The sequence below is a fragment of the Nyctibius grandis genome, chromosome 2 (genome assembly GCF_013368605.1).
Source record: "Nyctibius grandis isolate bNycGra1 chromosome 2, bNycGra1.pri, whole genome shotgun sequence".
In the NCBI taxonomy this organism is placed as follows: Eukaryota; Metazoa; Chordata; class Aves; order Nyctibiiformes; family Nyctibiidae; genus Nyctibius; species Nyctibius grandis.
Window position 1 is genome coordinate 65,633,764 of NC_090659.1, and position 527,094 is coordinate 66,160,857.

Below are 527,094 nucleotides of genomic sequence, written 5' to 3' on the forward strand. Positions count from 1 at the left end.
CCTTCCTCAGTTGTGCACTTTTATGCAGCTCTGTAGTAAGAGACAAACATGCCTTGACACAAGTCAAGAGCAGAGCTACTAGTATATCTTATCAGCAAAAATTTATTGCTTATTAAAAGAATGTTATTTACAAGGCAAAGGTATATTAATCCCCACGGTATTAGGGAGGTCAAGGTGGGGGTTGCATGTCAGTGCAAGCCTGCAAGGAAAGGAGCTAAATCTGCATGAATAGCACTGCATGGCCCAACTTTGCAGTGCCTCAGCTTTGAGATCAGGGGATTTTTTCGTTTATGGGCTTCTTCATTCTCCATGCAGATCTGCCAGCTTGTTACAGCCCAGACCATTGCTTGTCTTGTAAGCACTGCCAAAACCAAATCTCTATAGGTGACTTCTGCCATTGCTTAGAGTGCTGCCCCTTATGCCCAGCTTGTGTGTTATTCCACACAGAAAATCCTTGGAGTCCTTCAGGACTATATTTGTGTATATTCAGTGTCAAGGTATGAGGAATATCTACAAGATGCAGCTTCTCATTGTGAAACATACTGTTACGGCTATTTAGCTCTGAAAACATGTGCATATGACATTCTTCTATTTATTGTTGCCCATAAGTTAGTCTGAAGTAGGCAAGTCTTCATGTTCCTAACAGCAACCCACATTGAGAGAGACTGCTTTGAGCTGTTTGGTTCACCTAATCCCAGGCACACACTCCACTACATACACAGTGTCAGGCCTTAAATGCAACATTCCTCCAGACGCGTAGAGCAGTTAACAGAACTAAGTCACCTTTAGCACCCTCTAAAGACTAGAAGCAGGAGTGTCATCTGTAATGACAAAATAGCTCGTAGCATTTATAAGTATTTGTAACGCTGTTAAACAAAATTCTGTCTCTCCTCAGTTTGCCATCAAAAACAGGTTTCGGCATCGCAGCAAGGAGTTTCCCAAGAGAGAGCACTGGCTAGACTGGGCAAGTGAGAAGTATGATGTAAGTACTGCATGAGCACTCCTGTGCCGTGACACCCCCTGACCCTCAGCTTCTCTGCTGTCCGCTCTGATCCACTGCCTCAAGTGCTGGGAAAATAATTTTGGGCCTCTCAATCACTGAGAAGCTAATGGTCTGGCCAGACCTCAGTGCTCCCCTGGGACTGCAGGTTATCACCCCAGCTCCTGCGGGAGAAAGCAGAGCTGTGTGAGTTGATGCTCTGTGTGTTCAATTGTAGGCGGCGCAGGGAAATTCAAGGGAGATGAAGAAAAAGACCATTTCCCTTGTGGAACAAATACAAGCACGTATTAGGTTTCGAGTTAGTAAAATGGCAAGCACTATCCTCGTCAACTTTTTGTTTCTCTCAGTAAACTGTCTTCAAACAAAAATATGCTGGTTTAATGACTGCAGAAGGGAAAAATGGGCATGACGTTGACTGTTGTGGTTAATGCACAGGGCCATAACACTTGCCTCGGGATCAAACTGCAGAATTATGCTTAGGAATTTCAGCTTAAGTGGATAAACACTGTGTCCCCCCAGCCTCAGTACAAGCTCCTTACCATGACTCTCAAAGCCTTGTGTCCCACAGTCCCCAGCCACATCCCTTGCCTCCTATCCACCCTGCCCTGTTGTCAACAGCAGCCCAAACCTTAGCCTGTCCCCTTTATTTTCCTTCTGCCTATATGCATTTTTCATGTGTGAAATGCACGCCTTGGTCACCCAACATTCAAACACCTCCTTCCTAGAAAAATAACGCAGCACTAAGTGCTAAATCTCATGCTGCCATCAGTATACATGCCAAGAGGCACAGGTCTCTCAGATATCGGTGTCACCTTTAACCGGCAGCCCTTCCCACACCCACAAGCAGACCTTGTGCTTTTGAACAGAAATCAGCACAAGTACCCACAACATACAAAGTTTTGGACGTGGGTAAACGTTGCACGATGTGTCTTTACCTGCTGCTGTGCTGCGCATAGCAGTCTGCAACTGTCGCTTTTTTTTTTTTTTGACCAATTCCTCTTGTGTAATTCTTGTTTGCTGCAGAAACGACTGATTGCTCAGACCAAGATGGTACTGAAGGTGCTTTTCCTTTACATCCCTCTCCCCATGTTCTGGGCACTTTTTGACCAGCAGGTAAAGCAGAAATTGTTTGGTTTGGCAATTAGAGCTGTACCATGTCACTTAATGTACTCTGAGGTCACCAGATATAAAAGGCGCCTATGGGAGGGTGAGAAATAATTCTTTGTAAATTCTTTAATGTGGTTCTAAGGCGAAGAGGTAGTTTAGTACAGGATGTCATCCAGCCAGGGGAAACTCAGTTTACCTGGATATGTCCAGGACTGATTCAGTGACTGAGGCCTCTCCAAATCTTATATCAGGCAGGACTCAGAGGATGAAAGAGTAATTTAAAGCTTTCTTAATTCTAACGCTTCTTCCAGTGTCAGTTGTGAGATGAAATGTAGGGTCCTAGTGTAAATGTTCTGGAAAATCAGGGCTGAAATGACCTGGATGCCAGTTTGCTTAATCACTCAAACTTGTTGTACGTACCTCACACCTTCAAGCAGAAATATAAGCCTATCATTCCCATTCACTTGGTGGACTGAGTGCTCAGGACTCATGAAAGCAGGCTCTCATAGTTAAGTATTGAAGTATGACTTTAGGAGGGTGTCTGAGAGAACCAGGGTCTGAAAGCTTTATCCAAGGCAGATTGTAGGAAGTTTGGTCCAGATTGCCTAGATCGTGCTGCTTTAATCACACAGTCATAGAATGGTTTGGGTTGGAAGGGACCTTAAAGATCATCTAGTTCCAACCCCGCTGCCATGGACAGGGACACCTTCCACTGGACCAGGTTTCTCAAAGCCCCATCCAACCTGGCCTTGAACACTGCCAGGGAGGGGGCAGCCACAACTTCTCTGGGCAACCTGTTCCAGTGTCTCACCACCCTCACAGTCAAGAATTTCTTCCTAATATCTCATCTAAATCTACCCTCTTTCAGTTTAAAACCATTCCCCCTCATCCTATCACTCCATGCCCTTGTAAAAAGCCCCTCTCCAGCTTTCCTGTAGGCCCCCTTCAGGTACTGGAAGGCTGCTGTAAGGTCTTCCAGGAGCCTTCTCTTCCCTTGAGCCTAGTACCAGTGAACTGTAACTATCAGTGTGACCTCTTACAAACAGGCAACCCTGCTATGAAATTCAGAACTAAGTACTCATTACCTGAGTAATAACTTGTATCTCAGACAGTGGTACATTGCAGGTGGTTAAACGCTTCCGCCACAGATGCAGCGATGCACATTCCTGTCTCACCCTGGGCTCAGGCTGAAAGTCAGCCCCGCTTCACCCAGCTATAGGCAGGTTTTCTGGGCAGAGGTCTCAAGGCAGGTCCAGCCCTGGCTTGGCCACTCGCTGCTGGGCTGTGTGAAGGAAGGATGGACATGGTGGTGGTGTGGGGTGCTTGGGCTCAGGCAGGGAGCACAAAGGTGCTCGGGTGGCTTATATGCACACCATGCAGCAGTGCTCTGCCCAGGATATCCCTGCCATCTCTGCAGCTAATCTCTGCATCTAAAGTATTTCCCACTCCATTTCACGTAACTAGTCAACACAGTGAAATGGGCCACAAGAATCACTTTGTTCAAATGTTTACATTGCAGAGTAAGAATACTCCCGTAGCAAGCTAGCTTTATTTTTTTTTATTGTATTGCATGTCTTTCCCAATACTTTACTTATGAAAACAATTCAAGAGGAATTTTGGAAGATTGATTTACTGTGGCATTTAACTTTCTCTTCTTTTGTTAAGGGGTCAAGATGGACACTGCAAGCCACAACAATGGATGGGAATTTTGTATGTTACTTTTTATTGCTTTTTTTTCTTAATTAACTTTTACTTTTCAGATCAGTTTTATTTGTTGTCATAATATTAAAACTATTTATTTTTTCTTCACCAGGGAGCTCTTAAGATTCAGCCAGACCAAATGCAGGTACAGTAATCATCTGCCAATTCTAAGTACTTCCCAAAGATTATATATATATTTTTTTAATTGTCCTTCATTTAAAAAAAAAAAAAAGGACTTCAAAAAATACTTAGGTTTTTTCCCTTCTTATGTTCATCTTCAACAGACTGTGAATCCAATCCTAATTGTTATAATGGTCCCAGTTGTAGATGCTGTGGTTTATCCCTTAATCAAGAAATGCAAGATCAATTTTACGTAAGTTGATGTACTTACCTGACTTCAACAGAGGCTCATTTTAGTGGTTTCTTTAAACTGCTCTTACAGCCCTAATGTAACAAGAGCAAGCACTCAGCTAAGAAGAAAGTAGTAGTGTATTTAAAATGGGGTTATTATTTTAAAGAAATGAAAATCAAAAGAAAATAGTGTACTGCAAGTGGTATGTACAGGCACCACAGACCACAGTATTTTCCAGTTAAGGGCAAAATCTTTTGATTGCAGAAGAGATGCTATTTACTGTTTTCCACTTCCCCCATGTATACCCCCTCTCCCTCCCAAAGTATAAGAACTAGAAATACAACATACATCCTTAGCATGTGTCATGTTTTGGGCTCAAAACTACCTGAGACAAGGTGTGTTTCCTCTTCAGTCCCAGTGAGGAGTCTGACTCACTGGATACTTCTAGGTGTAGCTTCAGAGGGCATTGCACATTATTAATGTTGGTAATGAAGGGGCTAGCACTTGCAAGTTGAAGAGGCAGAAGAGAATACAGTTCTTAAAGCAATTTTTACAGGGCTAAGATGCAATGCTGGTTTTCCATCTATTTTTGAAAAATTGGGGGTGTGTACTGTGCTGGAAACACTGTCATCCATTTGCGGACACACTACATCTGACAAATGACGCCATAAATATCTACCTTAAATTTACCCTTACAGCTTACCTGAATAGCAGAAGATGTCTCCTAATTTAACACATTTCCCTGGCTTTTTTTGTTCCATATTATTTTGGTTTTAAACATAGCAATATAGACACAAGTTGTTACCCTTTCTCAAAAGGCATAACTTCTTGTCTTTTCTTTGTTTTAAAGCTAACAACTGTACTGGATTGGTTTTTTTTTTTCTTCTGCAGATCAGACTTTTCCAGAAACCTCATAATTATGTTCAGTCAATGTATGAGCCCAGCAGATGCAGAGTAACAGGTTTTAAGATGCTACAGGAAAGAGATATTTCCTGATAGTGTAACTGTGAATTGAGGTACCCAGTTTAGCAGAACACTTTCTGTAACAACATCAGCCCCTTCAAATGGTGATAAAGTGCTAGTTGTGGCCATTTGAGTTTCCCACCATGGAAAGAAAACAACAAACAGCTGAAGCTTTGAATTAATACTTGTCTTAAAGCTCACATATGTGTTTTTTTGTTGTACTAGGCCCCTGAGGAAGATCACTGTTGGTATGTTCCTTGCATCTTTGGCTTTTGTTGCTGCTGCCCTTCTGCAAGTGCAAATAGATGTAAGTTCAGCCACATGCAAGTGTTTACTACTAACATTTAGTGCTTAACACAGAACAAAGTATGTTTAAGGGGAAAATGAGCCAAGACTCCTAAATTCAGAAAAAAACATATGAGCACAGAAGTAGAGGGAGGGAAAATATAAAAGTATATTGCAGTAGTGTGATTAGCATAATAAAATTAACTAGCTATGAACACCATTCTGCAAAACATGTCATCTGCCACTAACATAAATCACGAGTTAAAGGCAACCTCAGGTCTTCAAACTGAGACTAAAAGCTGAAAACCATAAATTTGTTTGGCCTACCAAGGGGCTGCTTTGTGTCTCTGATCTCTTCTGATATTTAGACTGGAGGTGAAGTGTGACAGTCTGGGAAGCATCATCACAGCATGGGCAAAAATGATACCTGTTTAAGGCAGGATTCATCACACCAAACTTTCCTTGCCCCAAAGGGAGGTGCCATGCATGAACTAGATGAAGGTTTCCCATGTAGTTGGGGCATCAGCAACACCTCTGGAGGTGATCCATTGCAATCCAAGATCTGAACAGTTATCCAGAGGCTCCTGCCTGTCTTCATGTACTATCAAGGCAAGATGTTCAATTCTTAAATAGCTTTAGTTAGGAATGAGGAATTCTTTCCTTAATGCCTGGGCCCAGCAGTGAAACAGGCTTTATATTCAGCTCTTGAAGTTGGAAGTAAAGTGTCTGGCCTTCAGCTGGTGTAGACACATCCAGGCTGTCTTCCTGAGTGCCCTGTTCAGAAGGCCAGAGCTGTGCACACACACATATTGCATTGGGCAGAAGCTTCATCAAAGCTGGTAACTTCCCAGACTGTTGCACAAGAATATCCTGCAGAAAGGTAAAGATGGACCTGTTTGTACTGTATGATATACCTAAAGTGATTGAAGCTGACAAAAGCATGGGAAGGGAGGAAAGGTTGAGGCAGAACTGACTTAGGACAGGGCACTGATCTTATTTTTTTCTGTCCTACAGAAAACTCTTCCAGTTTTCCCTGCAGATGGACAATCCCAAATCAAAATAATAAATTTAGGCACTGATGGTGCAACAGTTCAGTTTGAACCTCAACTTCAGAGTGTGAATGTAACATCTATGGAGTCGGTAAGTAAGGGGAGATGGGGAACAGCAAGCTAAAAAAAAAAATCTCTAATGGAGTAAGTCAAAGTGGTTCTTAACTAATGATTCAAAATTGATTCTTTTCTAGTTTTTTTCTCTATCCATTTTAAAGATTTTTTTTTTGTATTGTTGAATGAATTGTTACTGAAAACACAGTGAATGAAGAAACAGGTAACTATTTCAATATTCTAAGTAGTACTGGTTTGTTTCAGCAAGAGTTTTTTTTCAAGAAACTTTAAGAAACTTAATAGTGATTTTGACCTAATTGAAAATTTCACTCTTGCTAAAAAGGTGCCTTTTCTTAACAGCAAGAACACCCCTTCCTTCAATAAAAGTCCATTAAGCTCTAGTAAGTCACTGCTCTTATTTTGAGTGATCACTTTTACTTGAACAGGGAGCTGCTTCTGTGGCTACATCGCATATACTAAGCCTGAAATTTTGCTGTCAAAGAACCTTTACAGGTTCTGTTACAGCACAACCTTGATAGCCCTATTGACAGCAAAATGTGGTGGAGCTGATGGACATTCCTACTAATGGATGTTAGGAAGTGTATTCTCTGATAGCCTGCAGTCCTGTCTTTATATAAAGAGGAGAAACCCTATTCCACCCTCCTCCAAATTTGCCTCATGGAAACTGAGCTGTGAGAAGATAAGGGCACCCAAATGGTATGCTGATGTGGAATTGATATAACCACGGTGCATACCTGAAAATGAAGGCTGTAAAATGCTCCACTCCCTACTATAGACATCTTATAATCCAGTTATTTTGGATTATAAAATGCTTTTTATAATCCTATAAAACAGAGTTATTTTACAGAACCACAGAATCACAGAACGTTAGGGATTGGAAGGGACCTCGAAAGATCATCTAGTCCAATCCCCCTCCCGGAGCAGGATTGCCTAGACCATATCACACAGGAACGCGTCCAGGCGGGTTTTGAATGTCTCCAGAGAAGGAGACTCCACAACCTCTCTGGGCAGCCTGTTCCAGTGTTCGGTCACCCTCACCGTAAAGAAGTTTTTCCTCATATTTATGTGGAACCTCCTGTGTTCCAGCTTGCACCCATTGCCCCTTGTCCTGTCAAGGGATGCCACTGAGAAGAGCCTGGCTCCATCCTCATGACACTTGCCCTTTCCATATTTATAAACATTAATGAGGTCACCCCTCAGTCTCCTCTTCTCTAAGCTAAAGAGACCCAGCTCCCTCAGCCTCTCCTCATAAGGGAGATGTTCCACTCCCTTAATCATCTTCGTGGCTCTGCGCTAGACTCTCTCTAGCAGTTCCCTGTCCTTCTTGAACTGACAGGCCCAGAACTGGACACAATATTCCAGATGCGGCCTCACCAGGGCAGAGTAGAGGGGGAGGAGAACCTCTCTTGACCTGCTAACCACACCCCTTCTAATACACCCCAGGATGCCATTGGCCTTCTTGGGCACACTGCTGGCTTATGGTCATCCTGCTGTCCACTAGGACCCCCAGGTCCCTTTCCCCTACGCTGGTCTCCAACAGGTCTGCCCCCAACTTGTACTGGTACATGGGGTTGTTCTTGCCCAGATGCAGGATCTACACTTGCCCTTGTTATATTTCATTAGATTTCTCCCCGCCCAACTCTCCAGCCTGTCCAGGTCTCTCTGAATGGCTGCACAGCCTTCCGGTGCGTCAGCCACTCCTCCCAGTTTGGTGTCATCAGCGAACTTGCTGACAGTGCACTCTATTCCCTCATCCAAGTCATTAATGAATATATTGAATAGAACTGGTCCCAGTACTGACCCTTGCGGAACTCCGCTAGACACAGGGCTCCAACTGGACTCTGTCCCATTGACCACCACTCTCTGGCTTCTTTCCTTCAGCCAGTTCACAATCCACCTCACTACCCGATCATCCAGACCACACTTCCTCAGTTTAGCTGCGAGGATGCTGTGGGAGACCGTGTCAAACACTTTACTGAAATCGAGATAGACCACATCCACAGCTTTACCATCATCTATCCGCCGGGTTACATCCTCATAAAAGGCTATCAAGTTGGTTAAGCATGACTTCCCGTTGGTGAAGCCATGCTGAGTGCCCCTAATGATCCCCCTATCCTTGATGTGCCTAGAGACAGCATCAAGAACAAGTTGTTCCTTCACCTTTCTGGGGATGGAGGTGAGGCTGACCGGTCTATAGTTACCCGGGTCCTCCTTCTTGCCCTTTTTGAAGACTGGAGTGACATTCGCTTTCCTCCAGTCCTCAGGCACCTCTCCCGTTGCCCACGACTTAGCAAAGATGATGGAGAGTGGCCTAGCAATGACTTCCGCCAGCTCCCTCAGCACCCGCGGGTGCATCCCATCAGGGCCCATGGATTTATGGACGTCCAGATTGCTTAATTGGTCCCTGACCCAGCCCTCATCAACCAAGACAGATTCTTCCTCTATCCTGACTTCTTCTGGGGCCTCAGGGGTCCGGGGCTCCTCAGGACAGCCTCCAGCAGTATAGACAGAGGCAAAGAAGGCATTCAGTAACTCTGTCTTCTTTTTATCCTCTGTTTCCAGGGCCCCCACCTCATTCATCAGTGGGCCTACATTTAATTCCAAGGAGGCCTTAGCTTTCCTAGTTGCCTCCCTACATCCTCTGACAACAGACTTATATTCCTCCCAAGTGGCCAGCCCCTCCTTCCATGATCTGTACACCCTCTTCTTCCACTTGAGTTTGCCCAGCAGTTCCCTGTTTAACCATGCAGGTCTCCTGGTACCCTTCCTTGACTTCCTACCTGCTGGGATGCTCTGATCTTGAGCTCGGAAGAAGCAGTCCTTGAATGCTAACCAACTATCTTGGGCCCCCTTACCTTCTAGTACCCTGTCCCATGGGATTTCCCCTAGCAATTGCTTGAAAAGGCCAAAGTTGGCCCTACTGAAGTCCAGGGTTGTGATTCTGCTAGCTATTCTGTTCCTGCCACATGAGATCCTGAACTCTACCATCTCATGGTCACTACAACCAAGGCTGCCCTCAACCTTCACCGCTTCAACCAGACCCTCCTTGTTAGTGAGGATAAGATCCAGCAGCGCTCCTCTCCTGGTTGGCTCATCCACCATTTGCATCAGAAAGTTATCATCGATGCACTGGAGGAACCTCCTGGACTGAGGATGGCTGGCTGAGTAGGCCTCCCAGCAAATATCAGGGTAGTTGAAATCCCCCATGACAACCAGGACCTGTAATTGAGAGACTGCTCTCAGCTGCCTGTAGAAGGCCTCATCACCCTCCTCATCCTGATCCGGTGGCCTGTAATAGACACCCACAACAGTATCACCCCTGCCAGCCTGCCCCTTAATTCACACCCACAAACTCTCAACTCGCTCCTGATCCGCCTCTGGACAGAACTCAATACATTCTAGCTGCTCACTCACATAAAGAGCAACTCCACCACCTCTCCTTAGTGGCCTGTCTTTCCTGAACAGGACATAGCCATCCATGACCACATTCCAGTCATGCGAGGTGTCCCACCAAGTCTCTGTAATTGCCACTAGATCATAGCCCCCCGACCGAACACGGATTTCCAACTCCTCCTGTTTATTCCCCATGCTGCGCGCATTGGTGTACAGGCATTTCAGGGAGTGAGCTGAGCACACCGATTTCACCCCAGGGGGATGGGAGGCCTCCTGGTCTGCCTCAACACTAGGTTAGTACTACATTAACATGTTTACTAGTATTTTAAGTATTTTATGCTGATGAAATGTATTTAGAATATTTAAAACATGTCCTGGTAATATCACTCCTGTTATGCTGAAAGCGTAAGAAATGCAGCTTGCATTTGCATCTCTTAAGAGTTATTACCATTTGGAAAACGCTGCACCTTAACTTATGCTAGTGCTGCTTCTGTAGCTAAACAGAATTTTACTTAGTGGTGGTGGTAGTGGTAAGCCTGATTTATCTGGAGCAAGAAATACACAGGAAAATATAACAGCTATTCCATAATGCTTGTGGGAAGCTCATGTTACTTTGAGGCTTGTATAACGAAATAAATTAATAAGAAATAATGATCAAATGAAATTAGTGCTTGATGTAGAAAACCTAACAAAAACGAAAGTTAGGAGATGCCCATGATCTCTGGCACTTCATAAGTAACACACGTGTAAACTTCTGACCCCCTGGAGTCTGTAACACTCCCTCAAAGGTGTTGACAAATATGCAGTTGCATGAAAATTCATAGCAATTCATTTGTCTTTGTAGACAGGCTACCTGACATTTGAGACTTCTCAGTTGGAATCATTAAATGTAATTTCTGGAAACAAAAACACAACTAAAGTTATTGAGTTGCCAGGGGGAAACCGTCACACTCTTGAAGTTAAAAATACTGCGACAGGCATTGTTGCTCAATTGGTAAGTCTCCTTAATTCCCAAGATATACATTAATGTCTTAGCAGCTCTCTATGTGGATCATGTGACGCTGAGAGGACATGGTCTGGGTAGCTTTTCCCTTTGTCTTGTTTTCTGTCTCTCCCCCTCTGTGCTGTACCAGTGAGACTGGTGAGCTGTAGAGAGCAGGGCAGGATGTTTTAAAAAAAAAAAAAAAGTAATGCTAAGTTGGTAATTTTTTTTAACTTGACAATTACTCTTTCATCAAGACTTAAACGTGTGGTCATAGAGCATTTTCTAGCAGACATATCCTAGTAGGATCCAAAAAGGGAAGGTCTGGAGTCTTGCTGTGAAGCCTCTGTTAATTCTCACTGCTATGTAATAGTGCACATTTAAGCTGATCACTGATGCCAACGAAGTATCTTGATAATGGTCTCTTCTACCAGCTGTTTGACAATGTCACATCAAAACCAGAAGAAGGAAATAATCTCATCAGGTAGAGTTTGTTTTGCTCCTAAATTTCGGCAATAGCGTGACTGTCTCTTCAATCTGCCCTTGGGTGGACTCTTCTTGCTTAACAGAGCTTTCTATACTGTAGGAACTCTCCACTTGCTGGACACTTCACTCGGTGTTTAGGGGGCGTAGGAGCTTCCAGGGCATAATTCATCTAAGCTATCTTGCATATCTACTTTGGGTATAATTTAGCTAAAATTGGAAGTGTATGTTTTGCTCTATTGTCAAGACTTTTTTGTAGACAACGAGCACAGATTGCATGTCTACACCTCTTTTTTTAATCTTGAGTACGAAGTATTCTGCTACTACTCTGCTTTTCTTCTACATCTTCCATTTGCAGATGCATTTGTTACTGGTTGTAGTAGAGGCTTTTTTTTGACATTCTCACAAGCAGGCAGTGGGCTGATGTGGGTCTAGCTTGCTTTTTGCATCAGCCACATTTCAAAAGATTTAGAGTTCTTTCAAAAACTTTAACTGACAAAAATGAAAGGGGAAGATTTGATGCTTGTTGTGCTGCCAGTATATAATTAGAAGTAAAACTTGTATTCTTTGACTATCGCATATTTTGTTTAGTATTTCATCACTCTTGCATTTTAAAGGTTCATAAACAATTTGCCTGATACTATCAACGTCACTATGGGTGACACTTCTTTTGGAAGACTGACGTCTCTTTCTGCCAGTAATTACAACCTCTTTCCAGGAGGAGGGTAAGCATTTTTCTTTACCCTAATCTAACCACTTAAAGACATACTTGTCCTATGAAAAGGATATAGAACTCTTTTATTTTATATAATACACACAATTGTCTATACCTATGGTATGAACTGTGTTTTTTTATCTTTTTCAGAAAAGATAATATTACAGCTATTAGAAATTCAGTCGTTTGTTCAGTTACTTCAGAGGTATTTGGATTTGGCAGTGCCTATACAATTGTAATTAACGGGGTAAGTTGCTAGTGCTGTTGGATGGACAATACAAAATTACTTTCCATGTCAATACTTTAATTAAAAAAACACTTGTAGAATTATCCCTCTTGCCCTTAATTGTACATATGATAGAATTCTGGTATGTTAAACAGAACATAAAACAATCGTTAACTATAAAAATAATGATGGGAATGATAATGACATAATACAAGAATTTGTGTTCATCTCTAACGGCCTTAAATCTTTAGCCCATTAGACACTAAGGATTTGCATGAAGTCTGCTGTAAAATAACTACTATTTTATAACTAGGCATGCAGTGCTTCATATACAATATTTCTTATTTGCCCAGAACTTTGTGTATGTGTGATTATAGAGATGATATAGAACTGCTTAGAGTGCCTTTTAGCGTACAGACACTTTATCACTGAGCTGTTTTAATTTCCAGTGTACTGGTGACACTCTTGATGTAATGTATTCTGAAGATATCCCACCCAATACAGTCCATATGGCTTGGCAGATCCCTCAGTATTTTATTCTTACGTGTGCAGAAGTAGTCTTCTCTGTCACTGGGCTGGAGTTTTCATACTCACAGGTAGGTTTTGCTCTTCAGAGCTCTCACTGTGTTAAGAATCCTGGTACAAACGAAGATCTTCTGTGATCTATTGTTTTTAAGTGGTGGTTCAGTGTTGCTGCTTTGTTTGAACAATTATGTCCTTCAGAGCTCCCTAGCAGGATGACAGGCTGGTGCAAGTTGGCCTTGTTTCACTAGCGTTCAGTGTTTTCCATGAAGCTATGCTGAATTATGTCACTTGAAGACTTGACCACCAGTCCTCAAATCTCCTTCTCACATGTGACTTTCCTTTGAAAATAAGTGGAACTGTACTGCTCCTGTAAAACCAAACTGGAGAGTACTCAAATATAAAATGAACAAGTACTGGCACCTTATCTCCATACCAATTTCTTCCATACAGTCTTTAGCAGTTTAATCATACGCTCTTAATTCTTTTGTCTTCCAACTCCAGTTTGTATTATTAGCTATGTGTATTTCTGCCCTTAATTCTGAGTCTATAGATGGGAACATTGTAAGATGTAGCTTGCTAGACTGATGCACCCAATTTCTTCATTTAATGTGTACCATGTGCAACTGAGTCAGATGTAAAATGTGCCTGTTTGTTAGTTACTCAGTGTATACAAAGTAAAAGGTGTTGTAGTCAGTACTAGTAATCTCTTGCGCCTCAAAGCCTTCCCCAGACCTGTTTAGTTGTCTAGCAATTTTTAATTAAAAAGACAAAACAAAACAACAACAAACAAAACAAAAAACCCCAAGAATTACCGCCCTGCCACCCAAGAACCAGTGTTTGTTATAATGCAAAGAATGAAAGAATGCAGTAAACATCAGAAAATAAGTGATAGTAGTGTTCGACTAAAACTTAAGTGCCTTTACTTCTATAGGCCCCATCTAACATGAAGGCAGTGCTGCAGGCAGGATGGCTGCTAACGGTAGCTGTTGGTAACATAATTGTCCTTATTGTGGCTGGAGCATCCAAACTCAGTGAGCAGGTAAGCACGCAAGCAATTGGCGTGATTTTATATTACACTGTGAGAAAGCAGCTCTGCTACAGGGGGGAGAGTCGTGGCTGATAATCCTCAACCACAACATTTGAACATTAGCATTATGGTGGATTTGCATTTATGATTGGAATGTAGGAGGTGAGTGTTAGCTACAAGAGTGTACCAGTCAGTTGTAGAACTAGTGCTTGACTGAATCTCATTAGAGTGTATAAGTAACAGGGTTATGAATCTTTATAAGATCTCTGGATTAAAACTAGTGTTGAAGGCTGTGACAACAGGGTGGTAACTTGTCTTCTGGAGCCACTCCTAAAGTTTCTGTTGGTCTTTTTCCCCAGCACTTCCCCAATGTGTGTATGCATGTACACACACAAATTAAACTTTAAACAACTTTAAACTTTAAACAAATACTACTTCAGCAAAGGTTTCTACTTCTTATCTGTTGTTTGCCATCCCTAACTCTTGCTCTGTCAAGCTCCTTCTCTTGCAAGCAGCAGTCTCTAGCATCTCTACAATAAATTGCTTCTCATAGTGTGGAAATGCTGTGAACTTCTGGGCTGAAATTCTAGACTAATGGGATTAAAACCTACCAAAACTCTGTTCACTGCTAATGAACCTTCACCTGCATATCTCAGCCTTGCAATGTCCCTTCTTCTGGCTCCATTGGTTTCAAACCTCACTCCTTGGGGTATGAAAGCCATGGTTCTCCTGGAGAAGATATTGTCCAAGTGCTCTTCACAGACTACTTGTGGCACTCCCTAATGAATCAAAAGGGATATCTGAGAGAGGGGAGAGCCTGTCTTTGAAATGGGCCTGCCAGTCCTGCTTTCAGCTAAATTAACCAGGAGGAGCATGAAACAGAGCTATTGAGGTTTTTCAGGTGGAGACAGCACTTTGAAACCGAAGTTCCTGGTCTTGCTCTCTGCCCAGATCTGTGGTCAGTAGAAACTTTACTACTGACCTAAGTGGAAGCAGGATCACTGCCAGCCTGGTTAAAAATGAGATTACCTGACCAAAAGGAGGGGCTGAGTTTCCTTTTCAGGCTTTTGCTCCATTCCCATGCCTCCAGAAAAAGGATATTCTAGAATTTTCCAGCATTCATAGAACTCTTGTCTCTTCATTGAAGACAGAACTGCTGAGAAGGCCTCAATTCTGAGTTGCTTTAATATGTATTATCTACATCTAATACAACATGTATTATATACATCTAATACTTAGTCCTATAAGTCATATGGTACTTGTTAAATGTGCTCAGTTTCACATTCTGAAGTAACTTCATTCTTTGCAAATAGTAAAAAGGTGTGATTCTTTTGAGGAATGAATATTGATGGATAAATTATACTTTTTTTTTTTTTTTTTTTACAGTGGGCAGAGTATGTGCTGTTTGCTGCCTTGCTGTTGGCAGTTTGCATAATTTTTGCTGTCATGGCATATTTTTACACCTATATTGATCCAAATGAGATTGAAGCCCAACTTGATGAGGAAGAAAAGAAGCAAGTCAAAAAGGATCAAGATGTCTATGAAAAGCAAACTGAAGCTGACTCTCGCATGTAAAAGGTGTATTCAAGGAGTGTTTGTAAATTATGGTATCCCGTTAACTATGCCTGCAGTAAGAGGAATCGGGGTATCAGTAACACCTCTGGATAATATGTCCAATGGGAGAGGTTAAGAAAAACTGTTTTAAGTTAAAATGCAGCCTCTCTTGGGAAGCAGGAGGAAAAGATTAGTCTCTCTTGTACTGAACATGGTATCCTGAAGAAACTCCAGCAGAATTTGCACTTTTAATGTACCTCAAGTTTAAATACTATAGCATTAAAATATTGAAATTGCACTCGGCACTATTAGACCCTGTGGAAAAGATGTATTTTTATACTGCATTTCAATTTTATATAATGAAAGAAACAAGTATTGACAAGAAATAGTAATTGAAGCCAAGCTGTCTGCATGACCCCTCTAGCCTCACTGTTACTTGAAAGCAGCAGGTCACATGTGCCTTAAATTCTTTTGTACTTCCTTACAGATAATGGGAGCAAAGCTCTGGCATTGCTCAACTTAAAGTGCTGTCTGGGCTCCACATGGCAGTGACTTGGACATGCACTGTAATATAATGTTTTATGTGCCTGTTAACTACCCATTTAACTCCCGTTATGTTTTTAATTAAGTGTCTTAATGAGATGTCCACTCAGGTAAACAGACAATGGCAAATGACATTTGGAATAAGCAACAGCAATAAAACTTGTGTTATAACAAAATAATGGAACTAATGTAAGAGTATGACTTACAGTTGCATGTTAACAGAACTTGATGCCACCTCTTTGGTGCTTCTTCATATGTGCTGCAACACTTGAAGCTAGTGGACCAGTATCAGTCTTCTCTATCTTAATATACCTGTAACACCCATCAAATTTATAGTAGGGAAGACTAAATTTTGCTGCCTAACAGGATTCTGTAGCCCTGTGGACCATGTTATGGAGTGACAGTGGTCTGTGTATTGTTTTGGGAATTCCTATATTTAGATCTACACCCTACAGTTTTGCCAGCAGCTGGCTTAGACTCCCTGGCCCCTCCAGTAGTATGGCCAGACTTATAGCTGCCTTCATACCTGGCTTTCAATACTCTTATCCTATTTTACAGCAAGCCCAGCTTGTATGTGCAAGTGATCACACAGATGTACATATTCATACAATGTGCATGCTGCTGGCACTGCAGATGCAGAGGCCCCTGTGACCCCTGGTTCCCACTCCAGTTGCTGGCACTTAGCCCTCCGTGTGCACAGACAAGAGTCCCTCACCCACAAAACCAGTTAGAAATGGGGTTTGATAAGGCAAGTCCAAGGTGCTCTTCCCCTGTACCCCAGTTAGTCCTATACCCCATAGGCAGGAATCCCTATTGGTCTCTAAGGGCATCCAGGGAGAGCCTTTTCCATGGATTCAAGATGCTGGGTGTCCCCACAACCCCTGGGGCTGAGGGTTTCCTGGGACAGCCCTAGGAGGAGCTGGCTCTCTGCCATCCTCTGAGGAGCTAAGGGGGCTTTGCACCAGCTTTACTTGTGGTAGACTAGCCAGCCTTTCCTTTGCCATTCAAGTTAAGCAAAATAAATTGTCTTTTAACTGTATCCCTACAAGATAGCAGCTTCTGTCCACTATTTTGCCCATACCAGGTGAAATATTTATTTAGCATTTTAATATTTCTTTTCTTCCTTTGATATGCATGTTGTGTCTATTCTTTATAACATAAGCTGTTGGAAGTTAGCACTTTAGCAAACTCATGAACTTGTCTACCACATGGATGGCTGTGTTTTATGGGTAGAAAGCCACTAATGCTGTAAAACTAGATGGGAAAGCTTTCTGACAAGGAGAAAACAAACTCCCCCATCTCTTCAGCCCTGTAAGGTAGTATGGAGAGAGTAGTATGTGATGAGATTTTTATCTCATTTTCAACAGGGATTGACGTAATTAAAGTTAAAATATCCATGTGCCTTCTCAACCAAAATTTTATGTGAAAAAAATCGGGCAACATTGTATGGACACCTGGGCAGCTCTTGTCAGCATTGCTGTGACCGTCTAGAAGTCATGTGCAGGGAATTGGTCTTTGGGCTGGAATCAAGTGTTTTCAGTCCCTTAGTTTTGAGGACTAAAGAGGTAAGGCTAACCTCTAAATCTGACAGTGTTTAGTTTTGGATGCTGCTGTCTAGACTACCGGACTGCTGCGAGGGTCTTTTGTGTAACTTTTTCTGTTACAGAGAAGATATCCTGAAATCAATCGAATTAACAGTTGATCATTCTAACTTCAGTTCTTATTTGAAACAAACAAAAGCATCTAAAAAATGCAAGAGTAGTGAATTATGAAAGCCTGTTCTGGCAATCAAATCTGCACTCATGTCTGGCCAGGTATATACAGGAATGTGTATGACCATATGCTTACTAATATTACAAATACACTGTACAGCTTCCATGTTTTTCCTACTGCTTGTTACCTCCATACCTCCACCTAATGAGACTTGACCACTGTGTCATTAAGGGCACTTAAAACTGTTCAAAGTCAGATTCTGTGAACTACATGATCCAGTCCCTGCCATTTGCTGTTCTTGAAAATGAGCCTACAAGCAGCACAATCCTTTCAATGATTTCGCTATAGGTTTAGGCAAACATCTATTCAAAGTTGTTGTGTTTTTTAATTCCTGGAAGCAATTGCAAGCCACCTATATATACTATTACTCTACAAATTACTTTTACATTTTTCATTCATACCTCGACACAGTGCTTTAGCATAATATCACGGATCATCTTGCGGAGGTTAGAATATTGATAATAAAATAACTGGATCATGCCTTAGAGAGTGAAAGAGATAAAATTATCACAGGGGAAGCAGCGACTCCTGAAATCATCCTACTCCACCAGGAGGTGGTGCAGGACAATCAAGGATGCCCCATTTCCAGCCTAACTCAATCACTGCTGTTCCTCCCAGAGACACCACTGCAGGACAGGATTTTGTGGAGTGTAGCATAGTACAAAGCTAATGTGAGAGCTTGCAATTCAACAAACCCTCTATTATTGCTGTTAAATGGTTATCACCTTCCCATGCTCATTCCTAATCTGAGTTAAAGCCCTGCATAAATACCTAATGCTCACAGGTGGATAACAAGTCACAGTCCATGTCCAGGGGTGTTTAGCAGCTGATCTGACTGCATATGGGGGAGAGAGGAGAGGAAGATAAGCAAAATAGGACCTGTGTTTTTCAGAGAGTAGCTACCTGAATCAGTTCAAATCAGTACATTTTAAGAGCTGAGGTGAAGATCAGTGGCCACCTGCTGCTGGCACCTACCCCATCACTTGGAAGCTCTCAGCAGCATCCTGGTGCAATGAGTTTATGGGAGGGTGAAGGGGGGCAGTTAGAGGAAAAAATGGGCAGGGTGTGGGAATCGGTTGGTCACCATTTTGGAGAGGAGGGGCTGGGGTATGTGTTTCATTACTGTAGAGAGCTCAGTGAAGAGCTGGGAGAAGGTCTCTTGCAGCAGGGCCTGAGTGAGCTTGGATGAAAGGTAGGGCATAGGCAGTGCACCCTCACGGGTGAAGCCCGTGCTGCAGCAGGAACAGTTCTTCCTTGTGCAACCTCCATGACTGCATTCTTGGGTAGCAGCTGGGCTGGACATAGCCAAACCACTTGTGCTTTTGTAAATGTTCGTTTTCAATGAGATGCAGAACCTAAAGCCTTTTGGCAATGGGACAGCTCATAGAAACTATGTTATTTCCTTTGTATTGACACACCAAACACTGATTTGATGATCTCCAGCAATGTTACAACTGTCCCTGACGGCATCCTAAAGGAATCCTAACTACTGCAGGAGCTAATCAGATAGACTTGCCTTTGCCAGCAGAGGTATGGAAAGAAAAAGCTGGCTTTCCCTGCAATGCCAAAATGGCATAAAACCTTCTGAAACATTCATAAGGAGACTGTCTGCAGTGAAAGTGGCTCTGTCTCGGTAACACCATGGCTGTGTTTTGGGGGTGACGGGGAAATAAAATTTGAAGCTGTGGAAGCTGCATAGCTAAATAAAAAATTAATTAAAATTATTCAAGAGCTAGGCATGAAATACAGCGAGGCACTAACAGCACTTGCTCTCTAGCTGCTGTTGCAACCCCTCATTTGACCCGCTTCTGCTGTTTAGTGGCGAATAAAACCCTCATGAGGTTAAGATGAAGTCTCAGCTGTCTGTTTATGTGAAATTGTGTTTGTCCTCCTCCTGTGAGATTCAGCTGACTGCAGGGTATGTCCCTGCCAGAGCTTCTTTTCATCATAGTCCATACAGGGCTTTAAACTGAAAGAGGGTAGATTTGGATTAGATTTTAGGAATAAATTCTTGACTGTGAGGATGGTGAGACACTGGAACAGGTTGTCCAGAGAAGCTGTGGCTGCCCCGTCCCTGGCGGTGTTCAAGGCCAGGTTGGATGGGGCTTTGAGCAACCTGGTCTAGTGGAAGGTGTGCCTGCGTGTGGCAGGGGGGTCGGACCTAGATGATCTTTAAGGTCCCTTCCAACCCAAACCATTCTATGATTCTATGACCACGAGGGTCGCGCTCTCCGTCTCCGTGGCCGGCATCGCGGGTTGGAAATCAGAACAGCTCGTGTCATGAGGTCCTTGTCGTTAGGCGCGATTTTTTATCACCGTTTCGTAGAGCTTTGTTCGGAGTTCAGTGACTTACTAGCGCCTCACCTGCCGTACGCGCTGTTCGGTTTGCGGGTTCCGGAGACCGGGCGAGAGACGTCGGTGTGCTTGGGGGGGGGCTGGCGCTGGTGCGCGTCGCGGTGACACGGGCCGCGGTGGCGCCGCTCGCGCGCCCGTGGGGAGCAGCGGCGGGCGGCGGCCCTGGCGCTGGCTTTCGGGCGCCCCCTGGCGGACTCCATTAGCAACTGCAGCGCCGCTGCGGGGAACGGGCGCGCTGCGCTCCCGCCGCTGCCGGGCTGGCGCCGCCCGGTGCGGGGGTACTTCGCGTCTTCCTGGCACTAAGAACCGTGCTCCGGTTGATACCAGACGGTTTAGCAAAAGTAAGCCTCAAAACAGGCCCTAAAAGGCCTACCCTGTGCAACCTTTAGACAGAATAAACTTGTCTTTCAGCAATTTTCCTTTCAGCTGTAATAACGGTACGTTCTGAAGCTAACGGCATGTTTTGCAGACAGGGTCTGCTTCTGGGACTGATAACACTTAGAGTTATAGTCATCACTGATTCTTGCTTGCTCTTAGTCTTAGAGAATCCAAGGTCTCTGTTAAATTCCTCACTAATTACAAAGAAGGGCCAGAGATAAGCAAGACTGTGAACAACATCCTTGTAGTGTCTTAACTGACTTGATTCACAGCTCTGGCGCCAGGAGTAGAGATAAATCCTGTAAGAACCAGAACAGTATCTTCTCCTTGGAGCCACCTGCATGGGTCAACAGAAAGGCCTCGACCATGCTTGCGCTGAAGCGGGGTTATGCAGCGGACAGCATAACTATGGGGGGATTATGACCACTAGAGACCACCAGAGCCCACTCAAGACCCCGTCCCCAATTTAGTACGCATGCGTAAAGACAATTACATAATATATTAGCATATGCATAAGGTTTCTTGAAATAGGTGGGCTTTACTCAAAATTATATGAACATTAATTTTTCAGTAATGTATATAATGAGTATGCTTTTGTCCCTCGGTGTGCGTGCTAGGAGGAGAGATCCCCCATGCACCCAGCGCTACAATAAACCAATGTTGGCTTTCTAAACTATCATTTGGTTTGGAGAGTTTTCTTGGTTACTATTTTCCAGTAACACTGTCATCGGTTCTCCTGACCGTTTTTCCGGTGTTGTGTAAAATTAAACTTCGGTGCAGGCGTAGGCGGTCCAAAGCCGTCTCAGCTCCTGCAATGTGTGCGACCCCAGCTCCGGCAACAGGCACTGCCGCTGCTCCAGCTCCAGCAACGGGCACCGCAGCTACACCGACCTCAGCGACAGCCACTACGGCCACTCCTGCTCAACCCGTGTCGGTATCAGTTGACAAAGGAAAAATCAGTTCATGCAGTGGAGGAAAGCGAGGACAGAGATGAGAGAAGGGATCCTTCTCAATCAGGGCTATGCGTTCAGCTCTGGCGCCCCCAGTGTAAGAAGGACATGGAGCTGCTGGAGCGAGTCCAGAGGAGGACCACGAAGATGGTCAGAGGGCTGGAGCACCTCTCCTATGAAGACAGGCTGAGAGAGGTGGGGCTCTTCAGCCTGGAGAAGAGAAGGCTCTGGGGAAACCTCATAGCAGCCTTCCAGTACTGAAGGGGGCCTACAGGAAAGCGGGAGAGGAGCTTTTTACAAGGGCAAGTAGTGACAGGACGAGGGGGAGTGGTTTTAAACTGAAAGAGGGTAGATTTAGATTAGATATTAGGAAGAAATTATTTCCTGTGAGGGTGGTGAGACACTGGAACAGGTTGCCCAGAGAAGCTGTGGCTGCCCCCTCCCTGGCAGTGTTTAAAGCCAGGTTGGATGAGGCTTTGAGCAACCTGGTCTAGAGGAAAGGTGTCCCTGCGTGTGGCAGGGGGGTTGGAACTAGATGATCTTTAAGGTCCCTTCCAACCCAGACCACTCTATGATTCTATGAAATTCTATCACAGGGCAAAGAGTCAGAACCAGAGGCAACCATCCATTCCTGGTCCCTGGAGGAGTGGCGAAATATGAGGGAAGATTTTAGCCGTCATGAAGGTGAGCCACTTATCACCTGGTTACTCTGATGCTGGGATAACAGGGATGATGTTGTGGACTTGGAGGGTAGAGAAGCCGAGCAGTTCAGACCCCTGGCCAGAGAAAGGGGCATTGATAAGGCGCTTGGAAAAAAGGCAAACACTCTCAACCTCTGGAGTCGAGTCTTGTCAGCTGTAAAGAACGGGTATCCTTTTAAGGATGATATTGTATGCCACCCAAGTAAATGGAACACCATGGAAAAAGGTATTCAGTACCTGAGAGAACTGGCTGTGCGAGAGATGATTTATAGTGACCCACAAACAATTGTAGACCCTGATGAAATGCCATGCAACTGACCTATGTTGCGGAAGTTCGTGCAGAGTGCCCCATCAACATATGCACATGCATTGTCAATATTGGTCTGGGGAGGAGATGGAGAGATACCAACTGTGGACGATGTGGCCAACAAAACACAGTGGTACGAAGACAGTCTTCCTGCTCTTGTACAGGCCTCCTTCTCGGCTCTGGGAAAACTGAGTGAGCAATATGAGCACAAATTTGAGGGCCTGTTTGACAGACTGTCTGAGGTAGAGAATAGACTCTACTCTCCACCTGCACGGTCCCGCAACGCAGCCAACAAGAGAAGACACCCTCCCACATGACCGGCCCAAAAGAGATGGAACATGTCACGAGGTGATCTGTGGCTTTCCCTGTGTGACCAGGGAGAGGAAATGAGGAGATGGGATGGAAAACCTACTGCTGCCCTATGGGCATGAGTATGTGAGTTGCAAGGTCAAACAAATACAAGAGAGAGTTTTTCCGGGAAGAAGGATTAGAGGGGCCCTCCCTCCAGCCAGGTGGAGGAGAAGAACAGAGTTTATTGGACTGTGTGGATTCGATGGCCTGGCACGTCAGAACCACAAAGGTATAGAGCCCTGGTAGACACTGGTGCACAGTGCACCCTAATGCCACCGAATCATAAAGGGACAGAATCCATCAGCATTTCTGGAGTGACGGGGGGATCCCAAGAGTTATCTGTATTGGAGGCTGAAGTGAGCCTAACTGGTAATGAATGGGAAAAGCACCGCATGTGACTGGCCCAGATGCTCCCTCCGTGTGTCCTTGGCATAGACTATCTCAGGAGAAGGTATTTTAAGGACCCAAAAGGGTATCGGTGGGCATTTGGTATAGCAGCTGTAGAAACTGAGGACATTAAACAGCTGTCTACCTTGCCTGGCCTCTCAGAGGATCCTTCTGTTGTAGGGCTGCTGAGGGTTGGAGAACAACTGAAGCCAATTGCTAACACCACAGTGCACCGACAACAATATCGTACCAGCCAAGACTCCCTGATCGTCATTCATATGCTGATTTGACAGCTAGAAAAATCAAGGAGTGATCAGCAAGACTCACTCACCGTTTAACAGTCCTATGCCACCAGTGTTGAAGCCTAATGGAGAATGGAGATTAACAGTGGACTATCATGGCCTAAATGAAGTACGCCACCACTAAGTGCTGCCGTGCCAGACGTGCTCGAACTTCACTGTGGGATTACTTTTGCTCAGGGGCCTGGATGTACTTGGTGGGTGATGCTGGAGGATGGTGAAGTCCAATGTGTGCCTCAAGGGGACCTAACTCTGGGTGAGAATGCTCAATTTTGAACTGTTATGATGTTAATCACCGTATAACAGGGTTCAAGAAGTATTTTTCAGGTTAACGCAGTGGTGATGAGACTGGAGCTAGCTTCATCAAGTGGCATACAGGAACCTCCTCTAGGCTGACATCTTTAACCTGCAACCCGTGGCCATGAACCACAACAAATTTCATACCATCTCTCCTGCCCTGAGACGCTGCTATGACAGATGGAAACCTGCAATCATAGACTAGTGATATCTTTATATATTTGAAAACGAAGAAAAAGCAGTAGTGACCTGAGTATGACGTAAATGGTATGGAATAAGGGGTGGAATGTCCTGGTTTGGACTAGGACAGACCTTTCAGTTAAGTTTCTTCTAAGTCACTGTACTTCCTGAAGTTGATGACATGTCCTTGTTGGCATGGAAACCAGGGTCCCTGTTGTGTCTCTTTGTTCCACAAGTGAGGGGCCATAAAAATGTTGCACCTGCGGGGAGGAGCAGACAGGACAAGTGACCCGAACCTGACCAGTGGAGTATCCCATCCCATCCACGTCATACTCACTTTAAACCTGAGGGACCATAAGGGTCTCGCTCTCTTCCTCTGTGGCTGGTGTCTGGGAAGGACTCTGCCTGTTCTCCTGCCTCTGATCCTAATTGTGTGTTCCTGAACCCAGTTCCGTCTGCTGCTGAGTTCGGGACTCCCCAAAGCCTGCCCTGCAGCGTCAGTGGTGATGCGATCATCATCGGGGGGAGCTCAAGACTGGTTTTGTATCTAGTCCATTGTTTACTGTTTATTAAGACTGTTTTTAGTTTCCAACCTGTAAGTCTCTCTCCCTTTTCTCTTTTCCCCTCTGGGGAAGGAAGGGGTTAATAGAGAGTGTCTGTTGTCTGTTTAACAGCCTGCCCGGCCTTAAGGGCTGACAGGGGGCATGAGTTTATTGAAGTTAGAGCTTGGGATGTCCCATGCTGGCAGGGCCTGGCTGAATGCAGAACTTGGCGATGGGGGGGGGCATGGGGATGGGGCGGGGGGTGGGACTGCACTTGAGAAACTGAGCATGGAAATGGGGGCAGGGAGAAGGACCTCCATGTCCTCTACCTTTGCACCCGGGGCTTCTGCTGCTCTGCAGGGAGCAGGAATACGAGGCTAATAGTGATGCTATTCTGTGCCACAGCAGGGCAAGAAGTTACTGTTGCAGACCATCTCCTCCCCCTGTTTGGGACCAGGCTGCGGTCAGTCACCATCACGTTCCTGTTTGAGCTACAGAAACCCAGGCTGGGGTTTGTTTTTTTTTTAATTTGTTTGGTTTTTGGTTTTGGGTCTTTATTTCATGCATTCATTGCAAGTGTGAATCATCATTTCTCCACTACATCAGCTTCAGAGCAGATGGCTGCCCCAGTGCCTCTATGCACTGCACACAGCTGATGAACTTGCTCCCTTTCCTAACTTGCTGCCACGCCAGCTGTGGGAGACAGACCCAAGGTGCTGCTCTGTGCCACCTATTCCCAGCTCAGGGAGCTTGGCAGAACCAGCAGGAATCAGAGAAGCCCTGAGCCATCTCTGACCTGCCTTGAGGCAGCTTGCACAACAGGAGGGATTGATTTGCTTTGCCCAGATAGGGCTTTTTGCAACGAAGTGCCAGTCTGTGACTGCAGATTCTAGGTAATATTAATACAGATAAAAAGCCTGACGTAAGCAACAGCCTGAGGTCCTCAGCAAATCCACCCTCCCCGCCCCCCCTCTTAAAAGAGCATTTTTAAGTGGGTACAGAATTTGAGCTGAATCTACACTAGGTCCTGACAGATTAATGGTGCACTGATTTCAGATTCCTGCCTCCTGGGTGACTTCCCAAGCTGTTAATCTGTTGTACAACCACCCAGCCCAGCCCCTGTCTTTAAAAAGAAAGCCACAATCACCACATTTGATAGGGGCCCCAACTCTCTGAGACAGCACTTGGTGAGGCCATGCCAGCCAGATGCAGTCCAGTAAGGGAGTTTGCTGGAAGAGCATCTCATTCCCGAATGACATTCAGTTTTAGATCTCTCCTAAATACTGCTTTTTTCACACTGATGTCTTCTCAAGCATATACAGAAGCAAGTTTTTGATCTATCCTGCAAAATTTAGGGTCAAGCTCGGACATGCTTCCGAAAGAGCTTTGGGTATAGGACTGTTATAGTCCTTGGGAGGGCACCAAGAAGCCTCCATAGCTGCAAGTGCTGCTGCTGCAAGCACTGGGAGGATTGTGAGCAGGGTCTGGACAGGCCCTGAGACAACTGGCCTTGGGGAGGTCTTCAAAGCAGAAGGGATTAGCAGTGAGTTGTGACTTGGATGGGAAAGGTTTGGGAGGCAGTTCTGCTAGGAGGAGAGATTTGGATTGCCCTGGCATTGCATGCTGAAATAGTTTGGGAAGCGCTGATATGGGAGAGTTTGGGATGCTGGGTGTCAAAGCTTTGGGATGGAAGGAGTTAGGAGAGTCACTGGATGGCAACTCCCGAGGCACTTCTAACCAGATCTTCAGGTTGGGGTCAAGGACATGTATGCAAGGGCTGCCACACCTTGATCTCTCTCCCCAGAGCTGCTCCTCCATCCTCTGTCCTCCACGGTTCTGCCCTATGAGGAAACTTCAGCTCAGGATTGCTGTAGGGGAGAGGTGTGGTTTCCAGCTCAGATGAAGTTAATATGAAACGATGCCAGTGCTGAAGAAGGAGGTGGTTGCTGGGAGGGGCAGTCTTTGAGCAGTTAAAACCCCTCATGGTGATGCACCCTCATCCTCACATGGACTTCTTGGAATTTAATTTTAAAGGTGAACTGAAATGCTTTAAAAACAATCTGTACAGAAGTCAGTTAAATACCCAAATTGTTAAGTATAAACACTTTACGTGTATAAAAATCACAGATACACATATTTTGAAAGTGCTTCTTTCTTTGTTTAACAGCCAGAACATAACTACATGGTCTTGTGTTTCTGCTGGAAGAGTGACATAAAAGCACATGGTAAAACCTTGAGCTGTAATAAGGAACAGATTAGAAAATTTTATTTTACTTTCATAAATACAAATAAATGCAAGCATAGAACTGCATTATATTCTTTGAGAGAACTGCTCATGGAAATAAGTCAGTGGCTGTAGTGTCAGCCTCTACACAAGTGAGAAAGGAAGATGTGCCATGGGCTGAGGAGCCTATGGACTACCTACAAACAGCAGAAATTAAAAGTTCAGTGAAGTTGATGAGAATCTTTCCACTGATACCAGTATGCTTTGCCTGAGCCCCACAGTGCACATAACTACAGCAGCTTTCCATATCTGATCCAAGCGAGTGGTGCGTTGGCACTGGAGAGCTTCTCAAGAGAAGGGCGGGGAAGGTCACGATTTCCACTGAGTTTGGGAGGAAGGTGCAGTTGGGGGCAGGATATATTCTAGGTGCAAGAGGCAGAATGAGTAGAACTGACAGTAGATGTGTAAGACAATTGCGGTATTAAGATACCGCATATTCTTCAACCAGAAGCTGATCCGGGAAGAACAGACTGTCTAGCTGAGTTCTGCACACTGAGTGTAGCAGAAGTTTGCATTTAGCAGAAGTAAGTCTGTAGACAAAGTGTCTAGCAGGGTTGTCTCTGTATTTCTTGCTGTATTCAGAAGATACAGAGTCAGTACAGATAATTCTTGGTAGCAGATTCAGGGGCATATCTGTGTATTTCTCACTTAAGCCTCATCAGAAAGTAAATGTAGATTTGTGGCCTCCTGCAGCTCCCTCTGGTCATTTCTACAAGCAGCTACAGTGCTGAGACAAATCCCTCCCCTATCAGGAGACAGTAGGATGGGAAGTCTGCGCAGCTCTGCTACTCTGTTGCAGTGTTAATATGAGCCTACAGCCTGTAACTCCCCCCTGTAAATTCGCTTTTGAGCAGGGAAGAACACCGGTGCTCATGTGGAGCATCAAAATCTGTTCTTCTTTGCAGGTAAAGCATTAGGTACCCACTATCTCAGCTGGAAGACGAGTATGCTCAGTCCAAAATCCCCAGGAAGCCTGCTCTCTTGAAAAAGATGGGAGGAAAACCGAGCAGGCAACTGCAGAAGCCAAAGGAGCGCAAGGCTTTGGGATCTTGCCAAAGGGCTGGTGCAAGTGGGAGGCGGCAGCAGATTTTTGTGAATGAAAGGAGGTCTGCAGGAGAAGGTGTAGGATGGCTGGAGCATGTCGGAGCACCGCAAGCACTACAGGAACTTACTGGGTAACTAGTTTTAGAAGGCTGTGGGATGGGAATGATGGGGAGGGTGGGAGGGCACATACATAGGACCTGCATTTTTGTGGGGGCACAGTTATTACAGGCTGTAACTGTCCCACACACATACTTAGTGGGGATGATGGTAGATTCAAATGTTGGAAAACAGCTTTTTCCTGATAGAAACCTTCCCAAAATAACAAACTCACAGTTTTGGGATATTTGTGATTTCTGGCTTTTCGCTCTTGGATTTTAAATTTTGGGGCTGGGAAGACTGAAGGTTGGTGTTCCTAAGTACTGAGGGTCTGTGATTACCTAGCAAAGAGGTTTAGTATCGGTCGTGGCAGTGAAGTCATCCATCCACTGTTTGCTTCTGAACCTGCTCTGCAAAGACCGACCTCTCTGGATATGCAGCTCTGGGCTTAAACCATGGGCGGGAACGTTCACTGCTGCAAGCTGAGAAGGTGGATTTTGTGGTATGAAAGACCTGGAGCTGCCATCCCACTCCATACAGGACACTCTGGATGGAGTTTCACCTTCTACCTCATCTGAACTAACTGCGGGCTACCAGTAAATAGGATGCACTGGTCTCCCTCCCTCCCACACACATGGTGTCCCTGCTGTGTGACACCCAGAAACTGCTGCCACAGGAGACTAATCCAGCAGGATGCGGATGCGTTTCCCGTGGCATCAGTGAACTGACCCAAATCACCATGTGGGCACGTGATTGCTAATGCAAGGATGGGAGCCAGGGCTGGGAGAAAGGAAGAGCAGGATCAGCACTTCGGCAGCAGACCGCAGTTAAATTGGATTAAGCGCAACATGAAGCCGTACCCTAAAAAAAAACCCATCACATTGCAATGATTTTCATTTGTTACCAACAGTCTAGACTGACAACTGAAACTTGCAGGAATCCATACGTTTTTGTGTTCAGCGGAAGAATACAATACACTTCTGTCAACACAAGATTTTACAGGTAGCTTCTGGTATATAACGAGATTAAGGAAGAGTAAAATGCGATAATTCTTGAATTAAAATAGTGAAATACTGCAGTTGATTGTAACACCACTACTTATCAGTTACCAATGAGATATAGCGCAACTTTTTCTGCTGGGACGACTGTAGCCTGCAAGCAAACATTTTAGATCTGTGATGACATGGACTGTCTAGGGACATAGTTATAGGTTAGAGCATCTCATCACGATTACAGGGTCACCCTTAATGGATCCATTTAGCCTGGAGATTTTGCTAGTCGGCTGTGTACACAGACGTTAATCTGAGATAAGAACTGATGTCTCCATTTATAAAATGTGAAATGTGAGAAGAAGATAGAGAAGATGTTTTCTTTTGTTCGCTTATGTTTGGTTTATGTGACAAGAGGGTAAGAGAAAAGTTTATAAAAAGCAAGATTTAATGAAATGATGCTCTTCAGGGGCAGAGGCACAGTGCAGTATAATCAATCTCATGTTTCTTAATGAGCTCTAGGTCCCCATCTCATTTTAATTGTCCGCCTGGAATACCAAAATACTTTCAGGCACTTACATACTGCTCTTTATTAATAAAGGGCATACAACACTCGAGACGCTTCTTCCATTTCCTGCCTCATCCTGGCTTATCCATTATGATTCTCAGTACTACAAGAAAGTTTTCTCCTATTAATAACAATCTCAAAAACCTGCAATCATCTATGAACAATATGAATTACATCGCTGCAGGAATCAAAATAGATATACAACAGCATGTTTTATACAAACATAGCAAAATACTGGATTTTTCTCTGGGGAGCATAAAAACCTAATAGCCAAGTTTTTCCCTTCAGCGTTCACAAGACCTAAAGCAGAATGTCATTGTTTGAACATCAAACTCCGCTTCTGTAATAGCCAAAACCATCTTCTGACAAGATGGCTTGTTGAACCAGAACTTAAATGCACAGCCAAGTCTAGCTGTGGAAGGCAATCTGTGTGCTTTCAAAGCTACGTAAGCTTCCTTGGCTGGCGTAAATACATGGCTGCAGGGTCACCCATGGCATGTCGAGAGGAAGAAAGACTCCGGCATGAGCTTTGAAGAAGGGACTCGCTTTCCACCAAAAACTTAAAATCTAAATTCTCAAATTTTGGTGGAAACACAGAAAAAGACAATGTTTTGTAGGGGTATGATCCCCACAGAGTCTGAAATCACACTAAAAATTAATCCTGTAGAGCAAACACAATTGAAGGCAGGGAAAACGTCAGTCCTGGACAACACAAGGGTATTTTTTGTTATGAACAGGGAAATGTGCGTTTCTCCTTTAGCACAGTAGAAGAATGTCAGCATATGGGTGTTGTAAATATCCTTAACAAGGCCTTACAGAAAAGAGGCTTTCTGGGCAAACTTTATAAATATGAAACAGCTAAATCAGTGGATGAAAACCCACAGATATAGTTCATTTCTGCACACTGAGTCATCCTGACTACGGGTTCTCATTTCAAAACAGTGCTCAGTCCTTTCTGCTCTACTTTCTGAGAGGTCTGCTCAAGCAGGGACTTATTCTTCCACAGATGAGCCAAGGCAGCTGGACATAGGTAGGATTTTTTTTTAAAATATATTTAGTGCTAAAAAATGTTTCCAAAGAACTGATGGACAGTGTAAATTCCTGTATCTCAAAGGCAGGTTTGGTTCAGGACCTCATAAGCAGTCTCTGACCATAAAGAGTCAGGCAGACCATTTTAAATCTTGATTGTAAAATTCTTGATGGAGAGTGTAGCAAGAGAGTGGAACAGCCAGTGAGTCATTTACGAAGCGCAAGAAAAAAGATATGGAGAGCAGCCTGGGGAATAAGCCTTTTATATCTTGCGCAGCTGTAGGGAAGGGATGAGGAGGAGCCTGATATAGGGACTCCGTTAACTAGTCAGTCTCCCAGGAGGGTCAAGGCTGCTCAGAGTTACTGCTGGTTCACCTCCATATGCTGTTCCAACAGAAGGTGACTCCCTGGCCCCATGTGGTTCAGCCATGCTTATTTCTCTTGCCAGGCGCTAGTACCCCCTGCCAGGGAGCAGCAGGGTGAGCAGGGAACCAAGGGTGACAGCGAGGCAGGACTGCTAGCCACCCGGTGCAGACCCACGGCACCCAAGCAAGAGGATCAGAGCAGGTCTGAGGGCAGTCACCTGGGTCTGCTGAGAGTTCAGATTGCCAGTCTGCAGTGATGAGGCAGAGCTGAAGGCTCCAGCACAGCTTCACACAGCCCTTTCCCACCTCGCTCCTGCCCAGCAGGCTGCCGCTGGGGTTTCAGAGCAGCCCTTCAGCCCAGCTCTGGAGGGTGAAGGGCTGCAGAGCCTCTGAGTGTACCCGAGGCCCAGGCACCAGCGTGGGGACAATTCAGAACAGGTAATCTGTGGTATGCCCCAAGGCCCTCCTAGTTTTATGTATTGGAAAGGATTAGTATTTTTTCTTTTGGAATACAAATGAATAAAACACTTCTTAGTTCAACCTGTATTATAACTATGTACTCTTCAATGGAGCTCCCTTCAGTTATGATTAACGATCCTTCCCGGCCGAGGAAATCCCACTTTGCGACAAGCGCTAATGACAAGGGTGAACTACGAGCCAACTGCCGTTCCCACTTTTGCATAGCTCACTAGCAGGCCATATACCCAGCCTTGTAGCTTATAAATTCTAGTGAAGTTCCCTCCCAACCCTCCGTCACTGAACAAAATCCCTTCAGCCACGTCCCATTTAACCAAGGGCAAAGTAAACCCAAATAAAAATCTTCAGTGTCAGACATACATTTCTACCCAATTCAGAAATGGATGCATAGGGTTTTTTTCTGAACTGTAGGTAAATAAACCTTTAGCATGCAAATACCTACTATTCAAAGTTTAAAAAAAAGTTCCTAAATGGTGATGTGCCAATTCAGCTATAATTATGATATCAATTCAGTAATATGAGGGTTTAATCCTGTCCTCATCTAAGTCAAAAGAGCAGATTCTTATAGTTTATTTCTTCTCATTCAAAGAAATTCTGTTCCTGATGTCAATATAAAACCACATGAAAAGGATGGGACCCATCTGGCGATATGGGTTTTCACTGTTCAGACACTGTATGTGAAGCTTAAAGCCTGACTTTCTCTCTTTGATTTTCATGACTCCTTTAGCAGGCTCTCCAGAGTCCTGTTTTTTTTTTTTTTCCTCTTCTAGTACTCTAATTTATCAAAACTTAACACTCTTTTTAATTTGTCTTAGTAAAGACTATAGACTGACACTGGGAAGCTAGGAGCAAGTTACTTCTAACATGTTGCTGTTGTACAAACAATTCTTCCATGAATTTGTCAAATTTTTATATGAAAATAAAATATTTTTTGACCCTCACTACGTCTCATGGCAGTGCGCTCCATTATTCATGTGTGTTGTTACCTGCTTTTCTCTATTTTAAAGTTTCTGTGTGATAGCTCTTGTTATGAGAAAAAGTGTGCAGTCACTCCCTAGTCATCTTCTCCAGGCCATTCATGGGGTTACAGAACTCTACTACCCTCATAAAAAGTCTCTTTCCTATGCTGAGGAGTCATCATGCATTTAATTTCTCCATCTAGAGAATTTTTTCTGAATCTTTGATCACGGTTTTCTTCCCTTTCTGGTACCTTTTTTTCTAGACTATGTTTTTATTTTCTCTTTCCTCTCTATCATCACTTATAGACCCATGTAAGGACCTCCCCTTTCACCCCAGGAACACTTAAATTATCTAAGGTCCATTTGTGAAGAGCCTTGTTAAAGCTGCTTTGCATTATATGATACAGGCGAGTGTCATACATTTAAAATGTCAGTATTCAAAATGGAGCCTTACTGACAAACTATTGAGAATTTAATTTTGAGTACATAGTCCATCAGGCTATTAACAGGGTAATTAAAAAAAAGGATAAGACTAGGAACCTAATATATACACTTAAGAGAGGAAATGCCACATTTTTATATGGTTTGTTAAAACAGTTTACTAAGAAATTGATCAGTCAAGAAAGTGTAGAAAAAGGAAAGATAATAGCGATATTTATTTATTGATGGTATATTACAAACTTTAAAAGAGCTAAGTGTCTGGTACATCTTTCTTTTTAGAAAACATCAATGGTCTTACATTGCTCATTTGAGAAGAAATTTCAGTCTTGGTCAGCAAGGAAAATGTTTATAAAAAAAGTTCACAGTCACTGCCATTATAATGATGTAGTAATAGTTTTCTTTTGTAACTTTTTTTCTTATATATAACCAGCAAAGCAGAAAATCTTTGCATATTCAAAGTATCATTTTAACCTGAAAGCAAACCAGGTACTGAGAAGTCTACACATAAAATATATTGGTTGAATCTTTGCAGGTTGGAAACATCTGGCTTCAAAAAGATAACAGGGAATCATCTTACTGATAAGAATTGTTTATTTTTGCAGACTCTGACATTGTACTAGGGTGGCAGGCTGTCATAATGTGTAATCATTCTACTTTTAATAAAGATTTCTGCAAGAGTAGCCTTTCTTTGGCATATAATACACAAAATCGTTTTTTCTCAGAAAAGGTTGAGAAAAGGACAGCAAAATTTGCAAGGTTTCTGTTATTTAGTCTGTGGGGATGGAGCTGAAGTTTAGACTGAAAGATTAGCATTTACAAAACTAACAGCAAACAGAAACACATTAATTATTTTAAGATGACATTCAAAACTACTTGGGTTAAAATTTCTTCAAGTCCAGGGGAGAAACCGGAAGTGTATCAGAACATAAAATACAGTATAAAATATAGAAGCTGACAGAAATTAGACATTCTAATAACCTGTTCTGACCTCACTAGAATTTAACTTAGACTGGCATCTGGTTTATGACATGGAGTTTTGAATCTTCTACTTTGTTTTCCTGCATTTGTAAGTAAACATGCTCATAGAGCTCATTCCACTGGCTCAAACAATCATTTTTCAGGCACAGTCCCTTGTTGAACATGTAACGCAGAACTTTGAAACCCCAAGATGAAATAAATCCATGATCTTTACTCAATGATGGCATACAAGCAAGAGAAAGACCTCACAGGGGGCTCAGGCTAGGAGCTTACATGGGGAAAGTTACTTCAGAGCAGCTAGTACATGGGAACTTCTTTGTGCTTATGCACTTTGAGAGAGAGTATCGACAAACTAAATGTAGAAAGGGAATTAGCAAGATAAAACATAACTCTAGCAAATCAAGTATATGTTCCTTATGAAAATTATTTAAGTCCCAAAGAATATACTAATGGACAGAAAATAATAACTTTATACCTTTTGTAATACGAAAGATAAAACTTAGTTTTATACCTTTTTTATTTTCACTCTGCACTGAATGTCCAACTGCAGAAAAAGTAAAGCAGCTGATAAAATCTGTATCCTAATGATGGCACAGAAAAGGGCAAAAATAAAGCTGCGCAGGCAGTGGTAAACCTGACGTTTTCGCAATGAGGATTTTCAGTATTATGCGACGTAGCGAAAGCTCAGTGGTATTCATGGGAAAAAGGAAAAGGTTCACTGGTAGCCCATTGATATTCTCCCTAGCAAACTAAAAAAATTTATTGCAACAGTGGAGCAACCATGGGGATACTGAAGTTCTACTTTTTTTAAAAGAGAAGATTGCAAAAATGCTTTAGAAAACAATCTAAATAGAAAGTTTTGATACCGATTCTTGTGATTGTTATTTAATTTGACTTTTAACTGAGGTAAAACTCAAATGAAAGCTTTTACATTTCTTAGAGAGTTACATACTAGTAAACAGTAGAAACATTTTCATATTTTCTGAAGTTAAAAACCTCATAATTTAAACTCCATTCCAGCATTAAGGAAACTAGCAACTCCTTCATGAACAACCAATAAAAGAATTGCAATAGTTTAATTTGCTACACAATTTCTGTCCATCATCCTTTCTGTGTTTCACTGTACTCAAGAGTTGGTATATTTAGTCTAATTTCTCAGGGAAACAATCAGTGTGTGTGTGTATGTGTTGAAATCTTCGGTACATTTATGTTTCCACAAGTTTGAGGAAAACAAGATCACGTAGCATTAGCTCAGCCCATGTTAGACAACAAAGAATATCATAACTACAGGAAAAACTTCAGTGGCAGTTCTAACCACGTATCAATAAGACCATTTATATTTTGAAGTGTTTCCTGCAGTTAAGAGATTTGTACAAACTCTCTAGTAAATTACTCACTGAAAAGTAATTTATGCTGCGGTGGATGCTCACCACTTTCTTTAATTCAGTTGAACAGATAGTGAACCACTCTCCTGTGGATCCCAGACCCACTGACCGACAGATTTCAATAATTTTAATACTCTTGAAACTATTTAGCTTTTTTTGTGGGGAAAAAAAGGGGAGACTCTTAGGGCGTTCCATAGTGATGGAGCTCTCGAATTTCAGCTCAAATAGGCCAAATAGAGGGAACACAACATTGTCAAGCTCTTAAGGGTTTTGCCTGGGTCCAGGGTTTCTTTTGTGTGTGGGAGACCTGACTGCTGACCCACTCTTCTTCCATTTAGGAAGTGTTGTAAAAACACCACTGTCATTTTGGTTTACTGCTTTTGCAACTTCGGACAGGAAGTCAAGTGCTTCCTGAAACCCTATACCTCAGCCGGGCGATAGCGTTACCCTGACCTTTCTTGAAGCGTCCGAGGGAAGGGGAGGCAGGAAAAGGACATACCAGAAAATGTCTAGGGTTTCTGCCGTCTTCATCTATCGCCTCATCCCGGTTTCCTTACTTTAAGCGTCCGAGCCTGACGCTCGCCTCGCTTCACCTGCTCTGCCTCACCGGCAGCCGGGAAGCCGCTCTCCGCCCAGGCTGCGGGAGAGGAGAAGCAGCTCTGGAGCTGTGGGCCGTCTCCCCCGAGAAGGTGAAGGGCGAAACCCGCAAGGCCGCGGCCCCGGTGCGGGCCCCGCCGCCTCCCGCCCCGAGGACGATGCAAGCCCGGCGCCCGGCAGCCGCCACCGCCAGAGGTGCCCAGGGGACCCAGGCCCGCACCGGCGGGTGTCCGTACCCCGCGGTACGTACGGCCGGGCGGCGCTCGGAGCCCTTCGTCTCCCCGCTCCCCTCAGCCTCTCCCCACCGGCCGTTAACCGATGGGAGCGGGGGGAACCGGGAGCAGAGCGCGTGCAGGTAGCCGGGGTAGGAAGAGGCGGGGCGGGGGCGCGCGCCCTGCTGTTGCCGCCCCTCCTCCCCGCTCCGGTTTGTCACCGTGTCGGCGGCAGGGCCCCGCGCGACCGCGCCGGTAACGGCCGCCCTGCACGCGCGGCCGGGGAGGAAGAGGAGGAAGAGGAGGAGGGATGAGGAATGAGGAGGCCGCCGTTGCATCCGTGACAGGGGCCTGAAGAGCCCGAGCTTGGGACGGCCCCTTTCCCACCAGCGGCGCATAGGCGCTGCTCGCTCGGGGGTGGGTGAGGAGGAGAAGGACTCTGTGTGTGTGTCTGAGTGTGGAGATGAGCTAAGCCCTGTCCCCTGGAGCCGCCTGAGGAGAGCCGGCTCCCTCCCTCCCCACGTCCCTGCCGCCGCCATGGCTCACTCCCCCGTGCAGACGGGCCTGCCGGGGATGCAGGTGAGGACCAGCCGCCTCCCCAAGGGCGGGCACGGACACGCACCCCCGGCGGCGGGCGTGGGTGGGGGGAGAGCGAGGGATGGGCCCTCGCCGCCTCTCCCTGCGAGTGGGGATGGGGGGGGAGCGGTGTGAAGGGGCGCGGTGCGTGTGGGTAAGGGGGTTCCCTGGGGTGGAGGGACAGGGCGAGGGGAGAAAACGCCCCTTCACTCGCACTCGGCCCCAGGGGCTGGGCTGGGGGGCAGGGAGCGGGATCTCGTAACCCGTGGAAACGAGACGTGCTGTCAGCACTTTGCGTAATGCCTAGCGAGGTCCCTCGCCTGGTGACTCCCTCCCTCTCTCCTTCCTCAAGAGCCTCTGTTTTGCTGCAAGTGTGCGGGGCGGAGGGATGCGTGGTTTGTGTCCCCCTCCCCGTCCAGTAGCTCTCCTCGATGTTTCAATTCACGAAACGAAGCGTGTCTGGATGGGCCATTTTCGGTCCCGTTGTTTAGACGCGATTAGAGAAAGGATACGTAAAAGCAGGGCCTGAAAATGTTGACCTTCAGCGCATGCTGCAGGGCCCATCTCTGTGGTGCTGGCTAGTGGGAATGCTGACCTGAGGTGGGTGTTCGGGGGTTGTGTTTGGCTCTAAGAGTTAGTTAGCTGCTGCTGTTACAGGATGGAATTTGCTGGTTGTGTTGTAACTGTGTTTTTGAAATAACTGGTGTGGTTTTCTGGTGGCTGAGCCGGCTTCCCCACCGCCTCCCCTTAGTCCAAATGCAAACTACTGCCAGAAAAACATTAAGGTCATTGGTATCTGCGTGTTGTTATTCTAATGTTTCCCACATCTTATTAGAAACTTCCCTGCACCAACCTCCAAACGAAAAACTTATGAATGGTACATAGAGTTTTTCTCAATTTATCTCCAGGATTGAAAGTTTTTGTGCTTCATTTCGTTTAGGTATTGATTTACTTTGGTTCATTTTCCCATGAGTCAGGATTCTAACTCATGAATCTTTTTTTCTTTGCATAACCTGGGGATTTGAATTTAAATTATTGCATGCTTAGGCATAGCATGAATGATATGCTTAGACATAGTACTGGATGCCAAATAGAGTATGTAGGCCCTCACTCTGAACTGATTAATTTATTGCTCTGTAGCTAGTGCTGTTGAGTGTTCAAGTTCACCTTCCAAATATGAGCAGTGTGCCGATTGCCAGAGACAGAGAAGTAAGGGTTTCTTGCTTTGGCTAGGACTAGATTCATGTTGCATTTTTTATCCTTTTGAAACGTGTTAGAACCAAGAGGACTATCTACTTACTTTGAAACAGAATCTGTAATACTTTAGAATTAAAAAGTCAGATTTGTAGCTGCTCCGAAATGAATGAAGATTGTTCCAGCAATATGTATGTACTGCTTGTATGTGTCACTGCATGATCTAAGGACCTGCATTTTAAAAACTGATTTGTTATTTAGTTTGTAATACTGTTAGCTGTACTAAATGTGTAGATATTCAGAGATTTTTTTAGTCCACATAATTTGGGAGTTTACTTCAAATCTCTTTTTATTCAGGACAGAGCTATTTTTCTCATGAATTTTTATTGTATTATTACAAGACTTTCTCAAGTTTGAACTTTAGCAGTGTAAAAAAACCCCAAACACCCAAAGACCTGCTGATAGGTAGATAGCAATGTGATAGGTCTGTCAGCAATGTGAATACTAATTGCTAATTTTCTGCACCCAGTTCAAGATGTCTATATCCATTTCCATTCTGTCAGAATATATAGCAATTTTATAGTGGTCTGTTTTCAATAAATGATTTTCTTTGATTTTACTTGCAGATAAATGTTCAAAGAGTAAGGTATGTATAATGTGTGACATCTATTTAAATAAGACAAAGCTTATGGTTTGGGACTTTTAATTATGTAGAAGAGAGAGGAATAGAGCTTAGTTCTCTGGGTTATAATTACACTGCCTAAATCACGGGAGTGTCTTTTCTTTTTCTGTAGTGTGATCCCTCTTCCCCACCTACCAGCTTCTGCAACAAAAGGTGTAAGCAGCATCAGTGACGAGTTATGCAGCTTTTTCCTACATTCTTTTACTGTACTTACACAAGAGAGCAGTCAGTATCCTAGTGTGAACAACAGTAACTTCTTGACCCCCAAAAATAACATACAGGGACAACGCTTTATTAATGCTGTTTGGTGTGAGCATAGTAGTGTGTAAATACAGCAGGAATGAAGAATTAATGTATTTCTTTCTGAACAACATATCTGATCGATGTTTGAAGAGTGATGCATAAAAAAGTGAGTGGGTAGAGAGTGAGCCAAAGGAATGAAAAACTGTGGAGGAAATGTAGGATGGTGCTGGAAGGTTGTCAAAACCTGAGATTCGCTGTCTGCTGCAAAGTGTGCATGTTGTAACCTTAATAAAAACAGAGTTGGGTTTTGACCTAAATTTCTGTGCATGCAAATAAGTTTGGACTCAAAGTTTATGCTGCCATTGGTTTAAGGTCTTTGTGTAGATACTAGTTTGAGCGTGTGGTGTGAAGGTGCATCATTACCAAACTGAGAGTATGTTGTCTTCCTTCTTTATGCGTTATAGAAGTGGCCAGGGGAGAATGCTTGTTTGTCTGTAATGCATGAGATTTCTACAAGGCTGGCTTGAAGTAAATGTGTATGACCTTGATTTGCAGACTGGCCTGCATTTCAAGGCTGTGGTAAGCTTCTATAGCTTCTTTATGGAAGCTATACTTTAAATAATAAAGTACTGAGTTAATAAATTTATAGCAAGGATGCTTGGTGAACTGTAATGTATTTTGAAGTGTGTTAGGAGTGTGTTGGACCAAAAAGCTCAGGAAACATAGGCTGGCAGAGAAAATCTTAAGGGATGAAGTTGCAGAACACAGTACAGTGGCACATGAAGCTGTTGGATATGTGGCAGCAGCCAGTTTTAAGGTAATATTTAACAATAAAATGCTAAAATGAATAGCAATTAAATGTCTTTCTCCTCTCTTTCCCCACTTAAAAAGTTTTGGGGCTAAGCTGCATCTGATTTGCTTGTATGTTTCTTTGTTTCTGAAGTTGGAGAACCAGAAAGGCAGTTTTTTACCCTAGCTTTTCTGTGTGCTTCTGTCTGTGTGAAATAACTGTGTAGAACAGATTTTATTAACCTATTTTAACATGAGCCTTATATTATGGTAATAACAATACAAATACTTTAAACGCCTTCTGAGGAAAGATAAATGGCTCCATCAGCTTCAGATCCCAGAGGAGTGAGAAAAGCCCACAGGTGGTTTGCCTTTTTGGAGTTAGCTGTGTTCAGGCAGTACAGTGCCACAGTTTGAATGGATCTAAGTATGCCTTGTAGTTGTAATTCTAGGTGCTTCCGTAGTAAACGTAATTGAAAGTTTCAGGTGAATAGGAGTTTCAAATACACTTCTGTGGAATCATGAACACTGATACGGATGGACTACAGAGTTACTGATTAAAAATAGTTACTGTCGCCTTCTTTTTCCTGTTTCAGTCTCCTAAAGGGGGAAAAAACAACCAAAAAAACCAACCCCACCCTCCCCTAAATTCCCTGAACCTTTTCTTTTTCTCCCCAGAAAAATAATTTTCTGAGAAGGTTTATTTGTATTTTTAGGTGTGCCCGTATGTAAGCTTCATAAAATTCCTAAGGTGCTTTTAAAATTCCGTCATCTTTAAGCCAAAGCCTCTTCTGTGTGATAAAAACCTTTCTTTATCTTCCTTCCTTTCAGGTTTTTGGTAACAATAACTGTGTTTATGCAGTAAGTTATTTTTATTCATTCTTAATTGTTATTTTCAGTACAAGAGCTACAGGTTCTTAATCCAAAATGTAAATAAGCACTGACATTCACACCATCTTGCTTCAAGAAATGTTAAAAGTTTAACTAAATTTAAGTGGCAACTTGACAAATGAACAGAAAAGAGAGGTTGTTAAGTATAAAGGCACCATTTCTGACTCGGAAAGTGTCTGAACTGTCAGTTTGCTGGAGACTGGCAGAGTGTTTTGGGAAATACTGCTATTTACTTGTCTGTTCTTGCACTGTTCTCAAAATGTTCACTTTTGAGTGCTGTAGAAGTGTTCTGGCCTAGAGGATCCTTTGTTCTGAGCCAGCATTGCTGTTCTTTTGTTCTTACACACTGTATGTATTACTGTCTTCCCTATTATAACTTACTCTGCTTTTACAATAAACTGTCGTAACTACTTCATGTGTGAGCTCTGTTTTTGGTAATTGCAAAACATTAGGTTGCTAAATCAAAGGCACTGGAAAGACCACGTAGCCTCTGCTGCCTTCCATTTGCAGCTTCTGTGTAGGACGTTAATTTTCCCCAATTTGAGTGTTTTTGAAAGTTTGTGCTTGCTGTTACTGTTTAAGTTACAGTTTGATAAATACTTTGCAGTGACTTACAGCACTTAATTATTTGACAGATCCTTGGACCATTATGATAATGACTAATCTGTTTTAAAACATCCTGGGGATAGGTGTCATGATTCTGTGGCATGTTACAAGCTCAGTCCCTTGGGTACAAGGACAGAAGAGTTTTAATTTGTGAAAGCTAATTCTGCATCTTCTTGCTCTGTAGGTCAAAGGCTGTGTCAGGCCTATGCAATAGACGTATGGAGCTGTTTTAGAGAAGTCAGCTCTTATCAACAGTGGAATTATTGATATTGGGAAGTCATGTGTAGCAACTTCTAGTGAATATGTGGATACTAAGCTTTTTTCCTCAAACACTTGCTATTAAAATCTTTAATTTTAAAATTAAAATTTCCTGAAATCTTGCTATTAAGCATGTGTGGAGGAGTTGGAGTTCGTTTCCTTTGGACATGCTACTATGGGTGATTTCTTCGTGTTGTGCTTTACCTAACCTCCTAGGAAGTCATTGTTACGGGGAGAAGCTGGATAATGTTACTAAATGCCTGGTGCTGCTAACTCAGACTGTACTGTTAAAATGACTCCAATTCTGTTTTCCCAGTCTTTAAGCTTTGTGTTTTCTTTCTGTGGCCTTTGCATGTCCTATTCTATTAGGTGGAAAATAACTGGTAATTAACCATCATGTATAGACTGCTCTGTCTTTGGGTAGCAGTTCGAGCTACTCAGTCTGTTAGTTTTTCAGGTTGACCTCATCATTTCATGAATAGCTGAAGGATATATTAGGACAGCTTTTTGGAATAAGGATTGACAATAGTGAATCCTTATTTTTTTGTGAATCTCTGTGTTACATTGTTTCAGCCCTTCTATGGTTTTGGAGCTATGCTTTTTAGACATGCTTTCTAGAATTCTGTTTAATTTTAAATGTTTCTGTAGAGGTAAGGTGGGGTGTTTATACAGAGGTAGAGGGGGTGAGAAAAGGTACTCTTAATTTTCAAAGGCTGAGCTTACAGAATCTAGTTTTGGATCTTTGCTCTGGTATCAGTCACATCAAGATGGTTGGTCATCCTTGTCAGCTACTGAGTGATGAATGCCAGCATTCACCTTTCTGTCCTGTTGTCTCACCATTAGTGTCAACAGCCTCTAAACAGGAAGAACATATTTCCATCAATGGCCTTCCAGAACAGGTAAATAGATACTGCATATGGCAACTGTATCTTTCAGGTGCCCTTCTGGACCACTCAGGCTAGGCGTACCTTGTGGCAAGTCTTGTGCACCAGTTTCACGTTTGAGTAAGGTGCCCTTTTAGTCAATATCATCTTTGTTCCCCAGAGAGACAAAAGATTACTGAGGTAGTGAATACACTTAAATACTGGGGCTTGTGTTATGAGTGGTGTGCAAGGCTTTGATGTCAACTTTAACATAGTGGCATCTTTTGTATTTCTGAGATAGGAAATGGATATATGTATCTTGGCTACATTTTAAAATTTTGATTAAATTCTTTTCATGCTTCCTTTCTTGAGAGGGTGAGGAGGGATATACCAAACACTGATGAACAAAGCCAGCAAGGCATCTAATATAAAATATTACATCCTAGAATAATTTGACCTGGCTATTGCTTTTGTGATGATATACCTGCCTGCATTGGTCGTGTACTATTTAATTAAGTGGTGTTGTGTGTGGCTAAAAGTAATCATTTGTGTGGATACAGCTATATAATCAAAAGCTCTTTTACTTGTAAACTCTTTAAATTGAGGATTTTGATTTTGGCCATATACATCTGTCAGTCTGGGGTAAATTTCCACATATATGTATGCACCTGATAAATAATAAGAGACGATACATTAGGAAGCATCACTTCAATGTACTGAATTTGAGATGTAGAGGGAGAAATTCTAGAAGAGAGTATTTATTTTCATGAGAAGAAGACATGAAGATAATAAAATGACTCTCTACTGAATGAGAATAGTCCCAGAACAATTTTATTGTTGGGTTTCCTAACCATCATTAAAATGATCTCCCTTTCCCTGTAGGGAAAAGTTGTTTTCATGGTGGTCTTCAGCTTCCATATTCTAATATTTTTGGTACAGACAGGCTAGACTGTGAATGTAGCAACTTCATTGTGACAAAATTGCTAACTCACTTAAGATGATGTGTTTGGGTTGTATGCCTCATTGAGTCTGGAGCCACGATCAGTACAAGGTGATCACGGCTTTCATGAGTTAGTTGATACCGGTAAAATCTGTCTGTTTTCCCAAGCTTCTTTTAAGCTTTGGTATATTACCTGAAACCAAACTCCTGGGTATGTCCAGGATGTATAGTTCCAAAATCAGATAAATGTAGTTTATTTTTGAAGAAGTGTATTGAATAGACAGTCTTTTTTAGTGAAATTGCTTTCATAAGCCAATAAATGCTTTGTTTATTGGAAATATCTGTGCATGGAATTGTTCCCTCTTAGTGGACAAGAACAGATCTGAGAGTAATAAACATTTAGAGTGCACAGGCTGTTCCATGTGTTGATTCTACATTAGTATAGAACTAAGAGCCTTCTACAGTGTAAATCTATAGAAAGTGAGACTTGAAGCAGGAAAATTTTGGGAATGCTTGTACTCCCCTGTGCTATTGTTAGTTGCACTGTTAGGCAGCTTCTTAAGAGACATACCTTTGGATTTTCTTGTCAGATGATAGAGTGGTTGTAAGAAGAGTCTCCCCTCAAATTATGAGATTGCTGTAGATCCTAAAACATTCTTTTTCTTCTTTTCCTCAATTACTATTAATGCAACATGAATTTCTAAATGCCTCTGTTAGCATTATTTATTCAGCCATTTGTCTTAATGGTGGGAATTTCCACAAAGAGCCACTACTTTCTTTTTTTTTTTTTTTTTTTTTTTCAATAGCTTAGCTAGTTAAGAGTGATTTTTACTATGTTTGATCTTTTTAGTAAGTGGAAACAAGTGAGTGACATTGTTCTAGAACTATTGATTGGAATCCTTTCCCTTAGCTGTCTTTATTTTGGTGTCTAAAATACATTTTGGGTTTCACTGCTGTGCTATGTCTACTGATGATACTTTGTTGTTTTCAGTTGTGTGCTCAAGGCATGGAGAGAATTTTCATTTGCAGTGATTTACATTTTAAAAGCATAATGGATGGAAAGGAGGAAGTCAGTTACAGGTTATGAAAGTTTTTAGTGATGTTATATTAAAAAAAAAAAAAAAGCCTGAGGAACTGTTCAGAAATATTTGATTGGATTTTATTCTTTCTGAATGCTTGTAAAAAGCATGCTATGGTTAGGTAACTATTAATTTTGGTATTAAACTCTTAAAGTTGTACACTAAGCAGCTTTCTAAATGAAAATCTGAATGAAAAATATCATAAAAATAAAGTGTGATTTGTTAGGGGACATTGCACCCAGAAAATGGTCTTAGCTCACTGGGACTTCGGGAGCATGCTTTGGATATCCATGTTACTGATAAAGAACTGAATGTTTTGTATTCTGAATCTCAGATAAGTTCATCTTCCTTGAAGTGGAAAGAAGATTATACAATGGCTGAGGAATACTTTTATGATAGGCTAACTTTAGGCAACTTTTTTATTCCCCCTGGAAACACACTTAAAACCTGTTCCAATCTAGTTAGAAATCAGAGCAAGGGAGTTGAACTGTGTGACAAATGAGTATTAGTAAGGCCATGGTGATGCATGCTATATGTTTTTATCCTTGTCTGTTCGTGACATTTAAAGTGTTTGAGAAATGCAAGGTTTTACAGCTTTATTCTTTGCTTCCCCTCCCCCCCATTACGACCCACTGGAGTTTCATGGCAGAATTTGTGGCAGTTGTTCCTTTTTATGATAGTTAATGTATTGCTAATTCCTCCAACTGTTGACATTTTTTTTCCCAGAAAAAAGGCAATTTCCTTATGGTAGTGTGTGTCTGAATTGAATAATTATAGTATTGGAGATGGAAAGTGAGAAATATGGAATGAGTAGGTTTGAAGAATAAAAGAAAAGAGCAATCGCGTGTTCTTTTTGATCATTGACAAATTCTCAGTGAAACAGCTGGATCTTAATTTTACAGCTCGTTAGTACAGATGAGTGCTTTCATTCTAGTCTTTGTACCTTTCACTAAATGTTTTGCTGCTTAGTCTTCTGAATAGAAAATAAGAATCAGTTGCTGCTGTTCATGACAATTATAAAGTGGCTATCCTAGTTCAGCTGCTTTTACTTTATTATTGATAGATGAAACTGAGAGCTCCCTTTGGTTCAAATTTTAAGGCTTATTTGAAATTTCTTTTTTTTTCTTGTTTAGATAAAAGTTCCAGACTATAAATCCAAATACTTTAATGTATTTTGTCTTTTTGGGTTAGTTAACTGCTCTTTGAAAACACAGGTAGGGCTTGATACAATGCAGTAAAATTGAGCAATTTATTTTCTGCATACTGGCTCTGTTTTATTTAAGTTTCCCACCAACTGCAGGAAATAATCTTGTGTATTGTATCAGTTATTCATCTGTGGTGTATAAATATTGCTGAAAGCACAAACTTACGAGTTTCAGAGAAAGGTAAAATGCTGGGTAGCAAAATTTGAGGCTTGTCGTTCCTGGTAGTAGTTTTTCCTGATGTGAAACCATCTTATATGGGTGTTTTGGGGAGATATTTTTTTTTTTTTTTTAGTTGTGGTTTAGGTTTTTTGGTTTGTTTATTCCTCCTACCTCGACGCTGCTTTGATAGCCCAGGCTTGTGGGAAGGCTGCATGGTTTGAATTTGTGCGTTTTAACCAAATTTACAATGTATCTCCACTGCTGCCACTTGTGCAGCTAGTTCTGTGGGAGTAAAAGTAAAAATGAAAGCTGCTTAATACTGGTCTGTGTTGAGGTGAATAGCTTTAGATGTTTTTTTGAAAGATTGCAAGTGGTGATACAGGAAAACCTTTGCAGTGCTGCTTCTGAAATGGAGATGTGTGTGAAGAAGGATGCCATCAAATGTGCCAGCTGTTTACTTTGACTGGCTTTTAGGCCTGAAGTTCTCTGGGTACTTGATAAAATTGCCTGTGTGAACTTGTCTGCTAGATTTCTGTTCTCTGGTCTTTATAGAAATTAATTTAAAATAAAGGAACGATGTGCAGCAGTGGTGTCTCTCTTCAAAAGAAATTCGTGTATTTGTGCAGTAAATTTAGCAGTAAAAATAACTCTTGGTGTGATAGAAATAGTGTATCACAGAATAGCTGAGATTGGAAGGGACCTCTGGAGTACATCTAGTTTACCTCCTCCTCAAAGCAGTCAGCTAGAGCAGGTTGCTCAGGACCACATCCAGTTTTGAATACCTCTAAGGATCCACAACTTGCCCGGGCAACCTATTCCAGTGTTGGACTACCCTTACAGTAGGAAAGGTTGGGTTTTTTTCTTTTTTTTTTTTTTTTTTTTTCTCTTCTGAAGTTTAAATGGAATTTCCTGTATCTTAGTTTGTGCCCATCACATCTTGTCCTTCCACTGGGCACCACTGGGAAGAGTCTAGCTCTGTCTTCTTTACTCCTTTCCATTAGGTATTCACACATGATAAGATTTCCAGTGCCCCAGACTTCTCTTCTCCAAGCTAAACAATCTCCACTCCCTCAGCCTCCCCTCATATGTCTGATGCTCCAATCCTTAACCATCTTTGTGGCCCTTCACTGGTCTCACTCTAATGTGACCATGTCTTGTACTGGGGAGCCCAGAACTGGATGCAGCACTGCAGACGTGGTCTCACCAGTGCTGAGTAGAGGGGTAGGATCTCCTCCCTTGACAATGCTCTTCCTAATGCAGCCCAGGATAACTGTTGGCGTTCTTTGCGACAGTGGCACATTGCTGAGTTATGTTGACCTGGGTGCTGAGAACATCTCTTTAAAGCCACTTGCCAGCCAGTCAGTCCACAGGCTGTACTGGTGTATGGTGCTGCTCCTCCACAGGTGCAGGACTTTGCATTTGCCTTCATTGAATTTCGTGAGGTTTCTGTTGACCCATTTCTCCAGACTGCCAAGGTCCACCTGAATGGCAGCACAGACAACTAGTGTATCAATCAGTCCTGCCAGTTCTGTGTCATCGGCAAACTCGTTGAGGTTGTGTTTTGCTCCATTGTCCAGGTTATGAGTGAAGATGCTAAACAGTATTGGCCCCAGTATCTGCCTCTGGGAGGTGACTGGCCTTCAGCTGGACTTTGTGCTGCTGATTTCCTAGCCTCATCCCTGTGTCCTTGGACAATGTCTCTATATTCCTTCTGGGTCACTTGACCCTGCCCCTCTACCTATTGTATTCTTTATGTTTGAGTTTAGTCAGGAGCTCTTTTCTTGCATTCCTGCATGTCAGATGGATCACTCTTGAACTTGGTGGAGGTAATTCTTGAAAATCAACCAGCTCTCTTTGATCACTCTTGTCTCTAGGACTGTTTCCCCTGGAATTCTTCCAAGCAGATCCCTGATCTGTACACTATTCCTCGAGCCCTTCACCAGTAGGGCTGAGGAGAAAGCTACCTGGGCCTCCGTGCTCTTGACCCTTACCCCCAGGGCCATGTAGTCATGCTTGTTGTGCTCCAGGTCTCCCCAGGCTATTTCAGTGGTGCCTGATGTGGAAGAATAGCATGGTAATAGTCCAAGCCCTGAACAAGTCTCAGCAGTCTCTCCAAAATGTCCTAGATTGGAGTCCCTGGCAAGCACCAAGCTGTCCTAGACAGCAGGTGAAGTCAGCAGATTGGGATCTCCATCCATCGCAGGGAGAGAGTCTCCCACTGCTACCACTTACAGCTTCCTCCTGTTGTTGTCATAAAATAAATGGTTTGTGTACCCTGTTTCTGTATTAAATAGATTTACTTGTGTAAGTAGTACAAAAGCTTGAGCAAGAAGTTGATGCACCTTCTTGTAGAAGATAAAAGTTGTTTTGTTCCTTAATGTGATAGATTATGCACCTAACCTGAGATGTCCAAACTTCTCAGTTGCTTCTGATGAACATGTATGAAGTAGTTGGTGTTTCTGTTATGATTTTCTGAAACTAATTTCTGTAGGAGGTTGACATTTTTGTGTGAAAGGAACACCAGATAATCATCACACATGTTAACAATGAACAAACCTGTAGTAGTGATCTCAGAAACAATGTCATGCCTCTCTTTTCTCCCTCTGTTTTTACCTTTTGTTTTTATCAGTTGAAAGAAGTGTCAGTGTCTTGTTTAGACACAAGAGAAAATGTGGTGATGTGCAGTTATGGGGCAGAGGAATAAACCACAAAAACAATTCCTCAAATGGCAGTGGCCTTCAAAGTCTTCCTCTCTGATTTCAAGTGTTCTTAATTTTGTACTATAACATGCATAGACTATGCTATAAAATTTAATTTGTGTTTGAAGTTCTGACTTGGATGCAAATAACTTGAGAACCTATTGGCTGAATGGGTCAGATCATAGGCCTATCTAGTTGTGTTTTGTCTTCGACAGCAGTTACTGGAAGATGTCTATGAAAAAGTGTAAGAATACAGTAACTTGTAATACTTCTATGGCATAATTCCACAGCTTCTGCTGAATTTTACTGCTCAAGGATTTCCAGAGCCAGACGTGATTATCTTGACGGATTTTTTTGTTTTTTTTTATTTTTCTTCCATTAGTTCTCCAGTCCTTAATGTTTTTGTAGGGCTCACTGTCTGCAACATCTTAGTACAGTGTGTATCCAGGTTTATCTGCATTATGTGAACAAGGTTCAAAACATTCTTTTTATCTCCAAGTGTGGTAGCAGACACCAGTAATCACCGACAATCACAAGCTGGTTCACCATGTAGTATTTAATTTTCACCAGAAATCTCTGAACCTCTTCAGATGATGGTGTTTTGGGCTTAGTCTTAATAGGGAATGAAGATTGGACCGACTAATTGGAAATTGATTTGATGAAATGAAAAGTATACAAAATGAGGTGTTGAAAGATGTTTGTGTATTTCAAAGGAGCAGGCATAGAGAAATTAGAGATCTGCAAGTAAAATCAGTTGCCCAAATAAGCTTGAGAACTTGAATACGGAAATGGCTTGTAATTCATGTAAGTTAAAGAGAAAAATAGTTTTCTAACCCTTTTCTACAATAACTGAATGAATAACCCTTCATAAAAGGACGTTAGAAATAAGAACTGGAATGAGATGCAGAAAGACTCAGTTAAAGCTGTGTCTTAGGTCAGAATGGTTATGGATAAAGTTTGGTCTAACTAGTTTGACTTTCAGTAACATTTTCTGTTGAGCTATAGGGACAGTTAGTGCAGATGAGAATTAGAGATTAATAAAAATAAAGACATTGTAAGATGCCTATAGTCCTGGCTATGAGGAGAGTACTGGAGAGGTGATGTCAGCGTGGATGATACTGATGGTTTCTCCAGGATTGTTCTTGACAGTTGGTGACTGAAAAGTGACCTTAGCATAAAAAAAGGCAATGCATGCAGATAAAATTTGCTGATGGTACAAAATTTAAAGGCACCCATTCTGCTTGAGAGGCCGTTACTGAAGAACTACACAACCTTGAGGGTTTGAATTACTGAACAATTACTGAACTTGCACAAAGTGCAGGGTGTCATAAGTATGAATGCAAAGTATGCAAAGAACCTTTGCAATAGACTGGGAGCTCATTAGTTGGAAGTGCAGAGGATTAGGAAGAGATGAGTGGGTTTAGTTGATCATACCTGAGTTTGAGCCATGGGGTCAAATTGAACAAATAGGATCTAAGAATGTATCAGACTATCTTTATTCTGTAGAAGTGGGCAACAGTGATGTTAGGTACTGAGAAGAGTTAATTTTAAGTGCAGTAAGTATTTCTGGCAGATTAAGGTCCAAAGTAATGAATCCAATGTGGAACAAGTACAGAGAGGTTACTCAAATTATTGGGTGAATGGTAGCTCTGCTTATGGTGAAAAGTAAAGGACTTTGTTCTGCATGGCTAAACAAGCCCGAGACTGAGACAGGATGGTTGTGATTGGTATTCAGAAGTGTGAAAAACTATTCAAAAAACAAACTAATTCAAGTGGTTATGGAAATTGAAAGTTCTGTAATCATTAGATATAAATGTTCCAGAATTTGTATTTGATTTGCCACAATAGGTATTTTGTGACACACTTTGAAGGCAATGTTTTAGTGGTAGAGATCTAGCTCCTTATCAAGCAAGGTGATTAGCTTTATCCTTTTGCAGCAGATGTTGCTGTTCTATTTTGTGGTTTCTAGCAATATTCAGTGTGCTCAGTTACATGAAGGCTCTTTTATCGGTTCCCTTTATTTTAATATTAGTAGGAAAAAGCTATATGCTTAGTGAAAGCTTGCAAAGAGTAGAGTCAGCAAAACTGTAGTGACAGAATCTATGGAAAACATTTTCTGTATTCAGTCATATAGAGAGAATATTTATAAAGCTATTTGTTTGTTTTGGCTTTGTTGGAAGTATTTACAAAACCAAACAAAAATAAATTTGGCAAGCATCCTTGCCAGATGTGATCTTGGAAAAACAAATGTGAATTGGCCACTTGTACTTTCAGATTCAAGGAGTTCATTATGTATCTGGAGGCTTGATCTCTCCATTTTTGAAATTGAGCAGGTCATTAAAGAGAGACCAACTGGTAGTTTTCCAAAAACACAGGTTGCCAGTAGTTTAAAGCACTCACTTCAAACAGCTGGTGTCCTGAGAAGAAAATTCAGACCACCTTACAGAGCAAGAGGGCTTCTTTTAAACTACCCCCTGTTACTCAGAACAAAATTTGGGAATGGCAACTTTTAAATTTTAAAACTAAGAAATGAATTTACCAAAGTTCTGATTTGGGAAGGAAAAGGGGTTTGTTTTTTTTGTTTTTTTTTTTTGTTTTGTTTTTTTTTTCATAATTAGTAATTTCACAAGGAACTTGGAGAAGGAACTATTATTAATAATAATTTTAATTATGTTAATTCTAGCTACTATTGAACAACTAACATTTCAAAACAGCTGCAAAATTTTGATTGTAAAAAATCAAACGGGAACAATTCTTCCCTGCTTCTCAGGACTTCCAGGAGCAGTGATCTTCCCTGATTTGCTGGAATTATTAACACAAAATGACTGTAAAAATGTTTTTTTGCAGTTGTTTTATAAAACTGTTGACCTAATACCAGAATCCCAAGAGCCTGACACTGTAAAAATGAAGCTGTGAGAGTTCTGCAAGTCTCTGAAGATTGTGGTGTTGTGAAGTAATGGGCTTTAATGTATGATCATAATAGATGTTTGAGGGGTTGGGGGGAAAAGGGAAAATAGGGGGTGAATACACACGGCCAACAGCTCTCAAAGAGCTGCTGGCAGGTAGCCCTTGTATTTTTCTCCATATGAACAACTGCAGTACACCGTGAGCAGAGCTGGTTTTCAATCTCTGGGGGTGAAACACGGACTTTTTTAGGCAGCTGTGTCTAGGATTGGTTTGTGACTTACCCAGATGCCTTTGTAATGATGTAATGCTGAGATTCCTGTGGCTAGTGAATGGATCTGGAAGGCTTGTGTGGATGGATTAGGCGTGCACAGCTCTTTACAGCACATCATCTCAAATTCTAACACAGTATCTATGAAAGCATAAACTGATAATTGTCTTCAGCAAGGGAAAATGGCTGATGCAAGTGTTAAGGTTATTTTTATTCATGAAGAATTCTCAGAGAAGACTCTCTTGAATATTGACAAAAGAGCATTCAGCGGGGCACGAGGAGAACCACTACGGCACGATTTCGTTCCTAGTTTTGTGATTTCTTATAAATGATGTCCCTGGAAGTGTTGGTAGGGGCTACTGTGTAAAGGATAACTACGCTTGCTGGAAAACATGAAGTGCCCTGGTCTGGTTTCTAAGTGGGAGATAAATTAGCATATGATGTATGTAGTACTTAATAGTGTGTAATAGTATGTAATTCTCATTACATTGAAATTGAAAGAGGAACAAGCTTCTTTTGGTAGAAGGGACTTGAATCTCTTGGTCTGTTCCTTTTAATGGCAAAAGGGTGATAAAATCCCATGTCCTTCTGTTTTGTGAAACTGGCTTTGGATATAAAGATGGATCAATAAGATGTAAATCGGGTCAACTTCCTGAGACTGGTGAAGTCTTGCAGTGTACTTAGAATCTGAATGTTTTTTCTTTGGACTGATCTCACCAGTGATCTATTCCTGGGATGATTATCTGAAAACTGTGATGTCTCTTAGCTTACTTTAAAGTATTAGAAGTAGTAGTGTACTCACAATTTGCGCCACACGATGAGAGAATCCAGACTGCTCCACAAACACACTGCCCAAAGAATTGAGTGGGTTTATCTCTGGGCTCAGTCACAGCTACCTGATCCTCAAAACATGTAATTTAGCTGTGAAATTCAGATACCTCCAGACAAACTAAAATATCTTCTAGACTGTCTTCCTCTCGGGGCTGCATGGGTTAATTACATCACCTTTCAGCTGTGAGAGCAGGAATAGCCAGAAGTATGGGTGGGAGATGCTGTATAAGCTAAATTTAATTGCTAAAGTGAAAATGTTGGCTCAGTGTTTGTCAGTGGTAACTTAGAAATTTTCATTCCCCTCTTTATGCTTTTATAAACTTTGGCTAAGTAGTATAAACTGTGTGGTTTTATGCTTATTTAGACATTACTGAATTTTTCTTATATGAGCCTTGTTCTATACGAACAATGTATTTTCACTTAGTTAGCGTGGACCTCATCCTTTTAAGAACAATAACAAATCTTTTCAAGTGTTTTGTTTTATTTCTTAAGGGAAAGATTCTAGGTAATCCTATCCTATTTTTTCTTCATTTCATGACTATTTTACCTACCTATGACTTTTCCAGTTTAATTGTAATTTATATATATTTTTCTTAGCTATAAAGGCTCCTTGCTTTTAGATTAAGAAGGTGCGCAGTGGAATTTACCATCCGTGCACGGCAAGTGAGAAGTCTAAGAGCAGCAGTAGCTAGCTGAATACTTGACAGTGGAGAAACAACAAATACAGCAGAGTGGTCTGCCTAGGTCTTACATTCGCGTGTTTAAGTGAGTGCTTGTAGTTTTCATGTGACGGTTCAAATCAAGATAGCTGGGAACTAGATGGTTTTTAGGAGTGAATGTGTTTATCCAACTGAGAGAAGAAGGAAAAGAAAAATAAATCCTGCTCCAGAAAACCTTGGGGTCAGGGATAAAGAGGGAAGCATGGCAGTTCGTGCAGGTGATCCTTAGTAGGAGAAAATGGAAGAGGATTGTTTGCCACATCAAACAAAAGGAAATAGTAGTCTGTGCACTGAAGAGTGGGAAGAAAATCCTTAAGAGGAGGAGATACATGAAGAATTCAAGAGAATAGGACCCTGTGTTCTGGGGAGGAACCGATTTCAAGAGAAAAGGGTAGACAAAAGGTTTACTTTTATTAGTAGTGGTATTTGATCTATTTTGTTTTTAATAGAAACCAAATCTTTGTAAGAATCTTTTATTCTCAGTGCCTGGGTGCAGTTTATTGGCAAAGAAGAAGAAAGTGAGGTAGCAACACTTTCTGATGCCAGATAGGATAAAATTCTGTCACAGGGACGGTGTTAAATTTGTACTTTATAGAGAGGGAAGCATAGATGTTGCAGTGTGTGCATATAAGGGATGTAGGAAGAACACATTAATTATGTAGATAGATAGGATAAATAGGAATGTGTAGAATTTTAAGTGTTTGTTGCCTTTAAAAATACCACATTTCATTTTAATGTTACAAATACTGAGTAACTTTTCTCTTATTTTTAACAGACTCTGAAGGCAGATCCAGAAGAACTGTTTACAAAACTGGAGAAAATTGGTAAGGGCTCTTTTGGTGAAGTTTTTAAAGGAATTGACAATCGGACTCAGAAAGTGGTTGCTATAAAAATTATTGACCTAGAAGAAGCAGAAGATGAAATAGAAGACATCCAACAGGAGATCACAGTGCTGAGTCAGTGTGACAGTCCATACGTAACTAAATATTATGGATCCTATTTAAAGGTAAGATGCTTACAGGTGCTGGTGATTTGATTTTATAAGTAATTATTTTCCGAGTTATCCAGTCGTGCCTGTTTTTGTTGGCAAGGTTTCAGTCAGACCTCAGTTGAAGAAAAATATGTTTTTGTCCTTTCAATTCTAAAGAAAGAATGAGTTGCTATATTTTGTGAAGTATGTAACAGACCTTAATAGAAAAAAACCGCACCTCTTTTGCTATTTCTGTACAAAAAGAAATTAATTTAAATAACATCAATTTGTTAAGCTCTACATAATAGTTTTGATTCTCATAATACTAGGAGAATGTAACTCTAACTGTTGTTTAAATTCAGAAAATATAACCTAAGTCTGCATTTGAGTTGTCAAAACATTAAAAACAATGTAGTATCAGTTGTTTTGCGAAGCTTGAAAGTTTTTGTCAAGGTTTGATTAGTGGCAAAGCTTAGGTTGCTTTTCAAAGGAGACTGAACCTAGCCTTGATCTGAGTGATTTAAAAATTAAAATCTAAAAGTTAATTTATTTGCACATTATCAAACAGCACATTAGCCATAAGTGAAGCTAATGGAAGGGTTTCCCTTAACTGCCTTCTGAATCTGTTTCCCGTTCTTCCCCCTGCCATATTAATTAATGGCAGCGTTCAGTTTTAAGTGTGTCAGATAGAGGTGGTGCTTTTTTTAATTTTTTTAATTGGATGGATACAGTGATTTATTACCTCTAGAAGGTAGTGAAAGTATCTGGAAGCTTTTGATACCACTTTATTTCTTTGGTCACACTTTGTCTCTATCTATATAGCTCTTTGTTTTATGACAGTGAGATGGCAATCTAGGTAATAGATTGTTCTCTTGACAGGGTTTGAAGTTACAAGTAGGCAGAAAATACTTGAAAATTAATTTTTAGTCTGCTTTTGCCTTTGTGGAAGCGTTCTATTTATCAGCAGAGACATGGAAGTTATGAAAAGGGGACCCTGTTTTATCTCTGAATTTCTGAGATTGCCAGTTAGTTTCCAAGGAAAAAATGACTTTTTCTGAATCCAGGAGATGCATTACTGAAAGGACAGTTTTTCCTTTCTTCCTTGTGCTCTGAACCAGTTTGCTTGGACGTCTTATCACTGTAGGCTTGGTGAATGGTTTCAGACCTGATAACCTGTCACCAGTACTGGACTTAGAAATTATGTATAGTTTAGATCTCAGAAGCATCAGAAGGCACATAATAGAGCACAGTAAATTGCGTGAATTTTTCATCATGGCTTTTATTACTACTTTTGAAACTTCTCAGTCTAGATTTGGTAGTTAAGTGAAGTATGGCAAAAAAGCGAAAGTGGTATTTCTCTCCTGCACTGTCTCTCTGCTTCAAATCTCTTCATTTTAGAGGAGGAACAGTAAGATCTTATAGGATAAGTGAAATAGCATACAAGAAAAATAGTTAAAGTTTGATGGGAATGCCACTTCATAGTTTTAAAAATGTATAGTAGCAATGTGGCTGAAAAAGAGAATCCAATGTCCAAATTTGAACGGGGTGAACTTGTACCTTCTGCATCCCTTCTGTCAAGCGCAGTAGCCTGTGAATTTTCCGACTTGTGTCAGTTTTCTAAGATACTGCACTAAGAGTGGCTCTGTTACTTTTGGAGGAAAGTATAGCTCTTTCTATGGCTAGTAGAATGTACAGCTAGTCATGTTTATTCATTACTTTAGTTCTTTGTGAATGTGTGTTGTTCTGCAAGACACTTGGTACTACAGAACTTTTGGTCTTCAAGACAAAAAACTCATTTCTTTATGCTGTTAAAAATGAATATGTGGTGGTTATTAGGTGATGCTGAAGTGACAGAATCTTTGCAAAGGAAATGTTTTGCAGCTGTATTAGCTTTCTAAAGGAAGGGTCAGGTCTTGTTATTGGATAGTAGTAATGTGTCATCAGGTATATATATCTATAGACGCGCACTTAAAAAGGACCCTATTAACGTTTAAATGAATTGGTTAGTATTCTTGGCTAAGAATCTAGGTTTATTTGCTGCAGATCTTTATTGTATTTGCAAGCCAGGATTGCCATATGTAGTTCTAAGGGTCTGACCATCTTTTAGCTCTGTTTCTGACAATGTGATAAATCACATCAAGAATGTTCAACACATTAATTTTCCACGTCTTGAGTGATTAACAGACATTATTTCTTCCATGATTGGACAGTTTAGCTCTAATTACAAGAAAGATATTAATGTTTTCTCACACAATGAACTTCTTTCGTAAGCAAGTGGGAAAATGATAGACTCTTGGGTTATATTGCCAGCCACTGCAGTGATTATTATTCTTTAAAGCCTGTGCAGTGTGATGTGTGCTGACCATGTGTCTTTTGGGTCCTGGATAGAAAGGTACTTTTTATAGAGAACTCTTAAACGGATTTTCTATAAATTATTTTTGGCAGGCAAATAGCAATTCCAATAACAATTTCAGTCTTTCATTTTTTTCCTTCTAGCTCTAGAGCAGTCTTTGTTTCTCTAGGTTTCTTGCATATCCTTTTGTGAGCTGAAGAGGTGTCTTATAATGTAATTACTTTTTTCCCAAGTACTCCCATGTCAGCTGTTAAGTAGGAGTAAGTGTCTTTTATGAGAACTTTTTGGTATTTATTTTGTTATAACAAGTTTCAAGATACTGGAAAAGAAAAATTTCTATTCCATTTGGGACACTGCAGACCTGATGATTAATATTTGTCCTGGTTTGGCCCAAACCAGGCCAATTAGTCTTAAAGAAACCAAGGTCACTGCTAAATTCCTCACTGCTTATGAGTGAAGAGCCAAAGGGGGGTTGCAGCTGCAGGGGGGAGCAGACAGGGCAGGTGACCCAAGATTGACCAACGAGGTATTCCATCCCACACACGTCATTCTCACTTTCCTATTTATCACTAACCCACTGCCTCCTGGAGGTGGGGCCCAGGAGGGAGGGGCCCTCCTGTCTCCCACTGATTGGTACCAGCTTTGCCAATTCTGCAGTTAAAAGCCTGCAGGTGTGATGGCAGGAGAGCTACTGCATTTTCCCCTCTGCCCGTGCTGGGGGGAGCAACTCTGCCTGAGGAGGATTTCCAAGCTCTCGATCTTGGTTTTGTATATATTTGATTATTTCTATTATTATTATACTCTTTTTCATTACTATGGTTTATTAAAACTGTTTTAACTTTCCAACCCATAAGTCTCTCTCCCTTTTCCCTTTCCCTTTGGGTGTGGGGGGGGAGGGTTAACAGAGAGCGTCTGCCACAGGTTTAATAGCCGGCCCAGCTTTAAACCGTGACAATATTTCATGTCCCTTTCTAGAACAAGTTTATGTAATTGCAGAATACCTGCTCTGACATCCTTTAAGATACTTGACAGATTTTAAAAGGCATTCTGTATTTTCAGCAGAGGTGTTTGATGGGCATTGCTGTGAAGACTTTTATGTTTTTAAAGATTTTCTAGGTAGCCGGAATGTTTTGAGTGTGGGGGTTTTTTTTGTTTGTTTTTTTTTAAAAACCCAATCTGAATCATCTGTCTTTGAGAAATCCTTGTATTGTTCTTTATTCTTTGTTATTCCGCACCTGCTTCAGTTAAGCTACATGATTATACATGCCAGTGTGTTAAGGGACCTGTTGCTTGAAATTTTAGAAGGCTTGTATAATACTGCTGTACTTGCCTGAGGCCTCTTACTGTCTTCAGATGATGTTCATGAGAATAGCTTGTCAAGCTTTTGGTGTCTACTGCATGATACACATGGAAGTACAACTTGAAATAAGTATTACCATTTAATGAGTTAATGGCAGTTACTTTGTCGTAGAAATTTACATTTAAAAATGTATTAATTTTTAGCTACTTTTCAGAGTAGGGTGATATACTGAAATGCCTTGTTATCTCACTCTTAAATTTTTTTATATCCTGACTTCATCTTTTCAGAAATGTTTGCCTTATAGCAATTTTTTTCATATCCGAGACTAAGCCATATCTGTTCGTGTGAGGTGTTACTGCTTTAACACAGTGAGTCTTAAATAAAAAGCAGCTGATTGCCTGCATAGAGAAGGTCTTCCATTCCCTCTAGACTTTGTTCTTTACGTCTGTTGTTGGAGGTTTGTGTATAATTGCTGTGGTCAGACTTGATTCAAAAAGATCAATAAGTGGTAGTGAAGTGGGTATCCGTTAAGGTTGTCATCCTGAATATAAATTAATTTGCGGAACATCTTTTTGTCAGAAACTCTAAGGTCTTTATATAAAACAGAAACGCAAATACTCCTTTCTAAAGCCACATTTTTAAAATATGATGTCTTCATGTTCCCATTCTATTGGGACAAAGGGCTTTTGTCTACTGTAGGAGGTAGTAAGTAACTAGAATGTTGTTCTTAAAGCATATCGCAGTGACATGGTTTATATATATGCATATATCTAGAGGGATTGCTGTTCCTTATCTGCCATGGTGTGTTAAAAACCTGTATCAATATTCCTTAATGAAGTAGGCTTAACAAAATAGGTAGCGACTCCGTAATGTCTCTGCTCTGGGAACCATACCTATCCTTGCTGTCTTCCAAATGAAAGGTTCATCTGTTCTATCTATGATCTGATTAAATGCTCAATTGTAGTTCTTTTTAGATCCTCATAAAATTAATTAATGAAACTTCTGTGGGTCTGTTTACTACTTTAGATTTTAGGTAACAGCATCCACTGCCTGCTTTGTAATGGAATAGGAATTCTTTGTGTTTCTTCTTAGATTTAATTTTTTATTTTTCTTATAAAATTGTCTAAAGTTGTTTGCTGTCTCTTCTGAGTTTTGCCATAGTTTAACTCTTTAAAAGTATTTCTATGCTATTTATTCTGAAAGTTTTTCTATCTAGGAGCTTGTCAGCTCTACTTTTTTGCATCTTACTCTGCTTTACCAATTTTTCAAGAGCTTAGATTTGGTTCTGAAGTTTTCTCTTGTCCTTTTTAGGCCAAGTTGTTTGGAATCTATTTGATTTCCAACATTCAGATGCCTCTCTGATAATGTTTCTTCAGTTTTGTTAATAACTTTAATTACTACTTTATTATAACTTTGTAACCTTTTCATATTTATTTGATCTTGGATTATTATTTAGAAATATATAAGAGGAAATTAATTTATCTTTATCTTTAAATGGTTTGAGAATAAAGTTTCTTGGCTTTTTTGCATATATGTGAAAGTATGTCACTCTCAAAGCTGAGGTTAATATATCTATATGGACAGAAGCTGAGATCAATATGTTATATATGTATGTATACATTAAGAAGTCTTTAAATTCCCTGTCTTAGACTTCTATACATATGAATATAGTGGTAGAGCAAATGAGCACCAAGTAATTTCAACATCCAATATAACTAGGTACAAGTCATGCTGAACTAGTCTTGTACTATGTATTTGAAAAAATATTACTGTCTCTAAGTTCATGTTTCTTCATCCTTCAGTTGTATTTCTCTAGCACACTTTGTGCTTTTGAGAGACACTCTTTTGAGCTGTTGAAGCTTCTTGGCCCAATGAGAATCAGACTTCTGGTTTATTCTCCCCCTTTTTTTACCCAGACAACTTCCTATTCTGTAAAAGTATTTTAAGAAATCTTTAAAAAAAAGTTTAGAAGAGGAGCTGATGCTCATAAGGTTCATAAAGGATAGCTGCTGATAATCTTCATTTTAGTCTTTCTACCTTTATGGCTTTTTATTTCATGTCTACAATACAATATACCTACTGTTGTAAGTCAAGCTGGTGTTTATATAGAGTGCAAGAAAACAGAAAATAGCTTCTGGTGAAATTTTATGAATGACACAGTATATCTTCATGAAAAAACCCATGCCACTTCTATGAAGTTTGATTAACTGAGCTCTGTAGAATGACAAGTTCAGGCAAATGAAGTCTAGAAATAAAGATTTATTTTTGAAAAGCAGTGATTCTGAAACTAATGTATAGTTTATTTTAGATAATCAGATGAATATGAGGTTGGTAAGTAATGCTGTGGCTGAGACAAAATAAATCTTGTATTGGCTAGGGCTTTGGTGTACATGGCATCAGTGAGGCCGTTCTTGGAACAATATGGCCAGTTCACAGTGTGGCTGGAAAACTGTAGTGCATTCAGTAGAGAGCGTCAGGAACAGTTTGAGGTTTGGAAAGCCTGTATTCCAGAGAAAGACTGAAGTTCAGGCTTGATTTTGTTTATCCCAGAGAAGGTTTGGAAGCAACTCTAAGTGTATGTATGAAAGCTTTTTCATGTTTTAAGTGCTGATAGTTCGATGCTTTCTCATCCGTTATGCCAAAATATGACAAGATGTAATTGCTGAGTGGTCAAGCTAAGCAAATTTCATCTGATAATCACACACACTTTTTTAAAGGGAAGATGGCTTAAATATTGAAAGAGGTGGCAAGAGAGTTTCGGTCATGGTTCTGTTAGGCTTTCGGATCTAGTCGGTCTAGTGATTTAAAGGACGAGTTGAAAGCTTCCATTGATATGGCCCCCAATGGCCATAAATAAAACAAAGGCAAAAGGGTGCGGAAAAAAACCATAAACTTTGTCTATCTCTAGCACAGATGGTTTTGCTGTGAGACCTTGTTTTCATATTTAAAATAGTTTGGTCCCTTCTTATTTCAGAGATGGTTACCTTGCAACTCTGAACCTGTGTTGCCCATAGTCTTTACCACTTTTTTCTTGTCCTGTAGTCATTTGCTATGCTCTTAATGAGAAAAGAGTCCCTTGTTTGCAAGGTCTTTATTCAAAGATATTGTTTTGAATTGTGACTTTAGAAACTTTTTATTCCACTACTTTCCTTTAGCAGCCCAAGGGATTATTATCACTTTCTGGAACCTGCATCATATTGTCCTGTTTTTCTGAATCTGTGGGAAAATCTACCTAGTAAGCAATGGTGACTTCAAGAATTTTCCTGTTCATCAGTGTAATTAATTATGCATTGTTAGTCTTTTATGTCTATATAATTCTGACTGTAAACTTGTGTCAAGGTCAGGAAGCATCACTAGTATATACCAAAGAAAACTGAGAGTTCATAATAACTATATTTTGTATTACCCAACGTTTAAGTGCTTAACTGTGTCATGTTATTCTGATCTTGTTTTAAAATTTAGAAAGCTCAGTGTAAAATATAATTTCTTGGAAGTAATATGTTTGTGTTGTGCTTGTTGTGACAGCCTTAAAAGCTGCCTCTGTATGGCTCTGATTGGATTGCTGGCTTCTGTATGGTATGAAATACTCTGTGCATAATTTCACATCTTGGTACTTGCCTTTAGGCACATCTAACAGGTGGTTGCTGCTGAAATAGGCAGCAAGAGTATCTTGCTCCCCATCCTGCTTTTATGTTCCTGCCATTTTGCTTGTATTGGATCTCTTAACTGCATAATGACTTGGTTCACCTGGGAAACAAGTTTCCCCAATGCCTTCTCCTGCCCCTTCCAAAACTAACTTGGCTCTTGAAAAGAGCAAACCCCAAACCATTACAGATTAGCCAATTCAGACCTGTGGCTTCAAAATTGCTAGGTCTGGTGCAAAAAAAACCCCCCAAAAACCTGGAGTCAGGTGGCCCTGAAAATGGGAGGTGGGGGGAGAGAGAAGGACCATGGTTTTTGGTAACAGCTTGTTTCTAGATTAGCTGTAACATGAAGCCTTGTATTTAGTTTGGCCATAGAGATCAGGATGACATAGCATTGCTTTCTAACAGTATGTAATATTGTATATGTCAAGTGTCCTTTTGTATCTTGTGTGTTAACTGCTACACTTGTTGCTGCGAGCCTGTGAGATATCTGAAAAGGGAGTATTAGTATGGCGTCTAGGTGCAAGCTTTTTTCCACTGCTGCTGAAAGGGGATGTCCAACTCTGACTTGCAACTGGCCCCTTCCTTACCCTAGCAGTAGGGGCTATTTAAACTTTCAGTGAAGTGGTTCAACTTACTGAGTAGGCAGGGGGCTAACTGCCTTTTTTTTTTTTTTTATTTTTTTCTTTTTTTTTTTTTTAAGATGGGGTGGATTGTATACTGATGGTTCAGATTGGTCTAAAGTTTTATGGGAGCACACTGTCAAACCATTGTTCATGAGACTTCTTCAATCAGCCAACAGTGATGCTGAAAAAAGTGTGTGTGTGTGTGTATGTATTTGTGCCCAGGTTTAGGTGGAGTAGTTCTGTGAGCTAGTTCCCCATCTTGTTGCCCAAATAGGCTTCCTGACCCAAGGCATTTCAGCTAGAATGTGACCAATGGCACTATCAGGTGTCTGCCAGTCTGTTGATCCGAAGTTCTCATGAATCTCCCTTATGAGGAGAGGCTGAGGGAACTGGGTCTCTTTAGCTTAGAGAAGAGGAGACTGAGGGGTGACCTCATTAATGTTTATAAATATGGAAAGGGCAAGCGTCATGACGATGGAGCCAGGCTCTTCTCAGTGACATCCCTTGACAGGACAAGGGGCAATGGGTGCAAGCTGGAACACAGGAGGTTCCACATAAACATGAGGAAAAACTTCTTTACGGTGAGGGTGACCGAACACTGGAACAGGCTGCCCAGAGAGGTTGTGGAGTCTCCTTCTCTGGAGACATTCAAAACCCGCCTGGACGCGTTCCTGTGTGACATGATCTAGGCAATCCTGCCCCGGCAGGGGGATTGGACTAGATGATCTTTCGAGGTCCCTTCCAATCCCTAACATTCTGTGATTCTGTAATTCTGTGAACCTCTAAACATTTGCCATTTCGATGGAAAACTTCTTTCTTTACATACCTCTGTCATAATCTTGTGCTCTTACATAGTTACTATGTTTGTGTCATATCTTTAATGTGAACATTATGTAGTTTGTATTGCTCAGTTAACTTTCTTTTGCTTCAATATACTTTGGCATTTATGCAGTTCTTTGGGTCAAATGAATTCTTTTAGGTCTTAGCATGGTCTGTATGGAGATAGTTGTATAAAAGCAGAAAAGTCACATTCTTTATGCATATAAGGGAATATTATCTAATGTTATGCTACAGAGAATGTTAATAAGTATATTAAAGTGGTTGATTGTAGAACTTTTAGAAATTGTTATTTGGAAAAAGTTGGTTAGACTCAAATATTGAACTTCGAAAGGGAACTTGCATGGTGAATAGGTTTATGGACTGTATTCTAAAACATGGCAGTTCTTGTATTCAGGAGCCAGTGTTTTCAACCAGATTCTTAAGGTTCTTTCAGTCTAGTTTTTTCATTATACTACTAAATTTGTAATCTGTTGCGTAAAAGTTGGGATAAACTTATTCATTTGGAGGTACTGAGGCTTTCTCTCTTTCTTCAACAGTTCCTTGAAACAGCAATTTGAAAGAAGGAAACAAAAACAGGGGAGGAAGGCAGAATGGAAATGATGGATGTGAATAGGTGGTGTTTTTAGCAGTAATCGAGGTCAGGGGAAGGGTTGTAAGAGAAAAAGTGGAAAATAATAAGAGGTTTGCAGAAAAATTACATGTTTTGCAGGAATTGGAGCGATGAGCTTGGCGGAAGTCTGAGTTGAAGATCCTGGGTGATTCTAGGGCTGATACATACAACTTCTTTAGTAGTAAGAGTTTTGAAGAAGGATTGGCCTATGAGTATTCTGTGAAGGACACAGTGTAAGTCAATAGCAATGTGAATGCAAAAGGTGAAGGGAGGAGTAAAGATTTACAGGCTGCAGAGCAGGGATGCAAAAAATCTTGGAAGTTGTATACCCAAGTGGTGAAAAAAGGATTAAACTGATGGGTGGATTGATATTTGTGCAAAGTAGTAAGTTTGAGTTGTACCTTTCATTTTGAATTTAATTTGATATAATGGGAAACAGGAACAGATGTAAGCATTAGAGCTTGTGTTTTGGACAATGGAGGTGAAAGGGTTCTTGTGCCTCATATTTTCTGTTGGAAGTTTGCTTCTGGTCTAGAGAGGGGAGTAATTTATAAAACCTCTCAGTGTTATTGATGTGAACTAGTCCAGTGAAATAGGTTTAGGATACATAGGTGCAAATAGGGTGATGTTTTGTTGAAAAAAAAAAAAAAAAAATTACTAATCTCAGTATTCATTGGACGCAAGGTTCATTTGTTCTGCTTTTGTTGTAAAGCAATTTATCTGGACGAATGAATTCTGTAAACTAATGATGATTTAATTTTGCTTCCAGTTTCCCATTTTGGGATTTTGTACAGTTTATTAATAACCATTTGATGTATCTCTCAGTAAAATTCAGTTCCATATGGAGCTTTGATTATGGGTTACATTTTTGTGTTTCTTGCTTTCTTGGTGACTATCCGTAAGACATGAATAGACAAAGCATTGAGATTGTCATAGAACCATGTAAGTCACTCATTAATCTTCGTGTGCCTGTTTAAATGGACTTCCTGGGAAAAGTTCTGCCGCAGATTGAAGTTAGTGGGGGTTTTTTTTCCCCATAAGGTAATGACGCAATAGGCTGGTTATGAAGTAGTTATTTGCCTGGTGGACAAGGGAGGGGGGGTGACTGTTGTCAGCCCCACTACATAATAAAAATCTTAACAGTGAAAAGGGTAATAGTTGTAAGGGACAAGACTTTTCACTCTCCCACCGCTGTTTTTGAAGCGAAAAAAGTGAAAATCATAAGATCATAGAATGGTTTGAGTCGGAAGGGACCTTAAAGATCATCTAGTTCCAACCCCCCTGCCACAGGCAGGGACACCTTCTGCTAGACCAGGTTGCTCAAAGCCCCATCTAACCTGGCCTTAAACACTTCCAGAGAGGGGGCATCAACAGTTTCTCTGGGCAACCTGTTCTAGTGTCTCACCACCCTCACAGTCAAGAATTTCTTCCTAATATCTCATCTAAATCTACCCTCTTTCAGTTTAAAACCATTACCCTCATCCTGTCATTACATACCCTTGTAAAAAGTCCCTCTCCAGCTTTCTTGTAGGCCCCCTTCAGGTACTGGAAGGCTGGTATGAGGTCTCCCCAGAGCCTTCTCCAGGCTGAATAGCCCCAACTCTCTCAGCCTGTCTTCATAGGAGAGGTGCTCCAGCCCTCTGATCATCTTCGTGGCCCTCCTCTGGACTCGTTCCAACAGCTCCATGTCCTTCTTATGTTGGGGCCCCAGAGCTGAATGCAGTACTCCAGGTTGGGGTCTCATGAGAGCGGAGTAGAGGGACAGAATCACCTCCCTTGACCTGCTGGCCACGCTGCTTTTGATGGAGCCCAGGATACAGCTGGCTTTCTGGGCTGCAGGTGCACATTGCTGGCTCATGTTGAGCTTCTCATCCACCATCACACCCAAGTCCTACTCCTCAGGGCTTCTCTCAATCCATTCTCTGCCCAGCCTGTATGTGCTTGGGATTGCCCTGACCAAGGTGCAGGACCTTGCACTTGGCCTTGTTGAACTTCATGTGGTTCACACAGGCCCATCTCTCAAGCCTGTCAAGGCCCCTGTGGATGGCATCCGTTCCCTCCAGCGCGTCGACTGCACCACACAGCTTGGTGTTGTCGGCAAACTTGCTGAGGGTGCACTCAATCCCACAGTCCATGTCGCCAACAAAGATGTTAAACAGGACCGGTCCCAATACTGACCCCCGAGGAACGCCACTCGTCACTGGTGTCCACTTGGACATTGAGCCATTGACCGTAAGTCTTTGAGTATGACCATCCAGCCAATTCCTTATCCAGCGAGGAGGTCCATCCATCAAGTCCATGTCTCTCCAATCTAGAGACAAGGATGTCATGCGCGACAGTGGCAAGTGCTTTGCACAGGTCCAGGTAGATGGTGTCAGTCTCTCTTCCCTTATCCACCAATGCTGTAACCCCACTGTAGAAGGCCACCAAATTTGTCAAGCATGATTTGCCCTTAGTGAAGCCATGTTGGCTGTCACAAATCACCTCCTTGATTTCCGTGTGCCTTAGCATAGTTTCCAGGAGAATCTGCTCCATGATCTTGTCAGGCACAGAGGTGAGGCTGACTGGCCTGTAGTTTCCTGGATCTTCTTTTTTTCCCATTTTAGAAATGGTGGTTATGTTTTCCCTTTTCCAGTCAGTGGGAACTTCACCAGACTGCCACGACTTCTCAAAAATGATGGATAGTGGCTTAGCAACTTCATCGGCCAGTTCCCTCAGGACCTGCGGATGCACCTCATCAGGTCTCGTGGACTTGTGCACCTTCAGGTTCCTTAGATGGTCTCGAACCTGATATTCTCCTACAGTGGGCAATTCTTCATCCTTTCAGTCCCTGCCTGTGCCTTCTGCAACTTGGGTGGTGTGGCTAGAGAATTTGCTGATGAAGGCTGAGTCAAAAAAGTCGTTGAGTACCTCAGCCTTCTCCATATCCTGGGTAACCAGGTCTGGTTACCCGGGATATGGCTGTAGGGCAGGTGGGAGGAGGAAGAGTATGGGCTCACGTACACTTAGTATTCCAAAGAAGTGGTTACCCACTCCTTTAGGAAGTGAAATGTGTACAGTTCTTCAGTTGTTGTATAAGTTTCTTGTGTTTACTACCTAGAGACTGGTTTTGCAGCCAATAAAAGAAATATGTATCTATTTGCTTCTACCATAATATACTTTGGTAGAAGAGTTATAAACCAAGATTTTCGATTAGTTTGAAGCTCTGGGAAAACTTGCGCTTAATATGACGTGCCTAGGCTTGTGACAGCTGGGATATAAAGACTCATTTTGATGGTGGAAGGGCATGTGCCCAGAAAATGTCCCAAAGAGGCGGTGAATATGGACACTGTTAGAGATGACTCACATTAAGGAAAACATGGAGCTTGTGGCTCTAGCATGTTGGCATGCAAACACAGAAGTCTGCTAAATGTTCTGCAGAAGGAATCTTTTTATCAGTGCTGTGACAGAACTTTCATTGTTTTTTTTCCCTAGCAAATGGCTCTGCAAGCTCTGTTACAACTAGTTTATGGCAAAAAGAATGCATTTAAGGATTAATTGTATACTGCTGTGGTAATTGCAAGAGGTAATTGTTGAAGAGCGACTGCTGCATTAGATTGTAGGATGCATTGGCTAGTATGTATGTCTAGAAATGAAAATGTGGTATTTTTTTCTTGAGATCTGAAGAAGGCAGGAGTTTCAGAGTATTGGAAAATTATTCCAAAGACAAATAGCTTTTTAAAATTACATATATACGTGCATAAAATACTGTGTACTGAGGTGGTTCTACTTAGTTTGAAAAACCATGTTGCCTGTGTTTTTCATGGAGTTCATAGTGTCCAAAGTGGAATGAACAATTCTTCTCTTTCCTTAGTCTCTGCTCTGCATTGGCTACCCAGCAGATGCATTTATTTTTTTCTTTGTGGTTGAACATGTTAGATGGCTGACAAACCTTGATTAAAGGACATAAATGCGCCACATGCAAAACCACAATGATTTCTTTGATTGCAGGGACCTTTTGGCCAGCTTGCAGTAAGGACTTGTGTTTAGAAGAGAACCTTTGGGCTCATCTCTATCTCCCTCCCCTCAAAGGGATGGCAGCCCGAGGACAGCTAGCATTCATCCTGACGCCAAGAGACTTCAAAGGAGGTAAGCGCCTCAGAAATGCTCCCCAGACAAAATAACTTCTCATCAGTCCTGCACCCGAGCATGGTAATTTTCTTTAGTACAGCATTACCATCTCCTAAAGGTTTCTGTTCATGGCTCCCTCATTAAATTTTTTTGAGAACTCTGCGAGGCCTCATCAGCTGGTTGCAGCCCCCTTAAGATTCATGGAGATGTCCATTGCTGTCAGTAATCTTAAGTCCGTTTGCATAAGAATGTACCCCCAGTAAGGGAAAGAGCCATTTTATACTTCCTGGGTTTGTACTCAGACATATACTCCCCTCCTTCCTTTTTTTTTTTTTTTTTTTTTTTTTTTTTTTCATATTTTGGATGAGGTTCAAACTTGAACTTTTCTCAATTAATGATCCTTAAGGTTAAAGTAAGAGCAAAAACCCCCCAAAACTGTGCTTGCTCCACACAGTTTTAAAATGCTTTTTTAAAAATAGATCTCTGAATGATTCCTTAATATCCATATGATTTCCACCTAATTCTTTGTGTGTTTAAATTTCTAGTGAGCATTATCCCAGAAAAGTTCTGTAGAAACAAATGATTGCATTTCATTCTCCTGGAGGGAAATACGTCCTTAGGATTTTTCTTTTCTTGTTGGAGATGCCACCTAGATGCAGCACAGCTGTTTGTCTTCTAAATGCCTATGGAATAATTATTTCATAGAGAAAGCATTTTAAAATAAACAGAAGTTTACCTTGACATCAGAAATTTAAACACAAAAATCCCATGTTAGGTTTTTTATTTATTTTTATTTTTTTTATAAAAGCAGACTTTTCAGGGGTGATTTCCACCCCTTCCCCATCTACCTTCAGGTCACTTGTATGAATACTCAGCTATAGATCTTGCTTTTTTTGTTCTTATTCCAGTAAACATTATATGAAACTCACTAAGAATAGGACTGGAATCATAAGGGAGAACTTTCTTGGGGTTTTTTTGTGTGGGTTTTTTTTTTTTTTAATGGGAATATTTGGACATGTAGTAGACTGTTAGTAAATATGAGTTTTATATGTTTATATGCTGAATACAGATTTTTTTTTTTTCCTAAGGGTGTGGATTTGAAGAGCATAGCTGGCATTCAGATTTAAGCTATACCTGTTACTAAGTCCTGTAAAGTATGAGGAGAGGCTGAGAGAGCTGGGTCTGTTCAGCTTGGAGAATAGAAGACTGAGAGGGGATCTTATCAGCACTTACAAATACCTTAGGGGTGGGTGTCAAGAGGAGGGGACCAGACTCTTCTCAGTGGTGCCCAGTGACAGGACAAGGGGCAACGGGCACAAACTGAAACATGGGAAGTTCCATCTGAAAATGAGGAAAAACTTCTTTACTTTGAGGGTGCCAGAGCACTGGAACAGGCTGCCCAGGGAGGTTGTGGAGTCTCCTTCTCTGGAGATATTCAAAGCCAGCCTGGACATGACCCTGTGCAACATGCTCTGGGTGAACCTGCTTTAGCAGGGGGTTGGACTAGATGATCTCCAGAGGTCCCTTCCAACCCTTAACCATTCTGTGATTCTGTGAAAGTTTTGCCTTTTTTTTTTTCTCTCCATTTATGATGAGAGTATATTATTTAGCTATTAGTTTGACTTCTTTAAACCTAAGTAAGAGCTCTCTGACTATGTAGAGTGCTTCTAATAACTGCCATCTAGCTAGCCTTACTGGGCTCTACCATATAAATACAAAGATTGTGTAGATTGTAACTTAAATATGTTGAGGTAGTAAAGAAGTGGGTCATCCTATAAAATAATATCTTGCCTAATTCTACACTTACATAGCTTTGGAAGAGATTTACCTATGGATATTATGAACAACTTGCAGACTCCAGACTTAAAATGTTTACAGGTCCTAGCTGTGTTGTTAGATGAAATTAGCTTAGGTTTTGTTTGACTGTGTTCAAATGTTTGGTCCTTGTTGTTGGGTTATATGGGTTTGGTTTTTTTGTTTGTTTGGTTTTGTGTTTGGGTTTTTTTTTTCCCCAAAAGGCTGAGATTTCTTTTATAGTAGTCAGCTTCCTTAGTTTCATTGGAAAATTTTATTTTGCAATCTTCTATACTTCATATGTGGTATGTTGTTCAACTGCAGGAATTTGGATTTTTTTTCTTAATATATAGTCTTTCCATGATGTGTTATTTCTATACCCCTTCTTCTGGTGTTCAAAGAGGCAAAACAAATATTCAAATTCAAAAAAGGAAACTTTCGGAAAAGAGCAAATATTTTTCTGGGAATTATTCTAACACTTCTTTTTTTTTTATCTCTACAAGGTATTACTGAATGCACCAAAATGAGGAGTAGCACACTGCAGCTTGTGTAAATCTTACCAAGTTCATTCTGTTCCTAAGATAAGCTAAATCACAAATATAGTTTATTTTTATTAATGAGTTGCCCTCCTCTGTGAACAGATGAGAAGGAAACAAAGGCACCTCTTATTTCCTTAATTTGAGTGGCCTTTTAGTGTCAGTGAAAGTGGAGGTGGTTTTGTTTGGCTTTGTTTTGTTGTTGTTTTTTTTTTTAAATAAATTTGATCTTATGCCTACATCTCTAGGAATTCATCAAGGAAAAGTAGAAACAGGACTGAGAATTACTAGACTGCTTTCTAGTCTAAAATAAAATATCTGTTGATGGACATACATTCTGATAAAATGAGAGACCTAGCTATAGGTGGGAAGTGTTATATTATTTGGAGGGTCCGGAATTCATGAAATACTTAACTAGATTTACCTTTGAAATTAATTCTTTATTGCCTTGTTAATTTTTCCTGGAGGGAACTGATATTCAAAGCAATATTCTTTCTCTTTGGAGCCTTTAAAAATTATAGTAAAATTAAATAATTCATTTAAGAAGCAAAATCAATTTAAACTGTTTTCTTTAGTAGTATACCAGATGATCTACTTCAGCATGGCTAGATTTTTGCTCATACTTTCTTGATGAATAGATTGTCTTAATCTGTATTTCATAACATCTGCTTTTGCTCTTATACTCCAAAACCCCAAAGCAGGATATTAATTTCCAAGGTTAAAGATGGCTATTTCTCTGCAGCTGTTGGTGTTTCAGTTATTTTTCACCTTTCTAAGAACACTGGACAGTACTTGAGGGCTCTGCTCTAGAACATGGACCATTAGTTGTGACAGGATGGGGGAGGGAGAAGGGAGAGGGAGAGGACATTTATCCAGAGGATATGTTTGGTGTCTAAGGCAACCTGGGTGTCTAGCCTTATACTTTCATAAAATAGTTTCTCTTGTTCTTCAAAGCCAACAGTTCTCTTTCCATGCCATCTGACTTTCAGGTGCTCTGAAACAAGTGTCTTTAGGAATTACTACAGTTTGGTTTTATGTAATGAAATCTGTAATGATATAAACAAATAGCTTCCCCTTTATAAAATGATACTCCAGTCCATAGAAGCTTGTGTTGTAGTAGTAGGTGGAAATAGATTGAAGAACATTAGCAGATGAATAGATTGTCAAAGAAAAGTTCAAGTGAAGGATTAACTGCATGATGGAACTCAATATGCTTCCTGGGAAGTGTTGGAATGGTGGTGGCATTCTTTATTCCTTTGTAATGATGCTGGAGATTTTTTTGTTCATCAGATATGGAAGAAAAATAGTAGTACTTACTGAGATTGCCTTTAAGAACAAACTTTACTGTCTTAGAAAGGTGCTGTGAATTGGCACAGAAAGATTTTTTTTTTTTCTGATGTTGTCTTCTGTGAAGACAGCTCCAAAAGCTTGTAAAAACATTATAGCCTTTCTTGATAGCTGTTAAACAGTCATAGGACCCTAGATATGGAGTGGTAGAATCAGTTTGTCCATTTGTAATGGAAAGGGCTTGATTATTTAGTGCTGCTTATGCTAACAGAACTGGGTAACCATGGTGTTCAAATCTTGGAGAAACTGCAGTGTAAGTAACTTTCTTTTGCGATCAGTAATTCTATCCTTTGTCACATCCCTTCCTTCTGTCAAAAGAGTTATTATATGACATTGAGCAATCTTAACTGGCATCTGGATAGGCTGTTTGAAGTTCAAGGGTGCATTGCTTACCCTCTCTGTCCAGGGATTGCGTACTGGGAAGGATGGAATGAAAGCAGGTAGTGGTATGCTATTAATTTTGCAATGTGAACATATGGCAGCAGTGGATCTAGTTCTGATTAGATTTAAATTGAACCAATAATATATATAGGTAATATTTATAAATAGTCAAGAAATGAGAAGAATTGAGGCCATGAGGTAGAGCTTTATGTATTGCTTGCCAAAACCATGCATTTGCTGAGTGACAGTAATAACCACTTTGTACTGTTAAAGAACTCAATTTTGGCAAATGGTATCTGTTCTAATACTAATCCGTGGGTCTAGAAATTGAACAGTCAACTAACAACTGGAAAGCTTGCAAATCCTGATGATGAATTGCCATTAGATCCTTGAAACTGAACTGATAGATGCCTTTTCTCTAGAACCTAAAATAATAATTTTCTTGTATATGTATCCTTTTTTATGAAACGATAAGCTCCAGGGAAAGGGCATTTAAAATATTTTGGAGGTCTTGATATTTCTTGAGACATGTATTCAGATTTGAGGCAGTTGGCAACGTTTAGTGTTGTAGAAAGGTTTGAGCTTGTCTAAGAGGAGCAAGAACCACAAATACAGCAATGCCATTTCCTGTCACTGCCTCAGTGCATCTTTTGTGACATTGTACAAAACTTAGTTTTTTTTCTCATCCATCTGTATTTTATCTCTGTGTATAAGCTCACGGATGTCCATGTAAGTTAATAAATAGTGAGAACTCAAATGCTAGGGTGTGCCTGTTCTTTGTCCTGTATAACAAAGACAGTGACTACTATTGTGACTTGGTGTTCAAAGGAGATGGTGAATGAATAAAATGGTGCCTGAAGCTGAACCTGATGATTGTGAGGAAAGGAAAGCATTTTGAAGAATTCAGATGTAGAGCGATCATATTCCTTAAGGTGTATTTCTCTTTGGTTGATCATTTCTTCCTCTTTTATGAAGGATGTCAGTGTGATAAATGTTTCAGATTCATTTTAAACAGGTGGTTTTGTGCTTCTGTCTTCGGTGGGTTGCACAGCTTCTTTTGGAGCTGGGCCGCCTTTGTTGGGGGGGTGGTGAGGGAGCATCTTTGGCATTGTGTGATTCTGCCACCTGGTGGCTTTGTCCAGCAGTATGGGCTTCAGATGCATAGTTAAAAGCACAAGTGTGAAGAAATCCTGAAAAAAATCCTTCTTTCCTTCCAAAACAGGGAATCGGTAGGCAAGGTTGCTTAAATTAGATATGGAAGACAAGTTCCATGATCTCTGCATCATGTTTTTGAAGTCAAGCATCTAAGAATCAGAGTGCAGGTATTTGAAAAGCTTCTGGTTGCTACAGCTGTCAGACTTCCCTGGGTGTTTTTATATATGAAGGTAACAGAAGACAAATCTCCATGAGGAGTGGTAACAACTTGTAGCAGGAATGCAACTTAGAAAGGTTATCCTGTTGCACACATTGTGTATCAAGGTTCTTTTAATCTGGTTTCTTATGCTGGAGATTCACTATGAACATTAATACTAAATTTATGCCAGTATTGAAATATAAGTCTTTTTTCTGGCGTGTATTACTTTGGCATATATACCAGTTAAACTGAAAATTTTATTAAACTAAGTATCACACATCACATTGTGCAATGCATATCAGTTTTGGAACTAGTTTGTTCTTTTCAGATTAGTTGAGATTCTGTCCAAGGTATTCTGTTTCTGTTTTCAATACTGTAGGTTTTTCTACTAATCCCGTGATGGTAAAACTCTTAGTATATAGATCAAGTTAAGCTAGTTCTTATTTTGATTAGCAAATCTGTTGTGTTATTTCAATCAAGTATGTAATTTCTAGATTGTATTGTTGATGTAAGTTAAAGTGCCTGTAAATATAGATTCTAAGTGGAATTTGGAGATGGCTTGTCTCCAGAACTAAACAAGCCTTTTATACATATTTATAAATACCCTCTGTTCTGCTGCTAATTGTGTACCATAAATTTAAGGTGGGAAATTCTTTCTCACAATAGGTGGGGGGATTTTATTTCACTTGGAAACTAACATGTGCTCACTGTTGTACTACTGTTTTCAAATTGCATTAGTTGGCTTCCATGATTTAAGACTCTTAGTTAAATTCTGAATTACTGTACAGGTCACTTGGTGCTCTTACTTCCAAGCCCTTCTAGTCCTTCTCTTTTGTGACTGTGTTACGTTTTCCCATGCAGCGTCTTCTTTCTTCAAGAAAGGTGATTTAGGAACATTTTCATCAATACACTGTGGCTTGGTTGCTTTAGGTCAGTCTCTCCTGTGTAGTATCACACTGCTAAGAAATGTGTATGTTCTTCATGTTAAAAAAAAGTATATATACAAAGTATCTCTAAAGATAGACCTCTCTATGTTTATTCATATGTTTTAACTTTGTAAGGATTTACAAACAAACATTTTAATCTTGATTACTTATTTCTGTATATGTCTTCTGTACTCCTCTGATTTCAGTTAAAATGTACTTCTGAGATTCTAGAGGAGCTTTTTGGTGGATGGCCTTTTTTTTAGTGCATATCCTTGATTTTTACATATCAGGAAAAGTTCTTTACCTGCTGTAACTGCACTTATTTTACAAACACTTTCATGGTATAGCAGTGACTTAATGGGGAATACTTCATTAGAGGTAAAGCTGCTATTGTAAGGTTTTTCTGTGGTTCCAGGGTTAAAATCAGATGTGAGACCTCAGGAAGAGCAAACTAGTTTGGAAAGGATTTACAGAAACTCTGACTTTCTGAGACAGAGCTTCTTTCAGATTCCAAAGCTGTTTGCTCCCTCAGTTTCGTGGCATCAAAGGAAAACCTCTTGCTCTTACTGTGAAAAGGGAAATGTTCTATGTGCCCTCATTAATGTGCTCATCTATGTTTATAGAGAAATAATAATCCTAAATTTGGATTGATGACTCACCAGGGCTTCATGGTATTTGGAAGAAAATTCCATGCTGTGTTGTGACTGATGCTTAGAAGAAGAAAAGTGATCTTATTTCAGATCTTAAAATGGAGCACTGAAAGTTGGTAGTCTCAGTATGTAAGTGTAGTATCTTCTTGAAAATACAAGTGATTATGTGTAATATGTAATTACTAATCTAGGCTGTGGAAGAAAGCTTATTGCTTTTGGTGTTCTGTTTGAGAGGAAAAGTGGGGAATATGTACAGAAGAATGTGAGAAGTACAAGGAAAAAAAGAATTTGTGCAGCTTTAAAAGGGAAAGTGATGGTAGGTGTTAGGGAATGTGAAGTATGCTAGAGAAAGGAAGGAAAGAAGTAGGCACGTTGCTCTGGTGATGCCAAAGTCAATTGCTAGTAGTGCTCTACTTGCCATGTGCTGTTGTTACAAGGCATAAAGTAAGTATATATAGGTTATTGGCTCTAATATAGAACATGTATTAAGCAATTCATTAAAACTATCTCACCAAAAGCATTTCTTTGCATTTTCTTATTAAGTAGTGTATGCAGATTTTAAATAAGAAAGCTAAAAGCAATTTTCAGCAAGAATTAGTTAAAGGTGATAGTAAGGTTCTCTACAATAGTTATTACATCTGTTCAGGTACTTTATATGAATGATGAAAACTTAAAAAACCCCAAAACATCCATGAAGTTGAGTAATATTTCTGTGGCAAGGGGGAAGGGGAACCGTAGGGAATTAAAAATCGCTTTGAATCTAGGGCTACGGGTATAAGATGCCATAATTGTAATAGCTTGCTATTGCTTAGCTTCACACTGGGATACAAATAGAGTTATGTGTGTGTTCCCCCGGAGTTCACTGGATCCGTGGCTTTTATATTGTAAATCCAGACATGTGGCCCCATGCAGTTGATGATGAAAGTTTCAGGAGTAGAGACTGAGTAAGCCAGGAAAAGAATTTAAAAGGATAAATGATGATTTTAAAAGACTATGAATTGTCTAATCTGCAGTTGTATAATTGTGTTACATGATTCAATCTAGGAGCAATTGCTCCTAGCAATCTAGGAGGTTCCTAGAATGTGTGGAGGACAACTTCCTCATGCAAGTGGTAAATGAGCCCACTAGAGGAGGGGCCCTGCTTGACCTGTTGTTTGTGAACAGAGAAGGACTAGTGGGAGATGTGAGGGTCGGTGGCTGTCTTGGGAGTAGCGACCATGAAATGTTAGAGTTTTCGATAGTGGGGGAAGTAAGGAGGGGCAAGAGTAGAACTTCTGCCTTAGATTTCCGGCGGGCTGACTTTAGCCTGTTTAAGAGGCTGGTGGACCGAGTCCCTTGGGAGTCGGTCCTGGAGGGCAAAGGAGTCCAGGAAGGCTGGACATGCTTCAAAAGGGAATTGCTAAATATTCAGGACCAGGCTGTCCCAGTCTGTAGGAAGGCAAGCAGTCGGGGAAAAAGACCAGCCTGGTTAAACAGGGAACTTAGACTAGAACTTAAGGAAAAAAAAGAGAGCCTACTTGCTCTGAAAGAAGGGTCGGGTAACTTGGGAGGTCTATAGGGATGTGGCCAGGTCGTGTAGGGAGAAGATTAGAAGGGCCAAAGCTCAATTAGAGCTCGATTTGGCTGCTACAGTCAAAGACAAAAAAAAAAAAGCTTTTATAAATACATCAACAGCAAAAGGAGGGTCAAGGAGAACCTCCAGCACTTGCTGAATGAGGAGGGTAGTGTAGTGTCAGGGGATGAGGAAAAGGCAGAGGTGCTCAGTGTCTTCTTTGCCTCAGTCTTTAATGTCAAGACCGATTGTCCTCAGGAGACTCGGCCCCCAGAGCCTGAAGTTAGGGACGGGGGGCTGTGTGAACCTCCCAGGATCCAGGAGGAGACGGTTAGTGACCTGCTGTGCCAGCTGGACACCCACAAGGCTATGGGCCCGGATGGGATTCACCCCAGAGTAATGAAGTAACTGGCAAATGAACACCAAACCACTCTCCATTATCTACTGGCAGTCCTGGTTAACTGGAGAAGTTCCAGCTGACTGGAAATTAGCAAATGTAATGCCCATCTACAAGAAGGGTCGGAAGGACGATCCAGGGAACTATAGGCCTGTCAGCCTGACCTCGGTGCCAGGCAAGGTGATGGAACAGATCATCCTGAGTGCCATTACACGGCACATGCAGGACAATCGGGGCATCGGGGCCAGCCAACATGGATTCATGAAAGGCAGGTCCTGCTCGACCAACCTGGTCTCTTTCTATGACCAAGTGACCCGCTTAATAGATGAGGGCAGGGCTGTGGATGTAGTCTATCTAGACTTCAGTAAGGCATTCGACACTGTCTCCCACAGCATCCTCCTGGACAAACTGGCTGCCTGGGGCTTGGATGGGTGGACTCTTCAATGGGTTAAAAACTGGCTGGATGACCGAGCCCAGAGAGTGATGGTGAAAGGGGCAAAGTCCAGCTGGCGGCCTGTCACTAGCGGTGTTCCCCAGGGCTCAGTTCTGGGGCTGGTGCTGTTCAATATCTTTATAGATGATCTAGACGTAGGGATTGAGTGCACCCTCAGCAAATTTGCAGATGACACCAAGCTGGGTGGGAGTGTCGATCTGCTGGAGGGTAGGAAGGCCCTACAGAGGGATTTGGACAGGTTAGATAGATGGGCTGACACCAACGGCATGAGGTTCAACAAGAACAAGTGCCGGGTCTTACACTTCGGCCACAACAACCCCATGCCAGCTCTACAGGCTGGGGGAAGAGTGGTTAGAAAGCGGCCCGGTGGAAAGAGACCTGGGGATGCTGATCAACAGCCGGCTAAACATGAGCCAGCAGTGTGCCCAGGTGGCCAAGAAGGCCAATGGCATCCTGGCCTCTGTTAGGAATAGTGTAGCCAGCTGGTCTAGGGAAGTGATCGTCCCTCTGTACTCGGCACTGGTGAGGCCGCACCTTGAATACTGTGTCCAGTTCTGGGCCCCGCACTTCAAGAAAGATGTTGAGGTGTTGGAGCGAGTCCAGAGGAGGGTGACCAAGCTGGTGAAGGGTCTGGAGAGTCTGACCTCCGAGGAACGGCTGAGGGAGCTGGGGTTGTTTAGCCTGGAGAAGAGGAGGCTCCGAGGTGACCTTATTGCAGTCTACGACTACCTGAAGGGAGGTTGTAGTGAAGTGGGAGTTGGCCTCTTCTCCCGGGCAACTAGCGATAGGACAAGAGGGCACAGCCTCAAGCTTCGCCAGGGGAGGTTCAGGTTGGACATCAGGAAGAATTTCTTTTCAGAAAGGGTCATTAGCCATTGGAAGGGGCTGCCCAGGGAGGTGGTGGAGTCACCATCTCTGGATGTGTTTAAGAAAAGACTGGACATGGCACTTAGTGCCATGGTCTAGTTGACAGGGTGGTGTAAGGGCAACGGTTGGACTCGATGATCCCTGAGGTCTCTTCCAACCTGATTGGTTCTGTGATTCTGATTGTGTAACTATGTAATTAAAATGTTATTCTTAAATATTTTTTAAGTTATTTTCTGCTACCTCTAATTTCTAATTTTCAGATGGAGAATTTAGTAGCTAGTTTTATGGAGAATTTCTCTTTTGGAAAATTGTATCTTATTTCAAGTTGTTAGCTCTTTAGATCCATGAGGTAATAGAGATGATAGAAGAGGGAACATCCGTCTCTTATTGACTTCTTGGTGAGGTGTGTGTGGTTTGTTTTATTTTTTTTATATTTTTGAGAGGATCAGGGAGTTCGTTTGTCCTACCTTGTTCTTTCCCACCCAAGTATTTCTATTGAAGTAAAAGGTAGTGATACAGTTAACGTGTTTGTGTTTAAATTACTACTAAAATCAAATGTAAATTTTGCAGGCATGCAAAATTTGAATATTCAGGAAATTTCATACAGCTTTCAAAAACATCAGGCTGAAGCAAAATATGTATATAAAATTTTGATCGAGTTTAGGAAGATTTCTGAAGATGAAATGACTTTACTGTAAGACACTTCTCAGAAGCATACTTGTTCTGGAACTGTTAGGACCTGCAGCCTTGAAGGGACGGGCAAATCTGAGAAACTTGTAGCAGCAAAACAAGTATTGCAGTACTGTAAGGGACTCTCTCAAGATGAGCTATAATTCTTGGAATATCTGTGGAGTCTGCAGAAAATAAGCATTATCAAAATGCTGTATGTAGATACTAAGATAGATTATATTTTAAAATTACTTTTTCTCCCTAAAAAATGTATTGCGGCACTTAAAAAATATTTTTAACAAGACTGTGTTTGTCAAATAATATTAGTTGATTCCTGAAGAAAGGTATCTAAATTTAGCTGGATCTGTGTGTTAAAGATGGTGGATGATGAAGGAACTCTAATCCAGGTTCTTACCTAAAAATAGTGCAGTTTGTGGTACTGGAGGTAGGTGGGAAGGGCTGTGTGCGTTTAGGTACAGAAGGTGTATTCTGAGACCAGAGAGGGGACAGATGCAGGTGGAACTACAGCTATAATAATGACTAAAAGGCTTAAGTGAGTACTAAGGGCTAAAATTTTCTAATCCTTCAGGGGATTTAGAAAAAGTTAATTTCTGCAATACATTTATCATTTTTCTAAAAATTTTAATCCATCTTTATGGACAAATATTTAGAGTCTTACCTGCTGTGGCTGTGAGTTGTTATTTTTAAATTGAGTTTTATTTTGCAGGGTAAAGTAAATGAATATTTTTGCTATTTATGTGCTCCTTGCTCTGAGAGACCTCTACGTTTTTATGCTAGAAGTCTTGTGAATGTTTGGTACGTAGAGTTAAACCTAACAAACCATAGTATAACTTGAAAATCATAAAAACTAAACCAAAACCCTACGTATGTTCTATGCAGTAATTTCATTTGAATATCTGTCTGGTAGATTTATGGCCTTGCTTTAAAACATGTTTCAAGGCTGGTACTGCAAGGAAAAGGTGGACTAACTATTAGTGTATTTGGGAATAAGATGCTGCAAACAGTGGAAAGAAATGATTGGGTGCAATCTCTTTCTTAGCGTAGCATATTGTATATCTTGTGTGAAACATTCCTATAATATATATCAAGCTTTCCCTAAAGAATGTAGTAGCTTGATTTTGTTTTTTTGTTAGCTTTTATTTTACTAACTAAACCTACCAAATTGCTATAGTTATCTTAAATAATCTTTATTATTAGTTTGTTTTATCTTTCTTGAACACAGTTGTCCAAAATTCTGTACCATATATCAGATGCATAAGCATTAGTGGAGAAAACTTACTGGTATTCTTCCTTAGGTCAGAGACAGATGACTGTTCAAGAAAATGAAATGATGCAGGGATGTGAAGAACAAATTTTAAATTGAATTCAGCCTAGACAGGAGTCAGACTTATTAAATAAAATATTTAGGAGTATCTGTACAAATAAAAATAATCAATAAAATCAAAGCATTTTTTTCTAAGGAAAGGAAATATATTTCATGTAATGTAATTATTATTTGGTATTCTGAATGTCTATAATCAGAATTTTAAAATGTAAGTTTATCCTCTTCCATTTTTCAATGAGTGGCTCCTGTCTGTCTCTTTCTTGTCTCAGAAGATACTTCTGCAAAATGTACTAAGGAGTGTGATAAGAACTAGGTGGGTGGCTTTTGGGAGTTGATATGCTGGTAAACTCAGAGGCCTAGAATACTTGTCCAGTTATAGTCAGCATAAAGGCAAGAGTTTTCCTTCTGCTACATGACTCTTGGGCAGGGGTTAAAATAGAATAGAATAGACTATTTCAGTTGGAAGGGACCTACAATGATCATCTAGTCTTAACTGCCTGACCACTTCAGGGCTGACCAAAAGTTAAAGCATGTTGTTAAGGGCATTTTCCAAATGCCTCTTAAATACTGACAGGCTTGGGGCACCAACCACCTCTCTAGGAAGCCTGTTCCAGTGTTTGACCACCCTCTCGGTAAAGAAATGCTTCCTAAAGTTCAGTCTAATCCTCCTCTGGCGCAGCTTTGAACCATTCCCAAGCGTCCTATCACTGGATACCAGGGAGAAGAGCTCAGCACCTCCCTCTCCACTTCCCCTCCTCAGGAAGCTGTAGAGAGCAATGAGGTCACCCTTCAGCCTCCTTCTCTCCAAACTAGACAAGCCCAAAGTCCTCAGCTGCTCCTCACAGGACGTTCCTTCCAGCCCTTTCACAAGCTTTGTTGCCTTCCTCTGGACGCATTCAGGGACCTCAACATCATTCTTAAATGGTGGGGCCCAGAACTGCACACAGTTCTCCAGGTGAGGCCGCATCGATGCTGAACACAGTGGGATAATCACCTCTTTTGACCAGCTGGTTGTGCTGTGTTCAATGTCCCCCAGGATGCGGTTTGCCCTCTTGGTTGCCAGGGCACACTGCTGACTCCTGTTGAGCCTGCTGCTGACCAGCATCCCCAGATCCCTTTCTGCAGGGCTGCTCTCCAGCCACTCCTCTCCCAATTTAAACTTGTGCCTGGCATTACTATGTCCTAGGTGCAGAATTTGGCATTTCGACTTATTAAATTTCATCCCATTAATCACAGCCCAATGTTCCAATCTATCTAGATCCCTCCGCAAGGCCTCTTGTCCCTCAAGAGAGTCAACAGCACCTCCCAGTTTGGTATCGTCAGCAAACTTGCTAATGGTGCATTCAACTCCTGCATCCAGGTCATTGATAAATATATTGAACAGGACTGGCACTAGAATTGAACCCTGTGGAGCACCGCTGGTGACTGGTCACCAGCCAGATGTAGCCCCATTCACTACAACCCTTTGAGATCTGCCCTTCAGCCAGTTCTTCACCCAGTGCACTGTGAACCTGCTCATCCCACAGTTGGACAACTAGTCCAGAAGGAAGCTGTGAGGGACAGTATGAAAAACCTTACTAAAATGCACAAAAATTGCATCCACGCCTTCCCTTCATCCATGACGCGGGTGACTTATCATAGAAGGACATCAAATAAGTTAAACAGGACTTTCCCTTTGTGAACCCATGTTGACTGTGCCTGATGATTGCGTTCTTCTTTAAATGCCTTACAGTAGTACCTAGTATAATCTTGTCCATAATAAAGAGAAGTTTCTTCTTTCCTGAATACTGTCTGTATTCTAGTAGTATTAGTATAGGTACAAAAAAGAGGTACCATGAAATGAGCTTGAGTGTGACATCGAGAGTATGAATCAATTATCTGGAAGTAATGAACATCTAATGTCTGTGGTCTTACACATTCGTAAACGTGAAGTAGCTTTCCTCTTGTTAATTTAGAGGAACAGAATTAAACTTTCTTGAACACACACAACTGTGTAAATAGCTTGTGACAGACTAATTCCTTATCGGATGGGACTAAAAATAATATATCTTAAATAATAATCCACAGATATTTTTGAGAAGTAGCTAAATGTTAGTGGTGTTTCAAAACTGTAGATCCTTTCTTCAGCAAAAAGAATGCAACAAGTCCCATTAACTTAAGAAATTACATCTTTTTTTCAAAACTTAATATTTTTTGTTGGTTTTGTTTTGCAGGATACAAAATTATGGATAATAATGGAATATCTGGGTGGAGGCTCTGCCCTTGATCTAGTAAGTAAATTATGTATGATTTTTGTTATTTTACCTCACATAATTATTTTCCTATCGTATAATTCTGGACACTATAATATGTCATTTGGCTATGACAATGTTTGCTTCCAGTAAAGGAGAAAAAGTATTTGTCAATGCCAGGAAAATGTTCTTTTCCATGAGGCAAGACTGATTATTTGTATAGATGGAAGGGAACTAAGCAACAGAATATTGGAAGCAGGATATAAACATCTTGGAATGCTAATCTTCAGTCAACCAGAGAGCACTAGTGGCTGAAAATAGTTTTTTCTGTCTCTTAATTCTGCCACCACAACTCCTCCTAGTGTATACACTGTAATGTCTCTTCCCCACCACCACCACCCCAAAACAAACAAAAATTTCCCTGTTTGAAGTCATATTGAAGTCTAAATAGAGACAGAAACATGATTGAGGCTGGTATTAAAAAAAATACATTTCAAAGAAATAGGAAGAGCTGTGGGCTGCCTTGAGGGTAGAGAGGCCTTATAGAGAGACCTGGATAGATTAGAGCGCTGGGCAATCATCAACCACATGAAATTTAACAGGAGCAAGTGCTGGATTCTCCACCTGGGGCAAGGTAATCTTGGTTATATGTACAAATCGGGGAATGAGAGGCTGGAGAGCAGCCCTGTGGAAAGGGATCTGGGGGTTTGGGTTTATGGCAAGTTGAGTATGAGTCAACAGTGTGCCCTGGCAGCCACACAGGGCTGTTGTGATAGTTTTTTCCTGACAGAAGAGCAATTAGAAACTGGGTTTGCTTTTATAAATTTATTATTACTTTCTTCATGCTTCAAAAAGTATAAAAGAGCGGAAAGACAACAGATGTTATCATATTTTCTTGTCTTTTTTTTTTTTTTTTAATCACACACATTTCACTTGCGTGGTGACCACATGTTTATTCTGTAAGTTTGTTGCCTAGAAATAGTACAGTGTCTTTGGTCACATCCTGAAATGTTATTGAAGAAATTGTGCCACAGAACTGAAACCATCATGTAAATATATATTAAGCATCTCATGTGTGCTTCATTCATTTTCAATTTATATTCTGCTGCGTGTTTTCCTAGTTCTAACATGCACATTACGGTTCTCAACTGGAATCTGGTAGGACAACTGCCACACTTCATCATGTTTCCATACTCAAGGCAAGACTGGAAATCTTGAATTCCATGTTCGAAGTGTACACATGTCATGTTAGCCTGGTGTTTTCTGTACTTGAATATGCACTGGATGTTTTGAAAATCATGCCTCACAAGAGAAAGTACATTTAATGCAACTATATGTGCATTGTTGTTCAACTTTGAGTATAATTTAGGTTTGTGGCTGAGGTACAAGAGCTAATATTCTCAGCCTGAGTCTCTTTTCACTAACTTCCTCCTCGCTAAGGTGAGCTAACATCTGACAAAAGAGGTTTTCCCCCATTAATGTGCTGTATCATGTTGCCAAGTCTTGAACCGGTGCTTGCAGGCTAGCAGGAGCAAAGCCTTGAGAATTCCTCCTCGCTAAGGTGAGCTAACATCTGACAAAAGAGGTTTTCCCCCATTAATGTGCTGTATCATGTTGCCAAGTCTTGAACCGGTGCTTGCAGGCTAGCAGGAGCAAAGCCTTGAGAATGGCTCAGTGGGTTTTAGGGAGTAGCAATATCATGTATATTATCAAAGCTAAAGAAAAGCCGAAAAGATTGTAAGTGAAGCCACAAAGATAAAACAAATATGTTGTCTGCCTTACATGAAATCTTACCTCTGTTCCTACCTATTAGCTGAGGATTTCTGAGGGATGTAATATTTTAATTTTTACCTGAAAATTTTTATCTGAAATGCTTTCTTTCTCACAGAGTGAAGCTTCAGAGATATAACTTTTTGATTGTGTTTCAGTAACTGCTATTGTGGAGTAAACTAGAATACTGGAATATTTCCAATATTAAGTGTTGTCCACAGAGTTTGAGTCTCTCTCTTGAAATGCCCTTGTTGGTTAAGAAGCCTCTCTGGGCAGTGACCTTTCCTCTGTCCCTTTAGAGTTAGTGGCATACTCACTTTTAGAATTTATATCTGTTGTAGAGGACTCTGAGATCTTCTACCACTGCTGTTTCTTCTTATAAGAATTTAAGTACTCGGAACCTTTAATTCTAACAATTTGCAGATTTATACCTTCAGTTTTATATGAAAAAAGTTAACTTTTTAAATATGCAATGCTTTGTCAGCCTAGCAGTTTGAGTTGTGTTTGAGAGAGCTTCACAAAATCCCTTGCAGTATATAGTAATAAGATACGTGATTGATGTGGTACCTTATATGCCTTAGTTCCTTTCTCAGACTTCAAGATTTGGGTCCATTTAGGGCCTGTGGAGTTGCACTTCTACGTTCAATGCGATGTTAATAATCAGATTACAATGTAGATGCTTTTCAAACACAGCATATATATCTATGACCTGACCACAGAGCAAAAACTCAAAACTGTGTCTTTATGGAGCCTTTAACAAACTTTTACAAATGGTTTAGATAAATGAAGTATTTCTTTGCCTGTTGTTCATAAGGCCACTTAGTTGAGAACTATGTATTTTTTAAAGAATATTCTGGGTTGTATCTCATGTTACGAAATTAGCAAGTTGGAAGTTTTGAGGTGTGACAGAAGGAGTTTTGTAGTCTTTTTGTAGTCCCAGTGTTATTTCTGTTCTCTCTGTTTCTTCTTTATATATATATATACACACACACAGATATATATAAAAATATTTCTTCTGTCTCCTAGTTAGAACCTGGCTCACTCGATGAAATCCAGATTGCTACAATATTGAGGGAGATACTCAAAGGACTCGATTACTTGCATTCAGAAAAGAAAATCCACAGAGATATTAAAGGTAAATTGTTTTATATTTGTTTTGTAATAATATTAGAAGAGCTCATGCAATATAAATGAACACTTTTCCAGTGCCAAATGTCTTTAATTTCCGCTATTTCCTCTTCTTTATTCCAGCTGCTAATGTATTACTGTCTGAACAAGGAGCAGTAAAACTAGCAGATTTTGGAGTAGCAGGACAACTAACAGATACACAGATAAAGAGGAATACCTTTGTGGGAACACCATTTTGGATGGCACCTGAAGTAATAAAGCAATCGGCATATGATTCAAAGGTAAGGTATTTCAAGGCATTAGCCAAAGTCCCTTCCCTTTTTAACTTGAATTACTTAGGTTGGTCTTCAGAATGTAGCTAATGACTTTGGCTGTGTCTAGACAGGTGTAGGTTTAGATGATACCTAGCAGCTAAAAGCTGTTGGCAAGGAAAGAAGCTTCCCTAATTTGTATACAAACCTTAAATTTTCTGGTGTATTAAGCCCATCCAGATGGCAAGAAATATTACAATATTGACAAGTACATCCTGTCACCTTTTATCCCACTCTGTTGATGAGTATTTTTGATGGTTGTTTAAAAGTAGAAGAGAGCAAATAGATACAAAATGTTAATTTGCTTACACTTGTTTGGAAAAAAATAGTCAACAACATTGTTGAAGAATACAGATTTGGTGGGTGTCAAAGTGTTGTTTGAAAGTGCTGTTATTCATCTGTGGAAGAATGTACTGCATAGGTCTATGCTACTCCCTGACCATGTTCTTTTATATATTCTGTATGTGTTTAATATCAGATTTACTTACTTGTAGTGATGTATATTACACAGGATTTTGATTTAGCAGAATGGTACAGCAGTGTACTGAAATCACAACACAAGCACAATATATCAATTGTAATATCCAGTTGGATCATGATAGAAATATGATTCCCATTACTGGTCTCCATATGCTCACCAGCATGGCGCTGGGTGTCCCTGGTTGCTAGGAAGAAATATGTGCACTGAAGCAAGCTCAAGCCCATTGTTCTTTTCAAAGTTCATTTTGTTGGGTACTCTGTTTTTATACTTGCATTAGGCTGAGCTACCTGTACACCTCCTTGCTGCCCCTCCCTTCCCCCTCCCCCGTGCTGGCCTGGCTAGCTCAGTAAGACATTGCTCTACTGATTATATCGGGGAAGGCTGTTTGCACAACCCGATGACCCACTGGTGCAGCTATATAACTGAGATAAAGGTCACCCTCAAGTCCCACTTGTGTTGAGATAAGATCAGCTTGCTTTCTGATAATTAGCAGTCATTCCTTGTGTTCTTTCCTGAGCTCATCTTTCTTGCCCATCTCCTCTGATCCCCTTGTAGGGATTTGTTGATTGGTCATATCTTCGTGCAATAAGACAGGTTCGCATGTTTCTTTCCACCCTCATCCTTGTAAGGAACTCACCAATACTGACTGTGGCCTAGATTGTCTGTAGTATTACTTCCTTCCCTATATCTTTCTGTAGAGAGGCTATTTAAAAACAACTAGCAGAGCTCTGTCGAGTCTCTAGAAGCTTAAATGACCCCAAATTCCCAATTTGGAGGTTGAGCAAACCGTGTTTTTCGTGGATGGTGGTTTTTGCCTTGTTTGTTTGGTTTTGGGGTGTTGCTGGTTGGGGTTTTTTTTGAGGTTTGGCTTCTGGGAATGATTTTCACATGGACAAAGCATGATTCAGTCCTCAGGTTTTGAATTACGGCTGTTTCAGTCTATGATGTCATGTGGACATAAAAAGGTCTTGGATATTTGATCAGTTCCATAGAAGGCCAGAACTCAAGTTTTGAATGAACTAGAGATACTTATTTGCATCTGTGAGCCTCTAGGCACTTTGAGATGAGACTAAATTGTACAGACAATAGTTTTGCTGTTGTTGCACAACAACCACTTGAGAAGACCTGTTTATTATAAGATAGTCTTATGCACATGTGAGAACACAGACATTCAAATCTAACCTAGTTTTCCTTCCATAAGCTGGCCATACTTGAGAGGCGTTAAGCAGGACTGTCCTCTTCGTAGCATAGTCCCAGTGAGGTGCAAGCAATTTCCATTACGTAGTTGCTGTGTTACCCAGTTTTGTTCTTTGCCCCGTTGAATCCTTTTACTTACCACGTGCTGATGGGTTCCTGATAAAAGCTTGGAAGTGCTCTGTAACACTACCTTGGGCACAGTTCACCTGCTTCTTTCACACAGTTCACCTGCTGCTTTCCTCATTTACTGTATGCCTCACATCAACAATAGTTTATTATTTACTGTATGCCTCACACCAGCAATAGTTTATTGCTCCTTTTCTGATTGGATTGATATCATTGCTCATGCTGACTGCTGAAATAGCACAACTGTGTAAGGCAAAGCAAAACCTAAGTTAAAACATTAAACTACTAACTAGGCTAAAGGAAGGTGGATGCATCCTGAGGTCTAACATTGCTAGTTATTGCTATAAAGCTTAAGGTCTCCTGTTGATTCAGCACTATTATCACTTGTCTTAGTATTCTGGGCATTTGGTAGATTTCCTGACCATGGCTTACACTATATTATCAACATAACTCATGCAAGAACTATTATTCCAGTATATTGATTTCCACTTTAAGCAGTTTTAGATATTAAGATACAGTTGCACCTCCTCTGAATTCAGATACGGTTCTGAGTTAACCATCCTGTCAAACACAGCTTCCAGAATTGAAGAGACAACCTTTTGAGGAATTTCCTTGTGTGAAGCACTTCAAATGCTTTTGGTTAAAACAGTATATCTTTATTGTAATTGCATTACTTAATAATATTATAACATTCACATTAATGTCTCTTAAGATTGGGTAAAAGTAATGAATACTTAACTTAAGATGATGATTTTGAATATAGCCGTATTTTTTTCCCAATGTATGTTATGGAACTGTATGTATATAATATCTTTTATCTTTTGTTAAGGTAGAGAAGCAGGTTTTTTTAATAGATAAAAAATGTCTGCATTTTTGAAAAGTGCTGTTTTATTTCAGGATTTGACAAATGCATACATTTTGTGTATTTTTCTTTTAAAAAAGATGTGAAACTTAACAATGTCAAACCAAGTCCCAATTTATGTTCCTAATACTGTGCTCTCAAGATTATGTGAGGCTTTTTGGACTTCTTTATGCATATGGGAGCTGTGTATTTCTTAGCTGACATACAGAATTTGCCCATTCCATTCTTGCTTTATTCAGTCCCATTCCCAAACTGTTTGTGTCCTTAAGATATTCTTATTATTCTTTCTCAGGCCATATATTGCAAGGTATATTTACAAAGCATTCCAACACTTGTCTTTATTGCCTAAAAATCAATCAAGGTATGTGATTTTTGACATGGATACTAAAATTCCTACAGCTTCTGTCAGACTTCTGTGAATAATAATTCAGACTGATACATTTGAGAACATAGAATTTCCGGATGGCTTGTGTCAGAGAGTAAGTTAGCTATAACATTTGCATTTTAATGTGGTCAGTAGCTAATCTGAGAGGTATACTTGACAGCAAAAATTTCAACTTTATTTTTCATTTTCCCTTGTAGTTTATTTTTAAAGTCCATGTAATCTATGGGAGTGATAAAATCTAGCTGCTAAAGAAACTATAACTATTAAAGCTACTACCTGTTTTTTTAATTTCTTTTCATTTTTTATTTATCTTTTCCCATACCATTTATTTCCTTTTTTCCAAGCTATTTGTTCTTTGATATAAAGTCCTCATAGGATCTTTTCCTTCTTTCTAATATCTGTTATTTTGGCAATAGTTCTTACTTCTTCCTCCTGTTTTGATTCCTTTCTTCATCTGAAAGTCTGCATCTTTTCTTATCTGCTTCACTTTTCCCATATCTAGTTCTCTGTCCTTTCTACTCTATAACTTCTAATAGAAAATTAAATATTTAATTTTAAAATGTTTTTCTCTTGCACTGTAGCCTGTTTGTCTTACAAGAGCTTCAAAGTCAGACTAAATTTTACTTGTTAGAGTGGAAGAAGAAAGGCTTATGGCAGTACTACAATAAATAGTAGTTACTAGTGATTTGCTGACTCTCTGTCTGAAATTGGAAGAATAATTTTTGTTCAATATTTGAAACTGTAAAAATCATAACGTGGTAAAACTTAGTGATGATATAGTGTCATCACTTCTTAAGGTCATGCTTCTCCCTCCCCATTTGAAGGAATGAAATTCCAGAACAGGCGCAAATCACTGTCACAAGCAAGTGCATCCTAGAAATGTCTAGTTGGATACACATGCAATCAGTATTCATATCCCTGTTTTGAGATCCTTTCTTATCTATGAAAGGAGAAGTTACAGTTCCAGAGGTTTTATTCTTGATGCTTCCAACAGGAACGGTCTTCCAAAACCCATCTTGGACTTCAAAGAGTTCAGTGTGCAGCCCTGGTTTGTCGGGCTTTTTCGTTCATTTTTTTGTGGAGGAAGGTCACTAGCAGTAGAAAGTTATAAATATATGAAGAAAAAAAGTATTGATAGATATGTGTGTGCATATGTGGATAACTGTGCACGCATACACATATAAATTTTATTTTTATACTTATATATACACATGCTTCATCTGTGATTGAAAGTCTGGCAGAAGAAAATTATCCATTTATATGGCTTTAACACATTCCTCTTGAGAAACTGAAATTCAGAATAAATTGGAAATAACATTGCTCAGTTCTTAACGTGAAGACTCATCTTTGCAGGTGACATTTTTCTTTCATAAGCAAGAAGAGTTTTTCTGCTAGAGGGAAGTTACTCACAATTATACTCAGACTTGAGGATAGCTTAGCTGATAATGCTGTTATTAAGATAAATGAAACTCAGAGCTCGTATACTTAGGTAATCCTCTGTGCTCAGTGTGAGATGGCAGTTTTGTAACGTGGCTTAACAAAACATCATTTCATAAATTTGATGGTATGCTAATTGACTCAGGTGGGTTTTTTTCCATACTTACTTGCAAAATTAAGTAACTAAGCTCTTAACAATAGAATACTGTCTGAACAAGGAGGAGCTTGAGCTTGTTTTTAGTCAGGCAATGTAGCTGTGATAGTGGAATGGATGCATGCATTGCAGCTGTCAGCCTGTAGTCCTGTATTAGTCAAAGGTAAACTAGCATATCAGTTGAGCAGAGACTCAGGGATTAGAGGGACACCTAGTAAGGACAGCATGAATAAATGAAATCTCTGCTCTACCCAGTACCTGGAAGTAGGTCTGTCTACAGTGTAGCAAAGTCCCAAATGCTCTGTTTGGGAATAAAACCAGACAGCTCACTTCAGATATTTCCTGTTGTCCTGAGAATAAGTCTTTGTTCTTCTTTCACTTCAAAAGAAACATAAAAAAAAAAACCAAAACATAAATATTTTTAATTGATATCTTGTCCTTTGGAACAGATGTTTCTGTGAAATTTTTCTTCTTTCACATTTGTGAGGGATTTATTCATCCATTCTTTTGACTTTTAGGTCTGTTATTTCAGCAGAACATAGAGAATTACGATGCATTACTTCAGGCAGATCTGGCAATACGATTTGGATCTAGGGAGACAGCATTCCCTAGAAAGAGTAGGCAGATTTTAATGCTGAAAACCTATGAAACAAATGTATTTAAATAATCTTCCCTAAAAAGCCAATATGCATATTGTGGCATCCAGTAACAATGTGAATCCAACTCATCAATGAAATTAAATGGTAGTAGATCTAGCACTGGTCTCTGCTGCATTACTTGATTTGTCCCTCTAACTTGGCAGTGAGCCATTGGATCTGCATTTTGCATGTGCATGACTTTGAGAAGTTTGATTTAGATCAGGCCTTCTTGGCCTACAAGACATGGCTCACAGGAAAAGGTCTACCAAGCAGATCAGGTTGAAAAGTGCTGTCAATATTTCAGAAGCTCCTTGGACCAAATACTTAACTGGTTGAAATCTTGGGTTGAAAAAGTTCAATAATACTGTTCTAGGCTGCATTTCTCTAGTATGTGACTAAGAATGATACATAAGACAGTGTTAAACCCCAGGAAAATTATATCCTAATGTATTAAATTTCTGATGGTTGTACTAACTGATGCTTGTTGAGCAAAAAACTTGTGCACGTTACAACATTTTCCTTTATGCCAATATTTGAGTCTTGCCCCATATTTACGTAGTATACTTGAACATGGTGGATAACATGCTAGTTAATAACAACTCTACCATTACTTTTTAAAAATATTTGTCTTTCAAGATCAGTTATAACTGCTGGTGTAATAGTATTGATTTCAAAAAGTTTTAAAACTATAATAAGTAGAACTGCCTTATGCTGTAGAGTAAAAACAACCAAGGAACTCTGTGTACTTTATTTTATGTGGTTAACTACATAAACCAGACCGTGATAACAAACAATTTACATATGAAATTATTACAGTAAAGGTTTAAAATCTAGCTTTGCAAGCAACACTGTTTCTTCTTTCTCTGACCTAATCTTAAAAGCACTGTTTCTTGCAGGCAGATATCTGGTCGTTAGGCATAACAGCCATAGAACTTGCAAAAGGAGAGCCACCTCATTCAGAATTACATCCAATGAAGGTTTTGTTCCTCATTCCTAAGAACAATCCACCAACGCTGGAAGGAAACTTCAGTAAATCCCTCAAAGAATTTGTTGAGGCCTGCTTAAACAAGGACCCAGGCTTTGTGAGTTTCATCTGTTTGTCAGCATATGGTAGAGAACTTGACTAGTTTACATGAACTGCATGAATAAGTGCCGTTCAGCTTTTCTAATATGGGGCAACATATTCACCAGCATCTTTTTTTTAGATACTATATATATTTAAAATCTCATTTGTATGAAGACTGAAGTCTGGATTTCTTGATCTTTTCATCGTGAGTCATTTAACACTCTCAAACGCAGTAAAAAAAAAATATCTTTTTTTTTTTTTAAGAGACCTACTGCAAAAGAGCTCTTAAAACACAAATTTATTTTACGAAACTCAAAGAAAACTTCCTACCTGACTGACCTTATCGATAGGCACAAGATATGGAAGTCTGAACAAAGTCACGACGACTCCAGTTCTGATGACTCAGATACGTAAGTTTGATTAGTTTGTAAAATATCCTTTGTAAATATAGCAGCCAAGTAGTTACTTTTAGCACATACATTCCTGTGTTCTGTTATTTACAGCTTTTCAACTTAGCAGCCTTGGTAAACTAATGAAACCTTGATTTCAGTATTTCAAGGGATTTCATGCAAATAACAGTCACTGAGAACAAGTCTTCTGGCCCATTCTATGCTACCTTCTCTTTTATGTAGGGTCTAGTGCCCTTCCTAGACCTAAGGCCAACTGTTGCTCCTGTTGCGTGAGCAGAAGGTACACCTCACCCTGCACAGCCAGGTAGCACTGTGCACGTGCAGTGTCTTGTGTGTGCACGTGGCCACCTAAGGAGGGGAGTTGTCTCCTTGGTGGCAGGTTGTCCCCCATTTTGGCTGAGTTAACAGGCAGAAGCATATCCTTGCATATAAGAGAGGGTTAGTGGACAATGCTTCTGTGATAATGGGGTTTTGGGGTACTAACCATATTACCTAGGCTTTTTTATGAGAGGTGTTTTTTTTTTCCTATACTTCCAGGAAGGTTGGGCCGTTACAGCATGATAGTCATGAAATGTCAAACTATTAATTGAAAAAGGAGAAGTGTTGTAAATATTTCCAGATTTCTTTCCTTTCCAGTGTTTCCCACTTTTGAAAATCAAGTGAAGGGATTGCCATCATTTATTCACAAATGGATTAAATTCCTCATAATAAAGAAAACACAACTATTCTCTGCAAATCCAGTCTGTGTGCTAATGGCAAGCATCAGGCTGGTTATGATTTCTTGTCTGCCATTACAGCTGTATATTTGTCCATTTGTATATTTGTCCATTATTAATGGCTTCATACCTTCCAGTGATCACAGTTACAGCCCAAAACCAGGTCTGATTTGGAAGGTAAATTACTAGTCCTAAAACTGGTCTCAGATCTGGACTTTGGACTTTGAGGTTACAGTTCATTGTTCCTGTGGAATATCAGACCAGCTTTGATAGCTTGGTGTAGGAGAGCAGTGGAACTAGAATGGTTATTGAGTGCCTGTGAGACAATTTAATGTTCTGTCTAAGCCTGCTTTCCCCTCCTCTGCTTCCACAGCAGCCTTTGTGTTAGATGTGGTAAAAGGGTGAGTTGATTTGTCATGCTGGAATACTAACCTTCCAAACTGATAAATATTTTTCTGTTGGATCAGCTTCCTAGAGCTGATGTAGACAAGGAAGGTAGACCAGCCTCTTTCAGCAACACTCAGAAGTTCTATGTGACTTGAAGCAGAAATCTTGGAGAATTTTCTTATACTGATCACATGCTTTTTGACTTGGTAGGCTGCGCTAAGTACTTTTTGTACAACGGCCACTAGATGCCCTTTTAATTGGTGGTTTTCCTGCAAATCTCTTTTAATTCACAGACCAGAAAGAAGTGAACTTAGAAAAGGATATTTATGGTAGTGAGAGGAAAAATGTAATACAGTGTCCGATTAGTGTCAGCATAAATATTTTTGTGCTTTTAACTTAGGAGGACTTATAGAAAAAATTATTATGCCATCCAGAAAAAATAAGGCAAAAGATTGATTTATGGTGATGTAGTTTGTTAAAGCCATGCTGTATCTGTTTTTAGCCAATTTTTTTGAAGTGGGAAATTTACCTTACGAACAGGCTGGAGATGAACTGTATTCCTCAAAGGTATTCTCAGCTAGTGTCTTAGCTGTTTTTCTAGGCAAAAAAGTGAATTAAGTCTTTTAATTTTTCCCCTCTTCCCTAATGGTTTGAGGTACTCTGCTGAAGCCAGTTTTCAGGTAGCAATAAAGCACTTCATGTTACTTGTTTATGTAACTTGGGAAAAAGTTTTCAATCTGTAATGCCTCTTTTTGAAGTTAATTTAACATTTAGTGAAGTAACTTGGTTCATTTTTTTAATGTCCCCAAAAGATAAATTACATTACTTGTCTTTGTACTTACTGGCTTGCACGGTAGAATCCTGATTTTGGTCTTGACTGTAGTTTTGTGTTTAGCATGTATATTGAATGAATATGGACAATAAGGTGTAGGTAATAAAACTTTTTCCTTTTTTTTCCCTCCCTTGAAGTGAACCAGATGGCCAGGCTTCAGGTGGGAGTGATTCAGAAGAGTGGATCTTTACAATAAGAGAAAAAGACCCCAGGAATCTAGAGAATGGAGCAGCCCAGCCTTTGGAGTTGCAAAGAAATAAGGTGCTCAAAATATTGACTGTATTATACAAGGAGATAATTCTTGCTTTGGGGTGATTTTTATTTTATACCTTTAAAAGCATTTAAATTGTAAAACTTTCAGAACTTTTGCTAAAAATGTATATTCTACAGTTGCCTTTCACAAAATGTTTTGAGTAAGTCTTGAAGTTTGGGTATTCTGTAAATGTGTCCTTTTTCTGTAGTTTGTGAAATACGTACCAAAATATTTCTGTAGTTTGAGAAATATTACCGCTGGAGGAAGACCAGGAAATATTTTATTTTGCAAATCTTCCTTCTGTAAAGTAAACTTAAACCAGTACAGTACAAAGCTAGGCTGGGGTTTTGGGGAAGGCATTCTGGTCTTTTAGGAAAAAAGACTATAATGTAGCAAAGAATAGAACGTGCACGTGTCCAAAAAAACCCCAAACCAACAAACCCAGAATAAGGGATATTTAGGAGCTGCTCCATTGTATTTTCTGCAGCCTGTGTGGCTGGGGTAAGTGGTTGCTACCCTGACTCTGAAAATTCTGTGTGTGCGCTCTTATCAGAACTGGAGAAATATAAGAAAAATATTGTATCATATGAGAGGAACATAGTAAATATCAGCATGTCTGTGATTTAGTACATGCTCAGTAGGATTGTGCTGTGTGTTGTGTGGGGTTTTTTTTGGGTATTTTTTTTTTTTTTTTAGTTTTGAGCCTGCATGTATCTGAGGTGCCACAGCCTCAAATTTTAATTCAACCTTCATTTTCTACAATGCTCTGGAATAGTCTGTTGTAAAACATGTTACATATTTGTATATACATAGAAATAGATGTTTCATAGAGTGTAGCATGTTGGAACTATTTTTTTCTTTAATTAGAAACAGAATACAATGAGGATGCTTTTTTTTCAGAAATAAAATTGGTCAGAATTTTGTTTTCTTTAAAGGAAAAGAACATTCCAAAGAGGCCTTTATCCCAATGCCTGTCTACAGTTATATCCCCTTTATTTGCAGAGGTAAGTTATTGCTTTAAAACTTAACAATTGCAGGATTTATGTCTCTGAAAAATAGAAAAATATGATGAATGACACCTAAGGTTTCTATAACCCATTTGGAACTTGATGTGTTACAGTTTTAGCTGTACCCTTTGCTTTTATGCATGTCTGCTTTTGAGATCTTTGTTTTGCTTCTAACAATACTTCACAGGCATGGTAGCAACATCAACCATGCTAGCCTAAAGCAATGAACATGAAAAACAGAAAGGTATGTAAATGTTTGGGTTGCAGCATTCCATTTTTTGACACTGCTTTATCTCTTCATCTGTCATTTTATCTGTTACGAATTTTAAGTTCTTCCATGTTCCAAGGTATGGCTGTGGACCAGATCAGCAAGAACTTAACTTTTGAATTTCAGTGTTGAAAAGTGTATTTTATTCCCATTCTGAATTTTATATTTTTTATATTTGTTTTTTCCAAATACTTAAAAACAACTTAAAAAAAAAATCATGTGAAGAGGAAGCCAGATATTTATGAAGATGTGATTATTTTAAAAAAGTTGATAGGACTCTTAAGAAAAAAAATCTCCCTTCTCACCCTAGCTTTGATATGAAATTTTTTTTATTTAAATAATTATTTCAATCATTGTAACTGTTATCGAAATAAAATTAGAGAAATTGTTCTAATAAAAGGATGTTGTCTTAATTTTGTTCTAATGAACAAAGTCCTGCTTCAGAGGATAATCATTGAATTTTGCATGCTGCTCATTAAGAATACTGAGTTCAATAAAGCAATTAAACTTATTTAAAGGGGATGACCTCTGTATTGCCTAATCAGACTCCAGTATGAACTCAGCCGGTCATTCTCCTATGTAAAGTGGAGAAACGCTTTAAACAGGGATTTTTTTGGCATTTTCCATTGCAGTTCTTTATGTATTACCTGCTTGCTTGCCTCTGAGAATTTTCTTTCAATTCCCTACCCTTCCATCTCCCAAATGTTTTTCTGGTTGCTGTACATCTCCTTTAGGTCTTCCTTCTCCATTTCTGTACCAAGCATGATACAGATCCTGCATTGGCTGTTTTCCACACCCCATCCTCCATTCTTATCCTGTCTTTATTTTTCATTTTCTCTCCACCATGCCCTTTATTACCTGTCTTCTAGATATCTCTGCTCAGGTTTCTTCCTTCTCATGGTATTGCTAACTAGTTGTTGTGTCCTTTGCCTTTCTTGCTTCCCATTTTCATTTTCAGGGCCATTCTTTTAACTGATGCTTGCTGATCGCTGTGGGTATACGATTCCCCTAGTACTGCTGCAGCAACACAAACATTTATCACTGCAGTCAGATATTAAGATTGTCATTTACTTTCATCTCTGTAGCATGTAGAGGCTACAGAAAAATTTTTCCTCACACACTTGGTTGTTGTATCTTTCCATGCAATGTCTGGTGGATAGCCACAACTTTCCCAAACTTCCAGAATCTCATTGCGGGGTTTCCTTTTTCTTACAGGCGTGGCTACTGTCTCTGCTGTCTGGAGGAAGCCTTATGTTACATTTTCAGTGTTCCATTTGTTTAGCATTCAAACCACAGATATCTGCACCTTCAGGAATTATTGCTAGCTAAATTAGTGAGTTAGTCCATGGAACTCCTCCAAAAAGAACAAAGCTGGCCCGTCAGAGCTTTTTGTTGTCATGGAGGCTTCCAAGCTTTTTGCACAGAAGATGGGTGTAAAAACCAACTGCTGTCCCTGTGTAATCTTAAGGGGAAGATTGTGCTCTGCATCCTTCTCCTTCAGTTGAACTCTTGATACAGCTTAGGAGCCTTGGCTGGAGAGGCTTGCTCAGCTATGGGGCCCTGCGTCTCTGTGTTGCTGGTAGTAATCTGGAGCTTGGTGCACCTCAGCAAAGCAATTAAAAAAACAAAACAAAACCCCACAGCAAAACACCCAACCCCAAACAACAGAAAACAAAACACACCCTGAACATGAACAAAGTTGTCATGCTTGTCAGTTATTTGTGATCTTCAGTGATCAGCTCTCACCCTGATGTGGTTTCTTTCTCTGTATCAGAGGACACTGGCTGAGTATGGCATAGGGTGAATCATTCTGGGTTCCTTTTTGAAGGCAAGAGATCCAGAGGTGTCCTTTGTTGTAATGTTCCCACTATTGTCTACTCCTATCATCTTGTCCTCAAGCTGTGACTTCCCAGTTTCGACTAAGAAAGGGTTAGTCATTACTAAAGAAAAGGCATTTGTGTCTCCCTGTTACCTGTGCTTTGTATGCAAGGTCTCGCTCTGGAGCATCCTGGATGTAATGAAAAGAGAACACAACCAGCAGCCAGAGTGCAGAAGCCTTCTTACTGCTGTGGTTGTACCTCAGCTCTTGATTTCCTTTTGTTGAGACCTGAGTTACTCTCAGGGGGGTGCCCTAAGGTACATATAAGCCATGGCTAAATGTGGAACTAGAACAATGATTATTTCCTTTATGTTCTCCCTTGCAAGACTCAAATTGCTTTTTAAAGAAAAACCTTCCCTCAATGCTGATGGCAACTCTTAAACTGTAGTTCCTGACACCTGTTGAAAGTCCACTTCAGAAAGTCCTGAAAGGCTGCTTTAGTGCTTGGACATCTCTGAAGAACTTCACTGCCACTTTGTTGCCTCTGGAATGTCTCGTACTGCACTGAACTCAAAATCATCTTGATCTATTAATGCTGCTTTCTGGGGATCACGCTTATTCCATGTGACAATCCCCTGTGCTGTACTTAAGCAGGGCCAAAAGTGTGTGCATGCCCACATTATATCCCAGAAAGTGCCACAAACTTTCCACTTGTTCAAGCTAAGCTTTCTTCATTACTGGCAGTAATGGCGTGAAGGCAGACTGGCTATAGGTCCAGCATTCAGAGGTGACTCTTAAATTAACTGAACACTTTGTAGAGAAATATGTAGAAAAATATTTCACTGTTCTTCAGTTCTGTGTAAACAAACAACTCTTTGGTCCAAAGCACTCATAAGCACAGTCAGCTTCCAACTGGAGTATTTTTTTCACCATTTTTTTTTTTTTTTTTTTTTCCTGAGGAATGACTGATTCCATCCTTCTTAAGAGGATGCTGCAGCGCAGCTCTTGACAACAGCTGTAGTGATAAATGTGGAGAGAAACTTGTAAATGCAGACATCCAACCTGCTGGGAAAGTCCAGTCCCTGAAAGACGACCATGCCTTCATTCACCCTTACTACTAGTAACATGACACTTTTTTCCAAGGAAGCCCAGACCCTGTTGAGATTTTTCATGTTCTTTAGTGAGTTCTAAGAAAGCATCTTACCAGGCATACTCAGCATGTTATACCAGCTCCTGCATAAGCAAAGCACTGAGACCTTCCCTCTGAGCCCTCAGTTTCTGCCTAATGGTGGGATCCTTTGCTTCAGGGGGCAGATAAGAGAATGCTCAGGGTACTTTGTTGATGATAGAGTTGACAAGGTGAAAACATTTTCTAACAGTGCTTGCACAAGTGCACCTGCAGTGTATACGTATAGGCTATAGGTGTACAAGTGTGTATATTAAAGGGAGTACGTATAAGCAGCACATCTTGAAACTGAACAGCTACAGGTAAATAGTGCATCTTTCTTGGGATACTTTGTCGTAATTTTTGAATGTGAGCACGCTGAACAGGGTTATGTGAATGACTGAAGACGTGTGAACATGAATGACATCCTGATAACTACTGCAAAGATTAACTTCAGGATGAAAAAGTCTTCAGGATGTGAGGGTGTATAATGAAAGTCAAATCCTGACATTGTGAACACCAGCAGTCACTTCCTAACAAGGTTTTTTATTATATTGTTTATAGAAATATTTATTAATATATCTCTTCCTGTTTTTTCTTTCAGTTGAAAGAGAAGAGTGAAGTGTGTGGTGGTAACACAGATTCCATAGAAGAGCTGAGAAAGGCTATTTATTTAGCTGAAGAGGCTTGTCCGGGCATTGCAGATAACATGGTGTCACACCTTGTGCAGAGGCTTCAGAGGTAACAAAACTATTTCACTAAGGGTTACAGAAAATAGCAGATCTGATTCTACAAATATTTGACTAGTCTTAAATTGAAAGAATTAATTTCTGTTTATACTAGAGGAAAAAAACAAAACTGATTACAGTTTGTACAGTTGTGTTTGCTTAATAGAAGAAAACCTAATCATAGCAGCAGTTCTCATATCTAGCTTCAGGTGATAGCCCATATGTACGTTCACCCTGTTGGTGTGCATAGTGTGTCAGATGAGACTGGACAGCCTTTTCCCTTTGCAGTTCCTATAAGTGACATTCACGCTTTCTTAGTGTCTGGGGCACGTTGCAGAGGATGCCCTGTGTCTCTCTTAGTTTCTTTTACCCATTTAGATAAATGGACTGTTCAGTTAGTTTGTCTTTCTTTCAGTCACATAGTAAGTGGTTCCTTGTTCATTCATTAAACATAGTCTGTATGGCCTTTTGGTGGTACCTTTAAAACCACTTTTTTGTATTACTTCAAAAGGCCAAATTTCGTAAGAGATTTTCTCACTGCCTAGCTTAGGAACATATTCTTAACAAACACTCAATTTGCCGTTCTTTTAAATGCCACACAAGAAAAGATCAGAGGTATAAATTTCAGAACTACTGCTTGAAGAGGCTTTAAATGTGACCTTGAATCCAGGAGCCCACAGCTGTTGTGAATCTACACAGGTGGGATTGCTTGGTACTAGAAAAAACTCCTGGCAATGATTAATCACGGACTGCTACATTCAAAAAGATCACCCTGAGCAGATGTCTCCCTTATACTGTCTCTAACCACAGTTTGGTAAAGTTTAAGAATTCACACCTCTGAAGTTAAAGCAGAGGACTGCCAGGCTGACACTTTTGTCATTCAGCAAAAATCAGTGCCAAGAAATCTGCAAGCGATCATGTTTCTTGCTTTCTGGGCTGTTAAGCATGAAGCCTGGTCAGCATCTCTAGTGCTGAAAGGTCACTCCTTGACACCAGGTGTCCTGATTCTCCTTTCACAGAATCACAGAATCACAGAATGTTAGGGATTGGAAGGGACCTCGAAAGATCATCTAGTCCAATCCCCCTGCTGGGGCAGGATTGCCTAGACCATATCACACAGGAACGCGTCCAGGCGGGTTTTGAATGTCTCCAGAGAAGGAGACTCCACAACCTCTCTGGGCAGCCTGTTCCAGTGTTCGGTCACCCTCACCGTAAAGAAGTTTTTCCTCAAATTTAAGTGGAACCTCCTGTGTTCCAGCTTGCACCAATTGCCCCTTGTCCTGTCAAGGGATGTCACTGAGAAGAGCCTGGCTCCATCCTCTTGACGCTTGCCCTTTACATATTTATAAACATTGATGAGGTCACCCCTCAGTCTCCTCTTCTCCAAGCTAAAGAGACCCAGCTCCCTCAGCCTCTCCTCATAAGGGAGATGTTCCACTCCCTTAATCATCTTCGTGGCTCTGCGCTGGACTCTCTCTAGCAGTTCCCTGTCCTTCTTGAACTGAGGGGCCCAGAACTGGACACAATACTCCAGATGCGGCCTCACCAGGGCAGAGTAGAGGGGGAGGAGAACCTCTCTCGACCTACTAACCACACCCCTTCTAATACACCCCAGGATGCCATTGGCCTTCTTGGCCACAAGGGCACATTGCTGGCTCATGGTCATCCTGCTGTCCACTAGGACCCCCAGGTGCCTCTCCCCTATGCTGGTCTCCAACAGCTCTGCCCCCAACTTGTACTGGTACATGGGGTTGTTCTTGCCCAGATGCAGGACTCTACACTTGCCCTTGTTATATTTCATTAAATTTCTCCCCGCCCAACTCTCCAGCCTGTCTAGGTCCCTCTGAATGGCTGCGCAGCCTTCCGGTGCGTCAGCCACTCCTCCCAGTTTTGTGTCATCAGCGAACTTGCTGACAGCGCACTCTAATCCCTCATCCAAGTCATTAATGAATATATTGAATAGAACTGGTCCCAGAACCGACCCTTGCGGGACTCCGCTAGACACAGGCCTCCAACTGGACTCTGTCCCACTGACCACTACTCTCTGGCTTCTTTCCTTCAGCCAGTTCACAATCCACCTCACTACCCGATCATCCAGACCACACTTCCCCAGTTTAGCTGCGAGGATGCTGTGGGAGACCGTGTCAAACGCTTTACTGAAATCGAGATAGACCACATCCACAGCTTTACCATCATCTATCCACCGGGTAACATCCTCATAAAAGGCTATCAAGTTGGTTAAGCATGACTTCCCCTTGGTGAAGCCATGCTGAGTGCCCCTAATGATCCCCCTATCCTTGATGTGCCTAGAGACAGCACCAAGAACAAGTTGTTCCATCACCTTTCCGGGGATGGAGGTGAGGCTGACCGGTCTATAGTTACCCGGGTTCTCCTTCTTGCCCTTTTTGAAGACTGGAGTGACATTCGCTTTCCTCCAGTCCTCAGGCACCTCTCCCGTTGCCCACAACTTAGCAAAGATGATGGAGAGTGGCCTAGCAATGACTTCCGCCAGCTCCCTCAGCACCCGCGGGTGCATCCCATCAGGGCCCATGGATTTATGGACGTCCAGATTGCTTAATTGGTCCCTGACCCAGCCCTCATCAACCAAGACAGATTCCTCCTCTATCCTGACTTCTTCTGGGGCCTCAGGGGTCCGGGGCTCCTCAGTACATCTTCCAGTTCATCCTGGCAGGCTTGAAAGAGTTTCTGGAGCTTCCATCTCAGTTTGTTTTCATTAGGGGTTCCAAAACTGACCCCAGTCTTTCATCAGCCCAGTATTTCACTTTCATGTTTCTATCAGCCTGTCACAGGGCCTTCCTGGAACTGGGAACCTCAAAGGCTTTTGATGCTACAGGAAAGCGGGAGAGGGGCTTTTTACAAGGACAAGTAGTGACAGGACAAGGGGGAATGGTTTTAAACTGAAAGAGGGTAGATTTAGATTAGATATTAGGAAGAAATTATTTCCTGTGAGGGTGGTGAGACACTGGAACAGGTTGCCCAGAGAAGCTGTGGCTGCCCCCTCCCTGGCAGTGTTTAAGGCCAGGTTGGATGAGGCTTTGAGCAACCTGGTCTAGAGGAAAGGTGTCCCTGCCTGTGGCAGAGGGGTTGGAACTAGATGATCTTTAAGGTCCCTTCCAATCCAAACCATTCTATTCTATGCTGCAATTGAAGCTGAAAATGACCATGTGAAGACAAGCTTTCCACTGGGTACTTCTTCTGTGGATGCTGGAGATGATCTTACTTGTTCCTGTCATGACAGCAACAGCTATCATTTTTGTCCTAGGAGATAGATATCAGAACCCTTTCTATACCTAATCAGCATTTTGTTTTCCTTCTGTTCTGCTTCCTTGGACTATTGCTGATTTTCTCGGTCATAATGTCTTAGAACAGTGGAGGGAGGCACTGCATTATCTTTGAAGGAGAGACAGAAATGCTCATAGAGGATGTTTGTTGATGGGTCACATCTGGGTGAACTTTCTCTTACCGCAGGCATGATATTCAGCTAGTATGTGATCATGACTAGCACTCCTTCCAGACAGTGAGTGAAAGACATGAATGGCAGGATCCCCCCCGTAAAAAGGAGTTTGAACCATTCCATAGCTTAGTAGGTATCCCTCATGGATAAAACTTTTTGGAGCTAGTCTGCTTCTGAAAAGATTGTTTCTTCTTGTTTGAATACTACAAGAAGCATGCTCTGTTACGTCATTAAGTCATTTATCATATTCACTTGCAATATCCTCTCAACAGGATAGATGGCTCTTCAACAACATCTTTCTAATGAGATTTTCCTTCCCCTTATGGTTGGTTGGATTTCCCCAGTTTGTCTGAATGAGTTAGTTGGGAGCCTCAGAAGAGCTGCCCAATAACTTGAGTGAATCCATTTACCTCACCTCTCCAGTTTTGATCTCTGATGTTTTATAAGTTCATTGAAAGCTTAACATGATTAAAATGTGTGCTTCTTTCTTTGGATGATTTAAGAATCTGCTTAGACCAAAGAAATACATTACGATTATGATGTAAACTCACAAAGTCGGAAAGTTGGAATCACTAAATGTTGCCCTCAGTATACGGAATTCTTACATCATTGTATACTTCTCAGTAACACACTTGAACACAGGTTGTTGCTATTTGTTAGGAAAGCAGCAGTGTTGTAACAGGGCGTATTTTACATGTCGCTCAGTGCTTTGGCTTTTGTCTTTAAAGCATGACAGCAGTGGTGGGTGTCATTCTGCAAGGAAAAAGGCTGGAACTTCAACAGCATAAAATGGAATAACGTTCAGTTGCTGCTTGTTGTAGAACACCTTTTTGAAAGTCACAACGATAACTATTTCTTTTCCTCCTCAGATATTCACTGGCTGGAGGAAGTACTTCATCCTACTGACATACTGTTCCTGACTTTTCTAAGACAACAGAGATCCCGCGGTGTCTGCACTGAAGGCACGCACCCTGATGTTGTTCTGCCCCTCAGTCACTGGAATATCCTTTGGTGGAAGGACATCCCTAAATGCACAAGAGTGCAAACGAAGTCTCTCAGATGGAGGCAGTCTTTTTCAGCTCCTTAAAGCTATAATTTTTTTAAATGATAATGCATATATTCCAGGGAGGTGTCTTTTTGTAAAATCTGAAATGTATGTTTAGGTTTGTGATAGAGAAATTGAAGATATTGAGAAACCTCAGGTATCTTGCTTTAAGAATTCCACTGGGAGATGGAGTATGTTTGTTGGAATTGTGTACAGATCTGTATATAATGACTTTTTTAACTGAAAGCCTTTCAACGTGCATAAGGAATCACTGTGTACAAAACAGTAAAGTGCTTCTGTAGATATTGTTAGTGGGATAAATATTTGACAGGCCATAACTGAGTATTGCCTTGCCTTTATTACATGTACATTTTGAATTATGTGATAAGTGACTCTTGGTTTGATTTTTGTATGTGAAGGATTTGCCATGGAAAGAATGAATCCTGTGCTACGGAACTCGCTATGGGTACCTCAGCAAAGACAGAATTTTATTCTGTTTTTCCACTATTTCTTCCTTTTCATCTCTATTCTGAGTGTGACGTTCTAATTACGGTACTACTTCTGGCAGTTTTAAATTTAATACACCTTGTCTCAAAGCTTTAAATTTAAATTATTGTTTTTCCTAAAGAATGAGCTCTTCCATGTTTTCTCTTTTAAATTGTGCCAATGAAAATTCTGAACCATATGTATTGTTCAATTTCAGTAACAGATATTTGTGAAGCTTGTAGTGAAATTCAGATACAATCTTTTTTTCACCTAAACATGTTTGAATGCTCACAGAAATAAAACTTTATTATTTACATTTGTTCTGAAATATCTCATTAAGATGTTGGCTCTGAGACAGTGGCAAATATTTCTTCATCATGCCTATTTTTATCATTAAAATGAATGTCTTGCAGCATAAAAGAAAAATTATCCATATATCCAATATTTGGTCTTGCTGCATAAATCTGTGCATCTCTTTACCGAAAGTGACAGACATCAGACAGACTGCAAACCTGAGCCTGAGCATTGTATGCATTGTCCTATTACGTGTCCCCCTAGAAAAAAGTTACTTCTTGAAAATACTGAATTTTGAAATTTCCGCTGTTCCCGTGAGCCCTCCTAGATCGCTGACTTAAGGTTTTGTAGTTTTTGGAAATGGTAACAGTAGTTACACACCCAATTGATTAGGTGGCATTTTTTTTTTCCATGGGATTACTCTGAGGTTTACCTTGGTTTGTTTCACCAAGGCTATATTCAGGTGCTTATTCTGGTAGCTAAGAGAGCATTTTTGCCTTGCTTTTTATGAAGAAATTGATGATTTTATTTTTTGCATGACAGTGAGGTAACTGATCTGTTTATTTTTTTAAAAAAAATATACATATGATTTTTGGAACAGAAAGGATTAAAATTTTAGAAGTATAGGCATATCTACCTGGCTTGGTACAACAGGACCCAGGTTCTCTAACGGTTCTGGAAGCTGGTGAGGTCTCCTTGCAGGACTTCACATCACCATGGTAGCCCTTATTCTATGCATATTAATAGCCTTAGTTATTAATTTAATAACTTAACAGTTAGAGGACACTGTCATGCTAACAGAGCTATGAAACTTCTGACCAGGTTGAAACAAAAGTTGAAAGAAAAGGGTATATGTGCACTCATTCTTGTAGCCATTTTCTTAGACGCAGCACGTTTGCCAGCATAATGGGATCATGGTTTTCCTTTGTGACCACGTGAATTTAAGGTAAATTGAACAATGCATAAGTTTGAGCAATGTTTTTTAACTCCTCTTTGAGCAGTTAAATATCTTTAAATATGTTGTTTTGTGTGCTCTTGAAATTAAAGCGAGCTTACTGAGATGCACAGAACTCAAGAGATTTAGTGGGGAAGTTAAATTTATGGTGCTGGCTGGAATCTCAAGAATTTCTCAATCAGAAAATTAAATTCTAAGGTACGCTATTTTTTGAACAATCATTTAAAAAGTTATACTTACATTTTTTTTGAGTTGCATTTTAGTTGTGTTCCAGGACTGATGTTGAGGAAATACTTCGCTGTATTCGATTGTGGCAGAATTTGCTTGGTGAATGTGTCCTTTGGTTTAGGAGCTTAAGATGAGTAAGACCTACAGCAAGGGCAATTGGCCAGAAGGCTAGGACATTTAGGAAAAGACAAGACCTCATTTATAGTAGAGATGTGTATTTTTATATGTAATATATAGATTATTTAAATATAGACTATCTTAAAAGGAGATTCACTGAAAAAAAAAAAGCGTGCTGTATCTTGAATGTAAAATTACAATCATTTCCTATTGAAAAGTATCGATGCTTTAAAATTCAGATCTATATTGGTTACAGAAGAAGAGCTTCATTTGAGAGAAGCATGGCCTCAGTTTGTGAAAGAAGTGTATTGATATTTTTGAGAGGTTGTTTCATGCTAAAAACATTTCTGTGTTATAACGTTGCACTGATGAATTTTCCGCGCAGGTAGTACTTCTTCACTCAGTTGGGACTATACTAAGCGACAAGCTATCCCTATTTATGCAAACATTTAAATTAGTGGAAGTGCTTATTTGTCAGGGATTTCAAGATTCGGCAGTAAATAAACTCAGTGTTTAAAAAGAAAATTAAAATCGGTCATTTGAACTGAAGGCTTGCTTTTTGTAAGTATCAAATAGGTAATCTATTTTTTTAACTTAATTTTCCTTGCAGTTGCACTTTGTAGTTGATCACCAGTTTACTAAAGGATGACGGCTGTAGTACAGAACGCTTTTGGTGTCGTAACAAAGCAGCTCTTTCTCTGCAGTGCCATGGTTCCTTCGCAGCTTCCAGCATTTTGTGTATGTCCACGTGGGCATGGACAGATGAGCCAGTTGCTGCGGAGTGATGTTTACTGCGGCGTTCTGCCCTCCCCAGCCAGGAGGGGAAGGTAAGAGTGTGCGCAGGGGCACTAAACTGCAAAGCAGCTGTCACCAGGCGAGTTTGCGTCCTGCTTTATCCACCGTAACGCCTTCATCTGCCTGTGCTTGTAATGTGCTTGTGAAATGTCTCCTTTAGCTCTTCCTGCTTTCTGTGACGTTCTGTATTATTTTTTTAAAGACCAGTTTGTAATAGTTTTCCATTAGCCTTACTTTTAAGGAAACCTATTTTTGCCTTCAAAAATATCACCGTTGGAAGATGATCAGAAGTGCTGATAAGCACAGGTATAATGCAAGGGTCAGTACAATCGCAAATTATTTTTGTAAGTTGCTGGGGAGGAGCTTAGAAGTAGAGCACAAATCTGCCAGCTTGCTCTTTTTTAACTGTATTTTGCAGATGTGCTAGTAATTGCACTGAGCATATGCAGTAGACAAATGGTATGTAATGGTTTTCTGCCTTCCTTTTAAGCGTGACTACAGAGGACAATTAAAGTGTAGATCTTGTTTTCTGTAATATTGCTGCCTGTTTATAACCGTGTATTTAAATTTTACTTTTGTCACTCTACACCAACATAATAAAACTCCTTGTAAACTACATGACTTAGAAATAAAGAACGAAAAGTTTAATGAAATTTTGCCATCTGAGTGGTCAGTAAGATGAGATTCGGGGGTCCCGTCCCCGGAGGGGATGCTCTTGCGGGTGTCTAGCTCAGTCATCGCCCACGTGTCAGTCATGGTATGCAGAAAGTTTATAACTCGGTGTTCAGTTTGTTATCTCAGAATTTGTACAAGAAAAACCTCTTGTTTAAACTCAAACAACACTTTCTGAGCAAGAATGTTGAGGGTTTTTTTTATGTTGGGGAATTTAGTAAGCTTATATCTCACAGATGGCCTAACCATGTGGGAAGTTCAGTTCTTTTCTTGATTGAGTGTTTTTTTTATCTACACATACAAGTGAGGGATAATGCACTGGTTTGGTTAAATACCTGCAGTTGTGCATTACAGCTTGTCCTTTAGTAAGACAAAGTGCCAATTTACAGATGGCAACCATTTAAAACTGCTTCATATTCCCCATCCTGCCAGCCAGGTGAAACTGATGAAGTGCTTACATCAGGTGGCATGAGCTTAACCCCAAACATCACATCCTTAATTACCCGTGCAACCCAGTGACAAACTCTGTGACATCTGCACTCCTGCAACTATAGTTCATTACATTTCATGACTACTTTCTTCTGTTAAAAATGTACCTGTGCCACACTACCCATTTTTTTTTTTCTCCTCCAACTTTTCTGTGCCTCTGTGGGAGAGGATGTTCGTGTGCTTTAGCAACTGGTGGTGTGTATCTGCGCAGCCATAATTGTGCTGGATGTGTTGGGTTGTTTTTGAGGGAGACCACATAATTGGTCCTGTGTAAAAAGGAAGAATTGGCCAAAATCAGGCTTTTCAGGTCCTGCTTCTTTCTGTTTTGTTCTTGGCTGATGGAATTGTGGGATATTGCCCCTGGGTTTGTCTCTAAAAGAAGTTTTCCTTGTGAGGTTCCTTTTCTCTAATCAGAGACCCTTATCAAGATTTCTGCAGTCATGGGGTGTTTCCCTACCTGCTAACTTCTCTTTCAGTCCCATTTGTGCTTGGTTTCAGCTGAATTTCCAAAGGGATTGAAGTCGCAAGTGTGTTTAATTAAAATGCTGTGAAAATAGGTAGGCCTGAGTATATTAATAAGTACTCACATCTTAATGAAAGTTGTTAGACAGCAGAGACATGATGGAGATAGTCAGTCTTGTGGGGGAAAAAAAAAAACAAACCACACGGGAGTGCAGGCTTTGCCGATCCCACTGCATGTGGTGCAACTTCCTATGGCAATAAAGTTCTTGTGTTGCTTCTATGTGTTCGTTATTTGAAGCCGGCAACTGATTATTCATGGGGAGTAATAACAACAAGAGTAAATCTCTTGGAGTGACCAGTTTGAGGTTATTTTCCCACTGCTGAAACACAGGACTGGTGTATTTAGTCATGGCTACTAACCTGGCGCACAGTGACCCTGCGTGTCTCCACGCCTTGCTTCATTAACTGGACAGGAGGATGATGTGAATCAGGGTTAAAACTAAATGTACCTTCTTCTTGGATGGCGCAGGGGGGAAAGAGAAAGAGAGAGAGAGGGAGAGAGAGAGAGAGAGATCTCTTTGGGATGGGGGGGAATAGAAAGAAGGGTTTACTGCCTTGAAACAGCAATATATATGATAGTATTGTGAGGTATTTTATTCCCTTTTGTTGTGAGCAAAGCTGTAATCCATGGTATACATCGCACATAGGTAAGCCATTAACAAAGTGAAGAGCTAGAAAAAGTGGGGGTAGAATTGTCCCGGCTTCATTTCCCATATCTTAATTCAGGCCCCCTCTGCCCAGCACTGCGTTTCCTCAAAGGACCGTAACAGTGACAGAGGTGTTTCGAGCACGTTGAACTTCTGTTAACGGAAGTTTTACGTCACCCTCATGATGAAGCGTTTCTTCAAACATAAGGAAAAGCATCTAAGCATAGTAGACTTAGTGCTGCCAACCTTCTGAGTTGGGCCAACAGCTTAGCCAAAATATTGTGTTAGCTAATGTATACGAAATAGGTATTTCTGCTGCGGGTTGTATCTATCTGTTGCTTTCTATATACTCGGCACTGGGGGGGAGAGACAGACTGAAATGTCAACATGAGACCAAAAGTCAGCGCTCAGCTGTGTAGCAGGCAGGATGAATACTTACGGCTTCAGTAGTACCCCCAGCTTATAGCAATTTAGTTACTGAAACACTCTACGAATTAATCACAAATAGCTGCGGTTCTCCTAGCCTACAGCTTGTCTTTCAAGTTTGTAAAACAAACAGCAAAATGTCACCACAGCCTTTAATTTCTTCTTGTACATACCATTCACAGTACATTAACAGCCCAAATAATATTGCACTGGATTATTTTAAAAATTTTTCATCTTGCAAGTAGTATTCACTTCTCAAAGCAAACAGATGAACAATTTGGTCAACTTGCACCAAAAAAATGGTTAGATAAGAATCCTCTACTTTACTTATACCACATGGATTTGTAACCCCAAAGGGAAATGAGAATGAGCTGTAAACCGTTTCCTTGTTAAAGATACGAAATTAGTAATTCCTTGCTGATTAAATGTAGAAAGACTGGGAAAAAAAATGAAATCTGAAAGTTATCTCATTCCTGTTAGACTGCTTGCTGTATATATAATTATATTCTATACTGTGAAAGTCCATCTACATTTAAAAATCCAGCAGTCTACAGATTAACATGGTAAAAAAAAATAATATATTTTTATGAAAAGAGAAGAAATAGTGTTTGCCTCAGAGGAGAAAGTTTTCGGATTGTGAAGTCGTTTTTTTCAGGTGCAACCTTTGAGGCAACAAAATGTCTTTTGGCATTTGGCACTCTAATAAGGACAATATTTTAATACTGGCACAAGCTAAAAACAGCACAGAGTGACAAAATACAAGACATGAAACGAGCCGCAGCCACTGGGATGATGGTAAGCTAGTTTGAACATATGGAGAACTTAAACCAGCTTTGCTGAGGAATTGTGAAAGCTTCTGCAAAACCATACTTATTTTTTTCTTTTCTTTTACCAAATTGCAAGTTTTACTAAACTCAGAAGGAGAAAAGAGTTTCAAATGTCCTCTAGAAAATCAGCAGCTGCTGGACAATCAACACGGTGGCTTGTTGAGCCGTCAATAGGCGTGAGGCTCTTTATGACTCAGAGCTTGAGTGCGTGAGGCAGAGCTGGTGGCACTTCGGATAACTTCCATCCATCTGCGAGGAGGCACGAGGAGAGACACAAGCAAAAGAACAGTCAATTCCTAAGGAAGGAGTTCTTGAAAGACACAGTCTCATCTCTCTTAGTTGTACAGTTTTATTTTCAGTGCCTATGGGAGCATCTTGCTTGCTACTTTACTCCTCAGTCTATCTGAACTCAAGAGGCTCTAGATCCAAATGCTGCAGTTTCTACTTCTTTTTCCTAGAACTGAGAAAGGGCTTTGGTGCTTTTTTTTTTTTTTTTTACTAATTTATTTAATCACCTCTTTCCCACAATTTGCCTTATTTATAGTTTGAGACCGACATGGCTAGAACTTAATAATAGCTTTCTTCAATAAGAGAGGACATAAAAAATTTTGACATGTTAATGCTTCATATAAAAGAGCTAAATTAGTTCCCAGTATGAACAACCTCAAACCACAATTTAGGAGGAGTAGTGCCTGTTTCCTGGCTCTCCATGTATCTGAAATTCAGTGGAAAGTGTACAAATTACGTGCTGAAGTGGCAGAAATACATAGTAAGAACAGCTGCTTCTGTGAAAAATTAGAATTTTATTTCAAGTGTGGATTTTCCATCTAGTTGTACTAGAGGGAGTGAAGTTCTTCTGCACAGCTACTGAAAAGACCTGTCACCTGTTTACGTGCTTCCTGAAGTCTGACATGCAGAGCTCCCCGTGCAGCCAGCCTGACCGATTTTGACTGGGTAATTCCTGCACATAATGCAGGGTTTGTAGGGATTACTATTACAGCTACCAATTTATCAAAACCAACCACTTGGTTCTAGTGTTATCAGCTTTAAAATTTCTTTTAAAACTTTAAAGGGTTCTTTCTCTAGTTGTGCTGGACTACTTGCCTGTATTACTGAATCAATTTACTAAACTTTGCATCTACTAATCTTGCTTGGAAAAAAAATCCTGAAATTGTATAAAATTCCCTCTCACAGAAGACAGACTTACCTTTCAAACGTGTATTCACTTTCAGCCCTGAAGTAGTACACGTGGGATTTGAAATGTAGCTTGAACACGTAATCTTTGTGAATGTTTTCAGATTCGGAAGGAATGGTAAGTGAATATCCCAATAAAGGAAGGCTGGCTAAAGGATGATTGTCCTGAAAAGAAATGATGGAAAATGCTGTGAGATCAAATGCCCTTAAGTAAAAAAAAGCACATAAGTAAAATAGAAGATAAATACACACTCATTTCAAGGTCATCATCGCATTTCCACATGCACGTGGAAAAAACACCAGCTTTATACAATGGCCATGATCTTAATGGTCTGGTAGTTTCAGCTTGCCCATCTTTATGGATCCTTCTCATAAGGATCTGCTGCAGGCTGATCCTATCAGTATTGCCTCATAAGCAAATTGTCTGAAATTTTGGACTTTCTCCATTTTCAAATTGACAAACCTAAAACTTCATCATTTGGCATCTGCAGAGCACCGTGCGTGTTCATCCCAGGCTTGCAAACACCTACGCCTTTCGAAAGGTAATGGCCACCCTGCAGCACTTACTCACTCATTGCTTAAGTCCTTCTGCTTCATGCATGGAATGTATGAACAAATAATTTCTTTATCCTGCTTTTGTGTGGACTATCCTACAATTCTACAATTCACTTTTTTTTTAGTGCAGAAACTCTAGCATTAAGGCTTTCTATAGCAATGAAAGCATGATGTAAAAATTGGAGGTTTTTTGTGTTTTCTCCTTGCTTGAACATACAAGATTCAAAGGACCAACAGATTCTAGACAGACAAACCCCTACTTTTGCAGTGGGATGTTTACTCTGATGGATTAATCATTGGCCGCTGGTCTCTCTTGTTTGACTTAAGCATCAGTGATGGTAAACAAAGCTTCTAAGTCAGTACTAAGTTTTCGATTGTAATAATTTCAGAATTTGTACAAGGGAAAACCCTTGTTTAAACTTGCACCACAATTTCTGAGCAGCAGTGATGTCTGTTGTACTTTTAGGGATGTTCAGGAAAAAAGCACGTGTTCTTCAAGTGACAGGCAAGCAGATTGAGAACGGGCTCTGCTCCATGTTCCAGTGGCAGTAAGGGCTGCGTAGACATGACCAGTGCACCTGCTTCTCTCGCCTATAGCATTCGTGACCGATGTCCGCTTTTCTCTCTCCTACTGCTTTGACAAAACAAAAAGTTTTCTCCAGCCACACGCACTTGTGCAGTCTGTTACCTGGTGCGATTTATAGAAGAACATACAAAAGTTGGTGAACACCACCCAAAGCTTCTGCCACCCGTTGCTGTTTTTGAATTTTCTTAGGAGATTTCCAGACAGCTGGTTCTGAAACAGATCAAAAGTAGCCAAATAAAGCAGTGAAGGGTACCTGCATTTTCATTATCATATGAAAGATTATCTGCTTTTATCTGGTTGTATGTGACCTTGTCGTATGTGAAAATGGTTGAATGGAAGTATTTTTCTTCTGCGTTTTTCTACTACTAAGTACTACTTTATGTAACATATTTTTTTATTTGTAGCTGGGTACTTCCAAAATCTTCAAGATACTACACTTTTACTTTTTTTAATTGACGTGGCTTTCAGCAATATATTACCAAACATCAGTCAGTCTTGTTACCCTATTCTGTCTTTGTTGTTTTTAAATGATACTTAAATGGAGTAGTAATGGAAACAGAAAGTCTGACATGAATTTGCGACGTAAAGGAAAATTATTACATACTTTAGAATTGCAGATAGAGATTGAGCTCTCAGTACCCAGTGAGTTCACATGGTAACTTTTCAAAGATTTCAAACGCAAGGACTGTTAACCTTATTCTTAGCTGCTCTTCACATAGTGAAGATGTAAAGTCCAGCATCGTTGTGCCTTGCAAACGAAGGGGACTTCTCAGTGAATCATTAATTACTTCCTGTTCCTTATTGACTGTAAGGGCTCTCACCTGGATCAAAAGAGCTGTTTGCATCATTCTCTTTATATAATGCAGAGGCTAATAACTTTATCTGTAATGCTTAACACTCTAAGTCTGGTGGTCCTGATTTATCTGCTACAAATTAAATGTTCTTGAAAACGTTCTGTTTTCACCAGTCTTTTTTTTAAAGCCTTTGCTTTAAATCATCCCATTCTCTGATATCGGGACTGCTGCCTCCTTGCCCTAAGTTACAGGTGTACTCCTTAATTTTCTGTTACCTCATTACTCTGGAGGATATCATAAAAGGACAGGCTTTGAATTCGGTACCAGCAGACATATGAAATGGAAACAGGCCGCTGATCACTGATCAGTCCAGCAGGTAGGGAAGTACAGTCACTGACAGAGAGAGGATCTTCTACCACGAGAGAGACAGAAAGGAGGGAGAGACACAAAGAAAATAAACGATAATGCTGAAGTGAGAGCCACCACCAGAATGATGTCAGCATGAGCGTAACCTGCCACGCATGGAACAGCAGGGGAGCTGAAGATGTTTTCACACAGCAACGTATGGCTCCAGGGTGTGTTTGGTCTTCGCTGCTTTGCTTGCATTTATTCGAGGCACAGGGAGGACAAAAATAAGGAACAATGAACACTGATCTCAGACCAAAAGTTTTGCCTAACTAAATGTTTTAACCTTTAGAATTAGTCACTGGTTTAAATTTTATATCTATTTACAACAAGCTCTCTGCTTTAGGGAAAAACTTGAGAATTTGTTCTGTGCCGAACCATTCCTCCCTTGCAGGATCTAAGGGTATAAAGAGCAGAAAATCCACCTGCATGGGATCAAAATGAGGCTCTACAGTTAGTGCCTTCTAGTACAGAATAATTATCTTTGCCACATTTCAGCAGCTCACCTTCTGTTTAAAAACAGAGGCAGTTACACAAGCTGTGCGTATCGCCTGTCCTTGCACCTCTACGTTCTGCGTCAGCGCATCTTCTCTAGAGCAACGGTGGCCTGATGGCTCAGGGCTGCCTCGTGAGCAGAAGCCAACTCAGCTTTAAGACTCCTTTTATAATTTTCTTTAAGCATAAATTTCCATTTGATGAGGACTGTGATAAAGTACTTGGAGCATCCTGGAGCCTCTCCTGGGTGAAGGAAGAACACCTACGCAGGCTCACCACCTCAGCCTAAAACCTACACTGAACAAGGAGTCTTTCATTTTAATCTTTGAAAAGTCAATGTCTGCATCTCGTCTGTTGAGTACAGAATTAACGAATGTGTACCAAATTGGCTTAGCTGTGATCAGGGGGAAAAAAAACCAGGATTTTTATTTTGACGTGGAAAACAGATAAAGAAAAAGCAGATGAGACTGAGCAATGAGACAAGGTTCCAGAAAAGATGGCTGGGTAAAGAAAGTACGTTAGGAATACACATAACTAAAACTCTGGCTGCAGCAGCTAAAGACAATATCCTTTCAGCTCGAGCAATGACTTAATGCCTCTGTAACTGAAAGCATTAAGACAGTTTGACCTGCTTTAAATTTTAAAGGGCATCAGTATTTTTTTGGACAGTTACTTCTATGAAAATTACTGCTCTAACTGATTTTACAAAGATGCATTAAGGGAGTGGATGCGTGTTTTTTGACTGATGGTTTGTGCCACCATTTGAGGATACAGAAGTCAGTTTAACAGGTGTGCCTGAAACTTCTCCGGAAGGAGACAACGGAACAGCGCACTCATTAAGGAGGAGCAAAAAGGAAATTGTCATTCAAGAGCGGGTCTGGAGCTGCAGTTCAGATCGTTCTGAGGCAGATACCTCCACAGCAATACTAAAGTCGATCATTGAAACACTGGTATTTCTGTGCCAGCAGACGTGCACCGTAGTGTTGCCACGGTGTGGTGACTGACGTTCGAGTGAGGTGCGGGATGCACTGAGGTCGTCCTCAGATTCCTGGTCTACAGTAGTTTCATCAGGAGACTCTACGAAATGCAGGGAAAAAGCATCTTTCTTCCTCTATGCAACAACATATATAATTGGAAAGATTAAACAAATCAATTCTGTCCACAATATTGTGAACAGATTTTAAAACACACTTTTAGAAATATTTTTCTGCAGATGTTAAGTAGATTTTTTAAAAAATGTGTCTCTGCAAGTGTTAGAATCAAAGACTAACTACCATGCTTTGTTGGTGCTTTTAATACCTTCCAAAGACAGGCACTGCCCAAATCTTGTGAAATAGTTCCTGGAATCATTATGCTTAAGTCACTTCTCTATTCAGTGAAACTTTCTGCTAACATCAACAAGAACATTAAAACAGTACATATATAAATATATATATATATTTAAAAAAATCAACTTCAAATGTATCAGTTTGACCTGTGGCCAGCATTTTTCACCCCTTTGCTTAGAAGCAATCACCAATCACACTGATGGAAGTGAATAAAACCTACTCTTTAGCATTTACTTACTATTGTCAGGTGGGCTGCTAGCCAGTAACTCTGGGGCAGGGCCACTGCTTTTTTCTGCCAGGTCTATTGCCATCTGAATGTCCTCAGTCCATTTGTCCATTTCAGCACGGGTGCTAACAATGAAAATTCAGGGTTTATTCACTTCCATATAAGCTGAAAGCAAACTCTAAGAAATAGTCACAAGCTGAGCTTACTTTTAATTTAAATAAATAAATTCAGACACAAGATGCTAGGTTTTTTTTCCTAATAACTTAGTTTTGGTTCTGACTTGCACAATTGCCACTCTACTTTGTCCCATTCACCTTTATTTTTTTTGACAAGTGCCTTTCACAAAAGAATACATCTTTGTTTTAGGAGCAATCCAAACAAAATGATGCCTCTCTGCTTTTCTATCTGTCCCACTGTGAAAGCTGCAGAAAAATACAGTTTACATGTGTATGTTGTCTCCATTGAATTACCTTGCAGCAACAACGATGGACTGGTGTTGACCTCGTAGCGTTAGACAATGAGGAACCCCCCATTCCTCTTCACTTTCTTCTATCTGAGAGATAAAAGCCCAAATGCAATCAGATTGAAGGAAGTCTGCAATTGCAGATTGCACTATATCTTAAAGTGAAACAGCGAACTGAAGAAGCTCTTACTATTGGGGAAAAAAATCCTAAGATAAATGTTCACAAACAATAATTTTGAGCTAGGTATTGAGAAAAAATGGTGGCTTGCAAGTTGGAAAAACACTAAGTTCTGTAATAACCTCTTAAACCCAAAGCATGGCTTTGTCTGCTTTGTGTCAAAAAGAAAAAGGAAAATAGTGGTATTTCTATCAGAACAGTGATTCATCATACAAAAGGATAGGTTAAAGGCTGGGAGTGCCCTGGACACTGCAGCATAACACAGTTCTGTTGTGAACAAGTCCATGCCAAATGGACATCAATAATTGAGCAGATTCCTAGAAATGCTAGATAAAACTTGAAGCCTCGCAGGTGTTCAAAGAAATTCAGTTACTGTGGCAGTGATTACCTACCTCAATTCTCAGGAAAACAGAACTGAATAGATACAAACCCATGAGAAGTTCCAATGAAAATAACGGGAGGAATGAAAGTATTTTGAAACTAGCAAAAATATTTTTGAAATCATCTAAGAAGAAGAGGTAACTAGGTGCTATTGGCTCAAATTGGCTGTTTTCCAGAAGAATGGCAACAAGAGCTACAAATGACATATCGCTGCCAGTTTCCCACTATGGCTTTAAGATACAGAGCTGAAAACATTAGATTGTCACTGCTGTTTACTTGCTTTGCACAGTGTGTCTAAACGTAATTGGTGATGAATTACTTGTAAGAATCTAGGTTAAATTTATAGTTTAAAAAAATAAAGAACCCATCTCACAAGAAGCTTGCATTAAGAGGAAGCTGCCCCCAAAAATGCCTTTTTTCCCCTCACTTTTGCTATATGATCACCTTTGTGTAGAAGGCTACATGAACACATGCCGAACCCAACACAGCCCCATCAGGCACTGCAGAATGTAACCACAGCTTCTCTGAATCACAGAACAGCCCTTTGCTGCTGCTTTCAGTCCAGCAGAAATTCATCAAGCAATTAAGATGGGACCACAAATGGCCATTTAAGCATGAAACCCTTAAGTTCTCACAATACTTACTGTCATGCCATACAGTGGAAGATGCCCGTGGACTTTAAATTGATTTGATGCTGTCAGGCCTCTACTTGTGTACAACAAGATATCGTTAAACTAAAAAGGAAAAATAAGCATTATTAGAATGATGTCGGTATGTATGTATGTACACAAAAATCAGAATGGTAAATATGGGAAAGCTAACCAGTACTGGCTGACCCTTCATATGGCAGTCCTAATGCATGAATCCAAAATACTGGCTTCCACAATATTCCAGTACCTAGTATTAGAATCACAGAATCATAGAATGGTTTGGGTTGGAAGGGACCTTAAAGATCATCTAGTTCCAACCCCTCTGCCACAGGCAGGGACACCTTCCACTAGACCAGGTTGCTCAAAGCCCCATCCAATCTGGCCTTGAACACTGCCAGGGAGGGGGCAGCCACAGCTTCTCTGGGCAACCTGTTCCAGTGTCTCACCACCCTCACAGTCAAGAATTTCTTCCTAATATCCAATCTAAATTCAATCTAAATTCTAATTCTTTCAGTTTAAAACCATTCCCCCTCATCCTGTCACTACTTGCCCTTGTAAAAAGTCCCTCTCCAGCTTTCCTGTAGGCCCCCTTCAGTACTGGAAGGCTGCTAGCAAGTCTCCCCGGAGCCTTCTCTTCTCCGGGCTGAAGAGCCCCAATTCTCTCAGCCTGTCTTCATAGGAGAGGTGCTCCAGCCCTCTGATCATCTTCGTGGCCCTCCTCTGGACTCACTCCAACAGCTCCATGGCCTTCTTATGTTGGGGGCCCTGGAGCTGAACACAGTACTCCAGGTGGGATCTCATGAGAGCAGAGTAGAGGGGGAGAATCGCCTCCCTCGATCTGCTGGTCACGCTGCTTTTTGTTATTAATTAGCACCTGTTATTTTTCTTGCCTTCCTTCCCAGCTAGTCCAGGCACGTTCCCACAATTTTCCACCGGATATCTTCTGATGCCTTCTAATACTCCCTTTGTGATCTCTGGGTCAGAACTAACAAGCCACAAGAGCAGTGAAGCCAAGCAGTACGTTTCACACTCTGGCACGCTTTGAAGCTATGGAAGATAAGTGTGTTTCACCAATATTTTCTTCTGATTTGTGTGGAGAGATAAGCAAGCATGCCTGAGAGAGGTGTGTCCAACTTGACTCTTACGAAGTAAGTGGCTATCTATTACTCCCCATATTCAGAAGGAAGTTGGGAGACGTGGTTTACGGTAGGTGGCTTTAGGTTAGAAACGTCAAGGTGAAGAGACCGAATATCTCAATTTGTGGAGCTTCCTGCATGTAACAGCTGTTGTCAAAAGCAGGCCAAATGACTGCCTGCATTTTGTTCAGTGCCCTAATATGAATGGCATATTTTCCCCGTGGCACTTGGGTCAAAGGATGTTTTTCCTCAAACCAGATGGCTGCATCAAGAAAATCATACTCCATGGTATGAAACAGAGCTCTCCCGAAGACACCTACAACCCAACAGCAACAACTGCTGAAGCTATGTGGGTCGGCCACTAGAGGGGGATTTAATTTTGCCAATGATTACACATGTATTTGGAGTCCCAGAATACTGACTCGAGATTTTACCTCCAAAAAGATTTTCTTGCTCAAAACAGACTAAAGACTTCTTTGACAGTGTGAGCAATTGACTTGAGAGTCTAGTCTCAATTTTTAAATGTTTTATACAGGTATAATATCAAGGTACCATCTTGGAACAAGAATTGTTCTATGCAAGAAAATATGCACCATATTAATTAGGCTTCCACTTTAGTACCTTTAAAGGCAGAGAGAGGGTAATCCTACCCAGGTAAATTTAGCGCTTATGTCTTTGGCTCATTTGAAAGATTAAATGTCAAATACCTCGTAAAACCTCGCACACTCACAAGCTTTTCTGCACACCCAATGTCACCTTTTGCATACAAGAAGCCAAGGAAGTATTTTCCTGCCACACTGCACCGACTCTTAAATGTTCTGCCCTGTAACGCTGGACTGGAATATCTATGTGCTCTGCTGGGCATCCCAGTGCCTCAGCATCAGGCTGATCAGCAGAGGGATGAGAGGCCAGGGAGCAAGTCAGCTGGCCAGGAAAAGAAGAGAGGAGGAACCATCTGGTCGGCTCTTGTGGATCGGAGACTTCAGTGAGATCGCCATGATCTGAAAATGCTGCGAATGATGGTGGAAGGAGATAACCTTTCCTATTGCAAGAGCTACAAAATGTATCTCCAGGTAAAGACAGATCCATCAACATGCTGGGCACTCATGGGCTGAAACTGGATGGTTCGTGGAGAAACTTGGTTCTGTAATGTGTCCTGAGAGCATTACGTGGATTATAGTTCATACCACCAGGAGTTACTCTTTATGTTCTTTTCCGGATATGATCACTAACCCTGGTGCCCCTTTTCATTTTATAATGACTCTGCTTTTATTTAGCACAATGTTGATAGGAGATACTATTTTATCATGATATTCAGAATGTCATATAAAAATAACTAAGTTTTATCTTTGTCAGAAGCTGTTACAAAGAGAAAATCGGGTTTGGACAGAATCAGAAGTTCTAAACAACCAGCTACACAGGTGATGTATTATGTCAACTTAAAGACTGTTCAAAAATACTTACTGTAATTCACAACTCATGTCTAACAGTCTGCCTAATAGTTGCTTATAGTCACATTTCATTATATAAAGAAAAACTGTTTTCATGCTTACCAGGAAGAACATCCGTTGCTGTAAACCTTTTCCAGACAACTTACTAAGACTGCCCAGTCTAATGAACTCCTGTGGGAAACAAATACAAAACAAATATGTATCTTCTGCAAAAATGATGATTTTTTATTATGCAAAAATAAATATGACTATTTGGTCCTACGAACTGACCTGACTACCAGTCACCAAGACTTTTTATTTTCTTTATTAAATACGTTAAAAATACTACTTTTATAGAATAATTTCTTTCCATTCATAACTGTCTTTAGGATAAACTCTTTCATAGTCTTTCATTCATTTTAAGTTTAGCTAAGCAAAGTTTTCTCTACCTAACATTGATTCCTTCAGACAGCTCCCTCTTTCATCAGTTTTGAATGTGTATTTTTCATGTTACAACTGATGTAAAAACTAATGATGAATTGGCCTGTATATTATTGGTTAGCCACTGGAAAGCTTCTGCTGTGCATATGGCATACACAGCTCTTCATGGAGATGTAAAATCAGCTACACAAATCGACATCACCATCAGCAGCAGCAAGAGGGACATTTGTCTGGCAGCGTGAGTTATCCTAGTACCATCCATGTCATATAATACAGTACATTAATTCAGATCAAACTGTTCAAGAATGTTTATGGATGAAATTTTAGGAAAAGTAGCACATTTGAAACTTTCAAAATGCTGGATTTCCTGAGCTTGCTGTGAACTATACTGTAAGTCACCCTTCCACTTCTCTGAAACCCATGAAAATAGCAGTTTTCAGTCACTCCCTCCAGCTTCTGCCAAAAGGTTTGTATTTATTTATTACAGTCTTTTCAAGGCCATTCTACTCATAATTGTGCATGTAAGAGGTATATAAAGCATCAGAATCACCTGTAGCTTAGCAATAAAGCGGCTGTCAAGGATTAATCTGTTCAGAGAGAGACTCTGGTCGCCTTAGGGTTGCTGTGATGTGTCCAGCCCCGGTACCTGCATTGCGCAGTGACTAAGGAGTGGAAAAATTGTCTAGAGGTGGTTATCCCTATGTCACGGTAAGCTCATGTTACCAGAGAGGCCACTGGAAGCTGTCGTCAGCCACCAAAGAATATTAATCATAATGACTATTTATATGGTACCACCTAATGGTCATTAGCAGGCTCAGCACCACCATGGCAAATGCCGTGCGAGCACACCAATCAAGAGCCGCAGGTCATTGCAATCCACGAGCACAGCTGATGAGAGGGTGTTTTAATGTCCAATGTAGGAACCAGCTTGGTGGCAGCAGAGACCCCAGTCAGGGACAACGTGAAGAGGATGGTTACCTACAGCCTCCTTTAGGACAGCTGAATCACTGGCCTAACGTGAGACTTCTCTGAGACGTGGAGTTCTACCACTTTTGCGACAGTACTGCGCTGGGGCAGGGACTTCAGCCACTGGGCCAGAAGAGCGGCCAAAGGGCTGGAAGCAGCAACATCTTGGGCATGTGCCAGAGCGTGGTGGCCAATGCTTTTTGCCTTGGCAGGCAAACAACCTCTGCCCTCCGCCTGCCTTTTTCTTGAACTTCCTAGGAGAGGAAGACTGCTCTGTCTTTAAATAGAACAGGGTAGCAGAAACAATCGATGACAGCATTTAATTTCATGTGATAGAGAGATGCCCGGGCTGTGAAATGTTCCGCGGGGCTTGCCAAGGAAGTGGACCTGTGGATCACTGGAAGGAGACATGAGTCACGATGGCTGCTTGGGAGACAGGGAAGAGGCAAAGTGAGGAAGCAGGGAATGGCCACAAATCGAGAAATACCTCTGCTCAGTGCTGCCTTCCCAATGGCACATCAACTTCAAACCTCCTTTTCTAAATGTTTGAAGCCTTAAATGACCTATACTCTAGAGAGCTCAGCAAGCTGCCTCTCTGCCATGACCCTGCTGTGGCACTAGACAGGGGCACGACCCAGCAAGCAGACCCCAGGCTGTGGCTCTCGCTGAGCGGTAGGTCCAGCCAGCCGTCAGGAATGCGTCAGGCTGGGCCGTAGGCCAAGTTCAAGTGCTGCTGTATTTGCAGTTCAATGCAAAACTCATTTTTTTTTCCAAGCTGTGCGTAAGAAGCAAGAACAGTCTAGCAATGCATTTTCCCCAGCATTTCAGTTGCTGCAAGTACTGTTTTTGCGTATTACACACAAAAGTCAGGGGAGTGGGGAGGTAATTACTTCAACAAAGACAGCTCTCAAGTTTGTATGCACAGACACATGCACACAGAAAAGTAAAAAAGGCTACAAATACTACACTGGGACTCATTTATTCTGAAATAAGCCTCCGTTTTTAAAAAAGCATCACAAGAAAAGATGTTGGGATTTTTATAACACAATTAAAAGTGTTTACTTAAGGCAATACTGTCTCAAAAATTATTGCCTAACATTACATGTAGACTAAAGAGACTGCTTGTCCCCAGGGCCATGAGTTTCAAAGCCAGGCATCGTGAGAGGGCTGAAAGACCTGCAGCACAAATGTCTTACTTTCCTTTAATCTGCTGTGCTCTAGCATGGAGGGCTGAAAAAAAAAATTAAGGGCAGCAAGAAATGAGGAAACGTGCAATTGCTCAAGCTCCGAACACTGTGATAAATCTTACATTTTTACCGCCTCTGTTGTAATAGATGTTTGGAATTGCCTACAACCGTCTAAATCTATACATAAGATAAACCTAATAAAATCAGTAAAAAGGTAATAAAGATGATTGCTTCTTCCTGCTTTAAAGGCTCCTGTTTCCTCTGGTATTATTATGTTTACATTTGATAGTTTTTCATGAGAGAAAAAGGTTCATATGAGGAAAGGCAATTTCACAGCTGCTCCTAAGAAACAGGCTTCTAAAACATACCTAATGCTTTGAAATTATGATCAATAGACCTTGATCACAATTCTGCTACTTACCCTTCCTGGGATCACCAGATTGTCTATGCCTATTAAGTCTTTCTTGAGTTCATGCAGCTTCTGGAAGTTCTCCATCTTTATCATATTGCCATGGAGCTGAGCCACCATTTCAGAAATCTCAGCCAAAGCAGCTAGGTGGACAAAACCATAAAATGCTTATTAAAAACTTACAAGAATGTTCAAAAGGAAAGATGGCTTTTGTCTGCAGCACCCAGCTCAAGAACATCACCTTCCTTGTGTCACCCTTTTTCCTCACAGCGTAAACCCAGACGGGCAGGCTACAAACTGCACAAACTCTGGACATCATCTTATTGAGGATGAAGTGTTGTAATGAAGAGACAGTCTATTTCCTCAACCAAAAGTTTGCTCTATTTTAGCCACAGAAACTTTGTAGGAATACCTGAATACATTCAGAGCACCAATGAATGGGTTCTCCTAAAGGATTTCATTTCCTACATCTCCAATTAATCTAGGGATCTTCCATATGCTTGAAAGGAATGCATTTTTTCCACAGCCTGCAACACACAGGGTCAGGTCCATACTTGAAAACACCAGGAAATGGCAGTGTCATTTATTGTACCATCTCAGATGGTAAACCTGGTAATCCTGGGGTTTGTCCTTAGTCCCTGCAATGAGAAAAGCTGGAAGGGTTGCACGTCGTTGAGTTGCATCACGGCTCTACTTCATACTCTCCAAAGACACTATGAACAACCAGTGACTTAACACCTGGGAGTGATTTTCCTAAGGAAAATCTCCATTGTCAAAGGGGATTTTTGCTGTGTGAAGAAGGATCGTGTGGGATATAGGAGGAAGCAGGCACTATTAAGTCCCACTCTGGAGCACCAGAAGCCAAACCAAGTGCAGGCTGCTGCCGATTTGCTTCCCACGTCTTGTCTTTTTGCTGTGCCAGCAACGCAGTAAGTCAACTCAGGGAACTAAGCTGAAAATCACTTCACCACTTGATGGGCTCATGGACTGGCTCCCTGTGCCATCATGTATGCGAGCACCAACCTTGATGCACCTAAATGGACGGGCTGTCTCTGAATGGGACAAACACACTGGCTGACTGACTTTAGTGCTAGAAGAGCAGTTACAGCCATTTGTATTAAAAATATATGGTCAAGAGAACAGTAACAGTGGTTCTTCCTTCTTACATCATTGCTCAGTGCGCAGTTCATCCACCTGTTAGTGGGAGACCTGTAATCTCTGCTGGGATTCACATCCACATCTCCCATTTTTTTTTGCTTCCTTTACACTCTGACCTTTAACAAAAATCTGCCAACACCTTAGTAAGAGACTGATCCCAGAGTGATGGTGTCCCCGAGTCACACTGTCCTTCTCATGCTCTCTTACTTTCATCCCTGAATCCTGTGTTCGTATCCATTTCAAAAGTGGAGCAGGAATCAAGCCTTGATGGCTGCTTCACTCTCTGCGGAGGTGGGAATAGACACATCATCCTCATCATCTAGCCTTAGCTAAAAGAAATGAAGGCACTATTCGCTGCATTCCTTGAGATCATTCAGGCAGTAGCTACGTTTAGGCAAACATCTGTGTCACGCAGCACTTCAGTGCCACAGACCTCTGTGGCATTTCCTATTGCTACAGGTCAAGTTACCTCCCCATTTTGATCGTTGCCTGCTGTGGGTCTCATTGCATGGCATCTAAGGGAACTTAGCCAGCTAACTTACATCTGGGAGCAGTCATGCCAACCGTTACTCCCTGGCCAAGTCCTTCTGTGGATCTGCACTGAGTGCTAACTGTATAGATATCTGTATCTATAACAGTTACCTTTAAATGTAGATAGCTTACAATGGGGGTGGGATGGGGGTAAGAAAGGAGGAAAAAAAATCAAAAAGAAATAGCAGGCAGTGAGTTCAGACTACAGGAGGAAAATTTCTTCACATCTGGAAAAAAAACCATGTTGGGAGTTTTGAGTTCCTGAAACAAATGGAAATGGTAATAGGACAAACTGTATGGCTGGAAAATTAACACATAAAGACAAGTAACACCTAAAAACGTAAAAGCAGCCATACTGAATCAGACCAAGGGTTCACCTGGGCCAATGCTCTGTGTTCCTAGCAGATCTCTAGGGAAAGAAAGGAACAAGACAAGCACATATGGTATATTCCCTGTGCTCTCTCCCAACCTCCCAACTGTTTTCAGTTCAAGCCACTTCCTGAACTGAAGGTCATTTCTGTGTGTTTAATAACCCCCAGCAGATTTGTCTTCCAAGTACTTGTCCTGACTGTGGCATAATCTGTATATGGAGCAGATCATCTTGACTGCCATCACACGACACGTGCGGGACAACCAGGCAATCAGGCCCAGTCAGCATAGGCTTATGAAAGGCAGGTTCTGCTTGACTAACCTGATCTCCTTCTATGAAAAGGTGACCCACTTACTGGATGAGGAAAAGGCTGTGGATGTTGTCTACCTGGACTTTAGTAAAGCCTTTGACACCGTTTCCCACAGCATTTTCCTGGAGAAACTGGCTGCTCATGGCTTGGATGGGCATACGCTTTGCTAGGTAAAAAAACTGGCTGGATGGCCGGGCCCAAAGAGTTGTGGTGAATGGAGTTAAATCCAGCTGTCGGGCGGTCACAAGTGGTGTTCCCCAGGGCTCAGTACTGGGGCCAGTTCTCTTTAGTATCTTTATCAATGATCTGGACAAGGGGATCGAGTGCACCCTCAGTAAGTTTGCAGATGACACCAAGTTGGGCGTGAGTGTTGATCTGCTTGAGGGTAGGAAGGCTCTGCAGAGGGATCTGGACAGGCTGGATTGATGGGCCGAGGCCAACTGTATGAGGTTCAACAAGGCCAAGTGTCATGTCCTGCACTTGGGGCACAACAACCCCATGCAATGCTACAGGCTGGGGGAAGAGTGGCTGGAAAGCTGCCTGGTGGAAAAGGACATGGGGAGGTTGATCGATGGCCAGCTGAATATGAGCCAGTAGTGTGCCCAGGTGGCCAAGAAGGCCAACGGCATCCTGGCTTGTATCAGTGTGGCCAGCAGGACTAGGGAAGTGATCGTCCCCCTGTACTCAGCACTGGAGAGGCCGCACCTTGAGTATGTGTTCAGTTTTGGGCCCCTCACTACAAGAAAGACATTGAGGTGCTGGAGAGAGTCCAAAGAAGGGTAATGAAGCTGGTGAAGGGTCTAGAGCACAAGTCTTATGAGGAGCAGCTGAGGGAACTGGGGTTGTTCAGTCTGGAGAAAAGGAGGCTCAGGGGAGACCTTCTCGCTCTCTACAACTACCTGAAAGGAGGTTGTACCAAGGTGGCCGTCAGTATCTTCTCCCAAGTAACAAGCAATAGGATGAGAGGAAACAGCCTCAGGTTGTGCCAGGGGAGGTTTAGATTGGATATCAGGAAAAATTTCTTCACCAAAAGGGTTATCGAGCAGGGGAACAGGCTGCCCAGGGAAGTGGTGGAGTCACCATCCCTGGAGGTATTTAAAAGACAAGTAACTGTGGTGCTTAGGGATGTGGTTTAGTGGTGGACTTGGCAGTGCTAGGTTAATAGTTGGACTCAATGATCTTAAAGGTCCTTTCCAACCTAAATGATTCTATGATTCTACAAAAGCAACTTTAATCCTACCATTTCTGGCCTTCTGAGTGCTGGATTTTGCATCTCAATCCTCCTTCACTGTAGGTTTAAAAAAAAGAATTTTTTTTTTGTCTAGCCATGCACCACTAATGGATTTGGATGCCATTCCCCAGCTGCAGGAATTGGTGTCTTTTCTCTTACTTACCTCTTGAATCCCTGAAGTCTATGTGGCTTGGTGGGTAGTGTTTGCAAAGCCTCTCCATTATCTGCTTGTAGTGCATAAGCCTGTGTAAAGGTCTGAGAAGGAAGGTATTGAGGGGCAAGTAGCAGACTTTCTGTAGCTCAAAATCCCTGCAAAAGTTCTCCAGCTTGCGAGAATTCCTGATCCCATTCTCCAACTCCATTAAAATCTCGTTGTGCTTCCACAGGTGAATTGTCAGTTGCTTATATGCACAAAGAAAAGAGGAGGTGGTAGAGCTATTAGCAATCACTGTGAGACATGACTCAGCCCAAACCTATTCCAATAAAAAATCCAACTAGCACAACAGTTGGGATTTTGCAAACATAATCACTGCGCAACAGAACAGTTCTGATATTCACTTGAAAAAGAGAAATGGCATTACTCGTTTGAAGTACACACTCCCGCCCCCTCCGCATTCCCTGTAAAACAAGAGTACATGAGTAAACAAAACCAAGTCTCTTATCAGTAAGAAATCCAAAGGCAATGAGATGACACGAACATAGCTCATGCAAGTGCAGGTGCAACAGGGAGCAAGCTAGACAATGCGAATGCAGAGCTAAGACGCAAAATGGGATTTTCTAGGAGGATGAAGGGACTTAGTGGCCCCAGTTCCCTTAGGTGCTCTTGGGGAACTGAGAAGCAGGCAACTGGACTTCTAGCTTCTGCTCCTCTATTATTAAGAGAAGTTGCATCTCCTGGGAATCCAAACAAGCACAAAAATAGAGGCATTGTCCGACAGAAATGGGTATGTTAGAGTTTTTCATCCTTGGATTACCTCCTCTTCTCCTTAGTGCAGTCTCTAAGATGACCCCACTGGCAGCAGGAGAGTTACACACCAGCAAGCGAATGAGGTTTGCATAAAATATGTAACTTCACTTAGGGCTCAGTATCACTTACATTTACAAGTTCCATTTGAAACAATTCAGAAGTATTTTTTTGAACAATTAACACAGGGGATTCACTTCTCTTTTGCAAAAGGTAAACTGGTTCTTCAGGATGCACAGAGCTTCTCTGAGCAGCCAAAGAAAGTCTCCCCGTGCCTGGCAGAATATTAACCAGCAACAAAAAGAAATGGAATGCGTATGTTGAATGGACTTGAGAAGACAGTTTGGCTTAATCTAAAGCTTGTGCTTTTTGAAACATTTCCAATCAACTCCCTCTCTCATGTGATTTGTGACATCTTTACCAGAAACATACCTTGCCTACAGCCAAGCTGCTTCCTCCACACACTGCATATTCATTTCACAAGCCTGTAACTCAGGCAAAGACACAGCAGACCCTCTGGACTACTACAGAGGCTGCCCATTAATTACTTGCACTTAACTTCTTTCCTATGTTAATTAAACAAGGAGTGTCAGTTTTCAGATCTTTTAACAGGTCTTATGATAAATACGTAGCGTTTTAACTAACTTCTTTGTTTCCTCTGCAGTTCTTTAAGTCAAACTGGGTTTTGCCTCTTTGAAGGTAGATCTCAAAGCAAATGAAAAAAATCCTTTAATGGGAAAAGGGGGAATGGCAAAGGTGAAAGCATGCTGACAGGTCTAAGTTACAGTGAGGACTGTACACTGCCTTTAGACTAGTGCCACAGAAGGACCTGCAGACAGTGAAGGACAGACAATTTAATGTTGCAAGATACCAAGAGCAGAAGCAGAGTCTGTCAGAAGCTGAGATTCCAAAAACTGTTTGTGAAAAGGTGCGTACTTCTTGAGAGCAGGGATGGAGGTAGAAATGTCCCCCTGCGTTTCTTCCAATGCCTCTGAATTGTGTCTTGAGGGGAAAAAGCAGTTCCTGCTAAGTACGCTGCAGAAAGGGTAAGGCCATCTTATTGGTGACAGAGCTGTCTGTGTTGGGGACTGCAAATAAAGATTTCTACATTCTCTTTTTCTGATTTGCTGTATAATCACTTGTACGTCACTTAACTTCTCTTCATGTCTCTCCGTCCTTCTGAAAGATAAGCCTAGTACTAACTAAAGTCTCAGGAGAGCTGAAAAGATTAAACTGCCCTTTCCTCCAGCCAAGGACTCAAGGTTGCTCCATCTACTAACTGCAGAATGCCAAAGAGGCAATGACCAAGGAAAGATTTATCGCATAGTTTCGAAAGTACTTTGAGATCCACATGCCAAAGTTGCAGTGCCATGTTTTGCCACACACTGACGTGGATGCATAGCTACATTAATAAGGTGAGCTGTGTGTTATCCATCCATACAGTGAAAGTCCATAGGGTTTTCACAGGCTCCTGTGCCTGCCTCCCAGGCTGTTTGTTCAGTAACACAGAGCATTAAAAATACTACTCCAGCCAGACTAAGAACAGATGCAAAGTCTGCTGAATGTTACACCTGGATTTACACTTCATACATGTATTTTTGCTTTTAGCTTTAAAGGGATCAAAGGCAATTATTCCCATTTATTCAAAAACCTTTCATCTAACTTGGCACCATAGCACACAAATATAAGTTTCCCAAATCAAATCAATATCCGGGTTATGGTCACTAGTCCTGCAACATCTTACCACTTCTATTTGCCTGCACAAGTAGCCACGCTCGGTGTTTGAATTGTCTATTCAGCCATACAAATTCTGATGTTTTGCCTTCTTATTTGAAAGAAAAAGGAACTGGAAATGAAATGTTCCTGAACTTCTGTGTTTGTTGCTCCTATATTTGGTGAGGGGATTGAGGAAAGGGGATGGACAATTTAAAACCAGCTAGCAATTCTGAAATCTCAGGGCTCACCAAACACTTAATTCTTCATCAAAGGAAACTTTTATAGCATAAGCTTTGATTACAATTGGCAAAAAACGGCACAAGAAGCAACATCATATGAAAATGAAAAGCATAATAATTCTAATCCGTGTCAAAGCTTGATAGTTATAGGATCATTCCTACCTTCATACTCTGAATGTTCTTTAGCATAACATCTCCGATTCTTTGGTAATCTCCTTTAATGTGAGCATTAGAGCGGCCTTCCCTGTCAGCAACAGAAATATCACACGCTTCAGTCACGCAATAAAACCACATAATCACTTATAAGCACAGAAAAAGAACTTAACAGCTTATTTCTTCTAAATTCCTGACTCCCATGCTCCTTCGCTCAGGAATGTGTGAGGAATCTTCCTGACGGACATGTAATTCCCAGGCACGGTACACCCTTCACCCAGCCTGGCTTGCACTCCTAACAACTGAGAGGGCTGGCACTTAACAAAAGGATTAGACCTTTAAAGAAAATTGCTAGCGTTTTTCAACACACCAGAGAAGGCTGGAAATGGCTTGAGAAAAAGGAAGACATCAAAATTCCATGATAATATGTGGGCTTAGAGCAGAAGGACAATTCTGTTCAGAAACAAGAATTGCACCCCGGCAGAGGACCTGCCGGTGTTCATCCTCTGAAAAGCTTTCTGCTTGTGCAAGGGACAGGGGGCCAAAAAAAAAAAAAAATCTGTCCAGCATCTGGGTTTGACTCATAAGTGTGTTACATACTGGCAGGGAACTTCCTTTCAGTGTGTCACTTCTGGTATTAAAAATGCAAACTGCTCCCTCCCACCCAGCCAGCTGCACTTGGGTGGGTGCTCCATTTGGAAGAAACCCAGCTCCTGATGAAAAAGACATTCCAGCTTCTAAACCCATGTGCGAGACAGGCAGGGATACCACACTCTGACTGAATCCAAGCACATCTTTTAGAAAACACAGGAGGAAAAATGATGAGTGTAAGAACCTAACTGTTACAGATCTGTTCCAACAAAGTTGGGTTTTCAAAAGAAAATCACTAGGAGCAGCGTGGGGAGAAGCACTGTCCCCCTCCCCTTTCCAACTTGCAATACTGCACCCAAGCTTCCCACAGTGTGGCTTTTTACTTGTTGTCCTCAATTTTTAAAATTCAGTTCAACTCTCACATCTGAGCATTGGGAGACAGATCCAGCCCTGGTGTGAGCAACTGCAATTCAGCCAAAGAAATGCACTACCTTGGAAGAGGGCAGAAATATAATGAAGCTCTAAATGAACTCAACGATAACAGGACCTCAGTTTTGTGTTACCGCCAAATGGATGTATTGTTTCTCACCCACTTGCAGTAGTTCACACTTTTAAGAAAATTCTGTGTGCAGTGAAGGAATAAATGGACAACCAGGTGGTAAATCTCTGCATTCCTTAGTACTGGCAATTTAGCCAGAGAGGTCCCACACTCACCAAATCATTGAGGATGCAGCTGTTTTTAGGAATACACTTTCACTGGTAAGACACATAGAACTTTTTTTTCTTTTAAAATCCATATTACTACATGAATTGATGTATTATTTATATTTTGTTTTGTAAAGTTAAACATGATTATCTTCATGCTGGATAATCTCTCTGCATGCTTTTCTAACTGGGGAAGGTGGGGGGACACAGCTTATGAATACTACACAGTCACATCTCCTATTTTATCCTTCAACAAAGAGACTCAAGGGATAAGCAAGGGGTTGTGCTATGTTCATTTGAACACTATCAGGTTTCATAGGCTGTCTTTAATTATTTCCTATTGTATTAAGTCTCCCAGGCACTCATATGCCTATTTAAGCAAGAAAAATACAGTTCTCAACAAGACTTTTCATGTTTTTTCTGAACCCAAAGGTTACACCAGTGTAGGAAGCTGGGTTGTATCAATGGTCACTTTAATTAATATTGCCAGTTTTGCAAAAGCACTACATTATATAAACACTGCCAGAGTCAAAACATGCCCAATAAATGGTCTATATCGCAAGGAACAGCAGAGGTATGTACAGATGCTACAAGACTACAGTCTCCATATTACCTGAGGATAAAAGTCCAATTTCTCTCTCCAGGAAGCCTCTGCCTGTCAAGTCATCTCCCCGCTATGCTGTTCCCTGCCTTTACCTTCCCCCATGTCCTATCTATCTAGCAGCTCTCCCCACTGACATTTTCTCTGAGAGGTTGTAAATAAAACTTTCCAGCCACTAAAGCTCGGCTCAAAGTGGTGCATATCAAAGTGCCCCCCACTGAAAACCACAACCATTTGAAGTCCAAGGCAGTAGCACCGCACTGGCAGGAAGCAAGGGAAAGTCGCCCTCCACCTGTGCAGCCAGCATGCAGCATCCCATCCCAAACGGTTCCTGCTGCGCCGCTGCAGACAATCCCAGAAATGTCAAGGCCAGATGAATTTGTGCTGCTGCCAGTAACAACGTGGTATTTGGTAATTATCTCTAGAAGAATTCTTGCTTTATGTCCTATTCTCTAACTCTCTGGCATTGCCTGGATCTTTTTTTATGTCTCTACTTTTGAGTTAATCCAATGGAGTTCAGCTGTTTGGTACCCTTCTGATTTACTGCAAAGATAAGTATTAAGCACATCATTACAGACTGATATTTCTAAATAGACATTGCTTTTCTAATCTCAAGGCTACATAAAGGGTGGCTGGAACACTTGTTGCAAATTTCTTACCTACTAGCTAGCTACTTGAAGGCTGACCCCAAACCTACCAAAGTCATAATGAGTGCTTACACTGACTTTGTGAACTTCAGCTAATATTTAGTGCAGTTGTTCATTGAACAGTCAGGTCCTTATTTCCTAAAAGCTGACCCCTTGGCCCCTCTTCAGCACAGCCAGCACTGACTGCTTGCACAGCACCTCATCACATCAGTCACATGAAAGCATCAGGAACATTCCCCTTCTTTGGCTTTGGCCACAGATTGGTCCAAAGCTTTTTTTTTTAAACAGTTTGAAGGCTTTCAAATCTTACTCTGCATCTTGGCAGAGTGACAAAGAGGGAGAGAAGAGGGCTCCCCAAAAGCCACAGCCTCTCTCCAGCTGCTGTCCGAACAGTGAAGAACTGAATCCTACCAGAGCCCTCAGCCCAGGCCAATAGAGATAACCTGTGCTGCAGGCAGATGTGTAGTGCTGGAAGAAATAAAACCCTATGAAAATCCAGAAATCCGATGGTCGGATATTGCTCCTTGTTCCAGCCGTTCTCCCTGCTGTGGTTATTTATCTCCATGCAAATGCTGCATCTTGCAACAGAGATGATTTTCCTACTGAGGATGGTGCATACACATGTAGGCTGTGATGTGGAGCAGAGGGGCAGGGAAAGCTGAAGCCAGGCATGGGGGAACATGACAGCTTCACATCTGCCTCCTAAATCCCATTCTCCACTCCACCCCAGCTCTCTGCTGGGACTCTACAGTAACTCCTACGCTACACTGCTCTCTTCCCCAGCTCCTCAACATGCAAATCCCAAGTAAACAAGAAGAAAAGAAACCCCAAGAAAAGAGCATTCAAATACACAGAATACTAAAATAAAAACCAAACACCTGACCCATCAGATGGTGTCTTACTGCTTCTACAGTCCAAAGCAGAGCAGCAGAGAAGAGAGCTCTCCCTGCAGTGTATGTTTTGAATAACACTCAGCTTGCTGGGGGGGAAGAAGCTGCTCATTCATTGTGCATCGATGGCTAAATTGTTCTTCTTACTCCTTGTTTTCACGGGTCACTGTTTGAACACGGTATCTATCTGCTAGTGACAAGGGACAGAGCTCAGGGACTAGGTTCTTATGAATCTTCATCAGGAGCTGATTTATGACCCCCAGCTCCATAGAAGATGTAGGAGCTGGTGCCCCCACACATAACGTGTCCTCACGTCACTGACATTCTGTGAGTCTAAAGCCACTGAAAATCATGCTGAATAGTGGAGATATTATTCTATAATAAGCTCGTTTCCTGTTTTTCTCCAAATAGTCCCTTCCTTTTCACAGTAATGCAAGTGTACAATTTCAAGCAAAGAGCAGGAGACCAACTTTTATACCTGATAAGAAACTCAGACACTACCTTATATATCTTACTAAAAATGGCCACCAGCTTGACTTACAAGGACTATGCAAGCAGCTATGTTGTATTTTCGAATGACATAAACTTCTCAGTGTACATCATTGAAAATGAACGGAAAGAAATCTCAAGTCAGCCCATACTATCCTCAGTCATCCAGGAATAGTAGTAGAAGGAACAGAAATTTGATGAGGGCTGGTGGGAAGGCAAAGAAGGTGAGAAAGGTATCACAACAGAGATCTGTTTTGCAGGCGAACATAAAAAGTTTGATTGCAGCCCTTCAATTGCAGCAAAAAATATTTACAGTGTGTGTCCTTCTGCTCCTGCTCAGAAACAGCATCTCCCTCCTGGATACTACAGCTTGTCTTTGAGCACTTAGACACTTTTGACTTTTTAAGAGTATTAGTAACTAAAGTTCTAATATTAAAGAAATACCTTAAACATTCCCCATTACGACTTCTTTTTAAATAAGGGAAGCATTTTGTAACTGGAAAAGAAGAGTCGATAAAAGCAAAACACCCTCTTCCTTACTCACACCCTGCTATTACACAGCACCTCTTATTGCCCTGCCCATTCCAGCCGATGCTGCAGCTGTCCTTTCAGCAGTAAGTGGTGCACAACGCTGTTCAGAGCCTAAGCAATGTACTGCTGAAGCCACTAGAGCTTCCCAGAGTCCCACCAAGCCTTCGGGGAGCGTGCACACATTTAAAGACTTTGGGCTGGCTATCCCTGTTGTGGAAGAACAGCAAGCATGTGTCAGTAATGCTTTTAAACAGTAAGAGATCAGAGCAAGTAACACCATCACATGGAAATGTACTGAAAACATAACAATATTTCATACTTTGCTGTGGCACCTCCTCTGAGGTGATCCTGGGTGCATCCTGCCTGGGAGAGCCACAGAGATGAATGTAACGTGGCTCTGGGTGTGACTAATGGATCCTGGACAAGGTATTTTTCTCCCACCATTTCAATTCATTTGAGTGTAGCGTGGCTCTACTCCCCAGAAGCACCCAAACGTGACTTCAGCAATGCAAACTGTCCTCTCAGAAGCAAGTGCAAAGCACTGGCACCAAGACCCTCTTAGTGTCTTTGTCTCAGGGATCCACATTGCGTGGCTCTGAGGTTTATACTACAATACATACTTCATTTCTGTACGTAGGACAACGATGCTTTCAAAGCTGTCCTCTTCATCCCTCTTCACTAGGCACGCAGAACCAGCTGAGCAGTCAGCACTCATGCATTTGAGAAGACAGATAAGGATTGCTGCCTTGTTTATATCAACTGTTTATTCGGCTGTTCTTCCTGACAGCAAGTACTACTTCCCAAACAAAAAATGGTTAATAAATCAACACTTAGCTCATCTTCCTACACCTCCCTGAGTGCTTTTTATTACAGGTTTTCAAACTGGTTTCCATGAATCTTGATTGAGCCTTCTCCTTTCATATGCTAATATCTAAGAGCTTTTTTTTTGCAAATTACCAGCCGCACATTTCTCAGCCACGTCTGATAGTACCGAGTAGCCGCTTTCCTCAGAAGTGGCTGCGAACTGGGAGTCAAATTACTGGCTTTCCTGGGAAAAGATGAGTCTTCCTGCATTTCTGGAAAGTACGTAGCACTTTTTCTTCCTAGCACATGGATAAGGCCCAAAATTCAGATTCACACCACCTGATAGGGCTTCCTAGGGCAGAAATGGCTATCCTGGCTTGCCCTAGTATTGCTCTCTGCAGTGCTTAGCAGAGGGGGGGAAATTTATGGTTCTCCATTTGCCCCCTTCTGTTAGAATTTACAGAAACCAGTTTGGAAACTTGTAATGCAAACATTTAAAGGGGTGTGGGAAGATGAGCTCAATTTTTTTGGCTGGAAAATGGTGCTTGTGGCCCAAATGAATAGCGTATTAAACAGCTTAGATAAATGAAGGAGCAAAACCTAACTGATTTCTCAGATTCAACTGGCCAGATGTTAAATGAAGCATGTCATGCTTTGCCTATACTGCCCACAGCTCTTCCTCCTTGCCATAAAATCTCTCAGGCTTTGGGAAATCGGAGTCAGCTTTAAGTCACTGAGATATGCCTCTCATATGTCCTCCCAGCAAAAAGGGTTGGGAACTCCTGGCCTTGCACCCAAAGCCTTGCTAAGGAGCAACCTGGATGAGTCCAGCTAGCCAGGACCAGGACCTGGGTGCCTGACTGCTGGATGCACCTCTCCTGGTCCTTGCTAACAGGACAGTCTGATGTGCACTGTTCCCTCTCCTACTTCAGGCAGCTTCCTGCTCTTTTTCCCCTCTATCACAGAATCACAGAATGGTTGGGGTTAGAAGGGACCTCTGGAGATCATCCAGTCCAACTCCCTGCTAAAGCAGGTTCACCTACAGAACGTTGCACAGGGTCATGTCCAGGCGGGTTTTGAATATCTCCAGAGAAGGAGACTCCACAGCCTCCCTGGGCAGCCTGTTCCAGTGCTCTGTCACCTGCAAAGTAAAGACGTCACCCTCCTCCCTTGCTGCCTGAGAGGACAGAGCCCCATGCCTGCCTGCCTCCCTCCACTAAAGGTTGTCCTTCCTCTCCTCAAACCACAGGGCCCCGCATGGGGTATTTTTCTTGGTCCCAGGAACATGGTCAGTCTCGTGAACAGAGGGCTCAGCACAGTCAGGGCAAACGATGGGATTCACGGGCGGCTTCACTGACCCAGCAACAGCACAGGCAGGGCAGAAACATCAACCAGAGCATGGTATGACTGATCTCAGGATGCTGTGTAATATAAACACCAGGAATCTTCTCAGTTTCACAGCCAGAAAGAAAATCTGGCTGTGAAAGATGCACCAACCTTCCATATTCTGCAGTTCGCTATTGGTGTCAGCATCAATACATGTCTTGTTAAAAACTTTCTCACTATGCACTAGACACTGAGATTTGCTGCTCTTAGGAAATGCAGTACTAAAGAGAAAAATGGGTGAATTGTGAAACAAATCAGACCTGCCAGAATCTATATCTGGGTCAAAAGGATACTAGCCCTTAAAACGTTCAGTAGCAAACAGTCTGCCTCTGACGGCAGATTCAAATAGTTCAGAAGCCTTCGAGCATGCCAGAAATACTTTCAATAATGTGCACAACCTGAGCTTCTTTGAGTCAAATACTAAAAGTCTATAGGTGTTTTAACATATTAAAAGCCCAGAGCCATCTAACAATTGTTACGCGTGATCCTCCCCTGGCCTTGCTCTCCTCACAGCTGTTTTGCAGAGCTTCAACGTGATGCAAGTCCTAAGAGACCAGGAAATGGTGACCCATAAGAGCTTCCAACACGCAGCATGAAGGTTTGAAACAAACCTTAGACAAACACACTGATGTCTAGGCAGAGCGAGCAGGTTGAACTGCACTTTAAGTTGACAAAACCCAGCATCCTACTCACTAGGGGAACACAGATGACTGGTTGCAGGAGGCTATTCCTCTCAGACAAGCTCCCACAACACACCTGGGTAGCTAGGGGCTTCCAGTAGCTTGATGAAGTCCACAACCCTTTCATTCAAAGGTCCTTTATTTTCTTGTAGGACATGCCACCCTCTGACGAACGCAGAGCATGCTCATGTCTCAGGACAAGCCTCCCACCTTCCTCCCCTCTCCATCCACCTGGAAATTTAAAAGAGCTGACACAGAAGAATCAGATTTAAATGAGTTGGCTTGAATCCTGCTCACACCTGCCTGCAGCAGTAGCCCTGGCTCAGCCAGGCCCGTGAGGAGCTATGCAGCTGATGTAGAGGCTCTGTGCTGTGGTGGTGAACAGAGCCCCGCTGGTTTAAAAACACCCGGGGCCAAAGACATAGGTACAATCATGACAGTATGGACACTGAGCTAAGTGACCTTGACCACACACTGCTGAAGAAATTCCCTACCACACTGCCACCAGCTGCTTCTTCTACATGCTGAGGGGCTGTTTATTTTTGTCACTCACAGTTTAATTAAACAGTAGTCTCTATAGGATAGTTTATTGCTTGCAGCTTATCTCAGCATCTGCAACATCATATAAAAACACCAACACCTCCACAATAACACCTGCCAGCAAATCTGCCTCCCTTCCTGAGGCAGACATTCAAATATTGCAGAACTTTAAAAACAAACTACAACAGTGGTATTACATTAGGTAAAGCCACACTGTTGGTTGCATATGGGATGCAGACCAGGGGCAGGAACGTGACTGCATCTTTGTCAAATGAATCAGAGCAGCCGACAGAGAATCCCCAGTGGATTTACGCTAACTGTGGAAGGACATGCAATAGCTGAGCTGATAAAGTCAGAATGATGTGGCCAGCTGGGGCACAGTTACCTCAGCAGAATATTTTGAACAAATTTGGATTGCAAAGTAACTTCGTAGCAGATCAGCACTTTATATAATAGAGTAACTGCAGTTTAAATATGATATTAGGAGCCTTAAACTGAGGTTTACCCCTCTGGGGAACCATAGCCTTAGGACACAAGGAAAAGCTGGAAAACAAAAGGTTTACTCAGCTCTAAAAGAACCTAACTGAAAAGGAGAAACAAAATAAAACCATGGAAAGTCTAAAAGCCTAAATAGTCTTTTTTTCTTTTAACATACCTCCCCCACTTACCACAATGGCACCTACTACAATGGCACCTTTCCACAGCGGGCTGTTATTGCAGCATCATCCAAGGTTTGAAAAACATCACACCTGTAATGCCACCAGCAACCAGAAGGATACAGGGGGAATCTCTATTTCAACATATGCCCCAGGAATCAGCACCCAGTGTCCTCTTTTAACACTCTGTCAATTTGTAGAGTGCACTGTAGAGCCTGAGAGTGTCAAAAGCTGTGGTGCTGCAGAATGGGAAGCTGGTCTCTGAAATCCCCCCCAGCCTACACCTATTTGACAGAAACAGGACTTGGGCCTTCGCTGCTCCCTCTTTACTACTGATAAGCCTTGCCTGCAACATGTTTTTCAGAAGAGCCACCATATAGAAATACTGACATTTGGCAAGAGAAAGCTTCATCCAGAATTATGATCTCATTTGCACATGCCTGTACCTGACTGAGATACCCGAACAACAGAGTTTGTTGAGTAAAAATGAACAAAGCATGATTCAATATACCCAGTCTGTTAATACCAACATCTGTGACTTTCACAACTGAATCGCTACAGTAGATCACAAAGAGTTAGCAAAAAGGGAATGCAAAAATGCTAAACTGCATGAAATAACACAGCTAAATAACAAGCAGTCTTACCACAGAGCAAGTCTCTGCTCAATTTCCTTGAGAAAACCAGTGTGAAATTTGTGCAAAGGTTCAAAGTTGGAGAAAATGAGATTTTTCAGTGTTTCGGGCACGCAATCCTCTTTAGACACTGAACTCTGAAACCACTATAAAGAAAAAACAAGCAAAATTATCAGGGGGGTGAAATGCAGCAGATATGATCATTTGCTGTTTTTATACACCTAACCCAAACACACCTAACCCTGTAATGACCTTATTTAGCTGGCACTAGGAATACAACCCAGGCTACACTGACACTCCTACACGCTGAGCTGGTGCTCTTATCAGCGGTCAGGCCTGCACGGTTAAAAAACAAACTCCCTTCCCCTTGGCCATTGCTGATCAAATCTTGAAAATCCTTTTCAAGCCCAAACTGGCTGGTCAATACAAACTGAATTTGCAGATGTTGTATAAGCGCAAGAGAAAGAGTATCGCAATACTCGCAACACTTGCAAGCGTTCCAGTAAAAACAAAAAATATGCTCTGCATTTTCTTTTGCTGAGTTCTGTCTGAAATCCCTTTGGCAGGAGTTGGTACAGTAAGCACTCAAGCCCCCATTGCTGTGTGAGGATAGCGAACATAATGCACTTTGCAAAGTGAACAAGTAGAAGGACAGTACTTTGCACTTCCAAGACAAGATGCTAGCAGCAGAAAATAGGAGGGTCTGTGCCAAACAGTGTTAAGACTGCAAGAGGCTCCTGCCCAGTTTTGCTCCATATTCTCTTTATTTCACCCTAATAGACCTACGGTGACATAAAGCCTTAGGACTAGGGGGCTTGCCAAGGTCGCACAGACTATTGTCATAGAATCATAGAATGGTTTGGGTTGGAAGGGACCTTAAAGATCATCTAGTTCCAGCGCCCCTGCCACAGGCAGGGACACCTTCCCACTAGACCAGGTTGCTCAAAGCCCCATCCAACCTGGCCTTAAAATTATCTTCAACGTGATAACACTACTCCCTCCTTTCTGCCCTGCGGGGTTCCAGCTATCTATGGTTGAGTTCCAGCAGTGCCTAGAAGGCTGTTGGGGCCATAGAAGGCTGCTACAGCAGTCTTAATTGACACTGCATCAGCTGGAGCTGACCCAGACCTCAGACAAAGAGAGACACACTCCCAAGCCTCCCTCTCCCCCACTTTATCTCTGCACTGAGCAGAGGTAACACTGAAGAACTGCACACCTACCAACTCTCAAAATTCATGCATGACATTCGTTCCTTCTACCTTTTCCAATGATGCTGGCTACTTGTTCACTCTTAGTGGCCTCTTGGGCCACACACCTGTGGGGCACAGCTGATGGGCCTGATGATTAGCTTAGAGCCAGTTGTATGCCTCTTGGTGGCACAGCAAATTCAAATTTGCCTACCACAAGAATAAAGGCCAAGGTGGGAAATGAGGTTTAGCTCTGAAGAGCTAAAACTGTCTGTTTCTGCAGCCACTGGGTGAAATAGAAGATGAAACCATCACATCTGCTGTTGAGACTGCAGCAATAACCACTGTCACACAGAACCTGGCCTCTTCCCTTGTTGGCCTGGCTTCCCAGAAAGCCAGGGTAAGTACGCAGTGGAATCACAGCTATCTTGCTGCCTGTAACAACCGTGCTGCTCCAGTCTACATTGGCTATGTCTAAGCTGGCATCAGATCAACTGCAACTGGCATGTGGGCTTCTGGAATAGACAAGAAGCCAGGGAGAAGATGTCTCTCCCTGGTTCCTAGCTGATACCAACAGACTCTTCCCTGCAGCATGTCCTCCTTACCACAACACTCAATGCAGAAGGTGGCAATGCACCTCACAGAGTTTCATACACTGGGCGATTAAAGAGATGGGAGGTCTGGAGCTGGCAGCGCTGCTGAAATACCACGAGATGTTTTGGATCTGGTGCCCTTTTACAGACTATTGTTATTTAAGGCCAAGTCTTGTGCACATTACTCTTGGAATTTAAACAAGACTGTGTGTGCAATGAAGGCACTTATTTGCCTTGGTGATTTTAACGATCACACTCTGATCAGATGCTACAACTTAATGACTCGTTTAACAGACAGTTTTACTTACTGAAAAATCAGAATAATTCAAATAGGTACTCCACAATATTTCATGTTAAATGGAGGGTATTTAATCCAGGAGAAAACATTTATATGTCCCCCAAGGGAGCCACTTCAGTTTTAAGAGAAATCATTGAAAACCCACAGGCATTTTTAGTAATTACAACCACAAAGTATGAGAGTAAGAAAAAATAACTGAACTGTGTCCCAGGTTCCTCAACCTGATACAGTTTCGTAGTGCATGTTACTAACCACAGTGCAAATCTCTGCTTTCTGCTTTTTGCGTTATTTCCTCCCTAGAGCTGTACTCCTGTGCACTGTAGAGAATACCTACAGTGCAGAATATAAAAGTAGCATGGAACAGCTAAGATGTTAAATGGAGCAGATGAAATACTACTTCTGACTAGAGCTTCACATGTTTCATGAGTAATGCTCAAGTAAACATACCGATGTGATGACTTCAAGGTCCTTCAGGTATGTTCGTTCTGTGGTCGCTGCTTCCTTAGCAATGAAGTAAGCTTTCTCAGTCGGGAATCTCTGCAAATTGCAAACACATTAGGTTTCCATCTGCTTTTATGGAGCTGCTTTCTGTAGGAAAAAACTGCAGACAACAATCACCAAGAGAGTTACAAACTAGTGACCCTTGCTTGCAGTTACTGTGACTCATGCTTCAATGTTCCTGTGCCCTGAAGCCCTGAAAACAATCTTTCCTTGCAAACACAAGAGAACAAGCGCTTTCTATGGGTTCTTGAGAGACCTTTTTTTTCTGCCAAGGTGATTTCTATAGCTTTGGGGTGCCGATGCTCCTTTCAGCTTATTCCACACATCTGGAGCTGGACATATTCTGAAGTTCACAAATAAATCCTTTGCAGGTTATATAACCATTTGAATAAAATTTGACAAATGTCAAATTTGACAAAATGACAAAAATTAGTGTCTGATTATTATAAGTTTCATTGTCAGGATAAGAATCCACAGTAAAAATACTCTCAAAAAAATCAAATCCGTAAGATTTTCCCAGGGTGTCTGGACCACCTAACAGTGGGAGAGGGGAAGAATTTCAGGGTAAGCTACAGATTTCAAATTTCAGGGAAAAAAACCTCAAATCCTCCTATGTTATCCAAGAGGCAAAAGTGGTTTTGACCTCTTAATTCTGAAGAGCCAAAGGAACTAACTGATCGTGCTCTGTGTTGCTCAGGAAACAAATAGGAAGAGCAAAACATCCATAGATCTTTTGCTTCTACATTTCCTCCCTGAAGATCAATGGTGCAGAGGATGCACTAGAAAGGGATGCAAGGGGAGGCTGCGTGGGCATTTCCTAGTCAGTATACAACCCCCTAGGAACCATCATCAGCTGGTATAAGCTACAGCAGTCACTGGCTGCTGTAACTTGGACTGACACAGAGAATCCTGAGTCTATTAACTGATTCTTGGCTTTTCTTCTTCTCAAATTTCTCTCACATATCTTGCTAACTGTGCACAGGTGGAAAAGAGATCTTCCTTTCACGTGCTCCCACTTTCCAGCAAAGCCATCTGAGTTCCTACCTTCTTCCTCCTGAGATGCTCCAAGCTCAGGATAAAAAGCAGGCAACAGAAGGACAAGAGCAACCCCCTCTCGCCCTGGAGCACAGGAGGGACAAGCCAGCAGATGCCCACAACACCCTGGCTCAGACAGAATCACTTCTGTCTTCAAAAAGCAGTTTTGGATGTGATGCTCCCTTATGGCTTTGCTGCAATGATGGGGCTGAGCCAAACACTCCCAGCTGAATGCTGCAGGCTGTGGCTCAAAGAGAGCATTTTCTACTCCCACAACCAAATGCTCCCAGTGGTGCTCCCAGCAGAGACAGACTGGAGAGCCTGGGTTGGATGCTCCTGCACAGGCTCAATGTTGTTCCTTTCCCTTCTGTCACCTAGAAATTTTACCTCCAATAATACATTGGAGTTGACTGTTTTGTTACAACAAACTACCAAACTCCACTCGTTAAAAACAAGCTAGATGTATAGGAAACCCTGTCAAGACAACCTTTTAAGGCTGCAACCAACAGGAGTGGCCCAGATTTATCCCACATTAACTTTACGGACACAGAGCTACCTATCTTTTCTCTGCTGCTTAAAGAGGAGGTGGGGCCCCTAACTCCTGCACCTCTGCTCAGGAGCATGAATCCAGGACACTGAGCCCTCAGCTACAGCAGTTCTGTGGTTCTGGCCTGACCTGCTCCAAACTGTGAGTTTGGCCTCAGGAGCACAGGGATGCTCTTGGACACACCGTGGCTAAGGACAGCAGATACTAAGTGACCCAACTCAAGTTATCTGTGTGGATCTATGATGAGGAAGCTGCAAGGGGTCTAGATATTAGTTACTTATTAGTCACTTTGACAAACAGGAGTAGTTGCAACACAACACAGAGAAGAGAGCCAAGGCCAACTGCCTCTGCCTTACCTTTCTTTTGACCTCTTCCTCATCATCAGCCCTAATGCATGATGGGTCGTTCAGCAAAGGGCTGATCAAGGGAGATGACTGCTTGGCATCAGGGCTCAAGTTTGGAGATAAAGACATATTTACCACCGATGGTCCTCCTTGGGAATTGATGGAAAGCTCTGAAAGGTGAGGGCTGCCAGTCAGAGAACCTGCTAAAAAAATGGTAAAAGAGAAATTAGTTAGGACAGACTCTCTTGAGAAAGTACCAAAAAGAGTTACAACCTTAAGTTGCAGCATGTGAGATTACACTACAAGACACAGCCATCAGGGTCCTCAAACTAGTCCAAATGGACTTGAAGCCAGAGGAACTGCATCCACTTGCATTAACTAAGGGACTGGAGCGTTCTTTTAGCTGATGAAACTGGCTGAAATTAGTGTCTCTGTAGGGAAAGGATCAAGGCATAGATGACTGAGCTGCAATATTTGCTGCTAAACATCAAATTAATACCAAATTTTTCACCATTGTAATCCACTCTATGAAAGAGAAAAAATACAACAATAAGGGAGTCACCCTAGGAGTGCCATTCTTTCTAGCAAAGTAGAACTTCAAAGACTCAAATCAGTATTTCATAGGGAGCTACAGGGCACAAGTTAGAACAAATTTATCTAGTGCAAGTCTAGAGAAAAAGAAATAATGACTTTCTACAGCAGTGTTGCTGATAAGACCAGTCAGATCTAATGTGAAGGCAGAAAACTACTAGTTCCCCAATTTCTACACACAACACAAGTATGTATATTATACCTTGTAGGTCTTTCCGTGCTCCTCTGATTGTTTGGGATGGAAATGCTAGCATTACATTTACATAAGAAAAGCAATACTTTTAATGCACAAAGCATGACAACTTTAGATTATCGCAGATATAAAGTCCCATTTAATTTTGGATTAAAAATATTAAAGAATTAGACAATTAATTACACTTCCATGGATTCATATACACTACATAAAATATTACTGAAATTAGCATTGTGTCTTCTGGGAGGCAGCCAGACTACTGACTGCACAAAGGAAAGAGTTTGCCAAAAATGCTCAGTGCTCTCCCAGTTATCCCCTCCTCCAAACCTCTGAAAATCTAAACCTGTTTTAGAAGATATATCTGTCATGTGAAAGAACTTTTACAGTCTGTACTGTTTTGGCATCATACATTAAAATCCAACCAAAAAAAATGTGACAAGCTCTTGATTACCACAGCTAATAGGCTGTCTGGGATTAAATGTAAAGCACATACATTGCTGTATATAATTAAGGTCAAATACATTGTACTATCATGTGTTTATGTCCTCCCTAGATTATGATAGGTAGGTGTTCCTGTTGCTACAACACAGTTGAGATACTCCAGTAAACAGAGGCACCAATAAATATAATTAGGCCATTAGTAAAACCTATTTATTTTCTGGAAGAACTCAAGATTTATTGCTAGAATATGAATGTTTTCCAGTTCCAAACCAGTTCATGTTTATATGTCATTCCTTTGAAAAGAGAAGGAAAAAACCAATACAGTTATCAGTTTACGTAATCATGACAGTTATGTAGCCTATTATAAATCAAATTCAAAGCAGTATTTGTCTGAAATAAAAGTCTGTATTATTACAGCTAGCAAGAAAGGTTTTACCAACAGTTTCACACTAAATCAATGTTCAGTGAAATTTGAGAAAATGCCACAGCTTGTTACACAAATGTCAATTTTATTGACACTAGCACACAACTGTACACAGTGTTTCCAAAAGAAATGGAATTCATCATTGAGAAATAGTGAAACAGATTAATAGCAAGGTTGTAAGGTTAAAAGTACGTAACTCTACATTACAAAAGACATAAGAAAAGTGGTATCACCTCAAACGTGGAAACAAAGAAATTCTGGCACTATGCCTGTCATATGACAGCGAATAAATGATTTGCACCTCTGTGAGAAGTTCACAGGCATTACAGTCTAGAAGTTAAATAGCACCTATCTGTGATAGATAGATGTAGATATATCGACGTATCTACCTACCTATTTATAATCATAGATCCAACTTCTGATGTACTGGAATTTTATCAGTACAACTCAAGTATTTCAAACTATAAAATATCAAACGGACAACAAATTAAAAAGACTTTCTAATCTACACTTGGAAGACACAACTTGGGAAAAGTATTATGGAAAGTATCACAAAAAATGTGCTTGGTGGCTCACAGCATTGAGTATACACCCCATTGATTAAGACTTGCACATCAATACATCACTGACATTCTCAAAGTTATGTTTCAGGAAGTTGAAATCCTACATCCTCCTTTTTGCAATCAATGTGGACATGAGCAGTGACCATATCCAACCACCACCACCTACAAGCAAGAGCTCAGTTAGACCCCATCTGCCAATATGCTGAACAAGTGAAAATTAAAGCTAGGTATAAGAAAGTGGCTATATTACAAAAGGGCCTCAAAACGCTGTTATGTTAGCACGTTCAGGGGCCTAATTACAACCAATACAGTCATAAAGATCAGCACATTGGATGTTGTCCTGGTAAAGGTGGGAAACAGACTTGTGCTACTGTGAGAAAGTCAGTAAGTCATGAAGAAATGAAAATGGAAGGTCTTCCCTCCCCCGTTGCCAATCAATCAGGATATGTGTCAAGCTGATGGGTCATGGCAATGCTGCAACATTCTCTTTTTCATGGAGGTGAGGAACAAATAACCTGCATTAACCAAATGGTCTTTTCTCAGTGTTTCATCTGACCTCCTGCCACAGAAGACTATATACATACAGGCTCTACTCACCAACTACATACTGCAGAATATAAACAGAAGCAGAAGGGGGAAGACCAATCTTATTTACAAGGTACTTAAATTCCTCACATTTTACCCTAAAGGATTCACTGATTGACAGGCAATTATTAGCACCTCAGTCACCAGATATAAAGCAGTACTGCACAGCACATCGGAGGCCTAAAAGGTTTGCGGCTGGTAACGTGGAATTGTCTTTGCTTGTACTTCAAGTGATTTTTATTTAGATTCATACTTGGGTCATCTTTCAAATATAATGGAGCCAACTACATACACACAAACCAAGAGACAAATACAAAAGGATGTTTATCTAGGGATTGCTTGAGCACATACTGAAATGATATCCTTGGTGGAGTGGGCAGGAATTAAGCACGTGCTTCAATACTTTTCTGAGCTTGGTGTTTAAGAGGAGAAACAAACACTGGTTGATGACAGTGGCAAATAATGAAAATGCATTTTATCATGGTATGCCAGATTAGCCCATCAATGCCAAAATAACTGGAGCAGTTCTTAGTTCCACTGAGCCATTTTACTCTCCACACATTGGGGAAAAGTGCTGCAGTAGGGAAGGTGACAGAAAAAGTAAACCTTGATTGAAAGCTAGCTTGAAAAAAAAATCTAAAAAACAATGGTGGTGTTTTACACAGCCACAGGACATGAAACTATGGGTTATCATCCTAGCTTTACACGTGTCTCAAATCATTCCTCATCAACATACATGTTCCATGCGCTAAATAAAATGAAGCCAGTGGTTAAAATCAAATACGTAATGGCTATACCTCTGTCAAAACACACATCACAGTTGCTTGCTACAATTTGGTGGTGGGAATGCACAGGAGTGCTGGCAAGCTGTGGGTGCCCAGCTGAAGAGGGTCAGGCTGGGCTCTGCACTTGGCTGGCCGGCCGTGATCCATCCCACCAGGAGTATCTGCTTTACTTCAGGCTCCCATCATGCACTGATGTTAACCCACAGGGACTGGTGCTGAGGTTGGTGCCTACAGAGACTTGGGCCGTCTGAGCTATACTGCTTTAAAACATGCCCACTACCAGGGATAAAACAGGTCAAATCAGTACTTTTCAACTGATTAAGAAAGTCCGTCCCAGAGGACAATTCAAATCATAGGTGAGCTGAACTGCCTGCTGACTCTTTCTTTGTTGACTACCTAGACAGCATAAGATGACCTAAAATCGCTAGTTAGAGACTTTAACCTAACATGGGGGGGCTCCCCTCTTTTTGAGGAGGATAAATGGCACTCAGTGTATCCTGAAGATACTCCTCCTCTACTCCTTTTCTCTGGAAACTGCTGAGTAACAAACTCATGCCATTTAGTGTTCTGCATCTGCTTCAAAAGAAACAGTTCCCATCCCTGTACACTGTGTTTTAACAGCAAGGAAGAGTACAGCAGTGTTAAGATGCTCCTGGGTATGTTCCTCCTTTGTGGAGTACCAAGAAGTGAAAACGACTCAAATTACAGAAACTGAGAGGAAACATCAACCATTACTGAAGGTGACTGAAATTCTGCTGGAAAAACTCATGTGCTCACTCTAACTCAGCTCTTAAGGGTTATATTGTTCTCAAGGTTTATAGGTTTATTTTTAGAAATTAAAATGTCTTAAGAGCCAGAAAAGTGCCTTTTTCAATATCTGGAACATTGCAGGGCTTATTCTCTCTTAGGCCTGCTCCATAGACTGCTCTGCAGTCAGGGGAAGCTTGTGACATCCAGATCCCCGTTACTCTGTTTTAAGGGAAGATGAGTGTTTTCTAAACTCCAGGCCAGCAGATGAAACCCAAGCTGTTGCCCCTTTGTCCTTTGCATTACTGAGCGTACCACTTATGAAGGCTCTTTAATAAGAAAGTATCTGACAGAGCTACCGCTGCTGTGACCACACAGTTAAGTCTAGGTTAACTTTCCACAGTCACAGTGGTTGCTACCAAAAAGTTTTGGTCAGAGAAAAACACGTAAGACAAAATGACACAGGGGACAGATAGCACCAGATGAAGTGGCAGGAGTTTTCATATGCAATTCACTGATGACTGAAGTACCTTAGATTGGAGAAGAGTTTAATAAGGGTGGCCCTCCCTTCTCTCCCCAGCTGTGAATCAGGCACAGTCACGCTGTTGAGCTAAAAGAGATATGGGATGAAGATTCTGCTCTGCTTTCCCTCAACATAAGAACAAACCCCCACTGACTGCTGTGAAAGCTTGAGGGGGACCAGCTCATCAGGCTGCACTCCTCTTCCCCATTAAATAAAACTAGCTGAAGCGCTGGATACAGTTTGTTAGAATTAAAGATCTTGAAAACTAGTTATACATCAATCACAAATTTATGTACAAACATCCCTGAACGCAGTACCAAAGAATTTGAGGAGGAAAGAAAGAAAAAAACAACTCAGGAAGAGAACCAATGTCACACATCATAACCAATAATTCTGCCTGGCTAAAGACAAACATGACAGGGAGAAATGTTTGCTTTGACTTCACAGCTTCAAAATGCGTGCCCACAGCAGGAGTGGCAGTGAGTGGCAGGGATTTGGGAGAATGGTGCACCATCTCAATGAACCAATTTCCTCATATTTAGGACAAAGCATCAGCCAGCAAATGGACAGAACAATTAAACCAGTGACAGCTTTACAGCAAAATACCAGTTAGAATGAGTAAAAGCCTTCAGTACAGGTAAAACTAAAAATAATAATAAAAAAAATTAATTCCATGCATACACAGTTAAATGGCTTGACATGCTTATAGTCTCATCAAGCTTAGTGTTGGTTTAGTAGCCAGCAACCTCTCCAGTTGGTAAAGGTCCATGCTTTATCGGTGTACTGCAGTATTAAGACAGCAGTGAGTGTGAAATCAGACAGTAACTGCTGTTAGCCTACATCAGGGTATACTCACATCTTAAGAACAAAGAGTGAACATTACAGCCTGGGAAGAATACAAGGTCACTGGGCATGAGTCCTTTGTCTAGCCTTGATCTTCCCAGACAGAAATAAAGCAACGTATAGAAGGATTCCCTGCTGTACGCAGGGTTAGGGTTGGCTTGCTTTTGTTTGCTTGTCTTTAAACCAACATGAGACAGTGCTATAATGGAGTTGAAAATGTTCAACCCCATGTAAGCTTATGCCACAGATACTGTCCATTTCAACAAGACATCTCCCCAAGACTGCAGTGATCCTGTTTACGAGCTACGGCAGGCAGATATGATCATCGTTGGGTGCAGCCTTCAATAGGAAAAGAAGGGCAATCCGATTGTGCTCAATGGAGCCCAAATGCCCTGGAAAACAGACCTTCTTCGCCCCTCCCTCCACTCTTCTGCTCTTCAACATGGTGTGGTTTCTCAACTTGAGACTCACAACCTGGTGCGGGTTTTCTCCGATTCTGAATTGAGGAGTGCTCTATGAGACAGGATCACTGTAATAAGAGGAATTAGGTACTCCCAATACAAATAGGTATTTCTGCAGTAAAAGGACATTGAGACAGTGCTCCAAACAATGCAAGGAACAGAAGATACACCATGCTTTGAGGATAGACAGAACATTGAAAAGGCTTTTTCTCCCAGAGAGGTACATGCTGACAAAACAGTCCATACAATGAAATAAAAAATGTTTCTTTTTAAACGGTATTAAACAAATGACAAAAATGAGAATGAAGTCCCCAGCATCTTCAATTTCAAAAATTAATTTTGGCTATTGAGATTTATTAAAAAAACCTATACATGTGCACACACAGAAATCAGGAAAGGGCTGGATAGGTGAAACACTGCAAAGCTTATGAATTTTTGTTAGTGGGTCCAGGTGAGTTTTTTAGCACGAAAGGGGAAAAATAAGGATTCAGCTAATCAAAGGTCTTTAAATGCCTCATGGAAAAGCAACAGGCATGAGCTCTAACATTCACTGAACTAAACAGAGAGACCTACCTCTGATCTTGCTGTAAACCATCAAAGGCAAAAACCTGTTTTCTTCTCAAAACAGGATTTGCAGCATTTTAAAGAAAGCATCTAATCTAATCTTAACAAGCTTGAAAGCTCTTGAATCAGAAAGCATTCATTTGCCTTCAACCTTCCATGTTCAGTCAGTGACAGCTGTATCATTACTGGCTTTAGAGTTAATTTTTATCAGTAGGAACTGTGGATTTTTATGGTTCTCAGGAGCCAAAACTTTACAAAAAAAATCATCCATAAAAATTACACCTTAAAACTCTATCATTCTAAAGCAAACTAAGTATTTACCATCATGTCATGCAAATTTATGATCCTAAGGTCTTCACCCCCTTTACTGTAATAACACCACCATTATTTACACTCATACTTGTGAAAACCATGCCTGTGAATACCCAGCTTAGCCAGGCACACAGGCTTTCCAGATCTCATAACACTTACAAGAAAGTGCTCACTGCTTTTAATAACAAACAACATAAAACAAGCTTATTCTACAAGCTCTTTATAGACCACAGAATTAGAACAGAAGACAAAATACTCTAAAGAACTACATGTCACCCAAACTAGGCTTTTTATTCATATGATGCCTTTGATTTTTAAGTAGATTTTCTATGTTTCAAAATATCAATGGCACCACACAGCCTAACTGTAGGGAGGAACACAGAAGATGCTTTTGTTCAGGATCTACATGTTGCACAAGAATTATTTCCCTTATAAGTAAATAAGATATGTGCCCTTGTCTAGGCATATTTCAGCAACTATAGAAATTACTGAAACAGAAGAGGAAAGATCTTGTACATTTTAATTTCCTAGTATTTAAATTTCCTTCCTTTCCAGAACCTGACAGCATGGGCAAACATTTTTCCTAATGTAGCTTGACTGAAACCAGAGTCTGCTGCTACCCACAGCTGAGAAAAGGTACACATCAGTCTAATCTTCAGGACCTGCCGATGTTAACACTGTGCATCAGCCACTTACAATCAGAAATGCCCAAATCATCATCATCAAGTAGGAGACACCAACAAGTAGCTGGGTTTCTGACAAAAGGACTGTTCTCCTACCACTTGTGTCTGACAGCAGCTAACAAATGAAAGGTGTATATATTAAAAATTCTTCCAGAAGATTCAATTTCCCTCATATATTTAGGGTCTCTCTTATTTGGTATGGAGAAGAGGATTGATCCCCTAAACAAAGAGGAAAGCAATGTGCTAAAATGTACAGAACCTGCCATAAGAAACGACACCATTCACAGAGAGAGAAGCATTATTGGAAGACTAAAAGGGACTTTGGCTTCCTACGCTTTATACATGCCTAAACACAGAACCTCTTTCCTTCACACTCACTGCCCTTTCCAGCCAGTAACAACCACACTGCTGAATGAGGTGGATCTCCAGCGGTCCACATCCTTGTGCACAAAGGTAAGTGACACCCAACTCCTTCACACATGTGTGGAATTCAAGAAAAACTTGGACTGTTAATTTGTTTTTCCTCATTAGAAGTTAAATTGCAGCAATTACAATTTCATTCTAAAGTCACCTCTGACAGCAGTCTAATGCCTCATTATGACAAATGAGACTAGTTAAACAAACATGGTTTTTGACACAATATATAGGTCAGCCATCCTTTCTTCTCTTGAAGAACTGTTCCAGAAATAGCTACAATTCATGCTAATTGCATATAAATCATACTGATGAGAACTGAATCACTGGTTTTCAATATTCAAAATCAGGTTTGCTTCATCAGTTCAACTGATCAACACAGTTCTTGCTTTCCGAGTACCCTAAGAAACTACTGAGGCTTTAAACTCTCAGGAAAAGAGTGGAAAGCATGCTATGCCAAAGGGAACTGTAAATAAATAAGGCTAGACATTTTTAGTGTGCTTAAGATATTTCCTATTCTTCCCTTCACCTTTGTCTTCCCAACCCTGGAGACCCCTAGAAGAAATTTCGAACTGACTATGGATACTCTGCATGTGTGCGTTTATTGTGGGACAGAAGATGACAGAATTTAAAACACCTCTGCTTCTTAGTGAAGAAAAGAAGGAGCTATAAACAGGTTTTAGATCTAACCCATTTTCCATTTGACTTTGGCTGGTCACCACCAACTAACTGCATGCACAGATAGAGAGCAGAGAGGAACTTCAGGCATGAATGCTACTGCTTCAGAATGAATACAGCTGCTTCAACTAATAAAAGCTGCTCCACAAGCATCTGTGCAAATAGAAACCAGCCCTACAAATATACATGGGGAAAAACCCAGGTCCTAAAGCAGTCTGGTCTAATAATACTAGCCCCATTTAGTAAACTAATTCACAAACCATTATTTTTTCACCCTTTGCTGTGTTTAAATGATTACGGTCAGCATTGATGATGCTGCTCTGTTGAGAAAATTGTCTAATTTTGCATGCCCTTTAATCTTGAAGCAAACTGGTAGATTTAATTTTTCAAACTATTAACATGTAACTCTCTCATTACTCTCATCCTTCTACTTTATAACTGATCTCATCTTCATTTAGCTCACATAATGTACATGCAAATATAGCAAATAAAAATTTTCAGTTACATGTTGACATTTTTCAGCTATAGAAATTTCTCTTCTAGTTTTTCTTTGATGTAATTTGTATTTAGCATGCACTACAATGGTTAATGGGATGGTACATGTTAGGCAGGCCTATGAGCTATGGGTGATTTGAGACAACGGCAGTGCTAGGTGCAAATCATCCTCTGAGAACACCCCTCTGTCATGCACGAGGAATATGTTTGCCAGGGGATATGCACTTAAACCGAAAACAGTGCAGTCTCGGCCATTTAGATATCAATTACTCAAAACTCCATACCGGCCGTATCCTACATAGGTCCTGGCTCCTACGCCAACTTGCCACTATTCAAATTTCCTTCATTTAGCTAAATTTATTCCCAAATTTTATATCCCAGGTCACTGAGAAAAACTACATTCTAGGAAAGGCTGATATGAAAAAAAACCTCCAGGAGAAGATCCCAACATGACACAGTAAGTTTGAACTGCTGCTGAGCTGGAGAAAACTTAGAATTGTCTGACGTGACTTTTCTCATCCACTGTAGCAGATGACAGAACGTGGTGAAGTACTTGGAATAGCAAAGCAAGAATCAGAGTGCCTTTTATCCATAGACTAACTACATCTGCACATTACTTTGGGACAAACTCCTAAACTGCTTTTGCAACTAGTCTCCGTATTCATCCAACTATGTGGACAGAGTTGGTTCAGAATAGTGATAAGATATCTGGACAGCCCAACAAGAGCCTTCCTCCACATCCTCTGGAAGGACAGGAGAAGGGTGGCTCAGGACTACTCATTCGGAGTAGACATAGCTGCTCGGTCTTGCTGGGATTCAGCTCCCTCATTTGTAGCAACTGCCTAAGCATATCTGGGCACTTCAAGAGTACGGGACTTAAAAGTTAATTCTTGTGAATAAAAAATTTAGAATGGTGAATCAAAAGTACCATCAGTCACACTCCAAAATCTACTGGAATTGGTGGGAGAATCAAATCTTTTACTTTGCCTCTAGCTACCTCTGTTAGACTTGAGACATGGGTATGCTTAGACCACTGCCACTGACCAGGTTATGCAGATTAATCAATGCTTGCAACGACTACCTTGAACTGACATGCTCCTCTTCCTCTGTGTGCTTTGTGGACTAGAACAACAAGAATTCTCCCATCTCATCTCACTCGCACTCTTGCCCAAAGGTTTCTGTTCTTTCCTCCAAGGCCTTTCTGTATTTGTCCCACAGAAACAAACTCCCAGATGAATTCTGAGGGACCCGATCCTATGTGAAAATGTCAATTTAAAACTGCTCTCTCACTTAACATTCTTGGCAAGCACCCAGATATGAACCACATGTCTGGTGGAGGAATTTGGTCCACAGACTGTTTTTAATTAAATGCTTGTCTACTGATATTAAACTGAACTTCAGTAGCATAAGAATGCTGCAAAAATGATTCATCCTAAATGAAATGATTTCCTATGCAATTTACAAACTTCATTTCTTCAAACTGGAAGAATTCCACGTGTTAAAATGACAACCACTTAAACATTTAAAGTTGAAAAAAGGCCAGATGACAGAAAATAGTCAGAGAGAAATCCTCATATTTAATTTTTGAGAATAATATTCAAAAGGAAAAAAAAAACACTGTTGAGATACTTCATTAGCAACTAAGCTAACTCCAGCTACCAGCAGGTCTGTTCTTGTAAAGTTATAAATCCATTATCTTTGTAGGCATATGGGAGAAGAAATCAGGCCTGAAAACAGTATTTGAGAGGATGCAAAATAGTAAACACCACTTATAAAATTTTATATTCACTTAAATCCAAACAATATGAAATCTATTCACTTTTCTTAAGTAGCAGAAACGACTGCAAATCCTTTTGTTGAAAATCCATTACTTGAACTCTAATTTTACTGGCTAACAAAGCAATTAATTCATCTGTCCAGATTGCTATTACTTACTGCATAAGATAACTACTCGTACTTTTGCTGCACAGGCAGCAAAATAATCAAAAGGAGACTCATGCGCCGGCTCCCCATGCTCATGCTATCTGCTAACGCAGACTTCAACTGGCTATATTTAATCTTAAATATTGAGAAGTTCAAGGCAATTATTTTACAGCTATTCTAAATCCAAAACAGAAACTGCCTTCTTTTAAATAACATACAAGCAAGCTTTTCCCTAATTACCAATCTCGCTCTTTCTGGATTCATGCTTTAAACTACAGGAACAAACGAGAGCATTCCCTGTCACCAAAATATCACTGCCTAAAGAGATGCTTTAAATCATTCCTGTTCAAAGATAGGTATCTAATCTTTAAGAAAACCAACACACTAAAGGGGATGAGCAGGTTAAAACTCGTATTTACACAAAGGTATAGTTTACTGCAAAAAAGTAAAGTATATAACAAGACATGCCTAACTACTGTAGGTATCTTTTTAAATATCCTTCACTCAGATTAAACTCCGTTAAAATGTGCACAGACCAAGGCATTAGAAAAATTAAAAAGACTTGTTATTATTTTTGTAAAAACGATCTTGAAAATTTTATATTGTCTAGATTTACAAAGTCCTGTAACTTGTTCATCTGTACTTACGTAGGTGGATTAATCTATGCTGCATGCACGTACTGCATGATGCAGGTCACTGCAAGTGACCTGCAGTTCAGTCAATGCTGTTGTTCATCACTTAAAATTCCCAAATTTACTTCCCTTCCCCCACAAGAAAAATACATAAAAGTTAAAATTAAGGCCAGTGTTAAAGAGCACATCTTGTCTATCAGCTCTAATAACTGCAGGACACTTTCCATACAGGAGACCTTTCATCTGGATTTGCTTAATTAACTCGGAGAAACTAGAATCAGATTTTATTAGTATACAGCCTTAATGCTCAATACTTTTAGCCTGTGAAAAGGAAGTTTACAAAGAATTAGTCTGTCTGTCCCTCTGCACATGTGCCAAAATTTCGCTACTCTATGTACAGTACAGAAGACAATTAGCCTGGACCACAGTTAGTCCCATCATTCTCTGTGTCAGGGGATGAAAAATTTATGAGGTGGCACTATTAAAAAAAACAGCCTACGACAGACTAATTGGATCCTGTACAGATAAAGATTTTTCATGATCAAAGCAAAAAATAAAATCAAACAGTCACCATCTCCAAACCCTCCACCAAAAATCAACTACAACAGAACTTTGATGTGTCTGTGAATAATTCCACTGAAAGAATAAGGGGGAAAAAAAAATCTCTTGCAGTTAATCTTTATACCACACTGATAAAGGATAGAAAGGATTGCCTTGCAAGTAATACTCATACCACTCTTCATTAGAGCTGTTTCAATCTAAGTTCTTTTCACTTGAATTATATCTTTCATCTTGTTCTCTTTCTCGCCCAAGGAAGAGTTTGGAGTTTCAAAATCTCCATCACCAAATCAGCCTGTTGAATCCACTGAAGAAAAAGCCAATACTGTCATTGTTCCTGTATACATGCCTAATTTGAATCCTCAGTTCATCAGTTAAGATTATTAAACATGTTATGAAGATGAATAGACCAAACACATTCTTGCCATGAAAAGATTTTCCATCATATTTCAAGATTTCAATAAGTCTTGGTCTTAAATATCAAGCTGCCTGCATTTGGCTGTAAGTTTAATTTTTAACCCTAACTCTGTTGAGGCACTCAGAAGTTGCTCTCCTTATACGGGAGAGAAAAAAATATTGTCATAGTCATACAAAAGAACACAACGTACCTATTTAATTTCATTTTTGTTTGTTTTGTCAAAATATCTAGTCAAGTGTCAAAGAAGCTACCACATATACCTAAAATATGACTTCATACAAAGAATAGGTGAGTGTATAAAGTCTTACAAAGGTACCTAAATCTGTAATAATTTCCCTCTCCTCCTGCCTTTCAGAGGAGATGCATTACTGTTAAGCTTCACTGAGACACATCCTTATTATTGTATTTCTAGCATCCCTTCCCTCTGGCTGGTCAGTACAATGATAACATTTGAAATAGCCCATGTGCTGAAATTATTACCAGCCCCTCTTCACAAGCCCCAGAAGATGCAATCACTCTAATGAGCAATCACAGTATCCACTGGTCTCATATGCCCCGGTCTCTAGCAGCTGAAGACCTGCACACCATCTTCATCACTGAGGCCAACAGACACATTCTCCTCTACCTCCTCATCAAGCTGAAGGCTTCCAAAGGAGTACTTATTTCTAGGCATGGGAGAGGAGCTCAGCACAATGGGATTTCCAAACACCAGGGGGTGAGTGAATGGGTTAATGATTTCCGAGTCAGAATCGCTAGATTCTGTCCCACTGCTGGTGGAGCCCTCCATCATCTGGATTGCAGCCATGTGATCCATCATGCCACTGGCACGCAGTGACTGCACGACTGGGCTCTGCTTTGACTGTGCCCCAGCTGGCATACCGTTGGCCATCATTTTGCCTTCTGGAGAAGACACCTTAGCCACCCCGCCTCCTTTGCAACGTCTCTCTGATTTATACTCCTGCCCAGGGGTTGAGGATATCTGGCTCAGGATAAATGGATCTGTAACTGATTTATTGTAGAGATTTGGGTTTTTCTGTGCACAAGGCCATTGAGAACCTGGAGAATATCTGCCACACCCCTGGCAGCTACTGGCATGGCTATCCTCCTCCTCAGTCCTCACCCTATAGCCATGTCCATTTTCTGAGACATAACCCTGAGAGACAGTTCTACTCAGGCTCATGTTAGGGCTTGACCCTTTGCTACTGGGAGGCAATGGAGTGGCCAGCGGACTACGGCTCCCTGGCCCTTTAAACATTTCGTCAACCAGGGAGCTGTGCCTTGGCATCCTGGGGCTTCCTCCAGTGCAGAAGGAGAGATTAACTGGGTTATCATCAAGGTACTCTTCAGAGAGATACTGGGAAGACTTTATAGAGGCTGAGGAATCCCTGTATCTAGTTCTATTGCGATTTTCATCTCTATAGTGAATATAGGCACCACTGGTCAAATCACCCTCATAATTGTCATTTGTTTGGGAATATGACCGGGTTATTTGTCCTCTGAGGAGATCATACTCGCTATCTACATCACTGCAGTCAATGAAAGGAATGGAGGTGCTGCTGCCATGAGCAGCCCTGGAAGCTGGACCTGTGCTTGGTTGCTGTGACTGAGGTCTGTTCTGCTGCATCCTGTCCTTAGCAGCCTCCTCTTCTTCCTCCACTGTTGATACCACTGCTCCATCCACCTTTCTGCCTTCTTTTGGGCTCTTCTTCAAGGAAGGGCTCTTGTGCTGTCCAGTGTCTTCTGTTGAAGCCTTCAATTCCTTCCCTTGCCGGCAGCTCTGCACTGCTGCAGCATCATTGTCATCTCCATAGGCAAAGCCAGAGCTCTGGAAAGACAACGGAGGGAAGGCAAGGGGGAGACAAAGGGGGTAGGGGGGTGGAAGGGGAGAGGTTTGGGAGGGAAGGGAGTCAGAGGGAAAAGGCTATATGTAATTATGCACCAGAATTTTGCACTGCATCTTGCAGCTACATAGGAGTCTCTTGAAAGCAGAAGAGGTAACCCAAGCTTCAAAATGAATTAGAAGGAAAAAAAAGAGGCCTCTGATCTTAAGAACAGAAAAATACATAAGATAAACAAGGGAAGAGAAGGCAGACAGAACATGGTGATATGTAAAAAGGGGTATTTTAGGTGTTTCAATGCCCTAAGGCATCCATCAACACTAAGAACATCAACCTGTTCGCACTACTCTGAGAAGCTGGAGGGACAAAAAAGATAAATGCATAATACAAATTTTCCACTGCCTACTTACATACACTAAAAAAGCCACATGTGGGCTTTTAAACACCCCACATTCAATCCCTGGAGCATACCTTCCACTAATTCCTGGGCTGGCTTTTCTGCACACAGAAATGTGTCGCATCTGCCCAGTAGCCATGCTCCCTCTACCCGAGCTTGTCTTAGCAATATTAAAATGCTAAAAGATACTTGAAAAGGGCTGCATTTATAGGAGAATTCTCTGAAGTTCTTAGCTTTGCAGGAATGAGAGAGCCTGTGACTATCAAAAGGAAGCAATGCAAAGAAGGTGAATGTGCGGGTAGCATTCTTAAATACATTAACCTAATAGCTTGCTCCTGCCATTTAAGCTCTACCTAATGTGAAGTTAGGTGATAAAAGGTTCGCCTCCACAAACACATGAGAACAGAGAAACACTGGCAGGTGGAGCAACCCCATTAACTTAGTCAGGGAAATGGAGCTCCCTGACCTGCCTTCTCTGGGGGCTGTCCCAGGAGAGCCACCAGCCCATGGCCTGGGTGTGTCTGGGATGCCAGCAAGGGGAGAGCCCAGAGCATGTGCATATTGGTTGGGTGGGTAGGTCAACGTGCAATTGGTAGCAAACATTAAACTGGACTAGCTGGCGAGTAGGATAAGAGAGTTGGGAGCCAAGTACTGGAGTAGCCATAAGTCAGGCCAGACACTGGAAAGACCATGGGGTCTGAAGGTCAATTACTGGTAATGTCGTAAGTCTGGACCAGCTATTGGAGAGATACCTTTGATGTGCATGTGTCTGTGCATGAAGTAACTGGGAACCAGGGTACCCAGCTATCAGTTACTGGGTAGACTGGGTGTCTAAGATGAATTACTGGAGGAACCCATTTTGTGTGTGTGTATCTAGAGATCTGAGTACCAGTAATTGCAGTAGGGCTGTGAGCCTTGGGGGCTTGTATGTCCAGGTACTAGCCAGTGGGAGACTTGGGGATCCAGGAGCCCGCTACTGGATAGACTGAGAGTCTAAGGCCAGTCACAGGAGGGATTGATATAGTATATATGTATACATATTTTCCACTAATGAACTTTCATCCTGAGCAGCCAAAAAGTGGAACAGGATGAGGCCACTGGCACTGTTTGCACTTGTGGGAGTGCTGTTTTCTATTTGTGTTTACCTGTGTGCCTGGCTGTGTGTATATGTGTATATATAGTGTATATGTACATTTATGCGGGTGCCTATTGTCAATACATGCTCAGCCTTACTACTAGCTGGACCTGGGAACATGCAGCTGCTGCAACCCCGCCAATATTGGGCTACTGGATTTGCAAACTCCTAACGCGTAGCAGCTGTTAACATAAGACAAATACATTAGGTATCTACCAGAGACAATGGCTTAAAAGTTCAGAGCTGTAATTTTTCTGAGGAAATAATTCTTCTCCTCCCTGGTTAATACAACAAAACACCTCGTCATGGGCAACCAAGACTCCCCAGTGAAGGAAAAGAATTAAACTGTTCCCAGATGCAATAACCAGCTACAACCTAGGACCCTAGCAGTAACACTGGATTGCAGTTTTTCAGATGGTCATTGGTACAGCTCAGAGAAGCTCACTATTTATATTTGTCTGGTTGTCTGGAAGCAATGCTGTTCCACAGTGGAAATGAACCTGTTCCACTTGCAAAACCTAAAACTTAGACACCCAGGGCTCCTCAGGTCCCAGTTAAATGGAAAGTGAGCAGAAAACTACGCTCCTAGAGTTTCAGAAGAGCAATCAGTGGAGGGTAATTTAACAAGAAATGTTTAAAAGGCATGATCCAGAGTTTCATCAACATCACTGACTTGTTTTGGCACCTCTGTACGCTGTTCTGAAGGCTGTGCAGTCAGACTCCTGATGGAATGAATCTTGCTGTGTTTCCTGGAGATAAAAGGAAAATCACAGTAAGAAGCCATTTCAGTTTTTTCTACAAATAGAAATCAAGAGACATTCCTCCTTTAAAACAAAACCTTTGAATAGCAGCTTTCATAAAAGTTTGCTCCAAAACAGATTAACATTCCTCCTTTCTGTAAAATTTAAATGTGCTATGTGTTGCAAACATACCATTGTAAGAAAAGGGAGAGGCACTGAAGTAAAAATGGTCTATCACCAGAACATGAGTCATAAGAAATAAACTGTTGGCATGGTCTTTGTGGCATTTTGGCCATTACTTTCAGCTCACCAGGAGCAAGATGAGTTCAAACAGAACTGGCCCGAGCAAGTTGGAAGCTTTCCCTGGAGACCTCTCCCTTGAGGTTGGCTATACCTATTCCTGTTACTTTCAGTTTTATTCTGAGGTGAATATGTCTGTTCATGTACATTAACCACATCCCACCAAAGAGGGTGCAAATCAATATGGGAGGAAGTTAACCTGTGATGACAGGACAATCACTGCTGAAAAACAGATTGAAGACTATTGATTTTCAGTAAACTATAAGTTATGTCAACTTCTGCCAAAACATTCAGGACCAAGGGGCTACTACACAAGTGATAAACTGACAAACCAGCAAAGAACAAATTTTTTATTTAGACTGGTGCCAAGATCTTAAAATATAACTAACTGGAAATCATGACTTTTCTTTGATTAAAACATACTGGGATCATTCCTCTATTTCCTCTCACCTTTCAAACTGCACTTTTTTGTGCCCTCCTTCTTTAACATAGTCAAGAACTTGCTTCTGAGTCCGACCACTGGAAGAAAACCACAGTTAATATATTTAATACAATATACCACCTGGTCATCATAAACATGTATGTTTATGCATAAACCTGCGTATGAAGCCACAGCAACCAGAAAAGTATTCATCACTAGAAGCAGAAACTCACCTAAGATCATAAGGAAGGGGACCTGGTCAGATATACACAGATTTTTATCATTTTGCATGTTACTTGCCTCTTTTTTTGCTACGGAGCTACTTTTTGATGCCATTTCAGAACTGCTTAAATTCAGTTGTGTGCCCTTTATAGGGTACTACATTACTGAGAAGTCACCGCAATAGAAAGCGAAGCAGGAGTTAAGTTTTCCTCTCATGAACAAAAACCATTCTTGAATCCTTTTGAGTCAAATAACAGCCTTACCTGGTATCAGTAAACCCTGGAACCAAGATGAAAACTGCTGAAATGCATTTCACGACTATTAAACACATCAACTAAACACACATACATTTGCTGCAGAGATTTAGTCTGGAAATTCCCTTCTGCTACAGGCCATGAAAAAGTAGTGAGAAAGCCTGTTGTGCAAAGTTATAAACTCCAAAGGGAAATGAGAGCAGTAAAGGAAACCCACACCTCAAGAATGCTCAATAGAGAACCAAATCCTTTCCACTCATTAGAGGCTTTCAACTAAGTGAATTACCACAAGGCCTGGAAAAAGTTACTGAATGGATGTAGCACAGATCACAGCGAGTGGAGGATGTAGCCAAAACCTGCTCTCCAAACCAGGAGGTAAGTTGAACGCACCTGCAGTCTTCTATTTACTCAAGTAGAAATGTAAGAAGTTATAGCATGTTTACCCTAACATAGGTTCTTCCACCTTAATTAATTTACTTTGCAGGCAGGAAACAAAGTGGGAAGAGAGTCAGAATGGCCATATCTACTGCGTTCCTGTGCAAGGCAACTGAAGCGTACAGTTTATCACAGCAAAGAGAGTTTATGGCTGTTCAGCTTATATCAGCTTCACAAACAAAATAAACTGTATAAATAAATTGATTGCCCCCCCAGCATACACAATACAGTATCTACAATGAGGCTTCTGCCAGTGTAAGAAAAAAACCCAATAACCCAACTATTAAAAACTTTTCTATAGCTCTAACAATGTCACAGGTAGACTCGGTCTTAGCATAGGTGGTCATCCCACATAAATCCTTTGCAAGCATAAAGATCTCAGCATAAAGAGAAGCCATTGCTTTTAACTGCGTAGAGATGAGTTTACCACAGGGACATGCAATGAAAATACAAATGTCTACTCTGACACATAGGAAAGATCCCATTCTAGAAGCAGAGGATTAAAAGAGTGCCAAAAAGTTACTAGCTGGTGTTGCTTGGGACACAGGAGGATTTTCTTACGTGAAGCCAGCTGGAACCTGTATACTTCATATCTTACCTCCAGAAAGCTACTTTGCAACAGATACTACAAAACGAATGCAGGCTTTTCCCCTACAGCATTCTTTGCATTGTTCTGGCTGAGAAGATGCAATGGAAAATACAAAGGAGCAAACTACAATGTAAAAAAGGGAAGGTGAAAATAACAGGTGGATGTGATTTTGAAATGAAGAGGCAACAAAGGTGGAAAGAAGAATGCAGGTCTTACCTGAACCTAAATGATGAACCTCTAGAAAAAAGAACAGGTTTAGGCTTTGGTTTAGGTTCCTCAAAAAGCCTGAAAAAGGCATGATGCTCCACACAGATCTTCCAGAAAGACTTGCAAAAATCTCGACTGGCCATAAGGAATTCCAGGGTGTCCTGGAATGAACTCTGAAAATTGAGATAGCGTTTGCAATGTAAGCAAGCAAGCAACATACATTGCAGAGATGCATTGACAAAGCAGGCGTTATGCTACCAAAAAAGGCTTTTTCCCTGACTCACTGGCTTTCAGGCGTAACAGGCCCTATCCTTCACACTTTGAGACATCACTGATTTGCTTGGCAGTATCAGAGTTACTGCTCAAACTTCCTTTCATTGACAAATATGACAGACATAAAACAGTGGTCTTAACATTAACGAGAAGAGGTGGTTCACACGCTATAACTTAAGAATTGATGGTATAGTACCACAATCACAGCCAGAAGATGACTTTGTGACATTCAGTTTATGTTTCCTTTGCTAGGACTGCTCACCTGAGATGCCAGGCTGATGTGGGCAGTACCAACAGTGAACATAAGCAACTAATTAAAACAAAAATCTTCTTGAGGTGATAAAAACATATGTTTGATCGGTGAGCAGAAATTTAGCAAATAACCTTTTGTCAACTTTATCAATTCCTGACAAGGACTTACATTCACATCAGGCCGCAGTTTGATGAGAAAACGTTTCCTCTTGAAGCTCAGCTTCCGAACCTTAGCCCAGTTGAAGGCATTGATCTTGGTGTGACCCTGCAGAGAACAAAGCCATCAGAGTTCAAGCATTCCAGATCTGAATGGAGAAATCTAAACCACTAAAGAAGCTTGTCATAAATTCACCATCTATTCACTTCACTTGAAATTATTATATTTCTTAGCATTCATCCTCTGATAATGCAATTCATAAGCATCTGGTGTCGTGACTGAAGGCAGGTACTTATGGTTAAACTCTTGCATATTTATAGGACTAGGTATACTGAGTTGATGTGAAAGTATCTGACTCAGTATCACTGCAAAAACGGGGTGGCACAGCTTTTGCCCAGATGATGTTATCCTGTTCCACTATGCAGACTCTGATTTTCAGTGGACTAAGTCACCTCCCAGAGGTGCCTCTTCTTTCTACCAGCTACAGAGAATGCAGGGAATCCAGACACCTAACATGGTCACCTCACTTTGATGGGGTAGATTTCTTTCCTCTTTGCCTGTCTACAGGGCAAAATAAACAACCCTTTAAACATCACTTAACTGGGGTGGAAGAACCAGCAACGGAAAATTTTGTATTGGAAGTGCAAAATACTGTGAGTACTTTGGCCTTTCACAGGGAGCAACAGAAGTAAAAGGAACTTAAACAAATTACTTGTCTTTGAAGAGTCACAAAATGTTTTTCCCCCAAAAACGCAACCAAAAACCAGAAGCAAACAGGAAGCCCGAGATAAATTATCTTCAAAATACCACAATTCCCAGCCACTGCATCATTAGCCTCTACTCCCCAGAAGTCTCAATCTATGTTAGAAGGTATTGGAGGTATTATTTAAAAATATTCATTACAGTAGTTTGTTCAGTAAAGACTTCAATACAAACATGCCTACATCACAGCACAGAAGTTTCAGCGAGCTACTACAGGATTGCTCAATGCAGAAACCCAGGTTGATTTGGGCGCCGTCACCAGACGGATGTAGGAGTAATGACAGTGTGATGATCTCTGCTAAGTCAGCCTACCATCTAAGAATCACATAATTAATCTCCCTTAGAATATTCAGCATACTGACACCGATTTCTAAATAAATTGCAAGCTTTAAAATAAGCCTGTCTCAGTACAGCTTATGCCACTTGTGAGTGAACCTTTACTTTCCTTGAGGTTATTCTAATGAGGTCTTAATTTTTCAATTTCTCTCGGCTATATCCAAAACAAAAAGATGAACTTAAGGCTCTTGCCCTGTGAAGTGACTGAAGGAAGCCCTAAGCCTACTGTCAGATGCTAATTGCTGGCCAGACTCCAGCAGGTCAGAGCCTGACTTCCTTGTCAGCATTCAGTTTTGGAGCTTGATCAGCAAAATTTCCAAGTTTTTCTGAAAATTCAAAAAAAACCCCCTGTTTTGAAAGTCCCAAACACATTAGGACAAGAAGAGATGACTGAGTTTTAGAGCTCTACAAATCAGGCCTTGGGCCTTCAACCAACACCTACTTCTTTATGGAAGGATCCCAGCTGTCTGCTGGGACTTGGTGAGGTCCTTGCTGTTTTGTGTGGACACATAATTTCAGCCGTAAGACAGTCTTTATTCATAAGGCTTTGCAATTCATTAACTCAGCTGATGAAAATACTGTGGGGGAGCAGAGGAAGGGCCTGAACATAAAATTATTTGAGTTATGTGCATTTCTAATAACATCCTGGTGTTCCCATGCTTCAAGCTATGCTTCAGTTTTGGGGGTTTTACTAGCAACCCATTTAGCTGAACAGGGTTTTTTTATTTTTATTTTTATTTTTAAAATTTGGATCTCAGAGCATTTGGGTCAGACATATTTCTAGGTTTGTTTGTTGCTGTTGTTTTTTCTTATAAAAGTACTCCAAATACTTTATAAGGTTGGAAACACTGGTATTTTAACTGAAGTCAAACAGTCAAAATGAATAGTCTCTCGACAATTGTAAAAATGGACATTTTAAAGAACAGTTTACTTATTGTTTTTAACACGTAGTGAGGTAAGTAGCACTTTGGATGCCAGTAGACATAAGTCCATCTGAAGTGAACGCAGTTTACATCAGCTGACTATCTGTACCTTCACAACTGTAAAAGCCCAATTTGTTACTTACCTAAGGGGAACTGCAGAACAAGAATTTGATAAATCTACTAGTGATGCTCCACGAACATTTACTAGGCTGACGGGTAGAGAGGAGAGGAAAGAAATGTAAGGAAAACACTTTGGATATTTTAGGGAAAGAAGTAAGGTTCATGGATTCAGCTAAGGTAGAATGGCCAAGGCTGGTCAAGAAAATTGTATAAACTCTGACAAAGTAACGCTACAGAGAACTTACATTCACTTCCTGCACCCTTCTCCATGTACTCCAGTTGTCTGTTGTTTTATTTGTCCCTGCTTCACACCCATTTATTATGCACCATGCCTCCAAGACCTACCTGCTCCTATATGTAGGAGGTGTCAGCATGACCAACTTGCAATTTGTGAGCTGTGGATCAGTTTATATCTTGAACAGCCCATTGTGGCTGCAGATGGGCGTTCTACCCTGTGCGTGCAAACAAGGTAAGAGCCCCTGGAAGTGAAGGTCCTAATGCAGCTATAAAAGGTTTAAGATCATTATTAGAAAAAAATTGGAAGTTCCTGAATTTTCCTGACCAAATTCTTTTAGACATAGCTGAAGTTATGAATTCTTATCGCTGTAAGAAATCTTTCTGCTTTATGAAGTACAAAGTCATGTCCGGAGCAGCTCTAACCTGAAACACCAGAATGCCTGTGTTGGCAACAGCCAGGTTGATTTTTGTCCCTTCTCTGTCCTTGGCTGGATGCAAGCGTATTCCATACATCTCCAGCCGACGGGCAATCTCCAAAAGCTGGAAGTCAGACTCTGCTGGTGTCTGTCCCCTTGAGAAAGAAAACAGAGAAGACACACAAATTCTTCACACCTTTTAATAGAGATCTACAGGTCCTCCAGAGAACAAAGAGACATTTCATCAAAGAGACTGAAACCTGTCAGAGGTATAATATCTGTACGGCTTTTCTATGTCCCCAGATTTATATCATCCAGAACAACAACTTTATCTTAGTCTAAACCAAGACCAAAGAATCCACAGATTTTACAGTCTATTAGAAATTTTGATCGCTCCAATTCTGAGACACTTGATACAGGTAGATTTTGAACCATTAACTTTAACAGAATTCACTGCCTCTCTTTGTATTTTCCATTGGAAAAACATGCTATATTCCTAAAAAAAAAAATCATAAACAGAAGTGTGTAAGGATGTTGTTCATTATAAAAGTGAATGCAATACCAAAATGAAGTAAAACAGAAGACATGAAAACATTAACCCATAAGCACTAAATTAATCATGACAAAATTATGCAAAAGTTTTGATTATTACTGCTATAGAACTCCCCACTGCTCATATCTAATCCAATGCAGCTCAAAATGAAATTGTTCAAGTCTCGAAGTGTTCTTGACAGCAAAAAAATACCTTTCTATACCTCATTTGTAATTCTTTTAACCATATTCTTACTACTAGTCTTTTCTCCAGGCCTTAGGATACCAATCTGCATCATCATCTTGAATCCTATTCCCCCAAATCCCTAATTCTGCAAGCTTTGTGCTTTTCCTAAAACTATCATTAAATCCCTTCTTCGCTCATCTCTACATACAGCATGGAAAGGTGAAAAAGCAACATTCAATGTCCTTGAAATCAAAAAGACTGCTATCAGAAGTGCCTCACTGATCAGTCATCATTTGCAATCATACCTGCATGTACAAAATCAGCAGTGAAGCATTTTGTATGAAACAGACTGTAAAATAATGGCATGCTTGAATGAATATAAAAATCAATTGTTCTTTAAACATCTTGTTATGATGATGGGTGAAAGGCAGGAGTAACCTTCAGGAAATTCACAGGCTTGAATGTTTTTTCGGAAGTAACCTTTGAGAAACTGAGAGGTCCAAATCTCTTTTGTACTTATGATCTAGCATATATTTACACTTAGTACTACTCTAAGGAAAAAAAGGCCAATAACAAGAACAAAAAAGTCTTACATGTGACTACGGTGAAATTCCATGATTTTGTCTTCTAGTGCTTCTTGATGAGGTATATACTTGTTCTTCGCTAAGTGTTCACGATCTATGGTTTCATCAAAATCCCCAATCTCAGCTATGGAGAATTTAAAAAAAAGTCTATTAAAATATTGTATTAAATCTTTATTTGAGCAATCCAAAAGGTGCAGACAGCTGGGAAGAGGGCAGAGAAGCAAACATAGTTTCTTGCAAGCTATGTCATGGTTTTATGATTCAGATTCCCACTACATTATCTTCCACACATTCCTCCCTTCTCCTCTCTGTTAGTATCTGATATGTGAGAAGCCACCCCAGGATTCCTCCCATCCACCACAACAAAGTAAGCAGCTGTTGGATGTCAACTGAAAAAATGAAGCCGTCACCACAGTGCTGCCTTATGTGCGGGATAAGGGCGGGGGGTGTGTGTGACAGGGAGGACAACATAAATCCGGCAGAACTCATCCACCTCTCTCACACACGTTGTGGTGCTCAGGTGCTTTTCCCAGAGTGGCCAAGCACAAGCTTCCGCCCCAGGCCCATGCCCCACACTGTAATCTTCAGGGTAAAATCTGAAGAGAGATGGTTTTGTTTGCTTGTTTGAACACAGGTATGTATTCCACCTCATGGGGTTATGAAACATTTGTCTTCCTCTAATTTTGCAGCAGTTTGAGACACATTCTGTCTCCCTCCTCCTCAAAGTCGCTCCCATCTGCTGCAGTTCTTCAATACCGTGTGTGCAACAGTATGTCACACCCACCTTCCATTTTGCAGCCCATTCAGTGAGATTTCCTTTTTTTTGGGGCGGGGGGGGAAGGGGCAGGCAATCTATGTGTGGGTGCCAGATTACTATGTTGTTGCCTCCTATTCTTGGAATGCCTCAGAAAATTTTGCTATTAGCTTTTTCACTGAAAAAAGTAGCAGCCTCTGCCTGCAAATCTGCTGGAATAATAGCAACAACGCTACAATGAAGTCTGCTACCCTAATAGCGTCAGTGAAATTAAAATGCACCGCCCTCCAATTAAATCCAGGTTGCAGTCAGACACGTTGCTGTGCAGTTGACCTAGGACATCACAGACTCAAACCCAGATCCTTGCCTCATCCTCACTTCAGTTACACCCATGTAAACGATCTCTTAATACAGTTCTGTACAAAATAAGCTGGTTTAGAAAAAAGAAAGGTTTGAGATGATGTTTAAATCACTGCAGGTGTTTTCTGACAAAAGCTTGCCTGGGATCAGATGTACCTGCAAATGCAGAGGGGGAGCAGTAACCTTGCGTAGGCAGGGAAGATGAGGACTAAAGCATCTATGAATGACAGAGCAGCAACCTTTCAACCCCAACTGCCTGCAGCCACACGATGACTTCTTATACTTTGGAGGTCAGAGGTAGAAAAGAGTTGGTAACTGAGACAGACTGATTTCCATCCCCTCCCTCATCCCATCTGCTCTGAATCATTCCTTCAGACAGCAGAAATGCTACAGAATCTTTGAAAATTCTTTGTAAAATGTCCCTTTTGTCCCTATCTCAGAAACAGCTCCCTCATGCCAATTTTACCTGCCCCAGCATCACAAATCTTTAGGGTCCGTTTTTAACCCTAACTCAAATGAAAGGCAAGTTTATTTTCTTTAATGAAGCCATAAGCCTGCCTAGGTTTGCAACATCTCAAATAACACCAGTCCTGATTCTTTAAAATGCAGCTCATACTCTGTATGTCCTTGTACACAGATGGACTTAAACCACCTTCTGTAGGGCTTTCTTCAGAGACAAGAGTACAGAAGACTCTCATTTCACCTCTACATGATTTCTATGACGTTCTCTGCATTTGTCAACTGTGAATCATAGAATGGTTTGGGTTGGAAGGGACCTTAAAGATCATCTAGTTCCAACCACCCTGCCACAGGCAGGGACACCTTTCCACTAGACCAGGTTGCTCAAAGCCTTATCCAACCTGGCCTTGAACACTGCCAGGGAGGGGGAAGCCACAGCTTCTCTGGGCAACCTGTTCCAGTGTCTCACCACCCTCACAGTCAAGAATTTCTTCCTAAGATCTCACCTAAATCTACCCTCTTTCAGTTTAAAACCATTCCCCCTCGTCCTGTCACTACTTGCCCTTGTAGAAAGCCCCTCTCCCGCTTTCCTGTAGGCCCCCTTCAGGTACTGGAAGGCTGCTAGAAGGTCTCCCCGGAGCCTTCTCTTCTCCAGGCTGAACAGCCCCAACTCTCTCAGCCTCTCTTCATAGGAGAGGTGCTCCAGCCCTCTGATCATCTTCGTGGCCCTCCCCTGGACTAGTTCCAACAGCTCCATGTCCTTCTTAGGTTGGGGGCCCCAGAGCTGGATGCAGTACTCCAGGTGGGGTCTCACGAGAGTGAGTAGAGGGGGAGAATCACCTCCGTCGACCTGCTGGCCATGCTTCTTTTGATGCAGCCCAGGATACGGTTGGCCTTCTGGGCTGCAAGCGCACATTGCTGGCTCATGTTAAGCTTCTCATCAACCATCACACCCAAGTCCTTCTCCCCAGGGCTGCTCTCAATCCATTCTCTGCCCAGCCTGTATTTGTGCTTGGGATTGCCCCGACCCACATGCAGGACCTTGCACTTGGCCTTGTTGAACTTCATGCGGTTCTCACAGGCCCAGCTCTCAAGCCTGTCAAGGTCCCTCTGGATGGCATCCCTTCCCTCCAGCATGTCGACCGCACCACACAGCTTGGTGTCATCGGCAAACTTGCTGAGGGCGCACTCAATCCCACTGTCCATGTCGCCAACAAAGATGTTAAACAGCACTGGTCCCAATACCGACCCCTGAGGAATGCCACTCATCACTGGTGTCCACTTGGACATCAAGCTGTTGACCGCAACTCTTTGAGTGCGACCATCCAGCCAATTCCTTATCCACCGAGTGGTCCATCTGTCAAGTCTGTATCTCTCCAGTTTATAGACAAGGATGTCGTGTGGGACAGAGGCAAATGCTTTGCACAAGTCCAGGTAGATGGTGTCAGTCACTCTTCCCTTATCCACCAACACTGTAACCCCGTCATAGAAGGCCACCAAATTTGCCAGTCATGATTTGCTCTTGGTGAAGCCATGTTGGCTGTCACCAACCACCTCCTTATTTTCCATAGTTTCCAGGAGAATCTGCTCCATGATCTTGCCAGGCACAGAGGTGAGGCTGACTGGCTTGTAGTTCCCCAGGTCTTCCTTTTTTTCCCTTTTTAAAAATGGAGGTTATGTTTCCCCTTTTCCAGTCAGCGGGAACTTCCCCAGACTGCCACTACTTCTCAAAAATGATGGATAGTGGCTTAGCAACTTCATCCACCAGTTCCCTCAGTGACCTGCAGATGCACCTCATCAGGTCCCATGGACTTGTGCACCTTCAGGTTCCTTAGATAGTCTCGAACCTGATCTTCTCCTACAGTGGGCGGTTCTTCATTTTCCCAGTCCATGCCTTTGCCTTCTGTGACTTGGGTGGTGAGGCTAGAGCACTTGTCAGTGAAGACTGAGGCAAAAAAGTCATTGAGTACTTCAGTCTTCTCCATATCCTGGGTAACCAGGTCTCCCATTTCCTTCTGGAAAGGACACACATTTTCCCTAGTCTTCCTTTTATCACTGACATACCTGTAGAAGCTTTTCTTGTTGTCCTTGACATCCCTGGCCAGATTTAATTCTATCAGGGCTTTAGCTTTCCTAATCTGGTCCCTGGCTGCTCGGACAATTTCCCTGTATTCCTCCCAGGCTACCTGCCCTTGCTTCCACGCTCTGTAGGCTTCCTTTTTGTGCCTGAGTCCGTCCAGGCGCTCCTTGTTCATCCATGCGGGCCTCCTGGCGTTTTTGCCTGACTTCCTCTTTGTTGGGATGCATCGCTCCTGAGTCTGGAGGAGGTGATCCTTGAATATTAACCAGCTTTCTTGGGCCCTGCTTCCCTCCAGGGCTTTATCCCATCATACTCTACCAAGCATGTTCCTGAAGAAGCCAAAGTCTGCTCTCCTGAAGTCCAGGGTAGTGAGCTTGCTGTGCACCCTCCTCGCTTCCCTAAGGATCTTGAACTCCACCATTTCATGGTCACTGCAGCCAAGGGTGCCCTTGAGCTTCACGTCCCCCACCAGCCCCTCTTTGTTGGTGAGAACAAGGTCCAGCATAGCACCTCTCCTTGTTGGCTCCTCTATCACTTGGAGAAGGAAGTTATCATCCACGCATTCCAGGAACCTCCTGGATTGCTTGTGCCCTGCTGTGTTGTCCCTCCAACAGATATCAGGGTGGTTGAAGTCCCCCATGAGGACCAGGGCTTGTGAATGTGAGGCTACACCTATCTGTCTGTAGAGGGTCTCATCTGCTCAGTCTTCCTGGTCAGGTGGCCTACAGCAGACCCCCACTATAATGTCACCTGTCTCGGCCGTCCCTTTAATGCTGACCCATAAGCTCTCGGTCAGCTCCTCCTCCACCCCCAGGCAGAGCTCCATGCACTCCAGCTGGTCACTGACATAGAGGGCAACACCCCCTCCTCATCTCCCCTGCCTGTCCTTCCTAAAGAGCCTCTATCCTTCCATTCCAACACTCCAGTCATAGGAGCTGTCCCACCACATCTCTGTGACGCCAATAAGATCATAGCCCTGCAGGCATGTACATGTCTCTAACTCCTCTTGTTTATTCCCCCAATCCATTATCAAAATTGTCCTCTGGGCTTTCAAGTTACTTCTGAATTCATTCTCTCTGACCTTGTACTCAGTAGCTTTTCCTTCTTCTCCTTTTCCTTCCTTTTCCACCTTAAATGCTTTTCTAGTAGCAGTCCCTCTAGAAAGAGAGGGAGTTATGTTTTGAATAGTCAGCCTCACATATAACTCTTCTTTAAAATCTCCTCATGTCTTTTAGCCAAAGACTGATTTCCACTGATGCTCCCTTTTCTCTTATCTTGCAAGTACATCACACCACAGTGTATTCTGTCTGCATTAGCACTTCTGATGTGTCTAATGCTTTGTATTTCAGCTCCTTTCCTTTAATCAGTCCATCTTCTTACTTCACACGCTCACTTTACTGCATCATTTGCAGTATCAAAGTGTCCTCTCACTTCTAACACTTTCTACAATGCTTTTAAGGTATTTTTAAATAGCATGTTTCAAATACAAATTTCATTCTGTAATATACATGCTAGTTTAACAGAAACCTATTTGCTGTCATATTATGATTTCATATAAATAACAGTCTATAACATTGACATAAGCTTGTATACATAATATAAGGGCCTCCTGGAATCAGATATCCCCCGTAGAAACCTCTCTTAGGCACAGCATTGATAAGACATACAATACCTAACCTCCTGCGTTCTCAATCTTTTCACTTTGATATCATTACTCTTATCAGCTGTCTAGTTTTATTTTTGTTGCAGGCAAATACGTAATTTTTTTGCTACTGAATAATAACCTAGAGAGAAAATAAATACAAAAGACAGCCACATGGGTAAGATACTGCTATAGACTCTTATCAGAGAATATTTTCACAGAAAAATGTTCATGAGACACAACATGGATAAATAAATGAGATAGTTGCAAACTTCTAGCAGAGGTTTCTAGCAAACACTGTTACACAAAAAAGGGAGAGGGGAAAAATCATAAACAACAAAATAAAGGTCCAGCTTATAGTCAGGAGAAGGCAAGGAGAAGCAGCACTGCTGGTGCACCATGAGGCACAACATCCCTCCGCCCAAAATGGTTCAGATTCTGTGAACAGTCTCACTTCTGCAGGATGAATCTCTCACCTCTCTCCATCTGACATGATGGAAAAACTCCATTTTTCAGTATAGAAGTATCTTACCCTACTCTCCCCATAAGGAGAGTATCACTTGATTCCTAAATCTCAGTTCAGAATCTCTCTGCACTCAGGTGAAGGGGTCAAAGAACTCGAAAGATTTCAAATGCATCATGACCATTTCCAGCAACTGAGGAAAATTATTTAACCCAACAGTATAATGCACCTCAGCAGCATAAGAGCAATGGTGGTGATTTGCCATTTTTGCATACTTGGAAATGAATGCTTCTTGACAGCCTGCATAGGTGTGTCCGGGGAATGGCCAGGTATATAATGGAGGAATTTTGAAAAAACACCGAATTAAATTTGAGTTTGACTGTGGGGAGAAGGGAAAGGGACAACTTGTAAGGGTGAAAGGATATCCTGTATTTCAACCTCTTATGCTGTTGCTTTAGGAAAACAAGCTAGCAGTTGCACTCTGAGCAGTTCAGACAGTAGAGTTGTAGATGGTTCAGTGAAGAACTTAATTGAATAATCAATATGAGATAAGTAAAACATGAAATAAGATCTAAGTATAAATCATAAGGAAAATAATGCACATGAAGTATAAGAGCTCAAGAGAGGATAATCATGAAGCAATACCTCAAATGAAGAGAAACACATGCATTAGGGTGTCCTCTCCCCAACATTTTTCTTTGGTGCACAGACATTTAGTAGGAAAACTCACCCTCCGAAAATCGTAGAACTGTTCTGGTTTTAACTGCATGTTTTGCAGTTAAAAAAAAAAAAGCTTAAAATCTGTTGTTTTTTTCTTCCCTATCAGTTTCCTCTTAGGACTGTGATTTAGTCTGGCATTCTAAGCATGTTTATTTACTGCATTCTCTAGACAGCATACAGATCTCCAGGAATTTAAATGCTCTGCTGACATGATACAAAGTATAATAAAACAGGAATTCAGGAGAAGAATTCAACCTGTTTGCCACTGCCTGCAAAGTTTGCTTTTTAAATGATCCTAGGCAGACTGTCAAATGGAGTGCTTTAAAAACGCAAATCCAGTGTCCAGAAGCTCTGCTTTATTTGAAAAAGTCAATTACCTGTATTTAAATGCCATTATACAGAAATACAATAAATTGTCCATATGGCTTAAACCTGTCCCTACGGCAGTTACTAACAGGTAACCTAGCAAAGCACGTCCAACCAATCATCCTGTTTATCCTCCTGGAAAGAAGAAAAAAGGGAACTTACACTGTACTACATGCGAGATTAAGAGGGCAGTGCTGGTATCATTACACGTTAGCCTTCCCTGTGCCAGGTCCTGCTTCACTTGCAATGCAAATAGGTACCTGCAAAACAAAAGCCAACAAAGAGTTACACAAAGCATGAGAGAAAGAGGGGAAAGTATTTCAATGCCAACTCTGGTTTTGGCTACATGTTTCTTTCACTTCTTGGAATCTACAGAAGTGATCTGAATTTCCTAAGTTTAGAGGCTAAATAAAACATAACAGATACTGTATTACAGACATTAGTGTCTTACATGGTGGTTGCTTTGCAGAACCAAGATTCCTCTCTTTTTCTCTCTCCCTCCCTCTCTGTGAACCAGAGCAATGAGATCTGGAAGTGATATGACAGTGGAAGCAAATGTGACAGCTCTTAAGAGCTCAGCAACCACACAGCAAGCAGCCCTAGATAATGGAGCTGCTTGTAACTATGAAGAAATGCCAGATAAACCAGTGATTTAGAGTTATCAGGTAGTTCATGTAAAACACAAGAAGAACTCTTAACTTCCACCTTGGCACTCACCTGGGAACGAGAAGTAAGATCTCAATCGAACAACTCCAGCTAGCTCTGATACTTTTGTGGCCCCATCACTTGCCCTGCCTGCGCACCAGCCATTTTTAACACAATCGCTTGCAAACCATCTCACCTATGTAGGGCAACTCTACATAGATGGTTTAAGTGCAGAGACATCACAGGTCCATGACATTATTTCAACATTTAAATTTCTTCTAGCTTCAACAGGAATTGAAATTGCTTAGTTCCACTCAGCATCAAACTCCTCCCTAGAAAAAAATGACCTAGCAGTACGCATTTCTCCTACAGTTGGTACGAAACCTGAACTGGTTAGACCTTAACAATCCGTCCAAAGACTGCACCTCCCCTGGAGAACTCATACTAGGATCTCAATAGTTTCTAATAAGACTAGATTTTAATAGGTTCAGTGAAAAGCTCTCATTTGAACAGTGAGTTTCTGGATGAGGAAATGTAGGTAAATTAAATGAAAAGGGCAAGCTGATTTGAGGAATATGGAAACATATGCAGTACATGAAATAATACAGCAGATCTATATAATGTCCTTTTGAAACTTGCAGACATCTGTCCACCCATACAAAATTCACCCTAGTAGAAGAATATAGCACAGAAGTGTTCTATTCTCTGCTTCTTCAAGTGATGAAGCTGTTCCCTGTGGATATGGTTTCACATCCTACACTGCTGTGTACCTATATTCAAGTTCCCTAGCGTACATATTTAAAATCTAACCAAAAAAGTCATTAGGATTCAGAGACGTGTCTCCAGGTGCAGAAAGAGATCACGAAAAATCAATTTACAGTTCACATATTAAGCAACTGATACACAAAATAACTACCCAGAAACATAAATGTTTCATTAGTAACATCACATTGTGAGTTTTCCTTCATCCCTTTAGTGTTTTTACTCAGTCTTTCAAGTAAATATTCCTTCTTCCTATCCCACTTTTCTACTTTTCTCTGTCCAGGTCAGCAAGAGATATCAATAACTTCTTTTTTTTCCATTCCATTGCTCTATTACCAAAATAAAACAAGACAGAGATAAATATAGAACATCACAAAGATGGACTTGTTCTTTATAAAGCAGGTCATAAGGACACAAGAGCTCTTTGTAAAAGAGGACTTCATCTTGTGGGAAGATTGAAAACAAAAACTAATAGTGAAAATACTGAATCAGAATGGAAAAATGTAAATTAAAAAAAAATAGTAATCAGAAAGAGTTGAAAAGTTTCAGTGAAGAAATACTGCAACAAAATGATGTTTCTAACCATAAAGGAAGGACATGCTAATGAGGAAGAACCTTAATAGGTCCCTCATATATGTGTTCACTCACAGAGAAATATGACTCTTTATGTCAACGAAGTGTAAAATTCAGAGCTTAAATGAAGTTTTTGAAATACGCTGAAAATAAACACACCTGTAAGGTACTCTTTCTGCCTATGTGTGCATCTTTCTCTACCTTCCTCTTACTTTTCATTTTATTCCCTCTCCTTTCCATTTCTTTATCTCTGTAGTCACACTTCCACTCGTGCAAACCTTTGTCCTTTGCATTGGTTATATGAATAGGGTCTCCTAGCTGCTGCAACTTAGCAATTCATGCAAAACAACTCTCTCCCAAATGTGGGTGCAGAGTAGCATGTGTCCCTCAGCAGAGAAGCACCCCAGGGCACCTACACATGCCTTAGTCAGGTCCCTTCCAACACCACTGACAAAGAGTCTTGGAGAACTCTGTTGCCGAACTGCTTTCTCTTGGGGTGAGCAAAACTCTCCCAGGGCCCCACATCCAAGGAGGCAAAGGACTCCTGCACTTTGCAGAACGTCTCAGCACAGACTGCAACAGAATCTTAGGGCCTATTTTCAGGTGCACTCAAGGTTGGGGCAAGTAACATCAAGCTAATACTAAGCTAATACATCGTTCCTTACCCCATCATCTCAAATTCCACATTCTCCCCTCTGTCCACCAGAGATTTAATAAAAAAAAAAAGAAATCATGCAGCTACTAACCTTGTCAGTTCCTCCTGCAGCTGAGCGTGGTCAGGTGGGAAGAATTTTACCACAAATTTTACAACAACGTGCTTCGGTCCTAGGGGAAATGTCAAAGGAAGTTAGTGAACATCAGTAACATGCTGGCCAAATTTTATTATGTAGAATGATGTACGAGGGATTATTCATGGAACCTGCAGTGCATACACTCTAGCCTCCCATCCTCTGTTAGTATTCAGGTTATTTAGAGATTGCACAATAAAATTTACACACTATAAAAGAGAACAGTAACTCGGTAGAGGCATACTCTGCCAAAACCAAGTCTCGTTTTAGTAATTAATCAGTTGATCCTATAAAACATATTATGTGTATCTATTTTCCTTGCTTCAGAACAGAAGGGAGCTAAAATACACTCTATTTTTCAAGTCCACTAGCAAATTACTATTTCTGTTTTAACAGCAGCACAATTGTTCTGACTCTTACAAGTAAGACCAGTGACAAAAGGAGGAATGCATCTCTCTCTCATGAGAGGGAGAGGTGCCAGGGCATACTAATATGACCAGAGAGGCACCTTGGAAAACTTACTCTCAATGGCAAAGCTCAACAAATGAAGAACTTTGCTGATATTTGACAGAGAAACAAAATCACCAAAACCATTCCTGTTCACTTCTACTCCTTCCAGAGCTGATGGCTATTTACAAATTCCTTTCACCTCCCATCACCCACCATAACTTTCCCTGATGCCCCTAAACCAAGTGTTGCCTCCTCTTGGTCTCACAGTTCCAAGTTTTGCAGCAATGTCGCAGAGAGCTGCAACATATTTGCTAGCTCCTTCCCAGCAATAATGTCTTCCTGTTCTTTTTCTTTTATCCTGATTACTGTTATCTTTCAGCAATGGCTGCTTCCTTTAATCCTTCTTTTACTGCATGCTTTTTTTTCTCTACAAAACTGTTTCCTCCATTGCCACCACTGCCTCTCCTAGTGACTGACTAAACCTCTGTCTCCTACCGGGTCAGCCCCTTCATATGTTCATGTGACATAATTTCACAGCACGCACAGTACATCTTTTAAAGACAGAACAGAAATAAAAAATAATCCAAACAAAATTCAGTGAAGAAACTTGAGAAGATGAAGATCCCAATTGACAGAGTCCTCATTTATTCAAGTACTCACACACTGACAAAATAAATGACAGCAAGGAAGTACTTACTTCTAATCTGTTTCATAACAGGCTTCAAAAGATCGAGCCACACCTGAAAAAAAAAAGAAGGTGGTGTTATAATCTCTGAACAAACTGCCACTCGCAAAGGAGCATTTTTCATTGTACTACTTAGATTTTAATTTACTTATTTATTTTTTCCAGTGTGGTCATCATGCTCTCCCTAATTACATGTAGTGGGTTTTCTGCCCAACACTCTGGAAGATGCTCAGGAAACAGCACTGTTAATGGGTTGTCACCGTGGCACAGCTTCTGAAGCAGTACAGATTCAGAGAGCTGGGAAACAGTGAGGAAATCGCCCCCTCAGTTGTCTCAGATACCAACAGTCAGAGCACGTTTGGTCAGGAACTATTCGTTTTGTGGAAACAACAACTGAAATAAGGAGTTCAGAAAAAGACAGTCCTGTGCCGTCATTGTGGTTCTCACTTGAATTAATCTTCAGAAAGGCGAGTGAAAGGGGCTGGTGCTGGGAGCTGGGAACGCTGGGCAAATGGAGAAATGAGAAGGTGGCTTTGGGGACTCAACAAGAGTCCCTCTGTGAGGCCTGGGCATAAACGTGGAGCTCCCCCACTTGCCTCCATGGAGATAAGGGAGTCTCACCACCACCACCACCACCACCACCTGCGGGAGAAACGTCCTCGCAGGTGAAGGACATGAGGCAGACACAGTGCAAAGTGCAGTAGGAAGGAAGCTTACTTCATAGCTGTGTAGCATTTTCTCTTTTCTATAGACCTGGGAAGTTCAGGCCTAAGCTTTCTTAGTTGGGGGTGGGGTAACTTCTGCATGTAGTTTACCTTCATCTGTTTTTTAATAACACATTTTTCAGGATGGCATGTGGGTCTTTCCTTCGGCTTTCAGAAGAGCAGCAGTGTGTGCAAATGCAGTTTTCAGAGCTTAAACCCCTGTTCTGTAGTCCCAGTCAGAAGGGCCCGGGCAAAATGTTATGGAAAGCTGAGGGACCATCACACAGAAGGTAAAAGCCAAATGACTTGCAGGGCCTGGAGAAGTGTGACAGCTCACAGTCCTCAGCCGGTAACTAACTATGCCCAAGATTCGTATTTTGTTATCTCACTAAATTGCATGGAGCCTCCCTTGGAGACGTCTGGAATTTGTGGAGGAACATCCTACAACCACCACAAAGGTTAAAGCCATTAAAAAATAAATTAACTGAATCTTCCTCTGGAATAAGAGTATGTATTGAAATGAATATACCTTTGACCTTTAATAATTTTAGATTATGCAGAGACTGAAACATACCCAAAATATTCATTTTAGAAAATCACCTGAGAAGCCAGACAGGAACAGGTCAGCATTGCTGTTATAACCGCTCCAACACTGTTTGCTATTTTCATCATTACTAATACGAGTGCTTCCAATTAGCAAAGACCTCACATCCCTGCCCCTTCACACTCATTAATGTTTCTCAATGGAATATTTTTTATGTTTCTCAGCCTAGGAGAGTGGTGTTTTTTTTTTTTCGGAAGGGCTAAAGAAACTTGGTTATCCAAGAATAGGAACACAGTGTTTATTACACATGAAACTGGTTCTGACACTTCTTGGCATTTCAGTAACTTAAAACTGTTTTGTTTCAGAAAGTTGGCGTGTACATAATCTGCAACAAAGGTCAGGGACTTTGCCAAGTTTAGTGGGAAAAAAAAATAATCTTGAATATGAAACAGCCAGTTTAGAAGAATATGGGAATAGCGTATTTTACCTGATACCAAAAAAAAAAAAATCTCTGTTCCTCCAGAGGGAGTTTATGATACAGCATGAGCACACAAGTGCATCATTCCTTTCTCCACTTTCCCAGTCATCCTACAAGCAAGTTACAACACCCTTGACCAGACTGCTGGATACTAGAAATGCGTGTATTGAACATGTGCAGGGAGAAAGGTGGGGCAAAATGAAGACCTCACCACTATCACCAAACCCGAGCAATCAAAACTTAAGCATCATGCAACTGCCACACTGTATCTAAACACAGCCAATCTGAGACTGATTTATAAACTGGAAATGAAAAATAATGTGAGGATTCAATTAAGATTCATGTTTTCAATTTTATCCGGAACTACAAAGGCTATGATATTTATTTTTTAAACAAAGTCTGGCATTCCATGATGGTGATGGGATTTCAGCAGCTGGAGACCTGGTGCAGACATCAAGTGTGATGAAACTCTGTGAAACCCTGGGCTTGGCAACAGTGCCTTGTTTCTCTTTGTCTCAGCAGGAAGTGCAGCCCTTGGACCCTCCACGTTCATCTCCCATGTAGATCTTGTCTGCTACAACCATGGCATGCTTGAACATATACAGCTGCCAGGCATCTTGACATACAACTGCCAATATGTCAGATATGAGGTCTGGAGCCTTGCACGTTGAAACAAACACAGCTGAACTGTGAATATATGACTTCACCTACATATAATTACATCAAAACAAATATGCTCCAAATATTTATTTTTCCTTTTACATTGCACTCTACATTGCAAAAGCAACTCATTCTCTTCAGATGATGTGAATGTAAAACATGCCTTTGTGGTTTATTTCTCAGACACACCATTAACTGCAATTTTTTTTAATTTGCACAATGCTTGAGTTCTACATCATGACCATTATGAAGCTCAGAAAGTTTTAAATCCCACAGGAACACTCACCTCAACTGCATCATATAAACTGGTTACTATAATTTGAGTGTAAATATTACTCTCAGGGCACTGCTCCACATTGAAACAACACTTCAAATCTTCTGCTTCAGAGTTTCTGTGTGTTGCTTTTAGGTGGTCGAAGGCATTACTTCCACTGAATCTCACCATTCTTGGGGCCAAGATGACTAGATGTGAGCAAGATATGGGGATCTCTGCCTTTTTCAGAAGCAAAGATCAGAACAACCAGCAGGAACATGGACCAACGCTCTCAGATACTTGGCTAATATTTCTTTTTGCAAGCGTAGGGACCAGGTGAGTTACCATGCTTGATGCATGGAGGCATTTTCCTTCAGGTCAAACTGGCAATAGCCTTAGGGGGTTTTCTCCATCTTCCTCTTCATCAGAGCTCTGGCTCCCCCACTGTGATCGTCTGGCCATATTTCCAGCCAGTCAATTCCTGTCACTGCGAGGGCCTCAGGCACTGGCAGCACCTCAATCTCTCCTGTGTTCTGCCTTAAGCAAATAAACCATTTTGTTTTCACAAGACTGAAAACTGTTAGTTTACTTCAGGTCTCTGAGCAAAACACAGAGGGTCATCTATTTGAAACTTAATGACCTGTAAAGCAGAGACAGTCTATCAAATGACCTTCTGTATTTTCTAGAAAACTAAAAAGCAACTGTATATACACAAGACGTTAGGATTTGTTTCAGCTTTACATATATACATACATCAAGAATGTCAGTATGTCATTATTAACACGGCTACATGGACCCTCTGTTGTAATAGTACTGTACAGTTGCACTGTTTTGGAGAGTTATAGTAAGCTCTCAAGTTACCTAAAGCATTAGCCAAAGATATCTGGCAGAATACGAAAATTTCTAGTAGTAAACTGTGTTTCATGTAAATCCAGGAGCAAACTGTGAAGCAGATCACTTTTAAAGATTGATGTCCATTTTTAAAAATTTCCTCTTCAATTATAGTTAGCCTAAAACATTATGACCACCAGTGTTCAGTTTTAGTGTCTATGTAAACCTGCGCTAAGGCATGACAACATATTACTGTAGCAGCAGATAAACACTCTTTTGTTTGTTTTGTTAAGAAATATTGCTCCTTACAGAAATTTCATACAGATGGACAGAAAATAGGGGTTTTTTTCTAATTGCCCAAAGTCATCTCCTTTAGGTCAGCAAGACTACCGGTGCAGAAGTCACTGAAGAGGCAAGAAATCCAGTATACACCAGAATGTTCTGGTCAAACAACCAGATAACTAGCACACATGCCAGTAGGTCACACAGTAAGTCTAAAGTAAAACAAACTTCAGAAATAAAGTCATTAGAGGCTGAGAAGTCATTAGCCTTTGGCTTTCTCTGCTACCTGACACTGTTTCCACCCTAGAAGTATTAATGCAATGCCTGAATGTTGCCACCGGCTGTTCTCAGAGTCCAAAGTGTCAGGACCAGGACTCCTGCCTGTGCCCCACAGCTCCCCAGACAGGACTTTTCATCAATTTATTTGGGCTTTTTGGCTTTGCTTTCCTTTTTATTAACCTTGCTACATTTTTTCTATCTGTTTTCTTTCCCCACAGTGTTTTTCATGGAACTGTGTCACAATCATTGCAACTTCTCTGTCTGCAGAGAAAGACTATTTCTGCACTCCAAATTAAGCTGGACTGTAAAACCAGAGTTGAGACTCTGCAACAGTCCAGCCTTTGGCTTCTCTACTGCAACTGATAATGATAAAATGATTTTCCAACTTGTGTCTGAATTGGCTGTTAGTTTCAACACAGATGAAATCTGACAGGAGTAATCAGGTTTTAAAAACATTTCTTCAATTCCAGCAGGCAAGAACATTTTTTAAAAAAAGTCCTTTTTTTTTTGGAGATGGAGGATTAAACATACCTTATAAGTAAGGAGCAGAAGGAGAGAACACAGTGTGTATGTAGACAAAAAACAGCTGAAAATTAATCCTTTTACATACCATCATCTTTTTATGATCTGGAAATTCAAGGCCAAAATAGTCGCCTTCAACAAGGTTCAGGTGGTTGCAAACAGCATCATGCAAAACTTTCCCTGGAGCTCTTTGCTGTAAGAAATAAACAAAGCCAAGTGTTACAAAGATGCTTTAAATTAGTGACAGAAAAATTACTATGCTAAGAAATTGTCCAGGAAATAACACTGTCAAAACAGTTTACAAAATCAGTGGATATTCCAACCATACCCACAGGGCAGTTGACGATAATTCATTAGTTTTAAAGCTGTGGAAAGTATCCATCAATCCCTGGATGGCAGCTCCGAATACATCTTTAGTGCATTTTTATTTTTGAGGGAGAAATACCATGAAATAGAAGAGTGGGACTTGGGATATAGTTTTCTTATGTCTGCCAGGAAAATGTGCAATGTAGTAAGGTATCAGTCTCTAGGCTATATTGCTACTGTGCATTTCAGAAGACAGCCATTCACCCCACAGGCCCTTCAAGTCATGTCAGGTGGTGCTATGTACATCTATGCACGACAGACGTGCCATACAAAATGCAAGTGTCTAAGTGTTTGCTGGACACCACTTGATAAACAACAGGCTCAAGTCCTGGGTTCTGATTTCATACGGGCTTATCCTGAGCCTCGTGCTGTGAGGCCCTGAGGCTGGTCAAGGCCCATCTGTGCTACCCTAACAGAGCTGTCAAGTAATTTGGAGGAGTCAAGAGCAAGCATTTCCTTCCACACACTGAAAGTCTTCCCTCTATAAAGACCAGATGTTCTAGCTCGGTATTAGCTCCCAGAGCCACCGCTTTGCTGATTGTAAGGATTCTTCTCATCAGTGCATCAGTTAAATCCACACCTGCAGCAAATACTGTAAATTACGGCTCACCAGCATGTCTTCAGCAAAAAAACAGTTTCTGTATAAAAAGACCAATCACTGAAATAAAATATTTTTGTTCCTTGCACAAATGCACCTATTTTAACTCAAAAGGCCCTGAAACACAGATCTCCACTCACTTCAGAACAAATAATAACCCATTAAACTGCACAAACTCCACTGTTACAAGAGACCCATCACACCCCAGACAAGTGCCCTTGCACTCAACCTACAGATTGGCCCTTTCCCTGTCTGCCCAGTAAATAATTACTAGAGCAAAATAAACCAGTGGTAACCGAGCGAAGAAAACCAGTAGAGGTGGGCAGTCCGGACGGCCTGGCTCAGATCTGAGACTGAGCCCAGGTCCCAGAATCTCCAGGCAGTGCCTGTACCAACAGACTACTTGTGAGTGGGCAGCTGTTCAACCTCACGTTCTCCCAGATGTGTCACTACGCAGTTTGGTCTCTGTTTCACTGCGATATCAAAAAACAAATCCCCAGGTTTTTTCCACCTAGGGCAATACCTGGTTTCCAGCTACAACCCTGAGTACAAAGCATCTTTCCAAAGGCAATTTATCTGACATTGTCTAATATGAATTAACGGTTGGACTTGATGATCTTAAAGGTCTTTTCCAACCAGAACGATTCTATGATTCTACAATTCTATGAATAGTGAAAAGTAAATACCCAGTAGCAAGGCTTACATCAGAGAAATTAAAAGGATGATGTTTTTCTAGGGAAGGCACAGGATATATGTGCCACAACAGCAGTGCTGTCACCCTGGTGATGTAGGACATGGCGACCAAAACCTTCAGCGCTGGCTCGTTTTGAAAGTTGGAAGGGAAAAGCCACGCTCACCTCCCCAGGAACTTGCTGAGCAGGTTTTTGCCCAACGTACTCCCAGGGCCTCTCACAGACCTATGCCACCAGAAAGCAACGTTCATTTAGATTACTTTATTAACTGTTTGTTAATGGTAGCTGTAGCAAACATTAGCCTCATGAATACTGTCAGAAAACACATCAAGAACAATTACAGACAGGAGTACTAATTTCTTTAAGCATTCGTCACAGCCAACCTTGCAGTAACTAAAATAATTCACACCAAAATGCCAAATAAGAGGATACAGAGAGGGTAAGGGAAAAAGGACATCTATTTTTCTAGACAGAGCTCTTTTGATCTGGTGTCATGCCTTCCAAAATAAATCTCAAGTGTAAATATATTTTAATAAACTCACTTCGTGTTCTCCAGCTTCATTAAACCAAAAGCATCCCTGATGATCACCACCCAGCCCATGCCAGCCATCACACCTCGTGTGTCAGTTCTAACAGAAAGCTTCTCATGTTGTCCACTCCATCTATCGCTGTATGTAGGCACATTCAAACATACATCATCTCTCAATGAAAGAGCTTCTCAGTAAGTGCATTTTGCTGGAGCCAATAATATTAAAAAGACTTACGCCTAGCGTAATAATGATATTAGTTTACTGCTCCAAAAATACAAATGATTTAGAAACTTCAGGCAAATGCTCCAGCTCCCAGACTAGTCTCGGGCCTCCTCAGTTTGGCTGGGGCCACTGGAGAGTGGAAGGATGTGTTTAACAGCCACCTGGACACCAAAAGGCAGAGGATACTTGCTTTCATCCTCGTGCACAACCAGAAGAATGGAAACGTGTCTGTGCATATGTATGTATATGTCTTACTAAAGAACCTGATGGACTCCTGTCTGACAAAGACCAAACCTCATCATTCCTGCTGGGAAAAAACAGGTGCCTCAGGGAGTGTGGAGATTTTTAACCAACAGGAAAAAAGACAGAGAGCCCATCTGCACCACCACACTGTACAAGGTTAGCTCAGGAGAGTGAGCCTGTCTGATCTCAGACCATGAGTAAAAGCATCTGATTAAAACCTGCTGAGTGTTTTCATACAGTTTTTTTTCTTATATGCATTTAGATGATGGAACGGCATTCTTGTAGTGTTTATGTCACTTGGCATTTTCTCCGGTGTGTGCCTCGGTAACATAAAATGCTTCTTACTCAAGTATTTGTAAATAAGATTATTATTCTAAACTCATCTTAGCTTTGATCAGTCTACTTCAAAAAAAAATCCGACAGTTTATTCAAGGGAAACACTGCATATAAAATCTGCTGACATTTACAGCCTGACGACACTCCGGCCTTGCAGGACCAGAAGGAGAAGTACAACATCCGTCAAAGCAGGAACTCTCCGGTTGCACGGAGATGTTGATTCAGTGCAGTTCCATGACATCCCTACTAAAAAATTTAAACACAATAAATTAAAAGCTCAGTCCGCTGGGTATGGAAGCAAACCAGCAGTCACTCAGGTCACAGCAAACACAAGCTGACAGAGGAAGCATTCAGGAATGAGTGTGCCACACCGATGACATCATCTGCAGCCAACAGTCATGTCTCACTTGAACGTGGTTACAAGGCCTACGGGACAACACAAGTTTTCCCCAGAACTTGGAAGGCATTTTCCAACCATCAAGCACGGCCCTGCTGCCATGCCTCAGAGAGCAAGCACAAGGCAAGCTTCATGGGCTCCTGTCCTGCAGCCCTGCGGCTGCACCCATGTCCCATGAACCACAGCTTGGCCTCTTTCCCTGCTCCATGCCAGCACGGGTCTGATCCACGGGGGCCCATGAGCCCCCCCAACATAGCTACACATGCATGTGAGGCTGCAGGGGGGAAAAGGCTGCACTACAGCCTATGCTATAGGAAGGCTTTTCCCTGCCACGGTGAGAAAGTGCAGGCCATTTCCCATTACATGACCATCATGAAAGCCTCATACGCTGGGATAAGGGAAGGTCATCAGTGTGGCCCAACATGGAGGATGTAGGAACAGAGAGCCAGGAGACCTATATCCTGCTCTCCCTGAGCATCGTTGAATGAGAACTTGCACCAGGGAGGGAAAAAACTCATCTGAAGGTGAAAATCAAAGGAGAAGGATGAGGCACGCAAGTGGGATGGCCAGAATCTTGTATCATCAATGAAGAAATATTGTAGCTCCAGAGGGCAATTCTTCCAACCCCAAAACAGCCATCCGAGCACATTGGCAATGAATTTTTCCTTAGCAATACAGTGTACTATTTTACTCTTGATGACAAGGAGCCCAGGCACCTGTGTTACAGGGTTCATTTTAGATGAGGTGAATCCCAGACGCACTGACAGCAGGGAATTACTATTATTCTTTTGAGGTGGTATTTAGTTAGACTAAAATAACGTTATAAATTTATTGTAGTGAAAAGAAGCTCACTGATTTCCAGCTACACATCCTTATTGCTTAATGCATTTTGAACTGGCCTTTCATTTAGCTCTGTGAAATCACATTTTAAAAGTCATTTTACATTTTTAGGGAACGTCAGGCCACTAAATTCTAAATTATGAATAATGTGCATCACCACATTTAGCTGCAAGCTGTGAAGGTACCCAGTCAAAGTAGCCTGCTTTTCGCACTGTGCATTCAACATTTGCTGTCTGCTCATTATTTCAGTCCTACTGAATTCATCCTCCCTCTACTCCCACCAAAATCCAAAACAGTACTTTGCTTATGATCTTCCAGTGGTGAATATTTTTCGGTTCAACAATTCTTTAATGTTCTAGCAATCGCCAATCATTAAAAAAAAATCTCCATCTACATATTTGTTTAGACCATTCTTTGGCACAGATTGCAATACAGATTTTTTTAAAAAAAAGAAAGTGCGTCGTAATATCTGGAAGATATCCAGGACTTTAAAAGAAGTGGGTTTGGACACATTCCCCCACCTGCCAGTTAATTTAGCCATTATTTCACTAACGGTCTACAAAAAAAAAAAAAAGTGTCTGTTTAGGATCAAATAGTGATTTTACCAGTTTTTATCTGTCTAGCCAACTAATCTCACATCTCAGATTGAACAGATCTTCAATTGAAAGTTTTTTGCTTGTTTGTTTGTTTTTACATTACTGAGCAGTAATACCATGTTAAAAAAACAAATAAAATAAGCACTTTCTTTGGAACATCTGAAAAATAGAAGTCCTGTCAGTGTTTTGGTCAGGCAGCTTCATGTGGCAGCACAGACTATGATGTTTTCCTTTTCTTCCTCAAAACTGCTACAAATGGATCAGAAAAAAAGTTGTTTTTCTCTTTAATTACACTTGCTTGTGCATTAGTAACTGCTCATATATAGAGAAAATAATTCCTTTATGTTAATCTAAAAGGAAAAGGTATCATTCACACCTGTCACAGTATAAAGGCAGACATTTCTTCCACTAATGCCTTGTTCCTAGCACATTTTGAGTGCTCAGAAATGAAATGTGATAATTTGGTCAAGCTAAATGTTTTACAAATACTTAAATATTATATTGCACAAAGTTTAAATACAAAGTTTAAAATTGTATTTGTTCTTTTGCAGGAAATCATCCTGAAAACCCCTTGTACTTCAGATCAGTCTGATTCCCAAGTTATTATTACACTCCAGTTTAACAACTGCATAGAAATGATAGCGAAAACTTCACCTAGTATTTTCATGACTATTTCTGAAGTCATATACAGTCATAATCAATACTGAAAATAACAACTCCATATTCTTAACAGCATGAATTTTCTCTATTATTCGAAGCAGTTAAAAATTATGTATGTACCTACAGCTTTGAAAGGAAGAAAAAAACAACCAACAGTGTTCATGATAAGCAAATAGTACAAAAATAACCTCGAAGATGAGACAGAGCAACAGGGTTCTTAAACAAATAACCCTGTCAGAAATTTATAACTTCAAAGGAGGCTTGAAAACTACTAACAGGAGAACAATGCAGTCAGCATCTGAACACAAATTTCATATTTTAAACACAGAATCACAGAATGTTAGGGATTGGAAGGGACCTTGAAAGATCATCTAGTCCAATCCCCCTGCCAGAGCAGGATTACCTAGATCATATCACACAGGAACACGTCCAGGCGGGTTTTGAATGTCTCCAGAGAAGGAGACTCCACACCTCTCTGGGCAGCCTGTTCCAGTGTTCAGTTACCCTCACTGTGAAGAAGTTTTTCCTCATATTTATGTGGAACCTCCTGTGTTCCAGCTTGCACCCATTGCCCCTTGTCCTGTCAAGGGATGTCACTGAGAAGAGCCTGGTTCCATCCTCATGACACTTGCCCTTTACATATTTATAAACATTAATGAGGTCACCCCTCAGTCTCCTCTTCTCTAAGCTAGAGACCCAGCTCCCTCAGCCTCTCCTCATAAGGGAGATGTTCCACCCCCTTAATCGTCTTCGTGGCTCTGCGCTGGACTCTCTCTAGCAGTTCCCTGTGCTTCTTGAACTGAGGGGCCCAGAACTGGACACAATATTCCAGATGTGGCCTCAGCAGGGCAGAGTAGAGGGGGAGGAGAACCTCTCTTGACCTGCTAACCACACCCCTTCTAATACACCCCAGGATGCCATTGGCCTTCTTGGCCACAAGGGCACATTGCTGGCTCAGTTCTCCTTTCTGGCATAAAATGAAATGCACAATTCATATTTAGCAAATGCCTACGGCTCGAAGGGTGGGATTAAAAGCAATAAGCACTGGTCTGGTGGTGTTGTTCTGGACCTAACACTGCCAAGATACTTGGAGATCCTCTGCCCTTTTTCTCCTCTCCTCCCTTTCAAAGTGTAGGTGTTAATCCTATAGGAAGGATTAGATTACTATAAAAATAGCTTTAGACTGTAAAGATAGCTCTCACACCTGGACTTACTAGTTTTAACTTTGCTGTTCAGCTTAGGCTGGGTAGTTAGGAAGCACTGGAAGAACCGTGATTCATCACCCCTACATACCAGGTCAAAGCAAAGAGGAGAAGTGACACTTTTAAACAGAGCAGCCACACACTCCCACCACTATTTCTAGGTATGCGGATCCCCACGCTGTACCTACAGCCACCAGGTATCCACCCCATTTGGAGGGAGGGTGTAGAAGAGGCAAATTTTCATGACAACCTAGAGGCCACATCCTCTTTTAGATATTTTCCATTTTCAATGTAGTTGAAGGCTCCATCCTGGCACGTAAGCCCACATGCTTTCGCACAGACGCGCACATACCATCACAGGCAGATCGAGGCAAATGCAGTAACAGAATAAGTCTCTTATACTGCCTTAAAAGCAGCGCGATTGATCATCTGCTGTGTGTGTACAATAAGACTATTTAGTGCTCCTTTCTTGCAAGATTTTAGTGGATTGCTTTCCCCACTTTACACTCACCACATGAGCTGTATTCCCTTTAATGTCAGTGCTGCCTTCCACAGTCTCTGATGTACAGCTTTACCCTTCAGTTGATTTTGCTGGTGCTGTCATCTTTTTTAAACAGTGTGATGTAAGATGTGGTGCTTTTTACTTCAGGTTGTGTTTTACTCCAAATACCTGCCCTTAAAAAAAATGCAGCAGCACAAGTTTGCACTTTTTCCCCCACCTATCAGCTATGACAAACAAGGTGACTTCAAAAATGGGTATTTCAGGTATGTGATTGCTAACTAAAAATCAATACAGCAAACAATTATTGAGGCAAAAATACAAAGAAAAGGATTTTAATAGCTGTCTTCATTTACTTGCATTTCTAGCACCTTCTCCAAAGAAACGTTCAATTTTCTACATTTGAATACACACAGATTTGTTATTGTAACCATGCTCTTGGATTTCTGTTCACAACAAACTCACTTATGTCAAATGTTTTCTAAAATAGGCAAAAGCAGAAGGATGCTCTGACTAGACTTTGAACTCTCTTCCAATGCCCAAAATCAACTTTAGTAGAAATAGCCAACAGTAAAATTCAGGTGAAAATTAAACACTTATCAGGAAAAGAAATAACTAAATATTCCTCTTTCATAGTTAAATAGTGTGGAAGAAAAAAGAAAAATATTATCTAGGAAAGCTAATGTAAAGTATTATGATGAGGCTATTTTCAGTAGTGCTTGGTTAAACAACTTCCTACAGCACAGTCAGACTAATACAAAACTCAGCTACAGTAAATCCTCAGGTAACGGTACATCCCAGAATTACAGTTCAGCTAAAGCTACTGGAATTGGAGGCTCTGCTTGGTCTCTTTTCACTTGGCTCATAAAATCATAGCTTTATGACTTAATGGGCAAATACCACCCACGCTGTATTATATACGTCATTTCAATGTGCAAGTGAGGAAATAAAAAAGGAGAAGAGAGAGGCTGGGTACCTCAGAACTGAGCCTTTCATACCACAGACCAACCTGTCACCCTCAGGTGTAACAATCCAATCATTTGATTTCTTTGCAGTTCTTATAAATGCAAATGGATATTAATACTGATTTTATTTCCCACCTTTAAATTACTCTAATTTCTACTTGACACGGAGTTTGTTACTGTGGAGTCAGCAGCAACCACCACAAACCTAGTGGAGCCCTTTATAAAGATGAAGAACGGGGAAGAAAGAGGCAGATTCTTCTAGCCCAGAGAATTTCCTCGGGTAGCTGCAGGGACAAAAATGCGCAGGAGAATTCATTTCACACATCCATCCTGCTGTCATCAATGCCAAAGGAAATCTGGAACTTCTCATCAGCTAAACACGACAAACACTACAGACCAAAAACCATTCAGCCTTTGGTCACTGTGGTCTAAGTACACATCTGTATATTACAAAATGTTATTCATCGTAAAAAGCATTAACAAAACACTTCACAATTAGTTTCCCGGTTCACTGCTTCCTTCAGCTGTATTCTACAGCATTTTAACTAGCTGACGTCTAACTCTGTTAGAAATACAACTGACTTTGTTTTAACTTTTCTGTACTGATTTAAAAAAACTACATTTGACACATATGCACCTAAAAATCACTTTATCAACTTAAAACGGATGCTCTGATCCCCTCTGCTAATGAATTCAGCTGAAAAACTTCATTGTTGTCTGCCTAACAATCCCCTAAGAAATTGTCCTGATGGGGACAATGCATGCCTTCACATGAAATGTGAATGCTGACCTCAGTAACTCCCAAAAAACCCTAATCCTCAAAAATATCAAACTGCAACAATAGGTCTCTGCACAAGTTAATTAGTTCTCCTGAAAAAATCCAAACCTTGTTTCTTGTACTATAACCATTACTTCCTTCAGATAGGTGTAAAACATCTGTGGGAAATCAGTAGTGGCAGAGTGAGACTTCTGAGTAACTGTTTAAGGCTGCAAAATTTCACACACCAACCATTCAGTTCTTGGAGACTTCCAGCAGGACACTCTTGCCAGAGCCACTGTTACTAAAACAAAATTACTTTCCTTGAACATAATTTCAAATGCACAGTGTGGACAAGAAAAATGAGGCATTAAAAGAACAATGAAAAAACTTACTACTAGTATGTCATCTTACTCTCTAAATTAGCTCTTGCAAATGCTGAGTCATCTCTGCCTCATTTTACTAACAAAACTAAAAAGTGGTTTGTGGCTGTTCTTTATCCCGTTAGCAAGGCAAACATCCACTGTTGGAAGTCACTATTTTCCTTTCTCAAGAGTATTGTCAGCACGAGCATTCCAGCTTCAGAGCCTTGACGCTGAATGGTGATGACTTGCAAGAACCAGAGCCAGCCCATCACGACTTTCAGATCTTGGAGTGAGTTGTAGGGCACATGCGTTAAACAGCGCTTTCCTCACAACCTGAAACAAACTACTTTGCAAATCAGCACGTAAGAAAAATGGAAGGCAACAATACTTTTGTGCTACATGGCTTTTCTGAAACCAGGTGCACATTAAAAAAGCTTCCCTGAAAAGCTATGTCTCGCTGAGAGGTGTGAGAAGGGAAGGAGTCACCCCAAAGCCATCACAACCATGACACCGAAACCCTTACTGGAGACCCAGGGATGCCAGCAGGCACCTCTCTGACAAAGATTACCTCTGAATTATCTATGTTTAATTGACAGTCAGGGGGTGTAACTGGGCAGATGTCCCCATCTGGCATAAACTGTACCTCCACCACGAGCCTCTGCTCACAGAGATGTGCCCGATGGCTACGGGCACAGCGTCCTGCAGCGCAGGGATGCCCACAGCACAAGCCCAGCATGTGCACTGCGGACACAGGCTTTGGAAAACACACAAGACTCGTTTTCAGAAACTAGATGGGAGTTTGATGCAAAGCTGATAGAACCTCATTTTTCAGAACGTTTTCTTTATGGCAAGCTGTTTTACCGAAGCTCAACTCTGGAATTAAGTATATACCTGTCAGATAAATGTTGATATTACTTTCCCTTCCTGTGAGCAAAAAACCTGAATGAGTTTAACCCCCGGCCTCAGTGCTATTTAGCAGCACACTGTGCTCCTTGTTTCTTGGGAAGAGCTGCAACTGAGGCTCAGAACACTCATTAAAAATACCTCAGATTGAATTTCATAGCCCACAACTTTTGAAAAGGAATATAATGGCACCATTCAGTGCTTTCAGTGTAATTCATCAGCATAGCAGCCAGTGCGTAATTGGGGATGGAAACCCCAAACTCTGTGACACCCCCCGCCCTTGGCCTCCCACTTCTCCACTCCTCTCTGTTTCAAGGCAAAAACCATCTAACCACCTTCTTGTGTTTTCTTTTTTTAACATTAAATAGTGCTTGAGAAGAAAATAAAATCATTCTATTATTCAGACCACCTTCTTCTCTGGTCTGTTTTCTTTGCCTGCTCATTTTTCCTCATTTTGTTTAGCCATAAGCAAACACTTTACTAGAATGAAGGAGTAGGCAATTCCAAAGTCATCAAATGTGAAAACAGAACCCTTATATGCAGTCTGGAAACATGAGAATACGGGGTGTTATGACTATTTGGGAGTTATTAACTACAAACCCAGACTGAGATGCAAAGAGGTTTTTACTATTTTTATTTGGATACATTTTAGTTTAGCCATGATTCTAGTAAAACCCTTTGAAGAGAAGAAATCATTGAAATGAGAGAACTCTGAGGCCCAGAAAAAAATAGAGATGTTCAGGCAAAATATTAAAATCCTAAAACTAAAGCAAAATCAAATGTAACAGGAAAAAGCTTCTGATAATCCCTGTTCAGCCCTGCATTAGTCTCAACACGACTATTAATCTGACCAAGAGCTGACACCATCCAGGATTGTACGTATTTTACTTTTTACTTTACTAGGGGAAGTAAAACACATTTTAACAATAGGAATCAGAACTTTTCATGACCGGACTGCTAACTTGAAAGGACACTCTTAGATGAAGCCTTCAGCCTGTGGCTGCTTCTAACCTATAATGTATTCATGTTACACCCTAACTCTTGCCTTCAGCCAGGCCACTGCTCCAGCTGGATCTAGTGCTCCTACAGCCACAACAGGGTAAAGAAGGCAATCTTGCATGAAATTTAAAGAATTAAGAGTTGCTGTAGGATCCGCTTGGTACCACTAGCCTGTCTTGCAAAACTGACATGGACTGGCTAAGGAAAAGCTTGGATGCAGCATCCTACAATTACTCCAGATTGGATGTGGAGTAATACTGTATTTTATGTGTGAAACTGAAGGAGAGATGGTCCTGAGTTCATTCCTAATGAGTAAAATCATACCCACAAAATGTTTTCAAGGAAACGAAACCTCTAAGGGCAAAACAAGTCTCAAAAGCTATGTCATCTTTAGATACCTGAAAGGCAGAAGTTTTGGGTTGTTTTCTGCCAGTCAGGTTCCCAATACACAAGAGTTTCTTGTCTGGTCATGCCAGATCTATCACCAACCTGACAGACTCAAACAGCTTGGTAACCTTTGTAACATGGATGTAGAGGAAATGTATTCAACACTTCTCTAAGCAGCCTCAGAAGACCTTAAGACGGAATACACGGGGAGTCTGAACTGTCTTTTAAACATATACAGAAAGATACAGAAGAAAAAGTGACAACTGTCTGTGCACTTATGGGATTTGCAAGGGAAGGTACAAGCTCTGTGTTTTGTGCATCACTGTAAAGTGCTACCTTTGGTGGGACACAAACTAGAGTGGAAAGAAGAACAAGGGGAATTGGTGTAGTGAGTGTTACAATAATGGCTGCTTCTACCAATAGATTTCAGAGGCACCTCGTAATCATGTAGTCAAGTCACATTTTCAAGGAAAGATAAAAAATAACCACCTCCCTTTTTAGTACAGCAACATAGTTTTTCAGAATGATCCTCAGGAGCTTTTCTGCTAGTTCTTTGCAGCCTGCCTGCAACTCGCAGCAGCTCCTTACACAGCAGATGCTTTGAAAAATACACCCGTGAGTCATCCCAGGTCTCTGAAAGACGAAACTGGCTCTGGATTGTAAAAGTCTGATAAATGGTTATATTAGCAAACAACACATAACTGTAGCAATCATCAGGGAGCACAAACAGAGGAGTGGTGCCGGGCGTGCACCAGAGAAACAGTGACTTAGCCTCCAGTCACTTCAAAATCCAAAGCTGCTGGGACTGATCCATATGTTGAATCTAGCATTAAATAGCAAAGCAGCACAGACAGAGCAGAGATCTGCTTATACATTTGTGGCAAAGCAGGGAAAGAAGGGATTTGTGCTTGTATCTGCAGGGCAGGGGGAGGTGGAGGGGAAGAAAGGCCAGCAGGACTTCTAAGCTGCACATGATGTTGTCTGCTAGCAGCACATAGTCTGAGCTGGGAAAAAAGCTTCTCATCGCTCTTCCTCCTGACTGTGGGCAAGGTTTTACTCTTACCGACATTGAACTTGGGGCATTCAACTATCACCTGACTTCTCATCCCTTCTTCTGCACATCTGTGTGCTGCTTGTGTGTGTGTGTGCATACATACGTATGTGAATATATACGTGTGTGTGCGTGCGCCTTACAGAATTACCTCTGCCTGCAGTTAACGTGCAGCATTTCAGAGGGAAATAGCTTACACCCTTCTGCTTCGTTGCCCATTTAACCCCACAAAATGTTCAAGCTAAGGAGATTCCTAAGAGATCTGCTTTCTGTCACTCAGATAGAGGTCTCAAATATCAAAGCAAAGCAACACCACGTTATTATCACAAGTACATTAACACAGTCTCTGAAACACAACTTTTATGGCTTCTACTTCGTTTTAACCTTCAATACTGTTTTCTTTCATGCTCTGTTTAAAAACATGTGTGGTACAGACTTAGTTATTGTGATTTGGGTTTTGGACAGAATTGTTAAAATAAATCTTTAGGCGCAGCAGAGTTACAAAGGCAAATGAGCCACTCAACTGTTTTTTCCTTAAGGCCAGAGCACAGCAGTGCCATATTAGATACCACTTTGATACAGATGAGCTTTATCAGCAACAACAGGCTTCGTGGGAAACAAGTGTTCTCTGTGCAGAGAACAACAAAGAGAAGTCTTTGGGGATGTGCTATCAAAAGTCAAACATCAGACTGACACAATGTGACTTTTTTGACCATGGGTTTTTCAGCCTTAAGTTGAATTCCTCCAGTAAGAGAGCTTTAATTCATTTAAACCTTGAGGATAATATGTACAACTGGAAAAGGATTTGATTTTATCTAATTTCTGTTTTTTTCTTAGCGATGAAAACCAAGTCCTTATGTGCTTAAAGATGGCATGCATCTAATTTTAAATTTATATTTACAAATACACTTTATTCAGTGTCAATATTCAGGTAATTTCCAGATCCCTGGGGTATCCAAGAGGGAGACTTTTATTTACAACATAACAACATAATTGGATGCTACAAGTGATTATTACCGAGATGTCATTTGAGTACATCCATAAAGACTGACACGGAATTATTATCTGTCAGCATTTGAGTCACTTGTCGGAAATAAACTTCTCCATCTTCTGCTTTTTATTTTAAGGGTAAATCTAAATTAATCCCACCTAACTCTAAGCACTTAATTGAGGTGCCTAAGGCAGAAGAGTAATTTTCCCAGATCCTGGTCTAATTGACAGAGGGGAAATAAGCGTTTTCAGCCTACCAGTCAGTCAAACCAAAATCTGATTCATCTGGGAAGTGGCCCATCTTCCTCCACTTGTTTGTAAACTAGAGGAACTACACCTGGCATAAATGTCTTATTGAAAGACAACTTTACATGGAAATATATTCTTTACAATATTTAAGTTCAAAAAGAAAAAAATAAGAATTGAGGAACGTTTACAACATAAAGAGGTTCAGGTTTATTTAAAACAGAATTTTGGCTCCTATAAGACGACATTTCAGAAGATGACCAAAATAAAAGCAGTGTTCCCACTCCTTCCTTAGATGGGCTTCGAACTCCACAGCAGAAAGCAAAGGGAAATAAAACTAAGAAAATCAAAGTGCAAAGAGAGCACACTGCTTGCCGAAGGTGCCTCCAGATGGAGACTGAGCCAGTGGAAGGATGGCTGCACCTGTAACAGCCGGAATTCAATACCATCAGCTATTGCTTACCTGAGAGCAACTATCCTCTCCTGGCCAGGCACCTCAGCAGAAAAGGAAATGGGCTTCTACAAAGCAGCGAGGGCCTGCCTGGCACTGCACTGATGAAATCGGATTTGCCAAAGCACTGAGAAGGATGACATAACTTTTTTCTAGGAACAGTTTTAACAGGATATAGAAAAATTACAATAAACTTCAGGTATTAACAGCCACTCCCATTAAATGTTAACTGTTTAAAAGACCACAAATATCTGGAGATAAAAGCCAGCAGAATATTGCTTACAATTTACCACTGATCATCTGTCATATTAGTCGGCTCATCAGAATGTTGCTCCAGATTTTCTTCCAAATTGAAAAATACTTTTGTACATGTTATAAGACTTAATAAACATCCTTCATCCTTGCCTATTTATAAAATGTTTAGGCTATCCATATTCTCATCAACCCTCAAGCAAAGTTCTGGGCCAGCATATACACATACTTTAATCATCTCCACTGGAATACTGTCTTGCTACCAGCTTCAGAAATTATTTTTCTTCACCATGATTACTTAGAGAAGTCAGACTACCCTGTCAGACTCAGAATAAATCTCCATAGGGAAAGAACTTCTGCATACAGAAGACCACAATGGCATTGAACCATGATTACTGCTTGCACACTTCTTGTAGTGGCCTTTCACGCATTTTTAATCACAACGTCTCCTGATACTTGACAAAGAACACCATGTGAATAAACGAGGGAGAGCCATAACCCTGGTTTGGCACTAAGGAGCCACTACTATCAGCTCTTGTTATTTAGACTGTAAATATTTAGTAAATTGGGGGCTAAAATTACTTGGTACCACACAGCTTGAGACATCCCATCTACTCCTGCACATCAAACAAGGTCTTGGCCAAGAGAACAGCACAGGCTTTGCAGGATGAAAGATAGCGGAGCTACATGTCACTGGTATCCTGTTGGTTTTTTAATTCTTACCAGCTTATCAACACTCCTCTGCAGGTTCATACAAGCTGAGCAAAGGCAGTGACTGCTGAGTCCCAGTGGGAGACTCCTGCAGAGCACACACTGGGGGAGCTGAGGAGGTTGGCCATCACGCCCCAGGTAGGGGGACCTGATGACCAAACAAGGTGCTGCAGTTCCGCTTCTAGCCATCCAGAGATCACACCAAGAAAAAAGTCATGTTTGTAGTAAAATAGCAGGTCTAAAACCAGGCTGAGGAAGTGCAAAGACTAGCAAATACAGAGGTCTGTCATCACTGGAATTTACATCTCATCACCTTTGCTGGTACCAAAAATCTAAAAAAGTAATCAATATGTATTATGGGTACTTAACAACACAGACAATTTTCTCCAAGAACAAAGTGAGGTTTACTCAGTGACAATATTATATAGTCCAACAATGGGTTTAGTGTGTGGCTCTTACCTGTGGGACCATCGTGCCTGGAGACAGTTTGCCTCGGAGAGGACTAGTACCTGCTGTTAAGAAAGCAGCAAAGGCCAGCAGCCAATACCTCCTGTTGCTCCCATATGATGACACGTGCCCACAGCCATAAGCTGCCCCTACTTTCTCCCTGTAGCCTACAGGGAAAGTGAAAGGGGCTGAAAACCAGGATGTGACCCAAAACAAGAATTCAATCCCCTCCCAGATAATTCCTTCCATCCAACATATCACAACTAAACTATAAGCAGACTGTGAACAAATAAGGTGAGGAAAAGGTGAATTATGATCATCACTGTCAGAAACCGTGCATTCAGAGGGCACACGCTTCCTTCTTGAGTATAAAGTAACGTGATTCCCTGGCACTGAAACAGGGTGTTCTCCACCTCTAGTTACGTGCTAACCAGGAGACGTGTTTTCATGTTATTTACTAGGATGGATATTTTTCCCCCATGACCCTCAGAGCCTTGCTTGGGTTGAGATTCATCCCTTTTTAACAGCAATTAAGTATCCAGTTGCCCTGGACTTCCTTCACAGCAACAGGAAAGAAAGGGTACTTTGAGAGAAACACTCAGGCCAGACAAAACTGAATAGACAAATTTGGCCTTCATCTCATTGCTACTTCGCTTCTCCCTCTGGATTATGCAATCTTTGACGTGGTGGTATGGTTATTTCTTGTTAACATTAACATTCATGAGGTATTTTGTCTACTGTGCTGTTAGGAAACAGAAAGTGCTTACACAAAAGATACTACGCATATTAGCTGACAGCATCAGCATATTTTAAACAGTCTCCTGAAACTGAATTCAAATGACCAAACTACTAAAGACAAATATCACCCAATAAAAAAAATGTAATTCATACCCATTAAGCTGCTCTCATCACCAGATATTTCAGGATATCTTGACATTGTATCAAATATTTAAGGAAAGGCTTAGATTTCTTTTTGAGTGATGCTGAATATATCTGGATATGTGCCCTTGCTGGAGATTTATAATTAGGGTTAACATTACACTGAGTAATTTTAAAAGTTTGAGAAATCACAAGATCTGTTGAGGTCATTTCTCTGACATCACATGTGGATCCAATTCTGAACACAAAAATTCCACAGACCACATGTTTGCTGATGTGCAAAAAGCCATTCATCCTGAAAGCAGCAGAGACATCAACTTGCCCCATCAACTGCACTTCTTCAACAAAAGCATGCATGACTGTCTTTCTGCCACTCTTGATAACCACCATCAAGAGAGGACACATTACAATGCATTTCACTCCTCATAACTGCAGGCAACAGTGTCTCCAAATGTTCCTAAATACAGTTTTAACTAAGGCAACAAGTGCATTAAAAGTAATGGATTTCTGTCAGGGCTGAGCTGTGGGGTGAGCCATGAGCTCACGCAGAGCTCTCCCACAGCTGCACTGGTGGCCATGGTGGAATTCAGCTCACCCAACTTTGGCTGTCTAGAAGATATGTGTTTAGTCTAAGCTCATCATCCAGGTTGTCTCTCTGCAGTCATACAAGAGAGAAGTATCACAAGAGAAAATTCATCCCATCTGGAAAGAAATGAATCACACACCCGGAGTGAACTGCCTGCTGGGAGCACCTCTTATTCCATCGACAGCTGGGGGAGCCTTTCCTGTTCCCTGTGAATCTGATGTTCAATCAACTAAAATCAGGTGAGATCAATCTTACTCCAAAACTTTAGCACAGGTAAGATATTACGGTCTAGCACACTTTTTGCTTGAAACTTTTCCACATGCCTGAGACAGGATATACATGGCATTTTCTTTTGGGGGAAGAGGGGCAAATAGAAGAAAGAGACATTCTTATAAAGCTGCGTATTTGTTTTAAGCAAGATAATGGTCTCGAAGGGGCTTAAGAAGACAACAGCAGACAAAGCAGAAATAAAGAGAGTAGCACTGAGAACGTATTACAAGGACAGGTCCCCAACACAGAGCTGCAGTGCAGGCTGAGTAACAGCAAAATCGGCCATTTTCTAAATGTGTTGCCCAACACTTGCGAACCAGAACTAGAAGCAAAATGGAAGCCCCACGTTTTCTCACAGTAAAAATAACCAATTCCACTCAATATCATGTTGAGGCCTATATTGAAAAGAAGCTCCAGTAAGTTTGTTACCTAAACACAAATGCTGAGCAGTTTCCTACATGTTGAGCATTGATGAAAAGAAACTCAAGACTCAACAACACAATATTCAGTAGTGCTACCCTGATCAAAAGAAGGACTTCCATCTTCTTTTAGACTTCAAGTGATGGCTTTAAGGAGATTCAGTGTCCAACAGTAGCCTACTGAATAAGAATCGACTTTTGACTGGAACATCTCCCTTATGAGGAGAGGCTGAGGGAGCTGGGTCTCTTTAGCTTGGAGAAGAGGAGACTGAGGGGTGACCTCATTAATGTTTACAAATGTGTAAAGGGCAAGTGTCATGAGGATGGGGCCAGGCTCTTCTCAGTGACATCCATTGACAGGACAAGGGGCAATGGGTGCAAGCTGGAACACAGGAGGTTCCACATAAATATGAGGAAAAACTTCTTCACAGTGAGGGTGACCGAACGCTGGAACAGGCTGCCCAGAGAGGTTGTGGAGTCTCCTTCTCTGGAGACATTCAAAACCTGCCTGGACGCGTTCCTGTGTGATATGATCTAGGTAATCCTGCTCCGGCAGGGGGATTGGACTAGATGATCTTTCAAGGTCCCTTCCAATCCCTAACATTCTGTGATTCTGTGACTTAGCAGACCCATCCTGTAAGGTGCTGAGCGACCCCGGCCCTGCAGCCACATGGTGCTGCTCTTCAGGAACTGAGCAGCTTTCAAGGCCAGCCGGCTGGAATGGCTCACAGTATTTCCCAGAGCACACGTGGCCCCACAGGCAAAATTTTGCTAGCAGAAAATTGCTCAGCAATGGCCTTCAAGAACAATGAAACTCAAATAGGAAAAAAGTAAATAAAGTACTTTATGTGTAGGCTGCTGCTTAGATGCCAAATAATGGAGCAACCCGTCTGTCTAATAGCCATACTTTTCTAGTTATGAAGAACTAGCATTATCAATTAAAAGAAAAACTTAAGTAACTGATATACTCAGTCTCTGATTCCAGTATCTCCACCCTGATGGATCAATAAGCGATTTGGAAAAATATACCTTCTAAACCCCATTAGATAGCTATATATTTATACAGTTATATTGAAAATACATGTATGCATGTTTTTTTCCTTCACCACTTCGAGCAACAGACTGAAAAATACCCATGGCACATACAATGCGTGCAGTTATACGAGGGGCGATTTATAGCCCTGTTTTAATGACTGTATTTGCCAAAGGCAAAAATCTGCTTACTGTTATTTCTAGCAATAGTATACTTTACTAAACAGCTAGTCTTGTGTAGAAAAAAACCACAGCATAAAACATACACTAACCTTTTATGTTGCTGCTAAGTGGTTTGTGAAATCTGGTTTTGTGATTACATTTAAGTTGTCTTGTGCAGTCACTATTAGCCAAGTACCGTATGCGGGGGCGGGAGGGACCTCTAAAGTAGTCACAAGAGGCTTGAAATGCTACACTGTAAATCACGTCTTCAAGCATCACAGAAGTCCATACATCATAAATAAATAGATAAATAAAATCAAGCAAACAAACAAGGCTTTGCTTTCAATGTCTGAAGCTGCCCAAAGCTGACAAAAAAAATAGCCTAAATATTCAGATCCCTACAGCAGTAGGTCTTTAACAAAACTGCACCTTTAACTTCTAAATATTCATCGAAATAACAGTCTAATAATGTAATAAAACAGTTGAATGCTAGGATGATCGGGTAGTGAGGTGGATTGTGAACTGGCTGAAGGAAAGAAGCCAGAGAGTGGTGGTCAATGGGACAGAGTCCAGTTGGAGGCCTGTGTCTAGCGGAGTCCCTCAAGGGTCGGTACTGGGACCAGTTCTATTCAATATATTTATTAATGACTTGGATGAGGGAATAGAGTGCACTGTCAGCAAGTTCGCTGATGACACAAAACTGGGAGGAGTGGCTGATGCACCGCAAGGCTGTGCTGCCATTCAGAGGGACCTAGACAGGCTGGAGAGTTGGGCGGGGAGAAATTTAATGAAATATAACAAGGGCAAGTGTAGAGTCCTGCATCTGGGCAAGAACAACCCCATGTACCAGTACAAGTTGGGGGCAGACCTGTTGGAGAGCAGCATAGGGGAAAGGGACCTGGGGGTCCTAGTGGACAGCAGGATGACCATGAGCCAGCAGTGTGCCCTTGTGGCCAAGAAGGCCAAAGGCATCCTGGGGTGTATTAGAAGGGGTGTGGTCAGCAGGTCAAGAGAGGTTCTCCTCCCCCTCTACTCTGCCTTGGTGAGGCCGCATCTGGAATATTGTGTCCAGTTCTGGGCCCCTTAGTTCAAGAAGCACAGGGAACTGCTAGAGAGAGTCCAGCGCAGAGCCACGAAGGTTATTAAGGGAGTGGAACATCTCCCGTATGAGGAGAGGCTGAGGGAGCTGGGTCTCTTTAGCTTAGAGAAGAGGAGACTGAGGGGTGACCTCATTAATGTTTATAAATATGTAAAGGGCAAGTGTCATGAGGATGGAGCCAGGCTCTTCTCAGTGACATCCCTTGACAGGACAAGGGGCAATGGGTGCAAGCTGGAACACAGGAGGTTCCACATGAATATGAGGAAAAACTTCTTTACGGTGAGGGTGACCGAACACTGGAACAGGCTGCCCAGAGAGGTTGTGGAGTCTCCTTCTCTGGAGACATTCAAAACCTGCCTGGACGCGTTCCTGTGTGATATGGTCTAGGTAATCCTGCTCCGACAGGGGGATTGGACTAGATGATCTTTTGAGGTCCCTTCCAATCCCTAACATTCTGTGATTCTGTGATAACAAGGACCATGCTTCGGAAAGAAAAATATCAGTCACTAAGTTTTCAACAGATGTCATAAGCTAGAGACTTGATCCTGCAGTTAGAGCAATCAATGCAATACTCTGCATACATGATATACTACTATTTCCGATGGCTTTTACATGGAAACAACGGGCGCTATTCATATAGAATCACAAGCCACTGCTACAACACCAAGTATTACATTTTCAAACTGTCAATCACCTATACAAAGACTGATGGAAAAATTCAACCAAAATTTTATGCTCAAACTCACCTTTCAATACTAACAATTCTGCTTTACTTTTCTGAGGAGTTTCACTTCTTGTATTAAAAAACCCCAGAACTACAGACATTGGCCCCTTACAACCATGCACCTTGAACCAGAAACTCTTAATGTCTTCACAATGTCTCCTAACTGAAGAGCATCACTCTGTCTGAATTACTTTGTGAGCACTATTTTCACCAAACAGTGGGTTTTTCACATTCATCAACATGCTCTTCTCTTTCTTGCCTTTTTTTTTTTTTTTTTAAACTTTGCAATAATTGTGCTGGTCACTACACATCTGTTTTTTAAACGCATGGTTTCTGGTCACAAAGGCAAGAGGTCACTTTGCCCATAACTGGAAGCCTAATCTACAGTAGCTGTTACAACCCCAGCTACTGCCCTTCCAACACACAGGTGCCCAGGAGGCAGCACACGCTTGTGCTCACCAGTCAAGCTGGAGAAAGCCTACCCCGTGGCATCAGCCATGTTAGGGGCACCAGCCTTCACACCAAAACTCTGCCCAGAAGTTACTTACTGGTACTGTAAAACTGGTTTGTGTCCTTAAACCAAGAACGAGCACAAGGGAGGCAAGACGGCAAGGTTACTAAAATCCACCGGGACTTGGTGGCAGCCCTTTCTTTGGAAACTCCCCCCCACACTCCCCCAGGGAAAGGGCCAAAAACGCATTTGGAAATGGTTGTTCTACTTCTTTTCTGAACATGTGTACATGTATGTTTTACCTGTAGTCAGTGCTGTTACAGAAAGGCACACACTATCACAGACAGCCACATTTCAAAATCACATAGAAATAAAAAGAAGATACAGCTTCTCCCATTCCATAACCCTTTATTCACAGTTAAAAGTTCACGTCCAGTAGAATAAAAATTAATCTCTGATTATGTCAGGACTGAAACAATAAATACTACATTTCCTCAGCCTTGGAAGCATATCTTCTTGCTTTCTTGACATTTGTTTATATGGTTAAAATGAACAAACAACAAAAACCCCAACCTTTTAGCCAAGTACTATAACAGAGAACAGCTAAAGCAACAGCTGCTCTGAGTTGAATCCAAGTTTGCCTAGTAGCTTCACCTCAAAAGTCTGAATGCCTACAACAACAAAAATAAAGCAACCTACTGTAGATTACCCAAGAGGTGAACAGAAGTCCAAGCAGGAGCTCTGATGAGGAATGTGAGCTAATTTACTTTTCATCTAGCAAAAAGGCAAAACCTAAAAGCAGACCCTGCCACAGGAGTGGTAATAAGCTTCCTAACTAATCCCAGGTGCAGGGACTTACGTAGACAATAAAATTTTTCAGGTGTTGCTGAGTTGTAAGGGGATGTCATCTTGCCATCCTTTCCCACTAGGGCTGGCAAGCCTCAACAGCAGAAGCACCCGAAATGCCTTTCCCTACGTCTAGTGACTCACATGTACCACAGCAGTGTGAAAATAATGGTATTCCATCACTGAAGGTGGAGGGGAGAGGAGAAAGTGTAAGTGCATTTCAGAGACGACCTGTGCTGAACAAGAGCAAAGCGCTGAACACCAAACAAGCCATATTTGGGGTGGGAGGCAAACAGAACAAAAAAAAAACCATGCATGCAAAGTATATTTTAATATTCCCTAGTTTGCACTTTATCTTCAAAGTAGTAAGTCTTTCCTCAAAGAGATTGATGCCTAAAAATAAAAGCAAAAAAACCCCTTACACCTTTTGAACAAAATTGCTAGACTGCTATATGCAATTCAAAATGGAAGAAATCCCCCCAAAAGTAAAACAAATTCTAAGAGAACAATTCAAAATATGGTAGCCAGTGAGACCACGATATCCCAAATGAACATATTTTTGACAAAGGCAGCAGTAATCTTCCACAAATGCAGGTGAAATCCAGCATGTCTGATGACATACTACTGTTCCTACAGATAGTGATAATTAGCCAGAAAAGCAAAACAAAACAAACCCTACCACTAATACTATAGTTCAAGTTTTTTGAAAAAATCAAACCAGTTCCAGAAAATCTGGTGCTGTGAATTGTCATGCAATTAACCTAGATATAGTCAAAACACACCAGACTGGTGAGCATGGAATAACATTCATTTATATATTTAAATGATGAATTATCTGCGTAAGAGATGACTCATTCAGACCTTGCAGTTGCCATGTAGGAAAGCAGTAACACAAGCAGCAAGTGGCCAACTTTCTTCATTTTGCCATTCCAAACTCATGTCTTCAAAGTCTTTCTCTATGGGCCACTAGCAATCGTGATCCGTTGGGAACCATATTATCGAAAGATTGTTTATTAACAGAGAACAAACAGCCAAAGAAGAGGTACCTCACTTTCAGGTATCACTTTCCTTGACCAAAACAAAATTGGAGACACAAGGTGAGAGTCTGAGATGGAGGCAGAAGCTTCCATAAAGCTAATCTATCAGAAGCCTAACTGTAAAGGATCTGACGCAATGTCCCATATGTCCAGAGACATTGCTTTAAGTGCATTAAACAAGCCCGGGACACTGACAGAAATTTCAAACGAAAACTTTTAGGTAACTGAGGTGCAGGTCTTCAGCTGAATCTGCATTCAAACCACCACTGAAAGCCCCAAAACGTCAATTTAATTTTCTTATTTTTAGTATTCGAGTTTGAAAAGCATGTTCTCAAAGTAAGACTGAAATGTGAGGTAATATAATCTGCTATGGTTAGCTTGGACAATCTCCAGAGAACACCCATTCTGCCTGAATGTTTACATCATTTTCACTACAACTTTCCATACATCAACAGTTAAACTAGTTACATACTAGGCTAGACTACACCACTGGGGAAGTAAGCAGCATGCTTTCCCCACTTTATTCTCATACCGCCATTAAATCACTTCACATACTAACATCTACTTAATCTTTAGGATGAACTGTTAATCAAAAGCATATGCATACTTTTGATTACACTGCTTCCTAGAGGTGTAAACTCATCTTGTTCTAGACTACATTACTTTTATTGTAACTAATGAGTTGACATTTGAACATTATATTTAAATGCACAAAATCCCTAAAATTTGCTGGCATCAAAGATGTGAAAGAAAGGCCACTGTGTACTGGGGATGGTTTACAAGCTTAAGATAGCTGGAGACTATACTGATTTAGTGCAATTTTTCTCATAGTTTGCAATGATGAAGATGATGTTGACCACACCTGAAGAAAAGCTAGGTGTCAGGAAAGAGAGCAGAAGCAGAAATAAAACCCAAGGAATATTTATACACTCACATCAGCTGAAACATGATGTTAATACAAGAACAAAGGCATATTAACCTGGCTATGAATATGTTTAGACTAGAAATTAGAAGAAATTTTATAACTGGTTAATTAGTGAGGTTCTGGAAGAGTTTTCCATAGTGAATACACAGGGCAGTAAACATAAGTACATTTAAGATGAAGTCAAAATAAATTTCAGATGGGATTATATAACACGGCTGCTTGCAATACGAGAGGACTGTGCTCAGTAACCCCAGAAAATCAAGTCCCATCCTATATTCCCAAAGACAACCTAAAGGAACCAAGCAATGCCAACTCATGATTTTGTCATGAGCATGGAATTTTTCTTCTTTAAGCCCACATTACTGAGGCTGATGGGAGAATCTGTTTTAAATTTAGAGAGTGAATAAATAAAGTGTTAGCCTGGGGTTCGAGGAGAAACGCTTTTAAAATATGAACTCTGCAAGCTCAAAAACCAGAAGGGAAATAAAAAGAACAAAACATCTGTTACTTCTTAAAATCTCACGGTTTCTAAGCCACTGGGGGCAGAGGGAGACTGATTCATGATTTCTGAATGCTTAGGTTGACAATTCAAAGAAGCAAAGTGTAAAGGAGTCCAAAACTTAGCACACAAAAGCATTAGGATGCCTAAAAATGGAAGAGTGTAGATGCCTAATTTAAACATTCAACTTTCAAATGAGACTTCTTGAACTTTGCTGCTGCTGCTGCTGCTTTTGAGCAGCAAGCAGCTATGAGCTTTGACCACAGCCCTCTGGTTGCTCAACAGCTCGCTCTCAGCCTGTTGTCCTGGCCACAATGTTTTTTGTTTTTCAGCTGCTTTGAGGTCTTCTCCCTTGGTTTTGTCCTGATTCATTGCCAGCCATGGTTCCTTCTCCTCTAGAAGCTGGTAGTTTCTGAGCAAAAGTCAATGGATCTATTAAGAAAAACACTGTAAAATTATGCTGATATATAAGGCAAACCATGGACTCAGTCCTGTTACTAATGGACTCGTAAAACCCCAGCTAATTTTAAAAACTCCAGCACTTTTCAGGTTTAGGATAGCTTCATCTCAGTTTTTAAATGACAACTTACCTCTCAAACGTTTACTCACACCCTTTCTGCATATCTGCACTCAAATGATACCCATGTACTGCAGTAATAGTAAAAATAATTATGTTACAATTTTTAAATTACTTTCCATTATTCCCAGCAGACTCCTGACAGCTATTTATTCAACTTCCAAGGTAGCATCAAACACAAGTATTTGGTAGAGGTAATGAGGATGACTGAGAGTTCTTATTGGATTTTAAAGATGTGGGCAGACACAAGTTTCAAGCACAAATGGTGGGTCGCTGAAGACCTCCTTTCCCCCGTATGCTGCCCTGCCTGCAGTACTTCCACAGCTGCTGTGGCTCCCTGGTCTCATCCTTTCACATTTCCCTGATATTTTTCCAGCTTTGTCCACTTTGTCTCTTTATACCATCTGCCACCTTTGACATGACACATCAGAGAAGCAGGACAGGGTACAACAGGGTACTTCCTAGGGTACAACATCAGGACACAGTAAGACCTTACCATCACCTTGATAGCCTGAACAAAGTGCAGCTACAAGGGGAAAAAACCCCAATAATAACCAGATGTGCACAGTGCTACACAAACAGCAGCAAGCTCTGAATTATTTACAGAGAACAACTGCTTCAACAGTTAATTAGATTCTTCATGGGAAGATCAAACCTCCAAACCTCTCACTCTCTCTTGTGACAAACAATTGCATTTTGGTTTGAATTTCATGCAATAGAGGTGCCACACTGTAGGCTTTGCACTCAAATTATATTTGATGAATTTGAGGCACTTTGGACTCATATTACAGTAGGTAAACAAGCATCCCATTACTGTCCAAAGAGAATGTTTGTCTAAATAAAAAGAGCCTGTTGGGTACTGACACCAAGCATGGGAACACATTCTTATATACTCCAAAAAGAAAATTTGGGGAGGATATTTCAGGCAGCTTTGATAAACAGGAAGCATTGGAAAATTCCTTTTAAAAATGGGCTGCATAAAGGATAACACATCAGTGTGTCAGCAGTAAAACAATAAGCTCTCGTTTTACACCGGTTTTGTTTTTTAAAGCTGTCAAGCCATACTCAGACTTTTCCACCTTTACTCCTCCTTACATTAATGGGCAATATGAGTCAGGAGGTAACGAATATCAACCTCTAAACCCTTTCACAGGTACATTCCACCTGGGCTTTGGTCTTCTCTATCCCAACAACAAGTATACTTCGGAATAAATTCAATTTTAGTGAGCAAATACATCCACAACCCCTCGAGCAGGGAGATGAGCTCATGACTGCAACTGAGGCGTTGTCATTAGCAAGGTCTAAAGCCAGGCCCCCTCAGCCTGCTCTCCTCGAGGCCACAAACACACAGATGAGCATCTAAAACTCTCTTGGCTCTTTGTGCTGGCTGGGATCAGGGTCTCTACTCAGCGCAAGGAATGACACTTAACTAAAGCACTCTGCTCTTGCTGGTCAACATTTCACATGGCCAGCTCTGAGTGTTTATCCCTCTTCAGGTACCTAACACCCAGCAGAGCAAAGTCAAAGCTTCTCAATGAATCTGTAATGCAAAATTGTTACCTAAAGAATCAGTAATGAACAGTGTCACTTCCATTAATAGAAAGCTTTATAGATTTATTTTCACCTTTCAGCTCCCCTCTGTATTTTAGAAGATAAATATAAAAACAGAAAACAAGTCTACTTTTAAAAGTCTTGTTAGTTGGTATTTGCTGCTTACTGGTTGTACATCAGCTAAAGGTGGCCATTAGGACACAGTTTGAGCCACCCATTTCCCTCAAGCACTGTGGCTGCTATAGCAGAACTGCAGCTTTGGAGGACCTTGGAAGCAGTTGCTGACCTTGAATTGGCATGAAAAGGTTAAATATTTTAGTGGTAACAAAACAACTGTTCTATGAGTAATAGTTTTATATTATCCCAAGGGCCATGATTTTGTTTATAATTACTCAGAAATAACTTCTTCACAACATAAACTCTCTTACTTGAGTACATCTCTACAGCTGCATTAGCCAGTTGTGCCTGCAATCCAGAAGATGAGAAATCAAATCCCTTTCCGTATTTTTTTTAAACATTGTTTCTGAATGCACAGTTGGAAGAAAATTACACGAGCATAACCTTGTCTGTCCTCCTTCCAATCCGAAAAGCAAACTACAATACAGCTAGCAGGAGAAAAATCTGCTAACATCTTCAAGGAGTCCTTAATCTATAATTAATGTCAACAACTTCTAAAGTCTGTAATTCTTGCATCTCACATTCATATTTTAAAGGTACAATAGTTCTGAGTTATGCTGGGTATGGAGGCAGTTTAAAAATTAATGAAATAGCATTACATTTAACAGATAGCAATATAAATAGCATTGTTTTTCATAAGGTAGGAACTCATTTTTTCTTTAAAATTAAGAAAAAAGTTGTTAAGCACCACTTGTTAAAGTTTAATCTCTAACCTTTTAATTTTGTCTATTTATCTATGATCATAATAGTTTGCATGCTAGTGCTCCTCAACCCACCGCAGGCACTGGATGATGCTGTGAATTAATTTTTCGCCATCAAACCTAATATCCAGCAATGCATTGGTGTGCTGTGAATTTTTAAACACATACCATGACTTACTGACTCATGCCCACTCACTTTAAAAAGATGTAGTCACATTTAAAAAGCAACCAGTTAAGTGCATTTAAAAAAATATTCAACTCACCATTGGCCACTCTTTCTGCAACTAGTGCCTACAGCTCGTGAAACTGTTGCTTTGGTAGTAAAACCATCACTCTTTCTCCACCTCATCATCTTCCTCGTGAAGTCTGTTTACTTGGAGTTGTGTTGTATATATAAAATCTCTGCAACCCAAAAGTTCTTCAATAAAATAATCTTTTTGTCCCCATTTGAATCTGTTTACTTCTAATGAAGGCACTGAGATTTACTCCCAGTGCTTGCAGGACTCAAAGTCCTTACAAGAATCTCCTATCACTGAGCACAGGACTCTCTTGCCATCAGTTAAGAGTGGGCATACACTCGAGCTCTGCTATGGAGAGGGATACTCAAATCCCAGTAAAATATAGCTTCCTCACTGGGCTAAAACACACAAAAGGAAAGCACTATATTCCAATAGAAGAAGAGGTGTCAACATTGTTGTAGCATTTGTTGTTGAACCATCAGAACTGGAAAAATCAACTGGATATGGCCAGTAGTAGGAAGATTTTTTTAGTCTTTACAATACTACAGTGACAAAAATTTGAATACGGCAACTCTAGGTAGCCACTACCACTGAAGGAGACTGGAGACAGATTAAGAGAGTCAAGTGTTAGCATTTCAATTTGGATTCAGTTTGGATGCAATGATGCTTGCAAGCAAAGGCATAACTGGCAGGTATATATGCCATAAAGCCCCCAAATGCTCCTACATTTATTTGGATAACCTATTTTAAGTAGACAGCACATGAAAAACGTGCTACATGACACAGAAGTAGGTAGTGCCATCTACAGTTGGGTTTGTCAGGCACTTTCCATTATTAAACACTTTTCAGTTAGTTTTAAAATTGTGCTAGGTCATGTTTCACAGTAAGCAGATTTTCTTAGGAAAGTTTCAACCACAGCAGTTTAGGCAAACTACTAAAAATGAGAAAGGGAAACATCCACTGTTTCCTCATCTTAACCAGTCTTGCAAGTATTTCTTTGCAAAGGTTCAGTTGGTATCATGCTTCTGACAAGGAGCTTAAAATCTGGACAAGGAATAGCCTAAGGTCAGAACCATTCCAGGAAGAAGTATACTATTTTGAGAAAGTCTAATTTATGGCATAATACATCTGTATCAGAACCTAGAATAAGGCTGCAGCCTTAATCCTACAATGTGCTTACGTTTGAAGGCTCAACTTAACAACAGGAACATTCTTTTAGACATTTTTATTCAACTATTTCAGATTTATTTTTAAGAGAAGTCATTTTGTGAAAGCTCCATCCCAGTGAACCAAAATGCTCCCCAACAAAAGAATCAACACCAACACACATCCACCCCTTCCCACCAGAAAACATCCAAAAGATTGAGAGATGAAGACAGTGAACAGAGTGAAAATTATTATCATATGATCATTTTCCTTTTGACTCCAACATTGTCTTCTGGAAGGACTTAATGATTTCAGCTTCTTATAGTCTGAAACTAATGTAGGATTTAGCTTTATGACTGTGGAATCTACTGCAGCATCAGATGTTTTGGCAGTACAAAGGAGCACACACTGAAATTATTTTGAAGCTGCTATTTGCATATAGCCAGACAAGCACGCAAAATCAAGCTGAGATATTGTTTAAAATCCCCTAGGAGATCCCCGCATTTCAAGCTCACTCTCTCCCCACAAATACACTGCTGTGTCCCATTAAAAGTCATCTCAATCACAGAGAAGCTTGCATTAGTAATTCCCAACAGGGACTGCAGTCTGTTGGTGTATCATCTCTCAAATGCTCAGGAGAGCTGTGCTGGGATGCCCGACACCTGAACATCCCCACACCTATGACAACTGAAGATCTCTGTGTGTGACAGTCACCCTGAAATTGCCCCTAACACCAAAGAACGGTGAGAGCTGAAAACTTCCTTACACAATCTGAACACAAGAGAGAGTGTAGTGACAGTAATTTCTTTAGCAATGTGTGAACAGGAGACCAAAATTAACTTTAGCTGTACCGCAATTTGGAGCTGGGAGGTTTTCTGTTCATCTGTATTCCCTGCCAGCTCCTAGGCTAGCCCAAAGTCCTGAGGTTTGCCTACCCAGGGAAAAGCACATTTCATAAAGGAAGCCTTCCTGGGGGTCCACCTTCATTCAAATCTTCCCAAACTTTCTGCTCCTCCGAAGGACAGCGAGAATATTAATCAAAATGTTCTTTTCCTGACAGATTACATCCTGCCCTCAACAAACGTGTAGAAATGTTAATGCTCTTTGGGTAGGATTAAACCATCTAGTCGCTTCTTCAGAGGTAAACTGAACAAGATAGTGTCTGCCTGCTGCTTACCCAAGAAGAAACAATTTGTCAGGAGGAAAATGCTCCTTTCCCGTTGGCAGGATGATGTTCAAATCTGAAAGTGAAGCCTTTTCCCGTGCTGAAATAGATCTCAAACGTTGGCACTTGACAAGCATACTCTGTTAAAGCAAACAAAGAGCATTACTGCACGCAGTTCATTGCCAGCTCTTGAGAGCAAGCAATGACTATAACTTTGCAATAAAAACAAGAGTTAGAAAACATGATTCCCAGTGCAGGCCTCTGGGGAAAATCATGGCACATACCACTTGGCAGAATCGAAGCCAGGCAAAAAAGGAAGAGCTGCTGAAATGGGCCTCGAGGTTTGCTCTGTTCTTACACCCGTGCTGGTGGCAGCACCTCTGAGGAACAGCTGGATTCGTGGCCACTATCATCCCCAAGCTTCTGCTTCAGGCCACCTCCACGCATGGTGCCCATCTCTGGTGCACCCAAGTGGGTCTGCTGGACATGGGTGCTGCTTGTAACAAGCAAGCTTTCTTGAAATTAGTTGGTCCTTTTAAACATGTTATACCGATTTCTTTCTGCTGAACCTTCTGCCTTGTGGTGGGGTGACCTCAGCTGGCAGGTGAACCCCCACCCAGTCACTCTCACCTGAAGACAAGAAGAGATTTCTTTTCCTTCTTAGGCTGGTAGTGGGAGTTAAAAGATATATAGTGGCGACACGCAGAGTTATACAACTGGTTTATGTATAAAACTCCTGCTGCCTTTTGGAGCAAAGAACAATCTCCAGAAATCTGTAGTATCTTTTATTCGTTGGAAACACAGATCCGTACTTCTCTTAAATCAAAACTTTTAAGCATAAGCAAGGTACAGGCCTGTTAAGTCTCACACTCAGAGCATGAAACTTGCAGCTAGCTTCCCACAGCTCTCCAAGCCATGCTCTTTACATGGTGGCAAAACTGTTGTTTCCCTTCTGCTCCGCATGGCTGTCGTTTGGGCTGTGGCTCCTTGGCAAGGCCTTCACTGGAAGAGGTACTTTCTGAACAGCATACTCTCTGTTGCCACGTGGAGCTTCTCTTCTGCGATCCTACTGTGCCAAACACCCTCCCTACCTTACCATACGACTCCCTGACCTGGTTTCTCTCAAACTGAATTTTAGGCAAGTTCATCGGTCTGAAGAGACAGTCCTGTGGAGCCCAGAAAAATCATTACAAGCATTCACTTCTACTTCAGCTGTGTTTGAAGTACTGCTTCTGAAGTAAAGCATCATGATTTTTATCATACAAAAACAACTGCATATTCAACCGTGAACATTTATAACATTTCTGCAGCATTACATGCTACTTCACAAAAGTACATATACATTTTCCTATGAAGACCCTACTCTTAACTGGGTTCACAAGTCATTTTTACTCCCTTCCCTACTGTTCGGGAAAAAAAAAAAAAAAAAAAAAAATCTGCAAAATCTTCGTCAATACAAATCCTGCTGATAGGGACTGTAAATTGCTAATTAATCTGAGGACTGCATCTTCCTTTCCTACCGTACAGCAACCACAAGCAGCACAGAATCTGCTTGCACTTCTATTAATTCACCAAGAAAGCTACCACACACGAGAAACAAAATTCCTGTGTTGAACAGCTTTGTCATCCCTATTCTACAATTACAGGAGGAGGGAAACTGGCAGAGCGCCACATTTTACAATTCTTTGGGCACGGAGCCCTTAAGTGTGCACCAGCAAGCTTTGCCGTATTCAGAACTGCCACCAAGGAAGCAGTTAAGGGTCTATTTTCCTTTCCTTTTCAAGCATTCATAGGGTCCCACCATGCCAAGGACAGAACCACAGAATGTTAGGGATTGGAAGGGACCTCGAAAGATCATCTAGTCCAATCCCCCTGCCGGAGCAGGATTGCCTAGATCATGTCACACAGGAATGCGTCCAGGCGGGTTTTGAATGTCTCCAGAGAAGGAGACTCCACAACCTCTCTGGGCAGCCTGTTCCAGTGTTCGGTTACCCTCACCGTAAAGAAGTTTTTCCTCATATTTACGTGGAACCTCCTGTGTTCCAGCTTGCACCCATTGCCCCTTGTCCTGTCAAGGGATGTCACTGAGAAGAGCCTGGCTCCAGCCTCATGACACTTGCCCTTTACATATTTATAAACATTAATGAGGTCACCCCTCAGTCTCCTCTTCTCTAAGCTAAAGAGACCCAGCTCCCTCAGCCTCTCCTCATAAGGGAGATGTTCCACTCCCTTAATCGTCTTCGTGGCTCTGCGCTGGACTCTCTCTAGCAGTTCCCTGTCCTTCTTGAACTGAGGGGCCCAGAACTGGACACAATATTCCAGATGCGGCCTCACCAAGGCAGAGTAGAGGGGGAGGAGAACCTCTCTTGACCTGCTAACCACACCCCTTCTAATACACCCCAGGATGCCATTGGCCTTCTTGGCCACAAGGGCACATTGCTGGCTCATGGTCATCCTGTTGTCCACTAGGACCCCCAGGTCCCTTTCCCCTACGCTGCTCTCCAACAGCTCTGCCCCCAACTTATACTGGTACATGGGGTTGTTCTTGCCCAGATGCAGGACTCTACACTTGCCCTTGTTATATTTCATTAAATTTCTCCCTGCCCAACTCTCCAGCCTGTCTAGGTCCCTCTGAATGGCAGCACAGCCTTGCGGTGCATCAGCCACTCCTCCCAGTTTTGTGTCATCAGCGAACTTGCTGACAGTGCACTCTATTCCCTCATCCAAGTCATTAATAAATATATTGAATAGTACTGGTCCCAGTACTGACCCTTGAGGGACTCCGCTAGACACAGGCCTCCAACTGGACTCTGTCCTGTTGACCACCACTCTCTGGCTTCTTTCCTTCAGCCAGTTCACAATCCACCTCACTATCCGATCATCCAGACCACACTTCCTCAGTTTAGCTGCGAGGATGCTGTGGCATCAGAATCAGGCACAAGAAGAAATATCTCATATTCGTCTTTATCAGTATCACATGAATCTTTCTAATGATAAATTTAACATAATGAATGAGATAGATAAACGCCTTATTCCTCACTCAGCTGTCAAGAGAAAAAAAAATAGTTCCTGTCAAATACCCCACTAAGATGTACAAAGATCACTCAGGTAGGGTGCAAAGAAACTAATATGCCATGTTATGCAAGCAGAAATGAAGAAGATTGACTGGGAACATTTCCGAGCCTGGATTACGCTAGACTTTTCTGCCCCCTAAAAGTACTCAGTACTCTGAAAGGCAAACTAAAACATGCATAAATATTTAACATAAATTTTGTGAATGGCACATCAGGAACACTGAGATCTTACCTTCCTTTTTCCTATAAAAAAAAGGAAAGAAGTAACATGTTCTAGAAACTCACCTGAGTTTATTTCCTTATAAGCTACCCCTTAAAAATAAAATAATTCTGCTACACCAAATACAGAATTCAGAGTTTAGACATACCCAGATTAAACACTTTTTTCTCCATGCTGTTTGAAAATACACATCAAAATGCACTATTTCTCCATTTTAGGACTGTATTGTCAAACACCCCTGCTGCTGGCACCCTGGTTCTCCCCTTTCTATCTTGCCACCTGTTCTCACCACAGCTCGTTAGAGAACCTTCCTCCAGGTTCCCTGGTGGAGGCTGGGAAGAGAGACACAAACAAAAGGAAATTCTCCTTTATTATGGCTTAAACATGCTTAAGATTGTTTAAGGGGTTGTTTTGAAACCTACACAATAAAAATCAGATTAAAGTAAGAACGAAGGTGCAATGTAACGAGAGTATTTTTAGCAAATGTAGATGTATACTTTTCACAATTTAAAGCAGACAAGGCTTTCTCAGGTGAGCTCCAGGGACAAAAAGGAAAGTGAATGTCTTACATCTGCTGAAAATACTTGCCCTCTCTGCGCTTTGACCAGTCTATCGGCCTCCCTTGCCACCTAGCAACTACCACTTTTTTCCCCTTAATCAAGCCATTGGGGGACAGTTGCCAAGCCCAGTTCCACGTCCCCAGTCGAGGGCGGGCACTGCCGTTCTCCAGATCGCATTTCTCTGGGCACATCTGCTCTCTGAATAGGCAAAAAACAACATACACATACACTGGCTTTGCACCCACTGTTTGTTTTTTTTTTTTCTGCTGGGTTCTGCCCCATTCTTTCAAAACAGGTAAATCAGCATCTTCCTCAGCAACTCGACACCTTCAGCTCTTCTGAAGTAGCAGAGACAAAGTGCCAGATCTTCTGCCCCAGCTGAAACCTTTACATCCCCCTTTAGTAAAGTGTACCCTAAGACTTTCCCTTTCCCCCTCAGCTGGCTGGAGCAAAGGCAGTGCAGTCGCAGTTAAATAAACCCTCTGCACTTACACGCAGCTCCAACTCAAGGACAAGTTACACGTCTCACAATAGCAAGTTAGCGGAGATCAAAAGAGATGATAAAGAACTTAACTTTGCCACACTAGTGCTTGATCACTAAAGCTCCTAAGTTACTGAATTATTTATTTAAGAACAAAAAAAAAAAAACCCTTTACATATGAAGGTGGCAAATGGCCTCATTTCCAATGCTGTTAATTCAACACCCCTAGTCAGCATCTCATAGAAATGTATTTATTAACCATAAAATGAGGTTTCACAGATTTTACTTTCTCAGCCGAATATTATTCCTTCTATGGGGGATTAAAGGTATGTAGCACTATTACTCTTTCTTTTCCCACCCCAAAAGATCTTGCAATTCATTAAAACCCTCATAACTTAATTTTAAAACATAGTACCTCTTAATTTTGTTGCATCATTTTCCTTCCTGGTTTTACTACACCTTCTTTCCAGCTTCCGTACCATACTTCTGAATGGCTTTGTATTTTGCGTTACTCCTTTCCTCCTCCACTGCTGCTTGCTCTTCCACGGACTGTGCATTCCTACTTACTCTGCGGTTTCTGCCCCTTTCTACGTGTGCCCTGTAAGAGGGGTCCCCATGCAGATCCACAAGGCGAGACCCCCTCACCTCTCCTCTCTCCCCCGCACCTCGGCAGGCGCAAGCCTGATCCATTTGCGCCGGCCAAGAAGCAAAAGGCAGACCTGAGGCAACCTAATGGCTATTCCTACGAAGCAGGCGGCTGCCAGGCAGGATGTTTACCTCTCCCAAAAGCAGCTCCGTGCACATTCTCAGATGGCGTGGGCATCTGGAGTAGGAAGGGGAAGGTAGCAAAGTGCAGCATTGATAAGCATGGGCTGAAGCCTTTAGAAAAACCTGGGCCAAAGGATGAGGTAGTACCAGGCCAACCAGCGGACTGCAGCTTCTGAGCAAGGACATAATATGGCAACTGAAAGATGCAGTAAAGACAAGCCATGAAATGCCACAAATCCTCAACCGCCTGAGACACTCGGCTGCGGCCCACATGGACCTTTCCGTGTGAATCCTGTCGGGTTCACAACAGCTCCACCTGCTCAGCCACCACCAACTCACACAACATCGCCCCAGCCCTCCAGATGCCTTCTCCAGCTGCCTGAAGGAGTGCTAAAATCAAGGGCTTAATGGCAGCCTAGGTCAGGAGGGCTCTAAGGAAAGCCAGTGTAACACCTGCAAGGGCACCACACCATTCCTGGCGGTGATCTGCTTCACTTTTCTCCTCCTTGCTTCTCCCAGTACACTCACACCCAGGCAAATGGGAACACATAGTGTCTTCCTCACACCGTAGTTGCACTGCTTGAAAAATACCAGGACATCTACGAAAACAAGGGAGTAAATTCATATTTATCTACCATCCAAGGGAGTAACAGAGGAAAGAAGTCAAGTCCTTCCTCCTCAATTAATCACTACGGGGATCCCCTCTGGTGAGCCCTATCCCACTCGGCCAGCTCTCATCCTTTTAAACACGTGTCCTGGTGGTTTTCCTAAAACCCCAGAATCTGGAATCGTGTGTCCAATACAGTGATATTTCATTCAGAAAAAGAACAGAGTCTAGCTTCCACAGTTTCACGTGAAAGATTAAAAGCCCAATCCGTACACAATCTAAAAAACTCCAAAAAACACAGATAAAAGGGGAATTACCTCTCTCACTTTTTATGTTTTTAAAGCTTATTTTCTGATGTTTGAATATAGCAATATCACGTCCTTGAACAGACCATGGAGACTCTGTCTCGCATGGCCTATGACTTGCATGTTCCTGCTCAGAAGTTTCCCTCCACCAGTGCTCAATCACCCCATGCTCCCCACAGGGTCTCTGAAGAAAGAAAGGTCACTCCTGCCACATTTGCTCTAACTCACTCTAGATTTGCCTTCTGAAAGGGATAAGAGTAATAAAGTATGACATACCAGGCTCTTTCCTATACTACCTCCTGCCTCAACTGACTTTCATGTTCTTCATGTGTAAACAGATGCCTCTCTTTTCCACTTTGGGTAGGATCTTACATTTTGATAAAAGGGAACAGGAAGCTATCACATGGTGAAGCAGAAGAGAATTTCTTCCCTAGCCCTTCTCAAACACTGGTCGAACCTAAATGTTTTAGAACTTCCCCCGGTTGCTATTCCCCATACAACGCAAGTCAGGTGCAGGTCAGCAGACTGTGAAAAGTCATGCAGGAAGGGAGATTACTGGTTACCCTACATTAACTGCACCAGCCCTGAAACTTTCCAACACAATTCAACCTGAATTGAGTCTCTAGATTAAAAAGTTTCATTGTGGCCCCTAGCGCTTGACTGAGATTTATGCAGACGCAGAGCAAGATGACACCTTTCAGAGTGACACCTTGCTACATTCAAACTTTGATGAACCCTGTTCACATGAGCTAGGCTCAAGCAGCCCAGAGGCTGAGCAGCGCAGCTGAGACACAACAGTAGTACTATGTATTACAGTTCTTAAGCTCCTACCCACATTTTATACTGCAGCCATTTCATTAATATTCTGATTTCACAAAGGAATTTTAAAACAAAAGTGCTGGACATGCACAGTAGTTTATCACATATCACCTATAATACTGCATAAAATATACTGCATAATATAACATTATGAATCTCCATTATCTGTAATGGCAAAGTTCCTGCACCAGCTCACTGAGTATATGCTGATTTTGATCCAACAAAGAAAAGAAGTTAAATAGCCAGGCCAAAGAAAAACTGGGAAGCCTAAACAGCACATCATAAAATCAACAATTACCAAGTCAAACAGCCACTGCCAAGAAAAGGCTGAGAGAGGAGGGTGGCAGGGTTCGTTCGTTCTTTTTCTTTGTTTTTTTTTTTTCTTAGAAAACTGACACCTACATGCAAACGCTGCTTCAAAGCTTTTAGCACAATCTCCCAGGGCAGAACAATAGCAGCTCTGTGCTCATAACCAGCTCAGGCTGTTCCAGGTAGGAAGAGGGTGCCCTCGCCTTTTACAGCAAATATGTTTCTCTCTGATGCTTGGGTCTATGAAATCCGGCTCAAGCTCTTGAAAATTCATAGTCTCCGAAGCAGGACAATGGGCAGCAAGCAGGTACCCCACTGACAGAGGCTGCGGTTAGATGCTTTTAGCAACATTTGCCTACGCGACTCCTGCTCAGTTTCTGCAGTACTGAGGCTGGAAAAGAGGCAGAACCACATTTAGAGATAAGGCTGCATTTCAAAGCACCCCTTGTTCCTCCAATGTCCTTACAGTGCCTGCAAGTGAGCAAAAAGATAAGTGTGTGCAACAGGTACTCTTTATCTTGCTAAGTAAGAGGAAAGCACAGATCTGGCATGAGAGCTGTCTACCTGTTAAAAAAAAATAAAAATCATCTGTCTGCTGTCAGGTCTATTAAAAAAGCAAAGTAGGCCAGTTACAGACGGTTGGCTTATTCCGTTCAGGGAGCTGCCACAGGATCTAACATACTGCTCTCCACAGGTTGCCCCAAGGAGGCCTGACCTAAATAAGAATTTATCAGGTGCCCCAAGATCAGCATTGATCCATTCCAGGCTTTAAACATCACTCTTAAGCTCTGGGCTCATCTCAGCAACAGAAGTTAAAAATATCCAATGTTCTTCTGTGAAAACCAGTTTCTCTCAACCTGAAATGTAAAGAAAGCAGGGACAACAGCTATGACAAAGAGCTGAAAGCATTTCTTGTGGTGAGCCAGGTCAGCTGCTGTGGCTTCTGCCCAGTTTTCTGGCATGACCAGAGAGGTGCTTGTTTCCTAACCTGCATGCGTGGCCACCCTTATCAAACATCATCAAACTCATGCAAGCATGCCTGCTGTGCACCTTGGCAGGTACGGGCCCATCCCAGGACTTCTGGTGGAAACAGCCCAGGGAGAAGACTGCAGGAGTGCACAGTGCCACAGCTCCATCCCTGCATAGGTCTGAGCAGTCGTGAGAAGAGGGCAGAGGAAAGCGAGTCGCTGGATGGATGAACTTTCCTAGCAGGAAAGCACTTGGTACCATTGTTTTAGTCTGGCATGCCGTGTAACTTTTATAAAAGTTCACCACGTGATTATTTCAATCAGAAGCATGGTTTATGTTCTCACCCAGAGAAATGTCTTGTTTTCTATATATTCCCTCCACACCAAGAATGATTAACTACCTGCAGTAAAGTGCCTCAGCTTTAATTCTGATGGTGGTTAGGTTTTTTTTAAAAGATTCCTCGTGACCTCTGGTAGTCTTACAGAGCACAGTAATGTTCTTCAATCTCTTAAAGAGGATGGTGGCAAAACAAAACAATGGAACAAAGCTGTTTATATCAGTTGTAGCAGTTGCATACAGCCATCCTGTTTGCTAGGCTCTTCAAATCTCAGAGCACTGTGGTTGAAGTACCCCATCATATTGAAAATGCAGCTTTCTCTAAATAAACTTACGCAATTTTTTTCCCCCAGAGCAGTAGATAATTTTAGTGCTGTAAAAGACTTCCAGGACCATTTCTGTATTGAAGTGTAAAGAGAACTGATGAGAGAAATGCACATTCAGAAGATTTTAACACAAGTTTTACACTATTGTACAAGTAAAAGAACTGTAACAGTTAATCCGTAAGGGTCCATGACTTGCATGTTAAAATGGAAAAACTTGCTGACAGGACAAAAATCATCAAAATCCTTCCTCCCAAATCCAAACCCCTCAGGGGAACGGAAGATCTATGTCAAGTAAGTTATTCCATACATATACTTCTACATCTTGCAATGTACGTGGAGATTACGGTGTGATGCTGTCTATGGTAAATGCTCCATAAGGGATATAAGTTTTGACTACCATTCACAGAAAGTGTAAATGATACCAAAAAAAAACCCAAAAGAAAAAAAAAAAACAACAGAAATAATGGTTCACCAGAAATATTCTGAAGTTATCTCTTTTTCAAAAATCTTGAAATCTTATTTTAGTGTAAAGGCAATGAAATCCACTGAATTTGTTACTAAATTTAAAACATTCATTTGCTCCTGACTTACACCCATGCTTGCTGCTCTCCATTGGGATGCTCCTTGCCTCTGTATTTGAGAAAGAGCAACTGGCACAAAGGGAAGCAATTCAGTTAAAACCCTATTGGGAAAAAAAAAACCAAGAGGTTGGGCTTTCTGCGAAATCCCCGTGGCTTCTCAGGACAGCTAGGCAAACAGCCTTACTTCTGTTAGGACACCTGCAACAGCAGAAATGTCATCACATCCATAAACAGTTACTGACCTGCCAAAACAAATGTCATAAAACAAAATTAAGGCCCATCATCCAGTTAAAAGGATTTCTAAGAGCGATTTACAACGGCAATCTATACACGCTTACCCAGGGCAGTATGTGATTAGCAGCGCTCTGTCACAGCTGATCTGGCACCCTACAGCTCCCACCATGCCTAGGGCTTCACGGGGCAGCTAGTGCTTCCACGGGGTGAACAACCCACACTCCTGTTAATAAATACCGACTCCGCTTCCAAACTCCAACTTCAAAGCGCTGATTACGTCTCCTCAGAAAGAAAAGCTCAGTGACTTTCCTTCAGCTGTACTCATCTGCGGTGAATTTCGCTATCAGTACGTCAACATGTAATTACAATCATCCATCCATAAAAGCTGGAGGATAGAAAAAGGGACGTGTCCTTATTTCTCAGTCATTAAGGAGAAAATCGGGGATTTTTCAAGAATCCAGAAACAGGAGAAAAAGAGCGATCGAAAACTTCTGGCCAGTTTCTTCCGATATGTATCTGGATCCTCACACACATATACATGTGCATGGTACACCACTGATTTAAACGGTAACAGGGAATTACCAGATCAAGATGACCTTCCGCTTGCACCACCAGAGGCATCTCAAGTGATGCGGTCTGGACTTGGCTCCATTTCTTGGTCTATTCACCCAGGCAAGATCAGCTACTGGATAAACATCTCAGAGATGCTTATCGCAGGGACTCGACTACGTCACCACTTCAATGGAAAATCAGTTGCCTGAAAATGCTGGCAGTTTAGGAAGCAAAATTTCCCTCTTGCCCTGGATTTAGGAGAACTGAATCATTGGCAAACAGGAGCCTCCTGCTGAAGGCTGGTATCTCTTGTTTAGCCAGCCCAGAAACCTGTAAAGGAAACGGCAAGGAACTAGTAATTAGCTTGGCAGTGTCAAAAAACCCCAAAGGCTACAACCCAGAGAAGGCTTCCAGAAGAAGTGACTACCCAGACATTCACAAGACATGCAGTCCACTTTCACAGCAAAAGCTGCAAAATAAAGGCTATAAGGTTGAACTGAAGGAAATGAAAACAAATGAAAATAGTTTAGAACAGAAGTGCTATAAAAAATGTGAGATACAAGTTGGCCAAGCATTAATATTTTTAAGGTGATAAAGATAATACTGCAAATTTATCATCAGAGAGTAAAATCATCATATTTCGAAGAGTCTTTTCTCTCAGCATGAAAAAAAATTTACATGGCCCATCAAGCAAACACTGAGTCATACAGATTTCTCCATATTGGAAAAGTAAGTGTCTGTTTGAGGATAATCTGTACAAAACCTGAAGTTCAAGCGCATTGGTTTGATCCCCTGCAGACTTAGCCAAAAAGAAGGGAAAAGCCAAAACAGCATGCCGAAAACACCTTTATCTTGAATTGAAGAAGCAATTCAAACTGAGCACCATGCCAAAACCAAATACGATTATCAGTACAGAGGGTTTTGTTGTCTAATAGTGACAACAAATGCAAACAAACTCTGTAAAAGCAGAGCAGATGATTTTAACAGTTCACCACGTGTAAACTTCCCTTAACATCAAGGCTGAAGGAAGGAGAATATGTGCATCAATTAAATTTCCCCTTACACTATCACCCAACAGCTTGTGTGTTTCTCTTTTCACCCAAATCAGAACTTTTCTAGGAGAGAATGTGGAGGCGTCATTAAAGCAGAAAGGTCAGTGGTACTGGCAGAAATGCAGGCAGAAGGAAATCTTGGAGGCAGATAAGAAGCAACGATTGTAAACGGGTGGCATTCTCACAGCCATCTCATCTGAAACGACAGCTCACAATTCAGCAATACCGAAAAAACATTCCTCTGAGAGGTGGTATGTGGCCCCATCCACACACATTGCTTCCTTGACATCTTGTACATCCAGTCTACCCTGTGTACAAATTAAGAAGGTGTTTTGGCTGCTGATCTGGGAAAAACAGTGCAGTCTTTCAATCAGGGTTCTTTTTTTTCCCTGTGCAGCACAGCCAGTAATAACAATATTTTTTTAAAAATTGGGATTTATATAGACTCTGCGAAGTGCTTAGCCCTTTGAAGAACAAAGTTCACTCACCAAGCCATACTGACTAGGAAAAATAAGAAGCAGCTTAAGAGAATGTGAACTTGCAATCTTTAGTAGTGCTTGCAGAAGCTGACATAAGACAGCCTTTTCAGCACTGCAGTTGGGTTTTACATATGCAAAGATACACAATTCCCAAAGGAGACAAAACTCCAGGTGTCAAATAGCATGCTCTCGCAACTCCCCAACTTTATTTCCTAATATGGAGTCTAGAAAGGACCAAATAAAACATCCTTGAAAAAGAACACAGAAATTTGGTTCTTATCCAAGAGCTGAGGTATCTGAGTGATCAAAAGGAAATCTGTCTGTGTAAAACATGATTTGCAGACTGTGCCACCAAGGTGTATTTGGGTAATTACTTCTTCTGCACAGTTTGAATACACAGAACAAGAATGTCTCATCAAAAAAGTGTTCCATAGTAACTACACACACACAAACTCCTTTACAAACTACAAGCTGGAAGGTGAGTGGGGCGAGGGGGAACAACTCCAAAACAGAAGTGGAAGAAGTGGCGAGATTCTTTGCTTCCCTCCAAAAGAAACAGAAGTAGCTGTAGTGAAGGGGTGGTGGTGGTGGAGGAATATTAAAACAAGGTACATAGCGCTGGGAAAAGGTGAAAAAAACACTGTTGATTAAAGCCAGGCACTTTGCAAAGGGCATGCAGCTCTTTTCTTCTGCCACAATCATTTGAAGCAGTTATGCTATGAGGAGAATGTTTTCCGCATCCCACTCCTGTTCTCACAAGCTCTGGGCAGTTCAGCAAACACTTACCTGCTCCAGGTAAACATAAAACTGATAAAGGGTTCATTTGCTTTTTGCTCTGACCAGCAGCATTGACTACCAGTGAAGTACCAAAATAGCTGGGCCACCTCAGTTTACTTTTCAGTAGAGGTCAACACAAGAAATCTTTCATTAAGGATTATAAAACCATGTGATCTGACCTACTGTGGATGTAGTCACCCATATGCTTTCACTGGTGACAAAAATCAATCTCTGCCCTCACATGCTTGCACGGCCCATCACCATCCTCCCTGGGCCGAGTCTCACAAAGACCAAAACCTCCCAGACCTCCCGTGGAAAGGAGCAGGCTCAACCCAGCTGCCCCTTGCCCCTGGCACCTGCCCTCACGGAGCCATTCGGTGTGCCAGGGCAGGACACCAGCCTACCTGAAAGGGACCTCAGGGGCAGGAAAGGCAGGGAGGAATTAGGTTTTAGCCTGATCAATTCTCTGATCGATAGGAACAGCAACCTGTTTACAGAATGAGCCCACTGGTAATTGGTCTGTGTAAATGAAGGGGAGAGAGGGCAAAGAAAACTCAGAAGGGAACAAGAGTAGCTCAAACAGTTTGCGGCACCAAATGCCGCCATCAGTTGCAAGCAAGCATCAGTTGCTTGGATTTATGACATGCTTTCAACCAAAGGCATGATCTGTAGCAGGAGGAAGAGGTAGGCTTTTTTTTTTAATTAGACCAAGGGATACAGTTGAGGAGGATGAGGGGAGAGCAAGCCATAGCTCTCCCCCTCGGCAGGGTGGCTGTGACAGCAGGGGCCAAGCAGCAACAGCGGGCAGTCACGTGGGCAGGCCCGGGAGGGGTGGAAACGCCAGGGCAACGACAGCCTCACTCAGTTTTCATGGGCGCAGCAAAGCTAATGTTCATTCAAGTCAAGGCCTTAGATCTCAAACAAAAAAAGCCCTTCTTACATGGTGTTTCTGCAGACCACCATAAGCACACTGTTTCAGTTTTAATATAACAGTTTAGCCCATGCGCAACATGATGATGTACCAGGGTTACACCTTGTGGACAGGCATCAAAGCCCAGCAAAACTCTGCCTGTGACTATACACCCATCAGCTTTTGGAAACTCAGGGCTGCAACAGTGTTAAAAATGCCAGCTGTTCTAGGGCATGACTCACCCACCAGCCATGCAAGGAGCTGGGCTCATTTGTGCTCCCCATCTGCCTGGGAACGGGATCCTGGCACGTCCCAGCAAACTTTCCGCTCACAAGGTCAGACAGAGCTGGCATGCCAAATCAAGGTGCACACCTGAAACCACGTGGCCCCTGGGGCCTGCTTTTCCAGTCCCTAGAGCAGCAGGTATTTTCACCTGTTCATGCAAATCCCCACACAGCCTGCAGCAGAGGAAGCACATGGACTCCTTTACCTCCTGCCCAGGCAGGGACCTCAGTGCACAAGCTACCCCGGGTGCCTGTTCTCCCAAGAACACCACTCTGCGAGGCCAAAATATCATTCTTGCAAATACAATCACCCAGCCCACCAGCAATGAGGGAGATGCTTTCGAACTCAAAAGGCTTATCAGCTACACTTACTACTCCAACTGCTGGGACAAAGTCATAACTGTGTGGCTGTGATGCTGTGCAACAGCAAAGTCATTTTGGAAGGCTTTAAGCAAGTAGAGATCAGGGGTGGCCTTCCTAAGCCCCAGTGAGACGTCAATACGAGAGAGAGAGTGTGCTGATTTTCTCATGCTGCATTGCTATTAATCCAGAGGGACCAAACATGTGAGATGGAGAGAGAAGATTTAGATAGTGCTTACAATACATACACATACATACCACGTCTTGAATCTTCCAGCAAGACTGCAAACCCAAAGAGTAACTTGTCTGATATTTTTTAAACTTACCAGGCAACTACCGCACTTGTGGATGGCAGCAATATGAGTCATATTCCACCTAATGACCATGTGACAAATAGACTCGCATGTTATCATTAATCAGTGGAGCCTTCATTAGGTCTTTGGACAATTTTTAGCAGCAGAGGAATCCAGAAACTAACTGATAAATTTTGATCCATGCTGATGTGCCAGCTTACTGCTCTGCTACTTTCTTAATTATTACTAAGGTGTAGCCTACTTCACTGTTGCAAATTTACAGTCACGTATTATTCTTTGATAGAGTAATCTTTAGACTTATTCTAAGCACATTTTTTTGTGACTGAAATGAAAGTAAGCAGCTGAGCTAGCAGAAAATAAATCAGACCAAGTGTATGAACCGATCCAGTGGCTGAGCTCAAATGAAAGTTCTGCCTTCCACTTGAAACAACATAAGAGATGGTAAAAATCACTTGTAAATGTGCAGCAGAGCAGAAATGATCTAAATGCCAGCTACATGAGATTACCTGTACTACCACAGTTATTTTCTGCTGAACAGTGTTTGCATGATCAGTTTTTACTGTTGCAGATCACGCTGGCATTGCTCTGACAAAACCCACTCCAGATGCATGGAAATTCAACTCACCAGGAACATCTGAGAGACTCTGCATGCTGTGTGCGTGAACCTAACATACTCATTTCTACAGAACCTAGGATTTCTTTTGGCTTCTCATGGCTGCAAAAACACCTTCAGAGACAGTCAACCAACATTATACCAATGCAATGCAGTATTCCAGAGTCTGAGGTAAACTGAATGCTCCAGGCTTAGTTTTGTTGTGGAGCAGCAGTATGGGATTATCAAAACACCAAGTAGCATAGCTGCTGCTATGCTGACAGACCAGTTGGCCAAAAACAAACTAGTTGGGAGTTATGTCCACTTAACACTGATAGCTGTGTGACTGAAGTAAGAGCAGCCACAGTAGGTGGCAAGACACTGCTATAGAGGGAAGGACCTAGCATGCAACTGAGAAGAAAACTGTAAATCCTGCTGGCCCCCTCAACAATAAGAAAACAGAGACAGAACAGCAGCTAGAGGGGAGTAGAGCTTCAAATTTATCAGAAGCCTACAAGAAGAGAAGGAAGATGGCATTTTACCATCATCTTCCAATCTATCAATATCTAACAACTCCATTCTATCAAACTTCATAAAACTGAATTGCTGCTTTACAGTACATTAAGTATGTATACTGTGGCATTAGAGCTGTTTTGCCAAATACAATTTATGGAAGGGTGGGGAGCCTTTTTGAAACCATGAGATCATTAGGTTATGATACACGAGTTGGGTGTAAAATAAGCAAGTGTTTGACATCACGTACTGTGCTTTTGGGAAGTTCAGCAATATGTTTGAAAGGAAGACTTAACTTGTGTTCATGGAAATACAGTACTACTTTTAATGAATCAAATAATTAGCAACTCTATAAAAGGGTATCCCTGAGTGTTCAACATCAAAAGCACTACACTGATTTGCAATTAAAGGGCCAGAATCGGCAAGATCCTGTGCTATCTCTGATCCCATTTGGAGTCAGTGGAAATGAATGGCTTGTAACACCTTTCAGGGTCAGATCCAAAGGAAGAAGCATTCATCTGACTTCATGTTACCACTTCACTTGGAAAATACTTAAACCTCGGAAATAACAGAAGCAAAACCAATACTGAATTCATTGGCAGAACTCCTCATTTTCAGGAAAAGTGTTCTGGGAGCATAAAGAGAAGTGCCACAAAAAAAGTTCCTCCACATTTCCAACATGCTGCTGAAAACTGAAAGTTCTTGGAAATCAAGGGAAATCTTGAAACTATGAAGATTCCCTGCTAAAGCTCCTATGGGTCAGATGTAAATTACGAATCTTATTACTGACACGAGTTCATTATTAATTCTATCCGCAACATCCCATATGCTCATTTCTCTCAACTTCTGCTTTACCCTTTTCACTCTTCTTCATGTAGACAGTGCCCACCTTGGCTAAGTCTCTGGAATGACCACTTTTATCACAGTATACATTCAAAAAGAGAGTCAAAGACATGTATTTTTAATTTCTCAATAAGCTAAAAATTTACACCAGCAAGTCAGGGCCCTTCCTCTCTGTTCTGAGTACATATTTTATATCTGACCTACCTTAACTATGGTTAAAATCACACTGCAAAGTCTTACATGGCTTTATCTGTTTTGGGAGGCGCTTGGCACAACTTTCTGCACTATAAAAGGCAACAAAAAGTGTATGAGTGTGTTGTGTATCAACTCAGATCCTAATGTTGTAGCACACCACCAGCAATACTTCTTCAATGACCTTAGCAAGTAGATACAGTCGGAGAAAAACTCAAAACTAGCAAAGCAGTCTCTGTATGAGCTCATGAGACAGCAAAAGGAAGGAGCCAAGATGGTACAGGTCAGCAGGTTTTCCGTTACATCTCTCCAAACTGCAGGGAAGAATAAGCCAGACAGCAGGAGTTTTATTTTAGAAGACTTTTTCTGAAAATCTGCATATGTCATGTATGCCAAAAAGGAAAGGGTCCAGCTTTTCAAAGAGTGAAATTGCCAGAAATGGAACCCAGTAACACCTCGACTCTGAAGAGATTTGTCCTGTTTCCATAGTTAGTATTCCACCCCTTCCTTCAGAGATGGCAGAACAACTTGTGGCTTGCAGCCTGCCACTGAACTGCTAGGTTTGGATTCATGCCTTAAAGGCTCAGGGCTGGTATAACTGAATCTTCAGATTTCTATTTAGCTGTACATTGAAATTCAGTTGCGAACCCAGAATGTGAAATACAGTCTACAGATCTCTCATTCCTTACAGTCTTCACCTTTATACCAGCGGTTATTGTTTGCATGGAGAACAGCAACAATCAAAAAGCCTATAGAACAAGCCAGCAACATCAATAATTTCTGTTATTGGCAGAATATTTGTCCTCTCTTCTTCATCCCAGTTTTGAAGCCAATCTAACTTGTTGGGATCTCACACATCAGGTTGCCTGGCAGAGCTAATGGAAAAAAAAACCCCAAACTTATCTCCCATTGTGCAAACCTCAGTGATTCCCCTCTGCTTCTCACAAGAACATCTGGAAAGCAACACCATCCAAGAGGATTGCTCGAGGGTAGGAGGGCATGAGAAGGGAAAAATCCTTTTGAATATTTGTGCTATATTTAAACTCCAGACCAAAGCTTACACTTGGAGTGAATGCCTTACTGCTGTAGGAATGCAAAATTCCAAGCACTGAACAAGGATGTGCTAAGCTTTTCACAACATGCCCCTAAGCAATGGCATTGCTGCACGCTTGTGAAGATGTAAAGTACAGTGCCTCTATCTTCCATTGCAATTGTTGCAGGGACAGAAAACAGGGAGCAAAAGGAAATTTCAACAGTGCACTGGGGAAAAAAAATCTCAATTTTCAGCATAGAAAGTTCATCTGTTTGCAGAAATACCTCCTATAAAGAAGGTGCAAGCGGAGCAGGCGGGATGCAGTAAAATCAGAGCAACTCAGACAATTTCAGAAGAAGGTGTCTTGGTTTGGAATCCAAAATTCACATAAAATTGGAGCAATATCAGAATCAGTTGTCAGTGAAGGCAATGAGAGCTACAGATACTTAACTAAGTTGGGGAAAGAACACCCAGGACATGCAGTTATATTCATTTCACTGTTTAGGTCCATAAATTTAGGCAACCATCTTTTGAAAAACAAACTGTCCCCATTTTCTTAGTACTATCTGACCTCAACGTGTTATCTGTACAAGGTGCTGTTTCCCTGCCCCAGCCTAGCAGCAGTAAAGGTGGTGTTCATGCTCTGTACAAAGCGACACACAGGAAAGGTCAAGACAGATACAGGAGAACTGCACAGAAAGTTAGCTTTTCAGGGAAGCATATTCCCAAGATGAGTAGTTAATGTAGTCAAAATCGTTGTGGAGACTAGTCACCACATCTAAATTCATTAATACAAAAATTAAGTCATTACCAAAAGAGCAAAGAGCTTCTCAGTCTGAACTGCCAGTACTACATATAGCATTTGAGGCTAACAGCGGCCTGTTCACATAAAAGACAGGACAAGCTGATGCAGCTTATTATGTGAACTAAATAGGTGGGAGACACACTGACTCTCAGGATTAGGGACCCGGTAGGAGTCAACCAGTAAACTTACTGCTGGAGTTAATTGCCTTTTTATTTTCCTGCATGATTGGGAGACAGTGACTTTAGTCATTGCCTGTTCAAGATAAAGACATGTCAATGTGACACCTACATGATACCCCAGCTAACTAGGGCACAAGAAAAGATGTACCACTGGGGATACAGAGGTGTGAGCTGATGTACTCTACTAAGGAGGATAAATCCTTTTACACAAAGTTCCCTGCTGCCACAGTCATACTACTACTGCTATTTTCAAACTTAACTAAGCTATGCTATGCTGTCTGATGCAGCACAGACATGCTCTTGTTCATATCAAGATGACTCTCCTTACAGTAATGCAAAAAGTATTAAACAATGACAGACATCCTACAGGCACCAGAACTCACACTGTGTAAAGTGAAAACAGCGGATTCTTCTGTTTTCTTTTGCCTCTGTGTTTTTCCAGTGTCTCAAGTGGTGGCTAATCTGTAGCTGAGGTCAGAGGGCTTAACGTGCAAGTTCATAAGTAAAGGCAATGTTTCTAAAATGTACAACAGATAAAAGGAGAATTCCAGAATAAAGCTGTATGGTTTAATACACCACACTTTCTTCTTCCTTTACTACTTTTTACATCAACAAACATTCATTACAAAATTACAGTTACATCTTACACTCGTTGTGTGCTAATTATGACCCATTATTAATTTAAAAATTCATGCTCTTCCTAATTTACAGGACATTACTCTTACCCAAACTCATAAACATCTGATTACCCTCCAAATCAAAAGCCTGATTGCCATAATGTGCCTAGGGGTGTCTACAGAGTCACTCACTCACCTCCCTCTGTTGGACTTAAGCTTGTCTGTTTTTACTGAAAATAGAAAAGGGAGAGAGTAGAAAAGTCAGTTTTGCAGGTACTCTGGTCAAGGTGGAAAGGTTTTACTGGATAGAAAGGTTGGGTGTCATGCTAAATTTTTGGGGCTTAGAGCAGCATTCAGGAATTTGTTTTCAAATGACCTCTAGAAGTTTTCTCAGCTTGAAGCACAAACTATCATGTAAGATACATCCTGCTGGCTTAGTTCACTTCTTCAGCTGGTTGAATAAGCCCTTTCAGTGGTTTTAAGATTGCACTTTTGCAGTATATATAAGGCTGGCTACAAGGTTGCCTTTTCCCAGTCACTAGGTGCACTGTACACACAAATAATATCTTTCATCTCACATCCAGTTACACTGGCACATAAATGTTCATCAATGTAGATTACACTGTACAGAGCTTGTACAATGGTATCTAACTTCTACCAGAGTTTTTTTCGGTGAACTATGTCTTTCAGAGGATTCCTAGGCGAGGCAGCGTTGCTTTCTGCTGTATTTGTTTTCACATGAAGTCTCTTCTGGGCCAGGTCCTAAACTATCAGCAGTCTAAGTTCTCCTGGTGTAGCAGGGAGAGTTTTAATTAAAACCTGCCTTTCTACTTCTTACTCCACTAGTGTACATGCTATTGTACTGCAAAATCTAGTAGCAACAAATGACAAAACCTTCCATTGTTTTCTGTATATAACGATGAGAAAGAAACCACAATTGCTATTCATGATTATGACTGCGATTACAGGGTGGAATGAATTAACTGGTTGTATTTTGTTCATTTTTAAAAAGTCACACCATTGACCAACTCATTACAGAGATAACTTAATTACGATATTTATTTCCATATTTAGTAATATAAGTAGTGGAACATATTGTGTCATTCATAGCTGGATTTCATGCAGCTTAGAAGTTTAAGGAAAGAATTCACCTATACGTGGAAGGTTAGTTTGCATTAAGATTGGCCTGAGTTTAAAACACATCAGTTACGAGTAATGAGTCAAGAAAAAGTAGAATTCCTATTAGAAGCCACAAAAAAAGCAATGCAAGATAGAGAGATATCTGTTATTTTCTTAGAGTAGAAATTTTCCTCTAAAGTTAAGTTTTCTCCAGATTCAGAGAGGTTTACGAATGATGAAGGCGAACATGCCCTTGAAATCCTCCTTGACCACACTTTAAAAACAGTGTACCACAGCAGCGGCATCCCATTCTGCTTCAGAGGTGGTTTTAACTTGGACCTTTGCGCAGACAGCCTAATGCATTTAAATCTCAGACAGTGGAAGAAAAATATGTGTAACTCATAAAATGCTTCTGTTGCAAAGTCACAGGGGAGGCATCAACAAAATACAACCTTCTCCCTACCTCCCCTAGCAATGCAGAAAAAGTTAAACAAAGCAAAAATGTCAGCAATTTAGTGTGAAGCAATTTGGAAACTACCGAAATCATAAAGAAAGAAATTCGGAGCAGCTGCACCAAAACATATGCTTCCCCTCACCCTTAGACTTAAGTGCCTTTATTACTTTACGCAAATTTTTTCTTTTGTTAACAAGATGTATGGGCCTTAAGAGACTGCCACAATACCAAAAAATTCATAGCGAGGTGGGATTTGACAGTATGCTGCTATGCATACTATACGGTGAGTAGGAGACAGCAGTTTACCAAATCATTTTTTCTTGAAAAAAAAACTTGGCCACCAAGAAAGGTCTCCAAAACCAACAGCCAGAAGCAGATTTCAGAGGGACAATCACCATCTGCTTCCAGCCATTATGGTCAACAATAATTTATATCATTCTGCAAACTGTGTAAATTCAGCTACTTTTACAGCATTCTGATTTTCTGTATAAGTGATGGATTTTGACTTATTTTGCTCCTCCAGTTTCTCTCCTCTGAAATGTTCAAAGTCTGACAAAAAAGGGCTGGTAGAAAGGACCCACATACATGGAATAATGGACATCGGAAGAATTATCACCAAGGAGGCTTCAGCTGCCAACATTCTTCAGCTGCCAAGCTTTTACCTTAGTACTTTCTTTTATTTCTCCTCTGCATTGTGAGCAGATGGATTCACACTTCAGTATCTGGTAGTATCACAAATCAGTGAATCTCAGCTTGACTGAAGTCTTGGAAGCAAGAAACCAGTTAATTATTTTAAGCTTGCAGAAGCCAGACAACCCAGAGGAGTTCTGCCAAGCAAAGATGGAATAGAATTTATGGATGTGATTGTGGACTCCTGATAGACTGACACTGGTTGGAAAAGGTCTGGTTCATTCAGATTGATGGGAATAGCTTTCCAAGAAGTATAAGGAAAAATTGTGATGGATGGCCGGAATAACATCCAATTCCAACTTCTTTCTACAGGTGTCTCAAATCCTCATTTTTACCTCTGATCTTGCTGTTGAGTAATGTCTGTGCAACGTTTAGGACAGGTCCACCTGCTGCTTGTACTTCAGCTGCACGCCAGCACTTTCTCTCCTTCACTGCAGTGTAATGCTTCACACTGTGTTGTTTCCTCTATTACAACAACCCAAACATCACTTCAGGCTTTGTCTCTGAGATGTCCTCCTGTTTTCCACAGTGAACTTTTTTTATCTCTTCCCTTTATTCACTCTTGAAGCTCTTTTCTGAAATGTCTGCAAATTAACCAGCTATCTTCTTCAATGCTGTGCACCAAAACCAGCCCACAACATTGCGGTGGTATTTCTCTAATGCCAAATGCAAATGTAATACAGTCTTGCAAGATCTGTCTGGCATTTTCCTGGTGATGGATCCATGGAGCACATTAGGTGTCATGATGGAAGAACCACACTTGAGCTTCTGCTGATCTGACTAGCAACCATAGTTCTGTATCATGTCATGTTGGCTTTTTGTTTTCTACAGGTTGTAATGGTGAGGGTAACTTAGCACAAAAGCAACACAGCAGTAAAAAGCCTGCAGGGAGCCTGCATTCAGGGTTTTTTTCCAAGTACTTGTCTGAAGTGTACTAATACTAGGATTGACTAAGTAAACAGATTTTCAAGTTGAGCAATTAAGTGTCATCTCTTTCCCTCCTCCCACTACTCAGGTACACATACAGTCTCATACTGCACCCACTTAAAAAGACATTTACCAACCTCCCTGCTTAAGTACTATATAGCAGACATCTGCGGAATGAGACAGACGGTTGCTGCAAAACGTTGGGCCAACTACTCCGCATTTTCTGTGTGACAGTAGGGATGACTGACCAACTGGTAGACAAAGCTAAAGATAAAACCGGTTTGATTATTTACAGATTCCCAAACCCAAACCTGATAAGAGTCCATAATGATTTACAGACAGCTGCTGAACAGAATCTCAGCAGTCCATAGTTCGGAAGGACAGAAAACACAGTGCTTCTTCAGCGGGAGGTCAGCAGCAAGAAACAGCTACCACATGCTCAGCTTCCAGCGACTTGTGCAGAGGCAGAAACCCCAAGTCCTCTGTCAATGGAGCTGGCTAATTACATCTCATTACTATTATCTGTACTTTTGCAGTCCTTGCCTCTACCCTGTCAAGAGGATGAATTTGCTAACGTCAAGGGCCTAAAATGCCCTTTTCTATCTTTTCCATCATTTAATTTCATTCTGTTGTCTATTAGCTTCCCCTTTATCAAAGTCACGGAATACAAAAGAGTTCTGCAAACAAAAAGCGAGCAGACTGAGCAATAATTTCTTTATGTAATTCTAGCATCGCTAAACAAAAAGCCCCCCTGAACTCCCATTTATGTATTTCAAACCTTTTCTGTGGGGAAGGCTCTTCCTGAGATTGCTTCTGCACCTTCCCAAAAGGTGACTTAAATAATACCAATGGAAAGTGTTCTGTCGAGTAAAATTCACATACAGACAGACAGCCCTCAACACTACTAAGTCTCATCTGGAGCAGTTTAATGGTACTGCTTCTCATGGGGAAGACATCAAAGGAGAGATTTCACCTTTTGCAGGTGCAAATTTCATACCTGTCATCAAAGCAGCTATTTTGAAAACCTACTCTTACAACCTCAATCCTCTTCCAAGTTTATGCACCTTGCACAGAGACAAGAGACATGAAATTCTGTGCATTAATGGAATGAAAAAGCAGCTTCACAGCAGTTACATAGGTCATAACAGATATAATTCACATAAAAAGTAAGAGGTTTGGCTTCCCTCCTGTATATTAACATCATACATCACGGGTTTGCTGCAACATTATTTTAAAATGTTTAAGGCCTCACTGCCAAACTGTTTCTCTGCCTAGCAGTTCAGTCCAGGAAGAAAGCCTAAAAAATTTTTGCTTACTATTTGCAGAAATAAAAAGGTTTCCCGTAAGCTACTTATAGTACCAATTTGTCCCTGTGGACAAATGCCTGTAACTCTGTACCATAACATACCATAACTCTGGATGTCTAATCATGGTGCTGGTTTGCTCTACAAACTGTTCCCCTGACAAGATGAGCGTCCAGTTTAAATGCCGGTGGCACAGCTCCTGAAGAATGCTAGAACGGATGCCCTCTTTATACGGAGAAGTTAATGGGAAGAGGTATTGAAAAATAAACTACATTGGAATAGCTCCACTCTCCCTGCAGACAGGCTGATCTGAAATAAAAGTCACTTTATTCTGAAAATAATTATTTCCCTCACAAAGCTCAGCGGTAAATCTGGCCTTGAAAGAACTGACTCTCTTTTCAGCTCGTATCACAAAGAACCACAGAATATGAATTTCATGCAAATAACCTGCTCAAAGAAAACTAAAAAGTTGCTTGCCTTGGTAGACACATACAAAAAAAAAAGTCTTTTTCTTATTAAAATGTTAGCCTGGATTCTAATTTGTCTTTTTACAACTAACGAACAACTCAATCCTTTCAAGATTGATTTTGATATGGTGGGCTTCTGAACAAGAGCTGTAAGCAGCCCCTTTCTGCTCCTTGCTGGAACACAAGCGTGTGGAACACGAGTGTGTGGGGGACAGGCTCCCATTTGCTTCTCCTAGGACAGGTAGCTGGAGAACAGCTAAGGTTTAGAACTGAGCAAGTACTGGAAAAAAGCTAAGTAGAAGCAGTTTACTGGCAACAAATTGCTAAAACCCTTGAAAAAAATAAATGAGTAAATTGTGGCTCCCTAAGCACAGTTCATTCCTTAGGAGTCCTGCGAGGTCGCTCAGCAACATACCACAATTACTGTGGGTCAAGTCCTCGGGACATAATCTAGCCTATTGACTTTAATTCAACTACCTCTGGCATAAGGTACTGCCAACTGTGACCAAAAAGAAAGTAGAAGCGATGCAGACTGGAGAGCTCTCAGAAGATGGTGGGAGGAGATTTCACGCATCTTCCAAATATTTTATCCAAATTGTTCTGATCTGCTCAATTCAAAATCTGTGTTCTACAGCTATTCTTCGGAAAAAACAATTCAGAAGCAAATTTTTATTTCAATTTTATAGGAAATCAAGAACCAAAGTCCACTGATGCAGTGAGACATTTTTGAGTTCAATCCATTTTCCAGTACTCAGACTCCTGCTACAGATACTCTCTCAAAAAAACCCAATGCCTAATCTTGGTGAAGAATTCTTAATAAAAATACTTTCCAGTCTATCAAGCATAGTTGTTCATGACAAGCTTGACCAGAAAGTCACCCTTCCCTCTTGTGGATAACTCAACCCTTCCGAAACCCATTCAGCTAATATATTATTGGGAAACTTCACTGTAAGTCACAGTTAGAATATATCACACATGACCCTCCATCCTTTCAGCAGGACAGAACTGCTTTGAGATGTATATACACGCTTTTTTTTAGGGAAGGACAGCTATAAATAGGAGATAAGACCTTGGGATGGCATAAAGTTCCACTGACTAGTTGGTTTTTGAACGTAAAACACACACAGTAGCTTTCTGACCCAGGCTGCAGCATGCATGGCAAAAGCAGCAACAGTCAACAATCCTTCTGCACAAGCATTCCTGGCAAAGTCCCAAAAATATGAGCTTTACTATAAAAAAGGGAGATCATATGGGTTGGAGGAAAAAAAATTTCTTCAGAAAACATTCTCTTTCTCACAGGAACTGTAGTATGACTCTTAAGCCCAGGCTTACAAGGAATATTAGTCCACTCACTGAAATCCAAGTATTGTTGGGGGATGGGTTGTTCCCCCTCAGAGAAATACTTAAGAGTCAGTTTTCAACCTATTATTTTTATTACAAATTCACTTTCAAATACTTATGCAGATTTTGCTAAAATACCTTTCTTTGGGATGAAATCTGCTTTTGAAGTTCTCTATTTAAACCATTGACAAGAACAATGATCACAGGCAAAACAAACCCACCACCTTATGGCATTAAACAAAGCGTGTAGTTGTGGATTTAGGGTTTTTGACGGATAGTTTCAAAACTGATGGCCTGAAACCTTGAATAATCCTAGACCCTGGTATTTTACACAGGCATATGTAATAAAGACGCTCAACACGGTCCCCTGGACCTGCTGTCCATGGGCACTGCACCCCAGCCTACTTATTATCAGCAGCATGCTGCCATATGGCTGCTCCCTACCAGACCGAAGCTAATTACTAAAAGACATTCAGTTTCTTTAACGGAGATGTTTTTAGAAGAAACCAGAAGCCATAGAGAAAACTTTTGAGTATAAACTCAGGGCAGGAGGCACAGATACACAACTGTAAATCGACAAACTAGAATTGTAAACACACACCTATTTCAGCCTTAGCCCTCAGGGAAGAACACAAACATGTAAAATGCGAGCTTTGAAGCACAAATCAAGTGAGGAAAGCAGCATTTTGTTTGTGTCATTACTAATACAGGCATCTAAATATCTCAACTAGTTTCTCTGAGGGGCTAGTTTGCGGCTTGAAGTACATTACTTTCAAAATGTATCCATGGTCTTTCTGTGAAGGCTAATGATAATTTTATCTCTTCTCAGCCTTGCAGTAATAAATGCTGACAGCCCCAGATGCCAGGTCCTTGGTGAGAGCATCTGTTTGTTTATTCAGGATTAAGTTAAACTACTTAGCCGCCATTACAGTAAATCCACCTCTCCTACAGACCTTCTTAAGAGTACTGAAGAAAACAACAAAAAACCACGTACCGTTGTGCGATCAATCGTGTTCAGAAGGCTGAGAAATCTGTGACAATTTATTCTTGGTGTGGAGGGGTGAGGAGTAGACCGCACCAAACAAGTGCTGCTTAAGCAATACAGAATCCCCCCCAAAAGAAAAGAAAAAGGCAGTTTAAGCTGCTCTTTGTCTTGATTTCATCACATCACACCTTGATACTGCGGCAGACTTTCAATGAGGGACTGTAAAGCTTGATCCTGCAGTCTTTGTTCAACAAAGAACGGGTTTAAATATCTAAATAATTATGCACAGTTATCTGAAAATGGACTGGATGTCTTTTTTTTTTTTTTACTGAGGCAACTCACAGTAGACCTTTACCATCTTTCAATATCTGAAACGTAAAGACTTTTAGATTTAATTTCCTCTTCATTAAGGGTGTGAAGGAATGTTGTGCTCTTACTGACAGGAATGCAATTTGAGACTCCAGATTACCAGACCTGTAACACAGATGCCATTGCTTCACACTGGCAAAATATTCTCATGTATCATATAAGATCTAAAGCTATCAGTGCATCAACGTGAGGTAAGACTATGGGATACATATTAAGCAGTTAAACAGCAAAGAACATATTTGAAAAAGGGATTTTCAAGGCATGCTGCACTGCAATCTATTTAATTAAAAAAAAATTCTGAAGACTGCAGAGTTAGCTTCCATTTTGCCATTTAGGGCAGCTGTAAGATTAGGCTTTAATTACCAAACAATGGTGCAAAAGCATGAGACAGCTCCTGCTCACCAGTTGTTTCTGCAGCACAAGCAGAAACAGACTGGCTACACCTCAGAGTATTGTGAGGGTAGGCAATAGTATCTGTATGCTACTGGGTCGGAGTGATTTTAATTGTACAAATAAGATTTCGGAGGCTTTTATTCTTATGAATAGGCAATGGATGCTTTACAGATACAGTAGCATGGGCTGCAGGATTAAGATAATTTGAGTTTGAGAAGACTGCAGCCTAGGACCTGGTTGAGGTACCCAGGGACCCCTTACCGCACAGGTACCTCTCTGGATTACTGTCCTTGCTCTTCCCTGCCTTGTGTCACCAGTGTTTCTCCACCCTGAGCTGGAGCTGATGTGGGAGGGGTGGCCGGCTGGCTCACAGCAGCTTGTTGTAATGCCAAACACCCAGCTAGAGGTGGGCGGCAAGACCGCTGGAGGCTGCACTGCTGTGGCTGGGAACTCATCCTCAGCTCTCCACATCAAAGGAGAGAAGCCGCTACACTGATGCTGCTCAGCGAACAGCTTCTAAAATCCTCCCAGGCTGTGCAGAGACTGAGCAGACTTTGTGCACCCCAAGGCAGAAGCCACATCAGCCCAGTGTGATTGGTCCCCAGAGGAAGGGCTCTGCAGTGGGAAAAGCTGTAGGAAGCAGGCTGAGGACGGGCTGCCAGGAGATACTCTGAGATCAGGGCGGTGAACGAGCAGCTTCCTCGCTGCAAGATGCTGTGCAGCGCCTCCCCCGCAAGTTCATGGAGCAAAGAATGACCACAGGCAGGAAAAACATGACATTTAGTAACATAAATTGACAAGTTCTCAACGGGAATGAAACTATTCTTTCCACGTTGCTTCTTTGTATAAATAGTATTTGATTTTTAACGTGCAAAAGACTGACAGTGCACAAAGCATAAAACAGATAACAATCTTCGTAAACCAGGATGGCTGTTATCAGATTGGCAACATAAGAGGCCATTGTTTGAGCTAAAATTACCTCTCAGGTCTCCCTATACGCTCCACCAAAGGACACTGTGTCCCACTGCAAAGACACACTGCCTACACAGACATCCACTTCAGGGGCCAGGAGACAAAGGCCTGTGAGAAGCGGAGACTGGACCACTCACCAGGTCTACGGAGCAAGGTTGGCTCATTCTCGAGAGGCTGGATTTGCACTCCAAATGTGCAGCAAATGTTCAGGAGAAAGAGAGAAACACTGAATACTTCTGGATTTGGCCATGCTCGTGGAGCACAGGTTGTTGACACCCTCTGACGTTCAAAAAAGACAACATTTTGTTTATCAACACCAAGTATGGCCTTGAAAGCTTGAAGTACCTGCAGCCCTTATTCCAACAGGTGAATGAGCACCAGTGAGGATGCCACCCACTATCCCTCTGATTTTCACAGTACTACTCATTTTTCTACTCAATTAGAAACCTGAAGGTCGGGGAAGCTGGTTTGCGCTTCCTGCATACAGAGGCCAATCACTTCTACAGTCATCTTTTTCTTTTTCTGCAGCACTGTTCATGACTTTTCCTGTAGGGCCCAGAAAACTGTTTCTTCCGTACTTGTCTCACATACAAACGTTTTTGAATGGCACGTATCTTCCTTGATGCTTCCATTGTCAGAATAACTTGACACACATCCACCAAGAGGAGTCTGGAGCACACAAGGTAAGTTGTAATACACAAGGGCTACAATTTCAGGAGAAAACCAAAAGCTTAAATGACTTTCTTTTGGTGTTTGCCTTTGAAGGAAGAACACTGGAAATGCTTTAGGAACTTCTGTTTTTAAATTACACTTTAAAAGCATATAATATCTTTGAAAGAAATCTAACCTGACCTGAAAACAACTTGCAAAAAACTTATGACTCCTCCAGTATAACCTGAAAAAGAATTGCTGCTTATCCCATGCATTGATAGCTGGGACCTCGAAGCAATAGAAAATACACCAAGGAAAACCATTTCAAATATGGTTTGCAATGCAGTACTGGCAAATTATATTATACCACCCATGTCTAGGCTGAGAGCCAGCAGTGGGCAGTGGACAGGGCAGAGCTAGGATCGCTGACAGGAGAGGAAAGCAAAGATGGTATAGGAAGAACAGGATAAACTGAAGAAACCTGGAAATCTGAGCCTGCTGCTAAAGAGACGCTGCTACTGCAGGGATGTGCAGATGGGGGTGAGGGACTGCTGCCTGTGGGAATGGCAGCTATGGCTCACATACCCTAATATTTATAATTATTAATAACAGAAGAATTCCAGGCATAGATAAAATTTACTACATAGATCTTATGTGCAACAAAGTGTGCGTTCCTTATGTAGGGATCTTATGCATGCATTATGCCCTATAGGGAGGCATAAGGCAGACAGCAACATACAGAGGGTCTTTTCTCATGGCAATTTAATGGGTAAGCACATTATTTGCAGCCAAAATGGTCATTAATCCTATTTCCACAGACTGAACAATGGGGAAGACAGAAAGGTTTGCAATGTGGTGGTCACTCATCGCACCTCTTGTTCATTACTTGGTTTGGGTTATGTCATACCACAATATTTAAATATACAGTATTGTGGCACATGTCACATTTTTTTGTTACACAGAATCCATGGAGTTTTGGCAATAGAAAACTGAACAAGGAATATGAATAACTAGTTTATTGAAGATACGAGTGTCTTGCCATCCAGAGGGACCTTGACAGGCTTGAGAGCTGGGCCTGTGCGAACCACATGAAGTTCAACAAGGCCAAGTGCAAGGTCCTGCATGTGGGTCGGGGCAATCCCAAGCACAAATACAGGCTGGGCAGAGAATGGATTGAGAGCAGCCCTGAGGAGAAGGACTTGGGGGTGACGGTTGATGAGAAGCTCAACAAGAGCCGGCAGTGTGTGCTTGCAGCCCAGAAGGCCAACCGCATCCTGGGCTGCATCAAAAGAAGCATGACCAGCAGGTCGAGGGAAGTGATTCTGCCCCTTTACTCCACTCTTGTGAGACCCCACCTGGAGTACTGTGTTCAGCTCTGGGGCCCCCAACATAAGAAGAACATGGAGCTGTTGGAGCGAGTCCAGAGGAGGGCCACGAAGATGATCAGAGGGATGGAGCACCTCTCCTATGAAGAGAGGCTGAGAGAGTTGGGGCTCTTCAGCCTGGAGAAGAGAAGGCTCCGGGGAGACCTCATAGCAGCCTTCCAGTACCTGAAGGGAGCCTACAAGAAAGTTAGAGGGGCTTTTTACAAGGGCATGTAGTGACAGGACAAGGGGGAATCGTTTTAAACTGAAAGAGGGTAGACTTAGATTAGATCTTAGGAGTAAATTCTTCACTGTGAGGGTGGTGAGACACTGGAACAGGTTGCCCAGAGAAGCTGTGGCTGCCCCCTCCCTGGCAGTGTTCAAGGCCAGGCTGGATGAGGCTTTGAGCAATCTGGTCTAGTGGAAGGTGTCCCTGCGTGTGGCAGGGGTGTTGGAACTAAATGATCTTTAAGGTCCCTTCCAAGCCAAACAATTCTGTGATTCTATGTAGGAAGAAACTTGTTTAACGAGCACAATCAGAGTTTTTTCTAAAACAGCAGCTTTGATTAGCAGCAGACAGTAGTGATCACAGGAGTCACTGATTTCTTTTAATTGGCTTTATTTGAGAACTACCCAGCATTATTTTTTCCACATACAAAATGCAAGATTTTTACTCCCCAAGGTTTAATTCTGCTATCAATGATCTCTGTATTTACTGCAGTACATCTTCAGTAATTAAGTCTCTTTGTTCTGCTAGCGATGGAAAGCTATTGAATGAGTTTTCATTTAAAGGGTGTGGGGGAGGTGAGTAGTGGAGGAGAAAGACAACTTTTTCCTGAAGGTTAGGGGGGGAGGATTAAACAGAAATGGCTCAGGAGAAAGTCAGACATTGACTCAGAGTAATTTAATTGAAGGGACCCAGAGTGGGGCTCCTGGCACTGAAAGCACTGTGTGACAACAGAAAACAACCTCAATCCCTCCTACTCCCACCGACCATTAAAGATAACAGCTCCTTCATCAGTGCTTGAGAGATCTAGCAGTGAGAAACACCTGGAAGAAGTCAGTGGTGAGACTACAGAAGGCAAACCAAGGAGCAGTCAGCTCCGCTGTCCCCTGTCCTCCCACAAGCTGTAGACAAGCCTTGGCAGGAGCAGGGATATAGCGCAAAAGAACAGGGTGTACCCCTAGGCTTTATGCTGCCTTTTGCTTACAAAACCCTTCTTACTGGCTGCAATAAACATTAGCAGTCGGGTTTGAAGATGACTCATGGTCTCACAGTGTCAAGGAGCACCATTGCCCGGTGGCCTCCCGTGGGTTGGGGCACTAGAAGTGGGGGCTCCCCACGAGATGGCCAGGCAAGGTCTGGCAGCCAGGGCCCATCTCACCAGACCAGCCAGAAGCAGAGCAGCCAGCGGGCTGGGCCAGGACATGGGCCTGGCTCAGGGGCCCCACGGCCAGGCCAGGCTGTGGGGAGTGGGAGACCAGCCCTGCTGGGGCATCACTGGGGCCAGGGACTGATCGTCTGGGGGGCTGACATGGGGTCCTGGGCCATGGGCAGGGACAGCCATGGGGACAGTGCCCTCGGGGGCCCTGGCACGCAGGCAGGAAGCAACCACCTCTGCCCAGCCGGGGCTACAAGATGGAGAGGGCACAGGGGTCGGGCCCAGGCAGGGAGGGAAGAGCTACGAGGGGCTTCCCAGCACCGAGAACATGACAAGGCTCGAGATGCCACCTGGGCTCATGCAGGCCGGACACAGCTGCCCCTGTAGCCCACAGCAAACCAGGCCCAATATGTTTTGTATCAGAAACAGCGTGGCCAACAGGACTAGGGAAGTGATCGTCCCCCTGTACTCAGCACTGGTGAGGCTGCACCTCAAATACTGTGGTCAGTTTTGGGCCCCTCACTACAAGAAAGACACTGAGGTGCTGGAGCAAGTCCAAAGAAGGGCAACGAAGCTGGTGAAGGATCTAGAGCACAAGTCTTATGAGGAGCAGCTGAGGGAACTGGAGTCATTTAGTCTGGAGAAAAGGAGGCTGAGGGGAGACCTTCTCGCTCTCTACAACTACCTGAAAGGAGGTTGTAGCGAGATGGGTGTCAGTCTCTTCTCCCACGTAACAAGTGATAGGACAAGAGGAAATGGCCTCAATTTGTGCCAGGGGAGGTTTAGATTGGATATCAGGAAAAATTTCTTCACCAAAAAGGTTATCAAGCATTGGAACAGGCTGCCCAGGGAAATGGTGGAGTCACCATCCCTGGAGGTATTTAAAAGACGTGTAGATGTGGTGCTTAGGGACATGGTTTAGTGGTGGACTTGGCAGTGCTAGGTTAAGGGTTGAACCTGATGATCTTAAAGGTCCTTTCCAACCTAAATGCTTCTATGATTCTATGATTCCTCTGATTTGCACTGACAGAAAACAGCAACAGGTTTTTTTAATTAAAGTCACTTGTATTGATTTCAGAGCTAATGGACAACCCGTTCCCCAGGCCATGACACAGCAAGGCCTCTCCCTAACGTCAGAGGCCTCTGCATTTTATGGAGATACTAACACGGCCACATTTATGCATGGGCGTTAGCACATGCAGCACACCAGCATTTAAGAAAGTCCCTGATACCAATACTATGCTACACAATTATTTAAATCTGTAGTAAAATAGGTCTTTTGCATATGTAAGGAAACACTGTAGATGAAATACACCTCCTTCCTGTCAAAGGTAACAATTTTTAATGGCTAATTTAAGATAATGCATTTAAAAGATGCAGTTTGCTGCATAAACAGAACATACCCTTGGACAGCTCAATTTTTAACTGTTCAACATCTTTCCTCAGTTAACAGCAAGTCAAAGGACAAACTTCCCTGACTGTTAATGATGAGAAAAACTAACAACCGCTGTCCTGCCTCAAGACATCCACTCCTCCAGCTGGCCACGAACCAAGCGGAAATTCCAGATCAGGAGGCAAGTATTTATGTATCTGTCTCCTTCCAACCCCCCCACCCCCTGCCCAACCTTAAATTTGCTTCTGACTAAGTGGGAATTATTCCTGCCTGGTACACTTTAAACACTGCTGTATCTTTACACTAAGGTCAACCTCAGTTTTTGCTTCAGACAGTTTGTGAGATTTTTGTCCATATTAATAGCAAATTTAATGTTATTGTGCTTGAGAGAAAACAATTCTCCAGATTTGGAGTGTTTTTTTTTAAACACACCATCGCACTTTGGACAGAAGTCACATTCCTGCCTACCACAACCTGCTGTTGCCAGTTTAATTTAAATTCTTTCATGTTTAAAGAGACATTTTTTTTGTAACCATTGAAAAAACCAAATTCACAAGTAGAAGAAAATGGCATTTTTACTTTAGCTCTGGCTCAGTTCTCCAAGAGAAAAGGATCTCACAAGCATTCACTACCATATTTTTCTTCTCAAGTCTTTTTTTGGATAAACAGCAACAAAACTCACATAATCTACTGACTAGATCTTATACTTTTGAACTGAAATAAATGCTCCTTCTTGTGTAATGGATTAAGAGAGACTGAAAAAAAATTCTCCTCTTAATTCATTTCCCTTGTTGATGCAGAACAATTCTTCATTTCATGCAGAAAATGTTTCTCCAAGTGATCCAACTTCAGATCAGAACAAAGTATCAGCTTTTCATACAGCTCTTGAGAAAGGCTTCACTATGTGCAGTAACATTTGAAACAAATGATACTTATCCAACAGTGGGTATGTTCAAACACAGGTTTTAAAAAATCTAATTGGGGCTTTAATTTGAAAATATCTCTTTTCGCCTGGTGGTTTTGCAAAAGAGAAACATCTCTTAAGCCTGTAAACATCAGGCATTCAAATGTAATTAAGTGATCTATACCTAACATCAGGATACTGTAAGTCACTGCTATAATACTTAACTATTGCAGTTGAATCCTTGAGGAGCTATAACACACAATGTGCCGACAACAAGAGAGGCCTCTTATAAAGCGTGCAGTATATCTTACTTGAATTGAGCAGAGCTCCCAGAGGAATTCTTAAGCAGAGAGAAGAAGCCACAGCTCAGGCAGGCAGGCAGCCATTAAGTGAATCTAAATAATCAAGAGCTGTGATCTGAGCAGGAGGTTAACAGGTGAGCAGTGCCAGACTACTCTGAATTAGCATTTTTCAAAGGATAGGCTACAAAGGATGAAAGCTGCCCCCTGTGCTCAGCCCAGCAAAGCAGTGTGAATGCTCACAGGGCAAACAGACGGATGTGGATGAATGATTTCTTGAGGTTGTATGATCAAGTTGGACAAGACATGGCCCATCAACAACAAGAGAGCTTGCCCAAAGGACAACAAGGGACAGACCTGGCAGCAGCTGTAAGGAGCTGGCGGACATGAGGCAGGAGCTAAAAAAGACACACACTCCAAAATACCACGCTGGATCTGAAAAGGAAGCTCTTAGAGCCACCAGGGATAGAGCACGCTTTGCAGCTACCCAGTGACACCAGTCACCTCAAATAACAAATTATTTCTATGAAAAACGGTGGGTGGTTTTGGTTTTTTTTTTTAAAATTATCTGAGGCAAATGCATGTGTAGAGTCATATATTTGGGACAATCCACAGACTGTGACAATTTTAATTTTCCCATGTTTCTATATGCTTTCACCACAGGGCAGGACCTGCAAGCAGATACCTTCACTTCTTTTGCAGACCAGAGCTTTGCTGTAATACATGCAGAAGTGTCACTGCAAATTTCATCCTCCTCCCTGAAACCATCCAACCTGGTGAGCGTGAACTGTGCCTCATTTACTGTGTCTGCAGCTGGTAAATCTATTCAACCAACTCTACTTGCTAGAAGAATTATCATGGTAACCCAAACAGCTTTGTCTTGGAGCACCACTGCCATTCTTTTTTCTTCAGTGGGCAACAACTCAGTCGTGCTCTCATTTGCCCCAAGAACGCTTCATTATTTAGCTGTCAGTTTATGTAGGCTAACAAGACATGCAAAGGTCTTTCTAGTTTTTCAAGATGGGATCTACTGTCTTAGAATAAGTCAAAACCTAAAGCTAGACAAAGAAGTATAAAGAATTTAAGGGAAATGGAAAAAACAGGCAATATATATATAATTTGAAGATTCGCTTTCAATGAACTGAGTCAAGAGAGATTTAAATACAGACAGAATAAGGGCCCTGCAGAGAGACTGCATTATGCATATGAGTCTTGAATGGAATGGAAGAAAAGCTAATAAACGGATAGGAATAAGCAAAACAGTGAGAATAAGACTATAGAAAACCTGCAAGGAGGTTTGGGGAAAAAAGGATGGTAAACAGGTAACAGAACCTGCTTATTGTACTTTTATTTTTTGTCTAATCTCTGAAAATTAAATGTTCTGTAAGACAAGGCAGCAGATGCAGAAAGGAAGCAGGTATACAAAGGCAGCAGATGCAGAAAGGCATTACTGATGCCTTGTTCTTTCTCATCTATACTGCTAGCATTTGGTTCTCCTGAAAACAAACAAACAAAAACCCACTCACACTAACACAAGCATTTAAGACAAGAGATGTCTTTTTCCTTGTCAGGAATGAGTTGTAATGTCCTTAGAAATCTGGCCTTTAAACATTCCCTGACTGAGAGCAATTTGCTCAGTTTTGACACCCTGTCCTCCGGTAAAATAAGTCACATGCAAACAAGAACACAATGCTGAGTAATCAAAGCATTTAGGGGTGTTGTGTGCAATCCTTTCCTTTCCATGATAACCTATGCCTTTTGATTTTATCTCTATATTCTGTTTATTTCTATATCACTTCCTGATATGCTATAGGCTACCTCTTCCTCTTTTCGTGACTAGGTATAACAAGAGCAAGAAGCCACAGAATCACAGAATCACAGAATCAATCAGGTTGGAAGAGACCTCAGGGATCATCGAGTCCAACCGCTGCCCCTACACCACCCTGTCAACTAGACCATGGCACTAAGTGCCATGTCCAGTCTTTTCTTAAACACATCCAGAGATGGTGACTCCACCACCTCCCTGGGCAGCCCATTCCAATGTCTAATAACCCTTTCTGTAGAGAAATTCTTCCTGATGTCCAACCTGAACCTCCCTTGGCGAAGCTTGAGGCTGTGCCCTCTTGTTCTATTGCTAGTTGCCCGGGAGAAGAGGCCGACTCCCACTTCACTACAACCTCCCTTCAGGTAGGTGTAGACTGCAATAAGGTCACCTCGGAGCCTCCTCTTCTCCAGGCTAAACAACCCCAGCTCCCTCAGCCGTTCCTCGTAGGTCAGACCCTCCAGACCCTTCACCAGCTTGGTCGCCCTCCTCTGGACTCGCTCCAACACCTCAACATCTTTCTTGAAGTGCGGGGCCCAGAACTGGACACAGTACTCAAGGTGCGGCCTCACCAGTGCTGAGTAGAGAGGGACTATCACTTCCCTAGACCGGCTGGCTACACTATTCCTAATAGAGGCCATCTTGTTAGATCCTGCAAAGACTCTGGTGCTCATTTAAGCAGATCATGCATGTTCTGGCCTCTCAGATAGCTATTTCTTACCTAGCACACAAGCATATTGTCGTACATTCTCTAAATGTGCTGGGTGTTTAAGTCAGTTGTCAGAAAAGCCTCTGCTTTGTTACTGTCATCACTCGGGTTGTTTTCAGCCAGAAGTATCTCTCAGTTTAGTAAGAGCTGTAGGGTTAGAGTGCCTCACCAGATCAGAGCCAGAATGCAGCCCTGTACCTCAGCAGCTCTTCCAGGTGTCAGTGGCCACTGGCGACACTAGGATGAAATGCCCGGTTTCCAGTGTTGGAGCTGACAAGGCGTGTCCATTTCTACTGGTGGTCACTTGCTCCTGTGTCTTTAGCTTAGGTTCTCGCTCTGAGCCTCAAGAGTCAGAACACATCTGGATCACCATCAAATTACTTTGGATTACAGACTATTTTGAAAAGCACTTCTGAATTTGGTCACTGAACATCTATCAGAAGACAGAAGAATTATAAGGTACAGGAAAACTGCACCCAGCACACAGTGGTGGTGTCCCTGCACGCATGGACAGAAAATGGAGAAGCACTCCATGCGGAAGAGTTGTCATTCGTAAAGAACTTCTTATAATCCTCCCAGGGAGCTCTGCCGCTGAGATGCTGACAACACAGGCAGCACGAAAAGAACACTCCAGTTCAAAACCTCAGGGTCATTACCAGATCAACTTGCTCTCTCACTGCTCTGCTAACTCCAGCTTGCTTTGCCATGCTGATATTCTTTGAATTACTGAACTAGATGAAGCTGACCAACAATGTAAGGTAATTGGAAGAAATAAAGTCTATCATCTCTAAACTCTATGAAAGTGCCAGGTCCTGGAATTTTTTGAAAGCAAATCCAAAAATAGTTTGAAAAACTCTGAACACATTCTATCAGTCTTTAAAGCTCTAACCAGCAATTTATATTCCCTCCAGGAAGAAGAAGTAAGGAACAGCAAGGGTTTTTTTCAGAAAACAATACAATGTGCTATTATTTCCTTCCTTCTATGTACCTCTACTCTCCAGTGCAAGAGAACAAGCTTCAAACACTTACAATGTATCTATTCAACCTTTACATTTCTGTTGATTCTATTCTTAATTTTCAGAAATACTTGGAAATTTCTTGTGAAACATCCCAGTAGAAATTCTGAACTGAACAGATCCTTGCTGCAGATACTAAAAATGACACTTTCGGACTGTATTACTCATCAAATAGAGGCTATTCTTAACTATTGTACTATATATAAGCTAACCTATATTTCAATACAGCCTTTGTGTCCAGTCTGCCTGCTTGTAATAAGCTAGAAGAGATGCACGCAGTTGAAAGCGTGATCCAGTATGGCAAATCCTATCAACAGTCAATCCATTTCAATGCCCTGCCTCTGATGTGACCCTGCAGAGGAGAGCAAAGTCTTTAGTCACCTCCCAGCTAGTTATGATCTACTGAGCTTGGGGTCCAAGAGACCACAGATTTCTTCTCAGCCTCCTTAACAGAACTGCTTTATGGCCTGGTTTATTCTGATTAAATTTTGATTTTTATTACAATTACATTAGCATACATAGCTCTTGATATGGTAAAAAATTACCTAGCTCTTAAAAAATGAGCAGAAATATTTGATTCCCTATCTTCTTGCAGCAGCAAGTATTGTAATGGATAAAATACAATTAATTTTGTCAGATGAGCTTTTGATTATCTAAAGGATTTTTTAAAGCCTAGAAGGGAGGGTAAAGATTTTAATAATGACATTAAATGTAAGCAGTGGCTACTGATAGCTTCAAAACTTCTTGCTTATATTGCACTGCTCTGGTAACTGCCTCTCCAGCTTCAGAGCAGCAGAAATCAGTATGAAAGAAATACAAAGGTGTACAATCTATAAGATGTATTTGATAAAGAAATGCAATTCACTTCTACATTTTGTTTTTGCAGCTTTGAGAGTAGCTGTAACCTGCAAATATGAATTCTGGGCCAAATTATAGTTTAGGTAAATGCATCACAGAAATTCAGTGCAATGGATTTGATGCATATCAAATATTGGAAACACACAAGGCTCCTTTGTGAAGCAAAGTAACAATGGTATGGTAAGGAAAGTGTTTTGAAAGTGCCACAAGGCAAAAGCAGAAAGCCCAGCCTCATCCCGTCAGGTTAAGCTATCTTCTACATTGAAAAAGCCATTTTTGTGGAGCAGAAGTACACCTGACATAGGCGTGCATGAACCAACAGTTTTCACATGGGATGTTCCGATTTACCACTTTGTCTGATCTTCCCCTGCCTTCCCTTTCCTCCACAGTAATCCTGTTTTCCTGCCTGCTGTCCTCATTCCTTTTGCTACATTCAGTACCTTCAAGAACCGCAGTGTGGCTGTACCTGAAAATAACTGTCAGGAACAAGATTCATGGTAAGGCATGGGTTACTCTGGGCTTAAAACCATGAATTGGGTAGAACTGAAAGCACAGCATACTGTATTTTTAAGACAGGAGAAAGAAGGAACAAAACCAGTAAGGAATCAATTAATAAACATTTTCTACTCTTCCCCTTACTCTGTTCCACAGCTGAGCTCTTCACACAGGCAATGAGGATCTCAGCCTCTTCCCTCACCATGCAGCCACCTGCCCTTCATCCCACTGGGTCCTGCCAGCCTACTGACTACAGCAGAATGGGGGACCACAGCACACAGATGCAGCAGTGCTGCTCTATCCAAAACACAGCACCACAACAACTGCTTGACCCTGTAACACCCCGTGCAGAGCCCCTCTCCGAACTATGCTGTTCAGTGCCTGTGCCTCCCTTCCTTTCCTCTGGAAAAGCAGCCAGCCACTTGCAGGGTAGGCAGTTGCAGATGCTTTTCTGGGTCAGGGCGCTGCCTCCCAAAGCTCTTCTAGCTTCACCCTGTACCTCTCTCCTTTCAGCTCTTGCTGTTCTCCCAGGCAGGTCAAAACAACCTCCAGGCCCAGCAGAAGGACAGTTTGATGTTCTCCCGGAAAAAGCAACAAGGAAATGAGGAGGAGAGACCTTCCAAGCAGAGCTATCTTCCAGCAATAGCTCACTCAACAAGTTGGGCTATGCAATGGCAGAACAAACTCTCAGCACCTACCAGAGGGTAAGCGGTCAAGCCCATGTGTCCCAGGCTCTTGGAGCCCACTTTGCACTAATTCCCAAGATTCAACGTTCCAGATTAGCCTCACCAACTTCACGTATACATGGCAGAAATTCTCTGGCTGGGAAAGCAATTCAGGGAACTGATTCAGCTAAAACAAGAGCCTGACAAAAAAAAACGGGGGTGGGGGGGGGGCGTTATTGTTGGTCTAGATTAGATCTTGATCTTCACTGCCAAAACAGCTTTGCTAGCACAACAGAATAGGTAGCAACTCTAGGAATTGGCGTGTCAAAAACTAACTCCTAATGTACTGTCACTACCAAAAATGAGAAGCTTTTCCATAAGACAAGGTCACAAATGACAACTCATAGACAGATCTGTACAGCAGATTGATTTGTTGATATCTTACAGAATCTGTGTTTGTACATGAAGTACACGTAAAGGTCAATTAGGATAAATATCCCAAAGGTGACTGCAGAAATAAGCAGCAAAATAAAAGAAGTATAAAAACTCCAAACACTTGAAAATATACATGCATGGAATTTTACTAATGCATTTCAGTGATATAACAGGGCAATGGAGAACCAACTGTAGGTCAAAAAACATGACCTCATTTTCTGCATTCCAGCTGACTACTGCTGATCTCTAAGTTTCCGTTACAAATTATCCAGCCCTTCTTGGAGTTGAATGGATACACAAGCTGACCTAAGGCTTGTAAGAAGGGGTTTTGATTTGGATTCTGAAAATTGAAGAGCTAATCAACTTTAAAGAAAAGAAACTGAAATCTAGTTTTGTCTTGCCTTTTTGGTTTGTTATAACCAAAATCTGTATTTTCTGTTCCTTGAGAAATGACTTCTGCAAACTAAAACAAAATTTACCAAACCAGATTGAAACACAGAGTGTCTACCTGTCATGGAAGCTTCTCTATAAGCTTATCTGTAATTAGACAGATAAATGCATACATGCTTTATACAGGAGAAGGAGACAGAAAAATGCAATGTAACATTCTAGTCCTGTGTTGTGCTTTTTGTTTATATGCAGTCATATAACTAGAAGGCAGTGCAAAGCCCAAGAAAGTCTTTTAGAGATTTAAAGCTGAACAGATTTTGCTGGTAACACAGCTTATGCAACAGAGTATCACAGCTGACAGGCATTTCAACAAAACTCATGTCATATATTTTACGATGAGCACAACTGCAGAGGCCATGTGATGATTCTTAGTGCTAATCGTCCCTTCGTAGGAGCCCCTTGAACTTACTTGTTTTTCCATGTAGAGGAAATGTTCTTCCTTTAATAAGTATCGCAGCTATTGATTATCTAAAGGCTGAGCTTCTCAAGAAGTGTTTAAAAGAAAAGAAGGTAAACTCCTTCTGAAAAATTAAAATCTCTGCTTTACTTCAGTACATAAATACTTTAAGTTTAGTCATTGAAACCAGAGAACTGTCTTCTGGCAGTAAACTCTATTGGCACAACTTTTGCTAGGAAACTTTTTTTAAAAAATCATCACTAGGCATTGGTGTCTTTGAGAGCTGACTTCAAGAGCTCAGCTTAGAGCTTGTTTCCATAATCATGTTACCATACATAACCAAAATTCTGGGTCTCATTTCTTCCCTTGTTCCCAGTTTCCCAAAAAGAAATAAATCCTAACTTTACTTATATAGTGGCTAAGGAGAAACAAAGCCCAACTTGTTTCTAAAGGACTTTGAGATAATTTGTTTTGTAGGTGCAAATTTTCCATATAAAAGCCTGTGTGTCGTGTCCAAGAACCCTCTCCCAACATGAAGAACAAGCTATATGTTTTTACAGGCTTCCAGGAATATGAATAGTGTCCATACAATAGCTTCCCTTGTTAAATGCAAGCAGTTTTCAGAGCAATAAAACTGATGCCCTACAGATTTCTTGCTACATACTCACACATTCTCCTCACCACAGGAACATGGGGTCCTTGTCCATAATCTCCACGCATGCCCCCAGCTGTGATAATCCACAGACTATGTTTCACAACCTAAATACTTCCAGTTCCCCCTCAGCCACAGCAACCTCAGCTCTTGCTCGTGTTCTCTCACTACCCCATGAGTGAGAAGCAGCACTGAGTCATGGCTCAACTGGTTTCCCACCAAACCATACACAACTGCTGAGCTTATCTTACACCTTTTCCCTTAGATGGGGTACTCATATGTGTGTGTCTCCTCTACCAAACCAAGGTTATTAATAAAACTTGCCAGAGCTTAACAGCATTGAGACCTCACTCCCTCCACCAAACCGGGATAGCTGATCATTGGCTTCAAAAAGCTCAGTGGAAGACAGATGGATAGATACAGCCATCCTATAAACTTCAGTTCCTCAGGAAACCAGGCTAAAAATAGCTGATCTCAAAAACTCAGGGAACAAATTGAACTCAAATTAACATAAATACCAAGTGGAATGTTAAAATGTGTTGGTTCTTCAATATTATCTTAAAAAAAAAAAAAGGTGTCTCAATGGGTCAAAATTAAAACAATATTTATATATAGCAACAGAAATGCATTAATCGACTTACACGGTCCACAACCAGAACAGTTTACATTCTAGAGTGACATCACTGCAGACGAATGTAGGATGCAATAAATGACATGACTGAGCAGGGACGTTTAGCATGTCTCCCGCTCATTCCACAGATCATTAGCTTGCCAGAGTCAGTACAGAAAACATCCAGACTTCAATTCCCTTTAAACAAAAGTGGGTATTTTCTTGGGTTTTATCACTTACTTCCTACATTTCCAAAAGGTTTCAAAATTTCTTTCAGTCCAAAATGTTAGAACCTATTAACTTCAACCATAACAAATTTTGGCCCAGATCTTTCACAGAGTTATGCACAAGGCTGAATTTATATTAAACAAAACGTTCCACAGGCAAAGATAATCTATGAGTTAATATTTGCCAAACTTGGGGCTTGGTTTTCTTATTGACAGTGGATGACTCCAAATAACCCTCGAGATTCACACTGTGGGGAATACCAAATATATCTTATGCAAACTGATGTTTCTTCATGGTGATGCTTCATGGCAAAATTAGTACCTATTGCTTCCCAAACATCCTCATTTCATCTCCTCTACTAGGATAATTTCAGATATATTTCAGATAATTTCTGACTCAACCAATGTAGTGTTTCCCAAATTTATCTTTGCAAAACTTCCAATCTACTCAAATATCTAGATAACCAAGAGCGAGAATTACACACAAGCAAAAATCTAATATTACTGCCTAAGACTTCATGGATTCAGAGAACAATAACATTATGCGGGACTGAGAAGAACTCTATTTCATATTAAAAGTAGGCTCCGCTGAGAATAAATACGCCTTTTCTCATCTTTTTCAGACTCAGGTCAACTGAATGTCAACTTATTATCCAGAATTAATTTTCACAGGTTATATGGCGAAAGCAGAATCAAACCAACTTCACTGAGGCAGGGGAATAAAAAGTAGCAAAGAAGAAATTTTGTAATTCTGCTATACTCCCTCATTAAGGTTAAGTCCCAATGAAAATTGAGGAGAACTTGGTTTGCAACATCTTCAGCAAACGAAGCACAGTAGTGCCCTTATACCTGTTGAAAAGGAGCTGCAATAACAACTTAAGTTGATTGTGTCCTGGAGAACCATAACACTGAATTCTTCAAAAGGGAACAACTTACAAGTGAAAAGAGAAAACCAACGTGTCCATGAGAAAGGAAAAAAGTGACTTGGAACAGCATTTGGCACAACTTAAACAATAGAAAGCAGCAAAGAAACTGTGTAACATTGAAGATGACACTGGAGTAAACTGACATTTTTTTGTCTAAATACATTCAACACGTGGGAAAATCTTTACTAAACTATAAGCCACAGAAACATGTGTTTTGATTTAGTTTGTGTTGCAGCACACAAACATGAAAGACCATTGCCTGTATTTTCTCCCTGGGCTTTTTTTGGGGAAAGGAGTGCTGTTTATAACGTTTATGCTACAATCAGAGAATTACAAAATAACTTAGGTTGGATGGAAGCTCTGAAGATCATCTGGTTCAGCTTCCCTCCCATCCTATCAAAGCAAGGCCAACTTCAAAGTTACATCCAATTTCAAGGTTTGGTTGGGCTCCTTAGGAACCTGTTCTATTAAAGCTTTGAATATCTCCTGCAAGGATGGAGATACCACAGCCTCTCTGGGTAACCAGTTTTAGTGTTTGACCACCTTCATCGGCAAAAAGCTTTTTCTCTGTCACAGTGATGTATCGCTGGCTCATGTTCAATTTGTCGTTCATCAGGACTCCCAGAGCCTTTTCTGCAAACTGTTTTCCAGTCAGTCCATCCCCAACTTGTACTGATGTGCAGGGTCATTCCCCCCAGGGGCAGGACTTGGCCTTTACTAAACTTCATGAGGTTCCCATTGACCCATTTCTTCAGCCTGTCAAGGTCCATCTAATTGGCAGCACAAGCAACTGGTGTATTAACCACTACTCCCAATTTTGAATCGGATGCAGACTTGTTAAGGGTGCATTCATACCCCATCATCCAGGTCATTAAAAAGGATGTTCAACAGTACTGGTCTCAGTGTCAAATAGTGACTTGCCTCTAGCTGAACTTTGTGCTGCTGATCTTTGAGCACTTTTGAGCACCAGCAGTCCAGAAAGGTTTCAGTCTGCACTACCATCTACTTACCTAACTCACACTTCACCAGTGTCTACAAGAACGTTATGGGAGACGGTATCAAAAGCTTTGCTAAAGTTGAGATAAACAACAACCACTACTTTCCCCTCATCCACCATGCCAGTCATCTCACTGCAGAAGGCTATCAGGATGGTCAAACGTAATTTCTCCTTTATAAATTCATGCTGACTACTCCAAATCACCTTCTTGTCCTTCACCTATTCGGAATGGTTTCCTGAATTATTTCCTCCATCATCTTCCCAGGGATCAAGATGACGCTGATCGGTCTGTAGTACCTCAGATCTTCCTTCTTACCCTTCTCAAAGATAGGAGAGACATTTCCTTTCTTCCAGTCCTCAGGAGCCTCCCCCTGCCCTCAGTGGGGGGGCTCCACCTTTCAAGAGTGGCCTTGCAAAGATAATGGCCAGCTCCTTCACCACCCATGCATGCATCCCACCAGGTCCCACGGATTTGTGTATGTCCAGCTTGTTTAAATGCTCTCTAACATGATCCTCCTCCGGTGAAGGTAAATCTTCCTTGCCTCAGATTTTTTCACTGGTCTTTACACCAGTGAAGACTGAAGTGAAGAAGTCATTGAGTACTTCAGCCTTCCTCATGTCTACTGCAATCAAGTCTCCATTCCCATTCAGTAGCAGGCCCATATTTTCCCTAGTCTTCCTTTTGCTGCTGATATACCTGGAGAAGCCCTTCTTGTTGCCCTTCACATACCTTGACAGATTCAATTCCAGGTGGGCTTTGTCTTTTTTAACCCCATCCCTGCATACTTGGACCATGTCTCTATATTCCTCCACGGTCTGTTGCATCTGTCCCTGCTTCCAACTCTTGTGTGCTTCCTTTTTAATGTCTGAATTTAGTTAGGAGCTCCTTGTTCATCCATGCAGACTTCCTGCCACTTTCGCTCGATGTCCTGTATATTGGGATGGCCTGTTCCCAATCAGGAGATTCTGATTTTTTTTCCAAAAAAAGCAACCAGGATGTCCTCCTCCAAGCACAAGAATGGTCAATCCCAACGTATGAGAAATCAAGCAAAGGTTCTACTAATTCAAAGACATTAAAAACACAATGTTTGCTTTCTACTGTACATCTGAATTTTTTGAAATATCTATTCAGATTTAGGACATTATCCAGTGATTTTTTAAGGCAAAATCTGCTCTGGCAGAAGGAACCAAGAACTGCAGATTCCCTTCTCTGTTACTTAATTTGGTTTTGAGGATGTGGGTTTTTTTTTGTGGTGGTGTTTTAAATGCTGCAAAGATCTTGAATATCTTCCTAGAGTGCCCCTTCCCATCCTGACCTTTGCTTGGATTTGAGAGTAGCTGTCCTGAGAAAACTGAGATGCTAGTGGAAAGCCTGCCCAGCTGAGTCAAGAGCAAAGCTGAGAGCTCGTGCCTGTGGATGTGTGCTCTCATATGGTTCTCCATCCATAAAAAAAAGGAAGAATAACAATCCCTCCCACCACTTAGGTGTGACATAAGGATACATTAGCTAGTGCTTATGAAACAGCAGAGTCAACCCTTTATCTAAAATGTGTGCCCTCCATTCACAAATTTCAACACCCTTTGCTCTAGAGCACTGTAACATTAGGAGCTTTCAAAAAAAAAAAAAAAAGGTTAACAGGCACAGCAAAGCCTAGCTCACAACTTTCTAGCTCAAAAAAAATACAGAATAAAATGTGTTAGTTTAAAAGTCAGTGAAGCCTCTGTGTTTACGTTACATTTGTTGAGAACTAGGAAGATGAACAAGAACATGATTAAGATGATGCACAGCACCTCATAACTTAATTGAATTTCTGCAACTTCATGAACTATTTTTGTTGAAAAAATTCAGAGACAAATTCAGGGTCAGGCAAACGTCCTTAACGAAAAGCACTGTGCATATTTTAAAAACCCGGTACAGTAACAAGTGAACTAAAATGGTATCATTGTGTGAAAATACAATGAAATTTCAATAACAGGTGGAACAAACTTCTCATTTATACCACCATAGATCATCACACTATGCAGGCACTCTTTTTTATGTAAAAGCTTATCTTCTTTGCTCTAGTTTACATCACCCAGCAAGAGACTGAAGGGAAAAAAAAACACCACCAAAACTGCCAGAATGTGATAGGACTGTGATCTACTTGCCTAACAGGTACCCGTGTAAACTGTTCCTGTGCAACCAGGATAGCCTTCCCATGCCAACCACTTTCAAAGTAGACACAATTCTGAACTTGGTAGCAGTAACCTAAACTATTTCTCACCCACCATGTGGGAGGAGAAGAGTCAGCCCAGTTAACAACTCCTTTCACAGGCAAGAGGCAGAAGGATGCCGTCACTTTTCAGACCCTTGACAAGATGGATAAGGCACCTGAGGAAGATGGAGAATCTTCATGTGAATATTCTGTATGTGCTGCAAGTTGGGTTTTTCAATTTATCATTGTCATACATGCATTGCCAGGAAGGTCAGAGGAAATTTAAAAGCTTGAAGAAGAAAGATTTTTATGAACATAAGAACTACCAGCATGATTCTCAAGTCTTTCCAAATGGATATTTAAACTCTTGGGTTTGGCAAATCTGAGAATATTTCTGAAAAAGCTTTTTTTTTTAACTTGTAAGTTGAAGAAGCAACAACAAACTCCACATTTTTTTAATTACCATGGTTTCCAATTTTCTTTTCTTGTTTCCTCCTGCATGTGATTTTAATATTGGAATGGTTCTAGTGAATCTTCAGCCCCAATCCCACAAGCTGCTCTGTGAGTGGCTATGCAGAATCGCACTGGCATCTGCCTGGCCAGATCAGCTGTGGAACATGATCTTTGCTTAAATGACACTCAGATGCATTTCCTTAGAGGGAAGTTCCTCAAGCGGTTAACACACACTTAACGGATAAATAGTTCCTGAGGTTTTCTTTTTCTTTCTTTCTCATTTGAAGCAGTGAAAGCCAAGTGAACCTCTGGAAAAATATACCGTACAATACAGACAGAAATCGGGGCAAATGAGGGTACTAAATCCTTCAAACAGTATTACAAGGGAAAGTGGTGAAAGGCTATACTGCTGACATGTCCACAGTAAGAGTTTATTACTTTAATCATACAATCCTTACAAACAAAAATTACGCTTGATTGCTCATGATTATTCTAAGTTAATCGTTAGAGTTGGAAGTCCTAAACATGGCCTAAAATTCATACGAAAAGTAAGGTGGCTCGACCGATAAAACATTTTAATCATTAAGTGGGATTTTTGTTGGGACTTTTTTGGTTTGTTTTTTCTTGTTTGACTAGGACCCTTCTAATTTTCTAAGCCCATTGCATGGCTTGGATTAGCACAGTTCAGTTCTCCTAAAAGTTTTAGAAGCTGCTAGTTGGTGAGCAGTTACAAGAACACACAAAAAGTGAGGACTGTCCGCTTGTAGTTTGCTTGGGGTTAAATATGTAAAAATTTCCTTTCCTACAGCATTTAGTTGGCAGGCTCAGCAAACAAGGAATCCAATGTGCTATTGAGTTGCTGCCGTTACCAATATGGTGTTCGGTACAGACAGCTCGCTGAAAGGCTGGCAAGCCTCTGTGCAAGAAGCGCGTTAGCTTTGAGTTCTGCTCGTGGTGAAACGGGGGACATACAAGCCTTTACATTGTCTTTCTGAATAGTAATTGAATTCCTTCTGCTCCACGGACTACAAGATACTGAGTATTATCTGGGATTTTCTGTAGAGAGCTTTGACTCTGAGATGAACTTACTGTCTCCATTCCTGACGGCCATTCAAATCACACTACACGTACCAACTACTGGGTTCAGAAGACAAATCACTCTGAACGTCCATTGCAATACATTTCACTCCTGTCACCAAAAAGATGTAATGGTAAAGCAGATTTTCACTAAGAAGTATTACTTCCTCCATGCAGCTTTGAAAGACAGTGCAGTGGAGAAACACTGGTAACTATGAATATACAGTAACAGTTACAACACACCCACTTCCATTTAATAACTTTTTTCATTTTGTTTTCTTGTATTTATGAGTTGGTAATCTAACTTTTATAATCTCTCTTGTTGAGGGTTGAGAAACTAAAGAGCCTTATACCATGGGAAAACAATCCATTATCAGGTACAACCTTCTGGTAGCTTGCTGTAGTAACATTTTGCCCAGACACTGGCTATCTTGGCTGGCTTAAGTCCCTATACCTAACAGAAAGAAACCCAAAACAAATACAACCAAAAACATCTAATTAGAATATTCAGATAGATTTGTATCAGGTAGGATAAAGATTACTTGTGTATTTTGAAATACTAAGAGCCCTTTCTGATGACAAACTGTGAGTGCTCCAATTTAGTTTGTATTTTTAAAGCAAATCTTATGGGAAATGACATTCTGGCCTTCAGGCACTATACTGAGTTCAGCTAATTAATAGGCTAAATTGATTTTTCTTCTTAAAGGACGCTTGATTTGATTGATTTGGAAGAAAAAAAGTGACGTTGCTGATAGCATTAGTAGCGTGAGATTTTAACTTTGGGAGAGAAACACAACACAGTGGTGTGTGGGAAAGAGCAGAGTTTGCTATTTTCTATTCTGTTTCTTTTCTATTGCTACGTTGAATGCTTTTTACTTAGATGGTACATCTGCTAAACATTTTTCAGAAGTTAGCAGCTCTTCTAAATCACAGTGGTAGCAATAAAAAAGACCAACTCCAACAACAACGTAAGGATTCAGAACTGCTCCATTCATGTGCTGTTTCCTAGCTAGGTGCATTGAAATGAAATGTTTACGTAATAGCCACTGAAAAATATCAGAAAAGCTCTTTCTGCCTTGATATTTAGTTTCCTGATTAGGAACCAAATTAGACTTAGCTAATAAGAAGTAGGCCATTTAGCCTTTAATTGGTGTGCAAACAATTGATGCCTTTTACACAGAGCTGCCTAGGGTCATTCCTCAGTTTCATGAACACACATTTTTTCCCAGCCTGTTTTCCCTTCCCAAAGTATATGGATTAGCTAGAAAACTGTAAGAATACAGAAGCTTTCACAGATACCGATTTCAGATATCTATTAGAGTATTTGTATTTGCTTTTTATAGTTGCAGAGTCATATCTACATTTGAAGTCTAATAACCTACTGCGGGAGCCTTCCCCTGCCCCAACCTCAATACATATTTTAAGTTGGGAGAAAAACAAAACTGACTGCTCCAAATAACCTAATTTTGCTCTGTGTATGTTGTATATTGTACTGCATTTCCAGGCATTGATTTAGCATGCCTTGCATACACTCTCTCATGCATAAAATGGGAAGAAAGAGTCTAGTGGCATTCCTGCAGAGACCAGAAGAATCAAAGAGAACCTCAGGAATTACTGAGAACTTATTTATTTATTTAAACTCTTATGTATACTCTCTGAGAAGTCACTGCATTAAATATGATAGCAGAAAGAGAAGATGGCTACAGAACCACTTAAGGCAGTGTATAACTCGACAGGACTTGCTGTTCTCAACTTTTAGCCAGGTATGATGCTGCAGCTTTGTGAGGGGTAGGAGGAAGGAAGGACTAGACACAAGTAAGGAGCTCCTTACTTGCAACCATCCCCCAGAATCAGCAGGGCATGCCAGGAGCACACTTGCCCTTCAATAGTGCTGATCTCCTGGGGAATGGGACTAAAGCTCGTGGACAGACAACGCGCTGCAATAGCCCAGTTTCCATCCCCAAATCAGCTTTCTGACCTTTCTCCATCCCTTCTGCCCTCCATCAGCCTCAGCTTTGGTCTCACTACACTTACTGTAACAAACACAGCTCTCTCGATTATGGCCCTCCTTGTACACAAGGCGATGTCAGGAAAATACAAAGAACAACCCCTCTATGCTCTTTTACATCTTACAGTTTTCAGGACTGCTGTCAACAGCTGCGTTACACCCGTGGTGGAGGCCTGAGGGATGCCAAACAAGGCTTGCGCCTCTCGACTCCACGTTTTCTGTGGAAGAAGTGGCCGTATCCTGGCAGCTACCTTCTGCACCTGTGCTCCCCACCAAGGGGAACTAAGCCTCAGCCAGGGCAGAGAGCTGCTCATCATGGAGACAAAACTCAGGGAAGCCCACCAGCAGCACAAGTGTAAGTCACTGGGGTTTGGTTGCTCCCTATAGTAAACCTCAAAGCAAACGATTTCTCTGTCAGATGTATTTCTCTCCATTGTCACAATATATAGAGAGGTATGCACTGTAGAAATAACAGTTATTCTTAATAAAAAAAAGTTTCTTCCGAAGTACTTTCTCTGTTTAATGTTATTTGCTGTGGCATAGGAAAGCACCACCACCATTCCCAAACTGCTCCTCTGGAAATTATTTAATCCAAGAGAGACAGACACAGGAGTAGGTGAATGAGTAACAAAGATACTGATTGCATTCAAATTCAGCAATTTCCAGAAGGAAAACCAGAATACGCTACAATGTTCTCTAAATCAAATATATGTCAGAAGTTTTCCGTGAGATTACAGAGAGTCTGATGGGTATTCCCAAAATCATTTGTTCTGCTTTATCAACACGTATCTTTTACACACATAGCAGGAAAAAAAAGTTGTCCTAGTGTTTCCATATCAAAACAACCCTATAGCTTCCTTTCTCTTTACCACTTACAAAATAAAACTGCATGAGTTTTCCTCTTCTTTGTATATTGACTCAAGATAGAAGAGGACACTCTGATTGAGACTGATCTGGAAAACACATTTCAACAGAGACGCTGCCCCTCAGACACAAGGGATTACAAAAATACTCCTCATGCATACATTAGTCACTTCATAAAAAGAATTTGTAAAATCACAGAATCACAGAATCACAGAATGTTAGGGATTGGAAGGGACCTCGAAAGATCATCTAGTCCAATCCCCCTGCCGGGGCAGGATTGCCTAGACCATATCACACAGGAACGCGTCCAGGCGGGTTTTGAATGTCTCCAGAGAAGGAGACTCCACAACCTTTCTGGGCAGCCTGTTCCAGTGTTCGGTCACCCTTATCGTAAAGAAGTTTTTCCTCATATTTAAGTGGAACCTCCTGTGTTCCAGCTTGCACCCATTGCCCCTTGTCCTGTCAAGGGATGTCACTGAGAAGAGCCTGGCTCCATCCTCATGACACTTGCCCTTTCCATATTTATAAACATTAATGAGGTCACCCCTCAGTCTCCTCTTCTCCAAGCTAAAGAGACCCAGCTCCCTCAGCCTCTCCTCATAAGGGAGATGTTCCACTCCCTTAATCATCTTCGTGGCTCTGCGCTGGACTCTCTCTAGCAGTTCCCTGTCCTTCTTGAACTGAGGGGCCCAGAACTGGACACAGTACTCCAGATGCGGCCTCACCAGGGCAGAGTAGAGGGGGAGGAGAACCTCTCTTGACCTGCTAACCACACCCCTTCTAATACACCCCAGGATGCCATTGGCCTTCTTGGCCACAAGGGCACACTGCTGGCTCATGGTCATCCTGCTGTCCACTAGGACCCCCAGGTCCCTTTCCCCTACGCTGCTCTCCAACAGGTCTGCCCCCAACTTGTACTGGTACATGGGGTTATTCTTGCCCAGATGCAGGACTCTACACTTGCCCTTGTTATATTTCATTAAATTTCTCCCCGCCCAACTCTCCAGCCTGTCCAGGTCCCTCTGAATGGCTGCGCAGCCTTCCGGTGCGTCAGCCACTCCTCCCAGTTTTGTGTCATTAGCAAACTTGCTGACAGCGCACTCTAATCCCTCATCCAAGTCATTAATGAATATATTGAATAGAACTGAGTGAATATATAGTGAAAAAAACCAGAGCACTTTCTAAAAGAGGTATTTTCTAATCCTCTAGCTATGCATACTCTTTGTTATTAAAAATGCTGAACTATCTGCATGTATTCAAATTCACTGCCTGCATACTTCCTTGCAAACAAACTATGCAATTATTTACTAACACTTCAGAAACTTTTGATTTCAGGCATGTCACCATCTTGAAAAAGGCAGGCTGTGTTTAGAGACTGCTACTGAAAGTAATACATCATAAACAGTGAATTCCCAGTACAAGTGTTCGAGAGGGAAGCAAGACCAGTTTCAATGCAACCTCTGGGGGAAAAAAAAAAGCCCAGTTTATCTATCACCCTAAAACCCTTCTTGTCCAAAGATCAGAAACTGCTCAGTGTTAGGAAGTGTATCACCCATGTCCCACTAAAGGCAACCTCTGGAACAGGTACTTCTTGTGGCAGAGAGAGGCAGGGATTTCAGGAGTCGCTACTACCCACTCCGTGCAGTTGCTGTTTAGTTACAACAAGAATGACCGAGTATTACATCTAGGACTAACATCATGGGGACATGCCTAACTGGGGCTTAATATAATCCTAAAGAGTTTGCCAGTGGAGCTTTTACTTGCCTTTACAACCTTCCAAGTTCGTCACTTTCTCCAGTTTTTGCTACAAAATTATCTCAAACTGCACAAAAACAAATGTAGCATTGAGATAAAAATCCCTTCCATTTTTCCCTTCCCTTTAACCTTCAATCTTAGTGAAACAGAGTAGTGAGATAATTACAGACAGAAGTTGCATTTTAGGCAAGCTTCCTCTTAAAAGGAGCAACCCTGTTTGAAGAAAATTGATTGGGTGGTTTAAAGTGCTTAATATCTAATAGAAGCAAACTTAAAGCTTTTTAATTTCTTTGCTCCATGTAAAATGCAGTTCAGGACTAAGCTCATTTCTTCCTTGAGCCAACAATTCTTGAATATTCATTGGAGAAGACAGACATAAAAAGCACAACCCTGCTGAGTATGAATTTGCAGCTTAGTAACAGGCTTTGCAAGTTATCTGTAAAGTCTCCACTCTCCTTCAAAAGAGGTTGTCTAAGATGTCGTCTGGATATTTTGCGACTTTTCACTGTTGGTGAAATGGGGACCACAGAATAAAACAGCAACAAGTTATTAGATATTCATCTTCAGTGAAATTTTAAAGTAAGTCAGATCTAAAAATTGTACATAGTATGCCTTACTTAGGATACTCTAGTTAAAATATATTGTGTAATTGTATTCCTTGATCCTTGTCATGCCTGAAATCATGGGCAGAAATGAGAGAAATACAAGCTGAGTTTTCAACCACACAATGCTGTATTTCCCAACTGCATTTACTGAATTTTCCCATCCTGCAGTTGCATTCTGCTGGCTTTTCACATCCAATGGATAATAAAAGATGTAACCACAACCACCTGGTTACATATTCAAATTAATTCAATCCAGATATAAATAGCCTCAATGTAAAAACATGAATTTACAAACTGCTGAGAATTCAGTATCTTAGTTCACTGCTGGGATTAATTTCTTTTCAACAGACTGGTTGTCTAGAGAATACCCATAATGCAGTAAATGAAAACATGTGTGTTACTGCCAGCAGCGAGAATTCATGAAATTGTAACTGATGGATATTCAAAACCCAGAACCGTGGTGGGAAACCAGTGGTTTGGCAGTCACTGGAACAAGAATGATAAAGCTAAAGATTCCTGTTTACGGCTATATTTTCCTCTCACTTAAAAATGAAATAAACATTGTCTCATATGGAGCTTAATCAGTGGGATATCTCCAAACAGAGATGCTTCAAAACCAGGAGATTCAGATTTTTGGCTGGTTGCAAAAAATGGGCAGTGGATAAACTATAAGGAAAAAGACTTGCCTGTCCCTTTAATATAAAGAAAAAGTATATACTTCAGTGTTTAGAACATAAATATTTTTGGGCACTTCCAAAACGACAGAAGCAGTCTCAGTATTTTATATTACCCTGTTTTACAGATATCTCAAAAGAATTATATTTGAACTTTCCTAATACATTTTAATAGTAAATTTTTCAGGTAGAGGGATACAGGATGCTTTATAAACACTTAACTTCGAATAACTTGTCTGACAGAAGTTGGCAACAGCTGCTAATAGTATCCAGTTACACAGATAATTCGTCTTGGCTTTGCGTTTTGGGTTCCCTTCCCTTGTAAGGCATTTAAGTATGATCTCAGTTTCCTAAGTTTGCGCTGTCTGGTCATATGCGTATTTTTGACTGTCACAGTGCACCTGCCATTCAAGAATTTAGGTCTGTATATACCAGCAGGTACCAAAGTAAAACAGAAGAATCCGATTACAGACAGAGAATGCAAAATAGCACAATAGCTGCTGATGCCAGCAATGGTTCTGCTTGCATTCAGAACAGCAACTACTGCCTGGTTTAGTAGTTCAAGGTTAATGTGACAAAAATAATCGAAGTTAGTAGCCCAGCATTTCTGACTTATTAAAACCGTTATTTGGAGTGTTTGCAACAAATATATCGGACCTGGGCTACTTTGGAATCTTGGAAAAGAATTTCTGCAGTGAAGGGGCATTTACATCCCTACATAGCACTATGTTCTTGCTAGCTGGGGGGAAAAAAAAAAAAGAAAACATAAAGGCACATTAAACAGAGTGAGTCTGAGTAAATGTTATGATTAATCGGAGACAGTTTATTGAATAAAAGCATCCCAAACAAATGGCACATGAGATAAACCCAAGCTTAGTATGGCTCTGGGGGACAAAGTCCTAACCAAGCCTAAATATCTACTTATCAGATGGTTTTGCAGCTTATGAAGCCTCATCCCATGAGATTACAGTAGTGCTTGCAAGATGTCTTTAACTGTTAAGAAATAAATGTAAATGCTTAATCATTGGCAAGGAACTCTGCTAAAATACACATAATTTCTCATATTAGAGAAAATGGTTATATTTTGTGATTACTGCACTCAACTTAGACCCAAGAAGCCACTTCTTTTTCACAGTTCTGGTACAAAACTCTTGTGTCACCTCTCAAATCATATCCCTTAATCTCTCTTCTTTTGCAAAGGATGAGCTGAAGTAGAGAACACAATTCTCTCTTCTCTGCACAGATTACAAATCTGAAGATTAAGCAGGAACCTTCTATCCCTGTCTGTAGCTACTGTGTGTAACACCGTAAATCACTGTATTCCAGGGGTTGTATGATATGCATTATTGATTAACTCCAAAATGCGTATAATAATTTCCAATGCTAACACATATATGTTAAAATACATTTTGTAAAACTTCTCTTTTATACTAGCAGGAACACTGAAAGCTGTGCTAGTTGAACCATCAACCTTTCTTCCAAGCAGTTTAAAATTGCAAAATCTAACATTAGTTTCTCCAGTGACTTACATCAAGTCCTGTAACAAAATCACCACTCAAAAGTAAAAAACAAAAGACATCTCTAAGACATGTAAGTCTATAACGACTTCTAGAAGTAATTCTATTTTGATTCAAAACATGTGCATGGCATCCCATCCACCTAGTTTCATGCAGGAACTGGCTCATGTGTCAAAGGTTTCCGTACAGTTGATGATAGGTGCCTTTGAAGCCTTCCTGATAAGAGATCCTACATCTTTATGTTCCACATGTGGCAGGAGTCCAAATGTAGTTTCATCCCTTAACTCCTGGCGTATAGGAGTCAATTGTTCACTGCTGAGAATCCACCAGCTAAACAGTAAAAGTAACCTAATGCATTCAGTGAGATTTCCTTGCCACTACAGCTTTCATGCCCCAAAGTGACAAGCGTATATGTGGGGCCCTACAGAGAGATGGTCAGTACAGCCATCAGTGATCTAGAAACTGTGAGGGTGACCGAGCACTGACACAGGTTGCCCAGAGAGCTTGTGGAGTCTCCATCCTTGGAGGTTTTCAAAAGCTGTCTGGGCATGGTCCTGGGCAACCTGTTCTGGGTGACCCTGCTTGAGTAGAGGGTTTGGACCAGATGACTCTCAGAGGTCTCTTCCAACCTCAGCCAGTCTGTGATCCTGTAATGTCACATACTAATACACACATACTCACTCATTTTCTCTTTAAATAGTATATTAATACAACACTACTGTTTGACTGATATAAAATCTAACAACTTCTGCTCAGTGATCTGGAATTTGAAACAGATTACCTAACTGTAGGAGAAAAATGAGACATTTTAATAATAGTCAAGTTTATTTTGCCTATTAACTGTATTCTTTTAATGCAAGCCCCAGAGATAGATTTGTTGCAGAATTCTATAGCGGAGTTACCTCTCTCTCAATAACAATCCACGCTTTTAGCTCCTGTACCCAGTAACAAGTGCTGCTTCAGGTTTGTGAGTTCCTTTGCCCCATGCAAAAGCAGACAAAACAGACTAAGGCCAAGATTTTTCTCTCTGCTCTTGAGCTTTTCCCATGTGGTTAGCAAGAGCTTGAGACAAACTGGCAACACATTCCTGCTCCGCTTCAAGTAGCTGCCCTGTTGTGAGAAAGTGCCACTGTACAAAAGAACAGACGGAACTGGGATTCCAGCTTAATTTCCTTTTTCAGCTGGAGACATTAGAAGTCTGACAACACACACAGTAAAAAACAGGAGAGAGAGACATTTAAGTGCTCTCAGCACTTGGACCAGAAGTAAAAATAAGCAACTAAAGCTTCCTATTTTCTTCCTCCAAATGAAATTAGAGGTTTGGTTTTTTTTAAAGTTAACCTCTCTCTTCATATTCGATTCTTCAATGTATGACAAATTCTTTAAAATGTAATCTTATCACAGATTACGTGCAGATTGTTCAGCAACAAAATTGCTGGTCAAATTTTGTAAATAAAAATATACTAGTCTTCTTGGAAGGAAAAATGAAAAACAGCTACAGATTTTTTAAAAATTGAATATGCAACCAATATCCTGCTTAACAGGACACCAAGATCTTTATGATGCATTACCTGTGTTTTGAATATCCCCTCTGCTACCGCAGATGTTTTCTTACAGCTGGGGTTTCAACCCTTATGTTTATGTTAACATAAGATTAGCACTGTTACGTACTCCTCCTTCCCTCCCTTTCCTCTCTTTCACACATATACGGCTTTGAAGCCTCAAGCAGTTGCGAGTCTAAAAACAAGGGCTGAAATTCCTTCAACTTGCTAAGAGAAACCTGAGCTGTATCCTTTCCCTCTTCTCTGAACAACTGAAAAAGCACAATAAATTCCCAATCCTCCTCTCAACCTTTGCCCATGGAGCTCTACTAGTAGCTGAGGAGGGTCTGCAAGCTGCAAAATAAATTTGCAAGCAAAGACTACACAGTATGCTTGACAAAGAGTCAGTTACTTTCAACGTCTCAATTAGTAGTTACATCTACATTATACACATAAAGTATTCCCATATTTTTAATTACATCCAGTGTGACTGTGCTTGCTGCTAATGAAAGTTAAGGAAAAACAGACTTCAGATGGATGTACAACGCAGCTCACCCACCTCTGTATGGTTCTGCTATTTTGAGGCTGATTGGTTATTTGCATCAAACGGTGCCGGATAATCTTTAATCTTGTGAAGTGGATGAACAGCGACTAAGATAGCACTAAAACCAGCACCTATTATAACAACCTGTAATCTTAAACCAGAGCCGTAACCAGTTCATTTGGGGGTCAAAAGTATTGTTTTTAACACATCCGATTCAGTGTCAATTAGCACAAAAGTATTAAACCTTATTTTAATTTTGCCAGTTTGGGAAGGGAGAGTAAACTGATACCATCATTCAAGGTTTTTTCCCAGTTCTACTCAAGAGGTCAATAAAAAAAAAAAATTAGGGAAAAGCAATTCAGAGCAATATTTCCTGCCTTTTGAAAGGTCAATCCAGACCACATGGATATTTAGTCTCTTTATAAATGGTGACCTGGGTCTCGAACATGGAGGCTTAGTATGACTATGTATTTAAAAAACTATATTATCTGGATGCATATTTGTAATGGTTGAACCTCTATGACATGTTTGTTTCAAATACCTCTGGAGTACCCAAAACTCCATCACCAAAAATCCACATAGGTCTCTGCACTTATTGTTACTATCACCTTTATCTTCAGTACTCGTGACAAACCTGGGAGAAGGTATGTTCCAAAATACAGCAGAGGTCACTGAACAGCATCTATGAACACAAAACCCAGACCTGGTTTGTTCTTTGAGTCTATACAAGCTAGCAGGATTCCTTCATTAAATTACTGAAAACATCTCCTGGACCACCAACTTCAGTGCTTAAAGGAGGAGCTTCACTTTATCAGTCAATGGAGCACCCACACAGTGTTTCTTGGGAGAGTGCCTTCAAGGAAGTGTATAGGGAAGAACAGGTTGTAAATTAATGACCTGAGGCTTGGTTTGTTTCAAATATGTGTACCTCAGCACATCTGGTCATCCACCCCCAAAGCAGATATCTATTTCTGTGCTAATTGTTTGTGCCTTAAGCTGTTTTCACCTGCTTGCTTTTTGGAAATGGATGATTGACTGGGTAGTATCTTGTGTTGTTTCAAAATTTGGCATAATGAAATGGTGAGCACTGTTCTAGAGCTCTCTCTTTTCCGAATTTGCCAATTATAACCTGAATTCCTTTCTTTTCAATTATCTTTCTTGGTAACCCACACTGACATCTTGACTTGAACTGTACTCATTAGGGCAAGAAAGGACAGTAAAATAATCTCCACCCTCCAGATTTTGTAGAACTGTCACATCACTATTTTAACCAGTGAGACACCACCACTCCGCATGCTGTTTCAAGCAGGACAAACGCTGGTGTAGTTATTTTACTTGTTTGCTGCCTTTAAGCAAGCAGATTCTTAAGCTACCCCAAACCATGGAGGCTCATATTAAAGTCAGTCCTTTACCACTTTCCAGTTGGTGGCCTGGGCAGACTTGAAACGCGTGCTTTCTGCTTTATTTTTTTGGTTAACAGCCCACCTAGTTAAAATACTTCAAGAGTCTGTGCCTTCCCTCTTCCCCAGCAAGCTCAGCAGGCGCTCCGCCAACTCCTCCTTTTCAGTTGTGAGGGAGAACAAGAACATCCTGCTGCAGCAGCCAGCTGGCTACCTTCTCCTGTCAAGGACTTAATATACTTCCATAAAGTATTCAGCTGCTGCTGGATGAGAGACAGAGTGCTCTATAGTGCCTTCTTCAAACAGTCCTCCTCCTTGACTAGCACAGACTGAATGGATGAAAGAACCATATGCAAAGGAACAGGAATGAGGGTACAAACACAGCCTTCATTCTTTGGATAATCAAAAGTCACCTAATTCATCTTAACCTTGAAGCTAAACATTTTCTCTCCAGGACAAAGGCTTACCAGACAAAAGTTTCATGCAAACTTGAAAAACTTTCAAGCTACTTAAATGTTTTATTGACTTCTCATCATACTTAGCTCAAGCTTGGCTCAATAAAAGCTTTTTTGAACCAAAGATGAAAATGTTTCCACTCTCTTAAAAAGAATACAAGAAAACCAAACATCTCCAATTTTGTTTTAAACATGAATATTCCCTTTCTATGTCTCTATCTCAAACACTGCATCATCGAGAAACTGAAAATGAAAGTGTAGAAGATTAAGCAGGACTAGCCTTGCCAATTCTTACTTTATTTTTTCCATGAACCACAAATTCAGTCAGGACTGGAATGTCTGTTGCCACAGCAGCAGGAACCCTACCTTTCTGGTAATTTGGAATTACCTTGTTGGTCATTTCAGCCAGATGCTGGGAAACTTGCTCCAACTGCTCTTGCCTCACTTCCCTGCCCTTCTGGAGAAGACAGCCTATCCTACAAGAATCAGACGGCACCATCCTCCGTCTCCCCTCCAAGGGTGAGCACTCACATGGCAAGCAATACTTGGCATCCTATGGCAGCTCTTCTCTGGGCAGCTGGCAACAGGCTGAAATAGGGGCAGGAGTCTAGGAAATGAGAAGCTGAGCCCTGGAACAGGCAAAAGGGAACAGGAGAGCCACAGGGCTCCTGTTCCCATGTGAAGATGGGGACAGCAGAGAGAGGCAATGAGCACACGTGAAGTCAAGTAGGAGATTAACTCCCTCGAGCATCTGGGGCAGGCATTTCCTGGCAGGGATCAAAATCCCCAAGTCTTTCTACATTCTGAGAACTCAAAACATTAAACTGCCTCTCAGACAAACAGGTTCAAAAATCAAAATAAACCCAAATCATAGTTCTTTTCTCTATCACTTGCATTTTCAGAAGCCTGGGTTTCTTCTTAAACTGCTGCAGCTTGCAATGTTTAAAAGTATGGAGCTGGCATAAGCTGATTTGCATCACCTTACTGTTAAGTTTACCACTTAGGTTTTGTTTTGGAAGTCAAGTGCCCATTGTTTTGGATATCTGTAACAGCCTGTACTGATTTGGTTATTTTGGGTATTTTTATTGAAGGTATTTTCTTCACCCAGATATATTTTAGACCATTATAATTTGGATTCAATATATTATTTATAAGATCGTTCTCCTGACACCTACATCGATACTGCCAAAAATAAAATTAACAGGCCAGTCCCTTTCTGCCATTACAGAACACGGAAAGGAGCAGGCAGTTACGCTATGGCTGCACATACAACTCTACAGCTCTATACGCAACTGTGCCCTACCAGTATCTTAGCCACACCTTTTAGTTCAAATTAATCATATTAATGTAACAGACTTTGCAATTTGCAAGAGCTACATCACTAACTCTCTGCCATATGTAAGCATCTGATAGGAGGCAATTAAGCAGAGGAGCAAGTGAGGGATTCTCATTCCTCATATCACACATTCCTGTGTGATATGGTCTAGGCAATCCTGCTCCGCCAGGGGGACTGGACTAGATGATCTTTTGAGGTCCCTTCCAATCCCTAACATTCTGTGATTCTGTGATTCTGCCTCCAGTTCTGACACTGACTGTGCTGCGCAGTCACTGCTACTTTCTGGTGCTCTTCCCACTCCTGGACTGAAGCCTGAAAGCAAAGGCAAAGGCATTCCCTCTACAGAGAGGACTCCACTTGTTGCTACAGTGCTCTTCAGGGCCAGAATTCTGTTACTCTTCTTCTGTCACGATTGTACACAAACAGTTTATGTGCTGAGGTAACAGGGCTGTATACACACCCAAACACTTCATGTCCTAGTGCAGTGGTTTTCAGTCTATGGCAACAAGCACCCAGGAATCCATGAACCTTTTCTACAAGAAGGAAGTTCATTGATATGGTATCACCTTCCACATGCATGACCTTTTCAAAGGAATCTGCAACACCACGAGAGCGCCTTTTGGGGCCTTCAAATGCTCCCAGATGAAAACAACAGTAATTGGTAACATCTGTTCACCTGGGAAATATCAATGTGAAGATCTGACAGCTAAGAGGGACAAATGAATTACCCATGAAAGGTGCTAAGATGTCTGTGAGAGAGGAGGACAAGTTATTTATCTTCAGGAATAATCATAATTCACAGTCAAATTAGGCATCTCCTGCTAAATGAGCATCTCCTGTTAAAACATCTTGCTAATTTGAAATAGAAAATTTAAATGTTAACACCTAAGCTATTAACAGATTCAAAAGTATTATTTTAGTTATTTAATCCTTTCATGCTACTTTATTGTCAGGTGAACAAGTTCAATTTTTTCAAAAATTTCAATTTTCAAGTAATTATTTAACAGGCAGTGGCTAGTGAATTAATTCTGAGAGTGCTGAAGGAGTTAACTTTCAGTTTAACTCTCAGTAAAATATTACCACAGAGGCTGAGGACTTGAGTTCTGTTTTTTTCCTTCCCCCACAGCATCCTAAATAGAAACAGCTCAAAGAGAAAAAAACCCACCAAATCCAAAACACATAAAAACCATTTACTTCACAGCTATACCTATACAGGAATCAGTCATTTCAGCGCAACTAGCAACAACAGTGTTAACTGACCCCTCAGAGATTTGTTCCCTCAGCCCAAGAAAACGCTGAACTGTTTCCTCAGTAACCTTTTGTCACTTCTCCTGGCTAAGTTGTGCATATGCAATCTTCCCTGTAATGAAATGTAAGCAGTACAGATCTGAAATGCTCTGCAGAGAAGTGACCTTTCCACTGAAAGGCATGTATCTGTTCAAAGTTATTTGTTTCGTGGAACAGATACAAAAAGAAATGGCAACCGCTAGACTCAGCTTATGTTAGTGAAATAAAAAGATTACCTGCTCCTAATTCTATTTCTCTAACCAAAGCAGTCTAGTTTGACTTGATAGAAAGAGTGTGAAAACATAGCTCTTCCACAGCTGGTGTGAATCCAGATGGTTTTCACAAGACTTTTGGGGCAGGGGAGGGGGTTGGTGGTGGTGGTGACTTTTTTTAAGCAGCTGCAGTTATGACAGCCTCCCCTGTTCACAAAGCCTGCTCTCCTGCAGCTTGATATTTCTACCTTGCTCTTACTGAGATTGCTAAAACCACAGAGTTGAACGTGTTGTGACACAATCAGCCATTTGAAGCGTCTGCTTTCCACTTGATTTTTATTTTTAGTATCTTCCAGTCTTTCAAACCACACGTACCCAAAGTAATCCTTTGACATGAAGTAAAAAACCTGAAGGGTTTGATGAATGCTAGAATGTAAGCAAGCTTATCACGTCTCATGTATAAAATGACTACTGTCTCGATTCTTTTATAAGCACACAGATATGGCTGCAAAAGCCCATTTGCCACACAGAAACCTGAAGCTTTTGACCTCTGAGTTGCCAGTCGCAGACTTAAGTGTGACAGATCTTCAACTGGTAACTGTGAACTTAAACTAAGGCTCTCAAAGAAATAAAAGAAAAACACAGTAGTCCTGAATCCTTACAGTTAGTGTTTCTTAGGGACCTTGAGCATCCGCTCAGAACTGGCCCTGCCTTGAGCAAAGAGTCAGACCAGACTACTGCCATAGGTCCCTTCCAATCTGTATCGCGCTATGAGTGAGCATCCGCACGCTTTTGTGAAAAGCGTTTTCTTTTGCCAGTCGCCAGTGTTTGTTCCTGGGTGCAGAGGTGTTTCTGAATTACTCTGGAACACCCAAGAGCATAAAACACCAGGCCACGTTTATTGCTGGTCACAGCATGAATCTCTGTGAATCCAACACTAGAAACTACTTGATAAGGTCCTTTTACAATTCCTGTAAGATATCTTTTTCTATAAGGTTTGACAAAGCACTCTCTTTCACCTCAATTTACATGTATTAACTTACTTAATTCTGCCAAAACCCTTTTATTTCAAATCTGTTCACAAAAATTGTGATATCTGAGATTAATTCCAACAGGCAACACTCCCTGGATTTTATAATCTCATAATGTAATCCATCCTATTCCAGCAACTCCAGTCAACCTAAGACAACGTGCACTGGCTGAGGATCTGGCTCATCCCTGTCGGCAGTCACAAAGGGAAGGTGCTCCCCTAACTTACAGTCACTCCAGATCCAGTATCAGCTGTTCTGCCCAAATGCACTCCTTGTAAAAGACCAGAGAGCTCTGTAACAAAGTATTACAAAGCGCCACCCAACTTGTCCATACAGAGGATGCAAAAAAAGGACGTTTTCCAGGAAAACAAAAAACTGAGAAGTTAGATGAGGGTGAGGTGACAGAAGGGAATAAAACTGAGCATCCGCATCAGATAATGAATCAATGAAATGTGAAGAGTTGTTTAAGAGCAAAAGAAGTCCCCCTTTATGCATGAAAAACTAGCCTCTGAATACTAAGCAACATCTACACACAAATACCGTCCGCTGTCTACTAACTGGAGATTATTACAAATAAATTCAGCAAGAATCACATGAAGATATTATGGCATGAGAACAGGACCAGAATTATAAAAGCAAGGAAACTGAAGAAAAAAAAGAAGAAAGGACACCACGTTTAACCAGGACACAAGGTGAGAAGGTAACAGTGAAAGAAAGAAGTAGAAAACCTGCCTACTGCTGTGTGCTGCATGAATATTTGTATCTGCCAACAGGCCATCAAAAAGCAAATTGGCAGTAAGCCATAACTCACCGTTTGCTATTTATATTCTGGTACCATTATGTTTGTGCTATTTCTATCAGTCAAAGCCTCCTTTTTGGGGATGGGGATAAGAAAAGGGGATATTGTAATCTACTGCTATTGCTGTTCTCACCGAGTTATCTGGTGCTCGATGTGTGCCTCACCCATCACTTTTTATTCAAAAATTGACATATTTATCCAAGAATTATTTTAACACACTAGCCTTATTCAAATATGTACAGAGGCTTTGGCAGACATTTTCAGCCATGCATTTTATGTGATTTATGCACTGGCATGTAAAAGGCAACATTTAATTGTGTGTGCATACTGTAATCACAGCCTTGTCAAGGTACCTTGTTGGAGCGGTGGAGACAACTTTACAGGTAAGCAGCCTATTACTAAGTCTTTCTGAAGGCTTTTAAACCTGGGAACTGGTGGAGTCCCTTTCAACTGTACCAAGATTAGACAAAGACATACTGCTTTTATCACTTCATCCTAGTTGTAGGTTTTTCAGTTTATTTTAAACTGGTCAAATTTCACTTTAAAACCACAAATTATCTTAGGTAAAATCTGGATAGATCATCCCACTTGCAGAGTTTGGGTATGGATGAGAATTTGACTATGCCATTACAGAAAGCATCCCTAGTTCTGCAATGCAGATACAGTCTTTAAAAGTGATGAGCACTTGCTCCCCTATACAGCCCAACACGTGAACTGTAATACAACGACCTGATGTTGCACTGAGGAAGGAGATCATCATCAGAGTGAGGTTGGTTGAAGACCTAGGAGATACACCCAGGACTCTCGCATCTTTCTGCACTGCTGTCTCCTGTTTGTTTGGACACTATCAATAGCAAGGAATTGAACCAGCAGTTGCAAAGGAGCTGTGGAAAGGCAGAGGGGACAAGGAGGATAAGCAATATAAGGTGGCATGTTCTAGTGCCAAGCAAATAAGGAACAAGAGATACCAACAAGAAAAACAAGGAAGTGCTCAAATATGAACTGATATAAAGTCATACTCTTAAACATTTTAAGGGTTGGAGGAGTTCCTAACTTTTATTCTCTCTCTCGCCTCTGCAGCTGTGTACTTCCACAGCAGCTTCACCCCAGTCTGAACCACAGCTAGCATGGTCTTAACCCTTCCCTTCCCTCTGTTGCATTCACATCAGCATCTACCCAATTTTGTAGCAAGCTCATGGTTGTAACTAAACTGGTAAAAACCAAAGCTTTTTATACAGGGTTGCCCCTGCGGGGTGCCTTACCACAGAGCCAGACAAGCATCCTTGCCAGCACAGCAAAGCAGGTGGGAACACCACCTTCAGTAGCTGCTGAGGGCTCTGGCTCCGCTGGCTCCATCAGCTGAGCAACCCAGGCATTCTGCAGAAGCAGGGAGGAAGAGGGGGCTTGTGGCAGACTTAAGGTTTGAGGAAAGAAAGAGCACAGGTGATGACCTCTGACAAACATACAGAGAAGAATCTCAGTGCAAAAAGGGAAAAATTAACACCCCGAGCTAAAAGGCAAAGCAAGGTTGGATGCAGAACAAGGAACCCATAGTAGGCAAATAAACTTGGAGAGAGGCATTTCAACAGGTTGTTGTTATCACCTGGCAAAAATGGCTAACACATGACCATATTCAACCAAGAATGAACTGAAAGGTAAATGAATGGACAATTTATAACATTTTGCTATTCTTTTTATCCTGTACTGCTTAAGCCTTGGTTTACACAGATAGCTTTCCATTCTGTTCAAAATAATGGAGGAAAGCAGCTGCACAGGAATTCCACAATAATGGCTCCATCTCTCAAACAGGTGAGAGAAGAAGTTAAAGGGAGACACGCTTTTACTTGTAATTTAAGTTACTGAAATTCACAGTGCTCTAAATGGCCATTCATCACACTGTGTGATATTAATCACATACCAGCAATGCCCAAGTTTTCTGATCTTTTGCTCAGTGCAGGACTATCGGCTGGGTGTGCTTTGAAATGCCTGAAGTCTAACATGAGATTGTTCTCTTGGCAAAGCATCACACTTAGGCTGCATTTCTTTAGCTATGGACAACGCACACTTATTTAATTCAGGAGGAGGAGGAAGGCAGCTACTTTTTTCCAGAAGTTTATCCTGTTCATTTACTGTGCCCCTCCAGAGCATGTGGTCAGAAGCAAGGACAACTGTTTTCCATACAGAGCTTAAGGAAAGTAACTTAAGCTCGACCACCTTGTGCTGACAAAGAATGGTCTTAAGTAAATCATGGCATGCATGGGCACCACTGCAGCACAGCACCAACGCACCGTTTCTCCACAGCACGCTTTATTTTGCAACTTCTCTGTTACAACTAGGACGGAGAAAAGCAGCACTATGGCAGGTATAATTCACCCACCCCAGCACATCAGAGCTAGACAGCATTGCTGGCCAGCTATGGGGTGCAGGGAAGACTCACGTATCACTTTGGCACGGTTGGGAACTAAAAGGAAACAAAGGAATTTCTGTGGAACAAGTTGGGTGCCTAGATGATAAATGACTTAAGTCTAAGCTATCGCCCTACACTCCGCTCATAGGGACGTACAAGCACCTCCAGAGAGCAATTAATCTCATCCTAAAATACATGTTTGAGACAGGTGTGATGAACAGCCTGTTAAAGGTACCATGTTTTCACCCTAACTATGAAGGAAAGAGTACTTAGCTGAGGCTTTGACATCTAGTTTTAAAATCTTTAAAGCCAGAAGGGATGAACCTCAGTCTCAGGGGGGAAGGAAGGAAGCACACAACAGGCAGTTCAGCTCCCCTTCTTCCTCTGACTAGAGGCAGAACACCCCTCCCACCGCCCCTGAAACAGGACAACATAGTCCTAGCAGATTCAGTCTCCACTTCTGCCACTAGCTACCCGCTCACCCATACATGTAACAGCTTGAAGAGGAGAGATAGCAAACACCTCCCACTGTTCTTTCGAGGTGTTCCACCTCCTAACAGGGTGGCCAAAGGGAACACCCCATAGCTGGCGAGGGAGCCCATGCTTCCCCCACAGCCACCAAGCATCAATCCAGCCTCACCAGTACCGTGCAAACCAATTTACAGGCACAGACACAGTTACCAAAATTAACAGCATGATTTCACTGACCCCTTCAGTCAGGGCAGCAGTGTTCAGAAATGCTCACACGCTGCCTCTTCATCCACAGCTGCCCTTCCTTGCGCCAGCTCTGTCCTCCGCTTCGTGCCGGCTCACGCATTGGTGCATGACTTGGTGAGTCAGCTGAACCGAGAGAGGTGAAAAGGCATTATTTGAGAAGCCTTCCCTGATTACAAGTTAGCCTAGTTCATTCAAGAAAATGACATTCATTTCCCAGTTATCTTCAAATACGTCAATCTAGTCTGAAAATGGACTGGATCTGTTGGCACTCAAGATTATATTCCCACTTACTCTGTTTATTCTACAGAATATTCTAACAAAGAAATCAGCAGTTTAAACAGCCTGCTGTCTCAGGTTACAGAAGTTTGCTTGTGGATTATTCTCTCTTCCGTTTTGAAAAGCACATAAATTATTAACACAAGTCACTAAAATCCGCTGTCTTTCGACACGGACGTTCTAATCATCTGTCAACAAAAATCACAGTTTACTGAGTATCCACTAATAATCCTCTGCTGAGAAAAATGCAACTGATGTGTTTCAGAATTATAGGGAAAAAAAATGCTTTTCTTCTTGTAATTTCAGAAGGTCCAGCAGGGTTGGTGTGACAATTAGTGAATATTTAAATGCTTGATATTCATTGGAAATAGACTGACAGTGATGGCCAAATAATTTCAGGCATGAGAAGAAAAGAAAGTCAGACTGATGAATAACTGACATTTGACCTGCTGTTCACTTCCTAAGCTGGAAAAAAATGCAATTCATATTGAATTGAAGTTGAAGCTGGCTAAGAAAGCATAAAACACTGTTTCATGTTTCTGCATTGCCTTACTGTCTAATGCTCTTTTTATAAAATTGTTTTATTCACTGGTTATAATATGCATATTGAGGACAGGGGTAAATACCTAGGACAAAGCAATTACCGTAACCCATAAGTGTTACAGAAAATAATTTAAACATTTATAAAACCGTGGCTGAAATCTTGAATTTAATAGAGTAACACAATGCTTGTGCAAATATATAACAAAGCACATGTAATCTTTGTTGTTACATATCAAGACTTCCTAATATTAAGCTTTTTCTGGCATGAAGTTGGTGGAGAGTACACTTAACAGAAGGCATTTTCCCCACAAAGGGAACGTGAATCACCATTATATGGCTGCACAAAGAAACAAAACCAGACGAAAAAAAAAACCACCCAGAACGTCAGCTTTAAGACACAGAGCCCCAGCAGGATTATGAAGTCCTTCTCTCTGAAAATTTGGGACTTGAGGCACAGAAATTCCCTGCCAAGGCACTACAGCTGAACTCCAGTAGAAGATAAATAGTAGTAGATCAAGACCATTTGGTCTTTATTCTCTTTATTCTCAGATAACCTAAAGATGAGGAAGCCATTCTCTTCCGAGATAAAAGCAGATTGAAATGAAATGCTTACAACCAATGTTTACTAAGGATTATACCCTCACCCTGCTTTCTATTAAGAGACTCCTGTTGCTTAAGAAACCAGGTGTTAATCCCTCAAAGCGGATGACATTTTCCAACTCTGCATATTTCACAAAGCTTGAACACATTCAGAGGGAAAGAAAGTTTACATTAGACACAAAACAGATGTTTAATAAACTTGAGTAATCTCACAAGCAAGTATGTTTTGGTCTTTCCAAAAGACAGCCACAAAGAGGCAGCAACTATTTTCTTCCAGACACAATAAAGAGGACTTTGGTTTGTTTTTAATTAAAGAGACCAGATCCTAACCAAAAGAAGAATCCTTACCTCCTGTGATATGCTTTCATCTCACCTTTGATGCTAACGGGAAAGAAACAACTCTGACCTTCTATTTAGCATAGCTAGTATCATCCCAGTCACATCAGCATCATTCACCCAGAGAGTAGGACATGATCAGTGACAACCATCATGTCAGTCAGGGTTAAACCTGGTCTGAGTCACCGAATCATCCCAGCAGTCTAACATGAGAATCAGTCATGTCTTCAGCATTACCTAGAAAGAATAAGACTGACTTGTTCTGCTTAGGAGTAGTTTTAAAGCAGATTACTACTGGCACTGAAACAACTATAAAAGTAAATATAATATAAATGGCATAAACAGTAAATATTAAAGGGTTTTCTTCCCCAGAAGAAGTAGATGCAACCATCAGCAATTTTTACTGTTCCTTAAAAACGGTATTTCTTTTTTACCTAAACTGGTTTGAATCTACATGGGAGACCGTACTAAAACAAACATAAGAAAATCCACAAGTTTTACTATGGTTTTATGGAATCAGTCCCATTCTTTTCCAACTAATTTGGATGAGACTGGTAGAAATAAAACCAGAGCAAAATGAAGCAGAACTGTACACCTCCACTCTCTCTTGTATTAATACACAAATTCTATTTGGCAGTGTTGGGTTTTGCAAGTCTTACAGTAGAAGTGTCAACCTTTCAAAATGCCCAAGATATGTCTATATATTATCATCATTATGTGTACAAAGGTGAAAAATGTTCTTCCTCCTTCACATTAGCCATTTTAGCTAAAGCTGTTGTCCTCTTACCTAGCAGAAAGGGACTGTATTTGCTCATTCTATCATGTAGTCATAACTCAGCCAAACACTAGCTGAAACAGAACGTTGTATTTTGGACCTTTGCAGTCTTCAGTTAGCATATCTAACTAATTTTTCAGTAAATACAGCCAAGCTGGAAATTAGAAACAAAAAACAAGAGACAAAAATCTATTCCACACTTGCATGCAACCCCTCCACAAAGCTAACATCATGACCAACAGCTGCAAGTGCTGAACAATCATGAACTGTCAACTCATGCCCTGTTTTTCAGGCACTAATCACCTATAACTGCAGCTGAAGCCAGCTCTTGTCTGAGAGTTCATGACAGACTCAAACTAAAGGTACAGAAATTCAGTCATAAAAAGCTGAATAACTTGAAAGGGGGAAGGATACTCTACATAATTTATCTTCTCATAGCAGAATAGACAAAAATGTGCATGAAAAGATAATTGATGAATTTCAGACTTTCCTTTTATGTTAAAGGCAGTAAATATGAAGTGAAAGTAATATCTTTTTTGTGAAAGCAGCAGTGCCTACCTTTCCCCTGCCTCCATCAAGCATCTGTATTTGCTCGAAAAAAGTCATGCAAACAGCTAACTGGATGTAAAAGATCCAGGATTATCTATTCAAGCTTCCACTGGCTTTTTGGAATATAGGAATGTTTGGAAATTCTGCAAAGAAACATTGTTTGTTAACAGCCAGCAGCATATAAGATTTTTCTTATGTACGTTTACTTTCACAATACTTACTGCACTTGCAAAGATTGGTGAAAAGGCCTTCATTGTGGCTTCTGTTTTTAAAGTCTCCCTTACAAACTCTTTCCATATACTTTATGGGTTTTTTCCTGGCAAAAAATATCATTTACAGGCCCATATGAAGCCATGTGGATCGATTTTTTTTTTTTTTTTGATTGTGAGAAGCTAATACAATGAGCTGGACCTGGTATGATTATATAGCACCAAACCACTAACACCAAAAGAATAAACTTTCCTTTAGAAGGACAAATGACACCAGAGTTACTTCACTTTTAAACAGCCCAAAGAACAGCAGCACTGGGGGGAGAATGGAATTTTCTCCTCTTTTATTATATAGAAACCTGAAGGATTCTGCTCTAATAAAAACAAGTCATTTGCATATGATGGGAGAAAGGGGATTGCCTAAGTGCAAGGGTATTGAATCTTGCCTCCTGGAATTTAAAAAAAAAAAAAAAAAAAAGAAACAAAACCCAAGAACCAAAAAATCACAAGAAAAACCCCAAACACACAACACCACCAAAACAAAAACAAAAACAAACCCAAGAAGAACAACACACGGATAAGATATTTTTCCAGTTTTAGCTAATGGGGGAAGTGGTGAACCTATAACAAAAGAAATCGTAGGAGTAGCAAGGAGGAGGACTAGACAGATGGATAGTCCCAACTACTTCACTACTTCCCCCAAATTCAGGAAGTAGCAGCACCAGTATCTGTGTCTATTTTTACACAGACTTCACGAGCAAATAATAAACTGGCATGACTTAAACTTCATACCACCCTACAAGCAGCAATAAAATTTGGCCCGTTTGCTAAAAGAGAAAAGATGATCCAGCAAAATTCCTGAAACTGTAGGAAACACAAAACCTTCTCAGTTTATACTTATATCATATTTGGAAGGTTGTTTTCATTACCACGGCAGCTCAAGTTTTGGAAAGCGTAGTTCAGACCTTCAATCATGCAAAAAGCCTTTAATTCTCCACTGAAAAGCAAGCCCACAGATGTGCTTAGGCATGTATGTTTAACATCCTCTGCCCACAGCCACACTTGCTGCTCCTAAAATATTTTGTTGAAATAGTGTCACTTTCTTTTTCTGTGTATACTGCACCAATCTGGCTAAAAACAGCAAGCTTGTAAATGGGAACATAGCTTTCCAACACGAATAAACATCTCACTTCAGATGTATTAAAAGTTTTTCAGTTTTGTGAGATGGGACTAAAAAAATAATGCCTTTTAGAGCAGACTGAAAACTATGTGTATTGCTCTATTTGACTATGCACACAAAAGGCTTTAGGAATCTGCTCTAACAGACTTTATAATCTAAGCATCCTACAAATTTCACCACAAGATTTGACTTTAAAACAAGCTGGGCTTTCCTGGAATACAGGTAGTTATGAAATAAAAGCCTCAGAAAATAATCATATTGATGTGATCTGAACAGAGCTGTTTAAACGTCCAGGTCTTCCAGGTGTTGCTGGAGTTTAAAAACAAAAAGTAATGTTGATGTCTTCTAATATTGAAGATAGAAAAAATACTGTTTTCTCAAACTCCCAGAAGCAAAGCTGGAGTTAGATGGGTGCACTGCGTCCACATGTTATTTATGTTTGCTTCTAAACAATTTAATGAAAGAGACCTCATCTCAAAATTGTTCCTACTAAGAGTTTGTTAAATAGAATTATTAACTTTGATAAATTGAACATCATTTCCAAAGTATGGTGAAATAGCAGCTGTGTAGGGGAAAAAAAGGTTGTCTCTGGGATAACAGGGATATTTGTACCACATAAGATAAGGAGCACAACTTTCATTAGCATTTGATAATTTAAACTAGGACTACACTTGGTACAGCCTGATCACTAAACAGCGATCATTACCTAAAGATTGCTAATTTTAGTCTGTTTGCTATGGATATTTGATAGGCATTCTGAAGGGCACAAAAGCATAACATGTTGCTACATACATAAGTATTTCACTTGATGACAGTTAAATTCACACAAACCTGTCTGTCCAGAGAACTTACTTTCTACTACAACAAAATCTGAGACTGAACACACAGTCGCAGTCGGGTCAGAAAGAGCAGCAGAGAGCAGACCAAAAAAGCACGTGCGTGTACGCACACAAGACAGACAAACAAAACCTTCTAAACATGTAAAAATTTTTTTTTTTAAACGAGGATTTTCCTTATCAGAATTCCTTTATCTTTAAGACAGGGATAACACTTTTTCAGTGACGTTAAGCACTTTCACAGAGCACTACACATGCAAGATCTATGTATCTCGCTGGTAACCCCCCATTTCACAGAAGGGAAAACGGAGTCAATGAAGGCGTGGAAGTTACCATAGCTACAATAAAATGCAAGTAACAAAGGATGAAATCCGAACTCAGGTTTCCAGTTTCCTATTTACTGAACCCTGAGGACTTTGAAAATTATACATTCCAGTACACTTTCATAACAGAAACAGTGTTCAACAACCTTACATGTTAATTACCTAAGCACGGCATGTTAAAATCATTACTGGTTACTAACAGCTAAATAGTGTAAAACAGAATTGATCTTTGTATCTAAACTAATTCAAACTAATTCTTCTGATCACACACACACAAAAGCAGTAGTAACTCCCTTTCCTTGGCAAGTACAAACATAGATTAATTTCAGTGGGTTATAGAGAAACTTTAGATGAGATGGCTTTGGTTCTTTCCTTGCACTCAACGTGTGTGTGAGCACTTGGTGCCTGTGAGAGTGACACAAATTAGTGAAAATTTTGATGATTTCAAGTTACTATCCTAAGGACTTGACAGAGGAAAAGAAAACAGTCTGTATAGATCTATGGTTTACTGGATCAAGAGCGAAACAGCGCCAAGGAAATAGATCAGCTCTTCAGAAAGTAGAGGAAACCACTGATGTAATATTTGAAGGAAAAAACCCAAGGACTTTAACCTCTTCTGAAGCTGTTCAAATAGAAACAGAATAATAACTGTAATTTACAGTTCACTTCACTGTTTAATGTTATTCTATTGCACCACCATCTATTTAATGCTGATGTAACAACCATTTTCTCCGCACCATGAATTCATTAGCCAAAGAATCACAGGTGAAATAAAAAGAGAACTGGTTTGAAAACATGCGTTTTAAGAAATGCCTGAATAACCTTTAGCCACCCCAACCACCACAACCTTACCGGTACGTCAAAAGTTTCTTGCGTGTCGTCCAGCATCTGAATTTTGATGGAGATGAGTTTTCCTGGAGGTGTCATAGGTGGTTTCTGTCCATGCTCCAAGGTACTGATCCCAGCATTTTCCTGAGCTCCTAACCGGGATCCTGCTGTTGGTCTCTGCTCTGTTTCACCCATGTTTACAGAAACACGTTTCTTATATCTGCTAAAAGAACAAGGGCAAAGAAGACCATATCACGTATAAATAAGACTTGTTGCACATAAGCATTATGGTATATATACTTACAGCTAATAAACCATATAACCATTAATGCAAAATAATAAATATTATGATTTTTTTAAATGTCTCATATGAAGACAGGAAAACCAGGCAAATGTTATACTTTTCAAAATACACAGGCTAATCAGCTGCTGGGAGTAAGGCTGATAGACTGGCTACAGTACTACACACCGGGAAAATACTCCCGTTCTCCTGGAAAAGGAAACGAGACCACATTGGACACAGAGCACGACAGAACCCAGATTTCAATGAATTATGCTAATTTTTATGCATTATGAATCAGGCTGTTAGCAGCCACAGCCAGGGCTCCCAGAGAAGGGAGGATGGTGAGGAGAGGTGGGACAACTCACCACTTGCTGACCATCATCCCCTCCTGGCCACATCAGTACTTCCTCCTTTAGTCCTTACAGCTTTCTCTGGCCCTTTTGCAGCTGCCACCTTGCTTAAAGGTCTGCGAAGCAGGAAAGCCAAAAGGGTACAAGATGACCCCAACCACGTGGCCTAAATATTTTGTTTCCTTTGGAAACCAGAGCTGCTCTAGAACCTGGCGCCCAGCCTGATCCCACTGATGGGCCAAGGACTATGAAGACGTGCTACTGGAAGGCCAGAAGAAGCCAGAGCAAAAACCCTGGCTGGGAAAAGCAAGAGAAATCTGATTTCCCACGGAGCCCTGTGAACAGGAGGGGAACACCAAGGAGCGTACCTTCCTCGCTATGCTAGGAGAAGGCTCCACCTGCACCAGCTCGCCTGCACCACTCACCCAATGTAGATGTCTGCTTCGTATCCATGGAAAGTAACCCCAGAAACTGGCTTGCTAATTTTGTTTCCATGCAGATTTTGCACCACATTACACAGCACATTTCTGCTAAATAATTATTCTATCCTTAAAAGGGAGCAGAGCTACAACAGTGATTCAGTGTGATTTTTCATTAACTGGCAGAACTTTGAACCTTCTTTTTTAATTCAAGGACCATTAGTTTTACTTGTCAAATGTTACATATCATACCAGAATTTTACTTCACTTTTTTTCCCCCCCTGCCCTTTGACACTCTAGCTGTGTTTCTGATGAAACCTGCTGCTACTGTCTATTTATCTTTCCTGGTAATTCCATTTCCATTCTGCATGACTTTTATGTGCTGATCAATGACCATTAAAAAAAAACATGTAGCACACACAAAGAATGGAAATGTAACTTTCCAGCTGAACAGAGTCACAAGAAGAGTATTGCCAATCATTGGCTTTTACTCTGAGGTTACAAATATTGAGAAGCCTTTGGGAAAAATGGGAAGCACAAGATAGCCTATGTATTAGTGAATGCATCACCAGTTCTACAGTATACTGTAAAGAACAGTGTTGTGTAATAAGATACCAGTTCCCTCTGTAAGGACAGAATAAAAACAGTCCTGTCTTCGGCAGGATATACTATTTACTACACATCGCTCTTCCATGTCCTGACTAATCTACTCCCACAGATTTTTTTACACAGCAAGTGGCCTGAAGTAAACATTTTTGAAACAGCACTTGGACTAAAAGAAAAAAAAAGTGTTAGCTGAGAAGGAAGGGAATGAAAAATTAGGGATGGCGCACTTCTACACATCAGCTCAACAGGCCCAAGAGAAGAACAAAAAACCGCAGCCAAGCTTTTGCCATGAACCAGCACTAACCTACCCCACAGGGTTGGAGATACTAGCAAAACCTACCCAAGCACATGCCAAACACTAATGAGAGGCAAATTTTTCCTCAATTGGCATTGTAATCTAAAAAATAAAAGGAATAATTTAAAAGAACAAAATCAATTTAACTGATTTAAATTAAAGCCTTTTTATGAGACAAGAAGTACCAACAAGAAAGCTGCAGCTGGAGGCAGGAATTCCAGAAGACACCAAGCTCTATACAGCAAGACTCCAGGCCTACTTCGAAATAAATCTGGCTTTCATGCATGTGAAGTACACAGGTACATTTAAAAAGGTTACACATGCACCCTGTCTGGAAGCGCCACTGCACGCAAAGATACTGGTCCATGTCCTTGTTAATCCAAAAGCTGTTTTAAGAGCTCTGCTGAAATCACCATATACCACAGAGAGCACCAACACGGCAGAAAGGACCTCTACAATTGCTGTGTTACTGAAGTAGTTTTTGGCTAGGTACAGACATTTAAAGTGGATGAAGAAGAAATCTGTTCCTTCCATTAAATCCTAAACGTAGGAATCAATCCAGTCAGCTCAAATGATACCATTACATAATCAATGCAAGAAAATATTACAGAGCTTGAACCTTTCTACAAACGTTCATCTGACTAGATGATCTAGTGGCCCCCACACACGCATTCAGAGAGGCCAATAAACAAGGAAAAAAGACCCAAATTTAGGAGCCAAAAAAATCATGGAGGAAAGGTACAAGGCAAACAACTCCATATATACAGCTGAGAGGTTTATTATTATTATTATTATTATTAACAGTTAGTAATATAGAAACTCTTGTAATATATATATATTTTGAGCCACTCAGTTACACACACAAACCTTCCCTTTGGAAGCAAAGATCTAAGAAGTACTGGCCACATGACATTTGATGCAAGAGGTTCCCAAAGCCTAAAGACTCCTGTTATAGGGGGGAGAATGGTACCAGATATCTAGGCCTTTCCCGCTTCTTTTTTTTTGCTTAAACACATTTTCACAGCATGAAACAAGGCTGCACACTGCTCACTATTCTCCTTTTAAAGGCGGGGAAGCCTGAGGCACGGTGGGATGGTGCGACTGGCCTGTAAAGTCACTGAGCAGACCAGCCGCAGAGCTCAAGCTGCAGTCAAGGCCTCTCAGATGCTGGCCCAACACTGTCTCCGAGATCATATGGCCATGAAACATTAGAAAGAGATTAAAGTAATCATATAATACCAGATGAGACAACGCAAACTGACTCAATGGCTTTTAAACCATCAGTAAGAACCAGGAAGGCACGAGAGGACTAGAAAGGAACAAATTCAATCCAGATCTTCCAAAGGATAATGAATGTGAAGCAGCAAGGAGAAAAAGGGGCAATCCAGGCAAACTGCTCACGTCTGCTTTTAACTCTCAGCTTCTTGTAAAACTTTTGGAAAGCCTCAGCTGTGGAGAGGACAACAGTGAACGCTGCTAGCTAACACTCCTGTCAAGTACTCATCTTCAGTTCTAAGCACCTTCATATTTGCAGAAAAACATAAAACTTGACAAATTGGAGTAAGTTTAAGGCATCATAATAAATAAGTTATAAGGAAAGACAGGATAACGTGCACAGGTCACACGTGGAGGGATCAGAGAGAGCAGCTGTGGCAAATCTAAGCATGAGAGTGAAGATGCCAGCTCTCTCTGAGGCCCAGTCCACCCCTGTACCAGACACTGATGTTCCAAAGCAGAGGGAGCAGGATGTGTCCGCACCTCTGCCACCCCACCGCAGAGGCTATTTTATCAACCAAGCCTGCTTCTCATATGATGTGCTGATCCTTCGTATTTCCCTTCCTCTCCCCATGGACAACAGCAAAGTAGGTATAAATGTATGGCCCTGCCAAAAGCACATAACATACCTGTATGTCTCCAGTAAGGGAAAATTCTATACCTGCAGCATCAATTGTCAGTGAAGCTCCATTTTCATTAATATATCAGAATTGCCATAAACATGAGAGAACAAGTTCTTGAACCCACATTAAAAAAATAATAATAAAATAACATAAGGCAAAAGGACCAGGAAGACTGAAGCCGAATTCAGTCCGAAATGATGTGGAGCAGACAGAGGGCCAGTACAGCTCAGGTTTTTATGTTTTGTGAAACATTATCCCAGTTAATTTCTGCAATTTCTGCACTTGTACAAAGCAAATATGGTGATTACAAAAATTAAAGCTATTCATCTAAATAAAACTAATAAGATTTCTTCTTTAAAAAACACAATTTTGAAAGTTAAGACAAATCAGTGCAAAAGAAAGAAACCATCCCCAGCGCTTGCTCAGCATAGAGCTCATGCATGCCAGGCACAGCAGTGGTGAAAGCCAGCCCACGAGGTAGCAGCCACGATGCACGTGGCTAGCGGCAGCAGCAAGAAATGGCAGATTTTCAAGTCATGCTAAATGAAGTGACGGGATCAGCCCTGTTCCAGGCAAACAACATTAACTCAAATCTGTTTCTGAAGCGGGAGTCACCAGGCACCACATGGGACAGCTGTGTGGGAATACCTAGAGGTGACAGGTTTATCCTTTTCACAAATACAAAACAAACACCATTTGGAGGAAGGAGAAGTCCACAGCAGAGAAGGGGAGATTTTTTTGAAAGCTTTGAAATCACCATTGTCTTACGAGTCTTTGGCAGTTTCTCATGGGAGAATATCGAACATTGCTTGGAAAATCTTCTCTTTAAAGTCCAATTTTCTTAAGCAACTACCAAAACCCACAAACAACTGCCTCACTAACACAACATTCGTGCTTCATGATATTCCACACAGAATCTCATACACCCTTGAAACTACATGAAGGTCCTTACAAAGAAAAAGATACATTAGAAATTTGACATAAATAGAGACACTTTTCATTAGACTAACGGACCCTCGTTTTTGTGGAAGCAAAGAAATGTGACACGAAAAGCTCTTAACTGAAAAATAGCTCAAGCATGAAGGGCAGCAGTACAGACACAGGCGCTGGATGTCTGCTTCTCTGCTTGCACCCAGCAGACAAAGCTTGGTTGATCAGTCTCTAATGGAAACATTGCAAGAGAAGGTGGTTTCTGGATTCCTGTTCAGACTGCCATCTGCCCTTTCTACTCATATCCACAAAATTCACATAGAGAAGGAAGTATAAAAAGCCAATTCTTCTGTACCATTGGGCTATCTTCTGGGATTAAAATTAAAAAAGAAGCATTGTAAATGATGGCTGTTTCATGAAGTCAGAAGTAGGGAGGCTCTAGGTGAGGTATGGTCAAGAAGATGAGCATTAGAAGCTCACGTCTAATCCCCTGCATAGTCAGTGAACAGGATGGAGGGGGAGCTCCTAAACAAGACTTAATTTCTAAACATACATTTATTTTTTCTTATTCCTGTCCTTAAAGACACAGAAAATTAACCTCTTAAAACCTGCCTGCCCAAGAAAACACCATGGCTGTCTACTTTTTGCAACTGGATACTCCAGCATTCTGCAGACTTCCTAAAATTTGCAGCAATAAGAAATGCCCTCAATTAAGGCAGAGCATCCATAATGGAATAAAATTCATCACCTGTCATGAAAATAAAGACAGCCCACAAAGCTGCCCATCTTGGTCAGACTCTGAAAACCTCTAACTCACTCTGTCTTTATCCCTTGGCTCAGTTTCTATGGTATGGTCATGCAGATGGATAGACTAAGTACTCAGATTTGTAGAGCAATCCAGTACACTTAGCTGTTAACGTCAAACTAGCTAGGATACGAAATCAATGTCAAATTCAGGGACGTAAGCAGTAACACACAGCTTTACAAACTCAAACTATTCAGTACACCGACAATGTAGCCTGCAATCCAGAATAATGAACATTTATGTATGTACAGGACAAAAAATCCACCTCTTGCAAGCCTATCTGTACAGCATTCAGAGTGCCTGCATTTGTTACTGCTTCTACCTTTAGGGCCATTCAGCTTCCAACTGGAGCTCATTTATCTTCACTGCATTCAGGTCCTAAAGCTGTCTGCAATTCTGTGGCGCTAGCAGCTGTCCCAGACTGCAAATCTTCTGCCAGATGTCAGCAAAGAGCAGTCCCATCCCGCACAAATCTGATGCATGCTATCTTTTTTCCTCAACCACACACCTGTCAGTAGATCTATCAACAAGTGCAGTAATAGATTTCTGTATGCTTCTGCAATTGCCTCTGTGAAAAACCCTCATCCCTTAAGCATAAATACAGATTGTTCTGTGAATCGAGCCAGTCTAGTCTACAAATATCTTTTTTTAAAACCCACAAAACTAAAATTACTTTTGATGACTGTCAATGATATTAAACAAGACAGTAAACATATTGATTCACTGCGTGCTACGCTTTCTGGACAACCTTGCATTAGAAACGTCTTACAGGCAAGGAACACGTAGTTTTCTTCCCTGCACCTGACACAAGCAAGCAAAGCCATCTCATATATGTAAGCGAGCAATTATGTAAGTGAAGCCTTCGTATGCTCACCCTTTCAAAGCAGCCTCTCAAAGAGCTCTTCATACAAGTTACACTTGGGACTGGTTGTGATCATTTCCCAACCTCTAGGGACTTGTCTTTACTATTTATTCTTCATGACATACCCTTGTACCATGATCAACACTATTTACTTGAATCAGGAATGCCAATACCCTATTCAAACCAGCCCAGCCAATTTTAAAGTTTTTTTCTTCAGATTTTAAATCAGCCACGTTGAAGGCACTGTACAAACAGGTAATTCTAGCTATTCCTGGAAGGAATATTAAGTGTCGCATCTGCTAAGCCAAAGGGATGATTAGCTCCAATTGCTCTTCCCAACAACTGTGTTTTCCTTTCAAATCCAAGGGCACAATCTGAGCAAAATGGGGAGCTCCTGGAGCCACGAATCCCGTAATAGCCCAGAGGGAGATATTTCTACACAAACGCTTCTTTTGTTATTAGATACATTTAAATTTGAATTAAATATTGCCCACTTGCTTTTCATTTATTGTATCACCATTGTGTTTATAACTTACTTATACATGAAGTTCAACACAGTGTTTTTCTTTGAAAATACTTTCCTGCCACTTCACTTTCCCAATTGAACAGACCACATTTTTTCTATAAAATTTATGCTTTATCTTGGGGTGGGGGGAGGATATTTCTTCTTTGCTGTGAAACTCACAACCTGCTTTCTGAGGTGTTTTTCAACCTGTTGTCAAAACTGTCTGCATAAGAAATGACGCTTAGGAAGAAGTTGCAAGTTACTGGTATTATACACTTATATTTGATTTCATTGACACTCCTTTCATTTTGCATAACTTGTTTGTGCCAATTCCATCACTAAAACCTATGAAAAAGTAAAGCCTGACATGCTTGCACCAGTGACAAAATGCAATTTAAAAAAAAATCCATGGGGAAAAAAAAAATTAGGAGTTAAGAGTGCGTGAAGTACATGTTGAAGTCACCCAGCTAGTCCTTTACTGATGATAAAATGTGTTGTGGAAGTAACAAAGCACATGTTACCATTTAACGAAGACCTAAAGCATTTTAAAGTTGAGATATAAAAGCATCATCATGTGGACAAAAAGCTATTTCACATTATGGACCAAAAGACTGTGGAAGCTTTATTGCCACATGGTAAACGCTAGGAACATACAAAGAGAGTTTAAGAAACCCTCTTTCTCTTGTGTTTCCAGCCAGCACAGAGTTTCTTGTTCAACTGGGTCATCACCTGAGCCCACAGTTTGTCACTGGAAAACATAAGCAAAGTGGGTAAGAACTTAAAAGCAGTTTGGTGGTTCAATAATAGTACAAATCACTCCTGAAGCCATTAAAAGCATTTTCCAAAACCCTTTCATGCCATCACTCTGCATAAATAAAGCTGTTGCACCAGCTGGAGTGCTCTGGGCTCATTCACCCATACAACACCTCATGTGAAAACCAAGCCGAATGTGCTTATAGTAGAAGAAAGTAATCTGATTTACTTCCAGATTTAACAGAATTCTGAAAGGGATCCAGAAACTCATACCCAGCCTCAAGCATAACGCAGACATTTTCCATGGAATAAAAACATGTCAAAACAATAAATAACGCACTACATTAATACTACTGTTCAGCAGTTGGGGGAAAATCTGATACAGTCCTGTACTTGAGAAATAAAACAGCTCAGGGGAAATACTATTTCTCTGAACCAAGTATGAGTATATAGTAGAGGTATTTGCACTGCTTAAATACAGACTGGCTCCTCCAGAGAGCTGTCAGGCACCAGAGCCTAATTTGGGTGTTCAGTGGCCCTTTGGAAGAGCTTCTCCCTTCCTTGAGCACGCGGACCCCTAGCAGAAGACCAAAACGCAGCGGTCAGTATGCCAAGCCCCCTTTCTCTCTCCTGTTGAGAGAGATCGGTTACAATTTGTTTCGTTGGTGGTGTGTTGCATGAGTGCAGAGCAGCAGCTCATGAGCTTGCCACCATGCACGTTGCACTGCACGAAAGTGGTACCCTATGGCCCAGCGGCTCAAAACCACAGAGGACAATGACATCAGTGTTCAGCATTATGCACCCAGGGAAAATGCCTATCCAAACATGTAAAATCGAAGCCATAATGGCCTTGCCCAGTTTCCTTTTTGCCCAAAGCTTGTGATCAGACTCCCACAAAATTATTACATAGGTCTTCCACCAGGAAAAACATATTTATGGTCACAGTAGTATGCTCAGTATACAACCCACTATAAAAAAAAGAAAAAATTCCTGCAGGCTTTAAATATTGAAACATCTGTTCCCAAAAGAGACTTTTTATCAAGCAGTTTTACAAACTTATATAACTGAATATACAATGATTCTTTTTAATTAAGTCTTTCACCAGAAGCTTTTATTATGCTTGACCAAGGAAATACCACATTTTGTAATGACACAGTTTCCAGTAAAAAATGCTTGTACCATCCAGAAAAAAAAATTGCTTTATATAATGCTGTATAGAAAAAAACTTAGTAAGATTCCTTGGCATCCTGGTGGAGACCTAACAGGTCATGAGGCGTGATTGTGTAATACCCAGATTCAAATATCCTACAGTGTTTTAAAATTATGTCTTTATTCTTCCCTCAAAAATGATTTTTAAGATTATAGCAAAACTTTCAAACTTGCTTAGGTTTCTATCTCATTTCTCTTTGAGCAAATAGTTGAAGCACTAAAAGATCCCTGGAGAAACTCTACCTGTGCTGAACAGCACACCCTAGACACTGTCTGCCCCTGTTTGCCTGACGACAGCTCTCCCCATCTTTCAAGACACAGCACATCTCTGTCTTTAGATAACTGATAACACTGCTTTTATTCTGTGAACAGCTATCAGAGATACTGTAAGACAGAGGTACAGATATACTGCTGCCACAGGTAAGTCCTCATTTTATGTCTGGCTATAATATAAGTATTAGATATGCTGCACGAAGACAGACTAGGGTTGGTTTTCATGTAAGACACATTTAGCCCAGAAAAGCTCTATTAGCTACTGTTGTGTCTGCAGAATAAACTGCTTTTCCCCCTGTAACTTACTTCACAGTGAAAAGTGGCATAAACTACTCCAAAGCACAGCACTACTATTGCAAGCTTTAGAAGCTATACCTAGAGAAGGGCCTGCCTGTTCAACCACCCCATCATCCCTTCATCAACCTGTTTCAGCACAGCTTACATCCCTGTGGCTTCTGTTACATTTTAAAACTAATTACTCACCTACTAAGAAGTGTGGAAAAGCATTATCTCTGGAATCTGTACATTTTACTACTGAAGGGCACAGTGGAAAGCATCAGTCCTCTTGCTCTGTTCTCTTCCTTGCAGCGTTTGCAAGGAGAGAAAGCAGAAATACTGCCAAAGTGGCCCACTGGTCTGCACCGATTTCCTCAAATATCATCGGAAGTAACGCTCCGAAACAGCTTTTACAATCTGAGCAGGACAGAGAGGCATAAGACTCAGATCCTTCTTTTAAATTAAGACATCAAGAGGTAGAATTTGCCAGTGAAAGATCAAGCACAAAGAGGGACATGGTAAATAATACATTTCAAATCATTCAAAGTGAATACTGCCTGAAAGATTTTGACAGGTCCTCTCACTAAATACAAGGCTCCCAATAAAGCAGCATGGCAGAGCGCACTGCTGCGCCAGACAAACAGGGAGACTGGGTATTAGATTGCTCTTCCCTTGCAGAACATCCTGTACTCCTCAGATTCCCTTCTTGGCTCCTGAGTTGCAAAGTAACTTTAGATTATGCTGAACACGGAAAGCAGCTTTTATACCCATATCTGATGGTAGTATACAGCATACCCATGGCAGGCAAAGGCCTCTAAAGAGTAACTAACTAGTATCTCCCAGGAGTTCTTCCTTGCTGAGCATGCTTGAACTCCACACACTTTCCCAATGGCCACTAAACGTCTCCCCACAGAGCAGACTGGGAACAGAGTAGCCCAAGACACCTTTCATTTCCATGGCTGCCCAAACTGGAGCAGGTCCAGGCCCTGGAGAGGAGAGGAGGGAGCCCATCTTCCCTGCGCTGGCCATGGCAGGGCTGCCGGCACCCGGGCGGTGAGGAAGCGGAAGGCGTGCATCTGGAGCGCGGCTGGGACGGGCGCCAGACCCGAGGGAGGCAAAGGAGCAGACTGGGACAAGGGCCCTGAAACAGGAGGGAGAGAGCGAAACGGGCAGGGAAGGGAGCCAGGGATTCAGAAGCAGTGCACAAAGCAAGGCAGGGAAAAGGAAAAAGGCGACGGCACGCGGGAGAAAAACCGGACACAGATGGGGAAGGGGGCCAGGACAGGCAAGGTGTCTGGTCTCTGACGATGAGTCTGGAAGGGAGGAGAAACCGCAGGTGAAAGGTAAGAGAATAAGAAGCCAAGAGCTGGAGACAGGCCCCAAAAAGTGCAAAAGCATTGTCAGGAAGGGCAAGGCAAGTGAGAGAGAGGAAAAAAGCGCTCTTTGACAGAGGACTGAGTCGTCCATTTCCTTCCAAAGCTGGGACCTGAAGTCAACAGCCCTGTCCCACAGGTGCACACCACCACAGGTGCCTCCCCGTCTCACGGTGTAGAGCCGCACAGAGGAGCACGACGCTCTGCTGCCACCCACACCTCTCACCCCAGTGCCAGGAATCTCCAGTGAGGGCGTAAATTTTACAGCTGCTATGGCTGCGTTCATTTTCAAGCAGAACGGATTTTCATCTTTTTTCTTTAGGTAAGAGAAAATTGCACATCTTACAGGAAGAGTTAAGCGTCAGGAACTGTTTGCGTTAAAGCATACCATCCAACCACAAGTTACCCCTTCCTGTTCCTGCACCGTAACCTTCACCGATTTCCCTCCTTGGCCCTGCCAAAGACTACTCTGCCTCGTTCACAACACAGGGGAGCACAGCCAGTTACAGGGAAGGCACTTAGGATTTATTTTTTCCTCTCTCTTCTATCCTTAAGGTGTATTAACTACTTGTACTCTGCTGTTAAGACAGAATTAACAACTATCTTTCTGTGCTTTTTGTTTAGCAGGCTGATTTACTCTCTCAAAAGTACTTACTCTAACTTCACAATACCCTTGTGAGAGGAGGAGGTATCACGTTATCCTTACTTCCTATATGGGGAATTACAGACAGAAAACCCAGGTCTTCAAGATACGTAGATATTGGCTCCACCGGGAGTTTGGAGTTTAAATCCATTTATTGATACAGGTCAAACAGACTGAATTTCAAAGCAAATCCATTGATTCTGTATTCCCAAACTGAAACTCTTTAGGGGCAACTCACTCTTCAAGCATTTCATATCCCACAGCTTGCTTTATCCATGATTACCGATCCTTCTACTACAGGCTGCATCCACGAATATGAGGCTTTCTGAAAGTAAGCTCACAGATCTCAAGTTTTATCACGAGTTTAACTATTTTCTGAGGGCTTAAGCCACTTCTAACAACACAGGGAACTCTGTCAAGAACTGAATCCAGCTCCTTAAAAGCAGGAGGCCATCAGCTCTCTTCAGCCACCCTCCTCTTCCAATATCTGCCAAAGGCAAGAAATGAGACCTTTCTCACAGACAACATAATACACAACAGTGTGCTGCTGTAGGAGGAGAACTACCATATCCAACAAACAAGATGGAGATTGTGAAAGGGAGAAAAATGTAACTAAATAAAAATTATGTCATAAGTCACAAAAAGGGAGAGTAACAGCTTTTCACTATGGATTTTAAAGAACATTAATCATGTTCTTTAAACAGAATCAATACTTACAAATACCTTAGGGGCAGGTGTCAAGAGGATGGGGCCAGACTCTTCTCAGTGGTACCCAGTGACAGGTCAAGGGGCAACGGGCACAAACTGAAACATGGGAAGTTCCATCTCAATATGAGGAAAAACTTCTTTACTTTGAGGGTGACAGAGCACTGGAACAGGCTGCCCAGGGAGGCTGTGGAGTCTCCTTCTCTGGAGATATTCAAAACCCGCCTGGACGCAACCCTGTGCAGCATGCTCTGGGTGAACCTGCTTTGGCAGGGGGTTGGACTAGATGATCTCCAGAGGTCCCTTCCAACCCCAACCATTCTGTGATTCTGTGATTCTGTGAATCCAATCTAAAATTATATTGAAGTATTAAGATGCTTTGACTTCTTGAGTGAGCATTAAAGAAAGCAAATAACATGACTGGCACTACCTCAAGAGTCCAGAAAACAGCATCTTCATTTTCATCCTTCCTGAATATGAATACTCCAATTCCCACAAGGTCTACAAGGGAAGCATCTGCCTTCAAATAGCACCTCATTATCCAGACAAAACAAACAGCACACAATTTGATGCTTTTGACCTTGCTTTCACCTTGCCCCCAACTTCTCTACTCCTGTAGATGCACACAGCCACCTAAGAGCTCCTCCTTGCCTTAGCTCCTCCATATATACTCTCTCATTTCTTCCCAGTCTCTGCGTCTAGCCATCCACCACCCCCAGATACACACACGCACACATGCCCCAGTCTCTGCATCTTTTGACGGAGGAGGTGAGCATCCATGTAAAGCTCTGGGCATATTTCAAGAGCGTGCACACACAGAAACATTCACATGTGGAGCGCGTTGGTGAGCAGTGTTCAGGAGCAAGGGAGTGGCTGGAAGGGCTGGAGGGAACAAAAAATGGATGTAAAATGACAGTGTTGGATACGTGGGAGGGGAAAGAGATTATCAGCTACTGTATGTTGATGTAATATTATGCAGGTTGATTTATTTTATGTAAATTCATGCATAGAATATTTCCAGGGGTTTAAATCATTACAGCAGAAGGGAAGTCCACTTCAAGAATACGTAAACATCTGCCAGGTATAGAAAATTTTCCTCTCTAGCGTCAGACAGGATTATATTTTCAAAGGGTCACTAACATGGCCTGGCTCTGCAATCTGGGCTGACCTGCATGAAGCAGTCCACACTTCTCCACAAGCAGCACATGACCAAACACAGATGGCAGTCATCCTCTCACCCTTGGGGGCCTCTAGGAACTCCTTCAGCTTCAGTTTGGGTTGGGAAATTGAAAATCACCAAATGTGAAAACACTGCATGGCTACTCCTTATAGCCAGGGAGCCCTGTATTTTGTGGAAATCCCAGTGTGCATCCTTCAAAAGGATGGCAAGCTCACCTCTGATCCAAGAGGAACAGAGCAGCTCTTCAGAACAACAACAAAACAGCCACCCCGACCCTCCCGTGCCCCTGCCCCAAATACTCTGCCCTGTACTGGAGATGAGCAGGCCAAGGCAGGTCCCTGCCTCTGTGAAAGGCTGAGGAGGCACGTTTCCCTCATCTGTACTTGGGGACTGCTTTTCTCCCGCTCTCCAGCTGCCAAAGTCAGGCACATAAATACTGGAGAATACCACACAGAGGAACAGGAAAGCGTAGGCACATGTGGCAGCTGGAGTGCAATGCGGCACGCAAGCAACAGAAAGGACTTCATAGCAAAACATCAAAAATTCAACTGTCAGGCTGTATCTGACCCTTCTACCCCTACATACACACACACTCCTGGATAGGGTTTAATCTCTTCTGAATAGCAGTTCCTCCCTTAAGTTGTCCTAAACACATTTATACTGTCCAACCAGACACCAAGAGAAGAATCACTATGCACAGTCCTATCTATCCTGTACCACCTTCCTCCTAGATATACAAATTTTGTCCAGTATGGTATATGGAAAAAGAAGCCACAACTCTGATCAGTTCAGAAACATAGGAAAATTTGAAAGTAATTACAACTGGTAAATAAGCCAAGACTGTGAAGGAAACAGCAGTACTCTGCAACCATTCACTAACATATCTGCACCCTGACATCACATCAGCCCTACTCCATTTAGTCCCCACAGAGAAAGGTTAGGGCACCCTGACCACAAAAGCGGCAGCAGGAAGAAAGAAAAGGCTTGGTACCAGTAGCAACACATACAAATCAATAAACTTACTGCAGCTTCTCTTGGGCACTCAAAGCCTTGGTCATGAAAAATGGATCGGCAGAACTGACACCTTGTTTGCCATGCAATCTGCTAAGAGACGACTCGGGGTTCTTCCCCCTTTGCAATTCAACCCGGAACGCTTTCCCTTCGCTCCAAAACTTGTCACTAAAAGATACGAGCTGGTAAGTCTGCTGTGGGGCTGTTTACTTACTTTCCAACATAGACAGGCACGCTGCGAACCTCAGGAGCTGCACACTGAGTACAGGCCCTGTAACACAGTACCTCCCTCTCAGCTTTTGGCCCATCAGTTCAACAGGAAGCAATGCAGGAAATCCAAGGCATCGGTGTGATTCCAATCCATGCCCTTCCTGTCTGGGGAAAGAGATCTAAAAGCATCTGGGACTGGTGTTAACATAAACAGTCAACACCTCTGTTGAAGGGGGTGGGGGGGGGAGGAGGGAAATTCAACTGCCCAACCCAAAGCTAAACATAGTTTAGCCGGTACACATCAGAAGAGACCATATTAACTGCCAACCAGTGTTCCATCTCCATTTTTCCGACGTACATGGACAAACAACACTGCAATCAGGAGGTAGTGAAGCCATGCCCAAGCAAGCTTCAAGTCAGCCAGCCAAGGCTGTGTAGCTGTCGTGCTGTCTCAGCGAGGATACCGAGGAGGGGAAGCAGTGGTCACCCCGTTTGCCTCCCCTAGCTCCTTGCTACCAGCAGCTCAAGCGCCACTGTATACAAAGCAGTAGTTTAAAATTTATCCTGCTACAGTTACAGCCATGATCCTCAACCTGTTTGCAATGCCCTAGTTGTGGGGTTGCAGGACAGAGTTACCCACTCATTAAAGTGACCAGCCTGACTGGAAGAGAAGCCTGGTCAGGCAGCAGCGCGGGCTGCTAAAGGCACATCATTACGTACCCTGTACGTTTCCCCTGCTGAGCACAGGGCAACGTCCAGGTTATCATTTTCAAAGGTATCCCCAGGATGGTCTCCTACACAGCTTGGACTATTGCACTGGCTTGTAATGAGTTTCAGTCTACCACAGCAGCACTACTCAAGCGTAAGAGACAGGAGCAGGAGGTAATAGCTTTGGCACACAACCAGGGAAGTCACTCCCCAATGTATTAGATACTACAATGAACTTTCCTCTTTCAAACAAAACATCAAACGAATTTGCTTGACCTGTCAGTCAGTAAATCCATAACAACAAAAACATACAAAGAAAAAAGGAAATTCCAATTAGATAGCTGGAAGAGAGAGGGAAGGGAAGAGAATATTCTTGCCTGTATCTATTTTTAGGCTACATAAGGCTGTCTGAAACCATGGCAATGAACCTGCTATAAATCCCCTCACCCGCTCGATGTTTTGTTTCCTTATAGGCAAGGATAAATGAGTGCATACTACAGATTAAATGGTCTAAATCAGAACTGAATCAACTAGCAGGCTACTGGAAATGCATTTGCCAGTTATGAAAACTGCTGGTTAAGAGAGGTAGGAGCAGCTGATCAGAGAGACCAACTGCTCAACAATCTGATACCTAGTAAGAAATCCTTTACAGCTCTAACAAACAGCACCGAAGAGGGGCCAGCCTCCAGACAGCATCTCTCCACCATCACCACCCACCATCTGCTTCTGGGTGTATTTTGACATCAACAGTTGCACCCTCAGTGCCCAGATTCATTCTTCTGGCTGGGCCTCCATGATCCAGCCACAGAGGTCCATGCCCCCCAGCTCGACATTACCTTTCCTCTGTGATGGAGGCAGAGCTGTTTGCCAGATTGCTCTCTCAGATGGTCCTGTCCTGGGGTCCGGGCTCAAAGAAACAGATGACCTAGGGGCACTGAGACAGTGGGTACCAGGCACCTGAAGGCTGTGATCACTTACCCACTTGCTTTGGCTAACTGCACCCAAAGTTTCCAAGGAGTTTGCAAGCCTTCCTACACCAAGGGAGAGTTTCTGAAAAAGAGTGGTGGGCTTGCACTTACTGAAGCACAAACACTGTTGCATGAAATGCACAAAAAAAAAACCTGATGAAGATTTTATATCTGCTGTACAGCTACACTCAATATAATTGCCATCAAAGAAAGAAAAGATGTCAGGGTCCGCAACTCCTTCGGGGGTGACAGGGAACACTCCCTAAGTCTTCCCCCAGGACTGTAAGAAAGAACTTGGGTTTGTATTCTGTTTGGTTTAAAAGGGGAAAATACCACCTTCACGTTTATCCTACCCCATGACTTAGACATGGGGCTATCCCACGCTATTTGATATTGTGTGAAGAATGAGAGCAACCACCTGGTAAAACTGTGGCCCAAAGATATTTGATTCACCTATATGTAATTTTTCTAGTGCTTCTTATTAAAAAGAAGATAAGGAGGAGAAGGAAAATAGCAGATCTTTTTTTAATATATATTCCCCTTGGCTTTGGAAAAAGCAACAAAACAAGAAAGTGGGGAAAAAATACTTTAGTTCTTTTGCCATTTAAATGACACTAAAACCTATCCACCGCTGAAAATTTAGAGATTTCAATGTAAGCATCAATAATTTTAAAGAAGAATTTCAGAGCTAATAACTTGCATTAACACCTTTACATCTGCTGCTGAAATAACTCATTCTGTACTCTCACACGGTTGAAGGTATCAAATTCATCCTGGTTTTTAATCCTCTGCCATGCATACTATATTGGCTGCCAGACTGTGCTGCTTTGGAGGACTGAAACATCCTACAAAGCTCCGCTCTGCCTTCACAACAGCTTTGCTTGGTATGTGGAGGAGGAAAACAGAAAACTATCATCTCAAGACAGTTAATTAGATACCCATCTCTTTAAAGATCAACATCCCAATTATATTTTGATTCTACATGCTATGAAGTTTTTTACACTTGCATATACCAGGAAAAGGGGAAAGGAACATCTGTAAGTCTATAAAACTGTTACTCAGCAACATTAATGGAAAAAACTCCCAAACACATAAAGGCAAGAATGCTGAAAAAGTCAGAAAATGCAAGATTTCTTCTCTGCATGGACCACAGAGGACAAGTAGTCTCTTTCGCTCAGCGTGGTTACAGCACACACATCACTCAGGCGGTATCAGCTTCCCAGCATTGCTAAGCAACACCACGCCACACTACCTCAACTGATTCAAGGGAGGGAAGTTGATTCAGAAGCCATTGAAAAGGCAGAAACTAGATAAAAATGGTTGCGCAACACCCCCCCCCCCCCCCCCCCGCCCCAAGCCAGGATCCTGCATAGTCAGAGCAAAAAGCAATTAAGGAAAACTGTGGGACACACACACACACAAAAACTGAAGCAGAATAAAAAATATCCACATACAGAAAGATAGAAGAAAGGGGAAAATGAAGCAGGTAAGAGAGGAAGAAAACAGCACTGCTGTCTCACCTTGGACATTCTGAGACTAGAACAAAGAATTACATCTTTCTTCCCAGGGAGTAAAAACCAGAAAAACAGTCAGAAAGCCATTAGAGACATGGGAGCATAAGTCTTATCCACATCAAATATAGAGCTAGCACACAATTGAGGATTTTTGTTACAAGTATTGAAGATCAATGGCAGGAATGAATACAAAACACTGAACTTTGAACTGCTTAAAAATAAAAATGTACATTAACTATTCTGACCAATAAACATCTTCCCCTTCACTCTGATCCTAAATTCTATTAATGTCTTATACATTTGAAGAGTTGCATTCAAATCTTGCCACAAATATAATCCAAAACAGAACAGCACACATTAATATATTAAATAAATCCATTATCTATGCAAAAACTTGAAAAAGCTCATCCATATAAGTTTATTTTGATTGAAAATGAGATTTGTTCTGAGTGACAAAGACTGGAAACAACTACAATCGACTACACTTTCCATGCAAATAATTCATGCAATAAAAGCCAATTTTTATATATACATATAGTTATTGCCATGGCTTCCGGACCTGCTTAAGCCAGCATAAACCAGGACTGAGGCAGAAAGAGGTGCTCCCCCATGGCCACAATTCATGCCCTCCAGCAGCCTCCTTCTTTCCAACTCCCGTTTCACATGCAGGAAGCGCTCAGAGCAGCAACACCGGAGAAGGGAGGTCTGCCCTCCTACTCACAGCAGGGCAAAGGGACAATGGAGACAAATTGGCCACCACTCTCCTGTAACTCAGGGAAAAAGAGCAAGGTGTGTATGGGAGCAAGAAGACAATATAGGCGAAGACGACTGTCAAAAGCACAGGATCATTAGGTCAGGTTTAGGACCAACAGCAGGCTACCAGAATTAGATGCTATTCACCCAGGAATTTTAAAGGCACTCCAACATACAACCACTGAACTATTAACCATGCTGCCTAGCTTCCCTCCAAGACAAACTTAACAAACGAGATATAAAAAGCTGAGGACATGCTGCCAATTTCAATAAAAGGGCTCCAGAGAACTACAGGCTGGTAGCTATAGGCTCACCCCTACACTGAGAAAATTGATAGAAATCGTAAGAACAGAATCAGCAGGTATGCAAATAAATATGATGTACTGGTGGAGTGCCATCACGGCATGGCCTCTTTTACAACAAACCTCCCATGACATATATGGATAAGTGTGGTATGTATGATATATAGTGTGTGCTTGGATCTCTAACAAACCTTTGACAATGTCTCTCACCACAGGCTTTTAAAGAAATTGAACTGTCACGGGATAAGATGGAAGGTCCTTCTGCAAATTAACAACCGGTTAGACGAGAAGAAACAGCACAGGAATAAACAGCCAGTTTTCACAACAGCTCTGGTTTTGCATTTGTATTACTCAATATATTCATTATTTATGTGGAAAATGAAGAAAGCAGCAAGATGATAAAGTTTGTTGGTGATTACAGAATCAGAAGAACTAACTGTGAAGAGCCGCAGATAGATTTGTCAGGTATTTATACATACACAACACAAAGTAACAGCCAATATAGTGAATGGAAACCCTGGAGCTACCACAGTTTAATTAAAGTGAGGAACCACTCACTCACAGACAGCAAGCTCAGTGTCGGCTGGGAGAGTAAAGGGAATGTTGGGAGTGAGGAGGTCAAGGACACCCAATGCAACAGGGAATGCCACTGTGCCATGGCAAATCCTCAGTGCAGCCTAGAGCTGCCACTCTGAGAAATCCTCCTCGGAGAAGGATACAGCAGAACAAGAAAACATTCAAAGAAGGGTGACAACGAAGGGAGGTCTGGAGCAGCTTTAACCTAAGGAGAACTAAACAAACAAGTGCTTTTAGATTAGAAGGGGAGATGGATGAGATGACAGACATAAAACCATGAATGATGTTATAGAGAAAGCAAATAGGAAATCATATCTCGGAATAAATGAATTAGGCACTAAAAAATGAAGCTTATCACACAGCTTGCTTAAAAACAAGAGGAAAAGGAGGTACTTTTTCCATACTATAATTAATTGCAGAACCCATTGTCACAGGATGTTGTGAACGCAAAAATTTAAAACAGATTAACGCGTGATTAGATGTATTCATAAAAGAAAGTCTGCCAAGGACTGTTAAACAAAGGTGCAGACATGACTTTCTTGCTCAAAGTCCTTGAAGTGCAGCCTGCCAAAAGCTGCGAGGGATCTCTGTCTTTCCTAACACTTTTTCTCCTAAGCATTACTACTGGCCATTACTAGAGGTAGGATGTTGGGCTAAACCAGATCTCTGGCTGGAACCGTTGGGGCTAAATCCAGTGTTACAGGCCCAGGAATCTTCAGCAAGATGCGCAGTGCTGGGAAGCCCCATCTTTTGATGTCCATCTCCTAAAGCATTACTTCTTCCACTTTCTTCTTGAGGGTTCCCCCCAGGCTGTGCAGGAACATCCATAAGCAGCACCTGATGAAGCCACAAGACAGACAAAGATTTGCTTCCTATTGGAGAGCTGCACTTGATTAAGCATGTTCCTGTTACATGAACACGGCTGTGCTACACATTTCTCGACAGGGTTAGGTGTGGCCAACCTGTGATTTTGCCTACACTAAACAATCAGATTTACCTACTTCTGTTTTGTGTCCTGGTACTAAAAACCTCATTAGAGCTGAGTTATACAAGAAAAGCCCCCGCTTTAGGTGGCTGAGCATAATTACGGTGCTGTGCTAGTGAATTTGAAAGTCATTTCAGAAGTTGCACAGTTTCTGAGAGGCAACAGCAGAAGGGGATGAGGAAGATGAAGGGGGAAGAAGAAAGAGGCCACTCCACTCTGAGGGTATGCAGAAGTGGATCAGCAAGGGAAGGCACTACAGACAGAATTAAAGCGTGTTCTGCCTTCACGTCCCCTGTCACTCACGAAACTCTCCTCCCAAGAACCTCCTAAAATGGCTGGCAGGCAAACTATGACTCTGGGAGATGTCGGGAAAACAGCCTCTTGGTGAGATTTATGAGGCACCAACAGATTTATGCAGCCACTCATAAGGTGAGACATCTGCCCACTTGCACAGCCTCACCACTACATCATGAATACAGTTATATTTTGTGCCTAGCAGCTAACCTGTTGGATTTCTCACCTGTTGTTAAAAACATGCTTGAAGTGCCTTAAAGAAGGTATAGAAACTTTGGTTCCCTTTCAGAAATACTAAGTGAGCTTCCAGTGAGAAGTGAATTTGCATTTCTCAATATCACTCATTTTTAGTTCAAGTACCTAGAAAATATTTAGAGCTTAGGTATGTTATTTCTCTTGGGAGAAACTGATAAAGCTGAAACCCACAGAAAATCCTTCCCCTGAGAAGCAGGAATCAGTCATGTGGAAACTTCCAACTTGAAATCTCTCTCCAGATAGCAGCCTGCTCAACAAGATCTCTCTTGCCTCATGCACTCTCTCTCTCCTTCCACACACCACCTCTTACACTTTTCTATCCTGTTCTGCACGCAGACATACACAGTTTCAGAAAAAAAAAACCACAACCAATAAATCAACCTGTTCTAAGGCTGTACTGGGCTCAACTGCCATTTCAGCTGCCCCGTAACTTCTACAGTGGGTGGTGGCTTTCCTGTTCTGCACAAATCACTCAGCCACAGAGGCTGGAGGAAATCACCTTCATCCACTGTCCAGGCTCTCAGCTGTACAGTGTTGACCACACAAACCTCCACAGAAAACCGCAATTGGTTCCTACTGGTTCCGATGATAGACTTACAATGGAACAGTTGCCCACATTTCCCTTCCTGTGCCAAAGATAACACTAACTCTTCACATGATATGAAATACATCCAAGCAGCTTGTTAAACAACAGAGCTCAGTCACTGACGTGCCTTATGCCGTTGTGTGAAGAGGTCAACTCTTCCTTGAGATATTAGCACTGCTTGTCAGATGGCAGTAAGTCTGTTAGTGCTTATTTTACCATGTTCTTGGGCTGACTTGTCTCTGCTCGGTGATTATCCCACAAATTTCAATACTGGCGCTAAGATGACTGATTCAGTGACTCACCCCTACTTCTCCACTGTGATTTCAAAACAGCGTCACTTATCTCACCAAAGCGCAACACCATTCAGAGCATCAACTTCACGTAACTGCGGCCCCACCTCTTGCAATAATGCCGTGTTCCCACAACACTTTGCCTTATCTGCAATTTCTGCAAAACCACAGAGGCATTTATTTGGACTACAGCTCAAGTCTAGTTCTTGGTACCTCATTTCTCATTGCATGCCTCTGAGCTCCCACTAATTCTGAGACCATTTCTTAAATAAAAGCACTGTTGCTTTGTTTTCAAATAGACAGAACAAGACATGCCTCCATGAAAGAGTTTCACTGAAAGGGCTGTCAAGCAGTGGAACAGGCTGCCCAGACAAGGGGTTGAGTCACCATCCCTGGAAGTATTTAAAAGACGAGCAGATGTGGTGCTTAGGGACATGGTTTAGTGGTGGGCTTGTTAGTGTTACGTTAATGGTTGGACTCGATGATCTTAAGGGTCTTTTCCAAACAAAATTATTCTATGATTCTATGAATGTTTCACTGGTACTACTCTGTAACTTATCAGTGCTAGATATAGATCAGAATATATGACTCCAGATCAGAGGGCTGGAGCACCTCTCCTATGAAGAGAGGCTGAGAGAGGTGGGGCTCTTCAGCCTGAAGAAGAGAAGGCTCCGGGGAGACCTTATAGCAGCCTTCCAGTACCTGAAGGGGGCCTACAGGAAAGCTGGAGAGGGACTTTTTACAAGGGCAAGTAGTGACAGGACGAGGTATAACAGTTTTAAACTGAAAGAGGGTAGATTTAGATTAGATATTAGGAAGAAATTCTTGACTGTGAGAGTGGTGAGACACTGGAACAGGTTGCCCAGAGAAGTTGTGGCTGCCCCCTCCCTGGCAGTGTTCAAGGCCAGGCTCGATGGGGCTCTGAGAAACCTGGTCTAGTGGAAGGTGTCACTGCCCGTGGCAGGGTGGTTGGACCTAGATGATCTTTAAGGTCCCTTCCAACCCAAACCATTCTATGATTCTATGATTTAATAGCAGGTAATTTATTATTCTGGGGCCACTCTTAGCCAACCCATCCAACTGGACAGATATTGGCCATTAGAAGTCCTGACCTGTACTTTCCTGTAAACACCCAGAATCATGTCGATTCACTCACAGGATCCACCACCAGGCACTTTTGTGGCAAATGTAACAGATTTAGGAAAACGAGACCTCCTTAGGATGGTTAACTGTTCAGTCCAAATAGAAGATATTTGAAAGCTATCTTACAAAAGGAAGAGGAGGCCAGTTTTTCCTTCTCAGGTCAGAGGTCAGTATTACCTTGTTCCATGCCCTTCTGCTTTCAACACTAACTCTTCTCCTTTTGTACTAAACATATAGTCAAAAAATCAGCCTTAACAACTTCCTCTGTATTATAGACCAAACCCTTTGAAGTTAATGTTAAGATATATGTGTCTGTCCTGCGTTTTTTCAGCCCCTGAAATTCCTTTCACGTTTCCAATTTCAGCAGCTTATGATCCTGGTATTTTTCAAACAAACCCTATGAAGGAATGGAAACAATGCTGCACCAAGCTTCACAGCTTTCTGCAAGACCTCCTCACCAGCGGGAAACTTTGCCATAATAGTTCACACTTTGCCCAATATCAGACATAATCTTGACGAGATGTTTTTAATGTAACACTGTCTGGAGGGGTATTTTGGGGGTACTGCACCCCCTACCCCCATTTATTTCTATATACAGCCTCTAGACTTTGCTCCTCTAAACTGCTAGGTTCTTCAGACATTTTCTCTACAAGGTGTCTCTGCAATCACCAAGCCTCTTCTGTATTCAGGTTCAATTTGCAAGCCGAACTGCTGTAGCAAAGAATGTTTTCCAGGGAAATTTGCTAAACCCTTTTGGTAATAGTAATACAACATTCACTGTCATAAAAAGATGTGATTTTTAATGTACTGCTTTGTGTTGTTCAGGAATCATTCACACACAGACTCACTTAATCAATCACGTTGGAAGAGACCTCTGGGATCATCGAGTCCAACCATTGCCCTGACACCACCATGTCAACTAGACCATGGCACTAAGTGCCATCTCCAGTCTTTTCTTAAACATATCCAGAGATGGTGACTCCACCACCTCCCTGGGCAGCCCATTCCAATGTCTAATGACCCTTTCTGAGTAGGAATGCTTCCTAATGTCTAACCTGAACCTCCCCTGGCGAAGCCTGAGGCTATGTCCTCTTGTTCTATCGCTAGTTGCCTGGGAGAAGAGGCCGACTCCCAGTCCACTACAACCTCCCTTCAGGTTCACTAAGATCTGAAGGCAAAACAGCCTTGGACTACAAACAAAAATGGAACCTGAAAGCTGGACTGAGCTCGTGACCACTCTGAAAAGGAAAGTTCAAGTATAGCCCTTTTCAATTTCTTTAAGCATATATGAGATTGACTGAGTTTGTTTTCAGCCTTGCCTCCGCTGAAGAAATCTCTGTAACATTACACAGTAATATAGCTGTAGACTCCAAGCATCCTTTGGTCAGACTCACAGAAAAAGTCTCCCTAGTCTCTGCTAAGAAAAATAGCGTTCAGTAGCATGAAGGGATCTGCTGTTGCTTATGTAAATGACATTTTGCTATAACAGGTGTTTAAATAAACTGTCTGCTCCCTTCCTCAAAAAGTTGAGATTATCACAGCAAGGAGACAAGTAGAAAATAAACATGCCCACAACAGTATACAGTTTCCAGGAATTGTGCTAGGGAGGATCTGCTTGTTGGTTATTTCATCCCCCCTGCAACATGTGAAATGGCAGGAAATTAAAGTTCACATGTGTAGGTGACAGAAATCTCATCTGAATACACTACCAGCCATGCACAAAGTAGTCTGCAGGAGAAAATGAGGCAAAAATCTCTCAAACACAGACAAGCACATGCAAAGTATGTCTGAGGCTCATACATCTCATACTCATCGTAGGTCCCTTCCAACTGAAAATATTCTATCCTATTTTAACTTCCCAGACCAGGAGCAGTAGCATCATGGGCCTTGTTTGGAAAGAAATGGTTATTTTTCTGCAGCAAAGCACAAGTAATAACAAAAAAACCCTGCCTTTCTATGCATCTGTCCTTCAACAGTTAAGAAAGATAAAGTTACATTGTAGTCTGCATCTTGGCAGTGTTCCTTTTGACTGGCCTCTGTGGATGAATACAAGCTCTTGGGGAAGTTAAAAAAAAAAAAAAAAAAGACAGCATAAGACTGGTTTTGAAGTATTTTTAGATAAATTTTATCGTCCAAATGGAAGAAAGATCAAACAGACAGCTTAAGTCGTTTATTGGAAAGTAAACACATTAGTAAGCAGAAAACCTTACATTAAAATTGCTTTTGTCATTTTCCTCTAGAAGTTCATTTCTATCAGTTGCTACATCTCAAAAAATTCATTTGCAATTAAATATAGTCTTTACATTTACTTTGATACCTCTTTTTCCATAAGCAGCAGGTTACACAATATTTACACACTTTTCTAAGTGTTATATAGTCTTGTTTACATTTATTGATTTTATACCTCTTGCCTTAGAAATCAGCAGTGGATTTGTTTCTTTATACTGAGATGCCAATTTTACTATGGCTTTCAGTGCACTGCATTTTGAAGGAACTAAACTTAAATCATTAAGATGTCTTAAAAGTCACCCTAAAAATGCATCAGAAAATGATAAAAACTTTACCACAAACAAGACTGCTATTTAAAACAGAATGATTCATTGTACAATGGAGAGATTAAGATTGGGTGACCATAATTAATTTTTCAATTCACTAATAGTCAAGTTTACTGAAATATCAAGAAATTCTAGTAGGTGTCTAAAAAACACTAAGCCTGTGAGATACCTAATTTGCATGATGCCTTCAGTTAGATACCTGGAGTTCTTTGCCAGAAGATTCAATGCACATAATCCTAATTTTCTCCTATCTGATTTTTTTTCATAGATTAAAAGCAACAAAGGCAGAAGAAAAACCGTTCTTGCTTTCTGAGTTCCCAGATGAGCTGTCAGTCCTGAGTTTATTCAAAAAGAAAATATTTTCTCTGCATCTGGTAGCTAATTTGAAAGTAAATACATAATGCAAAAGCTTTTCTGCTTCTCAAAAAATGAAAAGTACTTACACTTGGAAAAATTTAAAAAGCAGAACTTTACCCAGTGTAAAGCCACTAAAACAGAGATCTAAAAAATTTAGCCTTATATATTTTAAATGACTGTATACAAGGTATATAATAAATGACAGTACAAAACATGCATCATTTGACCTACTTAATTTGAGAAGTCGCTGATACCAAGTGTTTTATTTAAGTGAAACTAGCAGGTACAGGTAAGGCCATTGCAGAAGTAGTTATTATGGTTCAAATTTAATTTGCCAGTTTTATTCTGAACAGGAAGGGATTTTTTTTAAAAAAACACATTTATATTATATTTTATCCATCCTGCTGTGAACCTGCTTATCATCCACAGCTTCGCCACTTCACAAGCTCTGTACTAAACATCGCAGCCATCTCACATTATGGATTTTACGTTAATGTTTCCAAGTTGTTGCTTCCACACTGAAGCAATTTTACTCAAACTCCTGGTGAAATACGAGCAGACTGCTGCCAGCATTCAGGATCTGACCTCTCACTGCTATTTAAAGAAAACGCATCCGAGAAGTTCAAAATTTCCTCTGCCAGTTTCTCAGTGCTTTCCCAGCTCCTCCTTTCAGTTCCCTCTGAACTCGTGCTGCCACGGCAGGGACAGCACAGCAGCCTCCAGGCCATCCCAGCAGAGCCCACAGGCTTTCATGGGGCTCCAAGGAAGCACACGCAGAGACGCGGCGCACAGCAGCCATAAAACCAGCGCTCCGCCTCAACCAGGCCACAGGATAAGACCGTAAATGAACGTTTTGTGTTACAGGAGATTCCCAATCCATCTATGCAAAAATAGGCTGTAAGAACGCTTCAGAAAGAGGGATGCGTCTTTCCCCCCTGCTTTGGAAAGAAATCTTAATGGTTTCAATGCTTCTACATCTGGTTGTTTTGTAAGGTCACAAAAGTGAAAATATGGCTCAATTTCTATTTTCCTGTCAGTAGAGGCTGAATTTCAAGTTGCACGCAGCTAAAGAACACCAGCCTTTCTGGCTCACTGTACAGACAAGGATGCTCTCAGCGAGAAGATTATCCAGGAATCAAGCACAGAAGTAGTAGGTGTTGGAAGAGAGCCCGTTTACCTGAAGAGAGGCATGGAAGCCCTTCCTCCCTCCTGCCCCTTCCAAGAAATGCCACCTGGAATATTTCTGCCTGAAAAAAAGTGTTGTTTCTGCAGAAATCAAGAGAAGGCTGTACAAAGGCAACTTACAACAACTTTTCAAGTACTTATAAAATGGTACCAAAGAGGAGATAACGACTGTGGTACCAACCGCAAGTTTTCACTGACCACCTCGGGTAACACTTCAGGGGAGGTATGAACAATCCCTGGAACGCACACAAGCGGCCCAGATGCACACAGCAACTCATATGTAGAACAAAAGGTTCACACCAGAAAGGATCTGAAGTCCTAACTATGCTAAAATAAACTCTAAATACAAACCAGTCTATTTATTTTCTAGCCTTGCAGTAATTTTGATAAGCTCAACTTGCTGTTACAGATTACAAAAATAGAACTCATTTTGCTCAGTAACTGTACCACAGTAATGAAAAGCTACCAACACACTTAATCTTTGCAGTAAGGGACTACAGGGGGTAAAAATTTAAAAAGAAAAAGGCCACATGCAACACTACATGCTGGTATCTAGCGAGTTCTACGTCTCCTCCCAGTAAGATTTCCCCAGATCACCTCTAACACGCTTGGGAAAACCACACTATTGTCAGTCCGTGCAACGCAGCAAGGTCAGCAGGAACATCCCGTGGACAGAGGATAAACTGTTCCTACTGTTCAGCCATCAGCTCTGTTCGAGGCCAAACCCTGCAGTTTCACCATTCACATTCTGTCCTGGGTTTGCTCTGATGGATCCTGGGTTTCATCCCCATTTACCCAGCCTACGCAGTTTTTCCTACATCAATGCCTCAGAAAGTTCAGCCTCTAAGTGAATTACACTTCTTTGTTCCCCTGAGTCAAGTTTAAATAAAACGTCTAGAAAAACCACTGAGGTTGTTACTAAAGAAAGCAGACACGCAGTCGTGAACCTCACATTTTCACCCTTCTTGCAACAAACTATGAGTCTTGCAATTACTGGGATTAGATAGTAGTCAGGAAATACTAACTATGCGTATTTAGGAAGGTTTGTGGCTTGGTTCTCATCTGTCTGAAGTGTTTAAGATGGGGAAATGGATAAACAACAACTACCTATGAAGTTGTTAGATCTTGTAAGTTAAGGAAAAAAATGGGATTTTTTTTTAAATGGAAGACAACATAGTGAAAAAAAAAGTATGGGTATGATTATTCAATCCTTTTAAAGTCTTTTCCCCTCAATTAGTAAATTCTAAGCACGAAGAACCAGCAGAACAGCCAAATGCAATATTGCTTTAAGGGAAATAAATAGTATGTTACCACAGCCCTCCGCTTGCAAAGTGATTCTGACTTTTTGCATGTTCTGCGAAAAGAAGATATCCTTTAGGCAGCTCTCTTAATGGATTCATTCAGTGAGGAGCCTTCAAAGTTGCATTCATCCAATAAAAAAAAAAAAAAATTAGTGGCTGTCTCAGTCAGTAAGGAATACGTACTGCCACTCAGCAGAGAACCTCTGTTCATGGATGTAAGGCATAGTGGCACCTTACTGAATTCCTGCAGCAAAGTCACATTTGCTTGAAGGGTCTTAGAATTATCAGAAGTATATAAGTGAACTCCTTACTAAAGATAGTTTTTAAAAACAAGGGTGACGCTTTAAAGCTTTCATAGTCTAACACGCTTCTGACATCTTACAGAACAGAATCCATGCTCCACTAACATTTTTGGTATTTTACTCCCCTTTTTTGTCTCTAGCGTACCCAACAAATTCCAAGATACACTTCTGCTATCACCCTTCAGCTCAAAAAACAGACATATTAACCAAAACAGGTCATCATGCCTTACTAATACAGATAAAATGACTAAGTATATGGTAACAAAAGGGAACCTTGAGGTTATTAATCACAAACTGCTTTAGCTCAGCATAAAAATGTTTCAAGAAAACAAATGTATAGAATATTTTATATAACATGGAAGATAGCAGTTAGGGAAGCATTATTAAAATTCAGAAGCAGAGAGACTGACAGATCTACTGGTCCAGTAACTAGGTTACACATGATCTTTCTGGAAAGCCAATTGCCATGAAGACAAACCCCTGCACAGTGAGTCCTCCTGAAGGGCTCCGTCCTGCAAGTAACTCTCTGTACTAGAACTAGATGACCCAGAGCAAAACAAAAGCTTCCCAGGGAACCAAGGAGACTGACGCAGCACAGCAGCAAGAGAACAAAGTGTTTGCAGGATAATAAAGTGTAGGAGCATGTAAGGGATGTGGTCTGCAAGTTGAGTGGGAAGTTTAAAGATTTAAGAATAATTAAAGCAGTTTTACACAGGCCTGTTTACCAGCAGGAAAAATCCCCAACAGTAAGATCATAAACTACAGAGTAGATTGGTTTTTTTCTTTTAATGGAAGCAGTGGTATTTAAGACATCTGAAAGAAGCCTGAACAAAAACATCAGTCCTTATACGGAGCACCCTCGAATCAGATTATGGATACAGAAGACAATTCAGAATCATTGCCAAGATTCCTACAGACACTGGCTCAAGCCTGTAGTTACCTAAAAATTGTCCTTCAGTCAATCACTGAAAATACAGCCCTGCAGGCAATGGAAACAACAGGAACCTCATCCTACAAATCACTGAACAAAAACTGAAGCAGGTAATATCAAGGGTAATTATCAGTCGTGTATAAGGTCTTGTCCATTACAGAGTAAAAGGTATGTGTTTACTGTTCAACGTGCCTAATCTGTAAAGTGACAGAAAAAGATATTGACTTGTAAATCCACAAAAAAAAAAAAAGAAGATGGATTTCTCTTAGTGGAAAAATGACTGAATAAAATAAATAAAATAAATCAGGGACATTAATAGTCAGATTGTCTTAATAGTTGATAACCATCTCACAATCAGTGCATATTTCTTAAAGGTCTTCTTTCTTAATCATATGGTACAGAACAAAGTGTATGTAGAACTTACATGGCAAAGCACAGAATTTAAAAAACATTTTAAATTTGAATCTTGTGACGATCACAAAGAAAATCTTTAGCTGACTGTATTCTGCCACAGGGGAGAAGGGAAAAAAGCTCCATCAAATCCATCAAGATAACTGTCCAATACCGGGCTTGCCATTTGCAGTCTTTCTAAATCGTAACAATAATATACAAGATCTGTTGCAGCATTTAAAGGCTTCATGCCAAAAAACCGTTAGTTTTATTGGGCCATCAAAACCCCAGATGAGCCTCCAAAGATTTGCATTCCTTCCTTACTGTTAAGAAAGCTGTAGGACTAATGGAAAAAGAATATTACTCAAAACTTAAATACTTACACCTTTGTTGAAGATGTAAATGAACAGCTAACAAGTTCCAGGACTCTATATCAGCAACAGTTTTGGCTATAAGCTTACTGAAACTTTACAAAACATAAACAGTGTGTCCTTCCATCACATTTACCTTATCAATGTGTAGAGATAAATACAAATATTGTGGATAAATACTATAGAATGCAGTCACAGATAGTAACTGCATTTAAAAAGGGGGTTGGGAAATAAAAACATGCATAGAATTCAATAAGGAAAAACAAGTAAATATTGTACAAATAATCAATATAGCCAGGTTTGGAGAACACCAAATAATTCTTACTACCTGAAAACCTGATAAAAGTAGCATCAGTAACATCCCACCTTCATTAAATGAATGATTCAGATTGCAGACCCTTCAGCCTTTATTTAAAGAAGAAAAGCCATATATTCATTAATTTCTAGTGATTAAATACACTTCCCTAATCTCAGCCTTGCAACAGCAACAATATTGTTGGGTTTATTTTTTCCTCACAAACTGTTGTTAAAACTAAGACAAGAGGAATGGTTCTTCCCACGACTGCCAACAGCAGCATGCATGATGTGCAGAAATAGAATCACAGAAACTCTATTTACATCATGTTTTTCTTTCACCCTGAAAGAAATTCAGCCTTATTAGTGAATCAGAAGAAAACATATATACTGCTAAAACAATGAGACTATATGTGTATGGGAGTTTCGAGGAGGGGAAAGAAGGGGGAAATAAAGGGTAGACACAAGAAACAGGCACAAGTAAATGGGTTACTATTCTTCCCTCTAACATGAACTACCTGCATATTGGGTACGGATAATCCCCCGTGACGTTCCATGCGTTCAAAGGTCAAGACTTTTGCTTTTCAACTGTCCCCATCAAATCTTATTCCCTGAAGAAAACACCCTGAAGCTGCCCCATGGGTGCACGCTGTCAAACTTGGGGGTTAAGGATTCTAGCTCTGCAGAGTATAATCAGGCACCACCAACACAGCCCTCAAAGACAAGCAGTGTAACAGCACACTTACTTAAACAAGAAGTACAAACAAGCAGCAGTGAGCAAAGAGCTTCTAGAGGCTACTCTGTCTACTCCAAAATACCAGGAACATGGTATTAACACAACTGTATTCACTGTACTAACATCCAAAAGACTCATTTCACCCACACTACTGTGTGATTTAATTCAAAAGCACAGCTCCTCTCTCTCGATGCTCTAAGAGCATCGATGGGGAACAAGCCTGGCCCCACTGAAAGCACCCAGCCAAGAGGGAGCCCCTGTGTCCCCATGCCCAGTTACAGAGGAACAACTCCAGCCGCTGCACCAGGTATTAAAAAATCTTTCTTTCCCAAATGCAGAACTACACATACATAAGGTAGAGTCCTCAAAACAAGCACCCAGATCGTTGGTACTCCTCCCCGCAGTCCCCCACAACATAAGGAATTTGATTAAACCTCCTCAACAGGAGAGACCTAAATAAACACTATAAATTAAATAAAACTATGCTGATGATTTAGTTGCAATTACTTGCAATTGATTTGAGTCTTTATTGTCCCCTCAAGCTTTAAACTTCACAGATAAAAAAAGATCAGGCCTTACTGGAGGAATACCAAAGAAGGAGTTATGAAACTTTCCTTAAACACATTCAAAAGCAACCAGATTAGCTTGTCCTCCTGACGAGATTCCAATTAAATTTAGCCTGGAAGTCTAATGAAAAAAAATAGGCTATTCCAGGATTTGTCATAAACAAGCAAGTTAATGCTTAGAATAAATTCAATCATTGGTTAATAGACACACATACAAACTATAAACTCTTCCAGCATGTTTTATTTCACAAAAGTCAGACACTGCCAAAAGACTTCAGGAAACTTTTACCCAGCTGATACTGTACAATCCAGCTCTCAGGCATTTCAGCCTTTTCCGAGTTGAGCCAAACTGTCTCTTGATTGCAACAGGAAGCATATGCACATGAGTGTAATGGGGGTGCTTACTGCAATTCAAATACTCGATGGGAAAACAAAAGCAGATATTCTTATTCCACTCCCGGGAACTCCTCTGCAGAAAAATGCTGGAGTTAGTTACAGATTTTCAAACATCCTCTTAGGTCCTGTTACATATTAGCAGGTTGGTTTTATAAATAATTTTCAGATATTAATTTCATTAGGCTCAAACTACTTGCAAGGGCCAGACCTATAATTCTGATTAATTTTCTCTTCCATGTGTCCAAATCACATTTTCCTTGCCAAGCTGGAACCGTTCTCAGATCACTGTTCTCCCAAATCCATTCTGCTCCGAGGTTAGCCCAGAACTGCTGCAGATACAAGGCTTTAAAACTTCTAGAAGCATTTTGCATTTACACAGCTACCATTTTCCCTTCATAGCACATACCCAAGCTTCAGTTCCAATCTTAGGGTGCTTTTAAGTGGAAAGAACTTTGTTTAGGTTGGAGGGAGCATTTTGTTTTGACAAAAGCAGGCAGAAAAGTAGAACATAGACTCTTCCTCAGGATTTTTTCTATTGAATTGTGTTTACACTAAAATGAATATTCTTTGAGCTTTCTTGACCAAACATCATCTAATCCTGCAGCTATAAATATCCTCATAGCACACTCATTTTGCAGAGAATCCGAATCCCGAGATGAAGGAGCATACCTACCTCTCCCTGTTATTTTCTTTACATGACACCATGAGGGAAAACGTAGTTCTATTACTTACATCCATCTATCGTGGTACACACTCATACAGCTCACCACTCCACAGCTAACTACTTCAGCTTTAACTATGTTATTCTTTGTCTGTGTATTAGCTGTTCTCAACACGTCACCTATCTTCCACTTCAAGCATTTTAAATAATAACAAAAAATATGCATTTTCAAACACCACTCTCGCTTTTAAGGAAAGGAAATTTGAAGGACAATTTGGTAGTTTTATCTACTGCCTAAAGAAATTTTACCAACAGATCTAAGGGAATCAAAGCAATCCTAGCAAATACTTGATTAAGAACAATACTGTGTTCAGTTTTAATGCTTTCATATACATGTCTGAATTTTCTTGAATATATAGACTGTTGGGGTTTTTGGGGGTTTTTTTTGGTGGTTTTTTTTTTTTTTTTTTAATCGGAGTCGAATGAAAAGTCTACAACTGGGTTCCAGAAAAAGAAAATGCTTCTGAACTCCATCTTCTCATCGTATGTACAAACACATACACACACACTAATCCATCACAATAGTGATCTAATTTTTCAGTCATACCCTTGTAGCATGCTGCTATTAGTCCCTAGCTCTCCTCCATCATGTACTTTGTCTTCATTCAGGAGGACAGGAATGGCTTTCCCTGTGTTGGGTTTTCTCAAGCAGAGAGCTACCATCAAGTGTCATTTGCTCATCCATTGCTTCAAATGATCTTTGAAGAGTTATACAACTAGAAACTGCTCAAACAATTTCTCTGGTGTCTTAGTGTGCAGTCACTGCACACAAAATTAAGGGAGAAATGCTCATGTTCAAGGTATTGCCTGATTGATAATTTCTTAGTTCTGAAATAGTCCTTGGTTTGCACTTAAAAAGCTGGACAACTGGAGGCAAACTTCACGGAGATATCCTGCTCCTGCACCATTGCTTTGGTACTTCATTGGATAAAAGCACACTACTTCACATCTACAGGAAGCATTGCCAGATAACTGTGGGAAATTGCACTTGGTGTCAACGTGGCCAAGGTTTTTGACAAAGGTTTCACTTTCTGGACAGGCTTCATTACTGCTAGGTTTGTTTCCTTCCTACTAAGGGCCGCTATGTAAACATGCTTACACCTGGTGACCAATAGAGCTAATAAAAATTGGTTTCCACCCAACCGCCACTCTTCCCTCAGTCCCCACACAACGAAAAGCCAGCTGCTGCATGGCTCGCTCCACCACACACCTCCTGTCCTGCCAGCTTTCCTCACCCCTCTCTCAACACCCTCCCATTTACTCACTGCTAATTAGATGGCATGAGGCTGTCGCTGCTTTGAGCAGTACCTATGTGACTGCCCAGCCAACACACGTGCTGACCGGGCAGCTGACAGGCAACGCAGATGACCTCCAGCAACAGCTGCAGTGATTTGCGTGTCTCTCCTCCATCTAGCACTTATATTTTTAATTAAGCTTCGTTGTTTGTCTAATATGGTTGAAGATGCCCAACAATTTACAGACAGAGAATAGTCAGAAACAGAGAGGCAGCACTACCATTCAAGCCTTAATTGTAAATAATATAAAAGAAAATGAGATGGAAAAAACTGCCCCACAAAATTACCAATAACAACTTCTCTCTCGCAGATCTATTTCGAAATTCTTCTCTTAGAGGTTCACTTCCAACTCACTCGTTTTAGCCAAATGGATCCTACATCCTTGGAATTGTGCAGTTTGTGACTTACCTCAAAATTCAAATATTATTAGTAAATGCAGAGCTGTGAGCAACACTTAATTAGAATGCCTTTTAAAACCTTTTTTATATTCAAATGGCAGAGTCACTTGCCCTTCTCTCCACTGCAATACTATCACACCATCTGCTTTGTCTTTATTTATTTATTTGCTATTGAGGCATTTTGAGGATATTTTCTGCTAGCTTCAGGTTCAATATTTATTGACTGTACATTCTAGGTATCTTCTCCTTTTTGCTTGTTTTATATTTCTTTTCATGGTTTCTAGTATTTTATTTTTCATAGTACTGAAAATTATGCTCAACATTTCAAAGGACAGAGGGGGAAAAAATGGCCCTCTGCACCAAAACATTAAACGATTTTATTTTCCACACTACACCAGTTAATTCAGCTAAGCTGTAAAAAATGGCTAATGAACAACACAGGTTACAATGGCACAATCATACAGTTCTTCTTCCTACATGCACATACTGATGCCTCTGTTTATAAAGCAACAAAACTATCGCATGTTTAATACGTTAAAGGTAAACATTAATGGTTTCAGGTCTTACAAACACAATGCTAAACAGAGATTTTCAGAACGAATTTCCACAAAGATTAGATAGGAGCTGAGGTCTTCAAATAAAAAGACTGAAAATTACCTCCAAGGAGGCTAATCTTACAGGTTCATACAAAAAAAGTTTAACTTCTATAATGCACTGAGACTACTTGGTACACGAAGTTGTACAAACTCTTAATTCTCCAAAAGGTACAGCAACTGAATCCCCCTTCCTCATTCTCCCTTTAATATTTTTCACACCGTTAAGGGCCTGAACACTAACTGCTCCCTGGAAAATAGGAAACTCCTGAGGAAAAAAAAAAGACAACTTTTGCAGATTCTTAAAGAGCTTTACCTTTCTTTTTAGCTTTGATGTTTGAGAAAATAACCTCAGGCAAGACAAACTAAACAAATCATACTTTTCCTCAATCTGAAAAAGACACTACTGTTATACATCACAGCAAGAGCTGGCCAGAGCCCTCTCAGTTGTAATCACTGTTATTGCAATCATAAGACTGGAGAGAATTAACAAAATAAAGACAAATTCATTTCACTTTGATGGTAAGCCATAAGCAGCAGCAAACTCCAGGATAATTTGAGAAATGAGAGAGAGACGAATGGAAGAACAGAAAAAAATCCTCAACCCCCGAAAGACACCCCATTCTCCCTTCCCATAATTGTAGGAAGACCAGGGTGGCCAGGGAAATGCTCCAAGTCCGTCTGATACCTGCTGTGTTCCCAGAGCCTCTGAATGATGGGAATGATGGGAAGCCCTGTTCCAACCAAATACTGATATCACCACATCCTCTCTTTTCCTCTTCAGAGAGGTTTATTTTTAAGATTTATTTTCACTTATTTACTAATGCGAGGGAAAACACCTCCTATGTAAGCAGCGTGAAAGTCTGCTCGGTGTTCCTGCCTCTCTTTGTGCAAGACTGTTTTAAACCCACCTCGTGATGGAAAAAGGCAACTACCAGAGACATACTTGCCATTTTGTATAATTTAATAGTAACCTTCCCCTCCCCTGCACTTTCAGGCCAAAATCAATGCCATACAAACCTGCCGAACAGGAAGCCTAATTATTCTAACATGTGCAGCCAAAGGATGGGGAGTTTCACAGTAAAACTGATAAGGAGAGACATAAAGGACTAATGAGCGGCCTGCCAGTGCTCCGTTGCTGGGCTAGCAAAGGTCCCTGTGGAACACCTTTGGTATTGTTCAGTGGGGAGACGGAGGCTGGGACGTGTCCAAAAATAACATTCAGAGATGGAAGAAATGAACACACAATGTCTGCAGCTCAAGTGCTTAATCCAGGCACAGAAAAAAAAATTATTTGAGTGAGCGCAACCAACAGAAGAATGCACAATGTGGAGCAGGGAGAGCCAATTAAATGTACACAGGTTACTGAGCAGCTAAACCCTTTGTGCCACGTTTGCTATTTGAATAAATTGGCAAATGTCTTCTTGACCTGTGCCTGTGGTGCAGGTGACTGAAAATAAGGGTCCTTGATTAAGGGGACGCAGTCGCCCGTATTATTAGTGACCAGCAATCAAACAACTGGTGCCGCAATAATCAGGAGTGAAAGACGCAGAAAGGCCGACAGCGGCCAGCAGAAGCAGCAGCCCCAGACCAGAGAAGGAAGCAGCCAACAGTATCAACTCTTGCCAATTACTGCTGGGTTTTCCAGTTTAACAGTCAGTCATCTTTTGACCTATAAAAACGTGTGCTCTTCCCTAGCAATGTTTTGTACCAGACAATCCAGGTACCCGAGCAGCTTGTCCCAGAGGCAGCGATCCTATTTCCTCTATGCATACAGAGCATAATACCTGCACTCAGAGTTGTCTCAAGCAGGGACAGCTTGCTACTGATGCCTCTGCTCAGGAAGTCACAGCTTTTCCTCAGAGTTGTTCATATGATACATTTCCAGCTGCAGAATTTCTATAATGCCTTGTGTATTATAGAAATTGATGCTTTGGGGAGACTGTAACTTGCGGGAGAAGGGAAAGTTCCCCCTTGGTTGCACAACTTATCCCTTTCCAGTTGTTAACATACCCAATGAGGGAAAGATCTTGAAAGGGCAATTTAAAGAGCCTTACAAGACAGTAGAATCACACGTCAAATTGGAGTGTAATAGTCTCTTAATGTACTTTCATTATGGCAAATCCACTCACCCTGCAAGGTCCAAACCATTACTTCGGCAGCCCAAGTGTCCTGGTTTGGCCTAAACCGTGACACCAAGTCAGCCTATTTGGAAGGAAACTGGGATTGAAATCCTACTCATTTGAGAAATCTTGTACCATGGGACAGCAACCTCCAGCACTGATGCCAAGGTAGCAAAAAACCTGATTTTAATGGCAAGCAGCAGAGCAATGCATAGACAAGGCACCACCAGTAAGGGAATGAGCAACATGGCCTCAGAGACACGGTCTCCCACCTTTCAGTGGGATTTATAACCTGGGAATGAAAACAGAGTCTCAAAACACCATCCCTGCCTTATACTAAAATACCACCCACCCCCTTGCAAGTATTCCTTCTGACTAGTAACGAATGTGTATTCTACAGAAATCTACTGTAAACCTCAGTATCCAGACTCCATGGCTTGAAAAAGTTCTTTCCTCCATTTTATACAGCGACTTAAAACCAGATTTTACTGTACAGACTTTACTGCGTAACATTCAAGGGCACGTTACAAAAATCACAGTTCCCTCCGAGATCAACAGAAAACAGAACTTTAGCACCTCTGTGAACTTCACCAACAAAGCTTCATTTTATCTGAGAACCAACTAACAGAGCCACCATTCTTTTTTTCTTAAGTCCTTTTTGGCAACCAAACATAGAAAATAATTTCCCCCATTTATATTTCTTGACTAAACAAAAAAAAAATTACAAATTTCTTTGCATACCCTGTTTCTTAAATCCCCCAAAAGGCATATCTTATTTTCATTTCTCATAATATTTAATCAAGTCCACTTCATTACAGACAAGGCTAAAAAACTCATCATGCTGCAACTGATTACAAACAAGGTAGTGTCCACATGTGATACAGACTGACCTAATTGATTCGCCTACATTTCTGCAGGCCAAATTTACTGACATTTTGCACAAATTCAAAGCTGACTGAGCCTGATGACCTTTTATACCTCTGTAATTAGTCTTCTGTGCCTTTACAACCAGAAAAGCAAGTCACCCCTTTACTAATTCAACAGTCCATCTGTATACTATAAACTTCACTATCTACTCAGCACCTACCAGTCAGAAAAGTACACAAAAAAAAAAAAAGGAAAAGAAAATACGCAAACTGCAACCTTTCAAAGTCATGAAATTAACTCTGGAAAGGCCCTTTTAAGATAAACATGCCAATTCCTAAAAGAAGAAACAGAAAAAGCAGGATGAGTTGGTGGACCCAAATTCAATAAACAGCATTTTTATCATGCTTTTCTAAAAAAAAAAAAAAAAGCAAAAACAAACCCACAATATAAAATAAGGACACTGGCATAGACAAGCACCATGAAAAAACAATGAAAAAAAAAAAACAGCCCAGAAACCAAATCCAGCAAGTTTAGTCCCTGTCACTAACATCACTGCACAGCATGAAAAATATAATGCAAATATATCAATTCTGCACTAGAACATAACCAAGATTAATAATAGAGAGGTTTAACTGCAGAAAACATCCACTAGAACTTCATTATGTATATAATTGTGTTTTGCAGCCCAATCCTACAGTTGCAAAAAATACTTCCTAATTATGAACGTAAGTTTAAAAAGATGAGTTGAACCAGTTCTACTGAAGCTCTGGATCTGGATGTCCGCTGCAGTCAGCAAGAGGCAGATCTGCATTTCCCCAAGCAAAGCAGAGGGAGGACAAGGTCAGACCACTGACCCGCACTTCAAATTCCAGTCTCGGCAAAGAGGAATGGACGACCATTAACAACCAGGCAAAGACACAACGTTGTTCTCTGGACAGTTTCCCACCTTGCAAAACCTGAGGGGACACACTCAAGCGATGATGTGCACGTGATTCTTTAGCCCACTGGCAGCCCCAAAGTTTCTCTGCCCACCAGCCAACTTTGCACTACAAACACTGTGAAAACAATATGGTCCCAGCTTCCCCAGCTGCCAGCACTAACAGAACCCATTTTGGGAGCCACTGCACCAGTCAGACCCTTTTAGAAATCCGTGCCCAAGAGCAAGCCAAAGACTTAATGCAAAGATACTTCAAACCAGAGAAGCATTTATTTTGCATAGCTCCATCGTGAAGCACACATAATCTAAAAAGCTGCCAGCACTGGCAGATATTCATCAGTGTCAAAAAATTTTGTATTTTTTTAAAAAGAGATGCTAATTTTCACCATATATGAATTTCTTAAGTGGAAGTTCATAGTTTTTCCTAAGTCAAATTAATCTAAAATCAGCAGGGAAAATTTACTGAACAGCTTTATAAATTCAGAATTCTCTATCTGAATTTTAATGCGGAAATACATCTCCTTAAGCAAGTCTTTCTCTTTTCTTTTTCAAATCATCATTTAAGTGTCATTTTCCCTTTGGTCATTTATCATCCACAATTTTCTTTCACAAAGTTTGGCTACAAGCAACATGTTTTAAGATATTGATTACACAATGACTAATGAACTGTGTCGACTGGGGGAGGGGGCGGGGGGGGAGATTTCCAATTTTAAGTCCAGCCATAAATAAAAGTCAGCCTTTGGTATTACACATTCAATCTCTTAACAAGTTTTGACATTTTGAAGTCCCATGTTACTGTGCATTAAACATTCTGCTCACTTTCCTAGTTTAGCTTGTTCAAGAAAATATAGGGCAGAAGAAAAAAAAACACAATTTAATTGGCTATACACAAGATACAGCAAAAAACGAGCAGAGAAATACAGCTTTCTAACCCCTTCCCATGATGATGACATTTGGCCCTACCACCAACAGTCCATTTCACAGCTACATTTGAACTTAAGTCTGTGAGGATTAAAAGAATTTACAGTGCGTTTGAGCTGATATAGTGATGTCTAAGCTTTCAAAAATAGCCATTGTAATTCAGTGTACTACATATAACCCCTCATCTTTGCTATTTGCAAAGTAGAGAAAAGAGACTCTACCCAATCCTAAAGCAAAACCATACCTAAGAGGACGAAGCTCTGAATTAGAGAGCAAAACATTAAGCGGGATCCCCGAGCCACAGCGTTGTTACACTTGGCTCAGCACCGGACACTTCTGATACCAGGGAAAGAAGCTCTCACCTGGCGGCATTAACAGCCTGGTCCTCACACGCAACAGAGCTTACTAGTGAGGCACACGTCAAGGTAACTACAAGCCCCAGGATGCAACGCAGCGGGACACAGCTCCCGTCCTGTAGTGTCAGCCAGCACAGAGTTTCAAGACCCCGGTAGGTCGGACACGTGAGGCATAGCTAGGAGGATTTTGTACTTTCTTGGTACACAGGACCATTTCTAAAAGGCTCAGATCTACTAATTAGCTAGATACCGCAATTCTCGCGTAAACATCTGTAAGCAGGGAAAAGGGATATCTTAATTCAGAAGAACGTCTGGGGATTTTAACTGGACTCCTTCAGAATTTTATTTTTGTTGGCTTGATGCCAACATCAGCTGCTTGCTGTAAATAGGTATTGGAAGCAATACAAGGAGCAAGAGTCAAAGTATCCGAGAGATGCAAATAATAAAACAGCTGAGTGATACTGTTCTTTTAGAGCAAGCATCTTTCTACTCTCCAGGGACAAATCTCTTTGAAGGAAACCCTGGTAAGAAGGCTGTGACCAAAAAAGATACGCTACGCATTTCATTTATTTCGTGCCAGCAATCGGGCAAATCCGTCAACTTAAAAAAAAAAAACCCTCCAAAGAGTTTGCATGTGCTTTAAAAAAAGAAAAGCTGCCGAATCACAAAAGATAAGGCCTACTACATGCAAGCTCCCACTCTAAAAATAAACTTCTGTTTACCTAAAACTTTCCCCAGCGGTTCACGCCTGTTTGAGGCCCATCATACCGAACAGTGGGAAACACTCGGTTTTGACAGCGGTGAACTTTCCAGCTCGGGCATGGGCGAGGCAATGGCAGAGGCGTCGAGGGAACCAGGCCGGAGCCACCACGGCACACCCCTGCGTGTGAAGGCGGAGGGAGCGCGGGGCGGCGGCAGCGGCCCTTACAGCCCCCCAGGGGGGCGGCGGTGGCCAGGGGCGAGCGGGAGCCCGCGCCCCCACCCACCGCCTCCCGGCCCGGGCCCGCCCGCCTGCCCGAGCCGCCCTGGGCCGAGGCTGGGAGGGAGGCGAGCTGCCCTCGCACCCCTCCCCCCCCGCCCCGGAGCGGCACCTCCCCGCCGGCTGCCGGTCTGGGCTAAACCTTTCCTCGGGCCAACGGGGACGTCCGTCCCTCCAACTCCGCCCGTCACCAAGCGTCCCCTCAGGGCTCCCGCCCCGCCGCAGGGACACCCGGGGCGTCCCACCCGCCACTGGGCAGCCGCCGGGGGGACGCCCCACTGCCGGGGTCGGGTCCCAGCCCGGGGGCGAAACAAAAGGCACCAAGTTGAGCGGCCGCCCTCGCTGCCGCCCGGACTGCGCCCGGCCGCGGTGGCCTGGGGGAAGCGGGGGAGGGAAGGCGGTCTGGGCGCCGCTCGGCGCGGTGCCTCCCCGCGGATTACCCGCGGCAATGGGATTAAGCGGGGCTGAGCGGCGCCGCGGAGCGTCCGCCGGGCTGCGCGGCGCCGCGGAGCGTCCGCCGGGCTGCGCGGCCCCGCGGCTGTCACCGCCCGGGGAGAGGGCGGTGGGGGCGTCGCTCTCGGCCGCCGGCTCCCTCTCGCCCCCGCCGCCCCGCGGGCGGGTCCCTCTGCCCGCCCCGCAGCCCTCGCCGCGGTGCCCGGCGGGGTGGGCGCCACCCGATGCCGCTCCCGCCCGGCCCCATTGTTCACCGTGCCGCCCTTACCGTGCGCGGGGCTGGGGCTGCGCGGACTCCTGCGGGCTCTCCTCGCTGCGGCTGGTGCTGGGGCAGTCGCGCTTGGCCGCCGGAGGTCCGAGCCATTAAAAGCTCCGCGGGGAGGAGAAGGAGAAGGCGGCGGCAGGAGTGGTGGCGGCGGGGAGAGTAGGACAGCGAGGGGCTCGCAGGAGAAGGGTCGCCATGTCCGGCCTCGCAGCGGGGGGAGCCCACCGGGCCGGGCGCTGAGGAGAAAGGGGGCAAGCGACGACGGAGTGAGGGGGAGTCCTGCTGTCGCTTGTAGACCGGGAGCGGGAACAGGACGCCGCGCTACCGCGGCTGCACCTCCCCTCACCCGCCCCCTCCCGGAGGGGGAGCCGCCGGCGGGAGGAGGCAGCCGAGAGCCCCCTCCAGCGTTCACAGGCGGCGGCGGCTCGCTATGGCCGAGGGAGCGGAGAGCCCGCCTCGGCGGTGCCGCCCGGCCGCGAGTACCCGGGCAGCCCGTCGGAGGGAGGAAGGGAAGGAGGAGCAGCCACCACCGCCCTGCGCCGGTGCGGCTCCAGATACCCTCCTCCTCCTCCCGGGCACCAGAAGGGGCGGGCAGCGCCCAGGTGGCCGTGGCGTGAGGGAGGGGTTAGAGCCGGGTGCAGCTCCGAGGCGACCCGTGAGGGTGTCCGGGACTCCCGTCCCGCCTCGAGATGCGGCTGCCGCCCCGGGGCAAGGGGGAGCCGAGGCCCTGCGCGATCACTGCCCCTTTCTGTGGATTTTGGGGAGCATCCGACGTAGGTGCGCTCAGGGGCACGGGTACCTGGCAGGCAGGTTGTCCCCTGCTGTCCTTGGAGAGGGAATCGGCTCACTCGCCGGTGTCTGAGAGGCTGTTAAACTACGTGGCCCGTTCAGGAGGAGCCAGGCCGTTGTCTCAAGGGGTCTGTGCAAACCCATTAATACCCCAACTTTTCTGCTTTAGGAGGAGGCTTCAGGCACCAGCAGAGAACAGATCAATGCTTGGTTAACCAAGAAGTATCCCCCCACACTCATCATCCTCCAAGTGCTTGCCTGAGATGCCAGAGAAGCCAAAGGGCTAGGTGTATGGGTAGTGTATTCACATTTATGGTTACTAGTTAGTAACCGGGGTTAGTAAGCGGTTAGTAACCTTGTTAGACAACCGCAGATCACAGCACTGTAATATTTACAAGTAGTAGCAATTGGGGCTTCAAGGGCTGTCTCCCAAAACAGTTTCCACTCCTGTATGTGAGTAGAAAGGCGACCACCAGGCAAAGGCCGGGGCTGTGCGTGGGCCTTTTCCAGAGACCCTGTACATTCCCTCAGAGAAGATTTGTAGCAAAAAGCTAGGGCCGGCACAGTTGTCTGCATACAGCAGCTCTTAAAACACCACTATCAGTTTGTATAACTTAAGTGCTAGGGTGTGCATCTTTGACCCTATTCCAGTCTTTCACCCAATTTTTTTTTTTTAGGAAGAAGGCTGGGTGGTGCACACAAATTAGTAATGCAGGGGAGACACTTCAGGACTTTGAAGTTCTCTCAGTGACCGAGGAGGGAGCAGTAAATTAGGTGTGTATTTATAAAGTAACCCTTCTGAGCACTAGCATTTGAAGACCATTTGAGGAGCCTGACTGCTGTCTCTCGTTTTTAGTCACTGGAAGAAAGAGAAGATATGTGAATGCTATAAATGTTTTTTTTTGTCTAAGCCTTGGCCTTGCTTCATCTGCAAAAGACAAATTTCTCTGCTGACAACAGCAATGCCTCTCTGCACACACACCTCACTACAAATACCTCAATGCATATGCCAGACAACCTTGTGAGATCAAGAGAACTTCATTTCTTTGGTCAGCCCTGAAACCTTAACCAAAGTGTGTATATTACTGACTGAAAGCCTGGAAATTGCCTTTAGCTGTCAATACTTGATAAGATAGTAATTATTGTTATTTTCCCCCAGACTTTTTCGACACAAAACGCTTGGTCCATCTGTACAAGATCAAGAAGAAAGATTATGTTCTCATTCTGACAATATAGAATTAGAATAGAATTAGAATAGACTATTTCAGTTGGAAGGGACCCACAACGACCATCTAGTCCAACTGCCTGACCATATGAACTGTGGTTAAAAGCGCTGACATAATAGAAAAGATTGCCTTTTTCCAAACACTTATTTTGTCAGCAGCTTTAACTCTTAAGGCACAGTTAGGGTAAGAGCAGCACTGCAAGGGTTGGTTGTAGCATTTAGAATTTCCTGGTGCCTTTTATGTACACTTCCAGGTCACTAATGCCTCATTCACACCTAACAAAAGAGTTGTTGTAATCTGCATCCAATGAGTGAGGTCATCTTCAATGCCTTCCAAGTTTGAGTGACCTTGAAACATTTCTCAGTACTGAACAGAAAAAACAGGTTGCCCTGCAGCTACTGATCATTTGTCACTGAGCTCCAAAAAGCAACAATGAAATATTATCTTGAATTATATACTTACTGAAGCATCAAAGACGGTAATATGTTGGTCATTTCTCCAGGAGCCACAGACAAGCTTGCATGTGTTTATTTAGTTAACCCTTGATTCTTGAATCTTCTGAAGGTATGAAGGACAACTAGGGACTGACATCTAAAAAGACTTCTTTATTGTCTCTTTATCTAGTCGGTCATAAAGTCATCTTTCACCCATCCATTCCCATTGATGCTCACTACAATTCTTAGGCAGCAATTTTTCTCTAGAACAGATTTCTCTCTTGTAAATTACACATGACAACAACTTGCACTCTTCTGATGTGATTGCTAAGAAAAGCAGCACTCATCACTGCTGTTAGTTTCCTGTAGTACATAGGGTTACATTTCTTCTCTGTTAAATGAGATGTGGAATTTGTTGGGACATCAAATAAACAGGAGAATTTGAGAGAAACAGCATTTGTTTTTGAAAAGTCGCTGAAATTAGAAAAATGGTTCTAGTTAGTTCATGTTTCTGAAAGAAAACAGATAAGCTTTGTCTGCATCCACTGACAAAGAAGAGAAGGGCTGGAACTGGATTTCAGATTAAGCAAGACCAAGCTGGCATGATCATTCATTTCTGCCTTACCTGATCAGAGAGAACCCAAGGGAAAGGAAGGGACTAAATACTTCACAAGGGTTCTCTCATCTTGAGAGACTGCTTCTCTGTGCCTTCTGTGTTTATCCCTGTTAGGAAAGAAATAGGAACGGTTACGATGGAATGAAGATGCGGTCTCTGGAAAGTCTTCACTTTTTACAGCTCTCATATGCTGGGATGATTTGCATTTGTTTTTTCATTTACACTTTCTCATATTTGTTGTGAGGATCTAGAAGATATGCATGTATGCAGGCAGTTATGGCGGAGTACCTGCAAATTCACATTTTCACCTGTCATGTGGTAACTTCTTTGCCTATCTGTGTGCTTTGTCAGACTAAATTATTGGACTCAAAACCCAAGTATGCAGATTAAGTTCTTTGGTCTGGTTTACACTAAAATCAGACTAAATTCGCCAGTGGTCCCTTTGGCCTTAAAATCTATGCCTCTTTTGTAAACTACTTTAAAATATGTGTTGAGTTCAAATGTTTTTCTGTGTTTTATTAAGGCGAGAAGCTAAGATGCTGCCCTAATCGAAATCTGTGTATTTCAGCTATGTCTTTTCTCTAGTAATTCTTTTTCATAAAACATTCCACATGTTTTCCCTGGAGCCTGAAATTTTGTTTCAAAGACCCCTTTAGCAAATACTTTCAGGCTAGATTTAACAGTGTGTTCATGGATAAATGTGGCTGGGGGCTCAATCTTGCAAACCTGTGGCATTTGATTAGTCAGTTTTAGGCTGTCTCTCATATATCTTTATGTTAACTTCTGTTAAGTCATTTGGTTTTGCTGATTTCATTGCAAGAGCATGACAGAATTATCCATCCAGTTCTTCCAGGATCATTTCACCCTTTTTTTATTACACGTTTCATAGCATAGATGCTTCCCACCATTTTGGTGGCTTTTGTTTGCAATACATTTTGATTCCTGTCTTCTCAAAACACTATTACAGTCATCAGTTGTTAAGACTATCATACCACTAGCTCTTCTAGTAAGGTTACTGATGTTGAACTAATATGCCTTTCTTGCTTCTACATCAGAATGCAACATCAAACTATAGCTAGAAGCAGTGGCAAATAACAATATTCATAATAGTGTATAATACTAACAGTAGACCATGTCTTAACTTTTCAGGGGAAAAACAAAGAAAAAAACCAAATAAATATTTAGCCAGTTAGCAAAGGAGTCCATTTCCATTCTCAAACTTCAGGATTTCCCTGTGAAAGAAATACTCAACCATTGAAAAGAAGCCATTTAAGCACTTAGAGCCAGCTAATTAACAGATTTTGTTTACTGCCTGCTCAAAGTGTATAATATCATGAATTAAAAGAAAGCCTTTTAATGGTATATGCAAAAGTTTCCCAAGTCCTTAAGAATTTATATAAAGAGAGCTTTTGGGTATCAAGCTGTTGGAACAAACCCCTCTCCCTCACCTCTCTGTTAATAACATACAACATCACCTCTGCTATGTGTCATCGTATTTACCTTGTGTTGTGCAATGTGTTTGCCTGTTTCAGGATTAATGCATGTTACATTAGCTGCATATCTGTGCTAAGATGATCACCAGTGCAATAGTTAATAGATGAATCATCCCTAAAGCTTCAGAGCTAAAAAGTTCACTTGAAATTCATGAACAATTTATACTCCTCAAAACTATATATATTCTGTCGGCTTATACTTGCTTCATGCTTGTTTTTTCCCTTCTGCAAATCCAAGGAGAAAAAAAAAAGACTAATTTTTTAAATGACACTGAGGATTCCAAAGTACTCATTAATGAACAATATTGTCAACTACTGCAATATAAAAACATTGATTTATTATATTTAGCTATAAAATAATCATTTATCAAATTACAAATATCAGAAACTTCAAGAAAATAGAAGCCAAGGAAAAACACAGGGTTTTATTTAAAAAAAAAAATAAATCAAACATTCTTTTGCTATTCATATTCACGTTTCCTCTCCTACAATCCATTTTCACTTTCCTCCCAAAAGAAGGGGAAAAGAACACTGGATATCAGAACAAAAATATGTGTTCCCTGTCAGTATTTCTATCAGAAACAATGATGTACCTCTTCTGTCATGGTGAGGAGAGAGAAGTGATAATGGAAAGAGAAAATATTTGCAGATACAAAATGATTTCACATGTTGAGTAACAAATAAAAATAATACTAAAGAGCTGCCGCCTTCATCAAGTGCCATCGAGCCTGCCATGCAAGATGCAGTCTGTTGGGCAGGAATGAAAGCTCATAATCTCCCTGTTGAATGTGGCTTTTAGAAAACAACTAACCAACCAGTTTAATCTTTCAATACTACTTTTGAGAAGAAAACCAAATGTGTTGTTTGAAATAGGAATGTGCTCTCAGAATTCAGAGTTCAGGGTAGTACTCCCAGCACCGTAGTTCATTCTCTTCCAGCCCTTTTGTCATTTTGTACAGAGCAAGCTGTTAAAAAAAAAAAAAAGGAAAAAAGGCAATACTTTTTAGAAGGACTGTGCAACTAAATTCATTATATGATTTTTGAGACCATTTAACACTGTGATGAAGAAGAACCATTAAAGTACCTGGACTGATATAAGCAAATATCCTTCTAAAACAGAGAAAAAAATGCTGTTTCTGCAGCCCCTCAGAATTTATACCATGAGTAAACACAGCTGAAAAGAGTCCCCATGCAAATATAAAAATCAGAATAATATAGAACATTAGACATGGCTTTTAGCATTATCAGACTTAAAGATTATCATGAAAATAACCCTCCTGCTCTCCTCTCCCCCCCACCTCCCTGCCAATATTTTTGCTGTGACCTTCTGCGAGGGAATACATCTGGAACATATCAGTGTGCCCAGATAAATCCTTCTGGGATAATCCCCACTTCAAAGTAGTGGTGGGGGAATCTTATCTAGTGCTCTGTCACATTCAGGATTTCCCATGGGTCCTTTCTAACTTCATGCTGGATGATAGACATTTTCTTTTTACAACAGCTAGTTACAACAGGTGGCTTAATTACCGTCTTCTGCGTTGTCATATTCTGTTTTAATTTTTAGAACATCTAAATCTGGCTGGAGGGAGCAACTGTAAAACCTGTCAAAGTAAACATCAGTTCAGCATATGATTTTGCTATTTCAGAATGCAGCTTCAGAAATTAGCCCATTCCTAAATGTCAGACCAGAAGCCGGGCCTTCTAAGGGTGGTAACTTATTTGCTTCCCATACGAGAAAAGTAGCAGAGTGAAGAGAAACAAGACCATCTATTTTCTGTCTGGGTTTAGTATCATTAGTGAAATTCCTTCTTCAAAAGGGATCCGTGAAACTTTCTGTTCAGAAAGTGAAAGATATTAAATAATTTACAGAAATAATATTTCACTGTAGAAAGCTTAGCAAGATCTGCATAATTTACGTTTAATAAAATCAAATTATTAGAGACTTGTAAAGCATTTATTTTCCTGCTTATTTTACTCAGAAATAGAACTCCAATGAATGAAAACAAAATAACTGCTCTAAAAAGTAGACTTTAGACTAAAAATATATGAAGCATCATTTCCATTTTACTGATGAGAAAAATAATCTACAATGATATAGCTACTTTCTGCTATATTCTACATTCAAATCAGGAAGGAAAATTTTCCTTAAAGGTCAGGTAGATTAAGTCTACACTTTTTCTCCCATCAGCTTGCCCATGATGATATGCAGAACCGTTGGTCATGTTCTTCCCTGTGTAAATGTGTTAGCTGGTCTATCACTGTCAAAGATCCTGTTTAACCTGTTCTTCGTCCATAGCAACTTGGGCTCTGCCTGTGAGTTTTAAGTGCGAGTGATGAATGCTCTCGTGTTTCCTAGGTTCTGGTGCTGAAAGATGGTCAGGGAACAGTTTTTGTCCAGTCTCTTGATTTTCTGAGATGCAGGGTACAGGCGAAGGTGGTATGAGTTTTTCCCATGCCCATTTTTTTCCACCTATTTCATAATTCATTTTCCACCATATTTCATAATTCATTACCACTGCTTCCAATTAGAGAATTTTCCCACTCTGCTTCAGAAAAAAAATTCCCTTACGTCTCTTGTTACTAGCAGTTTTTTCTGTTTCCTCAGTTAGTGGTCTGCATGTCATGTATGTCTGCATTCCCTTCAGCATTATGGCATTCCATAGTCTTTCAGTTTATTGTACAGTTTTCCACTTTGTGTATTTTAAATGTGAGATTCCATGTTTGCTCTGACAATGAAACACAGAAAACAGTCGTTTCTGGTTTATCAGTAGTCGCTAGGATACATTTGTTGTTTAAAAGTATCATAATTTTCTGTTACCAACAAGAAAAAAAAATCTTATTTTTTAAATATTAGAATTCAAAAATAAACATGAACTTAATATATAACTGGATTGAATTCATTCTGCTGAAATAGGACAGGCTTAACCAGAATAGTTCCCAGGAAATATTTTGAAGCACCAGGAGTTTTAACAATAGTCTGTACTAAATTTAACCAGTTCTTTATTATAAAGGTGCCTCTCATCTCATGCTTTAAAATTCTGAAATGCATTCTTTTCTTTGAGATTTCCAATTGCTTCACCACCGTCTGTTTAGTTTGTTCCCTCCACAGCCTCTCTGCGGTTGTTGACAACACTGAGTATTGCACATCTGTACTGTGCCATATCTCCCTCTGGCAGCACTGGGGAGGAAATCGTAATCCCTATTTCCTGCTGTAATCTCTCCTCCTAAAAAGGCAGATCAGTAACAAAGGAGCTGTAGTAGTTCTCATAAAACTGCCCAAATGTTAAACTGGTTTAATCTTCTACTAGGGAAAGCCAGGGAGTCTCACCGTGTGCCTTGCTTTCTACTGCACTTTGATCCTTTGTGAAAGTTACTAAAATTCAGCATTTCAGATTTGCCACATTTGAATACAGGAAAAATCCATTAGCTCCTTTAAAACGGTGCAGAGAGAAAAGGATAGAACATTTTATTATGCTTTTATTTGATTACATATTTCTCCTTTGTCTTTTATTTAGAATCCACATAACACTCAACAGTGTCAAGATAAGAAAATATTTTTTCCTTCTCAGGCCCCAGAGCAAGCGTCTACATGAATGTTAGCACGGAGATACGTTTTATTCGAAGTGATTCCTATTCTAATTGATCCTATATGACCTGGATGAAGAATTATTTGTATCTTACAAAGCCCCGCACAAACATAGTGAGGAGATTCTGATCTGTATAAACAAAACCAGGGAAGGAAAAGGTGAGGAGAGGCATGCTGCGGTGACGGAGGTGTACAAATGGCCATGTGAAGCCTGATCAGAGAACTGAGTGTCTAAAGGGAGATAAAGTAAGGGAGCCTGAGGGAAAGAATACAAGAAATGGGACAAATGTAGAGTGATCCTTTCCCTAGCCTACTCTCCCAGCGTCTGACAGCCAATGATTTATGGACTTCTTGAGCAAGAAGTTTCCTCAGGAGCACCATGCATAATTAACCATTCACAAACCTACCCTTGAAGAATTGGTCCGATTCTTTTTTTGACTTCCAGACACATCCATCAGAAATTAGCTTTGTGCTTTAATTGCAGCGTGTGAAAAAAATACTTCTTGTTGGTTTTAAACATCCTAATACTTTATTTGGGTAGCATTTGGTCTGGTGTTAGGAGAAACAGTGAATTGTTCCCTCTTCACCTACTCCCCTAAATTCCTAAACTGTGTCAGTAACTGTCCTACTTCACTTGGCATTGTCACCTTTTTCCAATCTGAAGAGCCCTAACCTCTTCAGTTTCATCTCAGGTGGTTGCACTGTGTACTTAAACTTCTCACCTCTTTCCCAACCTTGCCAGTTCTGCTGTATCCCTTTTCCAGCACCAGCATCAGGACTGCGTGCAAAATCAGGGCAGAGGTGCACAGATGTTTGCACAGAACAGCTCTGGCAGTGGCAACAGCAATGTCTGCTGCTCAGCTGCTTCCTTAGGAAGGAAGAAGAATTCTTACAAGGAAAACCAGCCTAAAGTTGAGCATCACCCTTTTTCCAACCAAAGCAATCATTCTCTTCCACGATAATTACAGTATCACCAGAGAAAATTAGGATTTTGGGGAAAATTAATTTTGATTCTTTTTTAGCTGATCTGATAAAAGCTTGCTTGCGTTTTGAAGTTAGGGATGGTATTTCAGAATAAGGGCAAGAGAAAATATTTAGGTGTCCATATCTCACAGTTTAGAATCATAGAATGGTTTGGGTTGGAAGGGACCTTAAAGATCATCTAGTTCCAACCCCCTTGCCACACGCAGGGACACCTTCCTCTAGACCAGGTTTCTCAAAGCCTCATCCAACCTGGCCTTGAACACTTCCAGGGAGGGGGCAGCCACAGCTTCTCTGGGCAACCTGTTCCAGTGTCTCACCACCCTCACAGTCAAGAATTTATTCCTAAAATCTAATCTAAGTCTACCCTCTTTCTGTTTAAAACCATTCCCCCTTGTCCTGTCACTACATGCCCTTGTAAAAAGCCCCTCTCCCGCTTTCCTGTAGGCCCCCTTCAGGTACTGGAAGGCTGCTATGAGGTCTCCCCGGAGCCTTCTCTTCTTCGGGCTGAACAGCCCCAACTCTCTCAGCCTCTCTTCACAGGAGAGGTGCTCCATCCCTCTGATCATCTTCGTGGCCCTCCTCTGGACTCGCTCCAACAGCTCCATGTCCTTCTTATGTTGGGGGCCCCAGAGCTGGATGCAGTACTCCAGGTTGGGGTTTCATGAGAGCGAAGCGGAGGGGCAGAATCACCTCCCTCGACCTGCTGGCCACGCTGCTTTTGATGCAGCCCAGGATGCGGTTGGCCTTCTGGGCTGCAAGCATGCACTGCCGGCTCATGTTGAGCTTCTCGTCAACCATCACCCCCAAGTCTTTCTCCTCAGGGCTGCTCTCAATCCATTCTCCGCAGAGCCTGTATTTGTGTTTGGGATTGCCCCAACCAAGGTGCAGGACCTTGCACTTGGCCTTGTTGAAAGTCCATGTGATTTGTTGCCAATAACTTCATTTTAAAAAAATGTTTGAATTTTCAATACACTTCTCATAAAGAAAAACACTGGCAGCTGTGTTAAGGAACAAAAATAGACCCACAAAACATACCAACAGAAACCAGACCAACTTTTCTATAGGACTAACAAGGGACTCAGGTTCCAGCAAACCAAACACTACAGACAAGATGGCTAAAAGATGAGGCAGGAATAAAATTATCTACTGCACTTATGTTAGGAGCTGTAAAACATTATTAAATGTTTTCTTAGAAAATAGAAGTTACAGTGGGCAACTACTCAGAGTTCTGTTTTATGCTCAGGCTTAAGAGTGATGACAAGAGTCTGATTCCAGCAACTTGGAGGTTTGGGTTAGGTCATTTTATATGCTGGTTTTGGGGTGGCTTTTTGGTTGTGTTTGTTTTTTTTTCCCAAGGGTAATAAATATTATGTGACAAGATTTTAATAGCAATGAGGGCAAATGAAGACTCCATCTTCTAAGATTTCATTTCCTTTTTTTCCAGTTAACCCTTTTTAACTTTCCACTTGAAATATACTTTCTTGTCACACTCTGTCACCTCCAGCAATGTCTTTAAGCTTTTACCCTTTTTAAGGACAGGAATCCACACTTTACAATGTTAATGTAGAGCCTCAGGAGCTCATCCACACAGACACCGTTCCTTTTCACTTGCTCCCAGAGATGTCAGGCAACGTTGAATGAAAGTAATTTCCTCCTTACCCTGCAGATGAGGAGAGGAGGCAGGTTCCAAAGACAGAGTTTGCCTTCATAGTGGCAAGGAGAAAGTTGCTATGGCTGTCTCATTCTACGACGAGATGTTTATTTATGGGCACGTACTTTATTCAGACTTTTTAATGATGGGAGAAATGGGGATAGGGAGAAGACCTGGTTAAACCTGTATTACAGAATCACAAAATCAATCAGGTTGGAAGAGACCTCAGGGATCATCAAGTCCAACCATTGCCCTTACACCACCCTGTCAACTAGACCATGGCACTAGGTGCCATGTCCAGTCTTTTCTTAAACACATCCAGAGATGGTGACTCCACCACCTCCCTGGGCAGCCCATTCCAATGTCTACTAACCCTTTCTGAAAAGAAATTCTTCCTGATGTCCAACCTGAACCTCCCCTGGCAAAGCTTGTCCTATCGCTAGTTGCCCGGGAGAAGAGGCCAACTCCCACTTCACTACAACCTCCCTTCAGGTAGTCGTAGACTGCAATAAGGTCACCTCGGAGCCTCCTCTTCTCCAGGCTAAACAACCCCAGCTCCCTCAGCCGTTCCTCATAGGTCAGACCCTCCAGACCCTTCACCAGCTTGGTCGCCCTCCTCTGGACTCGCTCCAACACCTCAACATCTTTCTTGAAGTGCGGGGCCCAGAACTGAACACAGTACTCAAGATGCGGCCCCACCAGTGCCGAGTATGGAGGGACGATCACTTCCGTAGACTGGCTGGCTACACTATTCCTAATAGAGGCCAGGATGCCATTGGCCTTCTTGGCCAGCTGGGCACACTGCTGGCTCATGTTTAGCCTACTGTCGATCAGCACCCCCAGGTCTCTTTCCACCAGGCCGCTTTCTAACCACTCTTCCCCCAGCCTGTAGAGCTGGCATGGGGTTGTTGTGGCCGAAGTGTAAGACCCGGCACTTGTTCTTGTTGAATCTCATGCCGTTGGTCTCGGCCCATCTATCTAACCTGTCCAGATCCCTCTGTAGGGCCTTCCTGCCCTCCAGCAGATTGACACTCCCACCCAGCTTGGTGTCATCTGCAAATTTGCTGAGGGTGCACTCAATCCCTACGTCTAGATCATCTATAAAGATATTGAACAGCACCGGCCCCAGAACTGAGCCCTGGGGAACCCTGCTAGTGACCGGCCTCCAGTTGGACTTTGCCCCATTCACCACCACTCTCTGGGCTCGGCCATCCAGCCAGTTTTTAACCCATTGAAGAGTCCACCCATCCAAGCCCCAGGCAGCCAGTTTGTCCAGGAGGATGCTGTGGGAGACAGTGTCGAATGCCTTACTGAAGTCTAGATAGACTACATCCACAGCCCTGCCCTCATCTATTAAGCGGGTCACTTGGTCATAGAAAGAGACCAGGTTGGTCGAGCAGGACCTGCCTTTCATGAATCCATGTTGGCTGGCCCCGATGCCCCGATTGTCCTGCATGTGCCGTGTAATGGCACTCAGAATGATCTGTTCCATCACCTTGCCTGGCACCGAGGTCAGGCTGACAGGCCTATAGCTCCCTGGATCGTCCTTCCGACCCTTCTTGTAGATGGGCGTTACATTTGCTAATTTCCAGTCAGCTGGAACTTCTCCAGTTAACCAGGACTGCCGGTAGATAATGGAGAGTGGTTTGGCAAGTTCATTTGCCAGTTACTTCATTACTCTGGGGTGAATCCCATCCGGGCCCATAGCCTTGTGGGTGTCCAGCTGGCACAGCAGGTCACTAACCGTCTCCTCCTGGATCATGGGAGGTTCACACAGCCCCCCGTCCCTAACTTCAGGCTCTGGGGGCCGAGTCTCCTGAGGACAACCGGTCTTGACATTAAAGACCGAGGCAAAGAAGGCGTTGAGCACCTCTGCCTTTTCCTCATCCCCTGACACTACACTACCCTCCTCATTCAGCAAGTGGTGGAGGCTCTCCTTGACCCTCCTTTTGCTGTTGATGTATTTGTAAAAGCTTTTTTTGTTGTCTTTGACTGTAGCAGCCAAATCGAGCTCTAATTGAGCTTTGGCCCTTCTAATCTTCTCCCTACACGACCTGGCCACGTCCCTATAGACCTCCCAAGTTACCCGACCCTTCTTCCAGAGCAAGTAGGCTCTCTTTTTTTCCTTTTCTAGTCTAAGTTCCCTGTTTAACCAGGCTGGTCTTTTTCCCCGACAGCTTGTCTTCCTACAGACTGGGACAGCCTGGTCCTGAATATTTAACAATTCCCTTTTGAAGCATGTCCAGCCTTCCTGGACTCCTTTGCCCTTCAGGACCGACTCCCAAAGGACTCGGTCCACCAGCCTCTTAAACAGGCTAAAGTCAGCCTGCCGGAAATCTAAGGCAGAAGTTCTACTCTTGCCCCTCCTTACTTCCCCCACTATCGAAAACTCTAACATTTCATGGTCGCTACTCCCAAGACAGCCACCGACCCTCACATCTCCCACTAGTCCTTCTCTGTTCACAAACAACAGGTCAAGCAGGGCCCCTCCTCTAGTGGGCTCATTTACCACTTGCATGAGGAAGTTGTCCTCCACACATTTGAGGAACCTCCTAGATTGCTTCCTCTGCCATGTTGTATTTCCAGCAGACATCTGGCAAGTTGAAGTCGCCCACGAGTACAAGGGCCGGCGACCGGGCGGCTTCTGACAGCCACTTGTAAAACGCCTCGTCTGCCTGCTCATCCTGGTTGGGTGGTCTATAACAGACTCCCACTGTAATGTCCGCCCTACCGACCTTCCCCCTGATCTTCACCCATAAACATTCAACCTTGTCATCCTCACCATCTTCCTCAATTTCAACACAGTCCAAGCACTCCCTAACATACAGCGCTACCCCACCGCCTCTCCTGCTTCGCCTGTCCCTCTTAAAGACCTTATAGCCATCCATAGTTGCACTCCAGTCATGAGAGTCATCCCACCATGTTTCTGTGACGGCAACCACATCATAACCTTCCTGCTGTACAGTGGCCTCTAGCTCTTCCTGATTGTTGCCCATGCTGCGTGCATTGGTGTAAACGCACTTCAGCTGGGCTAGCGGCCTTGCCCCCGACACAGGCCTGTCACCCCTAGGTTCATTTGTGGCTGCCCTGGTCTTATCCCCCTCCCCCATCAAACCTAGTTTAAAGACCTCTTGATCAGCCCTGCCAACTTCTGGGCCATAACACTTTTCCCCTTCTGACTCAGCTGTTCCCCATCTGGCACAAGCAGGCCCGGTGCCATGAGAGCCACCCCGTAGTCAACAAACCCAAAGTCCCACCTACGGCACCAGTCTCTTAGCCACATATTAATCTGTTGTTCTTTCATAGTCTTTTCCCTATTTTCACCAAATACCAAAGGAATTGAAGAGAATATCACCTGCGCACCTACCCCCTTTACCAAACGCCCCAGGGCCCTGAAGTCCCTTTTGATAGCCCTGGGACTTCTCCCTTCAATCTCATCCCTACCCACCTGGAATACTAAGAGTGGGTAGTAGTCAGAGGGCCTCACCAGTTGAGGAATCCTCCTGGCAACATCCCTTACCCGAGCCCCAGGGAGGCAGCAGACTTCCCTGTGAGTCGGGTCTGGCCTGCAGATGGGGCCCTCCGTTCCCCTTAGCAGGGAGTCGCCTATAACAATTACTTTTCTTTTCTCCTTTTTGGAGCTGGTTGCAACCCTCCTAGTTGGTTGCTTCTGTTTACGTAGCCCCGTAGAGGATCTTTCACCTAGATTTGTATCTTCCTGACACTCAGGAAGACGCTCAGGCTCCAGCACCTCATACCTATTCTGCAGGGGAACGTGGGGAGGGGAGGAAGGTCGGGATGGGATTTGCCTGCCACTCCGAGCAGGGACCTGCCTCCATTCCCCCCCATCCCCTAGGTCTCCTCCTGCTCCATGTGGAGGAAGAAGAGGATCCTCCGCTACCTGGGGAGTATTAGGCCCGTCCGTTTTCCCCAGGACAGGCAGGGAACAGCACTGCCCGCCATCCTCTTCCTGGGATGCTCTTGCACTCCTTAACCTTTCCACCTCCTCCTTGAGCTGGGCCACCAAGGAGATCAGGTCGTCGACCTGTTCGCACCTCACACAGGTGAGGTCTCCGTTACCCTCGAGTGCCAGGGCCAGGCTCTGGCACTCCCTGCAGCCTGACACCTGCACCTCCGCATGCTTCCGCGGCAGGTCTGTTTGGGTTGCCATGTCTTTTCTGGCACCCGCAAGGGACTTAGGGCCCCGCCGAGTGGAAACCATACCTGCCTGCCCGCCTACTCTGCTTGCCCTGCCTGCGCAAACTGCCACGCCCCTGTTTGCGCGCTCCTGTTCACCACGCTCCGGGTCGCTCTCGCTCCCCAGGGGGCCCTTCAAATCTCCCACGGTGCCTCCGGCTACGCCCCCTCTTCTCCTGGGACGGGACTCGGGGGGCTGGTGCTCGGGGGGCCCTGAGTACGGAACCCGCCCGGTACAGCCCGATCTCACCCTCACCCACACTCACCTCAGTTGCTATCGCTGCCGCCGCTTCTGCCGACTGACAGCAGAAGATTCACAGCTCCTTGGCACCTTCCTGGCCTTGTGCACTGGGAGGGAGTCAGCGCCCTCCCCAACGAGCTGCAAACGGCTGTGCCCTCCCCTGCCCTGGGACACACCCAGTCACTGCTGACTCCCCCTCTCCCCTCTGGGCAGGGACTAGTCCCTGTCCTCCAGGAGGCTCTTTATCACCCGATCACAGGGGGTGGTGCTACACCCCCTCCTCTCCTGATTCGTTGTAAATTCGTTGATTTAACACTCCCCCTTTCTGTTTTCTGTCTCTAGAGTTGCAATAGACAGTTCTCAAGGCAAACTACCTGCTCTGTGCACACATTTCCAGTAAACAGAAGTTACAGTTTAACACTCTGCCTATAAAATGGTCCTATTAAGAAACATGCTGCAAAAACCAAGGGACTGTACAGTAGCAAACTTCCCTAGCACAAGTGCATGGCCTTCTAATATTCCATTGTATCATCTCCATCTACTGGCCAGAAGAAACTTTAACTGGAGCACAGAACCAGTGAAATACAACCACTGCATGCACACACTTCTTTTTGGGTTTGTTTTGTTTTGGGGGCGTTTGTCTTTTGGTTGGTTCTTTTTGGTCTCCCCCTCCCCTGGAATATCAACTCCTAAACAGACAAAACTTTGGGATAAAAATGTTTCTTGGCATTTTATTCTCAGATATTTAAAAATGGTGATGTTGCACAATTTTACTTCAAGTAATGCAGGCAAGGTTAGCTTCCCTGATTCAAGATCCCATGTTACAATCCTATTTTTCACCGGTCTGAATCCAAAACGTGAGTTTTATTCCAAGCTTTTTTGTTTGGAAGATTGGCATTAGTTTTTAAGATAGTATATGAACTGAATATTAAAACTTCTAATTTACATCCAATCCTATTACCTCAAGACAGGACCGTGCAGTTATTAAAGAACAATGTTTTGGTAATAGAAGATATTACATGAAAAACCGTACCTCAGATATATTTAAAATATAACTTTCTTTTGCTACTTAGGAAAAAAGCACTCACACATTTAATGCAGAAATAGTAAGTTGAAGAAATATCCCCTTTGTTTTTCCTACTTCCCCACCCTCAAAAGACACCAGCCATCCCCAAAAGGCAGCAACCAGTGGTAATGGTGTTGGCAAAATGAGACAAGTAATGACCTTCTGAGCAAAACTGACTGAAGTTAAACTTGTAATTCCTGTCAGTTACTGCTAACTCAGGAATACTTCACTATTTACCCCTGGGTAATGGTTCCCCGGGGAGCATCTGCCAACATGCATCCTTCCCACTTTTCTGGAAGAAAATTCCAAAATTCCATTTCAGCAACCAGTATTGCTCATCTGGTGCCTCAGGAGAGTTTTGAACCTCCTCTGCTAGGAGCAACACATGACACCACATCCTCCAAAAAAAAAAACCCCTTAAGGCATTCACTGCTTACTGTTAAATTGTCAGTATCTATTGCTAAATAAGTAAAACTCCACTACAAATACTTGTTTGCATCTAGTGTTACATTAGCTTAAGTTATTCTTAAACCAGGAGTGGTACCAATACTAAACTCAAAAGACATTTTGATTTCACGGTTTAGCAGCCACAAAAATTCCCTGCACCTGAAGCGAGGTCAGGGACAGCCTCTTGAGTAAGAAAGCAAAATCATAAAAGTCAAAACTGACTTGAACATATGAGGTCCTACCTTACCTTCTTGAAAACATACGGAGAAAATTATGTCACTGGTCTGAACTGGAATGACAGGAACAGATTTGAGATTGTAGTTTCCTCAGAGCAGAAATCACCGTTTCTTGTCTCCAAACCAAAGAGGCAAATTTCACACTGACTCCAGCCTTGCCAGAGTGCTCAGAGATCGTCAACCCAGGCTGCCATTCCCAGGCTGATTTTCTACATAGACTCAGAATAGCTGAGAGGCTATTTGGTTTCTTGTCTATCAGGTAATTAGAAAGATCTGAGTCAATTCTGCAAGCAAAATCTTCTGAACGCGTAACAAATGTAAAGACCAAGCATTTGTGCCTCAGAGTCCTTGAAGGAAGCAGACACTGCCTTTGAAAAGCGAACACTCTAATACAGAAAAGTTCTAAAACTCAAGAGACAAAACCTAGATTTCTACTGGAATAACCGTAGTGTTACTGAGCTTCGCACTTTGTATTCAAAGATAAGAAACACACAGCTTTCTCATGTCCTGAATGGGTCTCCATTCCTCATTTCTCTTTTGAGTCAGAAAAGATGCTGTAGAAACCTTTTCCTGTACTAAAAGCAAACCAAATTTATGGCTTCTAGGGCTGTAGCAGCGGGTAATGTCACCTGAATGAGGCTCCTGTGAAAGATCAATTCAGTAGTGGCAAAGAGTCACAAACTTGATGTTATACTGGTTAATAGTTAGTGCATTAATAGTACATTAGTCTGAGGCTAACATAAATCAGAGAAATCTAACTCGATGACAAAAAGAGATATCGATGGAGGCAGCTTACACCCTCCGGAAATAAGAGCATCTTCTGAGTCTCACCTTTGAATGGGGATTAAATAGCAGGTAATTTACCTGTCAATGTGAAACACCTCCAGAGTTAGTGAAACCTCCTTCAGAACTGACACAATGAGGCAGCAGGGGCCTGTCTGACTTTTACAGAAAGGTTTTTTTTTTTTCATTGGTTGATTCTAGGAGTAGGAAAAAAAAGAGATTCCAGGAAATCAAAGTTTTTCCAAGTAGCTGCATTACAGTACAACTACTGAGGCTATTCAGTTCAATGGAACTGCCAATAATAAACACCATCCCAAGGACTAACAATTTCTCGTCTAGCAGCACCAACTCAGATGATAGTCTCCTTGGGTCTCAGACACTTCCTTATGACAAAATCTGTCAGCATCCAGACACACCTGTTTTCCTTCGCTGAATAGGGCTGCAGACAATTATTTATGTACAAACGTCATTACAGATAGCCAGTATCAGGCGAGATGAATCCCATGACTTCTATCCAATATTGAGCCCATACCACTGAAGTCTCAACAGCTGTTAAGCTGTCCTGTGAGATGTTCTTTCTCAAAGCAATACAAACATCTTCATAGTAATCAAAAACGGGAAAAGGACCTCTACTAGACAGAAGTTTAGATCCTGTTTCCTGCTTCTTGAAGACAACAAATGCATTTCTTAGAATTTAAGAGACCATCAAGCCCCATGCAAGTAAGTACAACTGGCTAAGTTAGCAAATAAGAGTGGACTGAAGGATTAAATAGCAAAGGCCAAGGCTGCTCCGATGCATAGCAAAATACTTCGAAGTTGAAAAATATATGGGCTGGCAAATACCTGACTTTTGTATTATTTTTAATACCACTCTCATTGTATTTGGAAGACTCGGTGTACGTGTGCACCCCTACAGACACCACTAAGGCAAAAATAAGGCTCCAGTTCGAGAGCCCAAGGCAGCTGCATACCCAGTACATACATGCATGCACAGAGTCATTAGGAAATTCACCTTCCTTAATTCTTTATTTCATCAAAAATTCCAACTGTGCACCACGTCTTACTCTCCCGCATGTACTCCATACATGCGACTGAAAGATCTAGATGTGTAGAGAACAACAGACAACATTTGGCATAACAACAACTGCTCTATGCTGGGGAATAGCAGCCCTTGTACTTGGCATCACTTTGAGGTCTCTGCAGAGAAAAGGCAGTGACAGAATGCCACAGCAGTACACAAACCCCGTGTCGAAAACATGAAGCCTGCAAGTCACTTTCTTACACAGATTTTGCACAGGATTCTCAGGGAGATCTTGCAGACAAAGCCAGGCAAAGGAGACTAGACATTTATCTGCATTAATACCTTTCATACCTAGAGCTGCATACAAACAACAACCTAGAGCTGCATACAAAAAGCAAGTAGTTTCACCTTCAGAAGAGATGAGAGTTTAGATGGGAACTCACCTAAGCTTCAGGAGATGGGCTACTTTTGAAAGCAATGTTCACGTATGCTAGTTATTATTATATGCTTACATAAGCTAATGACACTACAGTACTGGAACACTGTGTCCAAAGCGTGGGGAGTTTTCTAGTTGTTTTTTGTTGTTACCGAGTTCAACTTTGAGCACTTTTGCTTGGTTGTCTAGGGTGGCCTCGGTACCTCTTTATTCTGCTGAAGCAGAGCACCGCTATTGTTTGCAGTGCTCTTTACGCTACATTAGGTACATCTCTTACCAAATGCAATGACTGAGCATTTTGATAAAGCACGACTGGAGTTATACTCAGGAAAAATGGTTGAAATAAAATTATGGCCCTTCCCGTTATCAGTGCCACAGTTAGATTCCTTCAACTCCTTCCTAAGGATGACTTTTTATCTTTTGATAGCTGCAGATAAAGATACTATTCTACTATACTTTGGGCCTGAGTACTTCAGTGCTGTGGAAGATGAAGAATCGTTGACCGCTTAAAAATTCTGTACTCCTGTAAGCATCAATTAAGGAACCTGAAAAGCTAAGATTAGTGACTCAAATGGCTTTTAAATAGGTGGAAAGCGAGTGTAGAGTTTTTAAAGCTTGTGTGAGTTGAGAAAATGTAGAGAAGCTTTTGGATTAACCCTGACAAGTTCAGTGGGGACAGGCAAGACGAGACCTCCAGGTACTCCCTGGAAATGACCCACCTGTCAGGCTGGCAGTGACCAGTGACCCGCTCAGTGCCTTTTTCTTTGATAAAATGATTCTTAACAGGACAGAAGGAACTGCACAAAGTTGCTCTGCACTGGCTCTGGCACACAGAGCAACCCCATCTCCTGGATCTATTTGTTCTCATTTACTTGGACCGAAAGGAAGAAGATTCAGTTGATCCATTAGGAAAGCAACTAGAATGCTGTGCTATTACAGAATCACAGAATCAACCAGGTTGGAAGAGACCTCAGGGATCATCGAGTCCAACCGTTGCCCTGACACCACCCTGTCAACTAGACCATGGCACTAAGTGCCATGTCCAATCTTTTCTTAAACACATCCAGAGATGGTGACTCCACCACCTCCCCGGGCAGCCCATTCCAATGTCTAATAACCCTTTCTGAAAAGAAATTCTTCCTAATGTCCAACCTGAACCTCCCCTGGCGAAGCTTGAGGCTGTGTCCTCTTGTCCTATCGCTAGTTGCCCGGGAGAAGAGGCCGACTCCCACTTCACTACAACCTCCCTTCAGGTAGTTGTAGACTGCAATAAGGTCACCTCAGAGCCTCCTCTTCTCTGAGAGCCAAAAGCTGATGCTGTTTCAGGGAAATACCAAATGTACTACTATTTTCTCCACATACTGGTAAACCAAAGAAGGGAAAAGAAAAAAATTCTAAGGGTGAAGCTTTCAGAAAAAGTACAAAAAGCAAGCTGCAGGGGAACACTTACATGTTTTAGACTGAGGGGAAATTCAAATAAAGACTACTTAAAAAAAACTCAACAGCAAAGATGAAAGATCTGAAATACCCCAATTTTTGTAGTCAGGAGGAGTGCTTGAGATAACTGGCCTGACTTACTAGTTCTCTCACAGTACTGGTATCTAATCCTTAACAGTTCATTTTCCAGATGTATGAATGCTTGAATATTCTGCAAATACAAGATTAACAATATTTAACAAAGTGGAAACTGGACCAGTACATACTTTGTTACACTGTTGCAGCTGCCTCTAAACTAACTACCATGTCAATCCATATGGTTAATGCAGTCTGTGTCACGAACTTTGGGATATCATGGTCCTAGGCAGTTTTTGATACACCTCATTCTGTATTGGGTTTTTTTTGAAACATTTTCAAAGGCAAAACTAAGGTTATACTCAAGTAGGAGAGGAATTTATTACATGTGAAGGTCTACCTTTTCTTGTTATAAAGGAAGACAACTTATACCCTCTTTGAAAAGATTTGTATGTTTTAAGAGACTATTGAGATTGTCTTGAAGAACACTTCAGTAAACAGCTTTTTTGAGTTTTGAAAGATCAATGCATATACTAGCATCTTCACAGTAATAGAGTACAAAAACTTCACTCACCTTTTGTTAGAAATCAGATACTCTATGCTTGTATTTGCTGGTACGTGAATGTATTGCTCTTGCAGTATCAAAAAGACCCGAAAAGTTTTTTTGATTCCTTCAGGTCAGGCTATCAACTATCCAATGGTTTTAAACCAAACACAGACTCCTGTAACAGTACTGCTGGCTGCCAAATCATGTTGCACATTTGCAGCTGGAACACCACTACATTTTATAATTTATGAAATGCAATTGCATCTGAACATGAAAAACATTTTTAAGTCAAGATCTGTAAATTTACTGTCATAAAAGGAATGCCATTAAGTTTCCATTCTACACACTTGGGTGAAAAATTTCTTAAAAAGTCAAGAAACAAAAATGCATAAAATCTGTAATAGGCAACAATATACAAAGTTTCACATATAAAATCATTTTGTTATTTGCATCTTTTCACAAGAGGAAATTAAAAGAACCACACATCACTGAATTTCTACACAAGCTGCTTGTGTTTCAATGTCATTTATTGAGGAGTGAATGAGATACTGTCAGACATGCCAAAGAGACTTCACATTCAAGGGCTGGAAGCTGAACAGCTTTCCTCATTGAGTCACTGTACAAGTTGTTTTCGGGAATCTCAAAGTGCGATCAATGAGGTCTTCATGCTCGATGTTTGTCTTCAGTTTTTCATCTTTTGATCTACTCACTTGTTGGGCAGAAGGACACTTTCTACCCTACAAAGACTCACACTCCAATTAATACAATTAACACTAGATGTAGAGAAACGTTTATCTGTTATAACGTACATCTACTGCTGAATACAAGGTCTTAAAGCTGTTTCTTAATTCATGATGTCTAATGAGAAAATTCAACTTGTTTCCCTTTCACCATCGTATGGATGGCTTATACCGTTAGAAAAATACTCTTCAGTGCTATTGTAGGGTTTACAGGAAACTTCCTCCGTGTTGTGGGATAGAAACCGATTTAAACACCGTTCTGAAAAAATGCTTCTTCCTGCTGCCACTGCCTGTAGGTTGCAGAAGAATGGCCTACACGCACTACAGTTCTGGTTTTACTCAAAAAAGAAACAAAAGAAACCTAAACAATAGGGTAAACGTTTATTTGGAGTTAGTTTTCTTGCAGATGATAATTAAGGCCCTTCAAGCAGAGTTCAGGAGCTCCTGGATGGCTGCCTGTTGATCTGCATTGAGCTGTGATATGCATTCTGTCCACAGTCCTCCAGATGTCTAGAAAACAAATGAGAAGTTGTCTTTATGCAGGCTGACAAGCTTCTAAGGCACACGCTAAACTTGCATATGTTTAGAATGCTCAACATTCACTGGGCTTATTCCTGTAATATATATGCCAAAGAGAACAGACTGAAATCTCCAGTTATACACAGTCCTACACAGGTTCAGCCAGAGATGCTCTAAAATACTCACCAGAGGCAAGCTCTGGCTAAATAGCACCAGTGTAATTGATTTGAAACTCCTGGGAACTCCCTGTAACTAAGTGGGTCAAATGACAATTGACTCTCTTCAGTTTACCATAGCCTAAACCATTCGCTCCGTTTTGCACTGAAGTTAAAAGGTGAATGCTGAGGCAAAACTGAACCATGTCTTTATGCGGCAGTATCTTTTGGGCACTGGTGCACCAGTAATGCATTCAGAGGAAGGGAGCACTGCGATTACAGCATAACATGCTACCTACGCTATGTGCGATGTGCAAAATTCTGCTGCCAACACACGGCATTACTCTTTAGTGAAAGGAATGGTAAACTACTTCCCAGAGAGAACGTATGTAGCATCTGTCTGGGTAAATGTAAACCCACACTTTCCTGCCCCTCAGTACACCTCATCTGTGTTACCACAGCCCTCAGCTGAGACATTAGCTTTTCAAGTCACCATCAGCAGGGACTGCTTCTAATGGTACCAGAAAATGCAGAAAATTAAAAAATGTTGAGAAAAAAGTTATTTATTCACTTATCAATAGAAGCCAGAAGCAACTGGCACCCTGCTTTCTTTAGAAGGACAATTATAGGAACAAAAAAATGCAGGTGACTGGCTATAGGTCTTTAGATTGGCTTTTGCAATAGCAGTATACTTGAAGTAAATGTTATAAAAATTGTTTTAATTTATATTTGGTACACTTTGTGTTCAGCTCTATTATAATGCCCTTTTCTCACACACTTCTAAAAGTCTCAAATAAAAATGGATTCACTGAACTTGAAAAAAAAGTCCTCAAGTTGAGTTTGGGTTTGTGGTTTTAGTTTTAAATACTATTAGGCATTTTAGGCTCTCAATGTATAATGGAATATTGCAGAATTAAGTGTGCTCTTCCAGCATTTCTGACACACATTTAAATGGATACTCTACACTGAAATATTTCTGGCCTGAGAATACCTAAGCATGAAGAAAAAAAGTTTATGTTTAATTCCAGCTATGACCATAATGCTGCTCATGTCAGATGCTGGCAGTGGAACAGCTTACTGAGATCACTGTGAGGGAAAAAAAAAAAAAGTCTTTCTGGGAAGCAGCAGCAGGCAGGCTGTTAGCAACTACACAGCCTCTGAAGTTCCTACCACGGTATGAAACATTTGCAGTGCTTTACTAAAGTCAAAGTGCTATGTGTGAAGAGAGACAGGACTGCTAACAGCATGCAAAAATTGTATTTTTAAAAAGCCATGACCTTTAAGATTTTTCCCCCGCAGTCTGAAGGTAAATCATTTAACCAATGCAGAAGTCTTATTGCCGTATTAATGGTCCTATCATTCCTGGCCAAAACAAGACTTTGCTATACACAACTAATTTATACACGTATGTGCCATTGTATTGTTTAAAAAAAAAAATAAAAAAATCAACTAACCTTGAGCATTTAAGGTAAAGTGAACAAATGCATTAGCATACCCCAATATTAAGTTCCATACCCAGACTTTAAGCACGAACAGCAAGGATTCGTATCTGTCAGCCAGAATCTAGAGCAGCCATTTGTATCACTTTCACTTTGGAATTTTGCTTGATTTCATTCTTTTTATGCCTTCAGAGTTTTAACAAGTCATTTTCTACCAGACATAATGGATCTCTCAGGCTGATACACTCATCCAAGTGAATCCTTTCCAAAATCAAGCATTCCTAAAATTCTTGAACCTGAGTTTTGCCAAATCATGCCAGGTAGAATGGACAATAATCAAACAGCTGCTGCTCCAAATCCTCTACCCGTTTTTATAAGCCATATGCTTGCCAGGCACACTACTTTCTATCATTAGGTGCTGCAACTGTCAAGTATGTCCACCTGATAACATCTGGCCCCAAATCAGGTCTGCCCTATGAGCACTATTACTTACAACACCGTAGAGAGGTGCAGCTGAAATATTTGGACATCCCCATCACCCAGCACTGTAAGTACTCATTATGGCATAAGGGAAGTGAACCTTGAGGCAGCTGCCCAAAGGCAGGGAAAACATTGAACAGCCACCTATATTTGCACTGGATTAAAGAGGGCAGTAGTAAAATTACTTGTAGTTTGCACTCATTCTCTAGCAAAGATCCCAAGCCTCTGCTATATTAGTAAGTCACCACAGGGTGCTGGAGACCCTTACAGGAACCACATGTTGGATCAAATCCTGCAGTACAGTTCACTGACACAGAGATAGGCAGATTTCTCCCCAGATTTTAATTTCTGCTGTAGAAAAAAAAACAACCCAAACCGACAAACACAAATACTGGCTAGCATGTTAACCATCTAGCTGCATATATCTTAAAACTTTTTTTTTTAATTAATAAGCTCCTGAAGTTTATCAGAAGAGACAGACTTTATTCAAGTGCAAATGTTACCAAGGTTTTATTATTAACGGTTCAAGGAATGTCCAAGGATCTCCAGGATCACTGGTTGAAGCATTATTCTTTAAGGAGATAAGGCTCTCAAAACTGGTTTAACAGTTCAGTTACTTCTGAAAGTAGATTCTACATGTTCCCTTTACATCTAAGCAAGCATTTATTTACCTGCACTTGGCGAACAACATTAGCCAACCGCTTGGTACATGGATCTTCATGTTTAATAGCTTCATGAATTTCACCATCCGCAATTATACCAAATATTCTGGGAAGGTTTGCGTTGTTGGGACCGAGGACAACTGGATTGTTGCTGTTACAATCAAAATATATATTACAAATAAATTAATGTTTAATAAAAAAAATTAATGTAAGCATTTTACATGTCAGTTGAGTGATTTTGAAATATCTTATTCTAAATCTGCTTATTTACATCTAAGTTTCACTCAGCTGAATAAGTATGCACAGCTTTGTTGCCTGCTGACAGACTGTTCCCTCTCCTGTTAATATTTAACCAGCTGATTCTTTAGTCAGCCTACACTTTATCAGGAAGAAGTTCTGAACTTTACAGAACTGTTGAGTTCCATGCAGATGGAACTGTAACTAGCGTGACAGAAATACCCTGCCTAAAAGGGCTTATTCCTCTCTCTCAGTGATGCAAGGGGGAGGAGGTTGTGTTACTGGCATCAGGAGCACCGGTGACTTCAGCTCTCCACCAGCACTTTCACTGACACAGCAAGTAAACAGCTCTGCTCCCTTTTTCCCAGCCAAGTGTTGGAGGAATGCTGGCAACCAGACATCTGGGTAGAAAACATGATCTACTTCCAGCCTTGCCACCTACCACTGCTGGAACTCAGAGGCTGTGAATTGACAGAGCTCTGGAGAAGTACGTAGCAAGGCTGAGCCACCTGCACAGAGCTGGGTACAAAAGCATGCTAGTACTGTGATTCCCGATTTCTGTACACATGTGTATATGCAAACATGTCAGTACTACTACAGTGCCTCTACACAACTGTATTATCAGTCTAGAGACCTCAGTTGTCACCACCCATTTTGAGACCTTGCCTTAATAAAGCACCAAGAGATACAAGGTATTCACGCAGTAGAAAAGACCGTAGGAAACCTAAGTGTTATTTCCTTTCTATTTGTCTACTAAGACATAACGCAGTGTCAGCCAGAACATGGCTACTACATAATGTTTCAGAAGCTGACATTCTTCTACTCAATTATGAAGTGCAACTTGCACCCACACTAGAAAAATTCTCTTTTATTCTCCATTGACCTATGGGAGGGAGTACAAATGTAAAGAACAAGCTGTGGGACAAGATGCTTTCAGTAATAACTGAAATTATTATTACAAACTTATTAAGGGACATAGCACTGTACTATGAATTTATCTGTATTATTTCTCTACTTCATACTTCATTTTGTTGATACTCAAGCTTTTGGAAAGCAAAAAGGTGCAAAACTACTTTAAAAGGTTATGAAAGAAGGCTGCAAGGGCACTTGCGCTGCTCTTAAGTAAAAAGACCTGACCAGTTATTAACACTGATATCTAAGCAGAGCATCAAAAATTTTCCTGAAATTTTCTGTAGAAGTTACCAGCTGATCCTTTCCCATCATGTACATATAAAGCAGCCAGGACTTTTTCAAGCCATGCAGACGTTAGTTAGGATGAGAACACTGACTGTTTAAAGAAACAGCAATAACATCGTGGAAGGCTCAGTTCTGACATTCCAAATTACCTTCTCTAAAGCATATGCAGATTAACCTGGCAGTTTCTCAGTGTTGGAAAACAAATACAAGAAAGAACCTGCAAGCAGGCTTACTTTCTGCATTCACGTCAAGACTTTGCCTTACCTCTCAATTAAGTCACACAGATAATTGAAAGTATGAACAGCTTCTTCTTTATCTTCATGAAGTGGAAGCCATGATAACCAGTGTGGCAGAACTTCTTCAACATTTATACAGTCAGGCTTGAACTTCATTATCTTTCCTACAGCTGAAATGCAGTTCTCTGTTGCATTGACGTTCTCTTTGGTTTTGGCATCTGGTGACTGAATGACTCTCACCAGCAATGGAAGCGCCTCTAATTGTTAAAGAACACAAGAATGAAGTTAAATGCACAATCAAGTTATATTTTATTAACATCACAAATTCCACATGAGACTACCGCAGGAATTACAAACGGGATTTTTTGTGTCCCAAGCACCGAAATCCAGTCACCCCAATGTCCCACCACTTCTAGGTTCTTCCCTGCTCAATAATCATCATATGAAAAACAGATAGATAAAGCTATGCAAGGAAACACAAGAAAACAGCTACTGAAAAAAATTGGATTTACTTTATAAGTTCAGAAGAACAAAAAAAAAATCTCCCCGTGTCTCTCAATTGGAGTTACGCAATCTACAATATACAAGACATTGTAATGTGTGGTAAAAACAGATAACAAGCATTATCTTTTTAATCTAACAGGTTCTATAAACATGGGATGATGAAAAGCACCGATACAGAGACATTCACATTAATTTGGACTGCAGTGCATGTCTACAATGTATGCCTTCTGTACATCTATTGCTTATGTGCACATATATGAAAATATATATGTACATACACACCTCCCACCACCAAAAGGTGCACTAGGAAAAGCTCGTGGGAGTAATCTTATCTGATGAATCCACCTGGCATGGTTTACATTGTAAAAATCAAACATCAAGGAAAAATGCCAATTTTCTTGCTAGGTTAATAACAATTAGTTTTTCTTCATAGTCATGCGGGTAACCACATGCACACTTCTAAATGAAGACTAATGTCATGTTTTTAGTTACTAGTGTCCATGCAGCCTTCAGAGCACTCTACATGCACCAGGAACAACCGTCCTTGTGTTCTTCTGCTAAAAATACAATGCTAAAGCTGTGAAATTCTGTATCAGCACAGAAAATGGGTTGTGGAATTGTGCAGAAAGCACACTTCAAAATAACTTCAATTAGTGAGGAAGAGCAAGATCTCACACTACTTCATTTTGATGAGTAAGTAGCAGCTTTGCAGTTCACAGTGACACTTGCTATATTAACATCATTGAATTAGATTTTTTGAAGAATTTAGCAGCTATAGAAAAATATGATTAACCCTAAGCTAGATGAGGGTTATCAGCTTTTATGGGGCTGATAAACATTACAGAACTGGAGAAACACTGGTCATCAGACCCACTAGCCTGTGTATTGAATGCAGGATAATGATGCTGGACTTTTCTGCAAAGCAGAATTTGTTTCACAGAAGTCTACAATGTCCAGGCAAACTGAGTCTGCATTTTATACCTCAGGTTTTCATGACTGCTGAAGCTAAATCTAATCTGTGTTTCCTCATACTCCTTAATACTAATAGATGACTCTGTAGGTATGTGTGTCCCTGCAGCCGTAAGATTAGGAGGGCATCAAAATGAATCAGCATAGTCTCCTCCCTACAGCTTAGCAGACAAGTTTTTTTTCTTGTCTAGAAAACAGATCTACTCTCACATAGATGTAGTGGTAGATAATCCCTAAAAAAACCCTTTTGACTATAAAAGGCCATCTTCAATAATAATAACAGTAACAATTTTTTTCCAAGGACAGACTGCTTTGACATCTTGCACCACCAAAAGTTTCAAGGCCACTGATATGATTTAGGAAGAAACACATGCAGCTGATTAATACAATATTCACAGAGAATAGCTGATTATATTCTTCCACCAACACAAGAAATAGAAGCAACGTTGACAGTCACATAAATTGTAACCTTGTAACACCATTTAGAAAGCTACATGATTTGCTGTAGTTTTTCCTTCAATCTTACTTCTTTGTTCTTTACTAATTCTATTTTTAATTATTTTTGTTTCATCATAATGTAGCTCTTGTGCCATTTACAAGTTCTCCCTATATTCCTGTATTTTTTCAACTGACTGCCAAAAATGCTCATGTTAATACATCTGCTTTTTCTGAATAGTATCCAGTCTACATACTGCTACAAACTTGTAATAGAACAGTATGCCAGTGCTATATATTAATCAGTGAAGAAATTAAATTATAAATAAAAGCTCACAAACGATGTTTTCAGTGAAGACAGTAAAACCTATCGGGTAGAAAGCTTCTCATGCCATGGATTTACTTCGTTACTAATCACAGCACATCTTCATCTATTAATATAAATCACAGTTCTTTCATGTACATACAAAATAATTTAAAATACTTTTGAGGTGCCTGTTAAGAAGCTGTATGCTGTAAAGTAAAAAGGTTATTTTATCTAAACAACCAACTAAAGGAGAAGCCAAGTGTCTGGGTTTAATCAAGGATTATTTGTCTAAATACAAAGAAAAGGATCAAAGTTGTTACAAAGTTTAAGTGAGCCAAGGTAAAGTCTAATAAATGAAAAATAAAATTAAACTTCAACAGATGCTAAAAACCTCCAAAACTCCAAAATCAGAACTGTCTTGACCTCAGACTCTACTCCTCTAGCCTTGGGACAAGACATAAAAACCTTATGGAAAAGTTCACAAAAAAACCCCTTTTAGGAAGTATTTTTCTAGACAATTTTAAATTTTAATGGTCTTAATGTTTCACTGCAATGTTTCCCCTCCCCCCGCTTTTTTCTTTTTTTTTTTTTTTTAAGACACCTCATCTTGATTGTCACCATGTGACAGTTACATTTACAGTAACAGTGAAAATTACAACCTCTATTGACATAGGTAAGACTTCTGTTAAAGCCCTAATTTATCCCTATCACATGGTTCTTATTTTCTTACATAATTTAATTCAGCTTTCTTTTAAGATTTATATGAAATACATATTTGAAACAGCTGACTAAATATTTTCTTAAAAAAGGAAAAAAAAACCTCTGATAAGGGATGCTATTTAGTGTGCAAAATTTGCTGACTGGCAAGAAGAGCGCCAGCAGACAACAGCTTCTTTAAATTCAAGATGAATTTGAAGTTTTAGAGAAACTCAAGACATTCAGAAAGAAAGCAGACAAAGTGTTTCTGATAGGCATTATCATCCTCATTTCATTTCTTAGTCACAGAAATCAGGCTCCTTCTTTTTGTATAACTGTAAAGCAAAGAGCCACATTAGCTGTATTCTAGGCTACTCCTTAATACAGGTCACTTGTATGGTTTTTCCAGACATCCAAAGGGTTTTGCATTAATATGTAACTACATTAGTATTAATAAAGAGCAACTATGAGACAGGTGTGTACCAGAAAGTGATTTTTTTATGAAATGAACATTTGCATGTCAGACCATATTTAAAAAAAAAAATATGTAAATCAAGTTTGCTAAGCAGTAAGTGCTGCAACAGAAATGCTACTGAGCAGAACACCATTAAAAGCCCAAGGAATTCAGGTACTTTACCAATCATCACCAGTTTGCCACACAGGTTTATACTGACAATCTATTTCACAACCAAAAGGCGAGCAATTTTTAATATCTTTTTCCCCCCCAGAATCACACATTTAAATAGTTCTATCAGATGCATGTACGTACCTGTGCAAAAGGGACGATAGCTGTCCCCACCAAATTGTGCCATAACTCCAACGCCGTAGGCAGCTGCTTGCCTAACCTCTGGGCTGTTGTCACACATTGACTGCAGCATTGGCCTGAGGAAGTACTCAGCATACTTGAATGAGGAGGGGCTGCAGTGCTCTACAATATCATCAAAAATGCACAGCCCCCACTGCCTGTCTGGCCATGGCCTATGTGGACACTGCATCAAAAACAGGTAACATTTAAGCCACCTTAAAACTGGCAATTTTTGTACAGTCAATGATTACATCAACAGAACAATCATAGTAACAGTGGTCTAGCATTTTTGTTAAAATCTTCCTGGATTAAATTTAATTCTCCAAACACATACTTTTCTGTAGTGTTACTTGCAGCAATACCATAAACAAGACAAAATCCAGGTGAATATCTGAGCTAATTAAAAGAATAATGATTTTAGGCTAAATCCTTTACCTCTATTTCACACTCCGTAACCTATTTCAGTCTCAATTTTCCCCACTAGTCTGCAACACTTTTTTGGCCCTCTTCTTGAAATTCATTTTAGAGAGTATCAGACATTCCCAGGCAAATTAAATTTCCCAAAATAATTGTGTGTGTCAATGATGCTGGGTCTTGCAACACAGAAGTAGTGCAGCAGTGCAGCTGTTCAAAAAGCATAGGGTAACAACTTCATACTTGATCCAGAATAAACCTTTAACTGTCTCAATTTCGTAAAACAATAATTGCTACATTCTATCTACCAAGTTCTCTAAGATTCCAGCATGGAAGGCCTATTAACAGGTCAGAAAAAATAATCAAAGTGAAATGAAAAGAAAGCAAGGTACTTACAATTAGGTTGACAATTAGTGGAAGTAGCCTTTCAAACCATGGCAGTACCTTCTCCTTGTAACTGCTGAATATTGAGTGCAAAATGTCCGATACTTTAGTCAAAATATAAACGTCACTGTCGTCCTGATAAGAAAAGGATACAACTCACATTAAGACTAACGATCTTTAAAATACTGTCACATGAAATGCTAAGGTCTCTAAACTAATGGAATAAAGTTATTTAATAATTTGGTTTTGTAAAACCAATCTTTTTAAGTCCACAATTTTTCAATTTTTGGTCTAATCACAGAATGATAGAATCATAGAATGGTTTGGGTTGGAAGGGCCCTTGAAAGATCATTTAGTCCAACCTCCCTGTCATGGGCAGGGACCTTTCACTAGATCAGGTTCTCAGAGCCCCATCCAACCTGACCTTGAATGCTTCCAGTGATGGGGCATCCACAACTTCTCTGGGCAACCTGGTCCAGTGTCTCAGCACCCTCATCATAAAAAAATTCTTCCTTATGTTCAGTCTAAACCTACCCTCTCTTAGCTTAAAACCGTTGCCCCTTGTCTTGTCACTACAGGCCTTGGTAAAAAGTCTCTCTCTGCCTTTCTTATAAGCCATCTTTAAGTATTGAAAGGCCACAATCAGGTCTCCCCGGAGCCTTCTCTTCTCCAGGCTGAACAACCCCAACTTTCTCAGCCTTTCTTCATAGGAGAGGTACTCCAGCCCTCTGACCATTTCTGTGGCCCTCCTTTGGATCCATTTCAACGGTCCATGTCTTTCTTGTACTGGGGACCCCAGAGCTGGGTTCTCACAAGAGCAGATTAGAGAGGGAGAATCAACTCCCTCGACCTGCTGGCCACGCTTCTTCTTATGCAGCCCAGGAATACAATTGGCTTTCTGGGCTGCGAGCGTACACTGCCGGCTTATGTGCAATTTTTCCATCCACCAGTATCGCGAAGTCCTTCTCCGCAGGGCTGCTCTCAATCCATTCATCCTCCAGTCTGTATTGATATCGGGGATTGCCCCGACCCACATGCAGGACCTTGCACTTGGCCTTGTTGAACTTCACAAGGTTCACATGGGCCCACCTTTTAAGACTGTCCAGGTCCCTCTGGATGGCATCCCTTCCCTCCAGCTCATCAACTGCACCACTCAGGTTGGTGTCATCTGCAAACTTGCTGAGGCTGCACACGATCCTACTACCTATGTTGTTAATGAAGATATTGAACAGTACTGGTCCCAGCAGAGACCCCCGAGGGACACTCCTTGTTACTGATCTCCATTTGGACATTGAGCCACTGAATGCAACTCTTTGGACATGGCCATCAAGCCAGTTCCTTACCCACCAAATAGTCCATCCATCAAATCCATATCTCTCCAGTTTAGTGACAAGGATGTTGTGTGGGACTGTGTCAAAGGCCCTACAGAAGTCCAGACAGATGACATCAGCTGCTCTTCCTTAATCCACCAACGTAGTCACTCCATCATAGAAGCCACAAGATTAGTTGGGCATGATTTGCCCTTTGTGAAGCCCACATCAGCTGCCTCTAATCATCTCCCTGTCTTCCATGTGCCTTGACATAGCTTCCAGGAAAATCTGTTCCATGATCTGACCAGGCACAGAGGGAGACTGACTGGTTGGTAATTCCCAGGGTTCTCCTTTTCACCCTTCTTAAAAATGTAAGTCGATTGCTAGCGCTCAGTTGACTAGGACTTGAAGGTTTGTTTCAGGGACAGAAAAATTCTACCAAGACAAACACTCTCCTGTGCAAATTTACTGCTTCAAATGGATTCCCTTTAGAGAAGACAGAAGGTCCTTTTCCTTTTCTGTACCTTACAGATACCATAAACAAACTTCTATTGAAAAGTAAACAAATAACTGCCTTTGTGGCAAAAGATTGTGGCAAAAATGTAAGTAATATTAATCTTCTCCTCTTATCACTTAACTTCATTTTTCACCTTGCCCAATTAATGCATCAAAGTGTGAAGTAAAGATCTGTAGCTCAGATTCAGCCATCAATTCATACTATATCTGCAAGCAAGGATTGTTCCCTGGACACACTTGTGTTGGGAAAATCCTTTAACTTTGTTTTAGAGCAAGTTCTGTTGTACTCAGTATGGTTCCTTTAATCAGTTTATACTTTGACAGGCAGGGAAAACAGAATACAGCTAGTTTCTGGTCCCTAGTGAGTAACTAATAAGTATTTCTCATGCAACACGCAGCTTCCCACAACTGGATATTTAAACCCTCCCTGGTTAGACAACTTCTGCATTGTCAAGGCATAATTCAAGCAATAACTCTAAAACATACACACAAATGAAAATGGAGGTAGAGAACTGCTGCAGCATGCCACAAGGTCCACCTGGCCTGGTATTGCCCATTTACTAACAGCTGATAACAGATGCTCAGGGGGAAAGCATAACCCTTGCTTAGCGTATGCCTTCTCCTGCCCTCTAAGAAAGCAGCAGTTTAGTTATCGCCTAAGCTAGGGCTGTATCTGGATGTCTTGCTGAAACGACTGTTTGAGTATCTTTCATGACTTCTGTACTCCCTTATATTTCTGCTGCCTTGAGGTAAGGGCTACATAAACATATTCTGGGACCAAAGGTGTATAACGAAATATTACTCATTACCATACATTAATTCTGTCCATATGGCAAGTGACATTCTGGTCCCACTCCTCCTTTCACAGGGTAATGCAGACAAGTCTTCCTTGCAAAGCATTTTTAAAAAAGCCTTGCAACTCTGTTGCAGAGTACGGATTCAGCTTTTCTGAAACTGCTGCTTGCTAGCATTTTCTCTTATTATCAGTACAGAGTGACACATAAGAAAAAAATATAACAAACCACCTAACTCACTGTCTACAAGAATGAACAGTGAACATTATAAATAAGAAAGGGAGAAAAATCAGGAAAGGCTCTTGGCTCAGAACTTGAGTTTTTTTTATTTTTTGATCCCAAGCAGTAGGTAGTTGCCAAAAATCTATCCTTTTGAACACTGGCCTAACGTTCCCAAAGGAAAGGGGCTCAAGAATGGCATTTTTATTTAAAAAAAGTATTTACATATGGGTGCATGATATATTCTGGAGTCTGCACACAGGTTAAACTCATGTAAACAAGCTTCACCATTCATCTACACAAGCTTCACACCTGCACTGTATGGCAAAAAAATTTCCTAGTTCTTAAATTTACTCAGTATCCTTTATATTTGACGTTATAACCAGCAGTGACTACTTATTCTTTATTACTCTCTTCATACCAATAATGATTTAATAAAACTATCATATCTCTTCTACAATCACCTCCACTTCAAACTAAAAAGTCAGTTCGGTATCTTAGCGGGTGAGTAGTCACTTCGGTATTCTCTCATAAGCAAACACATTATGTCAGCTATTCATCCCGCTGCCCTCCTTTGATACTATTTTAGGTCTATTCTTTTTGAGACAGGCTCCTGACCTGACGCATCAGAGGTCTAGGTGTCAGAGGTATGCTCAAGGTTAAGAGCCACCTAGGTCATAAGGCACAAAGAAAAGTAAGTCAGCAGGGCTAGGCCTTAGATTATCACTGATACGGCATTTGACAGCAGACTATTTAAAGTCATCTAAGAATTGTTTCAGAGGATAAACAAAATGAAGAGCTATATCCTGAACTTATTCCTTCAGTATACTGGACAAGGAAACCTTTCATCTTTTCTTATTCACACATGTAGCGTGATCCATTTCTTACTGGAAGTTTTGAAGGAATATGGTAACAGAACATTCTGACAGGAAGAAATAATTATGAGGATGCACTATGCTTTAACTGAGCAGCATAGCATATGTGCTATGGAAGTGCTCACCAAGTCACTTTCCATCATTTATCAGCAGTCCTGGCTAACCAGGGAGGTCCCAGTGGACTGGAGGTTAGCAAATGTGACGCCCATCTACAAGAAGGGCCGTAAGGAGGAAATGGGGAACTACAGACCTGTCAGTCTGACCTTGGTGCCAGGGAATATTATGGAGCAGATCATCCTGAGTGCCATCATGGGGCACGTACAGGACAACCAGGCGATCAGGCCCAGTCAGCATGGGTTTAGGAAAGGCAGGTCTTGCTTGACTAACCTCATCTCCTTCTATGGCAAGGTGACCCACTTAGTGGATGAGAGAAAGGCTGTGGATGTTGTCTACCTGGACTTCAGTAAAGCCTTTGACACCATTTCCCACAGCATTCTCTTGGAGAAACTGGCTGCTCATGGCTTGGATGGGCGTATGCTTTGCTAGGTAAAAAACTGGCTGGATGGCCGGGCCCAAAGAGTTGTGGTGAATGGAGTTAAATCCAGTTAGCAGCCGGTCACAAGTGGTGTTCCCCAGGGCTTAGTACTAGGTCCAGTTCTCTTTTTATCTTTATCAATGATCTGGACAAGGGGATCGTGTGTACCCTCCGTAAGTTCGCAGATGACACCAAGTTGGGGGGGAGTGTTGATCTGCTTGAGGGGAGGAAGGCTCTGCAGAGGGATCTCGACAGGCTGGATTGATGGGCCGAGGCCAATTGTATGAGGTTCAACAAGGCCAAGTGTTGGGTCCTGCACTTGGGGCACAACAACCCCATGCACCGCTACAGGCTGGTGGAAGAGTGGCTGGAAAGATGCCTGGTGGAAAAGGACCTGGAGGTGTTGATCGACAGCCAGCTGAATATGAGCCAGCAGTGTGCCCAGGTGGCCAAGAAGGCCAACAGCATCCTGGCTTGTATCAGAAATAGTGCGGCCAGCAGGACTAGGGAAGTGATCGTCCCCCTGTACTCGGCACTGGTGAGGCTGTACCTCAAATACTGTGTTCAGTTTTGGGCCCCTCACTAGAAGAAAGACATTGAGGTGCTGGAGCGAGTCCAGAGAAGGGCAACGAAGCTGGTGAAGGGTCTAGAGCACAAGGCTTATGAGAAGGGGCTGAGGGAACTGAGGTTGTTCAGTCTGGAGAAAAGGAGGCTGAGGGGGGGAGACCTTATTCCTCTCTACAACTACCTGAAAGGAGGTTGTAAGTGAGGTGGGTGTCAGTCTCTTCTCCCAGGTAACAAGCAATCGAATGAGAGGAAACAGGCTCAAGTTGTGCCAGGAGAGGTATAGACTGGATATCAGGAAAAATTTCTTCACTGAAAGGGTTATCAAGCATTGGAACAGGCTGCCCAGGGAAGTGGGGGAGTCACCATCCCTGGAGGTATTTTAAAGACATATAGATGTGGTGCTCAGGGACATGGTTTAGTGGTGGACTTGGCAGTGTTAGGTTAACGGCTGGACTTGATGATCTTAAAGGTTCTTTCCAACCAAAACGATTCTGTGATTCTATGATTCTATATCTGTGTAATGTATTCCCACCCTAGTGCTTTATAAGTGGAAAACCTCCCCAAACCAACTTACTTCATCTTGTAATGACTCTTCAACTTGTTCATCATAGTCTTCATCTTGTCTTTTCACTAAATTAAAAAACAAATATTAAACCATTACATTTCCACAAGTGCGTAAGAAGCCTGTGAAAGGGAAAAAATGATGCAGGAACAAATTTAGAAAATAGGAAACTGAAGATGCAACCAGAATTTTCTGTCTTTCAGAAGCTTCAAAGAGCTTTCACAGAAAAACAAGAAGTATAATGAGACAACTCAGTTTAGGAACGTGTAAAAGTGCATGAAATGGAAATAAACACACCAGCTTTATGAGACCTGCAAAGACTTCAGATGTAAAACACCACAGAAATAACAACACTGTAGACATATGCACTGTCTTCAAGTAAATCTGTCCATCAACTTTTAATTAAACTATAGTATTTCTGGAAGTGATGCCATCTTCATCCTCCTAGAGCTTACAAATGTAACTCATGGATTCTGTTGTTTCAAAGCCCAATTATATTACATAAATATGCAAATTAAAGAAATCTGAACTAAGTTTTTTTTGTGTTCAGAAATTATTAGGAATTCTGCTTTAAAGAACAGTCGTTATCACTTGTCAACAGGCGTTTGTGTTAACTTACCCTGTCTTAATTCTTGATTTTTAAAGTGCTCTTCTAGTTTTCCTTTCAATATTCCTCCAAGTTCTTCAAAGTGTTCGTTGTTAAGGCATCCATCTCCCATCACCTCAATGCACTAGTGAAATAAAATGATCAGGTTTTCAGCTTTAAGTTACATGAGCAGTCTCAATGAAATCTAAGCACATAGAATATTGATACATGCTCTGCTTTAAGTGATCATTAGCAGAAATAATACTAATAGAACATTCATACTGTAATCAATACTCAAATTATACAAGTAAGGCATAGTCCCACTGTACATTTCATGCACATAACTTCAGTGGTTTGCCGTTAAAATGAACAAATTCGGTAATTATTTTAGGTTAATACTTTGGTATTTGCGTTCTTGCAAAAAAAGTACAACTAAGTTTTTCAATCAGCTATAACAACATTTACAGCCAAACCAAAATTCATGTAGAGGAAGCCCTGCAGTTCTTCCAGACATTTAAATGAACATCAAACACATGTCCTTTCTTACCGTAAAAAGCTATGAACAGTAACACAAAATTTGTAAGCAAGTTACCTTTGCAAAAGAATGCATTATTTCTGAGAGAACATCTGAATCTGGTTCTGTCCCAATGGCTTTGATGAGCGCATCACACATGAAGTGCCACATCTGTGTGAGGTACTCTGGCCCACGAACTCTAGCACATTCAAGAAGGAGGGGCATCGATTCTGCCGCTGCCACTCGAACACGTTTTTGTTATTAAGGAAATAAAACAATCAAGGCCCACAACAAGTGCTTAGAATTTAAGCACTCACCACCATAATGAAGTTATTGTTTTCTACCTGAAATTGATTTTTTTTATTACAGTCCAGTGCATTTGATTTCTTAATTAGGTACAGATTAAGATCATAAAAAATTAAACTGCTTGCTGTTTAAAAGTTGTTTCAAGCCTCTTTCAGGCCATGACAGAAAAGCTGTTCAAGTTCTCCTTCACTTTGTTGGCACAAACATCACTTTTCTCTACTGTTTGCTTTTAACGTTAGAGACATGCTTACTTAAAAAGAAACTAGGGGAAAAAGTAGGATACATTGCCTAAAATAGTGTGTAAAACAACATTCTCGTAAACAATTTCTGCTATAGAGCAACAGAATATTTTAACACTAGCACTTTCAATTAATTTAGGAAAAGAGTAAGCACGACTTTGATTCTCCCAAACTAAGTTTCCATTTTCACAGTAGAATTCGTTAACAGGATATCATCATGGAAATAGAACTTCAGCAAGGGAACCATCAGCTTTACAACTTGTTCTGTGTACTCCACGAATCCTTCTTTTAGCTCTTTTGCATAGCAAACCTGGAACACAAAGCATGGAAATGCCACCTTTAAGGGAAAATACTGTTACTAATATTTTTCAACTATGTAATGGTGAGAAAGATAGCTAAAAGTTTAAGTTTAATTTATTTTAAAAACCAAGCAATAATCCATTCACCTACTCCCCTCTCCACTGTGGTTTTTTTAAGAAACCCTGACAGCAGCTTGAATTCTCACTCTTAGTACATGCATGTATTTTTCAAACCGAATTCAGAAACAAATATTTGCAAAAAGGAACTACTCTTTAAGATCTCCAATTCCTTAAAAGTTTCGCTAACAAAGGAAAACTATCTGTTTATCTTAAAAATTGAAACGCCAAACTAAAGAAACTATTTTTTTATCAAGTAAGCCAATGCAATGAAGTGTTTGAAATCCAAACTTAACACTATCACCGAAGAAAAACAGAACTATTTCATTTGATACTATAAAGAATATTTTCGCTACAGATTTTGGCTTCAGACTCGATTGTCCAGCAATACATAGAACACCAAAACTGTCCTATTACTCACCAGCATCTGGCATGCAGTTGCTTTTTCTTCAAGGCCTGCAGTTTTAATTCCAAAACTTTGCTGATCTCCTAGGTTTACAAATTCCCAACCATCATCATCACTCATATTCTCCATATCTTGTGCTGTTTTATAGAAGGGGAGGACAAAAAAAAAATATCTAAAAGTGCTACAAAAGCATTTGTTTCTGTATTTGTTCAAGCAAAACATTATCTTAAACCTACTGTCTAAAAGAGCTACTTCAGGTTTAATGGATGCAGTCTTCATTAAAGGTCCCATGACAACAGGAAGGTACTGCTGAAATTCCTTTCCAAGAATTTTACACATTCTGGCCCATGCTGAGATCATGTAAGAAATCTATAAAAGAGAAGAGAGTCAAAATTTTCATGTCCCACATTTTATTTTAATGCACACTTAAAAGGAAAGCATAAAGGAAGAACATTACACAATAGCATTTTTTAAAATAATGTCAGCAGTGCATAAAACTTATTTCAAAGAGAACTCATCCAATATGCAATCCATATAAAAATGCATCTTCAAAAGCTGCCCAAGACTTTATTTGTAACAACGCATTGACAGTACCTTTGATCAAAGTTGTTATACATGTAAAAATGCAACAGTATAGGATGTACTTATAATGCAATCATGACTGTCTTGAAAAGTAAATTTCTTTCTGAAATGAATAATTTCCTGAATTTAAACGATACTACTGAGCTACATTCCTGAAAATAGCAAGTAGAGCAAAAACGAGTGCAGTGCTGTTTTTTCAGAGCAGTATTTGTTTTCAGATGCACAAGTCAAAATAGCGCTCCACTCACAAGAACAGCTGTCTAACAAGTCTTGTTGAACTATTTATAAGAAGGTGACAGCAAGGGAATAGGTCATACAATGCAAAACAAAGTAGTTGCTAATAGACAAGGAACTATGACCAACATGCTGAAATTTCTTCAGCAAATATAGGTCCTGGAAGTCTCATTTCGTAAACACACTTCTGTGAAAGATTCTAAGGCCATCTTAGTGCAATCAATCTCAATTTTTGTAAGACATGCTGAACAATTAGTCTGAAGGTGTAATTACGTGGGGGAAGGGGCAGAAACGACACATGTACAAGGAAGGTGTTTCAGTACTAGCCAACGAGCTATGCACTATAAAGACACAATTTTAGCATACCTGTGGATCATCATCTTCTAGATCACTGAAGTCTGTTTGTGTCTTCAATAACAGCTGCATTACATCTGATGCATCTTGCATAAACTAGATATAGGAAACAACTATATGTTTTTAAAGGCAAATTAAGACAGCACTTTTCAGAGACTTAAATGTTCACTTTAATTGCTCGGTGTTAAGTCCAACACACTATGAAGACACAAGCTAAAGCTGGAAATAGACTGAAATGTGGATAAAAGTGAAAACACAATTTCTTTTTCTGGAAGCATCACCAAGTCATTCTTGTCTTAAGCTTCACTGTACCTCTGTTCACATACTTGAAAGCAGAGGACGATTTAAATAAAACACTACATAAATAAATACTAATACTCACAGAAAATATCTGATAATTCTAACTTCCCCAGATTATACCCTAGTCACTATTTTGATTCCTTTATGGAACTGGGATAAAAGCTGACAGTATGAGCTACTTACCCATGAGCTAGTAACATTTTAGGTCACATTAGATGCCCCAATGATGTTATACCTACCCTCTTCTCACTCCCCATATTCCCAGTAGTCCTCCAAGAATGATTTATTAAACATCAGTTATGTTTAAAATCTGTTTAAAATTTAGTTGCATGAATAGTAAGTTTACTAGCAGTCCTTCTAAGTCAAAGGAAAGGGCTGGTAATTTGGCAGGGGGCTATTAGTATTTTCGTACTGCATACATCACATTATTTGGAGAAAGTCCAGAGGAGGGCCACAAAGATGATCAGAGGGCTGGAGCACCTCTCCTATGAAGAGAGGCTGAGAGAGTTGGGGCTCTTCAGCGCGGAGAAGAGAAAGCTCCAGGGAGACCTTATAGCAGCCTTCCAGTATCTGAAGGGGGCCTACAGGAAAGCTGGAGAGGGGCTTTTTACAAGGGCAAGTAGTGACAGGATGAGGGGGAATGGTTTTAAACTGAGAGAGGGTAGATTTAGATTAGATATTAGGAAGAAATTCTTGACTGTGAGGGTGGTGAGACACTGGAACAGGCTGCCCAGAGAAGCTGTGGATGCCCCCTCCCTGGCAGTGTTCAAAGCCAGGTTGGATGGGGCTTTGAGCAGCCTGGTCTAGTGGAAGGTGTCCCTGCCCATGGCAGGGGGGCTGGAACTAGATGATCTTTAAGGCCCCTTCCAACTCAAACCATTCTATGATCCTATGATTCGCTTTGAAGTGTGATTTTCTGTTTTCTTCACCCAATAAAATGAAAATCTGTAAACTGTAATGCAAACTTGATATCAGAACATCACTTAGACTCTTATATAGCCCTTCACAGTTGTTTCTCACAACTTTTAGAGACATATGTTTTAACCAACTTATCAAAAAAAATCCCTCACAACAAACAAGTACTTCAAGTTCTACTACAAGCACATTTAAACTTTTTCAGGCATCCACGTACAAAAATTATGCTAAGTTTCCTTTGAACTACATATATTTTATCCACCATTCTGACACTGCCTAAATGAGATGCTCCCGTATTTCTCTTAAGGCAAAAAAAAACAAACAAAAAATGCTTGCTTTCAACAATGTTCAGTGTGAGAATAACTTAAGCTGTAGTGTTTTCGTAAGATTCTGTTGTGAATTTGTGAATCTAAACAGCAAGGCAGTCGCCTCAGAAATTAGAACACTAAGAAAAGCATAGAAATCAGCAACAACATAGCTATACGTTTAACAAGTGAATATATTAATTCAATGTTAACAATGTAAAAAACAAAGGCATTTTAAAATATATTTAGATCATTAGATAAGAGCAAAGCTTACCTTTTCTTTACCAACAGCAAGACCAATTAGGCTGATGCATTCAATAGTCTTTCCTCGTAAAAGTCTTAATTCCTTCTGAACAGCATTCTCAACAATGTGTTTTAAAGAGGGCATAAATAAGTCATAGTAGGGAACAAACTTCTCCTCTGCTGTATCTGCAACTGATGCAATTGAAGTCACAACTTGCTCCAAAACTAGCTTAGTGCCTTTCTGTATCAACTTGGAAAGAGGAAGAATAAAGTGTTATATTTCTAAAGTACATATGTTACTTAAAAGCATGCCAAATAAAAATCTGCTCTTGTATGTATCCTAATTCTTGTCAGTTTAGACCAACATCAGACGATGTATATTCTGGCTTATTTCACAGGTCTTAGTTCTGCTATACTTATCCTTCGTATATGACAAGGCTACCTTCCATGAAACAATTTGTTCAGTATATTATACCTCTTGTAATTTTATCACCATAGTGGAATGAAGATGCTTCACTAGATTATCCAAATATGGAATAAGCAGTGACTTGGGACAATCTTCAGTGAAGTTTATGAGTGCTGCAGCTGCATGGGCTTGAACACGCTGGTTGCCTTGATCCTCCATGGTTTGCAGAAGAGCTGCTATCACCTGCAAAAGAAATGTTTATTTTCAGAACAAGTTTCTGAAGGGGACATAGTTTTACCACTATATATATATTTTTTTTTTACTGTTCTACTACTTGCCTTCTCATGAAATTTCTTTTGAAAACCAGGTGCGAAGTCAGTTGCCATTTGTCCGATAGCATTACAAGCGGCGTATCTTACTCTTGGATGCTGAAAAAGTATTTCCCTCAAATAGTTAACAAGTAGTCATGAGAGCAGAAATGAAAACATTTTGAAATAATTAATAGAATTATACTCACAGGATCTTGAAGGAAAAGCAAAACGAAATTAACTATCTCATTTAAAATTCCCTCCATCTGTTGGTGGCAACCTTCTCCAATGGCTGAGAGAGCCATCAAGCCAGCATACCTGTATTTCCAGTCAGCTACAGAAGAGTAAAAATGAAAGTAAATGTGTTATTCATTCTGGAAACTAAAAAGCACCACAAAGACAAATCACTCTTTTTGGGCGGGGGGGGGCAGGGCAGGTTCAGAAGGAAGAAGAATGAAGAATAGGAGAGGGAAGGGAAATTGATCTACTTGATTTGTTAAATACTTTTCATGTTTCCTCATACATACAATTCCAGAGATGCACAAAAATGTGAGTATCTAATCCAGGCCAAATCCAGACCTAGAAAAGAGAATTCTTAACTGCTGATAAAAGTATGTACATAGTACTAACACCTGGGAACTGCATTTTAATTAAATGAGCTACCCAAGGAAGCATCAGGACAGTATTTCTTTTTCCCTCTCCCACTTTTTTTTTTTTTTAATAGTACCAGAACAGCCTATACCTTCCTCTTTGGGGCAGGAGGGGAAAAAGGTCTAGTGAACCAAACAATATCTAAGTTTAAAACAAATAAATAATCAGTACTAAACTCTTCAGCAGTCTCCCCAAGACTGTTTAAGAACAGTAACATTCCATTTAGGGATGTAGGCTTCCTCGCCTTCAAGTCCTATTAGCCTATTCTCAGCTAGTGGGTATTGTTGAAATGGATCTTCCATGCCCCTCTCCTTTTTTCTTTAGGCAAGGGAAACAGATGAGAAACTCCGATTTCTTTTATTTATTTTTTTTTACAAAATCTTTCTCTGTTCTAGAAACCACGGGGATTACAGAAGAGAAAACCAGAAGAACAAACAGGTTTGTCAAATGACCTGTGGGAAAGGCATGTAACAGAACTTCTTTCCCAAAGTAATGCAAGATTTCATTATTGCTGGTAACATATTAAATTCCTGTCATGAGGAACACCACAGTTCAGACACTGGAATCCTGACACTCAAGCTTCTGTTTGATCAGGATGAGATGAAATATCATCTTGACAGAAGGTACAGTGAAGAAGCAGTTTATTTTGTCCTATTTAAGTTCATTGGATGTTCCTAGTTAAGCTTGCACCTCTTGTTACTCTCACTGTATTACTACTAGCATGCATTCCAGACTTGAAATTAATGGTACTACAAAATGAAATGCAATCATGTTTGGACCATCAGGCTACCCAATCCAAAACCAGAAGTTTTAAATTATTATTTCAATAAACACTTCTGAGAAAAGCGGTGGGGATAGGAGAAGGGAAAGTTTGATTCCTGAGAGTATTGATGATGTTTTAATCTAAATGACTTCATCTTTCCTCCCAACTCCCCACCAGTGAGAGCCTCTGAACCAAACAATACCTCTTGCATTTCCATTTTCCAAAGAGTACTAATGGTTATGGAAAGCTCTGACCCAGCAAAAAAAAAGCATCAGGCATCAACTGCATGACTTCTCACCTTCACAGGAGTCAGGTCTTACAGCCATTAGACTCCACACCTTTCTGTGGGTACTACAAAACCAGGCATTTACTAGCCTTGAAGCTATTAACACTGAAGAGTCAGGTTAATCCGTTTCCTTAATAAAACTTTCTTTACAGAAAAACTTCATTCCAAACAGACTTTATAAGTGTTCACACTCTGCAGGTGGTACCTTGAGTAGCCCTATGTTCCATATCCAACATGGTAACAGGCTTTTTTGGACTGGGTTTTAAATCATGAAGGTAGGAAAAGTACACAGAACTTTTACATTATCTTCTACTTCAAAGGCTCAAAGCACAGGTCAAATGAAAGCACATGCAACAAACGCACAATATTCTTTTGAATGATTGCCTGAGCAAGCATTACAGGTATTTTAAGAGGAAAAGCAGCATACAAAGCAACTGATAAGAATACATGGAACCACCTCATGAAACAAATATTAAAGTCAGCATACCAAAAGACAGCCAGCCCACCAGAGACTTCTGTATTTTGGTCCATCAAATTACAGGGAAAAAAAAAAGAACAAGTTTTCCTCTATGAACTGTAATGTATTAAAATTTCACTTAAATGCAGCACTTCTGGAGAAGCAAAAAAACTGAGGTACAGAGTAACAGGTGGCAGCTTAGGCACACTTAAGGTACTGTGAGGCACTGTATAGGGATTTAGAGAGAATATTCTAAAGTAAAAAAAAAGCTTTCCCTTATTTGTATTTGATTCACAGACTGTGAGTTTTAAAAAAATTTACTGTTTTGTTTCTGACATATCTGTTCAGCTGTCCATGTTCCAGAAAAATGTTGTAATGCACTGTATATGAGTTTACTAAATCACAGTCTAAGAAAAGGTATAAACTTCCAAGTTCATAGCATTTACAGGTTTTGTTGCTGAAATCAAAAGTGGAAGTGTATAAAAACATATCAAGTAGCTAAACATGAAGATTTAAGAGGTATCAAAGTTCCTGGAAAGGACAGAATTGTAAAAAAAAGAAAATGCATTTACTTACGATTCTGAAGCATTTGCATAATGTGTTCTTTAATCATAGGTAAAACAAGTTTTCCCCCAAGGCCACACGCCATCCTGTCCAGTGCACTCTCACCAGCAACTGCATTGCTAAATATCAGTTACAGAAATATCAGTGGTTTGATATCTACAATAAAACAAACAGTTCAACAAGGCACAGAAGTGCCCTTTCCTGCAGTTCTAGTCTTCAAACTTTTGCCATCTGAATACACATGAGCATCCATAAGTAAAAGCATACCCAAACCTAAAAGCACACACACCAGTCACAAAATATTTATTTACCCTTTACCTAAACATTTATTATCTGTAGCCCATTGATTAAGTCTAGTACCAAAGAAACTTGGGCCTTACTAGCAGTGAAGGAAGGTATAGACTCAATTTCGCAACAATTACACATACCTAGAAAGATGAAACTAAATTTGCAATGAATTAAGCAATAATACTGGCCATCATCTTTTTGTCATGAGAACACAAACCAGTTCAGACTTGCTATGAAACAGGTGAACCAGCAGAATTCAAGCTTAGGCACATAAGAGACCTTTCTTGCATGGCTGCAGTACCAGTACTGTGGTAGCATATTCTCTTGCCAATGACTCAGGCAGAAAACATCCAGTCCAGGTGAGGAATTTGTGACCCTCAGCCAGTTCCAGAATTGAGAACAGCCAAACATTATCTGTGTAAAGTGACTTGTTCCACCCAACAGAATTATTCCCTACAGAAAAGCAAGAAAGTTTCCAGGACACAGATAACTACTGTTACAGTCTGGGTATGGCTAGCACTGTAATAACACAAGGTCATTACAGTCCATCCTAGACACCCATGCTGATGGAAAAGCTGAAAGGGATAAACATTCCTCTTCTTTCAAGTATCAGTCAGCTGGGTCAGAAATAGAGGCCTTCAAACTATTATGCGTGAATCCCCAAGTCTCATGACAAACCATAAACAGTCTAGAAATTCACATGCTGTGAACAAAGGTGTTCCCACAAAGATATTGACAATATTGTATTTGTTGTTCAGATCAGTCATGTTCAAATAAACAGACACATCATCATCAGGACATCAGAGCATGGGCACACAGGTTTAGACTGGAGCAAACTCACGAAAGTTAATGGCAGCTTCCATCTGAAATTACATTCTTTGAGCTCTTTCCTCCCACCATTAATTCATACATTCAGTTTGAGGAAATAAAGATAGTTTATCTTAGAAGAATGACCACAAACCTCCCTGCAATGTTTGCCAGGCTTTTGCCAGGAGAAGAGGAAGTTGGATTAACCTTTCCTCCTTTAGAATTTCACTGCTCTATGAAGTCAGAGCAACAAAAAACTGGAAATGCTAAAATATTCCCTGCTGCTTTTGTGTAGGCTGACTCACATCCCCCTTAGTCAGATCCGAACACACCCTAATTAGGCTTCAGCTTGATGATCATTAGCCTCTTTCTTGGACTGCACAGAAATTCCAGTCTTCTTATGAAGCTAGAAAGACTCAAGCACCAGAAGATGTTAGCTGGCACATCAGCTTATCAACAACTCTCCACAAAGGTGAACTTCAGTGGTGGGAAACACAGAGTAACATGAATGAACCTGCTAAAAGAAAAAACTAACACCACACACACAATCACCAGAGACTTGCTGATGTCCAGTATTTTGTGTCTAAGCCTCAAGCTCTCCTGTTACTTCAAGGGACAAAGGAGCTACGTTTCTGCTTTAGGCTAAGGTTGCCAAGCGTAACTTGTTTTCTGATCTTTGCTCACTCTACTTGCAACTTATAACAAAAGAGGAAATTTTTCACTCTAAAATCCACAAGCAGCTAATTTGTGTTTAGAAGAACAAAGTTACTCTGCTGACAATATGAACAAAATTGTCATGCCTCAAGTGGTTGATGCAGAGTACTTACTAAGTTGCCTAAAGTAGGCCATCTGAATGAACTTCTACACCCTGAAAGGCTTCATGTGAATTTGAACTTTAATATTCTATTCCCCCTTGAAATGTAGCTGAATGAAAATACTCAAATACTTGACAAACCTGAATGCAGTGGTATCTGACAGTTCAACCTGTATGGCAAAATTTCAAAGCTGAGGAAATGGAACAGGTTGAAACGGTCTGGTCTACCATGTGAGAGGGGGAAGAAAGGACAGCTTACTTTCAATTCCATAATCAAGGGGAACAAAAAATGTATTCCAAGTCAAGCAGGGATTAAACAGGTTCTTCCATAAATTCCTACGTATCGGTTTTGCAAGTGTCTTTACATGCCTGATATCTAGTATAAGTCGCTATACAGTTTCAAATTGTTTCACAACACTAATTACTTCTGAGACTCGAAGGAAATGCCAGATGTGACAAAAAAGCACCTAGGCTGGCAAATGAACATCCCTGTCTTTACAAAAGCGTGGAGATAGTTATCTCCTACACATTTCTGCTTTCTCCTACTTCATTTTAACTGTAGGTGGACAAGAGCAGATGTAACAGGATGCTGTGGACAAACCACTGTCATTCTAGTGAAAAGTTGGAGCAAGCTACAAAGCACACAGGAATAAGCAAACCAGAAAGACTGGACATCTTTAGTAGATCTTTCTCACCTAAGACACAACAAGATAAGCTACTGCTAGCCATACCAAGGGATTTAAAGTAGTAGCAAAAACATAATATTTTTGAGCTAGATGAAATCCAGCAAAGAATTCCACCATGCATTCTGATGTCCTTTCAAAGGTAGGCAGCTTTTTTCTTCAACACCACCTTTTCAAGGGCATAGATACAGAAAAATATGAAGAGATTGGTTGTAGATGATTAAACAGGTCAGTATCCTTCAGCTTTGGTTCCAGCTACCTGCAGGATAAGCCCTCGATTTAACGGGTTAGGAAGCACCAACCTCAGAACTGAGTAACATAAATGACAGAAGAAACAAAAGTTTGAAAAGTTAAAACAGTGCAAAACAGCAGTTTTTCACTGGATATGCAGCTTGTAGAAATAAATTACGGCAATACATGAATATTGAAAGAATCTCCTTACTTGCTGAACAGTACCCAAATAACCTACGTATAAACTGTCTGAGAACAGTCATATACACTGCTAATGACCTAGGGAACAAAATTAGAAGAGTTACTTGAGTAAAGAAAAAGTAATGCACTGCAGTCATTTGCATCCTGCACTTAAAATCTGCCTTCAGCCACACAGTATTGATAATATACTGAAACAACTAGTTTCATAATTACCTGTCAAAATCATCATCTTCAAGCTCATCTGCATTTGCCCAATCTTCATCTTCTTCCAAGTCAACCATCATTGCTAACATTTGAGGAACTGTAAAAAGTAAGTTTTAAACTCAGGTTGCTTTCTTAAAATGGATTCTCAAATAACAAGCATAAATTTTAAGTTTTTCCCTTTCAAAAAAATAACTGAAGGAAAATAACTCTTCTTCCAGTAGCAGATAGCCAAGTCTGTCAAACTGCATCAGCCAATAATTCAGAACAGATTTTCAGAAAAGTATTTTCAGAACATTCAAATTGAGAGCAAAAAAAAGTTGAGTGTATTTCTCACCAAGACTCATAGTGCAATGCAAGACTTTTTTAAATCATGAAGATTGTAAAAAGTAAATTCCTTAATAAAGTCTAAGTTCCTTGTAAGAGTCAAAAGTAGCATTATATCCTTTAAGAACTCAGATATACTTCATTCATTTTGCTGAAACTCTGACACCATCCTTTGAATATTTACTGATGAAAGAGACTCTTCACTATGGAAGAATATTACTCAACCCTTAGCTTTACTAACATGATAAATTTTGTTAACTATATGTACAGTGGTCACTTAGCATAAAGCTTTACTTTTACAATAAGGTAATGGTTTAGAACTTGATATTTTTCCCCATTTAATGTAAATTTTTGTTTTGTATCATGAAAATATTTTGCACATAATCCACAAGTTTTCTACTTCTACCTCTGTAGATTGATTCTGTCTGCTCTTCTCAGTATAAGTCGTTATACAGCCTATTACACAATCTTTATCATAACGTTCAACTACTATTCAATGAGCAACACCTATTCTTCCGAGTTTTTCTCACAGGAGGAAGGAGTGCAGTGATTTGTCTGTTGTAAGCCTGCCTGTTCCTGTGCACTTCAGAAGCCCAAGGGGTGGAAAGTATACCTTGCACCTTCAGAGCAAAGTAAGGTGCTCTTGAGTATCCTTTACTTCGTATTACACTAACCACTCAGAGCAGTCGTTTGAATCCAACATCATTTATGCAAAAAAGCTTCACTTTGCCCTGGAAACAAAAAGTTTTCAGTCAAATACTCAACCTTTGAGCTTTAAGAATCTTTTTAGGACAGCCCACCACACATCTTGAAGACAGGCATCATAGTCAACTGTCCTTTACAGCAACAGGCATCAGTAGTCCAGGCTGCTGCTGAGATTTACTGCAACTGATTAGGTATACTGCAACTGGTGAACTTCATAATATACTTACACTACTGTAATCTAGGACAGAGGCACAACCCTAAGCAAGCTCATATCACCATACATCTGGACAGATGAGAAGCTTCTGGTTAACTGATGACAGAAGAAAATATTGCTCACTGACAGTATTGTGGGGCAAGTATCAAGAAAAGATCAAATTATGGATTGATTTCCTTGATGTGGCTACGTATCTTCAGCCAGAGATTATACCATAGCTGCGAAAACTTTCAGAGAGCTTTTATATACATATCAAGATAACTTAATGGACACTATGAACTCTCTAGCGTGATGCCCACATGTCAGAATTCTATATACTTACTAGTCACTGAAAAGAATTTCCTCAAAAAACAAGTATTATAGCCCAGAAGCTTTTCAGACACAGACGTTCATAAGCACACACATGAAAACAATGTATCGTCACACCTCTGAAATATGGAAGTCAACCATCATCTGCCACAAATGCTATGCGGTTCCAAAAATTGAGGTCACAGTGTTCGTTGCTATTAACAAGCAAGGTTGAGAACAGTCATCCAAAGCTGTCTGGCCATCATTATACCCAGAACCCACAAAAGCTTGTACACATGTTGTTTCTTCTTGATGTTTAATATGAATGCAGTTGCCAGTAAGTATAGTTTCTAAAGAATTTTTTTTAAATGTAGAGTTGTGCATTAAAGTTCAACATTGTCCTGACAAGCTCTCAAAATTTAACTACTGCCAATACATAGACTGTTCACAAACAAGTTAAGGATGATCCCACTAAGCCTGCTTCTTGTCAAAGCACGCCATGACTCTCCGTTTTCTGGAGACTGAGCAAAACTACAGCCAAAGATCGGCTGCTGCTCTAATTTCTAGGGAAAGAGCAATAAAACACACTGCTATCTTGAATACTGAGCTCAAGGAGGGAAGTCTGCACCCAAACAGAATTCCTGAGCAGAAAACCGGTACACAGGACACAGATTTACTCCTAAACCAGCATCATGTTCAGTAAAACCAGCATAAGATGACAGTTACATACACAGTTCTAGTTGTGAGGATCAAGTGCAACTTTTTAGTTGCATGAAAACATAAAGCCTTTTAAACTAAGGCACAAAACCAAGACAAAAATAATCCTTTCTGGCTACCTTTTTATCATTCTCTGAACATAACTGCTTTACTACCTCTGCAAAATAAATGTCTTTCACCTTACTGACTCATTAATATTAAAAGCAATTTTACAATGGGTTGCAAACCAAAGGCATTTCATTCCCACACGGTGCCTTATCTTAATACAATATCTTAATACAAATATTTCATTCCTAAACAGGAACTAGCCGCCCAATATAAAAGTAATACATTCTAAAGAGATATGAGGCACTTCTTCACTATGCTGCCTGACCAGATAAGAAGCTTGTAAATATCTGGGGGACAGTAAGTGTCAAGCGTTAATATTCCCAACAAGCTACACAGCGTTCTAAACATTTTCAAATTTCAAAACACATTCTGAAAGAATTTGTTCTTTAAAAAAACTCTTCTACAAGTAAACAAAACTTTTAGTCAATAGTTTAAAAGCTTAAGCCAAGCAGATCCAGTTTACAACATTCTCCAGATGTTTTATGATTATTTTAGTGACATGTATACATGCAACTTTCCCCAGCCCTAGAACACGAGAAAAAAAAGTTGCCTTTTAACAGATTGTCTTTATGCAAGTTTCAGAAAACAAGCACGAATCTAGACAGATACAAGCGTGACAGGGAAGGAAAAGAATCCTTCCAAAAAGCAGGCTACACTGCTGTGCCAGTGCCCTGATCTACTCACAAAAAGGGTTTAAAAGGCAGAGAAATAGCAGTGTGCACAGCATTGCTGCTGGGGCTGTCCAGAAGACAGTTATAGTATCCCAAATAATAATGCATGACTAAAAAAGTGCCTCTCCAAAGAATTTACAATCTGCATGTTAAATGGACTAATTAGACTATCTCTAAGTATTTATATAAGCATTTGATTTTTAATTCACAGCTTTAACTAAACACTGAAGAGCTCAACATGCATGCTGAATTCCTTCAGTCTTCAGTTGCCAGCACCACAGAGCATCTGGCCTACATACCAAACTTCAAAACATAGAACTTCAGAACTAAATGCATCAACTTTTTTTTTTTTAACAGTACAAATTTCCAAAGCCAGCAGAAAAGCACAGAAGTAGTATTTTCTTTGGAAACACCTAATGAAGAATCTGCTGTATTTTTATTCAAATTGTTGGTGGCTGCATAAGCACAGATTAAATTATGAAGAGTCATAATAAGAAGGGGTTTTCACCATAAGGAAACTCAATTCGCTGTAACCTAAAGTTACCAGCACCAGCAAACTCTGAGTTAGAGATGGTTTTGCCACTGACCACCTGCAAAGTCAGTTTAACACTCTAAAGGAAGACAAATTGTTTCAACAAAGGAAACAAGTAAAATACTTACTGGCTTGTGCAACAATGTTTGTATGCCTCCTCAGCATAGCAGCAGCAGTTTCTGACAAGGTCACAATTACTTCAAGTGCCAACTGACGCTGCATGTTACTGAGACTGACATCTGCACACAACTGCAATCCAGAAGAGCAGAGCAAATGGTTAGAACAGAAGTTTTGAGGCAGAAAGAGTGATTTTTTAAAAAAAAATTCGTAGCTTTACCCTCAGACTTAGTTGCAAGGTAGGTTCTAAATGTGGTCGTAAATACTTGGGAACAGAATCTGCAATTTCTACAAGGGATTTCAGGACAGAGTCATCGTTTTGGTAGCAGGAATCATTTACAGCCTATAAAGAGAGAAGATTAAGATAAGATTAAATAAAAACAAATAATACTATGAATGGGACCACTGTTATAGAAGAAATTCGATTAACTGTATTCTTGCCTCTCTGAATAGTCTCTTTTAGCATTAGTGGCTTATCATTATTTGCTAAATTAGTTGAAGCCTCAGGCCACAAGACCTGACCAAGAATAAACTTTTTGACAAAACTATTGCTGCTAACAAAGAACTAGTTGAATCCGACAGATACGAGCTGAATGAAGAAGGACCAAGGAGACAATTCCAAGAGAATGAAGTAACTTCAGAAGAAGGTCAGCCCAGCAGCAGTGAAAACCAGTAAGAAACCAAGAGACCACCAACCAGAACTAAGTGACTGGACTTGGGGTTGGACTTGGGGATCAGATGATGGGTGGTACCGGTATATTTGAGAGGTGTGAACTGGGGTAGGGATCCCTCTCTGGAGGCACCCAGCTCAAGCTGCAACCTGAGACCTAACAAAAGACTAATGGGAAGCCTTCACTGGGACTTGCACTTTCAGTGGATCGTAGGGTCGGACCCTGCTCCGGTGGCTGGTGTGCGTAAATGTGAAACAACTACAAAGAGATCATATGCAGCGTCCAAAACAAGTTTTCTACAAGTACGTTCTGGCTCACAATGTTATACGCCATCAATTTTGACCATTATTAACTCTAACACAGTAGACACACACTCAGAAAAAAATAAGGTCACACATCAGAGGCACAAACATGCAAAAACACAGAGTACGTTTTGACAAGCAAAATTTCAAAATGCATTTTATTTTAAATAAAGAAAAACTCCTCAAAGTAACTCTGCCCAAAAGAAGGAAAATGGGCCTAACACCTTTTTCCCTGTTATGCAAGAACAGCTTTGAATAGCTTACGTGTACAAACACCAGGAATCTCAAGATTAAATAATTTTTTTTTTTTCCAGACAACTCTGGAGAGCCACCAAATTAAAGGAGACCTTTCAGCTTTCAGTCACAGGACACAAAAAAAAGAAAAAGAAATCAAGCTTTTTGCAAATATCTCTCCTAACCCATAGCTACATTCTGAAAAGTAATTTAAAACTTACTTTTAACTGACCAGGCTGATACTCTAGTACCAAAACAGCACACAGTTATTCAATGGTGTTAAAACTCTTCTACAAGTAGGACATGAAAACCCAAACCTCCAAAGAAAAAAGAGTCTTTAAACATGCTTTTGCGGTTTTGAAAGAATTTTCATTAGCTAAGTATTAGATGTCTTCCTCACATAGAAACATTTTCTAAAGTGAATAGTTAGGTGGTTTTTAATACTTAAATCAAGAATCCAACACTTTTAATAATGCCACTCAAACAGCCTACACTTTCAACACAGAAGCAGCATCTTCTAGTATCAGAAATGTTCTGGAAAAAATCTATCTTAGTTAAGGATTTTGGACTAATAGTTACCACTCGTCCTCTGATTCTGGCAAAGGATAATGTACTATTTACTGAAAATTTCTGTAAAACTCTGATTTTATACCCATTGCAACTTTATCAGTTTTTTAAAGCAAGACTAGGTTTCTGAAGAAGTTCAAAAGGCACGGTGAGCCCTAAAAAGCAGAGACACTTCTCCGTAGTGTCTAACACCAACAACCATAGAAGCCAGTTGAAGTTCCGGCTGCTTTTATCTCCACTGCAAGATAAATCTCTTGTATCCAAGTTTCAACTATTGGTTCTGAAAGTTCAACTTCCAGCATAACCATTATAGAAATTGTACTGAAAGGGCTGAATTGCTAAGTCAGAATTTTATTTTTAGCTTTTTTACCATGCCAATATTTCAACAAAATGAACTTCAACAGCAACAAAAAAAAAGCATCCAACTGTCTCCAAAGGTCACTCACCACTATTCTAACACATCCTATCTCCTATTTATAAACTCAGATCTTCATATCCATCTTGTGTTACCACAGCCAGAAAATCTAGTCCTTCTCGCAGTACTTCAAAAAAAGACAGATTTCACAGCATAGTTCTGTACTCTATATTTGCAAAATAAAGCTTGAAAATGCAAGCCAAGTGCATGTGTTTTTTGCAGCCTAAAATGGTAGCATTGAAACTTATATCACACAAAGTGGGCTGTTAGTCTGAAGTCTAAAAAGAGCATACTATTTAATTGCCAAACGTCAAGACGAATAGCATGCCCACCCCAAATCCTGCCTCACTCCCACTCCCACAGTACTCAGTAGTCAAGGTCCTCTCAGCCAGTTACCAATTTTTGAACAACACAATTGTCATTGCCAAAGTCACAGACAAGGACTAACCACCAAATAGTGACCTCAATATCAAAATACTTATCTTGTACACACTAGAGCCCATTTTCAAGCTCGGCTGATTTTAATAAATTCCTCTCAGTTTCCATTTAAGATCAAGCAGAATTCCATCAGTTGCAGAAGCCACTAAACTTGTCACAATTTTTCTTCAGCTTGCCACAAAGCACACACAGACAAGGTTTATAACTTAAACTGTCAACAGGAACCTGCTGCACGTACTGTAGCAAGAAGTCAGCCTTTAACCTAAATTTAGCCTAACTTCAAATCACCAAAAGTTTGCTACCACTGTTACCACAAGTACTTAGTTATTTTGACTTCTTTATTAATATAGAAAGGGAACTGTACTGTAAAATTGTCATCCTTCAGAGCACAAACTGTGTCTGTCTCTGGTTTGGTTTACAATAGGCTTCCCTCCAAAAGCAGACAACCTTGTAACAGAATTCCAACTTTTGCTCAAATTCAACCATCCTAAAAGAGATCTAATCCAGCCTCAGAAATTATACAAAGCTTAAAAAGGTATTTTGTTTGCAAGTTCCTAATTTATCAAACAATAAAGATCATTTGTCCACACTGTTTTTACTCTGAGAATCTTTGTTCAGAATAATTCTATGCTTTCCTCTAAACTGAAAAGACACAGGATACCATGGGTCAATGAATTTCCCAGTTACTGATTACTTGAAATCTCAGGGTAGCCCATATTTAAAGTATATTATTTCAATATCGTGGTTAATTTAAAATCTGTATGATTTTGAGTTAAATACCTTACGAAGAATTTTAACTCATTTATCTAGGTAACATTGTACAAATTATTCAGAATTTAACTATTTCCTTTAAAACCCTGTCAATTAGCTTGTCTTTACAAAATTCCTTATCAGTTTCCACTGCATCTTGCTGGTGACTGATGTCAGGCTAACTAAGATAAAGTTAATCCAGGTCTCAGCAAAAATTCATACACTAGACCGATAATTTACATTCAGATACAGTCAATACAGACAGTAATGGCACATTAAGCATTACTTGTGTGGTTTCTTACCTGCAAGATTCCAGGCAGCAAGTCTGCAAAATGTTTAAGAAGGGGAAGATTGTGCTCATTAGCAAGCACAAATGCAGCTGCAGCTCTAGCAGACAGAGTCTTGATCTAGAAGACAGGCAGGATTGGAGAAAGAAACGTGAAGAACTGGTAACATTAGGCCTATTATGAGACTACATTTTGTATTGTCATTTCCCTTTTGCATTTTCCCAATAGATATAGCAATTAGTTTTTAACATGGACGTTTACATCTTACTTCAAATTAAGGTAAAGCAACAATGAAGATCTTCAGCATCTATGTCCTCTGTGATACAGAAAAAGTTTATCATATTAAGAGGTGGCAAGTATTCCCTAGTTTTGTTTTTGTTTGTTTTTTGTTTTGGTGTTTTGGGTTGTTTTTTTTTTAAAAAAGAGAAAAAAGAAAAACCCTATTGTTTTCAACTTCCATCTCAATTTCAAATGTGTATGCAAGTGTCAAAGTCACACATTTTTCAAAAAGTGTGACCTAAGTGTTTAAAACATGCTTTTTTAAAGGCATGACTTGTGGTACTTTAGAAAATGTTACTCAGTAGACTTTCAAAGGTCAGAAAAAGTAATCCATGGGGGAGCAGCAAACTGAACCCATATACCACAGCAGGGTTTCCTATCCTTGCCCAGCATTTTCCACAAGAGAAACATTTTCAAAGTACAATTCTCTGCACAAATCAATAAATCTGAAGCCTTCCAGAAAAGCAAGGCTGGCTAACATGCCCTTACAGCAAAGCACACACAAAGAGTTCAAGGAGCTGTCGTATATTCAGAGTTTTGAAACATACTGTGTATAGCTACTATGTGTAAAGATAATACATATCTATACTGTTAAATACAAGGGCCAGAAAGAGAGCTTAACAAGGAGCTTCTGACTCCTCATGCTGCTGGCTAAAACCCCTGGCTCTGCTTTGGGCCACCACAACTAGGTTTCTCCTAGTTGTTGACCTTTTTGTTTTGCAGTAGGCATAGTCAAAACTCCAGATGTACATTAGTTTCAGGTAATGCAATTCTCTGGTTGGAATCTATGGGTTTAATCTTTATGTTTGAGACTACTACACTGAGTTTCTATGCTCAGGACATACTTGAAAAAAAAAAAAAAGAATATCATAAAGGTCTTACTGATGGATGCTCTTGATCTTGCATACACTGAACCAGCATTCTCTTAATAACCTCCAAATAGTGTTGCTGCTGATTCCCAAAAATTCCAGGAAAATTCCTAAGGATAAGAAAAGACCAAAACATTAATAAAAATTGACACAGTTTAACCATAACTATTATTTTAAACATACCCATTGTTTAAGCTACAGACTGCAACTGTACATGTAAGAGTTAAGTAAACCACAATACAACAGAATAAATGAAATATACATGATTGCTTGTGAATTAAGTTGTGACAGTTTTTCTTACATTTTTACAGCCGTGATTTGCTTAACCTGCAAAAATGTAGCAAAGTCTGAAAGCTTACCAGAAAATATGTAAAGCAGCCTCACGTAGTCCCACATTCTGAGAGCTGACAGAGTCAAATAAGAATTTCAGAACTTCTGGCCACTGGTTGTTGCCATCTTCATCTAGATGAAACACAACAAGGTTGTAGGATAAGCAAACTTAAGAGCGGTTAGATCTCAACTGTGCAGGATAACCAGTCATCACTACTAAAACTTATTTAAAAAAAACCTGATCTGAAGATGTGTCCAAGTCTCAGTGTAAAATATGGCGGAAATGTTAAATCTAAAGGCACCCAGGAACAGAAGATGATCTCTATTTACTGTTATATAACAGCACTCAAAAAAGAAACTAATGCAGATGTTCAGCAAAACATTCATGAGAATTTAAACAAAACTGGATTTCTAAACCTTAATACAATCTCACCTAAACTCAAACAATTCAAAAAGCAGAGTTAAGGAATCCTATTTTTATCTGATCAAGGATGATGTAAACAAATATTAGGTTTTATTTTAAACCGTGAAATCAGTTAGTACACCATATGCAAATACCTACACAAGACTAGAGAACAAGAGAAAAATACAACTACTATCAATACATAAACACTTTACCACAATATCAGCTTATATAAAGTACCTATTAAGTTCCTGGCCAATTCAGCAACAATGTCACAGATCTTTTTCCTCATACTGGACTGCGTTTCCAACTGAATAATCAACAGCAATCCACTTTTGATAGAGGTCTGATCATCAGGTGAAAGAGCTGGATAAACTTCTTCAAAAGCAGAAGACAAAAGACGCCGTAGAAGAACAGCTGCCATTTGTCTAGCCTATTGAATAAGAAAATATGTATGTTAAAGTGTTTTGATATGATAATCATGCTCTTATGAGGACAGATGACTGACATCAGGTTTCCAAACGATCAGTTTTCACTGTGTAGACCTGTTCGGTGAATGGAATACCTCTCAAGCAACAGAGGACAATTACAACGTTAAGTAAAAACATAGTAAAGAAACATCAGCTTACAACCATGTTTCTGACAATTACAGCTCTTCAAAGAAATAATAATGAAATCCACTGAGGTATTCAGGTTTTTTCTAGGCCTGAACCTTGGACATACTTTGTGGCAAGTTAAGGACTTAGCTGCATTACTGACAGATGTTTAAAGCATGTCTCCTTTCTATTTTAAATGGCTTGCTGAGATAATTATAATCCAGATGGGTTCTTTTGGATTAACAAGTGACTTAATGGGACAAGTTTGTCAGACAATTAACCTGTAAACCCTCCTTCACTTTCTCAAACAACCAAACTTCACACTAATGATTCAGGAATCCAGAGAGAGATTTTGGCAACTAAAATTCCGAGCAACAACAACAACAACAACAACACAGCCTCTTGCAGACCTATGATGAAACGTTTTTCTTTAAACTTGAATTTGAGCATAGGAAAATCAATACTGCATATTACAATCTTCTATGCTTCCTGCTTGCATAGAGCAATTCTACAACAGTATCATTCCCATATCAGTATTTATTTACAATTATACAAGAACCAGAAGCAAAAAACATAGCTGAGTAATTCAAAATGAATAGAGCAACACATGCAGTAAAGGCAAAAAGACACATGAAACACTCTGAATAACTTAATAAACAGGATGTTCACTAACCAGTGTTTCTAGAAGGACAAACAGTAATTAAAAACCACCCCCAAAACTTCTCAAGGTTAACGTGTAACAAAACCTTACACATGTTAAATCCTCACAAAAAAATAATCCAGTGCAACATGCACTCAATTTCATTTTCCTAACACATTCTTACTTAATGTGTACTTGAACGAAAAACAGTTTCACTTAGCCTTTGGAATTCAAAAATGTTCAATAAGCAGCAGAACTACTGAAGTCTGATTTCCAAAAGATCTCTCAACTATATTGCTACAGCATAACCTATAGATGAGAAACACAAACTGCTACAAAGCCTCAACTTCTAACGTACCCTGTAAAAAAATCAGGTATTGCTAGAACATCACCCAAGATACTACTCTTACACTCTACAGTCTCCAGTTTCACTGTGCCTTTATCCAATCTACCCAGCTAAAGACCAGTGCACACAAAGTGTCTCTACACTAGCAAAAGTAAAGGACTGGAATTGGACCTTACTCTAGATCATTCCATATCTCTTCCTCCTCAACAGCTCCAGGGTGGACCAAAGCCACCACATATGCAGTATTAGTAGATCTTCCCTGGCAGATCCAAGGAAGACAGCAGGTGAACAAAGAGGGTCACAGTCCCACCTGTGCTGTAGTTCCCATCATAAGCCAAAGTTCTCTAGCAACAGGTTGTCACAGGGGGAACATGAGTTAGGAAGGAGAAAGATTCTTTCCCCACTGCCTCTGGGAATCCCACTAACAATGTGGCCAAAATCTTTAATGGTACCACAACATAATTGTATCTTTCCTTCTCCCATCTCTAGAAGCACCAATATTGCGAAAGATTCAATTTCTCCTCATTAGTATGGTGAACTTACATAGCAGAAGCCTTGACTGTGGAGCAAGCTTGCTGGGACTAAACAAGGCACAAACTCTGATGCAATGTCTTCCCTTACTCAGGGCATCATGTTTCTGTGCATATTCTCTGATATCTGATAATGACTGAACTCACACTATATTCATTCCTTTCCTGAAGTAAAAATAGGTGGCCAGGTAGGGAATACAGCTTGTTTTCATAAAGCACGTAGTCTGAAAGATAAGAATTTCCACCTCTGAACAATTTAATTTAAAATATTAGAAGACTGACAAACGCAGACTGATTGCAAAGTAAAAAACACAAGTAACAAGGCATACAGAAAGACACAAGATCAGCACTACATGAATTAGCTCCTGGTTACTGTTACTAGCTTAGAAAAAAATCCCAAATTCCCTAAAGCAAATTCAAATGTTTGAAGGAGTGACAAAGAAGCAATTGACTTCTAATAATAAATGGCATATTTTCCTCAGCAGATATCCACCTATATATGAAACTTGCCATTGTCAAATTAATTATGACAAACATGGCCGGATTAATGGCAGCTCTGGGGCTGTTTCTTCTGCCTTAAGGAAGTATATATTTTTCACACACACCAAAGGCTCTTTTAAGTATTACAAGATATGTACCCAAATAAGCATTTTAAAATCCTGCAACTTAGCGGCTATAGCTTTTAACGAGAACAGGAACAATATAAAGTATACATCCCCAAAGAAGAACTTCCAACTACCAATGAAGCACAAAAAAGCAGAATTCTCTCCTAATATTGGATTCTTCTGCATGTCTAAATTACTGAGGTGCTCACATACAATTGGAATGTCAAAGGTATTAACATAAAAAGTAGTCATAATACTCAAATTTCAACATACCGCTTCTTATTTATAGAATTTACAGTGCTTTAAAAAAGTTCTATGATTTTACGGATGACGGAATCAAGCACAAGAAGAAAACCAATTTGCTGAGCAGGGCAGCAGCAGAATTATGAACAGAAATCCAGATACCACATTTTCCACTGGCATTCAAAGTGTCCAGGTAATCCTACACATTTTGTAAGAAAAAGACTGACCATCTTATATAGCACAGTCACAGTGATCTTTACATTTGTTTTACTGTTTCTTGAGGAAAACATGCATGGATGGAAGCAATCAATATTTAGTACACAGTCCAAAGCTGGACTTGCACAACCTCATTTGGGGATCCATCCCCATGTGCAATTCAAAGCACGCAGTGCCTAAGCTCTGCATACAACTCAAAGGCAGAACTGTGGTGCATCAGAAGTCCATGGGCTGCCTTCCTTCCCCTCCAAATGCTGAACAGGAAGCTGCCCACAGCAGTAGTTTTCAGACTGAAAAATGCAACCCCTTCATGTGACAATATGAAGAGGGGGAAAAGAAAGGTTGGAGCCCTTTAAGAGGGCTGAAAGTACAGCAGAAAGAGTTTTACATGGCATTTGCTATTGTATTTCACAGGGCTCGAAATTAGTCAGCTATAAACTAGGACACAATTGAAAACTGCCAATCTAGAGTTAACCAGCAAGAAAACAAATGCAGGAGAAAATGCAGAATTTCTGTTCCTCTCTAAGATTTAGGTGGTAAATCAAAATTGCAATGGAACAGCCTCTTAACACCTGAGACACATCTTGAGATTAAAAATCATCAAATAAACTGTGAATATATACCACCTTTCTATTCAACCCTTTAAAATGCAGCTGCATAGGAAGGAGTCCTAACTTCAAAACAGCAAGACTATACGTTCAGGAAGTTGGAGACATAGGCTCAAGCACCTCCTCAGCCTGAGGTGTATAAACTCGCGTATTATCCGGCACAGAGGTGTTTTAACTGCTAAGTCAGACGCTTCCCTCCACTTCTGTGGACTGTGTTACTCTGCTATCAGGAAGGTATAAAATGAGAACAGAAGGAAAAGGTGATTATTTCCACAGTTTAGGCATTTGGTTAGGAAAAACCTGTTACACAGTTAGTTTTTAAAAGTTATTTCTGATCTAGCTTAATGTTTTCTTCCATATCAAATGCTAGGGGTCCCGGGAGCAGCATCTGCTCTACAGCTTTCTAGCATTTGAAACATCTCAGAGGAGCAGGAGGGAAAACTACACAGCTCTTAGGCCACCAGTGGCTAGTACAATATTGAAGAATTCTGTCAGAACAACACTGCTTTGTATGTAGATAAGCATCAGTATTAGCAAGCTGATACTTTCTGAGTATTATAAGGCACAAATAGCATCTATCTCTAAATTGAATACAATCCACCAGAAGAGATCATTATCCAGAGAGAAATAGCACACTTATACTCTCCTTATAATATTGTTCAGAAATTCTACATGCTACATTGTTCCGTTGTTCAGTAAAACTCTAGATTTGAAAAAAAAAAAGTCAAATGTTCTTACTTTTAAGTGACTCTGAAGTTTGTAATATCTTGAAAGCTTAGCAATTCTTCACTCAGCATATCCAAGTGAATAACGGTTTTACCAGTAAGTACTACACCTGATTGCTAAAGTGTGTGAGCCTTTACAAAATTAAGGAATAACTAAAAGGCACACTTATTGTATGCCCACAGAAAAGTTTTATATAGTGCTTAGGCTGCTCTCTGTTCACTCTATAACACTGCTAGATGACTTATCCTCCCCAAATAGGACAAAATACAAAAGCCATCTCAATAAACATGCAAAACAATGGCTACCTTATCTCCCCCCGGTTCTGACTTGAGAAGAACAAGAAGTTTCAGATCAGACATAAGCTTAATTCAATTAGGCACAGGACCTCAAAATGGAAAGCATTTCTGTACTGTAACTTGAAGGAACATCACAGTTAACAGTCATATATTAGTTACACATTTTAAGGAAAGAACTCATTCATTAAGCAAAACACACAACGAGAAAATAATGGAGATCTAAGCAGTCACTTAAAAAAACCTACTTTTGAAACTAAATATCCCACATCAAAAGTCTCAGCTAGTGAACTTGACATGCAACAAACTAGATGAGCGGTCCCTCTACAAACTTGCAGTAAATTCAGATGATTCAGTTAATGCCCAGCTTGCTCATTTATCCCAAAATGACTGTCGCTGATTTCTTCCTCTCAAGTTCCCTTGAAAATCTGCAGAACTCAACGATTATTGAGACATACCTCTTCAGCAGCAGCAGTATTCCTGATTGCTTGTAGGAGGAATGTGATCTTAGATTGACCTGGAATATTCTCATATGTCTCCTGCATAAAAAGAGATGCAGCTTATTGTAAACAATTACTAGAAAGCATGTGTTAAGCATTAATATGAATGGACTTTCCTTTTAAACCAGCTTCAGTATCCATCCAGTTAATAGAAAATAACATAGCAAAAAAAATAAACCTATCAGAATAAAAGTATCTGACCCATTCTAAAATCACAAGTAAAGTCTTAGTTACCTAATAAGACCTGCCATATTGGAATGATGTACATAGTCAGCACTGGTGAGGCTGCACCTCGAATACTGTGGTCAGTTTTGGGTCCCTCACTACAAGAAAGACATTGAGGTGTTGAAGCGAGTCCAGAGAAGGGCAACGAAGCTGCTGAAGGGTCTAGAGCACAAATCTTATGAGGAGCGGCTGAGAGAACTGGGGTTGTTCAGTCTGGAGAAAAGGAGGCTCAGGGGAGACCTTATTGCTGCACAGAACTACCTGAAAGGAGGTTGTAGCGAGGTGGGTGTTGGTCTCTTCTCCCTGGTAACAAGTGATGGGACGAGAGGAAACAGCCTCAAGTTGTGCCAGGGGAGGTTTATATTGGATATGAGGAAAAATTTCTTCACCGAAAGGGTTATGAAGCATTGGAACTGGCTGCCCAGGGAAGTGGTGGAGTCACCATCCCTGGAGGTATTTAAAAGACAAGCAGATGTGGTGCTTAGGGACATGGTTTAATGGTGGACTTGGCAGTGCTAGGTTAATGGTTGGACTTGATGATCTTAAAGGTCCTTTCCAACCTAAAACAATTCTATGATTCAGTTCTTTTTTTGAACCTTTTTACAGCCTTTGCAATGTCATGAGGCAGTCACACATCTCAACTACATGTTTTGAATATGAACTTTAAATTTTTAAACTCCTGCCTGAATTTCAGAAGGAAAGACTACTTAGTTTCCCCCTTAGGAAAACCCTTAATAAAATGGAAAGTCTAATGAGAAGTTCAGTTATGTTGTCTTACACACTTCCGGCGTGCAGCTCGTTCACTATGGGTTTTTAAATTAGTTTGTTACTTAGAAGCTAGAGTGAGCACACAGCAAAATAACTTTTGCTATCCAAAACATGGTCTATGTGAGCATTTTAAAATAATGAATGCTTTTTTCTAATATACTACACCTACGTAGGTAAGAGCAGGAGAATTACAAGCTGAAGAACAATCACTTAAAACACTGAGAAATACTTCTATACTTACTAACTCTGAAAGAGTTATTTTTTGTGGACACAATCTTGAAGACAAATGACTCCACCCTTTCCAAATATTCACTATCCCATCCTGAACTTGGGAACCAGCCTACTACACAAAGCCCACGTTCATTTCAATCAGTTCCCTGCCTGCCTACTTCCCATTCTTACCATTGCAGCAGTTCTTACTAATACTCTAGCAAATTTACACACCTTGACAGTATACCTGCTATTTTCAGTACAGTAGTTTTCCCATCATACATGTAATATTAGACATAGTCTTCCTCCACTTTCTGCACCTGTTTCCTAGTAGGCCTTGTTCATGGACTCAGTTCTTACTTCATATTCTCTCTAGCTGATAACATATGCTCACAGTCAATGAGACTCTGAATTGTCAATGAATCCCTGCATTTAATCTAATCATTTAATGGAGATTGAAAAATTAAATGAGGTTTAGGGTCAGAACAGAAAGTCTTCTCAGACTAACCATCTCCATGAATGTATATATTTACATTGCACTATTATCTACAAATATAAAGACAAATACAGAAACAAGAAGTTTCCCTAAACACAGGCCCAGTATGGACCTGAAGCACTGTAAAAACTTGCTTCCCTCATGCCTATTCTGTTGACAATGAAATTCTATTTTGAGTTGTTTCAACTCACTAGAAATGGCAGCAACCAATCCAGTTGTTCATAGGCATAATTCTGTCAGTTCAGTAAACAGGATTCAGAGGATGCTAAAGAGCACCAGGGCAAGGTAGGCAAGAGGAACACATGGCCAAAACCAGAACCTTCCCCCATGCTGGTGAAGGACCACTTTGCTGGCTCCACCCATCTTACTACCAGCCTTGGCTAGACTCTAACTATCTACCTGGATCCTGCTACGTCTTCACTGTATTCTTTTAGTTCACAACTAGTTCCCCAGCTGCCTTATACAGAGGTACAAATTTCTCACATGGCATGACTAACCTTCAGAATACATTCAAGCAAATATCTGTTATCTACACTTTTATACTCATGTTCTTCCAAACCTAAGAAATATATTCTAAAAAAAGAGCATAAAATCACTGAGACAAAGTTTCTCTATGAGAAGACAGACACACAAATAAGAGAAAGACAGGCTTTTACAGTCAACAGACAACATTCCAGTAATTTTTAACGGGCAATAAAATGAATGAACGAGGTTTCAGCAAACTGGTCAGAATAAGTTATGAGTGTGCTATCACATACATATATACTCAAATAAAAACAGGTTTTAGGTGATTAGACTTTCCTCCCCGCCTTCTGTTTTCTACAGCTTTTATACATCCCCACCTAAACAGGCTATGACTCTACATCCCCATCAAGTCTGGTCTTCAACGTAACAGCCCTCATCCTAACTTCAATGACCAGACCTATTAGAAACAAGCCAAGTCTGTCTCCTTCAGCTCCCTGTCCATCCATTTGTCATTCTCACTGGTTTTCATCGGACACAAATGAAAACCTGCTATTCAATTTACCTGCAGTTATTTGAATCCTTATAGCATGCAATATTGCCTTCCAACAGTAAGTACACTTAAAAAAACCTGATTGGGCTATGCAGATGTTTAAGATCAAATATGAGTCCTGTATGATTTTAGTAAGCAAATATTCTAAAGGCCATGCAATACTTTCCTTTCACCCAAAGAAACCTTACTTCAAGAAACAGACAACTTAAAAAAAAAAAAAGAAGTCAATCTACCTACACTAGAGAGATTTGTGTTTCTAGGTACAAGTTCATTAACCCACCATGAAGATGACAGAGTTGGGATCTTCACTTCCATGCATGGTGGAAGAATGAGACACAGCAGGCATAAACAGAAAAAAGGAGGTTCAGACCTCTTTGGCTCTAATGAGGACAGTCAAGCAGGAGCGGGTTGCTCAGAGCGCTTGTACAGTCTCCATTCTTGGAGGTTTTCAAGACCCAATAGGACGAAGCCCTGAGTGACCTGATCTGACCCGAGAGCTGACACTGGAGATTGCACTACAGGCCTCCTGAGGACCCTTCCACTCTGAATGATCCTAAACCATAAAAATACTTCCAATACACCTTGGAAGTATGCTGAAACCAATGCCAGATTCATTGCAGTTAAATAAGTAAAAATTATACTACTTGCTTGTATCTACATATGAAACTAATGGACTTGAAAAGCTTGGTAATCTATCGTGACAATTAAGATTTCTTATTCTGATTGACCATACTGCATATGTATCTATGAAGATGAAACAAACTCCAACTCAGTTCCAACAAGTTTCTGACAGAATATGCCAGTTGTAAGAATCTTAAGTTTTAGACTTTCTTTTCCAATAATGTTTTATTTCACAGGCATTGTGACATAGCTGTCCAATAAATTTGCTTTGTTACAATTTTAATAAAGTTCAAAAAAATTGTGAGAAATGGTCTTATGTTACATTCAGGCAGCTGAGAAGAGAAGGAACTCAGTTCCCAGGGAATGGCCTCCATTCCATCCCTGTGTGCAGGAGTGTGGGAATAATTCTTGCTGCTTCTCTATAAAGTGTTTGTAGTATTCAACATTGAACTTTGCTGGGTTCCTAAAAATGTGTGTCTCCCCTCTTTCTCAATCCCGAATTATATTTCAGGAATTTTCACGGCAGCATCAGGAACAATAATACTTTTTATTCTTTGCCAAACAATGTGCTGAACTCTGCTGACCGCTGAAGTGATGAGAGTGATAAAAGACCCGATGCAGCCATGCAGTGGGAATTCATGCTAAACCTAGACACTAGTGTGTAATTCAATGGGAGAGATTCCCCACCAGGCTTGACAATGGAGTCTTAAGCATGACAGAGAGAAAGAATTAACGTGGCTTAGCCATCACAAAGAATTTTAGCTGAAATAACACATCTGAAAAGTTTTTGCTGATAACAGAGAAACTCAGTATATTGAAAACGCTTCTTTTAGTGAAATATTTCTTAGCTGATGAAACACTTGAATACACGGCCCGTTCCGAAGTTAAAAACCAAACTAGTGTGGAAAGAGAAGAAGTGCTGGGCGGCTGCGGCCCCTCTCCTGCCCCCGCGCAGTCGGCACGGACCCTCCGCGAGGGCCGCTTGGGGAGGGCAGAAAGGAGGGTACAAGTGCACCCACCCCCGGGGCCCGGCGGAGCGCTTCCATCACGCCCCTCCGAGCCCACGAGGGCAGACACCCGCCCTGACCTCGTTTGGGTCCCCCCCCCCGCCCCGAGCCACCGAGGACCGGCCCCACCACCCGCCGCCGCCGGCCTGGCCTCCCCTCCCCGGAGGAGCCGCGTTCCGTCAGGCCGGCCAGCCCGGGCGGAGCCAGCCCAGGCCCCGTCTCGCCATGGACAACGGGGAGAAACAGCCCCCGGGGGGGCTCCACGCGGGCCCGGCGCGGGGAGCGGACAGGGGGCGGCCGAGGGCCGAGCGGTGCCAGACACGCAGGGCCGCGCGGGCAGGGCGGGTGAGACCCCTCGCGCCCTCACGCGCGCGCCAGCGGCCGGAGCGGCCCCCGCGCCCCGTCGGGGAGAACCGCCGCAACCGCCCGGCTTCCCCGCGGAGGGCCGGCACCCACGGCGGGCGGGAAGGGGCGGGCGGGAAGGCCCGGGCCGCCCCGGCAGCAGCTGGTGCCGCTGCTCACACGTGGGGCTCGGCTGGCCCCGCCGCCTCCCTGCCCCCCTCCCTCCGGCACGGTCTGGGAGGTCTGACAGGCTGGCTTGGCGCCCAAGGCCGGGGCTCGGCGGACCCGTTACCTCGGCCTGCTTGCGGACCGCATTGTCTGGGCTGAGCAGGTTGCCCAGGAGAAGATAGAACTGCTGCTGCTCCCGCTCCGCCGCCGTCGCCGCCGCCGCCGCCATTGCTGCGAAAGGGAAAGAGAGCGAGGCCGGCCGGGCGGGGACAGAGAGGCGGGGAGGGGGGAAGCCGGCCCCGCCGCCAGCGGAGGGACAGGGGGCGGAGCCGCCGCCGCCGCGCTCTGCTCCCGGCTCCCCCCTGGGGCCGAGTGCGCCAGCCGCGTTCTAGAACGCTCCCATTGGCTGCGACGCACGCGGCCTCGCCCCCGATTGGCTTGCCTTCTCTCTGACGGCATAGCGAGTAGGGGCGAGGCGGGGAGGGGGGGTGGAGAGCAACTGAACGACTGTCCCTGAACGGGGCGGGGCGGAGGGGGTGTCTCCTCTTGTCTCGTTGGTGCGTCCCCGGGTCGGAGGTGGGAGGCGAAGGCGGGGAAGCGCAGGGAAGGGCACTCTCATTGGCGGGTGGCTCTGGCAATCTCGGCGGGATTGGTGAGAGGCGCGCCGGGACGGCGAGCTGCGGCAGGGCGGTGGGGGAAGGGAGGGAGGGAAAGCGCGGGAGATTGCAAGGCGTCTCCTCGCGGGGTGCCGCCGCCTCCTTCTGCTGCTCGGTGTCGTCGTGCTGCGCCGCCCTCTGCGTGCTTTCCCCCCCCCCCGAGGGCGGTGGGGGCAGAGGTGTCCGCCAGCCGCGGCCGCCGGAGCCCTGCGGGGGGGGCCGTCTGTGCGTGACCTCACGGGGCGGGTGACGGCACCGAGGGCGGTGACGCGGCCGGGTCTGGGCGGCGGTTTGCTGAGGTGACGGGGGGAGGGGGGGTGACAGCGATCGTGGGCTCGTACAACGCGGGAGAAACGACGCGGCACGCGTGGGGGGTATATATGTACCTTAAGGGTTTTCACAGACACATTCTGGAGAAGGGCAACGAAGCTGCTGAAGGGTCTAAAGCACAAGTCTTATGAGGAGCGGCTGAGGGAGCTGAGGTGGTTTAGTCTGGAGAAAAGGAGGCTCAGGGGAGACCTTATCGCCGTCTACAACTACCTGAAAGGAGATTGTAGCGAGGTGGGTGTTGGTCTCTTCTCCCTGGTAACAAGTGATGGGACGAGAGGAAACAGCCTCAAGTTGTGCCAGGGGAGGTTTATATTGGATATGAGGAAAAATTTCTTCACCGAAAGGGTTATGAAGCATTGGAACTGGCTGCCCAGGGAAGTGGTTGAGTCACCATCCCTGGAGGTATTTAAAAGACGAGTAGATGTGGTGCTTAGGGACACGGTTTAGTGGTGGATTTGGCAGTGCGAGGTTAATGGTTGGACTCAATGATCTTAAAGGTCCTCTCCAACCAAAACGATTCTATGATTCTATTCTATGATTCACGTGGCAGGTGCAATACGGGTCTAAGGCATAAAGGTGTAGGATCCAACACATTAGCCTGCTTTGTATATGTTTATATGGGTCCTCATCTAGCTCTGCTTCGAATGAGTCCGGTATCCCTGGATACTGGTCAATAGTATGCTACACTCACAAGTCCCAAGTATGTGATTGAATAAAAGGTAATTAATATTCCCTGTGCCCACATGGAATATAAGGTTCATAATGTGCACAATGAGAGGCTTTGAACATTGCCCCGCTCGCTGGTGGAGGGCTTTCTGCCTGGGGGTGCACTAGCGAGCTGTTTGGGGTTCAGCCGTGAGGCAGTGGCTGGCCAAATCTGATCCTGTCTGGGTAGGCATTGCAGCTTGGCTGTGCCAAGGGGATGTGAGCACTTTAAAAGCAAGAGGGAGCAGCCAGCAAGCTGGTGGGAAACAGATAGACACATCTTCTTGACTGAATTAAGAAAAAATTGCAGGCAGAACTAGAGAATGATTTCAAGCTGACTGAAAGCTCAGAAGGACCAAAAGTGAAGATGAATTACAAAAGCAGGCATGGTTTCTAATGTGAAGTGCTTTTCTGTAAATGTCCTCGGACCCCAACTATGTGGATTAGGTGTTTACAGCTTGTCACAGGTTCTGGAGGGCCTTTTGGATATGATCTTGAAATAAGCACGATTTTCCTGCCTTTCTATCACTGTGGTTTGTATGAACTTTAGTAACGTCACTGTCTGCTTTCCATGTGTAAATGAATAAATATGTTTGTTTGCTTTCATCTTAACTCGTCTCAGTGGTGATTTTGCCATAAATCTATAGTAGGATCATTAGCTAAAGAATGTGGAGTCTGATGGGGGGTTGGGGAGAGCATATAAACCACAGGGTATGGAAGATTATTTTCTTGCCCGTGCTGTTTTTTTCCATCTGTAGATGCGGGGAGTGGGTTGTCACATGAAAACTGTCTAGCTGTCTTTGAGAAACAGCTAGGCAAATAAAATCAGTAATTTGCCTAAGACCTAAAAAACAGTTGCCAAATCATCATTGGAGTACCAGTGTTGAAAGTCAGAGTCAGTTAGAGCTCCCTTGGAAGGGGAAGGCGGGAACAACCTGATGCAATTTGTTAGAGCAAGCCTAATGAGAGAGTTTCTCTACGCACGTGTGTGTGTGTGTGTTCTTCCATTCCTGTGTGTATAATGATCATTAAACTCAGGTAGTATAGTGCTCTAGGAATGTATTTGAATATATTTCGCCCTTGTATTCAAAGCGTAGAAGGGAGCATCTGCACTAGGTTGAGAAGAACCGGCAGGTAAACTCAGCAGATCAATGCTGTTCCACTTCAAATCCTAACGGAGTTTGGTGAATGGAGATTAAAAACTTCACTTAGGTAAAAAGTAGTAAAGATATTGGAAAGAGTCTCAAGGAATTCAAAATGTTGCTAATGCAATGTGGTCAGAGAGTCTGCCACATCAGGTGCTCATTCTCACCTGGGACAAGTTTGAAGCCAAAGTGTGGGAAGCAGCCAGAAACTATGCTGAAGAAGCAGGTATCAGCACCAAAGATGGTTTGAACAAGTACCTGAGGAGAGCTCAAAACGATACAGCCACAAAACAGTCAACAGCAATGTTGGTGTTGCTGGATATTGCCCAACTTCTGCAGTTTGTCTCTATTTAAAAAAAAAAAGACAGTACAAAGTACTGAAAACTATTATTTCACATGTTTTGAAAGAAAGGAAGATGTTCATTAAACAGCAGAAATCAAAAGGACTACCTTGACCTTTTCTAACAGTTTAGACCCAGGAAGTGTGTCGAACTGTAGTTTATCTGAAGAAATTTTATTGACATTTTAAAACTCAGATAGAATGAGAAATTGAAAATTCAAGTCTTCGAAAAGCAGGACCTTTATTGAAGTATCTATTAAACTTCACAGCTCTGCTAATGAATGGGTTATAAAGAAAGGGAAAGCTGGGAAACGATTTTATTATACCTGAGGAATGCTACGAGGTTTCTGCCAGAGTAATAGACGTGGGATAACAAAATGAGGAAAGGTGTGTCAGACTCTTGTAAAATACTTTCTAATGCTGACTTACAGATGAAGGTTTGACATGTATGCATTACAGCCTTCAGAAGCAGAGAATGAGATGAAGGGAGAGTAAACAAAGGTAAAGAAAAGAAGATAAAGCAAAATAAATCCAAACCTAGTTACTAAGCATAGTAACAGGCCAACTGTGTCCAGAGTCCTTAAGATATCAGCTCTACCACATGAGGAGATCTACCATACGTTTAAAGCGCCTGTTGATTGTCCATATAGATTCCATATCTCTACAGATCACAAAAATGCAGCCGTGATAGCCCGAGGGGCCAGAGAAGAGTTAAAAAAGTGCATGAAGGCAGATTTCCAGCAAAAGTTAACAAAATGGAGTAAGATGATGTCAGTGGCAAGTTATGCTTTAGCCGGAGCTGGCTGAAGCTATCTTGGCAGAGCAAGCGATCTGCTAAGAAGATGCAGTGTCTGAGAATTGTTCTGGCCAAAATGAGGTAAGGCAAAGAATTACAAGCCTGTCAGTAATGAGCATCAGGAGTGGACTACAGTTTTCACAAATCCTTCGTCCATCTCTCTCTTGTACTCAGAGCTCAGGAAGGGCATAGTGGTCGGTTCCCATGGCCAAAGCACAGGGGGTGGGATGCCTGTAACTAAGAAGAGTGCTGACAGAGATGCTGCTCTTTCAGTTCTACTTCAAGAAGCCCTGACCTGTGACTTCCTGCTGGTTTTCTGTATTGGGAAGGCACAGCTGGGCTTGACGGAGGTGATACAACCATGCCTAGCCATGAGCTGAGAGGAGTACTAGGGTGGTGAGCATGCTGGGATTCTAGAGAATTTCCATCAACCACTAATGAGATCCAAAATTATTGGGCGGGAACTTTCTGAAGTCATTCAAATGGTTAATGAGCTTAATGGCAAGACAGGGAAGCTTCACATGCAGGTTATACGGCAGACCCTACACACTACAGGTTTGAAAAGCTACTGTATCTGTGAAGAAGCTTGGGACATTATGTAGAGCTGGGAAGAGGCATCCCAGACTTCCCCCCTGCCAGATTTACTCACTGGAAGTCAAATATCCCTTAGAGGACATCAGACTGAGGGGAATTTTGCTCCACCCAGAAAGCAGAACTCATAGGAACTTCTATATATGTCTGGGAGTATTTTCTGAGAGACCAGGTATACCTGATAAAAGAGTTCACACTAACCTTACCAGAGACCACCAGACAGCGCAGAATGAAGTGTGCTGGGCTGGGATAAGCTGTGGAGATCAGTGACTACTCGAACAGGGCCCTTCCCACTGGTCATTTTACTGAAGAGTGATAAAGTCTAGTCTAGTGGAACCTGGTCTAGTGGAAGGTGTCCCTGTCCATGGCAAGGGGGGTTGGAACTAGATGATCTTTAAGGTCCCTTCCAACTCAAACCATTCTATGATTCTGTGAAAGTGGAAGAAGTAGGAGACAAGGGTTTTGTGTGGATTACAGATAATACTACACTGAAGCTGTGCTACTGTATCATAAGACAAGGTGGGTAATTTACTGAACAGCCTGAGCAGTACCAAGTGATACAAGCTGCTGAACTTCACTAAGATGCACATGCAAACTGCACTGGAAAAATAGTAGTTTGTATTCATCATGAACATAGGCCTTTGAGTTCAAGACAAGACCATATGATTTTGTTAATTTAGGAGGCACCTTTCTGAAACTTACAAAACCAAGTGTTTGTAGGACTGCATGATTTCATGTATTGACAACACAGAGGTTGGGAAGAATGCAAAAAACATTGGGTTTGTATTGAGAAAAAAGGATAAAGTATGAAAACATAAATCAGTTTTAGTCGATAACAGCGAGAGGTGGTAAGGAGAGATGTAAGTACTCTCTAAGAGACTAAGATAAAGACACGAGGGATTAGCTTGTACCAAAAAACAAACAAAAAATTGGTCATTCACAGAATTTCTTTCTTAGAATTGAATTCAATATTATAGAATTCAGTTATTATTGAAGATTTGTAGGTGGCTTCAGTGGTGTTGTTGCTTTTATTAAGGCAGTTTGTCAAAAGCTTCCGTCTGGCAAGTTGATCTGATCAGAGCCTTGTCACAGAGGCTTTGAGCAGGGTAAAGAAACTTTCTGCCCTCCCTGTGTTAGCTTAGACTACAGTAAAATACTTGAATGACCTGCTAGTGCTTTGGATGCAGGTCTATGGATGATGCTTTTCTTGGCATGGAAAGGGAGCATTGCTTTTAAAAGCAAGATATGAACATGAACAGAATTACTCCAAAATGAGTACATTGCTATTGTGTGGGCTATTAGATGAAACGCCATTTCCTCAATCACAAATCAGGGTCCCCAGGGAATGAGTAGCAGTGAGATTTTCGTCAATGTCTCATGATATCCACAGTTAATGTCCTTTATCCCTAAAGGGCAAAACTTGACAACCTTAAAATGAATTCAGTATAAAAGAATGTCGTTTTGAACAGGTGAATGTTGTCAAGTCTGATTACATATTTATTTCTTTGGCAAGCCTCTGTGCTCAAAGCGTCTTGCCAGGCTGCATGGGAATAGGTGGATTCACAACCATTTTGTATGCTTCTGTTAGTTACTCACTATCCTTTTTATTGTATAGCATATTTTATAAGTACACAGAATGAAAGTAAAGCCATATTTTTTCTGAGGCAATGAACAAGATACTGTGGAATACCTGCTGAGCTCCTGACAAAATTTTTTCTTTTCCAACTGGAAAAGCTGAAAGCTGCCTGCTGTATCAAGACAGTAACTTAACAGCCTCCTTGCTGGCAGCTGTACTTTAGATTTGACATTTCATCAGGTAGTATTCAGAAATAATGTAAAATCATGAAAACCATTGTGGAAATGCACTACTACTATATCTAGGTTGGCTTGCCAGAATTCAGGATGCAGCTGTAGTTCCTGCTCCCCCCAGAACTGATTCTGCCTTACTGTTGCACAACTTCATTTCTCCTTCCAGCTTCCCTATGTGTGGGAGAAAAGAGATTGCTAAACAGTGAAAATTAAACCTATTTTGCTATATTGGTAGAAAAATAGACCTTTCAGCAGGAATCAAATTTGCAATTGTTTGTGCATTAGACAGAGCATTAATTGGTTTGGCATATTAGTTGGCTTGTAATTGGGAAATCTATTGGAAGGAAGCATATTCTGTAAGCGCGTAATTATAACAGAGTGCATTTCCAAATTACTAAGATTTGTGTGCCCAAAACGTGTTGAATGTCAAATTTCATTTATTCCATGGTTTATCTCATACATCACTTGTTAATTTTTGCATATAATATGTTGCATTTGTTATACCTTTTTAAAAGTTCAGCCACTGTTAACTTGTTTCAAGACACCTCTGAAAGAACATTTTCAGATCATCAGATCAAAGGAAATGTTAATTGCAAATTTAAAAGGGCTATTTTTAATAAGAGGTTAAGGAAAACATGAAAATGTGACTCATTGTAAAGAAACTATTAATCCATATGGGAAAAAAAAAGACCTAAAATTCAATCAGTTAATCATAATCTTTGGTAAGCAGATGGCAGGACATATGGACACAAGACAGGCAGAAAATTAGGTATGATTTGGTCAAGTGACAGAGTGGCAAAACCACCAATGTGCTTTTGGGTTGCTCTGACAGAAGCATGGCTTCCTGGAGTGATGATCACTGCTGTGGAAGCATCACCTCGTGTGATCAGAGGAAAGTAGCAAACACAAGTGCAGCTTACAAGTTGTGTGTGTGGCATTTCCATTCCCTTTGATGAAAATTGAATGTGCTTGTCACTAGAAAGACTGTAACCCAGAATTAGGGGACTGGGAGGATGCATTAAAAAGGAAAAGCTAGAAGAGATAATCAGCAATTACCATGATGGATATTACAAACACAAATTGCACTGTTGAGAGTTACATGAAGGATTACATATCTTTACACATGGGCTAAATTAAAGGAAAGAAATCCTTTGGCTCCATTTTTGGAAATTTTCCCTTGAACTTCTTTGATCATATGAGGTCACGTATGCAAGTAACTGCGCTGTGATGTCGATAAAAGGTCTGAAATGTGTTTGCACAGGAAACTTTCGTTTTAGTATTTTCCAAATCCTGAGTGCTTAGCTTTGTAAACTTAAATATTTTTCTAGACTATTATTCAAAAAAAAAGTAAAACATCTATCATATGAGATTAAGACAGAACATCGTAAAGGTACGGTCTTCCCCCCGGCCTGGCATTCCAGGGAGTGAGTATTTGAACCTGTCTCTCTGTACTCTTCAGGTACTACAGATTGGTTCCAGCTGTTAACCTGGGCAAAGCCAGCTTAGATGTGCTCCTGCAGAGTAAAAATCCAGCTCAGCAGTGGCCTATAGGATTCTCACTCTAATCCACATTTTTGAGAAATTTTCTTGAAAAAGTCATAGCAAGTCTCTATTCAGCATGTATGCATTGCAACTTTTTTTGAAGGTGGAGCAGTATTTTGAAAGTGTACTAAGTTAAAATGGCTTTTTCCAGGGACAGTTTATGTCATGTAGTTGCCTTAAAAAAAATCCTCAGTGCAAATTTCAAGGCCTTCCAAGCAGGCATGTCTCAAAGAAAAGCTTGTAAGAGTTTGTTAATGTGGACAAACCAAAATACTGTCCTTTAGTGCAGTTCTTGGAAATGCCTAACTGTTCTGCGTGAAATCAAAATAAAAGTGGTTGCTACAAACATGGAAAATTTTAGTACAGGTTGTAAAGTTCAGTAAAATTTAAAAAGTAGTGGGATACCAGCTGAATTTGTATCATGCTTTAATTACCTTTTCATTTATAAGATACGTAGTTGTGTCATCTCATGTAATTGTGGCATCTTCAAGCCATGAAATTCCATTCTTGCCTGTGGCTCCTGGGGTCTGTTAGACAGAGTATGGAGTGGCATTGCTTCCACTCACTTGTTTTTCATTATCCCCTAGAAACTGAAAGTTGTTCCCGAAGAAGAATGAAGGTCAAATTGTTTAATTAAAAGAAGATTTGATTTTTTTTTTTAAATAGGGATGGAGACCAAGAACAGTCTGCAAGACGTATTGAGGTCCAAAGAGTTTCAGTTTAATCTAGTTTAGATTTAATTTAGTTTTAATTGCCCTGAATACCAAACTTCTCTTAGAAGTCTAGAAAGTACTTTATTTTTCTTCTTGTCTCTTTTAGCTTCCTAACATTACGTTTCTCTAGCTCTCTTTCATCAAATAAATCTCACATAAGCTATGTGTAGTTCAGGTGTCTGTATTCTTTGTGCTCTTATTGAATTTATTTGTTCAGAGTCTGTGATTCTTTTTTATGCCAAAGATAGGGCACAATATTTGTCACTTCAGTCAAACTGAAAAGATAATATCAGAATTTGAACAATATATTGTTGGATCATGCATGCTGTTTGGGAAGAAATGTACAGTATCTCTTCTCTCTATGCTAATGGTTGTTTTTGTCCTTTATAGTTTATAACAACTTCTCCTCCATCTCTACCTGAAAACATTTTTATTGTATTTTTTTTAAGAAAAACATTTCAGATATCTCTTTGTTGTGCCTTACACCTTAATTAGCCTAAAATGTCAAGGTGCCAAGACGTTAGTTTGCATGTGAATTGCTTCTTACTAGTGTAGCAGGAAAAGTCTTGCTTAGTTTCTACAGCAACAGGAGTATGTTTTTAGTAGTATTCTCTTCTTATATGGTTCTAACATTTACATATTTTAATATAAGATGTAAATAAGTGTAAATAGTACAAAGACTTTTTTTTTAACCAATGTGTTGAAGGGCTGGGTGCCTGAAAAGACATGTTGGACCTTTTTCAGATGGTTCAGTAAAACATACTACTTTTTGCTTGTCTTCTTTCTGTGGGAGAGATTGAAAAGGATAATGCAAACTGTAAAAAACTTGCACAATGTCATCCATTGCAAGGGGTGATGTGTCAATGGTAGTTTGCCGTGGAGGTTTTTTTTGTAAGAAGAAGATGAAAGACAGACAGATGTTTATGCAACAGTTAATGAAAAAGAATGATGCTTGGAACAGTTGATAAAATAACTGCAGAAGGGGCATGTCCTATTGATGGATGGTTTGCCTCTTTCAAGTAAGCTATATTGCAGGTAATAAATACTGGCAAACAGTAACTGCCATCTAAACAAAAGGTTTGGAAATCACCATACCTCTGGTTAACCTTAACAGAGCAATATTTGCTCGATTTTGACAGAATCTCAGTATGGGTAAATAAAGATCTTTCAGGGAAGATCACATTTATCTAATTAAATTTTTTTGTGGGACACGGTATTTAAATTCTGATAGTTTTGGTAAATAAAGCCCAATTATTTTTTTTCCCAGCATTTCTATTGTTCCTTAAATCAACCATGGCAATGGTCAAATAAAATGATTGGAAAAAATTGGATGAACATGTTTTTTCTTTAAGATTGATGTAGGAAAATGGAATAAGAATTATCTGCACGAAAACATGATGAATTTGCAGAAAAGTCTCCTGCAGGATTTCTCCTTGTTTTTCTTTTTCCTCAGATTACCTTTTTTTTTTTAACTTGCTGATACAAGTACTTTAGAAATGTAGGGACAGACACATTCAGTTGTTCTTAAAAATTCTTGAAGGAAATCAATGACACACTGGACCAGCAAAAAACTCTGCCCCAGATTTTTCCCTTTAGGCATATAATGCAACGTAAAGAGAAAATCTATGGATAAAAAAAGGAAGTGTGATGTTTTACCGCTGTGTTTTTTGTGCTTGTTATTTGGATGCTGGGCAAGTTTCAGTCACTGTTATTGTCTGCTACAGTCCAAGTTTCAGGTCCTGGATGCACTATAATTTTAGAAGTCTTCCTAGGCAACCCATGCCTAGCTTGGAAAGTAGGTTGATTGGAAAAGGGGACAGAAAGAGAACCATTTCATGACTCTTGCTATATTTGGCCTCCTTTGGTGCCTTAGTCATAAATAAATGTGCTTTCCTTGGGAGGATATAATTGTGTTTTGGAAAATAACAACAAAGATCCCAAAGAAAAAAATAGTAATGAAGCACCCCTGGGAAAATTCAGTGATGGAGGTGGCAGGTGAAAACTTAAAATTGTATTAAGGTTCCTCCTATAAGTCTGAAGGTCCTCACTCCTGCCTTCTCTCCTGCACACTTTGCTCCTATGTGGTAAGGCATGTCTTCTTACGCTGGGTGCATCATCCTCTAATATCAAGCATCTGCCACATGCCCATCTGGAGTATCTCTCAATGGGTGATGACAAAGCATCTGAGATATTAAACTGGAGGCATTAGGGCAGATGCTTTTCTCTAGCCATTAAAAGTAGAAGTTTGCGAGTTCCTTCCAACCTTCTGATTTCCCATGAAATGCCTGGGTTTGCTTCCCGTTACAGAGAGGGTGCCAGGTTAGAAGATTTTCAATATGGCAATTTTTGTTCTTAATGGGAAAATTTTTGACATAATGAGTTGGTTGTTTATCAGTTACAGAAAATATCACCTGGAAGGTATCCTGAAGTTATTTCCCAGAAGGAAACACTCTTTCCCCAAAATAGATTATGAATTCAAATAGACCTCTGCTTATTCTTAGTAACATTAGGCAAGAAACCAGCATGCTGATGCAATAGCATCCTGCTTAGTATGTAACGTTCTCCAGGCAACCAGCAGCTCTGCCTTGGTTATACTGAGCAGTGCTCCCATATGTCTCAGTAGTCATTTACATGCCACAGTGCAAGTGAGTTGTCCAATTAAAGCGTCTGCTTGTGAATTGTATGTTTCAAGAACTTTTCAAATGGTTAGATCTAGAAAAGTGTGAGGATCCAGTGAGGAGGAAATTATTTTCCTGCTAAATCAAGGACTGTAAAATTTTTTGTGGCAGATAATAGTTCAGTTTCCCAGGTAAAGCACAGTCTAATTTCTGTGATAGCAGCAAGCAGCTTTGAAGACAGGCAAGGTGTGGTTGCTTTGACTAAGAGCACGCTTCCTGATGTTTTAGGCGAGAAAATGCTTGGCCATGATTCATCTTGAGTATTAGCCCATTTTAAGAAACATGCACAGCCTCTGGGACCACCACCCATCTGGATTCAGATGATCAGGCTCTGAGGGCCATCAGCATTACCTCTTGCACACATGCAGCATATGCAGCAAGAGCAGCTTCCACGCTGTGGCTTGGTTCATCTGTGCTTCTAGACGTCTTATACTATGTGAGATTTATTTCCATGCCAAAGCCACTCAGAGCCCATACAGCCATCTTGCTCTTCCCTCCAGCAATGTCACCACCTTCCTCGAAGTGCCCGTCATTGTCAGCAGCCTGCCCACTTCGTTTGTAGTGCGTGGCTGGTCTGATGACAACTGGCCTCCTTCAGGGTTGGCAGCAGGCTTTGGGAGCTCACACAAAGAAATTCTGCATTGTTCTGGAAGTGCCTATACCTGCAGAGGGTCTGTGTTGTCATGTTATCTATGGGGGATGCTATACCTTGCACAGCTAGAGCTGCAGGCACAAGTTGCTATTTCCCAAGGGCCTTCATGATGGGAAGGAACAACTTTCCCGCTAAGAGGAGAAAGATGCAACATCAAGGCTCTGGAGAAAGGGGCCTTCGGTGAGGAGGTCTTGTACAGGACAAATGGAGCCACAGCTGGATCGGACCACTCACACGTTGTGGCCAGGGTAAGTCGTGCAGCAGAGCAGAGACGTGAATGGAGCAGCTGAAGATTGCCCAGGAGTGCTGGGCTCAGTGGATTCTCAGGATGCTCATGCAATGTCCACTTCTTCACCTAAGTGGAGAACGCCTGAGCACTCCCAGAAGAGAGAAATAGCCCAGATAGGTTTGGAGAAGAATCAGAAAAAGGATTTTCTTACAACAGTGAGACAGATTATGGGGTTGCTTAATTGGGCATCTAAATTATGAACCAACGTGGCTAAATGATTTTCTCCCACAATGATTCCCTGCTGAAAAAGAGCCTTTACCTCAAAGATCGCTTTTGAGATTAGCCAAATTTTTGCAGGAAACCACTCTGAAGCCAGAGGTTATTTTTTTTTCCTATGGAATGAACCCCAAACAATGATTTTGCACAACTGGAAAGCCTTCCAGTAAAACACTGTAGTCTGTGCACATATCCATGTCACATGTGAAAATTGCGCTGAGCAATTACCAGTGTATGTGCTGCTTTGAGATTAACCAAACAGCATGAAATATGCTGCGGGTCTCTTGGGGGGCGGTGGTGGATAACTGACGGTGTGCCGAGTGTTTAAAACTCCTGGGGCGAGGACTGTTACTCTGCACGAATATCCCCTGCCAGATTCACTTATGTATTGCATTGACTGGTGGTTGATTTATTTGCCAAATGACGTATCATCAGTTTTATTTATCAAATATAATATGTAATTCTCTCTGGCAGCATCAGTTTATTGGGCATGGTTTTACTGGCTTGTGCGGGATGCTTGCTGCTTCATTATGCTTGAAGAAAACTTTTGAGTGGGGCTTCCACTTCTTATTTCTTCACAATTAAGTGGACAACAACTAGTGGATAAATTAACAGTGTCATTAAACCCACGCATTTACACTAATACAAATTTAATATCAATGAACTGGAGATTGTTGGTTCTTTACAAAAAGGAAATTAGCTGTCTTAACTATCAAAACGCTATCTTAAAAATCAAAGTAAAAACAAATGCAGGCAGCTGTAATGGTAGAAATAGAATAGAACAGAAATGAATAGAATAGAATAGAATAGAATAGAATAGAATAGAATAGAATAGGAAAATTTCAGCTGGAAGGGACCTACAATGATCATCTAATCCGACTGCCTGACCACTTCAGGGCTGACCAAAAGTTAAAGCATGTTGTTAAGGGTATTGTCCAAATGCCTCTTAAACACTGACAGGCTTGGGGCATCAACCACCTCCCTAGGAAGGCTATTCCAGTGTTTGACCGCCCTCTTAGTAAAGAAATGAATGTCCAGTCTAAACCTCCCCTGGTGCAGCTTTGAACCATTCCCCCGTGTCGTATCACTGGGTACCAGGGAGAAGAGCTCAGCACCTCCCTCTCCACTTCCCCTCCTCAGGAAGCTGTAGAGAGCAATGAGGTCGCCCCTCAGCCTCCTTTTCTCCTAGAAAGTCCTCCTAAAAAACTAGACAAGCCCAAAGTCCTCAGCTGCTCCTCAGAGGACATTCCTTCCAGCCCTTTCACCAGCTTTGTTGCCCCCCTCTGGACGCATTCAAGGACCTTCACATACCGTCTGCCTGCAGTGCCTGTCTTGTTTCCCTTCCTTTTTAATCCCTTTCTCTACTTACTGTGGCAGATCTCCCCATGAGACATGTTTGGTGTTTAGTTACTGCAGGCTCCGTATTTATTCAAAGAAAAGCAGTAGCTGCTGCCCAAGGGCAGTTCAGTTCACCTGGCTCTGGGATTATCCCAGGGAGTTCCTCTCTTCTTCTTTCTGTCAACGAAGCCCAGGATGATGGGATTTCCAGTGTAGGCACACCATTTAGGTGAGATGGGTCTAGATCCTCTGTCACATAGCATGGGAGCTAAGAGAAGGAGGGCTGCTTTCCTCCCTGCTCGCTGGTGCTACCGACAGCTTCGTGTCTTGAGGAGTTGGTGCACTAGGAAACCCTGAGTACGAGGTCCTTACTCTGTCTGAGTTGGAAGAGTTGTCAACTAAAGTCACGTACGCTTGTCTCTGTGCTAGAAATTACAGAAATCCCGCAGGGAGGTGCAGTTCTGCAGGAATCAATGCGTAGACCTCACATAGAGCGCACAGAGTCCTTTGCTGGTGCTTACCTCTGTATGAAATGCCACAGAGGAGCCTGTTTGGACATCAGTTTGAGAAGTAGTTTGGTAAAGTTATCTCTATTGAAATAACCAGATTAAATGCTAAGAACGCTGTCTGCACGACAGTAGTTTTTGGTGTTGCTTCTTAGAAAGGGAGAAAGACGTCCTGCTGAACAGGCTCTTCTGTATTCTCTGTGGACTGAGATGCAGTAATTGTGGCTGCATGCTAAGGACCTTTTGCAAAAGTTTTCTCTCCCTTCTTCTTCCAGTGAAGTCAGCCGCCTTCTTCCTGTGAAGCAGGTCTCCTGGAAGAAGCACATCATGGAAGCAAATGAATTTGGTGTCTGGTGCATGGCTGGACAAAGGACAAGAGGAAGAGAGGTCATTAATAAATCAGCTCTGTCCTGACCCTTTCTGTGTATCTGCATGAAATGAAAGGCTATGAGTCATAAAGATACTTCCCTGTCTGACATCTAAGCTGTGAAAAGGGGGAAAAGATGCTTTCTCAGTTTTCAGGGATCATAGGACCCTTTTCAGTGGTGGAAAAAACACTGCCATCTCCAAAAGCTTTCTTAAATCCTATGAGAAAGAAGCAGCAACCCAGAGGACATCGCATGAGGTACCAACCTGCTGCTGTATCAGCAACAGCTACCCAGAATAAAGAGCTCTCTGCCAGCAGGTAAGGCTTTTTCATGGTGGGTGTGCTTACCTTTGCCATTTTGCATAATCACAGAATGACAGAATGGTTGGGGTTGGAAGGGACCTCTGGAGATATCTAGTCCAACCCCCTGCCAAAGCAGGTTCACCCAGAGCATGTTGCACAGGGTCGTGTCCAGGCGGGTTTTGAATATCTCCAGAGAAGGAGACTCCACAAACTCCCTGGGCAGCCTGTTCCAGTGCTCTGTCACCCTCAAAGTAAAGAAGTTATTCCTCATATTGAGATGGAACTTCCCATGTTTCAGTTTGTGAACGTTTCAGTTTTGTGAATTTACTCTGTGCAGGCAGATCCCACAGAAGAATGAATAACACCAGACATACATTTATTTCTGACAGAAAAGTATGTATCTTTTACATACATCAGCCATGCCAAGCTGTCTTGTTCTTCCAATGTGTTATTATTGTACGAGCTGATCTGAGAGGTAGATTTCCCTCTTCTTTCTTTTGCCTTCACCTAGCTCCATCTGTAACCCTGCGGGTGTACGTCCATTCTTTCAGGTCTCTGATTTGTGAGAATTTCTCTTTTCTATTTAGAATAATAGTACTGACTCAAGACTGCCTTCTCATTGGCAACTTTGAAAAATACCTTGTCATAAGACTTCTCTTGGCCCATGCAGAAACTAGCAAGAAGAGGTGTTACTCTGTCTATGAAATGCATTATATTTCATCATATTGCTTATAATTTCATAATTATTCTCAAATACCAAATTCCAAATAAAATATCTTTTTTTTAGTGTCACTTTGCCATATTGCATAAGTGTAAAATATTAGGAAGTTTTACTTTCACAAACATTTGTATTGGGTTTTGGTAGCGGTGGGGCTGCAGGGGTGGATTCTGTGAGAGGCTGCTAGAAGCTTCCCCTGTGTCCGACAGAGCCAATGCCAGACGGCTCCAAGAGGGACCCACTGCTGGATGAGGCCGAGCCCATCAGTGATGGTGGTAGCACCTCTGTTAAGAAGGGGGAAAAAACCCTGCGCAGCAGCAGATGGCGGAGAGAAGTGAGAATATGCAAGAGCAACAACTGTGCAGATAACAAGGCCAGTGAAGATGGAGGGGGAGGAGGTGCTCTAGGCACCAAAGCAGAGATTCCCCTGCAGCCCATGGTGAAGACCATGGTGAGGCAGGCTGTCCCCCTGCAGCCCATGGAGGTTAATGGTGGAGCAGATATCCACCTGCAGCCCATGGAGGACCCCATGTTGGAGCTGGAGCAGGTGGATGCCTGAAGGAGGCTGTGACCCCATGGGAAGCCCACGCTGGAGTAGGCTACTGGCAGGACCTGTGGCCCCATGGAAAGCAGGGCCCACGCTGAAGCACGTTTCTGGCAGGACCTGTGAATCTGGGGGACTCACACTGGAGCAGGCTGTTCCTGCAGGACTGCACCCCATGGAAGGGACTCATGCTGGAGCAGTTCATGACAAACTGCAGTCCCTGGGAAAGACTCATGTTGGAGAAGTTAATGGAGGACTGTCTCCTGTGGGAGGGACCCCACCCTGGAGCAGGGGAAGAGTGTGAGAAGTCCTCCCCCTGAGGAGGAAGGAGCAGCAGAGACAGTGTGTGATGAACTGACCGCAACCCCCATTCCCCATCCTCCTGTGCTGCTGGTGAGGAGAAGGTAGAGAAACTGGGAGTGAAGTCGAGACCAGGAGAAGGGAGGGGTGGGGGGAAGATGTTTTAAGATTTGGTTTTTATTTTCTCATTATCCTGCTCTGATTTGATTGATAATAAAATTAATTTTCCCCAAGTCAAGCCTGTTTTGCCCGTGACGGTAATTGGTGAATGATCTCTCTGTCCTTACATTGACCCATGAGCCTTTCGTTATATTTTCTCTCTCCCCTGTCCAGCTGAGGAGGGGAGGGATAGAGCGGCTTTGGTGGGCACCTGGTGTCCAGCCAGGGTCAACCCACCACAATGTTTAGTGTTTTTCCTGAAGTTAAACTGATACTCAGTTAGTGTGTCATGCTCCTTGCTCATTTTGATCCTGTATGGCAGGAGTCCCATTGAAGTCACAGGAGACCAGAGAGGTGCAGTCTGTTGCAGGATTATCATAGAATCATAGAATCGTTTTAGTTGGAAAGGACCTTTGAGATCAAGTCCAACCGTTAACCTATCACTGCCAAGTCCACCACTAAACCATGTCCCTAAGCACCACATCTACTTGTCTTTTAAACACCTCCAGGGATGGTGACTCAACCACTTCCCTGGGCAGCCTGTTCCAATGTTTGATAACCCTTTGTTTCCATTCTGAAATTACATATAAAGAGTTACCCTCAACAGTGCTTAAAAGGCAATACGAACGTAGGTTAGAAGCAAGTCCTTCTAACAGGCTTTCAGATCAACCATTTCCCCTGAGTTTTACATTCTTCTACTCAATGCCAAGGAAAGTTTTCTTTTACTGTGTCCTGTTGTAAAAACCTCTTCTGTAACATAAAAATTAAATGTGTATGTCCACAAAGTTCATGTAAATCCATTTGCTCTGCTTGTTCTAGTTTGGTTCTTGTGTACACATATTTCATGGGTAAAAATCTAATTTAAAGTGTTCCTTATACTATATCTCTGCTTGCTGTCACAATTGAAATTCTCAGAGCGGCTAGTCACTAGCAGCACCTCTGTTCTGAATACTTTTAAAATAATAAGGCTTTGAAGCTTTTCTCTCCAGAGCTATTTCAAAATGTCAAGAGAAAAGTTATTCTATCACTTTAGCTTTAGCAGTCACTACCTCAGATAAAACACACGGTTCTGTTTCCCTGTCATTTGGATCATTTGATTGGATATATTTTGCAATTTTCCTTTTAATTGGAATTTTTGCTTGTTCTTCATGAGAATTATCGTGCGCCTCACCCCATAATTTCCAAACTAATGTGTATCAGTGTTTTGTTGGCTGGCGTTATGATATGGAAAATCCTTTGAATTCTTCCTTTAACAGTAGCTGAGTCACCAGAGGCATTTCCTCCGAGTGCAAAAATGGAATTACTAACCAAATGGAGTAAAGTTTAAAAAACTATATAATAAAATAGTATTAAAAATGAATGATGTCTCACTGCATAAAAATCATACCCATAAACAGGATATTTTAGCTGTTAATTAAGATTCTTTCCTTTGCCTGCTGTTCGTTTGAAGCAGCTGAGAGTAAGTATCTGTGAGATGAAACGCAGTTCAGGTTACTCTCAGCTGTTAAAAAAGGAAGATAGGTCAAATGAGAGGCAGCCGTCATCCCTCCAGAGATGACAGCCCCTGATCCTGCTCTTTGCCCAGATTAGACAGACCCATCTGGGGTAACTGTTGGGGAGTGATCTGGGATGTCAAAGCCCACGGGCTGGTGAAACGCCTGAAATGTGCTTTGTGGTTGCTTGGTGTTACATGTGTCATTTATAAGGAGGCACAGATAATACAAAATGAATGTTAAAAGTGAATTGGTCAGCTATGATAGTGCTTCCTAACTATTTAAAATATCAAATCACAAAATAATCCAGCTGGGGAGAAGTCTCTGAAGACCATCTAGTCCAACAGACTGCTCAAAGCAAGACCGACTTCCAAGTTAGACCAGGTGGCTGATACATGGGTAAGCGTGCATAAACACGGGTGAGGGGAGAATTAGCCTTAGCTGGGCTGAAACAGGCCTGGACTAGAAAAAAAAAGGTTTTATAAACTAACACGAGCATTTAAAGCTTTTCTGGTAAAAATTGCCTTTTCTTTGTGAAGGTCTGTATGCCTGTTTCATGCTGACAAGACCTGGTCTTTCTGATACCACCGTAACACTACCTCCCTAATGAAACACATCCTTGGTGAAGAAGCTTCCTCTGGGATGGTGCCAGCACGCGCTGCATTCTCCGTCCTACTAACTGTCCTCAACAGTCCCCAAGCACGCCGTGTCTCTGTCAATCACCCTGGTTACAATTTTGAACTCCGCTGCACAGAAGTCACAATGTCCCAGAAGCGGCTGCTCCTGCGCTTAAAAATTGCTAATTAAGGAAGTGTCCCTTTTCCCATTAACTCACAGCTGCAAGCAGAAAGCACAAAAATTAGGCTAAAATGTAAAGTGGGGGAGGGGATGCTGGATCCTTCCTTGGAAAAAAGGTGCTGGGGGGGAAGAAAAGAGATCAGGGAATCCTGCATCACTTGAGAGGATAGGGAGAAATGGTGTGGAGGGTCCCAGGTCACCTGCGTGGCTTGGGGCCATATGCTGTGTGCCTGTGGGTGGAGGGTCCCAGGTCACTTGATCTGACTGCTGAGGCACGAGCTTGCATGTGTACCCAATGTATCACTTGAGGGCATGCTTTGAAACTTCTTATTTCATTGAAATAAGCTGAATTTTTGGTCCAAATTTTTAATAGTCAAAATGTTATGCAGGGGACTGGATGTCCTCAGAGCTCAGAGAAGGTATTTTAGCAGCTTCACTTCAGACTCTATACTGAACTCAGTGTAAACAATTTTCTAATGTAAATAAAATCTTGGTTTTAAGGGCTCAAACTGTTTTAATGACATCCTGCTAGTGACTCCTGGTCAAAAAAGAAACTGATTTTGCCCTGCAGGCAATTCTGTGGCACCAGATTTTGTGCAGCAGTACAGCCTGATGGAAGTAAAAACATGAGGAAATGGTCACCAAAAAATTTCCTTATCATAAAGAGAAATTTCCATATCACAAAGAGAAATTTCTGTACCACAAAGAGAAATTTCTGTACCACAAAGAGACTTCCCTTTTGACTTGGAGCTGGCAGAGCAGCTTTATATTTCCTTGTCACAGGTCGGCTGTCACGGGTATGCAGTCAGGGAGGTGAGGAGCAGTGGGGTGTGCGTCATCCCTGCTATTTTTGACTTCAGAAGTACCCGCTGGTAGCCCAGGGTGGCTAAATTTATGTTAGGACTGCCTGGAGATGACACGTGGTGTAACCACTGCATTGTTTTACCTTGTGTTGAGCCCCCTCCCCGGGGACTTGGCCATCCAGGACCTGGCTTGGATACGGCTCAGCTGTGCAGCCTTGGCTTGGGCTTCCACCGAAATCGACAAGCTGCAAGTAAAATCATGCGACATAAGGAAGGGAAAATTGCAGAAGGAGGTAGGGCTGTTGAGAACAATTCAGGAGGAAAAAAGAGCAACATGGAAAAGTACAAAATCCTAAAGGAAAACTACAGTGAGGAGGTGGTAGGTCGGCAGCACAGAGCAGAGGGGCTGACCCTTCACCACCCGCCTGATGCCTGCCAGGTCAGCAAAGGCTCCTGAGGGGTTTTATCAGGATTGGGAGCATACTAATGCTCGTAACTCAACAAACCCCAGCTATTTTTTGTGTGTATTCACCAAGAAATGGCTGCCTGGTGGATACCCAACTAAGCTGTGTGCACCTTGCTGGCAGAGCCTCTTGGCACATGGTAAGAGCTGGCTGAGTAAGGTGACCCAGAGAGAGCTGGCTGTACCCTGAAGAATGACAAAAAGAGTCCACAAATACGCATGACACCAGATATGCTTTTCAACGCCTGCATCTTTCTCTAAAGGCTAACGTGTAGTGAGGTACATGCCTGTCCTGCTCAGAAGCCACCGGACTTGGTCAGCCTTGGAGGAAAGCACTGATGACATTTTCTAAAGTGACACCATGCCTCCTTCATGCTGCTGGAGAACTGTTCCCAAAGCAGGGCCAGACTTTCAAGGCTCAAGCAAGACCTGAGATGCTCTTAAAGCCAAGGGGAAAAAGCATAAGAAACAGAGCAAATATACTCCTTCATCTTGTACCAGTTCCACATGTAGATGCTACAGGTTTTTTTCCACCTTAACCATTGCTTTCAATGCTGATGAACATTTATAAAAAGAAAGACTCAAAAACCTGACAGATGTATCCTTCCATAATTTGTTTTGAGTACTTATCAATTTTAAAATTAATTTTATTTTGACTTCATTGCAATACTTAGCACTGTGTTCTACGGTTTAACTACATGTTGCATGAAAAGTTGCTTCCTCTTGCTTGTTTAAACCAGCTCCTTACTAACTTCACTGGAAACTCTTGCACCAAGAGAGGTGATGCAAAATCTTTCCATCTTCACCTCTCTTACACCATTCATGATGTTAGAAACCTCCAGTGTATTCCTCCTAACATATGCCTTAACTTTGTATTTTTCCAAGAAATAGTAAAAATGCCTTTAAAATTATTATTTTTTTAATGTTACACTTTCTAAAGAAGGAGGAAAGGACTGCAACCCGTGGTTGCGGTTCTTTCTTTCTTTGATGATCCATCTGTAGTTTAATATGATAACTACTGATAACTGCCAATGAGATGCTAAGATATTGCACCAAAAAAAAAGGATACCTGTTTCAAGTCAGGTACAGCCACATGCAGAAGGATTGCTGGGCAGGATATTTTACTGTAAAAAAGCACCCTTTTTATTTACAACATGGAAGCTTTCAAAAGTGATCCTAAATGTCACTGGTCATGAAAAAACACAAGTGGGCCTTGTGTGATAAAAAGAAGTGCATGACTTCTAGGTGTATACAAATTGTTGTGAGATGTATCTGAAGAATATTTATACAGATATGCAATGTTCTCAATACTGACAAGAGATGCAGCATTAACAACAGGTGAGAGGGCTGAGCAATATTATATTATTCAAGGCACCTCCTTGAAAATGCATCAGCTAGGTATATAAGTTTCAGAAAAGGAAGGAAGTCTTCCAATTCTTATTGCTGAGTGAAAAACAAATGAAAAAAGTTGCATTCTGAGTAGGAATCAAAGTGTTTTCTTATGAACTATCAGTACTTTATCGAAGGCTTAAATAAAAATTCAATGTTGCTTCCATAGCTTGTAGCTGTAGACACCTATGAATTGCTGAAGTAATTTTCTATTGACAGAATGATTCTTCTTTAGTGACCAGCTGAGAAAATACACTTTGTCTTTCACTTTCTCTATTGATACTACATAAAGATTAACTAGAAGATTATGTTCCACTCCCACCTAGTGGCAAATAAAACATTCACGGTATAATTTTTTTTTTTGAACTACAGGAATTTGTGTTGCTTTTCCTGGAAATGACTGCATGGAGGCAGTGGTTTTACTGCAGCTTTGCTTGTGTCAGAAATCAGCTCTGAGTTGCTTAAAAATTACATACAAACAATTTCTAAATTAAAGTAAACTTACTTAAATCAGTAAAAATGAAAAACAAAAACATGATTCTGCACCTGTAACTAGGCAGTTTTTGTACAAAAGGAAATGAAGACAAATTTAGGCCGGGTTTTTATGACTTAGCTTTATTTTTCACTTTTAATGCATGCAGTTAATAATAGGATCAGACTGTAAGATGACAGGTCATGTACATAAAAAGAAGTGAGCAGCAATTTGTTTGGCTTTAAAATAGTCCACATAGAGTGTGTCCCACCAGCAGCACTGAGGAGGATCCCAAGCTGGCTGGAGCTTCCAGTAGCTGCTTGGGTCCTTGCTTGGTAGTCAAGTCCAGCTCAGACAGTGGGTCTGGGGACAGGGGTTACCAAATACCATGGGACCAAATTCAGCCACTGGGGCTTGCACAGCCCTGAAGACATCATGGATGGGATTTAACTCTGGGTTGATGCCTCAACATAGGAGTCTATAATCTCGCCATTTGCCTGTAGAGTTGGCATAGACTAGTGCTGCAGAGTCAGCTTTCATTAAAGACCATTCCTAGCACGGTGGTTGCAAAGCAAATCTACTGGAGCTGTTTTTCTAGAAATAGACTGCTGCAACTCCGAGACTAGAATTAAGATGTGTAAAGACATGTTAATTAGCCTGTTTGGTTAGCTACATCATCTTCGAAGCACAGAATCAAAAAATTATATAGTTGGGAGAAACTCCAAGAGATCGTATAGTCTATTCCTGTGCCAAAAAGCAGTACCTCCTCTATCAGCAACATTCCTTGACAAGTAGTAATACAACCTAGTCTTTAATATCTCAAAAATTGGATCTTCCACATTCCTGCTACAGCTTATTCCGTGCTTCTGTATCCTCGATATTAGAAGTTTTTTTTCCTAACATCCAATCTAAATCATCTTTGTTGCAGTTGAAGGCCATTTGTTCCTATATTGTCTGTAGGCAGCCCTGCCCTCAGTTTGGGATTTTCTTGAGTGGAGCTTGTCTTTTCTCCAGACTGAACATCTTCTTTTTGTTCAGTCTTCCCTCATACGTCATGTTTTCTAGATTTCTGGTCATTCTGCTTTATGTCCTCTGGACTTTCTCAGAATAAACCAGTGTGGGTAGGCCAGATGGGTCATTTAATATTTTTATGGGTTATAAGCCTGTTGTTATGACCCAGTAGGTTATATAAATTTTGGCAACAGCATGACATAATTGTCTTCTGTTTTGCTTACGATCCACTGAATCGCCAGATCTTTCTTTGCAGACCTGCTATCTAGTCCAGTCATGCAACTCATTATTCCTGCTTGGGTGCAGACTTTTGTATTTTTCTTTGCTGAATCATACGCTATTTTAGAAAAAGTTTCTTCAGTTTAACAATTACTTTGAATTCTAATCCTGCCCTAAAGCTTATTTGCTGCTTTTTTTTTTTTTTTAATTTGCAGGTTTGATAGGAATATGCTCTTTTCCATCAGTCGGTAATGGATAGTGCTATGTCTAAGATAGCCCTGCAGAAACAGGTTTTCATTCAGTTTCACTGTGAGTCCATGACAGTTTCTTTTTGAATAGTTTTACAATTACTTTTGCTCTTCTCCAGTAATTTCATCTGTAGTTTACTTATGAGAATTCCCTTTTCCAAGTCGTTACGTACCATCTGCTATTTCTCCTCTACCCACAGAAGAAAATGTTTTAGATTAATATTTGTCCTTGACAAATCCACATTGACTGTTACTTACCTCCTTGTTTTATAGGTGCTTAAAGATACTGGATTGTTTGTTTCAGTGGTTTGGGGGAACTGAAGACAACTAGCTATCCTTCTGTATTTACTCTTGGTTTTGTCTCCTTTTAAAGCTAAGTGTGACAGTCTCCCTTTTAAGATATACAGTAACTAATCTGTCCTCCAAGTGTGCTCAAAGATTGCTAATGTCAGTTTGTTTAATTCACTAGGATAGTATTCATGAGGCCTGGCTGATTTGAAAAAACACTTTTCTTATTTATATATTTTCTAACCTGTCTTTTCTCTATTCTAAACAGTGATTTGTCACTCTTTTTGGTTCATTAGCTAATTGATTTCTAGTTTTGTGTGAAGACAAATGCAGAAAAGCATTTGGTCTTTCCTGGTGTCACCTGCCAATAGATTATGTTTCCAATCAAGCAATAGATTGACATTCTTCTTTGTCATCTTCTTGCTACTTGATATCCGTACAGATTGATTGTTTTGTTACCTTTGAAATCCCTCATCTGCTTGCATCTCCTCTTTTTTTTTTTTTTTTTCCCCTGGGCATTTCTGATTTTGCCCCTAATTGCTTATGCTATTATTTTATATACATTCCAATCAATCTGACCTAGTTTCTGTGACTGTGTGCTTATTTACTGCATTTGATATCATTGGAAAGACCATAAGATAGCTAAACTGGTTTCTCATTGCAGCACCTGTCCTCCCTCTTGCATTGGGAAAACTGTCACTTGCAAACTAGCATCTGTACCCTGACAGCATTTCCAAGAGCCCTTTTTCTCTTTATATTTGAGACCTGTGAGTTTTTACATGTGAATTCTCTGTGCTTTATTTTCTAAATTTCTAATCCTCATTTCTAAATGATTTCTTATATTCTATATAAAATTTAAATATAGAATTAAATATAAAATTATATAGATTAAATATAGAATTAATAATATATAGAATTAATATAAAATTATTTAATATAGAATTAAATATAAAATTATATAGATTAAATATAGAATTAAATATAAAATTTAAATATAGAAATTCTAATAATTTCTAAATCCTCATTTGGGTATGCAGATAGATGTGGAGTCAGTGCAATTGAGGAGAACATAAAAGTTTTGCCTTGAAGGCATTGGCTTTTTAGTATTTTAATAGTCAAGCTGTTCAGTAAACAGAAGGGGGCTCTATAATTCCTCAAGAAGTCTTTGGAGGGATTTAAGCCCTGTGTATTCTGTTTACAAATACTTCTCAACATGCAGACGTGTAGTGATGTTCTTGCTTATTAGATTGCTGAAAATAAGAAAGCCAGCTATTTGATGTTTCAAACGCCTTTGCTTTCCAGAGAGTATTCCTCCTATGAAGTTTTATTCTTGACATCATGCTTATCTACAGTGAATAATGATAACACATATAATGGATTACAGTCTGTTTCATCAAGAGAAAAAGAAAAGCAGGTGATTTTTTGAGTCCAAATATCCAATTTTCTCCACTAGCCAAAGAAAGGAGAAATAAGAAACAAGACAAAAAAGAAACCCAGAAAAACTTCCTTCAAAAAATTGACTATGCTGTGTCAGTAGGACTGTCTCTACTTGTGCATTGAGTGAAATTATGAATAAGATGAAAAGAAAAGCCAATCTACTACAGAAAAGTGAGATTTCAGAAGCCACCAGTACTTCTCTAGAAATTCCCTTCATACAGCAGAACCTTCAGGGGCAAACCCTTTCTCTACATCCTTTCCTAAGCTTGCGTATCTGACCTAGCCTGCAGGTTTTATGTGAAAAATCTTCCATACCATGGGTTATCATGTTTCAGAGCTGTGATGTATTTTCCATATTCAAGATCTGCTTTCATTAGGTTTACTGGTGGATCTTGGGGGATCATCTTCAGCTGTTCTTCTTTTTGTCTCGGATCTGAGCTCTGCTGAACACCATTGTCCCTCTGCACTGTGGTAGCAGAACACCTTGGTTTCGGGCATGGAGGCACATGTGTGGCGTGGAAACCTCCAAACTTTCTCCTGGAGTCCTGGGAAGAGGAACTGAATGTTATTTTCCTTTTATCTGAAACCTCTGTTTTAACAAAAGGGCAAGAATTTATCTGCAAGTGAAGAGGTACCAAAGTTTATCCTAAAATGGAGACCAGCAGCAGCATGTGTCCTTCCCAGTTTCATGTATCTGCTTTAAGAACTGTTGTTTTTAAAACAGCATCTAAGTGAATGCATTAAGTGAATTCTGTTATGAGCTCTTTGTCATGCGGAGCAGAAAGAATATTAAATGATGAAAAGCAGGTGTGAAATATGTTCTGCGAATACACTGGAGATATGTCTTGATTTGAAAACAGCTTGGAAGGTCTATCAGCGTTTCTTAGAAGAAAAAATATTTTCAAGTCTTGATAATTAAATGAAATGGTTTGTTTTGCCAGTTCCCCATGTGATATCAATTGTGAGAGATTTTTCAAATCATAATTTTAGTCAGAAATGATACTGAGGTCTTGAAAAAAATCATGTTCTCGTGATGTCTTCATGTGAAAGCGAATGACACAGAATCATTGTCACAGGCCCTGGGAGTTGTCTGCTCTGAATGCAGAAGGATTTTAAGGTGGATAAATGAACTTGCTTTTTTGTAAAACATTTGAATCTAGGATTCAGAAATAAAACAAAACTTTTGTTTGTTTTTAATGGAGATTGATGAAGAAAGCTAGACTTCCCAGAGGCAAATTAAGATGGGGAATACAGTTAGGTCCTACTCAGCTCCTCACAAATAAAACTCAAAACCTGCAGTGGTTCATTTTGGATGCTAATTGAGAGGCACTTAAATAAGACTTTTTCAGGTATTTCCAGTTCTCCCTAATAGATTTCTGTAATTTCTAGCTTTGGCCAGTATTGAAATGGAAATAGAGTATTCTGCAGTAATAAATGATGTAAGAACATAAATAAGCATTTTCAGCTGACACTGTGTAGTTATTCTGCTTGGGCATAAGGCTTGCTGGGTGCTTAGGTGACTACTGGATCTCGAGGATGGGAAAGAAACGTTGTGTTGTCTCTGCCTTCACATCAGTCAAATACAGCATGGCCAGAAGGAAGAAAACAAACCATTTCCTTCAGAAGAAAATGTACTTTATTTTTCCATTGAATCATTTAGGATGGGTGTACCTTGTGTTGCAGAGGCACCTGGACTTGCATTGGCTGACCCAACTCTGGACTTGCTAATGGGTGAGATTTTCTGAGGTTAGTGGCAGGTGATACACAGCAGGCTGCAAATGGGATCCTGATCCAAGAAGGAGAAACTCTAGTGCGTTTACTCTGTCAGACATGTGTTGAGTAAAGGCCACTTGACTGAGGGGGTTTTCGAAGAGAAATCCAGAGGAATCAAAATCATGCTGAGCATGGTTCTGACGATGCCCATTATTTCTATACAACGGGATCCATGGATATGGCTCTACTAGCAGTTTGTATAGTTCTTTTCTTATTATTGTAATTATTTTAATTATTAATGTTACGAACAAAAATTCATGATGCTGTAGTGAGATAAGAATGTGAAATGTGATGTGAAGGTCGCAACTGCTTCAGTGTCAGTAAGCAAAAGCCATGGTGCAACATGGAGAATTGTTACTTAATACTGATGAAATTATTTTTAAAGTTGGATAAAAAAGAGTTACACAGAGGATGGTAAAAGGTTATATTTAAAAATGAAAAAGCAAATGGAAGGGGGTTTATCAGTATTTGAAATATCTGTAGTATACAAACAAAATTTGCTGTTGGTATAAAGACATTCTGGATACAGAGGAGAACTAGAATAGCCACTGTTTTATGAGTTCCCAACCATGACTTCCCCAATTGCTTCCCAGGCAGCAGGGGAAATGAGATAAAGTGGAACAGTACAGGGCATTTACAAAATAGAAATTCATATTACGGGTTCCTATAAGCTGTGTATGCATTATCTGGAAGTGGCAGAACTGTATAAAAACCTTCTCTATTAGCTGATTGAAGGTTGTGTATGAGGGTGATGGGAAAATGGGGAGACACATGAAAATGTGATCTTGGAGTCTGTCAAGCAATGTATTTCCAGTAGTGATGAAGTAGTGTGTGCCAGTGGTGATATTCCTGTGGCACCTCTGCAGTCCTGTGTGCAATTCTGGTTACCTGTGTTCAAGATAGCTTTGAACGACCCACACTCTATAAAGATGAGCGGAAACTGCTATTGGGACCATTATCTCCTGTTTCATAAGAAGAAATTGAGAAAGCTTTGCTTGCTTAGTCTGCTTAAACAACCTGAGACAGAATAGGAGCAAAACTGGTTTGGAAAATTGTATTTGCAGATTATTAGCCTTGTTACACTGCCAGCAGGGAAGGGGCAGTTCTGAGGGTTCAGCAGCATCCGTCCTTGGTGCGTTTTGACTCTGTCCTTTTACTAATGACTCAGATGAGGAAATAGGATATGCTTATTAAATTTGCCAATGACTGAAACCTGAGGGAAATTGCCACGCTGATGACTGGAGAAACAATTTGAAAACCAGGCAATCCATGAAGCTGCAGGTTTATTTCCCATATCTCTATCTGCCCTGCACATTATGTGAGCATGTCCTTCCCCTTGTCCCCTCTGCCCTCCCTGCAAAGGTGCTGTTTTCCCTCACCATGTATTATTTCCCAGCTCCGCTCTGCACCGGGGCTGGTTCTTCCTTGTGCTCCCCAGCTCTGAGCCGGGCACGGGGCAGCGGGTGACGGGGCTAGCCCTGAGCTAGCCCAGGTGGAGGGGCCAGCTGACAGCCCAGGCAAAATAAACGCTCAGTGAGCTCACCCTGCAGCCTGGCTCTCTACAGGGGCTGTAGTTTCCATCTTTTCCCTCCATCCGGTCATTGATTTTCACACATCTTGAAAGAACTTAATACCTTTGCAGCTTTTCAACTAAATCAGATAGAGAGGCAAAGAAGTTCCAAGAAAACTGAAGGAAATAAGAAAAAGTATCAGGTAAACAGATAAAGCAGCTGCCTAAATGTATGTGTTTTGTTTTCTCAGGAATCAAGTGGAAAATAGGATGCAGTTCAATTTGCAGTAACTAACTCTCCGAGTGAGATAGGGAATAATTGCCATATAGCAGCTCCTTAGAAAATGATATGGGAGCTAAAGTGGATCCCAACATAATCGTGATTCAAAAATTCAGACATTGTATTAGTACATATATGAAAAGGAATAGAATATTTCAAACTTCTCAGCATGGTAAGGTCTTGGTTGCAGTACTGCGTCCATTCTTGGACACCATAGCTCATAGTGATGCAGGCCAACTGGAAACAGCCCAGAATGGCTAGATGTCTCAAAAATGATATTTAGGAGAAAAGAGCAAAATAATTTGTATGACTTACTCTATAAAAAAAGAAGGAAGCTTGCTAACAATCTTAGAAGGCTGCTTGGAAAAGGAAGTTTTCCATGCAGGTTTCCATGTCTGTAGTGGACGGGTCAAGAAGAAACGGACCTAATTTTTCAGGAAGGGAAGATGCAGATTAGACATTAAGAAAAAAATATCTCTGAATAGAGTCTGGAATAGGTTGCCTAAATATTATTTGTATTCACCATTACTGAAGGCCTTAAGTTGCTGATGAGACAAGGATTTTTCAGGGATGATATAGATGTATACTGATGATCCCACCTTGGGGCAGGGAAATGGCTTACATGGCTTCTTTAATTTCTTCCAGCTTTCTGATTCTAAGACTCCATGTTTGATCTCTGTGAATGCATAGGAAAGAACAAGAATTATTTACATTAGGGAACAATATTGACAAAAAAGCCTGTGAATTCTGGCTATACATCAGTTATTCTGGAAATCAGAAGAAAGTTTCTAACCATCCAGGGACAGTTTTCCATATGAAATGCAAATTTAACTGGCTCCAAGCAGGAATATGATCAGTTTAGGAAGATATACTGCATGTTTGCTTCTGATGCCAGGGGACTTGGCTCAAAGATATAGAAAGACCCTTCTGGTAATCTTACATATGCATGATCTTCGCTTCCCAAAAGAAGGCGACTGAATGCCTTAAGCCCACAGGAGTCCTGCTATGGCATTCAGCTTGTGAATAAGGCAAGTGAATCTGACTCACAGGGGTGTGCAAACTCACCTCTCCTTTTAATGTGCTTCTTGGCACATTCTTTTCCAAAGCTTTATTTTATCAGCTTTTACCCTGTTGTGATGTTCAAGTTCAATATCTAGGGTTTTATAATCATTGCAATGACAGTGAAGCATCATGAACGCTGGATGGTGGCATTGCAGAATGAATCAGGCATGCAAAACAAGCAGCTTCTATTTATACACACAGATATCACAGTAATCAAGGAAGAGGTTTGTAGAGTAAAATGTGTTGTAAAATACTTTATATATAATTTGCTTTTGGAAAAAGAGCTGTAGCTACCACGTAAGCCCACCCAATAGTTCAGATTTTCTCTTAAGTAAAAAGATGAATGATTCTGAAAAAAAAATACAGTATAATTTATGGCATTTGTTCTCACAGAATAATCCTTGATTACTTAGCTTTAAGAATACAGCCTATGCCACAAACAGCATAGAGCAGGCAGAGGTTTTATAAGGATGTTAATCCTGTAGAGAGGAAAGACAGAAATATATTTGTTGCAGGCTTCTTTCATTTCCTTCTGTTTTATTGCAGTCGTTGTTTTACTTAAGCTCTGCAAGGGTGAGAAGCAATATGAGTTTCTAGATGTTCAGATGGGATACCCATCCTCTGTGGCCTCATCTCAGCAGAGGAGGTAGCACAATACCTGCAAATTAGGGGCAGGTAATAGGTGTGGCTGTTCTTCAAAGAGTCTTTCTGATGTGATAAAATGTTTTCTACTGTTTTTGCTGAAAAAAAGTGCAAGAGTCCCTTACTGTGGAACCAGAGTCAAAGCTGGCTACTGCTGACAGAGTTTTCTTTGCATTGTCCATTTTGCACGTGTGAGTAAACTTTCAGGTGCTTCAGGTTGGTCCTTTATAGCTGGATATAGCAGAGGCACCTGTTGATGCAGATAGAAGTTTTTACTGTCTCAAATACCAACTTCCCAGCTCACTCCCAGGAAACCAGTCCTCTCAGACACAAGAGCCAAGAAGGGTTGGTTCAGACCAACCTCCATTCATACTGCCAAAGGCAGTATGGACCTGACCACACCAGGTCTGGCCACCTCTGCTGGAGGACACCATCCTCCAGCACTGTCCCCAAGCTTTGGCTGCCACTGCCCAGCACTCCCACGTACCCCTCTGCCATGCCCCAGAACGTGAGGCACCCCTCTTCAATTTCATGCTGTGAAAACGCCAGTCTGAAGGGTGTCACCCTGTCCTGTTATCTGAGATACTTTGAGCCAAAAACAATGCAGACCCAGACCATTCCTACTTGTACCATGACAGCGGCATCTCTCTGACCCTGTGATGAGACCCAGGGCCAAGACTGGCACTGGATGGATGTAGCCCGTCAGCTTTTCAGGGCGTAAGGGCTGAGCAGGTTACACATAGCCCCTCTACACCACTTGGCCTGGCCTTTGTGTCGGTGGACATAGCATTGCAAATGCACCTACAAGGTACAGTCAGGTGCTGGGTGGATTTTCAGAGCTCTGATTTTTTGTCAAAGGCATCCCCAGAAACAGTTAGGCTGGATTTAGGCTTTTAAGTCCTTTTATAGATCCAGCTCTACTGTCTATTTCATTAGTTTCAAAGCTGTTATTTTTCCTTTTGTGGGATAGCAAATGACTAAACTGCTTTCCACTTTAAATGGGACTAAGCCCTTCAAGACAGAAATTTATTAGTAATATGCAAAACTATATTTCAAGCCCCAACTTGTTGAAAAATTATCATTATTGCTTAGAATGACTTTAAATTGTTTAATCCAAAGGAGCCAATGGATCCAACTCTTGAACACTCCTGTCTTGAACTAAGTTCAGGCTCAGACCTTGGATGAAGACAGCACAGAGAGACAAAGGGAAAGAAAAGAGATAAGTCCTGGCTTGCTTAAACTTCCAAAACAATTCTATGATTTTGAAGACCAGTTTTGTGTCTGTCGATGAAAAAGTAGATGTTAAATGCACCATTTGAGTGATTTTTCCTTTTGGTTTCAGAAGCTGCTCGATGACACTAGATGGCACCTTTTGTTTGCTATGTGTGTGGGGCCAGAAATAGGGCCCATCTGAATGCTGGTGAAAGCTGACAATTATTTTTGAAGCAACTGGTGCATCCATATGGATCCTTGCTGACGAAGGAGTCAAAAATATCCTGGTGCTCCATATCCAGAAAAATGGGGAGGACAGAGCACCTATTAATTACCTTGTTTCTTCTGTTTATATCTGCTCTGGCTTGTAGCTGTGGGGCATTGAAACACCCCATTTAGCTAAAGAACAGGCTGGGAATGGTTGTGTTCAAGATGCATTTTAAGGAAATGGTTTTGGGGAAAGCCGGACATGATACAGGCAGCTAGGGTGAGATTTAGGCCAATAGGTTATAACATAGCACAATGTGAAAGTGAAGTGTATGGACATATGAGTCTGTAGCACTCTTCAGCTGCCTCGTCGCAGGTATCTGGTGTCATTCAGGGTGCCATAAAGGATCCCACATGAAGTCCAGCCACTGCTCCTGGAAGGCATGGGTTATATCTCCTCAGCCTTTGGGTCTATGTCTGGGTTGCCTCTGCACTGGGTGGGTGACTGCACCGAGCTCCCGTCACGGGTGGTGGAGACTTGGTGAATCAAGGCAGGGGAGCTGCTCACCTTGCGTGAGCATGGACGCCCATCAGCCCAAACTCTCTTCACCCTCCATTGACTGTACTGGCTAGATCGCTGTTGACCAGGCACCCAAGCCCTAGGTAAACACCTGAATTTGGATGACTGCAAAAGGAGTTCAACCCCACACCTAGTAAGCAAATGCGCTCTGTATTTGTCTCCTGCTAATCTTAGACTCATGTAAATTGGTGACCCCACATGATAAGCAGAGAGTATGGGATGTATAGCCTCATGACTCCAGCAAGGGATCATGAGGAACCAGCCAGTGATCATCAGTGCCATTTGCCAGTGACGTGAATGAACATAAATGTAACACTGCAATGACACTCTTATAGGAAGAAAATTTGGTCCAAAACAAACCTATTTTTTCTTAATTCAATGCTGAGAAACCTCTGACTGTTCCCCTAACAAGTTTCTACAGGCATGTATTTTTTAGAAATAATTTTACTAAATAGTTTTGGAAAAATCTGCCCTGAGCTAATTGTGCAATTTCTGCTCTGTATTTATCATGGTGCAAGCCCTCATTCTCATCTCCAGAGGGCTTTCACCATGAAGTAGGGGGGATTATGATTGTGTTGTTTTGTAGAACTTCTCAGACACAGACCACTAGGACTGCCTAAATCATCAGTCCACTGCCCTGACATCAAAAGCCCTCATTTGGTCAATGTTTAATCCATAAGGATCTGCAGTATCCCTGTTACCCACAGTGCAGATACCACAAGCCATGAAACATCTCCTTTGCCCATTGCAAATGAACCTTACCTTTAGTACAAAATCTGAAGTACTAGCAATTCAATGAAAGGTCACAGAAAAGAGCAAGAAAAGATCTAGGTCTAGAGCCAATGACTTGGACTGCTACAATGGGAGCTGATTTGTAAGGAATAAAGGCCCAGAAGATGCTGGGGACTGGGCTATGTCAACGTTTCAGAGAAAAGCAATGACCCTCTCCCTCAGTGGTGCTGTCACTTTGACTCAGGAGGAGTTTCCTTCCTACCCCTGGATCTGGTGATCTGTCCAAGCCTTAGCTGGTCATCAAGACACATAACCAGCTTGATAGAGGTTTTCTGTACTGTCAGTGATGTACTCTGCCTGTCATCCTATTTCTGAAGCTAGACCATGTCTCCTTTCAAGGAAGGAGGAAAAAACCTAAGAAGTCAAGTTATACTTTAACAAGAGAAAAAAACACCTTCCTGCCCACTGCAAGCAACTAGTAGAAACCCTGAAACAAGGTTCTAATTAAAAACAGTGTAAAAATCATGCAAATTTACCCTGTCAAAAAATAGCCATTCAGTCTCCCTTTAGAGCCCTTGCCATTCCTGTATTCACTCCTACAATCTCCATCTGACATGCATTAAATCTAAATAAAATAAATCTACTATATTACCTTTATATAAGAAGCTGGTTATTTTTCAGAAAAAAAAAGTTATACTATTAAAGTTGCACGATTAAAATACAAAATTAGGTGTTTCTTATTAGGAGAGAGATCCAGACATCTCAGAATCAACCAGGTTGGAAGAGACCTCTGGGATCATCGAGTCCAACCGTTGCCCTGACACCACCCTGTCAACTAGACCATGGCACTAAGTGCCATGTCCAGTCTTGTCTTAAACACATCCAGAGATGGTGACTTCACCACCTCCCTGGGCAGCCCATTCCAATGTCTAATAACCCCTTCTGAAAAGAAATTCTTCCTAATGTCCAACCTGAACCTCCCCTGGCAAAGCTTGGGTGCATCTCCATATAGTTGCCTACAGTATATATGTCTACATGTGAACTAGGAGCGTAACTTCCCATTATAATCAATCAAGATCTAGGGCTGGATTCAGCTGCCTACATGTAGGCTTCTGGTGGCATTTGGGATGCCCTTTATTGTCTGAGATGTCTGATTTGGGCTGACAGAGCACAAGATCTGTGTGTTTCCAGAGGACAGCATTTGGAGGCCATTCAGGATATCTTAAATGGCACTGGATGCCTATCTTTAGACTACTCAGTCAAGCCCTTAGTCAATACAAGGAAAGCTAGAGAGCTATTCAGCTCACCCTAATCTCACAAATATTTCCTTAGCTTGATAGCTCTCCAGGCTCCACTGACTATATTGACTGACTCAGGCCTAGCTCACATGTAGGTGCCTACACATGGACACCACCCCTAGCTGGTGTGCATTTGCTGGATCAGGACATAAGAAGGTGTAGAGTCTTTAGATGCTCTTGTCCAGGTGGAGAGGAGAGACCTGCCTTCCTGTTCCCTCACTATGGCTGGTGCACAGGCCTGTCTGTGATCCATCATTAAAATTAGGGTCATACTTAAGGAGAAAAAAAAAAAGTGTCATATCCATGATCTGTTGTAGGTCTGAGCCACATGTTAATGATTACAGTGAGTATCTTTGCAATATGAGGGTGACCGGTAGGATTTCTCAAGCCAGATGACTTGCATTTGTAAAACCCAATGAGACAGATATAAATGCTTAATAGTTGTTTGCCTCGCTGAAACAGGAGTCCATACATCCTCCATGGCAGATAGGACTTCAAATCTACTGTTATGTGCAGATGTGGAACAAGTGACACTTCAATCACTGTATTTTGGATGGTGACTTTGATTATACAGGAACAAAATGACTCCCTTAGTGTCTTGTGATCCTGTCTCACTTACAGAACCTTTTAAAGCTCTCTATTCACACATCCGTACATCACATTTTATGCTTTTTGCTATCCTTTAATCTTTTGCTACCTGTTTTAGTATGTACAAACAGGGTACATGGAGCAAAATATGCTGCTGCATAGAGAAGTGAATATGCAGAAGACTTGCAGCAGGGCTTTTGTCATTCCCATTTGTTAAAAAAATAACCAAGGTTACCATCTCCAGAGACCCTGAAACCCCCTGTTATGGTTTGGTAGCTAAGAGGAAGCAGCTGGAGGCAGAGGACAACACTTAGGGGATTTATCCCCTGATACAGCCCAGCCTAACCAGTGGTTTCAGTGCAGGAAATCAGGTATATGATGGGAGCAGGGGGCAGGGACACCTGCACATGGAACACAGAGCTCCTTTGCTAATGGCAAGCTGAAATGGCTCGGCTTTGACCTTTCACATCTTCACAGAGACCTCTCAACTGCTTGGACTAACCTGACTGTGGCCTTCTGGACTTGTTCCAATTTAAATCAAACTCTGCCATGCTCAGGGCAGCCCGCTCCCCATTACAGGCTTACAGAGCTTGCACAGTGTGAGAGCCGTAGGATGTGCCTTCATCTGCTCAGGTGCAAATTTAATTGAGCAGCGAAACCGTGATAAAATCTTTCATTTAGGGCAACAAAATGTGGGTGCAACACACTTCGGTGGTGAAAGCTTGGTGTTAAGGGACACATTCCTTGTACGGGGGACTGCTGTTAATTTTTTTTTATCATGATATTTCATAAGGAACTTTTCACTGAGAGCCTACCATTAATTGCTAGGTGGCTGGTCTTTTATTGCTTTCTGATCTCGGATATTTGGACATAGATAGCAAAAACCCCAGAATATTTTTCCCCAAACAAGGCATGGTTACAATAGTTGGCTGCAATGAATTAAGAAACACAACGATTTTGTGGCATGATGATTTCAGAGCACGAGGCAAGTTGTTAATTATTTCTTATCAGCTGTAACCTAAAACAAGTAGCTTTAACTATAGCAAAGAATTTTCATCAAGCTAAAAAGGTGAATTTTTACTGTTGTTCTTTGCTGCTAAAGGAAGACAAATACATCAGTATTTCATTTTTTATTCCATACAAGTGCATGAGGTAGAAAGATCCCTTGGCCACAGCCCCCCGACCTGCTCTGCTCTGCAGACACATGAAGCAAGCCCTAGGTTTCTTGGCTGTTTGAACTGCAGTACTTGACATACAGCTCACTTGGCATCCTCTCTTTAGTAAGTAAATGTGGCTGAAGAGCCCGCTGAATAATTTATTGTGTTTTCAGAACCTCACTAGCCAGGTCAATTAATATTTAGTGAAAATCATATTCCTGGCTTTGAAAGGCAGGATATTGGCAGGGAATGAATGGCTGCGGTCAGCGAGGTCCACGTGTCTCTTACAGGTCCTTAACTGACAGGTCAGCAGGAGGAGGCTGGTCCCTCCTGGGGCTCAGAGGAGCTTAGGCATTAAGACAACCGCTAAAGTTCAGACCCCTACCATACTTTTTGGTGGGTCTCCAGTCTGAGAGACCAAGACCTAAAGTGCTGCAGGACATTTGCACAGCAAAGCTGAGATGAGTGGGGTGTGTGTCTCTGACAAGACGAGCTGCTGTATCTTACACACCTATTTCTCTTTTTTTTGGTAAAGAAAAGCAAAAAAGGGATGAAATACGAGTGGAGAATTTACACCTGAGGAGGAAGACAATGGATGAGAATGTATCTACAGTGCTCAGTATGGCCTTCGGGTTCTGGGAGCCTTCTCATGACCCCATTTTCAATGGTGATGCTTCCCTTCCATTTCTTATTTCTCTCCTTGCTTCTCATTTTACATTTTATGTTGAAAATATGTTGTACTTGTGCACCTGTGTGAGGGACTAAAATCTGTGTTTCGAGTAGATGATAAGTTAGCAGAATTGGGTTGCATTGCAGTTTAATATTTTAAGAATTTGATTAATCAACTTGCAGCCAGTAGATGAACCCAACAAAGAGTGCCAGAATAATATCTTGGTGAGATATCAAAGGCTGGCCTGAAATTGCCACTTCTTTTCCTAATACTCTCAGGCTTCCGCTGTTGAGAATTATAATAATAGCTTTTATAATCATGTCTCATACCTCTAGAAAAGGAAGCACTAAGAAAAATATATTAAAGAGGAGGTATTAAGGGAAAAAGGCAATCCACCAGTTTCTGCAATGGGAAATTTTGTCTCACTAATCTATTAGGATTTTTTGAATCTGTGAGTAATGCAATGTAAAAATATAAAGCAGTGTAAAAAAACATTAAAATAATGTATTTTAATTTTCAAAAGGTGGGTGAAAAGGTACTTTAGAAGAAGGTGTAAAAACATCACTTCTTTCTGTTTGGAGAAGCAACGCATTGTCTGAGAGCAAAAGCGAAGAAGTAGGAAATAAAGAATCAGATGAATCCATTTCCAACAAAGCAAAAGATTAAGAGTAGAATACTCAAATATTGATCTTTTGAATAATATTCTTGGAGTCTGCCATGAGCAGGGAAGGTTGGTTGAAGCTCCAGAGAACTGAACAAGGGTGAACAAAATGACAGGTGGAGCTCAGTGTCAACAAATGCAAAATAATATTAATCGGAAAGAAAAACATGATTTACTCATTAACCTTACACCGTTCTGCCTGTGTCAGGTTAGGAAGGGGACTTGGATATGATGGTGGACAGCTGTGTATAGCCACAGTCCAAAGAACAAAACAAGTTCATAAGTGGCAAAGGTATGGAAAAAAGAAGGCAGTGCCTTTATGTGGTCGGTGGTGTGACTCCTTGGGAAGACCACGTGCAGGACTGGGTGCTCACACTCTCAAGCGACAACGCAGATCTATGTCACCTTCAGCACAGGGTGACGGGAATGCTTCGGAGCGTGTAAAAATATTCAGCAGAAACCATGTTTTAAAAGATTGAGATCATTTGCCTTTGAAACAAGGAGAAGTGGGAGTATCATAGCAATATATAAACCAGCAGATGATCTGGAGAAGTGAGCTTGGGAACACAAGAATAAGGGAAAACCAATGGCTTAGACAAAGGCAAACACAGTTAATTGGAACTAGTTCACTTCTAATTTGGGTAACACACTACGTATCTGGCTTTCACTGCCCCAGACTGGGACACCAAACATCTAGGCTTACCCCCTTTTTCATTTCTTGTTACGTTATTGGAGGACAGTCAATGAGTCTCACAGAGAGAAAATTGCAAAGTAAGAGAAGGGAATCTTGTTGCCACAGAAAAAATAATTAGACTGTAAAAATCATTAACCCAGAGTTGTGTTTACGATTAATACTCTCTCAAATGTTGATTGTGTGACTAAACTGCAAAATAAAAGAGCAGCCATAACCACTACCCAACTATATAAACAAGGTCATCGTTGCTGTAAAAGAAAACACGAGATGGATGAAAACAGTCCAAGAGGTAGTTTCATCTATAAGTGATGAAACTAAGCCGGTTTTTAGATTGAATAATTTTTCCTAATTTTCTGATACAAAAATTATTTAAAAAAATTAGTGACTGTTAGAAAATGTATGCACAGAGACAAGTTCCAAAGATTCAGAAGCTGCTTGTGCACACTTAATTTGAACTCACCTTAATATATTTTGGAAACAGCAGCATTTTGCTTGGTATGAACATGCCTACCAAGTACATCCATGTGAAATATCTGCTTTCTGCTATCCAGTAGTCTCCATTCAACTTTCTTCATTGTTGTCATGGCAATGAGACTGTCTTTGACACTGCCATTAATGAACTCTGAGGGTGAGAAAGGTCCTTTTCCAACAAAGAGTGACACCACCACAAAGCAAATTAAATTGCTCTGACAACATATCTATTGAGAGTGAGTTCATGTGTCACCGGAGCTTTTAGGATCTTATTGATGACTTTGTGGCTGCCAAAAGTCATAAAGTACTGCTGTTGTAACAGGTTTATGTTCATAGACGGTATTTGCCTGCATTGTTTGATCACCCTAACGCTGATATATTCTGTCATTTTACCTTGGCGGTTGTATTCACTATTACTCCTCTGTCAGTGAATTAATGAAGGTGTGTGTGTCAGTAATCATTTCTTATCTCCAAAATGGTATAATGTATATGCCATAAACACATAACTAGGTAACAACTGATTACACTACAGTTAAGTGATAAGAGCAGTTGACAGGAGTAGTTGTGGATCACAAAATAAACATAGGCCAGCACATTCTTCTGGGTGATAAAAGATGAAATAAACCAAACCACATGAGTATAGGGCCTTTTACAGGCATTTTGCTGCCTATTCAAAAAAGAACCTACCACTTTCAGAAGTTATAAAAGATATCAAAAGACTTATTTTAAATACCATACATTAATGTGCATGGTGCTTTACATCGAAAGAATATCACTACCCTGGTGCATGTGGCTCACAGATTCAGCAGCAAGCTGGAGACACTGTCTCTAAATGTGTAGCACTGTCAGCTCAGAGCTTCTCAGCTGCATAGAAATATGTGAATTTTACTTCCCCTGAATTAAGGGGCTGAAATCAGTCTGTAGCTTTATTATTTCTGGAAAGCAGAGGGAGTGATGCGAGCTGTAACAGACAGTCTGACTTGCTGTAGTCACTCCTGGCAATGGCACAGTGGAAATAGAGGTGATGGATGCTGTAGGTTTGGATGAGAGGGTCCTCCTCCCATCCCAGCCTCCCCGCAGGAAGCTGCAGGAGACACTGGCTTTCCAGGACACTATATACGGTTTTCTATACTGTGTAGGCAGCTTAATCTATCTGTTTTTACACACATGGCCCTCTTCTGTCTTAGGCAACTGCGTACTTCTGCTCAGGACCAGCCTGTCTTGCAAGCAGTCACCATCCCTACAGGTGACTCTCCTGAACCTACAAGCCAAAAAGAGAAACCTTATCCTGCCCTGGCAGAGCACACGAGGACTATCTGTGCCTTAACTACTGCACATGGTGCAAGAGCTTCAGGCTTTTGTGCCTATAGATCTTGTCTGCTGTAACCTAGCTCTGTCAAAAACATCACCATGCAAAATTTTTTCTTTCCCAGTCAGGGAAAAATTAGTAAAGATGCAGGAAAATGTAATCCCTGGGGTATTTCTGAGGAGATTACTGGATAGCAGGGTACATGGAGCCATACATGACTTTTGTCAGCAGCAAAGTCATCATAAGATCCTAAAAGCTCCAGTGACAAGTGAACTCACTCTCAATAGATATGCTGTCATAGCAAGTCCTGCTGTCCAGAAGTCCCTATTACTTGGGGACTTACAGCTACTCCGATAGACAAACAGCTGAGTTGGGTTTGTTATGGCACAGCCACAACAAACATTTGGACAATGCCCTTAACAACAGGCTTTAACTTTCGGTCAGCCCTGAATTGGTCAGGCAGTTGGACTAGACGATCATTGTAGGTCCCTTCCAACTGAAACCATCTAGTTCAGTTCTGTTCTATTCTATTCTATTCTATTCTATTCTATTCTATTCTATTCTATTCTATTCTATTCTATTCTATTCTATTCCAGCATGAGCTTTCTTCTGTGGGGGGAAACTGAATGCTAGAGTTAAGCTAAAGTGCACTCCTGCATCTTGGACAGTTCTGAGGCACCCTTACAGGGCAGAAGGGAGAAGTCTGCTACTGCTGTCCAGGCTTCACCACCACTGCAGGCAGTAGAGCAATGAGCGAGGTATGTGCTGAGGTGTTAGGGTAGCCAAAAGGGCTGGGGAGGTGCATAGGAGGCATGAATGATTTGGATAGTTGTCTATGATAAATGATGTGAACTGCTTGGCTACTTAACCAGCTACCCATTGCTGGGCAGTATAGACAAGAGGCATCCACCATGGATTAACCTGAGAGATATCACAAATATTGAAATGTCCTTCACCAGCAACCAAATTTTTCCATATTCTTTTCAAGCACATTTCTGCTCTTCTACCATTTACTCCCACACAGCGAAGACCCATTTGGAATCCTCACTATTCTTCTGATGTGAACCAGCTCACCCAGATCTGCCAAGGGCTGTTGAAGAAGGGTCAGATGTGTAGGTGTCCTACTGTTTCATCCTTCTTCAGTAATATTGTGCAGAGCCTGCAAAAATATCCATGTTCTGCCTTAAAGCAGCTTCATGATATTGCAACTGGTGCTGGAAAAAAATTTTTAGAAGTTGAGCCATGGATTCAAGGTGCTATGTAATCAAGAGCAAGCCACTCAGCTTTACTTGAGCTTCACTCGGCTTAGCTGAAAATCTGGGTAGAAAGCAACACTGCACTGATGACTAGAAACTGTGACTGAAAATTCATTTTATTAGACTATACCTAATGCAGTGTACCTTATGTGGGCTTATGGATGGATCTCAAAGGTTTTTAAATGCCCTTCGGTGCATTTCTATAACTTTATCTTTACAAAAAAGATGTAGATAAAGACTGCACAGTATGTAACTAAATAATGTCATTGCAGGCATTTAGAATAAATTCTCATTGTTAGAGAAGCATAATGACTCATAACTAGAGTTGCTTTTCATTATTTGCTTAAGGGCTAGAGAGTACAAAAGATGTATTCATGACACACTTCAAAATCATGTTGCTTATTAATTTTATTTTTGATTGAAGACACCAACCTCAGAAAGACTATGCTAATCTTTTCCGCTGGAACTGATCTGCCCTCAGTCTTTGTGTGTGTCTGACACTGCTGGTAACCTCCATTTCAAAAAATAAACACGTTATCAACACACACGGGAGGAGGCATCTGAAAGCTCATCTTTGTCTTTATATTTGGTCTTCCAGTCAGATTGCTTTACTCATACAGAGACTCACTCATTTTAACGTCCTTGCAGGAACTTCTAAAATGCTCTGCCACGTGCTTCTCATGTAAGTAAGGCTCCATTTAATAGCTTGTTTCCACCCTGAGTGCAAGTGGTGAAATTCAGCATGAAAAATGGTGAGAGAAGACAAAACACATCCTGTAGTTCTGGTAGCAAAATGTGGTTTTGCTCTCTGGGTCCATTATATCAGCAAGCCCACCCTTATGGTAATTTGCTGTTTCTTTGGCATTTGAAAAAGAATTTGAACTGAAAAGTAAATAATAAACCCAGTGCCTGTTTTCTGTTTCCTTCATAGGGACTACATTTCTTCTTTACTACAGGAATGGATTTTTGTAGACAAATTTACACTTCTGAATTCAAATTCAGAAGAATGGAGAAAAAAGTAAAAAGAAAGATCATGCAAGAAAACATGAAATTGTTTCTTGAAGCCTCAAATATTATACAAGCTTATATTTTAATACAATGATGAAATAAAATCAAATGAGACAGGGTGCTCCGTGCATTACCTATCACCAGGTAATAGAGGTTAACAATCCTACAGGAAAAGATTTGGGTCTGCTGGAGATAACAAGCTGGACATTAGATGATGATGTACTGCTGCTAAAGGGTTAATATCCTACCCAAGTACCTGAACAGGAGCATAGCCTGCAAGATATGTGAAATAATCCTCTTCTCAGGACTGGAAAGGCCTCAAGAGGTGCCCAGTTTACGGGATATATGGGGTATCTGGGAAACACACATCTAGAAGGATCGTGGTCACGCAAGGACCCAACATAGGCAGTGCAGAGGAGAGGAATGGGCATGGTCAGGATTTCAGAAAACATGAAACGGTCTCATTCAGCTCAGAGCTGAAAAGGTTGCAGGGACATGTGACGGACCCTTGAGCTATCTCAAAGGGTGTAGCACAAAGAAGAAGGGGTCCACGACTCAGGGCAGGTTTGGAGCATACCCTCTCCCTAGAGCTGAAGAAGCTGAGGGAAAAGCCCCTGTGGCCTACAGCCTGCTTTAGCTGAGAGAATTTCTTTGTTTTCTGTCACATAGACATCTGGGCACTTATATTGTGGAACGTGCCTGAGAAAGTGACGGCAGAGGGCCCGTTTTGATGTGGCCTGGCGATGGCTGTCCCCAGGCCCCACAGAACAATGATACGCTGCTTGGTCTTCCAAGGTGCATCTGTCATACCTATGCCCACTTCATCCTCCTGCACAACCCATCGCAGATAAGCTGTCTTCTTGACTCAAGCCTTCCCAATCTTGACAGCAACTTAAAAATCCCAGGATCTTTGAAATAATATGTTTAAGTTCCTTACTTTTTGATTTTCAAGTGTTATGGGCAATGTCTGCAACTGTCAGCTCAGGGCACGTAAGCTTGGTGCAGACATGTTCCCACTTAACTTAGATAACAATTTTTCTAGCTTTTGTTCATCATCATGAGAAACTTATTTGGTCCATTTATTTTTAAAAAAAGTAATCAGGGCTTGCCTGTCTCTGATGAAGGCCTCAAATCTCCAGTTTCATGACTTGGAAATTCTGTATCTGAAGTCCCCAGGTGCTGTATGTATCCTGCATGCTTCATTTAAGGAGTTCTCCCACTGACTTCAGTCTGAATGGTACCAACTTTCAACTTGGCAAATAGGACACTCATGAGCCCAAGTTCATTCTTATTCAATAAAAGTCTCACCCTACACTAAGCTACATCCTATTCTTGAGAGCTTTGTTGAATATGAAGAAGTTTTGGAACTGGCACCTTTTCAGAGCAGCCTCCTGGCTACAGAGAAATAAATTACTTTGTGTGTTGACTGTATTTTTGTCTCCCTCATTTAAACTTCCATTTATTTCTTTGTCTGCCCTTAGGTTTGAGCCTTTCAGAGTAGAGATCATCTTTGATGGAAGGTGCCTTGCACAGAGCAACTAAAGGTCTGCAACGGTGAAAGTGCAATGGCAGCAATATCTTTAACTAAAGGCGATGAATGGACTTCTTATTCTGCTTTAAAAACATGTCTTAGAAATAGAAAAGAATGAGAAATTGACAGATTAATGAAAAAGGGCAAACCATTAATCATATCTTTAAAATTATTTTAATACTTTAACAAAAACCTGTCTTGAATAAGACAACTTGAGTATGTGCAATTAGGAAGTAATGTAAATCTCCTAAGTAAAGACCTAGGTTGAAAGAAACAGGTATGATATGAGTCAGAGAGATTTAATTTATGCAAATCAGCAAACCAGATTATAGCATCCTGAATTGTAAATGGAAGTGCTTAATGAGTTTATTGAATCCCTAAATTATTTCTGAGCTGTTCTGGTGATTCAGGAAGGTAATGAGCACTGGGCAAGAACGTGGGAGTTGTCTACGCTCATATATATCTGAGAGATGGAGGCTGTTGTGCTGCTTGTAGTCAGACAGGGAGCATGTGTGCTAATTTCTTTGAAGTTTATCTTCTTTAAGCGGTGTCTTATTTTCCCATAGACAGGGATAAAGTCAGTGGGGGACACTGAGGCAGGAACTCTTTTAGAAGAGAGCCTGAAGCTCTTAAAATCTGAACTTTTGAGGAAACATGAGGAAGTTGGTTATAGCTGTGCCCCCGCAGGGCTCCACAGGGGCTGGGGCATGTGAAATGAAGGGTTTGCTGGCAGAGCTGGGCTACTGAGAGATGTGAAAAAGCTCTCTGGAGCTCCTTCCCCAAACCAACATCTTAAATCCCATGCCAACGCCAACAGAAGGCTGCTTGTGTCGGTTTGTGAGGCAATGCATTGCAACTCTTGTTCCCACGTACTGTCTGCCACCAGCACAGGCTTTGTAAGGTGCAGGGGACATGCGTGACAGGTCACAGGCACAATGTGTTTTTAAGCAAAACTTTTTGTGGTAAGTTTTAAGCACAGAAGCTTTTGGGGGATGCCGGTTGCCTTGATAAACCTCTTCTACAGGCAGGACAGTAAGAAAGAGGGCAAAACTTTTCTCTCTTTCCCATCACAGCAGTTGATGTCCCTTTATTTAGGCTGGCGTGTTGTTCTTTATTGCCGGAGACTGTGTGCATGGAGGCCGACTCTATAATGATATGTTTGTGATTCATTATATAAGTGATAGTGACTAATGTCATTTTGCATGTCATCAGGGGATTAAATACAATCCACTTAATGCACACAAGAAACTCCACTATAAAATTGTATTTGTGATTGTCGCTGATGACAAATGTTGGCTTCTAGTGTCAGACAAATCCGAGGGCTTCCTGGAGGCCTGCCTATTCCCTTGAAATACCCAATTAATTAACATTTTGCCTACAATAAGCAGTTCACAAAAGTAAGCCTCAGACAGGCATTACTGTCCATGTTAAATAAATTACTGTTCCTCCTTTGTACCTCACTGAGCTATGAAAATAAATCTGCACGTGCCTCTTTTCAGACTGGTAGTCCTTCTAAACTCTATTAGTGTGAAAGTTCCTAAAATCAAGGAGAAAGATAGTTGGAAATGTGGGTGCCAAATATAGCAAAATGCACCAGCAGTGTCTGAGTGCCGTGTTCGTTCTGGTATTGATTGGTGTCAATGGACTGGAGCCCTCAGGGAGATTTGTTGTTCTTTGGGATTACACAAGTTTAGGCTTTTTTTTCCTGAAATATTGGCTTTTTCCTCTTGATATTTACAGAATTACTATGTGACTTTGGCTATATTGCAGTACAAATAAGTTTTGAGGTAGGTCTGCCATTAGCCGGGTATGGAGTGGTTCCTGGGGTCCAGCATGGAACCCAAGTGGGACAACTCTTCCTTGTCTGTTGCTCCTCTGCCACTGAAGAAGTAGTTGCTATTTCCGAATTTCATACGGATGTTCACTCTAAATAGAGGACTTGACTTTCCCACCATATTAGAGTTGGTCTGAAGGAACATATTCCACTCAAGACGGGATCAGACCAAAAGTCTTTTGGCAAGAAATGGGACTTTTCTGCTCTTATTAAAATGAGACCTGCTGTGGAAGAGTTGGAAGAAGAGGCCTCAGCTGCAACTATGCAGCATGAGCTGACTGATCAAATACCAGATAGTATCTGATATATTTGTTTCCTGTCAAAGAAAATGCCTTTACCCAGAACTCTTAATATTATAGACAAGCCATGAAAAAAAATAAAAAGAAAAACAAGCAGAGCATACTCAACATTCAGCAATGTATGCCAGGTTTGGAAAAGCCTAACAGGAATATCTGAGCAATGCTCACTCTTACCTGGGTTTCTGATAGGGAAAGATTTACTTCCCAGAGGAGCGTGTGGCAGAGGGCTGGAGCACCTCTTCTATGGTGATAGTTGGGGTTGTTCAGCCTGGAGAAGAGAAGGCTCCAGGGAGACCTTCTAGCAGCCTTCTAGTACCATAAGGGCATCTACAGGAAAGCTGGAGAGGGACTTTTTACAAGGGTGTGTAGCGATAGGACGAGGGGTAATGGTTTTAAAATGAAAGAGGTTAGATTTAGATTAGACATTAGGAAGAAATTCTTGACTGTGAGGGTGGTGAGACACTGGAACAGGTTGCCCAAAGAAGTTGTGGCTGCCCCCTCCCTGGCAGTGTTTAAGGCCATGCTGGATGAGGCTTTGAGCAACCTGGTCTAGTGGAAGGTGTCCCTGCTCATGGCAGGCGTGTTGGAACTAGATGATCTTTAAGGTCCCTTCCAACTCAAACTGTTCTATGATTCTACAGTTCTCTGGCCCAGCTCCTGCCATTCTCCCTTTAAGCATGGGGAAGAGTCCCAGGGAGATCCTGGAAGGCTTTTGGGACAAGAGGACCCCATCCTGCTTTTGAGCCAATCAGCACTGAGTTACAGGGGTTGTGCAAACAGTGATTTGGATTCAGAAAATAAAGCAAGTACTTTCTGGACCGTGTTTCTCAGGAAAATGTAGACAAAGCTTTGCCTATTCTGTTTCCAGCTACTGGGTCCCAGGAAAGGGAAAGGGCATTTTCCAGATGTGCACTAAGAGACATCTAGGAGTCAGACACCTCAATCCACAAGCTAATGAGCTGCTTTACTTCCAACATGGATAAACAGACTGTTAAATGGGAAATCAGACCAGATAACTATGATCAGACTGTTCTTCTCTTCATTATTCTTCTTATTCATTATTTTGAATGAATGAATGATTGTATATGATTTGTATATTCATTTACTCATCATAAATCATTTAAGCCAAGGCATTAAATCTATTTTTTTGATGAAAGCAAATCCAATGTAGAAATTAATATTTTGCATTTCAGAATCCCCACGCAGTCTACTCCCTTTGATTTATTAAAAATCTGTTCTCTCCTGATATTTGTAAATTCCCTTTTTATTTCCCTTCACTCCTTTGGACAGAGATAACCGGGCCTTTTTTGGCTCTCTGTACCCTGGCATACTTATAACTGACTCTGCACATCCTAGATGTGTTGCTTTTCCCCCCCTCCATTTCCACTACAGATTTTTCCTTTAAGCTCGCGGTTAAAGGTAACCTCTGGGTAGCTACCTGCACTGCACATTAACGAATTTCTGTCCTTTAGCAGGGGTACTGTAGGGCCAAGCTCGAGCGTGGCTCCTCATTTTAAACCTCCTATTTTACATTCTTGTTCTGTTCTTCTCTATCGCTCGGAGTGTTAGTTGCAAGGAGGCTTTTGTTCAAGCCTGGGCAGCTGCCTCCTGGCAGGGGGAGTTTTGAGCGGCTGACCTGCTTGTGCTCGTTGCTTGGTTAAAAACCTCCATTTTCATATGGGTGGAACCAGAGGGAAAACAACTTTGGCTCCAAAAGCATCCTCAAAGAGTTCAGGATTGTTCTTCACCCAGGTCAGAAAATACAGCAAAACAACAACAGAAAAGCTTTCTCAGATGTGAATCCTGTACTACTTCGTATCCAGACACAGATGGTGTATTGTTCTTCCTCAAGTACAATGCACTCACAGTGCACTTACTGAGTGCAACTGATGTGACCCTGGAGAGAGGGGTCTTCCCTTCCGTTCTGGGGAGGAAAGGACCCCCCCGGCCATCTGCACTGTGAGCCTGTCCCCCCAGCCCTGGGCCCTGGGATCCCCTCTGCCAGGTAGCCCTGGGACCGTGACCTGGCAGCAGACCTGCCCAGGGAGCATTTTTGAAACAGGATTTATTATTTTATTTTATTTTCTGAGGGTTTAAGCAGCAGCACGTTTTTGTGTGAACCGCAGAGGACCAGAAGCTCTCTGTTGAACAGGGCGGTTCTGACTGCTGCAGTGCTCACCACGCTTCCTGAACAGGTCCGCAGTGCTTTCCCACTCTGAACCTCCTCTTCTGACGGCCTGTGGCAAACGAGAGGAGATGCCTGCTGTAAACTTCCCTCCCTTGAGGCACCTCAGAAAGCAGTGTAATGATTTTCCTAAAGCTAGACCAGTGGGAAGATATTGCCACCAGTAGATATCTCAAAATGATATCCAACAGCCCAGAATAGATAAAAGAGTGTCGCTGTAGTGCAATTAAAAAAACCACCTTGTCCTCTGTAGTTCTGTATATTGTGTTCATGCTTGGTTTCCTTGGAGCCCAGAATCTGATGTTAAAAAGACGTCACATAGGCATGTGTGTGCTTCTGTTTCAAGCCACTTATTCACACCAGAAGGAAAATGTGCTTTGGAAAGATTTATTCTCATAAAAAGAAATAAGCTTTATCGGGGGAAAAAATTGTGTTTGGCAGCCCACAACATTTGATTGCTGTAATGGTAGTGACGGCAGTAATCTATTTTTTTGCCTTGCTGGTAAATGGAAGTATCCAGCAAAGATAAAAGGTTACCAGCTGGGATAACTATCCTCTAATTAGTACTGCAGGTTTTTTTGGGAATTTAGAAAAAATGTGATGCAACCTCTTAAATCTGTTATAAATAAGACCAAATAGGAACAAGCAATGTACTCAACATATGAACCACAGCACCTAATCTGAGAGAGCTGATCAACCATTCATTGCAAAATACTGTTAGATTTCATTGTGTTGGGAAGAGAAGCAGCTTGTTCTGAGAGCCACCATTCACAAAAACCAATCCAGTCTTGAGCTTCTTACATCAGGTGCCCCTGAACTTGTTGGTTAGGGTACATGGCCGGTATAGTCATATAGTGCAGAGGTACCACAGCTAATTTTCACTTAGATAACCCAAGGACTGGTAACAGATTAAGTATAGAAGGACAGAGAACCAACAGTCTTGGCTGATTCTCCGAAATATTGCTTAATTTTGTCAAGAATTTTACTTTGAAACTACAAGTTATGAACTATGAGGAAAAAGAAAAATGCAGTTTAACTTAATTGTGAACTGAAAACTATGGCAGCTCAGGAGCTGTGCATAAGCAATCAGATGCCTCTTCCCCAGGGAAGCAAAGTCCAGCAACAGATCAGCAACAGCTTCAACAGTCTGATTTCAGTGCCTGGGAGGGCCCACCCCAGCTATTGCTGCTAATAAATCACACAGTCACCTCAGTCCATGCCCTTCATGAGTTGTTGCCAATATCTTGTTAGCAAATGCCTACAACTTTCCCAATGCAATCAGCTGGTGACAAAAGCTGAGACCCCAAGGGTACCTGTTCCCAGGAAGGAGATGTAGGACAACAGGGACAGTTTTTGCACTGTCGTCAAGGAGCTTGGCTGGGCAGACATGCTTAAATGTCTGGGAAATCTAACAGTCATATTGCTGATATCACCTGGACTAGCAGAGATGCAGTGTAGACAAGGAGGACCAGGATTTTGGAAGGGTCTGCAGTCATCTTTTCCTTTATTTGTTTCTTCCTTTGTCCCCACATGTTTTTCTGAAGTTATGTGCTTGCAGTTGAGGGCAGTTCGGCCCATTTGCCATCAGTGAAAACTTCTGGAGGACTAAATAAAAGTCACTGCTGGGCAGGGCAGTTGAGTGACACTCATGGTAGGGTGAACTGCCCAAGCATCTTTTCTAGCCTGGACAACTTCCTCGCAATTTTTGGGATCAAATGGTCTGATTTAGGTGTTTGGAGCCCAACTGCAGCCCCAAAAGCTTGTGACTGCCCTCCTATTGCATCACCTCAAAGCCAGCAAAGGCCATGCAGGAGCCGCTCAGGGTGACAGACCTCAGAGGCCATGATGAGGCTGCAGCCAAGGCTCGGTTGCCTCCTTGTGTGCTGGTAAAACCATGGAGAACAAGACATGCAGCTGCTGGAAAATTGTTATTCTTCACACGTATTTAGGAAGCAAAGATCAGTTTGGACTGTGCTGCAAAAAACACTTTGAGGCCGTTTGTTGTCAGACCATACCCCTGAGTGCTAATCAGAGCATCCTCTTTTTAAGTGCCTCAGTCTAGTATTTTTAGACTATAGGTAAGGTGAAAAAGATTTTTGCCTTTGGCCAGATAGGAAAAATGCTTCTGAAAAACCCATGTGGCAGAGAGGGGGATTCTTGACCCCATGTTTAGGCTGGCAGCTCTCAAAGTTTTGTCCAATGAGAGCCCCTTAGCAAGGGGCTGGGAGCCATGTTATTAAATATGCTCTGCCTTGGAGGACAGAGAGGGCTTGAAACATATTCCATTTACGGGTCCTAGCAGTGGCACTGTCTACCAAGCAGAATAATACCACCCACACTTTAAAGTCCGTGTCACTCATGTCCTCATATAGGCTGGGTGGCCTCACAACTACAACAACTCCATCTCCCTTCTGCTATTTGTCACCTCCCCTCTTCAGTGAGTGACAAACGCTGGTGCAGATGAGACATAAACACACAGAGTTATCCAACCAGCAGTTCTTATGCAGCCAAGGTCCACCCTGCCCCTTGTGAAATGCCGTTTAAGCAAACAAAAAAATGAAATGCTCAGGAAACCCAGGACACCGAAACACACCAAGGGATGGGGGGAGGCCAAGGGAGAGAAAATGTGGTGGAGCATTTCAAAGCCTGTGAGCAGTCTTCAAGCAGAGCCCACCTCTTTAGGAGATCCAGTTTGTGTTTCTTTTTGTGTCAGCGGTGTTACAGAAAGCTGAGCAGATTAAAAACTCCAAACTATTTAGGATTACATGGGTAGAGCAATTCTGTATTGACACCCGTAAATCAGTCCAGGAATTTTCTGGTATTTAGACCATACTGCATAACAACAGGCTGATGTGGTTTCTGCCCACTGTGCTGTTTACTGACGAGACACAGGCTTTTTACACATTTCTGGAACAGTGTCAGCATGAATACAACCCCTGTGGAGAATGCATTACTGTCCCAGGACAAATGGTGTTTCGAGTTGTCTTTGTCTGAACCTGGCCCCAATGTCCACTGGGAAATTAGAGTCATCAGCTACTCCTGCGACAAAAACAGTCAAACCCGCCTTGTGCTGGTAAGCAATATCAGTTGCTATATAAGAATCTGCTAAAGCAGTACTTTTTGCCAGGCAGTCATATTGCACAGAAGAGCTGTGCTCAGCTCCTGTACTTCAACTTCTCCAAAGCACACCTGCCTAATGCACCCCAAACTGTTCCCACTGGTGTGCATGCAACAGGGCGGGAGCATTTAAGAGCAAAGGGGAAGCATCACGAGCAGCCATTGCCACATGGTCCTGCAGGGTTTGAGACCTTGTTGGTCATTTTCCTGAAGCAGGAGAAACTGGTCTCGCATTAAGTGCATGGTGCAAATCTTGAATGGATCTTCCTGGTGCTGTAGGAGACACTTGCTGCTTCTCCCTTTTGACCACCCCACGCAAGAGTTTAATTTTTTCTTTTTGGCACTAGAGGGGTCAAAAAAAAGAACACAATAACTATGACCCAGATCAGGACAGCCTGGCTCTCACTGTGATTAAATGCAGTGAAGGATCTGACCCTACTTTTGGAAAGGACTTTTTCAGTCTAAACTATGGAATAGCTGAGGCTTTACTTTTGATACATTTTAAATAATAAATCAATCATAATAAATAGTTTTTGTGACTTCCTACTTCAAAATAATATTCATAAACAGAGAATGTCTATCCATGACACATTTGTTTCTTACTTGGACCCACAGAAACAAGCTCAACTTGACAGGCAAACCCCTGCTATTGGTGTCTGGTAAGGAGGACCTTCAGGTACTGAATTTAGCAAAGCAGAAGCTATCTGTTGTCAAGACTTCCCATACTGCAAGTGTTGTAAGTTCACCCTCATATTGGAAGACCATACTCCATCCAGAGCTTAATGTCTTATCTGTAGAAGAAAACACAAGCTAGGATAAAGAACCCCATATTTGGGGATTTATAAGATTTCTGTGGTTTGTCAGGAAATTCCTGGTGCTGTGTTTTTCCCAGTGAAGTGTAATATTGCTGGGATGGTGGGCATTAGCATCTCTGCAAAAAAGGACGTGTCTCTGTATGTAAATCGAACCCCTGCTTTGCAGTCCTGTGCCCAGTTTCTGTTCTGCCTCTGATGTGGGTCAGGATACTGCCATCATTCTAAACATGCTGCCCTCATATACATTTATATATGTATGTGTAATTTTAATAATACATTGCTACATTTCTTTATACAACCTATCGGAACAATAGTTTGACTGACATGTAGGATATTTTGGAACTTGCTATTATAGCTGAAAATAAACAAGTGAGAGCAGTCACCAGAAAAAAGGAAAGTGCTTTTCTTTAAAAAAAGGAAAGTCTCTTTTGACCTGGGCTTCTTGTGCTATTAGCCATTCTAGAAAAGTCAAAATTTACTCCCTCCCTTATTACTGCTTGTATTAAATACATTATTAAAACATTTACATTGTCTCAGTTACAGTGTCACCATTGAAAGCTACTTCATATAAACTCATCACCTGCAAAAATTTTAAAAATCAGAGTAAAACGAGTAGCACCATTACCATAGCTTAACTGGAGTGTTAACTTGGTGCCTAAGGTAGAAAATTAATTCTTAATTCTCTATATTTAGAAAAATAATATTGGAATTTCAGCCACTTCAGTCCTGATTTCTTCTTGTCTTTTGCTATTGGAACAAATTTGACAATTGGTGCTTTGAACTAGACTTTAAGCAAATATACTGTTCAAACTCCTAGGGTTTGGGGACAGTTTTGATAGTGTTCTGATAAGTTATCCACAATCATTCTTACCTATAAGTCTGCTCTGCTAACTGCAAACTAGGGAAATAATTGCCTAATTTACACATCTTCTTTTACAAAAACATGTATTTTGCATGCACCTCTGTACTGTCAAATATTGTACATTTTTCTTCACCCACATATCTTTCTTATTTTGTCCTTCATCATGCACACTAGAATGTCTCACAAGCTACACATTTTATTCTCTTTATGTAATGTGTTTGTCATTCACTGCAAATATGGACTTGCTTGTCCGTTCAGAGTCAACTCTCACCTGATCAATAGGAGATTAACCAATGTTAAATGTTTGTTTCACCATTGGAAGAGACACCTGTGATCTTATTGCTTACCATAATTGTTTAAATTGACATGATTATTTTAAATGACACGTAGGTGATTCTCCTTTCCACGTTTTTCAGTATAAACACTAATGCTTGTTTCCCAGTTTTAATTAGAGATTAAGCAGAGAGCAAGAAGTTTTATCTCTTGCTGAGGTTCCCCTGGAAAGAAATGGCATAAAGATGGCTAAAACGTAGCATTTAATAATTGTGCAACATTTGCATGACAGAGGAAGGAGTTGCAGGACTATATACAATAGTGCCCCCCAAAATCCTCTATCCTTTAACACACGGGCACGTACGCAGGTGGACGTTTCCACGCACGTACATACTGATGCCCAGATCTCCTTCATGCAGCGTGCCGCAATACAGCTTCTGCGTCACAAACAAATGGGAAGTACAGTACGACTGCCAGGTTGCTGTATGTATTTTTGGCATGTCGACTGTCTGTGATTTGCTTTATTTTGCTGCTGTTTTTAATGGGCGAGGGGAAACAACATCATACCTGTGTAACAATATCACCTTTTACACAGTAAAGTCCAACAGTTCATTGCATTACTATATAGAAAGGAAAGATGTTGTTCATTGCTGGAACGCAGCCAGCTCTCGAGTCAAGATTAGCATCCTGCAAACAGCAAACATTGGCAGCTGCATACTCCTGAATCCAGTAGCCCTGTGCAAAGCTGGCAGTACGCTCTCAGGCTCTGCTTACACCACTGAACAAGGCAGAGCAGGGCCCATATGCTGGCCCTGAAGTCAAAGAGTATGGCAAACTGTGTGTCTCTGCTACTGACGGATAGCCTCCACAGCTGTACTCTCTCTTGAGCCATACCTGGGCATCATCTGGAAGACTGCTGGTTTGCACAGGCTGAAGCAGAGGCTGGCAAGTGAGTTAGCAAGCAGTACAGAGGATGGAAAGGCAGTGCTGAGCTCACATCCTCCGCATCTCTTTTACTAGCACAGGTACAAACAGAGAAAAACAGCATCAAGAGATACTGGATTTGACCTACTGCAACCCAGCTTGAGGCTGAAGGTGATGAGCTGCTCGCAGTAAGATGGGCTTCAGATTTCTCTTCCAAGAGTTCATATAGCCTCTGTTTGTCCTGGGGCTGTACTTTTCTGCATGTCCCCCAACTGCAAGAAGACACAAGTATAATGTGCATCATCACCTCTGTATTATTGAAGGGGCACCTCCACCAGGTCTGTGACATGGGGGAATGCTGTGGTGGAAACATCTGCCCTGGTTCTTTTTGTGCAGGAGGGATGCAGACCTTGTTTGCACAGAGGCATCCCCCTATTTCCCAAGCCTGGGAGGCCACAGGCTGAGCAAATGGTGAAAATGGCAGCAGTGAAAAGCTCTCTTTTGTGAGGTGCTGAGTTAACACCCCAGCATGACCCTCACAGAGACAGAGAAGCTTAAGAGTAGTAGGCTATTTGTTGTATAAGTGAATCCTAATCTTGGGAAACAACATAAAGCAGAGAGTATGGGCAAAGGTTTTATTCAGACCAAGAGAAAATATCTCCTGATAGGTGGTCATTGTCAAATTAAATGCTCCTTAGCAAAATCCTGTGTATTATACTCACCCTATCTTGTCAAATGACTTAACTGCTATATTTTATCAGCCCAAACCTGAGTCAGGATTTCTGAAAATTTTACATTCAGACTTAGTGACTTTATCAGCTGAACACTGATTGCACTTCCCTGAACTTACGTAAAGGATATATAATGCATGGAGTTTGCAATCAATCAGCTGATCAACAATGACACAGCAACAAAGAGAAAATCTTTCCTACATGCTGGATAAAGACCGCTATTATTTAAGAAGCCTTGCTATGGCAAAAATGACACAAAAATATAGGAAGATCTGTGAGGAAAGATAAAGGACACAAAATGCTAAGAAGACTAGCTTGATCTGGAGTGCTTTGAAAGTAGTCTGCTCAGCTTGTAACATCAACGGAGGCCAGGTCTGAAGTCAGGGCTAGGTGTACAGGAATGCCAGGTATGAGCAGGGCTCCTTTCTGACCCCCATGTAATTCTTCTCCACTGGAACCAAAGGTCAAGGAGGGGAAATGTGTGGCACTGATGGGCACTGGGAGCTCCCAATTATCCCTTTGGGGCTGACCCAACCTTGGCCAGCAAGTGGCAGGGAGAAGGAGGAGAAGCTGCTTGTAATAAAGCAGAACAGCTCATATGAAAGTCTGCACAGGAGAAGATTTACATGATGTTTCTCAGAACCAGCAAACACACTAGCTTTCACTCAAAAAGACTCTGAATGCAATGAAAATTATTCTGTTTTCTTGACTCATCTGCACTTTCCTCTGCAGCAGAATGAAGCTTTCAGTGGGAAAAAGCAAAACCCACTTTATAAAATGCCAACTTATTAAAGTACTATTACCTTAAAAAAGGCTTTCACCTATGAAGATTTATGCCTTACAAAGCCTAACGTGTATTGAAAGAGTCATTGAACCCATACAAATGCATCACATGTTAAAACTTGTTATAAATCTCAGGTCAACAACTGAAGAAAATAAGTAGACAGGCATCATCTTTCTAGACTATCTCTGAACTCAATTTAGATACCGTAAATCATCTATTTTCAAAAATGTATTTTATTGTAAAAAACACTAGTATGTAATTCTATTACCCAAATAGCAGAACAAAAGTTATGAATATTCATCATCATGGTGAAGAGACAAAATTTAACACCAGTTTCACTCTGTCTGAAATGTAAATTATTCCACTAATTTATAGAATTAGGCTCTTATGTTTTCAAAACAGTTTTCAGAAACACCACAAGAGAACCTGTGCATTCATCCATGTAGGGAAAAGAAAGGAAAATCATCTTTATGTGAGTGACAGCACTGTTTTCTGGATGACTGATGTCTTTTGTTCTTAGAAATGGCTGCCTGTGGCAATTTAGAGCTACTCTGGAGCCTCGCATGAATGCGTAGCTGCATTAGTATGTCTAGATTACTCTAAATTTTGGTTACAGTTCACTAACAATACTAAATTACTCTTTTCCAAAATAGGAGGATATGCTCTGAACTAAAAGTCAACAGCATAGACAACTCTCTGACTCAGAGTCTCATTGAAAAATATCGTCATTTATGTCTACTTCTTTTCTTCAAATCTCGTTCAAGCTGATAGCAAAACCCTTTGCTCCTGATTGTTATGGTAACTCAGGTGAAGAGGTTTCAGCTTGTATCTCCATCTGGTCAGCAAGAAGGGGATGAGGTGACTAGCTACCTACCATCACAGGAGTCATGGTGTCCATCTCTGCCTCCCGATGAGCAAGTGCTCTGTGTTTTCCACCAACTAGCATGTCAACAGGTGGTTTTGCAAAGTTTCAGATGAGATCTTTCCCCCTACAAAATATTGGCAAAATCCCACAGGCACTTAAAAGAAGACATAGACAAAAGGGAGTTGTCACTGATTCATATGCTAGGAAAATCAGCATAATGTAAATTTTAAAACTAGATACTCTGTTATCAAAGACTATAATTTAAAACATTATTGAATTCATTGATGTGACTTTTTCAGAAGAAAATTGCAGTCTGGTTTATATCAGATTAGAAATTTAATACATCTGCTGTTAAGTATCTAGAAAGCATTGCGTAACTTTCATCCATGAAGAACAGAGACGGAGTAAAAGCACTAGAAGATGAAGGGAAACCTGCGACAGGGTTGTTGCATGGCAACTGAGAGCTTGGCTCTGCCAGTCAGTGGCAGTTCTTTGTACTTTAAACTCTATGGTAGGGAAATTAGTCATTAAAGCAGATCTCAGATGGATGACTCTTAATTTCTGAAATACAGCTGAAGCGCTGCTGTACACAAAAGCTTGTTTATGAAAGTATCTCTTTTTGAACACAAGCTCGCTTTGTGAAGAGCTGGAGATTAAAAAAAAATGTAAGAAATGTCTGGTGCACCTTAGTCAGAGAAGGCCCATTGCTTTCTTTCCCTAACTGCAAATGGTCGAACATGCAGTCCTGTTTAGACCTCACAAAACATTCAATCTGTCCTTAATTTTAGGGAAACAATACTTTTTCTGTTTAGAAAACAAAACACACCAAATAAAATTGCTTGGCCCAAAAATGATGTTTGTGGGTTTTTTTTCCTCATTCCAGTAATCAGCCAGTCCCATGGAAGATGAAATATTAATTACATATGTATTTACTCAGTTTTTCCACAAAAGTTACATAGACTGCAATGTGCTAAGGCTTGCTCGTAAACATCTTTTTGAGTGGCTGATCTGTTTACACAAAAGGCATAGATAAGCAAGAGAGAAAGGTCTTTTAAATGACTTGCTATTCACTCCTTTTGGTGCTAATGGACAAAACCTGGGAGCTGCATTATATTTTCCATGTACCCCCTGGCCTGGGGCCATGGTTGTAGGAGGGCTGGGACCTGCTGGACTGGGACAGTCCTCCCATGGCAGGTCTGTGGGTGGCCGTGCTCCTGCACAGGGGGAATTTGGGCAAATCCCCACCGGGAGGAAATTGTGCGGAGTGGCTGGATCTCAGGTCCTTTTCTAGGATTTGAAAATATTCCTCCTATAACAGCAAAGACTATTAAAAGGAAGACTAAGGCATAGTCATTACTGTGCAGAAGACAAGATCAGTTGTGTCCTTTCTCCAGCTTTTATCATGGGTTTCATGGTATTTGCTGTTTTATTTCAACACTGAGCTTCTGCAGTCTTGTGATTTGTGAAAATTGTATTTATGTTAACGTTTTTGGACACAGCACATGTCCAGAGGCAAACCCGTGTGTACCTGGAGAATGGAGGTGGCAGTGAACGGCAAGTATAGGGCTCTGCTTTAGTTGTAGACACTTCACAGATGCTGTTGCAGACATGTGGTCTTTTATATTTTAATTCCAAAAGCTTTAATTTGCTGAATTCCCAAAGTTGAAGTTGGTAGTGGGAGCTAAAGACGAAGCAGCATGTTCAGAGAGAGGCCTGAGGAGACGGTGTGGGGAGTTTTGCTGAGGGTAGGCAGGGAGGTAGTGACAGAGAGCTCCAAAGAGCCTGGGAGGTTAAGGTGTGAATATAGTGAAAGCAGAAAAAAAAATAGATATGTAAAAGACTTAAATTTGATTTACTGGTTAAGCCATTTGTAAGCTGAAATGTTTATAAATGTTCACACTGTATCATCTTAAATTTCAAATGTGGCAGACCTGTGAATGCCTTTTCAGTTTGTTTCCTAACACCTCCTAAAATTTCACATTTCACAGAGAAATGACTTTGCTCTCAGAAATCCCCAGTTCAAAATGTTCACGCATGCTGTAGAAAGAGACAGCCTGGGTCCATGCCAGGGTTTCACCAACACCCTTACCATGAGAAAGCCATGCATTTGTGCCAAAAACTGGAAGGCAAGTGCTTGCAGAGAGGGTCAGCTGTAAGTGTGCTGCACCTCCTTCGCCTAGGAAGGCTGAGAAGTTAAGCCCAACAGTGCAGGGACTGCTCTAGTAGCCGTGGCTGTGTCCTGTGTCCGTGGGGCTTGGGCACTGAAGTCACTGAGACGCCTTTGAGACTCCTTCCTTAGGATGCTCAGATATGAGTGTAGGAAACCAGCTTGGTTTGGATCTTGGCTGGCTTTTTCAAAATAAAATGATCTGCATTGATTTGGTAGATTGAAATTAGTCTAAGCAGGTTTTGTTTCCTGTCACTGCACAACAAAACTGCATTCTTGTTAAGTTTTTGCCACTAAAAGTTGTTTTAAAATAAAACAGTCTTCGGTGCTGCATACTCTGGTGCTCTGCATGTTTAACTTTAATGCTAAATGTAGTACCACTGGACTCAGAGAGCATATTCTCCAGGTAAAGATATGTGTGTGTTACTCAATCGTGCTTTTGCCTGTAGCTATTTCCTCATATTAAGACAAAGTACCTGATCACCAATAGTGCTGTTTTAAATTATTTGTTTTTTCATTAAATCTAAAAAAATCACTCTATTATGAATTTGAAACAGCGTAAGTTTGATTTTAATCACAAATCTGCTTTTAATAAGTAGTTCCAACCTGGCATTTGTAAAACCCTGGAGTATCTTTACCAGTGACAATATTTCACAGAATCACAGAATCACAGAATCACAGAATCATTGAACGTTAGGGATTGGAAGGGACCTCGAAAGATCATCTAGTCCAATCCCCCTGCCGGAGCAGGATTGCCTAGACCATATCACACAGGAACGCGTCCAGGCGGGTTTTGAATGTCTCCAGAGAAGGAGACTCCACAACCTCTCTGGGCAGCCTGTTCCAGTGTTCGGTCACCCTCACCGTAAAGAAGTTTTTCCTCATATTTATGCGGAACCTCCTGTGTTCCAGCTTGCACCCATTGCCCCTTGTGCTGTCAAGGGATGTCACTGAGAAGAGCCTGGCTCCATCCTCATGACACTTGCCCTTTACATATTTATAAATATTAATGAGGTCACCCCTCAGTCTCCTCTTCTCTAAGCTAAAGAGACCCAGCTCCCTCAGCCTCTCCTCATAAGGGAGATGTTCCACTCCCTTAATCATCTTCGTGGCTCTGCGCTGGACTCTCTCTAGCAGTTGCCTGTCCTTCTTGAACAGAGGGGCCCAGAACTGGACACAATATTCCAGATGCGGCCTCACCAGGGCAGAGTAGAGGGGGAGGAGAACCTCCCTCGACCTGCTAACCACACCCCTTCTAATACACCCCTTCTAATACAACCCTTCTAATACATTTCATGTGTTTTTTTTTTTTTCTTTGGCAGCTTTTTGTGTATTTAAAAGGCAAGTAATTCCCTCAGCAGCAGAATTTCCTACAGACTTGTGTCTCTTCTTGTTTTAGCTATCCCTCTGCAATATACTTTCTCTCCCTCATGTCTCCAGTGGTGCTCCTGCTTGGCAAGCACTGTCACCAGCCAGGAGCAGTGTGCCTGAAGCTTGGGCTGCCAGCTGCTGCCCAATGATATATAATGTGTGAATTTGGACTGCTTCTCTGCCAGTGGGAGCACTAATTTGGATCCCTCTTTCACCTGGCTGTGGGCATCCTCAGAACCTGTAGGAACTCAGTCATCCTTGACTCCTTCACATTTGATTGAAAAGCCAAATGGGTTCAAGAAGTGTTAGGGAAAACTGGGGAACATGTAATGTGACTGCCTAAAATTCACTTTCTTAAGACAGGAAGCTGACAAAGATCTAGTGGTTTAAGCTATCCCTTTGGAAGCAGGGAGTGTTAACTGTAGTAGACAAGAGGATGAAAAAGGGTTACATGTTATAGCTCACACTGTCATTTAATTTACCTAGAAACAGAAGAAAAATGAGGTGATAGGTGGAAAATCAAATAAATCTGAAGGACTGAGGATGTGGTGGAGTAGAGTAGGGGCAGCTGAAAGGATAGAAAGTTGGTGATAACAAAGTAAAGGGGAAAGAAAGAAAACCTGTGCCTGGAGAGGAATATGTTGGAGAGGTTTGGTCGATCCTCCATCACTCTGGGGCTTCCCCTTGTTGACATTCAGAGAAACCTTCCAGGTCTCCCTTAACATGGAGGCAAGTTGGGGATGTGGTGTGGACAGAAAAATAGGGTTGTTGACACCCTCTGGGCATTGTCGGTCTGGGCAAGGCTGCTTCGATGGGCACCCATGAGTTTCCCAACCATACCATTTGGTTTACCATTTTCTCCTCTTTTTTCCCCCTCCAAATAAACAACCCACTCCTTTTTACTCTTTCCCTACTGGCCCTGATTTTGGTGATTTTAGACCATTATTTAGTAATTCTGACCTTAGTCAGTGAACCTCGTAAGCCTGGGAATCTTCTTTATTCCCCCTGTCCTCTGATATCCTTCATCCAAGAGAAGTTCCCAATACATTCCTTTCCCTGTGTGTGATATCTGGCAGTTTCTCCTTTTGTTTTATTAGTTTAGCCCCAGGTTGGGGTTGTCCAGCCACTTTTCCCCTTCCATTGCTCTCAGCATCTGGCAGTTTCTCATTTTGCAATCATATTGTCATCCTGCTGGAGCGTGTGGCGTACAAGAGAAGGGTGAGGGGGTTCTAACTGCTGCACCCTGCTACTGGGAGGGCAACTATGGAGAAGATGGAGCCTAGCTCCTCTGAGAGGTTCACAGCGAAAGGTGAACAAGCAACAGTCATGAGTTGCACCAGAAGAAATGCTGGCTGGAGACAGGGAAAAAAATCTTCCAAAAAGGATGGTCGAGCATGGAAACAGGCTGCCCAGAGCAGGGGTGGATCCTCCCTCCATGGAGGTATTCAACACTTGAAGGGACAAGGCCCTAAGCAACCTGATTTAATTTTTAGGTGGCTTTTGCTGCCCTTTTTAGCTGGCCAGCTAGCCAGGCTAGTCAGGCAGTCAAAGTATCCTCCTCTCGACTTGCAATAAGCAGATTTGCTTGTCTACTGTAATTAAGATTTGAAAAGCAGTTTTACCTTGGGCAGTATTACAGCAGTCAGTTGTCATGTAGACAAGAGTGTTGTCTAAAAGGGGCATCCACATAAACAGAGAATCATTGACTTTTTACAGCCCCTGTACTGTGACTTTTCCTAGCTTCAGTTCACTATCAGAACACAAAAAGCAGACCACTGCCGACCTACAATGCAGTTTTTCATTGGGCACATGTAGAATAAACATCAAATCTCCTAACACCCAAAGCATCAAACAGAACCTGTAGTCTGAACCCCGAGGGGCCACACGACTTGTCACACATGCCAAGAAGATCAGGCAGGTGGAGGCTTAGGATTCAGCTGAGCAGTGGACTGGGTGAGAAACAGGCTCGTCAGTGAATGAGAGAGTTGATTAGGGAATGAATCCCTTAGGGAGAAAGTTGCGCAATTAAAGTGATAAATTTGGCAGCAAAACAAAAAGCAGAAAGAGAATGAATGCAACAATCAATCAATAAAGTAGTGAATCAATTGTCTAGTTAATAAGATAGTTAATTATGCAGAAGAGGGCAGGCAAGGCAGTGTACTTGGTCAGTTTGGCTTCAACGAATCTCCCCAGTGTATTTCAGTCACTGCATCATTTACTTTGGCTAATTTTTGTTAATAAGTCCCAAATGTTTGACCTCTGGTTTAGTATTCTTCTTCCTGTAGTAATCTTTAAAGACAGTAGCTGTTTCTGGACTGTTAGGTTCTGTTCTTTATATTGTTTCAGAAGGGCAATAATTAGCTTATGATCTGGGAGGACTAGTATTTCGCTCCATCTGAAAAAGCAGTATTTAACTATTGGCATATTCTTATTTCTGTTATTTCAGTATTTTCTATTCTATTTTATTATTTCATGTTAAGGAAGGTGTATATTCTATTTTAGTTACTATGGTATTTATCTGACTTTCCACTGTCAACACAAATGTGCTAAGTGCTTTCCAAACTAAAATATACATAACTTTCCTCAAAATAGTTTCTATTCTGAAAGTATCCACTTCCAGAACACTTCGTTATGTTGTTGAAACATCCCTTTCTGTTTTCTCACCATTGTACAACATAGAAACTTAGATAAAGAACTGACAATTCAGTGTCCTTGCATCCTGAAGTGATACAATACAGTGTAATGCAGGAGGCAAAGAAATACGTGAATCAGTTGCCTTGTAGAAGAAGATAGAGGTGGTGGATTTTCAGAAATTGTCTGAATCTGGGACCACATCCATATGGGTAACCCTTCGTCTGGCATCTGTCTGCATTACTTGTCAGGAGCACTTTTATTGTACAGTTATGATCAGCTTCCACATAGCATAGCTGCAAGACTGGGCAGTTTTGGGCACGATCCAATAACTGTCTCCATGCCTTGGATGTGAGTTTGATTTGGCCTTCACTGTTGGAGCTGGACATCAGTAAGCTTTGAAGGTGCCTAAACCCCATGAGCACTCCAGTTTTTTTCTTCTAAAGACCCTAGGGCCTCTTAAGCTGTGCCTTGGGCCATGTCCGTGTCTGCCCACCACTAGAAAGAGCTAACTTCCTTGATATTATCTCACACCTGAGCCTGAAAGAGGTCCATAATTAAGCTTTCCTCATCAAAGTCCACAGAGGTCCTGGTGCTGGTCCCAGGCCAGCCATTCACACCAGAATCCAGGTCTGCAGAAAATGCAGTTCAGGTGGTTGTTCTCTCTGTTCAGATCAGCAGTCGTGGTGTGATGCCCATCTGCATCCAACAACTGTTCAGTGTAAAATACGGAAATAATCTTGCCAGCAAGCTTCTGTGGAAGGATTAACCAGAATCACAGAATCACACAGAATCACAGAATGTTAGGGATTGGAAGGGACCTCAAAAGATCATCTAGTCCAATCCCCCTGCCGGGGCAGGATTACCTAGACCATATCACACAGGAACGTGTCCAGGCGGGTTTTGAATGTCTCCAGAGAAGGAGACTCCACAACCTCTCTGGGCAGCCTGTTCCAGTGTTTGGTCACCCTCACCGTGAAGAAGTTTTTCCTCATATTTATGCGGAACCTCCTGTGTTCCAGCTTGCACCCATTGCCCCTTGTGCTGTCAAGGGATGTCACTGAGAAGAGCCTGGCTCCATCCTCATGACACTTGCCCTTTACATATTTAAAAACATTAATGAGGTCACCCCTCAGTCTCCTCTTCTCCAAGCTAAAGAGACCCAGCTCCCTCAGCCTCTCCTCATAAGGGAGATGTTCCACTCCCTTAATCATCTTCGTGGCTCTGCGCTGGACTCTCTCTAGCAGTTCCCTGTCCTTCTTGAACAGAGGGGCCCAGAACTGGACACAATACTCCAGATGCGGCCTCACCAGGGCAGAGTAGGGGGGGAGGAGAACCTCTCTCGACCTGCTAACCACACCCCTTCTAATACACCCCAGGATGCCATTGGCCTTCTTGGCCACAAGGGCACACTGCTGGCTCATGGTCATCCTGCTGTCCACTAGGACCCCCAGGTCCCTTTCCCCTATGCTGCTCTCCAACAGGTCTGCCCCCAACTTGTACTCATACCTGGGGTTGTTCTTGCCCAGATGCAGGACTCTACACTTGCCCTTGTTATATTTCATTAAATTTCTCCCCGCCCAACTCTCCAGCCTGTCTAGGTCCCTCTGAATGGCTGCGCAGCCTTCCGTTGTGTCAGCCACTCCTCCCAGTTTTGTGTCATCAGCGAACTTGCTGACAGTGCACTCTATTCCCTCATCCAAGTCATTAATGAATATATTGAATAGAACTGGTCCCAGTACCGACCCTTGCGGGACTCCGCTAGACACAGACCTCCAACTGGACTCTGTCCCATTGACCACCACTCTCTGGCTTCTTTCCTTCAGCCAGTTCACAATCCACCTCACTACCCGATCATCCAGACCACACTTCCTCAGTTTAGCTGCGAGGATGCTGTGGGAGACCGTGTCAAACGCTTTACTGAAATCGAGATAGACCACATCCACAGCTTTACCATCATCTATCCACCGGGTAACATCCTCATAAAAGGCTATCAAGTTGGTTAAGCATGACTTCCCGTTGGTGAAGCCATGCTGAGTGCCCCTAATGATCCCCCTATCCTTGATGTGCCTAGAGACAGCACCAAGAACAAGTTGTTCCATTACCTTTCTGGGGATGGAGGTGAGGCTGACCGGTCTATAGTTACCCGGGTCCTCCTTCTTGCCCTTTTTGAAGACTGGAGTGACATTTGCTTTCCTCCAGTCCTCAGGCACCTCTCCCGTTGCCCACGACTTAGCAAAGATGATGGAGAGTGGCCTAGCAATGACTTCCGCCAGCTCCCTCAGCACCCGCGGGTGCATCCCATAAGGACCCATGGATTTATGGACGTCCAGATTGCTTAATTGGTCCCTGACCCAGCCCTCACCAACCAAGACAGATTCTTCCTCTATCCTGACTTCTTCTGGGGCCTCAGGGGTCCGGGGCTCCTCAGGACAGCCTCCAGCAGTATAGACAGAGGCAAAGAAGGCGTTCAGTAATTCTGCCTTCTTTTTATCCTCTGTTTCCAGGGCTCCCACCTCATTCATCAGTGGGCCTACATTGCCTCTAGTGTTGGTTTTACCTGCAATGTATTTGAAGAAGCCCTTTCTGTTGTCCTTGACCTCTCTTGCAAGGTTTAATTCCAAGGAGGCCTTAGCTTTCCTAGTTGCCTCCCTACATCCTCTGACAACAGACTTATATTCCTCCCAAGTGGCCAGCCCCTCCTTCCATGATCTGTACACCCTCCTCTTCCACTTGAGTTTGCCCAGCAGTTCCCTGTTTAACCATGCAGGTCTCCTGGTACCCTTCCTTGACTTCCTACTTGTTGGGATGCTCTGGTCTTGAGCTCGGAAGAAGCAGTCCTTGAATGCTAACCAACTATCTTGGGCCCCCTTAGCTTCTAGTACCCTGTCCCATGGGATTTCCCCTAGCAATTGCTTGAAAAGGCCAAAGTTGGCCCTCCTGAAGTCCAGGGTTGCGATTCTGCTAGCTATTCTGTTCCTGCCACATGAGATCCTGAACTCTACCATCTCATGGTCACTACAACCAAGGCTGCCCTCAACCTTCACCTCTTCAACCAGACCCTCCTTGTTAGTGAGGATAAGATCCAGCAGCGCTCCTCTCCTAGTTGGCTCATCCACCATTTGCATCAGAAAGTTGTCATCAATGCACTGGAGGAACCTCCTGGACTGAGGATGGCTGGCTGAGTAGGCCTCAAACCAGAGTTTGAAGTGTTGTAAAATCAGTACTGTCCTTGAATCTATGACTTTTAATACTCAGTTGAATTATGAATAGTAGTCTCCAGGGCTGTTTTTTTTGATGGGATTTTGAAGATATTCCTTAAGAGTGAAGATGGAGAGGCTGAAGATGGGACGGCTATTTTGTGAAACACTGCTGTTGGCAACTGGACAGTCCTGTTCTTGTGTAAGTGAATTCAAACTAATTTGCAGGGCTTGTTTGGCTTCACTCACATAGATGCCAGGGACATTAGGTGGCACATGTTTATGTTCTGAGATGTACATACATAGAGCTTTGGATTAGGATGGCTCTATTCTAAGGGGCCTTTATTTACTGGTATTTCTGAAATTGTGTTGGAGGGTTCTACATTTACTGTACTGGCCGGATATTGCTCCTTCCAGGAAAATGAAGTCTATTTGTCCTTTGCCAATGTAATAGCCCAGACACAGAACATAATCTTGTTGCAAAGTTTCAGCTGACTTCTGTTTTGTTTAGGGAGTAAATACAGTGATCTCTTCCTGAAACTTAAGACAGCTGTTAATGGTTAGTAATCTATTCATTGCTTCTAGTTGTCCATCAGCTGTGGACTGAAATAATTTTGAGCAGCTCATCTTGTGGTTTCGCTGAAGATTTCCATTTGCCTTTTTACATCATCTGATACTGTTTTGATGGAAACACCTTATGTGGAGGCAGTAACTTTTGGGAGGAAGTTGGGGCAGAAAACAGTACAGAAAACCAAATAATGCTCTATACTACTGTAATTCCTGTTAACTCATTTGGCTCCTGTGCAAGAGGCTTCTGTGCTGAAGTGTCAAACACTTTGAAATTATTAAGTAGATACTAAGACTTCCATAAAAATTCCAGTGACTGTACTTGACTCCTTCCAGTATTGTATGTGACAGGTCAGAGCCTGCCGACAGCATGCTGTCAGATGCTTACACATGTGGAACGCGCTGGGTAATTTTTTCGTGTCTCCTTCCATGGGCTGATCTACCTAAAGGGAAAACTGTTTTTACTCTTAGCAGACAGGGCATTCATTTTTCTAGCTCAGAAAGTCAGTGTTTGGGGCTTAAAGCTTTTATTGTGGTTAATTCCTGCTAGTCATATTTTGAGCACTGAAGGACTTGTAAGACTTGCTAACACAGCCCATAAGGCCAATTTGTCATGCATAGTAGAAACAGTGGAAAGAGGAGCTTGAAGAAGCCAACAAATATGTTGTGTGGAACAGTGAGGAGCCTTATGGGCTTTATCTGGGCCATATACAATATCCTCTTCAGTCACTGTCAGTTTTTAGAAGCACATTAAGAACACACAGAAATATAAAATAGTGCAAAAGCACACTGGCAGCTTAATCAGAACAAGGCTTATTACAGCAGAGTGCCAATCTATAAAGAACTGCTTGGTAATATCAACTTCCTGTTAATCCCATAACAATCAGCTAATGGTGAAATGTTGATTTATTCACTGATTTACTCTTAGCTAGATTGAAATAATGGAGTAAAATGAGCCCATTTAGACTGGTTCTTAATTTGAATGCTCCTAATTGCATTTGAAAGAATAGACCATAATGCATTTGAGTATCCCAATGACCCCACTAATCTACGCAATTAGTTATCTATTTTGGAAAGGAGACTACCTTACATATAGTTTCATCTTAAAAACTAGAATATATTTTTCATATATTTTATACATGCTTCTGTACTAAAGTCATTACCCATGTAAAATCTTCAATTTTACTCCAATACTAGTAGCTCACTGTGTAACCTTGCAATAGAACAGCTCAATTACTTTATTATATTTCCATTTAATTATTGAACTAGAAGTCTGAAATTTGCACATATTCATTCTAGGTCACAGAGTTCAGCATGGGAGGGAATCCCAGATTATACATTCCATTAGAAATTATCAAAAGGCCATCTGTCTTTCTTAGTGGGTTTCAATCGTTCAAGAGCCTGAGGATATTTAGGCAGGAGAGGAGAAGTAAGAGAAAAGCTCTCGCAGTAAAAATCTGAGCAGGTCACTTGCAAGTTTTGAATGTTTCTAGAGGGGTAGAAGCTGACTGTAATTTTACAGGAATATCCTACTCCACTTAATGTTTTTCATCCTCATATTTTTGGAGAATCACCTTTAAAGAGATGTCTCAGCAAAGACTTGTTGAGCTCCCGGCTATTGAAATAAAGCAAATTAAGGAGACAGGCTGGTGCTGGGGATTTGAGCACTGCTTCCAGTCAGTGGTTCCTCTCCTTGCCTCCGTTCCAAGATGTCCATATTGCCAAGCAGGCATCATTTTAAATGAGATATCTGTGTTAAACTCTTCTGTGTGTATTTACATCATGATCCATTTTCACATACACCTGGACATTACCATAGTGACAATGTGTGCAGCTGCAAATGAGAGTAATTGAGAGCATGAGCCTGTGCACCTCAACAGTCTGAAGCTGTACCCACCCGTTCTATCTGCTGTGTGTCCCCGAAGCTCAAAGACACAAATCATCCCAGTGCTTCCAACTGGATAGGACTGGACCTTTACTGTCTTCCTGCCTTTCTGTGTTTAAACAAAATTTATATGTTTTTCAGAGTGGAATTAGCTTATGGTTATTTGTATGCCTGGCCTCAGATTTCTGCAGTGCTCTTGTCCTGAAGCGTGCATGAAACAAGTCCCTGAAAACACCCCAATCTTTCGAAGTAAAATGTAATGCCTGACACCTGTACACTTAAAAGAACTTTAAAAATGTGCGTTATGGGCTTTGTATGTTGATAATTTTGGATTCTTTCCCAAATAATGGGTATGTTTTTAAGTCAGGAAGGGACTGTTATAACAACAGAATCTGACACCCTGCTTAGCATTGTTGGAGACTTTTAAGAGAATCTCCTGGCAGAGGAGCAATAAATGGTTTATCAGACTCTTTGCAAGAAATACTTTGGGAAGAAACTATAGGAAGGACAGCAAAGAGGTCTGTAAAGCTGGTGGCACCATAACTGCTGCTAGTTTTCCTTCTTGAGCTCATGGAGTCTGTGGGAAAGAAGTGCAAGATCAGATGTTGGGTGAGGGAGTAAAGGCATTGAATGCATCTCTCCAGCTCTAGGGCTATGTTGTATTTTTATCTGCTAAGTGAAGAAGGGCAAGATATTTGGTGTGGGGGGTGCATGTTGGTGTAATCTCTTAGGAACAGTAAGGGTAGCAGGTGAAATAGTACAGGCTGAAGTGATTAGGCTGAGAAATATTCACGTTCATCAGATTTTGTCAGTAGAGATATCCAAGGTTAAAAAGCAAGAATGATTACTAAGGTTTGCAGCACCATCAGCAGTGTAAGAGAAACTGCCTACCCCACAACAGCCACCTGTCTGATGGGCTCCACTAGGGATACAAGGTGCTCTGTTCCCTTGAGATCAAGCACTGTGAGCACTCTTGGGAGGATATGAAGGGTGATAATGGTTCACTGTCCTCCCTTTGAGGATCTCATCACCCAACCTGATGTCCTGTGAAGTATGCTGTTTGTCAGGAGTCCAAAACCAAGGTGCTCGTTGCTAAATCTTGAACTCTTCGCTGAGGATGAATATAAAAATGTATTAAGATAATCACAGAATGGCTGAGGTTGGAAGGGACCGCCCATCTACAAGAACGGTCGAAAGGATGATCCAGGGAACTATAGGCCTGTCAGCCTGACCTCGGTGCCAGGCAAGGTGATGGAACAGATCATCCTGAGTGCCATTACACAGCACATGCAGGACAATCAGGGCATCAGGGCCAGCCAACATGGATTCATGAAAGGCAGGTCCTGCTCGACCAACCTGATCTCCTTCTATGACAAAGTGACCTGCTTAGTAGATGAGGGCAGGGCTGTGGATGTAGCCTATCTAGACTTCAGTAAGGCATTCGACACTGTCTCGCACAGCATCCTCCCAGACAAACTGGCTGCCCGGGGCTTGGATGGGTGGACTCTTCGATGGGTTAAAAACTGGCTGGATGGCCGAGCCCAGAGAGTGGTGGTGAATGGGGCAAAGTCCAACTGGAGGCCGGTCACTAGCGGTGTTCCCCAGGGCTCAGTTCTGGTGCCGGTGCTGTTCAATATCTTTATAGATGATCTAGGCATAGGGATTGAGTGCACCCTCTGTAAATTTGCAGATGACACCAAGCTGGGTGGGAGTGTTGATCTGCTGGAGGGTAGGAAGGCCCTACAGAGGGATCTGGACAGGTTAGATAGATGGGCCGAGACCAACGGCATGAGATTCAACAAGAACAAGTGCCGGGTCTTACACTTCCGCCACAACAACCCCATGCATCACTACAGGCTGGGGGAAGAGTGGTTAGAAAGAGGCCTGACGGAAAGAGACCTGGGGGTGCTGATCGACAGCCGGCTAAACATGAGCCAGCAGTGTGCCCAGGTGGCCAAGAAGGCCAATGGCATCCTGGCCTCTGTTAGGAATAGTGTAGCCAGCCAGTCTAGGGAAGTGATAGTCCCTCTGTACTCGGCACTGGTGAGGCCGCACCTTGAATACTGTGTTCAGTTCTGGGCCCCGCACTTCAAGAAAGATGTTGAGGTGTTGGAGTGAGTCCAGAGGAGGGCGACCAAGCTGGTGAAGGGTCTGGAGGGTCTGACCTACGAGAAACAGCTGAGGGAGCTGGGGTTGTTTAGCCTGGAGAAGAGGAGGCTCCGAGGTGACCTTATTGCAGTCTACAACTACCTGAAGGGAGGTTGTAGTGAAGTGGGAGTCGGCCTCTTCTCCCGGGCAACTAGCGATAGAACAAGAGGACACAGCCTCAAGCTTCGCCAGGGGAGGTTCAGGGTGGACATTAGGAAGAATTTCTTCTCAGAAAGGGTCAGTAGACATTGGAATGGGCTGCCCAGGGAGGTGGTGGAGTCACCATCTCTGGATGTGTTTAAGAAAAGACTGGACATGGCACTTAGTGCCATGGTCTAGTTGACAGGGTGGTGTCAGGGCAATGGTTGGACTCGATCCCAGAGGTCTCTTCCAACCTGATTGATTCTGTGATTCTGTGACCTCTGGAGGTCATCTGGTCCAACCCCTCTGCTCAATCAGGGCCACCTACAGCTGGTTGCCCAAGGCCATGTATAGACAGCTTTTGAGTGTGTTCAAGGATGGAGACTCCACAACCTCTCTGGGCAACCTGTGCCAGTGCTTGGTCACCCTCACAGTGAAAAAGTAGTTCCTGATGTTCAGAGGGAACCTCTTGTGTTTCAATTTGTGCCCATTGCCTCTGGCCCTGTCACTGGGCACCACTGAAAAGAGTCTGGCTCCGTCTTTTTTGCACCCTTCCTTGAGGTATTTATACATTAATGAGGTCCACCTGAGCCTTTACCAGGCTGAACAGTCCCAGCTCTCTCAGCCTCTCCTCATAGGAGAGACACTTCAGTCCCTTCATCAACTTAGTGGTCCTTTGCTGGACTCTGTCCAGTATGTCCATGCCTCTCTTGTACTGGGGAGTCCAGAACTGGACACAGCACTCCAGGTGTGGCATCACCAGTGCTGATTAGAGAGGAAGAATCATCTCCCTCGACCTACTGGCAGCACTTCTAATGCAGCCCAGGATACCATTTGCCTTTTTTTTGCCACAAGGGCACATTGCTGTCTTATGTTCAACTTAGTGTCCACCAGGACCCCCAGGTCCTTTTCCGCAAAGCTGCTTTCCAGCCAGTTAACTTCCAATGTGTACTGGTGCCTGGGGTTGTTTCTATCCATCTACAGGACTTCACAGTTCCCCTTGTTGAACTTGATGAGGTTCCTGTTGGTCCATTTCTCCAGCCTGTTGATGTCATTCTGGATAGACTCGTGTATCAATCACTCCTCCCAGTTTTATAATCTCAGCAAACTTGCTGAGGGTGCACTCTACCCCATCATCCAGGTCATTAACAAAGATGTTGAATGGAATTTTACCCAGTATTGATCCCTGGGGTACACTGATAGTTAAAGTCCTCTAACTAGACTTGGTACCACTGATCACAGCCCTCTGGGCCTGTTAATCCAGTTTTCAACCCACTTCACTGTTCATCCAGTCCATTCTTCAACAGCTTGTCTATGAGGCTGTTATTGGAGACAGTGTCAAAAGTTTTACTGAAGTCAAGGCAGACAATATCCACTGCTCTCCCCTCGTCTACCAAGCCAGTCATTTCATCGTAGAAGGTTATCAAGTTGGTCATGCGTTACTTGCCTTTGTGAATTCATGATGACTAGTCCTAATCTCCTTCTTGTCCTTCATGTGCCTGGAAATTACTTCCATGATTACTTGTTCCATCACCTTATCACAGATTGAAGTGAGGCCCATTGGCCTGTGATTCCCTGGGTCTTCCTTTGGCCCTTTTTGAAGACAGGAGGGATAACAACAAAGGGACAGAGAATGTGTACATAAGATAGATGGTTCCAAGTTCCTAGTATCTGATGAAGTTCACCATAGTGTATTTAGAGACCACCCTCCAGCAGTTCAGGAGCTGTTGGTGGTACAGTTGAGAGCTTCAGGAAAATGTATGAGGTCCTAGAAGAGCAGGAATGGGCAAATTTTGTACTTAATTTTCAAAAGAAAAAGATGGAATGAGTCATCTTAACCTCAATTCCTAAAAACTACTGGAAGAAATACTAAAGCTGTTGTCAGGTAACTGGAAGGTACGACTAAGGCAAAATTGTCAAGAACAACTCATGTGGAACCAATCTAATCTTTTCTGACAGGGTTGGCTGATAGGAGAGAATCGGTACCTGTCATCTCTTGACTTTTGTGGAGCTATTACACGTGACATCCTCATACAGAAGCTAGAAAACTCAGTTCTGGAAAAAGCTGTAGCAGACAAATGTACAAAAATGCATTGCTTTAAGAATAAATACAAATAGTTTGCTATAAAGATGGGTAATTATGGCCAGTTAACTGTCTCCTCTACAAAAATACAGAACTACCACAGAACCTCCTCCCCACTGCAGACTCTTTCGCTGTCCAAACTAACATCTCAGGCTATTTCTTTCTGACATTCAGATGGGTGCCTAGCTATTTGATCAAGGTCAAGAAGGCCAGAAAGACTTCCTTACATGCTTCAACACTGTGCAAAATGCAACTAAATTGCTTGCAGGTCAGGTTTCTATCCTGGGCATCAGTTTTGATTTCAACCACATGCTAGATCTTTCTGAGTAAGATGCCTGCAATCTAGTCATTCTGTTTATCTACTTATTTAAAACGTTTGGCCACACACTTGTTAGAATCAGTACATGCCTTGATTCCTGAATCACCACCTCTCTGGCTTTGACAAATACAAGTGTCTTGTCCTCCAGGTATTCATCTAAAATGGTGTTGCAAAGATAATTTCACAGAATCTCAGAATGGTTGAGGTTGGAAGGGACCTCTGGAGGTCATCTGATCCAACCCCTTTGCTTAAGCTGTGCCACCTATAGCCAGTTGCCCAGGAACACATCCAGATTGCTTTTGGGTATGTCCAAGGAGGGAGTCTGATTTCCTAGTTTGATGCTTTGATGTTGTCAGTCTCTGTATTTCTTCATTGTCTTTCTGTTTTCACTGTGTCACATGACGAAGAAAGTGTCATTTTTTTGAAGGCCCTTCAAGATCTATTCTCACTTGACATATCTCTCATACACTATCACCTCCTATTGGCCTACTCCGCAAGCCTCAATCTTCAACCTTGAGCATTTTCAAGAAAAGCATCTTTATGGAGTTTGTGGGTAGATATCCCTCAGATTAGGAAGAACTCCCTGCATACATATGCTAAGTCACTGGGACTTGCTCTTGGAAAAAGAGGAGGAGATAGGCAGATTGCTGATAGGCAGAAAAATATGTCAGAAAGGAAGGCTTCCATGGGGTAAGAGTGAGTTTGCTGGAATGTGGCTTTATGGGTGCATGAGTGGGAAAGGAGAGTGGAGTCCCAGCTTAAAACATGATCTGAGGAGCCCTGTGGTTCACGTGAGCCACCAATCCTTCTTTGCCAGTTTACTTTCTCAACTTGCTTTTCTGTCTCAGAATTGAAGTCTGTTCTCCAAATGTACATGGAAAGCTGAAATTCGGAACAAGCTTTAGAGCCGCGTGTCACAGCTTCCCAGTTTGCTATCATCTCCCTCCTCTGAATGCTCTCTCCTACCACTGTTGATAATATTATTTATAGTGAGCTTGCTTGTGTGATGAAGTCACTGCCTGTCAGGTGCATCAATATCCACTGCACTGAAAAGCAGATGTGAGCTAAATTTTTGGACAATAGTCTTGAGATTTCATAGAGACATAGTTAAATATATCTTGTCATATGGCCTATTTGAGCCAAGGGTGAGACTACGGAAGTGATTATGATTTTAATATGGGAAGGTAAGGACTGGAAATAGTAGTACTACTGCATATTGTCAAAACCTTCCCTTCCAAAAAGAAGCACCTTTTGAATAACATATAGCTATGTGAAGGCTATGCCAGGAAATTCACATCGGGCACCAACTGCCAAGGGCATGGGGACTGTCCTGCCTTAGCAGCCTCCAGAGAAACCTCTCTCCCAGCCCTCTCCATTGCCTAAGCCCCATCTCAGGCTTAGGTGTGGATGACTAAGACCCACGGGAACACCTTGTCTCGTTTTATCCATGGGAAAACTTCTAGTAATGAGGCTAAGCTTCCACTGGGATCAGCTTTTCAAGGATATATGAGCCACTCTCCACAGCATCTGCTTCCTAACCCCGAGGCAGTCCCTTGGATTGCCCTCAGCTCCCTGATATCCCACGACATGACACTCCTACCGCTTCCTCAGCAGCCCAGTGCCTCCAGACCAGGACTGCCTTGCTGAGCCCTTGCCATCACTGTGTTCTGCTATGTTCGGTGGCTTTTCCCAAACCCAGACCAGCACTCATCTCACTTGTAGCCAAATTTCTCAGTGGGAAGCAGAATGGCTGTTCCCCTCACTTGATGTTGTCAGCTTTTTCCCAGTGGCTGTCTTCCAGTCCCCAGCACCCCAGGAACATGTACAGAATGGCCTCTTGCTTTCTGGATAAGGGCCTCAAAATCCATGTGGTCTGTGATTCTCCATCCCTTGCTTCCCTTTCATCAAAGCTGGCATGAGACCACTGGCTTTGATAAGGCACAGTGACTGCATACAGTGGCACATGATGACTTTGTCCATGGGGCTCTGTATGTCTAAAAGTGAGCCTGGAGTCAATATCCAAGGACACCCTTCTTGTCCTTCAAGAACCCTCCTTGCTGAGCCTTACCTCAAAGCCCTAAGCCCTTGCAACTCAGCCCTATCTCACCCCTCCTCACCCACCCCACCCTTTTGAATCATATATCTAGAAACGTCATGGCTCTTCTTCTTGGTTCCTTTGGGATGTGGCTTCTTGGGATACTCTTTCTGCCCTCCAGAGCTTTTCTGCTTCTCAAGCCTGGATCAGAGTACAGCCAGAGTCTTGTTCCCATCACCCCCTGGAGAACTATAGATGTCCTGTGTTTCTGCCCAGAAACCATGTAGCCACTCTGCAGAGGTCTCTGGGGAGCAGGGAACTTGAATGGGAATATCGGAAAGTGGACTACAATGACAGGGAACTAGTACAGCCATTTGGCATCACAGGAAGGGTTTTGGGAGGGTCTTTCCCCATGTAATGGCTGAGCCAAGTGGAATACGTCTCCTCTTTCACATGAAAGAGTCCTGTACCTCCTGGCTGACACTGAGGTTTGAGCCTTTTCTTATCTAATCCAGTCATGAACATGAAGCAGAAGTTAGAAACAAAGTTGAAGGGTGCCACTGGGAAACAGAAACAGGGTTAGCACAGTGGCCACTCAGTTTCTCAGTGAGGAAATGGGGCACAACATGGAAAAGGCTTGTAGAGCATAACCTAACTGTAGAGTTTGTTCAAGTATAAGGTGGATGGTGAGAGTAATCATGGTTTTGGGAAGAACTTCCCAAAATCCAGCTTTCTGCAGTGAAGGTAGAACTCTTCCTTGTGTCTTTTTCTGCCTTAAACTTATCACTGTCACAGCCCGGATCTGGATAAAACCTACACATTTGACGTAATCCACACACTAGCCAGCAGTGTTCAGTCCTCTAGCCCTTGCTGAGCTAGTCCCCTTTAGTTTAATAATAAATAACAGTGTTTATTGGAGCAAGATGTGGCTGGCTGCTGGTAATGTCATATCCAGTTTGTACCAATCTGCCAGAGAAGCGTGGAAGCGGCTAGGAGCTCTCCTCATGTAAATTCATTGTCTGTACTTCCACAGCTGCATGCCAGATAGGGAAGTCTTGTTTAAAAGAAAAGCAGATGAGTGAGCCTTACATCTGGTAGTTCAGGGAAGAGACAAGAGGCCTCCAAATAGTTTATTCCCTGTAAAGGTCCCTTTATCCTTCCTGTTCTTGATCTCTTGGGTTTTTGTTTTTTTTTTTTTATTTTGGTGTTACCAAAATAAAATTTTCCTCTTGGATTCCCACTCAGTACTGTGGGATTCCCATGGGACTCCCACAGAAGTGGTGTTTGTCCAGAGGACAGAGGGATTGCCATCCTGTGGCAGAGAAGAGACCAGGATACTGCACTGCAGCAAGCGTGAGCTATGCGGCAGGAACCCTTAAATTGTACGTATAGCATGAGCTGACAGTTATGTATGCTGTACATCACAGGAGCTGTATATGCTGCCTTTAGGAATCACTCCTCTGTAGCATCCTGTTCCTCCTGTGCCTTATGGTCTTTCTTCACCTTATCTGTTCTTAAAGACAGTCTCTTCTCTACTGCTTCTACGGGCTGGAGGACCCTTTGGGGACAAGGAAAAATGTTCATTTTTTTTTAGAACAAACATCTCTGCAAAGCTTTCTGTGGATCATCACTGCCTGTCTAATGCCAATTAATTATTAATCTGTTTAGAGCTGTAGGTACGTGTGAGTAACATATTTAAGCACGGAAAATTGGATGGGCTCTATTTTGAAGCAGATCTGCACAGACCAAATGCCTGGCACCCCCCAAAATCTTCACCCTTGCTGCTCCCTCAGGGTCAGGGAGCGGGTCACTGCCTGCACCCTGGCTGCAAACACAGCTCAGGCTCTTAAAAAGGCCTGAGGATTTTTTTAGTCCAGCCCCTTGTTGAATACTTAGCCTAACATGAATTATTCAGACTGAGATGGCCCCTGAGAGGAGATCAGAGAGGGTGAGGATGGCTTTCCTGGAGAGGTGCTGCTGGAATGGGAGAGTGGGATGGGGAGAGTGGGAAGGGGTTTAGTAGAAGGAGCCAGGTGACAACTGGAGGAATAAAGAGCAGAGAGGAGGAGGGGAAACAAGGAAAGGCTTTAGATGTCCAAAACTCCTGCCCTTCGTTTACCTGAATAGCTCCTGTGGGTGATTATTTTAACCAGGACCTTTGGGCAGCAACTGCCAAGTACAAATCCTTTTTCTTACATGCTTAATTGAAATGAAAATTAAAAATGGACCAGCTCTGGCACTTGACCGGACTTTTATTGCCAATGTTCAAAAAGGAAACAGATAGATAGCAGCTTAAGGACAAATAGATTTCTCAGCTCTTTGGTATTTCTCAGAGCATTGTCACCACATGGGAGAAGCAGTGGCACTGTACAGTGTAAAATGTTGAGAAAGCCTTAAAGAATCACAGGCTCGATACAGATCCAATTATGCTCAGGATGGTCTCTAGAGTCTAGGATTAGGATGTGTTATTCTAGCGTACCACAGCAAACTACGAGGTCGCCTGAGAAAGAAATACCAATGGAAAAAAAAAATCATATTTCCATGATACCAAGGCAATCCAGGAGGAGAGAGAGTGCCTGGGAACAGCATGTTATAGGGAGTTCATGTCTGTAAGGGAGCCGCGCTAATGATTTCCTGGTGGGTGGAACTGGAGAGGAAGTCTTATCTCCAGACTCCTCAGAGATAGTCAACCACCAGCTCCAAAGCTAATTTTTTTCTGACTGACTAATAGAAGTGCAGAAGGCACAGATATGGTGTGTTGTTGTGTGTTAAAGCAGTTTTCACCAAGCCTGAACCATAACTGTGTTCCATCAGGCAGAAAACCTTATAGGTAATGCAAGGATAATGACAAAAATAGTAGGAAGAGAAATAAAAGATGCAATCCAAGGAGTCACCCAACCATCTGAAATCCTACTATATTTAATTTGCTTCTTAGAGAAGTGTTCTGTTATGGCAGACAGACAAGGATACAGCATGGGTTGAAGTGAATCAGCATGGCTCTTCTGAAGCCAGTAAAGCCATATTGATTTACATTACTTGATGGTCTCTGCTTGAAAATTCATCATTATAACAAATACTATAAAACTCCAAGTCTGTCACCGGAGGAGAGCCTGTAGGGATGACAGAAAGGAATCATCTTTCCTGCTTGAACAAAAAGATTACTCAAATGAGAAGCTGTCTTGCACCAGTCTTCCTTCAGGATATGATGCCACAGTGTTATAAGGAACAACAGTATGGGCAACAGGGGGTGAAGGGCTAAATACTTTAAGCTCTGTTCTAAGTTGGAGGAGGCAGGTTGATTGGAGATTTGGGCTTTGTAGGAACGGAGAGGTGACTTTCATTCGTGGCCTGTTTTTGGAGGTAGCACACTTCCAGGGAATGGACTGCGTATGGGTTTGGGAATGCTGTGTGCTTGGCCCCAGCAGTGGCTTGCCACTCTCCAGAGTCCTGCAAGTTATCAGCAATCTAGTAAACACATCCTGATACCCACCCTGTTTCTATTTATAGTGCCTTTCTTTTTGCAAAGAGGGTTCAGTTCTTCCTTTATCTCATTGTCTGAGTGGGGACTGTTAGTAAATGTCACCTTTATACATTTGTTATATGCCACAGGAGGCTGCTTTATACTGTAGTACAATTATACACAATGAAGGGAGTACAGAAGCTAAGCAAACAAAATCATATAGGAACCCAGAGAGCTTGTCTTTGCTGTGGTAAACACACACTAAAACCAGCAAGCTCATAATCAACATTATTTGTTATTCAAAAGATCTCCCAAGCCACTTCCATCAGCTATACGATGTTGGGGGAGGAGAGTCTGCTCTTACCTTTCAAGACATATAGCAGATGGCTCATGTTTTATGAATGGAGAAGACATCACATGTACCCATACATATACACACACATCAGCACATGGGCACGCACCCAAGCTTAAGTGGCGTGTGTCCTAGACCAATGCACTATTGTATCACGTGCTTTTCAATGGGGAATTTGCTTTGGTTGCTCTTCTCCAAACTTTGGAAAGCTGTTTTTTCCATCTCTCTTCTCTTGCTATTGTGGCAGTAGCATTCTTACGCTATTTACCTAACAGACTGCCTTCTGAAATACATCTATTGATCCCTGCTCAGCCTAAACTGACCCCCCCTTTTTTATGTGCCTGTAGGAATTTCTTTGTGTTTTTAAAAGCAGAGAAGAAATTATAGCCTGTGATCTGATAATGAGACTGCAGCAAACTTGACTTTTGACACAGACTTTTCCCACCTGTAAAATTCAGATTCAAAATTTCCATTGCTTTGCTGCAAGGCCTGATTTCCCAACTTTGATTAAGTCCTTGGTATCAAAGAGAAGTGTGAAGTGCACAGAGAGGTAAACTAGCTTCGGCAAAAGAGGTGTGCCTTAAAGTGTCAAGACTGATTGAACTAGCTGAGGTTGCACAGGTAGAGAGAAACCTCACTAGCTGTGAGAGACAGTACTGGGCTTTTCAGCCAGACCCTTCATACTACAGGATTTCCCCTGAAAGTATGGAACATCAGGAGATTATCTGCCCAGCTGTCTGGCTACCAGACTTAACTGAACACACGCTTCAGCTTAATTGTCTTTAGTGCAACAACCACCTTACCAAATGCAGGAATACAATGAAATTAGAAAGTTATGCAGCCCCAAAAGTAGAATTCTCCCTGGTCATTAACTAAACAAACATGCAGACTTCTTACATGTATTTTTTTTTTAGTAGCACTATTATAGTATGGACTGTATATTCAAGACTGAAAATGAAGCTGGAATCCTTGGAAAGCCTCAGAGTGACTCAGCCAGTGTAAAGGATTTGTCACGTTGTCCTGAGGATATGACAGTAATTTATACTGATATGGGCGTGATGACAGAGAGCTACATCCCACAGACCCTACTGAGACAATACACCCCTTTTGCCAGAGGAGGTCTGTGAGAGAAATAATGATAGTCCTAGCATCAGAATCTGTAGCAAATTGGCACAAGCCCAAAACAAATCTGTAGATGCTTCCTTTAAAAACCCTTATATCAAATTGAATCTCTGGGTGGAAGAGAACAGGGGGCTGGATTGTGATCCAAAAGATGTGTCTGTGGCTGAACACAGGAATTGTCTTGGATAACCACGCGGGGAAGGCATCTCCCTGCCCCTTCCCGTGGGGCATGGCAGACCTCAGCCTTCTGCTGAAAGTGCCTCTGGTGACTGCTGCTCTGCAGCACGGCTGGTGGTCTGCCACTTCGAAGGCTCAGCCTGGCAGCCAGCTCACATTTTGTCACAGTTTTCCTGAGTTTCAACATCCTTACCCTTCCACAGAAATGTCTGAAACAGTGGGGAGCTTTTCTCCCCATCAGCTTACTTTTCAGTTTCGGTCTTTTTGTAAAGACTTCTCCCTGGAGCTCCCCAGCAAGACTGCAGAAAACTCCCAAACAAACAATTTATTTAAATGACTTCTTACCCACTGGCCTCAAAGCCACATGCTGGGCATTCACTTATACAGCAGTATGGCCACCTAACTGAGGGGCTTCACAGTCGGCCATAAGGGTTAGCATAATGTCTGGTAACCCCATCTCTGCCACTGTGCTGTTCATAACCCCACAGTGTGTATATATATACATATATATATATGTGTGCGCATATATATATATTTGTGCATGTGTTTATATATTTGTGCATGTGTTTGTATATTTGTGCAGTCAGGGTATACAGAAGGCATCAAGTGGTTCTAAAGCACAGGGAGAACAATTTGCACCCCAAAACTGCTTTCTTATCTTAATGCTTTATAATTTACTTTCGGGCGCAAATTCATCCTGAATGACTTGGTGGTATGACGACAAGATGCACTCAGCTGTTCACTTTTGAGTATGAAAAGCCTCAAGAGACATCAATCAAGCTTTCCTAGTGACTTTCCACTTACATCCATCTTCCATATTTTTGTACGTGCTCATGACGCAATGGGTTTGAAAACAGAAAAGTTGCAAAGCCAGAGCTCTACAGTCGTATATCAAATAAAAGTATGCCTCCAATCGTAATTGACAGCTGAAGAATTTACACAAACTTCATACCACTGTACACATATGCGTGTGCAGAGGTTTTAAACGTGGAGTATGCAGCAAAAATTGGGGCATCACCAGAAGGAAAGAAAAAGGAAGACATGTGCTGCTCCAGAGTCTTCACCGTACAGTACAGATGGAGAAGAAAGTGGGATTTGATCCAAGTTTGGTTAAGGTGCTGATGTTCATTATCTAGAAAAGTGACTTATTTTCTCTTTCTCCATGTTTTTAATTCTAGCAGAAAGTTTCTTTCCCGTACATTATTACATGCTATAGCCTGAGTTCTGCTGTGTGAGTGAGGCCTCTGCCATCCCTACTTAGCAGCTAGTTTTGAGGAGTGCCCGCTTCCCAGTATTTCTGTAATTTAGCTCCCTATCTGAGGCTTGGGTAGCCCTCTTAAGAGTTAACCCTCTCCACTGGGATAGCTCTCAGGGTCACTGAAATACATAAGCTTTCCCACCACCTCTAGATGCTCTTCCCTGGGAAGTAACATCCTACATATATATGTATACATAGTATATACATATAAAACTTGGGAACCCTGGGAAGGCAACAGTCTCCGTGACCTTATAGGCACAGAGCATGTGATGTAAGTGGGAACTTTCCCTGAAAGATCGCTGCAAGATTTGTCCCATGTGGATTACATGCCATGATCATATACATTAAAGTATTCAGAGTTTAAAATACACTCCAGATGCTTTTTCCTGCCCTTTCCTCCCACTCAGCTTGACTTTTCCCCAGTTGATGGATTCTCGTAGTTTATATTCAGAGATTCAGTATTTTGCTTACTTACCAGATCAGCCTTTTTTTTGGCACACCAAAAAGCTGGCCTGTAAGCCTGGGGAAATGCAATATCATACGCTGAGAAGCTGCGGTGTATGAGAACGAGATCAGCAGTCAGAGCCTGAGTGTTCAGCTGTACTCACCACCGCCAAGCTCTGGGTTTTGTGAAGTCAGCAGGAGTTTTCCCAACAATCCTAAAAGTACAGAATCAGGCCAGTGTTGGGAAGCACTGGCAAATGCAATCTATCAAAGGACTAGAAATTATTCCTTCTGTTATGATTTTGACTTCATTTTTTTCTTTTTTAAAAATTTTTTCTTCTTTTATTTTTTTTTTTCTTTTTAAGTGTTTTTCCATGGTTCCTAAAACATGAAAATTTTAGGCTGCTTTTGGTCCCAGGTCACTTGCTTGATTTGCTTTTTAATTCTCTATTTCTTTGACTGGTTAGTGATAGATAAACCCCGCAAAAATAAACACCCCCCCGCCATTTCTTGCTGTCTGCCTTTGCACTGCAGCTCACACTTTTCCTGCTTCCCAGAGGAGGAAGCAGCATGGTTTTGCTCTGTAGAGAAGAGTCCACAAAGATTGTTCTCTATGCACCAATTCTGTGTATAGCATGTAAATATGAAAGGAAGAAGCAAACACACCTGGGATGTGACCCATAGAGGGGCAATAGTTAAGAACAGTGTGGGACACAGAACAAACTGCAATCCCATAAGTTATAATGTTTTGGTTTCCTCTCATGGCAGCATTTAGTGCCGGTGAGATCCCAAGCAAGTTTTGGGATCTCTGGGCTCCCTTTAGCTCTGGGAGCTAAAAACTCTGGGCTATTTTATGGGATCTGCTTCACACATGCAGGACAGAGGAAAAAAGCAATACACCAAAATATTCAAGAGGGTATGCAGGGAAATGCTGATCTGAGGAAGGAGGAGGGCTGACAGGCAGCTCCCTTTTCAGGGTGATTGCAAAAAACCGCCACAGCCCCCACTTTTGTCTGATTCATTCAAATAGTTCTTGCTATATCTAGTTATTTACATATTAAGAGGAATAATATTATTCATGCCAGTGATGTGCATGGTTATCCAACAGATGTACTAAGATAAAAGAGCGTTTCTTCTGATGCTTTGAAAGAACTATACATATATATATTCCCAGCCTCAAATATAGCTGGTCGTAGACACCACATATAAAGCATCATCTGTCAAGGACCAGAGCACATTAGAGAGCTGGGTTTGCCTGCCTTGTCCTGCCTTGCTGTGCCTTTCCTGGCCTTTCATCAGCTAGCGGTGACCACTCCTCTAAGCTCTGTTACAGCATCGGCCTCTGAAATTGGTTCTCCACAGCTCTGTAAGGAGGGAAGTCTGTTTATTGCTGCATAGAGTCACTGGTGGTATCACAACTCAAGATCCCTTGAGGTCTGTTCAAGATCTCTTGTCTGGTATCACATGCTGGCTCCCTCATGAGATTTCTTTGACAGATCCCATCCCGTCTACAGGAGACTCACTCATTCACTGGGTCCTTGGCAGAGAGCAGTCACATACATTTGTCCGTATATTGCCTAGAACCATCTCTGATATTTTAGTGAACCACATGCACTAATGCTGTTCTTACTTGGTTTTGTGATGCCTGTTTTTTTTTTTTTTAGTGTGAAAGAACTGTTTTGGTTGCTTATGGGCCAGAAGAAGCAGCACAACTGCACTGAATGTATGCAACTCGCTGGCACAGTAGAACAAAGTAAATACAATCTGCAGTGCATAGGACAAAGGGAACTCCAAAATCATCAAGTCCGGTCTTCACCTATCTAGGTCCCATGCTTTTCCTTGCTACTTTAGCCCCACTTGCTATTGCAGCAACATTATTTTTTTACTCTCTCTGTCTCAATTCTTTGCTCCTGCACAGACAGTATATCCCCCCCCTCCTAGCTTTCTCTTCTTTAGGCCGAGAAAAACGTGGTATTAACTAATCCACTTATAATATATTATTTATAGATTCTTAATATATTCTTTATATATAACCTTCCCAATAGTCTTTCTCTCTTCCAGCTCACATTCATGTTTCTTGAACTTGTATCTCCTACTGTACACAGTAGTACAGATGATATCTCATTTATGCCTAATGTGGTGGCATTAATACTCCATTTCTCCTGGACATACTAATGTTTAAGGATTGCAGTTCCACTTTTCACAGTCTCATCAAATTGGTAACCTATCATAATCAGGATGATAACTAATTCTATCAGGTCTTTTTCTTCCTTTGTCCTTTCTACATAGTCCCCTGGTTTATAGCAGAAAATCTTGTTATCTGTCTAGATGTACATTATTCCTGCCTTTCAAGCTTTTGCATGTAATTCCATTTCTATTATGGGAATCCACAAAGTCATTCATTTTTTTCCGCTTATGATATCTAAACCCTTGTACATACGTGTCTTTAGGACGTTTCCATAGCACACTCTCACTTTGCATCAAATTTATTTGTGAAAACAGTAAATGAAATTAGTCCCAAGGCTGAACTTTGAAGAACTCTGCTCATAACATCCCTCTAGCCAACCGTTCTCTTTTCACTACCTTCATCTTCTGCTTATCTGCTGTCTTCTACCTTACATTTCCTATCCCAATGCCAATCTTTACTGATGGTTTCCAATGCAACACAGTACCATAGGCTTTATAGAACAATAGGTATATCTATCATCTCCTTTGCCTGAAAAATCAATCCCATCAAGAAAATATATCACATGTAATATACCTTTGATAAACCTGTATGTTTTTTTAATCTTGTTTTTCATTCTCCATATTTTTATTGTTCTTACCTTTAAAGTCTATTCTAAAGCCTTATCTGCCACAGATTCCAACAACTGTCCACCAGACTTACTGAGACCAGAGTGATGATCCACCATAGCACAGACTATATTATCATTTTCTTAGAAAATGTGACATGAAAGGCCCCATTTGCTACTCTTTACTCCAACAACACCACCTCTGAATGTGAAAAAGTCCTGAAGACCCTTGCTTCTGGGCCTGCAGTTGCATATCCATATTCTTTCTGGACATTGGGCTCTAGCCCAGGCACTCTGTCCTTTTTGACCTGAGCATCTTCAGTTCTCTGAATTTTTCTTTTCTTGTCCTTGTTGCAACACTCAGTTTAATTGGTGATGCTGCCTTTACCTCTTTGTTTTGTATTGACCTTCCTATTGAAGGCACATTGAAAACAGTCACTGAATTTGTGCATGGTGTCAACAGTGTCATAGACTCATGCTCATTACCTCCTCCTCCAGATGAACAGTTATGATCCAAATCCCCCATGTCAACTCACTTTGTGGGACGTGGATTCCTGGCCCTTCAGACCACATTACTGGAGAGGTCACGAACTCTTGAGGTTTTTTTCCATGCTTTGGATATCTTCATAATCTTGCACTGAGTCATGCACTGTCTGTGCTTCTGATAGAAATACCCCAGCCCACAGATAAAGAGTTAAATTTCTACAGAGAGGCTGTCAGATAGCCCCAGGCATGATTCTTGATATGTCTCGTCTCAGATAAACTGTGTTTTTTCCCCTACATTTAATACTTCTATTCAGAAGCTCCCATCCTTCTTTCCACCACGAAAGAAGCTGACCTGCAAAGTCCTGCTGTCCTGATTCCAACTGGCGGAGTCAGTGTCAGGCTGGGCATGGGCATCTTTGGACACTTCAATTTAAGTGGCAAAGCATTGGTGCCTGTACCCCATTGGAAGCAATGGAGATCTAATGATACAGCCAATGAAGTCCAGAGGTCTCTTCAGCTCCTCCTACTGATGATGCTTAGAGCTCAACTGAATTGCCTTGACACAGGTCTCTAGTGACATTTGGGATGCCCAAAGTGTCTCACATGGCTTCCAACTACCAGTCCAGCAGTAAATTGTACTGAACTATGACAGATGTTGCACAGTTCAAAGGAAAAACAACAGGAGAAAGGAGTAAACAGGAAGTAAGTAACCAAATATTAGAATTTACAGAATATTTTTCTACTAACAAGTAAAATGAACTTTATACCTTTGTTTTCCAGAACAGATTTGGTTTTTTTTTTTTTCACAAGCCCACAAGTGATTATTCCTGTAGCTGGACTGGTCCCTCAGGATTTCGCAGGATGTTGCAGGGAATATGGATGGTTTGTGATGCTTCCACACAGTCATGCTGCAATATGCTTATGTGCTCACTTCTGTTACTGAGCAGCAGTCATCCAGAACACTATACATTTTACCACTGGGATGCTTAGAGTCACTACTTCATATGTACTTATATCTCCTACCCATACAGCACCAGGGAATGAAGAAATAAAGGTCCTGAAATGCAGCTAGTAGAGCATAACGGTGTTTCCTTATCTTCTACAATTTGTAATGTATTTCATTTTTTTGTTTTTTGCCATTTGGTTTTGTCCTGGATTTTTACACAGGTCTGTGCATCACTCTTTTTGGTCACATCAGAACAATCAAGATTCATAGAAGTAAAACGATGTACTACTGACTAAAAAGCTGTCATTTTTTGACAAATATGTATTCTGGTCCAAAGAACAAGGATCTGCTCTACCAGAACTCTTGCAATAAGCTGTGATAGCATATCCTACTCCCTTCCCAAGGAAAGCAGGGGCTCTTTCAGCCTTCTGGCGGGGGTGTTGATGTGTGTTTGCATTGGCCATTCGCTGTTGGGGCTGGAGGCAAAAGAGACGGTCAGAAAGGGTTTTGCGACTACAGAAGAAATAGTGGGTTGTGGAGAAAGTAGTAAGGTCTGTAGGGCTATAGTACCATAAAGATAGTTTCTGATTTTTTTGGTTTTAGAGAAGGTCTTGAGCTGGCCAGAGGCCAGACCAGCGTGATTTTTCTGTACCTGAAACCAATCTGTTCTGGACCTCCACTCTAAATGCGAAGGATTCGGTAACTGAAAATGCAAAGGGCTTCTTCCCTCTACCATCTGCGAAGACAGCCAAGTGCTAACTCTGCCCTTGCAGCGCTTAATACATTGATTAAAGATTATTACAGCACGAGGACAGATCCAAGGAAATACAGTAGGCCTATCTAGTTACAAAACAGGGACAGGATTACCATGTTCTTGCATTTTATCCAGAAAATGGCAAGATTTCCTTTCAGATGACATGGATCTTTTTACTCTAGATATAAATATATGCTAGAGTTACTGAGGAAGAGGAACATAACACAACATCAAGGTAACCTTTTGTAGGTAGCTGTCATACTTTATATTAGGGTATTGAGTATTCATTCTACCTGCCAACCTTGTTTTCTCTATATCCTCAGACTATCACTGCTACAAGAACAGCTATGATATACTAATATATTCGTCTACACAATTTTTTGAGGATTTCTTTTCTGTGTATTTTCTAGATGGGGAAAGAGGAGGTTCTCTTTCACCTTCAGTTTGGAGGAAATTTGCAACAACCCAAATCCCATACAAGAATTCTGATTTTTTTTTTTTTTTTGTATGACTAAAACTGACTAAATCTTCTTAATAGTATTTTGGTATCTTTTCAAGTTGGAAACCATTCCATTTCTCATTAATTCATACTGCCATGCGAGTCCTAGAGCCATGCAGATAAGCTGAATGCACCACACTACAATATCTGTGTTGTAAACCTAAGGGTATTCATGGGCTTTTTAAGTGAATGCACATTCATACGTGAAGTAGGCAACACACAGTGAATGAGCTACATTATGTGAATGTGCTCAACAGCTGAAAAATGAACTATGTCATGGATTTCAGCTTCGTGGAGTGAGCAGCTGAATTTGACGGTGACACTGAAAGATTGTTTTTCTGTGTGACTCAGTTTGATTCACTGGCCTGACAATGCCCCCTTCTTTGTCAATCCTTCACACCTGTAGATGCACAACACTAACAAAGGTCTAATTCTGGCAGTTAGCAAAATCCAAACTATTAGCGTGCCAAAGTAAATGCAGCAATTTTTCTGATGTCGATGTTGTTTGCAACCCTCATTATATGTTGAAGAATAGCATAAGACTGATGCATTCTTTGAAAGCTCAGTTCCAAGATTTTATGTCAGAAAAATATTCATGTTGAGTTCAATAGACTCTCAAGAAAATGATAGAAAATATACCATTCCTAGACTGTAGAACTGCAAACTTGAAGCCAAATACAGTGGTAACTGTTTTCCCCCTTAGGCCACTTTGTACTAAATTATTTGCAAGATAAATAACGGCAAGCCACTACAGATTTCTCGGGAAATGTAAGGTGACATTCCCAAGTCAAACCACAGGAAATCCCTGCAGACTTTTACCACAGATTTTCTAATTTATATACCCCCAAATAAATATTAAAACCAAAACCACAAATTACATTCTCCTTGCTGCTTGAGATCTACACTGAGCTGTCAGAATATTAAAGCAGTCTGTACCTAGGTTGCTTATAGAGAACAGTGTCTGACACTGAGCTAAAGGAAAAAGGGAAATAACCGTCTACCTGAAAGCATGAGGCTTGCTTCTTACTAACCAACTTTTGCTGTGATCGCCAGTTTAACTGTAAATCAGAGTTTCAAAAGGGAAAGGGAAATAAATCATTCCACATGGAAGGAAAACTAGCCCAAGTTTATATTGCAGCAGAAATGCCATCACCTTCTTGGAACTCATTTTTAGCGATAATTATACATGAAAATGCCACTAAGCAATCATAAATCTTCAAATACTCCTGCACATCCCCAGAAATATGCAAGAATTTCTTGAAAGCCTCTAGAAGTTACACGTGAACTACGGGGCCAAAATACAAATTCAGCTGAAATGCTGAAGCATATTGCTTGTTGTATGTTGATAAACGTTGTGTTCTACGATCTTGTTTGGGATTGGATTATGTAGTTCAAACACACACAAAAAAACAGAGATGTGATTGATTCAGTGTACAGCAGTTATCTCAGGTGGTGACCTAGCCTGGAAGCTAGGCTGTTGAATTCCTCTCTATGTGCTCAATGATGCAGCCCAAGAGCCAAAATGTCAAATGAAATAACACATAGTTCAGAAAAGCTTCTGGAAGGGCCCAGCCAAAAAGAGCAGAGAAGCTGGAAGAGGCCATGCAAGGACAAAAGAGAAGAGAAGAGAGCTTTGTTTATGACTGCTGCCTGTTCAGGCAAACCTAAGCTTAATGACTGCATGTCTCTTGAAGTAGTATGGATTTTTTTTTAATATCAACATTTTCCTTTAAGTACACAAATTCATAGAGAAAGAGTGTTGGCTAAATCAGATGCATAGAACGGATCGTGCTCTGGGTGCCCGTTTAGATACATCATGGAAGGAGATTTGATTTCAGCAGCGTTGGAAAAGTACATACCTGAAGAGGCACCTCATTTAGGAGGTGGTTTGTGAGGTACCAACATTTTAAGTGCCCGTGCCAGCTGGCCAGCACGCCATCCCTGCTGAGCTAGACATATCGAAAGGGCCATGTAGAACTGGGAACATCCTTCTCTGTGCAAATCTTACTTCAGATACTTATTGGGCTGTGCTATTTGACTATGGGCTGAGGAATGTATCTTACTTCAGTATCTGTGAAATGCCTTTTCTCCACTCCCAGAATTCACCTTAAGGCAACGTACTTAATTTCTCTCTTCAGATTGCTAAGTTTGAGTTTAAAATAATCCTTTTCAGGGATAGAAACATATGGAAATCATTGTGATAGCTTTTAAAGCTGTCTGAAGGATGATGTTTCCTGCCATTTTTCTCTTTCCTCTTTTAAGTGCCAGTTACCAAGTGGAACCATTTTATTTGGCAAAGGTGTATCTGCACTATGTTGGAAGAGACTTTGAACTAAAATTAGTGAGAATAAAAGCAAGGACAGCCCAGTAATGTCATTTACTTAATATAAATTGAGTCATTTTATATATAAATATCTGTGACCAGGGCACTTTGCAATGCCATAAAGCAAACATAAGCACAAACTTAAAACGTTCACTATCCTAAAAATTACAACTATATGAGCCCACTCTGTATGTGACAGTGGGTAAAGAGGATGATGATGGAGGGAAAGATATGAAGGATTAGCATTGGAAGCATAATAAAAGACATCATTAACATGAATCTTCTTAAAACATTAATTTTGTGATTCCTAAAAGCAGGCTGCAATTCTCTGAAAGGTGGACTCAGAGGCACAGTGAAAAGGTTTTGAAAAACCGAGAGGTTCCTGTTAGTGGTTCTGCCTAAAGTAAGGCAGGTAGGTGAGAAGGCATGAGCCCAGGAGATGTGCAGTCCTCTGCTCTCCATCTGTCTGAGGCAGAACATGACAGTAACCTCACTTAGTAGGACCTTTGCTAAGCACCTGTTCAAATGCTCTGTTACACCGGTCCAGGGCGCCAGGACATCTCTTTCCAGCTGTGGCTCACTGAATTCAGAACTGTTAAAACCAAAGATGAAAAGGACTGCTGAGGCCTGGGCAGGCACAGGGTGACACCAGACTTGCTAGGAGAAGCTCATGGTCACAAGAGCATGCATGGCTCAGAGACATGGTCAGACCAGCAGCACATTGCCTCATGAGGGATGCCAGTAAATCACATGGAAAAAGGACATCATCAGGTGTCCAGGAACATGGTGTGATTCACAGGGAGATGAAAACATGAACTGACTTCCTTGTACAAAAAGCTGCTCAGAAGTCCTTGCAATTTGAACAAAAATGGCTTCTTGCAGTGTTAAAGGAGAGGGAAAGAAGCAACCAGCAAGCAAGGAGAAAGGCAGGGGGAGAAGGCTGGCTCTTATTAGAGGCAGAAAAAGAAGAGCAAGAATGACAAGACCACAAAGAAGCAAAACCCCCAGCAGTCTCAGACAAAGGTATTATCATTTCCACTTTGCACTAGACTAGGGGCCTCATAGGATGAATCTGTGTAAAATCGAGCCTGGTTCATGATTCGCTGGAGCCAGGGAACCGGGTGCCTAAACCTGACCATGCCACTGAGCTGTTCAGCATGTCGGAGGAGCTGCCGCCGCTCCTCCAAGCCTCTGCTCCTCCGCTCTGCTTCTCCTGCCCTTTTGGCCTGACAAGTTTTGCGGGCAGGCACCCCCAGACTCTGTGTTTGTTCAGGGTGTGGTGCATGGCAGACACTCCAATTTCAGTACCATCTCCTCCTCTCTTCTGGTTGCTGCTGCAGTAATGTAAGACAAGATGGGCATGGGCATAGAAGCAGACCAACAAAAATCGTGAGAAAGAACTGTGGTGTCCTAACTAATTTAAATGACAGGAATCTTCAGGTACATTATATATTGCACTTATTGTTGGTTTTATGGTCAGGAGCTAATTTTGCCTTAATGAAAATAAAGGAAAATGCTGAAGTTCTGAGGCTATGCAAACGGAGATTAATACACACTTTAAAAAAGGTTATTTAACAGTTTTACTGCTTTAAAACTATAATGTTTTTTGATTTTGAACATTTTCAGGATTATTAGCTTTGCTCAGACTTAATACAAGAAATTTATATGTATGAAATGGAAAGACAAGCGTGCAAAAATTATTGCACGAAGAGCATTTCAGAGTGAGGACTGTATATGGATGCTGAAAGACTCCATATATTTAAAGATAGTCATTTTGGGGATAATGATAACTGAGTCATCATCACATACCGTGTGTCTATGTGTGTGTCAAAATAAGAGTAATAAATGTAATCATAAGGCAAATCTGTGTGACTGAGTAATGAAGAGGCTGAAGAAGACCTAATAGCTGGAATAATGATGTCTGGGAGGGTTGCTCGTTATGACAATATGTGGTTTGCTTAATGAGGAACGGGAACAATAAAAGAGTCAAGATATTGCATTGTATGTTATAAACCAAGAGAGGAAGGAAAGATGGCCAAAGATGGCAGGCGGGCAGATTTCGAATAGCTTATGGTATATACTCAGTGCATCATAGAGAGGCAAGTTAGAGCTAGCAAGGTGACAGGGTATCCTTCTTCCCGGAGTGTTAGCATCTGTGTTTTCTGCTAAGCATGGCCAGCATACTTCATCTTCAGTGCAGGGAAGGGAAATGGGCCTTGGCACACCACACTTGAGAGCTGCTGATTATTGTCACAAGCTGCTAGTGGGACAAAGGCAAGTTGTCTTTTTCAAGAAAAAAGGGATAAGTGACCTCGTGGTGCGGCTGCTGGTGTTCCTGAACCGAGAGAGGGTTAGAGGCAAACAATGAGTTTCCAATTCCAAAATGCAAAATGGTTTCGGACAGGTGGTACCTCATTTGCAGGTATTTCACTGAGAATTTTGCCGTTAACTTCAGAAGATTAAGTGTTTCTTCTACAGATGAACCAAAAATGCTCAAATATTGTGCAATGGCGTAGCATGGATATCCTAATATGTCAATTTTGAAATAAATTATCTGCCTCAAACTCCTCGGTTAAGAGAGGCGACGAACCATGCTGTAAGTTCATTGGTAATTTTCCCTATGTAGAGAAATCATTTCCCTCGAGATTTCAGTGAAGGCTTTATTTTGGACCCATGATAAGAGTGTCATGATGATTTAGTGATTTTTCTCAGCTGGATATATTAATAACTGAAATATTAGTTATTTCTGAAAGTACAATAATTTAATCAACATGAAATGCATAAGAATTCCTCGATATCAATCACCAGTAATAGATTATCATTATTCATTAGTTATCACTCTACTGTCAAAAGTAGCTAGCGAAGAATGTTAATGTTTGGGAACAACCCTTCTTGTCCACGATGACTATAGTCAGTTTTTCACCCTGTGCAAGTCTAATATGACATTAGAGATCAGTTCGAGCATTGCTGAACCATTTGCAGGGTCTGGGTTGCTGAAGGACCAAATTATGGAGCAGATCATTATCTGCATTGAGTTTCCTGTAACATTTCTTAAACAGGGAGTAGGTTAGTAGTTGAGAGCTGTAGCAGGGAGCTGGCGTGGACATCTCCCTCTCTCCATCCTCCATCTGCAATCTCTCACAGCTTTGAATGGATAATCACACCCAAAAGCCTGGTTTTGTGCGTGCTTACGCCAAACTATGTACCCTTCAGTTGTGTTTACTTGAACGGGGCTGTTAATGAAACTGAAGATTCGCTGAGGTATCTGCAGGGTTGGGTGCCTAATGAACAGAATTCTTAATGGGCCATAAATCTAATCAAGATTTCCATTCCATGTAAGCAAGCGGTGCAGTTTGTGGAAAACAAGAGCCTCCCTGAAAGTTACTGTTATGCAAATATCATCATAGTCAGGGCATACATTAAAGCAGCCCTTGAATAGCAGCCTTTTGGCTTTACACAGGAAATAAAACGAGATCAACACAGGAGGGAATAAGACTGGTCGATTTGCAAGATAAAGATTAATAAAAGAACTCATTGTGTGCTTTACATGGAAATTTTATGGTTACCTTGCTGTAAATTTTTTTAAAAGACCTTTTTTTAACTTTCTGTGCCAGAACTATGATTCATTCACGCAAAAAGGTTATATGAGAGGCACAATTTTTCGTTCATTCGGGCTCTCCTATTCAAAGCGTAGACGCTTTTGTGAGATCCACTGTTGTTCAGAGAGGGAATTAGTTTTATTAGCAATGTGTCATTCACAATGTGCCTTGCACATCTACCAGCTTCCTCATTTCATTTTATTTTTTCAATTTGTTAGCGCTGGAGTGGTTTGGGATTCTCGGTATGAATAAAACCCATTGTATGCTTCCTATACCTATACCACCCCAGGGTGGCATTTATTTCTGACCAAGGACACAGGACTCCTAAAAAAAGAAAGGGAGCACAAAAAAAAAAAAAGCAACGCTGTGCTTCCAGGATGTCAGCGTTACCAACCGATTTAACCACAAAAATCTTCCTGCCGCATCCTTTCTTGTATACTTGTCATACTTTGCACTGCACTAGCTCAGGAGCTTTTCCCAGACCTTTTGTTTTCTTTGCTAAAAGCCGTGTGTGTGTTGCTAGAATTAATTCTTGTGTTTGGGAGAACATCGAGGCCGTTCGCTACAGAGCGAACCTTTATTATTCGCAAATCCTGGTAGGATCACATGAGGCGTGGGGTGTCTCCCTGGTCCCTGGCAAGCAGATGCAAGCAACCTCAGCCAGCCTGCCCTGCTCTAGCACCCAGACAGCTGGAGTGGGAAGACAAGAGGCCTGTGTCTCCTCGCAGATGATGCTGCCGTTGTATCACCAGTGCCCAAAATAGGCTGTAAGCATAATTTAGGTGTTTCAGTTTAAGGAAACAAGCAAGCCAGCCCTGCTGTAGCAGCTACACATCTGTCAGGGGCATGATTATATCAGCGCTTACATGTAGCTGACAGAGTTCTGTATCACATCAAATATATATCAAGCTTGTGTAATAACTTGGTTTTTAGTCTCATAAATTAAAAGTCCAGGGGGAACTGCTAGCGACCATCTCTGCCTATGGCAGACCATAAGTTTTCTTCAAATTAGTTGGAGCAAGAGCATCTCTCCTAGAAAAAAATTCAATTGATTTACAAATTTCCAGTACTGTAGAAACCAACAAGCTAAGCACACTCAGAGAACTTAATGATTTGTGCCCTGTTTCTCGTCTGAAATTTTTCTATTTTCAACACCAGGCCACTGCCTCCTGTTATGCTTTTCTTTGAAGAATAAAGAGCCTTCAAACTCCTGTTCCATAAGTCAGTAGTTATAGCCTGTGATCATATTTCTTCCTTCTGCTTAAGCAAAACTGATGGAGCTCTTGGATCATTTCATTATTTAGCATATTTTTCCAATTGCATTATTTGTTTTTTCGCTTTTTTCTCAGCTCTCCTCATGTTCTCAATGTCCTTCCTAACCAGGGTGCAGGTAATGGATAGTCCACTTTGGCAACAGTCACGCATGATATGGGGATGATGGATGCACTCTTCTCCTCCTCCTTCTCCTGCTCTTCCTCCTAGAGCCTGTCCTGGTCCTACAGCCCACGGTCACGGCTCATTCAGACCCACTGGTGCAGTGGGGCCTATTGAACAGCAATGGGCATATTTTGTGATGCTAAAGTCTTTTTCACAGTCTCAGCATACCTGCAAGATCAAGTTCTGTAAATGCAACCTATGTTCTGTAGTTGCAGGTCAACAATTTCATGTTTGGCTGTGTTAAAATTCCATGGGATTCTTGTGTCCATGCTAGTACCTGATATTTTTTCCACCTTGAAGTTTCTCAGTCATGATTTTTTTTTTCTTCTTTGTTTTCTCTCCCCAAATCACTGATTAAAATGTTCAGCAGAAAAAGAGTCAGGCATTGATCTTTGTGGGACCTCCTTAGAAAACAATCCGCTCCTGAATAATTCCCCATTTACACATGCCTTTAGGGAACTGTCAAACGGCTTTTAATCCATACTGCTAAGAGAATAGCATTAATTTTGACACTATTCATGCCCCAGTGGAAAGGAGCACATTTCAGGACTTCTGTATTCGACCAGAACAAAGTTGAATCTGCAGCTGTATTTGAGTTTTCATGGGATTCAAATAGCAGACAGCTGGCTGGCCATCTCAGCCTGTTCCAGCTTAATATTTCCACGGTTTTTTGAAAAGGAAAGGCAGACCTCTGCGGTGATGTGTTGCCAACGTTTTAAGTCAGAGGTCCCATAAAATGTTCCCAGCTTGGTGTGATAAATCTAAATTAGCATTTGTAAAAAAAAAAGAGAAAAAGGGCCGTGGAATCTTTTAATATATTTTAACTCTTTATATGCTTTCCTGTAATACAAGACAAGAATAGCATGGCAAAAAAGCTTGTCTTAATTAGATATAATGCAAACAGCTATAGTCTGCTCCTGGTAAATATGCTGAGGACATTTGCAGAGCCCAGTTTGTGCACTGGTAGATGGGGTTTTGGGGAGAAGAGCTGCCCAATGTTTTCTGCAGAGCGGTTTTGCTTTCAATCTGCCGGACCCTTTGTACACCCTGAGCCATTCCAGTGGCGAACTCTCCTCTCTCTGGAAGTGACCGGGATGCACTGCAGAAACCATGCTTTCCTGGGCGGCAGAGAAATGTATCACAGAATCACAGAATGTTAGGGATTGGAAGGGACCTCGAAAGATCATCTAGTCCAATCCCCCTGCCGGAGCAGGATTACCTAGACCATATCACACAGGAACGCGTCCAGGCGGGTTTTGAATGTCTCCAGAGAAGGAGACTCCACAACCTCCCTGGGCAGCCTGTTCCAGTGTTCGGTCACCCTCACCGTAAAGAAGTTTTTCCTCATATTTATGCGGAACCTCCTGTGTTCCAGCTTGCACCCATTGCCCCTTGTGCTGTCAAGGGATGTCACTGAGAAGAGCCTGGCTCCATCCTCATGACACTTGCCCTTTCCATATTTATAAACATTAATGAGGTCACCCCTCAGTCTCCTCTTCTCTAAGCTAAAGAGACCCAGCTCCCTCAGCCTCTCCTCATAAGGGAGATGTTCCACTCCCTTAATCATCTTCGTGGCTCTGCGCTGGACTCTCTCTAGCAGTTCCCTGTCCTTCTTGAACTGAGGGGCCCAGAACTGGACACAATACTCCAGATGCGGCCTCACCAGGGCAGAGTAGGGGGGGAGGAGAACCTCTCTCGACCTGCTAACCACACCCCTTCTAATACACCCCAGGATGCCATTGGCCTTCTTGGCCACAAGGGCACACTGCTGGCTCATGGTCATCCTGCTGTCCACTAGGACCCCCAGGTCCCTTTCCCCTATGCTGCTCTCCAACAGGTCTGTCCCCAACTTGTACTCATACATGGGGTTGTTCTTGCCCAGATGCAGGACTCTACACTTGCCCTTGTTATATTTCATTAAATTTCTCCCCGCCCAACTCTCCAGCCTGTCTAGGTCCCTCTGAATGGCTGCGCAGCCTTCCGTTGTGTCAGCCACTCCTCCCAGTTTTGTGTCATCAGCGAACTTGCTGACAGTGCACTCTAATCCCTCATCCAAGTCATTAATGAATATATTGAATAGAACTGGTCCCAGTACCGACCCTTGAGGGACTCCGCTAGACACAGGCCTCCAACTGGACTCAGTCCCATTGACCACCACTCTCTGGCTTCTTTCCTTCAGCCAGTTCACAATCCACCTCACTACCCGGTCATCCAGACCACACTTCCTCAGTTTAGCTGCGAGGATGCTGTGGGAGACCGTGTCAAACTCTTTACTGAAATCAAGATAACTATATGCTATGTACTTCGCAAAGCCTCCCTTGGGTTTGAGGTAAGGCGTGAACAGCTCTGGGTGCCACCTCCCTCCCTCTATGAAAACAGGCAGCAGGAGAGGGGCAGGCAGAGGGGCAAGGGGAGAAGTTTCTAGGCAGGGCTCAGGCCGGGGCAGAGAGGGATGCCCTGGGTACCACCCAGCTCTTCCAGTACAGGTCCTGTCTCAGCACTGTGAGAAAGCAGCTATGTGATGGTTTTTAGTGTTGTTAGCTGACATCCTACAATGCGTCACTGGGTTAGCCACAACCTCAGTCAGGGATGAGGGGTAAGATGCTTGGCATGAAAAAATCCTGGTTCTCACAGAGTTTTCAGCCTGTAAATATTGTGGCTGAGGCTGTATCTGCTAAAATGAGTGATTTTTTTTTTTGGTGGGAGATAACACTAACAGGTGGAAGCAGCAGGTAGGTCTGCAAACCCAGCCTGAGGGCCTGCACTTAACTGAGTGACTCCAAACTGAATAGAAGAAGGGGGGCTGTCTTGGGCTGAGATAGTCCAGCTTTCATTTATGAGAATTATTCCTACCTTGAAGCATAAGAATCCATGAATCGTTTACATACAAAAAACCCACAGATTTTCCCTGAGAATGGAGGATACAGAGACACTGTAAACTTCTTGAAAACAAGTCCACAAAATACAGGCAAACCACATGGCGTGCAAAATTCAGCATCTAGACCTAGATGGGTGAAGGTGGAGCAGGCCTTTCCTTTCTCACCACTTGGGATCATCTATCCTAATTTTATAATTGTAAGACTGACAGCTACTAACATGGGCACACTGGAATAATATATCAGAGGAAAACTAATCCCCTCCAAATCTGAGGGAAGCAATGAAGGAAGTTTCCTATCAAATGTCCACTTTCCAGGAGAGAGAGTAAAATCAAATACATGAAATAGAGTAGCTGAACATGCCTCATTTGTTTCGGTCTTCCTAAAAAATAAAAATGTCCTTGCTCTTTCCTGTAAGAACACAGTCTGGTTCATTTGTGGAACAAATTACTATGCAATTGCAGCTAACAAAAAAGACTATTAGAAATTGCCTATTGCTTGCCTATAATGGAAAAAAAAAATTGCTCTTTGCCGCAAGTAAAAACAAATTTGGCACATCACTCACTTGTACAATGTTTTTCTGCCGCTCGCTTGTCCCACGCACTAGATACATGTGTGTCAGTTGTGCTTGCGTCATCTTTAAAAGCCTTAATGACTGACTCATTTTTGCACGGCATGCGGCAAATGTAGGCTGGACTTCTGTGGGCTTTTGGAGCCAGAGAACAGGAGGAGGCTGCGGGGAAAGAATGGCTGCAAGGAAGCAGGCACCAGGAGGCCGGCGGGAAGGGCAAGATTCACCCCATCCAGCTCTGCTTCTTGTTTCCCCCTCTTGTTTTGGCCTCTCTGTGTAACTAGCTCGCAGCCAAGCATTGGTTTCACAAACAGATGAGCTGACGGAAAGCCGTGCTGCCTCCAGCTGAATGCCATGACTTCTTCAAGGGAAGTTACCACCTCCCCCTCATGCTTCTGCCAGCAAAAGGGACATCAAAAGCACATCTTCAGGGACTTCAGGAGAGCTCTGCAGTTGCCTGGTCCAGCTGGTTGCACCAACCCAGCTCATCTAAGCCAAGGCAGAGGAGGGAGCATGTGCAGAGGAGGTAACCACAGCTGGCATGGCCACATCTGCAGGACAACATTGGTCGATGTCACCATTCTTTAATACCTCCTTACATGGAAAATCAGTTGATTGGGGGAGTGTAGTGTCAGACATCATGCAGTTTCCCAAGAGGAGCAAGTCTGGTTTCCTGTCCCAGACTTACTTAGTATCACCATCACTTTAACAACTGATCAGCGATAAAGACAATTATTCTTTTTACTCAGAAGTCCTTGACAAATTAGACAAGTTATGCCAGAGTCTTTACTGCCCAAAGCCAACCTCTGATTCCTACAAAATGGGGTACTTGGAGGGACAGGCAGCTACAGCAGCAATGCCTGGCTATGAGTGTAAAGTCAGACAGATCAAACCTCTTCATTTACACGGCTTTGAAAAAGTGACAGAGACTAGTTGACTTACCCATGATGGGCTCTAATGAAATCACCATGAGGTACCAACTTTCTGACTCTTCCGTGCATCTGATGCGCATCTGCCATGGCATTGCTGCATGGTTACCTTGCTCTGGTGGCCAGAGGACAAGGTGCCCCTGAGCATCCTCCATGTGACTGACATCCTCCATAGGACTGGCATCCCCTGTGGGATGGGCATCCCCTGCACTACCGTACAGCAAGTGCCATCTGGGCAGAGCCTCAGTATGGCTTCTTCTCACCTTTTTGCTACCACACCTCAGACCATGTCACAAGAAACTTGTTTTCAGGAAGAGGAGACAGACATCCCTGCTCGGTTTCTGGCTTCTCTCCTGCAGCAGCAATGGTATCAATTAATATCAGCAAAGAGGCCAGTTAATTAGTTGTGGTAGACTGGAGGACACTGACACCTTTCCTTTGTATGTCCTCTCAAGAACAGATTAATCCCAGGCGGGTCAACCAACTGTGCGGCAGATGGCCGCAGGTTTCCCTGCCGCTCACCTTGGCTGGGGCTGACCTGGCCACTCAGCACTGGTGTCCAGCACCACCTTCCCAGCCTGTCATTCAGCTGCACAGAATTTGGGGTGAGACATTAATTTATCAGCTTAATTTTGGAGATGTAGAAAGCAACTATAAACATTCCCGTCACAGCTATATTTTGCCAAAACCCGATCTGCCATGGAGTGAATTCTTTCAAGTGAAATTTCTAAACAGTTGAATAGATCAATTTAAAGTCATTATAGACTGGTGCTGCTGCAATAACCTGTGCACTGTTCTGCTTTATGATACTCAAATATTGTTTCAAATAAAGCTAATCTAGCACCTCATTCATCTGTATTGATTACATGATCAAGGTACTAAATGCAATCTGGGAACACCTGGAGTCAGCTCCAAGCTTCGCCACGGACTTTGCCATGCTAATCTCTTCATACATTCACCTTACCTCTAGACTTAGATGTCTTCTACTCAAAGTTAGCTGTGTTGGCTCCTCCTAAGCTGCCAGGGAGGGCGATGCCCTCACCTCGCTCAGATGAGCAGACATCTACGAGAGGACGAATTGCCCTGTGATGGCCCTGTGAGAGTTCCCTCTAACCGGTGTTTTTCTTTTCTCCCAGAATTTGTTCCCTTTACCTTTTTAGACTATACATTCTTGATGGTGACATACGGGACATGGACAGAGGCTCGTACAGCAAAGCTCTGCTCCTGTTGCACTAGTCCATGCATCTTTGTGGCAGAAGCAAGAATCAAGATGTTTTGAAGTATGCCACACAACTGCTGGTGAAATATGAGGCCTGAAATTATCTTAGCTACAGCTTGTTTTCATAAGATATCTTACTACAGATTACAAGCAGTCAATTACAGAGAAAAATGTCTGTCCTTCACCAGACATAGTAAAGTCAACAGCAAACAGCCACACTGCTCTGGTCCCAGTGCAGATACCATCACCGATGGGTCAGTGGGCTCAGTGGGAGCTGAGCGAAGTCTGGCACTAGCTACACCTTCCTACCACATTGTGCCCAAACACTGCTGTCTGAAGAATGGTGATCTCATCCTTCAACTGCTTTGAAACTTCCAGATCCTAACAAGCTGTAACTGCTGCAACTCTACTTCTCAGAGCAAAAAATCATGAAACTTCTTTTATTTGTTTCTCCAAGAGCAAGGATTTATTATAATGCAGAACTTTTATGTTTTCGTAATAGCTCTCCGCCCATCTTTCCTACAGAAGAGGGTTGCATTTCTGTGGGTTTTGTTTCTACATTTTGCTTGAAAAGAGGCTTGACTGTTGGGGCACAGGTGGGTGCTGTGGGGGCACAACACTTTCCAGCTGGGGCTGGCATGCAGATCTCACCAGGGTGGTGGTTTTCATGGCTTTAAAAAAATCTAAAAGGAGGAGAAACACAGCTAATCATGTGCTAGAAACACAGGCTTAAGATCAGGCACCGGTTATAACTTGCTTGTTAATTCACGTTCTCAGAGGAAAGTCCTTTTATCTGGATAAGCTATACTTAACTGCTCCACTTCATAGAACTGGGAATCGAGAAGCTCTCCCCACTGGCCAGGCACCGATGTAGGCTCACCAGCTTTCATGTGCTTCAGACTGTCTTTCATTTATTCTTATTTGGCTGGTCTGAGCTACCTTCTCCAGGTGAGGGCCAAGAGTAATGCAAGCATCTGACAATCTGCTTCCCACATGGTGAGGCTATATCTCTTTCCTCAGGCTTGCCTCTTCAAAGGGGCAAAGATCTCAGAGCAGTAAAGTTCAAATGAAATAGGCACTGTGGAAACTTTGATTTCCTTTGCCTTTGCTTTCCAATGTGCCCAGATTTTCCACTTTTGTATAATCTCTTGAAAAAGTGGTCCAGCCCTCAAAGATGAAAGTCAGCAGCGATGATTAACTCCCTTGACAGGCAGAGCAGCAGAAAACCAGCCCCTATGGTCTTACCACAGTCATCTGGGCATCGTACCCCATTTGGGTGGAGTATCCCCAGGCTCTTGTGGCCATCAGCCAGGGAGGCAGCGAGCTCGGCTTCCTCAACATGTCTTGATCCTGCTCATGCCATGGTTTGAGAAACTGAGCCAGCACCAGAAGAAACTGAACACAAGCATAAGAAATCCTTCGCTTGCTGCACTGACTAACCAACCATGAAGGATGTTTCTGTGGTGATAACATCATGCAAAATTAAGAACAGGAACTTGAGATAAGTTTAAAATGATAAGGAAGAAACTGTAATTGTCCAAACAGAGCCGTTCTGCCCCAGTGAAGGAGGTGGGAGAGCTTTGCTCTTCAGTTGCTTTGGAGTGTGATGAAAGCAGAAGTCACATACTGGGCATAAACAGCAAATATATCAAAAAATGCCTGTTTGAGTCTTCATCCAACTACTTCTCCGTGTCCCAAGGCCTCCTAATTACAAAAATGTTTCTATGGCTGGAAAGCTGATACAGATGAACTGCTGCTGAGTGGATAATGGCAGATGTATTTGCCTCTGAGCTATCAGCAGCCAAATTATCACTTGACCTAAAGTACCTGAAAAGATCACGCCAAGTTTTCTCCTTACTTGCATATGGATGCAAATTCTTGGTTGCAAAAAAATTTAATCAATGAAGGCAGCAGCAGCACAAAATGTGCCATGTGAGATCAGATTCAATTGCTGTCAGGAAGGGAGAGGCTGTGGAAATCACTGCTTTTACAATATTGTGACTACACCAAATGTAAAATTTCATTTTGGATCCACCCCAAATCAAAATATTTCTGAATCCTGGAAGAATTTAAAGGACTTTGCAAATCAAATTAAATATTGTGTTCAACCCCCAAATGTTTTTTTAAGTGCATTTTTCTTATCAGAGCAATGGGCTGGGCTTGCAACATTAGGATGGGGTGATGGGGTGTCATATTCAGCAATGTTGTGGAAATGGTAGGAGGATGCAGCTAGACCAAAGTTCAAAAATAAATAAAAGAAGGAAATTTAAGTGATGTCACATCTCAGAAGCATGTTCTGACCGCCTGGAGTGCCTCCACATCCTGCGTGGTTTTCTCACTGGTGGTTACACAAATTTTCTCAAGTTTTCTCTCAAGCAGCGAGTATTTCCCAGAATTCACAGATAATTCAGTCTGGCTGAAATGGAATTTTTCATTGCCAAAATCTTGTTCCAGGCAAAGACATAATTCAGAAGCGACGCTGGGTATGAAGAAGAAGTCTGCCTGACTATGCCATACAGAGGTAATAGAGCCCATAAAATGACCCCAGAGGGATGCGATTTGTGCCTTCCTCCAGCCTTTGGATGTGATTAGCCATTGTCAGTCCTATAGTGTATTCATCTCAGAACTGCAGAACCTCTTTGTAACAAAGACAAATGTATATTGTATTTCGCCAACTAAAAAGAGATGAAGTTGGCAATTTATAATGTTGAATTGCACCTTCAGCCGAGTTTGGTGGTTTGCAGAGCTTAATCCTCTTTATTTAAAGTTTTATTCAGTGTGGCTGCTTCATTCTGAGCAAATTTTCCAAATGACCCTCAGAAGATGGGAAATCACTTTCAGCGTTTGACAGATTTGATCTCTCATCATTTTTGAACTAGAGCTTTGGAGATGTAATTATTTTAATGCTTTTTTAATTTGAGAATTAAACTTGTATTTATTTTATCAATAAAAGGACTAATGGGTTCCTCAGAGGGAAAGCTGTGCAATGAAATAACAGAAACGTACAGAAAGAACACAGCCTTAGAGCTGGTTTGGGAGGAGCTGTCTTTGAGCCAACTCTAAGATCAAGATTGTTGTCGTGTTCATTTTTGGTAGCCTCCTCCATTGATTTTTCATTTGTGTATTCATTAGACTGAAAGCCCACAAAGTGCAGTTGTTAATTACCATCAATGGTCTGGTTTTGAATTATTTTCTTTTTCAGAATAAGTTGATAATTCAGCTAAGGATCTGAATGGCTGAAGCTGGTTAATACCAGCCTGCTGCATTGCCTTTCATTTCTTCTCTTGAAGGCCTTTGTGAAGTGAAGCAAGGGCACACACACAGATTATCCTGAGCTTTTCTTGGTGATGAGATGCCAGATTCCCCACTGATGTCTATCATATTTTTGCTGTGGGGAATTTGGACACAACAGAGTTGTTTTAACAGAAATTAACAATCTTGTATTTTACATCAAAGCAGATTGAAAATAGTTGATTCAAGCAGCAGATTAAAATGGTCTTTCCTGCTTCTGATTTAGGCAGGATTTCTACCATTCGGTACTCAAGGACAGGGATGCAGCAAATACAGGTCTATTATGATGATTCCCATTCTTCAAAAGATGTAGCGTGACAAGAGCCCTCTCCCTACAAAAAGAAGGTGAAAGCTGATATAAAGTTATTTTAATGTCATGGCTTGCAGGTTTTTAATCACTCTTGAAGAGCAGTAATAGCTTGTGCTGAGAGTTATCTTTTTACTTTTTTTTTTTTGAAAGATAGGGACCCCAAAATGTGTAACAAAGCGTTTTGTGACAGAAGAAGTGACACGAATGCAACCTGCTCTTCTCTGTGTCCTGGTTTGGCCCAAACCAGGCCAAATAGCCTTAGAGAACCCAAGGTCACTGCTTACGAGTAAAGAGCCGAAGGGGGTTGTACCTGCAGGGAGTAGTGGACGGGGCAGGTGACCCAGGATTGACCAGCAAGGTATTCCATCCCATACATGTCATTCTCACTTTCCTGTTTATCACTAACCCACTGCCTCCTGGAGGTGGGGCCCAGGAGGGAGGGGCCCTCCTGTCTCCCACTGATTGGTACCAGCTTTGCCAAATCTCCAGTTAAAAGCCTGCAGGTGTGATGGCAGTGGAGCTATTGCATTTTTCCCTCTGCCCGTGCTGGGGGGAGCTGCTGCATTTTCCCCTCTGCCCGTGCTGGGGGAGCAACTTTGCCTGAGGAGGATTTCCAAGCTCTTGATCTTGGTTTTGTACATATTTGTATATATTTGGTTATTTCTATTATTATTGTTATTATATTCTTTTTCATTATTATAGTTTATTAGAACTGTTTTAACTTTCCAACCCATAAGTCTCTCTCCCTTTTCCCTTTCCCTTTCCCTTGGGGGTGGGGGGAGAGGGTTAACAGAGAGCATCTGCCACCTGGTTAATAGCTGGCCCAGCTTTAAACCGTGACACTCTGTCAGCCCCCAAGACAAGATTTCACAAAGAAGGACTGGGAGTGAAGGAGATGATTGAACCCAGTGTTGTATTCAGACAGCGACAGCTGTGGCTGCTCTCTAGGCGCATCTCAAAGACAACTGACCTTCAGTTTCCATCAAAGTAAAGACCTCAGAGACTGCAGACTCTTTCCGGGCTCCACGGCTCCAGCCCATCCAGAATTGGAGCTCTGACTGCTGGAGATGCCCCGTCTCCACGGCTCACGATGGCTGCAGCCACCTTACATGGCACCCTGCAAGGTGGCATAACACCTTCCTTCCCTGATCATGCTCCAATTCAAATGCTCATGTTTTGGCTGGAGGTCACTGATCTTCCTTTTTTTATTTTCCCCCCTAAATGTTCCAGATGCAGCTTCCAGACTGTAACTGGGCTCTCGTCTTCCCACTGCCGTGGTGGCTGCTTTGTGGGGGTGAAAGAAATGGTTTCTGAATACTCAGAGCACTGAAGGATTCTTCTGCTTAAGACATATGATAAGCCTGTTGTTAGTGTGCTCTGCCATGTAGTTACCCATATTTGGTATTTTTTAAATAACTACTTGAAAGTTTTGCAAAATTAAAATAAAATTGGCTTGCTAATGAAAATCAGAAAGATGCGAGAACTGTGACCTTGATAAAATTTTCCTTTTTTAAATGTATCTGGCACAGTATATTTATGCCTAGTTGCAAGGAGTCCCTAGGGAAGGGTGCTATGAAACTGCCAGGCATCAGCAACCAGATAAACCAACATTTTGGTATTTTGTGCTTATGTAGCCCACAACATCCAGAGATCATGAGACACCTCAAACTTTGAACTACTCTTCTTCCATGGATTAGAAGTGAAAGGGGACAGCTCTAGGTTCTCTGGCAATGTGCTAAAAATTAGTGAAAGCATTTATTTTGCATTATTTTATCACACTTTAAATCTGCATGGTAGCTTTTTTCCCCAAACAATATAATAATTTGGGTAGATTTCTGTACTGGCAGCCACAACACAAAAGGTACGGGGGAATTCACAATACTTCTTTTGTATAAGAGGTACCATGCCTGAACATGTCAATGGTTATTTTTAATGTCTCAGCTCTGGCACAGCACTCGTCGAAAGACGACTCCTGCAGAGCACTCAGCACCCATGCTCCCTGCCCCGGCTGTGGGTGCCACTGGAGGTGTGGGTGCCAATGGAGGGGGTGTGGCTGCCGATGGAGATGGTGTGGGTGCCGATGGAGGTGGTGTGGGTGCCGATGGAGGTGTGGGAGCCCATGGAGGTGTGGGTGCCAATGGAGGTGGGGTGGGAGCCGATGGAGGTGGTGTGGGTGCTGGTGGAGGTGTGGGTGCCGCTGGAGGTGGTGTGGGTGCTGATGGAGGTGTGGGTGCTGATGGAGGTGTGGATGCTGATGGAGGTGGTGTGGGTGCTGATGGAGGTGTGGGAGCTGATGGAGGTGTGGGTGTTGATGGAGGTGTGGATGCCGATGGAGGTGTGGGTGCTGGTGGAGGTGTGGGTGTTGATGGAGGTGAGGATGCCAATGGAGGTGTGGGTGCCGATGGAGGTGGTGTGGGTGCTGGTGGAGGTGTGGGTGCTACTGGAGGTGGTGTGGGTGCCGATGGAAGTGGTGTGGGTGCCAATGGAGGTGGTATGAGTGCCGATGGAGGTGTGGGTGCCGATGGAGGTGTGGTTGCTGCGGCAGCAGGTCTCAAGTCGCCCACCAGTCCTTGTGGCTCCCCAGCGGCACCAGCCCCAGTGCCACGGCCCCAGGCACCAGCTGGAGAGGGGACGGAAACGGAGTTTGGGACAGTCTGTCAGAGCGGATTACACTGGCGTCAGTCACGGCAGGCTACGAGAGCGCGCCTTTGGACTTATAGTATTGTCCAAGTTTGCTAATATATAATTACAAGGGTTTCAGGCTCATGTTGATGGGCACGTTATAATCAGATTTTTATTTTGTTTTCTTCTGAATAGAAATGAAATCTCATAAAGCATTCTAGCAAGCTTCCAGCATGGGTCGTTACCAAATCACTGCATCACCGTCGACACGCCTGAAGTATTTCAGGATCATTAGGGGCACTCAGCATGGCTTCACCAACGGGAAGTCATGCTCAACCAACTTGATAGCCTTTTATGAGGATGTTACCCGGTGGATAGATGATGGTAAAGCTGTGGATGTGGTCTATCTCGATTTCAGTAAAGCGTTTGACACGGTCTCCCACAGCATCCTCGCAGCTAAACTGGGGAAGTGTGGTCTGGATGATCGGGTAGTGAGGTGGATTGTGAACTGGCTGAAGGAAAGAAGCCAGAGAGTAGTGGTCAGTGGGACAGAGTCCAGTTGGAGGTCTGTGTCTAGCGGAGTCCCGCAAGGGTCGGTTCTGGGACCAGTTCTATTCAATATATTCATTAATGACTTGGATGAGGGATCAGAGTGCACTGTCAGCAAGTTCGCTGATGACACAAAACTGGGAGGAGTGGCTGACACAACGGAAGGCTGCGCAGCCATTCAGAGGGACCTAGACAGGCTGGAGAGTTGGGCGGGGAGAAATTTAATGAAATATAACAAGGGCAAGTGTAGAGTCCTGCATCTGGGCAAGAACAACCCCATGTATGAGTACAAGTTGGGGGCAGACCTGTTGGAGAGCAGCGTAGGGGAAAGGGACCTGGGGGTCCTAGTGGACAGCAGGATGACCATGAGCCAGCAGTGTGCCCTTGTGGCCAAGAAGACCAATGGCATCCTGGGGTGTATTAGAAGGGGTGTGGTTAGTAGGTCGAGAGAGGTTCTCCTCCCCCTCTACTCTGCCCTGGTGAGGCCGCATCTGGAGTATTGTGTCCAGTTCTGGGCCCCTCAGTTCAAGAAGGACAGGGAACTGCTAGAGAGAGTCCAGCGCAGAGCCACGAAGATGATTAAGGGAGTGGAACATCTCCCTTATGAGGAGAGGCTGAGGGAGCTGTGTCTCTTTAGCTTAGAGAAGAGGAGACTGAGGGGTGACCTCATTAATATTTATAAATATGTAAAGGGCAAGTGTCATGAGGATGGAGCCAGGCTCTTCTCAGTGACATCCCTTGACAGCACAAGGGGCAATGGGTGCAAGCTGGAACACAGGAGGTTCCGCATAAATATGAGGAAAAACTTCTTTACGGTGAGGGTGACCGAACACTGGAACAGGCTGCCCAGAGAGGTTGTGGAGTCTCCTTCTCTGGAGACATTCAAAACCCGCCTGGACGCGTTCCTGTGTGATATGGTCTAGGTAATCCTGCTCCGGCAGGGGGATTGGACTAGATGATCTTTCGAGGTCCCTTCCAATCCCTAACATTCTGTGATTCTGTGATTCTGTGATTCTGTGATTTCGCTTGCTTCAGTTACATTTCTCTCGAGCCCTGGCTGACGGTATGTGCTACATAACTGAAGATGTGCCTGGAGCTTTGCTTTAAGAGCAGAGTTAAGTAATATTGTGTAGGCTGAGGTGTTCTAGCTTCTGCATACTATTGCTCATGCCTTGCAGTCCTTGGAGTCACCTTGCTGCCTTACTCTACAGATTTTTTAAAGTGCTGCAGTGCTGTTTGTTACTAAGTGGAGAACAAGACTGAAGACTGCTTTAAGGAGGAGGTTGTTTCAGCTCTGGAGTGGCAGCATCCAGACCCTATTTAGATTTTTCTGCTGGTCTCTTGTCTTCGACTGTAGTTATGCAGAGAGGAGCTGTTTACTTATTTTGCATGGCTCCCGAATGTCATTTAAGCATTATTAACAGGAGGGTTACTACCTCCCAAATTTCTAATTAAGGTCTTCCCTTCAGTCTATTAGCAGTGCTTTTGTGGACATATTCTTTAATTAGTTCTGACTTTCTGACTCCAGTGCAAAGTAGTTTTTAACTACTGTCTGCAATGCCCATGAGTGGTGAGTCAACCTATTAAAAATTAAAAATCTATTTTATTTTCACCAAATGAACCAAGTACTATTTCATCTTATTTTCATTATCACAGCATCTGAGAGTCCGAGTGGTGACAAGAGCTTTACAAGCAGAAAGCAAAGACAGACACCTCACCAGGCCCTGGGCAAGGGAGAGGTTGTGCCTCCGTGGCACTGCCAGAGCCTCGTCCCAAGCCAAGGAGGGGATGCGTAGTGGGAGGACATGCAAGCTGGGCAGCACACACTTGCTAGGATGGGGATGCTGAAGGCCCCGGGTTTTGATGTCTGCCCTGATGTGGGTGCTGACCTGGATCCACCCACCAGCAGCTCTGAGGGAAAGAGACCCCACAGACGCTCCTCCTCCCAGTTATGCTGCCCTGCAGAAGAATCCCATTTGTTCACAGCCCTGGGAAAAATACATCTTAGAGATTTTAGGCAGCAGAACCCTCAAGATAATGGCTTACCCTAAGCTCAGGCCATGTTTATCTGGGTCCACCTTTACCTTTTGAGAGCACACCCATGCCCTCAGTGCCTGGACATCCAGCCTGTGTCCAGTGCATGCTATGGTTCCTATCCTGGATGAGACAGGATTGTGGGGTCTAACTACATCAAATCCCAGTTAATGACTACCAGCCACCAAAAGCCATTCCCACTCTCCCCTCTATCTCCTGCTGATGCCCTTGCACTCCTTCAGGGAGATAAACTAGCAGAAAACACCACTTGTACTTGTTGGGGACTGGGGCAGGGACATGGCTGAGCCTAGGCCAGGGCAAGAAGATGAAGCTGGGGCCAGGGAGAACCACCACTGTCCCCTGCAGTGGCTGCTAGTATTTCATAGACTGTAATGTTGAGCAGTGCATGGGTACCAGAGTGTCCAGAGAGGCTGGAGAGGCAAGGACACCCATCCAGAACAAGGGAGAGGATGGCTCCTCTAGCACATATATGGAGGTTCACATCTAGATTTGCAGCTCTCAGATAAGGAAAATTTTGAGGCATAGAGACATGGCTGGGTCCTTCATTCATGCTGCCATGACCGGCTGCACACTGGATCAGGAATCTGCTCAAAGCCACTTGCAAGATAGAGGCCTTTCTTTGTAGCCTGTTCAGACCAAAGATGGTCTCTTTTTATAAAAAGCTTCACATCACTGTAGCCGTTGCAAACAGAGAAAATTATTCCAGTCCACTGAAACATTCATGTGAAAACTTTCTTGGCTCAGTTTTGGTGTTCAACTTTGTGCTCAGGCTTGATTTTCTAAGTACATGCATAATTATTAATGTATTCATTAAGAGTATTTCCCACAGTGTCAAACAACTCTAAATAGATATCAGAATAGAGGGTCAATCAAACCAATGTGCAGAAACATCTGTAAAGAACAGGTCAAGATGAGTCTAATTACAGGGCGTATTTTGAAAGAGATTAATTTATCATTTTGGGGATATATTTTTAGATTTAAAAAACCACAGTCATTATTGATTCTGTGTTAACTAGAACTAATGATAAGTTAAGTTTTAACAGTTTAAGATATAAGGATTGTGTTGTGCATAACATTTAAAACTTACTAGAGCATGTCTGATGCTCTTTGAAAATGGTAAGTTATTCACAAATATTGACATTGCTTGTCAAAATTTCATACCTGACTAGATTGTCCACTGCAAGTAGAACAAAAAAGCATGATCTAAATTGTTTTCTGTACCATGGCAATATTCCCCAAGTATTTTTACTTTCAACAAGTAGCATTTGAGTGGTAAAAATTATGCACAACCGAATTATGAATTGCTGGGAAAGAAGGTTTAATTCCAGGGCCTTTACTGTAATTTTGGCTGAATGCTTTTTCTAGGATCAGGGCCAGTGAAGAAGGAGGACTTCCAGAGCTCAATTAATGGATTGGAAGAGGGTATAAAGAGGAAGAGTTTAAATGCATTTGGCATTGGAGAATGTTTTGGGTGAAAGAGAATGAAGCTGGGGCTGACTGGGCATAAGGAAAAAATACATACTGCAAGGATAATTGAACAATGGGACAAGTTGCCCCAACAGGTTGTGCAGTTTCCATCCATGGAGGCTTCCAACACCCAACAGGACAAAGCAACCTGATCTGAAGACAGTGCTGACCTTGCTCTGAGCAGGAGGTTGGACTAGAGACCTCCCAAGGTCCCTTCCTGCCTCAGCAACTTGGTCCTTCAGAGTAGATGGGTCTATCACAGCTTAAAGTGGAAGTGGCCTCATAACAAAACCTCCAATCCGAAAACCTAACAACGCCAATTTGGAGTTCAACAAGTCCAGGTGCCTCAGAACAACTCAGAGCTCACAGCCAGGGCAGAGGAGCTTCATCCCTCACCAAGCCAGGATCTATCTGTGCATGGCAAGAGGAGCACAAGCTGCCCATCTGCAGTGCCTATGAGCTCCACCACTCCTGTCCCCCTACATAAAATGAGCCGGACACTAGAGGTGACCCTGTAACCAAAGGGGCTGCTCATGGAGACCATTTTCCTCCCACCAGTGGTGGGGAAGAACATCCAGGAGAGGTACAGAAGCAGAGGAGCGGGCTGACAGGATTGTGCTGGTGCTTGCACCTCCCTGAGAGCCACCTCCCTTGGATGGAGGACCCAGCCCTGGCCTCGGGGCCTCTCCTCCTCGCTTTAGCTCTTCCCCTTTTGCCTTGGTTTGCTTTCATGGTCTAACACCTGCACTAGTGGAGTCCCCTCTAAGATTCATTGGCACAGAGGAGCCCACACAGCAGATGCCAGCTGGGGATCACCCTTGATGGCCGGGTCTTCAAGGCCCTCTGTCTTCCTCACCCCAAAGGGACAGTGTCTTCACGTGCCAACGTGTGAACACAACGACACATCCATGGTCCAGAGGTGCCTGAAATCACCAGTCACCAGGAGGTTATTCAGGGACCACTGCCTGCTCCCTTCTTCTCAGCATCCCAAGGTGGCTGCCAGGGATGGGGCTGGATGGGGCTCTGGTCAGACCCTGTGCAGCTCTTCTGCTCTTTGACACCAGTGAAAAACCACCAGGCATGCCAGGTGTACAGACCCAGAGGCGTCATGCTACCTGGTCTGTGAGAGGGATGAATGACCACCGATATCCCAATGAACACCAGCATTGCTGCAGCCAGGACTTGGCTCAGCACACATTAAACAAGCCTCTGTGAGGAAGGGGAAAAACCTGCCCATCACCTCCCCTGCCACCCACCAGCCGCTCGGCTCCGCGCTGCAGCTGGTTAGTCAAGCACGGGTCGTGGGGAGGGTTTTATTGTGTCTCAAAAGAGAATGCCTAATTTCCTTGCGTCTCCAGTAGAACATCCCACCCATTTTGCAAATCCTTTGGCAGTATTAGTCATTTATGACTATCAGAAATGTTTTTCCAGGCCTCCCTTCACAGCCGGTAGCTAGGAGAAAAAAACCTATGCCATAACGGAAATGGTTTGTGTTTCTGAATCACAAACATCAGCATAGTGTTGTGCTAACAGCTATCATCTTTATTTTCAGGATATTTAATCAATTTGGATGTTTTCAGATATATTTTAGTCAGACCAGCTTGCTCTAACTTACCTTCCAGTTCTGGTTGCCATGGTGTAACAATGATTTCTCTTTTAGCTAAAAATAAACCTTCAGCAACAAATGTATTAGCCACAAAAAAAAAAAAAGAAAAAAAAACCTAAAAAACCAAAACGGCATGAAAACAAAGCACCTCTCTACGCACCAGTTCATGTTACCCCACACTGCTGCTGCTTGGGGATCAGTTGTATGGAGCCTTAGATGGACGGTCCCCACCTCCTCTTTCCTATTTACATACTTTTATATCCTGGCTAATGAAAGGCAGCCAAATGCCTAAAACATTGCAAAGTTTTTTTAAATGGCATTAAAATCGAGTGTCATGAGACAGACTGCCTGTCCTTGGTCAGGCAGAACTGCCTGTCCTCAAAGCCTCTGTATCTCCAGGGCTCTGTTGGGAGAAATCTTTTCTTTTTTTGGTACAAATCCAAGTATGGGGGGAAAAACCTCCCTTCCCAAAGAGGCTGATGGCAGAGAAATCCAGGGCACAGGGTGTTCCTTCCCTGAGGCGGAGGCCGGCTCCAGCCCCATGACTGCCCCTCGATGTGCCACCTTGGCAGGGCACAGGGGAGGGGGGAAGTCCCACAGCAGCCCATTACAAGGCACTTTGTTCCTCCTGAGGAAAAATTCCCTCCTTTGCAGCTATATGTTTTGCTCAAAAACAAAGTGGTATGCCACATATTTAACAATAAAATTAAATGAATGGGAACCAAAAGAGGAACAAGTCACCTACGAGTACCTCCACATGATTTGTAAGTGTTAATTTAGACGTGCAGCACACTACAGCAATGCTCAGCTCATAAAAAATAATTCTGGTAGGTTCAGGGAGATGTTTTCTTTCACTTTTGATTACAAAAAACTCTTCCTTTTTCTTACAGTCTTACTGTGGGCACTCTGCAAGAGGAAGGGGACAAGTCTGGCCAGGTTTGTCCTGCCCTGCCGTGGTGCCTCTCAGCCCAAATGAGTTGGTAACCTTCCTGCAGAGCCCTGGGAAGAAATGCTTCAGCCACGCAAATCCCAGCACGCCTGCACAAAGGTGCAGAGGAGAGTGTGCAGCTTGCTCTGCTCCTTGCTACCAAAACGGCTGTCAGCCAGCCCCAGTGAACACAGGGCAAAATGGTAACATGGACATTTCTGAAGTTCAATTAGAGAAATGAGATTGAAGCAGAGAAACAACTTCTCTCCATGAGTTTGTGGAAGATGACTGGGCTCTTACCCAAACTGTCCATGTTTGCTGAGTCCCTACATTTGCTGGTCCTCATGCCCCTATTTTAGATAGGCTGTGAGGCTGGTCCTTGCAGGGATCCTTTCCTGTGTTTTGTAAATGCGGTCTCTAAATAAAGGAGGGAGAGGAGGGACTCCTACCCCCATGGGCGACTGGGACTGCCTGGCTCCTGTCCACGCAGCAAAGCTCCCTGGCCTTGTGAATCCATCAGACTGCTGTCATCAGGACTATATACATATATATATATATATAAAAAAATATATACCTATAATGTTGCTGTCCTCTTTTATAGCTGCTTTAGTAGCAGGAAGGTTAGTGGCTTTGTGAATGCTTTCTTGTGAACCTGCTTCCTCAGCTCCTGCAGTGACAGCCAGCAGGTTAATGCTGACAGTCCGTCCCATGGTTAAAGCCTGGCAGGTTTGGAGCAAGGAAAGCTCTGTCCTCCGAGGCATGTGTGTCGAGGCTGGGAAGATCAGCGGGTGTTTCCCAGCCTGCAGCAGAGGCATATGCTTTCAGCATGCTTGTGATGGGTGCCCAGTCCACCTCTGACAAAAACAGATGGAGCATGGGAGCTTTCTGTAATCGGCAGCTCTTTTAATCCGAGAGGTGCCCTGGGGCTCACTGCTGGTGTGAGATGCTAGCACAGCAGCTAACCGAACCAACGGGCTCACCAGATTAACTCTTCCTTTTACCTGTGCCAGCATTTGAATAAAAAAAACCCACCCCTACTTGTGAGAAGAGTGAAACATTGCCAGAATAGAGCTGGCCTGAGATCCCATCCCAAATTTTTACCTTGTGTCCACACAAGCCAGGCCCTCACTTGCTACTGATCTTCCTAAAACATGGCTTTCAGGCTTGGAGCTTGCATTCGCGTAAGAACTAAGGCACTTAGGCAGCTGTCTCATTTCTGCAACCTTTGAGCATCTGTTGTTGCCACTCCCACCCAGATCTCGTTTGAGAGAACAAGGCTGTGCGTTGTAGATGGATGGATGGATCAATGTCTTGGGCACTGTCACTCATCACACTGCGGCTGGGGTAGCATCAGCAGTTGTGAGCTGGGAACTTGCAGGTCTGGAAAGGCTCTTCAGAGACGCACTCACTGTTCCTTCCTCCCCTGACCCTTGGGTTCTGATGAACAGACAAGGTTCATACCATTTCCTGTCCTCACTACTGACAGCAACCACCAATAAGAAACCAACATTGCTTTTCCATAACTACACTGTCCAGCCTCCTCCTTCTCATGTCTTATCACCACAGGTTCGAAGGAATGAAAGAGCACATCAGATGATACTTTCCACGTGAGTTGTGCTTCTGGGCTTGCAGTGGAGGGACCCATGAGCTGAGCGAGGATGACGGAGAAGATGGAGCAAGCGCAGGTGCCTGGGGAGCCTTACTGCATTTCTTGTGCCAGACCCATGCCAATGCCACCATCCCTTGGAAAGTCAAGCCCTTCCACACAGCCTCTTCCTCCTCTGGGATGCAGGAAGGGTGAGAAGACGGTGGGTCTGTCTGCAGGTCCCAGGAGGTGGCAGAGGGGCTGTGAGGCCCCAGCTGCCTTCTCCCTGAGGGCCTAGCTCATGCGCAGGGTGGGCACCAGCCCAACTGCAGGGAAATTTCTGGCAGGGCTGGTTAATCTTGAAATTGCTTTTCGGAAAGACAACAAAAAAAATGCAGATCCACTTTCTGCCCATACTCAGAAAAGCTGTCTGTGCTGGGCTTGTGGAAACACTCCTCTGCTGCTCCAGGAGTTTGTTTTCCTTTAGAGCTCACATTTTTTCCCTTTTGCTTCACGAGGTCAGTCTGCAGTTTAACAAGAGCTTTGAAATCCCCATTGCAGTACTTAATGGTTTTCCCAGAGCATCGTCCCTATCTTTTATTCTGGTCCTCCACTGGCTCATCATATCCGTATTTTTTTCTGTAGTATCTGTCTCGCATCCGTTACAGGAGCCCCTTCCCCCCCTGAAATTATTTGTTCCTAGTTCATCATCTTGGAAACCAACTGTTTTCCAGACCTGCTTTTAACAGGTGAGATCATTTCTCTTCGCAGCGCCCCAAACCTGAGTTTCTGAGGACAAAAATCCTTCTGTTGATTATCAGTGTTGTCATCATTTGGGCTTTATTTATATTGTTTCTTTCTACCTTTCCCCACAAAGAGAGGCTAAACCCGCTCTGATGCACTGCCTGTCGCTACCGTCAACTATCTGGCACCGTCATTAGTTTCGCTGAAGCCAGAGGGATTTCTCCGCATTCAGCTAAATGTGAGTGTGTGTGTTTGCAGGCTTGAGAATAGAAAAAAAAAATGACAATATCCCAAAACTTTTGATAATTTATGAGTATAGACTTACACCCCACTAATATAATCCCCGCAAAGGGTGAAACGAATTGCCACTGGTCTGAAATGGGATCACGCAAACTAAAATAGCCCCGTGCTGCCTCACTCCAAACTGCTTGGCGTTTTTTGCTGTCAACTGACCGGTGGACCTAAAACAGCACGGGTGCCTCAAAGCACAGCACATTTATGGCGAAAAACAGCCCTCCGAATTGTTTAGCGAATACAAAGAGAATAAGGGGTTAAAACCCAAGAAATATTTTTATTCAAGTTTGTCTTAAGAACCCTTTGTGGTTGCTTTTTCAGGAAATGTGGGAATGCATAAAAAGAAGCTGTACGCTGGTATACGCTCGGTACTCCCAGTGATAAGTACATTGCAAATATGTTACTTCAAGGTCAAAGAGATAGTAAATGTGTGCGAGAGTCTTGCATCGGCCTCATAAGGGCTTAAAAATCACAAGATTTTAATGACCTTCTCCTCCCATGAGCCACTCACTTAGTCACTATATTGTTTTTCTGCTCCTCAGATGCCATCTGGGAGTGGAAGAGAAATGCCCAAAGACTGTGTGCTGGTCCCTGTTTGAGTGGGCAGCACATGCTGCTGCCTTCTTCGCAAGGGAAGAAGCAATTCCAGATGACAGGTGAGTGTTTTAACATCACCATAAAGGCAGAGAGCCCAGCTTGCTCCTGGGCACATTAAACATCTGCACAGCTGTGCCTTTTGGCGCCTGGCCACGGGAATCACCAAACCGCACCTACGAGTTGGCTCACTGTATGGCACTGCTGCCAAATCGCCGCCCGAGGTATGCATGGCAGCCCCATGAAGGGTTTTGCGTAGGTGTTTTCTATCAGGACTACATGTTCACAGGACGATGTTGCCCCCTTGGTCAGTGCGGGGCCAGCTGGGTGCCGAGGGTGCTGCTTGGAGGGGCTGGACATCCCCACAGGGCAGTCAGATGCTGCTGGGCAGACACCGTACCTGCATGAAATACCAAATTTTGGTCTAATTGCCAGGGGCCTGAAATACTCTCTGAGTTTTATCTGGTTGCTCATGATTGTCCTGGTTTGGCCTAAACCAGGCCGATTTTCCTTTCAGTGATTTTTGCTTTCAGCTAAGTCTCCTCTAAGTAACTGCATGTTTGCAGACAGTGTCTGCCTCCAAGACTGATAACGCCCGAAGTTTGTAGTTATCGCTGAGGCACCGGTAGGGATGTTGTGCAGAAAGGCTCTTGCTGTACTTATTCTTGAGAGAAACCAAGGTCACTGCTGAATTCCTCATTGCTTACGAGTGAAGAGCCGAAGGGGGGGGTCGCAGCTGCAGTGGGAAGCAGACAGGGCAGGTGACCCAAAATTGACCAACGAGGGTATTCCATCCCATACACGTCATTCTCGGTATAAAGTGGGGGGATCACGAGGGTCTCGCTCTCTTTCTGCTATGGCCGGTGTCCAGGGAGGACTCCGTCTGTTTTCCTGCTGCCCCCGATCCCGATCCGTGCGTTCCTGAATCCAGCTCTCGACCATCGCTAGGCCCAGGCTGGGCCTTCCCGGAGCCTGCCCTGCAGTGCCGGTGGTGACGTGGCTGACTTCAGGGGAGCTCAATCTTGGTTTTGTATATATATTTGTATATATTTGATTATTTTTATTATTATTATTATACTTTTTTTTTCATTATTATAGTTTATTAAAACTGTTTTAATTTTCCAACCCAGAAGTCTCTCTCCCTTTTCCCTTTCCCTTTCCCTCTGGGGGGAGGGGGGGGGGATAACAGAGGGCATCTGCCGCAGGTTTAATCGCCAGCCCAGCTTTAAACCGTGACAGATTTATTGGCGCCCAACGTGGGGCTCGAGAGAAGCTCCGACAGGTTGCTCTGATAAGTCGAATCCCAGCTCCCGTGGGAGGAGACCCGGAGAGCTCAGCCAAGAGAGTATCAGATTTCTTCCTTTGAGATTTACGAGGGGTTGGAAATTAAAACAGATAGCTAAGATGATAATGTTATTTGTGAGCCTTGTGTTACCTCTTTTCTTTATAAAGCTTGTTTTAGAGTTATGTGTAATGATACCTTACTTGCCGTATGCGCTGTGTGTTAGTGCTTTCATGTGGTTTAACAGGGCGTGCTGGTCGAAATGTGTCTTTTTGGTATGGGTTTTGATACTGATTTATGTCATGATAAACCGGGCAGTTATTATTCCGATCTCTTATCTCTATGATACAATGATGGGCAGCTTTGATCGCGAATCCGTAGCTGCGCACACCGGGCGTCTTTTAACTGATTTTGATAGTATCTGCTCCTTTTTTGCCAAGCTGATTCCTGCAAAATTCGAACAGGGCATGTTGTTATTTTTGGGTGTCCTGAATGTGTTACTGGTGTGCTATGTGATTAGATGTCGGTGCAGCAACAGCGGGAGGTATCATGCTGCCCCTGTAACCAGGAGAAAACACCGAAAGAAATCAACTAGTAAAGTGAAGGATGATGATTCAGAGGCTTCTAAGGCAGAGCCAGCACGGGACCCAGGTGAGGGCCCTTCTCAGTCAGAGTCAGGGCCTGACACAGAGGGGGGTTTCCTTGATCGTCTTTTTAAAGAAGGCCCATTACACAAGAAGGACAAGAAAGGTCCTTCTAAAGCAGAACAATCACAGGAGGACTCGGACTCGGAAGTAGAGATAACCTACCACTCCTTATCCCTGAAAGAACTGCGAAATATAAGAAAAGATTTTAGTCGTTATGACGGTGAGCCAATAATTACCTGGTTGCTCCGATGCTGGGATAATGGGGCAGATAGCATAGAATTGGATGGCAGAGAAGCCAGACAGTTGGGATCCCTGTCCAGAGATGGTGGTATTGATAAGATGCTTCCAAGAAGGTCGAACAGTATCAGTCTCTGGAGGCGACTCTTGTCAGCTGTAAAGAGCAGGTATCCCTATAAAGATGATGTTATGAGCCACCTAAGTAAATGGACCACTATAGAAAAAGGTATTAACTACCTTAGAGAACTAGCTGTGCAAGAGATCATTTATAAACACCCTCAGGACATTGTAGATCCTGTAAATCCTGATGAAGTGGAATGCAACCGATCCATGTTCCGGAAGGTTGTGAAGAGTGCTCCACCAACACATGCCCCTACATTGTCAATATTAGTCTGGGGAGAAGATGCTATGGCACGACCTAGTGTGGGCGAAATGGCTAACTATATGCGACAGTATGAAGATAGTATTTCTTCCCCACTGCAGGCCCGTGTCTCGGCTGTGGAAAAACTGACTAAGGAAAACAAAGACACATTGAAACAACTGTCAGACAAACTGTCCAGGATCGAGAATAAACTTGACTCTCTACCTACACAGGCCCGCGTTGCAGCCTTTAGGAGGCAACGCCCTCCTACTGGACCGGCTCAAAGGAAACGGAACACGTCACGAGGTATCCTGTGGTTTACCCTGCGTGATTATGGGGAGGACATGAACAGATTAAACAAGAAATTGTGCATGCAGTAGCCCTTGGACCAGTCCGTATGGGACAAGATGTTAAAAATGTGCTCTACACCTCAGCTGGGGACAATGGTCCTACCTGGAGCCTCTGGCAGAAAGTGCCAGGGGAGACTCGAGGTCGACCCCTAGGATTTTGGAGTCGAGGATACAAGGGCTCTGAGGCCAATTACACCCCAACTGAAAAAGAGATACTGGCAGCATATGAAGGAGTTAGAGCTGCTTCAGAGGTAATCGGTACTGAAGCACAGCTTCTCCTGGCACCCCGATTGCCAGTACTAGGCTGGATGTTCAAGGGTAAGGTTCCCACTACCCATCATGCAACTGATGCTACATGGAGTAAATGGATTGCATTAATTACACAGAGGGCTCGAATAGGAAACCCTAATCGCCCAGGAATCTTAGAAGTGATCATGGACTGGCCAGAAGGCAAAGACTTCGGAATGCCACCAGAAAAGGAGGTGACACGTGCTGAAGAAGCCCCACCATATAATGAACTACCAGAGGATGAGAAGCAGTATGCCCTGTTCACCGATGGATCCTGCCGTCTTGTAGGAAAGCATCGGAAGTGGAAAGCTGCTGTATGGAGTCCCATACGACGAGTCACAGAAGCCACAGAAGGACAAGGTGAATCAAGTCAATTTGCAGAGGTAAAAGCCATCCAGCTGGCTTTAGACATTGCTGAACGAGAAAAGTGGCCAAGGCTGTATCTTTATACTGACTCATGGATGGTGGCAAATGCCTTGTGGGGGTGGTTAAAGCAGTGGAAGCGAAGCAACTGGCAGCGTAAAGGTAAACCTATTTGGGCTGTTGAACTGTGGCAAGATATTGCTGCTCGGCTAGAGAAACTAGTCGTGAAGGTACGTCATGTAGATGCTCACGTACCTAAAAGTCGGGCAACTGAGGAACATCGAAACAACCAACAAGCAGATCAGGCTGCTAAAGTGTTCCAAATAGATTTGGACTGGGAACATAAAGGTGAACTATTTTTAGCTCGGTGGGCTCATGACACTTCAGGTCATCAAGGAAGAGATGCAACATACAGATGGGCTCGTGACCGAGGGGTGGACTTAACTATGGACTCTATTGCACAGGTTATCCATGATTGTGAAACATGCGCCGCAATTAAGCAAGCCAAACGGTTAAAACCTTTGTGGTATGGGGGACGGTGGCTGAAATATAAATATGGGGAGGCCTGGCAAATTGACTACATCACACTCCCTCAAACCCGCCAGGGTAAACGTTATGTGCTTACCATGGTGGAGGCGACCACCGGATGGCTGGAAACATACTCTGTGCCCCATGCCACTGCCCGGAACACTATTCTGGGCCTTGAAAAGCAAATTTTGTGGCGACATGGCACACCAGAGAGAATTGAGTCGGACAATGGTACTCATTTCAAAAACAGTCTCATAGATAACTGGGCCAAAGAGCATGGCATCGAATGGGTATATCACATCCCCTATCATGCACCAGCATCTGGGAAAATTGAACGGTATAATGGGCTGTTAAAAACTACCCTGAAAGCAATGGGGGGTGGAACCTTTAAAAACTGGGATAAGCATTTGGCACAAGCTACCTGGCTAGTCAACACCAGAGGATCTATCAACCGAGCTGGCCCTGCTCAGTCAGACCTTTTACATACAGTAGAAGGGGATAAAGTCCCTGTGGTGCATGAAAGGAATCTGTTGGGAAAAACTGTCTGGGTTCTTCCTGCTACGGGCAAAGGTAAACCCATTCATGGGATTGCTTTTGCTCAAGGACCTGGATGTACTTGGTGGGTGATGCTGCAGGATGGTGGAGTCCGATGTGTCCCTGAAGGTGATCTGATCTTGGGTGAGAATACTTAATTCTGAACTGCATGATGTTAATTGCTGCATAATACTAACAGTGTTCATAAGTGTCTTTCAGGTTGAAGCAGTGGTGATGAGACTGGAGCTAGCTGCAGGTGGCGTCCAGTAACCTTCTCGAGACTGACATCTTTAACCTGCAACCCGTGGGCACGAACTGTGACAAAGCTCATATCATCTCTCCTACCCTGGGAGACTCCTAGCCAGATGGAAACCCACAATCCTGAACTAAATGAACTTGATGAACTTTTTTCTTCTGTATAGAGATGAATCATAAACTAATGTTATCTGTATATATTTTAAAATGAAAAGTTAGTGGTGATCTGAGTATGACGTGAATGGTATGGAATAAGGGGTGGAATGTCCTGGTTTGGCCTAAACCAGGCCGATTTTCCTTTCAGTGATTTTTGCTTTCAGCTAAGTCTCCTCTAAGTAACTGCATGTTTGCAGACAGTGTCTGCCTCCAAGACTGATAACGCCCGAAGTTTGTAGTTATCGCTGAGGCACCGGTAGGGATGTTGTGCAGAAAGGCTCTTGCTGTACTTATTCTTGAGAGAAACCAAGGTCACTGCTGAATTCCTCATTGCTTACGAGTGAAGAGCCGAAGGGGGGGGTCGCAGCTGCAGTGGGAAGCAGACAGGGCAGGTGACCCAAAATTGACCAACGAGGGTATTCCATCCCATACACGTCATTCTCGGTATAAAGTGGGGGGATCACGAGGGTCTCGCTCTCTTTCTGCTATGGCCGGTGTCCAGGGAGGACTCCGTCTGTTTTCCTGCTGCCCCCGATCCCGATCCGTGCGTTCCTGAATCCAGCTCTCGACCATCGCTAGGCCCAGGCTGGGCCTTCCCGGAGCCTGCCCTGCAGTGCCGGTGGTGACGTGGCTGACTTCAGGGGAGCTCAATCTTGGTTTTGTATATATATTTGTATATATTTGATTATTTTTATTATTATTATTATACTTTTTTTTTCATTATTATAGTTTATTAAAACTGTTTTAATTTTCCAACCCAGAAGTCTCTCTCCCTTTTCCCTTTCCCTTTCCCTCTGGGGGGAGGGGGGGGGATAACAGAGGGCATCTGCCGCAGGTTTAATCGCCAGCCCAGCTTTAAACCGTGACAATGATGTTCTTCTTCCTTTGGTTTCATTCAAAGGCCTGTATTTCTGTTCAACGCTGTAAGGGAGCTGCTTTCTTTAGCTTAACACCGTCCTTTGTAAAATCATATCCAGAACAGGTATCTAATGAGGTCAGGCAAAATACAAGTGTATTCATGTGCTTCAAAGTCTATGACTCACCCTGACCAGTCGTGATACAGCCCTTGCTAAGGACGCAACTGTGCTGAAAACTGTAGGTGCCATGCATTGTATCTATCTATAGGTAAATATAAGTAAGCATATTCGTGTGTGTGGTGTGTGTGTGTATATATATATATACACACGCACACATATAAAAAGTGTGTAAATCTGTATTTACATAAAACAAATATAGATGAAACTGAATAAATATATATGGAGTTGGAGTTTGATAGCACCACAGTCAAGCAGATTATAACTCAGCAGCAAAAGTACACTTTGCTGTCTACTTGTATTGTGAGTAGCGTGGCTATCAGTTAGAGGGTTTTGTGCATGCACATAGCTGCCGAGTTAAGAAAATTGCTACTTTCCTTGTGTAAAAGTATCAGTAAAAAATACATAATGGGGGCTGCTCTAATGACCTTGCACAGGAGACCTGGTACCCAGGGCACCTGCCTCAGCCGCGCTCAGTCTTCTGCACTGGACTGTGTTATTTCTGAAGGACTGATGAGCTCCTGGGAGACTTCAGCTCTGCCCGTTCATCTCCCTTGGTGCCTTAGAGGTGGCAGAAATGAAGGAGACAGTCCTCTCCAGCAAAGCCCAGGGTTGTGGTTGCCATTGGTGTGGTAGGAAGGCAAGACAGGAGACCTCAACCAATTTGTAAATCTCAGCAAGAGCATCCAGCAGATTAGGGAGGGCACTTGATCGTGGCTCACTAGTGCTTACCTATCCCAAGGAAATATGGTGGCCCCGTGTCCCATTATCAGGAGGTAGCGGTGGGCGTAGCTCTCCCAGAACCAGTGCTGACGGCTGGTTTTTACCTTTTTCCACCTCATATGGTGTGGGAATCTGCTGTGGGGCAGAGCAGCCCTCCTTTACCCAGCCTGCTCACAGGGGATAGAAGTCTCCAAACTCCTCTAGTGGGAGTCCAAATTTCCAGCTTGTGACAGATTCCAAGATTTTTTACATTATTTTCATTCCAGATTGATGTGAGCTTGAAGTTTCCCCATAGACCACATTCCTGGTGGAAAAAGAATCTCTTCAGGGCCAGAAAAAATGGATTTTAATTTAGAGCTGGGATCTTTTTCATCGGAAAAAGATTTTGGAACATTTATTCAGAAAATGTCAGTTTCTCTACACATCTCCATATTAAAAGAAAACACGTTAGGAGGTAACATCTCAAGCTGCTCAAATTGTTTAGGGTTTTCTTTTCTTCCCCTGTTTTTTAAAAAAATAAAATAAAAATCTGTATATTCTAACAGGATATTCTGGATTTATCAAAATGCTTTCAGGCAAAAAATACCCAACTGGAATGACCCTCACTTGGTTCCAGTTCCTTGAGGCATCCCTAGGGCCTTGCTCCCATGGGACCTCCCCCGTGGCAGCCAGCGCTGCCTTCTCCTGCAGCTCTGGGCAGAGCAGGCAGCAAGGAAGAAGTGACTGCAGCCTCTCAGCCAAGTCCCACCTCACGCCACAGCTTGCAGCTACAGGGAAGTAAATGCTGGTCTTCCTGCTCTCTGGGATGCTGTGGCTGGCCAGGCATGGAGCTCAGAGACAGTTTTTACAGGTCAAAAGCTCATAGAAACATCCTTGTAACACAGGCACCTTGACGAGCAGCACCCCGGCTTTGGCAAGCAGTTCTGGCAAGCGCATGCGTACTCCTCCGAGCTCCTTGAGCTTCAGTGTAACAGGGGGTCTGCTGTTAAAGTAAAGTAGCAAAAGTGCAAAAAGCCTTGAAGAAGGAGGGCAGCGAGTCTGAGAAACGCCGTGTCTGGAGCAAGGCAAGGAAGTGAGGGGATACGGGAAAGCAATCCCTCCGAGACCCTCCTTCCAGCTGTCCAGATCTACGTGAGGAACCATCGTGTGTGTTTACGGAGATGTAGATGTTTGCACAGGGTGGTTTTTTCTTTTGTTCTGAGATCATGGGTCAGTCCAGAAGAAAGGAGGTTTGGAGAAACAGCCACAGCAATACTTTCCAGTATTTTTCCTTCATCTTACTCTAATTTGTCTTTATTAGTAGAATTAATGCAGGACTAAACCCTTAATTCTCTGCATACCTAATGGCTACAGTACTGCTGTCCATGCAGGAATTATGGCAGGGCTAGGACGGAGCCACGGAGCTCATAAATAACTGACTAACATAGCAGCGGAAGATCACGCAGTTCATTTTGGTCTGCACTTTGTTGAACAAGAGCCAAAGTATTTCAGCAGTAATGTGCAATGAGATGTGGGACAGTCGGGAGGATCAGCCCCGTGGAAGTGCTGTGATGTACTGACAGTCTTTGTACATCTATATCAGTCTGTAAATACCATTTTCAGCCAAGGCTTTCTTGTGAAGAATTATAAGACTTGGAAAATCTTCTGTTCAGACTGAGACTGTCTTGGGCAATGACAAAAGAAAAAAACAAACAAAAATGCCTCCTGGCACTCTGCACAGCACTGGTGGGATGTGGGAGCTGGGGGTCCGGGCAGCGGGCGCCTCACAGGGACAGTGCAGGTTGACAGTATTTCACCTCCTCCCCTCCTCCTGTCACTCCTGCTTGCAACCTCCTAGCACCGATGTCTGTGTGGCCTTGCAGTGCCGACGATCTCACAGGACGCCAGCCAGGGGAAGCATTTATAAAGCTACAAAAGTTGAGTTAAGGAAAATTTCCATGATAAAATAAAGTCTCCTTAAATGTTGTCTGCCCGTGGCCTCTAAAAAAGAAATAAGAAAAATCACTCTTTACAGTGGAAAGAGGGAAAGAGTTGCTAAAATTTATGCTAGGCTTGCCTATAAAATCTGTAGATTTTTCATGCTGGCAAACACCAAGACTGGGTATATCAACAAAGCTGTTCAAAGTTGAGTTACTGAGCACCAAAAATAAAGAAAGGTCCCTGATCGTAAAGGAGGGCTCAGCCCTTCCTCCGTGAGCTTGAGGCTGTATAGTTGCCTGTTTGTTACAGGTGCAGATCCAGGTTTCGAGTACCTTTGCTCTTCAAAAAATGAAATTACCTTTGAGATGTGTGTTCTTACAAAGTTTGAAGTAGTGCCTTTGTGTTCACCCACTAGCTCAAAATACCCATGGGCTTTCTGACAAAATTGCTTCATGTTTTTGGATGGTGGTTTCTCCAAGCCCAAATTTACTGGAGTAAGGGAGCTGCTCCTTTGCACAAGGTGACATACTTGGACCACAGTAAAGCTGGTCAAAGTGGCCTCTCTCGTGCTCCTCAGTTACTAGTCATTGGCAATGCTGGGCTGCCTCCCTGGAGCAAGGTGTGTGCCACCACCACCCTCCTGCCTTGCCACCAAGGCTTAGGAGTCTAGGGACAGGCAACAAGTTTGCTCCCACTTTTACAAGTAACCTATAGTTATCCCGCAGGTCTACGGACACTGAGCCAGTAAGACTGCCATCTGGCCGACCTTTGGTTGGCTTGTGCTACATTTTAGCCTCACTTTTTGCCATGTCTTCAATTATTCGTTCACTCAGAATTTGTTTTACAGGGTTGTAAACCAATGAGATTGGATTAATGAGTGTGTAAACAGGTTGGATCAGTCCCTCCCTCCCATTTCTCACACTAGCTGGATTTCCATGTTATGGTATAGATCTCTGATTTGATAGATCAGAAATCCTTACTATCAGACTGGCAATTTCATGGGCCAGTTCCCTCAGCACTGGAGATGGAGATTATCTGGTCTTTCTAGCTGGAATATATTAAACTCCGAGTTTAGCTTCAATCTGTAGCAGGGTAATTTCCATTTCTCTGAACATTTCCATTAGTCATCCTGGCTCTGACCCTGCCGTCTAGATAATTATTCTTATTGAATTGCAGAGGCAAGCTAGTCTCTTATTTTTGAGACATAAATAAATTGTTACTTCTTTTAACCTGAGCAGGAAGCTGAATGTCAGGATCTCATAGATAATTTCATTTAGGAGGGTAAATCAACAGGAGGAATTGAGTGGCTCTGAAGCAGTTTTGTTTGTTTGCTTGCAGAGATGTGTGAAGTCCAGAATGAAAGGCTCTGATGGGTTCCTGGCTCTCTGGCCAAGCCCAGATGGACGGCGCTGGAGCTGCCAAGCCCAGGCAGGGCTTCTCACAGAGCCAGGGACCACTGTCACTGTGGCCACCCTACCCCACCAGCAGCAAACTGCAATGCCTCTGGTACCAAGCACTCAAGCTCCCACACATCATTTTGTTCACATTTGAGAAAATTTGCTTATTAGCACCTTCTTTCAAGCCCCTTAACTGAACGGTTAAACTGCTGGTTTCAACATGGGTTAAGCAATCTGATAACCTTAGTTTTTGTCTGACCCCTCCCTTGCTGCAAGAGTGGGCCACTTCTTCTTGCCCTGGTTGGACGCAGCATTTTCACATTGTTAAACACTTCTAGGAAGATGCAACAGTTACAGAGGTCTCTGCTATTTCTTTTTGTTTCTTTGAAAGGTCTAACCAGACCCAACTGGGGTTATTTCTCACATAAGCCATAGGCTGTGTGATCTCAAATGTGTGGTTTCTTTCTTTTCCCTTTCCTTTTTTGTTTCTTGGTCTCCGTTCACAAGAGCATTTATGAGACAGTTATGATGTGTCCTGTTAAGCCTGGAGTCCTTCCATGCCCCTTTCCCTCCCTGCCTGGGGTACCATATCCTGGTGGCTTCTGGTGGGTTGGCCAAGATGGAGCACAGAGGGACAGCAGTGGTGGCAGTGATGCCTTCCCTGGCCACCATGTGCCATTCCTCAACCTCTTCTGCCTGCTACAGCCAAGCCAGCCTCACCAGCATCTCACTTTCTGCTGAGCACTCTTCTTCACCATGCTTTCTCCCTGGTCCAGGGCCATGATGTGACCATACAAACACCTGCATCAATATGATGGGAGAGGTGACACATAGCAGGAGCAAGACACATGGCATTCCACATTACCTTGTTATAGTTGCTTTTGTTATCTTTCCATTAACTTAAACCAAATCTGCTTATGTCCACTTGGTCCAAGTTCATCTTCTACAATGGATTTTTCTATAACCAGCTGTATGGTTAACAAAATAGGTTAAAGTAACATCACCCTTGATTGGCTCAATGACAAGTGAGCTGCTGCATCCAAGAACAGCTGGGGCTGTTGACTATTAGTAGGACTATTTTCCTGTTAGTAACTGTGAACTTTAAGTCTTTGCAATGATGTGATTCCCAAGAGCACCTATTTCTGATGAAGCTGCAAAACTTTCTCCCATTTCTGAATCCTGCACTACGAGTGTACATTAGAGCACACTGAGCCCCTTTTGCAACCCCTAGTTCCTTAATCATCTCTTGTAAATTAGCAGATAATACCACAGTCTTTTTACTCTGGTTTCTCTGCTTCCTTAACAGCTCACAGATTGGTCACTTGTTCTTTCTGTCTATCTGCCTGTCTTTCTATCTACCTATCTATCCATCTATTATCTTCTATCTCCTTGTCGTGGTCGTGGCTGTTGCTCCACAATTGTCTGTACAATATCTACATGTTCTTCCCTCCATTCACTCACTGACCAGCTCCCTAATGAGTGTGCAAACACTGCGATTGTGTCTTCCTGATCTTGTCCACATTCCTATCTGTAGCAGGCCCAGTCCTTCACCCTCTGTGTTTCTGGCTATGCTAAAGCTTTTTTCAACAGTAGGATTTTCCCTCTGTTCTCCCATTTTTCATTCTTTTGTCCATTGATATCTCTGCTTTTCAATTACTTTTCTCTGTCTCAAGCACATGGATTCCCTAAGTCTCACATAACCTCCTCCTCTGATTTTTTTTTTGAAAACTCTTCTGTTTCTAGGCTTGCTGGCACTTACCCCACTAGGCTGGTAGCTCAGGTATGCAGGTGGAGTCCCTTTGCCAAAAGGACTCTTGTTCCTGGAAATGCCTACTATTGCAGCAAGAATTCGGTGATGTCCAGTTCATGCCCTGCTGCCGTGAGGGATGGCACATGGGTTTTCTTTGTCCTAGAACCCCGAGGAAGTGCAACTATTCCTTTTCAATGTTATTATCAATAACGTATAAGAATTTGCTGATTATTTGGTGAGAGCTAGTTAAGCGGAAAAGTAGATTAACTGCATTAATTCACTTTCATTTAGCTTTTATTGGAGTTTACTTCTTCAGCAGTTAGTTAGATGCTAAACTTGAAGATTGCTTACTTCATCCTGTGAGCAAACTGCTGTATATTATCCACTGCTGTAAGTGCCTGTGGCTTTTCTGGTTTAAGGCTATTGAGGCAGGTGTAGATGTACAGGACACAGCATCTCATCTGCCCTGGACCCTGCCTGTGGCTGGAATTGTTGACATAGCAGTGCCACTGACTTTTGTTGGGATCGCATGGACAGTTGCACCTCTTGGGCTGGCCAGAAATAACCCTGGCAGGGAATAAGTGATCCAAGGAGAGTAGGAGCAAACTCAATTGGTGTGATGATGTGAAAACAAGCCTTCAGGCCAAAAGGCTTTTGCAGACAGAGATTGAGCTGTTTTAGTCACAGCCCTTGGTAGCTGACTGCTCCCCCAGTTACTGGGGTTATCACCACGACAGTGGGACCCCATGATGGAGCGTGCAAGTACTTCTGGTCACAATGCTGTGGCAACCCTTCATTACCTTTAAATCCCCGGGGATGTTGCACTGAAATGGTGTGGGTGTGTTCACGTGACCCTTTACGAGGCTGCCTGTGTGGTTGCCCATCAAGGGGCAATAATGAACATCTGGGGTGGGATTCCTCCTCAAAAGGTTTTCACCCAAATATGTGTGTCTAAACGTAGGTGACTACAGATGAACCAGATATCTACACCCCCATGTGGTTAATGGAGCCTGGGGAATGATTCAGATGATCAGATTTAGGTGTCCACTGGAAGGTGAGAGGGATAAATTTAGGAGTCCACTATCTGGATCCAAATCCCACCTTTGATGATTGTTAAAACCTTCGTCATCTCTAAGTGTTTTCCAAATGACTATGCCTCCAAACCCAAGCGCTTTGTAAACAGGTGGAGGCTTTTCTGCAAGGTCAATCACAAACCCAGCCAAAGCTAATGGTTACCCCACACACACACACTTTTCCCATCCTTTCTCAGGCTGGAGCAGCAGCCACTGTCTGGACGCACTCCCCACCCCATGCCTCTCGTGCTAGAGCTGGAAGGAGACCAGCGACAGCTCCTCTCATGCCCCACACATTGTACCACGGCTGGGGCAGGTCAGCACAATGGTCGGGTGGCAAATAATTGCAGGGATATATTCACTATTTCCTTTCTATTATTCGTGCTGTTCAGTATTTGGGGAGAGCATGTGTTGGGGTGGGGGTGGCACCTGTGGAAACGTGTGGTCCTGTCCCTCTCTCTGTTAGCCAGGGCAGAATGGCTTAGTCCTGCTCCTCCTTCTGTCCAGCTAAGCTGCAGGGGAGGTGCATTTTCCTCGCCGTTACTGCCACCTCTGATCTCTGTTTCAAAACAAGCTTTCTGAAACTCGGGAGGAAAAACATTTCCCTCCCTTCCAAGCACAAGTAGGTTTTGCTTGTTGAGGTGAAGGGTTGCAGTGCCTGTCTTTCTGCACTGCAGCACCAGCAAATATGTCTCACAGGAACATTTATCCCTGAAATGGACATTCAGGCATCTATTTACTTGGAGATATGAACACAGAGACTTCTATATCCACAACTTAACCTGTTTAACCTTGTTTTTCTAC

General features: G+C 41.8%; 4 protein-coding genes across 12 annotated transcripts in view; 2 read left to right on the forward strand and 2 right to left on the reverse strand.

The window, feature by feature from the left end:
* SLC15A1 (solute carrier family 15 member 1) overlaps positions 1–15,458 on the forward strand; it is a 23,839-nt gene extending 8,381 nt beyond the window's left edge. The window contains exons 8-21 of the mRNA XM_068395303.1: positions 896–982; positions 2,024–2,113; positions 3,773–3,817; positions 3,921–3,953; positions 4,093–4,181; positions 5,349–5,430; positions 6,423–6,548; positions 10,770–10,919; positions 11,342–11,391; positions 12,008–12,115; positions 12,256–12,352; positions 12,781–12,927; positions 13,788–13,895; positions 15,270–15,458. Coding sequence (XP_068251404.1) covers positions 896–982; positions 2,024–2,113; positions 3,773–3,817; positions 3,921–3,953; positions 4,093–4,181; positions 5,349–5,430; positions 6,423–6,548; positions 10,770–10,919; positions 11,342–11,391; positions 12,008–12,115; positions 12,256–12,352; positions 12,781–12,927; positions 13,788–13,895; positions 15,270–15,458 — 1,401 coding nt within the window. The remainder of the gene's footprint in view (positions 1–895; positions 983–2,023; positions 2,114–3,772; positions 3,818–3,920; positions 3,954–4,092; positions 4,182–5,348; positions 5,431–6,422; positions 6,549–10,769; positions 10,920–11,341; positions 11,392–12,007; positions 12,116–12,255; positions 12,353–12,780; positions 12,928–13,787; positions 13,896–15,269) is intronic.
* A 20,206-nt stretch (positions 15,459–35,664) lies between these two features.
* On the forward strand, positions 35,665–104,029 carry STK24 (serine/threonine kinase 24). 2 transcript variants are annotated; one of them, XM_068422988.1, is made up of 11 exons: positions 35,665–35,954; positions 53,609–53,839; positions 81,772–81,828; positions 84,586–84,694; positions 84,811–84,968; positions 91,175–91,360; positions 91,609–91,754; positions 93,827–93,950; positions 94,878–94,946; positions 98,806–98,942; positions 103,274–104,029. In XM_068422988.1, the coding sequence occupies exons 1-11, from the start codon at positions 35,871–35,873 to the stop codon at positions 103,308–103,310; spliced, it is 1,338 nt and encodes a 445-aa protein (XP_068279089.1). In that variant the 5' UTR covers positions 35,665–35,870; the 3' UTR covers positions 103,311–104,029. The 2 variants fall into 2 exon arrangements, with proteins under 2 accessions (XP_068279089.1, XP_068279097.1); XM_068422996.1 differs by lacking the exon at positions 35,665–35,954 and adding an exon at positions 36,373–36,503.
* A 4,549-nt stretch (positions 104,030–108,578) lies between these two features.
* Positions 108,579–328,983, reverse strand: FARP1 (FERM, ARH/RhoGEF and pleckstrin domain protein 1). Of its 8 annotated transcripts, none has more exons than XM_068425054.1 (27): positions 328,651–328,983; positions 286,420–286,615; positions 182,598–182,702; positions 177,969–178,011; positions 176,780–176,858; positions 174,216–174,313; positions 167,219–167,333; positions 165,915–166,062; positions 163,126–163,221; positions 162,441–162,604; positions 160,754–160,822; positions 159,937–160,012; positions 157,478–157,718; positions 143,073–143,263; positions 141,081–141,170; positions 138,568–138,701; positions 129,413–129,494; positions 126,495–126,732; positions 122,744–122,874; positions 119,852–119,920; positions 117,157–117,246; positions 115,961–116,043; positions 115,503–115,615; positions 114,850–115,013; positions 112,345–112,452; positions 111,115–111,266; positions 108,579–110,156 (listed from the first exon to the last, which is right to left on the reverse strand). In XM_068425054.1, exons 2-27 carry the CDS (start codon positions 286,588–286,590, stop codon positions 110,075–110,077), a joined length of 3,132 nt encoding a protein of 1,043 aa, XP_068281155.1. In that variant the 5' UTR covers positions 286,591–286,615; positions 328,651–328,983; the 3' UTR covers positions 108,579–110,074. The 8 variants fall into 8 exon arrangements, with proteins under 8 accessions (XP_068281155.1, XP_068281154.1, XP_068281151.1 ...); XM_068425053.1 differs by having other exon boundaries at positions 286,420–286,618; XM_068425050.1 differs by lacking the exon at positions 328,651–328,983 and adding an exon at positions 287,044–287,073 and having other exon boundaries at positions 143,073–143,260; positions 159,949–160,012; positions 286,420–286,618.
* Positions 328,984–350,421: 21,438 nt separating this feature from the next.
* Positions 350,422–397,257, reverse strand: IPO5 (importin 5). The gene is made up of 26 exons (XM_068425001.1): positions 397,033–397,257; positions 392,015–392,095; positions 386,994–387,186; positions 386,380–386,482; positions 386,034–386,130; positions 384,888–384,992; positions 381,429–381,551; positions 381,220–381,340; positions 377,542–377,629; positions 374,317–374,423; positions 371,793–371,917; positions 371,614–371,703; positions 371,345–371,518; positions 370,901–371,119; positions 369,119–369,202; positions 368,173–368,305; positions 367,952–368,073; positions 367,328–367,424; positions 366,648–366,820; positions 366,089–366,200; positions 365,482–365,537; positions 360,104–360,226; positions 359,258–359,477; positions 355,606–355,834; positions 353,917–354,058; positions 350,422–351,162 (listed from the first exon to the last, which is right to left on the reverse strand). Exons 1-26 carry the CDS (start codon positions 397,135–397,137, stop codon positions 351,076–351,078), a joined length of 3,309 nt encoding a protein of 1,102 aa, XP_068281102.1. The 5' UTR covers positions 397,138–397,257; the 3' UTR covers positions 350,422–351,075.
* Positions 397,258–527,094: the final 129,837 nt, after the last annotated feature.

Bases quoted from the DNA above. Each gene is read 5' to 3' on its own strand.
- FARP1 (XM_068425047.1), bottom strand. The intron at 143,264-157,477 runs GTCCAGCTTCCA...CCATTTTTTTAG, and splicing joins GTCACAGCAACCAAGCACAG to CAGGTTCTCTGACTGGCAGC. The intron at 138,702-141,080 runs GTATGTTTACTT...TTTTCTTTATAG, and splicing joins ACCTTGAAGTCATCACATCG to TGGTTTCAGAGTTCAGTGTC.
- IPO5 (XM_068425001.1), bottom strand. From the start codon at position 397,137: ATGGCGGCGGCGGCGGCGACGGCGGCGGAGCGGGAGCAGCAGCAGTTC. The intron at 381,552-384,887 runs GTAAGAAACCAC...CTCTCTTTATAG, and splicing joins TGCTGCCTGGAATCTTGCAG to GCTGTAAATGATTCCTGCTA. The intron at 371,120-371,344 runs GTATAATATACT...CCTCTTTCCAAG, and splicing joins TGGTGATAAAATTACAAGAG to TTGATACAGAAAGGCACTAA.
- STK24 (XM_068422988.1), top strand. From the start codon at position 35,871: ATGCAAGCCCGGCGCCCGGCAGCCGCCACCGCCAGAGGTGCCCAGGGG. The intron at 53,840-81,771 runs GTAAGATGCTTA...TTTGTTTTGCAG, and splicing joins ATTATGGATCCTATTTAAAG to GATACAAAATTATGGATAAT. The intron at 91,755-93,826 runs GTAAGTTTGATT...CCTCCCTTGAAG, and splicing joins AGTTCTGATGACTCAGATAC to TGAACCAGATGGCCAGGCTT.